Below are 500,241 nucleotides of genomic sequence, written 5' to 3' on the forward strand. Positions count from 1 at the left end.
TCTGCAAACAACAATCACCTTAGGGATTGGTTATAGCTCACCACCTGTTACGAGAAGTAGTGTTAAACGAATTCCATATTTAAATAAACCTAAACATAGTACAGAAACTAAAGTTTTGCACATTTGAAGTTTAAGTTGTTGTTTTAAAGCTGTTGTGTTGATAATCGGTGCCAATCGCTCTTATTGACTATCATTTAACCAACAATTTCTTTAAAATAAAAGAAGTCTTAACATTACCATTCATTATCCTTGTGGTGTTGCGTTTTCCAGTTCAAGAATTTCGTTTCTTTTAGTTTTTTGTTTGTTTGAATACATTTAAAATGCTTAGGGGAGAGGAGGATACTGTAGGTGTTTTGTTAGGATTTATTTATTTACATCAGTTGCAGAACGTCTTCGATTTGCTGCTGCCACAGCGGCTGCAGCTGCTTGTTGTTGCTGCTGTTGTTGTTTAGCCACAAAGGCTGTAATGGCACGTTGTGTTAAATTACTACCCGCTCTTGCCGATATTTGTATGTGTTGCTGCTGCTGCTGTTGTTGTTGCTGTCCTTGTGCTTGGGAACTCTGTTGCTGCTGCACTGTTGTTGCTTGAGCGGTAGTTTGTCCAATAATAACCGTCTGTGTTTGATGCTGTTGCTGTGTTCCCTGCGAATTTGTCTGCGAGGTGGCCGTGATTTGATTGAGAATACGTTGATGTGACTGCTGTTGTTGACTTTGTTGCTGTGACGCAGCAGTGGCTTTGATGGTCTTCAATTGCAATTTTTGTGTCGACATTACAATGGGCGTGGCAGTTAGATTGGCTGATGAGGTAATATTTGTATTAGAAGTGGCTATAAAACCGAAAACAACAAAAAAAATATCAAAATTATAAGAAAAGAAAATACCGAATTTAAACGAAAAGGATATAGGCATTTGATGCAAATTTAGACTCATGAACTTTGTAACTATCTCTATTTTGCCATTATTGGATTACTCAACCTGATCCTGATCCTATGACTAGTTTCTTACGTGTAAGGACGTAATGCTCACCAAAAGGATAATAAACTCAATCATTTGTTACAGTTCGATTCGGAAATCTGTCAGCAGCGACACATCACAAGTGACTATAAAACCTATGCTGTGGCTTCTACACCATTTTCACATGTAATTCGAATAATTTCAGTTGTAATTCGAAACATTTCATTTGTAATTTGAGAATTCCAATTGAATTTCGAATTATTTCATTTGTAATTTGAGAATTTCATTTACAATTCGAATTATTTCATTTGTAATTTGAATTTTTTCATTTGTAATTCGAATTATTTCATTTGTAATTCGAAGTTTTCCATTTGTAATTCGAATTATTTCATTTGTAATTCGTACTTTTCCATTTGTAATTTGAATTTTTTCATTTGAAATTCCAAATGAACAACTTTGATTTACAAATAGTACAATTCAAATTACAAATGGAAAAATGCGAATTTCAAATGAAATAATTCGAATTACAAATGAATTAATTCGAATTTCAAATGGAATTCTCAAATTACAAATGAAATAATTCGAAATTCAATTGGAATTCTCAATTTACAAGTGAAATTTTTCGAATTTCAAATGAAATAATCAAATTACAACTGAAATTCTTCGAATTACATGTGAAAATGGTGTAGTGATAAACGAAATGCCTAAAGAATTTGATATTTTTTTTGTTTCGAATTTCCAATTACAAATGGAAAAATTCGAATTACAAATGAAATAATTCGAAATACAATCGGAATAATTCTAATTTCAAATGAAATAATTCGAAATACAAATGGAATAATTCGAATTACAAACGGAATAATTCTAATTTCAAATGAAATAATTCGAATTACAAATGGAATTTTTGAACTACAAATGAAATCTTACGAATTACAAAAATTATTCTCAAAATTCAACCAAAATAATTCGAATTACATCTGAAAAAGGGCATACAAAAATAGCCTTGGAGTGATCCAAACCATCAACCGCAGAGTTGGTTCTGTTTACGAACAAGTGGAAAGTCAAATCATTTACCCTACCAGTGCTTGATGGGTTCGCCCTGGAGATCTCTTTAGACCCTGAGTACCTCAGCATTATTCTGGACCACCAATTAACGTGGAAATGGAAGTTGGAATGACGTGCCGGGAGAGGCCTAATAGCCCTATATTCACGCAAGAATTCCATTGACAATAGCAATTCTTACTTATGGTACAATGGAAGACATCATATCCTCATAAGCTAAACAACGTCCACCAAAGAGGGACAGCAATACTAATACAATACATCCATTAAATTTTGTAGTGCAGGAACTGGCAGTCACTCCGACTCAAGGAAATAAATTCATGACACAGTTTCGAATATGGTCACGCTGCAATACTACGAAGATCGGGACAACCTCTGGGATAGGGGGTAATCAGTGATTAATTATGTATCACCACAACTGCACTTCGACCAATTTAATGTGCACTTACTCCAAAGGGAGGCCAGGACCCACAACTACCCACATCTACTCGGTATAGAGGTATATACCGATGGCTCAAAGGTGGAAGCGGGAACAGGAGCAAGCGTCTACTCAACATACAGCTCTCATACAGGTTGAACGAGATTTTTGCAATCCAAAAATTAAAACCTGCAGAACTGATAAGTAACATGAAAACGGACATAGTTGAACAGGAAACTACGTAGACAGTCAACAGGCCTTTTAATCACTCATATCCCACACTATCAAACTGCGCTGGTTTTGGAGTGCAAGAACGCCTTGGAGGGACTAAAATCAGTCGTTACTTTGTGTTGGGTCCCGGGTCATTACAACACCGAGGGAAATGAAATATCGCATGAACTGGCGCGTTGGGGATCGGATTGAAGTTGAAGTTGACAACTCAATCAAGCCACTCTTGTACCATTTCCTGCGGCAGCTAGAACAAAGAGTAGCACGGTGCGCCTTAACTAATTTTAAATGGAAGGTGCTTACACCTGGGAAGTTTTTGCAGATTCTGAAACTACAATGCTCATAGATGAGAAATATCAAGAAACAAAAAAAATCGCCGGAGGGATTTTCAAATATATCGCGTATTAAGTTCACATTTTTAGGGGTTCTTTAGTTTTTCACGCATTTGCTTGGTAACCGCGAGTCCTATGTAAATGGGCCTAAAGAAAATGTTGTAGCTGTGAAAATTCTCCACAAGATTGGCCTTTATGATACTTTCGTAGGTTTCACCGTTTTTGAGTTATAGAAGTTCAAATTGAGACAATGCACTGACTGTTTCGCCTCCTTATAAAACAATGTCATTACTGCAATTTCCCAAATAAAACTTGTATATCTTGAAAATGGAACAACCTAGGAAAAAATAAATCATCCAGTCTTGTAGAGAATTTTCACAGCATCAACATTTTCTTTAGTCCCATTTTGATATGACTTGCGGATAAGGTCATCCAGATCTGGCATAATGATCCTAGCTGTAAGTAATCCAAGCCAATCTGTCCAATCGACTCCTAGAGAAGAACTACATCACTGATTTGCATGAAGAAATCCAACCTGAAACTAACGGTGACAATAATCTCGGATTACTGCAGAATAATATCAATGTTCTGCAAATGCGAAAGAGATGCGAAGATAAAGACGAAACAGGGACAATCGAGCACTCTCTGTCGCTGTCCAATGTTCAGGATAGGGCGAATCATGGGTAAATACACTATCCAATCTCTGACAACCTTTTGCCAAACCGAGCCACAAATCTGCTTCTTCTTGGCAAGCAGCGAGAAAGAACTACATGGCAAACTCGCACTTCCCAACACCTAAAAGCTTCTATATCTTTTAAAATCAGTCTTAAAATCTCAATTATATCTTCCTTTTGTCCACAATATACATACAGTGTTGCGCATATCAAAAGCAAAAAATCCAGGATTTTGCATTATTTAAATTTTTGGATCGGTTACAATTTTTTCAGATGTAATATTTTGTGCCCAGTTATTCTTTGTTATGTACAGAGAGTTTTCAGCAAGTTGTTTCTGTACTTTGTAGTTGGATGTAATCACAACAACAACAATATTGACTGATCACCGAGAATGGGAAATGCAAAACAAAAGCAACAATAGATTATTATAAAAATTTTATTGTAGTCGGTGTTAATTAACTGTACTTTTGACTTAAATTTGTCTTTTGGAGTGTGGCTGTGTAATTTTAGAAAGAATTTGCATTTGTTATCCTAACAGGGTTGCCACTTTCTACCACTTTTCCTAGGGTATGGGGAAATATCAAAATACCCTCAAATTAAAAATTTTTCCCTCATATAAAAATTAAAATTTTAAAATGTTCATAAGGAAATTGGATTAAAATCAACCATTCTTATGTTTGCCGTGTAATAAAAACGTTAAACAACCGAGTATAGGTAAACACAATACATCCTGTTGTAAACCCCCTGAGGGCATCGGCACATTGTGGCTAAAAACGTCGGGGAAACTTCAAAAATAATGCGAATAGGAACTTCCAAGAATTAGTTGGGGCTCTTATTTCCGATATATGGCCCAGAGTACTTCGCAAAAGAAGTTTTGAAAACGATTTGAAAAGCTACACAGCCCCCAACTCAAACTACACAACGGTCAAGAACCCATTGTTTCAACCAACAATGGGTAAAATGTCATAATATGGCTGAATAATTCAAGTTTTTTATATTTTTTGTTATTAAATCTTATATTAAAGTATAATTTATTAAGAATTAAATAAAAAAATCATATTGTACGTTTAAACCATATAAAATATTGCATTTTCTACCAGTGTTTCCCAAATTGTCTTCCCTTTGGGTATGACAATGGTTTTTTGGCCAGTGTATAACTTTTCAAATTGTTTTCAAAACTTCTTCTGCGAAGTACCCTGGCCCATATATCGTAAATAAGATACCCAACTAATTCTTGGAAGTTCCTATTCGCATTATTTTTGAAGTTTCCCCAACGTTTTTAGCCACATTGTGCCGATGGCCTCAAGGGGTTTACAACAGGATATATTGTGTTTACCAATATTCGTTTGTTTAACGTTTTTATTACACGGCAAACATAAGAATGGTTGATTTTAATCCACTTTCTGAATGAACATTTTAAAATTTTAATTTATATATGAGGGAAAAATTTTTAATTTGAGGGTATTTTGATATTTCCCCATACCCTGGGAAAAGTGGTAGAAAGTGGCAACCCTGTTAGGATAACAAATGCAAATTCTTTCTAAAATTACACAGCAATGCTCCAAAAGACAAATTTAAGTCAAAAGTACAGATAATTAACACCGACTACAATAAAATTTTTATAATATTCTATTGTTGCTTTTGTTTTGCATTTCCCATTCTCGAGGATCAGTCAATATTGTTGTTGTTGTTATCCCATCCAACAACAAAGTACAGAAACAACTTGTTGAAAGCCTTCTGTACATAACAAAGAACAACTGGGCACAAAATATTACATTTTAAAAAATTGTAACCGATCCAAAAATTTAAATAATGCAAAATCCTGGATTTGTTGCTTTTGATATGCGCAACACTGTATATTTGCTATAAGTTCCTATTTCGGCATTCTATTAGGATGAATACAATGGACCACGACAGCTACGCGTCTTTTGACCTAAACTATAATATATATATATATATATAATAAAAAACTATTGCACTTGCAACTTGATTCTAATTCGGATTTGCTTACAAAATGATAAGGGAAATAAATTTGGAATTTGAAGTTAGAAACTACTTACCATTAATCGGATTTGCTGCTGCTATTTTTAAAGTGGATCCACCGATTTGCCGTTGTGTTATTATTTGGCGGCTACCAGTCAGCTGTTTCGGTCCCATCACTTGTATATTACGTCCACCTTGTTGTATCGTACCCACAAGCTGGATGGCCTGATTTGTTTGATTACCACCACCCGTACTGCTGACAGTAATGGTCGCCTGCTGGCCCTGATGATTGACAACACTTTGCTGTTGACCTTGGGTGGGTTGTTGCTGGACAATAATACTGCCTCCCGCTGCCGTAGCAGAATTCGATGTTGTTACTCCAGTTCCAGACACTGCTGCACTAGACGATCTCAGCGCTGATGGATTTAGTTTCTGTACACCAGCTCCTACCAGTTGGGCTGTAATAAAAGGGGAATTTGCGGGTTTTGGTTTTTGTTTGACTGAACGATTGATTTTGGTAACATGATTTGTAGAATCGATTGGTTTCTAAAAACAACACTGGCGTTTGTTTTTTTGGTCTGTTTTGTTCTTTGGTTAGTTGTAATGAAACTAAATGTCCATTTTATAGTTATTTACAGTACAAGAGGAGGGAGAGGTAGGTGCATTACAAGAAAAACTAAATATATTCCAAAAAGAAATGTTCGAAAGGAGCGTGTAAAAAGGATATGTTCTCTTTTCGGGGGTCATCTTTAAACTGGTTGATTTAGATTGTTTATTGTTTGTTTTTAATTGAATATTCAACACAAATGCAGTTGTTGTTGGAAAATGAAATATGGTTTTGGTTGGTGAACAATGAATGAATGGTTTGTTGTGTTTTCGATGGTTATGATGATAACAATGATGGTTATGAAGAAGGCATTTGGGATTATTGTTTGGCAATGTTTGGAAGTTGGGATTATGGTTTTGGGAAATGGTGGGGCAAGGATACGGGGGGAAGGAACAAAAAATGTAAAAAAGAAAAATCATTTGTTGTGTTTATTTTTGCATTTTGTGTCAATAAAAGTGTTTTTCAATAAAAGAATTTCCATCATCAATTCATCAAAAAAATAAAGGAAACAAAAAATACAAAATCAAAAGTAAATAAAAGTTCAAAAACTTTATTTTCATCCTAAATTATGTAGGTATATTAAAACTGAAAATCAAGTACATTCTGCTAGCGGCCAAATCTATTTTTCACTCTTTGTAAAATGTTCTTTTTGCAAAAAAAACATAAATTTTCAGTTTGTAATATGTTTTCAACTAATACTGCTTTAAACTACATCTAGAATTGTAACTGTGTTTGTGTGATCTAAAATGCACTCTCTTTGTATAAATTATGTTGAAAAATCGCAATTTTCAAAATTTTTAATATATTGCAATTTTTCAGAGATACATTTGGAACACACACACACAAATATCAGCAGTGTTATATAAATATTTCTCCTAGAAACTTACCAATTGGTAATGTTAACATTGTTGTGCCTGTATTTCCAGAATTTCCACCGGCATTGGCACCTCCCGATGAATTCGTTGTGTTACACACTACACCACCGCCAGCACCAGAATTATTTGTCAACACAACCGTTTGTGTACCACCCGACGCTGTAGCAACGGTACCGGTTTGCAGATTCACTATTGTACCGGTGGCCGTCGATCCATGCTGCTGGTGTAATTGTTGAGGCTGCAGGGTGATCGTATGTTGGGTAGTTTGTTGTTGTTGATTTGTTGCCGAGCTCACTGGTACCGACACCAATAGACTCCTTTGCTGTGAATGGGATTGTTGCTGTTGTTGACTAGTATTGGAATTTTGGGTGGCTACAACAGCACTGCTGTTGTTGTTATTGTTGCTCTGTTGATTTGAGGCTGAACTGACGCTGGTGGCTACTACTGACACGGAATTATTAGACTGAGCGGGTTGTTGTACGGCTTGTATACTTCCTCCAGTTAGTTGAAGTGATATTGGTTGATTAAAACCTGGAATTTGAACTTGAACATTTTGCAGACCGGGAAAGTTGGCCATTGCACCCTGGAGAGTGGAGAAGTTTATTCCTTGCAGGTTGATGGTTTGGGTTTGTTGTTGATTTTGTTGTTGTTGTTGCTGCTGTTGTTGGGGTGCTTGTGGCTGTTGAGTGGGAGGTGGCGGAGGCAAATGAGGCGACGGAGAAGGCTGTGGATGTGGACTAGACATAGGCGAATGTATGGAAGAATTGGCGGGGGATTGTACTAGACTTTTAGTTATATACTGCTGTTGTGGTGTTGGGTGACCATGCTGTTGCGGTGACATGTTAGGCAAAGCAGCTCCTGCCGTTACACCACCACTGTTTAGTCTCTCTAGTAGGCTCTGATTTTGGTTTTGGGAAGATTGCGAGTGATCTGAGCCAGAGGGAGACGGCGTTGCATTCGCTAATAATGCATTTAATGTTGTAGTATTGCTACTACTGCCACCTCCACCACTTGTCGATGTTGACTGGGGTATCGCAAAACCGCTTGCATTTGAAGCATTCGAATCGGAGCCTGGCGAAGGCGCAGCCATACCGACAACAATGGCATTTGGCGGACCCTGCGATACACTGTTTGTTGAATCTCTACGCAAAGCGTTAGCCAAAACCCGTTGTTGTTGTATACCGCTATTGAGTATTTTTATGCTCCCGCCGCCACTGTTACCACTGCCAGTTACAGTGCTTAAGGTATAGCCACCGAAATTTGTACTGTTAGTCATTATGGCGGGAGGAGATGCCAACTGAGACGCCAATGCCGACATTGATACACGCACGGTGGTTGGTTGCTGCTGCTGATGCTGTTGTGTCTGCACAACATGCTCAGTGTGGATCTGTTGCGACGTTTGCTGCTGTTGATGGTGGCTATGGTGCTGATTGGTTGGTTGATTGAGATTCACCGCAATTATATTACCAGCCGCGTTTGTACGAAATGTTGTTGTACCGCCACCAACGCCTCCTCCTCCGCTACTTACGATGTTAATTTTTCGACCAGGATTTAGCAGGTTCTGTAAGACTTCATTTTGTTTACGTTGTGTCTGGCTTGGCACTGACGGAGGAGGTGGTTGGGGTTGGGTAGCTTGTACAAAATTATCAGTTGTGACTACCGTCGTTGTTTGTTGTTGCTGCTGTTGAGCCTGTGCTTGTTGCTGCTGCTGTTGTTGCTGGTGACTGGTGGTGGAAGTGTGTGGCACTAACGTAACTGTGTGTTGTTGCTGTTGTTGTTGTTGTGAAGGCTGCCCACTTGTTGTAGTAAATGTACCACTCGCAACAGGCGTACTGGTCATAGCTGCCGGTGCACTGTTCAATAAACTCAATATGGAAGCATTACTAGAGCTCTTCAATGTTGTTGCAGTTGTGGAAGTGTTTGAATTTGATGCTGCAAATAAAAAAGGGCAGATTAATAGAGATAAATACACAGATGAACCGTCAATGTATGACATTTGATCTGTCAAATACACATGTCAACCGACTCTATTTTGCTTGCAAAACTTACTGTTTTGATGTTGTTGCTGTTGCTGCTGGTGTTGTTGCTGCCACTGATTAGCGCTGTTCATAATACTTGTGACAATCGCATTTATTGCAGGATTGGCATGCAGGGTCGTAGTTGTATTTCCAGTTCCCCCCACACTTGTGGTATTAGTCGAACTATTGGCAGTGTTTTGTTGTTTATGTAATAATTGTTGTTGTTGCTGATTTGTGGCAGTCACTATAGGTGCTGCCTTCAACTGGGCTTGCTGTAAATAAATAGGGAAGGGAAGACAAAAAATATTACGTTACTCTATTAGAGTGTCCAATTGAAACTCACCAATATTGGCACATTAGAACTCAGCTGGGTTCTTAAGGCCGAATTGTTGGCAGACGTCAGGGAATTCAATTGCGATGTGGTAATCACTTGAGTCTTCTGTTGACCTTGAACCTGTTGATGAGATGCATTAGCTGGTTGTATAGTTATGCCGGCATGCTGTAGAGCCTGATGCGTCGTTGTCTGCTGGTGTACAGTTTGGGCATTGGAAGCTGGATGTTGTTGTACCAATACCAAAGATCCATTGCTCAAACTCAATTGATGGGTTGTTGTTGTTGAGGGACCACCTGTAGAAACGTTGCCGCCCAGAGCCTGACCACCTGCCCCAGTTGCAGTTGTTATTTGTTGCAGTTGTATATGGTGGGGGCCACCAACACTGGAAATGGTGTTTGTGCCTGCGTTATTTGTAGAATTGGTGTTGGAACCGGAGGCAGTGAGAGTGGCATGTTGAAGTTGAACCGTTGCACCATTGGCATCAATAAATTGAGTGGTAGACACTTGTTGTTGTTGCTGCTGTTGTTGTTGATGTTGCTGCCTCAAAACGTGTGTTACCGCTGCGGCAGTATTGTTGCCAGTCACATTGACAATATTGATATTCTTGGGAACATGTTGCACTGTTTGCTGTTGCTGTGATGCGCTGTTGGTAACATGTTGTACAGTGGCTGGTATGATGTGTTGTTGCTGACCATTGGGACCGACGACTACCAAATGCTGTTGCGATAAGACTTGTTGCTGCTGCTGAATTGATTGCTGTTGCTGTTGTTGCTGCTGCTGTTGCTGAGCCGCCAGTAATGCGGCTTGCCTTTGCTGTTGCTGCAACTGTAATTGTTGTTGCTGCTGCAGTAATAAAGCCTGCCTCTGTTCCGGTGTTATACCAGTATGGGTGACCTTCGGCACATGACCTGGAACCAAGTGGGTAATCTTTACAGCTTTGCGACCCTCCTCCGTAAATATCTCCGTAAATTGTTGAATATAACGATTCGCATGCACTCGTGTTCCCAAAGGAAAGCGACAGGATTCACCATTCCGTATACCCTCCCGGTAATCACGATCCACATACAATTCTCCCAGGTACTCTGAATTTGATGGCCTTTGAAATATCGACAGCTTTATATGATAAACAACACGCCGTCCTTCGTTATCATCACGCTCCGTCTCCAATATATACTCCTCGATAAGTTGAGGTTGACAATCAGTGGTTTCCCTCGGCCTCTCGTTAGTCTTCGCATATTTGTCGATGTTCATCATTTGATCGGGCACCTTCAGATTGGCTGGATAGTCGAGGCGAGGCGGTCGTATCGTACGCATAACATCCTTGGGACGTTTCGGAACCTTTGATGCAAACGAAGTCAGCATAGTGGCACTTACCAATGGATTACCTGATCCACTGGCTGCCGCTGCCGAGGTTGCATTTGCGGCTATTAGTCCTGACCTAGGTCTCGACCTTAGCCTTGTAAGATAGTCGCACAGTTCAAGACCGTAATGGTGAGTAAACTGATCCAATTTTCTCTTGCGATTTATAGAAATCTGAGTATATTTCTTCATTTGTCGTCTCATTTCGTGGGTATTGAACAATTGGCGTTCATGCTGTGAGTTAATGGCATGACGACCTATACTCGGGTCGGGATCCAAGCAGAGCGGTTCTGCTGTAGCCAGTACCAGTTGACTCTCCAGGGCTATCTTATCTTCTGGAGCACAAACGGAGGTTGTTTGATTTAACGTTGTCGCGACATGCTGGACATCAGCGAACAATGTTGCATTGGTGGGTCGTAACAGCACATGTCTTGTATCACAGATATTTGTTGAGGTGGCAAACGTTTGTCGAAAGTCGCGAATTTGTGCCACCACACAACCGGCGTAGAAAACATTGGGTTTGGCATAGATGCGCGGTATTCCTGTACTATCTTCCTGGGGGGCTTGTAAAGTGATTGTGGTTGCCGCGAGCATATCCATTAAAAAGTCGGGCAGAATTTCTCGATCAATGCATTGCAATAGCTGGTCATTTTCGTAGGGCCAACGTAAAACTTCAACTAAAGAGTATTCAAAGTTTGCAGCCGCATCTGCTGAGGACATTTCGCTGGCCAACAAATGATCCGAATGCTGCGACCTTTTCAAATCTGGTGGTACAGGACAAGGATGCAATTTACTACTGCTGCTGCTACCACTGCTGCTATTCAGAGTGATGTTTGTATTCCGACTAGAAACAATTTTCATAGAAGATGATGACGACGACGATGATGGAAATGATGGTGACAAATATTCGTTAGCTGATGCAACACCGCCTTCTGCATCAGGTGGTAACACTTGACGGTCATCATAGTGTAAAGCCAATGCATATCCCTTGTTGCCGGGATATAAATTAACCACAATAGTATTGAGCCTCTCACACTCAACGACACGTTCTAACACAAAGGATCGAGTCCTTTGTTTGAGCTGGAAAGACAAATAAATAAAAATAATTATTTTTCTATATACATATAATTTCGAGATATAAAATATCTTCTAAATTCAAACATTGGAAGCTTGATATGCTGCCTTAAAATAACTTCCAACTTACCCCTGTTTCGGCAAATAAACTCAAATCATTGGCCAATAACTGGAAATAGTGATCTTTAATACGTTCGTGTATATTAAAGAACTTGTGTGTTGACGACGACGAGCTTGAAGAATTTTGAGATGAAGATTCTCGTTTGGAACCACTTGATGAGGAAGATGTGGACGTATAGCTGGTACCACCACCAGCCGATAAAGAACCTGAGCTATTGGAAGTTGATGTTGATCGTGGTAACGACGGAGAATGAGAGCTTTTTGTTGAAGAGTCTTTAATTTTTTGCCTTTTACTTGGCGATGAGGTAGGCGATGCAGTTGCCCCAGACGTTGCTGATGATGATGATGTCGACAACGACGACGAATTTAACAGATGGGAGTTGTGTGTGGAAAGGTGATTCTGAGAGGGATGCTGTTGTTGGTAGTGATGATGATGCGTTTGCTGCTGATGATGATGGTGGTGGTTTGACGTCGACATGGATGCTGAGGAGGATGAGGAGGAAGGACGTTTTTCAGCCTTTTTGTTTGTATTATTGTTATGATTGCTGCTATTATTGTTGTTGACGGATTGTGAAGAAGAATTTACACCTGGTGGTGTAGACAACAATAAATCCGGAACTACAGGCGATGGTGAAGTGATCGAATTGAAATTCGAATATGCTGTAGACGCAGATACAGACGGCGACGGTGCCGCCATAGGTATGTGGTGTACAGTGGCACTGCCATGGCTGCTGTTGGAATTTGAAGCTGGACCATGGCTCAATAATCCTAAACCGTCATAATTAAGTGACGAGTTTAATGTTGCTGCTGACGATGTCGTTGAAGCGGATGCCGTGGCCGAAGGTGCCAATAGTTCGGCAGGAGGTTGTTCGGAAGGTGTCGGTTCATCGTCATCGAATATACACAACGGAGGTTGACTGGGTATTTGTGAGATATTATGCAACAAACTGTTGTCTATGAGCGACGACTTTGTGGGAAATGTGACACTATATGTCGCCGAAGACGACACAAGGGACGGCGGTGTAGGTGGTTGTGGTGGAGACAGTTGCTGCTGTTGTTGTTGAGAACTGGACAACACATGTTGCAGCTGTTGCTGCAACTGTCCAGACGACGAAGTCGTGCCTTGTAGTGCATTCTGCAACTGCTGGTATTGTTGATATTTCAGCTGCTGATGCTGCGTTGAAGACGATGATGATGGCAGATGTTGGTAAATAATTTGTTGCGACTGCTGCGTATGATGATGATGTTGTTGTCTAAGTATAGCTGTGTTTGAACCACTCGACCCACCTAAAGATACCGAATTCGCATTGGCAGAATTAAGCTTATTCAAAGTGTCATTTATTATGAACTGCAAAAGAAAATATTATTTAAGTTGGGAAATCTATTACAGATCAGCTGTTATACTTACATCAGCTTCTTGACATGATGAATCCAAACTTTGCATTGTGCCAGTGATGACTTTCGTTACAAATCAATTTAAGCATTGATATCGACTTGTTTTTTCTTCTTCTTCTGCTGCTTTTATTTGCATTAAGGAACTCGTTTTCTGGCTTAGCTTTTGCTGGGAATATCGTGAGAAACACTACTCTGGTTCAAAAATGTACAAATGGTAATAACCACAAATTGGGATTTTGTTGTGTGTTGTTCTTGGTATTTTGTGCCTTGTCCCGTGCCTCGTTACGTTTTCTTAAAGGATGCGTCGTCTTAGGTTTTTATTTGTGATTCTACTTTCATTTCAAGTGCCATTGACATTAATAATCCTTACTTTGTTGTTGTTGTTGTTGCAAACGATGTTCTTGCTGTTGTTGTTGCATTTCATTAAATGCCCCAAAATGAATGATATAAAAACTAATAAGGAACGGAGGCAGAGACAGGCAGACGACCTCAGAGTTGCTTAAATTTCCAAAAATATATATTTCTCTTTTGTTGGTGTTGTTGTTATAGTTGTAGGCTGGGATTTTATAAACCGCACTTAAATATTGTGGCAGAGGTAAGATGTTGTTATAGTTGGTTTTCTTCTTTTCTGGTAAAAGAGTGTCTTTTGTTTGTTCTGATTCGGAAACCAAAAAATCTATTTTTTCTCTCTCCTCCCTCTCGCTTTTTGGACAATTTGTTAAATAATTGTTTAATGTGGTTGTCGTGCCCTGGCGTTGTCAAACATATTCCATAATTATCTCCAAAACAGAGCCAGCCAACGAACGGATCCTATAGCGCTTTTGTTTTGCTTTGCTATTTTGTTAATAATCTACAAGAAAAAAAGTAGGCAAAGATAAACCAAACCTTACAATAAACACAACACACATAATCATTAGTGTTTAGCACAGCACAGAGACGAAGGCAACGACGGCTCTGGCGGAAAAAAAGGAAGAGTGTGGAAGAGAAAACAAAAAAGTACGAAAACACTTGATATTTCATTTTTTAAACAAATACTTTGGGTTCATTATTGTGTCTGGAGCACTATGTCAGGATGCATTCATTCATTCAATCGATTCGATTCTGTAAACAATGTCTCGAGAAACTGTCTTCGTTTTGTGATTTCGTACGTCCTTCTTTCATACACTCAACTAAATCAACTCAAATAGCCATCATTTTTACGCACTTTCGCACATTTTCATTTCGTTGTACATCTTACATTAATAAAATACGAAAATCGCTTTATGTAACTGTGACTTCAGCGTCAACAATATTCGATTTTAAGTCTTAAAAATTGCAAATAGTTTGTCGCTCATTTTCCAAATTAAATTTATGTTTTTCTTTTAAAGATTTTTTTCCAAAGGGAGAAGAAAAAATATGATGTTTTGCAATTGAATTGTTTGCTTTTTGACACGATTTTCTACAGTGATGTCAATGTGTTTGTGTCGACATTGATTTCTGGCTGTTTCCAATTAGGCGTTTAAACGTCAAATTTGATGGAGAGATGGAAGTGCATTCAAAATTTGTAAAAACGATAATATTAATTCAGTAATTTGTATTTGATGAAACTACGCTAAATGTTCGAAATTGAAAAATAATTGCAAATAACAAGTCAATGTACACTCTATACTCTCTGCATTCTTTAAAATATTACAAGCAAACAGTTACAAAATATCGAGTACTTTTATTATAAGAAATTGTAAAAGAAAAATCCTTAGCTAAGTGCAATAGGTAAAGCATTTATTGTACAGAAAGATTACCTACCTGGACGTCCGAGTGTATAAAATCATTAATTAAAAAATATATATTGCTTAAAAATATTCAATGTTCTTATCAATGATGTGTAGAAGCATTTGATAGCGCATAATCTGCAAATTTGGAAATTTTGAAAGAAAGTTATAGATCAGCTCGATCGTAATCACTGTTTATGGAAAAACAGGTTTATTGTTAAGAATGAAATCTGATTCACTTGAAATAATCGCCAAAATAATCCAATAGGATATAACGAGATTTATGCCAAAGAAATGCGGTTCCGTATATCGAAATTAATCATTTGGGCATAAGTTGAATATATACGGACTTGGTTCGGATCTATGATAAAAAATTTCGATTTAAAGGAAAATTTTGTTCCTGTGCATAGTAGAAAGGCCGGCTATATATTAAAAAATTTCGATTTAAACTAAACTTATCGTCGAAACCAAGGGATTTTTTGAACTTTCGGAGCCTATATCTCGGAAAGTATGGACTTCGTGCCCATGATACATATTGGCGTGATCAGCACTGCAAGCCCTACCTGTAGTAAAAATTTCAGATCGATCCGAATCCAGTTCAACCTGCTTCATCATTTGGAACTAGTCTTCTTTCTAGTCGATTATAGGAGTATTTTTTAATGATTCACCTGACTTAATTCATATCCATACTTGTAACATTGGTAAATTGGCGCATTTTATTTTTACAGAGTAATCAACACTTTCTTTGCGATTTTTCTTTTTTCCCTATTCACACGCTCTCACTATCACTCTCCTATTTGTAGCTCTCATTTTGTTTTATTCGTTTTTTTTTTGACATACTCAGCTGTTAGGGCATTAATAACAGACAAAACAAATACGGTGAACAATAATTTAGAATCAAATGTTATTTGCATGATTCTAAATAAATTTTACAAGCACTTAATTTAAATAATTTTTATTCCATTCGTCTTTTGTAGTATTGCTTTTGATTTGTAATTTAAGAAATTACATTGCTTTGGTTATTGTGACAGTAGTTTTTTCCCTCTGGCAACACTGTAAAGCGCGTTTAACTCGTTTATTTTGTGTTTGACATTTCCATTATGTTTCTCACATTGCATGTTGTTCACACACTCTTCTTTTTTGTTTCTCTTCCTCTCTTCTTCTTTTTGTCATTGCAATATAATTTGTTTAAACAATTATTTTTGTTTTTATTTTAACATTTAGCACAACACTTACTTTGACTTTTAAATATCTTTTTATGCCAACTTGCCTGTTTGTTTTGCACAGACGACATTTATTGTGTGTTTCACCTTTTGTCTTGATTTATGTTTTATTTTTCATTTCTTTCATATCCTTGTATTTTAATTTTTTTCTGTCAAATACTTTTTGACAGCGACTGAAGTGAAGAAAAAATGCAAAAACTGCCGTTTTCAATCTATCAAATTTTAATCATTTTCGTTATTATTTAACAACCAGTTGACACAATTTGAATTGTTTATTCATTATTTTTCACTGTTGAGCGACACTAATAATTTTTTGTTGAAAATTTTTAGTTTTTTTTGCGAATTTCACGAATCACAAAGCCCGACCAATTCTTCTTCTTGTAACCTTAGACTACTAAGATGAATGATTATAGTTTGAAGGCGGTGGTTTTACGGCAATGTTATACTTTGTACTATATGTTATCATTTCTCAGTGTATTACAGTAAAATCGCTATATTTTACTTCAAAAATCGCAAAAATGAATACCCCGTTTAGACTATGCTTGGTTTAGCAAATGCAGTGGATTTAAGTTGTCATTTTCATCAATGTCAAATAAATCAAGATAATGCACTTAAACAAAGTGAAATACAGTCGAACCTCTATTATCCGGAATCGATTATCCGTAAACCTCCATTATCCGGGAAAGGAAAACACAGAATTTTTTGTTCATTTTACTCCGATTAAACCTGAAAATCTTTATGATCCGGGATTGTAATGCATTCGGCCAAATTTAATTCATAACTGCTTATATTTATAAATATTTCCAAGAACGCATACTTTTTTATTACTCCCATTATCCGCGAAAATCGATTATCCCAACCATAATGGATAATCGAGGTCCGACTGTAAAAGAAGAAAATTGAATTTTTATGTTTCTTTTTGACATTACACATGTTTGATAACTCAAAAGTTTGTACAAAATGTTGTTCGATAACAAAATTGTTCAGTAAAAAAGAAATTAGAAGTACTTGCAAGTAGTCGCAAGAACTTGCAAGTACTTTTTACTTGCGAAGTTCTCGAACTGACCTATTGTTAAAGCATGTCTGCTATATGTAAAACCATGGCACAATTACCCAGGGAGTGGTATCACACCAGCTGTTCGAAAAGTCAAATCCCTTTTAAAAAAATATTTTTGTTGTAATTTCCCAACAACCTAAAGAAAATTTTGACATAACATATTCAAAATTTTACGATGCCATTACCTATAAATAAAAATTTAATCGTAAATAGGTGTGTACGATGACTTACCCAGCAATAATTACTCACCAAGTTCCAGCAACCTCTCTCAATGAATTTTACTCTCTCAAACTCTCTCAATTGCAGAAAGTTATCGAACAACATTTTGCAAAAACTTGCAAGAAAGTCAGCTGTTTCCGAAAATGTATGCAGTGTGGCCATTTTAGCATTTTTGCAGCTAAATTTAGCATTATTTTTTTGTATTTAGCCGCAAAATTTCCATTTGGCATTTAGCATTTTTCTTAGCATTTTTCCATTATAAATTTAGCATTATTCTATCCACGAAATCTGAGATATTTTAGCACTTTTTTTATTAAAAAATCTGATAAATGTTGGTTGAATTGAATAGTACAGCTGTTTGAACACCTCAAAACACCAAAATTTTCGTCTTTGCTCTGATTTAAAGGAATAAAAATGTGAATAAGCAAATAAAATAGAACAAGTAAAAAATGTTAAGTTTGCCTGGGTCGAACTTCTTATACCCTCCACCAGGAAATATTCAGAACTGATATGGAATATTTAGTTTTTCTTTTTGTTACGAAAGTACCAATACCACTATTTTAGGTGGAGAAGTTTTTTGACCGCAGGGATCCCCAAACACTTAATAATTCTGTCATCTATAAACTTGAAACCACCTGTAATCGGGCGGTACCGTTATATGGGGGCTATAGCTAAACTTGGGCCTATGTACTCAATTTTCGTTGGAGAAGTTTTTAACCACAGCGAACTTTAAATACCAGATGATATCCAATTTTGTCCGAAGATGTATATAAAAAAATAAAACAAGTAAAAAAGTATTAGTCGGCTTTGCCGACAGAGATATACCCTCAGCCTGTGTGAATTGAAACGTCCATCTATTGGCAATATAGAATCTACTGGTTACGGATTTTGTAGCCCTTTTTGAAAATTGCCACAAAAAATATATTTGGTTTGAAGCTCAAATGTGTTGCGTAGAATGTACTTGAAGGAATGGACCATTTTGGAAGTGTATCTTATTTTGAGGTTCATTCCTTTTGATAGATTTTGTGCCCACCAGTCATTTCAGTTGGTCCCCGTATTACTTAGAGGTTTTGGGACACGATGTCAGGAAGCGTGGACTTGCCCACAAAAAACATAAAATCGCCTCAACAGGACCACAATTTTCCATCGGCATAATTTTCCAAACGTTCTGCGAACAGATCCTAAACTGCGCTTAAACATAAATGTTGAACTTTTGTGGGGGAGGTACCCTAGGGAGAAGACGGTTTTCTGAAGTAAAACTACATTCGGACAAAATATTAGGAGATCCAATGTTTGGACGGTTCAGCAGATATAGCGCGTACTATTTTAGTGACATTTTTTAACTTTTGGGGATGGGGGAGGTTCCGGAAGGTGCGCAACGACAGTGCCAATCGTGAAACTTAAATTTAGTTTGGACTAAATATTACGAAGCCCAAATTTTAGACGGAGCTTTTGGGCTATCTTCTCAGGAAGCATGGACTTGCCCCTGAAAAAAAAAACTTGCACCGCCGACAATTGTAACAACAAAGAACTACAATTGAACTACAATTTTCCGAAATGTTGTGTTGGTACCTAAAGTAGTTGACATATATAGTTCATATTCAAGCCCGATCGATGTCTCGTAGAAATATTACGATGTGCAAAGTATGGACAAAATCCGTTACTGCCTTCCTAAGTTATCGTGTGCACAAATTTTCCGAATATTTTAGAGCTTTTGTGGGGGAGGTACCTTAAGGAATGGACCAATATGGTTCATCTTCTGACTTAAACTAAGTTCTATTAAGTTACGCTCCAACCACTACGCATTGTTCCATAAGGGATTTTTAAAACTTTCTGGCTATTTTCTCAGGAAGTATGGACTTGCCCCTAATAAAACTTGTACCTTCGTAAGGGGACCACCGTATACCAGTAGCTAAAACACAAATCAAAACGATCCGAGAGCAGGTCCTAAACTGAACTTTTCCAAAATTTTGTGTGGGAGGTACCCGAAGGAGTGGACCAATTGAGTACAGGAGTGGACCGATATGGCCCATCTTCGAACTTAAACTAAGTTTGGACAAAATATTGCGAAAGCCAAACTGTGGACCAAATCGGCTCATCCGTTCGAGAGTTATCGTGCGCACCAGCCAGACAGTCAGACGGACGGACATTGCTAAATCGACTCCAAATTGTCTGAAACACATTTCGTCCAAACATACTTGGGGTCTAAAACCATTATTTCGATGAGGCACATTTTGCCGTATGAAAGTATATAAAACCGATGTCCTTAATTAATGGTGAAGAAGTTGTTTAACCACAGACGGACAGACATGCATAGATCAACTAAGTATATTATCATGAATATATACTTTATGATTAGTTTAATGCGCTACAAACGGAAAAAGCAATCTTATATACCTTCTATACTGTGGTGGAGGGTACATTTTATTAAAAAATAACTTTTTTAAATTTAGCATTATTTTTTGGCATTTTAATATATATTTTAGCATTTTTTAGCATTATTTTAATGCTGATTTAGCTGCAACACTTTCAAATCTGGTCACACTGAATGTATGTATGAAAATTGTTTTTGTTTCTTTTGATATTTTAAACTAAATGGAACAAAAACATAAATTTTAAAATTGCATTTGACTTATTTAAAGCAGTAATCCTATCCACAGCACTTTAGAATCTAATGGCCTGTTCCCGTACTTTATAAAGTGGTAAAAGTCGTAAACGATTTCCATATAAATTTTGTGTACGGGAACGCAAAATGTGTAAAAGTGGTAAAATTTGTAAAAAGTTTTTAGTTCTGGAACAGAGCTAAAACAAATGTAAAATTCTGAAATTTTCTTGTTCAAACATGTTAACATTTCAAGTTGTTTACATTGAGCAGCTGATTAAAAGTCAGCTGGCCGAACTTACAAATTTTTACGGGACAAATTTTCCCAGCAAAAATTTGCAAATTCTCAGTCACATAACTCTCCAAACTTGCTCTCTTTTGCTGGATAATTTTGTTATCGAACAGCATTCAGTAAAAATTTGTACGAATTTGTACAATTTTTTGTGTTATCGTACAGACCTAATGTTATGCCAAGTTTATACTTGCGCTCCAAAATCCACTGGATTTCACGAAATCCTGAAATACACCCCGGTGTTTACACTTATTTTTTTGTTGATTTCAAACATATCACAATGATCAAGGTGGATGCATATGCGCAGCTGATCGAACATGAATTTTCAAAACAAGTTGTTGTAAATTGAATTAAGCATCAAAAATATACGACAATATAGAACTTTAAAACTTTATTTGGAAAATTATCGTAAAATGATCTATATATCGTATTAATTGTGTATAGTACTAACAAATGAAAATATCAACAAATGATTTTATCGTTGAGACTTCGTTATAATAAATTTTAGCTCTGTTCCAGAACTAAAAAGTTTTTACAATGTTTACCACTTTTACACATTTTCGTTCCCTTACACAAAATTTATATGAAAATCGTTTACGACTTTTACAACTTTTACCACTTTATAAAGTACGGGAACAGGCCATTTGATAGATAAAAATTGTGCTCAGAACCTGCACAAAATTAGTACTTGCAGTAGTTTTCCCGTTTATTGCTAAAAATGCGTTCCCATACTCCGAAATCTAGCAAGACGAAATCTAGCGATACGTTGATTTTGATATTTGTGCTGGAGTTTTTGCAATTTCCGTCATTTTTCCGTTCCCTTATTTTTTAAGAAATTTGTATGGGGAAGCAAGTTTTGACAATTCGCTCTTTTTTCTAACATTACCATTAAAAAGTACGGGAACACAATAAAAAATATCATTGTAACAAAGTAATTTAATATTTTTTTCACATTGTTTACAAATTTTGATACTAAAATTTTTTGTTGCAGCAATTGACCATCTACCTTGTTTATTGTGATACGTGAAAAGTGTTGCAACTTTTGGTACTTTTTTAGGCAAAAGCAGGGTTGTATATCATGTGTACTGTGATTTCGATGTTGATTTCGCTGAAATCACGAAATGAGAGGATTTCATTTTTGTATGCGAAATCATGATAAATTTTGCTTGATTCCGCGCGAAATCACGAAACGCCTTCGAAATCACGAAACGACGCCAAATGTAAACTAAGCATTAGAATCATATAAAGTCAGGGATTTGTTAGGAATATAGCATGGTAGAACAAATATAACGTAAAGTAAATACTACAACAAATACAACTCAACAACAACCACATTGAAATTTGTTTTTGTTTGTAAACCTTAGTGTCAACGTACATGTAAACAAAACAAGGAAATGTCTATAAATTATTGGAATTTAAAAAACTAATAATTTTTCACATTTGATTGAATATTTTGAAAAACATCAATGAAAACTCGTTAGATTTTCAATTTGGATGTTTCCATATCATTCCACTAAATGCATAATTTCTCGCAGAATGTAGAATACTTGCAAAAATGTTTCGGGTCGCTGGTAATTCATTGAAAAAAGAGAAGCTGTTTTAATCGTTTGCTTTTGAAAACAAAAAAGCACATGTTTATTAGGGCTTTATTCTTTTCAAGTTTAACAAAATACCACACATATTAACAAATATTGTAACGCCTCTATAAGCGGCGTTTTAGTGTGCTGCATGTCGTTCGGACCTGGAGGAGGTTACATGTCAATGATATGAAGCCGTCTTTATGGGAAATAGTTTTTTTTCTGATGAATAAATTTGTTCTTCAAAAATATATATCCCTAATATACATCGAAAATAGAAATAAATACATAAAATGTCGTATGGAATTTGACACTAATGCTTGGTTTACATTTACGAAATCCACTCGATTTCAACTGTCAAACCCATAGGTTAAACGTCAAATGAAATCCAGATGAGATTTCATTTGACGTTTGAGCTATGGAGTTGACAGCTGAAATCGAGTGGATTTCGTAAATGTAAACTTAGCATAACACTACAACCCAGTTCAGTCAGCTGGGTATTGCTGCTACCTAACCTAACCTACATCGAAAATAGAAATAAATACATAAAATGTCGTATGGAATTTGACACTAACACTACAACCCAGTTCAGTCAGCTGGGTATTGCTGTTACCTTTTCTTGTTCTACCATGGGAATATAGTAAGAGTATTTTCTCAATCAAAAACCAAGGTATTGGCATATAGGGATGCACCTATATTACCCTCCAAAGTTTTTGGTGCTTTTAAAAGAAGGCCCAATTGCAGGAAAACTATATGTTTTAGAAACGTCTCATAATTTTCATAAACAATTTTAAGTTTTCTCGCAAAAAAATTCTAGCCGCTAAGTGGGTTAAGTAGGGGAACAAAGCTATCGTATAAGTGCATAGTCTAAACCAAGTGTAATAGTACGGTTACACTAGAGCATGGTAGAATAATAAGGTGTAACCATGGTGGAAGAATAAGGTGTAACGCCAAAAACAGCTGATCTTTATACCAGTTTTCAAAATGCGTTATTGTGAATAAAATCACATACAAAATGTAAACAAGCAATTCACAGTAATGCGTTATTGTGAGCAAATTTGACGTTTGACATGATTTGAGCTTTGTTCCCGTACTTTTTAATAGTAAAACTCGTAAAAGAGAGAAAGAGAAAAAAATTGTTATCACACAAAATTTTTTCGAAAAGTTCGGGAACGCAAAAATGAAAAAACGTCAAAAAAGCTGGAACAAATGTCAAAGTCGGCGTACCAGCCAATCAGACGCCGGCATCCACGTTACTATTTTTTACACACTCAAATTTGTCGAGTAAAAAGTTTTTAAAGAGAGCGTCATTCAGCGCCATTTTTGTTTAAAGAGAAGTGAACGTTTTACAAATTTTTTGTGTACGGGAACGGGGTTTCGGGTAAAATGTGTAAAAGTCGTAAAAATTGTAAAAACTTTTTGGTTCTGGAACACAGCTTTGATGTAACACCTTCTTATTCCACCATGGGTGTAACGCCAAAAACAGCTGATCTTCATACCAGTTGTCGAAATGCGTTATTGTGAATAAAATCACATACAAAATGTAAACAAGCAATTCACAGTAATGCGTTATTGTGAGCACATTTGACGTTTGACATGATTTGATGTAACACCTTCTTTTTGCCGGGTTAACCCACTTCGAGATGTTTTTTTGACGTTTGCGCTATGGAATTGACATTTGAAATCCAAACCCACTGGGTTAATCCGGTTAAGTGTAAGACCGAATACAAAATAATCACCCTTATTACGGTTGGCGTAGTCATATGCGTTCTAATGCTAAGTTTACATTTACGAAATCCACTCGATTCCAACTGTCAATTCCATATTTCAAACGTCAAATGAAATCTCATCTGGATTTCATTTGACGTTTAACCTATGGATTTGACAGTTGAAATCGAGTGGATTTCGTAAATGTAAACCAAGCATAATGTCGTAGGCGTAGTTTACATTTTTTAAATGATGAGAAATGATATACTTCGATCATTTTTTTATTTTATAGCATCATAGATCCATAAAATATCGAAAGAAACACATTCATCATTCCCTGGACGAATTTCTTGGGTTATAAATAACATTTACTTTTTTGATACGGCGAATCGGTATCACGTATGGCGTTGAAATACGAGGAAAGAGTCGTGACCGATTTTGTTAACGACTGCATATAAAAATAAAAACGCTTTTACAGAAAAAGGGTTTCGCAGGTAGCCATTTACCACAAGACTATGCGATATTTTTCAACAACAAAAATTGCAATAGTAATGTAAGATGTGTTCTGTCAGTTAAAATAATGACTTAATATATTTGTGGTTCCCTTGGTGTAATAATATAAGGTGTTTGCATGAATTACAACAACTAACAATTTTACAATAACAACATAATATCACTGTGCAACATTTTTGAGCAGATCGCGTGCAAACAACTTCTGTCCAGAATTTTATGAAAGTAGAGGACCAATAGGCAAAAACCATATTTGGGTTTTGTTTTCTTACATCGGGTTCGGTTTTTATGGCCTCATCTAAACATGGTTAAATATCGAATTTTTGAAACAAATCCGGGCTGTATCTCTGAAACCAATACGAATCTTGTTTTGACATCTGCAGCAAACTTGTAGATAAGAGCAAGAAGAAAATATCTTGAGGAATAGTGAACTCGAAAAAATTCATTTATTGCCTCAAATTTTATAATATATCTAAAAATTTTGTAATTTGTGTATATTTCGCAGCGTATCTCCCAAAATGTTAAATTCTTCTTAATGTTACCTTTGGGGAAAATATTCTCTGGAATGTAATACACAACTCTTCAGAACATTATATTGTTGTTAAATGCCTCTATCGCCTTGTTTATAGCAAATTTTTCAACAACAATTTGGTAAATATTTCAATAATTCATTGAAATCCCCAACATGAGAATAAACAGCCTGTTTGAACATTGTTTGAAATAAGTTCTGTAAAAGGTATGTTATGAAACAACGTGAAATTTTTATACCCTCCACCATAGGATGGGGGTATATTAAGTTTGTCACTACGTTTGTAACTACTCGAAATAATCATTGTAGACCCCACAAAGTATATATATTCTTGATCAGCGTGCAATTATACATCGATATAGCCATGTCCGTCGTTCTGTCTGTCCGTCTGTGGAAATCACTCTAGCGTCCGAACGGATTGACGTAGGTTGATGAAATTTTGGGAAAATATGTTATATGTACGTAGGACTTTTGGTATTGAAAGCGGACTATGTAGGTCCACGCTTTCGTATAGCCCCCATACAAAATGACGCGTGACGCGTCGTCGTTTTAAGGAATTTTTAAGATATTTGGCCCATTTTACCACCGATTGGTTGTAATTTGGTACTTTGTGTCTCCAGAGGCCAAAAAATATTCCTACCAAAGTTGGGTTATATAGGTCCACGTTTTGGTATAGCCCCCATATAAGGCCCCATATAAACTACGCGTCATTTTAATATATTTTGAATGTATTAGACCCAGTTGACCACAGAATTGATTGTAATTTGGTATTTTGTGTCTTCAGAGGCCAGAAAACATTCCTACCATAGTTGGGTTATATAGGTCCACGTTTTGGTATAGTCCCCACATATGACCCCTTATAAAGTACGCGTCATTTTAATATATTTTAAATGTATTAGACCCATTTGACCAAAGAATCGGTTGTAACTTTGTATTTTCAGAGGCTAAGAAACATTTCTACTATAAAATGTTTATATAGGTCCACGTGTTGATATATCCCCCATAATACAATATCTCCCGATTTTCGATATTTTGAACGTTTTAGCCTCATTATCACACCGATATGGCTGAAATTTGGTATTTAGTCTTCTTTAGGCGTATAAAACTTTCCCCCAGAAATTTTGTAGGTATAGGTCCACGCCATCATATAGCCCCCATAGAACGGTACCTTCCGAATTTCGGTATTTTGAAGGTTGTGGCCACATTAATCCACCGAAATGGCTGAAATTTGTGGTGGAGGGTATAAAAAGTTCGGCCCGGCCGAACTTAACGCTTTTCTTACTTGTTGAGTATCAGAATGTTCTGAAGAATTGATGGTCACATTATTTGGAAAATTTTTAGAATGGTTACTTGTTTCAACTTCCAACAGTTTAGTTGTTACTGACCAGAATTTCAGAAATTATGTAAACTTTTCTATATTTTAACGAGTTTGATGCGCTGGATGCAGCTTTTCCTAGTTCATCTATTTGACACATATGTCCTACTACTTTAGGGCTACAATATTGCTGAAGACTGGAAAGCAAAATTCTTATTAGTTTCGGAGATAAAGGTCCGATCACTGGAAAAAAGGCTCCTTTTAGGTCGGTTTAGATGAGGCCATAAAATCTAAACCCGATCTAAGAACACAAAACCCAATAAAGGTTTTTGTAGTCTCAATATGTACTTTCAGAAAATGCCCATTAGAAGTTGTTTGCATTTCCAGTTTTGCACAGTGTATTATGGGAACTAAATGTCAATGGCAATGTTTGAATACTACGATCTTTCCAAAATAGTTCAGAAAAATTTACAAGAAATAAATAAAAAGATTTAAAATTTAATTCTAAATGGCATCAAAATTACTCTATACATAATGTGATACATTCTGCACTTCATATATTTATTGTGCGGCACTGAATAGAACAGATTGGACATCTATTTATTAAATTTTGGAATATTCGGGGTAAAACCTAATATATTCTGACAATTCAGTTTATAAAAAAGTTCAAAGCCGTATGATTGTCACTTACACCTTATATTATTGCACCATGGTAGTTCCTTTAAAAAATGAGTTTTTTTGGTCTGCACAACTAGGGATAACCCCATAAACCCCTAACTGATGACCTATATTATGCCGCCAAAACCATTATCACTACCTCCTCCTGTTCTGCTTAGTGACCCTACAAACCGCCCACATCCATCACTTATCTCGTCCTTTCGTCCTCTTTAACACGGAAGGCAAAATGGTCTCCCATAAGAAACCCACCACGCAAACATTTTTTTGGGTATCTAGGCAAAGACTTAGACTAAATATATTCAATTTTGCTTAAATACAACTCGCGGTGGAGGGTATAAAAAGTTCGGGCCGAGCGCTTTTTTTACTTGTTCGATGTAAAAGTCTCCCTTTTCTCGTGGGAACGTTAGTAATTTAGATAAATAAATACATGAAACTATTTTAATGTAAAAAATATTTATTCTTTATTTTTGTCTGATGTTTTTATGTTTTATTTCTTTTTTAATTACAAAGAAAATAATATTCTTATATATTAAACAAGTGTATTTCTAAATATAATTTTGTTTTTATTGTTAAGCAAATAATAGGAATTCAGCATAAAACTTATAAATTAAACAAAAATACTTAATACGAAATAAGAAATTATAGGAAATTAAAATAATCATTACTTTTGTTTATTTTTTGCATATAAATGTATTCAGATCATGAGTTAATAACTTAAAAACGAATTGCATATCGTAAACTATACGAATTAAAGTAGTGTTATGTTAACAAGAGAGACATACGATATAGAGGGGAGGGATAGGGAAAGGAGAGAGCTGGAGATATTGTATTTTGTTAAAATACAAAATACTATCCCATAAGGAAGAGGAAGCAAGTGGATAGAAATTTATATGCACTTAATTTCAAGAGTTGAAAAAATGAGATAAACAAATGAAAAAAATTAGAGGCTCAAAAGCTCATCACTCAATCATGGTAATACTCTTCAATTTTGTATGTTTTTGTTTGTTTTTCTTGCAATGATAGGAGGACTATGTACTAGAAAAAGTTGCTGTTGTTGTTCTTATAAAATGTTAAATTAATTTCAAATAATTAGTATACATTGACATAAAGTAATAGTAAAGATAAACACAATAAACTATCAAATCAAAACGAATCATAAATTTGAGATCTTTTCTTTTTTTGTTTGTAATGTAATAAATTTAAATAATGAATTTTGTTTGCTGCTTTTTATGTTTTGTTTTTTTTTTTTTTATATGACAATACATATATGTAATAGATAATTGGTTATGGGGTTTTGTGTGGTAAAATAAACAATTTAGATAGTTAACTAAGTTGATAAGAATGCAAAACTGCAAAAACTTTAAGTTTTTTTAATTTGCTTTTCATTGCCAGTGGGGTTGTAGTGGTGGTAGATTTTTAAAATTTTTCCAAATATCACTTTTTAAGAAATATCACTCCAAATGCCTATGGTAATAATTAGTTAGTTAGTGCTTCTGCTGGTTGTGAGCAAGGTGGTGCTTGTTTTGCTATTATTTACGCATTTCTTTGCTTTCTTGCAACCGTTTCCAGGTGTCTCCCAGAGCCTTGGCAAAATGATCATCAACTGAGGCCAGGACATCTGCACTACTGTTGCCGCCAGTGGTTGTTGATGTGCTCTTTATGGTGACACTTGAGGCAGTAGATGGTGCTGGAGATGAGGGAGACGATGAGGAGGAAACAATGTTGTTGTTGTTGTTGGCGGCCATCAAAATATTGGGATTGGTGGTACTGGTGGGTGAAGCCGGTGGTGTGGGATTATTATTTGCCTTTATGCTTTGTAATCCGGGTTCGGTTTTTATGCGCATTATAGCCGGTAAAGTCGGTGAGGCATTTGGCAGAGCAACATTGGTGGTTACCACTGGCTGTGTTTGTCCCGGTGATGATGCTGGCGAATTTTCCACCGATGTGAAACGTGACAGAGTTATTGCGGAAGACTGTTGGGAAGCTGGTTGATTGAGGGGCAATGGTGAAGCTGTTCGGGATCCAGCCGTACTTGATATTGGAGATTGTGTGGCAGCAACTTTGATGGTTGGTGATTGCGGTGATGGTAGTGGTGTTTGAGACGTCACAGACGTTGCTCGTTGCAGGGCTAAAGGTTGTTGTTGCTGTTGCAAGGGGGCCCGTACCACCAATTGTAGGGGTGGTGAATTAGTTCCAGCCATGTGATCTGCAGTTGCCCCTTTCATGTGGGCAGCCATGATAGCAGCCGGCGATAGTAAAACAGAGTTGGTTTGTTGTTGATGGGCCGGAGTTAAAATGTTGGGATATGCTGGAGGTGGTACAGCTACAGCAGATTGTGAATGTTGCAAAGCAGAGGCTGGCGGTGGTGGAGTTCTGGCATGGGCGGCCGGTGGTTGTTGGCCTGGCTGTGGTGATGGCGTCTTTGTGCTTTGGCTAGCAGGTGATTTCTTGGCAAACAGAGCAAAGTAGTCATTACCCAATGAACGTCGAAAATGTTCATCAATGGATTCTGTAATGAAGGAAGAGAGATAAATAAGGAATCTTTATGGATTATAATGCGTAAAATCTCACTTACCGGAGCTACGATTGTCATTTTCCCGATTGGCTAGTAGGGCACTATCTCGGGCATCTCTTTTTGGTGGTGCCTGGGTTATAACACTTGGACGAGGCAATGTTGAAATGTACTGGGAACCCGGTAAAGGTTCACGGTATGGAGGTGGTGGAGAATTCCTTTGCTTTAAACTGCTCGATACGGACATATCTAGAGGTGCATCATCCATATCGGCTTCGTTTAATGTCTCTGGACGAGCCATGTGCATATTTCCGTGGGAAGCAACTGGTGGTGGTGATGGTCGACTTGTTGTCTCACAAAGAGGACGCATGCCTACGGCAGCTGCTGCGGCCATCATCATGGAGATTTGATGGGCATTTGAGTGTAGATGTGTTGCTGATGTTGATGTTGTTGTTACTGTACTGTTACTGGGTGAAGATTGTCCATGGACAATGGAAGGATGTGGAGGTGGTGGAGAGGAAGAAGGTGAAACGCCTCTGGCGCTGCTTGCAGAAGAACCGGCTGGTGAAGCAAGATGATGATGATGGTGCTGATGATGATGCTGCTGCTGCTGCAGTTGAGATGGTGCATGATGATATTCTCCGGTTCGTAAACGCCTTTCACGACGCCATGCAGTGGTGGGCAATTCCTTAGATGTCAATCTAGCCTCTGTGAAACAAAAAGAAAAAGAAGAAAAAAGGAAATTGTATTAAAATGTTTGTTGCAAAATTACGAATAAAATGTGTAGGGCATGGCAGAGAGAAATAAAATGTGGATAACAAAAACATGTGGGTGTTTCTGTGAATCATTAAAAAATCTTAAAAAAAAAAAAAAAAAAAAAACGTTGGCGGCCACGATTTAAGAAAGATTGCAAAACAGAATCTTAAATAATGGCAAACGTGACTTTGACATTCTCTTTCGCTCTTCACTCGTATGTTGACAAAGAGACTCATTTATTGAGAACCTATGAATGATATTAAAGAGCATAATAATATATGAGATTTGTCCTTACGACACCGATGCGGTTATTGCTGATTTACTCATTCATAACTGTGAGTGTTGCGAGTGTTTGGGCTTGTTGTCTTGTGCTGCGTTGTGTTGGGTGAGTGATATATGCTAGCTAAAACAGGTTTGTTGCTTAAGTCTTTCGTTTTTCCTTATGGTCTTCACAATGTGTGGTGTATTTAGAACTGAAGGAAGAAAACAAAAGGCAAACAAAACGCACACCGTCAAAAAAAAGGAACAACAATATGAGCAAAAAAACACACACACACCCTCAAAATAAGTCTCCACAACTATAAAGTTCAGCTAAACTTTAAATTAGGGGAGACCCACAACAACACACAATATGAGAGGCAAACACACTCGTCGGACGCTCACCTCCTCCATGTGAGAATTGATGCATGAAGGGAGCCCAACAACAACAAAATTAAAATGTATTCCAGCATACAATAACAACACGTATACAGAAGAAGAAAACTAGTTTTGCTACCGTGATACGCTTTACGTTTTGTTTGTTACTATTACGAGAAGAGTTAATGCTACGTTTATAAATGTTGTTGTGGTTGTTGCTTGTTTTGTTGTTTTAGGCAGTCAGTCCGACGGTCGGCCGTCGTTATCGTGCTTTTTTTCGTTATGTTGTGTTGTTTTTTATGATGATATTGCCCGCAAAATTTGTATAAACCATGTTCAAAGAATATTTATGTATGTTCAAAACTCATTGGAAATTTTACGTGATTTGAAATAGGAAAAGTTTTAATTAAAACTTATTTAAAAAATTTTTGGTAAATTAAAAATATTTGTTTTTGGATTTCTATGAATCCATTAAGGTTTAGAATAAAAATATTTTTTTAAACATTTTGGTCATATTAAAATACAGTTAAGGATTTTTTTAATTAGGAAAAAATGTGTTAATTTTAATATTTCTATTTTAAACTCAAATATGTACCTCAAATATCATGCAAGGGTAGCATCCATTCACATACTTGTTTGGGTTTTAGTACATCCTTCCCATTTTGTGTGACAAGCCAAAGAAGAAGCAAAGCCAAGAATTAAGCTTGACAACCAGTTTTCATGAATTTCATTGATAAAATTCCAAAATCAAGCCATGAAAAAATGCAGTACATCCCCTTTGGCTTTAAAGCAAATGGTTTGCATAACTTGTATGGATATTTTTAAACAAAACCTACACTTAACTTCCTTCGCGGACATAACCATGCATGATGAAGAGGAAGAAGACCTAATGCGAAGGAAAAAAACATTGTTATTTGTTGCTTGGTTTGGTTGTGATGTGGGATGCTGGCTGGCTCCTCTCTACCAAAGGCAATAAAACGCATCAGAATATTTCACATATTTGGCTTTTTTTATTTGGATTGGAGGGAGAAGGACCCGGACCAGCAACCTTAATATAGAATTTAATGCGAAGTTGATGTTGGCCTGGCCATGGATATAATACAGTTGCCTTTGTTGAGTTGATGTTGTTGTTGTTTTACTCCTTCGTTTCCTGTCAGACAGACTAGCCAAAGATCTTGGTATTGGACAAAAAGAAACAAAATATTGGTAGACATTTTGTGTTGGACGCTTGGATGCTGTATGGGGATACGCACACGCAATCTTCTAAAGAAGTTTAACGAAATGAAATTGAAGTTACTTTTGCACGCCACACTCTTTACTAAGGTCTTCAAAAGATTTGTAAGCCTATCTGTCTGTCTGCTGCACTTTTTATACATTTCAAGAAAGTCATACCGAAAACCAAGAAAAGACAGATGGACAATGTCTTGGTCCGGTTCGTTTAAAATTGTTTTTAGAGTGTGTGAATATTTTTTTTTTCTCGTTCGTGGACCATGATAAGAATATGGCCAGTGTTTGTGGCCATGAATGGTCATAAAAAGAGAACATCTGTTGCCGTTTTTAAATCATGGATAAAATAAAATAAAAGAAGCAGAATTATATTATGGCTAAAAAACCATTTATCCTGTTATTTTATTGAATCTTTGTTGTATGTATGTGTGTAAGCCATGAATATTACGCCCTGATATTCATGTCGACTGCCAAGTAACCAAGAAAAGTTGGATATTGGAGGGAAGGGGAGAAAATCCACCAACCAACATTATTAATGATTTTTAAAGATATTTTCAAGCTGATACGCAAACTTTATTAGGTCTTCCCACAGCTTACAAACAGCACCAACAACAACAACAAGAGTAAAAATTTGGAATTTTGTGGTTGGAGTAGGAAATTTAGATACATTTGTATGTATGCAGATATGTTGTAAAACATTTTTGATTTATTGCCAAGCCCACGGGAAAGAGAGAGAGGTCATTATAAATAACTGTTGTTTAATAATTTAGAATTTCCCAAAAAAAATTAAGGATTGTGGAATTTTGATGTCCACTTCCTTAATGGGCCAAAATTTTAAGCCCTCCCTCAACGAAGCATTTTGAATAGAAATTCCGTTGTTTTGTATTTCCCATTTCCCGAGCCATCAAAATTTCCCAATAACAACTTCCGTTTTTGTAGATGACATTCCATTATGATGTTGTTGTTGTGAATATTTTTTTATTTTAATATTAAATATGGCACAATGGCGGCAATTTGTTTGGTTAATTTTCAAAATTTTGTCACGTTTGCTTGCCGAGTAAGCTGACTGAAAAAAATATTCAGAAATTCATTACCTATTTATGACGAAGAAGAAAAACAACAACAACAATTGTGGTATGCATGTTTTGTACTTTTGCGTAGAGTAATTGAAATAAATGTCGTCGTTTTGGTTGTTGCTGTTGTTGTTGTTGTTATGTAACGACAATGGCCTTACCAAAAGCGGAAGTTTATTCGTAAAGCGGAATTGCTTATGAGATAACAATCAAAATACCAAAGACATAAGTATGTCACAGATGTCTCGGAATGGCACAATCTAGAAACAGCCACATTTCAAACGTTGACCCCAAACTTAAAAAAAAAACAGAACTGGAAAGAAAAGTTTGATAGAGTAGAAATGTCTTAAGAGGTCTTTAATTATTGTGTGATGGGTTTGTTGTAAATCGAGTATCTGCTATGGAAAATGTCCTAGAGGTTTTCCACAGATAGCAGACTTACTTTTATATACATTTTCTGTAGAGACAATTCATTCGGTAGGCTTTCTATAGGGGGAACTTCTTTGAATAGGCTTCTTATAAAGAACATACTTTCTAAAAAACTTCAGAAGTTCTAATGATGAAACCCCTGCATAACAAAAATTTTATAGAAAATTTACGTTCTTTAAAAAACAAACCTTAAAGAAAACCACATTCTTTAAACAAATTCTTAAAAAACACACGTACATATGTTTAGCTCCACGTTCTTAAAAAAATCTTTAAAAATATCCACGAACGTGAAATATTCTTTAAAAAATCTTAGCTTTCAGAAAAAATACTTTAAAATTTTAAATCAACGTTTAAAAAAATTAAAAAAATTCTCGTTAAAAAATTAAAAATACAATCTTTAAAAAAATCCACGTTTAAAAACAAAATCTTAAATAATAATAAAGAAAATCTTTAAAAACTCAAAGGGTTAAAATAAAAATATTCTTTAAAAAAATTAGCGTTAAAAATCTTTAAAAAATCCACGTGTTCAAATTAAAAAATCCACGTGTTTAAAATAATTCTTTAAAAATCCACGTGTTAAAATAAAAAATCTTTAAAAAATCCACGTGTTTAAAATAATTCTTTAAAAATCCACGTGTTAAAATACAAAAAATCTATAAAAAATCCACGTCTTAAAATAAAAAAAAACCTTTAAAAAATCCACGTGTTTAAAATAGTTCTTTAAAAAATCCACGTGTTTAAAATAATTCTTTAAAAAATCCACATGTTAAAATAAAAAATCTTTAAAAAATCCACGTGTTTAAAATAATTCTTTAAAAAATCCACATGTTAAAATAAAAAATCTTTAAAAAATCCACGTCTTAAAATAAAAAAAAACCTTTAAAAAATCCACGTGTTTAAAATAGTTCTTTAAAAAATCCACGTGTTTAAAATAATTCTTTAACAAATCCACGTGTTAAAATAAAAAAATCTTTAAAAAATCCACGTGTTAAAATAAAAAAATCTTTAAAAAATCCACGTGTTTAAAATAGTTCTTTAAAAAATCTACGTGTTTGAAATAGTTCTTTAAAAAATCCAAGTGTTTAAAATAATTCTTTAAAAAATCCACGTGTTTAAAATAATTCTTTAAAAAATCCACATGTTAAAATAAAACATCTTTAAAAAATCCACATGTTTAAAAAAAATCTTTAAAAAATTCGGGTGTTCAAAAATCCACCAAAAATCCACGTGTTTAAAAGAATTCTTTAAAAAATCCACGTGTTAAGAAAATCTATCAAAAATTCACGTGTTTAAAAAAATTCTTTAAAAAATCCACGTGTTAAAAAATCTATCAAAAATCCACGTGTTTAAAAAAATTCTTTAAACAGTGCAGGTGTTTAACAAATCTTTAAGAAAAATGTAGCACACATCCTGACAATCCTTGGAAAGCATTCATTACAAAATCTAACTTTATCGGGCTAATATTTTTTTGAAAAATTTGTCAGTTGTCGAATTTCTCACATTAGAAATAGTCTAACATTTGCTCTGTTCAAGAACCTACAATAGACTACTATTTTTGAAATTTTGAAAATGTTTCCTTTATAAATTTATTAAAAAATCAATATAGTAGATTCTTCAGCTTGTGGGACGGAGTAATTCTTTTTATTTATCTATATTAAAAAATAAGGAGGGAAATATTAATTTTACACAAATTTACTAAATTGTAATTTGTATAACAGTTATACAAAAATGTTATACAAGTGTTATACAACTGCTAAAACTATCAATATTTCAATAAAATAACTTTCAATTACTTTCATGTTAGACAAAAATTAAGCTTGATCTCTATATATAGTAATTAAGAACTGTTATACTTTTGAAAATACGAGAAAATAAAATAAATAATAATTAAAAACTACTGTTAAAAACAAAGGAAATAACCATTTTACATAATTTAACTAAATTGCAATTTGTATAACAGTTATACAAAACTGTTATACAATTAAACATATTGTCAATATTTTAATAAATTAACTTTCAATCAGTTTCATGCTAAACAAACATTAAGTTATATCTTAATAACAGTCATTTAGAACTGTTATACTTTTGAAAATGCTCTAAAATACGAGTAAATAATTAAAATAATGAAAAAGAGCTATTAAAGAAACATCCATTTTACTAAATTAAAATTCGTATAACAGTTATACAAAACTGTTATACAATTAAACATATTGTCAATATTTCAATAAATTAACTTTCAATCACTTTCTTGTTAGACAAACATTAAGTTTTTATCTTAATAACAGTAATTTAGAACTGTTATACATTTGAAAATACTCTAAAATACGATAAAATAATGAAAATAATAAAAAAGAGCTATTAAAGAACAAAATGACATCAATTTTACTAAATTAAAATTGGTATAACAGTTATGCAAAACAATTACACAACTGTTATACGTTCAAAAATATTGGCAATATATCAATCACTTTCATGTTAAAAACATTATGTTTTATTTTTGGAAATTTTTGCCTGTAAATATATTTATAACAGTAATTTAAAACTGTTATACATTTAGAAATACTCTTCAATACTAGTAATACCTAAAAGAATAATTAAAATGATTAAAAATTGCTGCTAATATGAGAAGTAAAAGTCATTTTAGACATGTTTTAACTGTTATACAAGTATAATAATAAGCAGAATAGCTTTTGAAGTTCTCAAATACCAAAATATAATAGACCGTTACGCCATCTTACAGTCTTCTGTATAGAAGGGAACTTCTAAAAATTCTTTAACCAAAAGGTCTTTTATCTCCTAAAGATATTTTTAGACAGAGAAACTCTTTTACGAGTCTCCCACGGATATTGGAATTATCCCACCTTCTTTCTCTTCAATAAAAATCTCAATATCTATATCACGGATCAAATACGATTCTTACTCCTTATAGAAATGTATTTGAAGTTCCCACAACATTGTAAAGTTTCCATTTACAGCTTCCCACACCAAATCTTACATACGTAAGTAAGTGTCTTCTCAAAATAATCAATCATCAAAAGCATTTGTGATCAGGTCACTCACTGACTACTGCTTAATCCTACACCTAATACAAAGCCATTCATCATCCCAGCAAAATTTTATGGAAGTGGTTCCATGAGATGCCATGATTTCACTGGATCTTTTGCATTGGTTCAAATGAAGTCGTGAAAGATCCGATCTTTTCATTAGCATTTAAACCCATGCAAAGGAAGTCGTGAAAGATCCGATCTTTTCATCAGCATTTGAATCATTTTTACAGATCACTACAAAAAAAAAACAAGTCGATTTGTACATCCCTACATGTAGCGACATCAAAACAAAAGAGTATACATTTCCAAAAATTTTGTTATAAAATTACAAGTTAAATGTAGGTTCACGAACTAGAAATTCTTAAAGGAGTTCTGTTGGAGTCCATGTCGAAATCTGAACTGGTGATGAGAAGATAATAGAAAAGCTTTTGTAAGATGAAACAAAATCAGTGGCTGAGAGTGGACGAAGTGAACTCTGTTGCGGTGCAGCGGCGGTGTTTAGACTGCCACAGCTGGGACAGCCGGAAGTCAAGTTTCTCACTTAAATTTACAACCTGTCGCTTGCCAAACACATCGTTCCCGAAGTCTGGAAAATAGGCCAGCTACTGAAGCCCGAAAAGGATGCCAGCAAAGTTGAATCTTACAGGCCGATTTTGTCGCCCGTAGCAAGGACCCTTGTGGCTTTAGTTCTTCCACCATCAGAAATAACTTTCCAGTTGCCGATCAATAGCATAGGAGATCCATAAGCAGCACAACAACTGCGCTGAAGGCCATCTCTATATTAGCCGAAGACTCACTCAGAGCAAGCTGTGCGATAGAACAGTGATAGTGACACTTGATTTAGCAAAGCCCTTTGATATTGTCAAGCACCCTCGTTGTTTGATGTCATCGAGCAGACTACGCACTGTCCAAGTTTGAAACGTTGGATAATAAATTTTAAGTGTGGATGACGGTAGTACGTAGAATTTAGGATCAAGAAGTCCAAGACCCGTAGAGTGAAGAAAACCTCTTCTGAATTCCAAACGCTGCAGACGGCATTGAGAACGTCAGGGCGGCAGGTGCCTTCCCTGACGACATTTGTGAAAGACTGAGCTCCTTTTTGTCTGATCTTACCATTTTTTCCACGCGAGGAATATGCAAATACCAGCCAATAAATCTACGGCTTCTCTGTTCACTACCTGGGCGGCCGAGTTGGGAACAATAGAGTTGAATGTCATGGTCGATGATAGCAGAATTCAGACCACAGGCCCTGGCAGCCAGGGGGTCTTCATAATCTAGAAAGAGAAGTCTAACGTTACAAGAGAGAACCTCGATCAACAAGCCTTTCAACCAGGTTTAAGTAGCATTCACACGAATGCAGTCGCAGATGCAGTAAACAGTTATCGTGTGAATGCGGTCCTTGGAGAACATCCACCATCTATCGCAGCTGAGAAGCGCCAGCTGTCAGGACAAACCAGAGTAGTTTTGGGTCAAAACGCTCGGGATGGTGCAGCCGTCAAAATTCCTATAGGGCAAGTACTGATGACACCGTGGAAAACATCTGCCCATCATACAGCACAGGCACCCACGACACACTGCTCCTTTTCAATTGCCCTACCAATCCTGCTAAGAAACTTAAGTTTGCAGCTTTGTGGTTACAAACCATATAAATAGCGAAATAGCCACATTCTTACGACTGATAGACCAAGAGTCAGATTAAGCAGAAAAATGAGAATACAAACATATTAACTACTGTTACAACAACGAGAACAAACTGCAAATATAGATGTAAACTTTATGATGATAAATAAATTATAGTCATTTCATTAACTCCTTTGAATTAATAAAATAAAAAAAATAAAATCATTTTTCAATACAGCATCTTCCATTTTCCGAACAAGACGTGAAAATTACATGCCAAAGGGTTGGTGAAAATGACATGCCAAAGATTAGTGAAAATGTTATTCTTGGGAATTGGTTAAGATGGCATGCCAAAGGATTGGTATAGATGCCATTCCAAAGAATTGTTGAAGATGCCATTCCATCGAGTTAGTAAAGATGACATGCTTAGAATCTGAAAATGAATTGCATCTTTTGGGGGTCACGCTCTTGTAAAAAGAATGAGTGAAGATGCTGAAAAAATGACATTCCATTTCACTTGCACCCATTCTTGAATAGCATCTTTGGCATCGAACATTTTGCTGGGATAGGTACACAAAAGTAAAAACAAAATGAAAAAGCTAAGCAGCAACAAATCGTAGAAACAAACAAACAAATTAATTAATTTTTTCCTTTTTCGAAGTAGCAGCAACAACGGTTAGTGACTAAAACAGCAACAAAAATAACAACAATCATTTTTATATAACCGTGTGAAATGAAACTTGTTACCAACAGGGAGGGAGGGAGGAAAGGCTATGGGGAGCTGTGTAATACTAGAAAGAGGGGAGGGAGCATGTGTTGGGAAGCGATCCCCACCACTTATTTTTTAGTTGCGAAAAGAAATTTTTGCAGACATTCCCATTTTTTTTTTTGACAAATTTTTCAAAATCTCATGAAAGACACACCAAGAGGCGGCAGTCTGGCATACGTGCACACAAAAACGAAGAAGAAGAAAATAACAGCAACATCAGCAGAAAGAAGTTCAGCTTAAAAACAGAAAAAAATAAATAACAGCTTATAAGACAAACGACCGGAAATTTGTAATAAAACAAAATTTAAATGTTGTTGCAGCATGATTTTTCCCCTCGATTTAACCGCACACTTACTCAGAGACATACACACATACACACACATTTAGACAAGACAGTCTTTCTTGACTCCAACCGCAAAAGTTAACCATATTTCGTTGATCCACATACAAACATAATAACGTGGATACAAACATACATACATTAGGTTGTACAATTTTATCTGCCATACATTGTCTGCTAAGCTATCCTCTCCTTTTATGAATAAAGCTGAAAACAACGAACGCAACGTGAAACACACCCGCTTTTGATGATGATAAAAAAATGAAAAATCCAGTTTCTTTTTTTTAATTTCATTTTGGGAAATTTGCAAGAAATCATGTTAGGCTTCGCATACGCTGTGTCGACGGCAGGCATCCCAAGGAGAGGGAGCCTTATTTCGGTTGCTTTATTTTTATTATGCTGAAGAGGTTTGGCCGACATGTAGAGGTTTTAACCTCTGTTACTTTTGTTGTTGCCCATGGAATATGTGTGAGCTTCTTCCATCTGTCTTACCCGTGAGTGGATGGTCGTCATCGTCGTAATAGTGTTGGAACGACGACATGAGTGGCTACTGATTTTTATTTTATGGCTGTCTGTCTGTTTCTTCATATGTTTGATATTTTTATGCTATTCCTCCTGACGCAGTCATTTTTTTCTTCTTCTTTCTGACCAAGATTTATTTATGACTGCATCTGCATGCAGTTTTTTACGAGCGCAGGACTACAACAAGCATTGGCAGCGTCAGTGGCCGTGGCTCTGCTCAAAAACTCCAGTAGCCCAGGAAACATAAATGCATGTCTGTTGGTTTTCGCGTTGATTTTTTGTTGTTGTTTTGGTTTGGTTTCATTAATGGAAACGTACACTCGCAGCTTGTTCCTCCGGTGAGGATGTAGAAATGAGGCAATGGCTGACTACATACATAAATTTTTGTTTACATACTTTTAAGGATGTGAGGTTATGAGTATAGGTCTTGGTGAGGCTTCAATGTATTCTACTTTTATCCTATAGAACATGATTTCAGGTCATGTACTCTTTTGTAGATGGCCTCTCACGTCGTCTTTTCTTTAGTAGATGACCTTTGAAGTCATCTACTGGGTAGGAGATGTCGCTTCAAGTTGTCTACTGGGTAGTAAATGATCTTTGAAGTCATCTAATTGGTAGTAAATGACCTTTCAAGTCATCTACTGGGTAGTAGTAGATGACTTTTAAAGCCATCTAATTGGTAGTAAACAAACTTTCAAGTCATCTACTGGGTAGTAGATGACATTTCAAGTCGTCTACTGGGTAGTAGATGACCTTTGAAGTCATCTAATGGTAGTAAATGACCTTTCAAGTCATCTACTGGGTAGTAGATGACCTTTGAAGTCATCTAATTGGTAGTAAATGACTTTTCAAGTCATCTACTGGGTAGTAGATGACATTTCAAGTCATCTACTGGGTAGTAGATGACCTTTCAAGTCATCTAATAGGTAGTAAATGACCTTTCATGGCGTCTACTGGGTAGTAGATGACCTTTGAAGTCATCTAATTGGTAGTAAATGACCTTTCAAGTCATCTACTGGATAGTAGATGACATTTCAAGTCATCTAATTGGTAGTAAACAAACTTTCAAGTCATGTACTGGGTAGTAGATGACATTTCAAGTCGTCTGCTGGGTAGTAGATGACCTTTGAAGTCATCTAATTGGTATTAAATGACCTTTCAAGGCGTCTACTGGGTAGTAGATGACCTTTGAAGTCATCTACTGGGTAGTAGATGACCTTTCAAGTCATCTACTGGGTAGTAGATGACATTTCAAGTCATCTACTGGGTAGTAGATGACCTTTGAAGTCATCTAATTGGTAGTAAATGACCTTTCAAGTCATCTACTGGATAGTAGATGACATTTCAAGTCATCTAATTGGTAGTAAATGACCTTTCAAGTAATCTACTGGGTAGTAGATGACATTTCAAGTCGTCTACTGGGTAGTAGATGACCTTTGAAGTCATCTAATTGGTATTAAATGGCCTTTCAAGGCGTCTACTGGGTAGTAGATGACCTTTGAAGTCATCTAATTGGTAGTAAATGACCTTTCAAGTCATCTACTGGGTAGTAAACGACCTTTCAAGGCGTCTACCTGGTAGTAGATGACCTTTGAGGTCATCTAATTGGTATTAAATGACATTTCAAGTCATTTACTGGGTGGTAGATTAAATTTGAAGTCCTCTAATTGGTCGTAAATGACCTTTCAAGTCATCTACTGGGTAGTAGATGACTTTTGAAGTTATCTAATAGGTAGTAAATGACCTTTCAAGTCATCTACTGGGTAGTAGATGACTTTTAAAGCCATCTAATTTACTACAAACTTTCAAGTCATCTACTAAGAAGTAGATGACATTTCAAGTCGTCTCCCTGGTAGTAGATGTCCTTTCAAGTCATCTACTGGGTGGTAGATTAAATTTGAAGTCCTCTAATTGGTCGTAAATGACCATTGAAGTCATCTACTGGGTAGTAGATGACCTTTGAAGTCATCTAATAGGTAGTAAATGACCTTTCAAGTCATCTACTGGGTAGTAGATGACTTTTAAAGCCATCTAATTGGTAGTAAACAAGCTTTCAAGTAATCTACTAAGAAGTAGATGACATTTCAAGTCGTCTACTGGGTAGTAGATTACCTTTGAAGTCATCTAATTGGTAGAAAATTACCTTTCAAGTCATCTACTGGGTGGTAGATGACTTTTAAAGCCATCTAATTGGTAGTAAACAAACTTTCAAGTCATCTACTAAGAAGTGGATGACATTTCAAGTCGTCTACTGGGTAGTAGATGACCTTTCAAGTCATCTACTGGGTGGTAGATTAAATTTTAAGTCCTCTAATTGGTCATAAATGACCTTTCAAATCATCTACTGGGTAGTAGATGACCTTTGAAGTCATCTAATAGGTAGTAAATGACCTTTCAAGTCATCTACTGGGTAGTAGATGTCTTTTAAAGCCATCTAATTGGTAGTAAACAAACATTCAAGTCATCTTCTAAGAAGTAGATGACATTTCAAGTCATCTACTGGGTAGTAGATTACCTTTGAAGCCATCTACTGGGTAGTAGATGAAGTTTCAAGTCACCTACTGGGTGGTAGATTAAATTTGAAGTCCTCTAATTGCTCGTAAATGACCTTTCAAGTCATATACTGGGTATAAGAAGACATTTCAAGTCATCTACTGGGTAGTAGAAGTCATTTAAAGTCGTCTACTGGAAAATAGATGACCTTTCAAGTCATCTACTAAGAAGTAGATGACATTTCAAGTCATCTACTGACCTTTCAATTCTTCTACTTGATAGTAGATGGCATTTCAAGTCATCTAATTGGTAATAGAGGACCTTTCAAGTCATCTTTGGGTAGTAGAAGATATTTCAAGTCATCTGCTGGATTGTATATGACCTTTCAAGTCATCTACTGGGTTGTATATGACTTTTCTAGTCATCTACTTGGTAGTAGATAACCTTTCAAGTCATCTTCTCGGGTGTAGATGACATTTCAAGTCATCTTCGGGTAGTAGATGACATGTTATAAGTCATCTATTTGGTAGTACTCCAATCTACTCGATAGTAAACGACCTTTCACGTAATTTTCTCTGTTGTCGATGCCGTATCAACATAAATACTCTTCTTGTTATTGTTGTCACAGAATGGCCGTTCGTCTACACAGTGGACACCTTAGAGCATTATTTGAAGAAGTTTTATGTATAATTTCCCCTTTCTTATATGCTGATCTTGTGCAAATCATATTTCCAGGAATCATTCATAGAAATGCTAAAATGTGTTTTGTTGTTGGTTAAATATTGGATTTTGAGATTGTTTATTTTGTGGAACGTGCAGTTATTCAGTTCAGTCAATACCTTAGTTAAAATTACAAACTTTATTTGCTAGCCAGGCACCGAGCGCAGCGGTGGCAGCGGCAGCCACAGCGGACACAACTCTAAGTTTATTCTTTGAATTTGTATTTCAATGCACGTTTTCAAGTTTGTGGCCTGACTTTTATGTTCTGTCGTCTGTGGCCGAATTTTAGTATAATTTTTCATTCTCTTTCTTGGCTTAATTGAGTTGGTTCGGTTCGTTTTGGTGTGCCTTTTTTTCTCATGTTGAGTTGGTGGTGGTTGGTGATTTTATTTTTTATTAATTTTAAGAATAAGGCCATGTACAAGGCCATTGGGCATTAATGTTTTTTTTTTTTGTTTTTATGTAGACATATGTAGGTATGTTTGTATTCTTATACCAAATTTATGTGAATGGGTGTTTCAGGGGATTATGGAAGGGTGGAGATATGGAGTCAATCATTGGCCCAAATGTCTAAGAAAGTGAATCGACAACGACGACGACGATGACAGTAACGCGATTTACGTTAAACAATAAACATTCATATTATCTGACATGTTGATATGTTTGTATGTCATTTACTCAATGAACTAAAAATTCTGTGACATTGTTGTTGAACCGCCGTGCGCGTTATTAATGAAGTCAGCTTATCGTGAATGAATGTGGGAGGGTAGGAGTATTGGATTATGTGGTGACAATAGTATTTTGATTTATTTGTATTTTTGTAGGCATGTATACTCAATAGGAAATTATGTTATAACAGTGGTTCTTACGGAGGTATTGGGTTCTTTAAGGTTTCATGCAATTTTTAACTATTTTCAGTATTAATTTTTTAATCGAGCTTTATTTAATTTATTCATTATTTATTATAATTCGAAAAATTCGTGTAAAACTCTTGTTTTGAAATACAAGAGAAAGGGAGGGGAGGGAGAAATCAACAGGGGGATAATGGAATGATGTCCAAAAATATATGAGAGAATTTGTGATATCGCCATCTTCCTTTGGAAATATGGTTTCTTTCCACAGTATCGCACATGGACTGACATCAATAGACGATGGGCCCTGTTCAATATAGAACTAATAAATATACAGATAAAGAAGATACGGTTATCTTTTTTCTCATTTTCAATGGTTTGAGGATGTCTACTCACAAAGATAAATTGTTTCTAAAGCCAAAAAGTGATTTCTAAGGACAAACTATTTCTCTCTAACAAAATTAAGAAAAAATAAAGAGATTTGGCCTGTTCCCGTACTTTATAAAGTGGTAAAAGTCGTAAAAGTTGTAAAAATCGTAAACGATTTTCATATAAATTTTGTGTACGGGAACGCAAAATGTGTAAAAGTGGTAAAAATTGTAAAAACTTTTTAGTTCTGGAACAGAGCTTATGTATCACCTGCTTAAGCAAGCAACATAATCTTACTCCCAATTATTTTTTTTTTTTGCCAATATAGAGATTTCAATTGTAACAAGCGTAACAAAAATAATGAAAAATACCACAGTAATATCATGCATGAATGCGTGGAAAATCCACACAAATATTCATTACAAATCCGAAGGTTTATTTATGGCTAAAATGCATAAAAAGCTATCAGCAGAAAATTTATTTTTTGCAAAAGAAAAAATAACGCTGCACACAAAAAACGATTAAAAAATAACATGAAAATTTGAAAAACTTCAGGCAGTCAGTCATTGGTGGTGCTGTTGTTGTTTTTTTTAACGCCATTCAGCCAAAGCCATTACGGCTTTTAGATGGATTTCCCTGAGCACACCATCTAATGTTGTTTGAGACTAATATCAAAAAAATGATACTTGAGCAAGCTAACGAGGAGCCACCAATAACCACAACAACAGCAACAACAGAAATTGTAATGGTAAACATTATTAAGACGCCAGCCATAAAAGGCGTTTAAAGCTTATGAATCATCATTCAGCCAGAGCCGAGCAAGCGCTAATAGCGCACTTGTCTGTCTGTCTTTTGTATGGTCGTGTGTGATTGTTTGGTGTGCTTGCTGCTGTTGTTGTCTTTTGATGGTGTTACTGGTACTATTTTACGATTTGTTGTTGATTGACTAGCTGCATGAGCTTGCCTAACTGCTAAACGCCTGTTAGCCAAAGCTAAGCTGACAGAGCTAACTGGTACACCAGACGACAGACTTGTGGCAAAAAAAAAAAAAAAAAAAAAAAAAACGAAATATTATAGCAAAAATAATAACAAACAAAACAAAAAAAACTACAACTTATTTGTTTTCGTGTACGAGAATGTTCATAGACAAGAACAACAACTACAATACCAAACAACATTACCAATAAACCACATAAAAATATGCAATTTGGCAAACGTAAAACAACACCACAACGAAGAATAGTAGAATAGAAGAACCAAAGATAGGTACCAAATGGAATATCGAGAAACTTTATTACTATTAAATTTAACACATTTAGGAAAAAAAATAAACTTAGTGTATGGACTGACAGACAGTGGAATGGACACATAATTGACGTATAAACCGACAGCCACGAGTTCCATGGTCAATCTGTATTATGTTCATATTTTTCTTGTTTGGAGTTTATGATTCATTAATTATGGCAAAAAATGGCAACAACAACAATAGCTAAATTTGAAAAATGGCAACAACTACAATAACTAAATTTGAAAAATATATATATTTTTAGATTTCTAACAAATTTTAAAAATACTTTAGTAATGAAGAGAACCTGTAAACAAGTGGTCTGAAATGTCTAGGATTGGTTTATTGAGACTTAAGCTTAAAAGATGTTTTTAATGCTTTTTTATCGTGAATTTTTGAATATTTTTTTTTTATAATCGAAAATATTTTTAAATATTTTTTATATTTTTAAATACTTTTTTTAACAATCGTGAACTTTAATTTTTTTATTAATCGTGCATTTTTTAACTGTCTTGGATTTTGTTACAGAATTTTTTAATAGTCGTGGAGTTTTTAAAGGGTTTTTTGTAATAAAGATTTGAATTTTTAAAGATTTTTTTTAAAGTCGTGGATTTTTAAAGATTTTTCTAACAGTCTTGTATTTTTTTAAATAATTTTTTTATCCGTCGTGGATTTTTTAAAGAAGCTTTTTAATAGTCGCTGGTTTTTTTAAGAAGTTTTTTAATAGTCGCTGGTTTTTTTTAAAGAATTTTTTTACAGTTGTTGATTTTTAAGAACTTTTTTTATATTTTCATGGATTTTTTAAAGAACTTGTTAATAGTTATGGATTTTTAAAGAACTTTGAAATAGTGGTGGATTTTTTAAGAATTTTTTAATAGTCGTAGATTTTTTACGAATTTGTTTTAATAGTCGTAGATTTTTTTAAAATTGTTCAATAGTCGTGGATTTTAAAAGAGTTTTTTTTTTGTAATAGTCGTGGTTTTTGGCAAAGAGTTTTTTATAATAGTCGTGGTTTCTTGTAAAGAATTTTTAATAGACGTGGAATTATTTTTATGGTCGTGGATTTTTAAAGATTTTTATAGTCGTGAATTGTTTAAATATTTTTCTAATAGTCGTGGATAAAAAAAAAATTAAATAGTCGTGGATATTTAAAAAATTGGATTTTTTAAAAGTCGTGGATATTTTAAAGATTGGATTTTTTTTAACTCCCAGTTTATGTATTTCGAAACGAAAATGTGTGCGCATGAAACACACCCAAACTTTAGGTTTTGAAATATTATTGCCTTTGCTTTTGCTTCAAAACAAAAAACAAATTTGAAAAACAGACTCAAATTTTGTAGTTTTTCTTGCGCATTCATTTTCTTATCGACATACATGAAGAGGCCCTAAGTATTTTTTAATAGTCGTGGATTTTTAAAAATTATTTTAACAGTCGTCGATTATGTAAAGTATTTTTTAACAGTCGTGGATATTTTAAAAATTTTTTTTTCAGACGTGGATTTGTTTAAAAAATATTTTTAATAGTCGTGAATATTTTAAAAAATATTTTTAATAGTCGTGAATTTTTTAAAAAATATTTTTAATAGTCGTGAATTTTTTAAAAAATATTTTTAATAGTCGTGAATTTAAAAAAAAAAAAATCAGTGAGTTTTGGATTTTTAAAAAAATATTTTTTAAGTCGTGATTTTTTTAAGATATTTTTAATAGTCGTAAATTTTTTAAAAAATATTTTTAATAGTCGTGAATTTTTTTAAAAAAATGTCAGTGGGTTTTGGATTTTTGAAAAAATATTTTTAATAGTCGTGACTTTAAAAAAAATATATATGTTTAATAGCCGTGATTTTGTTAAACAAAATTTTAGTGTTTTGTTTTTAAAGAATAGTCGTGGATTTAAAAAAAATATTTTTTAAAGTCGTGAATTTGTTTTTTAAAAAATATTTTTTTAAGTCGTGAATTAGTTTTTTAAAAAATATTTTGTAAAGTCGTAAATTTATTTTTAAAACAATCAGCCCAATTATGAATACAAACTCCCGGTGAGTTTTCTCACTTTTCCCTTTAATTTGAAACGGCAGAAAGTCAAAACTCACGGGAAGTTTGTATTCATAATTGGGCAGAATATTAGTGGATGTTTTAAAATTTAAAAAAAAATATTTTTAATAGTCGTGAATTTTGTAAAAAATATTTTTAATAGCCGTAATTTTTTTTAAAAAAATGTCAGTGGGTTTTGGATTTAAAAAAAAAATATTTTTAAAGTCGTGATTTTTTTAAGATGTTTTTAATAGTCGTAAATTTTTTAAATAATATTTTTCATAGTCGTGACTTTAAAAAAAATATGTTTAATAGTCTTGATTTTGTTAAAAAAGTTTTAGTGGGTTTTTTTAAAGAATGATCGTAGATTTAAAAAAAAAAATATTTTAAATAGTCGTGAATTTATTTTTAAAACAATCAGCCCAATTATGAATACAAACTCCCCGTGAGTTTTCTCACTTTTCCCTTTAAGTTGAAAGGGCAGAAAGTCAAAACAGGAAGTTTGTATTCATAATTGGGCAGAATATTAGTGGATTTTTTAAAAATTTAAAAAAAAAATATTTTTTATAGTCGTGAATTTTTTAAAAAGTATTTTTAATAGTCGCGAATTTTTTAAAAAAATGTCCATGGGTTTTTGGGTTAAAAAAAAAGTATTTTTAATGTCGTGATATTTTTTTAAATATTTTTAATAGTCGTAAATTTTTTAAAAAAATATTTTTAATAGTCGTGACTTTAAAAAAATATGTGTAATAGCCGTGATTTTGTTAAAACAATTGTAGTAAAAAAATATTTTTTAAAGTCGTGAATTTGTTTTTTTTTTAATATTTTGTAAAGAGCCGTGAATTAGTTTTTTAAAAAATATTTTTTAAAGTCGTGAATTGGTTTTTTAAAAAATATTTTTAATAGTCCTGAATTTGTTTTTAAAACAATCAGCCCAATTACGAATAAAAACTACCCGTGAGTTTTCTCACTTTTCCCTTTAAGTTGAAACGGCAGAAAGTCAAAACTCACGGGGAGTTTGTATTCATAATTGGGCTTTTAAAATTTTTTAATTTTTTTTTAAGAAAAAAATATTTTTAATGGATATTTTAAAGAATTTTTTTAATAGACGTGGATTTTTTAAAGAATTGTTTAAATTTTTCGCGGATTTTTTAAAGAATTGTTTAAATTTTTCGCGGATTTTTTATAGACTTTATTTTAATATTCGTATCTTTTTAAAGATTTTTCTCAATATTCGTATCTTTTTTACAGATTTTTTTTAATAGTCGTATCTTTTTTAAAGAATTGTTTTAATTGTCGCGGATTTTTTAAAGAATTTTTTTCATAGTAATGGATTTTTTAATGAATTGTTTTAATTGTCGTGGATTTTTTAAAGAATTTTTTCAATAGTCGTGGATTTTTTGAATAGTCGTGCATTTTGTAAAGAATTTTTTTAATAGTCAGGATATTTTAAAGATTTTTTTTGATAGTCTTAAATGTTTTAAATAATTTATTTATCTTCGTGGATATTTTAAATAAATTTTTAATAGTCGTGAATGTTTTAAATAAGTTTTTAATAGTCGTGTTTAACATAGTTCTGATAAAGTTTTAATTAAAGATATCCTTCCCTTCCTTCACAATTTTTCTCAGTGTACTTGTCAAACAACAATAATATTCACAGCATACTTTTCGGTGTAATTGACTCACTATTTCAAAATCCCAACAGACAAAGGAGCCTTCAGTAACAATTGATCATTCTCTAGAATCGTGGCTTTTGTCAAGGAAAAACAAATTTGTATATCATGCGCCATAAAGTCTCGATTGGCGATTATGGAGACACAGAAATTAGAAAATTGTCACGAATTTAAGTTTTCAAGAAAACATGCATAAAAAAACTGGTAACGGTCTGACTTTTCAAAGTCCTACAATTTCGAACACGTGTAGCCATCGATCGTCTCATTTTGTGGGTGATTAAGCAAGTCATAGACCATTAAAGGTTTTATTTTATTTTCATCTCCGATTCATTCATTCAATTTTCCTAAGCTTGTGTTGTTGTTGCTGTTGTTTATTGTTAAAATTTGTACTTAAATGTCACGTATTAAGCACGCGATCTTTTAATGTTCTAAATATTATTGAAAAATAATCATGTGCCGTCTGTCGGTTGGATTGAAGATGTGTGGCAGGTTTTTGTTGTTTTTTCTAAACTACTCAAAGTTCAGAATTAAAAAAAAAACATGTTAAGATGTTTTTCAATGCCAACAACAAAAGATAAAAATAAATAAATTAATTAATCATATTCGATTTAAAATTGAAAATAAAAAGAACAATTTAATAATTTTAATAAGTTTCGAAAAAACAAGTCCTATCTATATACATCTTATCTCTATGTATGTAATTTCTTTGAGAGATTTTTATTTAATTTTATATAAAATCTTATATATAAGGTGATTCGATAATAAAAAAATACCCCCAAACGAGAGAGTCTATAGAAGCACATTTTCTTTGCGAAATGGTCTGTAGAAACTATCTTTCTTCGAGAAAGGATCTATCGAAGCATCCTTTCTTTGAGAAAGGGTCAATAGACATTTACAAGGCTAAATAATTATTTATCCTCAACAAAATAATGAGTGGCGATGGCACAAAGTCAGCTTGGCCGACTACAAAACCTAGAGTAAATTGTCACCCAACAAACAACAAGAAAAGAAATTATAATGAACACGAATGTCATCTTAATTATTAAAGTCAATGCCTCTTTAAATCCCACATACAAAACATAACTTTTCAAAAAATTCCATTTGTATTTCGAAAAAAAAAAAAAACAAAAAATCAAATCTTGTTAAGTATAATTATAATAAAATAACAGTTGAATGAAAACACAACCGCCGCCCACTAATGTCCATTAACAATACCATTAACATTTTATTTTAATTAGTCTTTCAAGTAAAATGGAGAAGAGCACGCACGCGCGCCGCTCACTTATGTCGCATGACAAGCTGCGATACATCATTGCACGGACATTGATTCCCCCCTGAATAACATTGGAATTCATTTGAAATTTACATAGTTTAGGAAATGAACAAAATTTTGCGTAGGTTATTTTAAGATGATCATCAGCAGTCTCTAGTGGTAAATGACAAAAAATGCTTACAAAGCACGCCCGATGTTCCACACACGCATTTTGGTTGTTTTGTTTAATATTTTGTAAAAGATTAAAAAATGCCATTCATTTCTTTTGTTGTCGGCCTATTCACAATTATCATTTTTTTTGAAAGAGATATTAGATCAACATTTTTTAATGGCCATTCAAGAAAACATATTTTTCTAATGATGATATTTTTCTCATTTAAATGAATTTATCAACAGACGTTCCGCCGAATGCGTTGGCGTTGCGTGATGTCTTTTTGTGTTGCGGGAAGCGTGTCTAATTTTTTACATTCAATGACCAGAGATCATCAGAAACATTTGGAATTTTATTGTAATTCTATGGAAAATGGTTTATTTAATGTTTCCTAATTTGTTTAATGATGTCTATGCTAATAAAATTAACAAAAGGCAAAATAAAACAATGAAATTATTAATTGAAGGTTTTGTATGAAAATGAAAAAATATTGATTTTTAATACTGGTAGATGGTATTTGTTATAAAATATTTATTTTATGCATAGTTAGAAAATATGTAGGTATCATAAAAAGATAATAATTAAACAAGTTGGAAGATAGATATTTCATATAACAGATTGCAGGCCGATCCTATCGTTTATAGCCAAGTTCGAACAGCATATTGAACATAGGGCGACATCACTTTTGTACATGTATGTTTGTCATAAATGTAGGTATGTCATAAATTATAAATAAAATCTCTTTATAGAATACATATAAAAACATCATATGTAGAAATCTATCTTTTTTATTTCAAAATTATAACCCAAATGACCATAACTGAGCAACACTAGGGACATTTTCGACCTAAAATTACATAGATACCTGTTTTTTACAAGGCCCTTAATTATTTTTTGTTAACAAACTTTCCATTAACTCAGTTTTGTGGTACAGATTTAACCAAAAATATTTCACAAATATTTTTATTTTTTTTTTTAAGAGTAAAATGTAAATTTGCTTTTGTCTGATATTTTATGCAAATTAATTGAGGGCGACATTAGGCAAACACAAACAGATTCTTAACATTCCTTAATATTGATTTGAATAGCATTTTGTGTTGTTGGCATTTATTACCTTATAAAATCGATATTTACAAATCAAATATTTAACGTGTGACTCAATTATAACAACAACAACAACACAACAAAAGCGATACAAACAAAAAAATTAAAACATTTATGGTGGGCCAAAGCCACCAACCAAACCAAACCAACCAACCATCATCAGTTGGTTGTTAAATGGGCATTGTTGTGTGGATATAAAATAATGTCCATCTGATGACTGTCAAGAATCGGAATGTGAAGTGTGTTGGGCCGTGAGCTGGGGGCAAAGGAGAATTGTTGATAAAAATGCCTCATCAAATTCCATAACAAAACTAAACAAACAAATTCTTTCTTTCGTTGTTTTCTCATTTCAATACTAATTCGAAATAAAAATCGTGCAAGAATTTCATTTTCAAAACAATAGCAATTATGGAGATGAATGAGTGAGTGAGTGAGTCTATGGAGTGAGTGTAAATGTTGTGTATAGTTTTTATTATTAATTTATGTAAATTAGAATATTTTTCCATGACATTTTTTTTAACCACAAATGGTCATGAGAATTATGGTATTTAACAGTAATTAGAATTCTTTGAATCCAGAAATATTTGTATCACGTCAGAGACAAAAAATATTGCAATAAATACTTAATGTCTACATTAGGGTAATGCATTTTTGACTTGTTATCTCAAAAATTATTTTTTGTGGCACGAATGAATGAACTTTATTCTTTTAATTACTAAAATAAAATTTATTCGATTTAAATATTGAAAAACCTTCGGCAAAAAACTCTTTGAAATAATATATTTTTGAATCATTTTGTACTTGAGGTTTTTCTAACGAATCACTTTATATGTAAGATTTTATCAAAGCTTAAATAAAAACTCATCAAAATATGATGCTGGAAAAAGGTGTTTGTCGGGACGCTTTATCAAATGGAATAAATATTATTTAAGTCATTAATAGGCAAAATTTCCATTCAGCTGTGCAACAGGGAATTAATTTTTGAGAAAAAAAGTCATCACCCTAATTTGTCAACTCTTTAATATCGGAAGATCAATCTTACTTTGAATATTTTTTGCCATTTCAGGATTTTAATTGAAAACGAAAAACAAAAATAATTAACTTTTTTCTTGTTTTGACTATTTTGACCTAAGAGGTACATTGAAAAATTAGGAATCCACCGAAGCCCCACACATTCAACCACTATGCTACGTTTCACGGGTGGTTAGACCGATCATCAGGCATATTGAATGGTGTTTTTAGTGGGTGGCCGAAGGCTAAGCTTGGAAACCATCATTTATATCACAAATCATTCGAAATTTGTATATTCGAATAATTTATTTTATTTTAATGTTAGTCATTTAATTCCAAGCCTTTCCTATAGGCCGACTTGGCTGGTAACCCTATTTTTCAATGCTTTATTACAAATACTAAGGTAGCTTTTTTCCACCTTTATTTGTCCTGTATCAGAGAATTTTGATCATCAATATTTGTCATCGGAATCTTTGACAAGTTGATGGTGGCTTAGAACGCTAAGACGTAATAAAGCATTGCAAAATATGGTTACCAGCCAAGTCGGACTATTAGAAAGGTTTGGAATTAAATGACTAACATTAAAATAAAATAAATAATTCGAATATACAAATTTCGAATGATTTGTGATGTAAATGCTAGTATCCAAGCTTAGCCTTCGTCCACCCACTAAACACACCATTCAATATGCCTGATTATCGGTCTAACCACCCGTGAAACGTAGCATAGTGGTTGAATGTGTGGGGCTTCGGTGGATTCCTAATTTTTCAATGTACCTCTTAGGTCAAAATATCTCAAATCGAAAGAGAATTAATTCATAAATAATTAACGTTAAATAAATAAAGTTAACGTTCCAAAGTTCAGTTCACCATGGACAGACAAAAGCGTAAAAAGGCTGGGTTTGGAATTCATCACAGAAGGGTTCGAAATTTCTATTTCACCAGGGTCAATAAAAACACTCTTTCTTCAAAAAATGGTCTGTAGAAGCAATATTTCTTCGATAAGAGGCCTTCCTTCTAAAAATGGTCTATACAAACACCCTTTCTTCCACAAATGGTTTATAAAAACGCCCTTTAATGCAGAAAGGGTCTACAGACCATTTCTTCAAGAAGGGATCTATAGAAGCATCCTTTCTTCAAGAAAAAAGCTGCATTTTGAGAAGGGTTCAAGGTTTTCAAGATTGATTTTGATATTGTATTGTTTTTTGCATATTATCAGAGACAGTAGAAGCACTCTTTCTTCGAAAATGCGTCAATAGAACTCTTTCTTAGAGAAATTTTATTAAGAAGAACCCTTTCATCGAGAAATGGTCTATATAATCACTCTTTCTTCGAGTAAGCATCAATAGAATCCCTCCTTTTTCGAGAAAGGGTCAATAGAAGCACTCTTACTTCGAGAAACAGTCAATAGAACTACCAAATATGGCCTTTAAAAACACCATTTCTTCCCGAAAGATTCTATAGAAGCCCCCTTTCTTGCAGAACGGGTCTATAGAAGCACACTTTTTTTGTAGAAAGGGTCTATAGAAGTACTCTTTAAAAGCACCCTTTTGTGCCGAAAGGGTCTGTTAAAGTACCCTTTTGTGCAGAAAGAGTCTGTTAAAGCACCATTTTGTGCAGAAAGGGTCTATCGAAGCACCCTTTCGTGCAGAAAGGGTCTATCGAAGCACCCTTTCGTGCAGAAAGGGTCTATCGAAGCACCCTTTCGTGCAGAAAGGGTCTATCGAAGCACCCTTTCGTGCAGAAAGGGTCTATCGTAGCACCCTTTCGTGCAGAAAGGGTCTATCGAAGCACCCTTTCGTGCAGAAAAGGTCTATCATAGCACCCTTTCGTGCAGAAAGGGTCTATCGAAGCACCCTTTCGTGCAGAAAGGGTCTATCGAAGCACCCTTTCGTGCAGAAAGGGTCTATCGAAGCACCCTTTCGTGCAGAAAAGGTCTATCATAGCACCCTTTCGTGCAGAAAGGGTCTATCGAAGCACCCTTTCGTGCAGAAAGGGTCTATCGAAGCACCCTTTCGTGCAGAAAGGGTCTATCGAAGCAACCTTTCGTGCAGAAAGGGTCTATCGAAGCACCCTTTCGTGGAGAAAGGGTCTGTTAAAGCACCCTTTCTTGCAGAGAGGGTATATAGAAGCACCCTTTCTTGCAGAGAGGGTATATATAAGCACCCTTTCTTGCATAGAGGGTATATATAAGCACCCTTTCTTGCAGAGAGGGTATATATAAGCACACTTTCTTGCAGAGAGGGTATATATAAGCACCCTTTCTTGCAGAGAGGGTATATATAAGCACCCTTTCTTGCAGAGAGGGTATATATAAGCACACTTTCTTGCAGAGAGGGTATATATAAGCACCCTTTCTTGCAGAGAGGGTATATATAAGCACCCTTTCTTGCAGAGAGGGTATATATAAGCACCCTTTCTTGCAGAGAGGGTATATATAAGCACCCTTTCTTGCAGAGAGGGTATATAAGCACCCTTTCTTGCATAGAGGGTATATAAGCACCCTTTCTTGCAGAGAGGGTATATAAGCACCCTTTCTTGCATAGAGGGTATATAAGCACCCTTTCTTGCAGAGAGGGTATATATAAGCAACCTTTCTTGCAGAGAGGGTATATATAAGCACCCTTTCATGCAGAGAGGGTATATATAAGCACCCTTTCTTGCAGAGAGGGTATATATAAGCACCCTTTCTTGCAGAGAGGGAATATATAAGCACCCTTTCTTGCAGAGAGGGTATATATAAGCACCCTTTCTTGCAGAGAGGGTATATATAAGCAACCTTTCTTGCAGAGAGGGTATATATAAGCAACCTTTCTTGCAGAGAGGGTATATATAAGCACCCTTTCTTTCAGAAACGACCTAAAGAATCACCCTTTCTTCCAGAAACGGTCTATAGAAGCAATATTTATTGCAGAAAGGCTCTAAAGAAGCACTCTTTTTGGCAGACAGGGTCTAAAGAAGCACCCTTTCCTTCATAAAGGGTCTAAAGAAGCACCCTTTCCTCCATAAAGGGTCTATAGAAGCACCTTTTCTCCCAGAAAGGGTCTATCGAAGCACCCTTTCGTTCATAACGGTCTATCAAAGCACCCTTTCGTTCATAACGGTCTATGGAAGCACCCTTTATTTCAGAAACGGTCCGAAGAAGCACCCCTTTTTTCCAGAAAGGGTCTAAAAAAGCATACTCTCTTTCAGAAAGGTTCTAAAGAAGCACGTTTTTTCCAGAAAGGGTCTAAAGTACTACCCTTTTTTGCAGAAAGGGTATATAGAACACATCTTTCTTCCAGAGATAGATCCCTTCTATAGAAGCACCCTTTTTCCGGAAAGGGTCTTTAGAAGCACTCTTTTTTTAGTCATAGGTACATGTTTCGGTTTTAGGTATTAAAAGAACTTTTACTGTCGGGTATGTTCTGAGACGCAATTCACCTCTCACTTCACGCCTCAAGAATTTTGATCACCCCATTTACGCTTATTTTCGAGTATTTTATGGACGGACTGGGTGGGTCATGCTCTTTTTTTAAAATCATCTAATGAATCTTAGTCCCAAGAAATTCGCTAAAATCAGTCTATAGAAACTTTTTTGTCGATAATGACCAAATTTATTAAACTACACCCCCTTTTATTTACAAATAAAAACCATTCAATATTTTTGTGTATTTAAGACAAACCTTTTTGCATTTGTTGTTGTTGTTGCTGCTGCTGCAATTGCTGTTGTTGCCTATATAACTGATGATGTACAGCGGCAGCCTGTTGCAAATCACGCCAGGGTTGCCATAGCAAACTATTCGCCATATTTGTATTGTCGTGCTGATTTGGATGCAACGTTAAGGGGTTAACACCGATCCCTGATGACGACGATGAACCTTGTAGCTGTTGTTGCAATTGTTGTTGATGCAGCAGAAATTGTTGTTGCTGTTGTTTAAAAGCATTCACAATGTAGAGGTAATCCATGTTTGAATAGGAAACGACGAACGGAACACGAAACGCGAATGATCCGTGTCGCGTTAGGACGACAACGACGAATGTAAAAGGGAGCGGCGAGGGATTGTAGCTTGAAATATTCTTTCTTTAGTGCATAAAGTTGCAAGCTTTGTTTTTGATCACTTTCCGACGATTTCAAATGATTTTTTATGTTGTTGTGTTGTAGTCTTGATTATTGTTATTTTTATTGCAAAATTATTATTGTTATAACGATGAGGAGGAGAATTCTTTTAAAAGCATTTTAATGGCATATTTCTTTGAATTTAGGCCTTTTTGATTTTATTTTAGATTTTTCCTTTTTTTAGAACGTGAACGTTAAAAACGTTTTAGTTTTTTCTTGGAATGGCGTATTTATTTGTGTGTATGTATGATTTTTATTTTTTGCTGACACTGATCACATAAACGCTGGCTCTTTCCACACTGTCAGCCAGACCGCAATAATCAAGAACCCGATTTGAATAATAATTTGCTTTAGAACGAGCGAAAAAATAAAACAAAAATAAACATCAAACTTTAGCGGCAGTCTGCTGCGGTGATGATGATGATGGTGTGATGATGGCGCGAAGAGCAGTAGGTAGGTAGTATGACAACAACGATTGTTTGTTTCTGCCAGGGAACGGACGTGAAGAGGTTTTATGTTTTTTTTTCCTACTTTTTTGTTTTTGTTTCTAGTGGGCGTGAGGCACAAAAAGGCGGGGAGCGGGCGGGCGGGCGGGCTTGGTATTAACGATCTTTTATTTTGCACAACGACGAAAAATAACACATTTGCTGCAAAGTAAATTGGCGAAAGACGAACGCCAAAGCGGAACAATTTAAAATCTATTAGCTGAGTGTTTTTAACACTTTTACTACAATCTTCTTAAGTCGTTGTCGTTAAATAACTTTTTCTTTGATATTTTTATTTTGCTATTTTGCTTGCAATTTATGATGTACACACACGCGAATAGAGATAGCGCAAAAAGAAGGCAAAGGGACAAAACAGAAAACGACAGAAAATTAAACGATGGCTTTGACGAATGAATTATTGTCAATTTGTGTTTTATTCATTGTTTTCTGTATGCATATAATTTATTTTTATTTTTTTTTTTGTTTTTTGTAATCGCAACTTTGGTTTTCAATGTGTGGCCATTGTTGTTGTTGTTTTTTTCTGTATGTATTTTCTTCACTTTGTAATTTGCATTCAATTGTCATTCATCTAAAGTCGAGTTAAACTTGGGCGATGGTTTTCAATTACAATTGTTGTGTTGTGTGTTTTATTTTGCACTTTTTTCTCCACTTTATAAGGCGAACTTAACAACGAGCGAGACAACAACAACAAATCCGTGTATTATATAAAACAGATAAGCAACAGAATGCGGATTTAAGTTTGGTATAGCAACAATCAAAGGGATTTGTTCCTTCTTTTTTTTCTTTCTTGAAATAGGGAAACGTCCGCGTTGTGTTACTACTAACAATAATTCTAAAGAGTTGTTCTTTTCGGGGCGTTTTGATTGATCTCGCCAACGATTTTAAAGTGCCGTTAAGCCGTGCTTTAAGTAACAGCTAACAACACAAACTGTTGAATGAAGCTTTACTTGACTTGAGAGGGGGCCCCCAACAAACACAACTCAAAACAGTCATCGTCGTGGTCGTCGTCTTCTTGTTCGTATCTGCTGTCTTGAATTACACACAGCGGAGATACTTTACTACTCAATGGCTTTGAGAGCGCCATTAAGCCGCCAATTTATTTGTGTGTGGAGAGTAACTCTCCAATGTATCCAACTGTAACAGTGTTGCTAATGTGGCGATTTAAATTTAAATTCACTTCAATCAAAACTCATTGAAATATTACACAGGAATACGAGGTTGTAAAAAATCCATCAGCACAATTTCTTGTACTGCAGTTTTATTTTCCATTTATTTTGTCTATTATTTTGTTACCCCGGAAATCATCTTACAGAAAGTTTTATAGTTACCTAAATTGCATCACCGCACAACTTTCCTTTAAAAACAAATCTTAGATATAAGGTGATTTGATTAAAAACCCTCACGTAAAAAATGATTTCAAATTTTTATTTATCAGCATATTGGGTGGATTTTTGAAGTCACTGAAAGATATATAATTGAACACAAGTTTTAGAACCGTATATACAGTGGTGGCCAATACAATTGCAACAAAATTGCACGCTTTAGAAAAATGTCTCTAAAATATTTTATTGAAAGTGAAATTAAGTATTTTTTGCAGATATTTAGGGCCTATTTGTGTATGTCGATAAGAAAATGAATGTGTAAGAAAAACTTCCAAATTTGAGTGTGTTTTTCTACCCTCCACCATAGAATGGGGGTATATTAAGTTTGACATTCCGTTTGTAACTACTCGAAATAATCATTGTAGACCCCACAAAGTATATATATTCTTGATCAGCGTGCAATTCTACATCGATATAGCCATGTCGTCCGTCTGTGGAAATCACTCTAGCGTCCGAACGAGTTAACGTAGGTGGATGAAATTTTGGGAAAATCTAGTATATGTACGTAGGACTTTTGATATTGAAAGCGGGCTATGTAGGTCCACGCTTTCGTATAGCCCCCATAAAAAATGACGGGTGAGGCGACGTCGTTTTAAGTAATTCTTAAGATATTTGTCCCATTTTACCTCCGAATTGGTTGTAATTTGGTATTTTGTGTCTCCAGAGGCCAAAAAACATTCCTACCAAAGTTGGTTTATATAGGTCCCCCATATAACGCCCCATATAAAGTACGCGTCATTTTAATATATTTTGAATGTATTAGTCCCATTTGGCAACAGAATCGGTTGTAACTTTGTATTTTGTGTTTGCAGAGGCTAAGAAACATTTCTACCATAAAATGTTTATATAGATATAGGACGATATCTCCCGATTTTCGGTATTTTGAAGGTTTTGGTCTCATTATCATACCGAGATGGCTGAAATTTGGTATTTAGTATTCGTTTGGGGTATAAAACTTTCACCCAGAAATTTGTAGGTATAGGTCCACACCATCATATAGCCCCCATAGAACGGTACCTTTCGATTTTCGGTATTTTGAAGGTTGTGGCCACATTAATCCACCGAATATTGGCTGAAATTTGTGGTGGAGGGTATAAAAAGTTCGGCCCGACCGAACTTAACGCTTTTAATACTTGTTTAAATTTGTTTTTTGTTTGAAGCAAGAGTAAAGGAAATAATATTTCCAAAACTAAAGTTTGGGTGTGTTTCATGCGAAATACATAAACAGGGGGTTATAGTTTAATGCAACAACAATTATGAAAAAATTTGAAAATACGTAACACGCCGCGGGTCATAGGGGTGGGTGAAGCATGAACATGGGTGCAAGAGTTACAAACTTCGGAAATAATGGAAATTTCTTCACATTTCAGTTTTCGATTTAATAAAATTCAGAGTCTAGAGTGCAGTTCATGTCTTGAATATAGTTAAACGTATCGAGATGCAACGATTGCGTTGGCTAGGCCATATCATGAGAATGAGCGATGATGCACCCGCTAAAAAGGCGTATGAATACATGCCACATGGCGGTGCACGCAGAATCGGGAGGCCTAAGCTTCGATGGAGCATACAAGTGGATGAAGAAATAAAAAGGCGCGGTATTCCAAAAAGACAACGCGAAGAACGAGATTCAGCACATGACGCATGATGTGCAGTCTAACTACAAAGCCTGTCTTTCTGCCGGTATTCAAGATTGTTGTAACTGCAACAATGTCCGAATCAAAGTAAATTGAGTTTTTGGGACAGAGCAAGGACGAAAGAGCTTCTTCATTACCGCTCTCTCCCAAAACCTCAATTTACTTTACTGAAACGCTTGTACATGTGAATTTGGACAAACATCACAATTGATCCCCACAGATTCAACACATTTAACACATTCTAGAGCCCTTCTATAACTCTCTTTCCCATCTCTCAGTTTGAGCGCAGCCAACTTAATTTCTTTAGATTCATTCTTGAGGACATTGGCTTTTAATTACCTCAAGATGCTTGCCGTAAAAATGCATGCTCTACATCTCCAGATAAAGCGTGCTTATCAAGTACTTCTTCATCCGAAGAGCTCGCTTGTAGATAGCCTTGTGGATTCCTGACTGACATGGGGTTGAGATTTCAATGCCCACTGCGGAAATCTGGTGGCACACCGTTGCTGTTCTGAGATTATAACAAAGCGACTTACGATGCCTGGCTGGTGCTTCCACCCAGCAAACCAATCGTACCGACATCTTAACGAAATCGGAACAAATTGTCTGATCCGAAATCGTAACACTATTATAACGAAAGTTGTATGAAGTTGACATAATTTCGGAACGAAATTTCGGAGCGGCATCATATCGATTTCGATCCGATTTCGTAACGAAATCTGAAGAATATCCTTGGGAAATTTGGAAAGGAAATTTCTTTCCGACATTCGTTCCGAAATCGGAACGAAATCGGTACAAAATCTGAACAATTTCCGCTCCGAAAAATCGTTTAGAAATCGGAACGAAATCTGAACGACGTTGCTTCCGAAATTGTTCAGACGTGTCGGACATCCGACATTTGTATTGCTGGATATAGACGCTTTATGAAAAAAGGCTGCTTCTGTAGACCCTTTCTTAAATAAATGGTACTTCTATAGAACCTTTCTGAAAGAAATGGTGCTTCTATAGAACCTTTCTGAAAGAAATGGTGCTTCTATAGAGCATTTCTGAAAGAAAGGGTGCTTCTAAAGACCCCTTTTTGAAAGAAATTGTGCTTCTATAGACCCTTCCTGAAAGAAAGAGTGCTTCTATAGACCCTTTCTAAATGAAATGATGCTTCTAAAGACCACTTTCTGGAAGAAAGGGTGCTTCTACAGACCCCTTTCTAAAAGAAAGGCTGCTTCTACAGACCTTTCGGAAAGTATGGGTATATCTAAAGACCCTTTTTGAAAGAAATAGTGTTTCTATATACGCTTTCTGAAGGAAAGGGACTTCTATAGACCTTTGGGAAAGTATGGGTACCTCTATAAAGCTTTCGAAAAGTATGAGTACTTCTACAGACCCTTTCAAAAAGTATCGGTACTTCTATAGACCCTTTCGGAAAGTATGTGTACTTCTATAGACCCTTTCAAAAAGCATAGGTTAGGGTTATGACTTTTTGAAGTTTTTTTTTTCGCAAAAATGATTTCCTGTAGCGAGAATGAATGATCTTTTGCCAATTAATGCCAAAAATAAAGTTCATTCCATTTAATTACGAAAAAAGCTCACGCAAAAACCAATTTAAAAAAAAAAATTAAAAAATATTATGAAATGAAAAAACAAATCTCAAAAAATTATTTCCTGTTGCATGAATGAATGATCTTTTGCCTATTAATAACTAAAATAAATTTTATTCCAAAGTACTTGCAATTGATATGATATATGGAATAAAGTTATATATGATATAAAATGATATATATGTAATGATATGGCGATAAAATTGGTGCGAAACAAAAGCCTATGTCATTTTGGGTATGTCGTGTGGCTTTAAAGCTTGTTTTGATTAATATATGTGTTTAAAGTGACTCCAAACACTTTTCAAAAAACTCGTATATAAAAACTTTAAAAGCGGCATAAATAGAATACTCTACCAGCTGGCGGAAAAATCTGAAATGTTTACCACAGGTAGATCTTTACGTCCTGTTTACAAAAATGTAAAGTTTGTTGGGGGGAAGTCCATACTTCACGAGATATGGGCCCCTGAAGTTCCGAAAATTCCCTTGTTAAAGTAAAAAAAAAAATTAATTAAAAAAAATGTTGTTTTCGTGCCCTAAATTGGATCCTGTCCATAGGAGAAAGTCTTAAAACCCCGGCCGAAGGCCGGCTACTTAGAAAAAACTTACAATTTAAAAAAAATTTCAGATTTTTTCCGTCAACTGGTAGAGCATTCAATTTGTTCCTTAAAAGCTTTTTGTGTGTGAGTTTTTTTTATCGCACCTTATAATTAAGTTTTTATCTATATCTATAATATGATACAGGGATATGAGTTTGTAAGAAAGTAAGTGTAAAGAAAGCCTGCTTCTATAGACCCCTCTGAAAAAATGCTGCTTCTATAGTCGATTTCTGTATGAAAGGGTGCTTCCATAGACTCGGGAAATACGGTTATGGATATTTTTAATTTTTACACATATCGTGTAAAATTTTTGGCGATTTTATTGACTCTTAATACTTGATAACACAGACAATACTCTCCACTTGTAATAAAAAGTCTACCAACTTCAAAACGGTTAATGTTTACCAAAAAACAATGTTTATTAATTAAAATTTAGATTTAATACAAATTTGTCTTTGAATTAAAATAATATTCATTTTTTAAACCTTTCGTAAACAAATAATGGATTCTAAGCCTCTATCTCTACCCCAATATCTTTCGCCACTTGAGTTTGTTTCCCATTCGCAGTGTCTCTCTTATGCTGTCCACAATCGCTGAGAAGTAGTTTAGTTGTCAATTTCCGTTTTATGGCTTTCATTTTTCCGTTTGTTTGTTGATTCGTGTGTGGATTTATTATTATTATTAATATTTTTGTTTATCTTTGTGTGAGTGTGTGCGTGTAGCTGTGTTTATATTTGCTCTTTTATTTTATTTGTTACCTTTTATTGTTATTAGTGTTTGCTATTTTTAAAATGATTGTTGTTTTGCAATTCTCTGCGGTTTTTACACACACACACACGTACACAGAAACTCAGTCAGTCAGTAAGCCAGACACAGATACTCTCCTCTAAGTCCTAATACAAATATTGTTTCTTATGCTGTTTGAGCTGCTGTTTTGCTTACATTTGTATTGTGTTTTCTTTCTTGTTGCCTTTTCGTTGTTTCTTGCGAATTCGGAGTATTTATGACTTTGTATTTCTTTTTTTCTAGATTTGCTTGTTTGCTTTCTTTTAAAGTTCAACAGCCATAGATTGGGCCAAAACTAAAAAAATACATTTGCATAATTGATTAACCCTTTGGGGGGAAGAATGATGATATCAAGCGATGATTAGTGAAGCGTGAATGAGACTATAAAAGTTAATTTGCGAAGATATTAAAAATGGATTGGGTGAATTATACAGTTTGAAAACATAAATTAATACTTTTGTTATTATAACAATATTTTAATTTCAAATTTTAATTTCCTTCTTTTTAGTTTTAAATGAACAACTTTTGTAACGTACCTATGTAAATTTTGAAATCGACATACCTCAAACCTTAATGCCCCTTAAAATAATATGTTAAATCGAGTCTTAACAAATTCGAGTCTCTTATCATTTACTTTCAATTTTATTAAAGTTGTAATATCATAAAACTTTTCTTAGTTAGGTATAAGCCAGAAAATCCTCTTACTTTTTTGTGTTAAAATTCAATAAAAGCCAACATAACTCCCTTTACAGATGTTAATCTTTCACTTTTTTCCTCAAACTTCCCTTTGCTCAGACAACATTCCAACAACAAAAACATTAATAACATAAGTATTTTTAAATGTTGGGCTTGTCTTTTTTGTTTGAGATGGTCATAAATTTATGAAAAGAGTCTTTAAAAACGAGATTAAGTCTGTCATAAATATGACAACAAAAAAGTGCTACTGAAATACACAAAAAAATGAACATATCTAACGAAATACATATACCTACAAACAACATTAGGGTGACTCAGGTCCAACATAGATCAACAGCTATAATTCGCAGCCAAAATCTATCGAATGGAAAAGTCTTAGCCAATATTCCTAACATATCCAAAAAAACTAAGCCGGTTTAATGTTTTGTGTCTGAATAGAGTGCAAACAAATCTGTATCATTCGATTGGATGACGCTGTCTGTTATGGTTGACCTGATTTTTCGGTTCATATTTATTTGAAAAAAAAAAAAAAATCGGGAGAAGAGGCAAAATAAAAATACATCTTATATCAATAAAAGAAACTCACAAAAAATCAAAAAAAGATATGGAAATTTTCAAGCTCATATTTTTTAATTTTATGATTGTGAACACAGGCGAACAGACAGACAGACATCGAAGTGGTCGTCTACGACGACAACAATGACGAAATGAAATAAAAGTGTGGCAAAGCATTAGAAAAACTCAATAAAAATAAAATAAATGCCATTGTTGTGGTCTTACATACGGGCAGCAGCATGGCTGCTTGTTTGCCTGAATGAGTGACGGACTGACTGGCTGACTGACTCGCCGAGTGTCCAACCGGGCCGCTTGACTGATTGTTATTGTAAATCAATGAATGCATAATTTAGTTTTGATTGTTTTTTATACCAAAAGTGTGCCCAATGTTAATGATTCTGCATTGCTTGGCTGGAGTTGGGGTCCGCCGTATGAAGTGCGCTTGTTGCTTGACCGCAGTTTTGAGATAGCCAGCGATGAATAATATAGACTCTGTGTGGGCGGATGCATGATAATGTGTTATATGAGGCTTAATCGTTAAATATTAGAAATAAATTTCCATTAAAGAAAAAAACAAAAGAAAGAATGGATTCGAAACCATTTGCAGTTAGTTGTGAAACATATTAACACACAAATGTTGGCATATATGAGGAGGAATGGTATATTTGTTTTTTTTTTTAAGCGTAGTCATTGGTTGTTGAAGTTATTTTATGACCGGTGGCGACATACATCTGTTACAACTTGGCTAGAGGATCTACTGTACACCCCAATAAATACGAAATACTGTCATACCCATTTTGTTAACGGCTAAGACATATTCAAGTTACGAAGAAAAACCATCGCCTTAAGGCCCCGGCACATACAGTCCGTTGAGTGTTGCAACAACCACATGAAAAAATCGAGAAAAAGCTTGGCATCACTTACACATTTTTCATGTGGTTGTTGTTTTCAACGCGCAACGCGTCACACAACGGACTGTATGTGCCGGGGCCATTAGAGTCCCACAAAATGAAAGCAATCAAGAAAGTTTACTTTTGTGCTTAGGTTCCGAATTCAGTGGGTTTATGCCACCCTATTCCAACGAATAAGAAGTCGAAAATTAGCTTTTCGTTCATTATAAGGGCACTTTCTATGGACAAAATTAGTACGACTCTACAAAATAACAAAACAACATCAGTCGTTAAAATAGAAAACAATCATCCTCGTCTTTCCAAAGCATTCGAGGTTTCAGATATCCTGAATGCCGCGGTAGTGACCGACGAACCAGTCACACCGAGACACACTGAGTCTGAGTGCTCCGCCTGTATCTATTAAGATTTTTAGAGGAACGAAGGACGGGAAGAGTTAAGGAGCGCCAACCCCCCAGAGACCTAGCGAAAAAGTCGCTGAAAGGCCTCAGCCTCAAATTTTCTTAAAATCGCAGATCGGTGGAGAGAGTTGCAGTTGTAAAGACCGCAGTGGTTAAGCCTCAATGCAGTCTTGTAATTCCAATTTGACGGTAGACGGTGATAGCAGATAAAAACAGCAACGGAAATAAGTCCTTCTGATTGGAAGACCCTTCTGAAAGAAAGGGTGCTTCTATAGACACTCTCTCGAAGAAAGGTCGCATTCATAGAACCGTTCTCGAAAAAGGAGTGCTTCCAAAGACCCCCTTCTGAAAAAAGGATGCTTTCTAAGAACCTTTCTAAAAAAGGGATGTTTAATAAGACCCTTTTTGAATGAAAGGGTACTACTAAAAACCCTTTCTGGAAAAAAGGATGCTTCTTAAACCCCTTTTTGAATGAAAGCGTGCTTCTATAGGCCCTTCCTGAATGAAGAGGTGCTTCTAAAGACCCTTTCTGAATGAAAATGTGTTTCTAAATACCATTTCTCAATGAAAGGGTGCTTCTAAAGACCCTTCCTGAATAAAAGGGTGCTTCTAAAGACCCTTTCTGAATGAAAGGTTGCTTCTAAGGACCCTTTCTGAATGAAAGGGTGCTTCTAAAGACCCTTTCTGAATGGAAGGGTGCTTCTAAAGACCCTTTCTGAATGAAAGGGTGCTTCTAAAGACCCTTTTCTGAATGAAATGGTGCTTCTGAAGACCCTTTCTGAATGAAAGGGTGCTTCTATAGGCCCTTCCTGAATGAAAATGTGCTGCTAAAGACCCTTTCTGAATGAAAGGGTGCTTCTATAGGCCCTTCCTGAATGAAAAGGTGCTTCTAAAGACCCTTTTTGAATAAAAAACGTGCTTCTAAAGACCCTTTTTGAATGAAAGGGTGCTTCTAAAGACCATTTCTGAATGAAAGGGTGCTTTTAAAGACCATTTCTGAATGAAAGGGTGCTTCTAAAGACCCTTCCTTAATGAAAGGGTGCTTCTAAAGACCCTTCCTTAATGAAAGGGTGCTTCTAAAGACCCTTCCTTAATGAAAGGGTGCTTCTAAAGACCCTTCCTTAATGAAAGGGTGCTTCTAAAGACCCTTCCTTAATGAAAGGGTGCTTCTAAAGACCCTTCCTTAATGAAAGGGTGCTTCTAAAGACCCTTTCTGAATGACAGGGTGCTTCTAAGGACCCTTTCTGAATGACAGGGTTCTTCTAAGGACCCTTTCTGAATGACACGGTGCTTCTAAGGACCCTTTCTGAATGACAGGGTGCTTCTAAGGACACTTTCTGAAAGACAGGGTGCTTCTAAGGACCCTCTCTGAATCACATGGTGGTTTTAAGGACCCTTTCTGAATGAAAGGGTTCTTCTATAGAACCTTTCTGAATGAAAGTTTGCTTCTAAAGACCCTTCCTGAATGAAAAGGTGCTTCTAAAGACCCTTCCTGAATGAAAGGGTGCTTCTAAAGACCCCTTCTTAAAGAAAGGGTGCTTCTAAACCCCCTTTCTGAATTTAAGGGCGCTTCTAAGATCCCTTTCTGAATGAAAGGGTGCTTCGATATACCATTTATAATTGCAAGTGTGCTTCTAAAGACCCTTTTTGAATAAAAGGTTACTTCTAAAGACCCTTCCTGACTGAAAGGGTGCTTCTAAAGACCATTTCTGAATGAAAGGGTGCTTCTAAAGACCATTTCTGAATGAAAGGGTGCTTCTAAAGACCGTTTCTGAATGGAAAAGTGCTTCTGTGGACCCTTTCTTAATGAAAGGGTTCTTCTATAGGCCCTTCCTGAATGAAAAGGTGCTTTGAAATACCCATTATAAATGCAAGTGTGCTCCTAAAGACCCTTTCTGAATGAAACGGTGCTTCTAAGGGCCATTTCTGAATGAAACGGTGCTTCTAAGGACCATTTCTGAATGAAAGGGTTCTTGTATAGAGCCTTCCGGAATGAAAAGGTGCTTCTAAAGACCCTTTCTGAATGAAAGTGTGCCATTCTGAAAGAAAGGGTGGTTTTATAGACCCTTTCTAGAAGAAAGGATGCTTCTATAGACACTTTCTAGAAGAAAGGGTTCTTCAATAGACCTCTTCTCAAAGAAAGCGTGCTTTTCGAAGAAAGTGTTCTTTATAGACCTTTTCCGGAAGAAAGGGTGTTTCTGTAGAACCTGTCTCGAAGAAATGATGCTTCTATAGACCCTTTTTCGAAGAAATGATGCTTCTAGGGCTATTTGAATTTCTATGAATGCCTAGGTAATTGACCTATTTTTGTGAATTTTTATATTATTTTCAAATATCTTCCAACGTCTTCTTTACAAAAATACTATCCCTTCCAAAAGCAGAAAAATAAACATTTTGCTTAATTAAAATATAACTTTTTTTCTGCCGAAAGATTTCAAAAATTATAGCTTATAGTTCTTTAATAGTTAATTAGCATTGAATTAGAAAGAAAAAATATCAAAACAAAAAACAATAATAATAATGCTAATGCTTGTAAATCACCATTAATTACAACGTATGGCAGGAAGGCGGCAGGCAGGCAGAGCGAAAAAAGGAAACCTAACGATATTTGTTGTTGTTGCTTCCACGAGATAAACATTCGGACAGACGGATAAAATACAAAAGAAAAGTTGTCTAACAACTTTGAAAAGAAACTAAAGTGGAGTGGAAGCCATGGGCTTAATATGAAAAGAACAAACAAATAACAGCAGCAGCGAGAACAACAAACTAAAAAAAACAACTAGTGAACAACGGCCAACAAACAGAATCGTTATTAAGCCAAGTTTTGCTTTTGATAGTAAACAACATTGCCATTCTAAAAAACAACAACAACAACATCAACATCGAAAGGAGAATTAACCTCTGCAAAACAAAAATACAGAAAATAGAATAAAACAAGGCAAATTAAGGAAGAGAAGGTACGACAATATCTAAGAAAATGTAGAAAAAATCAGTGTCTATAAAATGTAACTACATCTATGAACGACGAAAACATTGTTGGCCATGCCAAAAAAGATGAAGAAGAAGAAAGAAAACAGAATGAAGACAACAGCAAAACGATTAATCTCCATTGAAAATGTGCGTTTATATAAAAACCTCATGTTGGGATGGATTTGCCTAAAGGCTTTTAATCTCTTCTCTAATAAGAAGAACGTGTAACAGCTATAAAAAGAACAACGGCAACAACAACAAGATTTATATTGAAGATCGACATGACAAAAGGCCTAGACTTTTATTTCCTCTCCTCTCACACAAGAGTTCAATACCAATGCAAAAGGGCAAATACACACACATTATCGTATTTTAGGATCTCCAAAGTTGGTTTAAAATGTGAATGGCAAAAATTGAGGGCCAAACCGTGTTTTTTCTAACTTTATTTAGTGTTGCCAAATCAGAAATACAGATCAAAAATTAATATTTTAACAAAAATTAATATTTTTAATGTCAAACAGCTGCCAAGATACAAATATGGATTTTGTATTCTGGATTTATGTTGAATACCACATTTCCTTGGATTTTTTTAGTTCTGACCAAATAACTTAAAAATATTATACTAAAAGAAAACACTGCAAATAGAGTTTAAAGCTGAGGTTAATTTTACAGAACAGAGAACATTTACACATTTCTTAAAGTTCTCAGAGTAGTTTAAGCCAAGAGCCAACAAAAGAAGAGAACATGTCATGATTATTGCAAGATTGGAGACTTTTTTGTGTAGCATTTTGACCATCCCCAACAATTGCAGATACAATGTTGCTGCAACATGTAGTATGTTCTTGTTATGCTGTGGACCATATATACTTACATACGTATGTAGTATTCATTTGCCAAGTCAAACTTAATATTAACATTAAAAGAAGTGTGTGTTTTTGTTGTATTCCATAACAAGCCCAAGCCTATGAATGTTTGTTTACGCACGACTTGTTAAGTACGGTCTACGAGTTCAACCGCGCCATTGTGACAAGTACTGCTGTTGCAATACCTTGTTAATGATAATACAGCTGTTGTTGTTGTTGCTTTGCTGTAAGTTACCCGCATCTTAACGCATAAAATCTGTTAAAATAGTTATAAAACAACAATTTATGCTGGTATTGTGTCAGTAGTTACGAGAAGTCGTTAACCATTACAAGAGGTCAGTAATTAGGCAGTAAGAAATTAGATACAAAAACTAGCTGACAGAAATGTAAACAATATTGAGTTTAGTACCATCGAAAAGCGTCAATGATAAATAATACATATGCTAATTATATTACGGTGATGCAACTTTAGCGTATCGAAGTTCCGCCCATGGGAACCCTTTCTTTCAGAATGGGTCTATAGAAGCACCCTTTCATTTAGAATGGGTCTATAGAAGCACCCTTTCTTTTAGAATGGGTCTATAGAAATACCATTTCTTTCAGAATGGGTCTATAGAAATACCATTTCTTTCAGAATTAGTCTATAGAAGCACCCTTTCTTTCAGAGTGGGTCTATAGAAGCACCCTTTCTTTCAGAATAAGTCTATAGAAGCACCCTTTCTTTCAGAATGGGTCTATAGAAGCACCATTTCTTTCAGAATGGGTCTATAGAAGCACCCTTTCTTTCAGAATGGGTCTATAGAAGCACCCTTTCTTTCAGGATGGGTCTATAGAAGCACCCTTTCTTTCAGAATGGGTCTATAGAAGCACGCTTTCTTTCAGAATGGGTCTATAGAAGCACCCTTTCTTTCAGAATGGGTCTATAGAAGCACGCTTTCTTTCAGAATGGGTCTATAGAAGCACCCTTTCTTTCAGAATGGGTCTATAGAAGCACCCTTTCTTTCAGAATGGGTCCATAGAAGCACCCTTTCTTTCAGGATGGGTCTATAGAAGCACCCTTTCTTTCAGAATGGGTCTATAGAAGCACCCTATCTTTCAGAATGGATCTATAGAAGCACCCTTTCTTTCAGAATGGGTCTATAGAAGCACCCTTTCTTTCAGAATGGGTCTACAGAAGCACCCTTTCTTTCAGAATGGGCCTATAGAAGTATCCTTTCTTTTAGAAAGGGTCTATAGAAGCATCCTTTCTTTTAGAATGGGTCCATAGAAGCACCCTTTCCTTCAGAATTGGTCTATAGAAGCACCTCTTCTTTCAGAATGTGTCTATAGAAGCACCATTTCTTTCAGATTGGGTCTAAAGAAGCACCCTTTCTTTCAGAATGGGTCAATTGAAGCACCCTTTTTTTCAGAATAGGTCTATAGAAGCATTCTTTCAGAATATGTCTATAGAAGCACTCTTTCTTTCACAACGACGGTATATAAACACACTTTCTTTCAGAATGGGTCTATAAGAGCACTCTTTCTTTCAGAATGAGTCCATAGAATCATCCTTTCTTGCAGAATGGGTCTATAAAAGCACTCATTCTTTCAGAAATGCACCCTTTCTTTAAAAAAGGGTCTATAGAAACACTCTTTATTTCAAAATGGGTCTATAGAAACACTCGTTCTTTTAGAATGGGTCTATAGAAGCACCCTTTCTTTCAGAATGAGTATCTTGGAGCACCCTTTCTTTCAGAATGGATCTATAGAAGCACCCGTTCTTTCAGAATGGGTCTTTAGAAACATCCTTTCTTTTTAATGAGTCTATGGAAACAACCTTTCTTTCAGAATGCGTGTAAAGAAGCACCATTTCTTTCAGAATGGGACTATAGAGCACACTTTCTATCAGAATGGGTCTATAGAAGCACTCTTTCTTTCAGAAAGGGTCTATAGAAGTATCCTTTCTTTCAGAAAGGGTCTATAGAAGTATCCTTTCTTTCAGAAAGGGTCTATAGAAGTGTCCTTTCTTTCAGAATGGGACCATAGAAACGCCATTTTTCAGAATGGTTCTATAGAAGTATCCGTTCATTCAGAATGGGCCTATAGAAGCATCTTTTCTTACAGAATGGGTCTATAGAAGCGCTCCTTCTTTCAGAGTGGGTCTATAGAAGCACCCTTTCTTTCAGAATCGGTGTATAGAAGAACCCTTTCTTTCAGAATGGGTCTATAGAAGCACCCTTTCCTTCAGAATGGGTCTAAAGAAGCACCCTTTCTTTCAGAATGGGTCTATAGAAGGACCCTTTCTTTCAGAATGGGTCTATAGAAGGACCCTTTCTTTCAGAATGGGTCTATAGAAGCACCCTTTCTTTCAGAATGGGTCTATAGAAGCACCCTTTCTTTCAGAGTGGGTCTATAGAAGCATTCTTTCTTTCAGAATATGTCTATAGAATCACTCTTTCTTTCACAACGACGGTATATAAACACCCTTTCTTTCAGAATGGGTCTATAAGAGCACCCTTTCTTTCAGAATGAGTCCATAGAATCATCCTTTCTTTCACAATGGGTCTATAAAAGCACTCTTTCTTTCAGAAATGCAAACTTTCTTTCAGAATTGGTCTATAGAAGCACCCTTTCTTTCAGAATTGGTCTATAGAAGCACCCTTTTTTCCGGAATTGGTCTATAGAAGCACCCTTTCTTTCAGAATTGGTCTATAGAAGCACCCTTTTTTCCGGAATTGGTCTATAGAAGCACCCTTTCTTTCAGAATTGGTCTATAGAAGCACCCTTTTTTCCGGAATTGGTCTATAGAAGCACCCTTTCTTTCAGAATTGGTCTATAGAAGCACTCTTTCTTTCAAAAAGAGTATATAGAAGTATCCTTTCATTCAGAAAGGGTCTACGGAAGTATCCATTCTTTCAGAATGGTTCCATAGAAGCATCCTTTCCTTCAGAATGGGTCTATAAGAGGTTAAGTAGATATTATTAATTGTTATCTAAAAAAAATAATATTAACGATTTTGAAATTGATATCGAAATAAACCAATCATTAGGCAATAACTGATGTCTGGAAAATAGATGATTGGCAAATCAACATCTTTTCGTTTGTTTTTTGTTTTTGGGACAGAAGTTTCCCCACAACACCAGGAGGGGTTTAGATGCTTTGAAAAATGCTGCTGGTGTTTAGTTAAAACCTTAGAAAATAATGAAATACTACGAAGAAGAAAACACAACTAATTATGCTGATTAATAACCAAATGTGTAGTGGTTTGATGGTTTGTTGGTTCGTCGGTTGCCTGTAGTTGCTGTGGCTTCTGATATATTTTTGCTCTGATAATGATGATGACGGTGGCGGCGGCAGAGTGGTTTGAGGTGATTGGAAATTGAGATAGATAATGGCCTAAAGCACCCAGTGTTTGTGTGTACTATAAAATGTTCATTTTAAGCCGAGAAGATGATAAATGACTCAATAAAGTTTTGCACACAGACAGACAGACAGACTGACAAATAAATACCCCAGATACCATCATCGACAGCAGAGAGGCTTACAACAGTTTGACCCCAATGTGTAAGCACGCATGCGTATAAACGTTTGCCTGCTGTTTGAATAATACCAAACAACAGACTACCACCTAGATGAGCGGGCTGGCAGGAAGGCAGCCAGCCAGCCAGTCAATGTACACGCATTTTGATTTGTTTGCGCCACTTTATTATTGCTTTTTCGGCTTTGAAGCAGCAGCAGCGGCATTGTTGATTGCTGTTATTTTCGATTGCTGCTGTTGGTGGTTGCCTGCCTGCTCGCTCGGCTTGCTTGTTACGATATTTGGAAAATTGACTGCTAATAGCTTTGAGATATTTTTGAACATAAAAACGCCGTGGCAAAAAAATGGTATATCATCATTGGTTTTATTTTGCCTCGATTTTTAGCAATAATTTGCGTGATGATACGAAGCAACCAACCAACCATTGTTGGCAATATTTGTATATGGAGAGCATTTCATCATCATCGTCGTCTCCGTCAGCCATTCCCAGCTTAAAATTGACGCAAAAATCTTTCATTAGCACCGCTTTATAATTAACTTCAAATTTATGAAGATTTTCCTTCATTATGACAGCTGTCCATCGAATATCAGGAGATTTGGTTGGTATTGCTTACTAATGGCCAAAATCACCAGCAAAGAAAACAGAAAAACAATCATTGTCTCCAAGAGAAGAAATATTTGGATTTGTTGGGAAGGTTCGAATGTGACATCAGTAAATTATTATTACGACTACTATTTTTAGTAGTTAACTCTAAACTTAAATTAGTTTCACACAAAAATATTTATCACTTAAAAATTGGTCAAAGACCATTAACATCGGGGTTTTTGTCTATTCTTGGATGCAAATGACAAATCTCTGCCAGACAAATAACGAACAATTTTCTATTGACGTTCAATAGATAATGTTTAAATCATTTGTCATACAGTTAGTTATAGTTACAGTTTGGTGTGGACACAAACAAAATGTAGGTAGCAGATACCTAGGCTGGCTAATGGTTAATTTATGTGAAATTGTTTAACGTAACCAAAACGATTAGGTAGAATTTTTCCACAAACATTTTAATATAATTTTTGGACACAATGATTAATCGTATAGAAAGTCGGCTTAATATGTAAGCGGGTATGTATTTCATATATAGACATTTTTCGATGAGCATCCAAAGTTTATTTTTGTAAATGAAATAGCCGCAAGAAAATCTTTGTAAATTTTTGGCGTTGTTATGGCACTTATGCCTCTTTAGTTAATTGGAATGTCATGTATAAAAATTTTTGAACATACCGCATGCCTATATATAATCTAGAACCAACCTAACCATATATAAAGATGTTTCGATGCTGTTATGAACACAGAAGATTTTGTTAGATATTATCTAAAGTAGGTTCCTGGAAATCATCACTTCATGGACAACTTCTTTAGATCTTCTATTAATAGAGATTTCTTTAGAGGACGAATATTCTATCTTTAGAAGAATCTTTAACAGGTCTCTGTCTTAAATTAAGGGACTTTCGTGCCAGAGGTAGACCCTTACAAAATCTCATACCTAGGTTATGCTGTTGGATGTGCAGCTGCCGTTGTTGTACATAGCTACTTCAATCGGTGGCCAGCGGTCGTCTGTGTACATCCTGAAAAGGAAGGAGAGCGGAAACAAGAACAGGGATATAGTCAAGGAAAGATAAAATTAGATCTAAGAAGATCTAAAAAGACCAGGTCCAAAGGTCTATAGAAGCACCCTTTCATTCGAAAAGGGCCTATCGAAACACTCTTTGATTCGGAAAGGGTCTATAGAAGCACCCTTTCTTTGAGAAAGGGTCTATAGAAGCACCCTTTCTTTGAGAAAGGGTCTATAGAAGCACCCTTTCTTTGAGAAAGGGTCTATAGAAGCACCCTTTCTTTGAGAAAGGGTCTATAGAAGCACACTTTCTTTGAGAAAGGGCCTATAGAAGCACCCTTTCTTTGAGAAAGGGTCTATAGAAGCACCCTTTCTTTGAGAAAGGGTCTATAGAAGCACCCTTTCTTTGAGAAAGGGTCTATAGAAGCACACTTTCTTTGAGAAAGGGCCTATAGAAGCACCCTTTCTTTGAGAAAGGGTCTATAGAAGCACCCTTTCTTTGAGAAAGGGTCTATAGAAGCACCCTTTCTTTGAGAAAGGGTCTATAGAAGCACCCTTTCTTTGAGAAAGGGTCTATAGAAGCACCCTTTCTTTGAGAAAGGGTCTATAGAAGCACCCTTTCTTTGAGAAAGGGTCTATAGAAGCAGCCTTTCTTTGAGAAAGGGTCTATAGAAGCACCCTTTCTTTGAGAAAGGGTCTATAGAAGCACCCTTTCTTTGAGAAAGGGTCTATAGAAGCACCCTTTCTTTGAGAAAGGGTCTATAGAAGCACCCTTTCTTTGAGAAAGGGTCTATAGAAGCACCCTTTCTTTGAGAAAGGGTCTATAGAAGCACCCTTTCTTTGAGAAAGGGTCTATAGAAGCACCCTTTCTTTGAGAAAGGGTCTATAGAAGCACCCTTTCTTTGAGAAAGGGTCTATAGAAGCACCCTTTCTTTGAGAAAGGGTCTATAGAAGCACCCTTTCTTTGAAAAAAGGGTCTATAGAAGCACCCTTTCTTTGAGAAAGGGTCTATAGAAGCACCCTTTCTTTGAGAAAGGGTCTATAGAAGCACCCTTTCTTTGAGAAAGGGTCTATAGAAGCACCCTTTCTTTGAGAAAGGGTCTATAGAAGCACCCTTTGTTTGAGAAAGGGTCTATAGAAGCACCGTTTCTTTGAGAAAGGGTCTATAGGAGCACCCTTTCTTTGAGAAAGGGTCTATAGAAGCACCCTTTCTTTGAAAAATGTTCTATAGAAGCACCCTTTTATTGAGAGAGGGTCTATAGAAGCACCCTTTCTTTGAAAAATGTTCTATAGAAGCACCCTTTTATTGAGAAAGGGTCTATAGAAGCACCCTTTCTTTGAAAAATGTTCTATAGAAGCACCCTTTCTTTGAAAAATGTTCTATAGAAGCACCCTTTCTTTGAAAAATGTTCTATAGAAGCACCCTTTCTTTGAAAAATGTTCTATAGAAGCACCCTTTCTTTGAAAAATGTTCTATAGAAGCACCCTTTCTTTGAAAAAAGGGTCTATAGAAGCACCCTTTCTTTGAGAAAGGGTCTATAGAAGCACCATTTCTTTGAGAAAGGGTCTATAGAAGCACCCTTTCTTTGAGAAAGGGTCTATAGAAGCACCCTTTCTTTGAGAAAGGGTCTATAGAAGCACCGTTTTTTTTAGAAAACGTCTATAGAAGCACCCTTTCTTTCAGAATTGGGCTATAGAAGCACCCTTTCTTTCAGAATGGGTCTATAGAAGCACCCTTGCTTTCAGAATGGGTCTATAGAATCACCTTTTCTTTCAGAATGGGTCTATAGAAGCACCTTTTCCTTCAGAATGGGGCTATACAAGCACCCTTTCTTTCAGAATGGGTCTATAAAAGCACCCGTTTTTTTTCAGAAAGCGTCTATAGAAGCACGCTTTCTTTCAGAATGGGTCTATAGAAGCACCTTTTCTTTCAGAATGGGGCCATAGAGGCACCCTTTCTTTCAGAATGGGTCTATAGAAGCACCCTTTCTTTCAGAATGAGCCTATAGAAGCACCCTTTCTTTCAGAATGGGTCTATAGAAGCACCCTTTCTTTCAGAATGGGTCTATAGAAGCACCCTTTCTTTCAGATAGGGTCTATAGAAGCACCCTTTCTTTCAGAATGGGTCTATAGAAGCACCCTTTCTTTCAGAATGGGCCTATAGAAGCACCCTTTCTTTCAGAATGGGTCTATAGAAGCACCCTTTCTTTCAGAATGGGTCTATAGAAGCACCCTTTCTTTCAGAATGGGCCTATAGAAGCACCCTTTCTTTCAGAATGGGTCTATAGAAGCACCCTTTCTTTCAGAATGGGTCTATAGAAGCACCCTTTCTTTCAGATAGGGTCTACAGAAGCACCCTTTCTTTGAGAAAGGGTCTATATAAGCACCCTTTCTTTGAAAAAGAATCTACAGAAGCACCCTTTCTTTTAGAATTGGTTTATAGAAGGTGCTTCTCAGAATTGGTCTACAAAAGCACTTTCTTTCAGAAATATAATATTTGTATCATTTGTCTATCAATAATGGTACCACACTGGAACACCACCTTGGTACTGGGATTCTGTACTCTAAATACGTCCATTACAATAGAGGACTCTTCGTGTATCATCATCGTTTTTACTGCAATAGAGAACCCATAATCCTATTAACATATCTCATCCATTTCCGTTATTCACAAAATTTTCGAAATGCAAATATCCAATCAAAAAAGATGCCATTAATTTTTGAAAAAAGCGTGTGACTAATCTCAGTTTTTGAATTAATTCGATTCAATGGCCATAAAGAACTCACCAAAAATAGTAAAACAACGATTTACGAGCGCCGCTTATCGTCTCATCTAATCACAATTCACAATTCTTCTTGCCATATATCGATAGATACGAACCAATGATAGAGATACGTACCTAAAAACGCAAGACAAAAGAAAAGAAGAAGAAACATAAAATTAAATGTTATTAGGCATTGGAATACAAAAACAAATAAAAATATGGCCAAGCTAAAATTAGAATTACTAATTTACATGTCTAACCGTGAGAATATCTTGGCTGTGCACGCAACGCAACTTCCTAAATTGAAAACAGTTTCAAAATTAGTCAACGGCTAACGGCCAGCGAAAAAAACCCACTCAGTCAATATGTTTGTGTCATACATTAGAGCGAGCGGGTGAGCGAGCGACCAACCATCGTCCGACCACAAACCAAATTCGGACACAATTTTTAATGTTAAGCAAATTTTTTAAATATGGCATAAATATTAACAACACACCAACAAACATATTTATGCATAAAATTAACAAATATTGTTTTTTTGTTTAAAACAAATAAAACTAACCAAAAATTTATCCCACGCTCTTTTAAGGCGAAAACCAAATTGAAGTATCACTCCGTCGTCGACATACTAAACATTTTTTAATGAAAACAGAAAAAGAAGAAGACAAGCACGTCTCCACACCACATAATGTCGTTTTTATTTTGTTTATTTTTTACTTTTCTATAAAAACAAAAAATTCGCTAAATTAAAAAATAACAGAAATCATAATATTCCCCAAAATGAATTGCACAAAATATGGCCAAAAATGTGAGTGGACGGACACTGGGGCCGCGGACAGACAACAAGTATAGACGAATATTTGACAGAATTTCGATAAATGCTGCTAAAAAACCATAAACCTCCTCGAAAAAAAACATACTTGGAATTCCAAGGCAAATACACAACAACAACATCAACAACACAATTTCAATAACAATTTAAAATGAACAATTATTTATTTATTTATTTGTCAACAAATAATTTCAAGTTGTGCTGTCTGTCTGTGAACACATTATGGACGGTGGCGGCGACGGCAGTAGCGTTGGCATAAATGTACGCGCTCAAAATTTACAAACAATTCACACAGGTATTACTGTGATATGTCACGTTTTTATTATATAAAATAAAAATAAAAAACCAAACACACAAAAAACTAACGAAAATATTGCATTTTTTCCATTTCAATTGTTCGAAGCGCGGGGTATTTACTCAAAACTTGCAGTCTGTCATACCTGAAAACATTGCTCAAACGCCAATCTGCAGCATTTGTGTTGCTTTTTTTTCGTTTTTCGGTGTGACGGATAAGTTTCGTGTGTGTAATTTGGCAAAGATGTTTGAAATTCAATACTTAACATGTTTTGAGATTTCCATTAGAGTGTATTAGAGGGAAATGAGTAATGTAGGTGTTTCTTCGAATGCATTTCCTCAGCGCCAAGTGATTTGCACCGAAAGTAATTTTAATTCAAAGTAAATAAGTAAATTATATAATTAAACAAATGTGAGACCAAGGTCGTAGAAGGCTTTCAGTTTCTATAGATTTTCTGAGGGGTTGCCTGATTTTATGTAGATGATCGTTCTGAGGAACGATTCCGTAAAAATGAACAAATGGAACCATAACCAGTTTATTAAGCTAGGGTCACAACATTAGGCAAATATGTGCTCTAGCGACCGGCAGTGTGCGCTTACTGAGAGCAAATGAGCGTAAATAATGCATTGAAATTTGTGCTCACTTGCTCTCAGTAAACACACACTCCCTGTCACTGGAGCAAATATTTGCCTAGTGTGACCCTAGCTTTAGTTTCCCTGTAGGAAGTGTGGGGTCGTATGTTGACATGTCGCCACTTTGCCTACTAATATGGTGACAAAGTCAACACTTTGTCACCAGGTTGTCAACTATTGATACCTTTACCTTAATAAGAAGAAGCATTGTGTATATTGACAGATGATAGCCCAACGAAGCATCCTCTTTTAATTTTCTTAATTGTTTGGCGTAAAATAATTTTTGTGGTTGGTGAAAAAAGTGTTTTTGTAAAAATCAATAAAATATCGTGAAAACTTAAAGCATAATAACAATAAAGCATTTCAATAACAAGTATGAGCAAAAGAAAATATAAAAGATAAGTGAAAATTAACAATTCTATAGCAAAGTAAGAATTCTGAGGCGACTAACAACATTTGTGATGAAATTTTGACAATTAGACATTATGTGGAACCTTTAGAGAAGATTGTGGAGCCTGATGTATATATTGTCCCGTCTCGCTGGAAATGCTGAATGCAACTAAACATAATAATGAATTACAATGTTGAAGAATTACTTGGCAAAAATCGATTGTGAGATTTTTCCAATGTTATACAGCTGTAATAGGCAAGCAAATTTAAGGACATATTTTTTATTTATGTTTATTTATACATGTTTATTCTTTTCAATTCCTAGATGTTATATCAACATTCAGCGAATCGCCTGATAAATCGTTAAGTGCAACAGAAGAAGAACTATTTTAAGCAGACAAGTCATTGGTGCGACTTGGCCAAGAAAATAAAACGAAAACGTTTTTTATTATTTATATGTTAAAATGTTTAAGCAGCCTTGAAAACATTGTCTTTATTTACTAATTTTTGTGGAATCTTTGGCTTAGCCATTTAAAAAGATAAAAATACTGTAATACGCAATTTGTACATTTTTAGCATTTCCAATATTATTTGTTTTATTCTTTAATGAAATATAGTATTTAAACAAATGTGTAGCTTCATATTCTTATTAAACGTACTATATAGCTGTTTTATCTATGAAAAGTTCCAAATAAGCTAAAAAAATTAGTATTGAAAATCTGGTACTATTAACTCACTACCTCCAATGTCTATACTGACTCACTACCTCCATTGTCTATACTGACTCACTACCTCCAATGTCAACACATGGTTCCTCAGGAACTACTGACTTACTATTGACATACTAGTTCCATTGTCAGTACTGACTTTCGAATGACACGTTCATACAAAATGTCTATAGGAAATTACATTAGTTGTCTACAGTTTGTCAGTAGTACTGTTGACAAAGTCAGTAGTAAGTCAGTATAGATTCACTATTGACATTTCCTACAGGGTTATTTTGTTCATTTAGATTATCTCGTTCACTTAGCTCCTCTCGTTCATATATATAGCTCTTCTAGTTTATGAGTATGAACGAATAAATATTGTTTATTCATATCAGTGAATTATAATATTGAACGAAAATGAACAGACGAACGAAATGAACGACCTGGTTCCTTTTGGTGAACGAAATGAAAAAAGATCGAAACGCTCAATTAAGGAGATTTTTCAACACTACTGAAGAGTCGTTTACCATCATGAGTAGACAGCGGAATTTATGCAACCCCTATTTTTGGTCCGATTCATGTCAAATTTAGGGACTGGGCAAATTTTTGGCTTCTGATTACATTGCAATCGAAACATATGACATATGCAAAATGCACACATTTTTGCATATGCAAAATTTATGCAGTTTACATATTTTCTTATTAGGGATAGGTAAGTCGATTTTCGATTAATCGATTGGTCGACTTTTTGCAGTTGAAAGTCTAAAAATCGTGGTCGACTTTTGGCTGGGGGAAAATCGCATAATCGATTATCTTGTGATCGGTTTTCGAGTTTGCCCATTGATTGCCGACTTGGCGGTTTTACAGTTTTGGCGGTTTTACATTTTCAAAAGAAAACTCGAAAATCGACGAATAATCGATCATAATCGTTTTTCTGCGGTTATGAAAAAGTCGAAAGTCGAGTTTTATGACAAGTGAAATAATCGCCAGACCGAAAAATCGCATTTTTATTTTAAGACCAAAATCGAAAAGACGAAAAATCGATTATTGCTTTCCACATTACCTATCCCTATTTCTTATGCAACAAATATTTCAATAATAGGTACAAAAATGTTTGTACAATTTTTCTGTTTAAAATTCTCTTGAGACAAGTCAATAAAATAGAAAAATGTATAACCACAGCCTTCAAATACCGCAAATCAGGAGGTATCGTTCTATGGGGGCTATATGAAGGCCTGAACCTAAACCGAAAAATGTTAGGTGGAAAGTTTTTTACCCCCAAGGAAGACTTAATACCAAATTTCTGCCATTTCGGAGAGATATTGAGGGCACAACCTTCAAAATACCATAAATCCGGAGGTACCGTTTTATTGGGGCTATATGAAGACGTGGACGGACCTATACCGACAAATTTTAGGTGGAAAGCTTTATACCCACAAGGAAGACAAAATGCCAAATTTCAGTCATTTCGGTGGGATATTAGGGCCACAACCTTCAAAATACCGAAAATCGGGAGGTACCATTCTATGGGGGCTATATGAACACTTGGACCTACACCCATAAATTTCAGGTGGAAAGTTTTATACCCCCAACGAAGACTTAATACCAAATTTTAGCCATTTCGGAGGTGTATTGAGGGCACAACTTTCAAAATACGAGAAATCCGGAGGTACCTTTTTATGGGGGCTATATGAAGACGTGGACCTATACCGATAAATTTCAGGTGGAAAGTTTTAAACCCACAACGAAGACAAAATGCCAAATTTCAGTCACTTCGGTGGGATATTGAGGCCACAACATTCAAAATACCGAAAATCGGGAGGTACCATTCTATGGGGGCTCTATGAAGACGTGGACCTATGCGGACAGATTTCAATTGTAAAGTTGCATACCCCTACCGAAGATTTAATACCAAATTTCAGAAATTTCGGTGGGATATTTAGACCACAAATCCTTGAATATATTTTTGCATATGCACATTTTATGCAGATATGTAAAAATATATCAAAATATGCACGATATGCAAAATATGCAATAATTTCTGGACCTTATTCGTTTTATTTTGTAATAAAACGAGTTTCTGTCTAATCAGATTTTCTCTACGACCATCCTAATCATACATATATGCATTTGCATAGGATTCCGCTGTGAGGTATGTTATTAGATACAGGACCTGAAGGGTTGCTTATTGTAAAGTGGGTGACATGAGGTCTTATACTATGAACTTTGTTGACCTGATAGTTAAGGTCGGATTCTATAAAAAAAAATTTCCGAATAGTAGTGTTCTCCAAGGTATATTGTCTGAGGCGTTCTCTACTATAAAATATATGGTCGGATGATGTACTACAAAGTTAATGACCTGCAGTGTAAAATAATCTAAAGTAGATGACCTCAGGTGTTGTTTACTGAGGGCCTTTGTAATATAATATAGATGATCTAAGTCTCCCCTGCCCGCCTGGGATGTTTGTGGAACAATTATTATTATTATAGATGATCTAAAGCGACGTCTACTATAAAGTAGGTGACAAACGGCTAAATGTTCTATAAGATAATTGGGACAACGCGAAGGGTCGTTCACTAAATCTAGATCGCCTGAAGGGTTGTGTACTACAGATTAGATGGCCTCAAGGGTGTTTTATTACAAAGTAGATGATATGAAGGGTCGTCAGCAATAACTTAGATTGCTATTAGGGTCTTATAAGATGTTTAGAATAGGCGTTTTCTCCAAAGTTGTCTACTAAAAAGACCTGCAGTGTCAACTAATCTAAAGAAAATGATGTGAGAAGTTGTTTACTGAAGGGTCTTCTACTATTATATAGACGGTCGAAAGCGTCTACTATAACGTATTTTAAGGATCGTATATTCGAAAATATATGTAAATATAAGTCGTTTACTACAAAGTAGTAGGCCTGAGGAGATTGTTAACCATACAGTAGATGCCCTGGAATCGTTTATTATAAATCAAACGGCTGTAAGGGTTGGCTACTATAAATTCTGGGGTCATAAGGGTTTTATAAGATAATTAAGATAGTCCGGAGGGTCGTTTACTAAATCTAGATGGGCTGAAGGGTCGTTTACTAAATCTAGATGGGCTGAAGGGTCGTGTACTACCGATTAAATGCCCTTAAGGGTAGTGAAAGATGTAAGTAGATGATTTGAGGAGCAGTCTGCTACTATAAAGACGGTCGGAACAGTGTTTTACTACAAAGTAGGTGTCCGGCAGTGTAGTCGACTGTAAAGTAAATGACCTGAGGAGTTGTTTCCTATATAGTGCATCGAATGAAGGGTCTTACACAGCAAGAACGACTATTATAATGTAGATGGGTCCTCTGCTATAACTTTAATGGCCTGGAGCGTCGTCTGCTATAATGTAAGTGACTTTAAGGGTTGTCTGTTATTATAAACTGGATGACCTTAAGGCCGTGTACTATGCATTATATTACCTATAGGGTCATACGCTCTGACATAAATGGGTCTGAAGGGTCGTCTATAAAAAAGTAAACAACAGGCCCATGCCGATACGGAAGAAACACAGGACCAATATATACATATGTGGTCGGTTTGTCACATCCGAATCCACCACAATTAAGCCTCGGAAAGATGCAATGGATGCCGGGAGTGGGTGCATTTTAGGTGTTGCTCCGAACTCGTCCATGTGAGGGATTGCGACATGGAGAATTCGCCTCCCGAGGTTGCGTTGCTTAACATATACATCCCGCCGAAAAATAGCTGTTCTCCAGGTTATAGACCCAAAATTAGCCCGTTTTATAAGGTCATTACCTACCGGTTTTAGATCCTCGGCAATGGCCAGAGGGGTATAGCACAGACAGATCAGATTGATAGCTCTACGTTTTGCACGTCAAAAAAGTACGCTCCGGCTTAAGATGCGTTGAAGCATTAAGCTCGGATCGGGAACAAATTTTTTTCCAGAGGTAGGTCTCGTTACCCTGATCAGAAATATATATATATAAAATATATTTATTTATTGCGGCAGTCCATACTTCCCGAGACATGGGCCTACGAATTTCCGAAAATTCCCTTTTAATTTAAAAGAAAATGTTGTTCCGTGCTCCAAGATTGGCTCCTGTCCATAGGAGAAAGTCTTAAATGCCCGGCCGAAGGCCGGCTATATAGGAAAAATTATAATTTTATCCGAGCTTAATGCTTCAACTCAACTTGCTCCTACGCTCCTACCAGAAAGTTACAAGAAAGAGTGGAGAGTGTCAGAATTCGCCAGACAAACCTTGGGTCACCTGATCTGACGAATGGCAGGAAACTGTCGTTTCTCTTGGATCAGACAATATACACACAATTGTCTCCAGAACTCCCGATTTCATCACCTCTGAACGCCGCATTTTCGTCAATCATGGAAAGCTAATTGGCGTACTGTCAGAAAGGTTTCTAATCACCGCTTCAAAGATCTGCCAACCCCTCTGATGTTGGGATAGCAGAAAGTACGTTCCGAAACATTATCACTGATGCAGCCGTTCGAATATCCGAAGTGAGTCCAAATGAGCGCGATATGCCTCGTCGAGTCAAGCCCGGTGGCCCAGACTCAGGGAAAGTTAACAGGGTAAAGTGGAAAGGGAAAGTTAACAGGGAAAGTTAACAGTTTTTTCGGTTAGCATAAGCGGAGTTATAACATTGAAGCCAGAATAAGTGGACTGTGGGCAACGGGAAAAAGAAAGATCGGATATCAGTCGCGTTCGGCAACATAACCCTGACTGATCCGAGGATTTACGCACGTTATTTCAATCGCCAGTTTCTCAAACACCCCGGGAGTGACAGGACGAAGAGAAGAGTAGTACGTCTCATTATATCTCTTTCTGCAGAGGATAAATCACCAATTTACAACGGATGATGTCACCAGAAACCCTAAATCATCCAAGGCGTTGGTCCCTGATAGAATCTCTATTGTAATGCTGAAACAGCTGGATGTGCTGAGAGTCGATTATCTCACTAAAGTTCTCAACCTGCCGCTTGCCACCCACATGCTCGATGTGTGGAAAAAGGGCAGGGTGGTCGCGCTCCTGAAGCCATACAAAGGTGAATCGGGCTTTACTCCTCCCCGATGTCACAAATAGCTATGCAGTTGCCGATCTTGTTGTTGTTGTACCAGTGTTTGTTATTATGTTTGTATGTTCGTTCTTTTGTTCAATCTGGCTCTGGGTCTATCTCCAGTTCCAGGAAAGTGGCTGCTTCGATGGGATGTAACCACAGATCCACTGGAGTTAGATGAGTAGGGTTGGCTGGGCAGTTGAAAAGGTGTTTTGTGTCGTGCGGGCCCATGCCACATACTGGGCAGATGTCTTGCACGGCGCGGTCGATTTCCGCCCAATAAGAATTTAGGCGACTGCAATATCCCGAGCGTAGTTAAGCCAAAACTACTCTAGTTTGTCGTGGCAGCTGACGCTCCTCAGCTGCAATAGATGGGGGATGTATTTCGAGGACTTTATTCACACTAAAATTGCTTAAGGCCTTGGCAACTGCATCCGTGTGAATACTATTTAAACCTGCTTGATACGCTTGTGGATCTAGGGGTTCTCTCCTGTATCGTTGGACCTCTCGCTCTAGAGCATGGATATCCTTCCTGATCTGCCTGTATGTGCCGGGCCTACCCACAAGATGGTGATTGGGATGGCTCACACGGTAACATCCAAGCAGGTACTGCAACGAAAGCATCTCATTGTGTTGCTTTACTGGAAGAATCTTTGCCTCCTCATGTAGATGGTCCACTGAAGATTTGAGGAGGCACCCTGTTGCTGTTCTCAGGGCGGCATTCTGGCAAGTTTGAATCTTTTTCCAATTCGTATCACATAATCTCGGGGCGCTCTACTTATCAAAAGCCTTTGATACTGTTTGAGCACATGGAGCAGACTATTCTCCGGTCAAGTTTGAAACAATTATATCGTCAACTGAAATGCCCAAAGACGTAACCCTCAAAGGGTTACGTTGAGGGTTACGTCTTTGGCCATTTCAGGTGACGATATGTAAGTGTGGACGCTAGTAGTATGTGGATATCAGCGACAAGAAGTTCAAGCCCCGTAGAGTGAAGTAGGGAGATAGGGGTAATATCTCCGGAACTTTTTAACCTCTAACATTCCTGTATTCCACCCCCTCCATACAGAGGGATTGTTACGTATGCCTATTTCCGCTCGAGAATATGAAAATATCCACTCTGTTCACCACATGGACTGCGGATATGAGCACTGAGCTGAATATCATGGTCGATGGTAGTAGAATTCCGACCACTAACTACCCTAAAATTCTAGGTGTCACATTCGACAGCATCTTCATGCCGTCCGCTCATGTCGCAGCTACCTACGACATCTACCTACCTGGCAAATAAAGAAACCTTGTTCACCACATATAACGCCATAGGTCGGTCGGTCTGTGGTAAGATATGTGGTACATGTATGGTCGGCAAATATAAGTGCAAGGCGATGGAAAATATGGAAACCTGTTGTACGCCACCCTGTAAACTGCAAATGCGTGCCTCCTTGGCTCAACTACGCCCCGGATGGTGCAGCCGATGATGGTGCACATGCCCACACAACACACTGCACATTTTCAACTGCCCTGCTAAACCTACTCATCTTCCTCCAGTGGTTTTGTGGTTACAAACCATCGAAGAAGCCACATACCTAGAACTGGAGATAGACCCAGAGACAGATTAAGCAGAAAAATGAACTTACAAACATATCATATACTGTTATAACAACAACAGTACGGAATATAGGCCTCGACACATAAGAGGCAGTCTTGCTGAAGTCATATCTGATAAAAGACTAAAGAACAAGTTCGACCTAATAAAAAGATTTCAGAATCACATTTGAATTAGGTCGAACTTGGTCTTTAGTCATTTACCAGATATGACTTAAACAAGAATGCCATGCTTCTTATGTGTCGAGGCCTTATGAACAAATGGGTCGTATATTCTTCTGCATTTTGGTCTGAGGTGCCGTCTATTAGTTTTCTTTTTTATCAAAAATTCCAATAGAAACGCCAGATGTGAAGCTTTGTAGTAATCAAAAATTCCAACATACAATGTGTAACCTTTTCATTTAGGTCAGGTCAGGCGGAAAATAGATTAATCCAAGATTTCACAATTTCCAATAAAATCTCTCACAGCTATCCTAACCAAAAAAAGGCAAATATATTTCCATCAAAATGTGAATGTTAAGATAACACTTTATAAATGTTAATAATACACACATATGTAGATACGATACACAGATTTCGGTAGGGTACGCAACCGCATATGAAAGAAAAACAAAACAACAAAAAATGCGGCCATAAAACCTTCAATAAAAAATGAATAGTAACTCCCCCTTTTTCAATGTAAATTATTGGTTCCATACAGCTTTTAGGAGGCCAGTGGGCGGGGAGATACCAAACACACAAAGCAAACGAACATACATACAATATGACGGCGATGACGACGACGAAGACGTTAAGCTAAGCTAACAATGGAAAATATGTTAAAAGATAAACACAACAATTCTTCTGGGTCCGTTGTGGTGGACGGACTCCTTTCATTTTTTATTTCTTTGTTAAATTTCATAAAGCCGATATTTGGCTACTGGTCTTTACATTTTACAGTGACGATGGTGATGGCGATGCTGCTGATCATGATGATGACGATGATGTTGATGTTGATTATGGGGAATGGTGACGATGACGATAATGATGACGGAACAAAAAAAAAACGGACACTTTTGAACGATTTCTTTTGGACTTGGCAAGGGGCACATTTTGCCTTAATTATTGGGGAGAAAAATTATTCCAAAAACTTGTTTCTATATTATTTGTTAATGGAATTACCTTTAACAAAACTTGGAGGGAGGCGGGGAAATATGTTACACATTCATGCATGTGTTTTTTTGTTGTTGCCACTCAAGTGGCTGACCGTCTGACTGTCCAAAAAGCAATCAAAAGAAAATAATATTAAAAAGTTATTTTGTTTTCGGGGCTACCACTTTATAGCGTTACGCAGCACAAGATTTAACCGCATAAAAATCAACTAAATGGGGTCTCTGTCTGTTTGGACGTTTGTCTGGCACTATGTGATTGTTCTGGCTGTTGCTGGCTGTTGATATTATTGTTAAGTTGACTGGCTGGCTGTCTGTCTGGTGGCACTCACTTCAAGCCATTCCACTAACTTTTATTATTATGAATGTCTTCCACTTCCGTTCGTGCTCAAAACGTAACCAAGACATACCGAAATTTTAATGAGTTTTTTTGTTTTGCGCTTAAATAAAAAACTATCTTAATATCAGGGGCATGGTAAGGCACTTTTTTCTTGTTTTCTTTTTGGAACATGGTAAAATAATTCGTTAAGATGTTTGGCATTAAATAGTCATTAATTCGGGGAGAATGTTTTCTCGGCTATTTTTTATGCTCTAATTTTTGAGGGAAATATGGGTGATTTGTGAACAGTGCAAGCAGGAGATTTTTTTATTATCTTAATTTGCATAGAAAGTTTTTGTGATGAAGATCTGGTGGAGCTTTTGTGTGTAGTCTACTATGCAGGAGGTGGTTTGAAGAGTCATGGACTATACAATAACCGCTGTGAATGGTTCGTATACTGCAAAGCGGATAGCCTGCAAAATTTTACATTTGGTAATATTTTAATACAGAATATAAATCCCTCTGCGCCAATTGCTTTTTGAAGCATTTTTTTTTTCTTGAAAAAAAAAATAAGTAAAAAATTATACTTTCGCAGTCGGTAGGATTCGAACCTACGCTCCCAGAGGGAATCTGATTTCTAGTCAGACGCCTTAACCGCTCGGCCACGACTGCTACATGCCGGCCGTATTTAACAAAACACCAACAGAGAGCCACTATCTCACCACAAAAACAAACAGCACGCGAGTGAGTTTATCGATCAGACTCGACTAGACTCGCACAAAACAAAACAAAAACATTGCTGCCATACCCCCATCTGACTGTCAACAGATATCTCGTCGTTGGGTCGTTCATTAGCCTCAGCGAAAATTATCTTTTGTTTGCATTCATATTTTATTAATTTTTAAGAAAAATTTGTCAACATTAAAAAAATAAAAAAAAACGTGGTAAATAAAAAAACACAACAAAAAAAACCAATAAAAAATGTTTTAATAAATTAATATATTTTTCAATTTTGCTTTTTTCTATTATTAAATCAATCCTCTTAATTGTTGTTGCATTCTCTTCCTCACCAATCAAAGCATATCAAAAATGAGTAGCAAAAAAAAAAATTGGCAGAACAACATGTCATAACAAAAAGTTTTACAAACACCCGAACACCGCAAAGACGACGGACAAAAGACATTTTTTAAAGCAAAAATAAAAATAATCAAATATTTGAAATTCCTTTTCGGCGAAAAATATGCAACAACAATAGCAGAGCGAAAGGAATGTATTTGAAGAAAAAAAGTAAAAACAATGTGGGAACGTGAGTGACATGAAAATAATAAAAGATTTTTTGTAAAGATCAAAAGATCAATGATTATAGAAGGGAAAATATGTAAAAGAAGTCTTAGAAAGTTTGAAGTTTGATTAATAATTACTTTTAACTTAATCCAATCCGTCTATTCCAAACCGATTGGAAATGCCTAATACTACAGAAATATATCTAAAATCTTAAAAAGTATCGTTTTGGTTTGGTCCTATTCATCTATATTACATCAGGGAACAACATTTGTTACATTTTGAATTTCCGACCTCGCCTTTGGTCTATATAGCGTATACGTCATGTTAATACTTACCCAGATAGCATTTAGAAGACTGTTTTTTCAAAAATCACATTGAGGAGTCTTTTTAGAGTCCTTTTGGTGATCAAAAATTGATTTAGTCGCTTGTGTGATCAGAAAGGGACTCGAAAGTGACTCCCTGTAATGATTAAAAAGAGTTCAATTTAAAATACAACAACAAATGTGTAGCAATCACAAATAAATCATTGAGGTGTTTAAAATGTGACAATTTTTTGTTATTTATTGTCACATTTTGATCATCTGGAAGATTGAAAAATGCTTAATCAAAAAAGGGTCATACAGGTGTTTGAAAAGTGATTATAATTATGTATACTCTGATCATATTTTGAACAGTTAGGTGATTAAAAACTGATTGCTTTGTTTTATTTTTATTTGGTTGTAAATAAAAAAATAAAATTCTCATATACACTTTCTACAAAATTTTGATATAAATGTAACGTATAATATTAAAGGTACAGACAAACACAACACAACAGGTTTTGCCAAGTGAAATGAAGAAGCAGTATACTAACCACCAAGCAACATAAAGGATAATTAAAAGACATAACAAAGCAGAAAAGACTATAAAACAAAGGAAAGAAACAAAGAAGAATAAAAAGAAAATTTTTTTAATTTATTTCGTCTAACAAAAAGACTCATAAATGACTCCCTAAAGACTCATAAATGATTATAAACATGACTCTAAAAAGACTCGAAAAAGGGTCCGAAATTAATCAACAAAACACCAATAAATGATTGAAATACGACTCGAAAAAGACTCATTTGTGATTTGTTTAGAAGAGTCGCCTGAGGTTATGTTTTCCTACCGACAAAGGAGTCATTTATGATCAGAAAATGAGCTCATATTCTAGCTTTTTAATCGTGCAGTCGGATCAAAAAAGACTCGAATTTGATTAAAATTTTCAAAAAATGCTGACTGGGTATACGCCCTGGATAACACCTTAACAGAATTTGTAATTTCTTTATATTTTCTACTTAACTCCATGAGGACCTAGGGTCTCTTTCTAAACATGAAGTGTTCCCTCCCAGCCTTGTGGAGCCTCCGCAGTTGCGAGAGGGTTTGGCATATATCTGGAACCTCCCGGGAAATTAATATTTCTTTTGGTTCTTTCTTCAATGTTTTAATGACAAAATTCGTTGAATTTCTTCTTTGCTTGTGAGTACAAAGAAGAGCTTAGAGAGACTGGCATTCAGAAAACGTCTAAGCACGAGCGCAAAACTTTTGGAAGCCTGTGCGCAGATATCTGCGGAACCTATTACACAAGTAATGGGTGTTCCACCTAGAGGTACTTTTTTCAATAGCCTTTTTTATACCCTCAGCATTTATGCTAACGGTTTTAGACCCCAAGTATGTTTGGACGAAATGTGTTTCAGACTATTTGGAGTCGATTTAGCAATGTCCGTCCGTCTGTCTGTCTAGCTGGCAGGTGCGCACGTTGGCTATCGCAATATTTTGTCCAAACCTAGTTTAAGCTCGAAGATGGGTTATATCGGTCCACTCCTTCCGGTACCTCCCCCACAAAAGTTCGCAAATGTTCGGAAAATTTGTGCGCACGATAACTCTTGAAGGGAATAACTGACTTGGTCCGTACTTTGCACATCGTGATATTTCTACCAAACTTAGATGAGGTTCCAATATGGACTTAATCGGTCCACGCCTTCGGGTACCTCCCACACAAAACTGGGAAAAGTTCAGTTTAGGACCTGCTCTCAAATCACTTTGATTTTTGTTGCAACAACTTGTATTCACTGCCACCCATACGACGGTACAAGTTTCATTAGGGGCAAGTCCATACTTCCTGAGAAAATAACCTGAAACTTGCAAAAAAAACCCCTATGACACCGTGTGTAGTGGTTGGAGCGCACGATAACTCTCGAACGGATCTGCCAATTCGGTATAAACTTTGGCTTTCGTAATATTTTGTCCAAACAAAGTTTAAGTTCGAAGATAAGCCATATCGGTCCACTCCTTCCGGTACCTCCCCCACAAATGTTCGAAAATGTTCGGAAAAATTGTGCGCGCGATAACTCTTGATGGGAGTGACCGATTTGGTTCATACTTTTCACAACCTAATATATCTATCAGAAATAGATCAGGTTCGAATATGGACTATATTTGTCTACTCCATCGTGTACCTCCCACACAAAATTTGGTATAAGTTTACTTTAAGACCATCTCTCGAATCACTTCGCTGCCTCCATTACGACGGTAAAAACTTTCTCAGGGGCAACTCCATACTGTTAGAAAAAACCGATCGAGAGGTGTAAAAACCCCTATGGCAACATATGTAGTCCAACCGATTTGGTCCAATATTTGGCCTTCGTCATATTTTGTCCAAACTTAGTTTCTTGAACGGCTCTACCAATTTGGTTCAAACTTTGGATCTACTAATATGTTGTACAAATTTAGTTTTGCTCCTAAATTGGCCTGTATCGGTTCTCTCCTTAGGGTACCTCCCCTACAAAAGTACAACATTTGTGTATAAGTGCAGCTTAGGGTCTGTTCGAAGATCCTTTGGAAATATATACCGATGCTGTTAGTTGTGGTCCTGTTTACAGCGATATTATGTTTTCCTTGGACAGGTCCATACTGGTCCAAAAGTTGTACGAAGACCCAACTTAAATGACTAGTGGACGCGATATCTATCGAAAAGATATGACTCCCAAAATAAGATCCACTTCCATAATAGACTATGTCGGTCTATTCCTTCAAGTACCTCCTCCGCAACAGTTTTGAATTTTAGTCCTAATCCACATTTCGATCGGCACGTTCAAATGTCGAAAATTCTGAAAAAAAACCTAAATACTGTTACGGAATTAGGTTTAACTAATCTCCGTGTAGACGTTGTTTTATTCCCCGATACGATTTGTACCAAATAAAACAGGGTTCGTTTTAGATTACGTTTCTACAATGCTTTATTTACTTTATTACACTTATTCGGAACTGACTGTTATAGCTAAGTACACAGCTTTACTTTACTTCTTTACTAGTCGATGTTTACACTTCGGTATAAAATGCACAACTAACTCGTCATTGCCAGTTCCCCTGTATTTATATCCCAAAGTCTCCCTGTTCGAGAGTCCTCTAGAAAATGTCTGGCGACTCCTCGAATATGTACAACGAACACACAGACGCACATTCGCACTAAGCGAACAACCAGACTCACATACATGGGGGATGATCAATGACGTAATTACAACAACAAATAAATGCAAGAAAAGAAGTAACAAACTAAACGATAATTACATGATTTTGGCAAAACAAACAAAAGAACATTAACAAAAGGTAATGTAACGACTAGAATGATGAAGAGAGTTCTACATGGTAGTTGTTGTTGCTTAAATAAAATAACTGCGTAATAAAACGTTACGTTACAATTCAAATTTTTAAATTAACGGAAATTAAACTAAATTAACTTAAACCTATCAGTTACATTCGTAACAATACATTCGATTTGTCCGTAGATGAAAGATTCAATTCAGATAGACTGAGGGTATTATCTCTGTCAGCAAAGCCGACTGATACTTTTTTACTTGTTTTCTACGCTTTCAATTTTGAGGAGAACAACATTTGATACATTTTGAATTTCCGACCACGCCATTGGCGTATACGTCATGTTAATACTTATACGCCCTGGATAACACCTTCGAAACATGAAGTGTTCCCTCCCAGACTTGTAAAGCTTGACATATACCTGGGACTTCCTGGGAAATTAATATTTCTTTTGTTTCTTTCTTCAATGTTTTAATGACAAAATTCGTTAGGATTTCTTCTTTACTTGTGAGTACAAAGAAGAGCTTAGAGTAACTGCCATTCAGAAAACTTCTAAGCACGTGCGTAAAACTTTTGGAAGCCTGTACGCAGATATCTGCATATCCTATTACCCAAGTAATGGGTGTTCCAACTAGAGGTACTTTTTTCAATAACCTTTTTTAACTGATCACTTGTGAGTCTTGTCATGCTGACATATTATTTTTATTGAGAATTGTTTGGCATTTCATCGTGGAAAGACTTACGACTAAACAATGTTTGCAAATCGTTCAATTTTTTACGAAAATTCACGTTTTTTGAGGAATGTTTTTCCAGCCAAATTTTGTTCAGCGATGAGGCCTATTTCTGGCTTAATGGGTACGAAAACAAGGAAACTAGCCACATTTGGATTAAAAGCAACCTAAACACAGTCAAGAGGTGTCACTTCATCCAGTAAAAAACAACGGTTTCGTGTGGTTTGTCCTCTTGTAAAATCATCAGCCCGTATCTCTTCAAAACTGATATCGGTGAGAACGTAACCTTCAATGGCGAACATGATTGCAGACTATTTGATACCTGGAAATGAAGCTCGTAATCTCGGCGACAATTTGGTTTTAACAAGACAACGCCACTTCCCCACATGTCATCAATCAATGGATTTATTAAGAGAACACTTCGATGAGCAGATAATTTCAGGTTTTGGGACGGTCGATTGGCACCAAGATTGTGTGATATCACAGCGTTGGACATTTTCCTGTGGGGATATGTATAGTCTAAAGTTTTTGCGGACAACCCCACTTCGATTAAGCCCTGGGGCAAAACATCACGCTTGTCAATCGTCAGTTGCCACTTGAAATGTATGAAGATTCTTCGAACAGACCGTTTAAGACGTAGACGCGGCCAACATTTGATAGAAATAAACTTAAAAAATAAATGCGAAAGAATGTTCTTTCAAATGATAATAAACATTTCCCATTTAATTAGAATTTTTTCTTCCTGTTTATAGGTAAGTCAAGCTTAATCTCATATTTGTTTTCAAATTTTAAACAACAAGTTTAAAGTGGGATGTAGTTAAAATTGATTACTTTAGGGGATGGCAGAGAAGACTAGTGATGAGTTCAAGTGGCGGTAGAAGTTTTACCGTAGTAAAAAATTGGGCGTTTTGAACAATTTCAATTCACTAAAGAGAACTAAACATAATGAGTATTTATTTATTTAATAAATTTTAAGTTTATTGATGTTGTGTTAATTTATAAATAAGTAAAAAATCACTAACAAATCGATTCACCCTATTATTTTTAAACTTACTAGTCTTGTGCCAATGGAATGACATGCGTTGGCGGAAGTTTTGTTGCATTTTGTTTTGGACATTATTTCGCTTTTTTTTTCTCATTTGTAGAGAAGGCGCGCGCATACTTTACTAATGACACAATGTAAAATCACAATAAATTCCGAATTATACGCATTCCAAACGATGTGGACAGACAGATTACGAACCAGCGATGAGGATGAATTTGATGGGTATTAAGTTGCATTCTTTCATTTGGTAGGTATTTGGAGGAAATTTCTTTGTTGAAGAAAACAAACCACTGCCAGCGAAAGAAGAATCTGTCAATGCCGTTACTTGTGGAATGTTGGGGACACACACGTCACTCATTTACATAGTGACCTTAAACTGTATGTATAAGCTCTAAATACCCCTTACATAAAATGAATCATATTTAAAATATGCCATAAAATTGGAATGGAAAAATGCCATAAATTATTGTGTGTGTGGCTATCATAAACTGAATAATAAATGCCACAAAAGGAGTTTTGAATAAGCATAAAGATATTTTTTCTGACTGTGACTAATGTACGGAAGATTTTGTTACCTTGCGTTTACATTCCACCGATAATTTTTTTTTTACTCTGATATTAACACGCTTTTAGAAGATAATACCGGTCTGCCTTTTGCTAGGCGTCAAGTAATTTCCGATGAACTTTTTTTTATAGGAAAAGTCATCTTCGACGAACTTTTCTATAGGAAAAGTCATCTTCGATGAACATTTTTATAGGAAAAGTAATCTTCGATGAACTTTTTTATAGGAAAAGTCATCTTCGATGAACTTTTCTATAGGAAAAATCATCTTCGATGAACTTTTCTATAGGAAAAGTAATCTTCGATGAACTTTTCTATAGGAAAAGTAATCTTCGATGAACTTTTCTATAGGAAAAGTCAACCTCGATGAACTTTTTTATAGGAAAAGTCATCTTCGATGAACTTTTTTTTTATAGGAAAAGTCATCTTCGACGAACTTTTCTATAGGAAAAGTCATCTTCGATGAACTTTTCTATAGGAAAAGTCATCTTCGATGAACTTTTTTATAGGAAAAGTCATCTTCGATGAACTTTTTTATAGGAAAAGTCATCTTCGATGAACTTTTCTATAGAAAAAGTCAACTTCGATGAACTTTTCTATAGGAAAAGTCAACTTCGATGAACTTTTTATAGGAAAAGTCAACTTCGATGAACTTTTCTATAGGAAAAGTCATCTTCGATGAACTTCTTTATAGGAAAAGTCATCTTCGATGAACTTTTCTATAGGAAAAGTCATCTTCGATGAACTTTTCTATTGGAAAAGCCATCTTCGATGAACTTTTCTATAGGAAAAGTAATCTTCGATGAATTTTCCTATAGGAAAAGTCAACTTCGATGAACTTTTCCATAGGAAAAGTCAACTTCGATGAACTTTTCTATAGGAAAAATCAACTTCGATGAACTTTTTTATAGGAAAAGTTATCTTCGATGAACTTTTTTATAGGAAAAGTAATCTTCGATGAACTTTTTTATAGGAAAAGTCATCTTCCATGAACTTTTCTATAGGTAAAGTAATCTTCGATGAACTTTTCTAAAAGAAAAGTCATCTTCGATAAGCTTTTCTATAGGAAAAGTCATCTTCGATGAACTTTTCTATAGGAAAGGTCATCATCGATGAACTTTTCTATAGGAAAAGTCATCTACGACGAACGTTTCTATAGAAAAAGTCATCTTCGATGAACTTTTCTATAGGAAAAGTCATCTTCGATGAACTTTTCTATAGGAAAAGTCATCTTCGATGAACTTCTCTATAGGAAAAGTCATCATCGATGAACTTTTCTATAGGAAAAGAAGTCATCATCGATGAACTTTTCTATAGGAAAAGAAGTCATCTTCGATGAACTTTTCTGTAGGAAAAGTCATCTTCGATGAACTTTTCTATAGGAAAAATCATCTTCGATGAACTTTTCTATAGGAAAAGTAATTTTCGATGAACTTTTCTATAGGAAAAGTCAACTTCGATGAACTTTTTTATAGGAAAAGTCATCTTCGATGAACTTTTTTTTATAGGAAAAGTCATCTTCGACCAACTTTTCTATAGGAAAAGTCATCTTCGATGAACTTTTCTATAGGAAAAGTCATCTTCGATGAACTTTTCTATAGGAAAAGTCATCTTCAATGAACTTTTCTATAGGAAAAGTCATCTTCAATGAACTTTTCTATAGGAAAAGTCATCTTCGATGAACTTTTCTATAGGAAAAGTCATCTTCTATAAACTTTTCTATAGGAAAAGAAGTCATCTTCGATGAACTTTTCTATAGGAAAGGTCATCATCGATGAACTTTTCTATAGGAAAAGTCATCTACGATGAACGTTTCTATAGGAAAAGTCATCTTCGATGAACTTTTCTATAGGAAAAGTCATCTTCGATGAACTTTTCTATAGGAAAAGTCATCTTCGATGAACTTTTCTATAGGAAAAGTCATCTTCAATGAACTTTTCTCTAGGAAAAGTCATCTTCGATGAACTTTTCTATAGGAAAAGTCATCTTCGATGAACTTTTCTATAGGAAAAGTCAACTTCGATGAACTTCTTTATAGGAAAAGTCATCTTCGATGAAATTTTCTGTAGGAAAAGTCGTCTTCGATGAAATTTTCTGTAGGAAAAGTCATCTTCGATGAACTTTTCTATGGGAAAAGTCATCTTCGATGAACTTTTCTATGGGAAAAGTCATCTTCTATGAACTTTTCTAAAGGAAAAGTCATCTTCGATGAACTTTTCTAAAGGCAAAGTCATCTTAGTTGAACTTTTCTATAGGAAAGGCATCTTCGATGAACTTTTCTATAGGAAAAGTCATCTTCGATGAACTTTTCTATAGGAAAAGTCATCTTCGATGAACTTTTCTCTAGGAAAAGTCATCTTCGATGAACTTTTCTATGGGAAAAGTCATCTTCGATGAACTTTTCTATAGGAAAAGTCAACTTCGATGAACTTCTTTATAGGAAAAGTCATCTTCGATGAAATTTTCTGTAGGAAAAGTCGTCTTCGATGAAATTTTCTGTAGGAAAAGTCATCTTCGATGAACTTTTCTATGGGAAAAGTCATCTTCTATGAACTTTTCTAAAGGAAAAGTCATCTTCGATGAACTTTTCTAAAGGCAAAGTCATCTTAGTTGAACTTTTCTATAGGAAAGGCATCTTCGATGAACTTTTCTATAGGAAAAGTCATCTTCGATGAACTTTTCTATAGGAAAAGTCATATTCGATGAACTTTCTATAGGAAAAGTCATCTTCGATGAACTTTTCTCTAGGAAAAGTCATCTTCGATGAACTTTTCTATGGGAAAAGTCATCTTCGATGAACTTTTCTATAGGAAAAGTCAACTTCGATGAACTTCTTTATAGGAAAAGTCATCTTCGATGAAATTTTCTGTAGGAAAAGTCGTCTTCGATGAAATTTTCTGTAGAAAAAGTCATCTTCGATGAACTTTTCTATGGGAAAAGTCATCTTCTATGAACTTTTCTAAAGGAAAAGTCATCTTCGATGAACTTTTCTAAAGGCAAAGTCATCTTAGTTGAACTTTTCTATAGGAAAGGCATCTTCGATGAACTTTTCTATAGGAAAAGTCATCTTCGATGAACTTTTCTATAGGAAAAGTCATCTTCGATGAACTTTTCTATAGGAAAAGTCATCTTCGATGAACTTTTCTATAGGAAAAGTCATCTTCGATGAACTTTTCTATAGGAAAAGTCATCTTCGATGAACTTTTCTCTAGGAAAAGTCATCTTCGATGAACTTTTCTATAGGAAAAGTCATCTTCGATGAACTTTTCTATAGGAAAAGTCATCTTCGATGAACTTTTCTATAGGAAAAGTCATCTTCGATGAACTTTTCTATAGGAAAAGTCATCTTCGATGAACTTTTCTATAGGAAAAGTCAACTTCGATGAACTTCTTTATAGGAAAAGTCATCTTCGATGAACTTTTCTATAGGAAAAGTCATCTTCGATGAAATTTTCTGTAGGAAAAGTCATCTTCGATGAACTTTTCTATGGGAAAAGTCATCTTGTATGAACTTTTCTATGGGCAAAGTCATCTTCTATGAACTTTTCTATAGGAAAAGTCAACTTCGATTAACTTCTTTATAGGAAAAGTCATCTTCGATGAACTTTTCTATAGGAAAAGTCATCTTCAATGCACTTTTCTATAGAAAAAGTCATCTTCGATGCACTTTTCTATAGGAAAAGTCATCTTCGATGAACTTTTCTACAGGAAAAGTCAACTTCGATGAGCTTTTCTATGGGAAAAGTCACCTTCGATGAGCTTTTCTATGGGAAAAGTCATCTTCGATGCACTTTTCTATAGGAAAAGTCATCTGCGATGAACTTTTCTATAGGAAAAGTCATCTTCGATGCACTTTTCTATAGGAAAAGTCATCTTCGATGAACTTTTCTATAGGAAAAGTCATCTTCGATGAACTTTTCTATAGGAAAAGTCATCTTCGATGAACTTTTCTATAGGAAAAGTCATCTTCGATGAACTTTTCTATAGGAAAAGTCATCTTCGATGAACTTTTCTATAGGAAAAGTCATCTTCGATGAACTTTTCTATAGGAAAAGTCATCTTCGATGAACTTTTCTATAGGAAAAGTCATCTTCGATGAACTTTTCTATAGGAAAAGTCATCTTCGATGAACTTTTCTATAGGAAAAGTCATCTTCGATGAACTTTTCTATAGGAAAAGTCATCTTCGATGAACTTTTCTATAGGAAAAGTCATCTTCGATGAACTTTTCTATAGGAAAAGTCATCTTCGATGAACTTTTCTATAGGAAAAGTCATCTTCGATGAAATTTTCTATAGGAAAAGTCATCTTCGATTAAATTTTCTATAGAGAAAATCATCTTGGATCATCTTTTCTATAGGAAAAATCATCACCGATGATTTTTTTTTCTATAGGAAAGGGATTCCCTGTGAACTTTTCTATGAGAAGAGTCATCTCCGATAAACTTTTCTATGGAAAATGTCACCTCCGATCATATTCCTCATATGCGACGAATTTTTCTATGAGAAAAGACTTCTCTGATTATCTTTCCTATGGGAAAAAGTAATCTCCCATGAACTTTCTTACAGAAAAAGTCATATCCGATAAACTTTTCTACAGAAAAAAATCATATCCGATAAACTTTACTGAAGGAAAATTCTTCTCCGATTAACCTTTCTATAAGAAAACTGATCTCCGATGAACTTTCCTTTTGGAAAAGCTATCTTCTGGTACATAGTTAAACGTGTAAAGTTATAAGAATATTTCTGTTGACCCACTGTATATTTTTAAAACAATTTTAATAAAACCATTTGTCTATTGTCAAAATTGTTATTTGGCCATAAGAATTTCAAAAATATACACGCAAACAAGCTTATAACTTATTATTTTGTATTATTGGTTCCGTTTTCTTGTTTTTTGCACAGCAAAATATTTCATTTGTTTGTGGGCCTACTTAACGCCCACTTTGGTGGGTATGAAAACATCCACAATTGGGGCTACTTGGCGTAGACAGTGGTTAAGAAAATAAAATGAAAATTGTCCAAGATTCTGCAACAAAATAAAAACTTCTGATAAAAATGGTTTGAAAAAAATAAATTTAGTTGAAAAGAATCACTACAGCTTACAAAAAAAAAATTAAAAAATAAAATAAGAAACAATCCACAATGCATTCAATTTTCCTTTCCAAAATACTGTATAAAGAAAAAAAATATTTGGCGAATGTTTGTATGAATGTATGAATATTTCAAGTAGACGTAAATATTTTGTAGATGTCCATTTGGTATGTTAATTTTTGAAGAATTTTATTTATTTTTGAAATTCATCTGTCATTTTATTTTATTTTGGTTTCGTCTTTTTGTTTGAATATTAAATTTTCTTGAAAACAATTTCAGCCATAATGAATGGCTATATAAAAGAAATTAATTTTATTTTCAACAAATACGTCTCCATTACCCCCTCCCCCGCCACAGAGTCGCCAATATTGGCACATCAAATACATTGGGGGAATTAACACAAGAATTTCTCAAGAATGAAATATAAATTCTTTCAAAACAAAAACAAATTCCTTAACTAAAATAAAATTGAGAAACAAAACAAACTGTTAACACTCAGACAGGCAGGCAATAAAACTGAATAAAATGTGAATTAAACCCCCCCCCTAGACATAACACTGCTGCTAAAACTATTAAAAATCCGAATGAAAGAAAAAAATATCTTATTACATGAATACCCATCATTATAATCACATTCAGCAAAGTAGATAGGTATTACGTACATATGTATGTAACAACCCAAGACCAAGAAATGGATGTTCTTAGAAATGTTGGGCTGTTTACGCTTAATTAAACCATAATTATGGCAACAGTAAAAGGTCCAACAAACTCACTTGTCTATGTTCTGTCATTTGTCGTCCAACTCCCTTACCCTACGTCAGGGTAATGTCATACCACCAGCTGTTGGTTGTTGTTGTTGTGCTACTAGGAAATATTTTCATTGTTGGCCAACGTTTTCTTTTTTGTTTTCAAGAATTAAAATATTTCAAATGACTGAACACAAGTATGGTGTCAAATGTGAATTCACCTTGCTTCCGGTTGTTGGGGTCTTTTTTCTTACCTATCTTTAATTAGAATTGTGTGTTGTTACAGTCAATGACAAAACTTTCCAGGTACATTTTCAAAGATATTTAATGAAATTTGAATATTTCATGGTGCTTTGCCGGTGTTATGGTAGTATCTTTGTGAAATTGTTTTAATATGGAGGGTCACGTTTAGAAATTTATAAGAAACCATAGAATTTAGTAATTGGATACACATAGATGTATAACTTTTATATGCAATAAAGTTCCGGAAGGAACATACAGGTGAAGTTAAAACAATGAAAGTTTAAATCTTCTTGCTTCAGGAAAGCAGCAGAGTTTTTTAGGAAGCACTTGAAACCAATTTCTCCAAGAAAGGTTTCTTCCAAAGACCCTTTCTATAAGAAAGAAAGTGTGCTACAATAGACCCTTTCTGTAAGAAAAGGTTCTACTATAAGAAAGAAAGGGTGCTTCTATAGACCCTTTCTCTAAGAAAGGGTGTTTCTGTAGACCCTTTCTCTAAGAAAGGGTGCTTCTGTAGACCCTTTCTCGAAGAAAGGCTGCTTCTATAGACGTTTTCTCTAAGAACGGGTGCTTCTATAGGTCCTTTCTCGAAGCTATGGTGCTTCTATAGAGCCTTTCTCGAAGCTATGGTGCTTCTATAGAGCCTTTATGGAAGCTATGGTGCTTCTATACAGCCTTTCTCGAAAGGGTGCTTCTATAGACCCTTTCTCTAAGAAATGGTGTTTCTTTAGACCCCCTCTCTAAGAAAGGGTGTTTCTTTAGACCCCCTCTCTAAGAAAGGGTACTTCTTTAGAGCCACCCACTAGGAAAGGGTGCTCCTATAGAACCCCTCTCTAAGAGAGGGTGCTTCTATAGAACCCCTCTCTAAGAGAGGGTGCTTCTATAGAACCCCTCTCTAAGAGAGGGTGCTTCTATAGATCCTTTCTTTAAGAAAGGGTGTTTCTATAGACGCTTTCTCTAAGAAAGGGTGCTTCTATAGACGCTTTCTCTAAGAAAGGGTGCTTCTATAGACCCTTTCTCAAGAAAGGGTGCTTCTATAGACCCTTTCTCTAAAAAAGAGTGTTTCGATAGACGCTTTCTCTAAGAAAGGGTGCTTCTATAGAGCCCCTCTATAAGAAAGGGTGATCCCATATCCCCTTTCTCTAAGAAAAGGTGCTTCTATAGAACCTTTCTCTAAGAAAGGGTGCTTTTATAGACCCTTTCTCTAAAAAAGGGTGTTTCTATAGACGCTTTCTCTAAAAAAGGGTGTTTCTATAGACGCTTTCTCTAAGAAAGGGTTCTTCTATATAACTTTTCTCGAAGAAAGGGTGGTTCCATAGACCCTTTTTCTAATAGAGGGTGGTGCTGCTATAGACCCTTTCTCTAGGAAAAGGTTCTTCTATAGAACTTTTCTCGAAGAAAGGGTGGTTCCATAGACCCTTTCTCTAATAGAGGGTGCTGCTATAGACCCATTCTCTAAGAAAGGGTGCTTCTTATAGACCATTTCTCTACGAAAGGGTGTTTCCATAGACCCTTTCTCTAAAAAAGGGTGCTTCTATAGACCCTTTCTTTAAGAAAGGGTTCTTCTATAGACCCTTTATCTAAGAAAGGGTGCTTCTATAGACCCTTTATCTAAGAAAGGGTGCTTCTATAGACCCTTTATCTAAGAAAGGGTGCTTCCATAGACCCTTTCTTTAAGAAAGGGTGCTTCTATAGACTATTTCTCTACGAAATGGTGTTTCCATAGACCCTTTCTCTACGAAAGGGGTACTTCTATAGTCCCTTTCTCTACGAAAGGGTCTTTCCATAGACCCTTTCTCTAAGAAAGGGTGCTTCTGTAGACCATTTCTCTAAGAAAGGCTGCTTCTATAGACCCTTTCTCTAAGAAAGGCTGCTTCTATAGACCCTTTTTTAAGAAAGGCTTCTTCTATAGACCCTTTCTTTAAGAAAGGGTGCTTCTATAGACCCTTTATTTAAGAAAGTTGCTTCTTTAGGCCCTTTATTTAAGAAGGGGTGCTTCTTTAGACCCTTTTTCTAAGAAAGGGTGCTTCCATAGACCCTTTTTCTAAGAAAGGGTGCTTCCATAGACCCTTTTTCTAAGAAAGGGTGCTTCCATAGACCCTTTCTTTAAGAAAGGGTGTTTCTTTATACCCCCTCTCTAAGAAAGGGTGCTTCTTTAGACCCCCTCTTTAAGAAAGGGTACTTCTTTAGACCCTTCTCTAAGAAAGGGCGCTTCTTTAGGCCCGCTCACTAAGATAGGGTGCTCCTATAGACCCCCTCTCTAAGAAAGGGTGCTTCTATAAAGCCCCTCTCTAAGAAAGGGTGCTTCTATAGACCCTTTATCTAAGAATGGGTGCTTCTATGGACCCTTTCATTAAGAAAGGGTACTTCTATAGACCCTTTCTCTAAGAAAGTATGATTATATAGACCCTTACTGTGAGAAAGAGTTTTTCTACAGACCCTCTCTCTCTAAGAAAAGGTGCTTCTATAGAACCTTTCTCGAAGAACGGCTGCTTCTATAGACCCTTTCTCGAAGAAAGGGTGCTTCTATAGACGTTTTCTCTAAGAAATGGTGCTTCTATAGACGCTTTCTCTAAGAAAGGGTGCTTCTTTAGACCTCCTCACTAAGAAAGGGTGCTCCTATAGAACCCCTCTCTAAGAAAGGGTGATCCCATAGCCCCTTTCTCTAAGAAAAGGTGCTTCTATGTACCCTTTATCGAAGGAAGGGTGCTTCTATAGACCCTTTCTCGAAGAAATGGTACTTCTATAGAGCCTTTCTCGAAGAAAGGGTGCTTCTATAGACACTTTCTTGAAGAAAGGGTGTTTCTATAGACCCTTTATCGAAGATAGAGTGCTTCTATAGACCCTTTCTCAAAGAAAGGCTGCTTCTATAGTCTTTTTCACGAAGCAAGGATGCTTCTATAGACCATTTCTCGAAGAAAGGTGCTTCTATAGACCATTTCTCGAAATAAGGTGCTTCTATACTCCCTTTCTCTAAGAAAGGATGCTTTTACAGTTTCTTTCTTTTAAAAAGGGTGCTTCTATAGACCCTTTCTTTAAGAAAAGATGCGTCTTTGACCCTTTCTTTACGAAAGGGTGCGTATATAGACCCTTTCTTTAAGAAAGGGTGCGTCTATATACTCTTTCTTTAAGAAAGGGTGCGTCTATAGACTCTTTCTTTAAGAAAGGTCGCTTCGTTAGACCCTTTCTCTAAGAAAGGGTGCTTCCATAGACCCTTTCTCTAAGAAAGGGTGCTTCTATAGACCCTTTCTCTAAGAAATGGTGTTTCTTTAGACCCCCTCTCTAAGAAAGGGTGTTTCTTTAGACCCCCTCTCTAAGAAAGGGTACTTCTTTAGACCCTCTCTCTATGAAAGGGTGCTTCTTTAGAGCCACCCACTAGGAAAGGGTGCTCCTATAGAACCGCTCTCTAAGAGAGGGTGCTTCTATAGATCCTTTCTTTAAGAAAGGGTGTTTCTATAGATGCTTTCTCTAAGATAGGGTGCTTCTATAGAACTTTTCTCGAAGAAAGGCTGCTTCTATAGACCCTTTCTCTAAAAAAGAGTGTTTATATAGACGCTTTCTCTAAGAAAGGGTGCTTCTTTAGACCCCCTCACTAAGAAAGGGTGCTCCTATAGAACCCCTCTCTAAGAAAGGGTGCTTTTATAGAGCCCCTCTCTAAGAAAGGGTGCTTCTATAGACCCTTTCTCTAAGAAAGGGTGCTTCTATAGACCCTTTCTCTAAAAAAGAGTGTTTCGATAGACGTTTTCTCTAAGAAAGGGTGCTTCTTTAGACCTCCTCACTAAGAAAGGGTGCTCCTATAGAACCCCTCTCTAAGAAAGGGTGCTTCTATAAAGCCCCTCTCTAAGAAAGGGTGCTTCTATAGACCCTTTATCTAAGAATGGATGCTTCTATGGACCCTTTCATTAAGAAAGGGTACTTCTATAGACCCTTTCTCTAAGAAAGTATGATTATATAGACCCTTACTGTGAGAAAGAGTTTTTCTACAGACCCTCTCTCTCTAAGAAAAGGTGCTTCTTTAGAACCTTTCTCGAAGAACGGCTGCTTCTATAGACCCTTTCTCGAAGAAAGGGTGCTTCTATAGACGTTTTCTCTAAGAAATGGTGCTTCCATAGACCCTTTCTTTAAGAAAGGGTGCTGCTATAGACCCTTTCTCTAAGAAAGGGTGCTGCTATAGACCCTTTCTCTAAGAAAGTGTGCTTCTATAGACCCAGGATGAATACAGTAAAACAAAAGTGTCCGAGCGAAGCAGAGAATCGGACAATTCATTTATTAAATATTTATTTGTAAAGGAACATTTTCCTTCCCTCTCTGGAGTAAAGATTTTAAAAGTGGATGGAAAGATCTGCTGTCAATTAAGTCATACATGCTCAATACAACCTGGTCTTTTTGCACTGTTTTATATTTTAGAATCGCTGCAAATGCGATATAGATCAATGAACAAAGCTCAAAGTGTGGAATCATATCGAAATATAAATTCTGGTCACAGACCTTCCCTCCAATTTTCTAGGCTAGACAATACCACACTTTTTAACGAATTTACGACTGTCTTCTCCATATTCTGCTATAGTACACTGATTCGAAGGTCCATGTCCATGCTTTTTGAATGAATGTCTTGCCTCTAATAGCTTTATTATTTTGATAGATTTGTGAAGATAAATTCAAATAATGACATTTCACAACAAAAACGAAATTTGTACAAGGTTTTCAAAAGTTTTAATAAAAAATTGTCATAAATGAAATTATAAAATTGCATAACCGTTATTTTTTTCCTCCAAATATACAAAATAAATTTTAAATAAAGTGTTGCATGCTTTTAGGCTTACAATGTCAATAATCAGCAGTAATAAATCTTTCCTTTTTTTGGGTGGAGGGGCTTTGTGGTTGAAAACACACATTTCATCAGTTAATAATAATGTTTTGGGCAAGTCACTAGTTGTCATAAAAGTTTGATGTGATGCATATATTAAGAAATCTTTCTTACCATTTGCATTGTCCTGCTGTACCATAGTTGCCGCACGTGATAAAACATCCAAGGCTGATTCCATATTGTTGCTGGTTGCGGTGGGCAAGCGATCTTTATGTGGTTTATATGGTTTTATTTTTTTACACAATTTGTGTTAATATTGTATGATTTACTTATTCAGTATTGTTATTAAGACACTTTCACAATTTCTTCTAATCTATTTTTTTTTATTATTTAACAATTGTATTTGTCGTTGCACATAAACGAGTTTTTGTTGGTTGGTTTTGTTGTTGGTGCTGGTGACGGCGGGTGGCGTTGATAAAACAGATATTGTTGTGTTGAATTCGTTTTTTTTTTTTATTTGTCTTGCCTTATGCCGTTGTCGTCAAAATGTCTGCTAGTTACTGAGCATTTGTCGTGTATTTCCTTTTTATCAATTTTTAGTATATATTTTCACAATTTTAAGTGGGTGGGAGGTGGCAAACAGTAACAACGGCAAAAATAAAAAAATAATATTTTAATTTCACTTGAGTTTTGCTATAGCACAGAAATCTTTTAAATAACGCGCGTAATTTTATTTTAAATTAAATTCTTCGGTTTTCTTGCAGCAATTCACAGCGATTCCAAATTCAAACTCATACTGAGTTTTATTCTGAAATTCGTTTTTGTTTTTAGTGCCGATTTTAAAACTACTGATCAAATGCAAATTAATTGGTGAAATTTCACAATGTTTCACTTAAGATTCAGACACAAAAACACGGCAGCAAAAAAAAAAACAATAACCACACACTCTTAAAGCTCGAATGGTTGGTTGCTTGATTGGTAGAGGCGGCAATAACACAAAAACAATGATTCCAATTTGGCAAAATGACCTGAAAAAGAAGACAATAAAATTTGTGATTATTATGCTTGATTTCTTGGTTGGACAATATTTGTGCTAGTTAAATTATTTAAAAGTTTTGTTTTGAGCCAACATTTAAGTAATGCCTCGATGTACATTTAATTATTTGTTGGGCAACTTGCTTACTGTTGGTCGTTTGTTGGTGGTGCTCCTACTTGTGTTGGGGCTGTGTATTCATTTAATAGTATCGCTGGGATGCAACTGAACACAGAAACAACAAAAAGTCCAACAAAAAAGTATACAAAATCGACGAAATACAACAAGAAAACAGACGAAAGAAACTTAAAAATGGCAGCAAGCAAAACCGGCAAACGTCACACCAACAACAGCAACCAGCAGTAATGGAACAACAGCACCACACTCCACACTTGAAGAAAGCACCAAAACCAAGAGTGGCAAATCGGCAAATCTGTTAAATACACAAACACACATAGCCAAATAACATACCCCAGACGTAAAAGATACAGTTCGTGGTTCAGTCAAAGCCTTAGGCCGAGGAGTTAGAGGGACCAGGTTAGGTTGCAGAGCAAGTCATCAGCTCTATACAACCATATGGTAAAAACTTGTTGTTGTTGGTGTTGGTAATGCTGGTGCTGATGATGGTTGGTGGTGGTGGTTCTGTTAGTCATTTCTACAAGTCAGGCAGCTGTTTTAAAAACTGCTTACTTTTGGACTTTTGGAGTGTGTGTGGACGAGATGCGAACATTACGATGTTTGCGAGTATTTTTTTTTCTTTTTTGCTTGCATGGATGGATACGAAACGAAGTTAGTGGGGCGAAGAAGTAAGAAGCACGATGAGGTTTGGACAGGTTTGGGGCAAACAAAAACCAAGCAATAACAAACATACACACAAGAATACAGAGTACCAGATTTTGTGGAGGATGATGATGAATACAAATCAAACATAAGATAATAGGAGAATTAGATTAAAGCTACAAAGATGTTTTTTTGGGGTAAATATTAACACAATAGGTTCGCATATAAGCATTCCAAAGTATCAACAGCTTTCTAAAAAATTACAAAAATATGTTCCTTTTTATTACCGGCATTTCAAAGGAGAATGGATTGACAAATCACTTTATTTACTTTCGAGGTCACCAACGTACGACACAAATTATGAACAACACAGTACCATTACACAGCAGAGCACTAGCAAACCCAAATAGCCAGCAACAATTACCTACCTATAAATTCAAAACAATTACAACAAATTCCATTCCAGCTACGAATGCTTTCATTTTATTTATCTTTTACTGCGTACTTTTTTACGACATTACTCCATTACTTTTCCGTTTTTCAATACGATACGCGAATTATTTCCAGAATTTTAGTTGGAAATAAAAAATATATTGCTTATAAATACAAATATTTACTAAATTCTAGATTTCTTTTCGCAACAACACAACTTTTATGAAAGGAATGCGAAAAATTTTTTATGACGTTGGGTAAGCAGTGTTGCCCTGGTTCCATTTTCTTCTTTCAGTTAGGAGATTTTGTTTTTTTTTTGTGCAATAAACAACTCAAAAATATATAGATTGGATGGAACACATTAGTCGATGTGGTACCAAAGGCTAGCACAGGGAATGAAAAATTATAGTCATTTAGCTCTTAATAGAGGGGACAGTAAAGGAATTTAAAACTATTTCATTTAATAATTTGACTGTTGCAACTACTGAGAACGACAACCCTGTAGACGACAACAGACAGAAATGATGAAACAGCTGTTCATGTGGCGATTATTGCAAACGTAGCAACGTAACGTTCATATCCTGTTTTATCTGATACGTTAGTCAGAATGTGTAGCACTTCTTCTTCAAGAAATTATCCGTATATCAAATACTTCAACGTGATCCATCCATTATCTTTTTTGAAAATTTTAAACAAATCTTCAGGTATTTTGCAGTTGTACGATAAATTGTTTGATATCGACAACATTACCTTACATTACGTCTAATATGGTAAATACGTTGTGACTAACTGAATGAATAGAGTTGATTGCAAGAGCTGTGTTCCTTTACTTATGCTAAGTTTACATTTACGAAATCCACTCGATTTCAACTGTCAATTCCATAGCTCAAACGTCAACTGAAATCTCATCTGGATTTCATTTGACGTTTAACCTATGGATTTGACAGTTGAAATCGAGTGGATTTCGTAAATGTAAACCAAGCATAAAATGATAAGAATTTGTTTAAAAAAAAATAAAGATATACAAACTAAAGATACGAACATTGCTGTAATTCACGAGACGCAAAATATTTTTGAAGTGGAGTTAGAGTTTTTTTGGAAATCTGAACTGGAGTTGGAGGAAAAATGAAAAACCATTTGGATGATGAAGCAATATCAGTTGCGGTGTCACAAAAAGCAGAGCAGAGGAAGTAAACTCAGTTATGATCAAATTTAATGGAGAGTTTTTATAATTTGTATTAGTGTAATAAAGTTAATATTATTGTTTACACGAATAAGCAATGTATTTTATTTATTTTGGGATATTTGCAATGGGTTCATTTTATAGCATCTTTAGACTGCATTTAAATTCAATTCAAAACACTACATCAAAGGCTTTGATTTGGATCGAAAATGGAGTGCATTCTAGCTGTGTGCCGTGGAATCAGAATGGAGTGCATCCTAGCTGCGCGCTCTCTTGTAAAATTCATATGTACTCCAGCGACAATTGTTCTAGTGATTTAACTGCATCCGCGGATGCAAACTTTTTGCTGGGATCAATCAGCTGTTTTTAATTATTCTGTTATAATTATTATATTATAATTATTATATTATTGCAATCCTAATTGTATTGTTTTTTTTCGGAGAACAAAGTTGCAAAGTCTAAAAGTGGTCATTTTCCTTTTTATTTCAAATAAAATACAACATTTTTGCTTTCTTTATTAGCGGACAAATTTCTCTGTTTTGGCAAGTCAGCTGATTGCTTGCCGGCTTTTGCTGGGAAGGTGTCTGTTTACTTTTTACAATTTTCTAGCAAAAGAGAATAAAAACTCTTTAAGGCCGCGGCACATACGGTCCGTTGAGCGTTGTGTTACAACAACCACATGAAAACTTCGAGAACAAACTTGGTATCACTTACATATTTTTCATGTGGTTGTTGTTTTCAACGCTCAACGGGTCGCAAAACGGACCGTATGTATTTGGCCCATTACTCTCTGAGAAAGTTCTTGCTGGACAATTCTTGCTGGGAAAGTAACCAGACAGACCTATTGCTAAAAGTTGCTGAAAGTCCCAATTTACATTGGGCGAGTTTACTTGCGGCAATTGTCATTTTGTAGGAGAGAGAGGTGAGGCATATGGTAACCCTTTGCCTCTCAGCACCCTCTCTCACCTACAAACTGACAATTGCCGCAAGTAAACTCGCCTAATGTAAATTGGGACAAATTTTCCCAGGAACATTAGGTATGTACGATAACTCAAAAGTTTGTACAAATCATGGTAGAATCATTACAAGGTAGATCATAGCAAACAGCTGATTACAATTTTTTTCTATTGGTTTGCTTATTCTTTCAAATCAGTATACATAAATTATGTATGTACGTGTATGGTTTTGAAAAATATGACAAAATATTTTATACATATTAAAGTTCAGTCGAAATGAAAATTGCTATTACAACATTTATTATTTATATTTATTACAACATTGTGATGAAACAAACTTTTGAACATATAGAGAAGCTGACTCTGTAAAGAAAAAATAGCCTCCAATTCATTTTTCGCGTTTTTTAGGTAGTGATCCAAAATATCAAATAAACGCTACAACCTGTTGCATATTTAGTTATGGCAATTCTGACAGAATAAGCAAATATACCCAGGCCTTGTTTTTCACAATTTGTTCGAACCTGACCTACCTTCCAAATTATTGTACCATGGTACAAATCTGTAAAAGCTTTTACAAAATGCTGTTCGATAACAAACTTGTTCAGTAAAAGAGAACTGAGAATAACTTGCAAGAACGTGCAAATATTTTTTACTTGCGAACTTATCGAACAGGCCTATTAACAAGTTCGATCAGCTGTTTTATAATCATCTGCTAATGGTCAGCTGCTCAATGTTTATCTGATTTTTGTTGAAAAATACTATAAATATTGCGATTCAGCTATATTTATTGATTATTTTATTAATATATTACTTATTTTTTTATTTTTTTGCTTAAAATTGAAGAACGTTTTCGTTGCTTTATGGGCCAAATACATACGGTCCGTTGTGCGTCGAGTCGCGCGTTGAGAACAACAACCACATGAAAAAAGTGTAAGTGATGCCAAGTTTGTTCTTAAAGTTTTCATGTGGTTGTTGTAACGCGACGCTCTACGCACCGTATGTGCCGGGGCCATTAGAGTTAGTTTTTCTTCCATAATCAACTGTTACCTTGCTAAACTTTACTAAATACTTGGTCTGTTCCTTTACTTTTGAAAGTGGTAAATCCGGCAAAAGTAGCAAAAGTTGTAATCTGCTTCCATATGAATTGTATGGTGTCTGAAAAAGTAAAAAGACGCAACTATTTTGTATGTGATTTCATTGACAACAACGCATTTTGACAACTGGTATGAAGATCAGCTGTTTTTGGCGTTACACCTTATTATTCCACCATGGATTTGATGTAACACCTTCTTATTCCACCATGATATAACCGCAAAAGCATGACACAATTACCAGGTAGATGCATCGGCCAACAACTACAACAAAGACCTGTTTAGTACTGTGAAATTTCCAAAAATAAAGCGATTCACACAATTTTTCAACAAAATTTTGTTAGGCAGTTATTAATAAAAACATTAGCTCTGTTCCAGAACTAAAAAGTTTTTACAATTTTTACCACTTTTACACATTTTGCGTTCCCGTACACAAAATTTATATGAAAATCGTTTACGATTTTTACAACTTTTACCACTTTATAAAGTACGGGAACAGGCCAATTATTTTATTTATTTATTTATTTATTTATTTATTTATTTACTTATTTATTTATTTATTTATTTATTTATTTATTTATTTATTTATTTATTTATTTATTTATTTATTTATTTATTTATTTATTTATTTATTTATTTATTTATTTATTTATTTATTTATTTATTTATTTATTTATTTATTTATTTATTTATTAATTAATTAATTAATTAATTAATTAATTTATTTATTTATTTATTCTCATGCAAAAAACCTAGCCCATAGGGCCATGATCGGTTTGAAAAACCGCTATACATATACTACTCTGAAAAACTTAAATTTAACAATGTTTTGATTCTAAAAATAATAAAGCTAACAAAAGAATAAATGTAAAAGCAAAAGTCTTAAATCAGCCATGTATTGTAGTTGCAAAACAAATTAACATAAGAAACCATGAATTTTATGTTACATTTCTATTGAAATTACAAAAATCCATTAAAATTCACAATTTTTCTTTTAATTTTTTTGTTTTGCCTTATTAAGGCGAAGGTCATTTTTAGAGTGATATTTGAATTAATTCTCTCTCGAGTATTTTTTTAATTTTGTGTTTTCAATTACAACTTTTTGACGTCTCACAGAACATCAGCTGGGCTGATGCGGGTACCTGTATAATTGTGCCATGCGCAAAAGACAAGTTCAAAGGGGCTTTACCTAAATTGATTGCGTACGTACGCCCGTACGGGCGTATTAACGCCGGAAAAAAATCGTCATTTACTCATTTGTTTTGTGATCCAAACACAAGATTGTAAAAGTTTTTCAAGTTTTTAGTTGATAAGTCAATAAATCCGTGAAAATAGATAAGGGATTGAAAGAAGAAAGACACATTTTCAGATAAATTTATTAAAATCCTAAGCCTATATACAGCCAAAGGAGTTATTTGTTGTAATTTGTGCATAGAGAGGGAGATAAATATCAATCCTGCCCACTATATTAACTGGACTAAAGAAAAGAAAAAAAATCAATCTTGATCACATTTACACGAGAGTGAAAGCGTGTGGAAAAACTTCATATTTTCATAATCATAATAGGAAATTTGTCATTTGACTTGCCTCGCGACGGTGCATCAAGCAGGTGGTCCCAGTGCATTGACTGACTCAAGGTCGTTTACTTTCTGCTTTAGTCTTTGGTGGGAGAGGAAAATAAAAACAAAGCAAACAAAAGCGCTTATCATTTACTTGCAGAATGGCCATTAGTTTCGAGAAACATCGGCCACAAATTGAAAGAGCATGGAAAGATGTCTTGGATGACAAATCACCAAAAGATTGGTATGTATGACAGCAAAGAGGCACTCCCCAAACATAAGAAAATTTGCATATCAATATAAAATCTGTTGGCTTTCATTTCGATTGTTTTTATAGGGCTTTGTTTGGCTATGAGGGACAAAGCAATGACTTGAAATTGGTAAGCAGCGGGGAAGGTGGTGTAGAGGAATTGTGCGAAGATTTGAACAGTGGAAAAATTATGTATGCCTTTGTACGCATTGAAGATCCAAAAACGGGTTTAAAAAAGTTCCTCTTAATCAATTGGCAGGTAATATGAACTTTTGCTAACTTCTATGTACAGAATAACAATGTTTTGAAATTATCCTTTTTAGGGTGAAGGTGCTCCCGTGCTACGTAAAGGCACTTGTGCAAATCACATACGTGATGTGGCCAAGTTACTTTCGGGGGCACATTTGACTATAAATGCCCGTAATGAGGATGACATTGATTTGGAACGTTTGCTCAAGAAATTGAGTACTGTGAGTTCGGCATATAGTTTTAAAGAACCACGCACTGTTCAAGAGGAGCAAAGAACTCCAATTGGTACGAACTACACCAGGGTGATACCCACAAAGGAATTAAATCCCACAGTAATGCAAGATTTTTGGAAGAAAGAAGAAGAGGAAGAGAAACGTCGTTTGCAGGCCGAAAAGCAGCAGCGTGAAATGGAGCAAGCCAAACTTGAAAAGGAGCAAAGAGCGCGTGAGGAAAAGGAACATTTGGAAAGGGAAAAGAAATTACAAATGAACAATAAGTTACAACCGGCCCATGTACCGATTAAAACGTGAGTTTTAAGAATGTCTTCTTTTTATTTCAGTAAACATTTCCGAAACATACAATTTCAGATCACCGCAACCTTTGAGCCCTGAAAAAACCATGCCAAGTTCTGCATTAACAGAGGCTGAACGTATGCGACAAGAACGTAGTAAAGAGGCCAAAGAACTTATAGGCTCCAGGGTAGGAGCAGCTAAGGCCATGTTCACCAAACATACAAGTGAAGGTCAATTAATAAACAAGTATGTGTTTTTAATGGAAATTTTTAAATTATTATGACTTTATAATGCAAAATACTTGTATTTTATTTTTAGACTTAATACTGCACCACCTGCAAAACCAGCACGCAACTCCATTGCTCAACGTATTAATGCCTTTAATCAGCCACCGCAACAAACAGAAACGGCTGCAGCTCCACAACCATTACCAGGCAAAATTACTTTACCCAAACAGGCAATAATTTCAGAAGAAACAAAATCCGTTGCTGAGAAATCAACGCCAACAATTATCGAAACTCCAGTTGTTAATGTTGAAACAGTTGAACCTATCGCTCCCACTCCTTTGGAACAACCTGTAAAGCCTGAAATTACTGCAATTGCCAATAATGATGATGATAATCATAATATCGATGATTATCCTCTCGAGCCAGATACTGAACAATATTCCACTATAAAGAGATCACCGCATAGCAAATCAAATTCATTGCAATCACCCGATGATACATCATCATCAAATAACACCGATACAGCTTTATATCAGGATGAAGAAGAAGAGGTTGTACGCACAAAAGTTTCCGTAACTGTGCAACAATCGCAGTCACAAGCACCCAGTTCAACCAATAAAAATGGTTACATGGATAGAAATGAGAGTAAGTAAGGGGACAAGAGGGAGGATTTTCCACAAAAATAAGATCTTTGGGACTTCTATATGAAGATGATTAATGTATGAGAAGACTTTGTTTTTTTCTACAAAACCTTGTGTTTATGGTCTTCCACAAGAGATCCTATGAGACTTCCACATAAAAAATTGTTTTCTTCTGAAAGATCTTTTGTGTTTCTTTAGAAATACTCATTAATGAAATCGTTTTGTTTTTTACACGGGAGACCTTTCGTTTTTTTATGTGAAGAGCGTGTAGTCTTCTATAAGAAGACTATTTGCTCCTCCATGGCTGATTGGATTTTAAAGATTGACATCTATGAAAAAACTTTTTGTCTTCTAAAAGAAGGTATTTGGTTTTCTATGTGAGATGTATTTTGAATTTATATAGGCCTTGTAGTCCTCTACAAGAAGTTTTTTACATTCTACAAGAAATTTTTGCCCTTTTACATGAAGTTTTCTTGGCATTCTTCAATTGTCCTGCAACTAGAAGCCCTTTTCATATCATATGGAAAACTTTTTTGTGTTTTGTGATTCTTCTTTTTCTGTAGAAACTTTTTGGGTGGTTTATAAGAGATTTTTGGGTTTATATTAGTTCTTTGAATTTGGTCATTTTTGTCTCTACAAGAGCCCAGAACAATATTGAATTCTTGCAGAAAGGTAATTAATATATTTTTTGTATTTCTTTTCAGTTAATGATCTGGTCAATGAAGATGACTTTATTTGTCAAGATACTTTAGGAGATTTGGGCTTGAGAGCTCGTGCTTTGTATGACTACCAGGCAGGTATGTAGAAAAAACTATGCTTTAACAATTAATGGAGATTTAATGTATTTTTTTAAATCTCTTAGCTGATGAAACTGAAATCACCTTTGATCCTGGAGATATTATTACCCACATTGACCAAATTGATGAGGGTTGGTGGCAAGGTCTTGGACCAGATGGCACTTATGGACTGTTTCCGGCAAATTATGTCGAAATTATAGACTAAATATAAGGGAATTTACAACATTTTATTCTTTACAAAGAAACTAACAATAACAAGAAGTAGTAGGAGAAGAAACCTTACATAACAACTATAAGAATTCCAAATTTATACCGTAAAAATTCTGATAATAAGCAATAACAAACTCTACTAGCAATCACCAGTTTTTTTGGTAACACACCAACACAAAAAAGTATTCACACAAAAGTATTTAAAAATAAAACTGCAGCAGCAACCACATCATCACACACCGCTCATCATAATAATCACCTGACACGGATGTATTTTCCTTAGCATTGTGGCAGTTTGTCTAATTATCATCATCCCATTGGTGCCAATGTATATTTGGTTATATTCCATTCTCTGTTAATCTTTATTATGATTATAAAGAACAAAAAAGATCATATCATTATTGTATTGTTTTGTTAAAGTTTTCTTAAATATTATTATTATATATGATACAATATGTGTGTTTTAAAACGTCCTTAATTTTTAACATTGCGTCCTGTTGACTTCCTTTTTTGTGTCTACGTTTTTATTATTATTTGTTATGCTATCACAAATCTATCTTTATCTGTATACATAAAGTAAAACGCTTAGCGTTTATGATAATTTTTAAGCGTTTATTTATAATCAATGTATTTAAAATAATTTATTATTTCCAATATTCCAGTTGAAGTATGCAAACCTTTGAGCAGCCAAACTTTTATTCCATAAACCAATAATGGCAGTTATTAAAGGGCAATTTATAATGTTTATTACTTTGTATTGAGATAATAACCCTTATGAGATTATATACAAATATTTACTCTCCTCCCTAAAATATATATTTAAAGCAAAAGTATTAACAATTTACATACATATATACATCCCTACGTATAAACTCGTTTTATGCATCATTCATTCATCAGATAATAATGTTTTATTATTTGAATTCATACAAAATGAAAACCAGTCAACAAGAACAACAACAGCAACATGTACACAAAATGCGCAATATATAAATAAAAAAAAAAAAACTATTATATTGTGCAATGATTTTTCTTCAAATAAAACAAACAATAAATTATTAACTAATTGCAATTTTATACTTATTTGTAGGAAATTAGATGAAGACCAACAATTACTTTTATATTTATTTCAACATTCCGTCATATTTAAGGCAAACGGTCTCTATATAGCAGTATTAAAGTATACATTGAATATCTAATAACCGAAATATCTTCAATAAACAGTCAAATTTGTTAGTTTTATGTAAGGCATTGCCATTCAAAACGGTAGTGACTTTGATGGCAATGCTTTTATTGTAAAACAAAGTCCAATAAGGATGTAAAATTCAAATTTTCAAATTTACCGCCACAGAAAAAAATCCCTATAAATGCAATCCTCGAAACAGGTCAAGTTCACAGTAAAAGCATTGCCATTTGTTAACATGGCAACGAAAGAAATTCCCAAACATTACCAAACAATTGTTTAATCAATATTGGTTACCACAACTTAAGAAATAAAGAAACGTTTAAAAGAAAACACATTTCAAAAGAGTCGTCTTAAGTGAAAATTCCAGATTTCCTTTGGAAATGTTATAGCATTTGGTGTAAAATCATTCCTCAATTGTAGTCTAGATCATTGATTGGCCATGGGAAATACCGAGAGTAATGTAACCAGTGGTGTTAAGAAACAGGCGGGAGTTTCCACACAGGCCTTGTACAAATTTGTAAATCTGAAGGGTGGTGGTTTATTGGTGGACATGATGAAAAGAGCTTGTCAAACGAAACAATTTGCCGAAATAGATCATGCCATAAAGACCAAAGTGGAACCGTTTCTCTATAACAAAGGAGCTGGTCGTTATTTTCCAATTTCGAAAATGGTTTTGTTACGCAACAAGGAGAGGGCACGCACAAAACAATTACCCGAGATACGGGCTCTGGAAAATCCCGATGAAGATTTCAACATACATGACTATTGTTCGGAGGTATCGGAGGCAGAGTACATATCAAATCCAAGTGCTTATCGTTTTGTTTGTTGGAATTTGAATGTAAGTAAAATGTTGTTGTTTTTTTTCTTACTTTTGAGTTGAACTGAAGGTTAGGTGCCTAAACGACGGGTACTAAACTCGAAGACAAAGGTCTGCAGGAATACATTGCTATAAAAGAAATAGACTTGCAATAAAAAATCACAAATCGTAGGAAAATTCTGGTATTTTCATGGAAAATAAAGCCCCAGATAATGACCAAGGGGAACGGAGATTTCCTTGAGTTTTTCACGAATAATTTATACTTTAGGAGTAAACAATGAAATTTTCCTTTATTTTTGCCTTCTAGGAAAGAGGTGCCGTGGGTGAAACAATTTTACATTTGTGCCTGCTTAATGCCTCCTCTTTGCATGCCGACTTGGCCAAGAGATTATTGAAATTTTATCCCAAACTTATCATGGATATTTATTTGAGTGATGAATATTATGGAGAATCTGTGCTGCACATTGCCATTGTGAATGAAGATCCAGCCATGGTAAAGTATCTTTTAGATGCCAATGCGGATGTACAAGAAAGGTAAGAAGCAAAAGCACATCTTTCACTTCCCATAATAATTTGTTTTCTTACAGATGTTGTGGTGCCTTTATGTCGGCTGAAGATCAAAAACCCTCACGTTATGATTCTCCAGACCACGAATATGTTGGTGTTAATCCCATTACAAACTACGATGGTTATGTTTATTGGGGTGAATATCCTTTGTCATTTGCTGCTTGTTTATCGCAGGAAGAATGTTTTCGTTTGGTTTTGGCCCGTGGAGCGGATCCCGATAGTCAAGATACCAACGGTAATACGGTGCTGCATATGATGGCGATTTATGAAAAAATCGATATGTTTGATGTGGCCTATGAGGTTGGTACCAATATCCACATACGTAATGCACAAAATCTCACCGCGTTAACGTTGGCGGCCAAGCTGGGGCGCGTGGAAATGTTTTTCCACATTTTAAGTATTGAAAGAGAAATCTATTGGCAATTGGGTAGTATAACGTGTGCGGCATATCCTTTGTCCAAAATCGATACCATCGACGTGAAAACGGGGAATATAAACAAGGATTCTGTGTTAAATTTTGTGGTATTTGGGGTAATTAAACTATACATTTTAGTATGGAATTTAAAACCTAACCTCACTTTTCTTTTTAATTTTTAGGATAAACTGGAACATTTGGAGTTATTAGATGGTGTGGTCATTGATTTACTTAAAACCAAATGGGAGACATTTGTGAAATCGCGTTTCTACAAACAATTCTATATGTTTTCTTTTTATTTTCTCTTCTCATTGGTGAGTTTTATTTCCCGCCCTGGTCCCAAAGTTGAGGATGATGAAGACGACAAAGATAATGATGCTGCTGGTAAGGCAAACTCCTCTTCCATCTCCCATGCCAGATTGTTATTTCCCACAATTGCAAGCAGCATAACGGGTATAGAAAAGTTACCTTATAGTAAGTTGCTGGTCAAAATAGATCCCAAATCGATATTTTTAACCGATTATCTTTCCTATTTTAGAAACGTTTTGGTTGAATTTTAGTGAATACATTGATGATGATGTCAATTCGGAGAATGTACCTTCCTGGTGGGCCAGCTATGAGGAGTGTCCTTTGATGAATATGGAAACGAATTTGGCAAAGGTACGGTACAATATTATAACGGCGTTTATGCATAACTGGTTTTCATAACATTATATTTTCCTTACAGATCCGCATTGTGGCCGAGATTGTCATCTTCTTTGGAGCCATATTGTATTTGTTAGCCGCTTTAAGGGAGGCCCGATTTTTAGGCTATAAAATGTTTGTGGAAAATCTGGTATGTTGTACAGAAATCCCATTAAATCCTCCATTTTTGTAATTAAATCTGTTTCCTTTTTTTCAGATGACAGCCCCTTCTAGGGTAATGTTTTTGTTTTCATGCTGTCTAATGATGACCATACCCTGGCTAAGGCTATCTTGTCTCACCGAGTTAGATGATCATGTTGCTGTGATGATAATGCTTACCACAGCCCCCTATTTTCTGTTCTTTTGTCGGTAAGCAATACAATTTGATCACTCCATTGTCACACCTTGGTAACTTTTCATTTTCATTAAATAGAGGCTTCAAAACCGTTGGACCCTTCGTTGTGATGATCTATCGCATGGTCATGGGAGATCTGATACGTTTCGTTTCCATTTATTTGGTTTTTGTAATGGGCTTTTCGCAAGCCTATTATATTATATTTTTGACATTTGATAATCCCGCCACCCCCGAAGAGATTGATGACACCGGTACAAATCCAATGCCTTCACCAATGGAATCAGTGGTGGCCATGTTTTTAATGTCTTTAACAAATTTTGGGGATTACTATGGTGCCATGAGTTCGACACAACATGAATATGAGGCGAAAATTCTCTTCTTCCTTTTCATGGTAATTGTCAGTGTGTTGCTGGTTAACATGTTGATCGCCATGATGGGTAATACATATCAGAAGATTGCAGAAATTCGAAATGAATGGCAGCGTCAATGGGCTCGCATTGTTTTGGTGGTGGAACGTAGTGTAGCACCTGCCGAGCGTTTGAAAAATTTCATGCAATATTCCCAGCCAATGTCGGATGGTCGGCGGGCTTTGGTTCTGCGTTTGAACATGAGTGTAAGTTGGACAAGAAATGTGATTTGGTTTGGATGTAAAGAGTGTTTTAGAATTTCAAATATTAAGTTCATTCGTTAATATCTAATAATATTTTCTTTTTCCCTTAAGGACGAGGACAAGGAGGAAATGAAAGAGGTCCAGGAAATGAAACGCATACATCAACGCTTTGCGAAAAAACGCCAAATGGAAAGGGAAGCCAGAGCCCGTAAGCGTCAAGAGGAATATGAAAAATTCTTTGGCGCCACGCCATCATCCGATAATGAAAATAATAATTTGTAAATCTATTTTTTTAGGATAATTTAATAAAATTTGAAATGTTGAATTGAAGGGATTTGCCATAAAAGCATGCTTTAGAAAAACCCAGCCTACGGTTGACGGGACGGTAGTTTCGGGTGGGGACGACGAAAATGTAGTTGTTAAAAGTTTTTAAGGATGATCTGCCCGAAAACGACAACTTCCAGCCCTACTAGAACGAACGAAATCTCAGGGTGGTGAAAGGTTGAAAGTAAATATCTTCAATTACCCATTAGAAATATTGAATGTAAAAGGCTTTCACTCATCCCGATGACCGCGTTGACTAAGCTGGGCTCAACGCTAACATCGACCCCTATAGCCCAAAGGTCCAATGTTGTTGTTGTTGTAACAGCATACAAACCTACGTAGAAGCATAGGTTTGATGCTGGGTTGGCAGCCGCGGGCCGAAACACTAGGTTTTCGGGTCAATCCGGTACGATAGAACCCGCTGCCGTGGGATTGGCCAAAGGTCCAATTGGGAGCGATGTTGGCTTGACTCAGTGCCCCCCGAAGGATTCACCTCTCTTGATTTCCACTCCCTCTTCAAAAGGAGTTCCTGCGCAGAGTAGCCCTTAAAGACGAGTAAGCTGAAGGCAAAAGAGGTGAATCAACTCCAAAATAAATCAAGGGCGGAATCGGCCTCTGTACCTGGACGTGGGGCTTCCAACACAGCCACCTTTATTCATTGAATACGGCGAAGAGGGTTAGATCAACGGAAGAACCACGATCCAAGGCCAATAGACACACCCTGAGCCAGGACTCCAAGCTAGTACCTCCTTTGCCGGCTTTTTAAAGGAGAGCACGAAAAGCACCACAGCTAACTTGAGCCAAAATGTGTCTTCCGGATCTTTTCTCACATGTAACGGCGCTGGACAGAAGACAGGCCGACCAATGGCACCAGATGAACTTTGAGTAGCAGTCATCGATAGATCTGATCCTGATGGTAAGATCAGCGATGTGGAGCCTCCTAAACACACTCAGTACGGTAGAGCTGCCCCCTACAGAGGAATTAACGCCATCTGTTGCGAAAACAAGGAATCTCCAGACTTCCTGTGGACCCAGCGCGAATACTGACAATACTCAGTAGACATCATTCCAATCTCCTGACTAGCTCTTGGAAGCTTGTTAGTCACCGTCCGGTGACTCGCTATCCGGGTCTAAATAGACACACAAGGCCAGGAGTATTTAAGAATTCGTCAGGGCACTTGGGCTAGGATGGATAAGGTTCTGTCTAGCTCAGGAGAGGGCAAAGAACGTAAGCAGCAACCGCTTTGCATCATGCAGATCAAATTGCATCACTTTAAAGCGACTGGTGCTGAACTTCTACGTGCTCTCACGAAGTTTGAAGACCAGGAAACCTATTTATGCAAAAATAGTTTTGCTGGGCTAAACGACTGCAACAGTACATTTACAGTCGCCAAAAAGAATCTGAAATTATTGAATCTCTCTAATTTCAGTGGAGGAGATATAACGGCAATAATGATGGAAGGTTGCCTACACAAGGCCACCATATTCTCATCCATCTACATGTATTCGAAAACCCTGACCCACCAGGCCAAGATGTGAAGAGGCTCGTTAGGAAGAGGGAAACCTCATGCCTAATTATCCTATAATGTGACGCCAATGCTCACCATTTCCACAGGGGTAGCAGAGATACAAATGCCAGGATGAGTTCGTATTCGAGTTTATTTTGAGGCATAATCTTTACAGGGGTAATAAGGGAACTTTTGAAAATAGAACCAGGGAGGAAGTTATTGCCTTGGTTCATAAGCTGCCCCGCGCTTCATTTCTGACATAATAAAAATAAAAGAATGAAGAAGGCCGAGCCAATTTCGAACTACATATTTTGCTCTTTTCATTCCGAAAAAAACTATTTCCCATATCAATGACATGTAACCTCCTCCAAGTCCGAACGACGTGCCGCACACTAAAACACCACGTATAGAGGCGGCAAAACATTTGTTAATATGTGTGATATTTTCTTAAATTTGAAAAAAAATAAAGCCCTAATAAACATGTTCTTCTTTGATTTCAAAAACAAAAGATTGAAACAGCTTCTCCTTTTCAATGAATTGCGAGTGGACTTAGTCAGATCCCGTAGGGTACTCTCGAAGGAAAATACATCTGCATTATCAAACGGAAAGATGGCACATGGACTAACTCCGGTCTAGAAACTCTGAATCTCATGTCTGTGTCTGTCGCTCATGGAGGAAGGTCACTGTGACATACATCTTCAAAGGGGAAAGTCAAGGCACAGACTTTCCAAAGATTATAGACCGATTAGCCTATCTTCCGTTGCATTGAAAAACTTAGAAAGGCTGCTGAACCTTGGAATCAGGGCCATGATTGACATGCCTATATTAAAGGCAAATCGATGGAAACTGTAATGAATGAGGCCGTGGGTTTTATCGAGAAGTATTTGGAAGACTCAAACCACAGGCCAGCAGCCTATCTTGACATAGAAGGTGCATTTAATAACGTTAAGCTTAAATCCATTCATAATTCATTCTCTAACGTAAGTTTTTCTTTACACAGGTCAATTGGATTGGCGTAATGCTCAGCAGCAGTATAATCAACTCTAATATTTGTGAGAGTTCTATTCGGAAGACTATCACCGGGGACACACCCCAAGGTGGCGTTTTATCGCTACTGTGGCTTCTAGTGATAAACGAAATACATAAGGAATTTTATAAACCTCGAACAAAAACGATCGACTATGCTGACGATGTGGCCATAATGATCAGCGGGATACACTATCGGAACTCCTGCAAAGAGCTCTAGTCAAACTATGGAGATGTGCACACAACAATGGTCTTGGGGCGAACCCATCTAAGACAGAACTGCTACTGTTTATGAACAACAGAAAAGAGTAGAACAATATCTCTGTTTTCCATGAAGAAGTCCGACCTGAAATTAACGATGGGAATAATCACGGGTCAGGTGACGTAGGGGATGGAAGATACCAAGCAACGGTCCTGAATGGTTTTAACATGGCAAAGCCCAGGATTTATCTTGGTCCCTCTTTCATCTCAAGTGGACACTGACCTCCTCGTGGTGTCACCTGGGGAACTGCCTTTAACACCCCTTAAAGGCAGTGAGCTAAAATGTGCCGCGCCATAAGAACGTTAAAAACTTCACCCATAAGAACGTTAAAAACTTGGGTTTGGGCGTCGGGTTAGTAACCCTCCCCTAGAAAAAACAGCCTACTATGAAAAAACGAAAGAAAAGAAAAACAAACCCCTCTAAAGTTGACGAACCCAGCAAACGTTTTAAGGACCATGATCTGCGAATCTGCACCTTGAATGTTCGCACTCTTTATAGAGAAGGTGCAGTCTTCGCATTGGCAGACGTACTTGAAAAGTACAAGGCCGATATTACTGCCATACAGGAAATACGATGGATTGGGAAAGGCGTCACAACAACACCTAAAGGTGACGCACGCATAGCTGCCATGACGTAAAGCATGATTTTGGTTGCGGATTCGTAGTTAGTCGGAGGCTAAAACATCTGGTATCCAGCTTCACCCCAGTGAATGAAAGACTTGCTGCAATTCGATTAAAAGCAAAATTCTTCAACATCAGCTTTATTTGCGCTCATGCTCCCACTGAAGAAAAGGCGAACAGACCAAAGATATATTTTACGAGCGCTTAGAAGAAACATATGACCGTTGCCCTGCCCATGACATTAAAATCATTCTAGGTGATTTTAATGCCAAAATTGGAAAGGAGAATATCTTTGGCCCAACCGTCGGGAAATACAGCCTCCACAGTGAAACATCTGACAATGGTATGAGGCTGATAGACTTTGCACCTGCAAGAAACATGGTAGTTAGCAGTACCAGATTTAAGCATCTCGATATTCATAAGGTCACCTGGCTGTCACCACAAAGAACAAGAAATCAAATTGATCACGTTGTGATAGACGGAAGACATGCATCAAGCGTGTTGGATGTACGATCGTTCCGTGGTGGAAAAATAGACTCGGACCACTACCTTGTTGCAGCAAAGGTACGTACCCGTCTAAATGTTGCAAATAAAGCACGAACAGACACAACGCGGAAGTTGGACATCGATAGGCTGCAAACACAACAGATAGCCACAGCATATTCCACCCAAATAGCCCAATTGCTTAATCAAAGCACTCCTCATCCCGATAACATATCAGCGCAATGGCAAAGCATTGCCCACTCCATGCAAACAGCCGCAAAATCCATACTTGGATACCAGAGACCTACACCAAGGAATCCATGGTATGATCAGGAGTGTCGTGCTGCCACCGAAGAGAAAATGCGGCATATAGGGCTACTTTACAATCCATAGCAACGCGTAGCGCACGAGAGAGATACAGGGAGAAAAGGAGAGAGGAAAAACGTCTTTTCCGCAGGAAAAAGAGAGAGAGATGAAAAAGCGGGAGTGTAAAAAAATCGAGATGTACAGGAGCCAGAATGAAGTCCGAAAATTCTACCAAAGTGCCAAGCATCAAACTGATGGTTTTGGTACAGGCACATCCTCCTGTAGAGACCAGCAAGGTAATTTGGTAACTGATACAGATAGTGTACTCAGGATATGGAAAGAACATTTTTCAAAACTGTTGGTATCCAATAGCAGCGAAGACGACGAAGATACCACAGTCCCAATCCCAGAAGATGGTATTGAATGTATACCGCCCAGCCAAGATGAGGTAAAGACAGCAATAAATCGACTGAAGAATAATAAGGCAGCAGGGGCCGATGGCTTACCAGCCGAGCTGTTCAAAACCGGAGGCGACACGCTGATAAGATGTATTCGTCAGCTAGTTAGCACTATCTGGCAGGAAGAACGAGTACCCGACGATTGGAACCTGAGTATCCTGTGCCCCGTCCACAAGAAGGGAGATAAGACTGTATGCTCTAACTATAGGGGCATAAGTCTACTCCCTATTACCTACAAGATCGTGTCAGAAATATTGTACGAACGGCTAAAGCCTATGGTCAACGAGATAATTGGACCATACCAATGCGGCTTTAGACCTGGCAAGTCCACCATTGACCAGATATTTACCCTGCGGAAAATCCTGGAGAAGACCCAAGAGATGCAGATCGACTCCTACCACCTTTTTGTCGATTATAAAGCAGCCTTCGACATTCCGCTGCGTTCAAAGGTATTCCAAGCCATGTCTGAATTTGGTATCCCCGCAAAGCTCATCCGGCTTTGTAAAATAACTTTAACTGACACGAGGTCCTCAGTTAAAATAGGAAAGAACCTCTCCGAAGAGTTTTGTACCAAATGAGGTTTCAGACAAGGAGACAGCCTTTCGTGTGATCTCTTCAACATCCTGCTGGAAAAGGTTATACAAGAGGCAAACGTCAAAAGAAGTGGCACAATCTACACCAATAGTCACATGTTACTTGCTTATGCTGATGATATAGACATCATGGGCCGATCAGTAAAAGAAATAACCGATACCTTTATGAAGGTCGAAGGAGAATCTGCTAAAGTGGGTCTGGCGATAAACTGTGTGAAGACCAAGTTGATGGTGTCGACGCGCAATGCGTCCATTGAGCTCGGACCGACTGTGGAAGTTGGTTCCTATAATATAGAGGTAGTAAAAGACTTCGTCTACCTCGTCACCTCCGTCAACACAACAAACGACATCAGTTGTGAAATAAAAAAAGAATTGTATTGGCCAACAGATGCTACTTTGGTTTAAGTAAGCAGTTTAAAAACAAAGCCACATCTCGTCAAACAAAAATAACGCCCTACAAAACACTGATACTGCCCGTGCTGATGTATGGCTCCGAAGCCTGGGTACTTGCGCAAGCAGACATGGCAGAGCTTGGTGTGTTAGAGAGAAAAATTCTTCGAAAGATCTACGAACCAATCTGTGTTTACGGTGAATATCGACGTCGCATGAACCACGAGCTGTATCTGCTATACAACGACATCAATATTGTTAAACGTATCGAGATGCAGCGATTGCGTTGGCTAGGCCATATCATGAGAATGAGCGATGATGAATCCGCTAAAAAGGCGTATAAATACGGACCGCTCGGCGGTGCACGCAGAATTGGCAGGCCAAGGAATAGATGGCGCAAACAAGTGGATGATGAGATGAAAAGGGGCGGTATTCCAGAGTGCGAAGCAACAAATAGAGAGAATTGGAGATCTTATCTTAGTTCGGCCTATGGAACAAATGTTCTGTAATTGGCCAGCTAAGTAGTAAGTAATAATCACGGGTCACTGCAGAATAAAACCAATAATATTGTAAACTTTCTCTCTTCTCTACACCCAAAATCTTCAATATCTCTCTCAAATCTCTGTAAATATAATTTTCCTTCTTTCCACGAGACCTATTTTGGTCCACGCTTTCGTATAGCCCCCATACAAAATGACGCGTGACGCGTTGCACTATGTCGCGAGTTCATATTAACTGTTGCCAAAAATAGAAGGAGTTGTCGTAGGTGCATCAATTTTGGTACACGTACCAATTATTGACTTACAATCTTCAGGACAAAAATTTGGGTTGGTCGGTCCACGTTTTGATATAGCCCCCATAGAACCGTACCTCCCGATTTTCGATATTTTGAATGTTTAAGACACAATGACCAACCGAAAGTATTCAAATTTTGTGGTTAGTCTTCGGCAGAGGTATCAAACATTCCAACAGAGAATTGTGGGCTTAGGTCCACGTTTTGATATAACTCCCATATAACGGTACCTCCAGATTATCGGTATTTTGAAGATTTTAGCCTCATTATTACACCGAAATTGCTGAAATTTGGTATGTAGTCTTCGCAGGGGGCATTATACCTTCACCATGAAATTTGTCTGCATAGGTCCACGCCTTCATATAGCCCCCATAGGACGGTACCTCCCGATATTCGGTATTTTGGAGGTTTTAGCCTGATTATCACACCGAAATGGCTGAAAATTGGTATTAAATCTGCGTTGGGGGACTTATAACCTTATACCAGAAATATGTCGGTATAGGTCCTCGTCTTCCTATAGCCCCCATAGAACCGTGTCTCCTCATTTTCGGCGTTTTGAGTGTTGTGGCCTCAATATCCACCCGATATGACTGAAATTTGGTGTTTAGTCTTCATATTGTTTGTGAGCATATTGAATATATCAAACTATTGTCTTTATATATAAGAAATTTCCTTTAAAAAAATTTTTGACCCATTAGTGGTCAGAAAACGGCAAATTTTTTTGTAAAAAATCGAATTTTGATTTTCGCTGTTCACAATTTTTTTTAAAAATTTATATTTTTAAAAATTCTCTCGTTTTAAAGCAAGACTATTAGGTACTTAATAAGCCCACAAAAATATATGATGATCGGTTCATTCGTTTTCGGGCTATAGCCAACACCGCAAAACGATTTGTTAAAAAATGGGGTATCCTCGCAGTGAGGTGGTCGCTGAAAAAGAGAAGTGACACATTCGTCTGCAAACATCTGCAGCTGGGACCTTTATATATTTGAAGTACTCACTTTTTACTACTCATACAGCAAAAAATATCGATACACTTTTATACAATTTTTTCCCACTCCACTCAATTTAAAATTTGCTTCAGAAAATTAATAAACTTAGTAATACATGTTTGGGTAAATGTAAACACCATATGATTAATATTTACATGCAAACAAAGGTGTAGCCAAGTTTATTACATCCCAAGGGAACTTAGGAACAATTTTTGCAGCGACCGTTACTTTTAAATTTTAAATATTAACGCATAATATAATTTATTAATTTTAGAAAAAAAAAAAACACTCAAAAATACGTATTAACTAAAATTGTCGGATTTAAATCCTCATATAGCAAAAACTACTTCACGTATCAGTACCAAAATTCAGATTCTTCTTAATTAATATGTTTTCTATCACTCCCCATCAATAAATTTGTTCAACGAAGTATTTAGTTTTTACCATTTTTGGCCACGGTCGTGACACTGTGCGTCGTCGTTTTAAGGAATTTGTAAGATATTTGTCCCATTTTACCACCGAATTGGTTGTAATTTGGTATTTTGTGTTTCCAGAGGCCAAAAAACATTCCTACCAAAGTTGGCTTATATAGGTCCACGTTTTGGTATTACCCCCATATAACGCCCCATATAAAGTACGAGACATTTTAATATATTTTGAATGTATTAGTCCCATTTGACAACAGAATCGGTTGTAACTTTGTATTTTGCATTTCCAGAGGCTAAGAAACATTTCTACCATAAAATGTGTATATAGGTCCACGTTTTGATATTGGCCCCATAGGACGATATCTCCCGATTTTCGGTATTTTGAAGGTTTTGGCCTCATTATCACACCGAGATGGCTGAACTTTGGTATTTAGTCTTCGTTTGGGGTATAAAACTTTCACCCAGAAATTCGTAGGTATAGGTCCATGCCATCATATAGCCCCCATAGAGCAGTACCTTCCGATTTTCGGTATTTTGAAGGTTGTGGCCACATTAATCCACCGAAATGGCTGAAATTTGTGGTGGAGGGTATAAAAAGTTCGGCCCGACCGAACTTAACGCTTTTCCTACTTGTTCTCTATAACGTTATTTTTTCATCAGGTGTTCGAGTGAAGCTGTGGTCTACTATTACAGCTAAGCGTCCTTTAATCGAAGCTTGTCATTGGTCATTATCTGGTATTTGTTGTGGATAATAAATATGCTGTTGCTGTTGTAGAGCAACGGGTAGAGCTGAATGTGATCTGGCACAAAACCATGCTGATGGATATTATGGTGGTGGCATGGTTGAGGTTCTTGCGATTTCATACCCTCCGGACGTTATACCTTCTTTCTTAAACCAAAGGAAAATTCCAACTTTTAGATGCTATGAATTTGACCTGAATATTCATGAAGGGATAGGTCTTCGAAGAACTATTTCTTGCATATGTATTTTCTGGGGACCTTTCGAAAAATTCATGGGGTTGGGCATTGTTTTTGTATTTTCTCCGCGAATCAGATACGTGATGTTCTCCTTACACGGTGCTCTTGAAACAATTTTAAATGGAAGGTGCTTACACCTGGGAAGTTTTTGCGGATTCTGAAACTACAATGTGTATAGATGAGAAAAATAAAAAAAAAACAAAAAAAAAATCGCCGGAGCGCTTTTTAAATAAATCACGATTTAAGTTGACATTTTTAGGGGTTGTTTAGGTTTTCAAGATTTTTCTTAGAAACCGCAAGACCTATCAAAATGGGACTAAAGAAAATGTTGTAGCTATGAAAATTCTCTACAAGATTGGCCATTATGGTATTCTCGTCGGTTTTACCGTTTTTGAGATATAGAAGTTCAAATTGGGATAATTCAAATTCAATTAAATTCTGTATCGCCCCCTTATAAAACAATGTCATGGCTGCAAATTCCCAACTTAAACTTATATACCTAAAAAAAAAATGGTACAACCTAGGAAAAATTACATAAGCCAGTCTTGTAGAGAATTTTTACAGCTATAAGATTTTCTCAGGTCACATTCCGATAAGACTTGCCGTATTCAAGCAAAATCGCGAAACCCTAACAAAAAACCTAAAAATGTAAACTGAGCTTATTTATCTCAAAACTGGTACAGGCTGGGAACAAATGATAAACGTCAGTCTTCTAGAGAATTTTCACAGCTACAACATTTTCTTTAGCACCATTTCGATTGGACTTACGGTTTCCAACCAAAATCGTGAAAACCTAAAAAAACACATAAAAATGTGGATTTTGACCGCGATTAATTTAACCCGGATATGCCGACGGGCAAACTAATGCAGCAATTTTCGTGATTTTCCAAAATAGTGTTATTCTGACAGATAATATTACAAAACTGAAGATAAAATAAAGAAAAATATTTTCTAACTTGGATTTTAAGGCCGTACTACATGTAGTACACTCGGCATATACGTATGCAAAAGAGAAATATAGTTTTATCATGTTTGGGGCATAGTCACTGGAGAATTGAGTAATAACATGCACCAAATCACCATCAACAATTTTTTAAAACAATTTCAGGGTTTTAGGTAAAAATTCCTTATCACATGCTGAAATAATAGCATCGGTGTCTTCCAGATATTGCTTCGCTCTTTTCACTGACGTATCAAACCGTCAGTGAGAAGAGCAAAGCAAGATCTGTTACAATAACGCAAGTGCAATATCGTCATCGCTATCTGAAACAGTGGAATAAAGATTTCAGCTTCAACATTTAATAATGGAGGAGATAATTTTTTAAAATTCGCTTCATCTACTCCAGGATCTTCATCTAAAATGTAATTAGGCGGGCTTCTATAAAAGTTTCTGACCTATTAATGAAAACGCGAATATTTATCATCAAAAATAGTTCTGTTGTTTTCTAAAGTATTCTCCATCATGATTTATACACTTTTGGCAGCACTCAAACCAATTGTTCAAGCACTTTTTCCACTCCGGATGAGACATCTCCAAAACATGGGTTTTGAACACTTCAACAGCATCTTCTGGCGACGAAAATCGTTGACCACACCTTTTTTTCTTGTAAAGTACCACACAGAATATATCGGGTTTCAAGGCACATATTCGCCATATGATCAGTTAAGCCGCAGAAACAGGCGAGCATTTGTTGCAAAGTGCTTCTTCAATGAACAACTTTTGTTGGATTTGCCTTGTCTTCGTAGACCCCATGGTCACTTGCTGTTTTGTTTCAGGCTCATACGCTTATACCCACAATTGGTCACCTGTGAGGACCGTATAAACGTCTTGTGAAGCACCGCTACCGTATTTTTTCAACATTTCTTTGCCCCAATCGACACGAGTCTTTTTTTAGCGATTGTCAAATTGTGGAGGTTCCAACGATAACAAAACCTTTTTTACGGACAGGTGTTCATGCAATATCGAATGTATGCTGGTGTAAGAAATGACCAAGGCTGCCTCTATCTCACCGTATAACACATTACGATTTTGCATTATTAGTTCTTGCACGACATCAATATTTTCTGTCACAACGGCCGTTTTTGACGATATTGCCTAGGCCAGAAACTTATCTAGTAGCCGTCGTATTCACACCTTCGGCGGGTACAATTTCGATGCCATAAAAATCGTGTAGAAAACTGTTCAAATATTTTTTCTAAGGACTTTATTATCTTATTTAGTGATAAAAATCTGTAAAAATAATATTTTTATTTTTTACGCACAAGTGCCGAACGTACTACATGTAGTACGCAAGGAAATATGTCAACTAAAATCACATATAATTAATTTTTTGGCATATACTTTTGCTACGTATTGATTTTTACAACTGTTAAAATTAGGAAAATGTAGAAAACCAACAAAAATAAAATATGCATATAACATTTTTCCCCGCCGGTTGCGTGGCATCTTCACACTTTTCCAAATTTCACAAAACTGAAATCTTTGATCACAAATAATACGCACAAGCGATTACTTTAGACTAACCTTATCAAAGTACGCTTTGTTCAACGTTATGTTCAGTAGCGCCTCATCAAATTTATTAGAAAATTTACCGTAAAATAAGCTCAGAAACCTGCAAATAGTAGGTGTACTACATGTAGTACACTAGGCATATCTGGGTTAAAAATCCCTACACGGATTTTTTTTCTTGTTTTTGGATTTTTCTCATCTATGAACACTGCTGTTTCACAAAAATTTTCCCTGTGTAAGCGGTTTTCATCAAAAGTTAGTTAAGGCGCACCCTTCATGACATTGTTTTATAAGGGGGCGATACAGTCAGTGCATTGTCCCAATTTGAACTTCTATATCTCAAAAATGGTAAAAACTACGAAAATACCATAAAGGTCGATCTTGTAGAGAATTTTCATTGCTACAACATTTTCTTTAGTTCCATTTTGATAGGACTTGCGATTTCTAAGAAAAATCGTGAAAACCTAAACAACCCCGAAAAATGTCAACTTAAATCGCGATTTATTTAAAAAGCGCTCCGGCGATTTTTTTGTTTTTTTGATTTTTCTCATGTATACACATTGTAGTTTCAGAATCCGCAAAAACTTCCCAGGTGTAAGTACCTTCCATTTAAAATTGTTTCAAGAGCACCGTGCTTAATCTTTTTCGATTAATTTTAATGGCTTTCAAATATTTACCTGTTTTTGATCCTTCTTTTAGTATAAACAACATCAACATAATATTTTTATTATTTTTTTTTGTAATATTTTTTATTGTTTATAATTTTTTTTAACAAATAATATTTCCGCATTTATTTATTGCCGGATTTCGTCATACATAGTGTATTTTTAGTGATTTTTTATTTTATTTTTAAAACTAAATTTATTTATTTATATTTAGATGATTTTCAAATGTGTTTTTTTATTTTAATTCTATAAATAATATCATCGTATGCATTAAAATAAAATAATGTAGTATGTGTGACAAATCGAATTGAATCAACTCAAAGAAAAACGACGACGACGACGATTACTACATTTAAAAATAGAAACAAAAAGAATACATTTTATCAATTCTTAGATCGATTACGTTTTCGTATTGTTATCAAATAAAAAATAAATAGGAAATGACATTAAATAAGAAAAATAAACTTAAGAAAATAACAAAAAAATAAAACTACAGACAGCAAGTAATTGATTGAAATCGAAATGGAAGTAGCATTAGAAACAGTAGTTGTTATACGCTAAAGGTGAAAGATTAGTGAGGGTGTAGTGGGGCTTCACCTTGCTTAGGATCTAGAGATCACAGTAAGGGTATGTAAGTAGATGCCCTTAGTGTGCCAAAAAATCCCAAGCATAGTGAGGCCTGTACACCTTCACATGTCTAGCTAAAAACTAAAACAAAAAAGCATGAGAAACAGAAAATTTTAATTATTTTTCCTTGTTTTTAATAATCAAAGCCTTACAATTACAATTATCAGAAAGAAACATTTATTTTCTCCCTCTTCTTCTTCTTTTTCTTCTTCTTTCTCTATAAAAATCGTCTAAATATATAGAAAAAAATATCATAATAATTATAGGCACTTTATTACTAATTATTTTTTTTTTGATTCTATTTTTGCTTCGTTTTTTTTTCTGTTTTACGATAAAGCACTTTAGAATTTTCAGCATTGTTTTGTTCTGTTCTATCTTTTCTATTGCATATAAAACAAAATAAGGCCAACAATAACAATTACATATTTCCAAATTATAGCAATTTTTCTGGGTACTACAAAATTTCTAATTTATAATTTGAAGCCAACGTTTGCCGTGACCGAGCTAAGGTTGTAAGGGAGGGGGGAGTGGTACTAAAGCGTGGTTTATATTTGTTATTGTTATAATTATAAATTGTAATAAATAGTTAATTAATATAGTGTTGTTGTTATTGTTGTTGTTGTGGTGTTGTTGTTAAGGACATAACTAAGATCTAAGTTAATTTCGTTTTTTGTTGGACGCCATCATCTTTTTTTTTTTTGGAAAATCAACTAAATTCTTTACACAAAAACCACATTTCATCGTGTTATGTTCCAATCATTCTGCTGCTCTCTTTTCTCCATATATCTTTTGGCATTGTGGCGTCTTTGTTATTCACTTCGGTTGAGATTGCTTGGAAATTGTAGTTTTTATAGTTGCTTTCCTGTAGGAGCTGCTGCTTCTACTTCTGCTACTGCTGCTGGTTGTGGTTTTCTGGGCTAGTAGTTTCCTTTCTAATCATCATTTCGTTTCACCACTGGCTGGTGTGGCAGCATCAACAGCAACAGCGCCACTCTCCGCTGCACTTTCATCTTTCACCTCGGCGGTTGCTTCTGCTGCAGGTGTTGCTGGGGTTTCTTTACTCTCCTCCCCTTCGGTTTTTGTGACTTTAGCTTCTGCAGGTGTTTCTGTTTGGCTATCTACCACCATACCCTCTGGTGGTGGCAGTGGTATGGGTTCTTGGATTTTATTGGCATCAACAGGCTCCTCGGGTTCGGTTTCCATTTTGGTTTGTGAAGAATCTTTGGTTACTTTGTTACCCGAGGAACTTTTTTGTGGTGCCTCGCTGCCGGCTGCACTCTCTGAACCGTTTTTGTTTTGAGCTGCCTTGGTGTTTTCCTCAGCCTTGGCTTCCAAAACATTAATTGAGGCCTGTATACATTTGATGGCCTCCTTGCGGGCCAGACGAATACTCTCCTTGCCGTTTGTATCGATGTTGTCCAATTTCAAAAGGTTTCTGGTCAGCATTTCATCCAAATAGGCATACTCCTTGTCACTGCGGGTGCCGGTGAATTTCTCCACACGGGTCATCAACTCCAAGACATCACGTTGTATGTCCTGGATTTTGTTAATGGAGTCCACAGTGTGTGGGGTTTGTGGTGGCAGACCAGTGTTCTGTTGTGCTGGGCCTTGTTGTTGCGGTTGCTGTTGAGTATTGATGGGTGTTGGACGTTGTTGGGCACCACCCTGGGCCTGAGCCTGGGGTTGTGGGAATTGGAAAGGTGATTGCGGTTGATATTGTTGTTTGGGTGGTGTATAGGCCCTGGCCGAGGCTGAGCTAGGGGCGGCATTTTGATTGGGAATTTCCCTGTTATTGATAATGGGTTCCGAGCGACCCTCAACGAAGATGGGTATGGTGCGTATGTATGTACCACCGGGAGTTTGGGGTGGTGGTGTCTGTTGTTTTTGTTGGGGATGGGCCTGGGCGTGAGGAGCATAGTAGGCCTTTGGCACAGGCGGACTAGTTTGGGTGCCAAATTGTGGATGTCTCATCTGGGGTTGGGGCTGCTGCATGGGAGGAGTTTGACGTTGGCCATTAACTGGTATTTGTTGTGGCTGTTGTTGTGGATGATACATATGTTGTTGTTGTGGTGGTTCATTGGGTGGAGCTGAATGTGATCTGGCACCAGCTGGTTCATTTTCGGCAGCCGATTTAACACCCATATCCATGGTGTTACGCAAACCATGTTGATTCAGATTATCGGCGGTATTCACAGCATGATCAACTTCGGAACGGCCAACATTTGGATCTTCTGTTTGTATGGCAGCATCACAAACCGTCTTTGAGGGTGATTGTGGTGGCATTGTTTGATAGTAATGGGGTGGCACTTGTTGTTGCTGTGGTGGTGGTGGCTGTTGTTGTGGCATTTGTTGTGGGTGTCCAGTAGTGGTGGGTGGTGCCATACCAGCTGTGGTCGCCCGACGATGTCCACCAAAACCATCTGGTATATATTGACGAAATTCACTGGGCAAACGATTGAAGAAATCTTCATCATGATGGGGATTGTTGGCACGTCGACGACCCAACGAATTGAATTGTGGAAAGCCAAAGTCTGGATCATCATCAAAATAACGAGAAAAAACATCAGAATGAAATGGGGGATCATGTAAACTACTACGCTTACGTGAGGCGCCAAAGTCAGCAAATGGATCATGGGCCATGCGTCCTAGACGGCTGCGTGGAAACATGTCCATATCCACGTGAGGATCGAAATCAAAGTCCTGCTGGAATGAGAGAGATAGAAAGGGAGAAAATGTAAGTAAAGGTTGCACAAAGGCGAATGATTAATATTAAATGCTAATAATGAGTTGAGTATACGTATTTACAGAAGTTAAAGGCAGCAGAAGCATACTTTTAGGAGGTCGCATGATTTTAAAACAAATATTTTTTATAAGATTCACATTTCGTTTGAAAAATTTAAAAAAAAACAACATATCCTATAAAAAACAAATATTTTTAAAACATCCACGTTTTTTGGAAATTAGAAAAAAAGTCTTTTTTAAAAAATCCACGCTTTGTGGATTTTTTTTTTTAAAAATATGTTAAAATTTTTTTTTGTGGAAATTAGAAAAAAGATTTTTTAAAATATCCCTGTTTTTGCCGAAATTAGGAAAAATATTTTTAACAAAATCCACATTTTTGTGGAAATTAGGAAAAATATTTTTTATTTTTAAAAAAATATGTTAAAAAAATGTTTTGTGGAAATTAGAAAAAAGATTTTTTTAAATATCCCTGTTTTTGCCGAAATTAGGAAAAACATTTTTTAAAAATCCACATTTTTGTGGAAGTTTAAAAAAATATTTTTTAAAAAATCCACGTTTCGTGGAAGTTTAAAAAAATATTTTTTAAAAAATCCACGTTTCGTGGAAGTTTGAAAAAATATTTTTTAAAAAATCCACATTTCGTGGAAGTTTGAAAAAATATTTCTTAAAAAATCCACGTTTCGTGGAAGTTTGAAAAAATATTTTTTAAAAAATCCACGTTTCGTGGAAGTTTAAAAAAATATTTTTTAAAAAATCCACGTTTCGTGGAAGTTTGAAAAAATATTTTTTAAAAAATCCACATTTCGTGGTAGTTTGAAGAAATATTTTTTAAAAAATCCACGTTTCGTGGAAGTTTAAAAAATATTTTTTAAAAAATCCACGTTTCGTGGAAGTTTGAAAAAATATTTTTAAAAAAATCCACGTTTCGTGGAAGTTTGAAAAAAATTTTTTTTTTTAAAAAATCCACGTTTCGTGGAAGCTTGCAAAAATATTTTTTACAAAATCCACATTTCGTGAAAGTTTGAAAAAATATTTTTTAAAAAATTCACGTTTCGTGAAAGTTTGAAAAAATATATTATAAGAAATCCACGTTTCGTGGAAGTTTGAAAAAACATTTTTTAAAAATCCACTTTTTGTTGAAATTAGAAAAAAAATATTTTTAAAAAAATCCACGTTTTGTGGAAATTTGGAAAAATATTTAAAAAAAATCCACAATTTGTGGAAATTAGTAAAATATTTTTAAAAAAATCCACAATTTGTGGAAATTAGATAAAATATTTTTAAAAAAATGCATTCTTTTTGTGGAAAATAGAAAAAATATTTTTAAAAAAATCCATGTTTTGTGGAAATTAGGAAAAAATATTTTGAAAAAAATCCACGTTTTGTGGAAATTAGAAAAAAAATATTTTTAAAAAATCCAGGTTTTGTGGAAATTGGAAAAAATATTTTTTAAAAAATCCACGTTTTGTGGAAAATAGATAAAATATTTTTAAGAAATCCATTCTTTTTGTGGAAATTAGAAAAAATATTTTAAAAAATCCAAGTTTAGTGGAAATTAGGAAAAAATATTTTTAAAAAAATTCACGTTTTGTGGAAATTAGAAAAAAATATTTTTAAAAAAAATCCACGTTTTGTGGAAATTGGAGAAAATATTTTTTAAAAAATCCACGTTTTGTGGAAATTGAAAAAAAAATATTCGTTTAAAATTTACGTTTTGTGGAAGTTTGAAAAAATTTTTTTTAAAAAAATCTCGTTTTCTCGGGGTTTGAAAAAAAAAATATTTTCGAAAATTCACGTTTCAAAAAACTTTTTTTTTAAATAATATGTTTTAAAAAAGTATGAAAAAATATGTTTTAAAAAATCTACATTTTGTGAATGTTACAAAAGAATATTTTTTAAAAATCCACGATCTGCGAAAGTTTGAAAAAAATATTTTTTAAAAATCCACGATCTGCGAAAGTTTGAAAAAAATATTTTTTAAAAAATCCACGTGTTGTGGAAGTTTGGAAAATATTTGTTAAAAATTAAAGTTTTGTGGAAGTGTGAAAAAAATATTTATTTAAAAATCCACGTGTTGTGGAAAAAAACGGAAGAGGGAAGTATGGAAAATTGTTTTTTTTTTTTTTTTTTTGTAATATACGTTTTGTGGAAGATTTAAAAATATTTAAAAAACACTTTTTGTGCAAGTTTGAAAAAATAATTTTTTACATTCCGTGGAAGTTCGAAAAAATATTTAAAAAAAATTACTACTTGTGGATTTTTTTGTTTAAACCAAAATATATATATTTTTAATCCACTTTGAGTGAAATTTTTAAAAGAAAGAGAAGAACAAACGGAATAGAATAATACATTTAGAAAGTTCACGTTGCGTCGAGTTATTATAACCTACCCACAAACGTTTAAAAATTTACGCTGAAAACTTATAAAACTTCTTTTGTCGGATCTATTCTTAGCAAAATTTAGGATCACCGCTCCTACTATTGAGGCTGTTCGTTTAACATGTTTTACTCTATTACCCCCACTGTGCTTTTGTTACCCCAAAAAATATGGTCACGATTTTTATTATTCTATGCCATTTGGTTGATCACCGGTTTATTAAAAAACAATTTACAGTCAAACAAAAAATTAATTTTATTTTCATTTACGGTCCGTGTGATGCATACAGAGAACAGCGGCACAAATAATAATATATATGTGGGACAGACTCACGCACATAGATATTGTACGTGCTAACAAACAAACATCTGGGTAATGCTAAAACATTTTGGTCAGGTTTCTATTATTTGGGATTCTGAATCTGTTTTGTGTCTCAATTAAGACTAATGTTTGAGGTAATTATGTGAGTATGTGAGATATGGAGTAATGGAAGAGTCAGAGGGTTAGGGGCTTATACAATTCAAGTGTCACTTAAACATGTTCCAAGTGTTGCCGGTTCCCTCTTCAGATAACATAAAAAGAGGATTGTTTTCTTTTGTTTTTGAAATAAAAATATTATATCATCGTTTGATTTAAACTTTTGTTAATTATAAAGTAATTATCAGTTGGTTTTTATTATAAATAAAATGGGGGGAAAACAACATTTGTTCTATTTTATATAAGCAGTGACTAATTACATTTAATGGCTACAAATTACAGGTAGGAATGATGGGAGGTTAGATATTGAGTGAGAGTATGGGAAAGAGAGAGTAAAAGAGAAGACTCTCTTGTCTTTTTAATATGAAAAACACTATTTGGGGTTCTCTCTTGTTTTTTATCATCGTAGGAAACTTATTTATGACTTACACGGTGTATACAAGGTTTTGTCCTGTATTACCACGGTGTAGTTTAAAACAAATAAATAAAAAATTTTTATAATTTTTTTTTTTAATTTTGAACCTGATCTCTTGGCTCAATTGGCGGCATCTCTCTTCACTTTAGTTCATGTTCACATTTTAAAAGAGATAACGATGAGAAACAAGTGCAGCCCACATCCAACACAAAAAAAAAAAAAATTAAAAAAAAAACTCAACAAGTCAGCCAGCCACCCAAACGAGCAACAAATATTTTTAGCAATGATTCATTTCAAAACTTAAAAAAAATAATAAAAACGGAAAAACAAAACACCTAAAAATCGCCAAAGAAACACAAAAACAAACACAATAAAAACGACACTTAAACAAAAAACAAGTTGGTTGATTATGTGGCTGGCGGACTAGCTGAGCAAAGCAATCTCTGTTGTCGATCGATTAAATACAAAAAAAAAAAAAAAAAAATACTACAAATTAAACAACAGTATTAAACGCCCGCCACAAACAACAACAAAAACAAAACCGTGACGTCAATAAAAAATTAAATTTTAAATTAAAAACCAAAACCAAAAAAAATGGCTAACACAAACATGATAATTTATAGACGGAGCCAGCCAGTCATTTCAGCAAACCAACCAGCTGACTTGAAAATAAAAAAAAAAAACAGAAACATGAACTCTCAAAAGAAATCTGGTTTTTATTGTTTTTGCAAAAATTGTGGGTCACAAAATCTTGAAGATAAAAATTACGTCATGATTTTGGAGCAGAAACAGATTTATATCAGTAAACTAGTGGCTGGTTGGCTGGCTTGGCCTGGAAGGCAGAAACACACATTTTCTTCAAAGTGCTTTTTTGGCATGAATTCGAGCCCCATATGCCGCCATCAACCACCATCATCATGCCAATAGAGAAGAAGAAGAAGAAGAGGCGTAAGCAGAAGAGGAAAAAGGAAACATGTAGACAAGCAATAATGTACGCATTGGATAATGTTATGGGCCCAGCTAATGTGTATTAGCTTTTACATCAATGTGTGTACTTAGTAGTACAGACAGAAGTTTGTATGGCTATGTTCTTCCCCAAATGGGGTTATTTGGCCATATAAGCGAAAATGTTATTTTGTTTTCAATATTCTTTAATGTTCCTTTTTGTTTTTTCTTTTTCAGAATACTATTCAAACGTCACGTTTGATTGCTTTAATTCATTTTAACCTACTGGCGCCTGGGTTTCCTATAGAGAGAAAAAAATGTTGATTTTTTTTATAAAGGTGTCAGAGATTTCTAATGGAACTAGAAAGTATTGAACCTCATACATATTTACATATTTTCTTTTTTAAAATGCCCTAAAAATATTTTTAAATATCCACGAGCCTTTGTAGGTGCCCTCAAAAAATATTTTCAAAATCCACGAGCCTTTGTAGGTGCCCTCAAAAAATATTTTTAAAAATCCACGAGCCATTGTAGGTGCCCTCAAAAAATATTTTTAAAAATCCACAAGCTTTTGTTGGCGCCCTAAAAATATTTTTAAAAATCCACGAGCCTTTGTAGGTGGCCTAAAAATATTTTTAAAAATCCACGAGCCTTTGTAGGTGGCCTAAAAATATTTTTAAAAATCCACGAGCCTTTGTAGGTGGCCTAAAAATATTTTTAAAAATCCACGAGCCTTTGTAGGTGGCCTAAAAATATTTTTAAAAATCCACGGGCCTTTGTAGGTGCCCTAAAAAATATTTTTAAAAATTCACGAGCCTTTGTAAGTGCCCTAAAAAAATATTTTTAAAAATGCACTATCCTTTTTGCAGGTGGCCTAAAAATATTTTTTAAAATCCACGAGCCTTTGTAGGTGGCCTAAAAATATTTTTAAAAATCCACGAGCCTTTGTAGTTGGCCTAAAAATATTTTTAAAAATCCACGAGCCTTTGTAGGTGGCCTAAAAATATTTCTAAAAATCGACGAGCCTTTGTAGGTGGCCGAAAAATATTTTGAAAAATCCACGAGCCTTTGTAGGTGGCCTAAAAATATTTTTAAAAATCCACGAGCCTTTGTAGGTGGCCTAAAAATATTTTTAAAAGTCCACGGGCCTTTGTAGGTGGCCTAAAAATATTTTTAAAAATCCACGAGCCTTTGTAGGTGGCCTAAAAATATTTTTAAAAATCCACGAGCCTTTGTAGGTGGCCGAAAAATATTTTTAAAAGTCCACGGGCCTTTGTAGGTGGCCTAAAAATATTTTTAAAAATCCACGAGCCTTTGTAGGTGGCCTAAAAATATTTTTAAAAATCCACGAGCCTTTGTAGGTGGCCTAAAAATATTTTTAAAAATCCACGAGCCTTTGTAGGTGGCCTAAAAATATTTTTAAAAATCCACGAGCCTTTGTAGGTGGCCTAAAAATATTTTTAAAAATCCACGAGCCTTTGTAGGTGGCCTAAAAATATTTTTAAAAATCCACGAGCCTTTGTAGGTGGCCTAAAAATATTTTTAAAAATCCAAGAGCCTTTGTAGGTGGCCTAAAAATATTTTTAAAAGTCCACGAGCCTTTGTAGGTGGCCTAAAAATATTTTTAAAAGTCCACGGGCCTTTGTAGGTGGCCTAAAAATATTTTTAAAAGTCCACGAGCCTTTGTAGGTGGCCTAAAAATATTTTTAAAAATCCACGAGCCTTTGTAGGTGGCCGAAAAATATTTTTAAAAGTCCACGGGCCTTTGTAGGTGGCCTAAAAATATTTTTAAAAATCCACGAGCCTTTGTAGTTGGCCTAAAAATATTTTTAAAAATCCACGAGCCTTTGTAGGTGGCCTAAAAATATTTTTAAAAATCCACGAGCCTTTGTAGGTGGCCTAAAAATATTTTTAAAAATCCACGAGCCTTTGTAGGTGGCCTAAAAATATTTTTAAAAATCCACGAGCCTTTGTAGGTGGCCTAAAAATATTTCTAAAAATCCACGAGCCTTTGTAGGTTGCCTAAAAATATTTTTAAAAATCCACGAGCCTTTGTAGGTGGCCTAAAAATATTTTTAAAAATCCACGAGCCTTTGTAGGTGTCCTTAAAAATATTTTTAAAAATCCACGAGCATTTGTAGGATGCCTAAAAATATTTTTAAAAATTCACGAGCCTTTGTAGGATGCCTAAAAATATTTTTAAAAATCCACGAGCCTTTGTAGGATGCCTAAAAATATTTTTAAAAATCCACGAGCCTTTGTAGGATGCCTAAAAATATTTTTAAAAATCCACGTAGGATGCCTAAAAATATTTTTAAAAATCCACGAGCCTTTGTAGGTGGCCTAAAAATATTTTTAAAAATCCACGAGCCTTTGTAGGTGGCCTAAAAATATTTCTAAAAATCCACGAGCCTTTGTAGGTGGCCTGAAAATATTTTTAAAAATCCACGAGCCTTTGTAGGTGGCCTAAAAATATTTTTAAAAATCCACGAGCCTTTGTAGGTGTCCTTAAAAATATTTTTAAAAATCCACGAGCATTTGTAGGATGCCTAAAAATATTTTTAAAAATCCACGAGCCTTTGTAGGATGCCTAAAAATATTTTTAAAAATCCACGAGCCTTTGTAGGATGCCTAAAAATATTTTTAAAAATCCACAAGCCTTTGTAGTTGGCCTGAAAATATTTTTAAAAATCCACGAGCCTTTGTAGGTGGCCTAAAAATATTTCTAAAAATCCACGAGCCTTTGTAGGTGGCCTAAAAATATTTTTAAAAATCCACGAGCCTTTGTAGGTGGCCTAAAAATATTTTTAAAAATCCACGAGCCTTTGTAGGTGTCCTTAAAAATATTTTTAAAAATCCACGAGCATTTGTAGGATGCCTAAAAATATTTTTAAAAATCCACGAGCCTTTGTAGGATGCCTAAAAATATTTTTAAAAATCCACGAGCCTTTGTAGGATGCCTAAAAATATTTTTAAAAATCCACGAGCCTTTGTAGGATGCCTAAAAATATTTTTAAAAATCCACGAGCCTTTGTAGGATGCCTAAAAATATTTTTAAAAATCCACGAGCCTTTGTAGGTGGCCTAAAAATATTTTTAAAAATCCACGAGCCTTTGTAGGTGGCCTAAAAATATTTCTAAAAATCCACGAGCCTTTGTAGGTGGCCTAAAAATATTTTTAAAAATCCACGAGCCTTTGTAGGTGGCCTAAAAATATTTTTAAAAATCCACGAGCCTTTGTAGGTGTCCTTAAAAATATTTTTAGAAATCCACGAGCATTTGTAGGATGCCTAAAAATATTTTTAAAAATCCACGAGCCTTTGTAGGATGCCTAAAAATATTTTTAAAAATCCACGAGCCTTTGTTGGATGCCTAAAAATATTTTTAAAAATCCACAAGCCTTTGTAGTTGGCCTGAAAATATTTTTAAAAATCCACGAGCCTTTGTAGGTGGCCTAAAAATATTTTTAAAAATCCACAAGCCTTTGTAGTTGGCCTGAAAATATTTTTAAAAATCCACGAGCCTTTGTAGTTGCTCCAAAAATATTTTTAAAAATCCACGTGTCTTTGTATGTGCTTCAAAATATTTTAAAAAATCCATGAGCCATTTTTAAAAATCCACGAGCCTTTGTAGGTGGCCTAAATTTTTTTTTTAAATCCACGAGCCTTTGTAGTTGCCCTAAAATATTTTTAAAAATCCACGAGCCTTTGTAGATGGCCTAAAAATATTTTTAAAAATCCACGAGCCATTGTAGGTGGTCTAAAAATATTTTTAAAAATCCACGAGCCTTTGTAGGTGCTCCAAAAATATTTTTAAAAATCCACGTGTCTTTGTATGTGCTTCAAAATATTTTAAAAAATCCATGAGCCATTTTTAAAAATCCACGAGCCTTTGTAGGTGGCCTAAATTTTTTTTTTTAAATCCACGAGCCTTTGTAGTTGCCCTAAAATATTTTTAAAAATCCACGAGCCTTTGTAGGTGGCCTAAAAATATTTTTAAAAATCCACGAGCCTTTGTAGGTGGCCTAAAAATATTTTTAAAAATCCACAAGCCTTTGTAGGTGGCCTGAAAATATTTTTAAAAATCCACGAGCCTTTGTATGTGGCCTAAAAATATTTTTAAAAATCCACAAGCCTTTGTAGTTGGCCTAAAAATATTTTTAAAAATCCACGAGCCTTTGTAGTTGCTCCAAAAATATTTTTAAAAATCCACGTGTCTTTGTATGTGCTTCAAAATATTTTAAAAAATCCATGAGCCATTTTTAAAAATCCACGAGCCTTTGTAGGTGGCCTAAATTTTTTTTTTAAATCCACGAGCCTTTGTAGTTGCCCTAAAATATTTTTAAAAATCCACGAGCCTTTGTAGATGGCCTAAAAATATTTTTAAAAATCCACGAGCCTTTGTAGATGGCCTAAAAATATTTTTAAAAATCCACGAGCCTTTGTAGGTGGCCTAAAAATACTTTTTAAAATTCCACGAGCCATTGTAGGTGTCCTAAAAATATTTTAAAAAATCCACGAGCCTTTGTAGGTGGCCTAAAAATATTTTTAAAAATCCACGAACCTTTGTAGGTGCCCTAAAATAATTTTAAAAATCCACGAGCCTTTGTAGGTGGCCTAAAAATATTTTTAAAAATCCACGAGCCATTGTAGGTGGTCTAAAAATATTTTTAAAAATCCACGAGCCTTTGTAGGTGCTCCAAAAATATTTTTAAAAATCCACGAGCCTTTGTAGGTGGCCTAAAAATATTTTTAAAAATCCACGAGCCTTTGTAGGTGGCCTAAAAATATTTTTAAAAATCCACGAGCCTTTGTAGGTGGCCAAAAAATATTTTTAAAAATCCACGAGCCTTTGTAGGTGGCCTAAAAATATTTTTAAAAATCCACGAGCCTTTGTAGGTGGCCAAAAAATATTTTTAAAAATCCACGAGCTTTTGTAGGTGGCCTAAAAATATTTTTAAAAATCCACGAGCCTTTGTAGGTGGCCTAAAAATATTTTTAAAAATCCACGAGCCTTTGTAGGTGGCCTAAAAATATTTTTAAAAATCCACGAGCCTTTGTAGGTGGCCTAAAAATATTTTTAAAAATCCACGAGCCTTTGTATGTGGCCTAAACATATTTTTAAAAATCCACGAGCCTTTGTAGGTGGCCTAAAAATAGTTTTAAAAATCCACGAGCCTTTGTAGGTGGCCTAAACATATTTTTAAAAATCCACGAGCCTTTGTAGGTGGTCTAAAAATATTTTTAGGTGGCCTAAAACTATTTTTAAAAATCCACGAGCCTTTGTAGGTGGGCTAAAACTATTTTTAAAAATCCACGAGCCTTTGTAGGTGGCCTAAAAATATTTTTAAAAATCCACAAACCTTTGTAGTTGCCCTAAAATAGTTTTAAAAATCCACGTGTCTAAAAATTTGCTGTTTTCTTTTGGCCGGTAAGCTGAGGAAATTTACCCAGAATATTTTGAAGCCTTATTTTTAATTTGATATAGACTTTGTAGGTAATATTTTAAATAGAGAAAAGATACTATCATAAGAAGATTTTTTACTAAAATAGTAATAAAATCTAAAGCCTTCCTTTAATACCATTGTTTAAGGAAAGCTACTCATTATCTGGTCGTTCACCATATCGCCAACATATTATTTCATGATATCTGATCATGAAAGACTTCATGTGTTGATACTCCATTGACAGTTGGTGTCTCGATTACATGAATCACATTTTTTTATGTTTCTCTTTTTGTGTGTGCGTGTGTTACATCATGTTAAAGATTCTAGGAAGTAATTGTATGGTTTGCCTATTGCCGGATGTTAATCAAGCAAATCAACCACAAATCGATCAAAAAAACGTTGTGGTTAATAGCAACAGCAATTTATGATTGCTGCCGGTTGTAACCGTTGTCCGTATTAGGTGTTTTGGTTTTGAAATGGCATACGCCTAAGGTAGTGAGTGGTAGTTACTATAAACGTTTACGAGATTGTTTACCACAACTAGAATAACTGCTGCTTCCCATCACTTTTAACACCTACTCATATTTATTCATAGTTATTTTTTTGATATCAAGTAGTAGATATTCTGACGGTTTTAAATATTAATGGGTTTAATTTTTTTTTGTAAAATGTATCTGAATTCAAATTGAAGAGCTTTGAAGAATAAAATTGTGGCACTTGCGAAAGCACACCAAAAATTAAATTAAATTTAAGTTGTTTAAAAGTATTTCTATTTTTTTCCACAAACATTCAAATTTGTTTTTTATTTTAGACATTGTTTTGGATGTTATTCTATCTAAAGCAGACTTATGAAATCTTTACAATGTTTAAAACTTTTCTCTTTGTAAAATAGCCCCACAGATAGTCTCTGAATTTTAGGAGACATTCCAAACATATTTTAACTAGGACAAAATTTAGTAAAATTCTTGTCGAAAGGGTCGGTACAATTGTTCAATATTTATCAAAGACATTTTCAAGAAAACATTTTTTTTATATTGTACATATTTATAATCCCTCGAAGAAAAAAATATGTCCCTGACCAATTTATCGTTTATGAAAAATTTTCCTTCTCCTTTGGTAATCATAAAATATATAAAATACTATTGTAATTTTGCAGCAATAAAAATTATTGTTTTTTATTATTTTATTTAAAATTTTTAAATTTTCTGTGTCAAGATGATGATTTTTCCTTGATTTCTTTGTTGTGTGTTGGCGGCATGCAGACATAGCCATACATCCATCGTCTCACAGAAGGTGATACTTTTTTTGAGGGATGTGGGGCAAAGAAATTTTGAATATCTTCTCTGTTGTATCTTTTGTCCGTTTTTGGGGGAGAATTTTTATTAAAATCACCTTGAAAACACTTTTAAATTTATGATTGTGATCGACGACCGGTGGTGGTGGCTGTTGCTGATTTTCTTTCAAGTGCTTTTTTTTTTGGTTGGCTTCACGAAATCTCACTCGTTGAGAATGAAGACAAATGACATACATAAAAGTGAAAGAAGAATGTGTTACACACAGAACATTCTTCAGGGTTATTGTGTGTGCGTTTCTTTTTGTTTTGTTTTTCTTTTTCTTGAAATATTTAATACGTATTGTTCTACATGCTATTGTTGTTGCTGTTGTTGGAATGTGACAGTCACAATGATGGATCTTCTGACAATAATAATATTATAATAAAAAATGCAAATTTAGGTGATGAGACAGTAGTTTTTCTTCTTCAAAGCATCTGATTATAATGTCACATACTCGCATAAGTGGGTACTTATATAGCCTCGTTTTTCATATCAAAGCGGAACCAACACTTGGATAACTGGGTGTGTAGTCTTCATTAAAACAAAAGACACCAAAACTAGTTTGACATATAGAAGATATATGTTATGATTGATAATAAAAACATATTATTTCCCCTTTCCCCCTAAGTTAAGAATTATGGGCTGCATAAACTAAAACTGTTTAAACAGTTCTTAAGTCTCACATATCAAAAAATTTAAGTTAGGCTCATACCAGTGGTAATTTATTGTCAGTACGGTGGCGTATCTGTTTAGATTTAGATTTACTACGATGTCTTGAACATCCTGACATTGAATTTAAAATCGCTACTGAAATTAAATCATGGTACGTATGATCAACGAACAATTAAATGGAGGAATTAAAATTATTCATACGCCAATGATCTAACTAGAGGAACAAACTAAATGTTCGCAAATACTTTATCAGCAGGTTCTACAAATGTATTCCTTATTAATATTTTTGTGCATAGACCATATAGAAAGGACAATTTCCCATAAACTTTCCATAGAAGACAAGGGGAATTTTACCTCATATCACTGAGTGCAGCCAGATTCTACATTTAGCTAAATGATATGGGTCTAACGACACCAATTGTAGAAAAGTTTTACCTGTATAAAAATTACTCTAAATTGCATCCAGGCATAGTACCACCCTTGACTATGAAAGTAAATGGCATTTTCGTAGGTGACAAATGAATTAAAAAAGCCGCAATCTTCTCTGATACTACAAAAATTCCGTTTGGGCGGGGTTTTTGAAACATTCAGGCCATCATCGATAGAGGTATGGAGAATAAAATTATAGCATTGTAACAGAGACGATAGTAATTGTTCCACAAACATCCCATACGGGACAAGGGAGACTTCTCTCATATCAATGAGTGCACCCCGATTCATATTAGCTCAATGATAAGGGACCTACTGTTTATTGCTGAGTCCGAACGGCGCGTCCTAAGACACCACTTGTAGAGAAGTTTTACATGGCTGAAATACTCAGGAAATGTCGCCAACTTTACTAAGGGGTATTTTGCCACCGTTGGAAATTTTTTGATGTTGCCTGGCCGGGGAATCGATCCAACGACCTTTGGCGTGCAAAGCGGGAGTGCATACCATTGCACCACGGTGGCACCCAACAGAGACGATAGTACTAAAAGTATTAAAGTACTAAAAATTTTATTGCGACAAATTATGCAGGACTATCTCTTAATACTGGATATTTCGGGGCCAATATTTCAGGCTTCGCCTAGCAAAAATATTATTTTACAAAATTATAAAAGTATAATTCGCTATTTCAAAACGATCCGAGAGGTGGTTTTAAACTGGATTAAAACGAAAAAGAAATTCAATTATAGTTTTTTTGTGGGGCTTTTCAGACTTAAACCACTATAACTTAGCCATTTATTAGCCGATTTAAAAACCGTTAACCGATTAAAAAAATTATAACTTGTACGAAAGATATAATTTACCCCTTTAAATGGAAGAAGGATCAATAGAATTCTGTTGTGAAAAAAATAAGATATGCCTGTTTAAATTTGAAAATGTAAGAAACCCAGATTTTCTAAAAGCAGTGAAAATCTGGGTTTCTTACATTTTCAAATTTAAACATGCATATCTTATTTTTTCACAACGGATTTCTATTGATCCTTCTTCCTTTTAAAGGGGTGAAAAAATAAAACGAAGAGACCCAAACGAACTAAAGGCATTCTCGTTCTCAATGGATCCCAATACGATAGATTTTTGCATCAGAACGCTTGAATTTGTTTCTGTACTTTTGTACACCTTCTCAAGGCCAAAACCGCCAGGAGGAGCATTCCAATGTTTTTGCAATGTATTAGAGAGTTTTTAATTACTGCCTTGGCTACAATTTTTGTCTTTGTGTTGGATCGAAAATCTCAATGGTTTGGCCGTTATGTGCCAAAAAGTAAAAAAAAACGTGGATAAAAAACTTAAAGTCAAAATCGGCAGGCTCGATTTTCACCGTAGACCTATGGTCCAGTGGACTTGCTCAGTTCAATCCCAGGAATAAGAAACGCGAAGGGCCTATTAAGGTTTTCAAATCGCCCCGGCCTAATGCACATGCCTACGAAAAATGTATATCGTTGTGAAGATTGTGAACATCCCATAAACTGCACTTAAGCGATAAATGTTAACTTTTCTGAGGGAGGCAGCCATTTGAGTTGAAACTGTCTTAGAACATTTGGGGGCAATTGTACCGTCATATAAGGAGTCGCGCGGAAAATCTGTTGCAAAAATGTAAAATCATCTGAGAGTTGCTATTAAACTGCAATTTTAGGAAAACTTTTAAATTTTAGGAGGTACCCGAAGAAGTGGACCGGTATTCGAACCTGATATATGTCATAATAGTGCGAAATATGGACCAAATCGGTCAGTGCCTTCGAGATTTATCATGTGCACCATTTTAGCGAAAATGTTGAACTTTTTGCGAGAGGTACCCAAAGAATTGGACCGATGTTGATCTAAGTTTGTACAAAATATTAAGAAGTCCAAACATTGGACCGAATCGATTGATTCTTTAGACAGTTATAATGCGCTCCTGTCTGACGAACATGCGTCAGCCTGTCTGACAGACATCACTAAATCGACTCCAAATTGTCTGAAACAGATTTCGTCCCAACCAATTTGGGTTCCAAAACCATTATTTCGATGAGGTACGTTTTTGATCGTATCAAAGTGGAGATACCATTATTAGCCTAAAGGCTGTTGGTACAAAAATAAATTCGTCTTTCTTTCATTGATAACTTCTCTCGTATCAATGAAAGAAAGACGAATTTATTTTTATACCAACAGCCTTCACTTGTCTCTTTGGAAATGTTAGTGGAAAATATTTTCATGAGAACTATATTGAGTTTAAATTTGAAGGTTTGTGTTGGAAGTTTCTGCAATCATCGGGTTTGTATGAGGCAGAGATTCAACTTTCAGGGGTGTAAGAAAATTACGCACTTTTTCCTTCATAGATGTTGGCGGGAAATGTTTGTTTTTTATTTAACAGGGAATTTGAGGCTTTCATCTACGGAAAAAAACCTTTCCCAAAATCAATCTGAGCTAATTAATATTTTGTTTGGTGGTAGTAGGGCGTTTCGGATCTTTTTGGGGTCCCAAATTTTTCTCTGCACTTTTTAAAGTTTCGCAGAAATTTTTATTTATTATTGTCTTTTTAGGACGAAGGCCATTATTTATGAAGTTTTTAATTAATTAATTGGATTAATCGAGCTAACATGGCCTAAGGAGTTTTGTATTGAAAAATTATTTCTAGCGAAATACCACACACTCAACCATTACGCTACGATCGTTTCGCCTGGTGGTTTAAGCCAGGCTCATCAGGCGTATTTGAATGCTAATGAAATATTATCATCAGCAGTGAACGATGCTTACGGTCGGAAATCACTAAATCATCTGTTCTAAAAAGGGAAACCTATATCAACGTTTTTGTAGAAAATTAACTTATGTTGAAACTGAGGTATGGGGTATTGTAACTCGCGATCAGTTTTACTATACCATAACTTTTGACCGCATTTCGGTAAAATAAACTGTTTTAGCCCGATTCACCGAGGGGTTTCTTAAAATAATAATTTGAGCGGAAGCTGTGGTCTTACTAATGTAAAAAAATCGGAAAAAATCGTTGAATTAAACGAGTTTCATTATGTTATTTTTCAATTCGTGGTTTTACAACACAATGTAAAGCTTAATGATCAAAGGAGAAGTTAAAGAGTACACTTCAGAGTTGAAGTTTCTAATGTATGATTTTTTAATATATCCACTGTACCTACCTCAAACGGATGCTGACATTTTGAAACCTGAAAAATGGGGTTTTTTGAATTTTTGCTCTAATCGGGACGCGCAGCAGGATTTCCCTTAAAGCTTATTATTTGATTGTAGTACTCGCGATTTCGCATTTTTTAATGTATAACATGAGGGTGTAGCCCTCACAGGATCACAGTAATCTGCGCCCAAACACGAAACTTTTGTGCGTAAATTTTTCTCAAAAACCTATTTTTTTGGTTTAAAATTTACAAACGTCATTCGATTTCCGTGGAAACCCGCGTAAATTTAGTTTTTTTACGTCCTGAATCTAACAAGCCACGACGCGTAAAAATCCACCCACTAGATCGGCGGATATGATACCCCTCAAATTTCGAAAATTTGCAAAAAATTATTTTGAAAATATCGCATATTAAAACGCGTTTTGGATGTGTCAGTTTTACTTAAATAAATAGATCGATACGTGTGTTTAAACTGTGCGAAAACAGATATTTAAAAACTCTCGTAAATCCAGAGATATAATAGATTTTTTCTACAAATTGAGTGTGATGCTACATCCACGGTTCATGATGGATCGCATTGAAACGGCATAGAATGATGTATTTTTTAATGGTGATTATTGAAATCGGATGCGCATAAAATATAAATGAACTTCGCGGAAATTATGACCATTTTACAGTATTTTGCACCCTAATATGCAGCAGATGCTACATCGTGGCCGCCAAATAGAATTTGACAAACTGTACATCAAATAAGAGGGATTGATTCGCTGTGTTGGAAAATCGGATGCGCATCATGTCATTTTCATAATTACGCGGTTTATATGCGTCCCAAATGTTATAATATTCAATATAACATTATTTTAACGTTATGCCACAATTGGAATTCCTTGTGATTTAATATAAGGTTCTAATAATATTATCCAATAGGAAAACTATAAGCGAAAAATTTGTTACAACGGAATATCATCATTATTGCGTGAAATTTTCACGAAAATGCCGAAGAACTCAAACATTTTTTCTCCAACTTTTCCTATAAAACCATAAAAAAATAAAATTAGAATAATATGATTTTAATTTTTTCCTAATATTTTCTTCGTATTTTTGCAAATAACATGAATACTATAGCTCCAACCTTCACAACTTAGGTTTCATTTTATTCCTCAAAATGTCTGGATGCTGTTATAATTTTTTTATATATTTTTCGTAAGTATGAGCGCTATTGTTTCAAAAATATGTTTGTAAATACGTGAAATTATTTAACAAATTTGATTTTTCGCGAATCCATTGAGACTTTGCGATTATTTTTTGCATCATTGCAAAGGATACGAATTCAGTTAACGATAATAGGATATAACAGCTAACTATATTAAGCCGCGATTTTTTTAGAATTTTTTCTAATTATCATAATTAAAACGGTCATATCTTTTGCGCGCAACAATCAAAGTTAGTAACGAAAACAGATTTGGAATGCAGATTTTTTTATTAATCTATGTACCAAAAATCATTGATGTAGTATCAACAATTTTTTTTGATTTTTTTGAAATGGAAAAGACAATTTTAGACATTTTTCCTGATATCCTCTTTATACATTAAAAAGGGAAAGTGGGAGATTTTTGGGGGTAAACTAGGCAATATTCGGGGAAACTGTCACTCTATCATCGATTGTTTTCATTTGAGTGTCTTCTCCCATTCCTTTTTGGTTATATTTAGCTCCAAAGGACTTGATGATCATTAGGGTTTTAGAAAAGAACATCAAGGCCACAAGCCTGATTCAAGAAGAAATTGTTAAAGGTCTAGCTGTGCTCAAGCAGTTATCATTAGGTTTAGAAAACTACCAGATCGAAGAGGATTATTCTACTCCGTTATATCATAAATTTTCCTATCTTGTTACTTTTAGACCATCCATTGGAGCTTCGGTATAAATGAATCATCGGATGTGTTTGTGGAAACATATGCAGACACCTTAAAATTGCTGTTTTTGGCTATTTGGCGAATTTGTCTTCCTAATTACCCACATACGACGATGCCTCTAATTTGAGTGTCACTTCTTATGGGGTTTCCCCAGTTGTGCATCCCAAAAAACATTTTTCATAAGGTTTTTGCAAGAAAACGATGTCTCTTTTTCATCGGCGTTTTTTTGATGAAAAATATTGAAAAATTTTTTGACAAATGACCGCCTACTAAACCCTTTCTTGTAAAAGCGTTTTGCGGTACACACTCTAGCTAAAAAAAACGAATGGACTTACAATATCATATATTTTTGGGAAATTATTAATGGGGGACCCCTTTGTAAATTTCAAAAAACCCAAAAATTTGTTATTGGTTTATTTTAAAGTAGGAATAGCACCTCCCCGGTACCTCCCCCACAAAAGTTGGAAAATGTTCGGAAAATTTGTGCGCACGATATCTCTTGAAGGGAGTAACTGATTTGGCCCACAATTTTGTACATCGTGAAAGATCTACCAGAATTAGATGAATTTCCAATATGGACTCAATCGGTCCACTCCTTCGGGTACCTTCCACACAAAATTTGGGAAAAGTTCAGGACCTGCTCCCGAATCGCTTTGATTTTTGCTGCAACAACTTGTATTCACTGTCCCCCATACGACGGTACAAGTTTCATAAGAGGCAAGTCCATACTTCGTGAGAAAATAGCCTGAAAGTTGTAAAAACCCCTATGACACCGTGTGTAGTTGTTGGAGCGCAAGATATATCTCGAACGAATCTGCCAATTCGGTCCAAAATTTGGCCTTCGTAATATTTTGTCCAAACATAGTTTAAGTTCGAAGATAAGCCATATCGGTCCACTCCTTCAGGTACCTCCCTCACAAAAGTTCAAAAATGTTTCGAAAAATTATGCGCACGATAACTCTTGAAGGGAGTAACCGATATATCTACCAGATTTAGATCAGGTTCGAATATGGACTATATTTGCTACACCTTCCGGTACCTTCCACACAGAATTTCGGATAAGTTCACTTTAAGACCTGCTCTCGAATCACTTTGATTTTTGTTGAAGCGATTTGCGTTCGCTACCTCCATTATGACCGTTAACGTGTTTTCAGGAGCAAGTCCATATTTCTTGGGAAGACATCCCGAAAGGTGAAAAAAAATGTCACCATATGTGGCTCTCAAACTGTTCTACCGATTTGGTGCAACATTCAGTCTTCGTCATATTTTATCCAAACTTAGTTTCATGGGGCAACATCCGGTATTTCTGCCCAATTTTTAAAAAATGCCACTAAAATGCCGATATCACTTGAATGGTGCAACCAATTTGGTCCAAACTTTGGATCTCCTAATATTTTGTTAAAATTTTGTTGAACTTCTAAAATGTCCCATATCGGTCCTCCGTAAGGGTACCTCCCACACAACAGTTCAACATTAGTGTTAATTCCTAGTCCACATTTTGGTCGGCAAGTTCAAATGTTAAAAAAGGGCCACAAAATTCTGAAGAGACCCTAAATACATTAGATCTGTCCGTAGATGAAAGTTTCAATTCACATTGGCTGAGGGTATATCTCTGTCGGCAAAGCCGACTGACACTTTTTTACTTGTTTTTAAACTAATTTTGTGTCCGTTTTATGACCAGCAAACCTCCGTTTTTAAAGTCAAAATTGAAATTTCGAATTTGTTGGTCCACAATTTCAGTAAAATCTAATATTTTTTAAAAAATCGTTCGATGAAGGACTGGTTTATGTTCGAAATAAGCTCTCAACAATATATGACGATCGGGTAATTAGTTTTCGAGCTGGAGTTGGCACCGCAAAACGCTTTTACAAAAAAAAAGGGTTTCGTGGATGGCCAGTTGCCACAAAAAAAAATTCTGACACTAGATTAAGATGTGGTCTTTCAGATGAAAAAAATTAACAAAAAACTTTGGTTGTTTTCTTGGAAAATAATCATAAAATTTGCCTTTTTGGGCTTTACAAGTGGGAAACACCCCTTAAGTACCTAATAAACTTGTCTTTAAATAAGAGAATTTTAAAAATGTCCACTCTTTTGGCCAAGAGTCGGTCAAAATATTATTTTTTTGAAAATTACACGTTTGATAGCTCCTTTAAAGTACTTGTACCTAATAGAAGTTTCGTTAGCGATACCTTTTGTTAGGGGACACCACAAATACACACTATTGTATATGTATGTATATTTATCTGCATGAAAAGATCTTTCAAAAGGTTAAGTGATCTCACAATGTTACTGAGTACCAGTCAACAAATGTCAAGTCATTCTAAGATCTCCCTGTCAGTAAGTATAACCTAATAATGTATTTATGCATACGTGAATATTTCGAATCCAAAAAAGTGAAACAACAATGATATGCATCTACGTATGTGTCTATGAAATGAAAATTTATATTTTATCGTTATTGTTGTTTATATACTGTCGTGCTTCGTTGAACAAAGAAAATTCTTCAGTATTTGGTTTTTGTTGTTGACTTGCTTACATTTTTTCAAAATGAAAAATGATTCATTTTCAAATTTGGCAATATGCAATTTTTCCTCACTTTTGTATGCATCATTGGGGATAGCAGACAGAGTGCATCATCGTTCGTCGTGGTTGCGTTGCCTTTGGAAATGTGTGTTTTATTGAAACGCATTTTCCGTGACTTGGCTGATTGGCATATAAAGTTTAAATATTTAACGATTTAACCCAAATTAAGTTGTAGCCATTGAACAGTCTTTGTAAAATCTTTGTGATTCGATATTTACTTAAAATTCAACGTACATAAATTCATACACATGTATCTGTATAAATACATATTGGATTAATATCCATGTAAACTGCCTTGTTGCGGTGGCTGCGTGACAGCCAAGCCATTCTCTGCCATGTTTTTTATGCTAATTGTTTATTAACACATCATAATTGTACGCCTACATTTGCATTATTTATCACTGAATTTTGCTGTTTATTAATGAGAAATGGAGAAGAGCTTCCCTCAATTCATTTTTAAACAAATAAAAAATGAATTATAGAATATGGCAGAGTTATGGAGTGGTGGCGGCGGAACAATAAATAACAAATATAATATTCCATTTTGGGCTATTGAGTAATACTGCTTTGAAAACAAAAAAAAACAACAATGACATGAAATACCGTCATACTATGTTTTGACATGTTTTGGATTGAAAAGTATCTGTCTCTCCCTCCCAACATCCCCCTCATGGGCTAGACGTCAAATGTGTATTCCTGCTTTGCCAAAATAGCACTAACTGAATAATGCGAACGAACCAACCAACCAGACCTCCCACGCATTTATTAGAATGTCGTGAGTGAGTGAGTGACGACGTCAAGAATACCTTAAACAAAAAACAAAAACATTCAAATACCCACAGCAATCAATAGTTGTGTTTGGTTATGTGTGCGTTTGCACTTCATACTACTTGGCGATGGATGAATAATAGCCACCAAGTAAAGAAATCTACACACAACAAGAAGATTCGTCATCTAAACACTCGGTGACGTCTAATGTGTCAAAGCAAAACAAGCTAAAAGTTCCTACAACAGCTGAGCAGCAATTATAATAATGGTCGTGTGAGAAAGTGTTGTGTCTTGAAAGACAATTTTTTTAATTTGATTAAAATTTAAACTAATTAAGTTCCAAGAAATTTCTATGTGATTTGTGAGGAAAGTGGCATTTGTTAAAATGTTCATATTACGGAAACAGTTGGAAATAACTGAGGGTTGTTTTGTTTGGGTTCAAAATCGGATGGGTAGGTCAGCAGCGATAAATTAATGGAATAAATATTCAAAAATCAGTTAGTTGTAAAATAATAAAAATAGAGATTTTTATTCCACAAACTACACTGATTTTTTAAATATTTAAGAAGTAAAAGATCAAAATAAATAAAACTTTAAAATGGTCTACGCTCTAACAGGCAAAGTTTCAACAAAAAAAAATGGTAAAGTTCAACTGAGACGAACTTTTTATAATCTGCACCATGAAGTAAACTAATGGAATAATTATTTTCATTTCCACCGCTACGTCATGTTTATTCCTGGAAGCAGTAGAATCGTTATATTTAGGCTAACGAGGTACACTGCCGCTCACTTGAATAGAACCCCCCTGCAACATTTTCTTTCAACCTCATTTTTTCCGAATTATACAAGATATGAAGTTTTTTAATTTTATTATATTTTGCTTCATGTGTTTGGAGTAAACTTTGTCATTCATTTGCATTAAAATCCAATTTATATAAGAATTATACAAGGAAAACAAAATAAAGTCAAAAATTTGGCTCATTTGAATAGAGCCCCCTTTAAAACTTGGGAAAAAAGAAAGATTGTATAAGAATATCGATGCATATTCCCTCTATATTGAAAACGAAGTACTTTCAGTAATATTCAGTAAAATTATATCCCTCCTGATTAAGGATACACCGGCATATCCTGCTTTGGCAACGATTCTTTAAATAATCAGGTGTAATGCCTTACAAAGCTTGCTTTTTTCTTTAATCAAGTTTATTTTTGGAAGCGTACTGTCTCTTTTAGTCGTATATTTTACGCAAAAGTCATTTCCATACATTTTTTATAATATTTACCGCTGTAAAATATGACGGACCATCCAGGATATCCGCATTTCTTTCCAAAAATCGTGATGTAATTGCCACTCGGGATATCCGAAAATGCTTCTCACTACTGGAAATGCCTGTTTTAGAACTCCTTTGTAAAATGTCGTGCGCATTTAGGGTGAAAGAAATTGACGTCCAAGTTCTTCAGTGCGGCAGTGTATATACCCTAGGGTGAAGACCATTTGAATTTTTTATTTCAAAAATTATTTCCTGTTACACGAATGAATAAACTTTTGCCTATTAATGAGGATCGTTTTGAAATTTTTACCGAAGGTGCTCCTTGTGGTCCTGTATACTGTAATATAAAGTTTTCCATGAGCACGACCATGCTTCCTCACGTAATGGTCCAAAAGCTCTAAAAATACCAACTATCAGAAGGAGTGACTAACATTGGTCCAACCACATTGTACATTGTAATTTTTTCTCTTAAACTTAAATCAAGTTCAAAGATGGACAACTCCTTCAGTTACCAGTTTAAGGGTTATTTTGAAATTGTTAAGTAGTCCTTTCGATTCTGATTACAAATATATAATTTTTTTCTTGGGCAAGTCTATGCTCCCCATTATAATGGCACAAAAAATTTCTAAAAATTTCCGACTTACAAAATTAAATTAAAAAGTTCCAAGATGGACTATGGTACCGGCCTCGGTGCCGTGACATAACTCCCAACGGACATAACTCCCAAAACGATTTTGGAAGTTATGTCCGACTTGGTTTGCGGACATAACTCCCAAATTTTTTGGGAGCTATGTCCGACCCCCCCTTAGCGGACATAAGTCCCAATGGGAGTTATGTCCGTTTTTAAAATTTAAGTGATTTTTATTTAAATACAATTTTTTTTTCAAATGTATAAGAAAAAATTTAAAAATTAACTTTAAGTTCATATGCATTTTTCATTTCATAAAATAATTTATAATTGATTTAAATTTTTTAAGAAAATTAAGTACAAAATAAGTAGTAGCCATGTCAAATCGAACTATATTCAAAATTTGCCCTCAAACCTAAACGAAAAATGCTGCCTACAGGAAAATGAAAAGTTTTTGTTAAAATTCGCAGATACTTTCTGAAAAAAGATAAGCGCCGCAGGCGAAAATACTTTTTGAAAAAATCGCGCGATTTTTTACAAAAATATTTTCACAGTTTAAGAAGATAAAAAGTTTTTGTAAAAATATGCAATCACATTCTGAAAAACGAAAAGCGCCGCAGGCGAAAATATTTTTGAAAAAAATCGCGCGATTTTTTACAAAAATATTTTCACAATTTAAGAAAATAAAAAGTTTTTTGTAAAAATATTCAAACACTTTCTGAAAAACGAAAAGCGCCGCAGGCGAAAATATTTTTGTAAAAAATCGCGCGATTTTTTTCAAAATAATTTTCACAATTTAAGAAAATAAAAAGTTGTTGTAAAAGTATTCAAATACTTTCTGAAAAACGAAAAGAGCCGCAGGCAAAAATATTAAAAAAATCGCGCGATTTTTTATAAAAATATTTTCACAATTTAAGAAGATAAAAAGTTTTTGTAAAAATATTCGCGATTTTTTTACGAAAATATTTTCACAATTTAAGAAAATAAAAGGTTTTTGTAAAAGTATTCAAAAATATTTTCAAAATTTAAGGAGGTAAAAAGTCTAAAATATTTCTGAAAAAAATCGCGCGATTTTTTAGAAAAATATGTTCACAATTTAAGAAGATAAAAAGTTTTTGTACAAATATTCAAATACTTTCTGAAAAACGAAAATATTTTTGAATAAATATCGCGATTTTCTTAACAAATATTTTTACAATTTAAAACTTCTCCTAACTGCTACTTACATAATTTCGTTTTTAACTAATTTTATGAAATCAGGATAAATGGGGCCCGATATGTCCCAATATTAAGAGGCACTCTTTCATACTTCTCGTCCCTCGTCCCCTATACCCTCCACCATAGTATGGAGGGTATATTAACTTTGTTTTTCTGTTTGTAATCATCGAACTAATCACTTGCGACCATATAAAGTATATATATTCTTGATCCGGATACAATTCTAAGATGATCTAGCCATGTCCGTCTGTTGTAATTACTCTACTGTTCGCAATAATTGAGCTAGAGCGCTATATTTTTTCTATAGGCAGGTCAAGTTCGAAGATGGGCTATATCGGACCACTTTTTGGTGTAGCCCACATATAACGGTATCTCCCGATTTTCGGTATTTTGGAGATTTTAGCTACATTTTTGCTCGCACTACCTGTAATTTCACGTTTAGGGTTCCCAGTGGTCACAAAATATCTCCACTAAAAACCGTAAACATTGGTCCAGGTTTTGCTATAGCCCCCATATAACGGTACCTCCCGATTTTCGGTATTTTGAGGATTTTAGCTACAATTTTGGACCGAACTAACTGTAATTCGACAGTTGAGGTTCCTAGCAATCATAAAACATCTCCACCAAAATTTTTCGACATAGGTCAATGTTTTGGTATAGCCCCCATATAACGGTAACTCCCGATTTTTGGTATGTTGAGGATTTTAGCTAAAATTTTTCACCGAACAAACTGTAATTTGACAGTTGAGGTTCCTAGTGATCACAAAACATATCCATTAAAAACTGTCAACATAGGTCCATGTTTTGGTATAGTCCCCATATAACGGTGCCTCCCGATTTTCGGTTTTTTGTTTCTAGCTACAATTTTTTACCCAAGTTTCTGCGATTCGACATTTAAGGTTCCCTGTGGTCACAAAAATTCTCCACCAAAAACATAGGTCCACACTTTGATAAAGGCCCGTATAAGGTTTCCGACCGATTGAATACATTTTTTATGTTTTTTTACCTTATTTAGGTATCAGTGATCACAAAATATATCCGCCTAAAATTGGGGACAGGAAAGAAAGTAATTATTTCGTTTTAGTTCAGAATATTTTATGGTGGAGGGTATAAAAAGTTCGGCCCGGCCGAACTTAACCCTTTTTTACTTTTTTTTATTATTTTTATACCCTCAGCATTTATTCTAACAAAGGTATGTACACTTTAATTAGGGCAAAGTGTGCCTAATCAAAATAATGGTTTTAAACGCCAAGTATGTTTGGACGAAATGTGTTTCAGACTATGTGGAGTCGATTTAGTCATATCCGTCTGGCGTGGCTTGTGCGCCATAACTCTAGAATGTATGAACCGATTTGATCCAAGTAGTATTTTGTCCAAATTTAGTTTAAGTTCGAATGAGAGTGATATCAGCCCACTCCCCACAAAAGTACGAAAATGTTCGGAAAAATTTTTCGCAAGATAACTCTTGAAGCGAGAAACCGATTGGGTCCATACTTTGATCATCTTGAATATTCTAGCAGTCATAGATAAGATTCCAATAAGGACCCTATAGGTCCACTCCTTCGGGTACCTCCCACATAAAATTTTGGAAAAATCCCTTTAGGATATGCTCTCGAATCGCTTTGATTTTTGTTGTAACAACTTGTATTCGCTGCCTCCCTTAAGACGGTACAAGTTTTATCAGGCGCAAGTCCATACTTACCGAGAAAATAGCACGAAAGATTTAAAACCCCTTAGTAGTGGTTAGAGCGCACGATAATTCTCGAACGGATGAACCGATTTGGTTTAAAATTTTGCGTTAGTAATATTTTATACAAATTTAGTTTAAGTGAGATGAGCCATATCGGTCCACTCCTTCAGATACCTCCTCCACAAAAGTTCGGAAAAATTGTGCGGACGATTATTCTTGAAGCGAGTAACCGATTTGGTCTATGCTTCGTAATCGGCGTAATATCTCTACGGGACATAGATCAGGTTTGAATATGGACTATATAGGTCGATTATGGACTATATAGGTCGATTATGGACTATATAGGTCCATATGGACTAAAGGGTGTCACCGTGGTGCAATGGTATGCACACCCACCTTGCACACATAAGGTCGTGGGTTCGATTCCTTGGCCAGGCAACATCAAAACACTTTTCAACGGTGGCTAAATGTAATGTTGGCGACATTTCCTGAGTATTTCAGCCATGTAAAACTTCTCTACAAAAGTGGTGTCTTAGACACGCCGTTCGGACTCGGCGATAAACTGTAGGTCCCATATCATTGAGCTAATATGAATGGGGGTGCACTCATTAATATGAGAGAAGCTTCCATTGCCTCTTATGGGATGTTTGTGGAACAATTAATATAGGTCCACTCCTTCCAGTACTTTCCACACAAAATTTGCGAAGAAGGCAGTTCAAATAGTTCGCAAATAGTTTTGCTTCTTTTTGTAACAACTTGTATTGGCTGCCTCCATTAACACAGTACACGTTGTTTCAGTGGATAGTCCTTACTTTCTGAGAAAATAGTCCGAAAGTTTTAAAAAACCCCTACGGCACCATGTGTAGTGGCTGGAGCGCACGATAACTCTCGAACGGATCAGCCGAATCTGTCCAAAATTTGGACTTCGAATCCCTTTGGTTTTTGTTGTAACAAATTGTATTCGCTTTCCCCATTAAGACGGTACATGTTTTTTCGTGGCAAGTCCTTACTTCTTGAGATAAAGGCCCAAAAGCTGCAAAAAGCCTGCCGACACCAACAAAATTAGGTAGTATGTAAGAAAATCCTCAAAGGAAGAAACCGATTTGGTCCAAACGCTGTATATCTTACTATATACACGTCAGAAGTATTGTGTGTAACTTCTTTTCGTTAGGTCCGAGGCTGAGGGTATATCTCTGCCGGCAAGCCGACTGATACATTTTTACTTGTTTTATAATAATTTTTATAATTTTATTTTCCATATACATAATAATTTTCCATTATCATTTTATTTTCCATACTTTTCTCGATATTGTGCCGAATGTTCAAAATGCTCGGATCAATACCCTCAATATGTCACATCGTGTATAGAAGACATCACAAAGGTCTCCTGTGGATAGATGACCTCATAAAGGTCTTCTATGGAGAAAATAGCTTATAAAGGCTTTCTATGAAAACAACACCTCATAAAGGTCATCTAAGGATGGAAGACCTCCAAAAAGGTTTTCTATGGAATGAAGACTTCATAAAAGTCTTTTATGGATAGAAGACCTCATTAAGGCCTCCTATGGAGGAATTATGTGTATAAAATACCTCCTGAAGGTCTTTAACGTCAATATTTTCCTACTATAATTCTCTAATAGTACCTTCTGTATTGTGGTTTGAGGCAAAGTCTCTTGTCTTCGTGGTATAGGTAGGGTATTCGAGGTGTATGAACCTTTATTTTCGTACATATGAAAAATATGACTCAAATGTTTATGATTTTTTAAACAATATCACATGGACTTTGGTATTTGAAATCACCCTAACGTTAAAAGTATTATTAACATTCATTTACAATGTTGGTAAGATTTGGAATTCAAAAAATATATATCATGTTTACCTTAGACATGGGCGAAGTAAGAAAATATACGATAAGATCGCATGTGACAAGCAAATGGTAATACCGAGACCCTTAACTTTGTTTTGCCCTTTACGAAATAATATTTTGCAAATATTCAATCTTATCATAACAATATTTGAATATAACTTGTAATCAAAAAATTTTTATTTATAATGTATTATTTTTTGCTTCATAATAATGTCATCAAATTTTGAAATATTATATTATTTATGTAGAATTTAACGTTTTGGCATTTTAGCCACACCGTCGTCTATCTAATCAACTGAGTTAAAAACATACATACATATATGAGTAGTAGTTTATTGGAATCAGAAAAAAACGCATGCCTATTTACTTTGGACTCTTCCATACTTGGCATTTTATTGCTTTCTTTTGTTTTAGTTCACAATAAATCTTATCGTACACTTTTCTACATGCGTTTTTTTATTTTAAATAGCAAGAGAAAAAGATAATAATGTTGATATAAGAAATAACATGAAAAGAATGTATAGAAGGCTGGATGATAACCAGAACTCAGCAAATAAGGTAAAAAACTACTTTTGCTATGTTAAACAAATCCCACAAAAATTAAGAAAAATATGGAATTTGACATTTATAAATTAGCAAAGATTTGCTAAAAAAATACATAAAAATACTTCCAACTTTTTATTAATCTTAAAGTATTTCATCTTACCAATGAAGATGTATTTTGTACACCCCTCATGTCACTGATGACTCTTTTTAGAAAAGAAATGCGTTTCTTTTTTATTGGGAAATGTATATAAATGTATGAATTTTGTATACATTTTACAAAAAATTCGTCAACAAAAATTAATTTGAAAATTCTTCTGTAGGTGTTTTCTTATTTGGGAAATGAAGTCAAAATATTCCACACACATTTGGTGGCGTATATTATTTTGAATGCATATTCATTGTTTATCATTCCAAGAAATTTTATCGATACCATCATCATCATATATTTGATATTTATTTATTTATTTTATAAATACAAAAGTGAATAATACGCAAAAAATGTGCACCGATACAAACACACGAACACACATTATTTGTATAAATCTTTGGCATAAAAAGGAAAAAATATATGTATAAACAATATGCATTCTACGTATGCATTGTACACATAAGCTAAATATTGACTGTAGTTTACAATTTCACCGAAAAAATGATGAAAGCAAAAGTACAATTATTTACATTTTGCAAATGTGTTTGAAGGAAATTAAATTCAGAAAATACTAAGAATAAAAAAGTTATAAAGAGGTGGAATATAATTCTCGCATCCGTTATAGAGCGAGTTTTTGTTAGAAGACAATCCGTTCGGATGCTAGAGTGATTTCTACAGACTGACGGCTATATCTAGTGGATTTTCCCCCTGATCAAGAATTTACAATCTTGTGGAATCTTAAAAGATTATTTTGGGAAATTATAAGCGGAATGACAAACTTAATATGCACTTTATTATATGGTCGAGGTATAAAAACACAATTCCTATAGTCCAAGAGTACTGCTTGACTGGGGTTTTAATACCCTCACACGGTGCTCTTAAATCAAATTTAAATAGAAGGTGCTTACACCTGGGAAGTTTTGGCGGATTCTGAATCTACAATGTTCATAGATGAGAAAAATCAAAAAAAAAAAAAAAAAAAAAAAAAAATCGCCTGGGCGCTTTTAAATAAATCGCGATTCAAGTTGACATTTTTAGGGGTTGTTTAGATTTTTGCTACTTTGCTTGGAAACCGCAAGTCCTATCAAAATGGGAATAAAGAAAATATTGTAGCTATCAAAATTCTCTACAAGATTGACATTAATGATGTTTTCATAGGTTGTACAACTTTTGAGATATAGAAGTTGAAATTGGGACAATTCAAATTCAATTTAATTCTGTATCGTCTCCTTATAAAACAATGTCATGACTGCAATTTCCCAACTTAAACTTATATATCTAAAAAAATGGTACAACCTAGGAAAAAAATTACATAAGCCAGTCTTGTAGAGAATTTTCACAGCTATAAGATTTTCTCAGGTCCCATGCCGGTAAGACTTGCGGTATTCAAACAAAATCGCGAAACTCTAACAAAAAACCCTAAAAATGTAAACTGAGCTTCTTTATCTCAAAAATGGTACAGCCTAAGAACAAATCATAAACGTCAATCCTATAGAGAATTTTCACAGCTACAATAGTTTCTTTAGCTCCATTTCGATTGGAGCAAATCGTGGACAAAATCGTGAAAACCTAAAAAACACCTAAAAATGTGAATTTTGACCGCGATTTATTTAAAAATCCCTACAGCGATTTTTTCTTGTTTTTGAAATTTTCTCATCTATGAACATTGCTGTTTCAGAATTCACAAAAGCTTCCCCTGTGTAAGCGGTTTCCATTAAAAGTTATTTAAGGCGCACCCTTCATGACATTGTTTTATAAGGGAGCGATACAGTCAGTGCATTGTCCCAATTTGAACTTCAATATCTCAAAAATGGTAAAACCTACGAAAATACCGTAAAGGTCAATCTTGTAGAGAATTTTCATAGCTACATTTTCTTCAGTCTTATTTTGATAGGACTTGCGGTTTCTAAGCAAAATTGTGAAAACCTAAACAACCCCTAAAAGCGCTCCGCCGATTTTTTTTTTGTTTTTTCTCATTTATGAACATTGTAGTTTCAGAATCCGCAAAAACTTCCAAGGTGTAAGCACCTTCCATTTAAATTTGATTCAAGAGCACCGTGCTCAGTCTTCAGACTAACGAGGTTATATAAACTTTCATACGGGCAAAATATGCCTTATCGAAATAATGGTTTTAGACCTTAAGTATGTTTGGACGAAATTCGATTCAGACAATTTGGAGTCGTCATGTCCGTCTGTCCGGCTGGCTGAAGCGCACGATAACGCTCTGACGGATCAACCGAATGTGTCCAAAATTTGCACTTCGTAATAATTTGTCAAAACTTAGTTTGAGTTCGAAGATGGGTCATGACGGTGCACTCCCCCACAAAAGTTCAAAAAATTTAGATCAAATTATGCGCAGGATAACTCTGTAATATAATACACAGTAGAACGCGATAGTTCGTACCTCGATAAATCGAAAACGTCGATAATTCGTATAAGTTGTCGGTTCCTTGAAGCCATTTCCTTCGCATTTTAAATCGAAACCTCGATAATTCGTATAAAATGGTCGGTCCCTTGAATTACAACTTATCGAGATTCTACATTAATAAGATTGTAATACTTCATAATCGAATATAGACTATATCGGTCCTCTCTCTTTAGTACCTCCCCCCCCCCCAAGTTTCGGAAAAGTGTAGTCTAAAGCCTGTCCTCAAATTACTTTGATTTTTTGCATCAAATTGCATACGCTGCCTCTCTTAAGACAGTACAAGTTTTTTTTTCAGGGACAAGTCCATACTTACTGAGAAAATAACTTGAAATCTGTAAAAACCCTCTGTGGCACCACACGTAGTGGCTGGAGCGCACCATTACTCTCGAACGGATCAGACGTTTCGGTCTAATGTTTGGCCTTCGTAATATTTTGTCCAAAATTAGTTTAACTTCGAAGATGGGCAATATCGGTCCGCAACTTCCGATAACTCCTCCTCAAAAGTACAAAAAAATTTCGAAAAATTGTGGGTACAATAAATCTCGAAAGCTGTAACCGATTTGGTTCATACTTTGCTCATCGTAATATTTTTACGAGACATAGATCAAATTCGAAAATGGACCATATCGCTCTTTTCCTTAGGGTACCTCCCCCACAAAAGTTCAACATGACATAACTAATATTTTACTTCCCCTCAGATAGATAGAGAGTTCACGGTGCGCCTGAACCAACTTTAATTGGAAGTTGCTTACACCTGGGAAGTTTTTGCGGATTCTGAAACTATAATGTTCATAGATGAAAAAAAATCAAAAACCAAAAAAATTGTTATGGGTTTTTAGGTTTTCACGATTGTGCTTGGAAACCGAAAGTCCTATCGAAATGGGATTTGAGAAAATGTTGTAGCTGTGAAAATTGTCTACCAGATTAACCTTTATGACATTTTTGTAGGTTTCACCATTTTGGAGATATAGAAGTTCCTTATAAAACAATGTCATGAACGGTGCGCCTTAAAAAACTTTAAATGAAAACCGCTTACTCCTACTTTAATTAATTAATTTAATTTTATTTAGTTTAGTTAATTTAATTTTGATAATTAAAATTATGATATACAAATTCAGCTATGCTCGCCCATATACGTTAACGTAACTGCAAGGAGAATATGTGTTCTCTTTATGCTCATCTGCCGTGGCTTTGCAAAAAAGATACTCTCTCAGAGAAATTAATGCAAAAATATTTTTCCCAAAAACCTCGGATTCCTGTTGGAACTGTATGGTGTCCTCCTCCAGAGGAGGTTGCATTTTAAATCCTCCAATTCCTCCAAATTGTCATCCAAAATAAAATTTCTCTCAATAAAAGGCCAACAATTTTTTCAAGGTTAAATGAAAGGAAATACATATTTATTTTTTATGGAAAAACAACGCAACATGTTTTGACGTGTTTTGTTGTTGTTGTTGCTACATTTTCCGATTTACAAAACAAACATTGTCAAAACAAGTACGATGAAGACCATGAATGTGGTGTGTGCCTATGCCGCGCCGACCGAGTTGTATGTTGGAGATAAGGCCATGCGATGAGATGCGGCTAAGTCTGTCTATATGTAATAAATAATACTGGAAAAAATGCTACATGTCTCAATGTGTAATGATGCGGTATAAATGTTCAGCTGCCTGGCTACATGTTGTTGTTGTTCGAGTAAGAGAGAGCAGAAAAAAAAAACCCCAACGACCAACGAACGACCTTCACGCATCATCGCATTTAACAAAAAATAAATAAAAACAAACACTTGGTGGAATAGCTTTGTGTTACTCGTACTTTTTTACATGATAAATGGCCTTGAATGCCATGGACGGCTATTATTGCATCATATTATCATCATCATCATCATTATCATCATCAACTTACAACCGAAGTTGACTAAGAAGATGACTACCTAGGAAGTGTATGCGTACGTGTGGGAGGCAAAGAAGCTCCCAACCAGACAAAACACCAGAATGTTGTTGCATTTCCTATATGCTCTATACCCTACAGTTCTAAGGGGGGAAATGCTATGTGAAACTTTTTACTAGACCTGTAGTGGGATTCTGTAACTCATTTTATGAGTTACCGACAATTGTCGGTAAAATTAAAACGCAAAATTATGAAAGAAAAGTTTAAATAAAAGTTGACAACACTCGTGCAATCGGTAGAACTTTACGACTGTTTTTTATTCGTCGCTAACATACCGAAAAACATCGCTAATTACCGAATTTGTAAGTATTTTAATTTTACCGAATTTTGTCGGTAACTCAAAAAATGAGTTAGGGAATCGCACCACTGATGTAATGACCTTAAAGTTTCGCATATACAACTCTAATATCTGAGGATATTTGCTAAAAATTATGGCCGATTTGATCCAGTATTTAAGAGAGATTTTCAGAAATTTTGCAATTATAATGGCCAAAAGTTTATGTTTGTAGGTGAGAGTGGTTGTTGAGAAGTGAGGCGGTTTCCATTTCCCTACCACCACTCAAACAAACTGCAAATCGAGACAATTACTTGCTCTGTTCCAGAACCTGCAAGATTCTACTATATCTGACATTTTATTCCTTTTTGAATTTTTCAAAGAATTCAAAAATGCAAATTTTTCAGATGTAATTCGAATTATTTTAATTGCAGTTCGAGAATTCTATTTGTAATTCGAATTATTCCATTTGTAATTCGAATTATTCTACACCTTTTTCAGATGTAATTCGAAACATTTTAGTTGTAATTCGTAACATTTTATTTGTAATTCGAGAATTATATTTGTAATTCGTAACAGTTCAACTGTAATTCGAGTTATTCCATTTGTAATTCGAATTATTCCATTTGTAATTCGAATTATTCCATTTGTAATTGGAATTATTCCATTTGAAATTCGAATTATTCCATTTGTAAGTCGAATTATTTCATTTGTAATTCGAATTATTCCATTTGTAATTCGAATTATTCTATTTGTAGTTCGAATTATTCCATTTGTAATTCGAATTATTTCAATTGAAATTACGAAGAGAATAATTCGGATTACAACTAGAATAATTCGAATTTCAAATGGAATAATTCGAATTACAAATGGAATAATTCGAATTACAAAGGGAATAATTCGAATATCAAATGGAATAATTCGAATTACAAATGGAATAATTCGAATTACATATAGAATAATTCGAATCACAAATGAAATAATTCGAATTACAAATGGAATAATTCGAATTACAAATGAAATGTTACGAATTACAAATTGAATTCTCGAAATACAATTAAAATAATTCGAATTACATCTGAAAGAGGTGAATTTCTGAAATTTTGAAAATGTATTCCTTTTTAAAATTTTCAAAGAATTCAAAAATACACCTTTTTCAGATGTAATTCGAATTATTTTAATGTAATTCGAATTATTCCGTTTGTAATTCGAATAATTCTACACCTTTTTCAGATGTAATTCGAATTATTTTAATTGTAATTCGAGAATTCTATTTGTAATTCGTAACATTTTATTTGTAATTCGAGAATTCCAGTTGTAATTCGAAACATTTCAATTGTAATTCGAATTATTCCATTTGTAATTTGAATTATTTTATTTGTAATTCGAATTATTCCATTTGTAATTCGAATTATTCCATTTGAAATTCGAATTATTCCATTTGTAATTCGAATTATTCCATTTGAAATTCGAATTATTCTATTTGTAATTCGAATTATTCTATTTGTAATTCGTATTATTTTATTTGTAATTCGAATTATTTTATTTGTAATTCGAATTATTCCATTTGTAATTCGAATTATTTTATTTGTAATTCGAATTATTCTATTTAAAATTTCAAATGGAATAATTCGAATTACAAATGGAATAATTCGAATTACATATAAAACAATTCGAATTTCAAATGGAATAATTCGAATTACAAATAGAATAATTCGAATTACAAATAGAATAATTCGAATTTGAAATGGAATAATTCGAATTACAAATGGAATAATTCGAATTTCCAATGGAATAATTCGAATTACAAATGGAATAATTCGAATTACAAATAGAATAATTCGAATTACAAATAGAATAATTCGAATTACAAATGGAATAATTCGAATTACAAATGGAACTCTCGAATTACAAATAAAATGTTACGAATTACAAATAGAATAATCGAATTACAAATGAAATGTTACGAATTACAACTGGAATGTTTCGAATTACATGTGAAAAAGGTGTATTTGTAATTCGAATTATTTCATTTGCAATTCGAATTATTTCAATTGAAATTACGAAGAGAATAATTCGAATTACAACTAGAATAATTCGAATTTCAAATGGAATAATTCGAATTACAAATGGAATAATTGGAATTTCAAATAAATTAATTCGAATTACAAATGAAATAATTCGAATTACAAATGGAATAATTCGAATTACAAATGGAATAATTCAAATTAAAAATATAATAGTTCGATTACAAATAGAATAATTCTAATTACAATTAAAATAATTCGAATTACAAATGGAATAATTCAAATTAAAAGTGAAATAATTCGAAGTACAAATAGTATTATCGAATTACAAATTAAATATTACGAATTACTACACCTTTTTCAGATGTAATTCGAATCATTTTAGTTGTAATTCGAGAATTCCATTTGTAATTCGTAACATTTTATTTGTAATTCGAGAATTCCATTTAGTAATTCGAAACATTTCAATAGTAATTCGAAATATTACATTTGTTATTCGAATTATTTTATTTGTAATTCGAAATATTCCATTTGTAATTCGAATTATTCCATTTGAAATTCGAATTATTCCATTTGTAATTCGAATTATTCCATTTGAAATTCGAATTATTCTATTTGTAATTCGAATTATTCCATTTGTAGTTCGAATTATTCCATTTGTAATTCGAAATATTCCATTTGTAATTCGAATTATCCCATTTGAAATTTGAATTATTCCATTTGTAATTCGAATTATTCCATTTGTAATTGGAATTGTAATTCGAATTATTCCATTTGTAATTCGAATGATTTCCATTTGTAGTTCGAATGATTTCCTTTGTTATTTCAAATAAAATAATTAGAATTACAAATAGAATAATTCGAATAACAAATGAAATAATTCGAATAACAAATGGAATAATTTAAATTACAAATTAAATGTTACGAATTACAAGTAAAATCTTTCGAATTACACCTGAAAAAGGTGTAGTAGCAAAACAAGCCTATTACTTCCGTTAACTATATTTTTTGTAAGCGTTGTAGCTCTGCTGACAGTCGCCTTCACTCGCTCGCCTTTAGCCCTTCTGTTTTTGTTTTATATGACCTTTGTGTATTTGTTTTGCTTTAAAAATAACTAAAAAAAAAATACCAACCTGGAAGTGTGCTGGAATTTGCTGTTGTGGAACTTGTTGCCGACTGCCTGGTGATCCATATGCTGTTGTCTGTGGATCTCCACCTACAAAATGTTGCGCCTGTGTGTGATATTGTTGGGGTTGTGACTGGGCTGGTGGCGGGCCATGATATTCGTGATTGATGGGTATTGTAACACCGCCATTATTACTGCCGGGACCGGCAGATGCTGATGCACTAGCATTGGCTATCACAGTGGGTTTCATGATTTTTTCTGTTTTTATGATTTCTTGTTGTTGGTTTTCTTAAATTTTTGTTATTTTTCGATCGTTGACTATTTTTTCAAAATATTTTGCACACTATCTGGAACAATGGAAAAGATTATGTTTTGTTTAATCAAATATTTTTTGTTTCACCAAAGCAGAGAAATGTAAGAAAGTAGAGAGAGAGAGAGGAAGAAAAAAAAATCACTTTATCACTGGTTTGTGTTTGATCAAATAATGACGACGATTTTTTTTGGGGCTGCTGGCTGTTCACTTTCGTATCACTTTTTTCTTTTGGTTCGTACGTATTAGAATTTTCTTGAATGTGTGTTTGAGTGTTTTCGGTTTTTTCCGTTCGTTTCGGTTCTTCTTCTATTTGTTATCTCGTTCACTTTTAATGGCTGAAAGCAAATTTGCCGTTTCGAAAAAAGTGGGGGACCAACAAATAAACATTAGCACTGACCGTTCGACAGCAGCCACCTTCTATCTAGCGATTGGTGGAAAATTCTGGGAATACTCGAGCAAAAATCTCTGTTGTTTAACGTATCCGTTTGTGTGTCGTTTGTTTTGCGGAAATTTTGTTTCACCAAGGAACTGTTTTCTTTTGATTTTTCCGTTTGGCTACTCGTGTCGCGGAGAAGAGAAGTCCCTTTACGGAAGAGAGCAAAGCAGCTGATGCAAAGAGTATTGTATAATCGTTAGAATTTATTTGTTCTCGCAAACACCAGGAAGGCGTGAGTATGTGTGTGCGGTTTTTTTGTTCTTCTTCAAATTTTTTGAAACAAAAAGAAAAATACAAAATTGTTCTAAAATGATTTTTTGGTTTGGTTACGTTTTGAAATCTAAAGCGCGTACTTATAGATACAGAATGGCGAACAAAAAAAAGATTAAATAAGCAAAAAAAGCACTTAACGTTTTGTTGTTGTAGCCCGCAAAGATGTAGGTTGTTGTTGTTGGTTTTGTTTTCTTAATAGTATTTGTAGCTGTCAATGAGCTTGTATTGATTTCACCTTGATAACTGTGACGTCGCAAAATTTTCGTGTTCCACAACAATATCTCTTTTCGCCAAAAGCAAGCCAAGCCGTTAACACCTTATCTAGAGCAAAATTATTAGCCAGATTTAATTGCAAATCTTTATGGATATCTCAAACTTGTTAATAAACTGAAGAGTTATAACTTAAGCAGCTGTCACTGTTCTTCCACTGATATGACGTCACTCATTCACTAGTTCGCACACACACACAAACACTCACAACTCACAGATATTGATTATTGCAGGGTTATTACCAATTTGGATAGTTACTTTTCTACACTTTCATTAACACTTTGACGTTTTTTGTTACAATTGTTGTTGTTGTCGTTATTTCACTTTTGGCCCCATCAAATGTCTTCCACTATTTTTCATTACTTAGCTAATCACGTAGGTATGTATCTGAATATCTTTTTATATATATTTTTGTATATGTATGTATTAACAATAAACCTACATATATTTCATTTGCTAATATTTTTTGTTGCTGTTTTTAAAAATCCGTTTTCTCGTTTCTTTTTTTCCTTTCTTTATTTCCGTATCGCTCGCGTTATTTTCTTCTTAAAGACGTCCGATTTGTTTCATTAGCACTTCCAATCGCTACAACGTTACTAGTTAAACTGAAGGCTTGCACTCTTGGCCATACAACAAATAACCCAAAACCAAATTGCTCCATAGCGTCGTAGTACGTTTTCAATATACAAGTGGGGAGCATGATTGCTGGGCTCTCATTTTCTTTGTTGCTCTCAAATAAGAAGGCAATTGGGGATACTCCATACAGCTGTGCACTCTTCTCATGGGCTATTCTCTCTCTAGATTGGGGTTATTATTTATTATTTTGCAAACTTCTCGGCTCTAAATTATGTCATCTCAAATGTTTTGCTGGGTTTTATTCGCCATCTGTGTAGTTCTCTTTTAAAATCTAGAGCAGTGGTACGAATTATTGTTTTTTTTTTTGGTTTTTCAATATCCATCCAGTAATTGCGAGAAATTTCTGATTTACAAAGATAACGAAAAGCCAATATGTGGCACAAATAGCCAAGTTAGCCGCCAGCCACCTACTATTATTGGGAGTAATATGTATAAAATGAGAGTGAGAGTGGTATTTTAACCTAATGCGAAAAATCACAGATTTGTACGACGTACAGTGGTTATGTTAAGAGAAAACTTGGCAAACGTTTCTTAGTAGGTACTTGGGTCAATCATTTCAAAAATGCATGTCTAGTTGCACAATAGGGTGGTTCAAACCATGAAGAAAAATTAAATTTGTTGAAAATATCAGTAGAAGACCATTTGGATCTCTGATATATAGAAGTTTTCTTTATTTATAATGTCGGGAACTTTACTATCTGTAAATTGTTGGAAGGTTTCCATGTGTAGAAGACCGTTTGGTGGAAACTTTAGAACGTCCTCTATCTTTAGAAGATCCTTAGACCTTTAGGGGATCATATATGTCTTCTATATAAAGTAGCATCAGGTGCTTTTCTACCTGTTAGAGATACTTTTTCTATAGAAGACCTTTAGGCATTTATATAATTACCATTGGTAGGTCTTCTGTCTTTAGAAGAGCTTCTGACTATAAGAACCCTTAGAATGACTTTTTTCTCTAGAGGTCTTCTAAGATATCTTCCATTTACTAAAGTCTTATAGGTTTTTTTTATACCCTCAGCATCTATGCTAACGAGGGTATATACACTTTCATACGGGCAAAATGTGCCTCATCGAAAAAATGGTTTTAGACCCCAAGTATGTTTGGACGAAATGTGTTTCAGACAATTTGGAGTTGATTTAGCCATGTCCGTCCGTCCGTCTGGCTGGAGCGCACGATAACTCTCGAACGGATCAACCGATTCTGTCCAAAATGTAGCTTTCGTAATATTTTGTCCAAAGTTTAAGTTCGAAGATGAGTTACATCGGTCCACTGCTTCCGGTACCTCCTCCACAAAAGTTCGGAAAATTTGTGCGCACGATAACTCTTAAAAAACCGATTTGGTCCATACTTTGCATATCGTGAAATTTATACCAGACTTAGATGAGGTTCCAATATGGACTCAATCTGTCCACTCCTTCGGGTAACTTCCACACAAAATTTCGGAAAACTTCAGTTTAGGACGTGCTCTCGAATCGCTTTGTTGTAACAACTTGTATTCACTGCATGTAATAATTTTCATCAGGGGCAAGCCCATACTTCCTGAGAAAATATCCTGAAAGGTACAAAAAAACCCCTCTGACACCGTGCGTAGTGGTTGAAGCGCAAGATAACTCTGGAACGGATCTGCCGATTCGGTCCAAAATGTGGCCTTCGTAATATTTTGTGCAAACTTAGTTTAAGTTCGAAGATAAGCCATATCGGTCCACTCCTTCAGGTACCTTCCCCACAAAAGCTCAAAAATGATCCGAAAAATTGTGATCACGATAACTCTTGATGGAAGTAACCGATTTGTTCCATACTTTACACATCCTAATATATCTACCAGATATAGATCAGGTTCGAATATGAACTATATTTGTCCACTCCTTCGGCTACTTCCCACGCAAAATTTTGAATAAATTCACTCGAAATACTTTGATTTTTGTTGCAGCAACTTGGATTCGCTGCCTCAATTACGACAATAAAATTTTTTTTCAGGGGCAAGTCCATACTTCTTGAGAAAACAGCCCGAAAATTGTAAAAAGCCCCTATAACCCCTATATGAAATTCGAAGGTGGTGCCTATAGGTCCACTCCTTCCGGTACCTCCCCCACAAAAGTTCGAAAATATTCGCTAAAATGGTACGCGCGATTTCTCATAGACGTAGCAACCGATTTGTTCCAAACTTTGGATCTCTAAATATTGTCGAAACTTAGTTTATGTTCAAATTTGGGCCCTATCTGTCTAATCCTTGTGGTACCACCCACACAAATGTTCAACATTTTTGTGTGGTTAAGGGTTTGTTCGAGGATCCTTTGGACATTTTTACCGAAGGTTTTCCTAGTGGCCGATATTATGTTTTTCGTAGGCTAGTGTGATAAAAAAGCACTATCTATCATCATCCCCGCAAATTTTTGAGCTTTAATCTTTGTTGAAAAAAGTATTTCAATTCAAGCAGGCTGAGGGTATATCTCTGTCGGCAAAGCCGACTGATAGTTTTTTACTTGTTCTATCTATGAAAGAACTAAGGAAGTCTTCTACTTCTTCTAATCCAATTTCAATAGGATTTGCGCTTTCCAAGCAAAATCGTAAAAACCTAAAAAACCTTAAAAATGTGAACATTAATCGCGATTTTCTTTAAAAGCGCTCCGGTGATATTTTGATTTTTCTCATCTTTGAACGTTGTAGCTTCAGAATCCGCAAAAACTTCCATTTAAATTAGGTTCAGACATACCGTGTGTTTTAGACCACACATGTGTTTGGACGAAATCCGTTTCTGATAGTTTGGAGTCTTTTTGGCGCTGCCCGTCCATCTGTCTGTCTGGCTTGTTGGAGACCATAATATCTCTCGAACTAATCAATCATTTTGGTATAATTCTTTTCCATAAATAGATCCAATCCAATATTGACTATATCGGCTCACTGCTTCGGATACATACCACACATAATTTAAAAAGTTTTCGCACAAGTTCAGTTTAAGGACATGTCTCGGATTGTTTGATTTTTTTTGCATCAGGTTGTCCACACGGTCCCTTCTACAATGACATATGTATTTATTATTGGGGAAAAGTCCATACTTCCTCAAAGAATGTCCCAAAAGCTCTAAACCCCATAAAAGTGACTGATGAGCACGAATTGGAAATCCGATTTTGCTGAAACCTATCACATCGTACATTTCTTCCAAACGTATATCAAATTCCAAGGTTTTCTATATAGGACAACACCTTCGGGTACCTCCCTCACAAAAGTTTAGGATCATTACATTTTTTTTTTAATTTTTTACCAAAAGTACACCATGCGGTATTGTTTAAAGCAATAAAAGGTATTTCGAGGGCAAGTCCAAAAGATCTAAAATGTCTACGACGACTAACTAAAATGGTTGGTGGTTGAGATAATCGTAAAGAGTTACTAACATTGGTCCAACATTTGCACATTGTAATATGTCTCTCAAACATATATCAAGTTCCAAGAAGGTCTACATTGGACAACACCTTCGAGTACCTTCATCGCAAAAGTTGAAAACTTTGTTTAATTGCAGATTAAGAAACCGATGTCAATGACAGATCACGACTGCGCTCCACCCTAAGCGCTCTGAAATTTCTCGTCCTGCACGGGTCTTGACTTTGCTAGTCCCTTTCACATTAAATCCTACTGTGCGTCTAAACTCCTGTTCGCTGTCTCTTTTTTCTAGTGAGCCAATTGATATCGCCACTTTAATGCCAGGTCATTTTTTTTATCTGGACTCCCATTTTATCTGCTATTGATCCCAAAAATGATTAGAGTCCAGTGTCCTTGCTCCATCGGTGGCAACGTTTGAAGGATATATATTAGAGTTTCTGCGGTCGTTAGAAATCCGAATACTTCCGGGAACTTCAAAAACTTCATAAGTGACAAAGTTCGCAGAAATATATAGAAGAGAACACACTGGTCGTCATATTTAACGATAATCATCAAAACCTACCTTGATTCAGATCGACAGGTTCGAGTAGCTGACATCGTGACACCAAAGGGCGTTGTTACGCGTCTGATCACCAAGCTTGAAGCCCTGTCAACTTAATTTTCTTTTCTTTTCCTTTCTCTCTGTCCTGTGTTATTCCGCCCATCCTCGCCGTCCGTGTCGGAAATTCCTTGGCATGGACATTCCAGAACAGTTGGATACGGATCGAGAGCACACGTTCTGCTTTTGCCAACATCCCATGGCTCTCGTTGCAGTGAGCGTGTGTGCCATCACTGTAATAAGTTTCACCACAACTGTGGATCCCAAGCTTCGGGACAAATTTCTACTGACAAACTATCGATAGTCGTACCATTCAATAGTTTCGATATTACTTATAAAATATCGATAGTATTGATTCTATTTTATTAATTTTATAGTATAGTATAGTTGATGGCCTACCAGCCGAACTGTTTAAAACCGGAGGCGACACGCTGATAAGGTGTATGCATCAGCTAGTTAGCTCCATCTGGCAGGAAGAACACGTACCCGACGATTTGAACCTGAGCACCCTGTGTCCCGTCCATAAGAAAGGAGATAAGATTAGGGTGTCCAAAACCGAAACCGGTTAAACAGTTTTGAGTTACAAAACTGAAACCGGTTTTTTGCAAAAATGTCATTTTCGGTTAACCGAAAAAACCGGTTATTTGTGTCGGTTAACCGGATTTAAAAAAAAAATATTTTTAATATTAAGTGAAAATTGTATTCTTGAAAGTACCCAACATACCAAATAAAAATAAAAAGTAATAGGACTTGAGAATAATATTATAAAAATAGAAAAATAACAATCAATTTGTAACAATGCTTGTAAAACTATTACTGGCACAAACTTTTCTAAAGTCTGCCTGACTTTTATTGATAAATTAGTTTTCGTAGATTTTTTTTTTTGTATTTTACATCGATTTCTTAGTTTTTATGTGATTAAATGTACATCCGCGTTGTGTAAACTAAATAATTATATCCGTGTTGTGCTAAAATATAATTGCCGATGCCTACAAAATATAAAACAGTGTTAAGAAGCAAAAAAATCATTGAACTTTTGAATCATAAAAAAATATGAATCTGAAAAAGTTTTCAGGATTGGTGATGTAAATAGCTGTTGTGATAAAACTAGAAGTGAATGCGAACATAGTGAATGTGACGAAACTACGAATAATTATATATTTCATACATATGTTCCCAACCGCATTTTCTAAGGGACACGGATGATTTTTTTCTTATTAATGAGTACATGTCGCTTCATATTGGCTTAATGACATGCTTGTTATCGCCGATTCCGAACGGCGTGTTTCATGGTTGATCCGGAAATGTCTACATTACGCTGAGGGATATTTTGCCACCGTTGAAAAGTATGATGTTTTTGCCCGACCTGAGAATCGAAACCGTGCATACAGAGTGCAAGACGCACAACTATTGCACAAGAAATGCTATATAAAGTAAGTTCAATTTACAAAATTAGCTGAAAAAATAATCATTAAATTTCTAATTTTCATAGATGCCTGAACTCCAGCGACACATTCATTCAAGACGGTTCGCGAAAAATGTGTAAAGATGCGAAACAATAATAAAACCATAAAAATTATCTGTAAATATCATTATTTTAATTATACCATAGAGTGAAAACTTAAATCACTAATCAACTTAATTAAAATTAAAAAAATAGCAATGATAAAATACACTACACATTTTGTTAATTTATAACTAAATCTCAACATTTGAACTGAATTTATAAAATTTTAATAAAAATTAAAAAATATATGTAAGCTTGTTTTACTATTACAAGGGTAATATGCTGTTTATATTAGAGCTTTTTGCAGGGTTAACCTTCTTTATGAGGATTTGTTTGAAATATAAGCAATGGAATTGACATATAAAACCCAGTCGGTTTGTTAAATCCGGTTATATATAAACGGGGTATTAGCTTAAGATAATATTAATTGCATTAGCTTGTTCTACAATTACAAGGGTAAGCTTATAAACAAGGGTTCCGTTTCGATTTTTCTACAATTATCACATAAGCTTTTAACAACAATTTTCTCAAGTCTTTTTTAAGCTTAAGGCTTACGTTGGTAAGCTTATTATAATATAATTCTCAAGCTTTTTTGGTATGTTGGGTAAATTAAACTTAACTAACACATGGAACGGACCAAGTTGCAAATGTCAGACACCTTTACCCAATAGAAAATCGAGTCTTCGATGACATTTTCGTCGACGATTCGTTAACGAATATTCCGAAATTGTCATGTACGACAACTTGCATGACCATGTCTTGCATTGTGTCTTGGCAATAAACCGAAAAATTCTCAAAAGTGTGCTTTGAAAGAATTGTACACATATTTATCCAAATATAAAATTTTTGATTTGTAATAAATGAAACATTATAATGTCATAAAATTCGGAAACCGCGTTACTGATTGAACAATTTTATTTATACAAACTGCATTATGTAAAAAACGGTAAGCTAGAATAAATAGATTAAAATACTTTAAAATTAATTGTAGTTATTCTTTGAATAGGTGCATGTATGTTGAAGTCATGGAGAACATTGAGAATTCCAGCGACTGTAAAATACAACGTCTGTGGTATAAGGTAAGATAATAGAAAATTTAGTGGATATTCACAACATTCATTTAAAATCGTTTCTTTTTGCAGAATCCAAAAATAAAGAGAGGTCAGGTGGGGTAAGACGTGTATGGCGTGGTAAAGCTGGAAGAAAATATTGGATTGCGGAGCATACGGGAGCTAAGTATTATTATTTAATAAACTAATTTATTTTGTAAAAATAATATATTTTATAATTAAATAAAAATTTGACACACGACAACATAAACGAAAATGTCTTTAGTTGGGTCATCGATGACTAGTAGCAAGACAGGGACGGTGAAGCAGTCGTCGACGAAATACGGGGATTTTAGTCATCTAGATCGTCGTCGACGACAACTTCGCTTACCCTGTCACCCAAGTTGTCGTGCATGAATACTGGGACACTTGTGTGAAAATGTCGTCAACGATCCCAAAGGGCTGTCTGCAAAGAGTCCTCAACGAATTGAAAGTGTCGTGCACGAGTCATCAATGTTGTCTTGAGGACACTTTCTACTGGGTAAATTTGAAAAATTTTGTGTAAAATGTATAGTTGTGCCAATCTAGTTCAACTGAAAGATCTATGAAACAACTGCGTATACGTAATATCACAAGGTAGTTTGAATGACGTTACTCATAACCCGGTTAACCGGTTTTGAAATTTTTTGAAAGACTTTTCGGCTTTCCGGGTTTTGAAAAGGTCGAAAATTTCGGTTAACCGAAAACCGTTTTCTTTGGAATAACCGGCAAATCCTGGAGAAGACCCAAGAGATGCAAATCTACACCTACCACCTTTTTGTCGACTATAAAGCAGCCTTCGACAGCCCGCTACGTTCAAAGGTATTACAAGCAATGTCTGAATTTGGTATCCCCGCAAAACTCATTCGGTTTTGTAAAATGACTCTAACTGACACAAGATCTTCAGTTAAAATAGGAAAGAACCTCTCCGAAGAGTTTTGTACCAAAAGAGGTTTCAGGCAAGGAGACAGCCTTTCGTGTGATCTTTTCAACATCCTGCTAGAAAAGGTTATACGAGACGCAAACGTCATAGAAGTGGCACAATCTACCCCAATAGCCACATGTTACTTGCTTATGCTGATTATATAGACATCATGGGACAATCAGTAAAAGAAGTAACCGATACCTTTATGAAGGTCGAAGGAGAATTTGCTAAAGTGGGTCTGGCGGTAAACGGGGAGAAGACCAAGCTGATGGTGTCGACGCGCAATGCGTCCATTGAGATCGGACTAACTGTTGAAGTTGGTTCCTATAATTTTGAGGTAGTAAAAGACTTCGTATATCTCGACACCGCCGTAAACACAACAAACGACATCAGTTGTGAAATAAGAAGAAGAATTGTATTGGCAAAGCAAAGCCACAACTCGTCAAACAAAAATAACGCTTTACAAAACACTGATACTACCCTTGCTGATGTATGGTTCCGAAGCCTGGGTACTTGCGCAAGCACATAAGGCAGTGCTTGGCGTGTTTGAGAGAAAAATTCTTCGAAAGATCTACGGACCGATCTGCGTTGACGGTGAATATCGACGTCGTGTGAACCACGAGCTGTATCTGCTATACAACGACATCAATATAGTTAAACGTATCGAGATGCAGCGATTGCGTTGGCTAGGCCATATAATTAGAATGAGCGATGATCAACCCGCTAAAAAGGCGTATAAATTCGAGCCACTTGGCGGTGCACGCAGAATTGGCAGGCCAAAGAATATATGGCGCAAACAAGTCGATGAAGAGATGACAAGGCGCGGTATTCCAAAAAGCGAAGCACAAAACAGAGAGAATTGGAGATCTTTTCTTAGTTCGGGCTATGGAACAAATGTTTTTAATTTGCCAGCTAAGTAAGAAATTTTATAGTTTTTAGTAGAGACAAAAAACTGTTGATACACATGTAAGTAGTAACTCTGAAGGCATGAGGACTGACATTACAGGATTTTTGACGCAAGAGCACACAAAATAATGGGATATGTTTACAGTAGATAGAGTTGATCATTGTGTCGTTTTTAATAAAAAGTGAAAATTTCAGAATTTGTTGAACAGGTGCGATATGTTGCCCGTATGTCGTTAGAGGTGCATCCTTGCCTCTAGTCCATCGGGTACCTCTCCTTGAGTAAGCATCAGAGTGATTGGCTATCAGTTATCAGATTATTGCTATCATAAGATCCTCATGTACCTGTACTTGGTTAACTTTAGTTCGGCCACAATTTTCCCATTAAAAAGCAATAGGCATTTATTAATTATTTTATTAATCTATTATTTATCTTTTTATTTATTTTACTTAAGATGCGTTGAATTTAATTATTTTGCTAAAGTTTACTAAATGCTGTCTTTTTACTTTTTTCTCTTTTTCCGTATAATTGTTCTTACTCTCTGAAAACAAGTTACTGAGTAAACCTTACTAAAAAAGTAAAAAGACATAACTAATCTGTTTTGGATGGCGAAGAAAGTGGACTTAAGCCTACCGTTTATGCCAAGATTTGTAATCCTTAATTTCACTCTCTGAAAGAAATAATCCGTTGACAACATTTCCTAATACTCCCTCACAACCATTTTTCCTGCAATTTTTCCATGCAATGTGTCACTGTGCTGTTTTAAAATTTGATTTAGGTGTTCTTTTGCCAATAAAACGATACACAATTTGCGACAAGACTTGATTTACCTTTATCTCATGTCATACTCCATTAATCGGAAAGATCAACAGCTGTTTTGGCTCTCCAACAATAATAATAACTCTCATTCCTCCAGAGAATACCTCCAATAGTTGGAGCAAATTTGTCATAATTATTGGGGGACAATAGTACGAAGAGAACAAGAGAACCCCAATAATTGAGTATTTGATCTGATTATTTAACGGCGCTCACAATGGTGGAGAACAGCCGACCGTCTGCCTTGTTGCTCTGTGTCAAAAGATTTACAGAGTAAATACACACATCAGAGTTTAAAAATAGAAACTAAACGTGGGAATTGAATTGTAGTGAAGTGAAGAAAGATGGTCGTCAAATGACAAATGTGAAAAAAAAGAAATTAAATCATTGATGCTCAAAATATTTTGTTCATTAGTCTCTCTGAGCGAGCCATTCCTTTGCTAAACCACGGCAGATGAGACAAAATGAGAACATATGTTGTTGTTGCAGTCACGTTAACGTATATGGTTGATCTTGGCTGAATTAAATACAATAAAATGTTTGTTGTTACTATTTTCTAATAAAAGTGCAAAACAATACGTCGCGACGTATGGATGGAATAAATAAAAACAATAATATTGAGATAATTTTCAAGATAGAGAATAAACGATTGGGACAAAATCTCAGATATTTTGCCGATAAGTGAGAATTGTTTTGTTGATTGCAGAGAATTGTTGACAGTTTTAAAAGGGGAAAAATTGGAAGAAAACTGGTAAGTAAATTATTTTACAAATAAAAATGGAAAAAAATCAAATATAGAAACGCCAGAAACGAGTACGATCTCCAATAGGTGGTGATCCCCATTGGGTTTTTTAAGAATAATTTCATTCAGGATATTCCAAAACTCGAAATTGTAAACAAACCCATAATAAGAAGATTCAGAAGAAGAAGCAGAATATCTACATATTCATTCTTTGAAGTTCCTGTCATTCTTGGGTTCATTGTCTTGCGTTGGTTGCATTGGCGCAGCAGTCATTATGGTGTGTGGTATGGCTTTCGTTGCTGTCATCGAAGTGCATTGAATTGAAACCCAGTACCTATTTGTTGTTTATTTGCTATGTCATGTTTATCTTTGAACATCTGGGAACAAATGTTTTCCCTATCGCTTGCTGCCTTGTGGATTATTCAACGCATTTACATGCGGAAGTTCGAAACAAAATTAGCACTCTGATGTTGTTTTTTTAATACTCAGCACAAACAATGGATAGGCCGACCGCCGATTGTCCGCCACTTGTGTGACCAATGAAGCAACGCAGCCCCTTCATTGTTGCCTTGTCGACTCACTTTCTAATGCCAAAATCAATTCAAATTGTACGTGTGGGGATTTTTAATAGAAGTTTTGGAATTATTACACATTTTATTTGCATTTTATGCAATAAGCCGGCCACAGGGAATATGGCGAAAAAAATAAGCAATTACTTCAGGTGCTCATTAGGGGGATTCACATAGAAAAATGTGTGTGAATAGAGACTAGTCTCAAAATAACAGTAATAATTGTATGGCAATATTTGTTGCTGAACGCTTCTTAATTTGCAAACGGATTTTACTCCTTCAGAAAAAAGTTAGGAAATTATGAATTGGGGATTTATTTGGCATAGATTGAAGTCAAGTTACTTTCATCTTACCTAAGCAAGCCTCAAGTACAGAACTGGAATTTTTAACTCAATTCGAATTCCCTTCATTTAAAACCGTGCTAGGCCTTTTTTCTACAAATAATTAATAAATTGGTTACAATAAATTAATTTAAACGGATATAAATTTGAAATATTTATTGAAGGTGCATTTGATAGTAATCTTATAGAGATTAATAGTTTGATTTTAGTTCTAAAATATGTACGCATAGCTCGTCAATCTTTTTTTTGAAATAATATAAGTCGTGACCCTTGACTCACCCTTTAATTATATCTTTAAAAAAATCAAAATATTACGTTGTCATTTCTTACTATACGAGGATGTTCTCGATAGCGTCTCCTCCCACACTAATATTTACTTTTGTTAAAACAAATAGCCGGCTGAATTTATTTGTTAACCTGTTTTACGTTGTCTGTCTCGGATTTCGATTTTCTTCTACACATTTTGCCTCTGTGCGGCGGCCTCAGCCACCAGCTGGTCGGTTGGACGTTCGGTCGGTCATCTACAAAAAAGGCAATACTCAAAAAATAATTACAAAAAGTGACCATTTTAGGTAAGCAGCGTGTGTCGTATTGTTTCTGTGATTTTTTAGTTAAAGTCTTCCAATAAAAAATGTTCTCGAAGCTTTGAGAAGGGGTAGTAGCAGTGACTAAAACAAACAAATGTATCGATGAACAATCAGTATGAATGAAAAACAATGCCATGACTCAGTCACATTTGAAGCTTGAGAGATTTTAATGGATCAATAGAAAATAAGGGTAGGAGGAGACAGATATTCGTAGATTATCCACTCGCTCATTAAGTGTTACAGTTTAAAATTTCGTTGTAATTATGAGTAATAAGCCATGGAATGCAATAAACTTAGGTGGGTGTTTTCAAAGAAAGAGTTCTAGACACTCAATTTTTAATGTCAGCCTGTAAATAGAGGTGGAGTATGAATCGACTACTGTCCACAAAAAAGTTGATGTCAAGCGAGCGGACTGCAATATTAGAAATCCCTTATCGTTGCCACCCTTTCTGAAAGAAAGGGTGCTTCTCTAGACACTTTCTGAAAAAAGTGCTTCTCTAGACAATTTCTGTAAGAAATGGTACTTCTCTAGACCCTTTCTAAAGAAAGGGTGCTTCTATAGACCCTTTCTGAAAGACAAGGTGCTTCTATAGACCCTTTCGGAAAGAAAGAGTGCTTCTATAGACCCTTCCCGGAAAAAAGGGTGCTTATATAGACCCTTTCTGAAGAAAGGGTGCTTCTCTAGACCCTTCCTGAAAGAAAGGATGCTTCTAATAGACCCTTTGTGAAAGAAATAATGCTTCTAATAGACCCTTTCTGAGGAAGGGGTGCTTCTATAGACCCTTTCTAAAGAAGGGCTGCTTCTATAGACCCTTTCTGAAGAAGGGCTGCTTCTATAGACCCTTTTTGAAGGATATGGTGCTTCTCTAGACCTTTTCTGAAAGAAAGGGTGTTTCTGTACACCCTTTCTGAAAGAAAGCGTGCTCCTCTAGACCCTTTCTGAAAGAAAGGGTGCTTCTTTAGACCCTTTCTAAATGAATTGGTTCTTCTACAGATCCTTGCTTAAAGAAAATGTGCTTCTATAGACACTTTCTGAAAGAAAAGGTGCTTCTATAAACCCTTTCTAAAAGAAAATGTGCTTCTGTAGACCCTTTCTGAAAGAAAGGTTGCTTCTATAGACCCTTTATGAAAGAAAAACTATATAGACTCTTTCTGAAAGAAACGGTGCTTCTCTATACCCTTTCTAAAAGAAAGGTTGCTTCTATAGACTCTTTCTGAAAGAAAGGGTGCTTCTATTGACCCTTTCTCACAGGAAAGGTGCTTCTATATACCCTTGTCAAAGGAACGGTGCTTCCATAGACCCTTTCTGAAAGAAAGTGTGCTTCTTTAGACCCTTTCTGAAAGAAACTTTCTGAAAGAAAGGCCGATTCTATAGACCCTTCCTGAAAGAAATGGTGCTTCTCTAGAACAAAAAAAAAAAAAACATTGTTCCACAACATCCCATACGGGACAAGGGAGACTTCTCTCATATCAATGAGTGCACCCCGATTCTTATTTAGCTCAATGATATGGGACCTACTGTTTATCGCCGAGTCCGAACGGCGTGTCTTAAGACACCACTTGTGGAGAAGTTTTTCAAGGCTGAAATACTCAGGAAATGTCGCCAACATTACTGAGGGGTACTTTGCCACCGTTGAAAAATGTTTGATGTTGCTTGGCCGGGGAATCGAACCGCCGACCTTCTGCGTGCAAGGCGGGCGTGCATACCATTGCACCACGGTGGCACCCCTCTAGACCCCTTCTGAAAAAGGGCGCTTCTATAGACCCTTTCTGAAAAAAGGGTGCTTCTTTAGACCCTTTCTGAAAGAAATGGTGCTTCTCTAGACCCCTTCTGAAAGAAAGGGTGCTCCTTTAGACCCTTTCTGAAGGAAATGGTGCTTCTCTAGACCCTTTCTAAAAGAAGTGGTGCTTCTTTAGACCCTTTCTGAAGGAAATGGTGCTTCTCTAGACCCTTTCTAAAAGAAATGGTGCTTCTATAGACCCTTTCTGAAGAAAGGGTGTTCTCTAGACCCCTTCTGAAAGAAAGGGTGCTTCTATAGACCCTTTCTGAAAAAAGGGTGCTTCTATAGACACTTTCTGAAAGAAAGGGCGCTTCTGTAGACCCTTTCTAAAAATAATGGTGCTTCTCTAGACCCTTCTGAAAGAAAGGGTGCTTCTCTAGACCCTTCTGAAAGAAAGGGTGCTTCTCTAGACCCTTCTGAAAGAAAGGGTGCTTCTCTAGACCCTTCTGAAAGAAAGGGTGCTTCTCTAGACCCTTCTGAAAGAAAGGGTGCTTCTCTAGACCCTTGCTGAAAGAAAGGGTGCTTCTCTAGACCCTTGCTGAAAGGAAGGGTGCTTCTCTACACCATTGCTGAAAGAAAGGGTGCTTCTCTAGACCCTTGCTGAAAGAAAGGGTGCTTCTCTAGACCCTTGCTGAAAGGAAGGGTTATCCTATTTACCCTTTCTAAAAGAAAGGGTGTTCCTATAGACCCTTTCTGAAAGAAAGGGTGCTTCTCTAGAGCCTTGCTGAAAGAAAGGTTGCTTCTCTAGACCCTTGCTGAAAGAAAGGGTGCTTCTCTAGACCCTTGCTGAAAGAAAGGGTGCTTCTCAAGACCATTGCTGAAAGAAAGGGTGCTTCTTTAGACCCTTGCTGAAAGAAAGGGTGCTTCTCTAGACCCTTGCTGAAAGAAAGGGTGCTTCTCTAGACCCCTTCTGAAAGAAACGGTGCTTCTCTAGACCCTTTCTGGAAGAAAGGTTGCTTTTCTAGACCCTTTCTAAAAGAAAGGTTGCTTCTATAGACTCTTTCTGAAAGAAAGGGTGATTCTATTGACCCTTTCTCAAAGGAAAGGTGCTCCAATATATCCTTGTCAAAGGAACGGTGCTTCCAAAGACCCTTTCTGAAAGAAAGGATGCTTCTTTAGATCTTTATGAAAGAAAGGGTGCCGCTATAGACTCCTTCTGAAAGAAAGGGTGCTCCTATAGACCCTTTCTGAAAGAAAGGGTGCTCCCTTAGATCCTTACCGAAATAAAGGTTGCTTCTCTAGACCCTTTCTAAAGTAAAGGGTGCTTCTCTAGAACATTTCTGAAGGAATGGGTGGTTCTCTAGACCCTTTCTGAAAGAATGGGTGCTTCTCTAAACCCTTTCTGAAAGAATGGGTGCTTCCATAGACCCTTTCTGAAAGAATGGGTGCTTCCATAGACCCTTTCTGAAAGAATGGGTGCTTCGATAGACCCTTTCTTAAAGAAAGGGTGCTTCTATAGAACCTTTCTGAAAGAAAGGGTGTTCCTATAGACCCTTTCTGAAAAAAAGGGTGTTCCTATAGACCCTTTCTGAAAAAAAGGGTACTCCTATAGACCCTTTCTGAAAGAAAGGGTACTCCTATAGACCCTTTCTGAAAGAATGGGTGCTCCTATAAACCCTTTCTGAAAGAAAGGGTGTTCCTATAGACCCTTTCTGAAAGAAAGGGTACTCCTATAGACCCTTTCTGAAAGAATGGGTGCTCCTATAAACCCTTTCTGAAAGAAAGGGGGCTCCTGTAGACCCTTTCAGAAAGATAGGGTTCTCCTATAGATCCTTTCTCAAAGAAAGGGTGTTCCTAAAGATCCTTTCTGAAAGAAAGGGTGCTCCAATAGACCCTTTCTGAAAGAAAGGGTGTTCCTATAGACCCTTTCTGAAAGAAAGGGTGTTCCTATAGACCCTTTCTGAAGGAAAGGGTGCTCCTATAGATCCTTGGTTCAACATTTACATCAAGTTCGTATAAGGTTAACCTTGGGTAATTTTTCGTTTTAATTTTTTTCCTTTGATTGTTTTATTTTGGAAGGAATTAATTGTTTATTTTATTTTTAATTTTAATTTTCCTATACTTCTACTGTATTCTGCAGTCATTTTCAGGGAAATATTTCTAGAGAAAAGCAACAGCTTTGTTACACCGTCTGAGCTATTTTTTTTTGCAGCGGTTTTCCTCGTGGTCCTCATTATAATGGTACAATTTTGTTCGAGGGGCCAGTCCTTCCTAATTCTAGATGTAATGGCACAATGACTTCTCTCACAAAAGTTCAAAACTTTGCTTAAGTACAGTTTAAGGGCTGTTGGAGGATTGAACATTATTTTGTCCATGTGATTCTGATTACAGCAATATAATATTTAGTGGGCAAGTCCAGTGACGAAATAAAATGGCTGTATGTCAGGATATTAGATCCAATATGGCCAAAGCAGTGCGGAAATTTTAAGAGCGTGTAGTCATTGTTAGAATTATATAATTGTTCCACAAACATCCCATAAGGGACAAGGGAGATTTTGACTTGTCAGAATTACAACATTATATTTTTTCTGGGGAATGACAATACTTCCTGAGATATGAGCATCTCTTTCGTATTAATGTTTTTGTAGGCTTTGTTAGGCCCACTGTTTATGATATCTACTTCACAGACGACTCAACTTTATTGTATATATTTGAGAAAGAGATATCAATGTGTAATACGCAGTTAAGTTCGGACCTACTTATTTCTATCACACGTCTTTCCTTTCACAAAGCTAGCAATTGCAGATTCTGGTCCAAACTATAACCCTCCATAGTGTAGTCAGCAAAAATCTTCTAATTTTGTATAACTTTTTGAACATATGTACAGTGCGCTATAGAGTATTAAGAATACATGTGATTATTGTGTCATAGTTTTTAGAGTAGAGAATATATTCATCATATTTGTCTTAATGCATCTAAATATTTTTTATTATTCCTATAATACCATAAAAATAAAACAGGATAAATATTTCGGTCATAAATGGACAGGCCCAAATTAATAAAAATTAACTTTTAATGGAGTGGAACCTGAAGTTTTTTTCGGCAGAATCGTGTTGTTAAAATTAGTATATTAGGAAAGTAGTTTTAATATTTATGCAAACATTTGAAATCTTTTAAATATTTTTGCAAAATATTCTCTCAATGTCTTTCATTCGATTTCGCTTGAAATTAAAAATGATATTAAAAGTAAATTATAATAATTTATTATGACTCAAAATAAACAAAAATCATATTTGCATTTTTAATTTCGCACAAAACAAAAAACGCAACAAAAACAGACAATTGTTCAAAGTGCAATGAAATGTAACAAAAAAATGAAGAAAAAAAAAACAAGTTAATAAAACAATAACAAATTAAATAAAACAGTGGCATCAAACAATGGTCAGTTGATGTTTTTTATAAAGTGTGATGTGTTTATTTATAGTTTTAACTTCTAAAGCAAACACCCGTTCTCACTCAAGTGTTTTCTTTTTTTTTGTTGTTGTCTTTCCTTAATTGGTAAGATTGGTTGTTTCAGTGAACCATTGCTTAAAACTTGATTTCAAAATCATCTTTTTGTAGATTTGCAAACAATTAGCAATTGATTCTCTACACATTTGTGTTGAAATCTTTAGCACCAGTTTGCCCAAAATTTGCAAAAAAAACAAAACAGCGGAATTTCATCACAATACCCTCCACGAAGCCACGTGCCTAATTCCTTTTATTTAGTTCCAGTAATAGATATTTTTGTTGGTATTTTTTTTGTGAAAAATGTTGTTTTGTTTTTTGCCTGGTCCATATAATTGCTTTCGTTGTTAGTGTTTTTCATTTCCATTCAATGGCGGCGGTGGCGTCGGCGGCATTGGCATGAAATGGAAATGTGGAATATAAACACAGAAAAATGAATGAGGCGCACACAGCAGCAGACATTGAGGGGGTCAACAATGTAGTCAACATCCACCCACCCACATTCAGGTTTTTTTTTCCTGTGAAACAATTCGTTTGAATACTTTCAACACAAAAGTCCATCATATACAATATAGTATGTGGGGCATTCCATTAAGAAATTAAATCGAAAATAAAATCATATAAAATTAAATCAGGGAAGGAGTCCAATGATTTATCAGACGGATTTATCTTAAATGTTAGTCTTACCCATTCATTGTTATTTACACCAATAATAACAACTTCTTTGGAGGTGGGACAGTTATTGTACATTTTGTTAATTAAATTTAGTTTAAGGAATAAGTCTATGGAATGTCCCATATATTGAAAGTGTGTTAGGATTATATGTTTATAAAGAAAAACGCCTAATCCAATTTGCCGTTTAATATGAAATATACAAAATAAATATTTAGTTATATGACAGTGATCTATATTAAGAGGGGTCGTCATCGGATTTATGTAACTGAAAGTGCAGGTGAATTAGAAGAAAAAATTAATATCAAACTTTTAGCCTAAGTTTATTTAACAACCTCCTAACCCATTACTAACTCATTATTTGCTTAAACACCTACGGGTTCACTAAAAACAGCCGATATGTCTCTAGACCTTTCTGTATGAATTGGTGCTTCTCTAGACCCTTTCTTAACGAAATTGTGCTTCTCTAGACCTTTCTGAATGAATTGGTTCTTTCTGAAAGAAAAGGCGCTCCTATAGACCCTTTCGGAAAGGAAGAGTGCTTCTCTAGACCCTTCCTGAAAGAAATGCTTCTAATAGAACCTTTGTGAAGGAAAGGGTGCTTCTAATAGACCCTTTCTGAAAGAAAGGGTGCTTCTCTAGACCCTTTCTGAAAGAAAGGGTGCTTCTATAGACCGTGTCTGAAAGAATTTCTGAAAGAAAGGGTGCTTCTATAGACCGTGTCTGAAAGAATTTCTGAAAGAAAGGGTGCTTCTATAGACCGTGTCTGAAAGAATTTCTGAAAGAAAGGGTGCTTCTCTAGACCCTTTCTCAAAGAAAGGGTGCTTCTATAGACCGTTTCTGAAAGAATGTCTGAAAGAAAGTGTGCTTCTCTAGACCCTTTCTAAAAGAAAGGGTGCTTCTCTAGACCCTTTCTAAAAGAAAGGGTGCTTCTCTAGACCCTTTCTAAAAGAAAGGGTGCTTCTCTAGACCCTTTCTAAAAGAAAGGGTGCTTCTCTAGACCCTTTCTAAAAGAAAAGGTGCTTCTCTAGACCCTTTCTAAAATAAAGGGTGCTTCTCTAGACCCTTTCTAAAAGAAAGGGTGCTTCTCTAGACCCTTTCTAAAAGAAAGGGTGCTTCTCTAGACCCTTTCTGAAAGAAAGGGTGCTTCTCTAGACCCTTTCTAAAAGAAAGGGTGCTTCTCTAGACCCTTTCTAAAAGAAAGGGTGCTTCTCTAGACCCTTTCTAAAAGAAAGGGTGCTTCTCTAGACCCTTTCTAAAAGAAAGGGTGCTTCGCTAGACCCTTTCTAAAAGAAAGGGTGCTTCTCTAGACCCTTTCTAAAAGAAAGGGTGCTTCTCTAGACCCTTTCTAAAAGAAGGGTGCTTCTCTAGACCCTTTCTAAAAGAAAGGGTGCTTCTCTAGACCCTTTCTAAAAGAAAGGGTGCTTCTCTAGACCCTTTCTAAAAGAAAGGGTGCTTCTCTAGACCCTTTCTAAAAGAAAGGGTGCTTCTCTGCTTCTCTAGACCCTTTCTAAAAGAAAGGGTGCTTCTCTAGACCCTTTCTAAAAGAAAGGGTGCTTCTCTAGACCCTTTCTAAAAGAAAGGGTGCTTCTCTAGACCCTTTCTAAAAGAAAGGGTGCTTCTCTAGACCCTTTCTAAAAGAAAGGGTGCTTCTCTAGACCCTTTCTAAAAGAAAGGGTGCTTCTCTAGACCCTTTCTAAAAGAAAGGGTGCTTCTCTAGACCCTTTCTAAAAGAAAGGGTGCTTCTCTAGACCCTTTCTAAAAGAAAGGGTGCTTCTCTAGACCCTTTCTAATAGAAAGGGTGCTTCTCTAGACCCTTTCTAAAAGAAAGGGTGCTTCTCTAGACCCTTTCTAAAAGAAAGGGTGCTTCTCTAGACCCTTTCTAAAAGAAAGGGTGCTTCTCTAGACCCTTTCTAAAAGAAAGGGTGCTTCTCTAGACCCTTTCTAAAAGAAAGGGTGCTTCTCTAGACCCTTTCTAAAAGAAAGGGTGCTTCTATAGACCTAGCCGATATGTCTAATAGACCAGCCGATATGTGCATTTTGCGGAATCCATTCTGATGTTGGGCAACTGGGAAACTGTTTCTCATACTGTGGAAGATTAGCGCGTCTAGAGTTTTCACTACTGGCTCACTCCTGTCGCCAGTCTGTACACTTCACCTCTGCTACCATCCTTGTCTGGCTTCAGTAGCGAAACCATCCTGCCAACTTCACGGCTTCTGGAAAAATATGGGTGGATAACGATATATTGAGGACATTTGATAAATACTGAACTCCGGGTTCATCCAGCATTACTATTGCTATTCGATGTAGGTCTTCGGTCACGAACCCTGTGTGACAAAGCTCATCAATCCAAATTGGAAGTTCGTCGCTTCTGCTTCGAAATTTGGTCTAATCTCGGGTATTCGACCAGCAGGAATGTAGCCAGCAGCTGCAGGCTGTGAGGATGATCCAGAAAATTCTCTCCACTACCAGAAGATCTGAGTGAAAGGACAGAGCTCAGAAGCAGTGACTGGCAAATTCTCTGAACTCCGGCCAATCACTTTTTCTATGGTTTGGAAAAGTACGGAGGTAAGAGGTTATGAAGTTGAGTTGCCTGTTAGCGGAGACGATTATGGGGAGATTGTCTGAGCCAAGGAAAATGGTGGTTTGTCAGGACACGTCATTTATCAGGCAGTGTGCCACAATGGTGATATCTGGCAAGCTGTGGCAACCTCTTCTTATCCTCGTAGGATCCCAGCAAAAATTTGGATCCGGTAGTCATTACGTAACCCTCTACAAAGTAATGTAAACAAGATTCTTTTCGCATTACAAGTAATCTCAAAAGTAATGGGTTACTTCTTAAAAAATTTACAATTTACTTTACTCCTCACTAAGTAATGAGGACGGTGGCACAGTGTGTGTGTGTCCGACTATAAATCCTAGGGTTGTGTGTTCAACGTTCACCGTCGGCACGCGAGTTTTTGACAAAAACAAAAACTTTTTGTTAATTAAAAAATAACAGTTCGTAGTGCACATGTGCACTGCACATTTAAGTTCTTAAGCAACCCTTAATGTTCGTGTGCGTGGCACAGTGTGTAGTGGGTTTGGCTAGAAATCAGAGGGTTCGTGTGTTCAACTCGGACAGGGAGCGAAATAAAATAAAGTAAAATAAAAGTAAGAGGTGTGTTGAAATTAAAAACAAATTCTCCACATCAACTGTTCTAAAAATATAAAATTTTTCACATTACTTTTCAACTTCTATTGGCCACAGAATAACTAGTTATTCTAGTAATCATAAAATAACTTAAAACTGAGTGCGACATGCCCTTGTAAAAATAATGGGGAAGAAAGGGGATTTGAGAGTAGTTACGGCTGCCAAAAATCCCTTACGAAACCCATGATTTTGGGAGGAGCGAACTAAAGCGAGCACAGTACACAGCTATTCAGCGGCGGTATGTGCACATTAAGCAATTCTATCCTAAACTTTACTGTTGCCGCCATACATTCCATGTATGGGTACCCAGAGTTGAGCTCAAGCGTAATAGGTCTGTACTGGACAGACTGCATTAAAAAAAATATTTTCTTTTTTTCCACTACCCACTCTAATACATCTCTGGTATGTCATGTTTTAGGCGACTTGTCTATATACATTTCAACAAGTATTTTACGTCTACACCTACTAACAAATCATTTTAGGTGGCTGGCTGGCAAATTCGCCATTCTCAGTGAATTTTGCTGACTGGCTGGCCATAGAAATTCAAACAAAGAAACAAAACAACAACATTTAAATTTTCATTTTCCATTTCAATGATAAATTAGCACAAATTGCACGAAAATTAAAGATACAAACCACCGCAGATACTAGGCAGACATATGGATGACATTGGAATTGAGTTGGCGTATTAAAAAGAATAAATGACACATTTCAAAGGCTTTCTTTATTGAGCATTTCATGTGAAAAACGGCAAAGAATTCTTAATCACAAAGGAAATGTTTGTCTTAAATCAAAAAGGATATGTCATTTCCCTCGCAGATGTTAGCTATATCCGTTTTAATGTACAAGTCAAGGCCACCACAAGCTAACATTTACAAAAGCTAATATCCATGGTTTATTTGCTTTGTGCTTTGTTAACTTTCCACCTTTCCCATTTGTTCTCTTTCCTGTGTGTAATCCGGTATCACCAATCCAACAACTGTCATATGAATCGTTATCGTCTAATATAAACATTAGTTTTGATTTAATAACTAGTAGTTAACCTCCTGACCATTGAGGGGATGTGTTTGCTGTCGATTCTACTCTCAGTGCAAAATTCAATTTCATTTGGTGTGCGGGCAGCCACTTGCATTCGTGTTTGGTCGTCACTTTGTTGGCGATTTATATGGCGTGTGAATACTGCAAGTGTAGTTCCCGCCCATATCGCCTCAGATGTCTCTTCACAAGTTAAAACAACAACAATGTCGGTTCAAATAAATTCATTGGAAACTCTTTGCCTTATACTTCCTGTGGACAACAATAGGTGTCCCAAATGTGCGAAATTTGTTGTTATGAATGGGTAAACTTTTTGCTATCCATCACCAACACCTTTTGGCTGGTGTTTAATTTTGCGCGGAAGCGTAGAAGTGTGCCGCCGCATTCTTTTATGTGCATTGTTGTGACACATGTCACACACACACGAGAGGTTATGTTTTGGTTAAAGTGTCTGAGGGACCATTCCGAGTTACTAAAGTTTATTCTTGATGAATGGTTATATAAGTTTGACATTTGAGTATTCTTTTTACTCAAAGGCCGGAATGGAAAAACAGAGAGGGAAAGAGAGAGAGAGAGACAAAAAAAGAACGTAAGTGAGAAACAAACTCAAGGCAGGGTTCAGAAAAAGGATTTGCACTTTTCTATTTAAAATATGCATTAAGTTGCCTGTGTTTTTATAAGGGTCTACAGAAGCACAGTTTCTTTCAGAAAATGTCTACAGAAGCACCATATCTTTTACCTTATATAATCATACTTCCTTTCAGAAAGGGACTATGGAAGCACCATTTATTTCGGATAGGGTCTCTGGATGCACCCTTTAATTCAGAAAGGGTCTATAGAAGCACCGTTTCTTTCGGAAAGGGTCTATAGAAGCCCCCTTTTTCAGAAAGCGTCTATAGAAGCACCCTTTCCTTCAGAAAGGGACTATAGAAGCACTCGCCTCTATCATAAAGGGCCTATAGAAAGGGCCTCTTCCTTCATAAAGGGTCTTCCTTTCCTTCATAAAGGGTCTTCCTTTCTTTCAGAAAGGCCTACGGAAGCACCCTTTCCTTCATAAAGGGTCTTCCTTTCTTTCAGAAGGCCTCTCTTTCAGAAAGGTCTACGGAAGCACCCTTTCCTTCATATAGGGTCTTCCTTTCTTTCAGAAAGGCCTACGGAATCACCCTTTCCTTCATAAAGGGTCTTCCTTTCTTTCAGAAAGGTTCTACGGAAGCACCCATTCTTTCAGAAGGGATTTGTGGAGCACCCTTTCTTTTAGAAAGGGTCTGTGGAAGCTCCCTGTCTTTCAGAGAGGGTCTAGAGAAGCACCCATTCTTTCAGAGAGGGTCTGCGGAAGCACCATTTCATTCAGAAAGGGTCTGTTGAAATACCCTTTCTGTTAGAAAGGGTCTGCGGAAGCACCCTTTCTTTCAGAGAGGGTCTATGAAAGCCTCCTTTCTTTCAGAGAGGGTCTATGAAAGCCCCCTTTCTTTCAGAGAGGGTCTATAAAAGCCCCCTTTCTTTCAGAGAGGGTCTATAAAAGCACCCTTTTTCAGAAAGCGTCTATAGAAGCACCCTCTCTTTCAGAAAGGGTCTATAGAAGTACCCTTTCCTTCAGAAATGGTCTATAGAAGCACCCTTTCCTTCAGAAAGCGTGTATAGAAGCACCATTACCTTCAGAAAGGGTCTTCCTTTCTTTCAGAAAGGCCTACGGAAGCACCCTTTCCTTCATAAAGAGTCTTCCTTTCTTTCAGGAAGGGTCTACGGAAGCACCCATTCATTCAGAAGGGATCTGTGGAAGAACCCTTTCTTTCAGAAAGGTCTACAGAAGCACCCTTTCCTTCATAAAGGGTCTTCCTTTTTTTCAGAAAGGCCTACGGAAGCACCCTTTCCTTCTAAAGGGCCTTCCTTTCTTTCAGAAGGGATCTGTGGAAGCACTCTTTCTTTCAGAGAGGGTCTGTGGAAGCATGCTTTCATTCAGAAAGGGTCTAGAGAAGCACCCATTCTTTCAGAAAGGGTCTGTTGAAATACCCTTTCTGTTAGAAAGGGTCTGTGGAAGCACCCTTTCTTTCATAAATTCAATCTAGTACATTTCAACTGTCGAATCCATTACGTATACGTCAAGTGATGGAATTTAACCCAGCAAAAGGCTCTAAAATGAGCATTGCGTTATTTTACTTGATTTTCGAACCCTGTACATTTCTCTCTTTCCACACAATAAAGTGCGCAGGATCAAAGAAAATTCTCACAATAATTTCGAGTGAAAAATCTTTTCCAACTATTTAGAATTAAGTCCTCCATACAAATAACCAACCATTCTCGGCGACTTTTATTGCTCAATTCCAAAAGCATTTATTTATCGAAGCCATTAATCTTCTTTAAGTTATCAATGGGAGAAAGATTTGCTTATGAGGATTATAAATTATAGGGGTATGGAAATAATGTATAAAACAGCTATTCATTGTTAGTGCAGGCTCACCCATTATGCGATACGATATGTGCCTTTTTTACATTTCTTTTCTTCCTAAGCTGTCAAATATAATAGCATTTTAAGCTACTCAAATTTGCAAAATTTTATCTTCGAATGACATTTCTATTGTTGTTGTTGTTTTGGATTTCAGCACAAAACGTTTGTCACGTTTTTCAAATTAGTTGACATTTGAATTCTCAAGTCATTGCTCTCAATTGTCGCCAAAAATTGTGGAGAATAATGAAGGTCATCATTAGTCGTCCAATGTTTTGCTATTCAGCAAAAAAGGCAAACAAAAGCATTTGTAACCGGTTTATTTATTGGTGAAGAAGAAGCAGACTTCCAAACCAAAACGCTCCTTTCTAATAACACCCGCATATCTGAGTAATACCTAGCTTTTTTACCAGAACACACAGAGGTCAAGGTTAAACGCTGTGTCATGCAACCACAACATCCGTTCGTCTCATCCCAAATTGTAACTTCATTGTAAAATCTAAATCAACTTAGACGAATTGTTGTAAAAGAAAAAAAGGTTAAGATGTATGGCACCATGCTTGAAGGATTAACCCGTGGCTAAAGTTCTCCCTGCTCATACTACTGTTCCTTAAATGTTATTCCCCATAAAGCTATGAAATCATAAAATCCTTTATTATTATGAAAAATCATATTAATAGCTTTATGGTTGGTTTCTTTGGTTTAGCAATAAAATTTTATTGTAAATCATGACAACAGTAGGTTTCGAAAATGGGTATACAGGCATATTGTTGTAATGATAAGAAAAGAAAGGGTCTTTCTGTAGACACCTTCTGAAAGAAAGGGTGTTTTTGACCCTTTCTAAAAGAAAGGGTGCTCTTTGATACCATTTCTGAATGAGAGGGAGCTCTTTTAGACCCTTTCTGAAAGAGAGGGTGTTCTTTTAGACCCTTTCTAAAAGAAAGGGTGTTCTTATATACCTTTTCTAAAAGAAAGGGTGCTCCTATAGACCCTTTCTGAAAGAGAGAATGCTCCTATAGACCCTCTCTGAAAGAGAGGATGCTCTTAAAGACCCTTTCTGAAAGAAAGGGTTCTTCTATAGACTCTTTCTGAAAAAAAGGGTGCTTCTGTAGACCCTTTCTGAAAAAAGGGGTGCTCTTTGATACCCTTTCTGAATGAGAGGGTGCTCTTTTAGACCCTTTCTGAAAGAAAGAGTGCTCTTTTAACCCTTTCTGAAAGAAAGAGTGCTCTTTTAGGCCCTTTTTGAAAGAAAGCGTGCTCTTTTGGACCCTTTCTGAAAGGAAGGGTGCTCTTTTCGACCATCTCGGAAAGAGAGGATGCTCTTATAGAGACCATATAGACCCTTTCTGAAAGAAACGGTGCTCTTTTAGACCCTTTCTCAAAGAAAGGGTGCTCTTTTAGACCCTTTCTCAAAGAAAGGGTGCTCTTTTAGACCCTTTCTCAAAGAAAGGGTGCTCTTTTAGACCCTTTCTCAAAGAAAGGGTGCTCTTTTAGACCCTTTCTCAAAGAAAGGGTGCTCTTTTAGACCCTTTCTCAAAGAAAGGGTGCTCTTTTAGACCCTTTCTCAAAGAAAGGGTGCTCTTTTAGACCCTTTCTCAAAGAAAGGGTGCTCTTTTAGACCCTTTCTCAAAGAAAGGGTGCTCTTTTAGACCCTTTCTCAAAGAAAGGGTGCTCTTTTAGACCCTTTCTCAAAGAAAGGGTGCTCTTTTAGACCCTTTCTCAAAGAAAGGGTGCTCTTTTAGACCCTTTCTCAAAGAAAGGCTGCTCTTTTAGACCCTTTCACAAAGAAAGGGTGCTCTTTTAGACCCTTTCTCAAAGAAAGGGTGCTCTTTTAGACCCTTTCTCAAAGAAAGGCTGCTCTTTTAGACCCTTTCACAAAGAAAGGGTGCTCTTTAAGACCCTTTCTCAAAGAAAGGGTGCTCTTTTAGACCCTTTCTCAAAGAAAGGGTGCTCTTTTAGACCCTTTCTCAAAGAAAGGGTGCTCTTTTAGACCCTTTCTCAAAGAAAGGGTGCTCTTTTAGACCCTTTCTCAAAGAAAGGGTGCTCTTTTAGACCCTTTCTCAAAGAAAGGGTGCTCTTTTAGACCCTTTCTCAAAGAAAGGGTGCTCTTTTAGACCCTTTCTCAAAGAAAGGGTGCTCTTTTAGACCCTTTCTCAAAGAAAGGGTGCTCTTTTAGACCCTTTCTCAAAGAAAGGGTGCTCTTTTAGACCCTTTCTCAAAGAAAGGGTGCTCTTTTAGACCCTTTCTCAAAGAAAGGGAGCTCTTTTAGACCCTTTCTCAAAGAAAGGGTGCTCTTTTAGACCCTTTCTCAAAGAAAGGGTGCTCTTTTAGACCCTTTCTCAAAGAAAGGGTGCTCTTTTAGACCCTTTCTCAAAGAAAGGGTGCTCTTTTAGACCCTTTCTCAAAGAAAGGGTGCTCTTTTAGACCCTTTCTCAAAGAAAGGGTGCTCTTTTAGACCCTTTCTCAAAGAAAGGGTGCTCTTTTAGACCCTTTCTCAAAGAAAGGGTGCTCTTTTAGACCCTTTCTCAAAGAAAGGGTGCTCTTTTAGACCCTTTCTCAAAGAAAGGGTGCTCTTTTAGACCCTTTCTCAAAGAAAGGGTGCTCTTTTAGACCCTTTCTCAAAGAAAGGGTGCTCTTTTAGACCCTTTCTCAAAGAAAGGGTGCTCTTTTAGACCCTTTCTCAAAGAAAGGGTGCTCTTTTAGACCCTTTCTCAAAGAAAGGGTGCTCTTTTAGACCCTTTCTCAAAGAAAGGGTGCTCTTTTAGACCCTTTCTCAAAGAAAGGGTGCTCTTTTAGACCCTTTCTCAAAGAAAGGGTGCTCTTTTAGACCCTTTCTCAAAGAAAGGGTGCTCTTTTAGACCCTTTCTCAAAGAAAGGGTGCTCTTTTAGACCCTTTCTCAAAGAAAGGGTGCTCTTTTAGACCCTTTCTCAAAGAAAGGGTGCTCTTTTAGACCCTTTCTCGAAGAAAGGGTGCTCTTTTAGACCTTTTCTCAAAGAAAGGGTGCTCTTTTAGACCCTTTCTCAAAGAAAGGGTGCTCTTTTAGACCCTTTCTCAAAGAAAGGGTGCTCTTTTAGACCCTTTCTCAAAGAAAGGGTGCTCTTTTAGACCCTTTCTCAAAGAAAGGGTGCTCTTTTAGACCCTTTCTCAAAGAAAGGGTGCTCTTTTAGACCCTTTCTCAAAGAAAGGGTGCTCTTTTAGACCCTTTCTCAAAGAAAGGGTGCTCTTTTAGACCCTTTCTCAAAGAAAGGGTGCTCTTTTAGACCCTTTCTCAAAGAAAGGGTGCTCTTTTAGACCCTTTCTCAAAGAAAGGGTGCTCTTTTAGACCCTTTCTCAAAGAAAGGGTGCTCTTTTAGACCCTTTCTCAAAGAAAGGGTGCTCTTTTAGACCCTTTCTCAAAGAAAGGGTGCTCTTTTAGACCCTTTCTCAACGAAAGGGTGCTCTTTTAGACCCTTTCTCAAAGAAAGGGTGCTTTTTCGACCTCCTCGGAAAGAGGGGATACTCTTATAGAGACCAAATAGACCCTTTCTGAAAGAAAGGGTTCTTCTGAAGACACCTTCTGAAATAAAGGGTGCTCTATTAAACCCTTTCTCAAAGAAAGGGTGCTCTATTAAACCCTTAATAAAAGAAAGGGTGCTCTATTAAACCCTTTATAAAAGAAAGGGTGCTCTATTAAACCCTTTATAAAAGAAAGGGTGCTCTATTAAACCCTTTATAAAAGAAAGGGTGCTCTATTAAACCCTTTATAAAAGAAAGGGTGCTCTATTAAACCCTTTATAAAAGAAAGGGTGCTCTATTAAACCCTTTATAAAAGAAAGGGTGCTCTATTAAACCCTTTATAAAAGAAAGGGTGCTCTATTAAACCCTTTATAAAAGAAAGGGTGCTCTATTAAACCCTTTATAAAAGAAAGCGTGCTCTTGTAGACCCTTTCTCAAAGAAAGGGTGCTCTTTTAGGCCCTTTCTCAAAGAAAGGGTGCTCTTTTAGGCCCTTTCTCAAAGAAAGGGTGCTCTTTTGGGCCCTTTCTCAAAGAAAGGGTGCTCTTTTAGACCCTTTCTTAAAGAAAGGGTGCTCTTTTAGACCCTTTCTCAAAGAAAGGGTGCTCTATTGGACCATTTCTCAAGGAAAGGGTGCTCTTTTAGACCCTTTCTTAAAGAAAGGGTGCTCTTTTAGACCCTTTCTCAAAGAAAGGGTGCTCTATTAAACTCTTTCTCAAAGAAAGTGTGCTCTATTAAACCCTTTCTCAAAGAAAGGGTGCTCTATTAAACCCTTTCTCAAAGAAAGGGTGCTCTAATAAACCCTTTCTCAAAGAAAGGGTGCTCTAATAAACCCTTTCTCAAAGAAAGGGTGCTCTAATAAACCCTTTCTCAAAGAAAGGGTGCTGTAATAAACCCTTTCTCAAAGAAAGGGTGCTCTATTAAACCCTTTCTCAAAGAAAGGGTGCTCTTTTAAACCCATTCTGAGAGAAAGGTTGCTCTTTTAAACCCATTATGGGAGAAAGGTTGCTCTTTTAAACCCCTTCTGAGAGAAAGGTTGCTCTTTCAAAGAAAGGGTGCTCTTTTAGACCCTTTCTCAAAGAAAGGGTGCTCTTTTAGACCCTTTCTCAAAGAAAGGGTGCTCTTTTAGACCCTTTCTCAAAGAAAGGGTGCTCTTTTAGACCCTTTCTCAAAGAAAGGGTGCTCTTTTAGACCCTTTCTCAAAGAAAGGGTGCTCTTTTAGACCCTTTCTCAAAGAAAGGGTGCTCTTTTAGACCCTTTCTCAAAGACAGGGTGCTCTTTTAGACCCTTTCACAAAGAAAGGGTGCTCTTTAAGACCCTTTCTCAAAGAAAGGGTGCTCTTTTAGACCCTTTCTCAAAGAAAGGGTGCTCTTTTAGACCCTTTCTCAAAGAAAGGGTGCTCTTTTAGACCCTTTCTCAAAGAAAGGGTGCTCTTTTAGATCCTTTCTCAAAGAAAGGGTGCTCTTTTAGACCCTTTCTCAAAGAAAGGGTGCTCTTTTAGACCCTTTCTCAAAGAAAGGGTGCTCTTTTAGACCCTTTCTCAAAGAAAGGGTGCTCTTTTAGGCCCTTTCTCAAAGAAAGGGTGCTCTTTTAGGCCCTTTCTCAAAGAAAGGGTGCTCTTTTAGACCCTTTCTCAAAGAAAGGGTGCTCTTTTAGACCCTTTCTCAAAGAAAGGGTGCTCTTTTAGACCCTTTCTCAAAGAAAGGGTGCTCTTTTAGACCCTTTCTCAAAGAAAGGGAGCTCTTTTAGACCCTTTCTCAAAGAAAGGGTGCTCTTTTAGACCCTTTCTCAAAGAAAGGGTGCTCTTTTAGACCCTTTCTCAAAGAAAGGGTGCTCTTTTAGACCCTTTCTCAAAGAAAGGGTGCTCTTTTAGACCCTTTCTCAAAGAAAGGGTGCTCTTTTAGACCCTTTCTCAAAGAAAGGGTGCTCTTTTAGACCCTTTCTCAAAGAAAGGGTGCTCTTTTAGACCCTTTCTCAAAGAAAGGGTGCTCTTTTAGACCCTTTCTCAAAGAAAGGGTGCTCTTTTAGACCCTTTCTCAAAGAAAGGGTGCTCTTTTAGACCCTTTCTCAAAGAAAGGGTGCTCTTTTAGACCCTTTCTCAAAGAAAGGGTGCTCTTTTAGACCCTTTCTCAAAGAAAGGGTGCTCTTTTAGACCCTTTCTCAAAGAAAGGGTGCTCTTTTAGACCCTTTCTCAAAGAAAGGGTGCTCTTTTAGACCCTTTCTCAAAGAAAGGGTGCTCTTTTAGACCCTTTCTCGAAGAAAGGGTGCTCTTTTAGACCTTTTCTCAAAGAAAGGGTGCTCTTTTAGACCCTTTCTCAAAGAAAGGGTGCTCTTTTAGACCGTTTCTCAAAGAAAGGGTGCTCTTTTAGACCCTTTCTCAAAGAAAGGGTGCTCTTTTAGACCCTTTCTCAAAGAAAGGGTGCTCTTTTAGACCCTTTCTCAAAGAAAGGGTGCTCTTTTAGACCCTTTCTCAAAGAAAGGGTGCTCTTTTAGACCCTTTCTCAAAGAAAGGGTGCTCTTTTAGACCCTTTCTCAAAGAAAGGGTGCTCTTTTAGACCCTTTCTCAAAGAAAGGGTGCTCTTTTAGACCCTTTCTCAAAGAAAGGGTGCTCTTTTAGACCCTTTCTCAAAGAAAGGGTGCTCTTTTAGACCCTTTCTCAAAGAAAGGGTGCTCTTTTAGACCCTTTCTCAAAGAAAGGGTGCTCTTTTAGACCCTTTCTCAAAGAAAGGGTGCTCTTTTAGACCCTTTCTGAAAGAAAGGGTGCACTTTGGAACTTTTTGAAAGAAAGGGTGCTCTTCTAGACACTTTCTCAGAGAAAGGGTGCTCTTTAAGGCCCTTTCTGAAAGAAAGGGTGCTCTTTTAGACCCTTTTTGAAAGAAAGGGTGCTCTTTTAGACCCTTTCTCAAAGAAGGGGTGCTCTTGTAGACCCTTTCTCAAATAAAGGGTGCTCTTTTAGACCCTTTCTCAAAGAAAGGGTGCTCTTTTAGACCCTTTCTCAAAGAAGGGGTGCTCTTGTAGACCCTTTCTCAAATAAAGGGTGCTCTTTTAGACCCTTTCTCAAAGAAAGGGTGCTCTTTTAGACCCTTTCTCAAAGAAGGGGTGCTCTTGTAGACCCTTTCTCAAAGAAGGGGTGCTCTTGTAGACCCTTTCTCAAAGAAAGGGTGTTGTTTTAGACCCTTTCTCAAAGAAAGGGTTCTCTTTTAGACCCTTTCTCAAAGAAAGGGTTCTCTTTTAGACCCTTTCTCAAAGAAAGGGTGCTCTTTTAGACCCTTTCTCAAAGAAGGGGTGCTCTTTTAGACCCTTTCTCAAAGAAAGGGTGCTCTTTTAGACCCTTTCTCAAAGAAAGGGTGCTCTTTTAGACCCTTTCTCAAAGAAAGGGTGCTCTTTTAGACCCTTTCTCAAAGAAAGGGTGCTCTTTTAGACCCTTTCTCAAAGAAAGGGTGCTCTTTTAGACCCTTTCTCAAAGAAAGGGTGCTCTTTTAGACCCTTTCTCAAAGAAAGGGTGCTCTTTTAGACCCTTTCTCAAAGAAAGGGTGCTCTTTTAGACCCTTTCTCAAAGAAAGGGTGCTCTTTTAGACCCTTTCTCAAAGAAAGGGTGCTCTTTTAGACCCTTTCTCAAAGAAAGGGTGCTCTTTTAGACCCTTTCTCAAAGAAAGGGTGCTCTTTTAGACCCTTTCTCAAAGAAAGGGTGCTCTTTTAGACCCTTTCTCAAAGAAAGGGTGCTCTTTTAGACCCTTTCTCAAAGAAAGGGTGCTCTTTTAGACCCTTTCTCAAAGAAAGGGTGCTCTTTTAGACTCTTTCTCAAAGAAAGGGTGCTCTTTTAGACCCTTTCTCAAAGAAAGGGTGCTCTTTTAGACCCTTTCTCAAAGAAAGGGTGCTCTTTTAGACCCTTTCTCAAAGAAAGGGTGCTCTTTTAGACCCTTTCTAAAAGAAAGGGTGTTCTTTTAAACCCTTTCTAAAAGAAAGGGTGTTCTTTTAGACCCTTTCTAAAAGAAATGGTGTTCTTTTAGACCCTTTCTAAAAGAAATGGTGTTCTTTTAGACCCTTTCTAAAAGAAAGGGTGCTCTTTTAGTTCCTTTCTTAAATAAAGGGTGCTCTTTCTGAAGGAAATGGTGCTTCTGTAGACCCTTTCTGAAGGAAATGGTGCTTCTGTAGACCCTTTCTGAAGGAAAGGGTGCTTCTATAGATCCCTTCTGAAAGAGAGGATGCTTCTGTAGACACCTTCTGAAAGAAAGGGTGCTCTTTTATACCCTTTCTGAAAGAAATGATGCTTCTGTAGACACCTTCTGAAGGAAATGGTGCTTCTACAGACCCTTTCTGAAGGAAGGGGTGCTTCTATAGACCCTTTCTGAAAGAAAGGATGCTCCTACAGACCCTTTCTGAAAAAGAGGATCTTCCTATAGCCCCTTTCTGAAAAGGTGCTTCTATAGAAAGGTGCTTCTATAGACCATATAGAAAGGGAATTGGAATATTGACTTACTATTTTTTGTCACCGACCGTATGACAACATTTTAGTTCTTCCCTTTCTTGTGATTGTGCGGTTAATGTCACGCAAAAACATGTAGATTTTGATTATACACAATTCCATCAAATAATTATAATTCATTCATTCATAGTTTAAGAAAAACAAAAGCTGTTTTCTTTAAAGATTTGTATTATAAGCTTAATTTTTAAAAAAGCTTTTTTCATTTGCCTCTTTGGGAACAATGAAATGTATGGGAATGGAATCGTTTGGGAACAGTAAGCTCTCTCTCTCCCACTCATTCATCCATTAAAAACCAAAACGCTTAAATGAGAGAGAAAGCTTTGAGTGTTTTTTTCTTAAAAGGTTACCATAGAAATGAGTGGAAATTGCCTTTTGGAGAGTAACAGCGAGCAATGATAGCTGCTCCGCATTACACTGGTGGTAGTGTAGTTGTGTTTTTGCATATCAAATCAACTTTTAGTCCTTAATGGCTCGGCTTACTGTAAAAATGTGATAACTCGATAACACACGGTACACGCGCGTCTTTGTTGTTTATAATTGTAGCGGTTTCTCATAATTTCCTATTTCTAAGTTTAACTTCAAAACAAGCACAACAAAAAGAAAAACAACTGCAAGCGTCAGTAAACAAAACAAAGTGGAATTTATTACAAAAAGAAAAAATAAATATTTTTTGAACCATTGCAAAGCCTTTTGAGGAAATTGTTTAAAACCACAAGAGAAAATTGTTAACAAAAATCAAGAAATCTCCCGTATAAAAAGGACATTCATTGCATGCTACACAACATTGTGTGCGGTTGTGTGTGTGCGTTTGTTTGCGTTCGTTCATCGATGTGTGTGTATTGAGCAAGCTGTGATATAACAAATTTTTTGTATGTGTGCAAGTGTGTTGGTGCGTGTTTGATTTCATCGGTAAAAATGCTATAAAAATGTGTGGCGTTTAAAGGGAAAACTTTACGAAAAAAATTAAACAAAAACGGTTGCAGAATTTTACATCCCCCTTTCAACTATTTAGGAGGAGGAGGCGTAGGAGGGGAAGAGATTTGCCATTAAATTCCACAGAGCGAATCATAAAATGTATGTATCATGAACAAGTTTTAACTTCCTTTATTTCTAAATAAAAACAACAACGACGACGACAACAACTTTTTGCGAGGGATAACCATTTCACTTGTATTTGATTAGCAGCACTGCCGCCCCCACACAGCCAAGCGCACTCTGCAAACTTTAACTGCATCGCAAATGAAACGCATGCAGTTTTTTGTCTCTTCTGTGCTCAGAGTTTGTCCCTGGAAAATGCATTGAAAACTCTGAAAAACGTTAGTCAAGGTGAAATTTCGCACGAAAGGGAATCTACAAAATGATGATAATGTTGATGCTGTGCTGTGCTGGTGGAGGCGAAAGCCATTTTCAGTTTTTTTGTTGCTGTTGTTTTTTATTGTTCCATAGCACTGAAATCCTTAAAATTTTACCCGCATTTTGTTCATTTCAAAGTTAATTGTCCCCTCGAAAAAAATTGTGACTTTTTCTTTTGAGAAAACTCAAAACAAATTTTAAATTTAAACATTTCCCGGTTAGCGTACAAGAAGGGTTTTAAGTGCACACCTTGAAGTTCCCAACGAACATTTGTTGTGGTAATGATGTACAGTGGAAATAGTTTATAATTGATACTGGTATAACAAAATACTTGGTGTAGAGGTGAAAATTATTGGGGTAAAAACTATTGAGAGCAATATGAGTTTGGATAAAATGAAAATGTTTATTTATGTTATTTTTAAATCAATCAAAATTATGGAAATTACTAAGCTCAAGCAACTAATTACAGTCGAAATCGACATATCGCTTATAACGACGAAATCAAACGTCCCGAATTTCTATCCCCCTTTATTGATCATACAAATGAGTATCGCTTATAACGACATGTCGCTTATAGCAATCGAATTGGTCGGTCCTTTAACCGTCGCTATAAACGATTTCGACTGTATATGAATAACTATAAACATTTAGAGATTAGATTGTATCGTTTGAAAAATAAAACAAACAAATAAATTCTATTAATCATTCAATTGTCGATAAGAAAACGTTTCAATATTTTTCAAGAGCCACTACAGTTGTGGCTACACTGAGATTGTTTTGCTCTGATACACAGAATCTAAGCAGTCTGTCGTGTTGGAATATTAAATCTCTACAATTACCATTTCACATTATCCAAATGGAGATTCAAATTATAGCGTTGTAACAAAGACCAGAAATGCTGTAGAAAACTGTAGTGCGAGAGGTGTATGAAGGACAGGCCCCAAACATGGCGACATATCTCAGGTTGTACTGATGTTATCACAATGACTACCCGCTTTTAAAAGCACAACATGTTCCGAGAAATGGCCTTAAACGGGTTTAAAGCGCACAAGTCTTGAACTTTCGTAGAGGAGATACCTAAAGGAATGGACAGAAGTAATCCATTTTAAAATTGGATCTAATTTTGAAAGACATTCCATTCGATATTTATAGTGTCAATCAACCATTTTAGTTAGTCATCGTAGAATTTTTTTTATAGTTTTCGCGCCACTATGTAATAAAGTCAGGAGTATAAAGACTATCTTCGTTAAAAATATCAAAAATATCCCCGAACAGCCCTTAAACTGCATTTAGGAGAAAATTTTACACTTTTGTGATGGTGGTACCTGAAAAAGTTTACCGAAAATAGCTTTCGGGAAACTTGATGTATGTTTGGAAGAAATTTTTCGATGCCCAAATTGTGATCCCAAATTTTAAACTCAATTCGTAATTTATCGCATTCATCAGTCATTTAACATGGTGCCGCCATGGTTTTTGGCGCCATTTTCTTAGGTATATATAGACTACTTTTTATACCCTCAGCATTTATGCTAACGAGGGTATATACATTTTCATACGGGCAAAATGTGCCTCATCGAAATAATGGTTTTAGACCCCAAGTATGTTTGGACGAAATGTGTTTCAGACAATTTGGAGTCGATTGAGCAATGTGCGTCTGTCTGTCTGTCTGGCTGGCTGGAGCGCACGATAACTCTCGAACGGATAAACCGATTCGGTTCAAATTTAGGCTTTCGTTATATTTTACCCAAACTTAGTATAAGTTCGAAGATGGGCTATATCGGTCCACTCCTTCCGGTACCTCCACCAAAAAAGTTCGAAAATGTTCGGAAAATTTGTGCGCACGATAACTCTTGAAGGAAGTAACCGATTTCATCCAAACTTTGCACATCTTGAAATTTCTACCGGACTTAGATGAGGTTCCAATATGGACTCAATCGGTCCACTCCTTCGAGTACCTCCCACACAAAATTTCGGAAAAGTTCAGTTTAGGGTCATCTCTCGGATCGCTTTTTGCTTTAGCAACTTGTATTCACTGCCTTCCATACGACGGTACAACGGATCAACCGATTTGGTCCAAAATGTGGCCTACGTAATATTTTGTCCAAACATAGTTGAAGTTCGAACACGAACAATATCGGTCCACACCTTCAGGTACCTCCCCATAAAAGTTCAAAAATGTTCGGAAAAATTGTTTGCACGATAACTCTTGAATGGAGTGACCGATTTAGTCCATACTTTACACATCGTAATATATCTTCCAGATATAGATCAACTTCGAATATGTAATATGTTTGTCTACTCCTTCGGGTACCTATCGCTTAAAATTACGGATAAGTTCACTTAAGATCTGCTTTGGAATCACTTTGATTTTTTTGAAGCAACTTGCATTCGCTGCCTCAATTACGACGCACAATGGTTCAGGAATCGATTTTCCTGGCCAAAAATCAAAATTATGTTTTGTCAAACATATTTAATTTCTATATGGGATTCGATAGTAAACATATTGAAAATAAGGAAACCAAAAAATTAGGCTCAAATATTGGAACGTGTGGGCGTGGCGTGCCCCTAAAGACGAGCATTTTCCCCATTTTTGGGCAAATTTCTGGAGAAAGACGAAGCTATTTCTCTGAAACTATAACAGTTATTGTGTTCAATGTTTTTTTGTAAGGTAGGAAGGATTGTGGCCTTTACACAACATGATCTATTTTATTTTTCCTCGGGTACTAAATTTTATGAAATTCCAAATTTAGTGGGCTAGAACTTTTGTGGAACAACATGGAACAAAGTTCTGTTTTCACAGAAAGATGCCCGAAAGTCTCCTCTTCCAGCCCATATATACTTTTGTACCCGTCCCGTTCCTCCGTTTAACACTTTTTTCAATTTATTGAAATTACATGGGTAAAAATGTGTGTTTTTCTATTTTTCTATTCTGTTTCCATATGAATTACAGTTTTTTGACACAAATTACAACTTTTCTGAGTATATGAGTTTTTATACGACTTACATAAGTTTTATTAAAACCCAAGGAGATTTTTTTTAATTTTTGAAAAAATTTAATTTTTTTTTTGTAAATTTTTTTTTACAAATTTTTGAAAAAAAAATTGTCGACATTTTTTCGAATTTTTTTTTAGTTTTTTTTGGTAATTTTTTTTTTTTTGTTGGTGTTTGGCCATCTTTAATACATAGGAAGATATAAAAACCACAAAAACACTCATATTTTGATGAAAAATAGTTAAAAAACTCAAAAGTTTAACTTTGACCTTGAATTTCTCTGCAACTACCAGTCCGAACTTGACCGCTGATTGTGTTATCTAACAAAAAAAGAATTATGAATATATCTCTATCCGTTCAAAAGTTACAGAATTTTCACCAGGAAAAAACTATTCTGAACCACTGTGCGCCGTTAAATGAATTGTATTCATATGCCTTTCTGGCGGAACACATCTTTCATCATTCATCATTCGTTGTACAACTCATGTTTCATACGACGACGATATTCACCGTAAACGCATAATGCTCTATAAATGGGTATGCATATGTTCCGATACATATACCCAAAAGTATCGATGAGTACACACCGATTCTTATTAGCTCAATAATATGGGAACTACTTTTATGGAAGAGTTCGAACGGCGTGTGTTACGACACCACTTATAGAGAAGATTCAGATATCTAGAATGCTCAGGAAATGTTACCTACATTACGCTACAGGGTATTTTGACCTCGTTGATAAGTTTGATTTTTTTACCGCCCTGAAAATCGAACGCGGGCATACAGAGTTCAAGGCGGTCGTGATTACCTTTGTGGTACAAAGGTGGTTCCCAATCAGTTGGCCAATAATATTCCTCTCTTTATTTCAAAACTCATATTGGTTTGTTTTATTTATGGATTTATGAAATTATAAACTACCTCAAATTTTTATTTTCCACGGTTGGTCTATGTTTCTATGGACGTCTTGCGTGTTGATTTATCACCGTTAATTGTAAGACCCACTTTGACAAATTCTCTTTCAATTTTTCCAAATGTGGCTGTTACGGCTCGGTATTAAACACCTTATTATTCCTTTATTGTATGTAGCGCTATTTTTATCGATGCTTGTGTATGACTTTTTCCAGCAAGATTTAAAAAGGGTCACAGGATAGACTGGCACCTTGTCTGAAATCCCACGTTTGGTATTAAACGTCTCGGAGAGGTTCTCTCCTCTTTGAACTGCTTATCTTGTGCCAGTTAATGTTTTTCTCATAATCGCATTAATTTTGCAGGAATACCAAACTCAAACATGGCTTGGAACACCTTTGAACATAGTGGACTGCAAAGGCGGTCTTATAGTATGCGAATATGTGCTGTGTGTCGATCTGTTTCTAATGGGATTTCTAGAGTGAATATTTGGTCTATTGTCGATTTCCCAGGTCTAAAACCGCATTAGGATGACCCGATTAATTCATTGACCATCGATTTAGTCATTCATACAATACGCCTAACAGCGTAGATAGGTGACATATGCATTGGCACACACCGTTTTGTATACTTTCCGGTGCAAGAGACATTGTAGACTGAAGTTACAATCGTTGGGTTTGCCGCATGCCTCCCACAAATGATACATATCCCTTATCAAAATGTCGCCACACCGACGTAGTCAGAGAGTGTACCCGATCCTCGGAATTTACATTTTTTTAGACATTTTTATTTACAAATGTTCAAATTTTGGCCGATGCATTTCTGGCTACGTTTCTGGCCTTCACCTTCTCTTGAATAGGTCAACAGGTAGCTCATTAGCTTCTATTGTTCTTCAGCCATCATCTTTGCAAGAGAATGTGTCTGAACCATACCCTTCAGTTTGATGTTTTACACTCTGGTGAAATTTTCGGACATCATTCTGACTCCTGAACATCTCGAATTTCTCAATTGTATGTTTTCCTGCTCTTTATTTTTTCTTCTGAATATACGCTTTTCGCATCTCCTCTTCTCATGATATTTTTACTTGGCACCTCGTTTTGCTACTGACAGCAGGGTTACCATGTATGTCACATTCTTTTCTTCTGTAGTCTTACGACACTGCTGATCGTACAATGGATTTGTTTGTGGTTTTTGGACCCAAGTATGAATTTTGCGGCAGTTTAGAGATGATGGGCTATTTTTTGCCACTGCGCTTCCACATTATGGGGACAAGGAGTCTCGCCTTCCAGCATGTGGGTAAGTTGAGCGGGGTAGCCGTGTGTAATCTGTTGCGTTTGCAGCTTCTCGACAACCAGTTTCCGTTTCCACTAAGACGAATGCGTGCCTTGGATGCTACAAGGAAATGCTTCGCGTCGATGTTAGCTCCTCGAATCGATCGGAATAGTGTCTGCCATCTATCACAACATGATCGTTCTGGTATCTGGGTTTTCCATCTGGGGACAACTACGTGTGCTTGTGTATGTCGAAATGTTGGAACCGCTGCAAAACCGTTCAGCCTCATTTCATAGTTCGATGTTAACTCTGGAAGGCTGAACTTCCCGCCCGTTGGGACCAATGATATGTTCACTCCCTAATCTTAGCATTAAAGTCACCTAGAACAATATTATGTCATGGCAAGGGCAGCGCTCATATGCTCTCTCTAGGTAATCGTAGAATATATCCTTGATCTGTTCATGTTTCTTCTCGGTCAGGGCATGGGCGCAGATGAGACTGATGTTAAACAAGTAAAAAGTATCAGCTTTACCGACATAGATTTACCCTAAGCCTGTGTGAGTGGAAACTTTCATCTACGAAGAGATCGAATTTAGAGTTTTGGATGCATGGACTTTCGCACGAAAAACATAATATCGCTGTAAACAGGACCACTAGGAGTAGCTTCGGTATACATTTTCAAAAGATCTCTTAACAGATGCTAAACTGTATTTAAACAAAAATTTTGAACTTTTGAGGGGGAGGTACCCTAAGTAGAAGACCGATATCGATCATTTTCAAAGTTAAACCAAATTTGGGCAAAATATTACAAAGGTCAAATTTTGGACCGAATCTGTAAATCCGTTGGAGATTTATTGAGTACTCCAGCCATTACACATGGTTGGAGGTGCCTGAAGGAGTGGACTCATATAGATCATATTTGAACCTGATATATGTCTCGTAGAGATATTACAATGTCCAAAGGATGCATCAAGTCGACCTCATTTTACCGAAATGTTTTGAACTATTGTTGGGATGTATGTTAAGGAGCGGACCGATATCATCTCATCTTCGAACCTAAACTGAGTTTGGACAAAATATTACGAAGGCCAAATTTTGGACCGAATCAGCTGATCAGTTCGAGAGTTATCGTGCGCTCCAGCCACTACACATGGTGCCATAGGGGTTGTTTACAGCTTTCGTGCGCTTCCCGTAAGGCGATAATATCCGCTTCCGCTCGGCCAATTTTTTATACCCTCCACCAAACTATGGAGGGTATAATTAAATTTGCCATTCCGTTTGTAACACATCGAAATATTCGTCAGGGTAAAATTCTAAGTCGATCTGACCATGTCCGTCTGTCCGTCCTTCCGTCCGTCTGTCTGTTGAAATCAAGATACAGCTCGCAATTTTTAAGATAGAGCTTTGTGATTTGGTATAGAAGTTTATATTACTCCTAGGATATTTGGTATTGCAAATGGGCTATATCCGTCCACGTTTTGATATAGCCCCCATAAAACGGTACCTCCCGATTTTCGGTATTTTCAAGTTTTAAGCTTCCCACCGAAATGGCTGAAATTTGGTATTTAGTCTTCGTTGGGGCTACAAAACATTTCCCTAGAATTTTGTCTGTATAGGTCCACGCCTTTATAAAGCCCCCATAGAACGGTACCTCCCGATTTTCGGTATTTTCAAGTTTTTAGCTTCATTATCCCACCGAAATGGCTGAAATTTCGTATTAAGTCTTCGTTGGGGCTACAAAACATTTCCCCAGAATTTTGTCTGTATAGGTCCACACCTTCTTATATCCCCCATAAAACGGTACCTCCCGATTTTCGGTATTTTCAAGTTTTTAGCTTCATTATACCACCGAAATGGCTGAAATTTGGTATTTAGTCTTCGTTGGTGGTATACAACTTTTCCCCAGAATTTTGTATTTATAGGTCCACGCCTTCATATAGCCCCCATAGAGCGGTGCCTCCGAATTTTCGGTATTTTCAAGTTTTTAGCTTCATTATCCCACCGAAATGGCTGAAATTTGGTATTAAGTCTTCGTTGGGGCTACAAAACATTCCCCCAGAATTTTGTCTGTATAGGTCCACACCTTTATACAGCCCCCATAGAACGGTACTTCACGTTTTCGGTATTTTGAAGGTTTTAGCTTCATTATTGCACGGAAATGGCTGAATTTTGGCTCTTAGTCTTCATAGGTTGTATACAACTGTCCTCCAGAATTTTGTCTGTATAGGTCCACGCCTTCATATAGCCCCCATAGAACGGTACCTCCCGATTTCCGGTAGTTTTAAGGTTGTGGCCTCAATATTCCCCCGGCATTTCTGAAATTTGTTACTTAGCCTTCGTTGGTGGTATACAACTTTTTCCCAGAATTTTGTATTTATAGGTCCACGCCTTCATAAAGCTCCCATAGAGCGGTGCCTCCGAATTTTCGGTACTTTGAAAGTTAGACCCATAGTTTTAGTCTTCTTCATAAATGAAAGGAAACTAATTGTTCCACTTTACTTCCATACAACTCGTGGTGGAGGGTATAACAAGTTCGGCCTGACCGAACTTAACGACTTTTCTCTTTTTAAATTTTTTTATTTTCCTTTATGCGAAGTCACATATTCTTTTATCTAATAGCCCTCATATGAAGGGTAAAAATACATGCCATTTGTATGCAAGGAAACTTAACCCTAAAAAAGGCTTTCAATGTAAAGATGGAATATAGAAGATCCATGAAAGATGAGAAGGTAATATAACTAGGGAAGTCTTTTAAAGGTTTTCTATTAACAAAAAAACCAGTAAAGACATTCTATCTAAAGAATATACATATTTACCTTCTATTCATATAAGAGAGTATTGTAATTTTTTGACGTACATATATTCCCTTGAGAATGTAGTTGTCCTCACGTGAAGGGTCAGTGCAATATCCACTTGTTTTTTAAGGCGGGCCTACCAAAGATTGTGATAGCTTATGTTCTACGGCCTTTCCTCACTATACATGTAAACTTAATAACAACATAATGTTTCCCTTTTTTCAAATGAAATGTCTTATTCATTCTTCTTATCTACATTTAATTTAATACACCCTAATATATTTGTATACTTTAAACTCTGAATGTCACAAAATACGGCTGTGGGTGGGAATGTTATGGCTCACTTTATGGTAGAACTTCATTTAATATAATTTGTTGTTACTGGTGGGTGGCAAAGTAACAACACCACCAAACCACCACATTGTATATTTTTATGCCGGCAGAAAAGGAAGGAGAACAGTGGTATTTCCCCAAAAACCTCACGTGTTTCTTTTACACGAATTTCCGCTCCATTTTCCCCTTTAAAAAAGTGTTCATTCCTTTATTTGTGGGTTTTTAGGTTAAACGCGAAATATTTTGTTTTTTTTTTTTCACTGGGTTTTTTCGTTTAAGACGATATGCGATTGGGACGAAAGAAAACAAATTGCGCAATAATTTTAAATGCTGAATAAAAGGAAAAGAAATTTGCAGTATCCTCTGTAGTAAATAAAAAATAAGTTTTTAAAAGGAAATTTGTTATTATCTACTTATCAAGTCTACAAAGTATTGTTCCCGAGTAATTTCGTTTTCAAATTACTTTTCTATGAATTACTTCTATTAAGTGTCATTAAGGGTTGAATACTATTTAAACTACACTGTGCAACACTGATAGGGTTTTTGCCGGTTGGGTATCTACTTTCATAAAATGCTGGGCAGAAGTTGTTTGCACATGATTACCTCATAAATGTTGCACAGTGTTATTAAACCTAGTAAATAGACGCATATCTTTCAAGTCGTTTCAGTTTTGTTTCTATTGGACACAAGCAATTGATTTTTATATGGAAATGTAATTAAGCATACACATATATACATAAACTGAGTAGTTAGAATCTACCCATGTTCTATCTGTTTACTTAAGTGTAACATTTGTATCTGCGTAGAAGATGTAGTTTAAAAATACGTCCCACCTTAATATACCCACCCTTCGTCACAGTTAAATTTCCCAAGTTAATAGCTTTCGAGGGAGCTTCATGTATGTAAGTTTTTATTTTTGAAAGAAAAAAACCCCACACACACGCACACACATTCTTGTTAGTCATTTGACATGCACACGAAATGCGACGAATTTTATTTCACCCATACGCATTTGGGTGGTTGGTTGGTTGCAAGTGGGCTGAGATGTATTCGACGGGAGTGGACTCCCTAAACAACGACACTTTAAAATTGTTTTTTATATGGAAATTTATACGACACTATGACACAAAATTCTACTTCTGTTTCATTGTTTGGTAAATAAAACAAAAGCTAATAGGAAGTTGGTGGGAGGTTATGGGTAGAGTATTTTGGTAAGAAACTGAAAGTTTTAAGATTTTTTTGGGTTTTAAAGAATTTTGTCAAGAAAAATTAAGTACTACAAACGTGAATACTATAGGAACAGTAGAAGTTGTACTTTTACTAAAAACCATTGGGTCCTTCTTTTAATCTTTAGTGTCTTCTATAAACAGAAAGCATTCTCTCTAGGGCAATATGAGGTCCTGAAGTCCTACGGAGAGCCGTCTTTATACAGAAGACCTTTGGAAGTTCTTCTATCTACCGAAAGTTTTTCTATTTACAGGAGATCTTTGTAATGACTTCTTTTTGCGGAAATCCTGTTCCAAGTCCCTTATTTGTTGAACATATATGAAGGCATGTGGTAGGCTTTTTGTGACCTGCAATACTTATGGAAGTTGTTTGAGACCATTGAAGGGTCTTCTAACCACATAATACCTATGGATTGTCTTCTATCTTCGAAAGACAATGAACGATTTCTATATGCCGAAGGCAGATATTGCTTGCTATTTATTGAAGCAAGGTTTTATATCTACACGAGAGCTACAGGTATTTCAAATACCTCTGATCTTCTATGTACAGAATACCTATGGACCAATGGAAGATATTTTATATTAAGAAGGCCTATGAAAGGCTTTCTATTAACAGAATATCTATGGAAGATCTTCTATATTCAGATGTTCTATAAAATGTCTTGTATTCACAGAAGAAGGTCTTCTATTTATTGAAGATCTTTGAAAAGCCTTCTGTCTAAAAAAGGACTATGGAAGGTTTTCTGTTTCTATCTGTCGAAGCTCCTCTATGTACAGAAGATCTATGGAAATTGTACAAAAGTATTCTATCTATGGCAGGCATTCTATATGCAGTGAATGGTCTCTATTTATAAAGGATGTTTTTTTAAGCCCGATAGAACTTGAAATTGTAAAAAATAACACAAAAAATTAAATTGTAATCAAATTTTTTTTTATTCGAAAGATCAATACGTGACATTAACATTTGAAAATGATTTCGGGCATATGGGCACCGCGGCTGTTCTTGACGAAGTGCATTCTGGACGTCCAATTTTTGGCCACTTCTTCGAGCACTGCTGGCCGTATGTCACGAATAACACGAACAATGCTGGCCTCCAAGGCATCAATTGTTGCTGGTTTATCAGCATAAACCAGTGACTTCACGTAGCCCCACAGGAAATAATCGAGAGGTGTCAAATCGCACGACCTTAGAGGCCAATTGACAGGTCCACTTCTCGAAATCAACTTATCGCCAAATTTTGATTTCAATAAGTCGATGGTTGCGTTCGCCGTATGGCACGTAGCGCCATCCTGTTGAAACCACATCTCCTCCGGATCAATGTCATCCATATTTTCAAACAAAAAATCATTGATCATGGTGCGGTAACGATCTCCATTGACCGTAACGCGAGCTCCGGCCTCAGTTTTGAAGAAATAAGGTCCGATGATGCCACCAGCGTGAAAACCGCACCATACGGTGCATTTTTCTGGATGTAATGGAGTCTGTAGGGTCTCTTGTGGATTGTTATTGCATCCTCTAGAGAGTATGTGGTACGAAATCTATCCACAGTTCGACGAATGGCTTGTTCAGATGGACGATTATGTACGCCATACAAATGACGAAGTCGTCTATAAGTTGCGCGAATCGACGACTGATTTTCAAAGTAAATTTGGATAATTTCGTAGCGTTGTTCAAGCGTGAGTCTATTTATGATGATTTGTCAGAGTATACTGAAACAAATAAAAAAAAGTATCAGTCGACTTTGCCGACAGAGATATACCCTCAGCCTGTGTATATTGAAACAATTTTTTCCCATAACAACGTATGTATTTAGGGGGTTTTAAAAATTTTGGGCGTTTCAACCGACAACCATATTGATTAGAATTAGAAATAAAGATCAAATGTTTTGTGGAGAAGATACTAAATGGAATGGATCGACATTGAACATTATGAAAGTGGATCTCCAGCCACTACATATGGTACCATAGGGGGTTTTTACACCCTTCTCAAGAAGTATGGACTTGTTCCTGAAAAACCTTTAACCATCGTAATTGAGGCAGCGAATGCAAGTTGCTTCAACCAAAATCAAAGTGATTCGATATCAGGTCTTAAAGTGAACTTATCCGAAATTTTGTATAGGAGGTACAGGATGGAGTGGACAAATATAGTCCATATTTGAACCTGATCTATATCTGGTAGATGTATTAGGATGTGTATGGACCAATTCGGCCACTACCTTCAAGAGTTACCGTATGAAAATTTTTTCCGAACATTTTTGAACTTTTGTGGGTGGAGGTACCTGAAGGAGTGGACCGATATGGCTTATCGTCGAACTTAAACTATGTTTGGACAAAATATTACGAATTTTTGACTGAATCTGCAGATCCGTTCGAGAGTTATCTTGCGCTCCAACCACCTCACACCGTGTCATAGGGGCTTTTTGCACCTTTCCGGCCATTTTCTCAGGTTGTGTGGACTTGCCCCTGATGAAACTTGTACCGTCGTATGGGGGGAAGGGAATACAAGTTGTTTCATCAAAAATTAAATCGATTCGAGAACAGGTCCTAAACTGAACTTTTCCGAAATTTTGTGTGGGAGGTACCCGAAGGAGTGGACCGATTGAGTTCATATTGAAACCTTATCTAAGTCTGGTACACATTTCATGATGGGCAAAGTATGGACCAAATCGGTTACTCCCTTCAACAGTTATCGTGCGCACAAATTTTCCGAACATTTTCGAACTTTTGTGGGGGAGGTACCGGAAGGAGTGGACCGATATAGCCCATTTTCGAACTTAAACTCATTTTGGACAAAATATTGCGAAAGTCAAAATTTAAACCGAATCGGTTAATCCGTTCTAGACTTATCGTGCGTACCAACCAGCCGGACAGACAGACGGACGGACATTGCTAAATCAACTCCAAATTGTCTGAAACACATTTCGTCCAAACATACTTTGGGTTTAAAACCATTATTTCGATGAGGCACATTTTGCCCGTATGAAAGTGTATATACCCTTTTTAGCCTAAAGGCTGAGGGTATAAAAATCTTGAAAATAAACCTTCGATTGACGTAGAGGTGGATACTTTGGCACCCTTAGTCTTCAAATCCACATGTTAAATCTACACAACCCTGCCTGACAAAACTTTGAAGAACCAAAAAACCAAAGATCTTTGAGACGACTGCGCTGAGCAGCACAACTGCCTGACTTCCCAAACCCCATATCAGAGTGATGGAGGTGCGACAGCTTAAACTGGCAGAGCAGAGTTCTCTTCAATCGCGTCAGGGAAAGACCCCCAAAGTTTCACGAAAGATAGTATCTCGGACGACTGAGCTCCACTTCACTCAGTCTTCTGAAGCTATGGACACAACAGTGTTCCATGTCTCGACCTCCAGTCAAGATTCTTCACTCCAAGTCTTCGAAAAAGATGCTGAACCAACTTGTTATCTTGAGATAACAAGGGAGAAACATCCATCAAAAAGACGAAAGGTTTGCCGATATTTGCGGTCTCCAAAAATGCCAAAGCAAATGAAGGAGTAGGAAAAATTACATTAAAACTATTAAGGAAAGAGCCGAAGTCGGGCGGGGCTGACTATATGATACCCTACACCACTGTGGATATGTAAAATATATATGGGAGATATACATAAATCTGAACTGATTTCGATATAAAATGGTACACTTATTACTGGACCAAATTCCGTCACACATTCCAAATGCAGAAAATACGAGAAATCGGGCGAAAATATATATGGGGGCTATATCCAAATCTGAACCTATTCCGATATAATTTGATACACTTATTTCTAGACCGAATTCAGTCACACATGCCAAATTTCATTAAAATCGGACGTATGGTGCAGCAAATGCGTGAAATCGGCCGAAAATATATATGGGAGCTATATCCAAATCTGAACCGATTTTCATCAAAAGCAATAGCGTTCTTCCTATGGCTAAAAAAATTATATTTCCCAATTTTTAGATGAATCAGACAATAAATACGACCTGTACTTTGTAAACGGACGGCGGACATGCATAAATATTTTATGTATATACCTAGAAGGAACTATGGGTCTATCTCGTTTCCTTTTGTATGTTACATAAAAATGCACATAGACATAATACCCCACCACACCACAGTGTGGTGTAGGGTATAAATACATTAAAAAGTATCCAAAAACCATCACTGAAAGAAAATTTCAGGTGGTAAGAATACACCTCAAGTTTGTGAGGAAGTTTGAAAGGTACTATTCGTAACTTGCTAAAGGGGAACTACCTATCAGCGATATTCCCTGTTCAAGTGTCGGAGTGACCCCGTTGAGGTGACGTCGATGGAAGTGGCGACTGTTCTGGTGGCAAAACAGCTTCCGCAATCTGTGATAACACAGTTGCGACCTGCAAAAGTTGAGAAGCTGTTGATATTATTAGAACCCTCTTCTCAATGCAAAAGGTAAATCTTTGACTAATGTGGCTAAGTCGCAGTCTTCCAAGAATACAGTAAAGAACCCGAAAAAGACGAAGACTGCACCACGGATCCCTGAAACGGCTTCTCTGGACTCCTAATCTGGCTCACTTCCCCAACTTCTTACCAGAGTGAAGGAGGTGAGACATCTGGTGACCAGAGAGAAACCAACAAAGGTGCTAACGCGAACAGACGACACAATAATGGGTCTGTGACAGCATCAACCACTTCAAAGGCCACAAGTCCGCATTTGATCAACCAGAAACCACAACCAGTTGTCGTGAAGAGGATGAGGTCTTCCCAGGAACAACAGCCTATCGCGAAAAAGTCGACACTGTCACAACCGGTTCATCCATTTGTTTGTTATGCCTCGAGGACGATGAAGGATTGTGTCTACGTAAAAAGGAATGAAAATATCTCATTTATGGAAGATCCATTTAATGTTCCCTGGAATGTCACTATGTATGAAAAACCAGTGGAAGGGTTTTTATCTCCCAAAGACCTATGAAACTAAAACTGAACACAAGGGCGACCCAAAAACGTTTTTTTATCTTCTACCCCCAAAAAAATTGTCCATTTGATCCAAAAACCTTATATATGAAAGTTTCGCGATCGGTTACCGTTAACCCATGCCAACCGAGCCATCTTTGTTTCCATTGTAATTTGTAATTTTTCACGAAATTTGTGAAAAATGGATGGGATTTTGATATAGCTCCTACATGCATATTTGGCCGATTTTGAGTATTTTGGACTCTTTACAGCCATATCAAAATCAGATCCGATTTTCAAAAATAATTGTAGGATTGGTTTTTAAACCACAACCATGAACTGGTAACGTATATTAATCGATTGGACCATAATTGCGATCGCCATAGAATTTCATATACATATCTATATACTTATTATAAACCATGGCGCAATGGTAAGCACACCCGCATTGCACGCTGAATGTAGTGGTTCGATTCCCAGGCCAGGTAACATCAAATTTTCAACGGTTGCAAAAGTATACCTCAGCGAAATGTTGACCACATTTTTTTAGTATTTCAGCCATGTAAAACTTCTCTAAAAGTGATGTCGTAAGATGCGCCGTTTGGACTCGGCTATAAAAAGTAACTTCCACATTATTGAGCTAATATGAATGGGGGTGTACTCATTGATACGAGACATGTTTCCCTTGTCTCATCGGGGATGTGTCGGGGAAAAATATATACCAATTATAAAAGGTCTAAGTATAAAAGGTATATAAGTATAAAAGGTTAAGAACTTTCCCTTCTCCGAAATTCGAAATAATTTAATTGGCAACTAAAACTTGTCTCAAGTATAATTATCGCTGCAAATTAAGTCTTAATTATTTGGAAAATGTCGTGTAAATAATTGCTACGTCCATTAACCTTATCCTGTACAAATATACTTTGTCTGTGTGTTAGTTGTTGTTGTTGCGTTCTTATAAAAAATGTTATTAAAAACATTGGACGAATTACCAGCCAATATTTGGTCATTGACTTAACTTCTCACGAAATTGCAAACTTAGCAGAAAAAGAAACAAAGAAACAGTAATTCAAAGGAAATTACCTGCCAATGAGTTTTCATTCAGAACAACCAAAAAACCCGTACTCTAATCTACAAGGGGCTTGAAGAATTCCTTTTAAATTCAGTGTACTTAAAAAAATGTTTTCAGCCTACCACGGTAAGAGCCTTTGGTGCTTCATTAAATAGCTTTTTTTGCTTTGTGTTGTTCCTCCAGCCTATGGGGATTCATGTGTCAATAATGAAAAGCAAAGCAAATAATACGTTTTCACTGCAAACACACGTCTGCTGCGAAACCAGAGTAGCAAGAAAAAGCAAGGCAAAGAAACCAAGCCATTTTTCCCATTAAAACCCCATTAAATGCCATTTAATTGCAACGTGGAAAAATGTTGTGCAAGCAGCCATCTTGGCAATGGGTGTTAAATGCCTTAGAAATTCAAAGCTTCTAATGAATTTCCCGCTGTTAAAGTATTAGATACGCCTTTCCTCATCTCCTCTACTCTACTTCTTCTCTTCTATTGTTTTTGATTTGGTTCTGATAATTTTTGCATTTATCAAAAATTACATTTATTTTTTATCTGTTAGCCGAAATCTTGATTGTTTTTACATTTCAATATGGCATGTCGAAGCGGAACCATTTACCTAACACCACCAGAGTTATTAAGAAACGAGGAATTGAGTCATTTTGCTTGCGCTTACTTGCCTGGCTATTTGTTTTGGCGCGCAACAAAACAATGATGCCCCGCCGCCATTCATAGACAGACGCCAAACAAACTCAGTAAAGAAAGAAATCGTTTATATTTGAGCGTCACCATGACGTATGATTGATTTTAATAATAGCTATGCAATAATTTTTGTTGTTTGCGCTCGCTATCTCATTGACTGGTAATGGCCCAAGAATGTATGTGAAAAGTTTTCTTCAACAACTTCATCACCTATTTTTCCATGCTTACATCCTTTGCTGGTTTCCTCTTATCGATTACTTTGTGACTTTTATTGATTGGCAAATGTCTTTGCAGTTGCTTGACTTGGCTGCGAGAACTTCAGACACGTACTTATGCATATATGTATGTATGTATTTATATATATTTTTCGAAATAAGAATGCCGTTCCTTGCAACGTGTTTATTCTCAGGCCGTTAAATTAATTGCTTTTCAATAATTTTGTCCCTCCATTTGCTTATCTAGCCGTCCATCAAATCCATCATTAATAAGAAACCGTAAGACAATAATATATTAACATGTGTACATTGTGTCACTTAAGTGTTGGTCACACTTATTGGACGTTTATGGAAATATTCTGGGAATGGGAAAATATTAGAAAAAAAAAAAACAAGTAAAAGAGTATCAATCGGCTTTGCAGACCGACATATACCCTTAGCCTGTGTGAATCGAAACTCTTTCAGAATTTTGTCGACAAAAATATGCATTTTGGATTAAAGCTCAAAATTGTTGTGGAGGAGGAATGGATTGCAATGTACACTTTAAAAGTGGATTTTATTATGGATCACCGTATAATTTATAACTTGTGCCATTATATCAGTAAGCATGGACTTGTTCACGAAAAACATAATATCGCTGTAAACAGAACCACAAGGAGTACCTTCCGTAAATATTTCCAAAGGATGTTGAACTTTTGTGAGGGAGGTTTCCTAAATAGTAGACCGATATTACCCATTTTTATACCCTCAGCCTTTAGGTTAAAAGGGTATATACACTTTGATACAGCCAAAAATGTGCCTCATCGAAATAACGGTTTTAGACCCCAAGTATGTTTGGACGAAATTCGATTCAGACAATTTGGAGTCGATTTAGCCATGTCTGTCCGTTTGTCTTTCTGTCTGTCTGGCTGGCTGGTGCGCACGATAACTTTCGAACGCATCGCACCAAATGTTGGGTATCGTAATATTTTGTCCAAACTTAGTTTAAGTTCAAGTTGGACCTTATCGGTCCACTCCTTGTGATACCTCCCCCACAAAAGTTCAAAATTTGTCTGTAAAATGGTGTGAACAATAACTCTCCAAGGGAGCAATCGATTTGATCCAAACTTTGTACATTGTATTATTCCTTCCAAATATAGATTAGGTTCGAATATATATTGTTCCACTTCTTCGGGTACCTCCCACACAAAATTCGGATAAAGTGAAGTTTAACAGCTGCTCTAGGATCGTTTTCGAATTTGTTTCAATAAGTTGTCCATGCGGCTCTCTTTACGACGGTACAATTTTTATTCTTGCGCAAGTCCATACTTCCTGAGATATTGGGCAAAATGTTCCATGAAACCCTGCGGCACCACCTAAAATGGCAAATCCGCAAGATAATTCTTGCAGGGAGTTTCTGATTGATGCAGACTTTGCACATCATATTATTTCATCCAGTCATGTATCAGGTTGGAATATGGACCATATCGGTCCACTCCTTCGGGTACCTCCCACGCAAAATTCGCATAAAGTGAAGTTTAAGAGCTCCACTCGAATCGCCTTGAAATTTTTTTCAGCAGTTTGTCCATGCGGCTCCCTTTACGACGGTACATTTTTTTTCTTGCGCAAGTCCATACCTTCTGAGATATTGGACAAAATGTTCCTGACGGCACCACACAAAATGGCAAATCCGCAAGATAATTCTTGCAGGGAGTTTCTGATTGGTGTAGACTTTGCACATCATATTATTTCATCCAGTCATGCATCAGGTTGGAATATGGGCTATGGTCCACTATTTGAGAGGAGGTCTTAAGCTGCAGTGGACTGAATTTTTGTGAGGGAGGTACCTCAGGAGTGGACTGATATAGTCCATATTCGAACCTGATCTAACAGAAACATTTTGACGTGCAAAGAATAGGCCAAATTGGTTAATCCCTTTCAATTTTAGAAGTTGCTCAGTCCTTCCATAGCCTACTAATACGAGGGGAACCAAAAAAGTTTCTGGCCTAACAATGAAAATCTGAATATTTGCCATCAAAAATAGTTTTATTGTTTTCTTAAGTAGTCTCCAGCATAATTATACTCAGCATTTATGCAAACGAGGGTATATACACTTTCATACGGGCAAAATGTGCCTCATCGAAATAATGGTTTTAGACCCCAAGTTTGTTTGGACGAAATGTGTTTTAGACAATTTGAAATTGATTGAGCAATGTCCGTCCGCCTGTCCGTCTGTCTGTCTGGCTGGCTGGATCGCACGATAACTCTCGAACGGATCAACCGATTCGATCCAAACTTTTGCTTTCGTAATATTTTGTCCAAACTTAGTTTAAGTTCGAAGATGGGTTATATCAGTCCACTCCTTACGGTACCTCTCCCACAAAGGAGAGAGGAAAATTTGTGCGCGTGATAACTCTTGAAGGAAGTAACCAATTTGACCCATACTTTGCACATCGTTAAATTTCTACTAAACTTTTATGAGGTTCCAAAATGGACTCAATCGGTCCACTCCTTCGGGTACTTTCCACACAAAATTTTGGATAAGTTCAGATTAGGACCTGCTCTCGAATCGCTTTGATTTTTGTGACAACAACTTGTATTCATTGCCCCCCATACGACGGTACAAGTTTCATCAGGGGCAAATCCATACTTCCTGAGAAAATAGCCTGAAAGATGCAAAAAGCCGCTATAATACCCTACCCTGTGTAGTGGATGTAGCGCAAGATAATTCTCGAACGGATATGCCGATTCGGTCCAAAATTTGGCCTTCGTAATATTTTGTCCAAACATAGTTTAAATTGGAAGATAAGCCATATCGGTCCACTCCTTCAGGTACCTCCCCCACAAAAGTTCAAAATGTTCGGAATAATTGTGCGCACGATAACTCTTGAAGGGAGCGACCGATGTAATCCACACTTTGCACATCCTAATATATCTACCAGATATAGATAAGGTTCGAATATGGACTATATTTGACTACTCCTGGTACCTCTCACACACAATTTCGGATAAGTTCACTTTAATACCTGCTCTCGAATCACTTTGATTTTTGTTGAAGCGATTTGCATTCGCTACCTCCATTACGACGGTAAAAGTTTGTTCAGGGCAAGTCCATATTTCTTAGGAAAACAGCCCGAAAGGTGTAAAAATCCCTATGTCACCATTTGTGGCTGTCGGAGAGCACGATAACTCTCGAACTGTTCAACCGATTTGGTCCAACATTTGGTCTTCGTCATATTTCAAACTTAGTTTCATGGCGCAATACCGGTCCACAACTTCCGGTACTTCTCCCCAATATTTAAAACAATTTCACTAAAATGCTAGGACGATATCACTTGAATGGGGCAATCAATTTGGTCCAAACTTTGGATCTCCTTATATTTTGTCAAAATTTAGTTTAACTTCTAAAATGGCCCATATCGGTCCTACCTAAGGGTACCTCCCCCGCAAAGGTTCAACATTTGTGTCTTAGTGCAGTTAATTCCTAATCCACATTTTTGTCGGCAAGTTCAAATGTTCAAAAAGGGCCACAAAATTCTGAAGAGACCTTAAATACATTCGATCTGCCCGTAGGTGAAAGTTTCACTTCACATTGGCTGAGGGTATATATCTGTCGGCAAAGCCGACTGACACTTTTTTACTTGTTTCTTATGCAAAAAATATTTCAATAATAGATACAAAAATGTTTGTGTGTACAATTTTTCTGCCTAAAATTCTATTCAGACAATTCAATAAAATAGAACAGCCACAACCTTCAAAATACCTCAAAACGGGTGGTACTGTTGTATGGGGGCTGTATAAAGACGTGGACATATACAGACAAATTTCAAATGGATTGTTTTATACCCTCAAGGAAGACTTAATAGCAAATTTCAGCCATTTCAGAGGGATATTGAGGCCACAACCATCAAAATACCGGAAATCGGGAGGTACTGTTGAATGCGGCTAAATGAAAACGTGGACCTATACCGACAAATTTCAGATAGAATCTTCAATACCCTCAAGGAAGACTTAATACCAAGTTTCAGCCATTTCGGAGGGATATTGAGGCCACAACCTACAAAATACCGAAAATCGGGAGGTACCGTGCTATGGGGGTTATATGAAGGAATGGACCTGTACCCACAAATTTAAAGTGGAAGTTTTATACCCCCAACGAAGACTTGATAGCAAATTTGAGCCATTTCGGAGGGATATTGAGGCCACAACCTACAAAATACCGAAAATCGGGAGGTACCGTGCTATGGGGGTTATATGAAGGAGTGGACCTGTACCCACAAATTTCAGGTGGAAAGTTTTATACCCCCAACGAAGGCTTAATACCAAATTTCAGACAGTTCGGTGGTATACTTAGGCCATCTATCCTTGAATATGGTTTTGCATATGCTCGTTTTATGCAAATATGTCATAATATGCAAAAATTTCTGGGCCTAGTTCGTTTTATTTTGTGATAAACCTAGTTTCTGTCTAATCAAATTTTCTCTACGACCATCCCAACCATATATGCATTTGCATAGGATTCCGCTGTCAACTGATAAGTTTCGGAATCAGAAAGTCTTAAGTCTACAGAAGAGCCATATAAGATATTTTGTCTCTATTTGGCGCACATGGCATAATGAAGAAAAACTTTGGTTTATTATGTAACAAAAATTAAAAAAATATGGGACAAGATAGTAATTACCCAAGAAAACCATTACGAAAGTTTCAAATATCTACAGCATCATCTCTCAATGTTATTCTCTTACATTATCCTTGTCTATTTACAATCCTTTACTTCATCAATCATTTTTACAAGTTTTATTGACCCTTCCGAGCAACAACAAAAACAAATTTTATTGAATTGCTAATAACCAACAACCTTCGCATTTTATCCGCTTGGATGGCAATTGACATCGGTACAGTTGATTAAACAGCATTTGGGCCTTAGGACAAGATTCCCTCCCAACCACATGATGCCAATTTATTAGATAAAAATTAGAAGGACTTGGAAGTGAGGCAAAAGTTTTCCTACTTTTTAAAACCCACTTTATATTAAAATAAGAAATTTTAAATCACATATTCCTTATTTCTTAGAACTTATGTGTGAATTTCCAGAACTTCGCTTAACACTTCTACTTGGGGTTTAGAACATTTTAATTATCATTTTAAATGAATGCCAAAGTGTTGTGGTGTTGTGCAGTATTCGGTGTTTTTTTTTTCGTTTGCTGCTGCTCCTTTATTATTCATAAATTTTAATACAACCCCGAACACAGCCATGATTTTGCAACGGTTGTTGTTGCTGCTGCTTAATTTCCCCACAGAGTTGTAAAAAAAACAGCCAACCCCGAATGTTTGCCATTAAACTTTGGCTTATGCCAACGAAAAAGAAGAAGAAGAATATTTTTTACAAAATTAATATGCAATGGAAATTGTGGAAATTGTTTAAACGTTGTGTTTTACCTTTTCCTTTTTTCGTCGGGAGGGTTTTTGTATGTGTGAACAAACAATGCTGGGTTTTTTTGGGCTACATGCCATTTGGCTGGCTTAAATTTGCCGCAAGTGACAATTTACACCAACTGACAGCTGCCATCGTCATCATCAAGCGAACATAATCAAACCTGACCTTTGTCCATATCGCCAGAATAAATGACAAGAAGTAGTAAATTGAAAGTGTTTGTAAAAACAACAACAGTTTTTTAAAACAAAAGAGCCTCTAGAATTAAAAAAAAGAAAAACACTACTTCCTTCTGCTTTCCGCTCTTTTCTTGGGAATCGTGTTTAATCAGCTAAAAAGTGTGTAACCGAAAGCACAGTTACCCACAAACACTTTTAATTATAATTAACCAACAAGAACAACGTTTATTTGTTTAATGACAACATCCAGTAAACATGTTTAATCCTCTCTTTCCTAATTTATTTTTCGCACAAACACTTACCACATATAAATTAGCATTTAACCCATGGTTTAGAAAGTAGGGGCCTTTGGGACTTGTAGTAACTAAGGGCCAAAGATTTTACTGCCAGGCTCTGCCGCACATAACGGGAATTTTATTTTAGAAAAAAATCATTCTAACTCAAAGTATAGCTTGTTGGGTATAGTTTTGAGCTGGCAAACATCGATAGTCGGATTATCGTTTTGATCACTGTTGTAAAACTTTGTGTATACATATCGGAATCAGAAGCAAATTTGTTTTGAATATTTCGCGACAGACAACACAACTAATTGGTTTTGGTGACCGACGTAACCTTTGTTTGACGACAGCAATCACAACGATAGTCGAAATATCGATAGTTTGGCAGTTCTAAACATTTCAACCAAATGTCGACTAAAAAATCAACTTTTCGATCTTTCGATTTTCCTTCAACTCAAAATCGCCTAAAATCGTAAGCGATTTCAGGAATTTTTATGCCCTCCACCATATGGAGGGTATAATTAAATTTGTCATTCCGTTTGTAACACATCGAAATATTCGTCGGAGACCCTATAAAGTATATATATTATTGATCAGCATAAAATTCTATGTCGATTTGACCATGTCCGTCTGTCCGTCCGTCCGTCTGTCCGTCTGTCTGTTGAAATCAATATACAGCTCGAAATTTTAAAGATAGAGAGTCAAAGTTTGGTACAGAAGTTTTTATTACTTGCAGGGTGTTTGGTATTGAAAATGGGATATATCGGTCCACGTTTTGATATATCCCCCATAGAACGGTACCTCCCGATTTTCGGTATTTTTAAGGTTTTAGCTTCATTATACTACCAAAATGGCTGAAAATTGGTACGTAGTCTTCTTTAGGGGTATAAAACTTTCCCCCAGAATTTTGTCGGTATCGGTCCACAACTTCATATAGCCCCCATAGAACGGTACCTCCCGATTTTCTGTATTTTGAAGGTTTTAGCTTCATAATCCTATCAAAATGGCTGAAATTTGGTACGTAGTCTTCTTTAGGGGTATAAAACTTTCCCACAGAATCTTGTCGGTATCGGTCCACACCTTCATATAGCCCCCATAGAACGGTACCTCCCGATTTTCTGTATTTTGAAGGTTTTAGCTTCATAATCCTATCAAAATGGCTGAAATTTGGTACGTAGTCTTCTTTAGGGGTACAAAACTTTCCAACAGAATCTTGTCGGTATCGGTCCACACCTTCATATAGCCCCCATAGAACGGTACCTCCCGATTTTCGGTATTTTTAAGGTTTTAGCTTCATTATCCTACCAAAATGGCTAAAATTTGGTACGTAGTCTTCTTTAGGGGTACAAAACTTTCCCCCAGAATTTTGTCGGTATCGGTCCACACCTTCATATAGCCCCCATAGAACGGTTCCTCCCAATTTTCTGTATTTTGAAGGTTTTAGCTTCATTATCCTATCAAAATGGCTGAAATTTGGTACGTAGTCTTCTTTAGAGGTATAAAACTTGTCCACAGAATCTTGTCGGTATCGGTCCACACCTTAATATAGCCCCCATAGAACGGTACCTCCCGATTTTCGGTATTTTGAAGGTTTTTGCTTCATTATCACACCGAAATGGCTGAAATTTGGTACTTAGTCTACGTTGGTGGTATAAAGCTTTCCCCCCAGAACTTTGTCGGTATCGGTCCATGCCTTCATATAGCCCTCATAGAACGGTACCTCCCGATTTTCGGTATTTCGAACGTTGTGGCCTCAATATTCCACCGAAATGGCTGAAATTTGGTATTTAGACTTCGTTGGGGGTACTCAAACTTCCCCTTTAAATTTGTCTATATAGGTCCACGCCTTCATATAGCCCCCATGGAAAGGTACCTCCCGATTTTTCGTATTTTGAAGGTTGTGTCTTCAATATTCCACCAAAATGGCTGAAATTTGGTATTTAGTCTTCAATGTGATATAAAGCTGTTCGCCAGAAATATGTCTGTACAGGTCCACGCTTTCATTTTGCCCCAATTCCGACTAAAATTCGTCGGTATAGGTCCACGTTTCGATATAGCCCTCATAGAACGGTACCTCCCGATTTTCGTAATACTGAAGATTGTGACGTCAATATCCCACCGAAATGGCTGAAATTCGTTATTTAGTCTTCCAAGAGTTATAAAATATTTCAGAAGAGTATTATCAGTATAGGTCCACGTCTTCCTATATCCCCATAGAAGCGTACTTCTTGATTTTCGGTATTTTTAAGTTTTAGCCAAATATAGGAAATTTGGTATTTAGTCTTCTTTGAGCCTTAAAACTTTTCGTTAGAAATTTGTCGGTGTAGAACGACGTTTTGAAATAGCCCCCATAGAATGATGCCTCACATTGTTTTACCGAAATTGCTGAAATTTAGTATTAAGTCTTCTTCATACACGAAACTAATTATTCCATTTTACTTCAATACAACTTGTGGTGGAGGGTATAACAAGTTCGGCCTGGCCGAACTTAACGCCGTTCTTACTTTTTTATAAATATTATAGCCACGAAAGGTCGTTGCTAGGGAAAAATGTAAAATCGATCATTCAATATCGACTCCAATTTTTAAGGACAACGCCGACTAACCCTATTTCGAGCAAAAATTTATTGCATTGCCTTTTTTACATTCTAGTAAAATCGTGCCTACTTTTTTAATATTTTGTTAGAAATGAAATTACCTCTTGTGCGCGGGTTAAATTTGTTTACTTTCCTTGTGTTTATATCACAACAATGTTTACTAAAAGCCAACAACTCCTGCAGTTCAAACAAAGAATGATGAGATTTTTTGTCTTGCTGAGGTTTAGCGATTACACAGAGTACTTGGGTAAATATATATGTATGTATGTAAAACATATACAAAAGGTAATCCCTTCTCATTACAATTATTTTTTGGTTTTAAATACTCCATTAAACAACGCAGGTACGCCGCACCTTAATTATTATGGTCTGTTAATAAAACAACGAAACAAAATGTTGAGATTTTTAACAAATTGCCTCTAACGCGTGGGAGATGGGGTTGTCTGTAGTTTTAATTAAAACTAAATATAATCCTTTTTAATGAGAGTGAGAAGCTACTTACGATAAAAGTATTTTTACTACCAAAGGCTAATGCGTATTTACATGCAAAACATTTAAACATTTTTTGTTCATTTTTAAGAAAATATGTGGCATTATCTTCATCTAAATTGAATTTATCATTTGTTGTGGATAAACCAATTTCGTTACAATTCCTACTACGGATTTTAACTATTGCCGTTCGGTAATATTGTTGTGGTTAATAAATTTTTCGGCAATTTTCACAGATACAACACGAATGAAAAGGAAGGGCGTTTTGTAGCCTGAATACCCAGATAACAATTTTTCCGAGGGCTCTGATTTCCGATTTTTTCCGAGATTTTCTGAATATTTTTTAGATATTTGCGGATTTCTCTAATATTTTTCTAGAAATTGTACCGATTTTCTAAAAGTTTTTTTTAAGAATCTCTGCACATTTTCTGAAGAGGGATTTAAGGGATTTTTTGTTTGATTGTTGTCGAAAAATGAAGTGATTGATTATAAAATTCGCATATAAAATTTTTGAATTGTTTTAATATAAATGCAACATACAATAATTCAAGCTATACAGTGCGCCTTAACTAATTTTAAATGGAAGATGCTTACACCTGGGAAGTTTTTGCAGATTCTGAAACTACAATGCTCATAGATGAGAAATATCAAGAAACAAAAAAATCGCCGAAGGGATTTTAAAATAAATCGCGTTTTAAGTTCACAATCCGCATGTCGTATGAAAATGAGTCTAAAGAAAATGTTGTCGCTGTGAAAATTCTCCACAAGATTGACCTTAATGATATTTTCGTAGGTTTTACCGTTTTTGAGATATAGAAGTTGAAATTGAGACAATGCACTGACTGTATCGCCTCCTTATAAAACACTGTCATTACTGCAATTTCCCAAATTAAACTTATATATCTTGAAAATGGTACAACCTAGAAAAAAAATATCCAAAAACATCCAGTCTTGTAGAGAATTTTCACAGCTTCAACATTTTCTTTAGTCCCATTTTGATATGACTTGCGGTTTCCAAGAAAAATATTGAAGACTTAGATAAAAACCTAAAAAATTGAACTTAACCTCTATATCTCAAAAATGGTAAAACCTAAGAAAAAACCTAAAGATCAGTCTTGTAGTGAATTTTCACAGCTACAACATTTTCTTTAGACTCATTTCGATACGACTTGCGGTTTCCAAGCAAAATCGTGGAAACCTAAAAAAAACCTAAAATTGTGAATTTTGATCGCGATTTATTTAAAAATCCCTTCGGCGATTTTTTCGGTTTTCTTTATTTTTATACCCTCCACCATATGGCGGGTATAATTAAATTTGTCATTCCGTTTGTAACACATCAAAATATTCGTCGGAGACCCTATAAATTATATATATTATTGATCAGCATAAAATTCTATGTCGATTTGACCATGTCCGTCTGTCCGTCTGTCTGTTGAAATCAAGATACAGCTCACAATTTTAAAGATAGAGAGTCAAATTTTGGTACAGAAGTTTTTATTACTTGCAGGATGGTTGGTATTGAAAATGGAATATATCGGTTCACGTTTTGATATAGCTTCATTATCCTACCAAAATGGCTGAAATGTGGTACGTAGTCTTCTTTAGGGGTATAAAACTTTCCCCCAGAATTTTGTCGGTATCGGTCCACACCTTCATATAGCCCCCATAGAACAGTACCTCCCGATTTTCGGTATTTTGAAGGTTTTAGCTTTATTATCACACCGAAATGGGTGAAATTTGGTACATAGTCTGCGTTGGTGGTAGAAAACTTTCCTCCAGAACTTTGTCGGTATCGGTGCATGCCTTCATATAGCCCCCATAGAACGGTACCTCCCGATTTTCGGTATTTTGAACGTTATGTCCTCAATATTCCACCGAAATTTAGTCTTCGTTGGGGGTACTCAAACTTCCCCTTTAAATTTCTCAGTATAGGTCCACGCCTTCATATAGCCCCCACGGAAAGGTACCTCCCGATTTTTCGTATTTTGAAGGTTGTGTCTTCAATATTCCACCAAAATGGCTGAAATTTGGTATTTAGTCATCAATGTGATATAAAACTGTTCGCCAGAAATATGTCTGTACAGGTCCACGCTTTCATATTGCCCCATTTCTGACTAAAATTAGTAGGTATAGGTCCACGTTTCGATATAGCCCCCATAGAACGGTACCTCCCGATTTTCGTAATACTGAAGATTGTGACGTCAATATCCAACCGAAATGGCTGAAATTCGTTAGTTCGTCTTTCAAGAGTTATAAAATATTCCAGAAAAGTATTATCAGTATAGGTCCACGTCTTCCCATATCCCCTTAGAAGCGTACTTCTTGATTTTCGGTATTTTTAAGTTTTAGTCACATTCTCTTACCGAAATATAGGAAATTTGGTATTTAGACTTCTTTGAGCCTAAAAACTTTCCGTCCGAAATTTGTCGGTATAGATTGACGTTTTGAAATAGCCCCCATAGAATGGTGCCTCACATTGTTTTACCGAAATTGCTGAAATTTTGTATTAATTCTTCTTCATACTCGTAAGTAAACTAATTATTCCATTTTACTTCAATACAACTTGTGGTGGAGGGTATAACAAGTTCGGCCCGGCCGAACTTAACGCCATTCTTACTTGTTTTTAATTGGCTCTGAATGACGCTCTTTCTGCCTACTATTTTCTACCACCCATATTTGGGTGAGTAGAAACTAGCAAGCTAGCCAGTATCTGATTGGTTGATACGTTGACATGGCCAGATAATTTGCAATTTTTGCCATTTTTCCCTTTCTGTACTTTATAGACAATTTTCCATGTGAAAAAAGTTTTGACAGATTGCTCTTTTGCTAGTTTTATCATTAAACAAGTAAAAAGTCGTTAAGTTCGGCCGGGCCGAACTTTTTATACCCTCCACCATAAAAAAGTCTGCATTAAAATGGAATAATTAGGGTCCTTTTACAATTTTAGGTGGACCAACTTTTCGACAATGGTTAGACTACTACTGCCTTTCACTATTTCTTAAATTACACTGTGAACACAAATCTTGGGACAGAGATAATTCCTTTTGGAGATGAAAGCCCTTGGTGTGTGTATATTAAAAACCCCGAAGGACAGATGCGCCGTGATTCGAACTTCCGCGTTATGGCGTGATAAAGTTTTTGCAAGAGACCCTGTAAGCCATCATGAATTAGCATTATATCTTTGTTTGTTGTTTTTGTAGAGCACTTAAGCAACAGTGAACAAAGATATAACGCTAATTCCTGATGGCCCACAGGGTCTCTAACAAAAATTTCATCACGCCATAACGCGGAAGTTCGACTCACGGCGGATCTGTCCTTCGGGGTTCATAATATACTCACCAAGGCCTTTCTTCCCCAAGAGGAATTTTCCGCGCCCCAGACTTTCACCTCCATTTTGTTGCACAGTGTTATCTGATCTAATCTAAAAAATGTGTTCAGCTAGGGGAAAGGTACCACCTACGGGACTATATCAAAGAGTCAACCTATCTTTAAATTTTTTGGCGGAAAAGTTTTATAGCTGCAGGGAACTTCAAGAGTCAAACTGAGGGTAGTTTCATCAAAACAATGTAGACCCTCAAAAATGGACCCATGTTTGCGAATTTTAGTGAAGAAATTTCGTGACCACTGAAAATTCCCCAAAATCGGGAGGTGCAGTTATATGGTGGGATATACCTATATTGACGATTACACTGTGACACAAAATGGAACTCAAAGTCTGGGGGGTGGAAAAATTCTTTTGGAGATGAAAGCCTTTGATGAGTATACTAAGAACCCAAAAGGAAATTTTCGCCATAGGTCAAGTTTCTGAGATATCGCGCGATGAAGTTTTTGATTTTTTCCCTATAATACTTGGGAAAATAGCTCCATATATCTGTTTGACGTTACTGTAGCTGCGTTTTGAGGTGACATATCTTCAGTGAAATCGATTGGCGAATCTTTTTGTAGAACATTTCATTCTTCTAACTCAATGCCTTTCATGTCCTTTTCGTCCTTTATTTCTTGAACCGTAGTGAAAGTACCACAAGATGAGATTTTTCAGCATCCAAATATTCTACAAAAATGTTGCTCAGAAGATTTTAGGTACGGTCCTCTTTGACAACTAATCGATTTTGTCCCGTTTTCGTTGTCATTTCTGATATTTATTCGGACTTGGTTCAGAATTAAACCATGTTGTAATTCTGTATATTCGTTATTGGTTATGTATAGGTATGTAGACATAACAGTTGGTTATTGCTTATGTAGACATCTGGGGTGCTTCTGAAATATTTACCACAAATAGCTCTTGTAATGATGAACACGTTAATAACAAATTTTCTTGGAGGATAGATCCGGTTATCTTAGTTTTTTGAACCGGATATTACGTATTAAAACCGATTTTTAAACCGGTTTTAAGTAACCGATTAAACTTATATGTATACCATTACAAAGCTTATAGAGTCTTCAATCAAATTAAATTAATTCGCTAATGAAAACTTTGCTAGTTGCAGCTCTAGTACAAAAAACCGTTTTCTTAAACCCTTTTTAAGGAAAAATATCAATACGCGCAAATATGGAGATCAAAGGCTGGGGCTGAAAAATTATTTTTGGCGATGAATGTCGATGAAGGTAATATGATGAACCCGGAAGGACAGTTTTGCCATAGGTCAAACTTATGAGTTCCGGTTCAAAAAACTAAGATAACCGGATCTATCCTCCAAGAAAATTTGTTATTAACGTGTTCATCATTACAAGAGCTATTTGTGGTAAATATTTCAGAAGCACCCCAGATGTCTACATAAGCAATAAGCAACTGTTATGTCTACATACCTATACATAACCAATAACGAATATACAAAATTACAAAACATGGTTTAATTCTGAACCAAGTCCGAATAAATATCAACAATGACAACGAAAACGGGACAAAATCGACGGATTTTTTGTTCTAGAACTGCAACTAGCAAATTTTTCATAAGCGAATTAATTTAATTTGATTGGCAACTCTATAAGCTTTGTAATGGTATACATATAAGTTTAATCGGTTACTTTAAACCGGGTCAAAAATCGGTTTTAATGTCGGAATATCCGGTTCAAAAAACTGAGATAACCGGATATATCCTCCAAGAACATTTGTTATTAACGTGTTTATCATTACAAGAGCTATTTGTGGTAAATATTTCAGAAGCACCCCAGATGTCTACATAAGCAATAACCAACTGTTATGTCTACATACCTATACATAACCAATAACGAATATACAGAAAAACAAAACATGGTTCAATTCTGAACCAAGTCCGAATAAATATCAAAAATGACAACGAAAACGGTACAAAATCGATTAGTTGTCAAAGAGAACCGTACCTAAAATCTTCTGAGCAACATTTTTGTAGAATATTTGGATGCTGAAAAATCTCATCTTGTGGTACTTTCACTACGGTTCAAGAAATAAAGTACGAAAAGGACATGAAAGGCATTGAGTTAGAAGAATGAAATGTTCTACAAAAAGATTCCCCAATCGATTTCACTGAAGATATGTCACCTCAAAACGCAGCTACAGTAACGTCAAACAGATATATGGAGCTATTTTCCCAAGTATTATAGGGAAAAAATCAAAAACTTCATCGCGCGATATCTCAGAAACTTGACCTATGGCGAAAATTTCCTTTTGGGTTCTTAGTATATTCATCAAGGGCTTTCATCTCCAAATGAAATTTTCCACCCCCCAAAAATGCTGCTGCACAGTGTTATTTTTAAATAGACAACATTGTACCTAAAATTCTCAAAATACCGATCATTACAGCTAGTTCGGTTAAAAATTGCAGCTAAAATTCTCAAAATACCGTAAATGGGGAGATACCGTTATATGGGGGCTATACCAAAACATGGACCTATGTAGACGATGTTTCGTTGGAGATATTTTATGACCACTGAGAACTTCAAATGTCAAATTACAGCTATTTCGGTTAAAAACTGTAGCTAAAATTCTCAAAATACCGATAATTGGGAGGTACTGTTATATGGGGGCTATACCAAAACATGAACCTATGTTGACGATGTTTGGTGGAGATATTTCATGACCACTGAGAACCTCAAATGTCAAATTGCAGATATTTCGGTTACAAATTGTGGTTAAAATTCTCAAAATACCGAAAATCGGGAGGTACTGTTATATGGTGGCTATACCAAAACATGGACCTATGTTGACAATGCTTGGTGGCGATGTTTCATGACCACTGAGAACCTCAAATGGCAAATTACAATTAGTTCGGTTAAAAATTGTAGCTAAAATTCTCAAAATACCGAAAATCGGGAGGTACCGTTATATGGGGGCTATACCAAAACATGGACCTATGTTGACGATGTTTCGTGGAGATATTTCATGACCACTGAGAACCTCAAATGTCAAATTGCAGATAGTACGGTTAAAAGTTGTGGCTAAAATTCTCAAAATACCGAAAATCGGGAGGTACCGTTATATGGGGGCTATACCAAAACATGAACCTATGTTGACGTTGTTTGGTGGAGATATTTCATGACCACTGAGAACCTCAAATGTTAAATTGCAGATATTTCGGTTACAAATTGTAGTTAAAATTCTCAAAATACCGAAAATCGGGAGGTAACGTTATATGGGGGCTATACCAAAACATGGACCTATGTTGACGATGTTTCGTGGAGATATTTCATGACCACTGAGAACCTCAAATGTCAAATTGCAAATAGTTCGGTTAAAAATTGTGGCTAAAATTCTCAAAATACCGAAAATCGGGGGGTACCCTTATATGGGGTCTATACCAAAACATGAACCTATGTTGACGATGTTTGGTGGAGATATTTCATGACCACTGAGAACCTCAAATGTTAAATTGCAGATATTTCGGTTACAAATTGGGGTTAAAATTCTCAAAATACCGAAAATCGGGAGGTACCGTTATATGGGGGCTATACCAAAACATGGACCTATGTTGACGATGCTTGGTGGAGATGTTTCATGACCACTGAGAACCTCAAAAGGCAAATTACAGCTAGTTCGGTTAAAAATTGTAGCTAAAATTCTCAAAATACCGAAAATCGGGAGGTACCGTTATATGGGGGCTATACCAAAACATGGACCTATGTTGACGATGTTTCGTGGAGATATTTCATGACCACTGAGAACCTTAAATGTCAAATTGCAGATAGTTCGGTTAAACATTGTGGCTAAAATTCTCAAAATACCGAAAATCGGGAGGTACCGTTATATGGGGACTATACCAAAACATGGACCTATGCCCATATCCTTTGGGATATAAGTTTGCTGATCACTAGGAACCCTAAATCCCAAATTATAGCTTATTCGGTCTGCAAATATGGCGAAGAACGTCAAAATACCTCAAATCCGGAGGTACCGTTATATGGGGGCTATACCAAAAAGTGGACCGATATAGCCCATCTTCGAACTTGACCTGCCTATGGAAAAAAGACCCTCGGGTGCAAAATTTCATCACTCTATCTCAATTATTGCGGACGCTAGAGTGATTACAACAGACGGACAGACGGACAGACAGACGGACAGACGGACATGGCTAGATCGTCTTAGAATTTTATCCTGATCAAGAATATATATACTTTATATGGTCGCAAATGATTAGTTCGATGTGTTACAAACAGAATGACAAACTTAATATACCCTCCATACTATGGTGGAGGGTATAAAAAGCACGGGAACACAACAAGTATAAATAACTACAGTCTGATCGAAGTGGAAATTCTAATATTTCAAACGAAATATTTCGATTTGTAATGGAAATTATTCGAGTTACATGTGTAAATGGTGTTGCTAAGTATTCTAAGTATTCTATAAATTGTATTTGAGTCCTATATTTAGTTGTGTTCAATTGTCTCCCATTACACCCAATTTGTAAGAGAGGTTTACCATTAACGCAGGTGGTTTTGAAATCGTTTTTGTTGACTCAAATGTTTTCTTTACCATTTCAACCATTTCAATATCAAAAAAAAAAAAAAAAAAAAAAAAAGGAAGTTCACCTGTAGAAATCTGGAAAAACAAACATAGATATCAAACTTACTTACAAAGCTGACATGTGCAGTCGTGGCCGAGCGGTTAAGGCGTCTGACTAGAAATCAGATTCCCTCTGGGAGCGTAGGTTCGAATCCTACCGACTGCGAGAGAATTTCACATTTTTGAAGAAAAGATTTTAATTGTGCCATTTTAATAATAAAAAAACAAAAAAAAAATCCGATGTATGTGGTCAATCAATGAAGAGCTTTCATAAATCTGACAAATTAAATTGATGGACCCAGTCATGATAAAATTATAAGGTGGCGTAAAACAACCAGCTGATTGGTTTCAATCTGTCAACTTTTTTGTTACTGTGAATCATTTATATGAAAACGTAAACATTTTGTCATAGTGAAGAAATTTCGACCAAAATAGAGTTGTTGTGCTACTTATGTGACCTGAAAAATATAACTTGGATCCAGTTAATGTTGACTTATCTCCTCCATTATTTCCGCTGTCTAAAATTAATTGGAAATATTTTTAATCGCTTTTAATTTTATAACAAAAAAGGTCACGACACTGCCATATTAGGCGAATATGCAGCAGTCGTGGCCGAGCGGTTAAGGCGTCTGACTAGAAATCAGATTCCCTCTGGGAGCGTAGGTTCGAATCCTACCGACTGCGAATACAATTGATTTTTTTTTTATTATTTTTTTTTTTTTAGATTCTAAACAAAGGCTTTTTGCGATTTCAAAATTTTTGAGTAGGAATGTGGACAACTTTACGTTTCTCCCGTTCATAGGTTCAAACACAACGAACTATACTACGGAATCTTCGAGTAATAAATCAGTTTTTACCAATAACTTATTGAAGTTAATTTGAAGTTTTAATCTTTCAAAAACGTCATATGTAGAAAACGTTATTACTTCGTAATTATAATTATCAAATGTCCACATATATTGAGATGTTGTATATAGATTATATATACATATGTACGATCAAAAAGTAACCGTTATTTTCAAATTTCGTGAGTTACGCATCTTCGATTTTCGCCTTTTTTGCTAGAAAAATATATATGCAAACGGTTTAAATACCAATATTTTGACGCAACTTTCGTGAGGCAGTCGTGGCCGAGCGGTTAAGGCGTCTGACTAGAAATCAGATTCCCTCTGGGAGCGTAGGTTCGAATCCTACCGACTGCGAAACATGTATTTTTTTAAATAAATTACAGTCGAACCTCCATTATCCGTGAAAGGAAAACACCGAATTTTTTGTTCATTTTGCACCGATTTACCGTGAAAGTCTTTATAATCCGACATTATAATTCATTCGACGAAATTTTTAATTGACGAAAAACAATGCACAAATGAATTATTTAAGAATAGTTGAAAATATTTTGAACTTCATATTTTCGTAATTGCTCTTATTTGTAAATATCTGCAAGGACGTATATTTTTTTTATTAAAAATATATGAGAAGCAGTGTTACTCCATTATCCGGGAAAATCGATTATCCGTAATACCTCCGGTCCCGATCATTATGGATAATCGAGGTCAAAATACCGAAAATCGGGAGTTACTGTTCATGGGGGCTATATCAAACTTGGACCGATATAGTACTTACTTACTTAGCTGGCCCATTACAGAGCATTTGTTCCATACCGCTTCGCTTTTTGGAATACCGCGCCTTTTGATTTCTTCATCCACTTGTATGCTCCATCGAAGCTTAGGCCTGCCGATTCTGCGTGCACCGCCATGTGGCATGTATTCATACGCCTTTTTAGCGGGTTCATCATCGCTCATTTTCATGATATGGCCTAGCCAACGCAATCGTTGCATCTCGATACGTTTAACTATATTCATGTCTTTGTATAGCTGATATAGCTCGTGGTTCATACGACGTCTATATTCACCGTCAACGGCCCGTAGATCTTTCGAAGAATTTTCCTCTCAAACACACCAAGCACTGCCTTATCTGCTTGCGCAAGTACCCATGCTTCGGAGCAATACATTAGCACCGGTACAATCAGCGTTATGTATAGTGTTATTTTTGTTTGACGAGATGTGGCTTTGTTTTTAAATTGCTTATTTAAACCATAGTAGCATCTGTTGGCCAATACAATTCTTCTTTTTTTTCACAACTGATGTTGTTTGTTGTGTTTATGGCAGTGCCGAGGTAGACGAAGTCTTTAACTACCTCAAATTTGTAGGTACCAACTTCCACAGTTGGTCCGAGCTCTATGGACGCTTTGCGCGTCGACACCATCAGCTTGGTATTCTCGCCGTTTACCGCCAGACCCACTTTCGCAGATTCTCCTTCAACCTTCCTAAAGGTATCAGTTAATTCCTTTACTGATCGTGACTGTGACTATTGGTGTAAATTGTGCCATTTCTTTTGACATTTGCATCTCGCATTACCTTTTCCAGCAAAATGTTGAATAGGTCACACGAAAGGCTGTCTCCTTGTCTGAAACCTCTTCTGAACTATTCTGAGAGGTTCTTTCCAATTTTAACTGATGACCTAGTGTCAGATAAACTCATCTTTGCCGGGATACCAAATTCAGACATTGCATTGAATACCTTTGATCGGAGGGGACTGTCGAAAGCTGCTTTATAATCGACAAAAATGTGGTATATGTCGATCTGCATCTCTTGTGTCTTCTCAAAGATTTGCCGCAGGGTAAATATCTGGTCAACGGTGGACTTGCCATGTCTAAAGCCGCATTGGTATGGTCCAATTATTTCGTTGACCATTGGCTTTAGTCGTTCGCACAATATCCCTGACACTATGTTATAGGCAAAAGGGAGAAGACTTATGCCCCTATAGTTGGAGCATACAGTCTTGTCTCCTTTCTTGTGGACGGGACGTAGGATGCTCAGGTTCCAATCGTCGGGTACTCGTTCTTCATGCCAGATGGTGCTAACTAGCTGATGCATACACCTTATCAGCGCGTCGCCTCCGGTTTTAAATAGCTCGGCTGGTAAGCCATCGGCTCCTGTTGCCTTATTATTCTTCAGCCGATTTATTGCTGTTTTACCTCATCTTGGCCGGGTGGTATACATTCTATACCATCTTCTGGGATTGGATCTGTAGTATCATCGTCTTCGCTACTATTGGATACCAGCAGATTGGAAAATATTCCTTCCATATCCTCAGCACGCTATCTGTATCTGTTACCAGATTACCTTGCTGGTCTCTAGAGGAGGATGTGCCTGTACCAAAGCCATCAGTTTGATGTTTCACTCTTTGGTAGAATTTTCGGACTTCATTCCGGCTCCTGTTCGTCTCGATTTTTTCACACTCCCGCTTTTCTATTTCTCTCTTTTTCTTGCGGAAAAGACGTTTCTCTTCTCTCCTTTTCTCCCGATATCTCTCTCGTGCGCTACGTGTTGCTACTGATTGTAAAGTAGCTCTATATGCCGCATTTTTATCTTCGGTAGCAGCACGACATTCCTGGTCATACCATGAATTCCTTTGTGTAGATCTCTGGAATCCAAGTATGGATTTTGCGGCTGTTTGCATGGAGTGGGCAATATTTTGCCATTGTGTTGTTATGTTATCGGGACAAGGAGTGCTCTCATTAGGCAATTGGGCTAGTTGAGTGGAATATACTGTGGCTATCTGTTGTGTTTGCAGCCTATCGATGTCCAACTTCCGCGTTGTGTCTGTTCGTGCTTTATTTGCAACGTTTAGACGGGTACGTACCTTTGCTGCAACAAGGTAGTGGTCCGAATCAACGTTTGCGCCTCGGAACGATCGTACATCCAACACGCTCGATGAATGTCTTCCATCTATCACAACATGATCAATTTGGTTTCTTGTTTTCTGATCTGGAGACAGCCAGGTGCCCTTATGGATGTCGAGATGTTGAAATCTGGTGCTGCTAACTACCATGTTTCTTGGAGCTGCAAAGTCTATCAGCCTCATACCATTGTCAGATGTTTCACTGTGGAGACTGAATTTCCCGACTGTTAGGCCAAAGATATTCTCCTTTCCAATTTTGGCATTAAAATCGCCTAGAATGATTTTAATGTCATGGGCAGGGCAACTGTCATATGTTTCTTCTAAGCGCTCGTAAAATATATCTTTGGTCTGTTCGTCCTTTTCTTCAGTGGGAGCATGAGCGCAAATAAAGCTGATGTTGAAGAATTTAGCTTTTATTCGAATTGCAGCAAGTCTTTCATTCACTGGGGTGAAGCTGGATACCAGATGTTTTAGCCTCCGACTAACTACGAATCCGCAACCAAACTCATGCTTTAGGTCATGGCAGCTATGCGTGCGTCACCTTTAGGTGTTGTTGTGACGCCTTTCCCAATCCATCGTATTTCCTGTATGGCATTAATATCGGCCTTGTACTTTTCAAGTACGTCTGCCAATGGGAAGACAGCCTACTATGAAAAAACGAAAGAAAAGAAAAAAAAACGCCTCTAATGTTGCGAACATTCCAGGTGCAGATTAGCAGATCATGGTCCTTAAAACGTTTGCGGGGTTAGTCAACATTAGAGGCGTTTTTTTCTTTTCTTTCGTTTTTTCAAAGAGTGCGAACATTCCAGGTGCAGATTAGCAGATCATGGTCCTTAAAACGTTTGCGGGGTTCGTCAACTTTAGAGGGGTTTGTTTTTCTTTTCTTTCGTTTTTTCATAGTAGGATGTTTTTACTAGGGGAGGGTTACTAACCCGACGCCCAAACCCAAGTTTTTAACGTTCTTATGGGAGAACGCGCGGCACATGTTAGCTCACTAACTTTAACGGGTGTTAAAGGCAGTCCCCCAGGTGACACCACGGGGAGGTCAGTGTCCACTTGAGATGAAAGAGGGACCAAGATAAATACTGGGCTTTGCCATGTTAAAACCGGTCAGGACCGTTCCTTGGTATCTTCCATCCCCTATGTCACCCTGGACCGATGTAGCCCATTTTCAATACCAAACATTCCAGTAGTAATAGAAACGTATGTAGTTAATTATCTACATTAAATATCTTGAACTTTATCGAGATTTTAACAGACAAACGGACCTCGTTGTATTGGCTTAGAATTGTATGCTGATTTTTTAGAATCTCCAGCATATGTATATTTTGATGTGTTACAAACAGGGCTAATGTGCCCTCCAACTTATGTTGGCGGTAGTAAAAAAGAAATGGAACACGATATACATTTTTGCAAACAGTTTAATAACATTCAAATCCAAAGTATTCAGCAAGCCTGTCTAAAATGTTGGATGATTGAATAATAATAATAATAAAAATAATCTTGTCCGATTAATTTATTTAGTCTTCTAATCAAATGCTTGTCAAAAAATCAACATTTTATTATGAATTAATTATATGTACTATTTGAAACTTGTTTATTATCTATTGTTTTCTATAATCAATTGATTTTGATACTTTGTCAAATAATTTTATATATTTTTAATATTAATCTAATATTTATCAAAAAAACATTTGAAATATATTAAAATTTTTTAACAGAGTTAATGAGAATTTGTTAGCTGTTCAAACTCTTAAGTCGAATGTAACGGTCATTGTGCAGTCGTGGCCGAGCGGTTAAGGCGTCTGACTAGAAATCAGATTCCCTCTGGGAGCGTAGGTTCGAATCCTACCGACTGCGAGAGAAATATTTTTTTTTATTTTTTTTTTATATTTTGTTTTTAATAATATGAAATAGAACACGAAATCAGATTCCCTCTGGGAGCGTAGGTTCAAATCCTACCGACTGCGATAAATTATTTTTTTTTATTTTTTTTAAGATTTTGTCTTTTAATAATATGAAATGACATCATCTACAACTTGTCCTGAAAAAAACTATACGCTCATATTAATTATTTACAAAGTGAAAGCAATGAATGTTCTTTTGAGTCATTCAAATGGCGAAAAAATTCCCATTAGCCATTTCCGTGAACAACCTTGCGTGTGATAACTTTGCTGAACAACAATAAGCAGCTACCAGCAAATTTCAAAATCATGTGAAAATTGTAATGATTGTTTAGAATATTACCAATTAACTCAATATGACTTGGTCATTAGTTGCTGTTCGGGGTAATATTCAATTTAATGTTAATCTATATACCCTAAGAGGAAACGACCCATAACACTTAATGCTTGCTGCAACATTGCAACAAATAGAGGTTTAATGAACATTCAGCAATTAGCCTGTTCAACACATTATAATAAAAAAAACAAGCAATAAAAAGTGAATATAACAACAAAATACATACAACAAGTCGCCGACAGTTTTAAGTGGACGTTTTGTTTTTTTCTTTCTAAAAATTCCAACTAGAAAAATTCCCACCCACGCTTGTGCATGGAGACACATTTCCATAAGGATAAAAATAGATTTTTTATGAGGAACAGAATACCTATGTTGTTGTTTGTTCTGTGGATGTGGGCTTGGGTGAATGTGTGCCACTTATTCTGTGTGTGTGTGTGTTTTGTTGTTTTTATTATCCTTTTCACTTTCTCCAGTAACCTTTCTAGGCGCCTGTTTAGCCTGGAGCAGTCGTGGCCGAGCGGTTAAGGCGTCTGACTAGAAATCAGATTCCCTCTGGGAGCGTAGGTTCGAATCCTACCGACTGCGTGAAAGAGACTCTAAGACATGTCTAAACCTTTTGTAGAAATAAAGATGGAAGTAGGAAAAATAATGTCCTTAAGAAACAAAATTATGAACTGAAAAAAAGAAAAAAGGAACACGTAGATAACAATTTCTAATGAGACAGTCAGTCGTTCACGGACAGCATACTTTATGATTATATATGTATGTATATGATAAAAAAAACAGCCGATATTTGGTAGCGTTGGCATGATTTCATCAAAGGCCATTCCTATATCATATTTCCATTGTGTACCCTGCCAATTTATTTGTCAATTTGCAATGAATTTTGATTGACTCATTGTTTCATAAATTTCTTTGTAATTTTTTCCACTTTGAATATTGAAATCTATGACAATGACCTACCAGCTAAATTCCCTTCGATTTCAATGATGTCCCTTTTTGAAATGCCTATTTGAAACAATAACACAATTCTTTATAGTAATTGTCCTAGTCTTTTTTGGCTGGCCATCTTTTATTTTTGGCATTGTCATTTTTAGTGGTGGTATGTATATCATGTTTACCAGCTGTAGACAACCGCCGACTCGCATTTCCACTTGTCGTTCTCATCTCTGTAAGTAACAAAGCATTGCACACTTAACCATTTTCGTCGACAAAGTCTATGTCTGCCAACATGTCTGCCAGTTATAAAAACGGTAGAAACATAAAAAGAACAGCAATCATAACCAGAGGAAGAAAAAACAACAAAACTACTAGAAGATTTTTGTATTTTGTTATTGTTTTTATTCGGTATACCAGTTGTTGTTGTACTTTGTAGTCCTATTTGTGAATGTCCTTCAAGTCAAAAGCCGGGTTGCAGGAGGTAAGTGTGACACATACAGCCTCCCTCAACCATCATTGTTTGAATTCTATGAAAATGTGAATGATTTTTGTTATGTTATTTTCATGAGCTGTATTTTTTTTTTGGTGTTTGTTATTCTTCCTCACAAGAAACCAGCATATGAAAATATGAAAGGTCCTTCAGGCGTTGAAATGTTTTTAGATATCTCTTGTTTATTTTTACAACTCAAAGTATCGAATATACAATGGTTGGAGGACAGAGGCCATTCTGGTATGGACATTTGAGGGCATAGAATCAACCGTAGGCTCAATTGTGTTGTCGTCGGCACATGTGACCGACCAAACACTTTGAATGAAATTCTTTGAGTAATTGTTTGGTGGCTTTGCTTTCAAATCCAGGCGAGTATAGGTTAAGATGTGTTGTGGAAAGAAATATAAATAACATAGCATTGAAATACGGTTTCCAGCATTTAATGTTTTCAAGCAGATTGGGAAAAAGGATTCTAAACAAAATAACAATTCTCTTGCATAAATCGGATACTTTGTAAACCGATGAACTCTGGGCGATTCTAAGTAAGCAATAAAACTAAATATGGAGAGTAAATAATGAAAGTCTGTTAAAAATTTTCCATCATTGATACGGATGCAGGATTAAATTAAACTGGGAAAAATATTATTATTTATGAGAGAATATTTAAGTGCTATCGAAATACCACACCTTACTTATTTAGGATAAATTTTCAAAATAATTATGTAACATCTTAATTTTAAATTAAAAAATAAATATTTTTCCAAAATAAATGTTCTCGCAGTCGGTAGGATTCGAACCTACGCTCCCAGAGGGAATCTGATTTCTAGTCAGACGCCTTAACCGCTCGGCCACGACTGCTACATAGCATAGAACTTTGCTCAATGCGAGTAATTCTCATTACATTTAAACGAAGAATGATACAAAGGCAGGTTTGAAACACATTTAAAGCTGGGTACACATTGTCAGTTTTGAATGACAGTTTTTTTGTTGCTTGCTAGTGTGGCACTTCATTTTTGTCATTCATCATGCAAACGCAAAATGTTTGGGGTTACTGGACGGTATGACAGTTATCGACAATTGCGAACTATTGACATTCAAAACTGACAATGTGTACCCAGCTTAAGTCTCTTGCCCGCAGTCAAGATCATTTCCGCGAATATTTCACTTAGATATATAAATGTTCTTTAAATATACTATTCGAAAATATTATTCTTAAAGTAATTTTTACACTATTTTATATAATATTTATATATGTATACATATTTACTAAGAGGATATGTTTTTTTGCAAACACACAAGCTCAGAACTAATATTTGCTATTTATTTTGAAATAAAATTTGCGAATTCAGAAAATGTATTAAATTAATGTTTAGTATCAGATTTTATGTGAATCTAGGAAGTAGAAATAAAGCTGACTGAAAGTTATTTATTATTATTAATTTCAAATTTCTTTTATGGTCAATCAGAATTTAACCATGAGTTCATTTGATATTATCTTTAAAATTTCGAACAAATATCATCATTACCAAGTAGATATCTAATATTATTTATTATAATCGGTTGGATTTATGACAAAGTTCCGTGAGAATCTCGTATATCTTCTTGATATACCATTTGAATACGTGATCGATTTTGAAATATCTAAAAATTATATTATTCGCAGTCGGTAGGATTCGAACCTACGCTCCCAGAGGGAATCTGATTTCTAGTCAGACGCCTTAACCGCTCGGCCACGACTGCTTGACATCGAGTATTTAAAGTAAGGCGAATAATTCGCATTAACTCTAAAGCAACAATTAAATTAAAGCTTGGCAATACCTTTTGAATTTGAAGGATGTCACATCCACCTTTTATACTACTTCTCTCCAATTTTGAATACCATTTGGTGATATCCTCATCAAACCATAAACGATTTCACATAAAAAATACACAATACATAACTCTAAAGCCACACCCTGAAACTTTCATACGAATCTTTCCCATTATTTTGGCGTTCTTAGGTCGAGTACCGCATAACCATAATTTCATAAAATTACTTTAGTAGGAAACTCGATCTATGAACGCCAAAATAATGGGAAAGTTTCGTATGAAAGTTTCAGCGTGTGGCTTTAGAGTAAGCTACAAATTGTTACACGAGTTCAGAGTTAGTCTTAGAGCTGGCAAACTATCGATATTCCCAACATTAGATATGTTCGATATTTCATTTCAAAACATCGATTGCTATCGATATTGTCGTTAATTTATCATCGCCATTAATTTGGACATGAAAATGGCGGAAATGTCTATGCTTTTTTTTGACATTTTGCACAAGTAGTTCACAGAAATAAATATAAAGGAGAAAAAACAATTACATTTATTTTATAAAAATATACAAAAATACGTTAAATTTTTCTGAAAAATTTGTAAATGTGACACGGAATTACTTTCTCATATCCACAAAATGGAAAAGTCGCTTAATTCTTATTCATTTCAATGAATTTTAGGTTAGCGGTTTTTATTCCGATAATATCGATAGACAAAACTATCTATCGATATTGAATTTATAAAATTAATCGATATTATCGTTAGTGCCATTAATTTTTTTGTCAGCTTTAGTGAGTCTAGCCTTAATTTAGTTTTAGTTTAGTCCCCATATACAACTTCTTCCTTTGGAGAAAATGGAAAAAGTCTCATATACATATAAAAGTTGGATGTATGATACAATAACCAGGTGACACAGTAAGCCAAGGCAACATTTGGCAAACATTTTTTCAAGCTCAATTACCATATTTGTTTGTTATCCATAATATCTGCGAGCTAGGGATAGGTAATGAAAAGCAATAATCGATTTTTCGATTTTGGTCTAAAACTAAAAATGCGATTTTTCGGTCTGGCGATTATTGCAGTAGTCTAAAAATTCGACTTTCGACTTTTTCTTAACCGCAGAAAATCGATTATAATCGACTATTCGTCGATTTTCGAGTTTTCTTTTGAAACTGCGAAATCGCCAAAACTGTAAAACCGCCAAGTCAACAATCGATGGGCAAACTCGAAAATCGATCACAAGATAATCGATTGTGCGATTTTTTAGACTTTTGACTGCAAAAAGTCGACTAACCGATTAATCGAAAGTCGACTTTCCTATCCCTACTGCCAGCATAGAATGGAAAAAGCTTGGGTCGGATAGTATTGTCAATATATGTTTTAATTTGATTGAGAACTATTGTCATTCCCGTATTTTTTAAATATGCAGCAGTCGTGGCCGAGCGGTTAAGGCGTCTGACTAGAAATCAGATTCCCTCTGGGAGCGTAGGTTCGAATCCTACCGACTGCGATTAATATGATTTTTGGAACATTTAAAGATATTTGAGTGTCAAGTCTATAAAACCGTACTTTATTTATTAAAAGCATCCTGTAGTTATAGATAGGGTGTATTCTTCAAATAACTTGAAAAAAATCAAAACTATAATTTTCAGATTAAAAACAAAAAAAAAATGTTTCGCAGTCGGTAGGATTCGAACCTACGCTCCCAGAGGGAATCTGATTTCTAGTCAGACGCCTTAACCGCTCGGCCACGACTGCACATAAACATTGGTGTATACAAAGTCAAGTTTTATTTGTTTTTTAGTGAAAACAATTTGTAATAATTTATCAGGTCTATTTTTAAAAAAAATATTTGAATTACCAAAAATTCGTAAAAAACACCTGTTTACACTTTCAAAATCTACCAACTGTAACTGTAATTGAATTATGTCGTTAACAAATTATTTTGAAGCGAGTGGGTATTAGGATTTGCTTCAATGAAACTGTTCAATCTAACCCAATCTAGACTCTAGGTTTTGCAAATTCGTCAGAATCTAAAAACCGAAACCGCTTTGATGAAGCATCAATTTATTACGACTTTCAAATGGTATGGGACCGTTTAAAGGGTTCTATTGTATAAATGTTATGAATGAAGAGCCTTTGTGTTAAAATTTTCTTATGACCCTCTTGGATAGATCATATTTACCTAGATGGATGCATTTTAACCTAATCAGTTTATTATCTGCATACGTAAATAAACCGTTTTTGAGACTTTTAGTTTCCACTACTTGTCTTTTCCATTATGGTTTAATTGTTAACAATTTCCATTTGTATAGCATCAGTTTTTCCCTCCCCTAAATACAAATCCGATCATATTGTAAAAAGTGAATTTTTCTCGCAGTCGGTAGGATTCGAACCTACGCTCCCAGAGGGAATCTGATTTCTAGTCAGACGCCTTAACCGCTCGGCCACGACTGCATAACGACTGTTTTATGCGACATTAACAAGAGTTCAAATTGCCAAAGGACGTGGTTAAAAAATCGTTATATATTTGAAATATTTTTGATAAATATTAGATTAACATTTAAAAAATATATTTATTTTTATTATATGACAAGATATTAAAATCGAATGATTATAGAAAATAATTTTTAAATGTATATTCATTGATAATAAAATGTTCGATTTTTATTTGACAAACATGTTACTAGAAGACACAGCGGTTCCGCCCATGGACAAAAATCGAAAAATTTAAGGCGACAAATTTGATTGCGATTGCAATAAATATTCTCAAAACATTTCAAATTTTTAACATCCAGCTTAATTTTTTTAAATTTACAGCGGTTATATGCCAAGTTAAGTCGAAGATGTTGTGATTTGTATGTGAGGCCTTAAAAATGAAAAATACATCCGCAAAGCATTCGTAGGTTATGAGTAAAATTATAAAAAAAATGGAGAGGTATATAAATGTGCAATTTTCAAAATGAAACTTATAGGTGATGGATGGCATTGACAATGTTTTAACGAAAAAACAAATTCATAATTCGTTTTCTAACTTCATTAAAAATAATTTCTTTATAAATGTCTTTTTGTGCTATTTTTAGTATAATTAGTAGATTTACTAATGTTGTCAGAATTTGTGAGTCTCGATTTTTTTTAAAATGCAGGGGATAGTCTCTATTTTATGACTAAAAAAAGTCCAACTGCCACCATCTGCCACTCGCTAAGTTATTCCTCTTATACCACGCCTGAAAAAAACGTCAAAATTCCGAAAATCGGGAGGTACGTTTATATGGAAGCTATACCTAAACATGGACCTATACTGAACATTTTTTGCAAGGAGTTATTTTGCTCACTCAGAACTCAAAATGCAAAATAGCATCCAAATCGGTTGGTAAATTTGGCCTAAATCCTCAAAATAACAAAAATCAGGCGGTACCTTTCTATGGGAGCTATACCCAAATATGGACCCACATGCACTAAGGATGGTTTTCTATCTTTTTGACTTGTTATAAACCTACGTTTAAAATTTGCAATTATGCTAACGAGGGTATATACACTTTCATACGGGCAAAATGTGCCTCATCGAAATAATGGTTTTAGACCCCAAGTATGTTTGGACGAAATGTCTTTAAATTTCGAGTCGATTGAGCATAGTCCGTCCGTCTGTGGGTCTGTCTGGCTGGCTGGAGCGCACGATAACTCTCCAAGAGATGAACCGATTCGGTTCAAATTATGGCTTTCCTAATATTTTGCCCAAACTTAGTTTCGAAGTTCGAAGATGGGCTATATCGGTCCACTCCTTCCGGTACCTCCCACACAAAAGTTCGAAAATGTTCGGAAAATTTGTGCGAACGATAACTCTTGATGGGAGTAACCGATTTGGTCCATACTTTGCACATCGTGAAATTTGTACCTGACTTAGATAAGGTTTTAATATGGACTCAATCGGTCCACTCCTTCGGGTACATTCCACACAAAATTTCGGAAAAGTTCTGTTTAGGGTCATCTCTCGAATCGCTTTGATTTTTATTTTAGCAACTTGTATTCACTGCCCCCCCATACGACGGTACAAGTTTCATTAGCGGCAAGTCCATACTTCCTGAGAAAATAGCAAGAAAGTTGCAAAAAACCCCTATGACATCGTGTGAAGTGGTTGGAGCGCAAGACAACTCTCGAACGGATCTGCCGATTCAGTCCAAAATGTAGCCTTCGTAATATTTTGTGCAAACTTTGTTTAAGTTCGAAGATAAGACATATCGGTCCACTCCTTCAGGTACCTCCCCCACAAAAGTTCAAAAATGTTCGGAAAAATTGTACGCACAATAACTCTTGATGGGGGTAACCGATTCGGTCCATACTTTACACATCCTAATATATTTACCAGATATAGATCAGGTTCGAATATGGGCTATATTTGTCTACTCCTTCGGGTACCTCCCACACAAAATTTTGGATAAATTCACTTTAAGACCCGCTCTCGAATCACTTTGCACGGTGTGCCTTAACCAAATTTAAATGGTAGCTGCTTACACCAGGGAAGTTTTTGCAGATTCTGAAACACAATGCTACAATGCTAATAGATAAGAAATATCAAGAAACAAAAAAAACAAGTAAAAAAGTATCAGTCGGCTTTGCCGACAGAGATATACCCTCAGCCTGTATATATTGAAACAATTTTTTCCCAAAAAACGTATGTATTTAGGGGTTTTTGAAAATTTTGGGAATTTGAACCGACAAAAATGTTCATTAGGATTAGAGATCAAAAGTTTTGCGGAGGAGATACTAAAAGGAATGGATCTACATTGACCATTATGGAAGTGGATCTCCAGCCACTACATATGGTGCCATAGGGGGTTTTTACACCCTTCGGGATGTTTGCTCAAGAAGTATGAACTTGCCCCTGAAACAACTTTTACCATCGCAATTGAGGCAGCAATGCAAGTTGCTTCAACAAAAATCAAAGTGATTCGAAAGCAGGTCTTAAAGTGAACATGTATCCGAAATTTTGAGTGGGAGGTACCGGATGGAGTGGACAAATATAGTCCATATTTGAACCTGATCTATATCTGGTAGATATATTAGGATGTGTAAAGTATGGACCAATTCGGCCACTCTCTTCAAGAGTTATCGTACGCACAATTTTTCCGAACATTTTCGAACTTTTGTGGGGGAGGTACCGGAAGGAGTGGACCGATATAGCTCATCTTCGAACTTAAACTAAGTTTGGACAAAATATTACGAAAGCCAAAATTTGAACCGAATCGGTTCATCCCTTCGAGAGTTATCGTGCGCTCCAGCCAGCCAGACAGACAGACAGACAGACGGACATTGCTCAATCGACTCCAAATTGTCTGAAACACATTTCGTCCAAACATACTTGGGGTCTAAAACCATTATTTCGATGAGGCACATTTTGCCCGTATGAAAGTGTATATACCCTTCATAGCCTAAAGGCTGAGGGTATAAAAAACGCCGGAGGGATTTTCAAATAAATCGCGATTTAAGTTCACATTTTTAGGGGTTATTTAGGGTTTCACGATTTTGCTTGGAAACCGCGAGTCCTATGTAAATGGGTCTAAAGAAAATGTTTTAGCTGTGAAAATTCTCCACAAGATTGACTTTCATGATATTTTCGCAGGTTTTACGGTTTTTGAGATATATAAGTTCAAATTGAGACAATGCACTAACTGTATCGCCTCCTTATAAAACAATATCATGCTCAGTGCGCCTTAACTAACTTTTGATGAAAACCGCTAACACATGGGAAGATTTATGCGGATTCTGAAACAGCAAAGTTCATAGATAAGAAAAATAAAAAAAAAAAACAGAAAAAATCGCCGGAGGGATTTTTAAATAAATCGCGATCAAAATTCACAATTTTAGTTTTTTTTTTAGTTTTTACGATTTTGCTTGGAAACCGCAAGTCGTATCGAAATGAGTCTAAAGAAAATGTTGTAGCTGTGAAAATTCTCTACAAGACTGACATTTAGGTTTTTTCGTAAGTTTTACAATTTTTGAGATATAGAGGTTCAGTTCAAATTTTAAGGTTTTTATCTTAAGTCTTCAAGATTTTGCTTGGAAACCGCAAGTCATATTAAAATGAGACTAAAGAAAATGTTGAAGCTGTGAAAATTCTCTACAAGACTGGATGATTTATTTTTTCCTAGGTTGTACCATTTTGCAGTTATAAGGAGGCGATACAGTCAGTGCATTGTCCCAATTTGAACTTATATATCTCAAAAACGGTAAAACCTACGGAAATATCATAAATGTCAATCTTGTGGAGAATTTTTACAGCTACAACATTTTCTTTAGGCACATTTACATAGGACTCGCGGTTTCCAAGCTAAATCGTGAAAACCTAAAGAACCCCTAAAAATGTGAACTTAAATCGCGATTTATTTGAAAATCTTTCCGGCGATTTTTTTTTTGTTTCTTGATATTTCTAATCTATGAGCATTGTAGTTTCAGAATCTGCAAAAACTTCCCACGTATAAGGACCTTCCATTTAAAATTAGTTAAGGCGCACCGTGTTTGGTTTTTGTTGAAGCAACTTTCGTTGGCTGCCTCAATTGCGACAGTAAAAGTTTTTTCAGGGGCAAGTCCATACTTATTGAGAAAACAGCCCGAATGTTGTAAAAAACTCCTATGGCACCATATGTAGTGTCTGGAGAGCTCGAACCGAATACTTCGTTCGTCCACACTTTGGATATCATAATATTTCTTGGAATATTAGATGAAATTCAAATGTGGTGCTTATAGGTCAAAAGTTCGAAAATATTCGCTCAAATGGTACGCGCGATATCCCATAGACGTTGGATCTGTAAATATTGCAGAAACTTAGTATATAATTGTTCCACAAACATCCCATAAGGGACAATGGAGACTTCTCTCATATCAATGAGTACACCCCGATTCATTTTAGCTCAATCATATGGGACCTACAGTTTATTGCCGAGTCCGAACGGCGTGTCTAAGACACCACTTTTGTAGAGAAGTTTTACATGGCTGAAATACTCAGGAAATGTCGCCAACATTACTGAGGGGTATTTTGCCACCGTTGAAAAGTGTTTTGATGTTGCCTGGACGGGGAATCGAACCCACGACCTTATGTGTGCAAGGCGGGTGTGCATACCATTGCACCACGGTGGCAGAAACTTAGTTCATGTTCAAATTTGGGCCCAATCTCTCCAATCCTTGGAGTACCACCCACACAAATGTTCATCATTTATGTGTGGTTAAGGGTCTGTTCGAGGTTACTTTGGACATTTTTACCGAAGGTTTACCTAGTGGCCCTGTTTACACCGATATTATGTTTTTCGTAGGCTAGTGCGTTAAAAAGCCCTATCTATCGATATCTCCGCAAATTTTTGAGCTCTAATCCTATCGATATTTTTGTCGGTTCATACTGCCAAAATTTTGAAAACCTTAATACATAAGTTTTTTGGGAAAAAAGTGTTTCAATCCACACAGGCTGAGGGTATATCTATGTCGGCAAAGCCGACTGATACTTTTTTACTTGTTACTATAATATTTCTGTAAAAATTAGCTTTGTAATTACATATATAAATGAATCATTGAGATCCCGTAAGGGTTATTCATGCACAATCAGTGGATAAATAACACTGTGCAACACAAAAAAAATATTCTGGTGTGATAAAAGACCAAAACATAGAACACACATGTTTTGGCGTTTTTCAACATCCCTTGCACTTGGGCCTCCAAATATTTGAGGCCTTGATATCAAAAGTGATTATTTTTATCATGTTCATATCTTATAAACCGTTAAGAATTTTAATTCATTCTCGTAGGCAAAGTTGTAACTCAAAACTCAGTTGTAACTAAAAATTGAAAACATAAAACCCATCAAACTTCGCCTTCAAGCTCAAAATCGTCCAGCTTAACGTTCATATATAATTTATTCTCGGATTTTGAAGAAGATCAGAACTATTAAAATGCGTAAAAACACAAAAGAAAGGTGAATTGAAAGATTCATTCAATTATATCGGTGTGGGAAGTATTTAGAAGGAATGTAAAACGAACAGAGTATCGGTATCGGAAAACGTGTAGATTTAGCCCGGTTTAGATGAGGCCATAAAATCCGAACTGGATCTGACAGGACAAAACCCTACAGGGTTTTTATAGTCTAAATATGTACTTTCAAAAAATGCATACTAGAAGTTGTTTGCATTTTCAGTGTTGCATAGTGTTATTTACACTACCTATGCATTAGCACATTACCAGGGTAGTTGCAGATTTATTTAATTATTAAAGATAATCCTTCCAATTAGAATAAATTGTTACAAAACTGTTAACCCCAAAGAAAATATGTAAAAAATACATAAATGTAAGTTAATATTTAACAATGGTTTCCCTTCGCATAATTCCCTGAAATATTAAGCTACATTGTGTTCACTTTTTCACATTTCATTATCTCAGGATTTGCTCGTGTATTATTGTTTACAGTTTCTTTTTTAATTATTCATTTTATTTGTACAGTGTTATTCGTTAAACTGTGTTTAAATGAGATAAAATGGTTCCTGTTAAAACATTCATAATTAAACGATGCAGAATGTTTTTCATTTCCAATGCAAGGATGTTTTTCTTTCTCATGGAATAGTGGTGTGGTTAAATTGTTCCCCGAAATATACGTACGAGAGGATTTTTTTCCCAACATAGTGGCTAATTCAAAACAAACAGTTCCATGGAATCCTAGAAAAATAATAACCAAACTTTTCTTATTTCATGGCAACACGGGATGACTTACAATGAAGCATTTCAAACAATGATAAAGTTGAGGTTTTATTGGGGGAATGTTGGAAATGAATACTGCATTATTAAATTTTAGCTTAAACTAAAATACTGAGTTATTCAGCAGTAAATGTAATATTGAAAAGTCAATGGAATGACAGATTTGGCCTAGTAAATATACAATCAAAATGCCTAAAATCGAGCAGTACCATTCTATGGGTGCTATATCAAAAAGTAGACCATATAACGACAAATTTCTGAGACTAGATACCAAATTTCAGAAATTTCTTTAAGATAATGTGGCTATGGGGGTTTTATCAAACCGTGGACCTATACCGACAAATTTCTGGAGGTAAGTTTTGTAGCCTCAAAGAAAACTAAATACCAAATTTCAGATATTTCGTTAAGAGAATGCGTCTGAAACTTTCAAAATAACGAAAATCGTGAGGTACCGTTCTATGGGGGCTATATCAACATGTGGACCTATACTGACAAATTTCTGTCAAAATAGCTGAAACCTTCAACTATACCGTTCTACGGGGGCTATATCAAAACGTGGAGATCAAACATTCTAGGAGTAAATTTCTGTACCTAATTATAAAGCTCTATCTTAACTATTACGAACTGTATATTGATTTCAACAGACAGACGAATATTCCGATAATTTTAAAAAATAAAAAAAAAATAAACTTTAAAAAATAAAAAGAATTCTCTCGCAGTCGGTAGGATTCGAACCTACGCTCCCAGAGGGAATCTGATTTCTAGTCAGACGCCTTAACCGCTCGGCCACGACTGCTTGTGGCGCTCGTTTATTGTCACAATATCTACTTCATGTTAACCATGTTTCACAGCTGTTAAACCAGCTACGTGTTTTACTGGCTTTAAATGATCTGCTCCAATAAGTTATGTGAAATCCCCACTGAATGGAGGCGACAATATAAAATGCATGTGTCATGTCAATGACTGTGTAAAGTACTTAAATATATTGCTGATGTGTTATTTGTCCTCTTAAAGGATACCAGGACAGCTTTAAAGCTAATAAAGGGCTGTTGTTTTTGTAAGCAATCTTCTTTGCTTCGCTTTTATTTCCAATAAATCGTAACTTTCAATTGCAACATTTATTAGGGCTTACTTTTAAGGAAAACTAAATTTCTTATCTTCACTTTAAGGGATATTTACTTTAATGGCGCCCACCACCACCACTGGCCATATCGATTTTATGTTGGTCATAAAATTGAAGTTTCTTTGCCTCATTTCCCGAGGGATAACAATACTCCAACTAAAAATTCCTTTTTACCTTCCTACCCTTCTGCTGCTAACCATGATAAACCAACAACTATTTCAATTGCCATTAAATCGGAACTTTTCCCTTTAATCCCTCCTGCTCCCTGTTCCTTCCTTCACTTTGATGGACAGCATAAGACCAGAACTACATGCTAGTTGTTTGTATCCCATTTTTTCCTGTTTTGTAAACTTTACTCATGAGTTCATGTAAGCGTGTGTGAGTTTGTTTGAACTACATGGCTATTGAACACATGGAAACATTTCAACCAATTTTTGTGGTTATCAAATTCAACCAACCAACCAAGAATTCTTGCATTAATGCACATGTTGTCTGTATGTGGGTGGGTTAACTTGTAATGACCCTGTGTGAACAGGACTCACACACATAACAATGAAGGGTCTTTTGACGAATATCACGACGAAGAAGAAGCAGCACAAGAAGTATGCCAATAAAATGTTTATTTAGGATAACTATACATAGTGTATGTACGTGCTTGTATGCAAACATGTGGAATTTCCTCAGCATAAAACTTGTAATTCATAAAGTTTGGTTTTATCCCCTCACCCTCCTATTACATAGTGATAAATTTACACATGTGTGTGTGCGCGGGTTTTATGTCCATTTCATTAAACGATTTGTTTTTATGTGGCTTTAGTCAGTTGTAAGTAAAGACGCATTACCGATAAACCATGAAAGTGTCAAAACTTGAAACCCACTCAGATGCATTCTATTCTATTATCGTTCCGCCGATTTAACACTTTTTTTAATTTTTTTAAAATTACATGGTTAAAAATTTGTGTTTTTTTTCCATACCGTTTCCCATATCAATTATAGTTTTTTTACACAAATCGACATTTTTTTAATATATGAGTTTTTATAAGAGTTATATGAAAACCCAAGGAAGATTTTTTTAATGTTGGAAAAAAATTAAATTGTTAGAAAAATGTTTTTTGAAAAAAAGTTTTAATTTTTTTTGGATTTTTTTCCATTTTTTTTTTGTATTTTTATGGTTTTTTTTGGTGTTTGACCTTTTTTAAATAGTTAGAACATATGAAAAACTCAAAAAAAACAACTCATATTTTGAATGCAAAATATGAAAAAAAACTAAAATTTTTAATTTTGACCTTGAATTACTCTGCAATTAATTGACCTAATTCGAAGGTTTTAATGCATTGGAAGCTGATTATGTTATCTGTCCAACAATTATGAAAATATCTCTATCCGTTCAAAAGTTACAGAGTTTTGACCAATAAAAACTAAACCACTGTGCGACGTAGCTGCTCTACTTGCAAAAGTTCAAATTTTGTCCGCTGACCCCTGCCGAAGTTGTCTATATAGACTTCTTCAGGTTTTCTGTTGTCTATAACATTTCTGTAGAGTTCTTTTATTGCCTATAGAGACCTCTAGAAGGCTTCTGTTGCTTAAAAAAGAGACCTATAGATCTATCTGTTGTTTATAGAAGACCACAAGCATTTTCTGTTGTCTATATAGACCTCTTCAAGGTCTCCTGTTGCATATAGAAGACCACAAGAGATGTTCTCTTGTGTATAGATACCTCTAGAAGTTTTCTATATCCTGTAAAAGGTCACAAGAGGCATTCTGTTACCTATATATAGTTTCTGAGATCTTCTGTTGACTACAGTAGCTCTCTAGAGGTCTTCTGCTACCTATAGGCGAACAAAAGATGTCTTCTGTTGCTAATAGAAGACCACAAGAGGTCATCTTTAACCTAAAGATGACCACAATAGGTCTGCTGTTATCTATTTAGACCTCTTTAGGTCTTCTGTTGTCTATAGCAGTTCTCTAGAGGTCTTCTGTTGCCTGCAGAGACCACAAGGGGTCTTCAGTTGTCTATACAAAAGATCTTCTCTTGTCTATAGAGACCTCTAGAAGTCTTCTGTTGTCTGTAGAAGGCCACAAGAAGTCTTTTGTATTCTATATAGACTTCTTGACTTCTGTTGACTATGGCAGTTCTCTAGAAGTATTCTGTTGCTTAAAGAAGACCAGAAGAGTTGCTTTGATGCATATAGAAGACCACAAGAGGTCTTATGTTGACTATAGAAAATCACAAGAGGTTTCGGTTGCATAAAGAAAACCACAATAAGTTTTCTGTTGTCTGAAGAAACCTCTATAGGTATTCTGTTGCCTGCATAGAGACCTCTTCAGGTCTTCTGTTATTACAAAATTTCTCTAGAGGTCTTTTGCGGTCTATAGACCCCTTTAGAGGTCTTCTGCTACCTAAAGAAAACCACAAGAGGCCTTCTATTACATATAAAAAACCAGCAGAGGTATTCTGATGCATATAGAAGACCACAAGAGGTCTAGCGGTCTCCGGAAGTCTTCAGTTGCCTATAGAAAATCACAAGAGGTCTTCGGTTGTATAACGAAGACCACAAGAAATTTTCTGTTATCTGTAGAGACCTCCAGAGGTCTTCTGTTGTCTGTACAAGCCCACAAGAGGTGTTTGTTGTCTATATAGGCCTCTTCATGTCTTCTGTTATCTATAGAATATCACAAGAGAGCTGTGGTTGCCTATAAAAGACCAGAAGAAATTTTCTGTTTCTATATAGACCTTTTATGCATCCTATTGCACATTGAATTTTGAGTAGGAGGTATCCGAAAGAGTGGATCGATATAGTCTATATATACACCGACTGACGACATTATGTCAAAGTCGTATATCCTTTATTTGCTATGCTTTTTAATTACATGATATCCGAAACATGTCAAATATGTATATAAATGAAATAATAAAGTGATACTACTACTACTACTAGTCTATATACGAACCTGACTTATGTCTCAAAGCAATTTTACGATTTGTACATCATTCACATCTTTTTAGCAAACAGTTTTGATCATTGGTGAGGGAGGTTCCTGAATAAGTGGATCATCTTGAACTTAATCTAAGTTTGGACAAAATATTACGAGGTGTAAAATTTGGATCAGATAGGTTAATCCATTAGAGAGATATCGTGTCGACACCAAATTGTCTCAAACGGATTTTGTCCAAACCGACTACACGCAGAAAAATATATGTTAGAAATATGTTTGGATCCAAACAAATATTTGTTTGGGACTGATTGGAAACAAATATATGTTTGATCCACACATAATTAGTTTGTGTCTAAACAAATATATTTTTGCAACATTTTGTAACATATCTCAATTTTATTTGTTTGGGTACCAACATAATTTTTATGTTAGAACATATTTTTTTATGGGTGGAGAGAGGATTTTTGTCAGGGCTCTCGCGGCTGCGGAATGTTGTTTTATAACACTGTGCAACATTTTTAAGGTGATCTTGTACAAACAATTCGATTTTTTGAAAGTACAGACCCAAATGACAAGAAACCCTAGTTGGGTTTTGTTGTGTCAGATCCTCGGATTTTATGGCCCCATCTCAACATGGTTAAATATTGAGTTTTTAAAGAAATTCGGGGCTATACCTATGAAACCAATGCGTATCTTCTTCAGAATTTGTAGATAAGGACAAAAATAAAATATTTGGAGAAATAATGAACTCGAAAAACTGCAATTATTGCCTCAAATTTCAAAATATATGCAAAAATTCCACAATTTTTATACATTTCGCATTGTATCTCCAAAACCGTTAATTTTTTCTGAATATTTTCTTTTGGAAAAATATTCCCTGGAATGTAATACACAACTCATTGTCATTGTTGTAGAATGCCTCTATCCCGTTGTTTTCAGTACATTTCTCAACGACGATTTAATAAATATGTCAATAATGTGGTGAAATCAGAAATGCGAGAATAAACTGTGGGTGTGAACTGTGTTTGAAATACGTGTTGTAAAAGATATAATGAAAATGCCTCTGAAACAGCATGAAGCAAGCATTTTAGAGTTTTAGAATGTTCTGAAGAATTGCAGAGAACTTTATTTGGAAGAGTTTTGCAAAAGGTTACTTGCTTCAACTCCCAATAACTTAGCTGATACTGACCAGAATTTCAGCAATTATGTAAAATTTTCTATATTTGATTGATTTTGATGCCTTAGATGGAGTTTTTCTTATGTGGTCTGTTCAAAAGATAAGTTCTACTAGTTTAGGGCTACAATATTGCCAAATACAGCAAGGCCAAATTTCTTTTCGTTTCTGAGATAAAGGCGCGATAAATGCAAAAACCTGTAGTTTTAGCCCGGTTTAGATGAGGCCATAAAATCCGAACTGGATCTGATAGCACAAAACCCTACTAGGGTTTTTGTAGTCTCAATATGTACTTTCAAAAAATTCATATTACTAGAAGTTGTTTGCATTTTCAGTGTTGCATAGTGTTATTCCACTGACAGACCAAAAAAAAAAAACACAGTCTACCCAAAAATTATAAACCAAAATTCTTCATATTTTGCAAAGAACACTTGACCTTGAATTTTGATATATCCGGGCCATTGCCGAGAAATGCAGAAATAACAACATATCCCATCCTATATCTCGGGAAGTATTGCATTCCCCTATCGACTACCCGCTATTAATATATCAACACAATCTGAGAGGTGGCCTTAAACTGGATTGAAGCGCAAACTTTTAGAACTTTTGTGGAGGAGGTACCTGAAGGAATGGACCGGCACAGACATCGACATCTTGTAACTAGATATAATTTTGGGATTCATCCCCGTATGATTTTTTAGAGCTTTTGGGTCATTATGTATTAAAGCATGGACTGGTCCACGAAAAAATGATATTGTTATGAATCACAAGTGCTCCCTCCCTTAAACAGCAGGCGTTGTACTTGATTCAAGTTAAAGAGAAATATTACTTCTTCTTTTGCCATCTGTTATGCATGAAGACTGTTGTCTGTAAAATGCCACAAGAGGTTCTCTGTTGTCTGTACTCATTGTTTATTTTACAACAATTTCATTTGTTTGTCTGGTAGTTGTTACAAACGAAATTTTAACAACATTTCAATAGCACGGTACGCCTTAACTAATTTTAAATGGAAGGTGCTTACACCTGGGAATATAGGACTCGCGGTTTCCAAGCAAAATCGTGAAAACCTAAAGAACTCCTAAAAATGTGAATTTAAATCGCGATTTATTTGAAAATCCCTCCGTCGATTTTTTGTTTCTTGATATTTCTCATCTATGAGCATTGTAGTTTCAGAATCTGCAAAAACTTCTCAGGTGTAAGCACCTACCATTTAAATTTGGTTAAGGCACACCGTGATAGATAAAAGAGGTCTCTAGAAGTCTTCTGTAATCTATAGCAAATCACATGATGTATTCCGTTACATAAAGAAGACCACAAGAGGTTATCTGCTATCTGTAGAGACCTCTAGAGGTCTTCCGTTGCCTGTAAATGACCAAAAGAGGTTTTTTGTTGCCCCTTCAGGTCTTCTGTTGCTCCTAGCTGTTCTTTATAGGTCTTCTGTTGCCTATAGAATATCACAAAGGGCTTTGGTTTCATATATAAGACGACAAGAGGTCTTCTGCTGTTGCAAATATAAGACCACAAGAGATCACCTTTAACCCAAAGAAGACCAAAAGAAGCCTTCTGTTGCTTATAGAAATCCATAAGTCTTCTGTTGTCTGTAGATACCTCTATAGAGACATTTACAGGTCTTCTGTTATTTACAATCGTTCTCTAGAGGTTTTTTTGTGACCTTTAAAAATCTCTAAAGGTCTTCTGCTACCTATACAAGACCACAAGAGGTTTAGAGGTCTCAAAAAGTCTTTTGTAGCCTATAGAAAATCACTAGAGGGATTCGGTTGCATAAAGGAGAGATAATTCTGTTATCTGTAGAGACCTCCAGAGGTCTTCAGTTGCCTGTAAAACACCACAAGAGGTTTTTTGTTGTCTCTTCAGGACTTATAGTACGTCTATTAGGCCGGGGCGATTTGTATGAAAGGAAAAAAGTGTTAGCGGGCGCCTGGAGTTTTTGATTCTTGGGATTGTACTGAACAAAAAAGTCAACTAGACCATATGTCTACGGTGAAAATCGAGCCCCCGGATTTTGACTTGAAAAAAATTTCAAGGATATTTTGGCATATAATAACCAAACCACTGAATAAACATAAAAACAAAACATATTTTTTTAGCAAAAACCGGGTAGATGTCAAAAAGGACCATGAAAACGGGGAAATATCGATTGTTCATCAATGAGAACCGTACCTAAAATCTTCTGAACAAAAATTTTGCAGAATATTTGGATGCTGTAAAATCTCGTCTTGTGGTACTTTTACTACGGTTCAAAAAATAAAGGTCGAAAAGGACATGGAAGGAATTGAGTTAGAAGGATGAAATATTCTATAAAAAAGATTCACCATTCGAAACTTGACCTATGGTGAAAATTTCCTTTTGGTTTCTTAGTACACTCACTAAGGGCTTTCATCTCCACAAGGAATTTTCCACAATTTTGTAGCACAGTGTCATTTATCGATATTTTCCTAAAAATGTTCACCTTCTCGAGGCCATAACTACCTGAAGGAGCGTTCCAATGCATTTGCGATGCACTAGAGAGTTCTTAATTATTGTCTTGGCTACAATTTTTGTCTTTGTGTTGGATCGAAAATCTCAGTGGTTTGGTTGTTATATGCCAAAATATCCAAAAATCCTTGAAAAACAAGCCTGTATATTAGGGCTATAACCAAAAAAATACCACCACATAGCCGTGTAGAGCATGGAAAACTATTATGATTTTAGCTGTTATGACAACATATTTGCTTTTAATCAAAATTTGTATTTTTTTGTAATCTAATTTAAAATCATTATCAAAGCGTTCTGGACCAATTTGTTCTCAAATCGTGCCATTTCGGAGCATTTTGAGAATTTTTGATACTATTGCAATTTTTGTTTTTTCTTTATAAACTCGTGAATTTTATGTTTATATTTTTTGTACTTACCGGACAAAAGAATAGGGCGTCATTTGCAACGAAGTCGCGAAAGTTACAGGCTGTTTTTGTTGACTTTGCCTGTGAGAATTGTATTTTTTTCTATGAATATGGACCAAATCGGTTACTCCCTTCAAGAGTTATCGTGCGCGCAAATTTTCCGAACATTTTCGAACTTTTGTGAGGGAGGTACCGGAAGGAGTGGACCGATATAGCCCATCTTCGAACTTATACTAAGTTTGAGCAAAATATTACGAAAGCCAAAATTTGAAACGAATCGGTTCCTCCGTTCGAGAGTTATTGTGCACTCCAGCCAGACAGACAGACGGACGGACATTGCTCAATCGACTCCAAATTGTCTGAAACATACTTGGGGTCCAAAACTATTATTTCGATGAGGCACATTTTGTCCGTATGAAAGTGTATATACCCTCGTTAGCATAAATGCTGAGGGTATAAAAACTTCAAGTAAATATCGGGGGGCTCGATTTTCACCGTAGAATCAGAAACTCCAGGCGCCCGTGATGGTGTTCAAATCGCCCCACTCTAACGTTTATATATAACCGGATTTAATAAACCCACTGGGTTGCAAATGTCAATTCAGTTGCTTATATTTCAAATAAATCCTCTTAAAGAAGGTTAACCCTGCAAAAGGCTATAATATAAACATGGCCTTTTGTTGCTCCTAGCTATTTTTTAGGGGTCTTCTGTTGCCTATAGAAAATCACAAAGGGCTTTGGTTGCATATACAAGGTGGCGCAAAAGTAATCTTTCGAAGTTTTTTAAGCTGTAATTTAAAAAAAATGAAAAACTTTGAATTTCTTCTGGATTATTTTTATTTGGTCTTTTAATTTTTTTACATCAAGTCGAGAATATGATATCAGATAAATGGCCGCCGCCACAGTTTATTGTCATTTGAGCCCCTTTTATGGCATTTTACATCACTTTGGCCAAAACTTCCGGCGATAGGTCCTAACATTCTTGGCGGATATTGTCTTTAAGAGCTGAAAGAGTCTGAGGCTTGTTGACATAAACCCGCGACTTAAAAAAGCCCCACAAAAAGAAGTCTGGAGCGCCTCATCACTCATGATTATTTTTGATGAAAAATCATCTTCCTCTTGGTGGTGATTAAGGATGGATTGATCGTATGTTAGACGCGATTGGCGGTCAGCGTTTAACAGCTGATGCACCGTCTGGACTTTGTACGGAAACATCTTCAAATATCGTACCAAAATTCGCTGTAAAGACCGTCAACTGATACCCATTTGCGTGGCACGTCGTCTTGTCTATGTCGAAGGCGCTTCCGTGACATTCTCGGCTACACCAGCAATATTCTCTGCAGAACGGAAAGTCCGGGGTCTGCCATGCATGACAGCATCTCGTGTTGTGCCAGTCTCTTCGATGCGAGCGGCTAAACGTCTGCGACGAAATTCGCATTGTGCCAAAGTCACCGACCGATTATTGGTCAAATAAATAGTCACCAATATTCCGCGTTCTGGAGCAGTGTAGCGTAACATTGGTGTATTTCGCATGTGTTTACTACACAAATGTCAAAACAGAACTGACATTAGGGGCCAATCGCAAAAATTATAGCATTTTCTGATAAGAGGGTTACTTTTGCGCCACCTTGTACATATAAGACAAGAGGCTTCTGTTATTCAATGATTGAAATTTGCGTGAAAGCTATCCGAAGGAGTGTATATAATCGAACATGATAAATGTGGTTTCTTAGGACTCACGCAGGTGATAGCCAATGGACTTTGTGTGCAGCGAGATGTCTGAATCTAGTGTTTGAAGATGTGATGTCTTCGTGAAGTCTCTTTCCTCCTCATAAATACGCTTCGGAGGTGACCCACTGTTCTCTTTAAAGGCAAATATTTAACAATTTTAAGGCAAATTCTGTATGTACATATTTTTGGTATTACCGACTGATGTGAAAGTGCGCTCACTTTTTACCCGGTTCGTTGCAGGTATTTCATATACTGGGGCGACTCTGGAAGCAGATGACAGAAAAATCATTTAAAAATATGTTATTCTTTTCAATATATCTTCCCAGGGTATATGAAAAGATGAGCTTTCAATAAAGATCCCTAAAAATTATGTAGACAAAATCAAAAGAAATGAGTGCATTTTTCTCGCACATGAATATAATATCGATTACGTTTCCCATTATCTCAATGTAAACACCCATATACAACACCAAGCTGTCTATAATAGCTGTTTGTTTTTGTGGTATATGTATGAATGTGTGGTTGTTTGTCCCCATATAAACATTTCATTTTGTCCATTTTCATAAGACAAACATCTCAACAAAAACAACACACAGTCCATTGTATTGGACAGGCATATACGTATACTATCTACAACCTATGCTAAGAAAATGTTTTATATGTGTGCGTGTGTTCGTTTGTGGCTATGTTTGCCTCTCTATGATAACTGGAAGGACAAGTGCTGATGCAGTAGTTGAAGATTAAGAGGATGTGTGTTGCCCCAACCAAGTATTGGGCTTCATGTGGAACATGTCGATAATGTGAAATGACAGTGATTCTATTAAAAATTTAAATTGTCAATAAGATAAACCACTCACTCAATCGCACAAACACATTCACACGCAAATACACTCTTTTATACATTCACACTCACATGCAGTGAAACACATTCAAGACTGCACATAGATACCCAACAAACCAAATGTCTGATGTCCAACACTTCTGAACAATTTCGGAAGCAAAGTCGTTCAGATTTCGTTCCGATTTCTAAACGATTATTCGGATAGGAAATAGTTCAGATTTTGAACCGATTTCGTTCCGATTTCGGAACGAATGTCGGAAAGAAATTTCCTATCCGAATTTCCCAAGGATTTTCTTCAGATTTCGTTACGAAATCGGACCGAAATCGATCCGATGTCGCTAAGACATTTCGTTCCGAAATTATGTCAACCACTTCATACAACTTTCGTTAAGATATCGTTACGATTTCGGATCAGATATCGGACGTATCGTCCGAATTTTGTTCCGATTTCGTTACGATGTCGGTACGATTGGTTTGCTGGGTAAACATCCATTATGCACACTTGCATTTGTGCATTCTTATTTGTTGATGTTGTTGTTAGCGTTGTTTTTCTTCAGGGAAAGTGTGCAAGAATTTCGTGACGTCAAATGGGAGTTCATTTCAGATGCCCAAGATGTTCATCAGATGTCACACATTAAACCATTTTTAGAAGAACTTCCGTAGAGATTTGCATTTTCATTACAGCAAAAGGTTTTAAAATATTGAAACACTTTTTGCAATTGCGAAAGTTTCTATTCTTAGAACCTTTGCCTTTATAATAATGACATACCTAATATAATTATACGGAAACTAAGGTGTTGCCGATTGACAATAATTTGTGCGGAAAACTTGCAACGCCATGATGAGGTGTCATGATGATGATTGGCATTATACTCGTTATGGGTCTTCCTTCTATTAATAAATTATGTACTAACAACATTTATACATGGAAACCATTACCACCACCTCCCCCTCCCTCATACTCTTTTGCCATCCATGATGTCTATATTTCTCCCCCATGGCTGTTAACATCATTATGTCATCTGGGTTTTTATGGAGGCCATTGTTGAGTGATACTTCTTTGGTAGGCAGGCAATGTAATATTCATAGTCTGATTTATTTATACTTCACACAAAAGAAGCGTTACCATCCTCTTTCATGGCAGTAGTCTTGGTAATGAACTTAAATTAACACAATTGTTGCAGTGGTGAAGCATCTTCTTGGGTACTAAGAAAGTGGGTTGGTATACTGGACTTGGTGAAGAATGACTTACACACATATACACACTGACATAAGTATGCCTGAATGCATGCCATTAATATAATTAGCTTTTCCTATTCAACGATGTAATCATTAAATGTCAGGAAACGTGTTCTATCATCATTGCATTCAACATTTGTCACTTTTGTCACAAATGTTGGTGACAATAGTTGCTTTGCTTCTTCTTTGGGACGAAGAAATCTTCGAATTGTATATTTGAATAGAAATGAATAATAAATCAGAATTTGTAAGATGCCAAAATTGGATAGTTTGTGTTTGTGGTGAGCTTTGTGAAGGTCTGTCAAAGAAATCACAGAAGCGGATAGATAATGTACCATACAAAATGAAAAGGAAACTGCAAGTGGATAGTTGTCATTATGCCATAAGTTCTCCTTTAATAAGTAATCTAAGGTGTTATTCTTTGTTGGGAAACTCTTCTAAAGACTCACAGTATTAAGAGGGGTATGACAAACTATTGATGGTTAGTCAATACGTTATACATAAGTACTAGGCCGGGGCGATTTGTATGGAAGGAAAAAAGTGATAGTGGGTGCCTGGAGTTTCTGATTCTTGGGATTGTACTGAGCAAAAAAGTCCACTAGACCATATGTCTACGGTGAAAATCGAGCCACCGGATTTCGACTTGAAAATTTTTTCAAGGATATTTTGGCCAAAGCATATCTCAGAAACTTGACCTATCCTGAAAATTTCCTTTTGCGTTCTTAGTACACTAACCAAGGGCTTTCATCTCCAAAAGGAAATTTCCACCCATTGACTTTGAGTCAAATTTTGTAGCACAGTGTAATTTATCGATATTTTCCGAAAAATGTGCACATTCTCGGGGCCATAACTGCCTGAAGGAGCGTTCCAATGCTTTTGCCGTGTACTAGAGAGTTCTTAATTATTGTCTTGGCTACATTTTTTGTCTGTGTGTTGGATCGAAAATCTCAGTGGTTTGGCTGTTACATATATGCCAAAATATCCAAAAAACCTTGAAAAAAACTTCAAGTCAAAATCCGGGGGCTCGATTTTCACCGTAAACATATGGTCTAGTGGACTTTTTTGCTCAGTACAATCCGAATAATCAGAAAATCCAGGCGTCCGTTGTGGTGTTCAAATCGCCCCACCCTAATAAGTACGCTTCTATGGGGATATAGGAAGATAATACTCTTCTGGAATATTTTATAACTCCTGGAAGACTAAATAACGAATTTTAGCCATTTCGGTGGGATATTGACGTCACAATCTTCAGTATTACGAAAATCGGTACCGTTCTAAGGGGGCTATATCAAAACGTGGACCTGTACCGACGAATTTTAGTCGGAAATGCGGCAATATGAAAGCGAGGACCTGTACAGACAAATTTCTGGCGAACAGTTTTATATCACATTGAAGACTAAATACCAAATTTCAGCCATTTTGGTGGAATATTGAAGCCACAACCTTCAAAATACGGAAAATCGGGAGGTACCGTTCTATGGGGGCTATATGAAGGCGTGGATCTATACCGACAAATTTCAGGTGGAAAGTTCTATACACCCAACGATAACTAAATACCAAATTTCAGCCATTTCGGTGTGATAATGAAGCTAAAACCTTCAAAATACAGAACATCGGGAGGTACCGTTCTATGGGGGCTATATGAAGGCGTGGACCGATACCAAAAAAAGGGGAAAGTTTGTTACCCCTACAGAAGACTACGTACCAAATTTCAGCCATTTAGGTAGGATAATGAAGCTAAAACCTTAAAAATACCGAAAATCGGGAGGACCGATACCGACAAAATTCTGGGGGAAAGTTTTATACCACCAACGTAGACTAAGTACCAAATTTTAGCCATTTCGGTGTGATAATGAAGCAAAATACCGAAAATCGGAAGGTACCGTTCTATGGGGGCTATATGAAGGCGTGGACCGATACCGACAAAAGTCTGGGGGAAAGTTTTATACCCCTAAAGAAGACTACGTACCACATTTCAGCCATTTTGGTAGGATAAGGAAGCTAAAACCTTAAAAATACCGAAAATCAGGAGGTACCGTTCTATGGGGGCTATATCAAAACGTGGACCGATATATCCCATTTTCAATACCAACCATCCTGCAAGTAATAAAAACTTCTGTAACAAATATTGACTCTCTATCTTTAAAATTGCGAGCTGTATCTTGATTTCAACAGACAGACAGCCGGACGGAAGGACAGACGGACATGGTTAAATCGACATAGAATTTTATGCAGATAAATAATATATGTACTTTATAGGGCCTCCGACGAATATTTCGATGTGTGTGTGTGTTACAAACGGAATGACAAATTTAATTATACCCCCCATATGGTGGAGGGTATAAAAATAGCTTTATTGTTTTCTTAAGTAGTCTCTAGCTTGATTTATACGCTTTTTCATGCGCTCAAACCAATTGTTGAATCCCTTTTTCCACTCTGATTTAGATACCTCCAAAACATGTTTTTTCAACGCTGTTACAGCATCTTCTGGCTACGGAAATCGTTGGCCACGCTTTATTTTCTTGATATGCTGGAAACAAATAAATTCATTGGATCCCCAGTCAGGGCTGTACGGCGGATTACCCATCAATTCCACGTTTTGTCCGGTCAAACAGGAGCTGGTTTGAATCGATGTGTGAGAGCTCGCATGGCCCAGATGCAGAAAGATTTGTCTTCTCTTGTTCGTTTTTCGAATTTATCAGGAGGCTTCAGGTAAACAAATTGTAGTGTATCACTCAGAATTAACCGTCCTTCATTTCTCAAGCTATGTAACCGTCTCACGGTCAGTTTTGCCGAAGAAACATGCGACCAGTTGCTTCGATGTGCTTCTTACATGAACAACTTTGGCTCGCTTTCGAAGACTTAAACGGTCTATTCCTGGTCCTGGTATTCCAGGTCCAAGATTCGTCGTCCGTGTCGTTTTTATTCACAATTTCTTTGCACCAATCCACAAGATCCTCTTTTTTTGAGTGATTGTCCAATTTTGCTGGATCTAACGAGAAAAGTCCATTTTTGCAGCCAGGTGCTCATGCAATATCAAATGTTAGTTAGTGGAAGAAATGCCCAAGGATGCCTCTATCTCACGGTATATAACATGGCGATCTTGCATTATCCGTTCACGCACGGCTTAATTTTTTCTGGCTCAACAGCCGATTTTGGGCGACCCTGCGTTTTTTGGCTAGTGTCTGTCACAATTGAATTCATTAAACCAGTTTTTCATATATGCTATAGGATGGTCCTTTATCAACATACAGAGATTCAATTTGATCGATGCACTTTTGCCGTGATTACACTATGCAACACTAAAAATGCAAACAACTTCTAATATGCATTTTTTGAAAGTACATATTGAGACTACAAAAACCCTAGTATTGTTTTGTCCTGTCAGATCCAGTTCGTATTTTAAAACCCAACAAGGGTTTTTATCGTTTGAGTCTGTACTTTCAAAAAATCCTAAGCTCAAATTGTTTGCACAATATTACCTTAAAAATGTTGCACAGTGTTATCCACGTCGAAAGTTGTGAAAAATTATCGGACGACAATGTTCACAACTAGTCACTGTAAGTCACGTTAAACAACACCACACAAGGTCATATGAAAAACTGACCTGAGTACGTATAGGCTAAAAACTATCAAACAAAAAACAAAAATTTCAAATGGCGCCTGGCAACACGCGGTATTGCCTAGTCCAGAAAGTTTTTGTGCTGCCCTCGTAAAGGGATTTTTCTCAATTAAACCTTGTGATTTTAACTATCTATCTTTCTACTTCCTCTTTCCTTCTACCTCCCTGTCTCTCGCTATCATTAACACTCCGACAACTTCTAACACAACATACCTATTACCTGATTTATAGTCTACAAAATTTAAATTCCGAAACCTTCAAAGATTATTTGTCACAGCTACGTCTACCTTTGTGAAAATTTGCGTAAATTCACAGATGATAAAAGTTAAACGTATGCAAATAAACAGTCAAACAAATAAACTCAAAACATAAAAACCCAAAACTCACACACATACACACAAACATTAATGGAAAATATAAAATGTCCTCCACGTGTGTATTTTTATTAAAAAAAAACACGGTCGCCAAACGAAAACATTCAACTTCCAGCAGCCAATAAACACCAAAGTAAATAAAACGTGACGAATCCTATCTGATTCTCCTCCCCCACCCTCCTTTTCATCACATATCAGTAGTACTTGTCTCACTAGTGGCCATTTAGGTGGAGGATGCCAATAAGGAAAAAGGCCTCCAAGCTATTTGAAATTTGATATACAAACCGTGTAGGAAAAAAGGCTGGATAACCTTCTCATTTAGCGGTCTAGGATGAAAAAAGTTTTTTTTTTTTGATATACGAAAGGCGGAGGAAAAGAAAGAAAAACAAGACTGGATTACCTTCTCATTTAGCGGTCTAGTATTAAAAAAGTTTTTTTTTTGGGTAGTGCTTTGCCTTTTTCCTTTCTTGGGATTTCAAATGGTCCATTAAACAAGTTTCCAATATATTTATCAAACAATCCAATAACGTTTGGTTTGCGATATAAATCGCGGAAATTTGTCAGTCAGAAAATAAAGAGATAAAAAATGAAAACAGCTAAACATTGAGTATTTGGTAGACAATTTTGTGAAAAATATTCGTTAAACATATCTCGACATGGTATTTATTCATAATGGAAGTTACATACAAAGATTTCCTGATTTGATCCCATGGTGACTTGTTCAGGCCGCTTGATTGAAAAGGCTCATCACATTTAACAGCTAAATAATGCAGCTTTTCTAGACGATATAATAGGTGTTTAAAAATGTGTATTATTTACAAAATAAAATTAAATATTTGACTTCAGATGGAGCCCACGCCCGCACCTATTTTTTTTTTTTTTGATTTATTGTATTTCCATAGCAATTTTTGGAAGCTAAATTCACAAATATTTTAATTTCGGATTAATTGTGGGATTGTGGGTCTGTAAATTCAGATTTCTAGTTTGTAAGAACAAAAAGGGATTTTCAGAAAAAAAAAACAAAAAAAACAACGTAAGCACGATAATTTAAAATTGACATTAGACGGAATGAAGTCCTTAAATTTTACCAGAGAATCGGGTAACAAACTGGCGGAAAATATGATAAATTAGATCACTTCTCCGTCGATTAGTCGACTTTATAGAATCCGAAGGCCACACTTTCGTAAATTTTATGAAAGCTAATCGGATAGAATTCCTTGGTGATCTAAGAGTCAGCTAACTGACGCTCAATATCAATAGGTTGGTAGACGAGCATTAAAGAAACAAATAACTAGAACACCTGAAGAGCTACAACTTAACAACAGGTGGGTGGAACGAAAAATGTCCATCTTTCCTATTTCCCATTGTGACATATCCGTCGAAGTTCCCCTGACGATTCTACAGGCAGTTTGTGGAGCACCTTGAAAGTTAGAAGTTTCACATCACGTGAGAACATTTCCAGGCGAAAATGAACCATCACAGATCTCCACTACTTATGTTGCAGAAGTCATTCATCCAAAGCAATTGACCAGACCGAATCTCAAAGGCCATGTTGAAACAGCTAAGTGAACCTGGAGTGGTTTATTTAACCATGGTACTCCATTTGTGGTTAGCCGCCCATATAGTTCTTGATATTTCTTCTCTCGCCAGTAGCAAATACACTAGAGGCTTTACTTCTCTCGAGAGCCTTAGAAGAAGTTACTAAATTGGCGATCACCAACATGGTTTCTGGAAGCAGCATAGCATAACGACGCCGTAAACACACGTGTTAGTAGAGAACTCTAGCAGAACAAACAGTGTGACATGGCGCACTAGATTTGTCGAAGTCATTCGATAGGGTCAGTCACACCATCCAGCTTGAGGACATTAATGCTATTAGCCTTCATCCAAGTTCGAAATGTTGGATCCTACAATACGTGGACCGTCGCCAGTCATATGTGGAGTTCGGGAATGGGAAGTCAAAGCCTCATAGAGGGAAATAGGAAGGTGAAATATCCGAAACTGCTCACCTCTAGCTCTCTGGACTTTCACAACTACCGGACAGCATAAAAATAGTACCTTATGCCGATGTTTGCCCAATAATGACATCTGTAGTGCGATTCTCTAACTCATTCTACCGATAGCAAGAGTGTTCTCAACTTTTATTTAAACTTTTCATTCATAATTTTGCTTTTAAATTTTACCGATTTTTGTCGGTAACTCAAAACATGAGTTTTCGAACTACCGTTGGCACCGCAAAACGCTTTTACAGAAAAAGAGTTTCGCAGATAGCCATTTACCACAAGACTATTCTATATTTTTCAACAGCAAAAATTCCAAAAGTAGTAAAAGATGTGCTCTTCCATGTAGAAAAAGGTTTACTTAAAATTATTGGTAGTTTCTTTGAAAAAAATTCATGAAAATGAGTTTTTTGGTTTGCACAACAAGGGATAACCACTTAATAGCGACTTTGAAAGTATAATACATGGGGTTTGGTGCATACTTTTAGGCATTACTTAACATTTACATAGGTTTACTTATGAGAATTTCAAAGTCCGAAGATAGCATAAAAGAAATGAACATTAAATACAATTATTCTCCAAAAATTAACACTGAAATTGAAGAAAAACCGAGTGAATGTCTAAAAACCACGATAACCAATAAATAGGGGCCAAGAAAAAAACCACAACTCACTATATTACAAGTAAAAAAGTATCAGTCGGCTTTGCCAACAGAGATATACCCTCAGCCTGTTCAAATTGAACACTTTTTTCACCAACAAGTAAAATAGTATCAGTCGGCTTTGTCGACAGAGATATACCCTCAGCCTGTGTATATTGAAACAATTTTTTTCCAAAAAAACGTATGTATTTAGGGGTTTTTTAAATTTTGGGAATTTGAACCGACAAAAATGTTCATTAGGATTTAATATCAAAAGTTTTGCGGAGGAGATACTAAAAAGAATGGATCTCCAGCCACTACATATGGTACCATAGGGGTTTTTTAGAGCTTCAGGGATGTTTGCTCAAGAAGTATGGACTTGCCCCTGAATCAAACTTGTACCATCTTAATTGAGGCAGCGAATGCAAGTTGCTTCAACTAAAATCAAAGTGATTCCATATCAGGTCTTAAAATGAACTTATCCGAAATTTTGTGTAAGAGGTACCCAATGTAGTGAACCTGATCTATATCTGGTAGATATATTAGGATGTGTAAAGTATGGACCAATTCGGCCACTCCCTTCAAGAGTTACCGTACGAACAATTTTTCCGAATATTTTTCAACTCTTGTGGGGGAGGTACCTAAAGGAGTGGACCGATATGGCTTATCTTCGAACTAAATTTATGTTTGGACAAAATATTACTAAGGCCAAATTTTGGACCGAATAGGCAGACCTGTTCGAGAGTTATTTTGCCCTCCAACCTCCTCACACGGTGTCATAGGGGTTTTTTGCAACTTTCAGGCTATTTTATCAGGAAGTATGGACTTGCACCTGATGAAACTTATACCGTCGTATGGAGGGCAGTGAATACAAGTTGCTAAAGCAAAAATCAAAGCGATTCGAGAGATGTTCCTAAACTGAACTTTTCGAAAATTTTGTGTGGGAGGTACCCGACGGAGTGGACCGATTGGGTCCATATTAAAACCTGATCTAAGTCTGGTACACGCTCCACGATGGGCAAAGTATGGACCAAATCGGTTACACCCTTCAAGAGTTATCGTGCGTACAAATTTTCCGAACATTTTCGAACTTTTGTGGGGGAGGTACCGGAAGGAGTGGACCGATATAGCTCATCTTCGAACTTAAACTAAGTTTGGACAAAATATTACGAAAGTCAAAATTTTAACCGAATCGGTTCATCCCTTCGAGAGTTATCGTGCGCTCCAGCCAGCCAGACAGACAGACAGACGGACGGACATTGCTAAATCGACTCCAAATTGTCTGAAACACATTTCGTCCAAACATACTTGGGGTCTAAAACCATTATTTCGATGAGGCACATTTTGCCCGTATGAAAGTGTATATACCCTTCATAGCCTAAAGGCTGAGGGTATAAAAACTTATGTATTTAGGGGGTTGCAAAAATTTGGTCGTATGAACCGACAAAAATGTTGATTAGGATTAAAGTTCAAACATTTTGCGGAAAAGGTACTTAAAGGAATGGTCCGACATAGACCATGGGGGTGCCATAGGGAGTTTTTACACCCTTCGATATGTTTTCTGAAGAAGTATGGACTTGCCCCTGAAACAACTTTTACCATCGTAATTGAGGCAGCGAATGTAAGTTGCTTCAACAAAAATCAAAGTGATTAAATAGCAGGTCTTAAAGTGAACTTATCCAAAATTTTGTGTGGGAGGTACGGGATGGAGTGGACAAATATAGTCCATATTCGAACCTGATCTATATCTGGTAGATATTATGAGAATGTGTAAAGTATCGACCTAATCGGTCACTCCCATCAAGAGTTATCGTGCTCACAATTTTTCCGAATATTTTTCACCTTTTGTGGTGTGGGTACCTGAAGGAGTGGACCGATATGGCTTATCTACGAACTTAAACTAAGTTTTTAAACAATATTACGAAGGCCAAATTTTGGCCGGAATCGGCATTTCCGTTCGAGAATTATCTTGAGCTTCCACCCATAAACATGGTGTCATAGGGTTTGTTTTTCAACTTTCAGACTATTTTTCAGGAAGTGTGAACTTGTACCGTCGTATGGGGGGAAGTGAATACAAGTTGTTGCAACAAAAATCAAAGCGATTCGAGAGCAGGTCCTAAACTGAACTTATCCGAAATTTTGTGTGGGAGGTACCCGAAGGAGTGGGCCGATTGAATCCATATTGGAGCCTTATCTAAGTCTTGTAGAATTTTCACGATGTGCAAAGTATGGACCAAATCGGTTACTCCCTTCAAGAGTTATCGTGCGCACAAATTTTCCGAACATTTTCGAACTTTTGTGAGGGAGGTAACAGAAGGAGTGGGCCGACATAACTCATCTTCGAAATTAAACTAAGTTTTGACAAAATATTGCGAAAGCCAAATTTTGGACCAAATCGATTCATCCGTTCGAAAGTTATCGTGCGCACCAGCCAGCCAGACAGACCGACGAACGGACATTGCTAAATCGACTCCAAACTGCCGAAAACACATTTCGTCCAAACATACTTGGGGTCTAAAACCATTATTTCGATGAGGCACATTTTGCCCGTATGAAAGTGTATATACCCTCGTTAGCATAAATGTTGAGGGTATAATAAAGAACAGATGGAGTGCACATGTTTGCGTTTAAACAATCCGGCTACAGATCAGAAGTTCGCATGATCAAATCCAGCAGAGAGCGATATAAAACAAAATAAAACAAGTAAGAATGGTAAGAATGGAGAGAAGTCCCCCTTGTCCCTTTGTGGGTATTGTGGAAACATATGTATGTATTCCACTTTTATCCGTCCACTCAATACCAAATAATACTTAATTTAGTACCATTTAGTACTTTTCGTTTATATTTGTACTCATTACAAATCAACTCCTTACATAAACAGAATATCTCAACCGATTCCAGCATAACAATTTTGAAGTTTTTAACTTTATTCCTTCACATAATACCAAATTGTACACTTTTAGTACTCGTCGTAAACTTGTTGTTCTAATTTCCAAAAACCTTTAATACAAATATCTTGCACTCCGTCCGTGTCCCAATTTCCCGCTCAGAATTCTGGGTAAAATATTTTGTGCATTTTAGTACTTTTCTCTTACGTATACACCTGCACTTCAATAGTAAACCCCACTCAGAATATGAAGATTCTAGATTTAGCCGTTTCGCCTCGACGTTGTTTACCAGTAAGTCACACAAATGATACAAATTTTAGTATATTTAAATACTTTTCGTAATTCTTCTTCTACGAATTTTCAAAAACCTAGTCAAATCGACCACATACACCCCAAGACTAACCCTCACCCAAATTTTCAAAATCCTAGCTTCCGCCGTTTCGCCGTTTCGAGATACGAGAATATATTTTATTAATATTTAGAGAACCGTAAAAACATATTAAGATAATAAGTGGTTCCAATAATAAAATACAAAAATTGCAATCGTTTGATATAAAAAAGTCAAAATCGCATTTTTTAAGATACGAGGATGAAATGTAAATTGTATGCTTTTTGAAGTAGGTAAAAAGTGGTTAAAACACGAAGACTCTGGCGAGTAAAGGAACAGAGTTTATGATATCGTCTTTGACAGCCCAATACATGGTATGTGTTGCATACTTTTAGGCACTATTTTTATGTTTTCCTTTACCATTAAATACAAATATCCTCATAAGAAATAAAGAAAAAATGCCATAGAAATTAAAGCTGAACCAATAAAATATTTTAATAAAATCTATAAAAACAACTTAATGTTTTTCAACAATTTTAACTTTTGATTCACATTTGTATGTATATGCATTTTTAAAATATTGATTATATTGTTTATTAATGTGTTCCCTCTAATGTATCCATCTGTTTTATGTAAATCTACTCCATGTATTGTTTGCTATGTCATTTTTGTATAATTTATGCCCACCTGCAATTCTAGTAAAACCAATTTTTGTTGTTGTTCATTTGAGTGGAATACTTGTCATAATATTTGACAGCTCTAACTTTGGTGTCTATGTAATTTATAAAAACATGTAACAAAAATGTATATTTTTCCGTCACTAGTAGTTGTTGTTGGTGTTTTTTATTGTCGATATATGTATGTAAATTTGTTTTTAACACACATACATATATACATACATACTGATACATGTATGTATGTGTTTAAAAATTCATTTGTTTGTGTTATGATAGTGGAAGTGCGCACTTTAATAATTTATTCCAAGAATTCCATTGTCATTTGCATAATGTAAATATTGTTTCTGTCGGATGTGAAATAATAGATAACATCGTACATACATATGTACATATGTAGTGAGTGCTGTGCTGCGTATGATTAATATTAAATATGTCAACATGAATCATGTATACGACGCCTAATGTATTGCATCGTAATATGTTGTGGCGTATAAGTTATTTTAATTTTGTTGCGTAGTAATCTACAAATATATAATAATAAAGCAATATACATATAAGGGGTGTCTTTTTACTTACTAAATGTTGCTGAAACATTTTTTTCAGCAACTTTTCCTTTATACGACTGTCAAAATCTCCAACATTAGTAATAATTATTACTAATTATCACGTAAAAAGACACACCTATAATATGACAAATACATATATAATAATTGGTCTGTTCCAGAACTGCAAGAATCTACTAATTTTTACTATAACATAAAGGAAAAATTGTTATCGTAGAAAAAAATAGTAGCTTCTTACAGGTTCTGTAATATTGTTTCAATTTTTCATCATTATCAACTAACTTTTATTCTTTTGACAAAAAAAGGAAACTTTTGAAATTTGGTATTAATTTATAATTTGTTGTTTAAAATTTTAATTAATAATATTTTAGCTATTTTCTTTATTTCGACCTGGTACGTTATCTCGAGTGCAAAAAATATTTCCTTCAATTATCAATTTCGTTGCAAGATGCATTCATTATCAGTTTTACTTTGAAAAAGTTTCTTTGCGTTCATCATCATCAACTTCATGATGCTTCATGAAAACCTACCAACACAACTTAAAATGATAATGAGTTGGCCTTCAAAAGTAGTTTTCTTAACCCTGGCAGAAGCATCTGGTGCTTTGTTGTTGCAGCTGTTGTTGAGGGTTAGATGGCTTTTGTTGACATTCCATGTAAATAGATAATAAAATCACGGTCACGTTTATGGCGAAGATATAAAAAAGTCACTTTGGTACCCACCAGGTGCAGTCGTTTTCTTTCTTTTATGACATCAAACAACAACGACAACAACAATCCAAATAGAGTAGCCAAGATAAACAAATTTTACAACTTATGTTGCCGTTAGAGTAAACTCTTTTTTTTTTTTGCAAGTACCAGCGCAGCCAGCCAGCCAGATATCAACAACATGGTGTACCTTAACAAAGCAGAGCAGAACCGAGCAGACAACCATTTGCCCATGAACTCAACTATTGTTTATGAGACACCGCCACTAGCATCGCAGTTCTTCTTGAAAACTATTTGACTTGGAAATGCAACGTGGAGTGAGTGACGGAATATATTAGCTGTGATGTAGCTAATGTTGCTGAAAGAAAAAAATCTCTGTTCACAATAAAAAAAAAACATTGGTACTCAGCCAATGTTGTAGGATTTTCAATTACCTGCTGCTGCTTTTATACAGTTTTTGCAGAATTTAGCATACTCTAGGGCGCTGTTTTTTGTGTAATTGTTTAAATTTATTGCCAAGACATTAACAAATGAATTTGTTGAAAAGAAAATTTCTTGCATACATACTTTTACTACAAGTTTTATGTGCCTAAGAGATGATGGCAGATTTTATTTAGCCTTGAATGAGGGCCTTTGAATTCGATATGAATAAATATAAGCTTTATTGTGCATTAGGCCGAATTAATTTAAAAACAACTTAAGTATACGTTTCGTAATAAATCATACGCTACATATATACATACATATATAGGTTCGTTCCCGTACTTTTTAATAGTAAAACTCGTAAAAGAGAGAACTGCGTAAAATTTGTTCTCACACACAAGTTTTTTGAAATAGTTCGGGAACGGAAAAATGGAAAATACGTCAAAACAACTGGAACTAATGCCAAAGTCGGCGTATCAGCCAATCATACGCCGGCAACCATGTTACTATTTTTTTACTCGCCCAAATTTGTCGTGTAAAAAGTTTTTAAAGAGAGCGTCATTCAGCGCCATTTTTGTTTAAAGAGAAGTGAACATTTTACAACTTTTTTGTGTACCGGAACGCTTTTTCGGCTAAAATGTGTAAAAGTGGTAAAGATTGTAACAACTTTTTAGTTCTGGAACAAAGCTTATATCTGAGAAGCGTGTGTCATTATACTGGTTTTAACTCAAAGGGGAAAATCGATGTCGGATTTTTTTAGGAGGAACCCTCCTAAAGGGTTTAGTTTTGTTAGATTTTAAGATTGCTAAAGTTTGATGTAGGGGATGGAAGATACCAAGGAACGGCCCTGGCCGGCTTTAACATGTCAAAGCCCAGGATTTATCTTGGTCCCTCTTTCATCTCAAGTGGACACTGACTTCCCTGTGGTGTCACCTGGGGAACTGCCTTTAACACCCGTTAAAGGTAGTGAGCCAACATGTGCCGCGCGTTCACCCATAAGAACGTTAAAAACTTGGGTATGGGCGTCGGGTTAGTAACCCTCCCCTAGAAAAAAAAACAGCCTACTATTAAAAAACGAAAGAAAAGAAAAACAAATCCCTCAAAAGTTGACGAACCCCGCAAACGTTTTAAGGACCATGATCTGCGAATCTGCACCTGCAATGTTCGCACTCTTTATAGAGAAGGTGCAGTTTACGCATTGGCAGATGTACTTGAAAAGTACAGGCCGACATTACTGCCATACAGGAAATACGATGGAACGGGAAAGGCGTCACAACAACCCTAAAGGTGACGCACTGTATTATAGCTGCCATGACACTTGAGTTTGGTTGCGGATTTGTAGTTTGTCGGAGGTTAAAACATCTGGTCTTCAGCTTCACCCCAGTGAATGAAAGACTTGCTGCAATTCGAATAAAAGCTAAATTTTTCAACATCAGCTTTATTTGCGCTCATGCTCCCACTGAAGAAAAGGACGAACAGACCAAAGATATATTTTACGAGTGCTTAGAAGAAACATATGACCGTTGCCCTGCCCATGACATTAAAATCATTCTAGGCGATTTTAATGCCAAAATTGGAAAGGAGAATATCTTTGGCCCAACAGTCGGGAAATTCAGTCTCCACAGTGAAACATCTGACAATGGTATGAGGCTGATAGACTTTGCAGCTGCAAAAAACATGTTACTGCTACCACATTCAAGCATCTCGATATTCATAAGGGCACCTGGCTGTCGCCAGATCAAAGAACAAGAAATCAAATTGATCACGTTGTGATAGATGGAACACATGCATCAAGCGTGTTGGATGTACGGTCGTTCCGAGGTGCAAACATAGACTCGGGCCACTACCTTGTTGCATCAAAGGTACGTACCAGATTAAACGTAGCAAACAAAGTGCGAACAGACACAACACGGAAGTTGGACATCGGTAAGCTGCAATCACAACAGATAGCCACAGCATATTCCACTCAACTAGCCCAATTGCTTAATGCGAGCACTCCTCATCCCGATAACATATCAGCGCAATGGCAAAGCATTGCCCACTGCAGGCAAACAGCCGCAAAATCCATACTTGGATACCAGAGACCTCCACCAAGGAATCCATGGTATGACCAGGAGTTTCGTGCTGCCACCGAAGAGAAAAATGCGGCATATAGGGCTACTTTACAATCCGTAGCAACGCGTAGCGCACGAGAGAGATACAGGGAGAAAAGGAGAGAAGAGAAACGTCTTTTCCGCAGGAAAAAGAGAGAGATGGAAAAGCGGGAGTGTGAAAAAATCGATATGTACAGGAGCCAGAATGAAGTCCGAAAATTCTACCAAAGAGTCAAGCATCAAACTGATGGCTTTGGTACAGGCACATCCTCCTGTAGAGACCAGCAAGGTAATTTGGTAACTGATACAGATAGTGTGCTCAGGATATGGAAGGAACATTTCTCCAATCTGCTGGTATCCAATAGTAGCGAAGTCGACGAAGATACCACAGATCTAATGCCAGAAGATGGTATTGAATGTATACCGCCCAGCCAAGATGAGGTAAAGACAGCTATAAATCGGCTGAAGAATAATAAGGCAGCAGGATGGCTTACCAGCCGATCTGTTCAAAACCGGAGGCGACACGCTGATAAAGTGTATTCATCAGCTAGTTAGCTCCATCTGGCAGGAAGAACGCGTACCCGACGATTGGAACCTGAGCATCCTGTGTCCCGTCCACAAGAAAGGAGATAAGACTTAATGCTCCAACTATAGGGGCATAAGTCTTTTTCCTATCGCCTACAAGATAGTGTCAGGGATATTGTGCGAACGACTAAAGCCCACGGTCAACGAAATAATTGAACCATACCAATGCGGCTTTAGACCTGGCAAGTCCACCATTGACCAGATATTTACCCTGCGGCAAATCCTGGAGAACACCCAAGAGATGCTGATCGACACCTACCACCTTTTTGTCGATTATAAAGCAGCCTTCGACAGCCCGCTACGTTCAAAGGTATTCCAAGCCATGTCTGAATTTGGTATTCCCGCAAAGCTCATTCGGCTTTGTAAAATGACTCTAACTGACACAAGATCTTCAGTTAAAAAAGGAAATAACCTCTCCGAAAAGTTTTGTACCAAAAGAGGTTTCAGGCAAGGAGACAGTCATTCGTGTGATCTTTTCAGCATCCTGCTAGAAAAGGTTATACGAGAGGCAAACGTCAAAAGAAGTGGCATAATCTACACCAATAGCCATCATGGGACGATCCGTAAAAGAAGTAACCGATACCTTTATGAAGGTCGAAGGAGAATCTGCTAAAGTGGGCCTGGCGGTAAACAGCGTGAAGACCAAGCTGATGGTGTCGACGCGCAATGCGTCCATTGAGATCGGACCAACTGTTGAAGTTGGTTCCTATAATTTTGAGGTAGTAAAAGACTTCGTCTACCTTGGCACCTCCGTAAACACAACAAACGACATCAGTTGTGAAATAAAAAGAAGAATTGTATTGGCCAACAGATGCTACTTTGGCTTAAGTAAGCTCTTGAAAAACAAAGCCACAACTCAAACAAAAATAACGCTTTACAAAACACTGATACTACCCGTGCTAATGTATGGCTCTGAAGCATGGGTACTTGCGCAAGCAGATAATGCAGTGCTTAGTGTGTTTGAGAGAAAAATTCTTCGAAAGATCTACGGACCAATCTGCGTTGACGGTGAATATCGACGTCGCATGAACCGTGGTTCTTTATCTGCTATACAACGACATCAATATAGTTAAACGTATCGAGATGCAGCGATTGCGTTGGCTAGGCCATATAATAAGAATGAGCGATGATGAACCCGCTGAAAAGGCGTATTAATTCGAGCCGCATGGCGGTGCACGCAGAATTGGCAGGCCAAAGAATAGATGGCGCAAACAAGTGGATGAAGAGATGACAAGGCGCTGTATTCCAAAAAGCGAAGCACGAAACAAAGAGAATTGGAGATCTTTTCTTAGTTCGGTCTATGGAACAAATGTTCTGTAATGGGCCAGCTAAGTAAGTAAAGTTTGAATACAATCGGAATATGTTAACACGTGCCTCTGGTTTCCACAGTAATTTGTATGGGGCCAAAGGTGAATTTTCACGAAATTGTTTTAAAGGCCGTTGTTGTTGTTTTCAATCGATGAGAAAATTTTACCAGTTCATTTCTGTGGCTATAAAAGTAATCCTAAAACTAAATACTTTAGGGGGGTGTGCCTAAAAAATTGCTACATCGATTTTTCCCCTTTGATTAAAACCAGTCTAAAGACGCATGCTTCTGAGATATATATGTATGTTTGTATGTATGTGGCACCCCCCGCCTAAAAAATCCGACATCGATTTTTATACCGTCAGCATTTATGCTAACAAGTGTATATACACTTTCATACGGGCTAAATGTGCCTCATCGAAATAATGGTTTTAGACCCTAAGTATGTTTGGGCGAAATGTGTTTCAGACAATTTGGAGTCGATTGAGCAATGTCCGTCCGTCTGTCTGTCTGTCTGGCTGGCTGGAGCGCATGATAACTCTCGAACGGATGAACCGATCCTGGCTTTCGTAATATTTTACCCAAACTTAGTTTAAGTTAGAAGATGGGGTATATCGGTCCACTCCTTCCGGTACCTCCCACACAAAAGTTCGAAAATGTTCGGAAATTTTGTGCGCACGATAACTCCTGAAGGGAGTAACCGATTTGGTCCATACTTTGCACATCCTTAAATGTGTACCAGACTTAGACAAGGTTTCAATATGGACTCAATCGGTCAACTCCTTCGGGTACCTCCCACACAAAATTTTGGAAAAGTTCAGTTTAGGGCCATCTCTCGAATCGCTTTGATTTTTGTTTTAGCAACTTGTATTTACTTCCCCTATACGACGGCACAAGTTTCATTAGGGGCAAGTCCATACTTCCTGAGAAAATGGCATGAAAGTTGCAAAAAAACCCTATGGCACCGTGTGAGGTGGTTGGAGCGCAAGATAACTCTAGAACGGACCTGCCGATTCGGTCCAACAATTGGCCTTAGTAATATTTTGTCCAAACATAGTTTAAGTTCGAAGATAAGCCATATCGGTCCACTCCTTCAGGTACCTCCCCCACAAAAGTTCAAAAATGTTCGGAAAAATTGTTCGTGCGGTAACTCTTGAAGGAAGTGGTCGAATTGGTCCATTCTTTACACATCCTAATATATCTACCAGATATGGATCAGGTTCAAATCTGGACTATATTTGTCCACTCCATCCGGTACCTCCCACACAAAATTTCGGATAAGTTCACTTTAAGACCTGATATCGAATCATTTTGATTTTTTTTTTGAAGCAACTTGCATTCGCTGCCTCAATTACTATGGTAAAAGTTTTTTTTAGGGGCAAGTCCATACTTCTTGAGCAAACAGCCCGAAAGGTGTAAAAACCCCATAGGCACCATATGTAGTGGTTGAGGATCCACTTCCATATTGGCCAGTGTCGACCCATTCCTTTTAGTATCTCCTACGCAAAACTTTTGATCTTTAATCCTAATCAACATTTATGGCGGTTCAAACGCCCAAAACTTTTAAAATACATACGTTTTTTGGAAAAAATTGCTTCAATATACAGAGGCTGAGGGTATATCTCTGTCAGCAAAGCCGACTGATACTTTTTTACTTGTTTGATAGTCTGTTTCCCTTTATTTCTGTAACAATATTTAATTTTTCGAAACTGAATTTTATCTGTAGTAAACCCTCCAAAAATTATCCCTCAATGATTTCTAACGCCCCTGCATTATTTTCTATCTATCGTGAAAACAATGCGACAATAAAAACAAAACCATACAGATATCCAATAAAACGAAAACAAAAACTAGAAATACAAACACACAAACAAAAAGCTACAGAAAAATAAACATCTGTTTCAGCATTAGCTGGATAATTTTGCATGTGCATTCAATGTCAAACAAACGCCACTGAACGTAGAAAAAAAAACTAAAAAACTGGGCTATAAAATATATAAAAAAGCCAACAAGCCTATAAGTATGCAAGTCAACAGCAAACTGTTGAGTCAACAACAATGTGGTGTGGCGGGTCGGAGGGCTTTAAACAAATCCGTACTCGACATATTCCATACAAAAGGATAACATCGACAGCGACAACAGCAACAATAACAATGATAACGTAAACAAATGTAGATTTGCCTTCCCCAGCCAAAAAATACAAACGATTGCAATGGAAAAATAAAAAAGTAATATTTGTGCAAAGACCTCCCAAAAGTATGCAATACTTTTGAATTTGGCTAGGCATTCTCTTTTCATATGTCAGCAGTGAGGAAAATATTTCTTATTTGCATTTTAATCCGTTTTGGAAGGGAAAGACAATGACAATGATGACCCCATGACTTTTGCTAGGAATTTAGGATTGGAAGTATTGATTCTCCTTTGTTGTTCAAACAAAATACAACCTTAGGATTTCGTTGCCAAAAAAATCACTCGTATTTTGGAAACAAAAACAAAACTATTCATTAGCATATTTCTGCAAACATTTGGTATACTTTTCGCTTCCTCTTACCATATTTAGGAAATGACATTTTTATTACACTTTTGCCTTTGCACCTTTGAAATGTGTCAAAAGATAGAATATGTTTTCGTTTCTCATAAATGATAATGCATTTTGGACTGTGCAAAAGAAGCCACACAAAGCTGGAATTCCCTTAGTAATGAAATTCCATAGTTTCCTAGTTTGCAAAGTAACAAATACACAATGCAAATGGTATTCACAAAATTCCTTAACTTTTTCATTGTTAGGTTTTCTTAAAAATTTCTTTTTGTTAGAAATTTGATCTTCAAAAAAAAATGGAAAGTTTTTACAAGTTGTCGCCAAGGAAATGTATTAAAAGTTGTTGCTGTTACCTGTTTTATGGGATTTTCATTGTCATCTTAGTAGTGTGCCTATTCTGAGGCATAATAATGTAATCTTATATTTTTCTGAAAACTTATTTACTTATTATTCAATTTATTTATTTGTATTTTTTGTTCTTTTTTCTTTGCAGATTTATTGCCTACATTGTCAAGTTAACTTTTTAATGATACAACATGGGAAATGGTATGAACAAGGTAAGACAATTACATTGAATTTGCTACATAAAACACAATTAATAAAAACAATATATAAATTAGGGCGACCAAAAAAATTTTTTGGGTTCCTACCACCTATTTTTTCCCATTTGATTTATGGCGATCGGTTAGCGGTACGGGTTAACATTAACCGATCGCCATAAATTTTCATTTATACGAAGTTTTTGGATCAAATGCGAAAATTGTATGGGGTAGAAATTCCAAAAATTTTGTTTTGTGTCGCCCTAATATACGTACATAACGGGGTGTCAGACAAAAGGCGGGGCAACGGTCATATGTTTCTTCTAAGCGCTCGTAAAATATATCTTTGGTCTGTTCCTCCTTTTCTTCAGTGGGAGCAAATAAAGCTGATGTTCAAGAATTTAGCTTTTATTCGAATTGCAGCAAGTCTTTCATTCACTGGGGTGAAGCTGGATACCAGATGTTTTAGTCTCCGACTAACTACGAATCCACAACCAAACTCATGCTTTACGTCATGGCAGCTATAATACAGTGCGTCACCTTTAGGTGTTGTTGTGACGCCCTTCCCAATCCATCGTATTTCCTGTATGGTAGTAATATTGGCCTTGTACTTTTCAAGTACGTCTGCCAATGCGAAGACTGCACATTCTCTATAAAGAGTGCGAACATTCCAGGTGCAGATTCGCAGATCATGGTCCTTAAAACGTTTGCGGGGGTCGTCAACTTTAGAGTGGTTTGTTTTTCTTTTCTTTCGTTTTTTCATAGTAGGCTGTTTTTTCTAGGGGAGGGTTACTAACCCGACGCCCAAACCCAAGTTTTTAACGTTCTTATGGGTGATCGAGCGGCACATGTTAGCTCACTACCTTTAACGGGTGTTAAAGGCAGTTCCCCAGGTGACACCACGGGGAGGTCAGTGTCCACTTGGGGTGAAAGAGGGACCAAGATAAGTCCTGGGCTTTGCCATGTTAAAACCGGTCAGGACCGTTGCTTGGTATCTTTCATCCCCTACGTCACCCATGTCCAAGTGCTAATAAAATTATTATATCCCCCATCTTTTTGGAGGTTGATATGGCCTGCCTGTGACTGCATGTAGTTAAAAAGTCCAAAATTTCTTTATATTATCTTCCAAAGATCTTATAAGGCACAAGGTTCTCAATTAAGGTTCCTCAGTTCAATTTTGTTTTCTATACGACTGGTACCAAGAGAAGCACCACATTAAAGGAAGCGGTGCTGTTTTTATACGCTCAGCATTTATGCTAACGAGCTTATATACACTTTCGTACGGGCAAAATGTGTCTCATCGAAATAATGGTTTTAGACCCCAAGTATGTTCGGACGAAATCCGTTTCAGACAATTTGGAGTCGATTTAGCAATGTCCGTCCGTCTGTCTGGCTGGCTGGTGCGCACAATAACTTTCGAAAGGTTCAACCGATTCGAACCAAATTTTGGGTATCGTAATATTTTGCCTAAACTTAGTGTAAGTTCGAAGATGGGCCATATTGGTCCACTCCTACGGGTACCTCCCACACAAAATTTTGGAAAAGTTCAGTTTAAGACCAGCTCCCGATTCGCTTCGTTTTTGTTGTACCAACTTGTATTCACTGCCCCCCATACGACGGTACAAGCTTCATCAGGGGCAAGTAAATACTTCCTGACAAAATAGCTTAAAAGTTCCCAAAAAACCCCTATGACACCGTGTGTAGTTGTTGGAGGGCAAGATAACTCTCGGGCGGATCTGCCGATTCGTCCAACATTTGACCTTCGTAATATTTTGTCCAAACTTAGTTTAATTTCGAAAATAAGTCATATAGGTCGACTCCTTCAGATACCTCCCACACAACAGTTCAAAAATGTTCCGAAAAAATGTGCGCACGATAACTTTTCAAGGGAGTGACTGATTTGGACCATATTTTACACATCCTAATATATCTACCAGGTATAGATCAGGTTCGAATATGGACTACATTTGTCCACTCCTTCGGGTACCTCCCAGACAAAATTTCGGATAAGTTCACTTTAGGACCTGTTCTCGAATCACTTTGATTTTTGTTGGAGAAACTTGCATTCACTGACCCCTTTTACGATGGTATAAGTTTTTTCAAAGTTGTAAAAATCCCTATGGCACCATGTGTAGTGGCTAGAGCGCACTATAGCACTCGAACAGGTCAACCGATTTGGTCCGAAATTTGGCCTTCGTCATATTTTGTCCAAACTTAGTTTCAGTTCGAAGATGGGCAATACCAGAACTTCCAGTACTTCCCCCCAACATTTAAAAAAGTCACTGAAATGGTATGCACGATAAACTTTCTTGAACGGGGTATCCAATTTGGTCCAAACTTTGGATCTTCTAATATTTTGTCCAAAATTAACATCTAAAATGGCTCATATTGGTCCACTCCTTAAGGTCCCTTCCCTGCAAAAGTTCAACAGTTTTATTTAAGCGCAGTTTATGGTCTGTTCGAAGATCCTTTGGAAATGCATACCGATGCTGTTCGTTGTGTCTCTGTTTACAGCGATATTATGTTTTCCGTGGACAAGTTCATGCATCCTGGCATACTGGTCAAAATGTTATAGGATGACCCACTGAAATGACTAGTGGGTGCGATATCTATCGAAAAGATATGACTCCCAAAATAAGATCCACTTTCATAATGGAATATGTCCGTCCATTCCTTCAAGTACCTCCTCCGCAACACTTGTGTACTTTAATCTTAATCCAATTTTTTGTCGGCAAGCTCAAATGTCCAAAAAGGGACACAAAATTCTGAAAAGACCCTAAATACATTCAATCTGTCCATATATGAAAGTTTCAATTCACTTAGGCTGAGGGTATACATATCTCTGTCGGCAAAGCCGACTAAAACTTTTATGGTTCAGTTTCCTCAGTGCACAGATTAAAAATTCTGAAACCTAAACTGGGAGCGTCCATAAAGAATCAGAAGAAATTTGTTGGGTATCATGCTATCAATCCATTCCTAATACGAATTGAGGCTGCTGCATAGTCCGGATCTTAATTGGGTTAAAACCACTCGTGTTTGCCTTGACAGTTGTCTTTCTTCTGCTGCGATGGATGTGGGACAGTCACACTCTATCTTTGTAATGCCTGCGTAATGAATGCTATCCAAGTCTACCTACCTGATAGGCTCTTTGGTCTAGAGGGGTACCGTTTGTACCTCTCTCAGGGCTGAATTCTAGCAGTTATAAATATTCTTCCCCTGCGTAGCGCTAACATTTACATAACACACTGGCGCAGCATAGCTTACCACAAACCGGCCTATTGCTTTGTAATAGGTCAACAAGGTTTCTCTATCATCTCCCCAAGTGCTGTGTGCCAGCGATTTGTGGGCTTTGTTCCTACTTCTGATCGTGTCGCAAATAGGTGTGGCTTGCATCGATAACTTAAACGTGCTATCGAAGGTTACACCTAATATCTAGGGATAGTTAGTGGCCGTAATCAAGACACCATCGAACAATATGTTCAGGGGGAGCCTTATTTCAGCCGTCCATATGGTGGACAGTGTGACTGTGGATTTACCGACGGATATTTTCACATTCTCAGATGGAAGGACTGTTTACCACTGTGGCGCAATGGTTGTGCACTCATTGATATTAGAGAAATGTCCTCTGTCCCTTCGAGGATGTATTGTAGACATTTAATCTATCACACGATAGGAGCCGACACCAAGATCGTACAAACATCTGCATACATTACGATCTCTATGCACGGTGCTCTTGAAGCAACTTTAAATGGAAGATGCTTACACCTGGGAAGTTTTTGCGGATTCTGAAACTACAATGTTCATATGTAGATGAGAAAAATCAAAAAACTAAAAAAATCGCCGGAGCGCTTTTTAAATAAATCATCTTGGTGTGGTCCTCGACCACAAGCTTTGTTGGAAGAGGAATACCGATGAGCGAACAAAGAGAAGCTTAATTGCATTATATTCTTGCAAGAATACCATAGGTACGAGCTGGGGTCTCAAACCACATGTGATACACTGGCTGTATAGGACTGTGGTTTGTCCTATCCTAACCTATGGTTGTCTTGTTTGGTGGCATGCCCTAAGCAATAAATCAAATCTTTCTAAGCTAAGTAGTGTGCAACGTGCCGCGTCAATTCTTATTACTGGAGCTATTAAAAGCACACCCCAGGCTGCGCTGAATGCTGTTCTAAATACCCAACCTCTGGATATTTTGTTACATTATCAGGCCTCCAGGTGTGCCTTGAGGCTTAGGGAACTTGACATGTGGCGTTGCTCACTACTTGGTCATGAAAACGTTCTACAGCGGTTGAGTAGTCAGCTAGTGCTTGGAAACAGAGGGGGTGAGACCGATTACATTTCACCAACTCTTGACTTCACTATACCTGACGTTTTAATACCCGATAGGGATCAATGGGTTCTGTGCAGACCAATTCATGATAACCTATCTATCTTTACTGACGGGTCGAAGATGGAAGATGGCACGGGCGCTGGTGTGTACTCTGATGAACTGAACATTAGGTACTCGTATAAACTTAATGACAACTGTAGTGTTTTCCAGGCAGATTTCTTTGCAATATTGAAGGCCTTAGAGGCAATAGTAGGAAGAACGGACTTAGTAAACAGTGCAGTCACTATTTACGTAGACAGCCAGGCAGCGCTAAAAGCATTAGGGTCTTTCACTATTAAGTCTAGGATCGTTCGAGATTGTAGGTCTATCTTGGAAACCTGTGGTATGTCAGTAAGATTTTGTTGGGTACCTGGTCACTGTGGTGTTGAGGGTAATGAGATTGTAGATGAACTGGCGAGGCGGGGCTCACAATCAACCAACATGCAGGTGGAGGTTGGTGTGAATCGTCCGCTTTGTTACTTCATGGTTCTACGTTGAGAAAACCAAAATAATTTGGTTGGATGTTCCTGGATGTCGGGTTGCTAAGTCAATCAGGCCGGTAATCTCGGCGCGTAGAACTGTTTCCCTTCTCTCGTTGAGCAGGTCGGAGATCAGAGTTGTTGTAGGGATCATTACTGGTCACTGCAACATTAGATCTATGACTTGCAAATGGGATAACAGCAGCAGTGACTATTGTAGGCTGTGTGAGGACGTGGAGGAGACGGAGACAATTGAACATCTTCTCTGTCTGTGTCCCAGACTGAGGGCCAAAAGACACAGGCTTTTTGGCGTTCATACGACGGAATCCCTGTCTCACTTCTCCTCTTCCGACCCCACAGTCTTGCTAGCATACTGCAGAGGAATTAAATGGCTATGGGGCGGGTTAACCTAAATATACTAGTTAATCTACCTTCTAAATATTATCTGTTTTCTCTCCTTCACTCTCTTATCATCTCTCTACTCTCCCCTGTCTCCTTACCTTCCATCTATTTTCTCCTATCCATAACAAATCTCCATCTCCATAGCATCTTTCTTTCCATCACCAGCACTCATCATCACCACAACCGGATCCGCAACTATCTTACACAAATTCTTCAACCATAACCAATAAACACACATAATTTTTTTTCAACACCTATTTTTTCAACCTATAGCAGCTGCGCATCCTATAACCTAAACTAACCTTCTCATCTATGAACATTGTAGTTTCAGAATCCGCAAAAACTTCCCAGGTGTAAGCACCTTCCATTTAAACTTGCTTCAAGAGCACCGTGTATGCCGTCTGGAGGATGTGAAATTTCACAAAGTTAGAGGTTGAACAGTTTTGGAGTCTTGGGGAACTCCCTGTTTCACTCTACGAGTCTCCGACTTCCTTATTCTTTTATTCTTGCATCGATTATCCTTTAAAACTCGACTGGAGGTAAATCTTCTCTATATCCACCAACAGCTTCTTATGGTTGACGACATTAAAGACCTTCGATTGTTCAACGGCCAACACAACTGTTCGGTCGCAGGGCCAGTTCTGGTCCAGACCTCGTCTGATATGTGTGGATATGGCGCATAATGCTGTTGTGCATTTTCCGGAATCCATGCCGATGTTGAACGACTGGAAAACTGGAGTCGTACCTCCAGGATGTTCGCTGCTGGCAACAGGTGGGAAATCGGCCTGTCTGTTGGCATTCTTGCCTGGCCTCAGTGGCGGGACCACTCTGTCAACTTTCCAGGCTTCTGGTACTATGTGACTGACTGGCGACAATTGAGGACATCGTAAATTGTGGTGGTACCTCTTCGGTTAAGAGGGCTCTAATACGGCGTAGCACACTGATCTTAGCCCTATCACTTTGAGCGTATCCTATAAACTGCCGGTTAAAAGAACATGCGCACATTTTCGGATTTGTCACTGAACCTTTGTTGAAGCCGTTCTATCATTATTATTTTTCGGATTCGAGAGCGATTTAACCGGGCAACGGACAACGCCTCTGCTGGAAAATTTGGTCAAAATTCGGCTATTCAAACATCTGTGGCTGCAGTTGTTATGATGTCCTGGAAAATTCTCTTAGCTACCCTCAGCTAAGGTGTGGTCAGCTCTCTGAAGCGGTAATTGGTAAATTCTCTGAAACCTTGCTAATTAGCTACTCCTTGGTGCAGAAAAGTTAGTCTGTTGACGGAGATGATGGTAATGTCTGAGCCAACGGACCTTGAGCCACAATGGTGTTGTGCCAATCTCCTCTTATCCTCATAAGAGCGTCTTGATGTTTCACTGACTCATAAAGTCTACAATATAGCTGCCTTTGTTGGGGAGACTGTGGAGGTGTTTTGTATTCTGACGGCGAAGCAAGCAGCAACGTAACTCCTAATGTAGTATTCCCAGTATTTCTGGAGGAAGCTAAGGCCAGAGCAGATCCGGAACCCATTCCATACAACTATTACATATCACCGATATTGGCATGTAGAAGATCTGGCGAACTGAACGGATCCATGTCCCGGAGTTCTTTCCAATTCCGACAAGCACCAAAAGCCCTCGAAACTGGCATTTCGGGATATACTCTCGCTCCGATGGTAAAAAACGAACTTTAACACATACGTAATTGTTGAGGTGACAGATTCTGGTCGAAGTTTATTCCGTATCAATCAGAACCGTTCGGCGAGGGATTGCAGCATTGAAGTAAGTTAGTGTAGCAAAAAACGACTCAAACAAAACCTTTGCATACCAACGGGTATCACTCTCCATCAGACTCTATCGTAGACTATAGTTGGAGTAGTTGTACCAGCATAACCGTATCCATATCTCCGCATTGTGTCCGTGAGTGATTGGAAATTCTACAATAAAATCAAGTCTACCAACAGATATATACCTCAGACGATGGTAGCAAAAACTGAAGACAAACTGAATTATCTTTCCCAAAAATATTCTTGAAATAAAATCAAAGTTTTGGTCTGTGGCGGTAGGGTTTCTTCGGCCACTTACTTTGGAAACTTTAGTAAAAGTTAAAAATGCGGTCCAAGACCAAGCATTACACTGCATATCTGCACAAATTTTGGACGATTTTGGGAGAGTTAAAGGAATGAGTGGACCAATATAGCCTATTTTCGAACTTTAGGTAAATTCTGAATAAAAGGTGCAACCTGAACTGGGTGCGTCCATAGAGACCTGATTGTCTAATGAGTGGGCTTTGCTGGACAGTTGAAAAGGTGTAGCGTATCGTGTGAGCCGTACGCACACGCTGGACATATGGTTTGTGTGGTATTATCAATTCTAGTAAAGTAAGAATTGGGACGGTACACTATTCTGAGCGCAATGTCCTTAATACTACCTATCTTTGAAGTTGCAATTCTTTAGATATCACTGTGCAACAAAATGGAGGTGAAAGTCTGGGGTACGGAAAATTCCTCAGCTCAATATTTTGCAGAAAATTTCGAAGCTGAAAAACGTCATCTTGTGGCACTTTTATAGCGGCTCTTAAAATAAAGGACATTGAAGGAAACGAGTTAGAAGGTCGAAGTGCTCTACGAAAATAATCCTCATTCGATTTGACTGAAGACATGTCATCTCAAAAATAAGCTAAAACAACAGTAAACAAAGATATAGCGTTAATTCCTGATGCCTTACAGGGTCTCTAGCAAGATTCTTAATATACTCACAAAGGACTTTCATATCCAAAAGGAATTATCTCTGCCCCAAAATGTGTGTTCACAGTGTAATTTCCACATGAAACAAATATATATTTATTTGTTAATAGGACCTGCGGTAAAAACGACAATTTTGAACTTCAAATTTGTAAATTATTTGTTTGACTACTCGGTCCATCATGCCGTAAACGAGTAAAAACCCTTAACCCCAAAACACAAAAGGTAGTGAATCCACCCCACATCACAGTTAAGGGTTAAACTTCTACGTTAGTAATATGTAATCAATTAAGAACGACTATTGCCAACCATTTGACCATCCCTTTAGCTTAGGTTAGTAAAGCTATATTTAAAAGCTTTTCTTAGTTAAACTAAGTATTGATTTGGAACAGAATAACTAGCAATGGATATGGCAAGATTCTTGTATGCGATAAACAAGGGTTTCACACAATTTTTTCTTTCCTTTCCTTTTCCGCAGGTGTTGCCTGGCCTGTATGTGGGCAATTATCGAGACTCCAAAGATACCCAGCAATTGGACAAATTCAAAATAACCCATATTGTGGCCATACATGATAGTCCACGCAGATTATTGCCGGTAAGTAAGGCGTACAACTGCCATTAATCTTTTATTAATAACTTCCTCTTCTTTTTCTCCCCCAAGGACAAACACTACCTATGCGTCATGGCTGCCGATACACCCGATCAAAATCTTTCGCAATACTTCACAGTCTGCAATGATTTCATACATGCTGCCCGCTTGCGTGAGGGTAATGTTCTCATTCACTGTTTGGCCGGTATGTCACGTTCCGTTACGGTAGCCGTAGCCTATATTATGACTGCCACCAACCTTAGTTGGAAAGATGCCCTAAAAGTAGTGCGCGCTGGACGCGCTGTAGCCAATCCAAATGTCGGTTTTCAAACTCAATTGCAAGAGTTCGAAATGTATCGTTTGGCCGAAGAGAGAAGGCGGCTGCGTGAACGTTATCCTTCGTTGGCTTTGGAAAAACTGGATCGTGTCAAATGTATGGCAGCCCTGGATAACTATGAGGAGCTATTGCAAAATCGTGATATTTGTGAAGGGAATTGCGTGCGTGGAGAGAAATGTCCCACAGGTGGGTTAGTTGTAGATTTTAAAGGGGCACAATCATCATCTCATAGCACCGAGCATGGAAAACACCCGCTCAGTTATACATTGTCCTTTGCTGCTGAACAATGGAAGATCAAGAAATCTGGGGGCAAATATCAGAATCCTTTTCAACAGGAGGTTGATGAGGATAAGCAAAAGAAAGAAACGGGTGGAAACTTTGGCGATGATGATGATGGTGGTGAAGTACTAATGGAAAATGTAAAACTTTATCGACCATTGGTGGAACAGCCAGGGAATGAGGCACCAACCAAAACTTGAAATTCATAACAAGTTTATTGTATTACACTTCTGAACATTCTTTTTATACCCTATACCACAATGTGGAAAAGGGTATAATAAGTTTGTTTTCCCAAAAATTCATGTAACGCCGCGAAATATTCGTCGTAGACCCCTCATGTGGTATACCAAACTTCATATCTCGACGAGATAAAGCGATTTAGCGATGTGTGTCCGTCCGTCCGTCCGTCCGTCTGTCCGTCCATTAAAAATTGTAATCAAGCTAGAGGCCGCAATTATGGACCGATTGTCACGAAATTTAGTATGGAGGTCGGGTTTGGACCAGAATAGAACTGATTAGTTTTTGGCGATGATCGTGAAATGTTAAAGGGATGAAATGGACCAAAAACAAAATTTTTGCTCGATTTTGTAGCCGCTCTGTAGGTCGCAATAATAGTCCGATCGGCGCGAAATTTTAAACGTAGTTTTGGTTTGAGATGAAGAAGTAGCGTGCAAGTCAACGGTATGATCGGATAATATTTAGCGGGTTAAATTGATCAAAACTTTTGTGTGAAAATTGGTAAAATTTCTAATGCACATCTTATAACTTTATCCCAAGAAGACGCGTTTAGTGGTATAGGGTATCACATGGTCGGCCCCGTCCGACTATAGTCTGTTCTTACTTGTTTGATTAATAAAACCGTCTTGATTTGTTTTTCTTTTTAAAAGCTTTTGTTTTGAATCACTCATTACTGTCACTTGACATCACCCACGTCCCTTGTTTGCACCATTTTGGAGCCGTTGCTATATTCCATTGTATATGTCTATGTATGTGTGTGTGTTTTTGGTTTCTCCCCCTTTTTCCGTAGGAGTTTGCAACATGGACCCCACCAAAGGTCTTTTCCGCCGACGACCTTCATCTGCCTCAACACGATCACGCCTCCGACCACAAGCTGCAACGGGTGGCGTTACCAACGCTCAATCGTGCCCACATCGCCAAAGCACTCAGGCCAGGCCGTGGGTTCGCGTCGTTCACTGGGCGGCGAAGGAATACCAGAAGACGAAGAGGTAGTATAATAATGGATTTTACTGAATTTGAAGAAAAATATGTGAACATACGTTTCTTTTTTAAATCATTCTCCCTTAGGCCCACCTTAGTCCTACCACCTCGTCCGAGGCTGCCGAATATGCGGCCGCTATTGAGGCCAGCAAAAGGGAAGCCCAAGAACGTCAACAACAACAGCGACAACTGCAACGCTCACCGTCGAGAAACTCAACACGCTCACCGCGAGTTAGTAGTGCTGGCAGTCGTTTAACAGGCAATGGTAAAACGGAAAATTCCTCTAAGGCCAGTGGGTCTAGTGGCGCCAATACCACCGCAGGTTCTGCCTCGGGTGGTGGCGCACACTTGCAACGCAGTGCCAGCACTGTCAGTGGGCTGGCGGTGCGTCCTCGCAGTAGTCCTGCTGGTTTACATTCCTATACAGGTGCGTAGTGGCTTAACTTCAAGGTTTGGGTCTACTCTCTTAAAGAACAGTCTTTGTCGTCGTCAGGTTCCGTGCCATCGTCCGTCCATGGCTCTCGTGTCGATTTGCGTGACACTGACAAGGGATCGGCCATTTATTTAGGATGCTCAGCACCACGCAACTCAACTCTATCACTGGCCTCGTCGGGCTCCTCAGCACCAGCTTCGCCGGCAAGAACACCACCCGTAAGTCCCAGACAGGGAGTCAGAAGGTGAGTCTGCAATGAGTATTGGAATGATTGTGAAAATATTTTGTAAAACTTTTTGTTTTACAGATCTGTAAGTTTGGTAAAGAAAACAAGATGAAACTGCTGGTCATCACCCACCACAGAGAATCGGAATTTGTGAAAACGATGCTGTTAATAGGCTGCTACAAACGGATAGGTCTTCCACAGAGGTATAGAAATTAAAATCGAGATATCTTGGCAGGATGATTAAATTTGCAAGGTAATGGTGGAAATTTGTTTGGTCGCATTTTGAAAATATTGGTGCCAGAAGGCCGCAATTGTGGTGGACTATGTCACTCTGGAAGTATCCGTTTGTAGCCCAGTGTAATCTAAACGCAACATTTGGAGCGAATCATTTTATTTTATAAGTCCTTTAAACTAAGCAAAAAACACCTAACTACCCACGTTCAAGTTGGATAAGCTTTTAATTTTGTTAAGCTTTTTAAAGCTAAGGGGAGCAAGCAAAAAGGTGAAGCTTATTATAAGCTTTCTAACCACAATTTTCCAAGCATTGGCATTTGATAAGCAATTAAAACGATTTCCAAAATCATTATTCTTAAAAGAAATCCAAGAAAACCAAAAACTACTACTAAAGACAAGCTAATCTATTCATACTTAATACCAATCTTTAACTTTAATGTAAAAAATCCAAAGAAAAAATCTATTCTAGATACATATTTACACATAAAAAACATACATACATACAAGAATCTAAAGCTATATTCTTATACTCCAAAAAAACAAGAAAAAGAAAACGAACAACTTTATGAACTTCCTCTGCAAAAACTAATTTTTTTGAAAAACAATCTGGAGCAATTGTCAAAACAAAACCAAAAAAAAAAAAAAGAATCCTAACTCTAAATCCTTTTTCTACCTTTTTTAACTTTAAGCCATAAATTAGCCTGTAAACAATCCAAGAAAAATTAGGCTAAGATTGAAAGCTGTTAAAGTGAATCTTGTAAATTTTTTTCTTCTTGGCTAATAGAGCACTCACACACACACATTTTGCATTAAAGTTCCATTTTAAGTAAGGAATACACTGAAAGAAATCCAAATCACCCATTAAGATTGTATTTTTAAGCAACCAATCATTAAGTAATGCTAAGTTTTGCAAAATCACCGTTGGTACCTTTTTACGCCCCTGTAATGGAACGAATTACATTTTTTGCAATCGAATCGTATCTTCATGTTACCTGTTGACCGACAACTGAAATGAAACGAAACGAAACAAGCGAATAAGAAGAAAAAGAAAACAAAAATAAAATTATTGTTATAAAGCCTATCATTTAAGCATAGTTCAAGCGCATAAATTTGTATAAAAATAATTTTGTTTCGCCCACATTGTATGTATATTGGCACATTGAAACAAAAAAATATTTAAATGTCAGAAAAACGCACATTGCAGTTGAGGTATCCCACAAATGTAACAAGATCCAACATTTAATAGAAATTGCGTGTTGTAATCAATTTCGGAAGATTTCTTGTCAAGATCTTAAAAAAATCTAATAAACTGTGGCGTGAAAATGCATCGTCATTTAGTTTAGACATTCCTTTTGATTAAAAAAAGTTTCTCCCAGAATGTACAAGAGGAGAGCGCGGTGTCTCTCTTAACAGTGATTGTAGCCCGATTCCATGTTTATCTCAATTGCATGATACATGATGTTAAACATAGTACACAACACATAGTTCAAAATACTTAAAATCGGGCGGTACCTCTTTGGGGTGCTATACCCAAATATGAACCTACATCCACTATTTATACCCTACACCACCTTGTGGTAAGGGGTATTATGTCTTTGTGCATTAGTTTGTAACAAGCAAAATAAAAAAACGAGGTATACTCATAGTTCCTTTTAGGGATATACATAGAATCACTTTCTGAGCCGATTTACGCCTGTCCGTCTGTCCATGTATTTTTGTAAACAAAGTACAGGTCGCATTTATTGTCCGATTTGGATATAGCTCCCATATATATTCTCGGCCGATTTTAGGTATTTGATGCACGAAACGCGCTATAAATGTGCGATTTCAATAAAATTTGGAATATGTGCCGGGATTCGGCCTAGAAATAAGTGTGCCAAATTATATATAGAAATCGGTTCAGATTTGGATATAGCCCCCATATATATTTTTGCCCGATTTAAGGCGCACGAAACGATTTCAATGAAATCTGGAATGTGCGAATGTGGTTAGTCTAGAAATAACTAAGCCAAATCATATCGAAATCGGTTCATATTTGGATATAACTCCCATATATATTTTCGACCGATTTCAGGTATTTGATGGACGAAACACGCTATATATGTCCAATTTTGATGAAATTTGGACAATGTAACGGTCTACAAACAAATGCGAAAAATTATATCTAAATCTGTTCTGATTTGGATTTAGCTCCCATATATATTTTACATATTCCCAGTGGTGTAGGGTATTATATAGTCGGCCCCGCTCGACTTTGATCCCTTCCTTACTGTTTTTGTCTATATTTTTGCTCATTGAGATACCAAAATACAGCCAGAAAATGTGACAAATATCTTCAAAATACCTAAAAGCTGGCTACTAGACCAAAACGTGGCCCCATACATACTTAGCCCCTCAAGGCTTACTCCTCGAAGGAGCAGAATACTTTAATTGTAGATTACCACTTTATTATGCCCTCAGCATTTATGCTACGGACAAAATGTTCCGTATCGAAATAATACTTTTAGTCCCCCAAGTATGTTTGAACGAAATCCGTTTAAGATGCCAATTTGACAATTAGCCATGTCCGTCTGTCTGGCTGGCTGGTGCACACGATAACTCTCGAATGGATCAACCGATTCGGCCCAAAATTAGGCTTTTATAATATTTTGTCCAAACTAAGTTTAAATTCTAAGATGGATTATATCATTCCACTTCTTCCGGTAACTCCCCCACAGAAGTTCGAAAATGTTCGGAAAATTTGTGCGCACGATAGCTCTTGAAGGGTGTAACCGATATGGTCCAAACCTTGCGTAAGGTGAAATTTCTACCGCAGCTAGATGATGTTTCAATATGGACTAAATCGGTCCACTCCTTCGGGTACCTCCCACACAAAATTTCGGAAAAGTTACGTTTAGGACCTGCTCTCGAATCGCTTTGATTTTTGATGTAACAACTTGTATTCACTGCCCTTCATACGACGGTACAAGTTTCATCAGGGGCAAGACCATAGTGGTTGGAACGCAAGATAACTCTCGAACGGATCTGCCGATTCGGTCCAAAATTTGGCCTTCGTAATATTTTGTCCAAACTTAGTTTAACTTCGAAGATAAGCCATTTCGGTCCACTCCTTCAAGTACCTCCCCCACAAAAATTAAAAAAATGTTCGGAAAAACAATGCGCACGATAACTCTTGATGGCAGTGACCAATTTGGTCTATACTTTACACATCTGTATTTATGTATCTACCAGATATAGGTTCTAATATGGACTGTATTTGTCCTCTCCTTCGGGTACATCCCTGCTCTCGAATCACTTTGCCCGAAAGGTGTAGAACCCCCTATGACACCATGTGTAGTGGCTGACACGATAACTCTCGAACTGATCAACCGAACCGGCCCACAGCTTCCAGTACTCGTCCTCCACCCCCCCCCCCCCAACCCCCAATATTTAAAAATGTCTCTGAAATGGTAGGCACGAAATCTCTTAAACGGGGCAACCAATTTGGCCCAACTTTGGATCTCCTAATAATTTGTCCAAATTTAGTTCAACTTCTAAAATGACCCATATCGATCCTCTCCTTAGGGTACCTCTCCCACAAAAGTTCAACATTTGTGTCTAAGTGCAGTTTAGGGTCTGTTCATAGATCCTTTGGAAATGTATCAGTGTTCGGGTGTTAGTTGTGGTTCTGTTTACAGCGATATTATGTTTTCCGTGGACAAGACAATGCTTCCTCGCATACTGGTCCAAAAATTATACGATGACCGACTTAAATAACTAGTGGGTGCGATATCTATCGAAAATATATGACTCCAAAATAAGATCCACTTCCATAATGGACCAAGTCAGTCCATTCCTTTAAGTACCTCCACCGCAACACTTTTGAACTTTAATCCTAATCCACATTTTTTGCCGGCAAGTACAAATGTCCAAAAGGGGCCACAAAATGTTGAAAAGATCCTAAATACATTCGATCTGTCCGTAGATGAAAGTTTTAATTCACATAGGCTGAGGGTATAACTCTGTCGGCAAAACCGGCTGATACTTTATAACTTCTTTTACATACACTTTTATAACCCTCAGTTTTTAGGCTAACAAGGGTATATGAAGAAAAGACAAAATTTTTTAGTTTTCCATAAAAAAAATTAAATTTTTTTTTTAAGCTACATGAAAGATTTTTGGTACATAGATTGGGAAAAAATGTTATTCTTAAATCTGTTCGTGATACTAATTTTGGTTGTTGCGCGCAAAAGTTATGGCGGTTTCAATTCTGATAAAAAGAAAAAAAATCTTTAAAAGACTCTAATCATTATATTGAGAAACTCTCTTAATTAGGGGCTCCCTACATACTATATGTTTACTGAGGTCCCATAACTTTAGTGAAAAAGTTGTGCATTTTCGCGGAAATTAGGAAAGAATTCCAAACAATTGGTAGTTTGCAACTTGTTTTAATAAAATTCAACCTGCTTATGCCTCTGAAAAATATATAAAAAATATGTACGTAATCTATACATCGCGAAGATTCAAATGAAACCAAAACTATACAAATCCGTTTAGCGGTTTGCATATTATAGCAAAAAACAAAAAATATATTGAGGAAATTTATAACATTTTTGTAAGAGAAAATATTTATTAAAATTTATTTTGTGAGTTAGTTGAACAAAATGTAAGAAAAATAGGTCGGAGTTTTTCTTCTATTTTAGTTAAATTTCACGCAATAAATCACATTTTTTATTCTAATCACTTCTCGAAAACATGCTAACATCTAGCAGAAGATATGGATATCTTTCAAATAAATGTTGGGTTCCTTTAAATGGGGTATAATCTTGAAATAAAATTGTATCGGGTAATGTTCATTTTGAAATGCGTGTAAATCGCGAAATCCTCAAAATCACTTGATGCGCATGCGGTTTACCAATACAGCGAATTCTTCTCTTTTAATTTGTACACATTTGCCAGGATTTACTTTGGCCGCTAAGATGTAGCATCGTCTGCAGTTTAGTGTGCAACAAACTGTATAACGCTTATATTTTGCACAAAGTGCATACACTTTTTATGCGCATCCGATTTCACTATCAAGCGTGAAAAAATACATCGATCTAAACATATTTCAATAAAATCCATCAAGAACCGTGGATGTAGCATCACACAGTATTTTTTGGATAAATCGGATACAGCTCCCATGCCACTAAATTTTTCAAACCGCTGTTTTCGCACAAACGCTAGTGATGATTCACTTTCTTCATTGAAATGGAAACGATCCACATAAAACGCGAATTAGTCAGCTATATTTTGAAAAACATTTTTCGCAAATGTTTCAATTTTTGCAGTAGCCATTTCCGCCGTTCTAGTAGATGGATTTTTACGATCTGTGATTCATATGATCCGGATCGTCGAAAAACTAAAATATCGCGGGGTACCAGCACACTCAAAACGATATTGTAAATACTCTACCCAAAAAATAGGTTTTTTAGAAAAAATATCGACCTAAATTTTGGCCTTTGGCAGTAGATTACTCTGCTGCTGTGTGGGCTACATACTCAATATACATATCAAATTATGCGAAATCGCGAGTTCTTTAATCCTATAATTGGTTTTTCGAAATATCCGAATGCGCGTCCCAGTTACATAAAAAATACAAAAAACACCTGAAATCCGGCTTCAAAATGTCAGCATCCGTAAAAGGTGGATGCAGTGGAAATTTTGGAAAGTGATACATTAGAAGTGTAATCTTCATTTTTTATTCTCCTACTTTTACTTTGGACAGATGTCCGTCATTTGAATGGTTTAATCAGAAATCGAATAGCAATGTAAAAAACCTATTTAGCTTCAACGTGTTTTTACCTACGTTTTTTCCTTTACGCGGTCGTAACTACCACGTAAATTAAATTTTTTTGCTAAATTTTTGAGCTTTGTACAAAAAGATCTAAATTAATCCAGCAATAGTCATAGTTACTGGTAAACTACAATAGCTCGCGTATTATAATAGTGCAAACCTTGGCTTCATGGAAACTAAAAAATTTTGACTTTTCCTCATATACACTTTCATACGGGCAAAATGTGCCGTATCGAAATAATGGTTTTAGTCCCCCAAGTATGTTTGAACGAAATCCGTTTAAGATGCCAATTTGACAATAAGTCATGTCCGTCTGTCTGGCTGGCTGGAGCGCACGATAACTCTCGAACGGATCAACCGATTCGGCCGAAAATTTGGCTTTCGTAATATTTTGTCCAAACTAAGTTTAAGTTCTAAGATGGGTTTTATTATTCCACTCCTTCCGGTAACTCCCCCACAAAAGTTCGAAAATGACCGAAAAATTTGTGCGCGCGATAACTCTTGAAGGGAGTAACCGATATGGCCCATACTTTGCGTATCGTGAAATTTCTACCATACCTAAATGAGGTTCCAATATGGATTCAATCGGTCCACTCGTTCGGGTACCTCCCACACAAAATTTCGGAAAAGTTCAGTTTAGGACCTGCTCTCGAATCGCTTTGATTTTTAATGTAACAACTTGTATTCACTGCCCTTCATACGACAGTACAAGCTTCATCAAGGGCAAGTCCATACTTCTTGAGAAAATAGCCGTGCGTAGTGGTTGGAACGCAAGATAACTCTCGGACCTGCCGATTCGGTCCAAAGCTTGGCCTTCGTAATATTTTGTCCAAACTTAGTTTAACTTCGAATATAAGACATTTCGGCCCACTCCTTCAAGTACCTCCCCCACAAAAGTTAAAAAATGTTCGGAAAAATAATGCGCACGATAACTCTTAATGGCCGTGACCAATTTGATCTATACTTTACACATCTTTATTTATCTACCAGATATAGATTCGAATATGGACTGTATTTGTCCACTCCTTCGGATACCTCCCTGCTCTCGAATCACTTTGATTTTTTGTTGAAGCAACTTGCATTTGTTGCCTCAATTACGACGGTAAAAGTTTTTTTCAGGGGCAATGCCATACTTCTTGAGAAAAGAGCCCGAAATGTGTATAACCCCCCTATGGTACCATATGCAGTGACTGACATGATAACTCTCGAACAGATTAATCGATTTGGTATAAAATTTGGCCTTCGTCATATTTTGTCCAAACTTAGTTTCAGTTAGAAGATGGGCAATACCGGTCCACAACTTCCAGCACTCCCCCCCCCCCCCCAATATTTCAAAATGTCACTAAAATGTTAGGCACGATATCTCTTGAGCGGGGCAACCAATTTGGTCCAACTTTGGATCTCCTAATAATTTGTCCAAATTTAGTTTAACTTCTAAAATGACCGATATCGATCCTCTCCTTAGGGTACCTCCCCCAAAAAAGTTCAACATTTGTGTCTAAGTGCAGTTTAGGGTCAGTTCATAAATGTATCAGTGTTCGGTATTAGTTGTGTTTCTGTTTACTGCGATATTATGTTTTCCATGGACAAGTCCATGCTTCCTCGCATACTGGTCCAAAAATTATACGATGACCGACTTAAATAACTAGTGGGCGCGATACCTATCGAAAACATATTACTCCTAAAATAAGATCCACTTCCATAATAGACCAAGTCAATCCATTCCTTTAAGTACCTCCTCCGCAACACTTTTGAACTTAAATCCTAATCCACATTTTTTGTCGTCAAGTACAAATGTCCAAAAAGGGCCACAAAATTTTGAAAAGATCCAAAATACATTCGATCTGTCCGTAGATGAAAGTTTTAATTCACATAGGCTGAGGGTATATCTCTGTCGGCAAAACCGACTGATACTTTTTAACTTCTTTTACACACACTTTTATAACCCTCAGTTTTTAGGCTAACAAGGGTATATACACTTTCATACAACCAAAATGTGCGTCATCGAAATAATGCTTTTAGATTCCAAGTAAGTTTTCACGAAATCCGTTTCAGAAAATTTGGAGTCGATTTAACTGTCTGGTTTCGGTCCTCGTAATATTTTGCCCAAATTTAGATCTTATCGGTTCAGTCCCTCGGGTATCTCCCCATAAAAGTTCAAACTTTTTCGGATATATTTCTACCAAAAATTGACTAAATTCGAATATGGACTATATCGGTCCATTTCTTCGTGCCAAAATTTGAACGTTTTTGGCATAAATTGACTTTATAAATTCTTTTCGTGTCGTTATGAACTTATTTGCAGCATGTTGTTTATCAAATTCCAAGAGGGTCTATATTCAAGAACATCTTAAGGTTCCTCCCATACAAAAGTTAAAAATATTTGCTTAAGTCCACGTTAAGGGTTTTTCGAGGATCGTTTGAAAATATTTAGCGAAAGTACTTCTTGTGATACTGTTTACAATATTTTTCGTAGGTATAATGGCCCAAAAGCTCTAAGATATCCGCGGTAACCACAACTAAAGTCCCAGATGGGCAAGACAATCGAAAAGTGTGATTGACATTGGTCCAACCTTTGGGCATCGTAATATTTCTTTCACAATTAAATCATGTTCGAATATGGATTATATGGGTCCGATCCTTTTGGTACCTCCCACAAAAATTTTCAAAATTGTACACAAATGTGTAGTTTAACGTTTTGAACTTTTACAGCACATAGTCATCGAGGCTCATTATGCGACAGTATAATTTTACAGTAAATCCATTCTGACTGAGAAAATGAGCCTAAACCTACCTAAGGCCACTGACTATATCAATTAAAGTGACCAATCTTTTCACAACGTAATAGTTCTTACAAACCTATGTCAAATTCGAAGATGTCCAACACCTTCTAGTAACTTCCCCACAAAGATTCAAACGATTAGGCGTAAACGTGTTCTCGGATAAATTTTAAACTTTATTTCGAATGTATTTTTTTTGGATAAACATCCTATGAGACAGGCTGAGGGCATATCTCTGTCGTAAAAGCCTACTGATACCTTTCTAATTGTTTCTTCTCCCGTTGACAGGGTTTGCTTTTGAAATAGCCCTAATAGAAGCGGAGATATTCTCCTAAGAATAAAACTTTGACTTTTTCCCACATAATATTATCCCTCTTAAGGTTCCTCCCATACAAAAGTTAAAAATATTTGCTTAAGTCCACGTTAAGGGTTTTTCGAGGATCGTTTGAAAATATTTAGCGAAAGTACTTCTTGTGATACTGTTTACAATATTTTTCGTAGGTATAATGGCCCAAAAGCTCTAAGATATCCGCGGTAACCACAACTAAAGTGCCAAATGGGCAAGACAATCGAAAAGTGTGATTGACATTGGTCCAACCTTTGGGCATCATAATATTTCTTTCACAATAAACTCATGTTCGAATATGGATTATATGGATCCGATCCTTTTGGTACCTCCCACAAAAATTTTCAAAATTGTACACAAATGTGTAGTTTAGCGTTTTGAACTTTTACAGCACATAGTCATCGAGGCTCATTATGCGACAGTATAATTTTACAGTAAATCCATTCTGACTGAGAAAATGACCCTAATGCTATCTACGGCCACTAACTATATAAATTAAAGTGGCCAATCTGTTCACAACGTAATAGTTCTTCCAAACCTACGTCAAATTCCAAGATTTCCAACATCTTCTAGTACCTTCACCACAAAGATTCAAGCGATTAGGTATAATAACAAGGGTAGACGTTTTCTCGGATAAATTTTAAACTTTATTTATGTAATGGTTTGGATAAACATCCTATACCGGGTTTGTTCCTTTTCATTATGTGACAGGCTGAGGGTATATCTCTGTCGTAAAAGCCTACTGATACCTTTATAATTGTTTCTTCTCCCGTTGACAGGTTTTGCTTTTGAAATAGCCCTAATAGAAGCGGATATATTCGCCTAAGAATAAAACGCTGACTTTTTCCCCACATAATATTATCCCACTATCACAATAATCAATAGGCTTTTTCCTCTCTGGAACCCCCATCAACAACCCATCGTAACGATTCGGTCAAAATTGCGACCTTTAGCGTGATTAAAAGGTTTAGATTGACAGATGGACAAGCAGACGGACACACATTCATTGGGGTTTATTCTGAACCTAAATTCCCTTGACTTTCCTCACTTTTCATGGAAGTTGAAACGGCAGAAAGACAACAAACAGGAGAATTTTCATTTATAATAACCCCCTATTATTTCGATGTATTACAAACTCCTCCAAACTCGTCCCTCCCCACATAGTGGTGTAGGGTATACAAGTAGTAATCAGCCCCCAACTTAAGCGAACTCCTGAATATTCACTTACCCCGAACAAATTCTATTGAACGTAGAAGTCTAATTACACTGTGCTACACTGAAAATACAAACAACTTCAAATTTGCATTTTCGTAAGTTCATACTGAGACATGATAGAACAAATATGTATAAGGTAAAGTAAATACTACAACAAATACAACTCAACAACAACCACATAGAAATTTGCTTTTGTTTGTAATGTTACTGTCAAAGGTATATGTAAACAAAATAATGAAATGTCTATAAATTATTTGAATTTAAAAAACTAATAATTTTTCACATTTGATTGATTATTTTGGAAAACATGAATGAAAATTCGTTACATTTTCAATTTGAATGTTTCCACATCATTCCACTAAATGCATAATTTCTCGCAGAAAGTAGAATTCTTGCAAAAATGTTTGGGGTCGCAGGAAATTAATTTAAAAAGAAGAAGTTGGTTCAATCTTTTGTTTTTGAAATCAAAGAAGCACATGTTTATTAGGGCCTTATTTTTTCAAATTTAACAAAATACCTCACATATTAATAAACGTTGTACCGCCTAGATAAGCGGTGTTTAATGGTGCGGCTCTTCGTTCGGACTTGGAGGAGACTACATATCATTGATATGGAGAAGTCTTTCTGGGAAATAGTTTTTTTCGGAATTATATATTTTTCCCGCAATAAATATATATGTATACCTAATGTACATCGAAATAGAAATAAATACATAAAATGTCGTATGGAATTTGACACTAACGTTACAACCCAGTTCAGTCCGCTGTGTATTGCTGTTACCTTTTATTGTTCTACCATGATACTGAGACACAAAAACCTTAGTTGGATTTCGTGTTGTTAGATCGTGCTTGGATTTTATAGTCTCATCAAAACCGAGCACTGATCGGGGCTTTATTTCAGAAACTAATAAGAATTTTGCTTTGCGGTCTTCAGCAATAGTGTAGCCCTAAGGTAGTATAACTTACGTGTCAAACAGAAGAACAAGGAACAACTGCATCTAGCGCATCAAAATTAATAAAATATATGAAAGATGACATTATTTCTGGAACTATGGTCAATATCAGTTAAACTTTTGGGAGTTGAACCGAGTAACCATTTGCAAAATTTTCCCAAGGTTTAATTAAACAAGATTCGAATTGGTTTCAGAAATAATGCCTCGATTTGTTCTAAAAAGTCAATATTTAGCTATGTTTTGATGATGCCATATAATCTAAACCCGATCTAACAACATATGATCCAAAATACTCTCTTTTCTTCTGATCCGTTAGAAATACCTTCTTAAATGTGTTTCTTTTTTATTTGAAACATTTTAGTATCCCTCTGCTCCTACGAATTGGGAATAATTATACCCTACACCACCTTGAGGTTAGGGTATTATGTGTTAGTGCATTTGTATGTAACATGCCTAAGGAAAAGAGATAGACCCATAGTTCCTTCTAGGGATATGCATAGAATCACTTTCTGAGTCGATTTATGCATGTCCGTCCGTCCGTTCGCAACGTACAGGTCGCATTTATTGTTCGATTTGACTGAAAATTAAATTTTTTTATGCTAACAGCCTTGGATATAGCTCCCATATATATTTTCGGCCGATTTGAGGTATTTGATGCACCAAACACGCTGTATCTGTCCAATTTTGATGAAATTTGGAATGTGTTACGGGATAAGGTCTATAGATAAATGTACCAAATTATATCAAAATCGGTTCAGATTTGGATATAGCTCCCATATATATTTTTGTCCGATTTTTGGTATTTGGTGCACGAAACACGTTATATATGTCCGATCTAAATGAAATATTGAATGTGTGACGGAATTTGGTCTAGAAATAAGTGTGCCAAATTTTATCGAAATCGGTTCGGATTTGGATATAGCTCCCATATATATATTCGCCCAATTTAAGGTAATTAATGCACCAAAGACGCTATGTATGTCTAATTTTGATGAAATTTGGAATGTGTGACGGAGTTTGGTCTAGAAATATATGTGCCAAATTATATCGTAATCTGTTCACATTTGGATTTAGCTCCCATATATATTTTACCGCCCGACTTTGATCCTTTCCTTACTGGTATTTTTCTTGTTGTTCTGAGGTTGTACTATGATTTTGTTCCCTAGTTTTCAAGATACTTGTTTACATATGTTGGCTACCTCAGTTGCTATTCTCTGCCACCCATCGACAGCTTTGACCTGCAATTATTAACTTTTTTACTAGACAAAACAAAAATTGTTAAAATTTAGCTTGAAATTTAGCAAACGTTTACATGCATATTTATAAAACAAAATCAATTATTATATATTCATATATACACATTTAGAGAAAACTTGTTTGTTGAAATTGAAAAAAAAACCTAGATTTTTTATACCAAAAAAAAATAGAAAAGTATGTAATGCAGAAACTATTGATTTTTATACCAGCTAATAGTTAATTGTTAAACTTGTTAAAGTAGAAACCTAATGAAAAACAAAAAAAAAAAAATAACAGAAATTTTTAAAGCTTTACAACTATAGTCGAGCTTCTTTATAATGTAACTGGTATATACAGAAAATTCATTAAAAGGAGATTATTTTGTGAGCGAATTCACACTTTTGTTGTATAAACCGATTCATTATAGAGAATTATTCGTTATAGATAGGTTCGTTGTGGAGAAGTTTGACTGTACCTATATTTTTTGATTGCATTTGAAAAAATATATTATGATTTTTGATTCGAAGACCCACATCCCATTGCATCACATTACAGATCAGATGATTAAACTAGTGTCCTATGGGTTTTATTCTGTACTACAAAAAGTTTAGGTCAAATTATTTATGATTATTTTAATATAAAGACAAAAATGTGGAAATTAAAAGTACAGAAGATCAAGACTATACCTTTGGGGAAAAAAATTGAGTTTTGCTAAAATAAAATAATAATCAAGTATTTTTTAAGGTTAAATCCAGTTATAAATAAAAATCATTTAAAAACCTGCTATAATTAGTTTTATATTGAACAATCTAAACAAACCAAAAATCACATCGGAAGGAACAACAAATATACAAATACAAACAATCAAAGCAACAAAATTCATCAAAACAAGTAAAAAAGTATCAGTCGGCTTTGCCGACAGAAATATACCCTCAGCCCGTTCAAGAGATATCGTACATAGCATTTTGGTGACCTTTTTTTTAAATATTGGTGGGAAGTACCGGAAGTTGTGGACCGGTATTGCCTATCTCCGAACTGAAACTAAGTTTGGACAAAATATGAAGAAGGCCAAAATTTGGACCAAATCAGTTGAACAGTTCGTGCTCTCCAGACACTACATATGGTGCCATAGGGGTTTTTTACACCTTTCGGACTGTGTTCACAAGAAGAATGGATTTGCCCCTGAAACAACTTCTACCGTCGTAATGGAGGCAGCGAATGCAAGTTGTTTCAACAAAAATTGAAGTGATTCGAGGGTAGCTCTTAAAGTGAACTTATCCGAAGTTTTGTGTGGGAGGTACCCGAAGGAGTGAAAAAAATAGTTTTTATTCGAACCCTATCTATATCTGGTAGATATATTAGGATGTGTAAAGTATGAACCAAATCGGTCACTCCCATCAGGAGTTATCGTTATCGTTATTTCCGAATATTTTTGAACTTTTGTGGGGTAGGTACCTGAATGAGTGGACCGATATGGCTTATCTATGAACTTAAACTAAGTTTGGAAACAATATTACGAAGGCCAAATTTTGGCCGGAATCGGCATATCCGTTCGAGAATTATCTTGCGCTACCACCCATAAACATGGTGTCATAGGGTTTGTTTTTCAACTTTCAGGCTATTTTTTCAGGAAGTATGGACTTGCCCCTGAGGAAACTTGTACCTTCGTATAGGGGACAGTGAATACAAGATGTTACAACAAAAACCAAGGCGATTCGAGAGTAGGTCCTAAACTGAACTTTTCCGAAATTTTGTGTGGGAGGTACTCGAAGGAGTTTACCGATTGAGTCCATATTGGAACCTCATCTAAGTCTGGTAGAAATTTCATAATGTGCAAAGTATGGACCAAATCGGTTACTCCCTTTAAGAGTTATCGTACGCGCAAATTTTCCGAACATTTTCGAACTTTTGTGGGGGAGGTACCGGAAGGAGTGGATCGATATAATCCATCTTTGAACTTGAACTAAGTTTGGACAAAATATTACGAAAGCCAAATTTTGGACCGAATCGGCAGATCCGTTCGAGAGTTATCTTGCGCTCCAACCACTGCACACGGTGTCATAGGATTTTGTGTAACTTTCAGGCTATTTTCTCAGGAAATATGGACTTGCCCCTAATGAAACTTACAGCGTCGTATATAGGACAGCGAATACAACTTGCGTAAACAAAAATCAAAGCGATTCGAGACCAGGTCCTAAACTGAACTTTTCCGAAATTTTGTGTGGGAGGTACCCGAAGGAGTGGAACGATTGAGTCCATATTGGAACCTTATCTATGTTTGGTAGAAATTACACGATGTGCAAAGTATGGACCAAATCGGTAATTCCCTACAATAGTTATCGTGCGCACAAGTTTTGCGACAATTTTAGAACATTTGTGCGGAAGGTACCTGAAGCAGTGGACCTATATGGCCCATCTTCGAACTTAAATCGAATCTGGACAAAATATTTCGATACCCAAAATTTTAACCGAATCGATTGATCCGTTCGAGAGTTATCGTGCGCACCAGCCAGCCAGACAGACAGACAGACAGACGGACAGACAGACAGACGGACGGACATTGCTAGATCTACTCAAAATTGTCTGAAACGGATATCGTACAAACATACTTGGGGTCTAAAACCATTATTTCGATGAGGCACATTTTTGGTCGTATCAAAGTGTAAATACCCTCTTTAGCCTAAAGGCTGAGGGTATAAAAAGAAACAAATTGCACAGACAAATACCTACAAAAATAAAACAAAGTTCGTAGTTCATTAATAAACAACAACAATGTAAAATAAAAATGAAAACATTTATTTATGGTAAAACAAACAACTACTATTAAAAAGTATATTGTTGAAAAAAAAAATATATATTTATTTTAATGATTTTTTATAAAAATATATTTAAAAAATGAAAAAATTGTTGGTTTAAAGAAATTGTTAAGTTTTACTTAAACAATTATACTTATTATGAGAAAACAAATTATACATTATATAATTAATAAAACAAAACAAAAATGAAAGAAAAAATAAAAATAAACTGCTTTAATAAAATGAAAACAAAAAGAGTTTTTTTTCTTTATTTTCACAAAAAGGGAGTCAAGTTTGGCAATTATCTTTATTACCGTCCAAATCTATGACGAAGGTCTTTATTAACGAAATATCTCTATCACGAGTCGTTTACAAAACATCAATATCAGGCATGTCACAGAAACCAATTCCGATCGAAAGTGCATTTGATTCCGCCCAGCAAAAATTCGGATCCAGTAGTCATTACGTAACCCATTACAAAGTAATGTAAACAAGCTCATTTTCCCATTACAAGTAATCTGAAAAGTAATGGGATACTTCTTAAAAAAATTGCATGGCAAACCTACTTACTTTGCTCCTCACTAAGTAATGAGGACGGTGGCACAGTGAGTGTGTGTTCAACGCTCACTGTCGGCACGCGAGTTTTTTTAATTAAAAAATAACAGTTCGTGGTGCACTGCACATTTAAGTTCTTAAGCAACCCTTAATGTTCGTGTGCGTGGCATAGTATGTAGTGTCTTTGGCTAGAAATCAGAGGGTTCGTGTGTTCAACTCGCACAGCGACCGAAATAAAACAAAGTAAAATAAAAGTACGAAGTGTAATGAAATTAAAAAAAAATCTCTACATCAACTGTTCTAAAAATAGATTTTTTTTCAACTTACTTTTCAACTTCTAGTGGCCACAGAATAACTAGTTATTCTAGTGGTTATAAAATACCTACAAACTGAGTGCGACATGCCCTTGTAAAAATAATGGGGAAGAAAGGGGGTTTGCGAGTAGTTACGGCTGCCAAAAATCCCTTACAAAACCCATGATTTTGGGAGGACTTTTTTTGCTGGGCGTATTTAGTTTCTTCAGAAAACGGTAGTGAGCTAACATGTGCCGCGTGTTCACCCATAAGAACGTTAAAAACATGGGTTTGGGCGTCGGATTAGTAACCCATTTCTAGGAAAAACAGCCTACTATGAAAAAACGAAAGAAAAGAAAAACAAATCCCTCAAAAGTTGACGACCCCGCAAACGTTTTAAGGACCATGATTTTCGAATCTGCACCTGGAATGTTCGCACTCTTTATAGAGAAGGTGCAGTCTTCGCATTGGCAGACGTACTTGAAAAGTACAAGGCCGCTATTACTGCCATACAGGAAAGGCGTCATTATAGCTGCCATGACGTAAAGCATGTGTTTGGTTGCGGATTCGTAGTTAGTCGGAGGCTAAAACATCTGGTATCCAGCTTCACCCCAGTGAATGAAAGACTTGCTGCAATTCGAATAAAAGCAAAATTCTTCAACATCAGCTTTTTTTGCGCTCATGCTCCCACTAAAGAAAAGGACGACCAGACCAAAGATATATTTTACGAGCGCTTAGAAGAAACATATGACCGTTGCCCTGCCCATGACATTAAAATCAGTCTAGGCGATTTTATTGCCAAAATTGGAAAGGAGAATATCTTTGGCCCGACAGTCGGGAAATTCAGCCTCCACAGTGAAACATCTGACAATGGTATGAGGCTGATAGACTTTGCAGCTGCGAAAAACATGGTAGTTAGCAGTACCAGATTTAATCATCTCGATATTCATAAGGGCACCTGGCTGTCTCCAGATCAAAGGACAAGTAATCAAATTGATCATATTGTGATAGATGGAAGACATTCATCGAGCGTGTTGGATGTACGATCGTTCCGAGGCGCAAACTTTGATTCGGACCACTACCTTGTTGCAGCAAAGGTACGCACCCGGTTAAACGTAGCAAACAAAGTAACACGAACAGACACAACATGAAAGTTAGACATCGGTAATCTGCAATCACAACAGATTGCCACATCATTTTCCACTCAGCTAGCCCAATTGCTTAATGAGAGCACTCCTTGTCCCGATAACATAACACAATGGCAAAATATTGCCCACTCCATGCAAACAGCCGAAAAACCATACTTGGATACCAGAGACCTCCACAAAGGAATTCATGGTATGACCAGGAGTGTCATGCTGCTACTGAAGAGAAACATTCGGCATATAGGGCTACTTTACAATCCGTAGCAACGCGTAGCGCACGAGAGAGATACAGGGAGAAAAGGAGAGAGGAGAAACGTCTTCTCCGCAGGAAAAAGAGAGAGATGGAAAAGCGGGAGTGTGAAAAAATCGAGATGTACAGGAGCCAGAATGAAGTCCAAAAATTCTACCAAAGAGTCAAGCATCAAACTGATGGCTTTGGTACGGGCACATCCTCCTGTAGAGACCAGCAAGGTAATTTGGTAACAGAAACAGATATCGTGCTCAGGATATGGAAGTAACATTTCTCCAATCTGCTGGTATCCAATACTAGCGAATGATACCACAGATCCAATCTCAGAAGATGGTATAGAATGTATACCGCCCGGCCAAGATGAGGTAAAAACAGCAATCAATCGTCTGAAGAATAATAAGGCAGCAGGAGCTGATGGCCTACCAGCCGAGCTGTTTAAAACCGGAGGCGACACACTGATAAGATGTATGCATCAGCTAGTTAGCACCATCTGGCAGGAAGAACGAGTACCCGACGATTGGAACCTGAGTATCCTGTGCCCCGTCCACAAAAAGGGAGATAAGACTGTATGCTCTAACTATAGGGGCATAAGTCTACTCCCTATTGCCTACAAGATCGTGTCAGGGATATTGTGCGAACGACTAAAGCCTATGGTCAAGGAGATAATTGGACCATACCAATGCGACTTTAGACCTGGCATTAACCAGATATTTACCCTGCGACAAATCCTGGAGAGGACCCAAGAGATGCAGATCGACACCTACCACCTTCTTGTCGGTTATAAAGCAGCATTCGACCGCCCGCTGCGCTCAAAGGTATACCAAGCCATGTCTGAATTTGGTATCCCCCCAAAGCTCATCCGGCTTTGTAAAATTACCTTAACTAACACGAAATCCTCAGTTAAAATAGGAAAGAACCTCTCCGAAGAATTTTGTACCAAAAGAGGTTTTAGACAAGGAGACAGCCTTTCATGTGACCTATTCAACATTTTGCTGGAAAAGGTAATACGAGATGCAAATGTCAAAATAAATGGCACAATTTACACCAATAGCCACATGCTACTTGCTTATGCTGATGGACAATAAAGTCAATAGACGAACAAAAATTGAACGCATTTGAAATGTGGATTTATCGCAGAACACTGAAAATTCCTTGGACTGACCGAGTATCAAATGAAGAAGTCCTGAGAAGAATGAACACTAAACGACAACTTTTTGATATCATAAAAAGTAGGAAGATATCCTATATGGGACACATAATGAGAAACGAAAAGTATTCTGTCATCCAAAGCATAATTAAATGTCAAATTGAGGGAAAAAGGCCAAGAGGAAGAAGAGAAATATCCTGGATAAAAAACATTTTGGAGTGGACAAATCAACCAAATGAAAGAAGCCTTATCAACGTTGCGAGGAATAGAGAGATCACCATTGCTGAATAATTTACCACAACATATTCATAAACATATATCTACAGCTAAAAATACTTAATTTGTTATTGTATGATCGCCAAAATCCGAATGCGGATCGGCAAATAAAGAAGAAGATGACATAGACATCATGGGACGATCAGTAAAGGAAGTAACTGATATCTTTAGGAAGGTCGAAGCAGAATCTGCGAAAGTGGGTCTGGCGGTAAACGGCGAAAAGACCAAATTGATGGTGTCGACGCGCAAAGCGTCCATAGAGCTCGGAGCAACTGTGGAAGTTGGTACCTACAATTTTGAGGTAGTTAAAGACTTCGTCTACCTCGGCACTGCCATAAACAGATGCTACTATGGTTTAAGTAAGCATTTTAAAAACAAAGCCACATCTCTTCAAACAAAAATAACACTATACAAAACGCTGATACTATCCGTGCTAATGTATGGGTCCGAAGCATGGGTACTTGCGCAAGCAGATAAGGCAGTGCTTGGTGTGTTTGAGAGGAAAATTCTTCGAAAGATCTACGGGCCGATTTGCGTTGACGGTGAATATCGACGTCGTATGACCCACGAGCTATATAAGCTATACAAAGACATGAATATAGTTAAACGTATCGAGATGCAGCGATTGCGTTGGCTAGGCCATATCATAAGAATGAGCGATGATGAACCCGCTAAAAAGGCGTATGAATGCATGCCACATGGCGGTGCACGCAGAATCGGCAGGCCTAAGCTTCGATGGAGCATACAAGTGGATGAAGAAATCCAAAAAGCGAAGCGAAAAACAGAGAGGAATGGAGATCTTTTCTTAGTTCGGTCTATGGAACAAATGTTCTGTAATGGGCCAGCTAAGTAAGTAAGTAAGTTGATTAACAGTCCAAAATCAAAGCAAATAATTTCATCCTAAAATGTATGGTTTATTCCGGAACTCATAGTGAAAATTGCGTAGAATTTTTTATCTTTTGACACTTTTCACCTAGAACCAAATTTCATATTACTTTCATCTATCAACTTGAAAAAAGAAGGAAAAAAATTTGGAAATATTTTCATGTTTCTTCAGCAAAATTAATAGTGATACTTCATGAAATCTAATGTAAATAGACATTTCACACATAAATTTGACAAAGAATATTTTTGTCACTATATAACTAGAATGCCAAGATTCCAAGATATCTTAACTCGGATATTTCTAAAAAACTATAAATGGCGGGACTTTCCCCGCTTACTTTGGTTACTTTCCGATGTAAACTTTAAAAACGCCGATACACGTGTCTCATATTTTGAGCTCTACTTTCATAATCTACTCAGATTCTCTCGTCATTTTTTTGTTGTCACACATCGGTCCCCACATCACATTGATTGCCTCACGAATAAAAATACCAACAAATTTGAATAAACGAAGGCTTTAATAAAAAACCATTTTTTTTTAATTCAATTAGCTATATTAGTCATAAATAAATAATACAAATATACAATACATATAACATTAACACATACGCTATACATAAACGCTTAAACATTTACTTTTTATTTTTATATATAAAAACCGACTAGACACACAAATTTGAACGACTTTATTTAACACGAATTGATTTGTTCTAAAAACAAAAATATATATTTTCTTTTTTTTTAAGTACAACATTAGGATTATTTTGTAAATATTTTAAAAACGTTTACATATTTTATATGTAAAAAATGAACACAATAATTTAGTTTTGGACTTAAGCAATAATTATATTTTTTAAAAGAGGAAGATACCTTATAAGCTAAAAAACAAGTAAGTACTCGAGTTGTGTATATCAAGAGAAATATTATTGTTTTCGTTCGTAGTAACATTGAATTGCATTTTGCTTTTAAGTATCTAAGATTATATGTTTTAAATTATTGTTTTTTGGATTTGAATTTTGATTCTTAAGTTTCTTTGTGGTTTAGCAAGAGCGGCGTATTGGCATTGGGATAGGATGATGGACGTCTTTGGCGTTGTAGATTGGTCAAATCATCACAGCTTTGGCAAGATAGTGTAGACTCTTCATAACGTGAATGACACGAGGCTCCCGATGAGCGACGCAGACCGGTATAGGAGTCCGTAACGACTTCTATGAGGGCTTCGTCACTGGAAAGAAGAAAAAAAGTGAGATTGAGTGGACTAAGATAAAAGACTTTATAGAGAGAAAAAAATCTACGTTAAAATTTCAGAACTTTTGAAAAATTAGTTTTCTTAAAATTTTATAAACACTTATTTTTGTAGATTTTTTATGTATCCCCATAACTCCGTTTTACTCACCTATGATAACGATGATGTTCCAATAGGGAACCTGTGGCAAAACGCAATTTCTTTGGTGATTCCAAACTCGATGAACGTGTCAATGAATTACGTGGCATATTCTTGTTCTTCAACGATGAGCGAATACCCAAATCATTGGCCACGGATAAGTTATTACTGTTCTGTTGTTGTTGCTGCTGTTTTATATTACCCTGTATGTATTTATTTAATGCTCTCGAGCCTCTGCGTTGTGAACGTTCATAGGTACGTTTTTGTTTAGCCTCTTCATCTTCGCCCAACAGCCAATAGGTTCGTTGATCTCCCTTGCCTTTCATGCTAACCAAACCACGTTCCTGATAATGATAGCCACCCAACTTCTCCAGCAGTTCTTTACACTGCCAACTGCAATGGATCTTTAAAGGGACACCCGAAGATTCCATACGAGAGGCCGTATTCACTGTGTCACCAAACAAACAGTAACGAGGCATTTTAAGGCCCACAACACCAGCACATACGGGGCCCGTGTGAATACCAATACGTAAGAGTAACTTATTGTGGGGTCGATGACGTATCTTAAATTCTGAAACAGCATCCAGTAAATGCAATGACATGGAGGCAATTTCAGCTGCATGTAAATCACCATTACGTATGGGTAAACCGGAAACCTGAAATAGTAAAAATAATACATTAAATGTGTTCTATAAATATAACCCATTTTTCCCAACTTACCACCATATAAGCATCTCCTATTGTCTCCACCTTGTAAACATCATAGTGACCAATGATGGAATCAAAGCACGTATAGAGATCATTGAGAAAATCCACCACTTGCAGCGGAGTACTTTCTGCCGACATCGATGTAAAACCCACAATATCACTGAAATATATGGAAACCTGTTCATAGCTCTCCGGATCAACTTTATGACCCTTTTTCAATTGCTCTGCCACGGGACGTGGTAACATTTCCAATAGCAAAGCATCAGTCTTCTTTTTTTCTTCCTGTAATTGATCGGTACGTTCATCAACCAAAGCCTCCAAATTATTGGCATACTTCTCCATCATTGCCATCATATTGTCGAAGATATTGGGTTTCATACCCTTGCGTAGGGGTCTCAATTTGGCACGTATTGTCTTGAAGTCTGGACGGTCTTCCGGTCTTTCAGCCCAACATTCATTCAAAATTTCACGAACACAATCAAAAGATGTTTCCAGGGGCTGTAATGATGGTCGATAGGGATAAAGATTATCTTGGACTTGTAGTACCTTTTGCAGGCATTGCATGGGTGTTAGTCCTGTTTCACCAAACGGTCCGTGGCGGGTATGTATTTCATAGAGAACAATGCCGAAAGAATAGGAATCACCCTTTTGTGTGCCCATTACGAGGGAAGCTGGGCCTTGTCTAAGCAATTCTGGAGCACGGTAGAGTAATTCTTGCAAATAGAGGGAGAATAAAAAAATAAATATTTAAAGTCAGTCACATACATATACATGCATACATACATACATATTTTATAAATTAATTTATTAAATATTTGTAAATAATTTTTTAAAAAAAGAAGCTCCAGAGAATGAATTTCGCAGTCGGTAGGATTCGAACCTACGCTCCCAGAGGGAATCTGATTTCTAGTCAGACGCCTTAACCGCTCGGCCACGACTGCACATGTTTCACTAAAAGCATAACAAATGTTTTGATACGCAGTATATTCGACAAATCTGTGTGTGCGCCAACTATGCAACAACAACACAAACAACCACCACTATCGTTGTTTTAAGAGAGCCACTCCATAAACTAAAGAGAAACAGTGTTGGCAAATTGTGGTGACGGTACATGTTAGAAGTGGTTAAGAGAGAGTGAGAGGAGAGAATACAAACTCATATCAGGGATGGAAATGTCGTAATATGGTACTTTTAGAATCAGAAAAGTACAGACATATACTTTTCTGACGTACATTTATTCGTATAATATATTTACGGTTTGTGAGAAAAATTTTATGAAAATCAGCAGCCAACATTTATGTCAACATCTTTGTGAGTGTGGCATAATTGTACGGCTTTCAACGACAACTACATAAGATAAAAATGGCAAATTTTCTGGAAGGCAAATATACCCAGATAGCATTTGGAAGACTGTTTTTTCAAAAATCACATTGAGGAGTCTTTTTAGAGTCCTTTTGGTGATCAAAAACTGATTAAGTCGCTTGTATGATCAGAAAGGGACTCGAAAGTGACTCCCTGTAGTGATTAAAAAGAGTTCAATTTAAAATACAACAATAAATGTGTAGCAATCACAAATTAGTTTAGCTTTGTTTTATTTTTATTTGGTTGTAAATAAAAAAATAAAATTCTCATATACATTTTCTACAAAACTTTCATATAAATGTAACGTATAATATTAAGTGTATATACAAACACATTTTTTGCCAAGTGAAATGAAGAAGCAGTATACTAACCGCCCAACATAAAGGTTAATTAAAAGTCATAACAAAGCAGAAAAGAAAACAAAGGAAAGGAAAGAAAAAGAGAATAAAGGGAAAATTCTTTTAATTTATTTCGTTTAATAAAAATACTCATAAATGACTCCCTAAAGATTCATAAACGATTATAAACATGACCCAAAAAAGACTCGAAAAAGAGTCCCAAATTATTCAACAAATCACCAATAAATGATTGAAATGCGAATCGAAAAAGACTTTATATACCATCAGAAAATGGGCAAAAATGACTCGAAACTAATGCAGAGGAAGACTCATTTGTGATTTGCTTAGACGAGTCGCCTGAGGTTATGTTTTCCTACCGACAAAGGAGTCATTTATGATCAGAAAATGAGCTCATATTCTAGCTTTTTAATCGTGCATTCGGATCAAAAAAGACTCGAATTTGATTATAATTTTCAAAAAATGCTGGCTGGGTAAGCTTTGAAATTTTTTGTAATATTGGTAAAAGTTTATCGGTTTTCTTGTAAATTAAATTCTCATTCTTTAAAAAATGAATAAATTGTTTGTTTAATTTTTAAAATATTTCATGTTTTCAAAAATGTATATTTTAGCTGGTATGATTCATTATACCCTACACCACTATATGTGGAGGATATTTTAAGATGGTTTTGGTTCAAAAGTTTGTAACACATCGATATAATGAAAGCACCTTTATACATACATATGTATATATCAAAACAAGTAAGAAAAGTCTATAGTCGGACGGAGCCGACCATGGGATACCCTATACCACTATCCCTGGACAATCGCTCTCCACGGAACTTCTTTTCAATGATTGTGAACATTTAATTATCAAATATCAGAGATGTAATGTATAATACTTATGACCAAAACCAAAAAAGTTATCTAGAATGACAAAGACATTTTTGTAGCAGGAAAGGAAAATTTAGTTCACACAAACTAAAATGTAATGAAACCCACTTATGTAGTACTACTACTTCCGTTGTTTAACTGAAATTTTTACCAATTTCACACAAAAGTTTCAGTCCATTTAACCCGCTAAGTATTATCTGATCTTCACGTTGGTTTGTACGCTTCTTCTTCATCATAAACTCAAACTTTGTTTAAAATTATGCGGGTTATTATTTTGACCTACAGAGCCGCTACAAAATTGGTTAAAATTTTGTTTTTGGTCCATTTCATTCTCTGAACATTTCACCATCATCAGCAAAAATTATTCTGGCCCGAACCGAACCTCCTTAAAAAATTCGTTACAATCGGTCCATAATTGCGGCCTTAAGCTTGTTTACAATTTTTAATAGACGGGCACACATCGCTAAATCGCTTTATCTCGTCGAGATATGAATTTTGGCATACAAAATAAGGGGTCTAGGACGAATATTTCGTGGTGTTACATACACTTTTGGAGAGACAATATGTAGCATGGGATAAAAATGTGGTTCTCTACACAAAACCCATTATATATTAGGCAGTAGGCCCGTTATCGAGCAAACACTTTATTGCAATTTACATCAGAGAAAAGGTCAGTAGTTTTTTCCATATGTAGGCTACTTTGCGAAATATATATTTCCTCAAGGAATTAAAATATCGACCAAAAATAAAATTTTTATATTTTTCATACAAAAGTAATTGTCCATTTCACCCGCTAAAGAATATCAGATCATCATTCAAAATTGTAGGCATCTTTTTCGACCTATACTCTTACCCGGTGCAAAATTTCGTGACTATGGATGTATAATTGCGACTTTTAGCGTGTTTATTATTACACTACAAACAAATAACGGAATATATTAGGCTGTAACTCTGTTATCTGGTCATGCACACCAACATAATTGGCATCAATTGAAAGGTCAAGCGTTCCACTTTTAAGTATATCTCACTTGTCCGGTATGTCACTTTCAGGAATTAAGATATAAGCTGTATATTAAAAATTTTCACAATTTTCACACAAAAGTTTTGGTCCATTTAACCCTCTAAATATTATCCGATCGTCATCTCAAATTGTAAGCTTTTATTTAAAATTACGCGTTGATCGGACTATTATTGAGACCTACAGAGCCGCTAGAAAATTGGATAAATATTATGTTTTTGGTCCATTTCACCCGCTAAATATTTCACGATCATCACCAATAACAATAGGGATCTATTCTGATCTGAACCCGACCTCCATACAAAATTTTGTGACCATCGGTCCATAATTGCGGCCTGGAGCGTGTTTACAATTTATAATGGACAGACGGACGGACACACATCTCAAAATCGCTTTATCTCGTCGAGATATGAAGATTGGTGTACCACATTGGGGGTATCCGACGAATATTTCGCGGTGTTACATGAATTTTTACCAAAACAAACTTTTTCCACATTGTGGTATAGGGTATAATTAATATCTAGACCAGCTGAGTCCAACTGGCTATATTTGTCCGTCCATCTGTCCACGCAAACCTTATAATTATGATACAGGTCGAAATATAGATCAGGGGCTCAATTCTGTTTCTATGAAAATGAGAAATGAAAACTTTTATAAAGGAGAAAACTGTCAAATGAAAAAAATTATAAAGGAACTATTTTTCATTTCATAGAACAAGAATCCAGCCCCAGATCGTCACACAAAAAAACAAATTCGACAGCAAAACCTTAGTTAAAAAACGTTAAAGTCTTTATTCTCACAATTTTGCCTAACTATTGGTCTGTTTTATGGATTTGGACCTGACCTGGGTACTTATGTTTTTGGGACGCTGCTTGCATATATCATAGTATTTAACCCTCATGCAGGTCATTGAGGGGTTAATTTTGTTCTTTCTCCTATGAAATACGATCGTATCAGATCCAAATATTCTGCAATTTATGCCATAAAATTTTACTATAGGCCCTATAATACATAAAAGCTCTATATCTTTTCTAAACTCCCGAAAACTTAAAAACATATTTTAGAGTTAAAGTAGTACTTTATCTGAGCTAATGCAAAATTGTCGTAGAAAATATTATTTGAGATAAAAGCTGTCAAAGGCAAACATATTCTCCACTAACATGAATTTAATACCCTAGACAAGAGACGGGCTTCTTTGGAAAGAAGCATAGTGAGGGCGCCCACTGAGTTGTTTTTGCATTTGCTTCTCTCTCTCACTTACAGTGTACGTGAATAAAAACAAACGATAAACATCATGTGGTTGTTGTTTTTTTCACCCATACATACACACATACTATAACATTGATGGAAAATCTTGGGCGACGCTGAGTCTTTTTATACCCTCCACCATATGAAGGGTATAATTAAATTTGTCATTCCGTTTGTAACACATCAAAATATTCGCCGTAGACCCTATATAGTATATACATATATTATTGATCAGTATAAAATTCTATGTCGATTTAACCATGTTCGCCTGTCCGTCCATCTGTCTGTTGAAATCAAGATACAGCTCGCAATTTTAAAGATAGAGAGTCAATATTTGGTACAGAAGTTTGTATTACTTGCAGGATGGTTGGTATTGAAAATGGGATATATCGGTCCACGTTTTGATATAGCCCCCATAGAACGGTACCTCCCGATTTTCGGTGTTTTTAAGGTTTTAGCTTCATTATCACATCGAAATAGCTGAAATTTGGTATTTAGACTTCGTTGGGGGTACTCAAACTTCCCTTACTCAAACAAACCCTTTAAATTTTTCGGTATAGGTCCACGCCTTCATATAGCCCCCATGGAAAGGTACCTCCCGATTTTCCGTATTTTGAAGGTTGTGGCTCAAAATTCCACCAAAATGGCTGAAATTTGGTATTTAGTCTTCAATGTGATATAAAATTGTTCGCCAGACATTTGTCTGTACAGGTCCACGCTTTCATATTGCCCCATTTCTGACTAAAATTCGTCGGTGTAGGTCCACGTTTCGATATAGCCCCCTTAGAACGGTAGCCCCCGATTTTCGTAATACTGAAGATTGTGACGTCAATATCCCACCGAAATGGCTAAAATTCATTATTTAGTCTTCCAAGAGTTATAAAATATTCCAGAAGAGTATTATGAGTATAGGTCCACGTTTTCCTATATCCCCATAGAAGCGTACTTCTTGATTTTCGGTATTTTTTAAGTTTTAGCCACATTCTCTTACCGAAATATAGGAAATTTGGTATTTAGTCTTCTTTGAGTCTAAAAACTTTCCGTCAGAAATTTGTCGGCATAGATCGACGTTTTGAAATAGCCCCCATAGAACGGTGCCTCACATTGTTTTACCGAAATTTCTGAAATTTAGTATTACTCGTAAGTCTTCTTCATACACGAAAGGAAACTAATTATTCCATTTTACTTCAATACAACTTGTGGTGGAGGGTATAACAAGTTCGGCCCGGCCGAACTTAACGCCTTTCTTACTTGTTAATATTATAAAAATTGCGCAAAACTGTGAAGAAACATTTGAAAAAGATATTATTTTCGATAGAATTGGTATGGTGGGTAATGAAATGTTTGTGAAAATAAAAATTTTAAAAATAGATTTGATAGATGGCTTTTAAAGCGATTTGCTGCTATGCTATTCGCGAAAGACCACTACTTATTTGAAAGAAACGCGAAAATTGCTGATTTGTTTTACTTTTTATTTTCATAAACATGGACATTTGACTGAAGACAATTGATTTTCAACAGCATTGCCATATTGAAATTGCTAAATTCAATATAAATTCAGTTTGATTTTGTGCATTAAAAATTGGGATAATGTCCAAATTAATTTGAATTAAGGCTGTTAATGCAAATTAAGACTGCCGTCTGTCTAAGCTATAAGGTGTATTAAAATAACGCCAGGAATATGTTTGTTAAAAAATTAACACTCGTACCATTCATTAAGGGTGTCTTTAACGTTAATTTGGTCCTTTTTTTTTCTCAAAAATCGTTAAAAATCTCCTTTGAAATGTAATCGTATCAGATCAAAATATTCCACGAAGTTGTTCGCCATAAGGAATCGCGATTTATTTAAAAAGCGCTCCGGCGATTTTTTTAGTTTTTTGATTTTTTTCATTTATGAACATTGTAGTTTCAGAATCCGCAAAAACTTTCGAGGTGTAAGCACCTTCCATTTAAATTTGCTTCAAGAGCATCGTGCACTGTTTTTTGTTTTGTTCATGTAATTTTAAATTCGATTCAGTGACCATTTACAAAAATGATCAATTTCAGTATGTTTCCAAATATTTGTTTTCCATCCCTGCCTTAATTGAGAGTATGACAGTGTTGTCACATACATATATGAAAGATGAGTGCTGTACTTAAAGAGTACGTTTTATCAGAGCAAAAGTACCAAACCTTAAAAAGTGTCATCTCTGTTGTTAAAACAGAGACAATATGCAAGCATTTTTCAATATTTCATCAATAAATTAGATATAGCCACATTTATTAAAAACTAAATCAAATTAATATTATACATTATTTTTTATATTTTATACTTATAATTTAGAAAAAAATAAAAACTGTTCAAAAATAAATTTACTTGTATATTATTAGACAAAGTAAGCCAACAAGCAGTCGTGGCCGAGCGGTTAAGGCGTCTGACTAGAAATCAGATTCCCTCTGGGAGCGTAGGTTCGAATCCTACCGACTGCGAAAGTGTGTTTTTATTTTCTTTTTAATGTTTCAATTTTTTTTAATTATTTCCATTTTACTTACTTGTACATTTGGCAGCCATTGATACAACATCTGTGGAATTGTCCTCAATACCCTTCTTGAAAGCAAACAAACCAAAGTCACTCAATTTAACCACCCAGCGTGAGTCAATCAACAAATTGGAAGTGCACAAAGAACCATGGAAACGTATGGGCGATTCATGTAAATAAATGACACCCTAAACGACGACAATAGGTCAGCAACATTAAGGGGGGGCGAGGGGTAGTGGAGAGAAAAGGGAAGAGAAAAAAGAACAAAAACAAAGAAACCCACAACGGAGGAAAACCACATTATTGAAAAACCAATCAACAACAATTGAAAAAAACTTGAGACAAACATTAACAGATGATGGAGTTTACATGGATGGTGGTTAGCGAGGATGGATGAATGAATGATTGTGACTTACACGTATTATATCGGCTACCATAGAAGCAATAAACATGTTGTCCAGCTTGACGTCCTCATTTTCCAAAATGTCCTTTTAATTAGACGATAGATGGAAAAACATGAAGCAGAGCAGAAAAGAGAAGAAAAGACAAAGGACCGGATTAAATGCGTTTTGTTGATGACTGTTAGTTGGTGATTTATGTACCTTCAGGCTACCTCTGGTGCAGTATTCCGTTATAATACAAATGTTTGGAGGATCTGTACAGGCTCCGATAAAAGCACAAATATTGTCATGGCGAGCATCTCGTAGCTGACAAGAAAAGTTGAAATTTCGTTAATTTAACTTTAATAATGATTTTTAGGTGTATATTTAGGACACTTACCAATTTCAGTTCTTTTTTCATTTCCCTTGAAATATCCACACATTTCTTGCGCACCTTCTTAATTGCATACAATTGTCCCTTGTACAGGCCGATAGGGGTAAAGATGGTAGTATAACGAAAATCAGCATCGGGATTTGAACTTAAACTGACCTGACTGGTGCGTATTAAGGGATGTGTTGACTGAATGAAAAATAAAGCAAACAATATTTAAAGATGTTATAGCGAAACAAATACTATTTTTAATGGTTGTGTCTGACCATTTCGTAGAAGAAAAAATATATGCAGTTATCCGGAAAAAGTAGCGAAGAAAAAGTTTCAGGTTTCCTAGTCATGTTGAAACTGTCGGAATGCTTCCATCAAATTAAAAAAGAACAACTCCACATATAGGAGGTCTAAGAAGTCTACAGAATGCCAGGAAAGTCTTTAGGAACACATTTTCGAGTTTCCTCCAAGTTCGGCCCAGCTTTTCTTACTTACTTACTTAGCTAGACCTCTACAGAACATTTGTTCCATAAGCTGAACTAAGAACATATCTCCATATTTTTGTTGCTATATTTTGCCAGTTGTTGACTTCATCTAAGCCTAGGCTTTCCATTTCCGCGTGTACCGCCATGGTGCCAATATTTATGCATATTCTTAGTGGAGTCATCAAGATATGGCCTAGCCAACACAATCGTTGCATAGCGATACTGATGAGATGAGATTTAATAACTTTGTCTATATGACTGTGATCAAAAAATCTCCCGTCAAAAGAGTGTAAATATTGTATCATGTTTTGACACGGTCCCCTTAATGATTTACCCCGCAATATTAGGTATTTCGTCTGGTATAGACAGAAGACCTTCAAAAGCTCTTCTATGGACAGAAGACCTAAAAAAGATCTTATATGGACAGAAGACCCTTAAAAGGTTTTCTACGAACAGAAGATTTTTAAAACGTCTTCTATGGACAGGAGACCTTCAATAGGTCTTCTATGGACAGAAGACCTTAAATAGGTCTTCTATGTACAGAATACCTGCAAAAGATCTTCTATGGACTGGAGACCTTCAAAAGGTCTTCTGTTTATGGACAGAAGACCTTCAAAAAGTCTTCTATGGGCAGAAGACCTACAAAAGATCTTATATGGACAGAAGACCTTCAAAAGGTCTTCTATGGACAGAAGACCTTCAAAAGGTCTTCTATGGACAGAAGACCTTCAAAAGGTCTTCTATGGACAGAAGACCTTCAAAAGGTCTTCTATGGAAGGAAGACCTTCAAAAGGTCTTCTACGAACAGAAGATTTTTAAAACGTCTTCTATGGACAGGAGACCTGCAATAGGTCTTCTATGGACAGAAGACCTTAAATAGGTCTTCTATGTACAGAAGACCTGCAAAAGATCTTCTATGGACAGGAGACCTTCAAAAGGTCTTCTATAAAGAGAAGACCTTCTATGGGTCTTCTATGGACAGAAGATCTTCAAAAAGTCTTCTATGGACAGAAGACCTACAAAAGATCTTCTAAGGACAGAAGACCTTCAAAAGGTCTTCTATGGACAGAAGACCTTCTATAGGTCTTCTATGGACAGAAGACCTTCAATAGGTCTTCTATGGACAGAAGACCTTCAAAAGGTCTTCTATGGAAAGAAGACCTACAAAAGATATTATATGGACAGAAGACCTTCAAAAGGTCTTCTATGGACAGAAGACCTTCTATAGGTCTTCTATGGACAGAAGACCTTCAATAGGTCTTCTATGGACAGAAGACCTTCAAAAGGTCTTCTATGGAAAGAAGACCTACAAAAGATATTATATGGACAGAAGACCTTCAAAAGGTCTTCTATGGACAGAAGACCTTCTATAGGTCTTCTATGGACAGAAGACCTTCAATAGGTCTTCTATGGACAGAAGACCTTCAAAAGGTCTTCTATGGAAAGAAGACCTACAAAAGATATTATATGGACAGAAGACCTTCAAAAGGTCTTCTATGGACAGAAGACCTTCTATAGGTCTTCTATGGACAGAAGACCTTCAATAGGTCTTCTATGGACAGAAGACCTTCAAAAGGTCTTCTATGGAAAGAAGACCTACAGAATATATTATATGGACAGAAGACCTTCAAAAGGTCTTCTACGGACAGAAGACCTTCTATAGGTCTTCTATTGGCAGAAGACCTTCAATAGGTCTTCTATGGACAGAAGACCTTCAGAAGGTCTTCTATGGAAAGAAGACCTACAAAAGATATTATATGGACAGAAGACCTTCAAAAGGTCTTCTATGGACAGAAGACCTTCTATAGGTCTCCTATGGACAGAAGACCTTCAATAGGTCTTCTATGGACAGAAGACCTTCAAAAGGTCTTCTATGGAAAGAAGACCTACAAAAGATATTATATGGACAGAAGACCTTCAAAAGGTCTTCTATGGACAGAAGACCTTCTATAGGTCTTCTATGGACAGAAGACCTTCAATAGGTCTTCTATGGACAGAAGACCTTCAAAAGGTCTTCTATGGAAAGAAGACCTACAAAAGATATTATATGGACAGAAGACCTTCAAAAGGTCTTCTATGGACAGAAGACCTTCTATAGGTCTTCTATGGACAGAAGACCTTCAATAGGTCTTCTATGGACAGAAGACCTTCAAAAGGTCTTCTATGGAAAGAAGACCTACAAAAGATATTATATGGACAGAAGACCTTCAAAAGGTCTTCTATGGACAGAAGACCTTCTATAGGTCTCCTATGGACAGAAGACCTTCAATAGGTCTTCTATGGACAGAAGACCTTCAAAAGGTCTTCTATGGAAAGAAGACCTACAAAAGATATTATATGGACAGAAGACCTTCAAAAGGTCTTCTATGGACAGAAGACCTTCTATAGGTCTTCTATGGACAGAAGACCTTCAATAGGTCTTCTATGGACAGAAGACCTTCAAAAGGTCTTCTATGGAAAGAAGACCTACAAAAGATATTATATGGACAGAAGACCTTCAAAAGGTCTTCTATGGACAGAAGACCTTCTATAGGTCTTCTATGGACAGAAGACCTTCAATAGGTCTTCTATGGACAGAAGACCTTCAAAAGGTCTTCTATGGAAAGAAGACCTACAAAAGATATTACATGGACAGAAGACCTTCAAAAGGTCTTCTATGGACAGAAGACCTTCTATAGGTCTTCTATGGACAGAAGACCTTCAATAGGTCTTCTATGGACAGAAGACCTTCAAAAGGTCTTCTATGGAAAGAAGACCTACAAAAGATATTATATGGACAGAAGACCTTCAAAAGGTCTTCTATGGACAGAAGACCTTCTATAGGTCTTCTATGGACAGAAGACCTTCAAATGGTCTTCTATGGACAGAAGACCTACAAAAGATCTTATATGGACAGAAGACCTTCAAAAGGTCTTCTATGGACAGAAGACCTACAAAAGATCTTTGGACAGAAGACTATTAAAACGTCTTCTATGGACAGAAGACCTTCAATAGATCTTCTATGGACAGAAGACTATTAAAACGTCTTCTATGGACAGAAGACCTTCAAAAGGTCTTCTATGGACAGAAGACCTTCAAAAGGTCTTCTATGGACAGAAGACCTTCAAAAGGTCTTCTATGGACAGAAGACCTTCAAAAGGTCTTCTATGGACAGAAGACCTTCAAAAGGTCTTCAATAGAGAGAAGACTTTCAAAAGGTCTTCTATGGACAGAAGACCCTCAAAAGGTCTTCTACGGACAGAAGACTTTTAAAAGGTCTTATATGGACAGAAGACCATTTAAAGGTCTTCTATGGACAGAAGACCTTCAAAAGGTCTTCAATAGAGAGAAGACTTTCAAAAGGTCTTCTATGGATAACAGACCCTCAAAAGGTCTTCTACGGACAGAAGACTTTTAAAAGGTCTTCTATGGACAGAAGACCTACAAAAGATCTTATATGGACAGAAGACCTTCAATAGGTCTTCTACGGACAGAAGACTTTTAAAAGGTCTTCTATGGACAGAAGACCTTCAAAAGGTCTTCTATGGACAGAAGACCTTCAAAGGTCTTCTATGGATAGAAGACCTTCAAAAGGTCTACTACGGACAGAAGACTTTTAAAAGGTCTTCTATGGACAGGAGACCTTCAAAAGGTCTTCTATGGACAGAAGACCTTTAAAAGGTCTTCTATGGACAGAAGTCCTTTAAAAGGTCTTCTACGGACAGAAGACTATTAAAAGGTCTTCTGTGGACAGAAGACAATCAAAAGGTCTTCTGTGGACAGAAGACCTTCAAAAGGTCTTCTATGGACAGAAGACCTTCAAAAGGTCTTCAATAGAGAGAAGACTTTCAAAAGGTCTTCTATGGACAGAAGACCCTCAAAAGGTCTTCTACGGACAGAAGACTTTTAAAAGGTCTTATATGGACAGAAGACCATTTAAAGGTCTTCTATGGACAGAAGACCTTCAAAAGGTCTTCAATAGAGAGAAGACTTTCAAAAGGTCTTCTATGGATAGCAGACCCTCAAAAGGTTTTCTACGGACAGAAGACTTTTAAAAGGTCTTCTATGGACAGAAGACCTTCAAAAGGTCTTCTATGGACGGGAGACCTTCAAAAGGTCTTTAATAGACAGAAGACTTTCAAAAGGTCTTCTATGGATAGAAGACCCTCCAAAGGTTCTCTACGGACAGAAGACTTTTAAAAGGTCTTCTATGGACAGAAGACCTTCAAAAGGTCTTCTATGGACAGAATACAGAAGTCTGGTATGGACAGATGACCTTCAAAAGATCTTCTATGGACAGAAGACCTACAAAATGTCTTCTATGGATAGAAGACCTTCAAAAGGTCTTCTATGGGTAGAAGACCATCAAAAGGTCTTCTACGGACAGAAGACCTTCAAAAGGTCTTCAATAGACGGAAGACCTTCAAAAGGTCTTCTATGGACAGAAGATCTTCTACGGACAGAAGACTTTTAAAAGGTCTTCTATGGACAGAAGACCTTCAATAGGTCTTCTATGAACAGAAGACCTTCAAAAGGTCTATGGACAAAAGACCTTCAATAGGTCTTCTATGGACAGAAGACCTTCAATAGGTCTTCTATGTACAGAAGACCTGCAAAATATCTTCTATGGACAGGAGACCCTTTAAAGGTCTTCTATGGACAGAAGATCTTTAAAAGGTCTTCTATGGATAGAAGACCTTCAAAAGGTCTTCTATAGATGGAAGACTTTCTATAGACAGAAGACCCTCAAAAAGTCTTCTACAGGCAGTAGACATTCGCAAGGTCTTCTACAGAAGGAAGATCTCGAAAATTTCTTCTGGACTTCTATATACCTTCAGAAGGTCTTCTATGGAAAGAATACCCTCAAAAGGTCTTCTGTCTTCTACAGGCAGTAGACATTCGCAAGGTCTTCTACAGAAGGAAGATCTCGAAAATTTCTTCTGGACTTCTATATACCTTCAGAAGGTCTTCTATGGAAAGAATACCCTCAAAAGGTCTTCTGTGGACAGAAGACCTTCAAAAAGTATTCTATAGACAGAAGACCTTCAAAAGGTCTTCTATAGGCAAAAGACCTTCAAAAGGTCTTCTATAGGCAAAAGATCTTCAAAAGGTCTTCTATAGGCAAAAGTCTTTCAAAAGGTCTTCTATAGACAGAAGACCTTCAAAAAGTCTTATACAGGCAGTAGGCATTCAAAAGGTCATCTACAGAAAGAAGACCTCGAAAATTTCTTCTGGGCTTCTATATACCTTCAGAAGGTCTTCTACAGACAAAAAACGATAAAAGGTCTTCTATGTAGCAAGACCTACAAAAGATGTTCTGGAGACAAGATAACTTCACAAGGTATTCTATAGACAGAGGGCCCTTACAAGGTCTTCTTTAGACAGAAAATGCCGTGTACTTCATAATGTCCATAATACGGTGGCCGAACAGCTTTCGTAACGCCGGCCTTCCGAATTTCACCAATCAAACCGCCTCCCCAGTTGAGCTCTTTCAACGGAAATTGCGTTAGATCGGTCACATGAACTAGTGACTAACTGAAAACATTGATCGACAAGCACTTCCTTGAAATCCTCAGGGAAAAGACCGGCATGTTTGTACACTAGCTAATACGTGAAGAAGGTCGATAGATGCAGAATTACAAGCAGCAGACTATCCATGGATGGACGTCAGCCGAATATCGTGCAACAGAGTTCCTTATAAAAGGATGGTAGAGACCCTATGTTTTCCAGGGACTTAAGGATAACAGAAGAAGCTGTCACATGGTAATTTTATATAAAACTCATTTCAAAATGGATTGTGCGGAAGGTTTATTATGTAAAATTTTTTTCTAATCTTAAATAAAAAAACTCTCAAAATATGATACAAGGAGGTTATAAAAAGTCTAGTGTAATATTTACCCTTGTTTGCTTTTGTGCATTTGATTCCTTTTCATTTTCATGCATTTGCACCTCACGGAAATCTATTTTCCACAACAAGCTGTCCAGTTCTTGTTCATAACGCCAATTGCGATAGAGAACCAATGAGACAATGCCCAATAGAAGCAAAGCTCCACCTGCAATGCCAGCTGATATTTCACCAGTGTAACCTAAAGAACAAAGAACAAAATTATTCAAGTTCTCCTTTAAAGCCTTCCAGATGGAATCACTTACTTATGCATTTTTCATTAGCAAAACCACATTTGGGTTCTGCTGCTGGACGTCCAGCGCCCACCCATTCTATTTTGCCATATAAATTGAGATCCTATGGGAAAAAGACAACAATCAACATTGATGTTTATAGATTTTAACCGAAAAACTTATGTAAATGTTTAAAAAGAAACCATAAATATTAATAATGTGCTATGCTTACCTGCCAATAGCTCTTTTTATGTTTATTTTTATGATAAGTTTTATGAATGCATAAATTACAATTAAATAGAGATGAAGAAAATAATGTGTAGAAACAAATAGAATAGAGAAAACATGGTGTAACAATAAAGAACATTAAGCAGTGTTTATTTTACAGCCAATGGGGGTAGATATAGACATAAAATTTTTTAGGTTTGAATTTTTTGAAAAATTGCAATGAAAATATCTCCTACTTACAGGCAATTTATCACTTTGTGTCTGACTAAAGGTACCCACAGGTATCAGACCAGGAACTGTTTTATTTTTATGATTTCGTGCCAAACCACGCGCTAATACTGTATAGTTGCCAGCAGCATCACCATTTTCATCGATATAGACGTGATAACTGAAATATGAAAAGTTTTTGAAAAAAAACTTCTTCAATATGATGTTATAATCTTCATTTATACGTATAAAATACTGAAATCAATGAAAATCTAAATCCAAAATTCAATATGAACGGTTAATACACAAGTTTCCCACATTCAGTATTTACCTACCCCATTGCACTGCGATATTTGGATCCTTTAATAGCTTCTATAATAGCTGTACCATTCCTTGGCCTGCCACCCTGGTGTAATACTTTAATCAGAGCCTTTGTATACAAGTGTACAGCATCGTAAAGATATGCCGCCTCAGCACTTATCTGTGACAACAAAAAGAGATTCCTGATTAAAATTAAATTCCAACGAAGCACAAAATAAGCGTGAATCAATAAAAACAACACACATGCAGCAATGACAGGAGCCGAAAACCATCGAAGTGTACTTGATGTTGTTGCCTTTTATAAAGCCATTAAAATTACGTTTATGGTCCATTTTAAATACTTAACATTCAAACAACAGAGCCGCCCTTTGTCATGTGCCAACCAACCATTCCAACAAAAAGTTTCCAAAAATAATGACTAAATTTGCGTAAAAAAGTTTAACTTCTCCTTGCTGCCGACATGCGTGTGGATGTCATTTTTATGAGCAAAATTGCCTACTAACCTGTCTGGTGCCTCCAAACAAACCCAATGGATTGGGAAAATTAAACGGTGGTAGTTCCATATATTTGTTAACCTAGAACGAAGTAAACAATTATGAAAGTGTGAATGGATGGAGAGATGATGTTTACACAAATTACTTTTTAAATAATGATTAATGATTTTGAAATTGGCCAACTAGATAGCTGGAAAAGCAAGTGAACAAAACAAAACACGAAAAAACATCCAGTGAAAGGATGTTGTCATTTGAAAACATTGATATCCTTTTGACAGGCATTGGCGATAATGGAAAATTAATTACTCTGCATCATATCGCCTGTTCGTTATCCGTACGGATGTTTTGGTATCAATTCTAAAGGGAAATGTAATTTTAACAAAATTTTAATGGAGACAATGTCGCTAGATTCTTGTTTTTGGAATAGCTGCCGCTGAAGAAAAAATAATATGCTACAGTGAACAGTCGTTACAGAGAGACCATTTTGAATGAGCATGTAATACCACACAAACGTTTTCTGCACAGCTCAAACCTATAAAAGTCTTCCATAAAGAGAAGGAACAATGGAAAGAATACCTTTAAAGGTCTTCTATGCAGAGCTCGGATTTGCTCGATTTTACTAGCGTGGGAGTACGATTTTTACAAGAAGTTTACTCCCCACTCTTTTATTTTATATGGCAGCGCCCGTGAGTTCTCATTGTTGAAAAATAAGAGTTGAAATCCAGATGTTCGAAATAGAGTAAAAAACATGGCACGAATTGTCAAATTTTGTAGATCGATTTACTCGCCTAAGCGCAAATGTAGAGCGCTGATTTTTAATATAAGGAATTTTTTACTAAATATGAAACGCGTCTACGAAAAATTAGGTCTGTATGTCATCTGGGAGCAGAGCTATGGATGCCTAAATTATAACGAATATAGACGAACGAACAAAAATTATTTACAAAAACTGGGGGTTAAACCTAAGAGAGAATTCGAGTGAAAATATGTTTTTGTCGATTTGTGTGTTCGTCTGTGTGTAGTAGTAGCAACCGGTTTTCTTGTTTCGTTTGCAGCTGTGGATTGAGAAAATGCCCACAATTAAAAATAGAACAACAAAAATTAAAAGAATAATCGCTAAGTGTAGAATTTGCTCGATTCCGAGGGTATTTTACTCCAACTCGAAAACGAGCAACGCATATTCGATCTTATTCGAGTGGCATGGAAAAATAGATTAAACTAGATTTTTTCTACTCGCAGGTGTACTCCCTCACGAATTCGAGGGAGTTTCACTCTGTAATCGAGCATTTCGGAGCTCTGCTTTCTTACAAAGACAAAATACCTTATAAAAATCTTCTATTGACTCAAAGGTCTTCTATAGACAGAAGACTTTCAATGGTCTTCTCTAGAAGAATACTTCCAAAGGCCTTCAATAGACGGCAGACCTCCTATATGTGCTCTATCAGCCGATGACCATCTAAAAATCCTCCATAGTCCAAAGGTCCTCTGTAGACAGAATAGTCTTCAAAGGTATATAAAAGGCAGAAAACCTTAAAAGGTCTGGCCGACTACGATCTAAAAGTCGTTTATAGTCCGACCTTCAAAGACCTTCAAAACAAGCCTTCTATTGACAGACAGAAGACATTAAAAGGTCTTCTATAGAAATAAGACCTCCAAAGGCCTTCAATAGACAGAATACCTTTTATGTGTGTTATATTGACCGTCGTCCATCTGAAAGTTATCTATAGTCCGAAGGTCTCCTATATACTCCTAAGGCTGTCTTTAGACAGACGACCTTCAAAGTCCTCTATAGGTAGAATACCTTCAAATATCTTCTGTAGACAAAAGAACCTTAAAATGTCTTCTATAGACAAAAGAACTGTCAAAGGTCGTGGAGAGCTCTGAGAATGTCTATATCCTAATTTGACGATACGATACGCCCCCAATAAATACAATGCCACATTCACCTAAGTAACAGAACGAAAAAGTCATGGGTTTAGACTTTAAGTTGTTGTTGTTGTAGCAGGTTCCACAAGTACATGTACATCTTTATTTTATTGCTCTGCCACCAGCTCCAAGTTCAGAAAGGACGCCACCTGAATAGGATTAGTCCAAAGAGAGAGAGAGAGAGAGAGGAGTTAAGTCAGTCGGGTTGGCTGGGCAGGTCAACAGGTGCTGCGTAGTATGCGGACCGGTGCTACATGCCGGGCAGATATTCCGCGAGCCATCAATCCTGACCCACTCTCGTTTGTCTTGGCAGCTGTTGTTCTTCCGCTGCCACGGGTGGTGGATGAACTTCGAGGACGATATTCACACTGTAGGCTGCCAGAGCCTCTGCGACCGCATCAGTATGAATGTCTCTTAAACCTGCCTGGTATGCACGTTGATCTAGAGGTTCTCTTTTATATCTTTGGACCTCTCTCTCTCTCTAGATCTCTATAATCCTCCCTAACTCGCCTGGGGGGTTCAGGCATATCCACCAGATGGTGATTTGGGTGGTCTTGCCTAGAGCATCCAAGCAAGTACTGCATCGTCAACATCCTGTTGTGACGACGCACAGGAAGGATCTTTGTCTCCTCATGTAAATGGTCCACTGCAGACATGAGGTGACACCCTGTGGCTGTTCTCAGGGCAGCATTCTGACAGATTTGTAGTTTATCCCATTGCGTATCACTTGCGTTAGCAAACCACACTGGCGCCGCATAGCTTACCACAGACCGACCTATCGCTTTGTATGTGGTTAACAAGGTTTCATTATCTGCACCCAAGTGCTGCCGGCTAGGGACTTGAGGAACTTGTTCCTGTTTCTCAGCTTATCGCAGATAACTGTAGTATGCTGGGACGACTTATACATGCTATCGAATGTGACCCCTAGGACCTTGGGGTAGTTTGTGGTCGGAATAATTGCACCGTCGACCTGCACATTCAGTGGGAGCTTCATTTGCGCCATCCATGTGGTGAACAGTGTGGCTGTTGTCTTAGTGGTGGATATATTCATATTCCTCGCGTGGAAAAACTCTACAAGATCAATGAGATAGGCATTTAGCCTGTCACAAACGTTACCGATATTGGGACCTGACGCCATGAGTGTACAATCATCCGCGTACGTAATTAACTCAATGCCATGGGGAGGGCGTGGAATTGCAGAGAGGTAGAGTTTAACCGTTCCGGAGATATCACCCCTCCTTGGGGAACTCCCTGCTTCACTATACGGGATTTGGATTTCCTGTCTCTGAATTCCACGTATGACTGGCGACCACACAAATAGTTGATGACGCAGCGTTTCAGACAAGGCCGGAGGGTAGTATTCTCGATACCCTCGAACAGCCTAGCATGGCTGACCGTATCAAACGCATTGGTCAGATCCAATGCTACCATCACTGTTCTGTGACATGGTTTGTCCTGGTTGAGTCCCCGTCCAATATATGTGGAAATGGCGTGCAGTGCTGTTATGGTACTGTGCTGCTTCCGAAACCCGTGTTGATGATCTGCAACTGGATAAAACGTTCTGATACTGGGGAGGAGTAATGCCTCGTGTATCTTTGCTACTGGTGATAGAAGTTAAATCGGCCTGTACGACTCACCTTTACTGGCATCTTTGTCAGGTTTCAGCAGCGGGACCACCCTGCCCATCTTCCAGGCATCGGGAACAATTAGGGTGGCTAGCGATAAGTTGAGGACCTTACTTAAATACTCGACTCCTGGGTCATCTAGCTGTTTTAACATCACCGTAGAAATTCCGTCAGGTCCAAGCGCTTTGGATGACTTTGCGCCTCGGATAACATCTGCAACATCATCCATCGTAAATTGTGGCGGTTCTTCCTCGGCTGGTCGCTATCGGGGTGCTCGATAAATTGTCGGCAGAAATAGGCAGCGCACCTCTTCGGATCTGTCACAGCCACGCCGTTAAACGTGACAGATGTCCGATCGTCTCTCCTACCAGGGTTCGATAGCGCCTTAACCGTTGTCCACAATTTATTACAGCCGGCTCCAATGTTGCAGCACTTCAGATGTTCTAGCCACTTTTTCCGCTTGTGTTCACTGACTAATCTATTGACTTCCATTGTCAGTTCCCTGACTCTGGGGTCGTTAGGGTTCGTGCGGCGAAGCTCATAACGCTCATTAGCTAATCCCGTCGCCTCTGCTGGGAAATTGGGTCTTATTTCAGGTATTCGACCAGCAGGGATAAAGCGAGCGGCTGCAGCAGTGATGATGTCTCGGAACTTCCTCTCTGCTACCCGAACATCAGAGGGACTGGGCAGTTCTCTGAAGCGTTGATTAGTGAACTCTCTGAAACCTTGCCAATCCGCTTTTCCATGGTTAATGAAAGTGCGGCGTTCAGAGGTTATGAAGTCTGATGGTCTGTTTATGGAGATGAGGATTGGGAGATGGTCCGATCCAAGGGAAATGACGGGTTGCCATGTCACGTCATTCGTCAGACCGGGTGACACGATGGATATGTCAGGTGAACTGTGGCAGTCTCCTCAAATCCTTGTGGGTGCGTCCTCGTTCGCAATGCAGAATGTGGAGCTATCTATTTGCTCAGCCAGATCTGTACCTCTCTGGTCATTACCTAGAGCTGAATGCCATAACTCGTGATGTGCATTGAAATCCCCTAGGACCAGCCGGTTATCACCTCGCAACAGAGATCTGATGTTAGGCAAATAACGCGGAACACAGCTATTGACCAGCGGAACACAGCTATTGACTGCAAGAATGTTACATCCTCAGGAACTGGGACAGCAATACGCGGTGTTAATGACTGCTGCTGATACTGCTGTCTGGGAGATTGCGGGGGAGTTTCATAATCCGATGATGTTGATGATGAAGACTAATTGGGGTTCATATTGGCGCAGCACGAGGCAACATAAACCCTGTCGTAATACTCCCTTAGGTAGGTCAGGCCTGAACAGTTCCTAAAATGCACCCATCCTTGGCACCCGTCGCATCTCATTGACACCGACCTATGGTGGATGAGACGTTGACAAACGGTGCAGAACCATGGCCCGGGGTTACGTTCAATTCCGGCACGGACCAAAAGAATCCGGAGCAGGCATTCCAGGACATGCCGCTCCCAAGATAAAAATAAAGACGAACACGAACAAGTACTTGCTGAGGTGACGGCCCCTGGCCGAGAAGACGGTTCCTCGGGTCAATCCGGTACATTGAACCGGCCGTCGTGGGATTGTTGTCCTTTGAGTTGTCCTTTGGGCTGAACTAGAACAAGCCGGGCAACCGAACAGTCGTAGTGGCTCTTGAACTATTGAAGGCCTTCGATACTGTTAACCATCTAAAAATCTAAAAATCGTAGTCGACTTTTGTCTGGAGGGAAATCGCATAATCGATTATCTTGTGAACGATTTTCGAGTTTGCTCATATATTGTGGACTTGCCGGTTTTACACTTTTGGCGGTTTTACAATTTCGAAAGAAAACTCGAAAATCAGCGAATATTCGATTATAATCGGGTTTAGGCTTTAGTTTATATATACTACTCTATGAGAAATCGAAGATGGACATGAGTGGTTTCTGAATAATTTGCGGTACTTGTTCGGTTGTCTTTTCAGGACAGGCAAAAATACATATGAAGGTACTAAAAGCTACCTGGGCAGAGATACGGCTCATACAGGAAGCTTGTACTATAATGCAGTATCATAGCCCAAATAGTGTTTTAGATGTATTTGTTTAAATTCGGATAGCCGTCTACTGCTACATCTTTCCACCTCACCCTTCCTGCGTACTTCACTGTCACACATAGCTTGGAACATTTTTGTCTATATAGGCCAGCCAAAATCAGTTATATAGTCTTTAAAAGTATGGCAAGTATTGATCTCTTCTCTCGAGTCCGATCTATGTTTATGGTCTAGTGCAGATTTTCCAGGTCTAAAGACGCCTTCATACAGGCCAATTATCTCATTGACCATAGTACCTTAATTGCTACTTTTTATGCAATGGACAGGAACCGCTGGTGCACCATTAAAGTGTTTCATGCTTTTGAACAAAACCCAAGTTATAATATCCGCCCATCATCATGTCCCAAATCCTTGGAACAGATTACATCATTAGCCGTATATTGTAAACAGTAAAACGTTAATACATACCAACACAAAAAGTGTTAAAAGAAACGTTATGTATTTTCTTAGAATTTTAGTGGTTACTGGTCAGCTGTCAGCCAGTCCCATAAACATTTTAAACGAAAAAATGCCAAGACTTCAGGAATTTTCTTTAACTTTAACATGAATGTCTAAAAGACAGCCATCCATCCATCCATCAAACGCAACCGATTACTACCCTTAATAGCCAATCTTGATGCTGTGGCCTATAATAACACTTCAATGGTTGACCAGTGGCCACCCACTGAACTGTGGCCATAAGAATTAATTTTTACACTTTTAATGTGAAACAAAAACCAAAATTCCATTAAGTCTATCGCATATGCACGGCTTTATCAACAGCTAATCATCATCATTAACAGCAGCACCATCATTCGACACCACAGATTGCTCCATAAATATTCGATGAAGAATTAATGATAAAAATCGAGCAGATTATTTCCATTCGCTATAAAGTACCCTTCAAATATTATTATGAGTTGCTGTTGGCTTATTTAACAAGCCATTAAAGTTTATGAAAAAATAAATTTTTGGAAATGTTTTGTTTTGTTTCGCTTTTGCGGCTAATGGTCCGGAAATTTTGTTCACACTTACTTACCTCCTTGGCAAATTCGGAAAACTTTTTAGGTGCTGTTGGTAAAATGCCCAAATACGATTGAAAGGCGACTTCCGCTCGGGCATCAGTTTTCTCCAATAAAAGGCCGCGTAAATATTTATCTGGCTTGGAGGGATCATATTGTTCAATATCGACTCCCAGGACAAAGTACTCACCCTTGTCGAGAAGACCTTTATTGTGCAGAGCTACCATTAAGCCCACATGTTCGTAATAATGACCCAATACAAGATAAACTAATCAAGGCAAATAGACAAAGAAGAAAAAGGAATTGAATGAAATGAAATAAACGAAAAAAAATTATGATGAACATCAAGATTATGTAAGACAAAGAGACAGTGGCATGTAATTAACTGTAAACATCGTAAAAAATTAAAGAGAGTTCCGCACAAAGAGATTGAAACTAAAAGCATTGGACGATAATACCTCCATGGAATTTACAACTTTGAAACAGTAATAAAAACTTAGTCAATAGACATTAAGGATAATCTAATAGTTTTGTTTACCTTCATAGAAGATATGTTTTATTTCATCCTATTATATTAATTAGTGTAAGTGTTTTGAAAAACTCAAAGTCAAACTGTACGTTTGGGAAACACAACATAAAAACATATTATTGAAAGCCATAACTAGAGTAATAAATAATGGCAAACAGAATGTGAAAATAAGATAAATTTCCTAGGCGTTAAATGACTTTTGAAACACGTGTCTTTGAAAGCTGTGACTAATTGAGAACATTGATGACTTCCATTAGTTAAAAGAATGTACACTTAAAACAGAGGCCTTACTAACAATGTGGTACTACACTCAATCCCCATTTGTTTATTCAAACTTTAGAAAATCGAAATTGAATATTCATTTATTCCTAAAGGAAAACAAACATGGCATAGATAATGAAAAATGTTTTATATGAATAAAGTATTAAACATTTCACTTGTGGTGCACCTAAAAAGAAAACGTAAAACAAATGCAGAAAAAAGTAATAACAAAATTTCTTCAAGAAATGCAGCACATCCTAAAAACCCACCCTCTAGATCCTTTGGGACGGAACAAACACCTTTTAGTCAAAGTTATAAGGGTGTTTTTTTTTCTTTTTCTATGTCACACACACACAAACAATTAACCCCCTCCCATGAGATTTATGACATGCTTTAGAAAACATGTCCTCAATTTCTATGCGATGAGCTGTGAAACCTTGTTAATTGTTCCATATTGTAAAGCTTTTGGCAACCATTTTTCATAGATACAAAATATTCTAATTAAAAAGTGCTTTAGAAGAAACTTTTTTCCACACTTTCTTCTTTAGTAAGATAAATTAATAACCTCAAGATTTTTTCATTCATCCTTTCAATCCCCTTTGTTTCCTTATGGGAGGTATGGCAAAAAAGGGTCTAATTGTTAATTCCATTTACAGTTAGTTACTTCAGTACATACTTACTGCGGGTATTTGTATAAGTCTGCTCCACTAAATCCACAAAAGGATTTGCCATAAAACCATGATGATAGATGGCCTTCCATGTCTTGACGTCACGTACAGTAATGGCGGCATTCTTTAAAATACTCAAGATGGTATCGGCCACAGGTTGATACAAACTATCCGGATGGTCAAGATATAAAAATGTTACCTAAAGACATGTAATGCGGGTCCATCCAAGCAATGGACAATCCATGTACAAGATGCAGCAAAGCCGTTCGTTGAAAAGCAAAAGAAAATGAAAAAACGAATATTCAAAAGATAAAAGTTAATATTAAACAGAATGAAGTGATAAATTGTCACAATGTGTATATTTGAGGGAGGAATGGAAGAGTGTGTGTATGTGTCACATTCAACTGTGTCACAGTTGCACTTGATGTGTGCATCAACTTTATTTGTTTTAAGTACAGCGAAATGCTGAGGATCAAGTGAAAGCATACACCGGAAATAATCTGGATTTTTTTTTATGGAAAAATAAGAGCAAAGGTTTTCCATTAAAAACATCTGACTATAGGAATCCAATGGCGACCAATACTAGACAAGGATAGACTTCAAGAAACACTGTAGCTTTTAAAAAATAAAAGTAAAAATAGCTCAATAAACGAAGCTATATTACCTCACCTTCATAACCTGCAGAACGAAAGATCCTGTGACTACTTTGTATCAGAACTACTTCTACTGTAAATAATATGTTATTTATTATAAAGAATACTTTGGGTTTTGTATTGAGTGTCAAAAAGGTTTGGTATTGAAAATTTGAAAATTTTTTGGGGATTCGACTTCTGGCTTTCGGTTTGAAGAGAACTATTTTAAGTGAAATAAATAAACAAAGAAAAATAAATTTTGAATCTGAAGGGAATCCTTTGTCCTTTGAAAGGATACCCGAAATATATCCTGCATAAAAGAATTGAACAAACAATATCCAAAAAAGGAGTTCGCCTTTGTTTTAATATCTTGATTGAAGACAACAACAATAAATCGGTCTATGATTCCTGCCTTACAATAATTTGAATTTGAGGATGGCACATCCTATATCCTTCAAAAAGGATTCCTTTTTTTTAATATCTTCTTGCAACGGATTTCTGAATATTTATTATATGGAGAATTAGTCAAAGCCAATTTTTATTCAAACCATTGGAGAACATATTCTTAGAATTTCAATATCCTGTATGCGAAAGCTATATGATCATTTTGAGAATTTATATTTATGAAGAAGCTACCATAATAACAAGTTTGGATTCAAATTACGTGATCCAGAGAATAATACAGGAATTTAGTATTATAATCTTTAGATTTCTATCATTTAACTAATGGATTTTTGCACACATCATTTTCATACTTCCGATTTTTATTATAAACAATTATGTCTGCTGAACTACGATCAACAAGCGCTTGTCGACGCAGCATCAATTTTTAATAATTGTGAGTATTAAATGAACATAACTGTTTTTGTAATCTATTACACATAATCTAAAATATATTCACCGTTTTACCTGTGAAAACTTAAGAATTTTATACCCATACAACATTTCCATGTTATAAATATTTAGATAATATCCTAGATCTTCTATATACTACATTTATTAATCATAGTCGGTTATCTGATTGTCATCTATACATTTTATTTTTTTTAAATATAATTTGATTTGAAAATTAAGATATTGGTGATGGCGGTTTTTGCAAATTAAGTTCAGCTAATAGTTCCACGAAATTGAGGACATGACCATTTAAAATGATTAGTGGGCTGACAGAAACACAGTCGGCAAGGTTGGGTGGGTCATCCGAAGTCTATGTAGAATCAACAACACCTTAGATTCTAATGATCCTTTATATTAGTTTTGTCCATCGCTGCGTATGATTAATATATAGCTACCAAAAATTTTAATTTTACTGTAACTGGTTGAGGCCTATTCCTTCAGACAAGAACACCCCCCAAACACTGAGCACGGCCGGAATAATTGGTAGCATTGGTCAAGAAGGAATAGGGACTCGTGAGGATCGTTACAATCCTTCAATATAGAAAGCGTGTTTCAGACGACCCTATAACTATATGTAAGAAAGTGTTCATCTAAAGATTCTTCATTATAGAAAATGGATTTCTAAAGATTTTTCATATGGAAAATATGCTTCTAAAGACCGCTTCTATAGACCCTTTCTGTTAGAAATTATGCTTCTTAACTCCCTTTCTTATAGAAAGGGTGCTTCTAAAGACACTTTCTTACAGAAAGGGTGCATCTTTAGACACTTTCTTACAGAAAGGGTGCATCTTTAGACACTTTCTTACAGAAAGGGTGCATCTTTAGACACTTTCTTACAGAAAGGGTGCATCTTTAGACACTTTCTTACAGAAAGGGTGCATCTTTAGACACTTTCTTACAGAAAGGGTGCATCTTTAGACACTTTCTTACAGAAAGGGTGCATCTTTAGACACTTTCTTACAGAAAGGGTGCATCTTTAGACACTTTCTTACAGAAAGGGTGCATCTTTAGACACTTTCTTACAGAAAGGGTGCATCTTTAGACACTTTCTTACAGAAAGGGTGCATCTTTAGACACTTTCTTACAGAAAGGGTGCATCTTTAGACACTTTCTTACAGAAAGGGTGCATCTTTAGACACTTTCTTACAGAAAGGGTGCATCTTTAGACACTTTCTTACAGAAAGGGTGCATCTTTAGACACTTTCTTACAGAAAGGGTGCATCTTTAGACACTTTCTTACAGAAAGGGTGCATCTTTAGACACTTTCTTACAGAAAGGGTGCATCTTTAGACACTTTCTTACAGAAAGGGTGCATCTTTAGACACTTTCTTACAGAAAGGGTGCATCTTTAGACACTTTCTTACAGAAAGGGTGCATCTTTAGACACTTTCTTACAGAAAGGGTGCATCTTTAGACACTTTCTTACAGAAAGGGTGCATCTTTAGACACTTTCTTACAGAAAGGGTGCATCTTTAGACACTTTCTTACAGAAAGGGTGCATCTTTAGACACTTTCTTACAGAAAGGGTGCATCTTTAGACACTTTCTTACAGAAAGGGTGCATCTTTAGACACTTTCTTACAGAAAGGGTGCATCTTTAGACACTTTCTTACAGAAAGGGTGCATCTTTAGACACTTTCTTACAGAAAGGGTGCATCTTTAGACACTTTCTTACAGAAAGGGTGCATCTTTAGACACTTTCTTACAGAAAGGGTGCATCTTTAGACACTTTCTTACAGAAAGGGTGCATCTTTAGACACTTTCTTACAGAAAGGGTGCATCTTTAGACACTTTCTTACAGAAAGGGTGCATCTTTAGACACTTTCTTACAGAAAGGGTGCATCTTTAGACACTTTCTTACAGAAAGGGTGCATCTTTAGACACTTTCTTACAGAAAGGGTGCATCTTTAGACACTTTCTTACAGAAAGGGTGCATCTTTAGACACTTTCTTACAGAAAGGGTGCATCTTTAGACACTTTCTTACAGAAAGGGTGCATCTTTAGACACTTTCTTACAGAAAGGGTGCATCTTTAGACACTTTCTTACAGAAAGGGTGCATCTTTAGACACTTTCTTACAGAAAGGGTGCATCTTTAGACACTTTCTTACAGAAAGGGTGCACCTTTAGACACTTTCTTACAGAAAGGGTGCATCTTTAGACACTTTCTTACAGAAAGGGTGCATCTTTAGACACTTTCTTACGGAAAGGGTGCATCTTTAGACACTTTCTTACAGAAAGGGTGCATCTTTAGACACTTTCTTACAGAAAGGGTGCATCTTTAGACACTTTCTTACAGAAAGGGTGCATCTTTAGACCCTTTCTGTTAGAAATGGTGTTTCTATAGACCCTTTCTGTTAGAAATGGTGTTTCTGTAGACCCTTTCTGTCAGAAAGAATGCATCTATAGACCCTTTCTGTCTTAAAAGGTGCTTCTTAACTCCCTTTCTTATAAAAAGGGTGCTTCTAAAGACACTTGCTTATAGAAAGGGTGCTTCTAAAAACCCTTTCTTATAGAAAGGTTGCTTCTAAAAACTCTTTCTTATAGAAAGGGTGCTTCAAAAAAACCCTTTCTTATAGAAAGGGGTGCTTCTTAAGACCCTTTCTTATAGAAATGGAGCTCCTTGGGACCCTTTCTTATAGAAAGGGGTGCCTCTTAAGACCCTTTCTTATAGAAAGGGAGCTCCTTGGGACCCTTTCTGTTAGAAAGGGTACTCCTTAAGACCATTTCTGTTAGAAAGGGTGCTTCTAAAGACCCTTTCTTATAGAAAGGGAGCTCCTTGAGACCCTTTCTGTTAGAAAGGGTGCTTCTAAAGACCCTTTCTTATAGAAAGGGTGCTTCTAAAGACCCTTTCTTATAGAAAGGGTGCTTCTAAAGACCCTTTCTTATAGAAAGGGTGCTTCTAAAGACGTTTTCCTATAGAAAAGGTACTTCTAAGGACCTTTTCCTATAGAAAAGGTGCTTCTAAAGACATTTTCCTATAGAAGTGGTGCTTCTAAAGACCTTTTCCTATAGAAAGGGTGCTCCTCAAGACCTTTTCCTATAGAAAGGGTGCTCCTCAAGACTTCTTCCTATAGAAAGGTTGCTACTAAAGACCTTTTCCTGTAGAAGGGGTACTTCTAAAGACCTTTTCTTACAGGAATCTGCTTCTAAAGGCCCCAAAGGGTGCTTCTAAAGGCCCTAAAGGATGCTTCTAAAGAGTCTAAAGAGTGTTTCTATGGGCCCTAAAGGGTGCCTTCAAAAGAGGTTTTAACGACCCTTTCTGTTTAAAAAAAATATTCTTCTAAAGAGCCTTTGTTATAAAAAGAGTCCTTCCTAAGTCCATTTCCTTTAAAATCTCATCGGAGAGAAAGTCTCAAAAAGCTTCAGCGAATATAGCATTCCGGAAGACATTTCTAATAGTCGGACAAATCTGACAAGCCATTATTTCTTAGGCAGAAAGCATTGGAGGAGGAAAGAGATAAAGGAGAATTATTATAGATTTTATATACCCGTTACCTTCGATCTCCAAAAATTCCAAAACTAAAGAAGTAATGAACCAAAAATCGAACCGATGAGCATTTGCATCCTACAATCGGATCAGAATGCTATCAACGAAAGGGAATTTTTGGCTGATAAGAACGAACCTTAAGGTTGGGAGGAAGTTCGAAAGGAGGTATCCTCACCTTGATAAGAGGGAGCATCTTATCAGTGAAATTCCCATTTCGAGATCTGGAGGAAATCCTGCCTCTTTGGAGGTGACGACCGAGGGATGATGACCAATTAGAAACCGGAAACGGTAGAGGGGTTTTCATTGGGCAAATTTTGGGGATTCAGATCACACTGGCTATATGTAGCCGTTGTTCAACGCATTTTAACTCATGGTGGACTGGTCTAGGGGCAGGAACTTGCGAATAAGGTACTAGTGTCCAAACTATTAAGTGTGCAAAGGGCTGTGTCAATTCTGATTACCGAAGCAATCAAGAGCACTACTCAGGTTGTTTTGAACGTAATCCTGGACTTCCAATCTCTAAGCGATTATATGCCCACCTCTTTGAGGTTTGACGCATCATCAGTAAATATTCCACTCAGGTACGTCTAGGCTGAAGGTAACTTTCCTCTGAACGGTCTGAAAATGTACACAAACAGATCAAAGATGGAGGAATGATCTGGCGCTGGCGTATCTTACTAAAATCCATTAATCAAGCAAAGATTGCAGTCTCACAGGACCCGGGACTATATATGTCGAAAGTCAGGAGACCCTTTAGACTCTCAAATCATGTACCATTAACTTTCGAGATATCCTTGATAGCATGAAGGCTCTGTATAATAACGAGATATCGCTAAACTTAGCTGGATTCCAGACCTAGTAATATAAAAGGAAACAAACTGGCAGGGTGGATCTATGTCGACCAATTCGCCAATTGAAGAATCTGTTAGGCCAACGATGAGCTACTACATCGGCAAACTTCTTGCGATATACCTTCTGAAGGCACGATATACCTCCTGAAGGGCTTACGGAACCTGGATGCAGGACATCCAAAGCAAGCTGATCTGGAACCTCTCAACGTAGAACGGCTTCCCTTCTTTCAGTCGACAAGTTAGGGATGAGAGCTAACATGGGATTTATTAGGGTTCACTGTAGATGTGAAAATGGGATGACATGGGGATCGGCTGTGACGGTCGAGCATCTACTATGCAGGTGCCCCCTTTTTTCGCGCAAGAAGACACCAACTCCTGTGTATATACATATGAGATAGACGCTCTCACCTTCCTTTCAGACATAGATCCCTTTATTCTTTTCAAATTTTCCAAAAACCGCTCATGGCCTGCAAAAGAACATGTAACTGATCCACTTCTCACTTACTTTTTCTCTCTCTCTCTCGTTCCAGTAAAAACCACCGATCAACAATACAATAATATCCCGTAATCTTATTCACCTCCATCTTCAATTCAACAAGTAATAACATTGACACGTTCTCATCATCATCTTCAATCTATCCAGGATAAACAAAATGACCAAAGGCCTCCGAGTGAAGCGGTCACTATATCACTAAAGTCTGCGCATCCTTAAACCTAACCTACCGAATCTGTTCGAGCACACTGAACAAAGTAAGAGCGAAACTGGAGTGATATATATGGGAAAGTTTAAGCTTCAAAGATCTCTTGCTTCGCTTGCTTCCCAAATGTCAAATTATAAAGGAATACCAGAGCCTCCTAGAGGGGAACGCAGGCGGATTTGCAAAGAGACTCTGGCATTCCTTTATAATTTGACGTTTGGGGAAGCAAGCAAAGCAAGCGACGATTGATTCTGTTCTGGCCTTTAGGTCGCCGTTTCCCTTTACTATTTTATATTTCAAGCCAGCTTGACTTGACGACGTCCGTCAAGCATCGCACAGGGAGTGAAGGATAACAGAAGAAGAAGAAGAAGAAGAGATGACTTGTGAGAAGAGCTAATCGTTTAATGTGTCTCAACTTAAGCCCTGAGAGACATAGTATGTATAATAATTGTCCTTCTGAAGTCATTTCTAGAAAAGGAATAAAGGAAGGACTTTCAGAGCCTCATTTGAATAAGCTCATAGTTGGCCTTTTCCCTACTACCGATGACTTAATTTAAGAATTTAATGGTTAACACATTTTTTTCTCTTTTGTGAAACATTTTCTCGATGTATTCAATATTCTTGCTTCGTACAGCATGCCACATCTGCTTCGTTGAGGATTTATATCAACAGCTACTTGCTAATACTAAGAAATGTTCTTTTTAATCTCTTAAACCTTACCTGGGTCCAGTTAAATGCCATTAACAGCGATACAACCGACTTGGAGATTTGTGTGTCTGGTGGCCGGGTTCTGGCAAATGTTGGAAAATCATGTTTATTGGAGGTTTCACGGTGTGTACAGTACTAAGGGAGTAAACAGAAAAAGCATGAGGACTTCATAAAGACTTCAAAACAAATCTCTTAACCCATACTTACATAAGATATCATGGGTAAATTGAAAGCAGCTGCCATGCGACCCTCATGGACACATGTCTCTTGGGGTCCAATATAGCCAACTATTTGTTTGGTCCATAGGGCTGCTGTTTGGCGTATACTATTCACCTCATCACCATAGGTTTCGGCCACAATAAAATCCAATTGATGACCCAGAGACTTCAATTCACCTTCATTGACTTCTTTGATGGCTAAACTAATGGCACCAGATATGGTAATGCCTGGACAAAAAGAAATAGAAATTGCGATTAATTATGAAACATTGTTGTTGTAGTTTTTTTTTTTTTTTTTTTTGTAAATTATTCATTCACCTGGTCTCTGATAATCCAAATTGCCTGGTGTTCTCTGGGAACCCGTTAAATAACCCAAAGTAAAAGTTTCTGCCCGCACCAATTGTTGGCCAGCGAACGTTGAGTAGAAAATTAAAAATGCAACAAGAATCAAGAATTTATTAACAATTAATGGTGGCGTTGGTGGTGGTGGCGAAATGGACGTGGCAGACAATGACGACGACGAGGACGATGAGTATAACAACGCTAATGAGCGTAAGAGTGTCTTCATTACGTGCTCCACGACTAGAACAAGATTGATGTTTGCTCAGAGGATGAAGAATGTTTTCTAATAGTTTATGGAGAGCAGGACCAGAATGTATGTCTTGGCTTGGGAAATTTGCTTGAACAGTTCTGTGTGTTTAAGGGTTCCAATTAATTCCAAACCAAAGGGGAGAGTGGATAATTTGTTGCAGCTTTGTTTTTTTTCGCCTTGTCTTGTGGGGTATGGGTGGCTATTTCAAGGTTCTTTGATTACTGTTCTATTTGCCATTAATCCATAGCATGCATCTAATTCTTTTCCCATGTGAACTTTTTATTTCCGAACGTTTCCCTTTCGAGTACTTTTTGCGCTTCATAGTTTGTGTTGATATTTACTATTCGGAATTGTTGCTCTTTTTGTTTGCCTTAGATTTTGTTGGATTAATGAATGAAGGAGTAAATGAAGGGGAAGAAGGCTTGTGTGCGTTTTATTCGGCCACTAACATTTTTGTTGTGGTCCACCAATAAATCTTGAAATGTTTATCTGTTTTTCCTCGAACGGTTTATGCTTCATTACTTTTAAAATAACATTTAATGTGAAATGTAGTTTTTTCTTCGTTCTCTTCTCTTGTTCGTCTTTCGGCACTTAAGTACTTTTTGCAAATGTCCGATAAGATTTGTGGTTTAGCTAAAGGTTTGTTTGGTATTCACATAAAATTGCTTGCCGTTGGTTGCTGCTGTAGACAGTTTGCCTCCCAATGGTCCATAGATTTATTTTCTGAAAAGAGGAAAAAAATTCATACAAAAATGTCATATAAAGATATGTGTGTTGTAGAATTTTTTTGCAAAAGATTTCCTACAAAATTGCCATATTAAGGGGGCGGAAAAATATTTAAAATCTTGTCATCTTGTCTATCAGTGTTGTGTTGTTGTGCTGCTGTTGTTATTACAAGGAAGCTCTTAACAATCATTGGCAAATCTACTCGACACACATTCATGTTTGCTGAAGTATTTATGGTTAGAAATGTTGTAAGAAGTGGTACTTATGCAAAGAAGTCGTCAGAGTAGAGAGTCTGTATGACAGACGTCATCAACAGCAATGCGAAGAATTGCAAATGAAATATGTACATATGTGTATTTATTTTACAAACTTTTCCTTAAGCGCCAACACACAGTCAGAAGTCCTAGCAATACCAAAAAATCTAGCCGAGAGCCTCGGGATTCTTGTCTATACAAAATTCACATATGTGACTCTGAGTATGAAATTGACAGTAAAAATTCCTAGAAATTACATCCCTCAGTGTTTCCATTATACAAGAGACATAGTTAAGTTGTTTTACCTTTCATCATGAGTGTATTATAGGTTAAGTACTGCCCAGCATTGTGCGAACCTAAATTCCATTCCACAACAAAAAACGACATTCTGTAACTGTAGCAGACAGCAAACTATTTATTATGACTGGATTATACTACCTTATACGAACAATACACAAAACACAACGTATATACACGGTCACACACATAAGTACGTACAAAAATACACAATAGAATCCTTTTGATGCAGTTACTCTACAACTACATACGTCACTAACTACAAGAGTCTGTGGTGACTTATCTTTGCCATAGTAGCAACAAATAACAAACCACCTACACACATTATGTGGTTCTGTTTCTGATGTTGCCAACTACCAACTTGGTACGAAGTCAACTATTAAGCCAAACAGAGTACAAGAGTCCTGAACAAGCACAGATTAGAATTAAAGTAACAAAACATACACACAACATTATCCAGATGAAATGTATGCAGCAGCAACGAATTAATGTTTTATTTTTGTGACTTAAAGACTTCGAGTAAATACCTTACTCAAAGAAGAAGAAGAGTTGTTGAAATATACGCTTACCAAAAGCAAAGAAGCTAGACAGGCACTCAAACGTAATTTATCTCCCACGCATTGTCATGAACACACACCTAAGCTGGCTCCCCAAACTGTTTGTTGTGATAAAAGGAGTTTCTTTTTGGTTTTCAGGTGATAAAGGGATGCTGTTAAAGGTGTAACATTCCCCAAGCAGCCAACGGCAAAATCGGTAGTCCCCCCATAGTTGTTTGTTTTCTTTTTCTCATAGTTACAAACACTACAAAACAATAGCGCCCCATAATCACACACAGTGCAGGGCATTTTTTGGCAAACAGTGAAGAACAACAACAAAACCGCCACTGTTAACAGGTGTCAGTTTTATTGTCTTGCTTCGTTTATGGTTTCATATTGCTTGGGTTATTATGTTGTGGCCCTTGTTGTTGTTGTGGTTGGTGATGGCGTTGAAAATTAAACATTTTAACAACGTAATGAAAGCAAGAAAGATTTATGGCCAATTCAAAACATTTATGTCAGGAATTTCAATATGACATAAATATACACATGTATATTTTTTTGCATGTCTTATTATGCATATGTATGCTTATCATTGCTTAACATATCAGCAACACGCTTATAAAAATGGTCATAAAATTAATTGCAATTGTCAAAGGATTGAAGTAATGAGTTTATTAATATTTAATTGCAGGGTGGGATTAAAAAAAATAATTATGTGCGACACAGTGTTGTGTTAGGGACGTACACAATAGTGCGGCCCAGGGGGCTCGGTTTCTCCTTTAGGTTTCAAAGTAATTAGTATCAATTACATCCCAAAAATTTTGAATTTTAGATAATGACCAACACGAAATAGTGGGTTCTCTCCCTTGAGGAATTAACGTGCAAACTAGATCTGGAAAGAAAGACAGGCTAATGGGCGGACACTGCTCAGTAAACTCCAATTATTTGAAACAAATTTAGTCCAAATAACCTATAAAGATGAGGATACACATATTTGGCCGATTTTTCTGCTCCGATAAAGACTCCTCCAATAATTAAAAATGTTTTTTGAGAAAGACGCCCCAACTACACCTAAAGGTGACAAACTGTTCGTTATTAGTTAATTGGAAGTTAAAACATCCGGTCTCTAGCTTCGTCCCGGTGAATGAATGACTTGCTACAATTCGGATGAAAGGAAAATTTTTCAACATCTTACTTACTTAGTTGACCCATTACAGAACATTTGTTCCATAGACCGAACTAAGAAAAGATCTCCATTCCTCTCTGTTTTTCGCTTGACTTTTTGGAATACCGCGCCTTTTCATTTCTTCATCCACTTGTATGCTCCATCGATGCTTAGGCCTGCCGATTCTGCGTGCACCGCAATTATTTTTCAGCCGGTTGATTGCTGTTTTTACCTCATCTTGACCGGGCGGAATACATTCTATACCATCCTCTGGGATTGGATCTGTGGTATCATCGTCTTCGCTACTATTGCATACCAGCAGATTGGAAAAATGTTCCTTCCATATCCTGAGCACGCTATCTGTATCTGCTACCAGATTACCTTTGCTGGTCTCTACAGGAGGATGTGCCTGTACCAAAGCCATCTGTTTGATGTTTCACTCTTTGGTAGAATTTTCGGACTTCATTCTGGCTCCTGAACATCTCGATTTTTTCACACTCCCGCTCTTCCATTTCTCTCTTTTTCTTGCGGAAAAGACGTTTCTCTTCTCTCCTTTTCTCCCGATATCTCTCTCGTGCGCTACGCGTTGCTACTGATTGTAAAGTAGCTCTATATGCCACATTTTTCTCTTCGGTAGCAGCACGACACTCCTGGTCATACCATGAATTCCTTTGTGAAGGTATCTGGAATCCAAGTATAGATTTTGCGGCTGTTTGCATGGAGTGGGCAATATTTTGCCATTGTGTTGTTATGTTATCGGGACAAGAAGTGCTCTCATTAAGCAATTTGGCTAATTGAGTGAAATATGCTGTGGCTATCTGTTGTGTTTGCAGCCAATCGATGTCCAATTTTCGCGTTGTGTCTGTTCGTGCTTTATTTGCAACGTTTAGACGGGTACGTACCTTTGCTGCAACAAGGTAGTGGTCCGAATCAATGTTTGCGCCTCGCAACGATCGTACATCCAACACGCTCGATGAATGTCTTCCATCTATCACAACATGATCAATTTGATTCCTTGTTTTCTGACCTGGAGACAGCCAGGTGCCCTCATGAATAACGAGATGATTAAATCTGGTACTGCTAACTACCATGTTTTTTTGCAGCTGCAAAGTCTATCAGTCTCATACCATTGTCAGATGTTTCACTGTGGAGACTGGATTTCCCGACTGTTGGGCAAAGATATTCTCCTTTCCAATTTTGGCATTAAAATCGCCTAGAATAATTTTAATGTCATAGGCAGGGCAACGGTCATATGTTTCTTCAAAGCGCTCGTAAAATATATCTTTGGTCTGTTCGTCCTTTTCTTCAGTGGGAGCATGAGCGCAAATAAAGCTGATGTTGAAGAATTTAGCTTTTATTCGAATTGCAGCAAGTCTTTCATTCACTGGAGTTGGAGCTGGATACCAGATGTTTTAGTCTCCGACTAACTACAAATCCGCAACCAAACTCATGCTTTACGTCATGGCAGCTATAATGCAGTGCGCCACCTTTAGGTGTTGTTGTGACGCCTTTCCCAATCCATCGTATTTCCTGTATGGCAGTAATATCTGCCTTGAACTTTTCAAGTACGTCTGCCAATGCGAAGACTGCACCTTCTCTATAAAGAGTGCGAACATTCCAGGTGCAGATTCGCAGATCATGGTCCTTAAAACGTTTGCAGGGTTCGACAACTTTAGAGGGGTTTGTTTTTCTTTTCTTTCGTTTTTTCATAATAGGCTGTTTTTTCTAGGGGAGGGTTACTAACCCGACGCCCAAACCCAAGTTTTTAACGTTCTTATGGGTGAACGCGCGGCACATGTTAGCTCACTACCTTTAACGGGTGTTAAAGGCAGTTCCCCAGGTGACACCAAGAAAACCAAAAAATATTTCCCGTCCATAAACAACCTACAGAACTTTTCTGCACTCTTTGTATCTGTAGAAAATCCTTTGGCCATAAAGGCTCCATAAATAACCTATCTTATTAATCAAAGAAGCAGAGACCTGCTGTCCATTAAAATCTGGACTTGTAGAAGGTCTTCTGTTCATAGAAGGTATGTGCACGTGTGAATGATCCACTAACAGTTAGAAAAGAGATCATACTAAGATAAAAAACCTACAGAAGATCTTCTGTCCTGTAAAAACCCTACAGATCACTTCAATGCTCGTTATACATATTAGAGATCTTTCAGCAATAAAGGTCCTATAGATAGTATTCTTACTATTGAAAATGTATGTATGTATATACAGACCCCCATTTATGTAAGACGCGAAAGATGTATAAAGTGTCTTACATTTGTATAAGATCTTCTGTCTAGATAAATTTTGTATGAGGTCTGCTGTCCATAGAAAACTGATAGAAAGTGTTCTGCAGGCTTGTAGAAAGTCTTAAGGTAAGGTCACATTAGGCAAATATTTGCTCCAGCGACAGTCAGTGTGTGCTTACTTAGAGCAAGTAAGCGTAAATAATGCATTGAAGTTTATGCTCACTTGATTTCAGTAAGCACACACTGACTGCCGCTGGAGCAAATATTTGCCTAATGTGACCTTACCTGTAAGTTCACAGATTGTTAATAGAATATAAGTGGTCATAGAAACTAAAGGATCTTCTTCCACTTTGTTCGTCCTTAGAAGAGCATCCTCTGTCTTTAGAAAACTTATGGAAAGTCTTCTCTCTAACTCGAACTTAGTCACTTGACGCATTTTTTGCTTCTACGACTTTCTTAAAAATATGTTCTCTCCCAAAATAATCCTTTGTGGATTGTACTTATAAAACTTCTTCTTTAATATTATCATCTGACCATGTTGACAGCTTCTTTAGCTTCTTTACAAGAAGTATCATAAAATTTTAACAACTTTGAATAAATATGTTTGGCATCTATGAAAAATTTACGGCATTATTAGTTTACAACAAATTTGCAACAAATAACCTAGAAAAAATCATGTTGTAGCCTTCCAGAGTTTTTACGCAATGATTAGATATTCAATAGCTGGTGCCAAAACACCATAATCCATAAAAAAACAAGAATATGTATGCTGCGATTTCCATCAAGAGGTTCCTAACAAAATTGCAGGGCAACAATGTGCTCTTTTCCCTAATCCTCTCCTTTAGTCAATGGAATTTACAAAATTGTTTTCATAAAGGCAACAAAGTGCCGAGATAGATGAATTGCTGCTCCATGAATGGATGGATAGATGGTTGCTTAGATGGATTGTTTGGTTAAGGCAAAGTTCCTGCAATATTGCAATATTGTATAAAGTTTTTATAAGCTCTCAATTTGTATGACATTTTTTATTGAGCTTTACATGAAAACCACTTTAAAAAAGCTATTCAATAAAGTAATATCCTATTTATTTGTTGTAATATTTATTTATGATTTTATTATTGCTGCTGTTGGGTGGTTGGCAGCAAGTTGTTGGTATGGTTGCTATTGCTGCACAGTGTTTGCTAACACATTCCAAACACACCAATAGCCATAATATGTATGTTTGAGTGTGTGTGTTTGTATAAGATCTATGATGAAAGGCACTGCATTATTAACGGCAAAGAGTCAATATTGATTCTGCGAGTAAGAGAGAGACCATGCAGAATATTGCCATAACTGAGTAGTAAGAGACCAATTTTTTTTTCTAATAACTTCAATATGACTTTGTTAGTGATTTGTATTCCCTTTGAAGGGAAGGGTATGGAGAGTGGGAAAGAAATTGTAGAGCACCACAGTAGAGTATGTGCATGAAATATTAGAACATCTTTTTGCACTTGTACGTATGTATGTTGTTAAGGCATCAAATGAACACAAGGATGTTAAAGTTATCTGCAGCTTGGTGGTTGGGTTGTTGGAAACGTGTCCGTATTTACAAAGAGTTTTATTTGTTGTACACAGAGATTTATTATGTTTTTCCATGACAATATTTTGCAACAATGTCCGTTATGGTGGCCGTTGTTATTGATCCATGCCAAGCAATCAAGTCGAAACTTTTGACATCCTCATAACCGTAAAGAACTTAAGTTTAGTTTGTTAAAAATATTCCCTAGATGTTACTGCTCATAAATTATTGTAAAATATTACCCAGGGGGAGGGTTTAAAATGAAAATGCAATGTATTGCTATGGCAACAAATTAAAGAGGATTGAGAATAATGGGGGCGTATAAGTATTGCAATTTAATCCATTCCATCCATCCAGCCAGATGTACTTCGTACGTACAATGTTGCGTATGAATAATGAATATTAATTTTCAAAATCTGTTCGTATTGAACAGGTAAATTTACATTTCCTGGGAATTTCCGTTTATATTTACACGCGTAGAATAGATGCAAAAGGTAAACAAAATTTACAAATTTAATTTGTTAGCAGAATTCATGCGAAATTAAAGAAAAAGTAAATAATGTAACATTGTATTTGTTGGAAATAAATCAAAGCAAAACTAAAAGGTTTTGCTAATCTTTAAAATGATAATTTATGCACATTTTATTTATGTCGAATAGAACTACAATGATTTTATCTTACTTTGCTGCAATTCACAGTTCTTAAATTGTGATTGAACTAAGTTCCTTAAGAAAAGCAGCCCAGAGTGATAGGTATTTCTTAAAGATCTTAGGTCTTCTTATGGTTAACCTTTAAAAATTTTTTGATATTCCATTAAATGCCATAAATATTTACACATATTTAATACATCAGTTAAAACCCAAATGCTGGAAACTAACCAAAACACTTTATTTTTTTTTTTTTGTCCCATTTGGGTATTTAAGGATATGTACGTTCGGTGTGTATGTGTAAGTGTAAAGTTCATTTCCTTTGCCAAGGAATTCTTTTCCTTCACAAATACGATTTTCCACTGAATGCTCCCTTTTTTCCTACTGCTATTGGAAATAGTCAATTGAAATACTAAAAGCAAAAAAGAGAAGAGATTAAAGAAGACGTTTTGAAGACAGTGCATTGAATGCTTTTTGTTCAAATGCGATACAGAGTGTGTGAGAGTGCAAAGAGTGATGGTGTTTTAAGTTTATTGTCCCAAATAAGGGTGACAACAAAAAATATCAACACTTGTGTGACTTTAAATAAGTCGCCAAATAACAATATCGAATAAATTACTCAATAATACTCCAAAGAAAAAGTATAACCAAATAACAATCTCAAAAAGAAGTTAAATATTGAAATAAATTTACTTTTATTATTGCCTTCGATATTCCCTACCGAAGTTCCTAAAATATGCCTAATGAGTTTCTATTTATTTTTCCTCCTTGAGCCCAAGAAACAAACGTTTATCCTGTTCCCCCTTCCACTACACAATTTTTTGAGGCTTTACATAAATAACTCATTCATTTAACCCTCCCCCCCCCCCCCCCCAAAAAAAATACCAATAGCCTAAGTGTGTTTTGCCATCCAAATATCCTTTAAGGAACCCTCATCATTTGAAGCGGGAAAATGGCAAACCACTTAGTCACTTAACTGTCACTTGTGATAAGCTTAATCTTGCCGCTGATATCTTTTCCCTATTAAGTGTTTATGGCGGACAAATATTTGGTTATTAGCATAATGAAGGGATTATTGCCGAAAACAGTTGCTAAAGGAAAATGTTGAAACTAATACGTGGTAGATTGGATTTTTCTAAGTTTATTTATTTATTTTTTTTAGGAATGTTTATTCATATTTATAGTCTTTGGTACTCTAAGGGCCATTATAACATGTTGTCTTTTACTATTGGATGGATTAAAAATCGCAATATAAACCAATTTGGAGGACTTGAGGATATAATTTACACATTGAAATTCAATGCCAAGAAGGTCCTCCTTCAAATTTAATGATCACTTTTAATTTTAAGTTAACCGGAGCCCTATAAATCTGTTCGAAAAATCCAATAAATAACAAAAGAAGACTTGTAACAATACCCCCATTATTAACCTTCTAAAATTGTGTAGAAAGGTTTGTGAGTATATCCCATAAGGATTCCACCTACCTATACTGAAAGACTTTATAGCCCCCTAAACGAATATGTCATGGTCTTATACAAGACGATCTTACGGTTTTCTATTGGACCACCTTACCGAAGGATAGGAGACCATCACAGACGAATTTGTGGTCTCTTTATACAGGACCTGAAAGTTGTCCATAAAGTCCGCAAAATGTCCTATAAGAACACAACATGGTCATATATAAGGAGACATTAAAGCCACATGGTTGTCCATTAGTCCTTTACAGTCAAGGGGCCTGAAGGTAATTTCGACCTTCAAGGTCTATAAGACTTCTTGGTCTTCTATTAGAACTTTTCATAGCAGACCATGAGGTATTATGAAAGAATATGAGGTCTCATAGAAGACTTCAATAAGGCTTTAAGACCTCTGGGACCTTCTGGGCTACAAAACGAAGACTTCCTAGTCTTCTATAAGATCTCAGGGTCTTCTGTGAGAATACCTTAGAGTATTCGATAAAAAGACTCATTGTCTGATGGAAAGCCATGAGGTATCCCGGGAGAATACTTTGAGGCCTTACTATTAAAAATGTTGAGTTCTTCTTATTATAGAAGACCATGAGGTATATTTGATGATTTTGAGGACATAGATGATCATAAGATCTCCTAAGAGCAAAGTTTAAGATTTTCTTATAGGAACATGACCGTGAGGCCAGGTTTTACAGAGGGGCATAATATCTACTTATAGAAGATACTTTTTATTTTATTTTGCTTTTTTGAGGACCACAAGGTCTTCTTATAGAAGATCCTGAGGTCTTCTTATAGCAGATATTGAGGCCTTCTTATGAAAGACCCTGAGGACTTCTTATAGATGACCATAAGGCCTTCTTTTAGAGGACCATGAGGTCTTCTTATACAGGACCATGAGGTGTTCTTACAAAAGACCATGAGGTCTTCTTATAGAAGACCCTGATGTCTTCCTATAGAAGATACTGAGGTCTTTTTAAGAAGACCCTGAGGTCTTCTTATAAAGGACCATAAGGTCTTCTTTTAGAGAAACATGAGGTCTTCTTATACAACACCATGAGGTGTTCTAACAAAAGACCATGAGGTCTTCTTATAGAAGATCCTGAGGTCTTCTTATAGAAGACTCTGATGTCTTCCTATAGAAGATACTGAGGTCTTCTTATAGAGGACCATAAGGTCTTCTTTTAGAGAAACATGAGGTCTTCTTATACATGGTCCTGTAGGTGTTCTTTTACAGGACCATGAGGTGTTCTTACAAAAGACCATGAGGTGTTCTTATAGAAGATCCTGAGGTCTTCTTATAGAAGACCCTGATGCCTTCCTATAGAAGATACTGAGGTCTTCTTAAGAAGACCCTGAGGTCTTCTTCTAGAGGACCATAAGGTTTTCTTTTAGAGAAACATGAGGTCATTTTATAGAAAAACACGAGGTCTTCTTATACAGGACCATGAGGTGTTCTTACAAAAGACCATGAGGTCTTCTATAGAAGACCCTGATTTCTTTCTATAGAAGATTCTGAGGTCTTTTTAAAAAGACCCTGAGGTCTTCTTATAAAGGAGCATAAGGTCTTCTTTTAGAGAAACATGAGGCCTTCTTATACAGGACCATGAGGTGTTCTTACAAAAGACCATGAGGTCTTTTTATAGAAGATCCTGAGGTCTTCTTATAGAAGACCCTGATGGCTTCCTCTAGAAGATACTGAGGTCTTCTTATAGAGGACCATAAGGTCTTCTTTTAGAGAAACATGAGGTCTTCTTATAGAAAACCACGAGGTGTTCTTTTACAGGACCATGAGGTGTTCTTAGAAAAGACCATGAGGTCTTCTTATAGAAGATCCTGAGGTCTTCTTATAGAAGACCCTGATGTCTTCCTATAGAAGATACTGAGGTCTTCTTAAGAAGACCCTGAGGTCTTCTTCTAGAGGACCATAAGGTTTTCTTTTAGAGAAACATGAGGTCTTCTTATAGAAAACCACGAGGTCTTCTTATACAGGACCATGAGGTGTTGTTACAAAAGACCATGAGGTCTTCTTAAAAAAGACGATGAGGTCTTCTTATAGAAGACCCTGATGTCTTCCTATAGAAGATACTGAGGTCTTGAGACCCTGAGGTCTTCTTATAAAGGACCATAAGGTCTTCTTTTAGAGAAACATGAAGTCTTCTTATACAGGACCATGAGGTGTTCTTACAAAAGACCATCAGGTCTTCTTATAGAAGATCCTGAGGTCTTCTTATAGAGGACCATAAGGTCTTCTTTCAGAGAAACATGAGGTCTTCTTATAGAAAACCACGAGGTGTTCTTTTACAGGACCATGAGGTGTTCTTACAAAAGACCATGAGGTCTTCTTATAGAAGACCCTGATGTCCTCCTATAGAAGATACTGAGGTCTTCTTAAGAAGATACTGAGGTCCTCTTAAGAAGATCCTGAGGTCTTCTTATAATGGACCATAAGGTCTTCTGTTAGAGAAACATGAGGTCTTCTTATACAGGACCATGAGGTGTTCTTACAAAAGACCATGAGGTCTTCTTATAGAGGACCCTGATGTCTTCTTTTAGAGAAACATGAGGTCTTCTTATACAGGACCATGAGGTGTTTTACAAAAGACCATGAGGTCTTCCTATAGAAGACCCTGATGTCTTCCTATAGAAGATACTGAGGTCTTCTTAAAAAGACCCTGAGGTCTTCTTGTAGAGGACCATAAGGTTTACTTTTAGAGAAACATAAGGTCTTCTTTTAGAAAACCACGAGGTCTTCTTATACAGGACCATGAGGTGTTCTTACAAAAGACCATGAGGTCTTCTTATAGAAGACTCTGATGTCCTCCTATAGAAGATACTGAGGTCTTCTTAAGAAGATACTGAGGTCCTCTTAAGAAGATCCTGAGGTCTTCTTATAATGGACCATAAGGTCTTCTTTTAGAGAAACATGAGGCCTTCTTATACAGGACCATGAGGTGTTCTTACAAAAGACCATGAGGTCTTCTTATAGAAGACCCTGATGTCTTCCTATAGAAGATACTGAGGTCTTCTTCTAGAGGACCATAAGGTTTTCTTTTAGAGAAACATGAGGTCTTCTTATAGAAAACCACGAGGTCTTCTTATACAGGACCATGAGGTGTTCTTACAAAAGACCATGAGGTCTTCTTACAAAAGACCATGAGGTCTTCTTACAAAAGACCATGAGGTCTTCTTATAGAAGACCCTGATGTCTTCCTATAGAAGATACTGAGGTCTTCTTAAGAAGACCCTGAGGTCTTCTTATACAGGACCATGAGGTGTTCTTACAAAAGACCATGAGGTCTTCTTACAAAAGACCATGAGGTCTTCTTATAGAAGACCCTGATGTCTTCCTATAGAAGATACTGAGGTCTTCTTAAGAAGACCCTGGGGTCTTCTTATAAAGGACCATAAGGTCTTCTTTTAGAGAAACATGAGGTCTTCTTATACAGGACCATGAGGTGTTCTTACAAAAGACCATCAGGTCTTCTTATAGAAGATCCAGAGGTCTTCTTATAGAGGACCATAAGGTCTTCTTTTAGAGAAACATGAGGTCTTCTTATAGAAAACCACGAGGTGTTCTTTTACAGGACCATGAGGTGTTCTTACAGAAGACCATGAGGTCTTCTTATGGAAGACCCTGATGTCTTCCTATAGAAGATACTGAGGTCTTCTTAAGAAGACCCTGAGGTCTTCTTCTAGAGGACCATAAAGTTTTCTTTTAGAGAAACATGAGGTCTTCTTATAGAAAACGACGAGGTCTTCTTATACAGGACCATGAGGTGTTCTTACAAAAGACCATGAGGTCTTCTTATAGAAGATCCTGAGGTCTTCTTATAAAAGACCCTGATGTCTTCCTATAGAAAATACTGAGGTCTTCTTAAGAAGACCCTGAGGTCTTCTTATAAAGGACCATAAGGTCTTCTTTTAGAGAAACATGAGGTCTTCTTATACAGGACCATGAGGTGTTCTTACAAAAGACCATGAGGCCTTCTTATAGAAGATCCTGAGGTCTTCTTATAGAAGACCCTGAGTCTTCCTATAGAAGATACTGAGGTCTTCTTTTAGAGGACCATAAGGTCTTCTTTTAGAGAAACATGAGGTCTTCTTATAGAAAACCACGAGGTGTTCTTTTACAGGACCATGAGGTGTTCTTACAAAAGACCATGAGGTCTACTTATAGAAGATCCTGAGGTATTCTTATAGAACACCCTGATGTCTTCCTATAGAAGATACTGAGGTCTTCTTAAGAAGACCCTGAGGTCTTCTTATAGAGGACCTTAAGGTCTTCCTTTAGAGAAACATGAGGTCTTCTTATAGAAAACCACGAGGTCTTCTTATACAGGACAATGAGGTGTTCTTACAAAACCCACGAGGTCTTCTTATAGAAGATCCTGAGGTCTTTTTATAGATGACCCTGAAGTCTTCCTATAGAAGATACTGTGGTCTTCTTAAGAAGACCCTGAGGTCTTCTTATAGAGGTCCATGAAGTCTTGATATAGAAGACCATAAGGTGTTTTTGGAGAAGGCCGTGAGTTCTTCTTTTAGAGAAGACCATGAGGTTTTCTCACAGAAGACTCTGAGATCTTCTCACAGAAATCCATGAGGTCTTCTCATAGAAGCCCCTATGTTCTCACAAAAAAAAACTCTCAGGTCTTCTCATAGAAGATCATGAGATCTTCTTACAGAAGGATTTCTCACAGAAGGCTGCGAGATCTTCTTACAGAAGAAGTTGAAATCTTCTCACAGAAGACTTTGAGGTCTTCTTATAGAAGAGAGAACCAAGTGGTCTGCTTAGAGAAGAACCAGAAGTCTTTCATGATATTTTCTTATTGAAAACCCTGAGGTATTTTCAAAGTATACTCTGAGGTCTTTTTGTAGAAGAGTGAATCTTAGCTCTTCTGGGACCTTCTTTTGTAAAGAGCTAATCAGATACCAGTGCTAAATTTCTGTGCAAGATCAAGCGTTATGTTAAGTGTTTTAGTGCTTAATAAACTCTAAAAAAAATATTTTCTTGATTTTTGCCAAACTCCTAGAAAATAAGCTATAACACGTTGAGTATTTTGACACAAGATAAAGTAGAAGTCGTAGAAATGGTAAATCAAAAAACAATTTTTTTTTATTTATTCCACTTTTAGAGTAAATTTTCGAATGGCTCGTGTTATTTCAAATCTTTGCACTCTTTTTCAGATATAAGTTATACCGCCAGTAGTTTGCGAATGAGTTATCTTCTCAATTATTTTTATAGTAAACGGAATATATATTTAATGTTATACTCTTAGTTTGCTTTTCAAAATAGTCAGACTTAATCCCATAGTCGTTGTTTTAATATTTTATTAAAACAAATTTAATTTATTAATAGGAAAAATTGGCGATGTTTACCAAGGGGTAAGACAGGGAAGACTATAGTTTCAGATCTCGCCACAGATCTTCATCAGTTCCCTTGTTTCTTGTATTTCAACAAGAAACTGTTTATGCCCAAGGGTCAATTGCTCGCTCACATAGATAAGAGCCTGACTATTTTGAAAAGCAAAATAGAAGACGTCATCCCAAATAAAAATCGCCAACCCTCCTAGTTATAATCTTAGTTTACTGCAGTCCCCATCCCATTCTTCAACAGAGATTGCTGGCAACAATAAAAACATGAAAATTGTAATGGAATTGTGATTTTCTCTAGAAAATTTGTTTTTAAACGCCGGATAAAAATAAAACGTATTTTACAAATAGTCAAAAATCATAAACTCATAATCATAAAAGTAACAAACATTTACTCAGCAACAATAAAACACAAAGCAGCATCCAAATTCACACTTCTAAGGACCAACCAGCGCCACCAAAGCAATAAAGTTCAAATTGGCAATTACAAAAAAAAAAAAAATGATTCTTCAATAAAGACTTCATTGCTTCCCTAGATATTTATGGATTTTATGATATTTCCATTCAATACTTTTATTATTTTTTATGATGCAAACTAAAATCCCTGCATCAGCAGTAGTAGCAGATTTTCGTATAGAAGTTTATGAATGCCCTCACATGCGTTTTAGATGTTTGCGTTTGTGGCGAAAACCATTAAGTCATGTTTGCATTTTATGACTCCGATACTCTACTCCGATCTCTAGAAAAGTTTACTATTGACAAAAGGGATTTTATTAAGCGTTTTTGGGAGTTTAAGCATTTTGTTTTGCTTGTGTGCGTGTGTTTGAATAGTCAGAATCGATTGCTTAAATTGCTTGAAAACACGCCAGGGAGGAAAAAACAAGCTTTGAATGCTTTAATAAAAAAAACGACGACCACGTTCCATGAGATGTCCTCTCTGACAGACGTGTAAACAGACACACACGTTCGCATGGAGCTATTATCTGCAGATTTACATCCATTTAAAAAAGAGCCACACAATAGAAGAACAGCAACAATAAAACAAAATACCATTCAAATAGAATTCCGTTGTTAGTGTTTCGTTTTTTATTTGTTACCAACACGCTTTGTATGACTGCGTTTTTTTCTACAGTTGTATCCGGAGGGGAATGAGTGACAGAGTGTCAATGTTATATCGTTGGCAGTCGATAGGGCAATGCAATGCAGTGGAACATTTTAAAGTATTCTAAGGATTATGCTTTAAAATGTTTAAATTTGTTACTTAGTAGATATTTTTTTTTATTTTATTCAAAACTTAGCTTAAAATTCAAATTAAATTTTTTATAGAACTTCATTGTTTGTTCATGACATTGTTTTTAGCATTCCCTCCGTCTATTGTAAATTTTTCAGGAAATGTCGGCTTGAAACAAATTTCCTTTTGAACAAAACAAGCATCGTATATGTATGTACGTATGTGTATAAAACTGGCATATATTTCCATTTTGTTGGCCTTTTGATAGCCTTTTATCACAAAAGGATTTTTAAAGGATTTTATATAGTTGCATTTTACACTGTTGGGCTTTCCTAAATGGAAATAAACATACAGGACAAATATGAGGAAGAACTAATTTTTAAACTGAACAAATTATTTAAAGCAATTATGGTAAATTTTATCAAGATGCATACCAACATATTTGTGAACTTATTTATCGGCTGAGAAATCACAATGTTGTTCTTACAATCCAAACTACATTACATACATAGGTAATTGAATGAATCATCTAAGAAAAGTATCATAAGGCAACCACTTCTGTCAGCTAGGCATAGGCAAATCGACTTTCGATTAATCAATTAGTCGATTTTTTGTCGAATTCTAACAATCACATTCAACTTTTTATTATGGAAAAAATCGAAAAGTTGCCTTTTCATTACCAAGTTGCGATTTTCCAAGCAAGGATTACTGATTACCAGAACCTGCAAGAATCTAAAAATGTTTACTACGATAACAATTTTTCCTTTATGATACCATAGAAATAGTCAAAAATTAGTAGACCCTTTCAGTTCTGGAACAGACCAAATGTTGATCAAAACAAGTAAAAAAGTATCAGTCGGCTTAGCCGACAGAGATATACCCTCAGCCTGTCAATTTGAAACACTTTTTTTCACAAAAAACTTATGTATTTAGGGGGTTTCAAAATTTTGGTCTAGTATGAACCGACAAAAATGTTGATTAGGATTAAAGTTCAAAAATTTTGCTGAAAAGGTACTTAAAGGAATGGACCGACATAGACCATGGGGGTGCCATAGGTGGTTTTTACAACCTTCGGGCTGTTTTCTCAAGAAGTATGGACTTGCCCCTGGAACAACTTTTACCATCGTAATTGAGGCAGCGAATGTAAGTTGCTTCAACAAAAATCGAAGTGATTCAATAACAGGTCTTAAAGTGAACTTATCCAAAATTTTGTGTGGGAGGTACGGGATGGAGTGGACAAATATAGTCCATATTCGAACCTGATCTATATCTGGTAGATATTATGAGAATGTGTAAAGTATGGATCAAATCGGTCACTCCCATCAAGAGTTATCGTGCCCACAATTTTTCCAAATATTTTTGAACTTTTGTAGGGTAGGTACCTGAAGGAGTGGACCGATACGGCTTAACTACGAACTTGAACTAAGTTTGGAAACAATATTACGAAGGCCAAATTTGGCCGGAATTTTGGCCGGAACCGGCATTTCCGTTCGAGAATTATCTTGCGCTTCCACCCATAAACATGGTGTCATAGGGTTTGTTTTTCAACTTTCAGGCTATCTTTTTCAGGAAGTATGGACTTGCCCCTGATGAAACTTATACCGTCGTATAGGGGGCAGTGAATACAAGTTGCTACAATAAAAATCAAAGCGATTCGACAGATGGCCCTAAACTGAACTTTTCCGAAATTTTGTGTGGGAGGTACTCGAAGGAGTTTACCGATTAAGTCCATATTGGAACCTCATCTAAGTCTGGTAGAAATTTCATAATGTGCAAAGTATGGACCAAATCGGTTACTCCCTTCAAGAGTTATCGTACGCACAAATTTTCCGAACATTTTCGAACTTTTGTGGGGGAGGTACCGAAGGGAGTGGACCGATATAATCCATCTTTGAACTTGAACTAAGTTTGGACAAAATATTACGAAAGCCAAATTGTGGACCGAATCGGCAGATCCGTTCGAGAGTTATCTTGCGCTCCAACCACTACACACGGGTCATAGGGTTTCTTGTAATTTTCTGGCTATTTTCTCAGGAAGTATGGACTTGCCCCTAATGAAACTTACAGCGTCGTATAGATGACAGCGAATACAACTTGCGTAAACAAAAATCAAAGCGATTCGAGACCAGGTCCTAAACTGAACTTTTCCGAAATTTTGTGTGGGAGGTACCCGAAGGTGTGGACCGATTGTGTCCATATTTGAACCTAACCTAAGTTTGGTAGAAATTACACGATGTGCAAAGTATGGACCAAATCGGTTATTCCCTACAAGAGTTATCGTGTGCACAAGTTTTGCAACAATTTTTGAACATTTGTGGGGGAGGTACCTGAAGGAGTGGACCTATATGGCCCATCTTCGAACTTAAATCGAATCTGGACAAAATATTTCGATACCCAAAATTTGAACCGAATCGATTGATCCGTTCGAGAGTTATCGTGCGCACCAGCCAGCCAGACCGACAGACAGACAGACGGACGGACATTGCTAGATCTACTCAAAATTGTCTGAAACGGATATCGTACAAACATACTTGGGGTCTAAAACCATTATTTCGATGAGGCACATTTTTGGTCGTATCAAAGTGTAAATACCCTCTTTAGCCTAAAGGCTGAGGGTATAAACAAACTAAAGCACGAATCTAAAAAATCAAAAGTCGGTTTTTAACCGTTTAGTCAAAATCAAAAGATCCAAAAGTCAAATTTTTATTGAAAGAAAAATCGAATGTCTAAAAATCGTCTTTTTCTTCCCATTGTCTAACTCTTTTGTCCACTATTTCAATTATCTGTATGAATAACCATAAGTATTGAAATATCCATATTGTTTGCAGTAGCTTCTGAATACGAAGTGAAATTCCTGAATTGAATAACCCCTCTGATAATTTCTAACAATATAATTGCAAAAACGAAACAATTACACATTTGTTTCAGTTTCAGTTTTTTTCTCAATTGAAACCCCTCAAGTTCATGTTAACTTGTTGCAAACTTTTCTAATAAGGTTCTTAACTTCACGTTAACTTGACCAATGAATTTTATTTGCAACTGCAGCAGCAGCTGTTAAAGGTTAAAATAATTATAAAAATAAACAATAGATTTTGTTTCACAGACAAACCGGCACACGTCATGCTGTTGTTGTAGGTTCATTTAGTGGGCTAATTTTTTTCTTTCAACTCATTAGTCAGCATATTGTTTTTTTTACATTTTTCAAACTGACCTGGAAAAACATAAGTTTTCTTAAAGATAAAACCGGTTGGTTGTAAGTCATAAATTTTAAATGAAAAGCTACAGTCAATTCTCTTGCATACGGATTGAATATGAAGTGAATATATCCCAACTTTCAGTTAAAAGAAAGTCTATCATTAGCGAACCATTAGCAAAAACAAGGCTGGTCGCTCAATAGTCAAAAATACGAGACCTGAATAACAGTAATCTCCAAGAAGACTACAGAAAAACAATTAAAAAGCAGCTAAGTACCATCAGCCTTTGGCTGTACAAAAAGTGGGCCCAATTATTCAACACACTCTACACAAAAAAACATAATCCTTCTTATATTGGAACATTCGGACCGTAATCGAGGAAAGTATGGAGAGTAAAATTACAGTGTTGTAACAAAGACCACAAAGACAAATAAAAGCTTTAGTGAGAGATGTGTATAAAGGAGTGACCCTAAATGTTTCGAGGACCATACCTCAGGAAATGTTGGCAGTGCCCAAGAAAAATAACTAGAATATTGTAATTATGATCACAATGGCTATCCGCTATTAAAATTTCAACACGATCTAAAAAGTGGATCTAAGCGCGAAAGTGTTGAAGATTTGCGGAAGGAGTGGATCGAGACATAGTTCAATGAATCTAATTTTGGGGATCGTTTAGTTCGATAGTTATCGTTTCAACCAGCCATTATAGAGCTTTTGGGTTACTATATCAGGATGCATGGACTTCACCACGACAAAACTATAATTAAGTGAGAATTTTGAACATATATATCATCAGTTATCGTGATCATCAGTCATTTAAGTTGTTGCAAACAGGGATTTTTTTATGGATCTAAGCTTTTGTCCCGTGTGACGTAGGGGATGGAAGATACCAAGGAACGGTCTTGACCGGTTTTAACATGGCAAAGCCCAGGATTTATCTTGGTCCCTCTTTCATCTCAAGTGGACACTGAACTCCCCGTGATGTCATCTGGGGAACTGCCTTTAACACCCGTTAAAGGTAGTGAGCTAACATGTGCCGCGCGTTCACTCATAAGAACGTTAAAAACTTGGGTTTGGGCGTCGGGTTAGTAACCCTCCCCTAGAAAAACAGCCTACTATGAAAAAACGAAAGAAAAGAAAAACAAACCCCTCTAAAGTTGACGAACCCCGCAAACGTTTTAAGGACCATGATCTGCGAATCTGCACCTGGAATGTTCGCACTCTTTATAGAGAAGGTGCAGTCTTCGCATTGGCAGACGTACTTGAAAAGTACAAGGCCGATATTACTGCCACACAGGAAATACGATGGATTGGGAAAGGCGTCACAACAACACCTAAAGGTGACGCACTGTATTATAGCTGCCATGACGTAAAGCATGAGTTTGGTTACGGATTCGTAGTTAGTCGGAGGCTAAAACATCTGGTATCAAGCTTCACCCCAGTGAATGAAAGACTTCCTGCAATTCGAATAAAAGCTAAATTCTTCAACATCAGCTTTATTTGCGCTCATGCTCCCACTGAAGAAAAGGACGAACAGACCAAAGATTCATTTTACGAGCGCTTAAAAGAATCATATGACCGTTGCTCTGCCCATGACATTAAAATTATTCTAGGCGATTTTAATGCCAAAGTTGGAAAGGAGAATATCTTTGGCCCAACAGTCGGGAATTTCAGTCTCCACAGTGAAACATCTGACAATGGTATGAGGCTGATAGACTTTGCAGCTGCAAAAACATGGTAGTTAGCAGTACCAGATTTAATCATCTCGATATTCATAAGGGCACCTGGCTGTCTCCATATTAAAGAACAAGTAATCAAATTGATCATATTGTGATAGATGTAGGACATTCATTCGGACCACTACCTTGTTGCAGCAAAGGTACATACCTGTCTAAAAGTTGCAAATAAAGCACGAACAGACACAACGCGAAAATTGGACATCGATAGGCTGCAAACACAACAGATAGCCACAGCATATTTCACTCAATTAGCCCAATTGCTTAATGAGAGCACCCCTTGTCCCGATAACATAACAACACAATGACAAAATATTGCCCACTACATGCAAACAGCCGCAAAATCCATACTTGGATTCCAAAGACCTCCACAAAGGAATTCATGGTATGCCAGGAGTGTCGTCCTGCTACCGAAGAGAAAAATGCGGCATATAGGGCTACTTTACAATCAGTAGCAACGCGTAGCGCACGAAAGAGGTATCGGGAGAAAAGGAGAGAGGAGAAACGTCGTTCCCGCAGGAAAAAGAGAGAGATGGAACAAATCGAGATGTACAGGAGACAGAATGAAGTCCGAAAATTCTACCAAAGAGTGAAACATCAAACTGATGGCTTTGGAACTGGCATATCCTCCGTAGAGACCAGCAAGGTATTCTAGTAACTGATACAGATAGTGTGCTAAGGATATGGAAAGAGAATTTTTCGAAACTGTTGGTATCCAATAGTAGCGAAGTCGACGAAGACACCACAGATCCAATCCCAGAAGATGGTATTGAATGCATACCACCCGGCCAAGATGAGGTAAAGACAGCAATAAACCGGCTGAAGAATAATAAGGCAGCAGGAGCTGATGGCCTACCAGCCAAGCTGTTTAAAACCGGAGGCGACACGCTGATAAGGTGTCTGCATCAGCTTGTTAGCTCCATCTGGCAGGAAGAACGCGTATCCGACGATTGGAACCTGAGCATCCTATGTCCCGTCCACAAGAAAGGAGACAAGACTGTATGCTCCAACTATAGGGGCATAAGTCTTCTCCCTATTGCCTATAAGATAGTGTCAGGAACATTGTGCGAACGACTAAAGCCAATGGTCAACGAAATAATTTGACCATACCAATGTGGCTTTAGAACTGGCAAGTCCACTATTGACCAGATATTTACCCTGCGGCAAATCCTGGAGAAGACCAATGTCTGAATTTGGTATCCCCGCAAAGCTCATTCGGCATTCAACATTTTCTGGAAAAGGTAATACGAGATGCAAATGTCAAAAGAAATGGCACAATTTACACCAATAGCCACATTTTACTTGCTTATGCTGATGACATAGACATCATGGACGATCAGTAAAGGAAGTAACTGATACCTTTAGGAAGGTCGAAGCAGAATCGACGAAAGTGGGTCTGGCGGTAAACGGCGAAAAGACCAAATTGATTGTGTCGACGTGCAAAGCGTCCATAGAGCTCGGACCAACTGTGGAAGTTGGTGCCTATAATTTTGAGGTAGTAAAAGACTTCGTCTACCTCGGCACCTCCGTAAACACAACAAACGACATCAGTTGTGAAATAAAAAGAAGAATTGTATTGGCCAACAGATGCTACTTTGGTTTAAGTAAGCAGTTTAAAAACAAATCGACATCTCGTCAAACAAAAATAAAGCTCTACAAAACGCGGATAATGCCCGTGCTAATGTATGCCTCTGAAGCTTGGGTACTTGCGCAAGCAGATAAGGCAGTGCTTGGTGTGTTTGAGAGGAAAATTCTTCGAAAGATACGGGCCGATTTGCGTTGACGGTGAATATCGACGTCGTATAAACCACGAGCTATATCAGCAATACAAAGATATGAATATAGTTAAACGTATCGAGATGCAACGATTGCGTTGGCTAGACCAGAATGAACGATGATGAACCCGCTAAAAAGGCGTATGAATACATGCCACGGCGGTGCACCCTGAATCGCCAGGCCTAATCTTCGATGGAGCATACAAGTGGATGAAGAAATAAAAAGGCGCGGTATTCCAGAAAGCGAAGCGAAAAACAGAGTGAATTGGAGATCTTTTCTTAGTTCGGTCTATGGAACAAATGTTCTGTAATGGGCCAGCTAAGTAAGTAAGTAAGTTAGCTTTTGTCTCTATATCTCATGAAGTCAGAACTTGTTCTCGAAAAAAATGTACTATCATAAAAGGAGTTGCGAGGACAACCAGTTAAAAAAATTGATTTATTTTTGTTACTATCCGAGACGTGACCTTTGAACGAGTGGACCGATATACTCCACATTCTAACCTGATCACCTGAGCACCATATAGCGAATAATTTAGAACTTTTGTGGTAGAGATACCTGAAGGAGTAGATCGATATGGCAAATTTTCGAACTTGATCTAATATTGGACAAAATATTACAAGATGCAAAGTTTGAATAAAAACTTTGATCCGTTCGAGAAAAAAATACAGACGGACAAACTAAGCTGAAGCTACTCAAAATTGACTGAAACGGATTTCGTTCAAACATATTTAATAACTCATTTAGACTAGCCATTAATCTTCAACTGGATTTAATAAATCCAGTACAAATCTCATTGCATTCTACATACCATTTGATTGTTTTTAAGCCTGGAGTAAAACTTAAACTTCATCCCATATAATATATCTCTTAAGAGATTGTTTGTTTTTAATTAGGACTGATGTTGTTTGATTTCTTATGGGCACACTACTTTTAATAATTGTTTCAGGCTGTTCCCCTTATTCACCTGCGGCGCGACCTGATATGTAAGATTTTATCTATGTCTGCAGGTTTTTTATTTATTTAAAATTCTTTCATGTAAACGAAGTCTTTAGGTTATGGCTTCTCACATATACCGACGTTGCCTGTTAGATTCCACCAATGGACACGATGACTCAATAAACCGAAATGAACGTCGTTTTGAAGATTTCGTTTCCATGATTTTTTAGTCGTAAACCCCTTTTCTTAATCTCCCTTAGCAAGAAGAAGAGAAGGCGGCATATTATGTGAAAAAAGGAGCAGATCAAGGTCTAATGAACACGACCACTGTCCAATGATGCTTAACAGGAACTATTGTAGTTGGATGAAAACAACATGCACACTCTCACCTAATTCGCCAACACAAACCCTTCTTACCCAAGGTCTCTGCTGCGGAACATACCCTTAGTTTTGGACTCGCCATTCTTTGTCGTTCATAGAAGGATTAAATGTGCGAGTGGAATTCGAGCGAATTAGACCGAGTATTCGGAGCTCTGCCTAACATATTATCAACCTCGAAATAACAACAACAACATCTTTATTTTCATTTGCCTTGATTTGGCAAAAATGACGGGCAAATGACGAGCAACTCTCCTTTAAATCTTAAGTATTATTGCAAAACTGATGTTCTTATACATTTAATAACACTTTGAAACTCACTCACATTATTGCATAGTAGGTTCCACTGTATTGGAATGCATTTGCTGCTGTTAATCTGTAGCAATTTCAATTATTTATTAAACACCAGTGGTTTTTGATAGTTGTCTGTTAATTTGTCAAATTTAATTATCGTTTTGTGTGTTTAAACGATTAACAAGTTATGTATTTAATTCCGAAATGCAATTTTCAATATTTACAAACGACAATAACAGCAAAAAATGTGTAATCAAGTATGTCGTCTGAAATTTAAATTGCTGATAACAGAGCAAAAAAATTGTAGAATTGCATTTATTTTGTGATTTCACGTGTGCACAAAAACTTGTAAATCTTGTAAAATTTATGAAATTTGAAAATAGTAGATTCTTACTGCTTCTGGAACAGACCAATATTTTTTGCCATATTTTCTAATCACGTGCCTTAATTATTCGATTAACCAATTTTTTTTTTTATTTCAATTTATGTTTTTTTTTCCTTTTGGGCCCACCACAAATGTAAGTCGAATGTCCTTGTATTTTATTTTTGGGAAATTTTGTTTCCATTTTACCAATTATGAGAGTTTTTGTTTGTTGTGTTTTCATGTTTGCTTCTCTTTCGCAGTTTTTCTTTACGATATTAATTTCCTGTTGGCATTGATTACAGCCAAAGGATGGTTGTTTGGATGTCAGGCTTTACTTTATTCATATCCGCTTGGAATTGTTTACAAAAAGTTTTTGAAAACAGATTTAAGTTAATAATATGTGAATTGCCTTCCTTATGTTGGCATGATTAGTTTGTATGGCTTATTATGAACTTCCTTACTAAACGAAATACAGTCTCTATAACGACCTTCCCTTCTCTGTAACGAATATCTATAACGAAGTAGTTTTTAAGACACAAGTGGTAATTCTCACACAATGTAGTCTCTCTATAACTAATTTTCACTTTAACATAGTATTTCGTCGGTCTTCAAGTGCAACGTTCGACTGTACTTGAAACTAGGAATGTCTCCCAAAGTAGACGGTACGTTGCCATTTTAAATAGGCGTGTCCAAAAAGGAATGTATATTGATAGGGAATAATGACTGGCAAATATATGACCCAATTATTATTTAATATCCGAAAACTTATCTCAAATTTTTAATAAAAAACCCTACGTTTTTATCTAAGAATTAGAAAAACACTTGGGATTTTAAAACGTCACCGCACGATATCCCCCCATAAATTAGTGAATACTAAGCAAACAAATGCAATTTATAATAGAACTGTTCAATAATCTTATCTCTTCCATGGTCATTGTCAATAAACGCCGTCCAGTGAAGAGCTTTTTTACGACTATGATCATGTCCACTAAAACAGTACTCGATTAAAGCTGAAACTATGAGCATTTCAAGGGGAATACCGAAACTAATTTTCGTGCTAGCTTTATTTGTAGCAATTCCAAGTGAAATTTACACAGCTGATCTAACCAGTTCAAATGTAAAGGATTCGGTTAAATATTATGTTTACACTCGTGGAAATCCTGACACACCCCAACTGTTGGAAGCAGATGTAGAATCGGTGGTTAGGAATGTTCTCAATCCCACCAAACCCACTACGTAAGTTGAATTCCACACTAAAAGTTCCCTAAGTGGACTGACTAAGTCCCGGCCCACACTAGATTGATTTCATTGAAAAAATTTCATAAAATTATGCGTCCCTAGATCGAGTTCCATAGTAGAATAATATCATGAAATTGCTGTAGTGGGGAACTCGATCTAAGAACGTCAACTTTCATGAAATTTTTCAATGAAATCACTCTAGTGTGGGTCGGTACTAATTAAACATTGCAAGTGGCACCTTATGGCCTCACCTAAGATATGTTTATTGACTAATAACATCCTCCTCTTACAGCTTGGCCATTCATGGAATTGGTGGCAATAAGGACTCCTTGGAGAACATTTTGGTGAAAAACACCAAACTGCAACTGGAAGACGGCAATGTTATTGTTGTGGATTACAGTGATGCAATTGAAAATGCCAACGATTTTCAAACTGGTGCCGCAAAAGTTCCCTACATTGCCGAGGCTGTGACTGATTTAGTGGTATTACTTGAAGATAGTTTTGACCTGCAACTCCAACAATTACATGTTGTTGGCTCTAGTTTGGGTGGCCAAATAGCTGGTTTTCTTGGACAAAATGTTCATGAGCGTGTACAGCAAAAGCTGGCACGCATTACAGCCTTAGATCCAGCTGGTGTATTTTTCAATGAATCCACACCCCACGATGAACGTCTTAGCTCCCATGATGCGGAATTTGTTGAAGTTGTACACACAAATGCTGGCTATTTGGGTTTCCATGGACCTTGTGGTCATGTCGATTATTATCCCAATGGTGGTGTTCAACAACCTGGCTGTGATGCCGAAGACATTGGATGTTCTCATATTCGTGCTTATCAACTTATACCGGATATGTGGTTGCCTCAGGAAAATCAAGAATTGTTGGTTTTAAAATGTCCCGGATATCAAGTTTTGGATATGAACAGTTGCCGTTGGTTAAACGAGAAAATGGGTGACTTGAATCGCCGCGTCAATGATGGAGTTTATTATGTGGCAACAAATGCATATGAGCCCTATGGCAAGGGAGCATTTAAAGTGGAATTTTTGTAATAAAATAAGGAATGTGTTAATTCCTAAATAAAAAATAAAATGATGAGATCTGAAAGAAACCACGTGAGAATATAATTTTAAAAGTATCGTGGCCTGTTTTTTACTACCCCGACGGGAGTAACTAATTTTTGTTCGTTTGTCTATATTCGTAATAATTTGGGCAACCATAACTTATTCTTCAGATGCCGTATATACCTAATACTTCGTAGACACGTTCCAAACGTAGATAAAAAAAACCTCATCAGCATTTTTGTGCTAAGGCGAGTAATTTGACAAGTTTGATAATTTGTTTAAAACGAAAGCTCCAAATCTGTTTTCTGTAGCACAGATTTGGAACTTTCGTTTTTCTTCAAATTATTAATTTACACTCTCTAAACTCATTGAACCATAACCATAATCAGGATATGAATAACGAAATTCATTCAATTTCCTTTCAAGAAGAAAAAACTTTCAAATTTCCTTTCTAAAAAGAAACTTCTACATATTTTGTAATATTCCATTATTTTGTTTTCCCACAAACTTTGATTTGTTTATGTCTTTGATTCGAGGTCAATCAACTTATTTGTCATGACAGTGATTTTATTTTTGGAGAGTTTTTTTCTCCTTTATTATTTCAAGCACGTATCCAGCTGCTGTGTATGTGTTGAAATTCCTTTTTTGTGTGAAATTCCAATAACCTTTTGTTATGAAAATAACAAACAAAACAACAAACAAAAAACAAAATTTTAAAGGGACACCTACTGAGAGAAGGATGTGTGAACATGGGACAATTTCAATAAAAAATAAAATAAATATAGACGACCTTAGGATTACTGGGCTGAACTGTTGTATACTCTTCAAGTAAAAAACTTTAAAACTTTGAAAATATGTACGCCTCTCAGTAGTCGGATTCTCTAAATCATTAGCTCGTAAAATTAAAACGCAAAATTATCAGGCATGCCTCAGAAACCAATTCCGATCGAAAGTGGAATTGATTTTGTATTTAGCTTCTTCAGAAACCAAAAAACGAAAAAAAAATTCGGAATGAAACCACTTTTGGTTTCTTAAGTAGAATTGTAGTTTTTTGGAAACACTCCAAAAACACTTAAAACTGAAAAAATGAGTTAGATAATCCCACTACAGATACCAATAGCATTATTGGTAACTTGTGCAACAAGCTTCTCGTCTCAATATATAGAAACCTTTATAGCCACATCACTGCCAATTCATTAGGAAGTTATGCAAAAATATGTTAACCATCTACACTACAATAGACGACCATGTGGGCCATCTACTCTACAGTAGGCGACCCTGTGGGCCATCTACTCTGCAGTAGACGACCCTGTGGGCCATATACTCTACAGTAGACGACCCTGTGGGCCATATACTCTACAGTAGACGACCCTTGGGCCATCTACTCCAGAGTAGACGACCCTGTGGGCCAACTACTCTACAGTAGACGACCCTGTGGGCCATCTACTCTACAATAGACGACCCTGTGGGCCATCTACTCTACAGTAGACGACCCTGTGGGCCATCTGCTCTACAGTAGACGACCCTGTGAGCCATCTACTCTACAGTAGACGACACTGTGGGTCATCTACTTTACAGTAGACGACCCTGTGGGTCATCTACTTTACAGTAGACGACCCTGTGGGCCATCTACTCTACAGTAGACGACCCTAGGGCCATCTACTCTACAATAGACGACCCTGTGGGCCATCTACTCTACAGTAGACGACCCTGTGGGCCATCTGCTCTACAGTAGACGACCCTGTGAGCCATCTACTCTACAGTAGACGACACTGTGGGTCATCTACTTTACAGTAGACGACCCTGTGGGTCATCTACTTTACAGTAGACGACCCTGTGGGCCATCTACTCTACAGTAGACGACCCTGTGGGCCATCAACGCTACAGTAGACGACTCTGTGGGTCATCTACTCTACAGTAGACGACTCTGTGGGTCATCTACTCTACAGTAGACGACCCCGTGGGTCATCAACTCTACAGTAGACGACCCTGTGGGTCATCAACGCTACAGTAGACGACCCTGTGGGTCATCAACGCTACAGTAGACGACCCTGTGGGCCATCTACTCTGCAGTAGACGACCCTGTGGGCCATCTACTCTGCAGTAGACGACCCTGTAGGCCATCTACTCTGCAGTAGACGACCCTATGGGCCATCTACTCTTCTACAGTAGACGACCCTCTGGGCCATCTACTCTACAGTATACGACCCTCTACAGTAGACGACCCTGTGGGCCATCTACTCTACAGTAGACGACCCTGTGGGCCATCTACTCTGCAGTAGACGACGCTGTGGGCCATCTACTCTACAGTAGACGACCCTGTGGGCCATCTACACTACAGAAGACGACCCTGTGGGCCATCTACTCTGCAGTAGACGACTCTGTGGACCATCTAATCTGCAGTAGACGACCCTGTGGGTCATCTACTCTACAGTAGACGACCCTGTGGGCCATCTACTCTACAGTAGACGACCCTGTGGGCCATCTACTCTACAGTAGACGACCCTGTGGGCCATCTACTCTACAGTAGACGACCCTGTGGGCCATCTACTCTGCAGTAGACGACCCTGTGGGCCATCTACTCTACAGTAGACGACGCTGTGGGCCATCTACTCTACAGTAGACGACCCTGTGGGCCATCTACACTACAGAAGACGACCCTGTGGGCCATCTACTCTGCAGTAGACGACTCTGTGGACCATCTAATCTGCAGTAGACGACCCTGTGGGCCATCTACTCTGCAGTAGACGACCCTGTGAGTCATCTACTCTGCAGTAGACGACCCTGTGGGCCATCTACTCTGCAGTAGACGACCCTGTGGGCCATCTACTCTGCAGTAGACGACCCTGTGGGCCATCTACTCTGCAGTAGACATCCCTGTGGGCCATCTACTCTGCAGTAGACGACCCTGTGGGCCATCTACTCTACATCTACTCTACAGTAGACAACCCTGTGGGCTATCTACTCTACAGTAGACGACCCTGTGGGCCATATACTCTACAGTAGACGACCCTTGGGCCATATACTCCAGACGACCCTGTGGGCCATCTACTCTATAGTAGACGGCCCTGTGGTCCATCTACTCTATAATAGACGACCCTGTGGGCCATCTACTCTATAGTAGACGACCCTGTGGGCCATCTACTCTATAGTAGACGACCCTGTGGGTCATCTACTCTACAGTAGACGACCCTGTGGGCCATCTACTCTACAGTAGACGACCCTGTGGGCCATCTACTCTACAGTAGACGACCCTGTGGGCCATCTACTCTATAGTATACGACACTGTGGGCCATCTACTCTGCAGTAGACGACCCTGTGGGCCATCTTCTCTACAATAGACGCCCCTGTGGGCCATCTTCTCTACAGTAGAAGACCCTGCGGGCCATCCACTCTACAGTAGACGACCATGTGGGCCACCAACTCTACAGTAGACCCTATGGGCCATCTACTCTATAGTAGACGACCTTGTGGACCATCTACTCTACAGTATACAACCCTGTGGGCCATCAACTCTACAGTAGACGACCCTGTGGGTCATCTACTCTACAGTAGACGACCCTGTGGGTCATCTACTCTACAGTAGACGACCCTGTGGGCCATCTTCTCTACAATAGACGACCCTGTGGGCCATCTACTCTACAGTAGACGACCCTGTGGGCCATATACTCTACAGTAGACGACCCTGTGGGTCATCTACTCTACAGTAGACGACCCTGTGGGCCATCTACTCTACAGTAGACGACCCTGTGTGCCATCCACTCTATAGTAGACGACCCTGTGGGCCATCTAATCTACAGTAGACGACCCTGTGGGTCATCTACTCTGCAGTAGACGACCCTGTGGGCCATCTACTCTACAGTATACGACCCTGTGGGCCATCTACTCTACAGTATACGACCCTGTGGGCCATCTACTCTGCAGTAGACGACCCTGTGGGCCATCTACTCTACAGGAGACGATTCTCTGGGCCATCTTCTCTACAGTATACGACCCTGTGGGCCATCTACTCTGCAGTAGACGACCCTGTGGGCCATCTACTCTGCAGTAGACGAGCCTGTGGGCCATCTACTCTACAGGAGACGATTCTCTTGGCCATTTACAGTTAACTACCCTGTGAAAGGGCTCTCGCTTATTTCATAATAAAGAGCTGTGTGTATGGTGCAATAGAAGACGTAGAAGCGTTGTGTGTATGCGATATGCGGCCAAACACGTGTGTTTCGTTCTTTATTGTTGTTGCGATTTATTCATCCACAAGCAGTCATATTTTTTCTGTAACCAACCTAGCAAGCGAAAAAAATGTTATGAATTATTTTTTCTTCAGTAAAGTGAGTGAATAAATCAATGTTTTGGGTTTTCTTAAAAAAATTGTGATTTTTAGTAAATTAGTAAATTATAAATTGGAAATTTTATAATAGAATCAAAAAGGTGAATGGAAATATTTTATTGGACATGGAAGAAATCGCATTTAATATTGGTAATAACATTAAAAATTGTTCATATACAATCATATATTTGAAATATGGATGTACCTATTTATTACATTATATAATGATTTGATTTCAGATGCCAATTTCACGTTGATGATTTCAATTTTGATGAGAATGAGTTTTATTATATAGTTTCGATGTTTCTATATTTTATAATTAAGACTTTTTTATATGTTTTTCTTTCTAAAATTGTAACACCATTTCTTGTATTTGGAATTTTGTATGTCTCTACGCGTCTTTTGTTGCTTTTGTGTTTGGTATTTCTATGCATTTTAATAAAAGAAAAACCACCACCATTTATAAATGTGTGTATGTTTTTGTGGATTTTTGGTTTGTATTTATATTTCATCTAAACAAATATTTGTTTGCACCCAAATAAAAATTTGTTTGCACACCAACATATAATTGTTTGTACCCAAACATATATTGTTTGCACTCAAACATATATTTTTGTTTGCTAGACCCAAACATATGTTATGTTTGGTACTGTTGCAAACATATATATGTTCGGGACATATGTTAGAGAGGCATTGTTTCCTCCGTTTGGTTTTGAATCATCACTAGTTTGTTTCTCCGAGGTATTTATACCATCACTACTCCTAAATTTTATATACATATCTACAATATCCCTTCCCCTTTGTACGTTTTTTTCAGTTTTTATATTTTCCTTACAGATGTTCTGTTTTCTTTTTATTTCATTAAATTTTTCATTTTCTATTAAAAAAAATACAAATAAAAAGGTAATGCTTCACCCATTTATTGGCTGCAAAAATCCGATTATTTAATTAATAGTCCAAAAGTTACGGATTTATTATCCTATAAAAAATCACTCGAAGAGTTTAAATTACTTTTATTCTCCCTCTTGTCCATTTTAGCACTATCAAATAAATGAACAGTAATTGGCTTTCGAAAAAAACTTTAATTGAAAACAATTAAAATGTATAACGAGTGGGAAAAAGTTTCCGAATCGTTTTTTTACAAAATATCCAGAGGCATTGCTAGTCATAAAACTGCCAATCAACAGTCAACCACCAACAAAGAAAAACTATTCAATGCGAAACAAACAAAATAACAACAATGTTCATAGATAGTCACTTTACAAATTTTCACTCCTTTTTTCACTCTACTCTATCATAGATGAGTGCGTACATACACCCATGGCATGTTGCAACAGATTTATAAAGAGATTCTCTTCCATTCCATTAAGGGCTAACCACAGCAGCAAAAAAAGAGGATTCTAGCCGAATAGTTTCCTGTAGAATTTCCATGGGAACAATTTTATTCGAGTGAACGACATTTTATGACGTCAGTAAGCCAAAGAGAATTGCCAAATTGGGAAATATATTTTCACTTAAGTGTTTAGTTAATTTTTAATGAAAGTTTAAAAATTTAAAATTAAAATTAAACGAACCTATGGGTCACAAGAGAACGAAATGCAGAACTAAGGATGCTGCATCATTTGTGAAATCTTTGATTAGCAGCCAAAGTGAAAATACACCATTCGACAGATTGTACAATCGCTAAGCTTAAAGTATTCATAATGTTACTTAAACCGAACAAAATTGTATCTTTCGAAGGTTATTTTACTAGAAAAATATTGACAAATAAATGATTCGGTTTTAATGGCCTTTTTCTCTAAGACGATTCAAATTCAAATTCGTTCGAACTACGACCAAAGTCCTGTTATTGTAAAAAAATTAATTTAATTGAAAACACAAATGAGTCACACATATTTCAACAAGCAGAAGTTTGGTAGTACTAGTTCGAACGAATTTGAATTCGAATCGACTTGGTGAAACAGGCCATATATTTTCATCTAAGGATGTAGTCCAGACTGAGTTTATAGTCCCTAGAAGAAATAGTTCATATACATATTTATATTTGTTAGTACATATTTTAAAAATTAAGTGGGTCTTGTCTCATTTTGAACATACACGGTAAAGGCCTGGGTATATAAGTTGCCTCGCCTGCTTGCCTTGCTTGCTTCTGATAAAAGAATAAAAAAGAAGAGGGCAACCTCGGCCTTCTTTATTCTTTTATTTTTATTATGTCAGAAATGAAGCAGGAAAGCAAGGCAATCAGGTGAGGCAGCCTACGTACCCAGGCCTTTAGGGTACCTTGGATTCCACACTGTCATTAGTCTATGCCTGTGGTGCCCTGTCGTTGCATAAAACACTAAATCCAGGGCGCAAACACATAGCTATTTTATGGTTGTCTAATTCCCTGGAGTTCCTTTTAGAGCTTTGTTAATATCGAACACATTTTTTTCTTTTGAATAATTCGCGAAAAATAATACAAATAAAATTTTTTGGTAGTCGACGTAACCTTCGTTTTACGACAGCAATCAAAACGATAGTCGGACTATCGATAGTTTGCTAGCTCTAGTTCCTTTACTTCTTCTTTAACGGACTGTTTTGTTCGCGCTACAAATCACAACTGGCTGACTGCCTCTCAATTCCCCGGTATTTATGCCCAATCGTTTCTCGTTGCCGATGTTTCTAGAAGATCTGGTAACATCACGAAACCAACACTGCACACACATATAGGCGCTAGAGGGCGACAAATACAAGAGAATCGAAATAACAATAAAAGCAATAGCACTAATCGATAATTGCATGATTGTAGCAAAACCTTCTTACTTAGCTTGCCCATTACAGAACATTTGTTCCAAAGGCCGAACTAAGAAAAGATCTCCATTTCTCTCTATTTGTTGTTTCGCACTCTGGAATACCGCGCCTTTTCATCTCATCATCCACTTGTTTGCGCCATCTATTCCTTGGCCAGCCAATTCTGCGTGCACCGCCAAGCGGTCCGTATTTATACGCCTTTTTAGCGGGTTCATCATCGCTCATTCTTATGATATGGCCTAGCCAACGCAATCACTGCATCTCGATACGTTTAACAATATTGATGTCGTTGTATAGCAGATACAGCTCGTGGTTCATGCGACGTCGATATTCGCCGTCAACGCAAATCGGCCCGTAGATCTTTCGCAGAATTTTCCTCTCAAACACACCAAGCACTGCCTTATCTGCTTGCGCAAGTACCCATGCTTCGGAGCCATACATCAGCACGGGTAGTATCAGTGTTTTGTGGAGCGTTATTTTTGTTTGACGAGATGTGGCTTTGTTTTTAAAGTGCTTACTTAAACCAAAGTAGCATCTGTTGGCCAATACAATTCTTCTTTTTATTTCACAACTGATGTTATTTGTTGTGCTTACGGGTGCCGAGGTAGATTATAAGAACCAACTTCCACAGTCGGTCCGGACGCATTGCGCGTCGACACCATCAGCTTGGTCTTCTCGCCGTTTACTGCCAGACCCACTTTAGCAGATTCTCCTTCGACCTTCGTAAAGGTATCGGTTACTTCTTTTACTGATCGGCCCATGATGGCTATATCATCAGCATAAGCAAGTAACATGTGACTATTGGTGTAGATTGTGCCACTTCTTTTGACGTTTGCCTCTCGTATAATTATTTCAAGCAGGATGTTGAAGAGATCACACGAAAGGCTGTCTCCTTGTCTGAAACCTCTTTTGGTACCACACTCTTCGGAGAGGTTCTTTCCTATTTTAACTGAGGACCTCGCGTCAGCTAAGGTCATTTTACAAAGCCGGATGAGCTTTGCGGCGATACCAAATTCAGACATGGCTTGGAATACCTTTGAACACAGCGGGCTGTCGAAGGCTGCTTTATAATCGACAAAAAGGTGGTAGGTGTCGATCTGCATCTCTTGGGTCTTCTCCAGGATTTGCCGCAGGGTAAATATCTGGTTAATGGTGGACTTGTCAGGTCTAAAGCCGCATTGGTATGGTCCAATTATCTCGTTGACCATAGGCTTTAGTCGTTCGCACAATATCCCTGACACGATCTTGTAGGCAATAGGGAGTAGACTTATGCCCCTAGAGTTAGAGCATACAGTCTTATCTCCCTTCTTGTGGACAGGGCACAAGATACTCTGGTAAGCCATCGGCTCCTGCTGCCTTATTATTCTTCAGCCGATTTATTGCTGTCTTTACCTCATCTTGGCTGGGCGGTATACATTCAATACCATCTTCTGGGATTGGGACTGTGGTATCTTCGTCGTCTTCGCTGCTATTGGATGCCAACAGTTTTGAAATATGTTCTTTCCATATCCTGAGTACACTATCTGTATCAGTTACCAAATTACCTTGCTGGTCTCTACAGGAGGATGTGCCTGTACCAAAGCCATCAGTTTGATGCTTGACTCTTTGGTAGAATTTTCGAACTTCATTCTATCGAACACTCCCGCTTTTCCATCTCTCTCTTTTTCCTGCGGAAAAGACGTTTCTCCTCTCTCCATTTCTCCCTATACCTCTCTCGTGCGCTACGCGTTGCCACGGATTGTAAAGTATCCCTATATGCCGCATTTTTCTCTTCGGTGGCAGCACGACACTCCTGATCATACCATGGATTCCTTGGTAGAGGTCTCTGGTATCCAAGTATGGATTTTCCGGCTTTTGTATGGAGTGGGCAATGCTTTGCCATTGCGCTGATATGTTATCGGCATGAGGAGTGCTTTGATTAAGCAATTGGGCTAGTTGAGTGGAATATGCTGTGGCTATCTGTTGTGATTGCAGTTTACCGATGTCTAACTTTCGTGTTGTGTCTGTTCGTACTTCGTTTGCTACGTTTAAGCGGGTGCGTACCTTTGCTGCAACAAGGTAGTGGTCCGAATCAATGTTTGCGCCTCGGAACGATCGTACATCCAACACACTCGATGAATGTCTTCCATCTATCACAACATGATCAATTGGATTTCTTGTTTTCTGATCTGGAGACAGCCAGGTGCCCTTATGAATATCGAGATGATTAAATCTGTGTTTCACTGTGGAAAGTGAATTTCCCGACTGTTGGGCCAAAGATATTGTCCTTTCCAATTTTGGCATTAAAATCGCCTCGAATAATTTTAATGTCATGGGCAGGGCAACGGTCATATGTTTCTTCTAAGCCCTCGTAAAATATATCTTTGGTCTGTTCGTCCTTTTATTCAGTGGGAGCATGAGCGCAAATAAAGCTGATGTTGAAGAATTTAGCTTTTATTCGAATTGCAGCAAGTCTTTCATTCACTGGGGTGAAGCTTGATACCAGATGTTTTAGCCTCCGACTAACTACGAATCCGCAACCAAACTCATGCTTTACGTCATAGTCCGGTCAAAATAGACATTGAAATAGCAAAAATTCCCACAAAGCTGAATTTTGGTGGAGAGCTAAGGTTTGCCATTAAAACCAACGTCCTAAAAGTCCCCATCGATCCCATGTGTGCAAAAAAAATTATTCGGGGTCAAAGGTCAAAATTTAAGGGTTTTTAGGTTTTCGGATTTATTTTTTGAAAACGGTTGATCTAATCAAAAAGTGACTAAAGTAAATATTGTAGACAGAAAAATTATCTACAAGTTTGACCTTTATAATTTTTTTCCTAGAAGGAACCATTCTTAAGATATAGCTGTTCTAAAAAACACATGATTTTTATGCACTTATAAGGGAAATATGCACATATTCAGACGAACCGGCTAAAATAAGCGAAGTAATCGGGTCTATCCCCCGAAAAATATATATTTTCTTGAAGAGCGAGATTATAGCTATCTTCTAAAAAAATTCCAACAAAATCGGAGCTTGTTTAGTAGAGTTATTCAATGTTAGAGTCATTTTATGCAAAAACAGCCCATTTAACCCACATGTGTAATCGAAAGCCCAACGGGAACGACCCCAACGAAAACTCACCGATTTTTTTCAAGTTTTGTCCGAAGGTAGGGTTTGTTGCGCTGATTACGGAAATGTATAATTTTCAACGGTTGCGGATCCGGTTCGCCGGTTATTAGACCCGAAAGGCCAAACTTAAAAACCGAGTTAGACCCGGTTCTGCTGAACCGATTACTGCTAAGTGGATATCGTTTGAAAGCTTACGGAAGTATCTAACACATAGTGTCGTTACTTTAACCGGTTCGCCTCATTAATGTACTTACGCGGCTAATTTTTTATTTGACCTTTATATCGAGATATCTCGAAAATGGTAAGTCTTTTTTAAGAATCATAAAGACCAATCTTGTAGACAATTATTAAATCTACAACTTTTACTTTAGCGGGCTTTTGCTAAGTCTTACCGTTTTTGAGAAAAATTAAAAAAACTGAATAATGCCTCCAAAAATGACCTTTGACCCCGAATAACTTGTTTTGCACACATGGGATCGATGGGGACTTTTAGGACGTTGCTTCTAATGGCCAACCCTAGCTCTCCACCAAAATTCATCTTTGTGGCAATTTTTGCTATTTCCCCCTTATACGCATGTCTATTTTGACCGGACTATCATGGCAGCTATAATACAGTGCGTCACCTTTAGGTGTTGTTGGGACGCCTTTCCCAATCCATCGTATTTCCTGTATGGCAGTAATATCGGCCTTGTACTTTTCAAGTACGTCCGCCAATGCGAAGACTGCACCTTCTCTATAAAGAGTGCGAACATTCCACGTGCAGTTTCGCAGATCATGGTCCTTAAAACGTTTGCGGGGTTCGTCAACTTTAGAGGGATTTGTTTTTCTTTCGTTTTTCCATAGTAGGCTGTTTTTTCTAGGGGAGGGTTACTAACCCGACGCCCAAACCCAAGTTTTTAACGTTCTTATGGGTGAACGCGCCGCACATGTTAGCTCACTACCTTTAAAGGGTGTTAAAGGCAGTTCCCCAGGTGACACCACGGGGAGGTCAGTGTCCACTTGAGATGAAAGAGGGAGCAAGATAAATCCTGGGCTTTGGCATGTTAAAACCGGTCAGGACCGTTCCTCGGTATCTTCCATCCCCTACGTCAAACAAATATAAAAAATTACATCCATAACATATAAAGTAATAATGGAAATATTGTGAAAAATTTAGACAGTAGATGTTGTTGTCAAACCAATTTCAATAAAGTTAAGGTGTTTTGGCCACTTATTGAACACAAAAAAATAAATTTTTCATGCATTTTTTACAAGAATCCACCAAACTTTTATAGATTTTGTTTTCATCTGAAAGGTCACACTTTGAGCTACCTTTGACTTTTTTTTTGAAAAATATTGCACAGTCTTCTGACAAATGGCCGTCTACGAAACACTGTTTTTACTAAAGCGGATTGCGGTGCCCACTATAGCTCGAAAACGAATAAACCGATCAGTATGTTTTTGTGAGATCATTAAGAATCTAATGGTCTTGTCCTTAAGCGAAACGAAATTAAAAAATATCTATTAAAAAATGGTAAACTGTCAAAGTCAACATTTCGATTTTAACTAAAAATATTATAGTTTTTTCTCCATAAATCCGTCAAAAAAAAATTTAAGGCTCTCGCTTATGGACCAGCTGTTTATGTGTATAATAATCCCACAAAAACGTATGAAGATCGAATCATCTGTTCACGAGCTACATTGGGCACCGCTTTCAAATATTCCATTTCGAGAAAATCACAATGAATTTTTCCTTTCTATCTCAGCCAATTTTTGTCCGATCGACTAGATTATATTTTACATATTTTATTCTAAATGTACTTTAAAATGGGCGAATAAAAAATTTTTCGATTTTGTAAAATTTGCAAGTGGCCATAACTGACATAAAAATAGCATGAAAAATTTGCGTTACAATTCAATTTTTCAAATGATCGGATATTCATCTAAACTAAATTAATGTTACATTGTTACATTCGTAACAACACGACGTATGTCTTATATGTATACGCCATAGTTTGAGGTATACCATCTCTTCCAATAAAACATTTGACAGACGACAACTGTCATCTTTCTCAGACTAAATTTCCAAACATTTTTTAAAACAAAATAAAAGTCATCAAGTGAGATATCTCCACTGACCAAGAAAGACATTACCCATTATTTTGTAGAGAATTGCAAAACATCAACAAAAGTGAATATTGTGCTACATTTTCCACTAAAACCCCACACAAAACTTCCTCTTCAACTGAAAACTCTTGTTGTCTGGTGGGGCAGTGTACAAGTAAATTTCTAGTACTTCTACGAAACCTCAAGGGAACACTTGAATTACATTACAACCTGAAGTAGATGGAGAAGTAAGTCAATGTTTATCATCAACGCAGCATATTTCCTGTTTCCTTTACAACAAGGTAAATGAGGGCAAGGAACTACACTGCCAAGGAGACTATGACACAACAACAAAGTAACCAACATCTTCCAGCTTGCCACTAGAAACCTAATTAGACTTCTTGCCACATTCAAAATGGAGCAAATTTAAATCAAATTAACAGCTACATTTAGTGAAAAGGAATCCTACTTATCTTCCGTCATAACTGTCAACTGCAATGGGGTAATAAAATCAACAACTGGCCGTCTCCATAGTGAATTCAATCAGCTAAGGACGGCTACTGAGCAAATTTTGTAAAACAGTAAAGATATTTAAAATGAATGTGGTTGGGATGGACATTTAGAGGTTAACTTGGTAAAAAATCACTTCATTTTCCTGAATTTTCTAGCATCAACTTACAAAGACACAATAGACAAAGCCACGGAGACAAACAATTGCTATTTTATGTTAACAAGAATCCTAAGAAGGGCTCTGCTTGCCTTGGTGTCTTTACAAGAAAACAAAGGAAACCGTACGTAATCTACAATTGTCAATTGAAGAGGTTGAAACATGGTGTTAGATTGTGCTCAGTCACCGACCACAAATTGTATCAATTTCAATTTGAACTTGTTACAGAATGGTCGATGGCAAAATAGAATCATTTTTCTTTCAATAGAAACAAAAACAGATGTGGTTGAGTGGGTGGTGGATTAAAGGTGTTCGGGTGTGTGTGTGTGTGTGTTACTTGGGGAGGACAATGTCTTTTTCCCATGTTAAAGGATGGCAAACAGGCAACTTGTTATCCTCCCAACACTTTGAAGCAATAACAAGATTTCATTTCAGATTAAGAGCCGCCATAAAAACAGTTACCACACGGAAATCTTCAACCCAGCAACCAACAAAAACGCCAATTATAATAAATGTGGAATACTTTTCTTACACTTAAGCAAGACTAGAATTAAGTCTAGCCATAATGTAACCTCCTCTCTCCCATTATGTTTTGTAATAGCTTCTTCCACTTTTGTTGTCTGTTGTTTCTTCTTTTGTGTCTTGATTTGCAGCAATGGTTTCCGAATAGGCAAAAAGGTGATAACGTAGATTTGGGGGTGGTATAGGGAAGGTATTGAATGCTAGCTAGGAGCATTTAATACGTTCTTCATTTATGAGTCCCTTGAGTTTGCTTGTAGGTGTGTGCCTCCGTTACTCATGAATATTTAAGGCATGTTTAGTTTTGGTTAAACCACAAAAACCTCAAAGACAATCTGAGCGGGTAGTAGTATTTACTAGTTTTATTAGACGAGGCGCTACATATATGAAGGGCAATAATAGTAAACTACCACACATGATAAAATGTAGAAGAAATTGTTCAGAGAATCATGAGAATCAATAGTCCTTATTTCTAGAGAGTCCTCATTTTTTAAGAGCGTGCTTTGAAAGGCTCGATTTTAAAGAGAGAAGAAGGTTGTAGGGATATTGATTGGTCTTCTGATGTATATAGAAGACCTCTAGAGGTCTTTTGTTGTCACTAGGATAACTCAAGAGGTATTTTGTGGTCTCTAGAAGACGTCAAGAACTCTTCTGTTGTGTCTAAAAGACCTCAAGAGGCCTTCTGTTGTGTATAGATGACCTCAAGAATTCTATTGTTGTCCATAGAAGACCTCAAAAGTTATTTCGTTGTGTGTAGAAGACCTCAAGAGGTCTTCCGTTGTATATATACGACTTCAAGAAGTCTTTTGTAGTCCAAAGAAGAACGTAAGAGGCCTTCCACTGTCTCTGGAAGACCCCAAAAGGACTTCCGTTGTATTTAGAAGACCTCAAGGTATCTTCTGTTATTTCTAGAAGACCTTCGACAAAGCCTCTTTTAGGACACATCCCTTTTAAGCCACACCATTTAAGGCCACGCTCCTTAAACCACGCCTCTTTAAGGCTATACCCCTTTTAGACCAAACCTCTTTTAGGATACATTGCTTTTAAGCCACACCACTGTTATGCCACTCTCCTTAAACCATGCCTTTTTAAGTCCATACCCTTTTTATACCAACCCTCTTTTAGGACACATCTATTATGTGGGACATAAGAGGGACACCACTTTTAGATCACGCCCCTTTTAGGCCACACCTCTTTCGGTCCACGCCCATTTTTGGTCAAGCCCCCTTTTAGGCCACACCTGTTTCAGACCATTGCTCTTTAGACCACGCCTCTTTTAGGCCACACCCCTTTTTAGATCACTCCTATTTTATGTCACGTCCTTTCTAGACCACGCCCCCTTCAGGACACACTCCTTTTTAGACCACGCTTCTTTTAGGACACGTCTTTTATACCACGACTCTATATGCCAAGCCCCTTTTAGGCAACACCTCCTTTAAGCCAGACCTAATTAGGACCACACCTCTTTAGAACACACCAACGCACCTTTTAGGCCACACCTAATTCATGCCACGCCTCATTTAAACCGGGCCTAGTTTAGGACACGCCTCATTAAATGTACGCCTATTTTTTGCCATGCCTGTGTACATAAGCCCTTTCAGGTCACTTTATTTTTAGTACACGTCTCCTTGAGACCTTTCAGGTCATGACATTTTAAGACCACGCCTCTTTTGGACCTGGCCAACTCAAATATCACGCTTCTTTAAGACCACGCCGACCTAAAAGACACACCTCTTTTAGACAATGTGTGACCTTAATTTAGGTGCTACTTTACTTAAGGTGTGGTCTTAAAAGAGGCGTGTTCCTAAAGGAAGACTTTTTCTTAAAGAGGATACACTTAAGAGAAGCATTGATCTTAAAGGGGAGGTGGACTTTAGAGTTGGCGTCGCCTTATAGAGGAGAGTACTTAGAATATGTGTGGTCCTAAAGCGAAGAGACTTTGGAGTAGACGCGATCCTAAAGAGAAGAGGATATAGAACAGGCATGGTCTTAAAATGAAGAGGTTCTATAGTAGGTGTGGTCATAAAATGAAGAGGCTATACAGTATATAATATGGAAAGGCTGTGGAATAGGCGTGATCTTAAAGAGAAGGCGTGGCCTTCATATGGATAGGCTGTAGAGTAGGCGTGATCTTAAAGAGAAGATGTTGAAGAGTAGGCGTGGTCTTAAAATGAACAGTAGGTGTGGTTTTAAAATGAACAGTAGGCGTGGTCTTAAAATGAACAGTAGGCGTGGTTTTAAAATAAACAGTAGGCGTGGTTTTAAAATGAACAGTAGGCGTGGTCTTCAAATGAACAGTAGGCGTGGTCTTAAAATGAACAGTAGGCGTGGTTTTAAAATGAACAGTAGGCGTGGTCTTCAAATGAACAGTAGGCGTGGTCTTCAAATGAACAGTAGGTGTGGTCTTAAAATGAACAGTAGGTGTGGTCTTAAAATGAACAGTAGGCGTGGTCTTGAAATGAACAGTAGGCGTGGTCTTAAAATTAACAGTAGGCGTGGTCTTAAAATGAACAGTAGGCGTGGTCTTAAAATGAACAGTAGGCGTGGTCTTAAAATTAACAGTAGGCGTGGTCTTAAAATGAACAGTAGGCGTGGTCTTAAAATGAACAGTAGGCGTGGTCTTAAAATGAACAGTAGGCGTGGTCTTAAAATGAACAGTAGGCGTGGTCTTAAAATGAACAGTAGGCGTGGTCTTAAAATGAACAGTAGGCGTAGTCTTAAAATGAACAGTAGGCGTGGTCTTAAAATGAACAGTAGGCGTGGTCTTAAAATGAACAGTAGGCGTGGTCTTAAAATGAAGAGTAGGTGTGGTTCTAAAAGTAGTCGTGGTATTAAAATGAATAGTAGGTGTGGTCTTAAAATGAAGAGTAGGTGTGGTACTAAAAGTGAGAGCAGACGTCGTCTTAAAATGAAGAGTAGGCGTGGTCATAAAATGAACAATAGGCGTGGTATTAAAATGAAGAGTAGGCCAGGTCTTAAAATGAAGAGTAGGCCAGGTCTTAAAATTCAGAGTGGGCGCGGTCTTAAAATGAAAAGGATATAGAGTAGATTTTGTCTTAAAATGAAGATGTTATAGAGTAGGCGACAGAAAATGTGTTGGAATTTAAAGGAGTGGTTGGGTTTTAAAGTGGAGTGACGTTATAAGAGGTGAGATTTCACGGAATATGCAGACTTTGGCAATGTAATGGGTTTAGAATAGGAGGATTCGAGTTAGATGCTTTCAACATGAACGACTTTAGAGTAGACATAATTTCAAAGTCGAGGCAGCAAAGATACATTAGAGCAAGTTTTGTAGTTGTTCCACCTATAGAAAACCTACCTATAGAAACCATGCTGCATCTATTTTATAAAAAAGAAATCCCATGAAAGCCCTTCTTATAGGTTATATTGAGCCTCTATCTTTAGAATACGTAATTAAGTTCTTCTATTTATAGAACACATTGGATGTCTTCTTTTTATAGGTGACCTATTGAAGGTCTTCCATCTGCAGATAACAAAAAAAAACTATTTAAGATTTATCAACAAAAGTCCTATTTAAGACCTTATATCTATAAAAACCACATTCAATAACATTTATCTAAAGCCGGTAAGGCATTTACGATTCGTTTCTACCCTGGTGCAAATTTTTATTTGTTAAGGTCGTCATTAAGTGTCTCTCTCTGTATATTCTTCCAATGGCATTGCAGATTAAAATCTTGTATTTGTTTTTGGTTTAACTGACATTGTTTCCTCGGAACCGCTTAAACCACTTTGAGATTATACGAATAACTCTGTTTTTCGATGCCATGGATGGTTGGTTAAATCTACTTACCAGACTTGACTATTATATGCGGTTTCTACGCAACTTTGACAGGGCACAAGAAGTGACGTAGAAGCAGAAAAAAATAAATATTCAGCGTTGTGATTTATTTGCTCAACAAGAAAACTTGGCGAGTTACGTTTTTGTTTTTATTGGTGGAAAATTGTTCAAGTGGAATTCCCGTTGATATGTGCAAACAGGCACACACACATAACCAAACGCGTATTTGTTACAATGACGTACGCATTGTCGATTCTATGTTTCTTTGTCTCTTTTAGAAAATGTTAGAATGAAATGAAATTTCCTTTGTCCTATGGATTTATGCTGAGACCGACCAAAGTATATCTTGTTGGGGTTTGCCTACAAAAAGCTTCCTTGTTTTAGGAGATAACTTAGACATTTCCAAAAAATAGCCTAGATGTTGTTACAAACTCAAATAAAAATGAGAGTGTCTTTGAAAATAGGAAACCAATAAAACTTATGAAGCTTGACTCCTTTTGTTGGCCAAGTATCATTTCTTAAACGGTCAAAGCAATTGACAACAAAATAAGCTATGAACGAACCATAATAGGACCTCTTAAAACCTGCTGAAAAAAGTTTGTTTGAATTAGTTGAATCATCGATAACCGAAAATTATGGTTTTAATAGCTTGAAGAACTCCATTAAATAAAGTGAGTTGCTGGTTATGACTTTCAGGAATTATTTGTCACTTATTGTTATATAAAATTGCTGTTAACCCACATACATATTTAAGCATTAACTAATTTACCTACCTGTCGTGCATGGCCTTACTTTTTTGCTTTAATTAATGTAAACTTCGTTCCCTTTAGTATTCACGAAAAATGTTGATATTAATTTGTTATTTTTATCAAAATAGTGCCCCCTGTGTCCCGCTAAATTATTGTTTTTATGCAAAACTGCTTATCAGTTGTGAATTTCTTGAAACTCCTCTCCGCTACGTTAGTGCTGCTGCTGTGGCATGCCACATTATCTCTTCTGCTGTTTTAAATTAATTTTCAAGCATTGTTTGTTGACATTTGTCCGGGGGAAAAGTGTTTGCATTCGCAACCCGCAGCCAATAAGGCAATATGTAATAAATACAAAGGCATGTTTATGTTATTTGTGTACATGTGTCGCACATACACACTTGCGTATGTTGGCTGGCATGTGCCCCTGATTATATAGGTCGTCGTTGACATATATCCATAATTTAACGTTTATACCGCCACATTAACAATGAAATGCTGATGGCTGACTATGAATAACCTATTTATTTACCAATTACCAGCAACATTTAGTCGGGCATATAATCCGCAGGCTGAGTGTAGAAGGTTTGTGTGTTTGGTAAGGGGTTACAAGTGAATGTTATAAATAGTGAAAGACGATATAGTAACATTTTATCTATGCGAATGAAAAATTACAATTATGGAGCGGTGACTTATCCAGCAAATAATTTTTAAAAGACGCTCGGGAGGTCTTTTGTTGTATCTAGAAGACTTTTAAAGATCTTGTGTTGTGTGCAGAAGACCGCAAGGCGTGCTTTGTTATCTCTAGAAGACCTCAAGATGTCTTCTGTTGTCTATAGAAAACCCCGCGGTTTCTAGAATACCTCAAGAGGTCTTTTGTTGTCTCTTGAAGACCTCAAAGAGATCTTTTGTTATCTCTGTTGTCTACAGAAGACCTCAAGAAGTATCCTGTCGTCTATGGAAGATCCCAAGTGGTCCTTGATTGTCTACAGGAGACATCAAGAGTTCATTTGTTGTCTCTAGAAGATCTCAAGAGGTCTGTTGTCACGATCCCAAGGGTGTTTTTTGGTATCTCCAGAAGACCCCATTAGGCCTTTTTTGACTCTAGAAAACCTCAAGAGTCTTCTGTTGTCTCTAGAAGAACTGAAGAGATCTTTGGTTGTCTCTACAAGATTTCAAGTTGTCTTCTGGTATCTGTAGAATATCCCAAGAAGTCTTCTGTTGTCTAAAGAAGATTCCAAGAGATCTTCGGGTGTCTACAGAAGACCTCAATAGGTAATTTTTGTATCTAGAAGACCACAAAAGGTCTTCTGTTGTGTACAGAATTCCCAAGAAGCCTTCGGATGCCTACAGAAGGTCTCATGAGGACTTCTGTTGTCACTTCTGTTGCTGCCTCAAGAAGAAATCCAAAGGCTTTTTTGTCTCTAGAAGACCTCAAGAGGTGTTCTGCTATCTTTAGAAACCCTGAAGAGGTATTCTGTTGAATATAGAAGACTTCTAGAGGCCTTCTCTTCTCTTTAGAAGACCTCAAAAAGTTTTGTGTTGTCTATAGAAGACCTCAAGAGGTCTTTTGTTGTATAAAGAAGACCTCCAGAGGATTTTAGTTGTCTCTAGAAGACTTCAAAACTTATTTTGTTGTCTCTAGAAGTCCTCCAGAGGCCCTTCGTTGTCTCTGTTGTCTATAGATCATCCCAAAAAGGTCTTCTGTTTTCTACAGAAGATTCCGAGGCCTTTGGTTGTCTACAGAAGACTTCATGATATCTTCTGGTGTCTGTAGAAGATCCCAAGGGGTCTTCTGTTGTTTAAAGAAGACCTCAAGAGGTATTTTGTTGTGTCTAGAAGACCTCAAGAGTTCTTCTGCTGTGTAAAGAGCCTTTTGTTGTCTCTAAAAGACCTCAAGAAGTCTTTTGTTGTCTCTAGAAGGCCTTAAGAGGTATTCTGTTACCTATAGAAGACATCAAAGGCTCTCCTGTTGTCTAAAGAACACCACAAGAGATCTTTTGTTGTTTTAGAATTCCTCAATAGGTCTTTTGTTGCTTCTAAAATACCACAAGAGTTCTTCTGCAAGCAGTCTTCTGTTGTCTATAGAAGACCTCATGATGTCTTCTGTTATCGTTTATCCTTATTAGTCCAACAATCTGTTTGGTACTTATCGAATATTATATTCGATCAACATTTTGATCTGGGTGCCGTAAGGGATGGAAGATACTAAGGAACGGTCCTGACCGGTTTAAACATGGCAAAGCCCAGGCTTTATCTTGGTCCCTCTTTCATCTCAAGTGGACACTGACCTCCCCGTGGTGTCACCTGGGGAACTGCCTTTAACACCCATTATAGGTAGCGAGCTATCATGTGCCGCGCGTTCACCCATAAGAACGTTAAAAACTTGGGTTTGGGCGTCGTAACCCTCCCCTAGAAAAAACAGCCTACTATGAAAAAACGAAAGAAAAGAAAAACAAACCCCTATAAAGTTGACAAACCCCGCAAACGTTTTAAGGACCATGATCTGCGAATCTGCACTCTTTATAGAGAAGGTGCAGTCTTCGCATTGGCAGACTTACTTGAAAAGTACAAGGCCTATTTTTCTGCCATACAGGAAATACGATGGATTGGGAAAGGCGTCACAACAACACCTAAAGGTAACGCACTGTATTATAGCTGCCATGACGTAAAGCATGAGTTTGGTTATGGATTCGTAGTTAGTCGGAGGCTAAAACATCTGGTATCAAGCTTCACCCCAGTGAATGAAGGACTTGCTGCAATTCGAATAAAAGCTAAATTCTTCAACATCAGCTTTATTTGCGCTCATGCCCCCACTGAAGAAAAGGACGAATAGACCAAAGATATATTTTACGAGCGCGTAAGAGAAACATATGACCGTTGCCCTGCCCATGACATTAAAATCATTCTAGGCGATTTTAATGCCAAAATTGGAAAGGAGAATATTTTTGGCCCAAAAGTCGGGAAATTCAGTCTCCACAGTGAAACATCTGACAATGATATGAGGCTGATAGACTTTGCAGCTGCAAAAAACATGGTAGTTAGCAGTACCAGATTTAATCATCTCGATATTCATAAGGGCACCTGGCTGTTTCCAGATCAGAAAACAAGAAATCAAATTGATCATGTTGTGATAGATGGAAGACATTCCTCGAGCGTGTTGGGTGTACGATCGTTCCGAGGCGCAAACATTGATTCGGACCACTACGTTGTTGCAGCAAAGGTACGTACCCGTCTAAACGTTGCAAATAAAGCACGAACAGACACAACGCGGAAGTTGGGCATCAATAGGCTGCAAACACAACAGATAGCCACAGCATATTCCACTCAACTAGCCCAATTGCTTAATCAAAACACTCCTCATCCCGATAACATATCAGCGCAATGGCAAAGCATTGCCCACTCCATGCAAACACCCGAAAAATCCATACTTGGATACCAGAGACCTCCACCAAGGAATCCATGGTATGATCAGGAGTGTCGTGCTGCCAGCAAAGAGAAAACTGCGGCATATGGGGCTACTTTACAATCCGTAGCAACGCGTAGCGCACGAGAGAGATATCGGGAGAATAGGAGAGAAGAGAAACGTCTTTTCCGCAGGAAAAAGAGAGAAATGGAAAAGCGGGAGTGTGAAAAAATCAAGATGTACAGGAGCCAGAATGAAGTCCGAAAATTCTACCAAAGAGTCAAGCATCAAACTGATGGCTTTGGTACAGGCACATCCTCCTGTAGAGACCAGCAAGGTAATTTGGTAACTGATAAATATAGTGTACTCAGGATAGGGAAAGAACATTTTTCAAAACTGTTAGTATCCAATAGTAGCGAAGACGTCGAACATACCACAGTCCCAATCCCAGAAGATGGTATGGAATGTATACCGCCCAGCCAAGATGAGGTAAAGACAGCAATAAATCGGCTGAAGAATAATAAGGAAGCAGGAGCCTATGGCTTATCAGCCTAGCTGTTCAAAACCTGAGGCGACACGCTGATAAGGTGTATTCATCAGCTATTTAGCACCATCTGGCAGGAACAACGAGTACCCGACGATTGCAACCTGAGTATCCTGTGCCCCGTCCACAAGAAGGGAGATAAGACTATCTGCTCTAACTATAGGGGCATAAGTCTACTCCCTATTGCCTACAAGATCGTGTCAGGGATATTGTGCGAAATACTAAAGCCTATGGTCAACGAGATAATTGGACCATACCAATGCGGCTTTAGACCTGGCAAGTCCACCATTGACCAGATATTTACCCTACGGCAAATCCTGGAGAAGACCCAAGAGATGCAGATCGACACCTACCACCTTTTTGTCGATTATAAAGCAGCCTTCGACAGCCCGCTGCGTTCAAAGGTATTCCAAGCCATGTCTGAATTTGGTATCCCCACAAAGCTCATTCGGCTTTGTAAAATGACTCTAACTGACACAAGATCTTCAGTTAAAATAGGAAAGAACCTCTCCGAAGAGTTTGGTACCAAAAGATGTTTCAGACAAGGAGACAGCCTTTCCTGTGATCTCTTCAACATCCTGCTGGAAGGGGTTATACGAGAGGCAAACGACAAAAGAAGTGGCACAATCTACACCAATAGTCACGTGCTAGACATCATGGGCCGATCAGTAAAAGAAGTAACTGATACCTTTATGAACGTCGAAGGAGAATCTGCTAAAGTGGGTCTGGCGGTAAACGGTGAGAAAACCAAGTTGATGGTGTCGACGCGCAATGCGTCAATTGAGCTCGTACCGACTGTGGAAGTTGGTTCCTATAATATTGAGGTAGTAAAAGACTTCGTCTACCTCGGCACCTCCGTAAACACAACAAATGACATCATTTGTGAAATAAAAAGAAGAATTGTATTGGCCAACAGATGCTACTTTGGTTTAAGTAAGCAGTTTAAAAACAAAGCCACATCTCGTCAAACAAAAATAACGCTCTACAAAGCACTGACACTACCCGTGCTGATGTATGGCTCCGAAGCCTGGGTACTTGCGCAATCAGACATGGCAGTGCTTGGTGTGTTTGAGAGAAAAATTCTTCGAAAGATCTACGGACCAATCTGCGTTGACGGTGAATATCGACGTCGCATGAACCACGAGCTGTATCTGCTATACAACGACATCAATATTGTTAAACGTATCGAGATGCAGCGATTGCGTTGGCTAGGCCATATCATAAGAATGAGGCGTATAAATACGGACCGCTTGGCGGTGCACGCAGAATTGGCAGGCCAAGGAATAGATGGCGCAAACAAGTGGATTATGAGATGAAAAGGCGCGGTATTCCAGATTGCGAAGCAACAAATAGAGAGAAATGGAGATCTTTTCTTAGTTCGGCCTATGGAACAAATGTTCTGTAATGGGCCAGCTAAGTAAAAGTAAGTAAGTAAAAGACCTCAAGAAGTCTTTTGTTGTCTCTAGAAGACCTTATGAGGTATTCTGTTACCTATAGAAGACATCAAAGGCTCTCCTGTTGTCTATAGAACACCTCAAGAGATCTTTTGTTGTTTTAGAATTCCTCAATAGGTCTTTTGTTGTTTCTAAAATACCTCAAGAGTGCTTTTGAATCAAATTTAAATGGAAGGTGCTTACACCTGGGAAGTTTTTGCGGATTCTGAAACTACAATGCACATAGATGAGAAAAAAGAAACAAAAATCGCCTGAGCGCTTTTTAAATAAATCGCGATTCAAGTTGACATTTTTAGGGGATGTTTAGGTTTTTACGATTTTGCTTAGAAACCAAAAGTCCTATCAAACTGAGGCTGAAGAAAATGTTGTAGCTATGAAAATTCTCTACAAGATTGACCTTTACGGTGATTTCATAGGATTTACCGTTTTTGAGATATTGAAGTTCAAATTGGGACAATGCACTGACTGTATCGCCCCCTTATAAAACAATGTCATGAAGGGTGCGCCTTAACTAACTTTTAATGAAAACCGCTTACACAGGGAAAGTTTTTGTGAATTCTGAAACAGCAATGTTCATAGATGAGAAAAATCCAAAAACAAGAAAAAATCGCTGTAGGGATTTTTAAATAAATCGCGGTCAAAATTCACATTTTTAGGTGTATTTTAGGTTTTTACGATTTTGCTTGGAGACCGCAAGTCCAATCGAAATGGAGCTAAGGAAAATGTTGTAGCTGTGAAAATTCTCTACAGGATTGACGTTTATGATTTGTCCTCAGGCTGTACCATTTTTGAGATAAAGAAACTCAGTTTACATTTTTAGGTTTTTTTGTTATGGTTTCCCGATTTTGCTTGAATACGGCAAGTCTTATTGGCATGGGACCTAAAAAACCTTATAGCTGTGAAAATTCTCTACAAGACTGGCTTATGTAATTTTTCCTAGGTTGTACCATTTTTTAGATATATAAGTTTAAGTTGGGAAATTGCAGTCATGACATTGTTTTATAAGGAGACGATACAGAATTGAATTGAATTTGAATTGTCCCAATTTCAACTTCTGTATCTCAAAAGTTGTAAAACCTACGAAAATATCATTAAGGTCAATCTTGTAGAGAATTTTCATAGCTACAACATTTTCTTTATTCCCATTTTGATAGAACTTGCGGTTTCCAAGCAAAATCGCAAAAACCTAAACAACCCCTAAAAATGTCAACTTGAATCGCGATTTATTTAAAAAGCGCTCTGGCGATTTTTTTTCTTTTGTTTTTTGATTTTTCTCATTGTAGTTTCAGAATCCACAAAAACTTCCCAGGTGTAAGCACCTTCCATTTAAATTTGATTCAATAGCACCGTGAGACCTCATGATGTCTTCTGTTGTTGTTTATCCTTATTAGTCCAACAATCAGTTTGATCCTTATCGAATATTATATTCGATCAATATTTTGATCTATTACGAAATGCTTACACAGTATAATAATGGACTTAATTCTAGGGCTCATTTTACCCTTAGCTAATTTCTTCAAATATGTAAATTCAACAATAGCGTCGAAGTCATCAACCCAATTTTGCGGGCAATAAAAAGAATTCCCTACTTGAGAAATGATAATAAAAAATAATTAAAACAGCATAAAACAGAACTGGCAAAAACTAGGTCTAGCAAATGTTGTTATCTATTTTCCTAGTTAAAGTACAATGACTTCTTATTTTTGTTGCTTTTCAATTAAAAAAAAAAATAAATGTTTGGCCATTTATACCAAAATAGAAGATGTACAACAAAAAAGAAGAAAACAAAAAACAGAAGATAAGATAATGAGTTGAAAATTCTCGTTATTAAAATATTAAATGTGACAATTTCACTCCTTTTTATGTTCATCAAATCAAAATATATTCATGTTTATCTGTCTTTCTGCCCCGTTCTCGTCATTCAGACGAGCGTGGTGTAAAATGGTATCACGTACATAAAAACATACAAATTATTATTATTGCCATTGTCTGTGACGAGTATTTGAACGATAGTTATCAGCTTTGGTTTCGTTGTTTTGCCCATAACCAAAATTCATAGCGCTGTGCATAATTAAGCAATAAAGCAATGGATATGCCCCATAATAACTATTCATGAGATCTATTTACTGTTCATTTATTTAATTAATACCCAATTGTGTTTGATGTTTAATGTTTTGTTAAAGGTAATTTATTATTAATAATTTAATTTCATTTTAAGTGCGTGGTATTTAATTGGAAACAAGGAGAAAGTGTGACGGAAATTTAAAAATTTAGCCACGGCTAAAAAATATTCTTAAAAATCCACGCCTAAAAATATTCTTAAAAATCCAGGCCTAAAAAATATTCTTAACAATCCAGGCCTTAAAAATATTCTTAAACATCCATGCCTAAAGAATATTGTTAAAAATCCACGCCTAAAAAATATTCTTAAAAATCCACGCCTAAAAAATATTCTTAAAAATCCACGCCTAAACAATATTCTTAAAAATCCACGCTTAAAAAATATTCCTAAAAATCCACGCTAAAAAATATTCTTTAAAATCCACGCCTAAAAAAATTCTTAAAAATTCAAGCCCAAAACAATATTCTTAGAAATCCTTAAAAAATCAAGCCCTAAAGAATATTCTTAAAAATCCACGCCTAAATTTAAATCAGGAACGGTTTACTTTATTTGAAAAAGGGACTTTTGGTAATGAAAGTTCTACGCTCTCTAAGCTGTACACTAAGCTGTGTACACTCTAATAAATGTTATAATTGATCTGTTTTCCATGGCAATATCAAAGAATTTATCTCCAAAACTATGTAATTAACACCAAGTTAAACTGATATCCAAGCGCATTGATACATACATAGCTATTAAAAAATTGTTTATTTTGGCAAACATTCAATTATCTTTGACATACATACATATGTATGTATCGACACACAAAGACAATATAAAGCAATTTGTATGGAAAATTTGTACATTCCATTTACCCAAATACATTTCAAGACAAGAAAACAACACACACTACACAACCGCCAATATATACATACAACAAAAACAACTACGTATTGTTGCAACAAGGCTTTTTTTGATTGTTATCATTCGGCTTACCTTTGCAAGCTCAAGTGACTCACCCCCTCCCACAATTCACCTCTCCGCCTCCAACAAACCAAAGCACAATGCAAAAAATATGAAAATGCAAAAAAGCGTGCCAAGTCATCGACAAACAACAACAACAACACTCGTGCCCCAGAGTGTCAACAAGATACGACCACCGACCGACTGCAGCTTGACAAACAGCCAGTCAGCGACATAATGGGCCACATTGGGATTATCGGATAAAAGTAGTAAATAAATTATGAACAGTTAAAAGACCAAACAGACAGATGGACAATCAAACACAAGCAACACCTTAACACCAGACTCAGTGGGACGGACAAAGGTGGCTGTCACTAAAAATAAAGCTTAACGTTAAAAAATATAACAATTAAAATTATAATTTATTTGTTTTTGTTGTTGTTATGTCCTCATCCATTCTTGAGGTTGGTTCTCTTCTTTTTTCTGGTAAGGTAAGATCATTTTTCCGTTATTTTGTTAAAGACCAACAACAGATATGCATGGCATGAATGAAAACCCACATACATATGTACATACTTGAGAGCTAAGGAGACTCGAAGAATCAACAAGAGATATTATTGGCAGCGATGAGTTTTAAATGTTTGGTACTAGTGACCCGTTTTCTCTTCCTTCCTCTTCTTTATAAAGAAGTCATCATGGAATTGCATAAGTTTTGCAATTCTTTGTTGTTGTTATTGTTAATTATTCTTAGCGTAATTAATGTGTTAATATGTAGAGTTGGGTAATCTAGTTCCTAGTTCCTTGTACTAGTTCCAAAACGTATGAGTAACATCATTAAATATAACGTGTGATAGTAAGTATACGCAGTTTGTTCAAAGAAAAAACGTGGGTCATTGGAACTGCGAAGTGAACGAGATAGTTCCATATAGTTCCTTTGGCACAACTCTATTAATATGTGGAATGTGTAGAAAACAAATGAGTTCATTTAGTCAGAAGAAAGAGAGTGTGTGTGTGAGTGCGTATGATGTATGAATGCGTCAAAGCTATGCATGACGGCGGCGAACTTATTACTTCTACGTAACGATGACTAAATTTTTACACCATGTCATCAGGGTTTTTTGCTGTTGTTTTTTTATTTTGCCGCCAAAGGTTTTTTGGAACATGAATGATTGTTGTCTCATAGACAGGCCAGACTCATCAAGAGTAGGTTAAACTTATTAACTAATATTTATTACTTGTGTATATACCCCAGAGTGGTTTTGAAACCCCTCCTAAAATTGTGTATAGACAAATAAAAATTAAAAATGCCGCCAAAATTGTAATAAACATATTTTTCACAAAACTTTTGGCATTTTATGTTTGTGACCTTTATTAGTATATTAAGTGAGAAAAATATGTGATGAAATCACGTAATTTGTATAGCTATGAAAAATACGCGTTTTATATTTAATAACGATATGAATAGGTAGCCTTTTAAAGCGAGGCTAGGGAGATAATATTTGAGACATTAAGATGATGATTTGTTTCATAAGCCGTACTAAGAATAGGTTTCTGACGGTGTTTTATTTAACTTGCATTTCAAATCTGGTAACTAATTTTCCACACAGTTGCAGTTGACCAATCGAACTGAATACGTGAATATGAAATCAAATGCAACATGGGTCAATTTTTTTCTATAGCCCCCATATAGCGGTACCGCCCGATTTAGTTCAAATCTAGTAACTCATTTTTTACGCAGTTGCAGATGACCAATCGAACTGAAACTTTGCACACCTTTCAGATTTAGATGACAATACATGAATATGGGCCCATTTTTTCCTGTACCCCATATAGCGGTACCACCCGATTTCAGGTATTTTAAAGATTTCATCTTCATTTGTAGCCCGAATTAGCTGTCATTTGGCATTTGAGATTCCCAATGATACAGACATTTCCCCACCAAAAATTGTGAACATAGGTCCAGGTTTTGGTATAGGCCCCATATAGCGGTACCACCCGATTTCAAGTATTATGAGGATTTTATCTTCATTTTTAGCCCGAATTGGGTGTAACTTGGAAATGGGACCCCCCATTGGTACAGAAACTTCCTTACTTAAAATTATGGAAATAGATACAGGTTTTGGTATAGCCCCCATATAGCGGTACCACCCGATTTCAAGTGTTTTAAGGGTTTTTCTTCATTTTTAAACCGAATTGGCTATAATTTGACATTTGTGGTTCCCAATGATACTGAAACTTTCCCACGAAAAATTGTGGACATAGGTCCAGGTTTTGGTATAGCCCCCATATAGCGGTACGATCCGATTTCAAGTGTTTTAAGGATTTTATCTTCATTTTTAGGCAGAATTGGCTGTAACTTGGCATTTAGAGTCCCCAATGGTACATAAACTTCTCCACTAAAATTGTTGACGTAGGTCTAGGTTTTGGTATAGCCCCATATAGCGGTACCACCCGATTTCAAGTGTTTTTAGGAATTTATCTTCATTTTTAAGCAGAATTGTCTGTAACTTGACATTTGGAGTTCTCAATGGTACAGAAACTTCCCCACCAAAAATTATGGTGTCCTGGTGTAAGTCCAGATTTTGGTATAGCCTTTATATAACGGTACCACACGATTTCAGGCATTTTAAAGTTTTTATCTACATTTTCGGCCTAAATTGACTAAAATTTTGTTCTCAGTGGTCAAAAAAAAATTATTTACTAAAAAGTTAAAAATAAAAAATAATTTAAAAAAATTAAGTTTGAGTGTTTTATTTATAAATGCACTTAAAAGTAGAAAATAATTTATCGCTTAGCCTCAATTAGTATGTGTATATTCTTTCTCATGATGGAATCTCTTTGTTGAAGGTTTTTAGTCTTGGTATTCAGTCTTCGTCAAGGGTTTAAAACACTCTCACTGAGAATGGTAGGTACAAGTTCACGTTTTGACATAACCATCATATGTCAAATTTGGTATTTAGTCTTCGTTTGGGGGTATTAAATATTCCGACACTGATTTGTCGATACAGGCCCACGTTTGATATTAAAAGGCTGGGAGAGGTTTTTTCCTATTTTAATTGCTGATCTTGTTTCGGTTAATGTTATTCTTCATAATTGTACTGTTACGAATATAATTGATAGGTTTAAGTTAATTTAGTTTGAACGTTAATTTGAACATTGAATTGTAACGAAGATTTATATTGAGAAGTTACTTTGTTTAAAACGAGTTACAACAACAACTACTTACTTACTTAGCTGGCCCATTACAGAACATTTGTTCCATAGGCCGAACTAAGAAACGATCTCCATTTCTCTCTATTTGTTGCTTCGCACTCTGGAATACCGCGCTTTTTCATCTCATCATCCACTTGTTTGCGCCATCTATTCCTTGGCCTGCCAATTCTGCGTGCACCGCCAAGCGGTCCGTATTTATACGCCTTTTTAGCGGGTTCATCATCGCTCATTCTTATGATATGGCCTAGCCAACGCAATCGCCGCATCTCGATACGTTTAACAATATTGATGTCGTTGTACAGCAGATACAGCTCGTGGTTCATGCGACGTCGATATTCACCGTCAACGCAGATTGGTCCGTAGATCTTTCGAAGAATTTTTCTCTCAAACACACCAAGCACTGCCATGTCTGCTTGCGCAAGTACCCATGCTTCGGAGCCATACATCAGCACGGGTAGTATCAGTGTTTTGTAGAGCGTTATTTTTGTTTGACGAGATGTGGCTTTGTTTTTAAACTGCTTACTTAAACCAAAGTAGCATCTGTTGGCCAATAAAATTCTTCTTTTTATTTCACAACTGATGTCGTTTGTTGTGTTTACGGAGGTGCCGAGGTAGACGAAGTCTTTCACTACCTCAATATTATAGGTACCAACTTTCACAGTAGGTCCGAGCTCAATGAACGCATTGCGCGTCGACACCATCAACTTGGTCTTCCCACCGTTTACCGCCAGACCCACTTTAGCAGATTCTCCTTCGACCTTCATAAAGGTATCAGTTACTTCTTTTACTCTATGTCATCAGCATAAGCAAGTAACATGTGACTATTGGTGTAGATTGTGCCACTTCTCCCGTATAACCTTTTCCAGCAGGATGTTGAAGAGATCACACGAAATGCTGTCTCCTTGTCTGAAACCTCTTTTGGTACCAAACTCTTCGGAGAGGTTCTTTCCTATTTTAAATGAGGACCTCGTGTCAGTTAAAGTCATTTTACAAAGCCGGATGAGCTTTGCGGGGATACCAAATTCAGACATGGCTTGAAATACCTTTGAACGCAGCGGGCTGTCGAAGGCTGCTTTATAATCGACAAAAAGGTGGTAGGTGTCGATCTGCATCTCTTGGGTCTTCTTCAGGATTTGCCGCAGGGTAAATATCTGGTCAATGGTGGACTTGCCAGGTCTAAAGCCGCATTGGTATGGTCCTATTATCTCGTTGACCATAGGCTTTAGTCGTTCGCACAATATCCCTGACACGATCTTTTAGGCAATAGGGAGTAGACTTATGCCCCTTTAGTTAGAGCATACAGTCTTATCTCCCTTCTTGTGGACGGAGCACAGGATACTCAGGTTCCAATCGTCGGGTACTCGTTTTTCCTGACAGATGGTGCTAACTAGCTGATGAATACACCTTATCAGCGTATCGCCTCCGGTTTTGAACAGCTCGGCTGGTAAGCCATCGGCTCCTGCTGCCTTATTATTCTTTAGCCGATTTATTGCTGTCTTTACCTCATCTTGGCTGGGCGGTATACATTCAATACCATCTTCTGGGATTGGGACTGTGGTATCTTCGTCGTCTTCGCTGCTATTGGATACCAGCAGTTTTGAAAAATGTTCTTTCCATATCCTGAGTACACTATTTGTATCAGTTACCAAATTACCTTGCTGGTCTCTACAGGAGGATGTGCCTGTACCAAAGCCATCAGTTTGATGCTTGACTCTTTGGTAGAATTTTCGGACTTCATTCTGGCTCCTGTACATCTCGATTTTTTTCACACTCCCGCTTTTCCATCTCTCTCTTTTTCCTGCGGAAAAGACGTTTCTCCTCTCTCCTTTTCTCCCTGTATCTCTCTCGTGCGCTACGCGTTGCTACGGATTGTAAAGTAGCCCTATATGCCGCATTTTTCGCATTTTTTGTGGCTATCTGTTGTGATTGCAGCTTGCCGATGTCTAACTTTCGTGTTGTGTCTGTTCGTACTTTGTTTGCTACGTTTAAGCGGGTGCGTACCTTTGCTGCAACAAGGTATTGATCCGAATCAATGTTTGCGCCTCGGAACGATCGTACATCCAACACGTTCGATGAATGTCTTCCATCTATCACAACATGATCATTTTGATTTCTTGTTTTCTGATCTGGAGACAGCCAGGTGCCCTTATGAATATCGAGATGATTAAATCTGGTACTGCTAACTACCATATTTTTTGCAGCTGCAAAGTCTATCAGCCTCATACCATTGTCAGATGTTTCACTGTGGAGACTGAATTTCCCGACTGTTGTTGGGCCAAAGGTATTCTCCTTTCCAATTTTGGCATTAAAATCGCCTGGAATGATTTTAATGTCATGGGCAGGGCCACGGTCATATGTTTCTTCTAAGCGCTCGTAAAATATATCTTTGGTCTGTTCGTCTTTTTCTTCAGTGGGAGCATGAGCGCTGATGTTGAAGAATTTTGCTTTTATTCGAATTGCAGCAAGTCTCTCATTCACTGGGGTGAAGCTGGATACCAGATGTTTTAGTCTCCGACTAACTACGAATCCGCAACCAAACTCATGCTTTACGTCGTGGCAGCTATAATACAGTGCGTCAGCTTTAGGTGTTGTTGTGACGCCTTTCCCAATCCATCGTATTTCCTGTATGGCAGTAATATCGGCCTTGTACTTGTCAAGTACGTCTGCCAATGCGAATACTGCACCTTCTCTATAAAGAGTGCGAAGATTCCAGGTGCAGATTCGCAGATCATGGTCCTTAAAACGTTTGCGGGGTTCGTCAACTTTAGAGGGGTTTGTTTTTCTTTTCTTTCGTTTTTTCATAGTAGGCTGTTTTTTCTAGGGGAGTGTTACTAACCCGACGACCAAACCCAAGTTTTTAACGTTCTTATAGGTGAACGCGCGGCACATGTTAGCTCACTACCTTTAACGGGTGTTGAAGGCAGTTCCCCAGGTGACACCACGGGGAGGTCAGTGTCCACTTGAGATTAAAGATGGACCAAGATAAATCCTGGGCTTTGCCAAGTTAAAACCGGTCAGGACCGTTCCTTGGTATCTTCCATCCCCAACAACAACTATTAGATAGAATTCTAATAGTATAATAAAACCTTCTAGCAGATCCTCCGTACGCTATATGTATCATCTTTGCAGTTAAATGTACCTGCATCACATTACCTTCAATCTGGTGCTTTACACTTTGGTAAAATTTTCGAACTCTGCTCTGCCTTCTAAACATCTTGAGTTTGTCATGCTCACGTTTTTCCTGCTCTTTCTGTTTTCTTCTGAAAATACGCTTCTACGCGCTTTGTGTTGTTACTGACAACATGGTTGCCCTGTATGCCGCGCTCTTCTCTTTAGTAACCCTGCAACAATCTTGATCATACCTTGTATTTTGGGTAGTGGCTTTTGGTACCCAAGTATAGATTTTTCGGCAGTCAAGGGCTCAATGAGTGCCGTCTACCAGCATATGGGTATTTTTAGCTTGTGCTATCCGTTGTGTTTGCAACTTCTTGACATCCAGCTTCCGTCCTGTGTCAGATCGCACTTTTACCGAAACATTAAGACGAATGGTACCTCGGCTGCCACAAGGAAATTGTTGATTCTATGTTAGCTCCTCGAATCGACAGGATATCTAACAAACTGGAAGTGTGTCTTTTGTCTATCAGAATTTGGTTTTTTCCATCTGGGACATTCAAAGAACGGTGTTAAGTTCATTTAGGCTCGATCATTTTCTACCGACACCTTGAGGAAATTAAAACGATTACTTGTGACATAGGAATAGATTGAGTGGCTGACAAAGAGACACTTATGAATCGCAGCTACTGAAGTGTTCGTATCCATTTCGAACCTGTTAAAAGTTACTACCCTTTTGTTGAAAATGTGCGAACATTTTTACAATCATATCACGAACCTTGTTATCCACACCCAGGCTTTCTGCTTCGAACTAGGTTACCCTTTTCTTTTTTATTCTTTTATCAGAAGCAAGCAAGGCAAGCAGGCGAGGCTTCTTATGTACCCAGACCTTAAAGGCCCAAACTCAATCAGCTCGTTGCTTGTTTTCTTCGCTTTGTTCTGGTAAAAGAATAAATGAAAAAGGGCAACCTACTTCGAATTTGTCTCGGCCGTTCTTTATTATTTTGTCAGAAATAAAGCGACGAAAGGAAGAAAAATCCATTGAGTTTGATCCTTAATAGATTCTGAAACTTCAATCAAAGCACTGACACAGCTTTGGCGAAATATTTCTGAAGTCCATCGATATCACTGCAGGTGTTGGTCCGTCACTATTCGCAAGTTTTAGGTACAAAACCTTCCGATAATAGCATTAACATTCCGATAATAGTCTAATAAATCTAATAATTAAAAAATATTAAAATTACAATAAAATTACTTACCTTCTAACAATTGGGTTCACCAACAAGCTCCTGATGCACTCTAAATTTTCTCGCATAAATTCCATTGTTGTAACAAATATCTTAAACCCATTTTCTTCAAACATAAAATTTTAATATATTCTTTCAGAATTTTTTTGGTTTAAAACAATAAAATATTTTTTAGTTTGGATAACTCGTGGTATTGCATTTGATTTTATTGCTTTACAAATTAGGAATGCCAGGCAACGTAATCCACACAGCTGTCACCACAATTGATTGAAAAAAAATGCTACGCATGCGTGGAATTCCAAAAAAAAAAACGAATTATTAATAATTTTGATCACGTTTCAATGCAAAAACAGTCAAATAATTTGCATATATTTTTCTATTGGTGATAGTTTTTTTTATAAATAACTTTTAAAGCTTTTTTAATTTATTTTTTTTTTTTGCACGAGATGTTAAAAATTATCTTTAAGACACTCTATTTTTAAAAAATATCATTTCCATTTATTTTTTTAGGTTTATTTAAATTTTAACACTTGCTTTTTTAACACATTGACACACAACTACATATTCGATGTACATATGTCGATTTATTGCTGCGTATCATTTTATTTTATTTTCTAAATCGTTCGCCGTCTGTACGAATTTAGGCCATTTTTATTTGCTTTGTCTTGTTGCCGTTTTTTATTGTTGTACTATTTTAAATTCAATATTTGTGTGCATGATTGTTGGCGAATATCTAAATTAATTGTGTAATATGATGGGATTTTTTACAGTTCAATTTGTTTATTGGTACTGAATTTTATTTATTTGTGTTGTTGGACAAAGTTGAGTTCTAATCGATTTGAAAATTCACCGAATAAATCATAACGCTCCAGGGGGGAGATATTTTGTGCTCAGCAAGTGAGCGAAAAACAAAGGCTATAAAAATTAAATTTTCATAAAAACAATTAATTATTTATAAACATTCATTTTTAAATAAATAATAATTTCATTGTTGCAATTTAAAATTGCTGGTTGCTGACATCAATAAATATACCAACCTCATCCGAAATTCTTAAATATACAAATTATAAATATTTCTTTTGAAACCGTCACATGGACATATTTAAAATTTCGATATTTAAACGTCATTATTTTGTAATTTGGTTGTCCAAATTTGTCACTTTTATTAAGATTGCATATCCTATGACAGCGATCGCATAATTTTAAAATTCCTCATAATTCAATCAATTTGATGTATGTACTTTCCATGGTACTTTCATATTAAAATAAATAAACTATGTTTTATATTAACAAACTTTCCATAGATTTTAGATTTTTTCGGAATTCAATTTATGTTTGAAAACTACAACACCTGTTGCCAAGTTATTCGCCAAAAACAGCACACACAAAGCAATAAAATGCAACAAAAACACACATACGCAGCAACGCAATAACGCTACGCTACACATTTTTCAAAAATGAAAAACGCAGCTATTTTTTCATTTGCAAACAAAACAATGGCATAAACAAAAACAAACAAAAAAATCGTCAAAAATTAAATTTGGAGAGATAAACACGGACACACATTATGATGCACTTTTCACATGAATTTTCCTCTCATCATGTTTTGGTTTAACACAGATTCCACGCGTATAAAATGCGTTTTCCGTTACTCACAATGGACGAATACAAAATGTACCGTTTTAGTTTTCCTTGCGAAAGCAACACAACAACCGTACAAAGCGTTGCGTCTTGTTTGAATGACGGACGAAGCTAAACTGTTATTTGCCGACAAACGAACTTTACCGCAAACTTTTGAAGAAATAGAGTTGCCAACTATTGGGATTTAATTATGTATGAAGAGCAATGAACAGTAAAGGCGCACGGATGAATAAACACACACCAATATAAAACAGTTTGTTGGGAATGTGTCGTTATTTTTTTTTATTAGTCTGGAGAATTGGACATTTGGCATTACAAAAAAATATTCCTTTTTAGCGACCAACGATAAGGAAAACATTGTATCCAAACAAATTTTACATGTTTTAACCCTACATAGAAGATGTTCTTAAAGAGAAGAAAATAAATGTAAAGTTAATAAACTGTTAATATTTATATAATTGATAACAGTCCATTCTCGTAAATCAGAAAACTAGTCTTTAATTTTCAGATATTCTCAGTGTGATACCCTCTTATTGGAATAATAGTAATAAAATTAATAAAATATAATGATTTTGAAATAATTTCCAAAAAAACGGTTATTCTGAAACCTACATTAAAACATTTGTTTGACAATTTGCACTGTGTGATTATTGGTTTTAATTCTAGTTGATTTACTACTTTTATTAATTTTCGACATTATCGCAATTATTTGTCATTTAAATCACTGTCGCTATGAGTCATCATTTTACAGTGATTTGAATAACAGGTGTCATCGTTTCGAAGTGATTTACGAAACACAAACACTTCACAGTGGCAACTCCATAAACCTCTAATTGCATTTTTACCGAAAAGTAAGCACAGCTGTGGCTGGTGTAATAGTTCGCCCATCTTTTCCACTTATTATACATATTTGTAGCTTCGTTCCCGTACTTTTTAATGGTAAAACTCGTAAAAGAGAGAACTGCAAAAATTTTGTTCTCACACACAAGTTTTTTGAAATAGTTCGGGAACGGAAAAATGGAAAATACGTCAAAAAAACTGGAACAAATGTCAAAGTCGGCGTATCAGCCAATCAGACGCCGGCAACCATGTTACTATTTTTTACTCGCCCAAATTTGTCGTGTAAAAAGTTTTTAAAGAGAGCGTCATTCAGCGCCATTTTTGTTTAAAGAGAAGTGAACATTTTACAACTTTTTTGTGTACGGGAACGCTTTTTCGAGTAAAATGTGTAAAAGTCGTAAAAATTGTAAAAACTTTTTAGTTCTGGAACACAGCTTATATAACCTTGTTAGTCAGAAAAGAAGAAAACAAAAAATTCAGTTATAGTAAAATATTATCCATTTCTCCCATTTCTCTAATATACATTTATAAAATTCTCCTGTCATTATCCACAAAAAATATGCATTTAAACCGATTTTCAATGAATGTTTTACACTGATTCAGTTTAAGGAGTGACCCCAAATCTAGCTCGAAAACTAATAAACCGATCGTCATATGTTTTGGTGGGAACATAAAGATCTAGTCCTTCATCGATCGATTTTTTAAAAAAAATATATTAGATTTTATTGAAATGTTGGACCAAAAAAGTAAAAATTTCAGTTTTTGGCTTTGATATCGTTGATAACCTCACAAAATTGCATGACAATCGGTTCATTAGTTTTCGAGCTAGAGTTGGCATCGATTTCTAAATGGCATTTCGAGAAAAAATACGCTTTTAGTTTCTATGTTACAGCACACAATAAATTTGTCCATTTGTTCCAATCGACTGGAAAAATTTACCACATATTCTATACTACTTCTACCTTAAAATAAGCAAATAAAAAATTGTTCGATTTTCTGAAATTTACAAGTAGGGGTCACCCCTTAATAGCTGTGTTCCTTTACTTATCTGTGGTTACCATTTTTACCATTTGTTACCATTTTTAACCTGCAAAGCGTTCCTTAACCCCAAAAAGTGGCAAAACTGGAAGCAATTTTTAAGAGAGTGAGTGAGGAGAGAGAGAGCGAAAATGGCTTTCTCTTCTACCACAGGCTACCAGACAAATTTCTGCAGGTAAAAAATGGCAGAATTGATTTTTAGACTTTTGTTTGACGATTATTACATAACGAAGAAGAAAATGGACGAAAACAGAAGAAAAAGTCGAACGCTGACAAAACTAAATTAAAAACTGTGAAATAAAAGACGAAAATTGATTTTAGCTGTGTTCCAGAACTAAAAAGTTTTTAAAATTTTTACGACTTTTACACATTTTACTCGAAAAAGCGTTCCCGTACACAAAAAAGTTGTAAAATGTTCACTTCTCTTTAAACAAAAATGGCGCTGAATGACGCTCTCTTTAAAAACTTTTTACACGACAAATTTGGGCGAGTAAAAAAATAGTAACATGGTTGCCGGCGTCTGATTGGCTGATACGCCGACTTTGACATTTGTTTCAGTTTTTTTGACGTATTTTCCATTTTTCCGTTCCCGAACTATTTCAAAAAACTTGTGTGTGACAACAAATTTTTTGCAGTTCTCTCTTTTACGAGTTTTACCATTAAAAAGTACGGGAACGAAGCTTTTATGTTATTATGTTTCTTTTTGCCATTGCTGCCAGATCTACCAATTTTCCGTTCCTTTACTTTTCTGGTAAAAATGTTCATGAGAGAGCAATTTTGACACTTTTCTCTTTTACCACTCTTACCATTAAAAAAGTAAAGGAACAAAGCTAATATTAACAAATACTTACCAAGTTCTTCTTTTGCTTGTTTTGCTGTTGCATGATGACTTTGAACATTTTAATATTTTTACACAAAGAAATAACCGTTACGTTTTTTGTTGAATAAGAAATTTAAATTGTTGTGGTTTTAAATGGTTGATATTCAATAAACGAAATGGCCGTTTCAGAGCTTGCCATGTTGGAAAAATAAAAATCTCTTCAAATTGCAATCACTGGGAGATGGTAGCACATTAATTGTAGCACAGTTCACATAGTTCATTTTTTCTCACACATAGCTAGTGAGCAATTTTTTCTCACACACAGTTTTTGCAAATAACTCATAAATATTGAATTTTACCAAAAAAGAACTAAGAAATGACATTATTGCAAAAACTTAAAGATCAAGGCTGGTACGTGTATTGAAATTTTGCTAAAATGAAAACCATAAATAATAAGAACACAAATAATTTCAGGTCATTTTTTAGCATCCTCATTCTCATTTTTACAAGAGCGCCACAAAATAAAAAATATAAAATACATTATTTTTTATTATTTTTAAAACAAAAAATTAATAAGGCGGCCTTCAGACCATCTGCTTTTTTACATGTATGTTGTCACTTTGGGTATACTAATATACAGAACAGCTGATGCCATACATGTAAAAAAGCAGATGGTCTAATGGCGGCTTAAGTAGAATATTTCAAAGAAATAGAAATATATGGTCTGTTCCAGAACTGCAAGAATCTACTAATTTTTACTATTTTTTCTGATAACATAAAGGAAAAAATGTTATCGTAGTAAAAAATAGTAGCTTCTTGCAATAGTAATGAAAAAGTATACGTAACAACAATTCAAATATTATTTTAATCAAATCCATAATAAATAATTAATTAAATATCATTTTTATTTATTATAGCATCTTCGGCATCGGAGAAGCTGGGGTTGTCACGACTTTTTTTCAGCTTCGCCTGCTTCGATCTGACCACCACCATCTCTTTTTGAATTTTTAAATGTGTAATATTGCTGTATTATACGGCCTTTTCTGGTATTTCTGGTGGTAATAGTTCGCCCATCTTTTCCACTTATTATACTTTTATTATAACTATAACCATGGTACAATAATGTATAAGGTAGGCCACAGCTAACAGCTGATTACAATTTTTTTCTTGTTATGGCCTATTCCAAGGCATATTCATATAAGGTAAATGCATGAATTACAACAACTAACAAATTTACAAAAACAACATTGTTGTTATTGAAAATTAATTGTCAAAGATAGATATTGAATAATAGGGTCGTTCCAAAAATTTGTTCCGGAAAAACATAAATACATTTTGAAAATCCTCTAAATTAGAACAAATTTTAATCAAAATGTAAATATAAAGCATTCAGAACTGTCGTAGGTCATTGTTATTACACGTTTACTGTGAAAAGAAGAATTTTATGGTAGCAAATTTCGAAGTTTCAAATTTCATGAGTAGACCCTATTACATTTTGAAAACTAAATTTACAAAAAAAAGTAAGAATACAGCTGATTGTCACTTCTACCTTGTATAAAAATGCCTTGGCCTATTCTGTCAAAAGCAGGGTTGACATTTGTTACTGTTGTTGACATTAGCTGTGTTCCTTTACTTACCTGAGGTTACCATTTTTACCATTTGTTACGATTTTTAACCTGCAAAGCGTTCCTTAACCCCGAAAAGTGGCAAAACTGGAAGCAATTTTTAAGAGAGTGAGAGTGGAGAGAGAGCGAAAATGGCTTTCTCTTCTACCACAGGCTACCAGCAAAATTTCTGCAGGTAAAAAATGGCAGAACTGATTTTTCGACTTTTGTTTGACGTTTATTTCACAATGAAGAAAATGGACGAAAACAGAAGAAAAAGTCGAACGCTGACAAAACTAAATTAAAAACTGTGAAATAAAAGACGAAAATTGATTTTAGCTGTGTTCCAGAACTAAAAAGTTTTTAAAATTTTTACGACTTTTACACATTTTACTCGAAAAAGCGTTCCCGTACACAAAAAAGTTGTAAAATGTTCACTTCTCTTTAAACAAAAATGGCGCTGAATGACGCTCTCTTTAAAAACTTTTTACACGACAAATTTGGGCGAGTAAAAAAATAGTAACATGGTTGCCGGCGTCTGATTGGCTGATACGCCGACTTTGACATTTGTTTCAGTTTTTTTGACGTATTTTCCATTTTTCCGTTCCCGAACTATTTCAAAAAACTTGTGTGTGACAACAAATTTTTTGCAGTTCTCTCTTTTACGAGTTTTACCATTAAAAAGTACGGGAACGAAGCTTTTATGTTATTATGTTTCTTTTTGCCATTGCTGCCAGATCTACCAATTTTCCGTTCCTTTACTTTTCTGGTAAAAATGTTCATGAGAGAGCAATTTTGACACTTTTCTCTTTTACCACTCTTACCATTAAAAAAGTAAAGGAACAAAGCTAATATTAACAAATACTTACCAAGTTCTTCTTTTGCTTGTTTTGCTGTTGCATGATGACTTTGAACATTTTAATATTTTTACACAAAGAAATAACCGTTACGTTTTTTGTTGAATAAGAAATTTAAATTGTTGTGGTTTTAAATGGTTGATATTCAATAAACGAAATGGCCGTTTCAGAGCTTGCCATGTTGGAAAAATAAAAATCTCTTCAAATTGCAATCACTGGGAGATGGTAGCACATTAATTGTAGCACAGTTCACATAGTTCATTTTTTCTCACACATAGCTAGTGAGCAATTTTTTCTCACACACAGTTTTTGCAAATAACTCATAAATATTGAATTTTATTTTACCAAAAAAGAACTAAGAAATGACATTATTGCAAAAACTTAAAGATCAAGGCTGGTACGTGTATTGAAATTTTGCTAAAATGAAAACCATAAATAATAAGAACACAAATAATTTCAACAATTTCATTTCAGGTACTTGACACAAGAAGGCCTGAAAAAATTGACCACTGATTTACAAACTGAAGATGTTCAGCGGATTATTAAGGCAGCCTTGGATGTAAGTGATGTGAACTGAAAATGTGGATGAAACACCCACAAATTTACTCAAATCGTCAATAATTGTTAAAAAAACAGAAATGGGGTTTATTTAAGCCCCTTTCGAGTGTCATAACATTAACATTTTCCAGGGAAAGCCTGGGTCCTGATTTACAACGATACAAAATGTTTATAGCCTTCTTTCGAATTTCTGTAAGAACCGGTGAAAGTCGACAAAGTTAATAGATATCAGCTTCAAAGAATAGTCTCCCTTAAAAAGGTACGTTTTTGCTGGTGGACGGTCTTCTTTATGAATTGGATGAAACTCCGCAGAATAATATGTGTATCGTTGTAATCCGGACACCAATGTCTTCCCCTAAAACCCTACAAGATGATGACCAGAATTAAGCTAAAAAATGAATATTTTGTTCTAATTTTTCATTCAGTGGGACCTCAAGGAAATAGGTGGAGGTGCCATACCCAGTAAGCCAGAGAGCAATGGCAACATTCCGGGACGCATAGTTTTGCAAATGCAAAAAATGCGTAATATATCTGCTCCCAAGGCTAATGAAGAGTCTACTGCTGCTCCCCGATTTTTACAGTTGGAATTGACTGATGGTACCAACTCAATCTTGGCTCTGGAGTTGGAACGCATACCAAATCTTCATTTAAAAATACCACCTGGGACAAAATTCTATTTCAAAGCTGACAAACTACAATTAATGCAAGGACTTTTAGTGCTTAAGGAAGCGGAGGTGCAACTTCTTGGCGGCAATGTAGAGCATATGGTGGAAAAATGGGAGTTGGCCCGGCAAATGCAAAAATATGCACGCAGTAATCGTAGATTGTCAGGTTCTGGAGGCCCACCGCCATGGATCGATTTTGGCAAACGTTTGGATGCTCATCGTGATGCACTACCACAAGATAGGAACTTTAAGAGTTTGCAAGCCGCCACTGAAAAGGATAAAAATTCCAAGGAAAATGATGAATTTACTGCTTCTCGTACCCAGGCAATTGCAGAGGCAGCTAAGGCTGGTCAAAAGAAAGTTTTCGGTGGTGGCCAACAAAACATTCTTGATCACAATGTCAAGAAAATTTTGGAAAAAGGTTATTCTGAAGAAGATGCCAAATATGCGCTTAAGGCAACCAACAATAATTTGGAAAGAGCTTTATACAACCTCAAAAGGCGAAATAAAGGATCGGCGGAAAATCCCATTAAATCTGCAACCACAACAGCCAGTAATCAAAGGGGCAGGGGATCGGCAAAGGAGGAAGTTGCTGCTGCTTCCAAACCTCAAGGCAATGTTTCGCTATTCGACTTTTTAACAGACAAATTGCCAGCGGTAAGTTCTGATACTATACATAACGCTCCCAATTACAAATGATCAATTTCTTTGTTTACAGACTGTGGTAAATGAGCCACCACCACCTGCTCCGACGACCAGCAGCAATTACCAAAACAATCGTAACTCGAGGGAAGCACCTAAAAGTCGAAATAATGAGAGCAACACAAAGCCACAGGCCAGCTCCTCAGCTAGCAAATTCGAAAATAATATGTCGTCTAGTTTTGCTGCCAATAGAGTGAAGCCCGAGGAAAAGCCTACCAACCAGTCTCAAAATCAACAATCTCAGCGTTCAAATTACAACCAAAGGGATGAACGTAAAACGAACCCACCAAATAAGCAGGGTAGCCGTGGAAGTGAACGTGGTCGCAACAGTGTTCAAAATAATGAAAGAAATTCAAGCAACCAAGCTGCAACCAATAGTGAAATTAGTGCTCCACCAACATCAACCAATACCAACAGCAACACCAACACCAGTAATAACAATAACAACAACAGCAATGCAACGCAAAATACAAGCTATCGTACAAATTCAAATAGAAGAAACGAACGAAATGAAAGGCCACCACCACCCCGCAAGGATCAAAGAGATCAAACATCAAGGCAATCAATGGGTTCTGGAGGCAACTATCAAGGTAATAGGCGAAGTCAGGAATATAGATCCAATGATAGTAGGCCGTATCAGCAACGGGATAACAACAATCGTAATAGTAGCGAAAATAAAAACCCCAACAATTATCAACAAAGTCAACAGAATCAACCAGCAGCCAAGCCCAGTAATGTTGATGTGGATAAATTGGTGGAAAGTACTGCAAAGTTGACCATTCAAAACAAAAAGGAATCCTCATATAGCAGTTCACAAAATCGTGGAGGAAGGCATCAGAATGCATCGACAAGAACAGCAACTGCCCCTCAAAATAATTCACAACAAAAATCCAACAATAACCAAGGGCAGCAAAGTGGACAATTCATTGCCTCTCACAATTTCACCAACAAGGCTACACAGAACTCATCACCGCAAGTGGTTCCAGCAACGAATCCAACACAACAATCCCATTCACAACAGCAACAACAACATCAGCAGACAACTTATGTTTCTCAGATGCCCAATGGATTTGCCTATGATCCAAGCAAAATTATGGGCTTTCAAACTAAAGAAGCAAATGAGTATGCCATGAATCTATTGAAGAGTCAAGGATTGCTACCGCAACAGTCGACTGTAGCGGGACCCCAGCAAACAGCACAACCTAACAACCATGTGCCACCATCCCCTCAACAACCGCAAACTCAAATTATTACCAATCCCCAAGCAGCGCCAGCGCCTACTGTAGCTTACATGACTCCAAGTCCCAACACTGGTTTTGTAGCGGCAGCACCACCACCTCAGCAAGCACCTATGACTCAGTTTGGAATGATACCACAGGGTGGAAATTGGCCTTGGAGAAAGGGTGATTTGTGTATGGCCAAGTATTGGGAGGATGGAATGGTAAGTAAATCATTTCAGAACTATATAAGCTATTTCTAATGTTATTTTGTGTCTCACTCGCTTACAGTATTATAATGCCCAGATTACTGGAGTTTCAGAAAATACTTGCGTTGTACTTTTCCTGGACTATGGTAACCATGAAGAAGTCGTTAAAACGGATTGCTTGCCATTGCGTGACGATTCGCATTATCCGTTGAATGCCTATCAAGGCGGACTTCCGCCAACAGCAGTGCATGCTCCTATGCAACAAATACCTCCCACATTTTTAGCTGCAAACAATGCTGTTACTGGTAATGCCGGTGGAGGTGGCGGCGGTAACCAACGTTATCGTGGAGAACGTCAAATGTACGTTCCTCCTCCGAAAAGGGGCAACAGCAACAATTGACATTTAATGCCAAGCCATGTCCCTCATCCTTCTGTGGTACCAACAAACCCCACACAAACTCAATATCATCCAAATACTCAACAGCCACCACCACATCCACCGCCATATTTCTACAGTTTGAAATGAGATGCGTTATTAATTCAGCATCGACAGCAGCGATTTTTCTCGACTGCAGCAACAGTAGCATTGAGCATGAAGGAAAATGCATTGTAGCATTTAAGTTTTTCTTAAACAACAAAACCATTAAGAAACAACAACAATATAACGTATTGAAAGATTTTTACATTACAACACTTAAGTTGAAAATATATGAGTGAAAGAAAAAAAAACAAAACAGAATGATCAGAAGTTTACAACAACAATTTTAAGACGATAAAACAACAACCAAAAATAAAAGAAAAATATTATAATGGAAATGATATTGAATATTTGTAAATGTTTTAAAGAACAATAAAAGAAATCTATAATTAAATAGAATTTTGTCTTGAAATAATGGATGTTTATTTGTCATTCGAAATTTGGGCTGTCTCTACTTGGAGTTTAGATTAGCTTAAACTAATAATACAGTCAGCTTCGCTCGGATACAGTGACAGCTTTGCTTTGGTGCATCCTTTATGTTCATACTAAATAGGTTTAAAAACGATGATGAGAAATTTCCGGCATATTGCGTTTTGTTCATCGACAAACCATGATAGGCGTTTGGCAAATTTAAAAAGGTTGATGGGATCTGTGTCTATATGGCTTTGTATATCCTGTGTCCACGTTAGGTTGATGGTTTCACCTTCTCAAGGTAGATCTCACAGATTCATTTATTGTCTCTACTTACAATCAATTTCTTAATTTAAAATCGATCAATTTTATTTATTTTATACTGTTAGAATATATTTAAACTGTTGAAGCGTTAGAAATGCAGTTGTATTTAAATTTAAAATTTGTAACTATATTACACATTAGTTTTTTTAAATGGAACTCGAACTATGTATTGATTGTAGTAAACTAGCCTTCCAACGAGGGAATATTTCATATAAATGTTGAGTTGGGACCTATGGGCTCCTCATTTTGAGGCATGTCGCAATTGTGAATTAACAGTGCAACGCAACAGAACACTGGAAAAAACTTTCAACGATTCAAAGTGCCTTGATTTGGAATCTCTATGTTCCATTGGTTATAGTTATAGCATACGATCGAGACATTGATTGCATTGGCTTTGAAATGAATAAACATGAAATTAAGTGGAAAAATGATCAAAATTAATACATATAATAAAGTAGAGGTAGGCCAGGTATGAAAACCGCTAAAAAAATACAACCCTGCAGCATTGGCTTAAAACGTCAAATGATATGGAGCAATAATAAAGGTATGCGTGGATAGTCGGTTTTACAAAAACATATGAAATTTAGAACTTCACTGTTTTTTAAGTACCAAATAGAGTAAAAAATGAAAATCACTTCAGTTGTGGTCCAGAATATTATTGCTAGATAACTGTTCCAAAAATAGGAAAAGTTTTACCCAAAACTTAAGACAGCGAAAACAAAAATGCCATTCTCTTCTACTTGAAAAGTTTGGCTGATATAATATCGTGATTGCTGGCATCCGATTTGCAGATACGGTGATATTTCAGCTAGAAATTTTACAATATTTGTAATTTTTCCGTTCCCGTACTTTTAGAACAAATTCCAATAAATGTCAATATACATTATTGTACCATGCAATAATGTATAAGGTAGGCCACAGCTAACAGCTTTTTACAATTCTTTTCTTTTTATGGCCTATTCTGTCAAAAGCAGGGTTGACATTTTTTACTGTTGTTGACATTATTCAATTATAAAGGTAGATGCATCGGTGAATTATTCCAACAAAAAACTGATTTAACACTACATCTTAAAATTGGGAACAAGGACAAGAAATTTTATTCGCGTAGCTAAATAAACGGGTATGTTCTGAGACACACTTTAACTCTCACTTCACGCCTCAAGCATTTTGTTCATGAATCTTAGCCCCAACAAATTCGCAAAAGATAGGAGTAAATGGGTTGAACAAAATGCTTGAGGTGTGAAGTCAGTCTCAGAACATATCCGAAAATTGTTGATTTTTTAATATGCAGTAATAGTAGATAGATAGATCAGGGTGTTTCTTTGCACACGTATCTGTTTGAGCGGGCAATTGACACTTGGGTATAAAAAGTTTCTTGTTAAAGAACAAGAAACAATGGAACTGATGAAGATCTGTGGCGAGATCTGAAACTATAGTCTTCCCTGCCTTACCCCTTGGTAAACATCGTCAATTTTTTCCCACTAATAAATTAAAGTTGTTTTAATAAAATATTAAAACACGCGACTATGGGATTAAGTCTGACTTTGAAAAACAAAATAGAAGTCGTCATCCCAAATAAAAAACGCCAACCCTCCTAATTGTGAGACCGGGCACCGTCGAAATGTTGTTTATTGCTGTAATATGCAATACCAACAAATTAGCTGTGTTTTTTCGATGAGAATCAACGAACTAATCGGAGGCGTAAAGAACTAACTCCTAAAACTAACTCCTCCTAAAGGAACACCTAATATGGATTTTTAAGGGAATTAGGCTACCCAACACTAGATTGAAAATACTGTTGCTTAATGAAATAAATAAGAATATAATGCTCAAGATAGAAAAAAATATTGATGTACGGATTATCGAGGTACGAAAAATATGAGATGTCCGGATTACCGAGTCTACAATAGGGATGTCTTTTTACTTACTAAATGTTGCTGAAACAATTTTTTCAGGAACTTTTCCTTTATACAACTGTCAAAATCTGCAACATTAGTAATAATTATTACAAATTATCACGTATAAAGACACAGCTAATGTAAAAAATATTAGAGTCCGGATTACCGCGTTGTCTGGATTAACGAGTGTCTGGATTAACGAGTGTCCGGATTATCTAGACTATACTGTACATACCGTTGAAATTCAATATATAACGCAACGTAACGTGCGTACGTATCCACTAACCGCCACATTCATTAAATTATGTCGTTAATCAAACGCATTTTTTGCAGGTAGCACTGAAATCAACAAATTTTTTCTTATTCTCTCTATTTTTCTCTGGAAAGAGAGAAACTACCGAGGAAACTACTCAGAGATTAAGTACAATCAAATCTGTTGGCGTTTGGCGATTTTTTTTGTATTGATGAATTTTTTTTATTTTTTTATTAAAATTAATTAATGATGTTTTTATATTATGGAAAATTCTTCAATATATTTAAAAGAAACATTACCTTCATACCATTATTTGTAACAATATGCTATACAAATTATAAATTATTTATTTTATAGTTATTCCCTCTACTTAATTACTTGCTTCTTGAAGTCATCCATTGTGCTCAACTCAACGATGATTGTTGCGAGAGAAGACGTGAGAACAAAAAATCTATAAATACAGCCAACAGCAACCAAACCAATTCATAACAAATCAAAATATTCTATCGTGTGTGTCATATTGTGGCGGCTGAACAAATCCAAATAAAATTAAATTCAAACTTTATACAAAGAAAAAGTTAATTGTGTGTTTATAAAAATTCACTGTGCAAAACTAAACAAATCAACATTTCTGTTGTAAATTTGTTTGTGTTGACGCGACTTTTTTTAAGTTGAAAGTTAAGAAAACAAATAATTGGAAGAAATAAAAACAAAACGAAAGTGAATAATAGAAAAAGGCAAAACAAGTTTGTTTTGGCCGAGAAAATTACACACAGCCAGCTAAAGTAGCAACGAACTTTTGGAAAAAAGGAAAACGCGAAATATTTTCGCGTTTTTTTATTACAAAGCAAAGACTGTGCTAGCAACAAAACTAAGTTTGCTGTGTAAAACAATATCACGTTGCAGTGCCGTCTCCCCGTATAGTCATCATCAATCCAGAGACAATTGTTTAATTTGTCGTGGTCATTTGTTTTTGCCTACAATTTCCAAATAAACAACAAACAAAAGCGGTCAAAGCATCGTCATCATCAGTGTGCGCTGCAAATAAATAAATAACATTTAATTCGGTATTATTATCATTTCTGTTGATTTGGGAATCATCAGCAACGGAAAAAATTTCTTTTTGATTGATTTCGTTACTTTTATTGGACTTTTTATTGTATTATGAATCTATCATTTGCTGGCTGTGGTTTTTTGGGTATCTATCATGTTGGCGTGGCCGTGTGTTTCAAAAAGTATGCCCCTCATTTGCTGTTGGAAAAAATCGGTGGCGCCTCTGCTGGTGCATTGGCAGCTTGTTGTCTATTGTGCGATTTGCCCTTAGGTAAGTGACCATCAACAATATTGCGACCCTTATTTTGTATTCTTTTTAATAATTCGGTTTTTTGTATCAGTAGGATTTGATGTAAGCTTTGTTACGGAAATTTTAACTGGTATAGAAAAACACTGACACGTATCAAAGTAATATTTAATGGTTAACGTTGTATTTATTACCTTACAAGTATAGCTAACTTTCCCCCAAATATGTAAATTTGTTCACAGCATAATTCACTTGGAGCAAAAATGTGTCTAAAATTCATTCTCAGCATAAAAAAATAGTCAGGTGTCGTGGTAACAGCATATTTTGGATCAGAAACAACTAATTCCCGAAAACATAAGTGCCAGCGTAAGCGTACCTCCCTAGTCTAGTTGTTATTCAATAAACAAAACAAACATTAACAGTTTTGGGGGGCTTGTCAGCGTCACCACTGGCAACAACAACTCTACTATATACCCCGTATATGTATATTTGTTATCATCCAGTTTAAGCAACAAACAACGTCAATACCACCAGTACTTTTCTAAAACGCAATAGTTTTTTGTTTTTAACAAAAAATATACATAAGTAGTTCTGCTATACACTCTCTCTTTGCCATAGCAATATGATTAAATCTCTTGGAATTTATCTCTAAATTTTACTCTACCCACTGGCAAAACATATTGGAGAACCTCGATTGTAGGTCATGTGCTCGCTCCAATAGAAATTTAACGCCACACGATTATGGGCATAGGCCTGACAAACTTTAACGGTTGTGCGTTGTGGGCTGCGGTCATAATAGAGCTTTGTAAACAATAAAAAATAACAACAACAATAAGCAAAAAATATTAGATTTTATTTATAGAAATTACGAAATCACACTAACAACGCACAGATTCTACAAAAAAGAGAAGATATAACAAAAAAACATATCTAGGAAATGTGCGTATTTTGTTTTTTAAAACTATTGTAATGTTGTAGAAAACTTTGTGATAGATGTGTGGGGATATTGTTGTAAAATATTAAAACTTTGGTTTATTTTTAGAAAAAGTATTTGGAAAATATGAAAAGATGCATATTAGCATGAGCAAGGTGAATCTTCATACCTATGACGGGTAGGAAGTTAAAAACGAAATTGAAACTTGCATCATTTAGGTTGTCAATTCCATAGAATATCTGTCAAATAAATGACGTAAATTCCTTAAACACCTGTTTTAAGTATATACAAGTGTAAAATGCATTTACGATTAAATATTTAGTTTAGTAGAAACAACATATAAAAATATGCGGGTGGACATCCTAACCATTATTGTTGAAAAACACTTCAAGGCGACATTGAAGTTTTTAGAGGTAGTTGAAACCAAACTGTGCAGCATATAGGCGACAAGAAGAAGGTACCATATCATTCACCTAACAAATATAGGATCGGGAAATCCGATCATAAGCCTGCCTTTTTTAAGTCAATTTTGAACCCCAAAATCTTAAAGATATTTAAAAATAATAATTCCACCTAGATGATCAAAAAAATATTAGCATTTTTTGGCTGTCATATGTCTATATGCACTTTTTAAATTACAAAAATATGTGCAGTATTTTTGTAAACCTTTTTTATCAAATCCAAATAATATATTTATCCTTAAACCACAAGAATAGATTTCAATCTCAATTTTGCCAGCTCACACTCATTGAAACTTATAAGTTCTACAAGAAGTTGTACTTATACCTAACAGTTATGAGATAATCGAGTATTACTCTTGATATAAAAATAGTTTCATATAGTATTATTAATGTATGATACGCAATTTATTGAACTTTTATTTCATCTATAGTTTGAATAAACATGATGTGGGGTTAAAACAACTCTAGATAGGCCATATTGCTGCACGCCTTGATGATAATTTGTAAACAAAGTATGATGACTTGTTTCTTCTTTTTTTCATTATTGGAAACCCAACAGTATTATTAAGAAATTCTATGGGAACATCAATGAACCTCATTGTTTCCAATGTAAAGAATATTGATTGCAGATTTATAAAAAAACCGCACACACAAACACTCATATTAACATGTAAAACAATTATTTTCAATGCTGGAAAAATAAATTGAATCAGAAACATACTTGTTGGACTTAATAGTGTCATAATATTCTAGTTTTCAGCTATCTTCATTGCTAGATTAGGTGATATCCGATATCCTTTACATGGCAACAACAGTTTTTTATAGAGAGTACGTATCATCTTGCTTATTGTATAATATTTGTTTACACGTACATACATTATCATCATTTCTCATTTGTTGATAGTATATCATAATCTGTGTATGTATTTTATTGGACCACTCATAGAAGAGCTTCACTTGTCGTGCAACTCTTTGTATTTTTTTTTTCCAAACAAAATGATCGTATGATGCCAGTGCCAACAACAAGTGTTTGTTATTTATTCGTTCTATAAATATGCGTCTATGTGTGTGGTCTTTGTGTTTGTGGATGCACATTTGCAATTTCCACACGTTCCCCATATCCATCCACACTGTAACCATGTCGCCTAGTTATGACTTATTTCCTTAATACGTAACATGGTCACGTTTCACTGTGTAGATTTTTCAACGTTTGTTGTTCTGTTTTTTCTTTTTGCGGTAAACACTTTGACAATTGGTTGATGAAAAAATACCAAGGAAGAAATTATTGCTACCTTATTTTCAGGTTCTATAGATATACCCCCGTTCTCTTTGTTATCTACACGATAAACAAAACCAATTATTTAATGTTTGTTTTTGGACTTTTTTATTATACAGTAGAACATTAATATAAGAACAAACTATAAAATGCCTAAATTCCATATTTTAAAGCTTATTTTGCATAAATATATTGTGATGTCATGTATTTTGGTTTAAACCGTCTTTGGTAAGGCTACGAGGTTGTGGTTGTCGTTGTTGTCATCATATCATAGCATCATATAAACCTACGTAGAAGCATAAGTTTAATGCTGGGTTAGCAGCCGCTGGCCGAAACACTATGGTTCCGGGTCAATCCGGTACGAAAGAAACCGCTGCCGTGGGATTGAGGTGTGGAGGTTACGAGGAGTTGAAGTTTGGCGGTATCCACTAGTTGCATACGAATGCTTCAGGGCGAGTTTGTGCTAATCATTGAGAAGACTCTGTCCCATCTTGGAACGATATTCTGCACATTGTACTCAGTACTACTGCATACTTCGAAACGAAGTTAAAGCTTAACAAACTGGTTATCTTGTTCTGCAACGGGTGATAAATGAACAATCGCACTAATCATTCCTGCTGGTTCAGTGTCATGTAAATCGATATCAAAAACTAATTCATATATGCCTACCAAGGTGCCAATGATCTTCTGTTTAACCCTGCTTCTACGTTTGGGGTCATATGATGACCCATAGTTTTTAGCATCTCCGTGTTTCGTACTGGTGGAATATAATTTGAAGTTCTTACTACTAAGTGCATGAATTTTTGAGATATACTGACTTCGATTAACATTAAAAATCGTTTAAAAACTACATATTTGCATTTTATCAATAACAAGGTGTGGGTCAAAATGTGATCCGAGCATAACATATGTAATTATATCCTCCACCATATGGAGGGTATAATTAAATTTGTCATTCCGTTTGTAACACATCGAAATATTCGTCGGAGAGCCTATAAAGTATATATATTATTGATCAGCATAAAATTCTATGTCGATTTGACCATGTCTGTCTGTTGAAATCAATATACAGCTCGCAATTTTAAAGATAGAGAGTCAAAATTTGGTACAGAAGTTTTTATTACTTGCAGGATGGTTGGTATTGAAAATGGGATATATCGGTCCACGTTTTGATATAGCCCCCATAGAACGGTACCTCCCGATTTTCGGTATTTTTAAGGTTTTAGCTTCATTATCCTACCAAAATGGCTGAAATTTGGTACGTAGTCTTCTTTAGGGGTAAAAAACTTTCACCCAGAATTTTGTCGGTATCGGTCCACACCTTCATATAGCCCCCATAGAACGGTACCTCCCGATTTTCGGTATTTTGAATGTTTTAGCTTCATTATCACACCGAAATGGCTGAAATTTGGTACTTAGTCTACGTTGGTGGTATAAAACTTTCCCCCAGAACTTTGTCGGTATCGGTCCATGCCTTCATATAGCCCCCATAGAAGGGTACCTCCCGATTTTCGGTATTTTGAACGTTGTGGCCTCAATATTCCACCGAAATGGCTAAAATTTGGTATTTAGACTTCGTTGGGGGTACTCATACTTCCCCTTTAAATTTGTCGGTATAGGTCCACGCCTTCATATACCCCCCATGGAAAGGTTCCTCCAGATGTTTCGTATTTTGAAGGTTGTGTCTTCAATATTCCACCAAAAGGGCTGAAATTTGGTATTTAGTCTCCAATGTGATATAAAACTGTTCCCCAGAAATGTATCTGTGCAGGTCCACGCTTTCATATTGCCCCATTTCTGACTAAAATTAGTCGGTATAGGTCCACGTTTCGATATAGCCCCCATAGAACGGTACCTCCCGATTTTAGTAATACTGAAGATTGTGACGTCAATATCCAACCGAAATGGCTGAAATTCGTTATTTCGTTTTCCAAGAGTTATAAAATATTCCAGAAGAGTATTATCAATATAGGTCCACGTCTTCCTATATCCCCATAGAAGCGTACTTCTTGATTTTTGATATTTTTTAAGTTTTAGCCATATTCTTTTACCGAAATATAGGAAATTTGGTATTTAGTCTTCTTTGAGTCTAAAAACATTCCGTCAGAAATTTGTCGGTACAGATCGACGTTTTGTAATAGCCCTCATAGAATGGTGCCTCACATTGTTTTACCGAAATTGCTGAAATTTAGTATTAAGTCTTCTTCATACACGAAAGAAAACTAATTATTCCATTTTACTTCAATACAACTTGTGGTGGAGGGTATAGCAAGTTCGGCCCGGCCGAACTTAACGCCGTTCTTACTTGTTTTTTTTCTAACGCAGTATTAGGGTTAAATGTTATATGACTGATTTTACTTTATTTATACTTTATATTACGTTTTAATACTACTTGCCTTTACATGTTTCCCTATTGTATCCGCTAAAGCTAACCTAAGGCTGACTTAAGCTTCTTATTTGAGTATCGTTATACCCATCCCAATGAGGAGTGTCAATTGGTCTATCCATTGTTATTATTTTACTGAAAGTGCTCATTAGCCTTTTTAAGTAGTAGAACTGTGTTATCTCTTGGGTTTTATGGCATTTTTTTGTTCATCGTCAATATTAATTTTTGATTGCCTTGCCACAGTGCAAAGGTTTTATATATAATTTTTATGCCCTTGTTTTCCTCAATTACAAGTACATGCGTCATATTTTCACATTAAAAAAAATAGATTATAAACAAATAGATATGTATAGGCAAAAGGCAGGCAATACAATGGCTATTTCAAAAGGTTTCTACAGACCAATTTTATAAACTTTCGTTCTTAACTGTAGATGTGCCATAGAGGCCCCAGCCAATTGCATTTATTGTCAATAAAATTATTTTTTTTAATGATATCGGGTTTTGCCCCTACAGACACAATTGGCAATTGGCTCATAAATTGTCATACGATTTGCGATATGAAGAACAAAAAACAATGTTCCACCGCACATTTACAAAACTAAATCATCATTATTTTATTAACATTCAATTAGCACAAAGAAAGACTATGATAAGCATATTTTGCAAACACCTTGCACCGTCGCATGTTTTTCATTATTCGATTACAAAAATTGATAACTTTGGAAACAAAGCAATAACAGTTGCAAAAATGCACTTGTCAGAATATCTTTTTGTAAAAGTTTGATTACTTGTGGGCATATTTATTGTCTAGAGTAGCAGTGCAGGTGTAGATCTAAAGTCATTTTCAGCAACAAAGTGTGACACAATTTTTAAATTAATATAGATCACGTCATGATAATGTTTTAATTTATGATGCAACGAAAGAAAAATATAAGGAAGCAAATTTTGACGACATTGTCTTTATTTTTACCTAATTATGTCAGATAATAGCTTGAGAAATTAAACACGCAACGCGTTCATACAAATTTGTAACACACTTTCCCTAAAAAATTGTCTAGACAATCATAATTACTATTTTCTCTGTGTGTATTTGAAATATTCATTGGAATCTTGTTTGTCTGAATCATTCATTATTACCATTTTGCTTACATGTTAATGCTAATACATATATATTGTTGTTCCCTCGCTCTTTTGTAAAATATTGAGATTGTTGTGGCAAAAAAATAAAATGAAAAGAATGAGTTCATTTTCTAACATCTGTTGCCTCAAATTGATAGTAAGCTTTGCTAGTGGTATTAGTAGGTTATAATTGATAACACGAGACCTCATATGTCCAACAGTACATCATCATAATCATCTCCATCATTGTCAGCTCGCTAAAGCGCTTTTATTATGCTTACGCATTTTATTGTTTTTATTATTATTTTTTTGCTATTTTCTAATCATCATTCTTGACTTAAGTAAACCATGATCACTTGGATCATTTTTTTTTTTCAATTAATACATATTGTGTAATTGTTAGAGATGGGAAATATGTAAATACCCAAATGGTAAATACCCATTAAAATGGGTAAATTTGGTACAAATGGGCAAATACCCAGGTATTTACCCAATATGTGGGTAAAAACTACAGAAACTAAAATCATCCAATCGGACGCGAAAAGGCATTATTTTAGCAAATTTTAACTGACTATGAATAAAATTACCTTTTTTGGAAATGTGAGTAGTTAATATTTTACCAATTTTCGTCCATATTTTTGGTAAATCTCTCATATATAGTTACAGAGTAATTTTTGACATATGAGGGCTTTTAGAACGGTTTGTTGAAGTCCTTATTGCGGAAAAACGTAAATGCTGGATCGATATTCTTATTTTTCATATATATATGATGGCTTAACTTTTGATTTCAGCTGCTAATCTTGGGATTTTGGTCATCTTCGACAAAGCTAAAATTGCTGCGGTCTGCATTGATTTTCTTCCTACATACAACTCCAACGCTCGATTTTACATATAAAAAGTATAGTCCGCGAGGTTAAACCGCTTTTTTTGTTCTCTTTTTGATTTTCTGTCTGACAGAAAAACAAAATTTTCATTTCAAAATAAATTTTTAAATACCCAAATAAACACCCAAAAAAGGTATTAATCTGGAATTTACCTGGTATTTACCCAAGTTTTGGGTAAATACCGGGTAGAATCCCATCTATAGTAATTGTATAGAGTAATAAATCAAAGAAACACAATGTAGGTATTTTTATTTTAGTATGAAAGTATTTTATTCCATTCTTTTTTTGTGGATATTGATGCATGTTTAATGACTCGATTCGATTATGTCAGAATTTTTATTTGAATGTGAGGTGTCTATGTTAATAAAAAATAATTAAAAGTAGGAACAAATTAGAATTTTTATTGAATTGAATAAATATTTTGGTCTTTGGTCTTTCACATGTGTATATTACGCATAATAACATTTTGTAATAGTTTTAACAAAATATCGAGTACGCAAAAAACACACATGTCTGAATTCGGAATTTTATTTTAATAAGGAAGGGGTCTCTGTTACAGTAAATTAAAAGTAACATTAAAAATGTCAAACATTTGAATAAATGTTCAGGTCTTTGGTGTTTAACTTGCGTATATTCCGCATAGGTAATCATACATTGACGTAAAATAGATTTCTGTATAAATGTTGGCGTATGTCTTCTTTAATGAATAGTTCTGCGTTAGTATTACTTTTGTGGTATTTATACCCTCAAATTTGATACGACCAAAATTTACCTCATCGAAGTAATGGTTTTAGACCCCAAGTATGTTTGGACGAAAACCAAAACCACAATTTGCAGTCGGTTTATATCCAGCGTAATCTCTCGTAATATTTTCTCCAAACAAAGTTTAACTTCGAAGATGGGTTATATCGATCCTCTCCTTTGGATACAGCTCTCTAAAGTTCAAATAATTTCGCTGCAATGCAGTCGGTTAATGCCCTCTACATTTAGGCTAACTGCGATACAAATGTGTCTCATCGAAATAATGGTTTTGGACTCCACATATGTTTGGACGAAGTAAGTTTCAGACAAGTTATAGTCTATTTAGCTCCATAATGTTTTTCTTGGGCAAGTCCATGCTTAGGTTAGGTTAGGGGATGTGCAGCCACTAACTTGTGACTGCGTCACTCGGAGACCTTCCGGTCCATTGTGATCATCCAGTAGAAAAAAGCTGCAAGAAAAGAGGAGATGGAAAAGAGAGGATAGGGGGAGGAAATAAAAAAAGACGAAGTTGTTAGAAAAGTATAGAACGAATAAATTACAAGAAAGTTTAAGAGGGTAGGAATAGTTTTAGAGGAGGAAAAAAGATTTATTTTTAATGGTAGGCAGAATAGTTGAATTAATTTACGCGTTCAGGTTGCGCTGCCCCAGCCACTTCAGATTTTTGATGATGTTGTAGATCACAGCAGGTTCCACAGTTGAGTAGAAAGTTAGACACGGTGGAAAGTGAACACCTACTAACCTATGCCGTCTACGAGCCAAGACTGGACAACGACACAGGATGTGCTCAATCGTCTCTAGCTCCTCCTCATCCTCACAGAGTCTGCAGTAGTCAGTAACATCCTCATCAAATTTGATGGTATGGGCCCTGATATAGCAGTGTCCAGTAATGACTCTCGTCTAGGTTCATTATGCCACAATTCACTGGCTCTTTCGTCAGAGAACGTTTCAATTTTTTAAATAAATGACAAATGGGTGGTTTGATAGAGTCAGCGATAGCTAGATCTGTAGACTGCGATCCTCGTCTAGCTAATTCGTCTGCTCTTTCATTACCCAAATAGTCGCGGTGTCCTGGTACCCAGCATAGCCGGAAGCCGTTAGTTAGCGTTTCCAAGGCTGATCTACACTTAAGGACGACATCGGATTTGATGTTGCAGGATTTGATGGCTTTAAGAGCCGCTTGACTATACACAAAGATAGTCACCGGTTCAAATATTTCTGCATCCAAACTTTTTATCAATTCCGCTGCCTTCCAAATCGCGAAGATTTCAGCCTGGAAAACACTACAGTTGCTGTCTAGCCTGTAGGTGTACTCAAGAGATAGCCTTTCACAGTAGACGCCAGCCCCGGTACCTTCCTCCATCTTGGAACCGTCTGTATAAAAAGCCAGACCGTCCAGAGGGGGGTTACTGTGGTTCCAATCGTCTCTACTAGGTATAACGACGTCTCTATCGTCAAATCTCAGGACTGGTGATATATAGTCCCTCAGTTTCCCGCTTTGGTTCACATTTATCCCTGATTTGTTAAGGATACATCCATGGTACAACCGCGCCAGAGATCCTGTTCATGCAGCCGTAGGGCAATGCGAGTTGCCTGACACTTCATGCTGAGACTCAGTGTTTTTAAGTTCAGCATTGCGTTCGGAGCAGCCTGTGGTATGCTCCTGGTGGCTCCAGTTATGAGAATCGAAACAGCTCTTTGTACCTTGTCAAGCCTACCGGATGTCGATTTTTGGCGCAGTGAGTGCCACCAAACAAGAGAACCATAGGATAAGATGGGTCTAACCACGGTGTTATACAACCAGTGTATAATCGATGGGTTTAGACCCCAACTTTTCCCATGCTTCCAGACATAGTGGTCGAAAAGCTTAAAAATCATGCGGTGACCAACAAAACTGAGCTCGGCAACTTTGAGCTTTAATACAAATCAAATTTATTTTTTAATTGCTTCCTATTAAAAATATGTGAGTAATCCTTCATTATATATTGCTATTTATCACGGACCCAATAAATGACACCAAAATAGGAAGTACAGACTCCAGCAGACCAATTCCAAGACTGTATGTAAATACAGAACAACATAGTGGATAGGCCACGGTTTCAGAATACAAAGAAAAGGCTAACATTATCAAAGCTTAATATTTGGATAATGAAACTTTTAAAAAAATAATGTCTTAACTATATTCCAGATGGTGCTTTCGTTACGGTCATCTATGACCGTATGAGAACAGCCACACAACAAACCTACAGCTTTTCTGTGACCAGAACGAGTAATAGTAGCCATTAATGAACGAACACACATTTTACAATGAAACATCAATCTTTCCACAGAAAATGACCCATCCAAGGTATCTAATAATAGTCATATAATTTTATTTCAAATACAAATCTTTTAATCAAATCTTTCAACAATATGCTAGTTGTTTTCTTGGGCGAGACTATAAATTATGTAGTATCGGCTAAATGTTACCTTAATGATTTCTTTATTCCAATATTTACGAGCATTAGATCTCTTCTTAATCCCCCGTCATAAAGCAATTTAAAATTCTTACATCAAACCGGTTCTTAAGAAATATGTATATTCAAGTCGTATAATGCCTTTTCTCTTAAAGTAACAAGTAATTGTCTGTCTACCTGGTGTTCTAGGAATTGTCTTGGAAAATTTTTGATTTTTCAAGGATTGAGTAATGTCTCTTAACAAAACAAGTCTATAAAAGTTATACTAGAATTCAGGGAGTTCCGTCACCTAGTCTCTTAACAATTTTATTACCAAATAAAGTAAGAGGTTTTCTTGCAGAAGATTTTGTAGGCCTCAATCTTCCAAACAAGAAACTTGTCGTTTCAAGAGGATTTAGCATTATTCCTGACAAAACGTGATGACTCATCCATCACAAACCAAAATAGTGATGTCATCTTGTGGGGATAAAATTGTATTATTGACTTTATTGCTTTGAAAATGAATTTCTCAACAACCCTCGAAAATGTTTTCTTTGTTTTTTTTGTTTTGTAAAAATATACCGAGTAAATAATATACATGCATAGCTCGTTCGCTCTTTTTTCCATAATTATATTGTATGAAGAGCATAGTATTTGATTAGTTTTTATTATAACCTTGTCTTAAAAACGATGCAGAAAAGAACAACAACATAACAGTAAATGTCATTACAAATATTTCATAAATTGTCGTAAATAATATGGATTAAAATCGTTTAAAAGGTTTGATAGCTAATCTCTTAGATAGACTGTGGCCTATGAGGTGGTGGGGTTTGACGTCAATTTTGACTTTCATTCAAATTTCCTTGTGCTGATAAGCCTGTGTTCAGAACAATAGATTTTTTTTTTGCAAAACCCACATTTTCATTTGTTTACGTACTATTTACCACCTATGTATGTAGTATATAGTAAAGCGCGTGTAAGCTATTTGTTGTGGCTTATCAGTTTCCTCGTTTAGTTCGTTATTTCATTGTTGAAAATATAGTAATATTTTTAATTAGTTCGATTGAATTATTACATTAGAAGTAGCATATATGTATGTATGTTTATGCAATATATTTCAATTAAAAAAGAAAGTTTTTCCCTTTCCCAGTATTTGATAATATTTTTTTAAATATTCAAAAGATATCCCAGCAAAATAATTTGGAAGAAGTACAATGTAGACTAGTTCTTTCACGGCATGTTTTGATGCAGTTCTAACGAAGTCGTGAAAAAAGCACTCCATTGTCCACATTTTAAGCGCATTAAGATGCGATCCAACGAATGACATCCATTTCTCACATTTTAACAGCATCCGGATGCAGTCCAAATGAATTCGTGAAAAAGGCACTCTGTTCGTTACATTTTATTAACAGTTGTTAGAGGTGCCTACAAGCACATAAGTCAGTTCGTACATCCCTACAATTCATCCAAAAACATTTCCAAAATTTTTTTATAAAAGCTCCGTTCCTCTACGTGCAAGAATCTTCAAATTTTACCACTTTTTACTCGAAAAGTGTTGCTTTAGTTGATGTAAGCATACAATTGTTATGAGAGCAGTTCACAACTTTTGCTAATTTTGCAACTTTTGCCATTTTTAAAAGTAAAGGAAGAGTCCAAAAATAAAAAAAATTGTGAACTTTTGCGGTAACTCATGAGAAGAAAATTTCCTATTGGACTGCTGCTGGAGTACATGTCCCCTTTAGGAGATAAAGTAAAAACAGTTCAGCTTGGATTAAATGGAGAGCGAAGGAAACAAATTCAGTTGTGATTGAATTTAATGAAGCTATTTCATAATTTGTGTTAATGTAAAAAAATTCTTATTATTCGTGTTTTACACAAACAATAAATTATTTTTATTTATTCTGGAATATTTTGCAATGGCTTGCATTTTTATTGCATCTTGGAACTGAGTGATAACCCATTCCGAAGAGTGACTTTAAATTCACATCCAAAGCAATGCATCAAAACACGTGCTTTGGATACAAATTGGACTGCAACCTTTTCTACCCTAAAGTTTAGTTAAAATGCGATTCCAAAGGGTTAGTTAAAAGGCTATGCCAAAGGTTTTTGTTAAAATGCAGTGCATCTTTCAGTAGTCACGATCTTGTAAAAATCATGAGTGAAAATGTATAATTTGATGAACATCCAAATCTCTTGTACATATGATTTAACTGCATCTTTGCAGGCAAACTTTTTGCTGGAATATCATACGGAAATATAGAATTTGTTATGAATGAATGGCCATTCGTTTCTTCTAAAACAAACTTTGCACCTTATAAAGATAAACGACCCCATTGGTTTTTTTTTATGACGAAATTATATACTAATTGCCCTCTTGAATTTGGTGATTTTTGATTACTTTAGGAAAGTATTTAAGTAATTGACTTTTTATTGTTTACTTAATGGGGGCATAAAGATGACAAAAATGGTAAATTTCTTCATAATTGGACTATATGAGTCAAATTCCAGTTTCATGTATAATATTGCCTGGGTTCTATGAGGATGACGTCAGTCAAATGTAACTTTTTTATTTCACGAAATATGAAATTTACTATCCCAAATTCTCTTTCCAAATACCAACTTTGAGTCTAAATATTTAAGAATTTTTTGTAGTTCTATCTATTTGTATGGCTTCAAATTGAGAGGAAACTCTCAAATATTTAAGAACTTTTGATGACAAAAACATTCTTATAAGCTGAATTACTTTAGCTTCATTTCATTTATGACTTCTACACAGAAAACAACTAAAATTTTCACATTTGTTCTATTCAATGTTCTAGAACCTCGTATTCAATACGTTAATTTCAACTTTCCCTTGTGCCCTGTTAATATTTTCAATTTCATTCAGAAAAAAAAAATAGTGTAGCCTTCGTGTGGAAGAAACATTAACAATCTTTGCATTTCAATTTGATTTGTTTATTTTGGGAACGAGTGGTGAGAGGTATTTTCTAATTTCACAAAACAAACTGTCTAGAGTGACACCAGACATGATGTGTTTGCCTGGTATGCCGGAAAAAAATGCATTTCTTTGGTTTCCCTTTTTTAATTTCCATTGATAAACATAACAACATCAACACCATGGAGAATGGCTACGTCAGCGACAATTTGTAAATGTTTGCCTATTTTGTGTTGTTATAAAAGTGGCCACTGCTTCTATTCCAGAGTAGTATAGAGACACAAAATCATACGATTTTGTTTCTGTTTTACAACTGGGTGGTTTTATTTTGTCTTCCGCCGACACCAGCCCAGCTGTAAGCAGGCAGTGAGAGTGGAAGTTTGTTACGACGACTTGTTGTTCGGTGCGTAAGCATTTTTCCTCTCCACAATGTACCAGGCGCGATTACACATTGTGTGTATTACTCCATATGTAATGCGTCGGATGGTGTCATTAGCTGCATACCAAAGAGTCAGTCACACTCTCTACGCAACATGGGTACTTGTTTGTTGTTTTCTTTTTTATTAATTTTTTGGAGGAAAGTGGTGTTGGCCTTAAAAGCATTGAAGAATGCAGAAGTCGTCATCAGGCCATTTTCATGTTGCCATATCATCAGGCATTAAACCGGTATTTTACCAAACATTACAAAAAGGGGGTGTGTCTCTCTGAGAGCATTTTCCTCTGCTTCCTCAGTCACCTCATATTACATATAGAAAAGTAACAGCACCAGTAGCAGAATAAAATATGTGTTGCTGAAGGTTGTTGACCGTCGTATGGGCTGCTAAGGTGGATGATGAGGGCTATGCGTTTTCTAGACGACGACCTACATTTACAAAATACCAGACAATACCGGAATATTCCAGAAAGTTACATTTCATTACTAGACAAAATTCATTGGAATGCTGCTCATCAGGGGATGAGGGCAGGGTGTTTTAATATGTTTGTTTATTGTTATGTGTGTGTGTGCGTCTGTTTATGCAGCTGGCCTTCATATTTTATGGCCGTCCGACTAACTAGCAACATAACAAATAACAAGGGTTTCTTATTTTACCTACCTGGCCATGATTGACTCATTTACACCTTTCCGTTGAATTTAGATGGCCTTGACCAAGAACTAGAAATAATGCAATTTATTTAAACTATTTTTAAAGACATTGAATTTGGAAAGAAGCAATTAAATGGAAAAAGACATCTGCAAGTAAAAATGTATTTATTGTTGCGAATATTTTTATGAAGATCCCTTTCGATAACCCATCATTCGCAGTACTGGTCAAATGTAACGAGACAAATGAATGTAAAAATTTGTAGGTATATTAACAACCGAATAAAATATAGAGAATCAACTCCAACAAGTATAAATACTTTATATATAGGCTGGTGCAGAGTTAATCGTGGGCTTTGTGATTACATTTCTGCCTTGGAGTTATTATTACAAGCTGTAATATTGGCTCTAGTGTGGGTTTTAAAATTCAGATTCACAGTTTTCGGCAAAAACAGCTCTCAATAAACTAATGTTGGTACTTAAATTAATTTTAAAAGATGAAGATAAGACTTCAAGGTAACTTGTAGTATCAGCACTGTGACATCAGCATTGTGACATCCACTATGAGCTGTGATCAGGCCGTTTAGAGGTATGTTCTCCGTTTTCAGTCACCTATTTTGGGATAAAATTGACCTGCATAAAAACTATAAAGATATTGAGCTGGCTAAGCAATCAATAGATATTGAGAAAGAAAACCTACAAAAAATTTAAGACAATATGTTTATCCTAAGTGTTTTAAAGCGATCCAATTATCAAAATATTTAATAACATGTGAATAATATTTTCTGTGTTCCTTTACGTGGAAGAATCTTCAAGTTTTACCGTTTCTTACTCGAATATCGTTCCCTTACCTCAAAAAGACTTTTAGGAACATGTGAATCGATACATTTCGATATAATTATTGTTTTTCGACCAAGTGTTTTAGAACAAATTTTACAAAAAATGATAACAAAGTATAAAAATAACCCATATGGTCCCCGCCTTTGATCATATTTTCATTCATGTTATTTTCCATAAACAACAAGAAAAATGACACAACAATTTTGAAATTTGACACAAACAAGAAAAATAACGACAAAGGGAGTCTGTCTTGTTGTGGTTTTAGAATTTTCCAATTTCCTTGAAGATTTTCACATGTGTGTTATTCAATACACATACTCAAAAGCACGTGACATTTGTTTTTCATAGCTACTCACATAGCAGCGGTGGGTAACCAACCAACCACATTGTCAAGATCACCTGTTTGCATAGATCGCATAAAAAGTTGCTAGAGTTTTTACCATTGACTACTGGCTTGAGTACAGGGCTGGGTGTGTGTTATCTCTATTTCAATATTTGTGTAAATTGATCACGCCATACTCTCCTCTCGGTGGTTTTTGTGTAATACATATATGTATGTCCATGCTGTATATGAGTGTGTGTTTCAATGGGTAATGTGGTTTTTATTATAAGAAAATTGGTGGAGAGGGAATTACATACCTCCTGATAATAAACAGCAAACTTAATGGTCGGTCGGCCTCTATTTTTATGGAGGCTCGTCACTGCTATACGCATTTTTGTACATGTATGTGTGTTTCTGACTGGCAGACTGTTGTAACCGTCAGTAATTGTGTGTAGGCGCCCCTGAATGGTTTTCGGCGGCTTTGCACCCGTCCCTATTTTTAGTAGTTTTCCATGCCGTTCTTTTTGTAAACAAAAATTACGAAACATACGCAACACATGCCATGCTCGTTTGAACAAAACAAAAGCCACCACATTTTTGAAGTATTTTTGTAAAAAAATAGAAAAGTTGAAGGTCGGTTGTTTTGTATCTATACAGCGAGACCAGACATCTCTCCCTCTTCATTTTTTTCGTATAGGAGCAACAAAAGTATAGCACGTTGGGTCCACAAATATGCATAACACTCCTCATATAGGAAATGGGTGTGTATTATTCAATGAGAGATTAATAAAAATAAACTCAAACGGCTTGGTTGACGGTGGGAAATTTTGCTTGTAAGTGTGGCGTAAATAGAAATATTTTTGTTGACAAGAAATTAGAAACTGACAAATATGTGGCGATGTTGAATGTGATAGATTTGTTGTGTTGTTGTGAATACCACTACCACTGAAAAATAATGCCCAGTTTGTTTACAGTTTTGGTATGCACTTTTCGTAAACAACTTGGTAGTATACAATAATAGTTTCTTATTTGTTTAACAATAATATTTCAATTAAATAAGGAAGAATCAGTTTTATTAGAAAATTGATATTATTATCTATGTTTGTTTAACTCATATCGCGATATGTATGTTCGTTCAATGCACACATCTTATCAATTTCGATTTGTCCTTGTTTATGAACTACATTTTATAGATGAAGGTCTCCAATTTATATAAAAATTGGCCTACCCTATATTATTATTAAATCAAAACAAGTAAAAAAGTATCAGTCGGCTTTACCGACAGAGATATACCCTCAGCCTGTGTATATTGAAACAATTTTTTCCCAAAATACGTATGTATTTAGGGAGTTTAAAAAATTTTGTGCGTTTGAACAGACAAAAATGTTGTTTAGGATTAAAGATCAAACGTTTTGCGGAGGAGATACTAAAAGGAATGGATCGACATTGACCGTTATGGTGGAAGTGGATCTCCAGCCAAAACATATGGTGCCATAGGGGGTTTTTACAATCTTCGGGCTGTTTGCGCAAGAAGTATGAACTTGCCCCTAAAAACACTTTTACCATCGTAATTGAGGCAGCGAATGCAAGTTGCTTCAACAAAAATCAAAGTGATTCGATAGCAGGTCTTAAAGTGAACTTATCCGAAATTTTGTGTGGGAGGTACCGGATAGAGTGGACAAATATAGTCCATATTTGAACCTGATCTATATCTGGTAGATATATTTGGATGTGTAAAGTATAGACCAATTCGGCCACTCCCTTCAGGAGATACCGTACGAACAATTTTTCCGAACATTTTTGAACTTTTGTGGGGGAGGTACCTGAAGCAGTGGACTGATATGGCTTACCTTCAAACTTAAACTATGTTTGGACAAAATATTAACAAATTTTGGACCGAATCGGCAGATCCGTTCGAGAGTTATCTTGCGCTCCAACCACATCACATGGGGTCATAGGTGTTTTTTTGCAACTTTCAGACTAATTTCTAAGGAAGTATGGACTTGCCCCTGATGAAACTTGTACCGTCGTATGGAGGGCAGTGAATACAAGTTGCTAAAATAAAAATCAAAGCAATTCGAGAGATGGCCCTAAACAGAACTTTTCCGAAAATTGTCTGAAACACATTTCGTCCAAACATACTTGGGATCTAAAACCATTATTTCGATGAGGCACATTTTTCCCGTATTAAAGTGTATTTCTATAAATTTGTCAAGAAATCAAAATATAGTAGATTCTCGCAGGTTCTGAGACGAAAATTACACTTGCAAAGTTCAATTCAATGTAAAATTCACAAGTTTAAGTAATTAACAAACGTCATAGCAATTGTGATGGGGCATTTTTGATAGTGTATTAAATTCGCATTAAGGGATTTTCATCAGACAGCTTATCTCTTTGTTTGTAAATTCATTTCTTAGTATATATTGGCATATACAATGAAACTGAAATCAAACTGACGTCATTTGAAATAAGTCGCTAACCTCACCACTAAACCTTAAGCAATAAAAATGCTAAGCAGAAATTTGAAAATCATATGTAGTGGAATTATGTAACTCATTTTTCGAGTTACCGACAAATATCGATAAAATTAAAATGCTTATAATTTCGATAATTAACAAAAATGTTCAGTAATGCCTGATTTAGACTATGCTGGATTTAGCAAATCCAGTGGATTTAAGTTGTCATTTTCATACAACACATGTCAAATAAAGCCAGATAATTGCTAAATCCAGCGTAGTCTAAATGAATTTTAAGTTACCAACAAAAATAATAAAGCTGTTGCTAAATCCTAGCGATAGCAACAGTGCTGTCAACTTTTATTTAAACTTTTCATTCATAATTTTGCGTTTTAATTTTACCGATTTTAGTCGGTAACTCAAAAAACGAGATACAGAATTCCACTACTGATGTATTTCTGTTGAATATATGCTGTGTTCCACAACCTGCAAGAAGCTACTATTTTTTACTACGATAACATTTTTTCCTTTATGTTATCGGAAAAAATAGTAAAACTTAGTAGATTCTTGCAGTACTGGAACAGACCAATAGTAAACTAATTTTTTGATAGATAAAATACTGCTGATAACATAAATCATACTAATTCACCCTCCACCCTTCCTCTATATATTTTACAGGTAGCATGACATCCGATTTCTTCCGTGTTGTAAACGAAGCTCGCCGTCATTCCCTGGGACCATTTAGTCCATCGTTCAACATACAAACATGTCTCTTTGAGGGTTTACAAAAACATTTACCCGAAGATGCACACAAACGTGTAAGCGGTCGTCTGCACATATCCATGACCCGTGTTTACGATGGTAAAAATGTCATAGTCTCTGAGTTTAATTCCCGCGATGAAGTATTACAGGCGTTGTTGTGTGCCTGTTTTATACCGGGATTCTCGGGAATATTGCCGCCAAAATTCAGGGGTGTACGTTATATGGATGGTGCCTTTTCCGATAATCTACCAATTTTGGATGAAAACACAATCACCGTTTCACCATTCTGTGGTGAAAGTGATATTTGTCCCCGCGATCAAAGTTCCCAGCTCTTCCACCTGAATTGGGCCAATACCAGCATTGAGATATCTCGCCAAAACATCAATCGCTTTGTGAGAATTCTATTTCCTCCCAGGCCGGAGTTCTTATCGAAATTTTGCCAGCAAGGATTCGATGATGCCCTACAATTTCTGCACCGTAACAATTTGATTAATTGTCGCCGCTGTGTGGCCGTGCAGTCAACATTTGTAGTATCTGAAACTGTGGCCCAACCTCAAGAATTTGATCCCGAGTGCAGAGAATGTAAAAAGCACAGAAAGGTGAATTTTTTTGAAGAAAACGAAAAGTAATTCAGAAACCTTAACATATATCCCTTTTCTTCAATTTCAGGATGCCCTCTCCTCAAATATGCCTCAAACTGTGTTAGATGTTATACAAGATTATATAGAGCAGGCCAACAAGGGTTTGGCCAATTGGCTGTTCAAACATCGTGGTATCAAACTATTATCCTTGCCAGCCACAGTTCCCATAGACTTTTTGTTTGCCACAGTTTCAAAGTAAGTTGAAATATCATAGTAGACAACACATTTGTAGGTGGTATACAGTCAAAACTCGATTATCTGTGATGGTGGGGACCGGAGGCATTAGGAATAATTAATTTTTCCTGACAAATCGGATATAGTTTCTAATATTTTTATTGACATGCTTTTGAAAATTAATTTTACTAAGCATTTCATGTGGACCTTAAGAGATTCTAGACCATTATCTTCTGCTATTGGCTGGACTTTAAAACGCAATATTAATAAAGAAAAAATTATATTTTCAAGCCTCCAAATTTATTAAGGCTTGGGTACATAAGCCGCTCGGCTTTCTTACTTAATTCATTTCTGGTAAAGGAATAAAGAAATGACAGAACCACATTTCAATTAGGTCGAACTTGGTCTTTGGTCTTTTACGAGAAATGAATTAAGCAAGAAAGCCGAGCGGCTTATATACCCAGGCCTTTAGTATTGCATTTTAAATACAGGCAATATCAAAAGAAAATATATAATGGCACATAGCTTAGAAAAGTTCGCCTTTAACTTTAATGATCACCTTTAACTTTGGGATAACCAGAAGGTTAAAAACGAAAAATGAAAACAATAACAAAAGAAGACTTATAATAATATATGTATAAACCTTTAAAAATAATTAATTATGTCTGAAGAAAATTTTGCAGTTTTCACAGCTAAACGATGTAATATTAACAAAAATTTTGTATTTACCGCTTCCGGATTATGGTGGTTTCCGGTTAATCGAGGTTCGACTGTATTATGTGGTCAAAGTTTTGCCTTTGCCTGATTCCATTTATTTACTTCTTTTTTATAGAACTTGTAAAACGCTACCAAAACCCTTTGGAAAAACATTTGCAAGCGCGTAAATCATTCCCAAACATTACGAAGAATGTACATTTAATTTTATTTTATTGAAAAACAAGCAAAAAATAAAACAGAACTGAATTTATAGATGAAATAATTAGAAAATTTTGTAAACACTTACCATAGTATTAAGCAAATGGAAGCTGGAGCTTCTCGTATCTCATTGAATTGAATGTTGAAGTATTATTTAAGCAATTTATTTTTTATATTATAATGAATTTCAAAATTATTATACGAATAAACATACAAAATCTAAACAATTTTGTTTGATTTTAAACCACCTCTCTTCACACACTACTGCCTGTCCGAATCTCTTTTTTTAATTCCTTTCGTATCCAAAGACAAAATTTAAATTTTTGCAAATGTTTCTCCAAAGAGAATGCCAAACCTTTCCCTCTTACAAAAACAATTGTTGCAAGAATTTGGTTAATTTCCGCAGTCCCAAATTCCCAAATTATTGTTTCTTCTCGTTTTCCCTTCTAATTCTCAACATAACCCAAATCTTTTTTCAGGCTTAGTTCTTTAACTCCCAAATTAACGAAACAAATGCGTGTGGTCGTTGACGATTTTGTAAATCAGTTAAATAATGCCTTACACGTGCGTTTATTAAGTAAAATTACGGTAAGTAATGGGAATAAACATGAAAAGATTTCATGTTCTAAAGTTAATGTCTGTTTTTATTTTTCAGATCTGTGATCCTCCCCATTTCGATACGACTGGTTTGTTACACTCGAAGCGTTTATATGGTCCCAGAGTATCAATACTTGTAGACGAATGGTGTGTACATATAATGAAATATAGTATGTATTAGTATTAGAAATTAATTATAATTTTTTTTTAGTGGTGCTTCACCTTTGGAAGATGATGTTGATCATTATGAGCACGTTTTGAAGGTAAGAATGGAATTGTAAACAAGTTTATGAACAGCAGTGTTAATAGTCTCTATGTTTTTTCTACCCCATCTTTAGGTTACTACCCACAATGATGCATTGTATGCCTACTATTACACTGATGATAACACAAATAAAGTTAAAGTTACGGAAATTTTTGATATGACTGAAAATGTTGAATTGGCCGATATGAAACAATACGAAGGTTCTGTAGAAGATCATCCAAATCCCCATCAGCATCATCATAATGCAGTAGTCAGTGAATGGAATGGTGTTGAATCAGGTAATTTATTATATTTGCCACCATCTCTTTTTTACTTTTCTGCTTTGAAATTGTGAAAATAAAGAAAGCACTTCATATTTTGTACAAAAACTACCCCAACAAATCATGTAAATAAAACAAAATTTATTTTCAATTACAGTACAAATAATACCCACACCTCCTGATTGTCGTGAAGATATTTTTTGACTGTAAATCCTTGCCTAACAAAAGTCATCCAACACCTATCATCCATACATGCAAAATTCAGACTACTACCACTCCTATATACCTATTTATACCTTTGCACCAAAATTATTTATATAAGATTCATAAAAAACAATAACAAACAAACAAATCAAGCCACGTGATCGTGACCTATTGACAAAATCCTATGTGTACAAATATCTATTCGTAAGCTGACCGATTACATTTCCCTATGACCTTTATATTCAGTTTTAATATTAAAAATCAAAGGTAAAATGAATTGCATTCTTTTATTTTTTCGATACCGTAGAAACTTGTGCATGTCTATTATTAAGTCCATTGTTCATCTCGTTATATATACGCAGAGAATGTGGTAACAAGTTTTACTTGGCCTTTTTATTCACTGCTATTTGCATTGTAGACTATGGTTGAGGATTTTGTGTCCACTTTTCTTCTTCTGTACATCCCGTGAATTTCAACTAACCAAATTTTAAAAAATTCTTATAATTTCCAGACTTTTTCATTGACCAACAATCCCATTCACCTGAAAGTGAAAATACCCCGCCAAACACAGACCTATTACCAGCCTCCTCAACACTCTACCCAGTACAAAGAGAAAACGAATTATTAGCTGGTGGTCACAACGACTCCGGAGAGGAAACATGTGTTTTCAGTGATCCCGAAGTGGATCAGCATTACGATGGTAATTCATCGGTATTTTCATCGAACATTCATTCTCCCACCCAACATCATCATCATACAGCTCAACTGAAATTGATCTCTACGCAACAGGAAACACTAACAGGTTCCACCGCCCATCCTATGACGAGCTCCGATGAATTATGCATAGACATTGAATGAAAAACCAAAATTTCCACAACATGTACTACCCCCTCACTATGTCTCTCTGTGTATAAATGTCGTCGTTTGAGACCAAATGTTTATTTTTTTTTTGTATTTATTTTATAGCAATTTATTGTGTATTTGTTGTATGTATATATAAACCATATGGAAATCAAGAGAATTTATGTTGAAAATACTATTATTACTACAGATGGAAGCTCAGAAGCCAAAGGTAGATAAAGCTTAGCTGAAAATGCCTTGTAAAAAATACTTTGTTTTATATAAGACATTCTTAAGAAGAATTTCGATTTTATCGGAATGTTTATCAAATGTTGTATTTTTACAATTGCCAATTAATTTTCTATCATAAATACCATGTTTACTTCTTCCTCCCACTTCTTCCCTTCTTTCTGTAAACGCATTATAAGCTATTGTAGAGTTTATTATAACTATTATTTGTATTCTTATTCAATATTGCAATGTATGTACCTTTATTACAATTTATAGTAACGTTTAAGAAAGCCATTTACAAGTACGTTAATCAAACGAAAAGAAATAATGAAAATAAAATATACATATTTTTATAAAAAAAAAAACTACAAAAAACTGAGTTTTTATTGCAGCTCTTCTTTCAACTAGCGGAGCAGAGAGTGATTAAACCCCAGCAAAATTAAATGGAAGTGATTCCATGTGAAATCATGATTTCACTGGTTCGTTTGCATGAGTGCGAAAGGAGTCGTGAAAGATCCGATCTTTTTCATCGAATTTTCATGAGTGCAATTGAAGTCGTTAAAGATCCGATCTTTTTCATCGAATTTTCATGAGTGAAATTGAAGTGGTGAAAGATCCGATCTTTGTCATAATATTGTCATGAGTTTAAATAAATTGATAAGTACCCGCACAATAAATTATCAAATACTTATGTACCCGAATAATTGTGTACTTGCAGAAGTAATTGTTAAAATGAAAATAAAAGCCAGATGAAAGTGATCGATAGTGGCAAAATTTATATACTTTAATTAAAAATACAATGTAAATTGATATAAAACAAAAGAAAAATATATTTTTTGTTCGGAAACCTGTTTCGCTTTGTGGATATTAAAAAGAAGTATGAAAAAGACCCGGTCTATCAACCACGAGCTCCACCAGCCGACCAACACCGATATAGTAAAACATATCGAGCTGCAATTATTGGGTTGGCTGGGCCATGTCAACAGGATGGATAAAGATGCCACCGGTATATTAACATGAGTCATTTGACGTTACGCCACCCGAGGGAAGAACAAAACTCCAATGGAAAGATCAAGTTCAATATGATATCACAAAACATGGCATCCAAAGTTAGAGAAGCAAAGTAGAAGATCGGTAAAATAGGTATAAAAGAGACCATAACATGGTAACTATTACAGGTTAATACCCTAGACAGACGGCAGAGTTAATTTGCATTAAAAATTCCTTAATTTGAATTAACTTTTTACCCTGACAGACGATGGTTTCTGCATTTATGAAACAGATGTTTGTGTTGTTTGTTTGTACCCAGCAGACCATTTCATAAAGCTTTACAAAAGTCCGCCGAAATATGCGATACAAATACACTTTCTGCGAGAAAATTGCTGATTTTTTTCCCTTTTTTATTTTCTTAAACATGGAAATTTGACAAAAGACAATTGATTTTCAACAGCATTGCCATATTGAAATTGCTAAATTCAGTTTAAATTTCTTTTGATTTTGTGCATTAAGAATGTGGATAATGTACGATTTAATTTGAATTAAGGCAGTTAATGCAAATTAACGCTGCCGTCTGTCTAGGGTATAAGTTTTTCTTTTGAAATAACATAACGGAATTCAAATTTATACTAGATTTCCCAAATGAATATTGGAAAAATGGAACCCCAAGTTGAAAGAGATATCTTGCAGGCATCGGAAGAGATAAATATGATATTGCAGATTAATATAATATATAATTTTGAAAATTACATACAAAATAAAGAAAAATTACATCTGGCGATACAAATCATCTGTGCATTGTATTCTTATTAATTCAACAAATTTCATAATTGTATTGCAAATTTTATTTCTGATTTGCGAAAATCCGGATACAAAGCATTGGTGCAAGAAGCCATGACAATGAACTGATGCAAGAAGCCATGACAAAGAACTGATGCAAGAAGCCATGACAAAGAACTGGTGCAAGAAGCCATGACAATGAACTGGTGCAAGATGCTATGACAATGAACTGGTGCAAAATGCCATGACAATGAACTGGTGCAGGATGCTATGATGATGAACTGGTGCAAGATGCTATGACAATGAACAGGTGAAAAATGCTATGACAATGAATTGGTGAAAGTGTGTGTCACTCCCTTGTAAATGTCATTGGTGATTCACCTAAATTTTCACCTATGACATGTCACTTGCACCCATGATTCAACTCATGATTTGTCACCGAACAGTTTGCTGCCCAGCAAAATGTTCGATGACAGATCATGAGTTGAATCATAGGTGCAAGTGACTTGTCATAGGTGCAAATTTAGGTGAATCACCGATGAAATTTACAAGGGAGTGACACCTGATTTCACCTGTTCATTGTCATGGCATTTTGCACCAGTTCATTGTCATGACATTTTGCACCAGTTCATTGTCACGGCATTTTGCACCAGTTCATTGTCACGGAATTTTGCACCAGTTCATTGTCATGACATTTTGCACCAGTTCATTGTCATGGCATTTTGCACCAGTTCATTGTCACGGCATCTTGCACCAGTTCATTGTTATAGCATCTTGCACCGGTTCATTGTCATGGCTTCTTGCACCAGTTCATTGTCATGGCTTCTTGCACCAGTTCATCGTCATGGCTTCTTGCACCAATGCTTTGGATCCGGATTTTTGCCAATCAGAAATAAAATTCGCAATACAATAATGTAATTTGTTGAATTAATAAGAATACAATGCGCAGATGATTTGTATCGCCAGATGTTATTTTTCTTCATTTTGTATGTAATTTTCAAAATTATATATTATATTAATCTGCAATATCATATTTATCTCTTCCGATGGCTGCAAGATACTTCTTTCAACTTGGGGGTTCCGTTTTTCCAATATTCGATAAATTATGTGTCAATCTCTGAACCAAGCTCATCGTTTGGGAAATCTAGTATAAATTTGAATTCTGTTATTTTATTTCAAAAGAAAAAGCTTATCCTGTAATAGTTACCACGTTATGGTCTCTTTTATACTTATTTTACCGATCTCCTACTTTGCTTCTCTCACTTTGCATGCCATGCTTGTGATATCGTGATCTTTCCATTGGAGTTTTGTTCCCTCGGGTCGCATAACGTCAAATGGCTCGTATTGATATGCCGCACAGTGTTGCCTCAGTGGACAAAAATCGAAAAATGTGTTCTTGACTTTTTTATAATTTTATGGTTTTATTTTATTGAGAACACTTCAAATAGGAGAAACCTCAAAGATGTTGCCGATATTTGGTGTTACTATAAAGTTATAGCTCGTTAAACATAGAACATTTTTCGTATGTGACATTTACTAAAATGTATTTAAAAAAGAAACCCATGTTCATGGAAATTTTTTAAAGAAGTTATTGACATATTCCACATCTCTTGAATAGGGAATTAAAGAGTGGTCGATAGTCTTGCAATTTATGAAAAAAAGTTTACATATAGTGTGTATACATAAAGTACCGTTATGTTGATTGGAACAGTAACGTGTTATACAAAACTCAAGAATTTCGCTTCTTTCATGGAGTGTATCTAAAAATTGCAGCAAATTGCAGTTTCGACCATTTGGTACATGAAACAGACATCCCTTTCGAATTAAAAAATGCAAAGTTTACATCCTATAAAATCCGATTCTGGGAGCCACAACCATATCATCATAAACAATTCTCATATGAAATTTGAAGGCGGTTCAATTAAAATTGGCTGAGTTATAGCAGAATCGGAGAAATATATATGGGGGATATATCCAAATCTGAACGGATTTTTAACAAAATCGGTAAAACTGATCAGAGGCCCCAGCAAATATCGCATTTTAAATTTGAAGGCGGTTCAATTAAAATTGGCTGAGTTATAGCAAAATCGGGGAAATATATATATGTGGGGGCTATATCGAAATCTGATCCGATTTTTAACAAAATCGGTAAAACTGATCAGAGGCCCAAGCAAATATCGCATATTAAATTTGAAGGCGGTTCAATTAAAATTGGCTGAGTTATAGCAGAATCGGAGAAATATATATATGAGGGATATATTCAAATCTGAACCGATATGGACCAAAATGGGAATTTTTCATTCCTATGCCTGCATAAGTACTTCTATAAAAATTCATCGACCTAGGTCAACTCCTTCTATTTTTGTCCACGTTTACAAGGAAGCGGCAACACTGTGTGCCGGTGGCATCTTTATCCATCCTGTTAACATGGCCCAACCAACCCAATAATTGCAGCTCGATATGTTTTACTATATCGGTGTTGGTCGGCTGGGGAAGCTCGTGGTTAATAGACCGGGTCTTTTTCATACTTCTTTTTAATATCCACAAAACGAAACAGGTTTCCAAACACAAAATATATTTTTCTTTTGTTTTATATCAATTTACATTGTATTTTTAATTAAAATATATAAATTTTGCCACTATCGACCACTTTCATCTGACTTTTATTTTCATTTTAACAATTGCTTTTGCAAGTACATAATTATTCGGGTATATGAGTATTTGATAATTTATTGTGCGGTTACTTATCAATTTATTTGAACTCATGATATTATTGTGACAAAGATCGGATCTTTCACGACTTCAATTGCACTCATGAAAATTCGATGAAAAAATCGGATCTTTCATGACTTCGATTGCACTCATGAAAATTCGATGAAAAAGATCGGACCTTTCACGACTTCAATTGCACTCATGAAAATTCGATGAAAAAGATGGGATCTTTCACGACTCCTTTCGCACTCATGCAAAAGAACCAGTGAAATCATGATTTCACATGGAATCACTTCCATTTAATTTTGCTGGGTGGGACCGTTTAATGAATTGCCAACCATATAATCAAGTAATATAAGACTTTTCCGCATGATGTCTTGTCGTACTATTTCCAATAAGCTTTCAGGTCTAGGCAATAGCATACCTTTGTGTTAGTTTGTAATGATCGTTTCATATGAAATATGTTTTCCAATTGCCCCTTCTGATATTTTCCATGAACATCTCTCTAAGGACAAGAGAAGACTTCCCTCACATCAATCCGTTCTGTGGTTCACTTTATCCTGACGATATGAGAGTCCGAATGGCGCACACTTATCGAAATTATTCATCTAACTTGAACATTGCGACGTGATTTTAATTTTATAAATTACAGACACAGCGTAGACTAACATTTTATTCCAATGAAACATTTTTCGTGGCAAAGATATTGTATTTGAAATAAATATTTGCCTACTTTTGTAATTTTTTAAGGAGGAAACATCACCTTACATATTATAGCTAAATCGGTTAAATATTTTTGGATAAATCAGGAAAATACAATTACGACCATTTTACTATGAGGCTATGCAAAAACGGGCTAAATTTTGACAAACTATCTCAATTAGGACATATGATGACAATAGTCATCATAAATGAGCGAAATCGTATCTCCAAAAAAAATTAAAATTCGTTTTTTGATTGTATCTAATACATAAAACTAAAATACATGGTCCCGCAAAATTGCAAGGTTCTACGTTAAAAAACAAAGATACTATCCAAGAAGTTGCATTTCGGAAAATGGTATAATATTGCATATTTTGTTGTAATTACGGATCCCAAAACCAAGCGTTTTCGCGGTTTTAGGGAACAAGACGGGTATACACGCGCATGCCCTATATTTTTACCAGATGTAGGTCTCGTTGTCTTGAACACAAAAAATATATATATATATATGTATATATCATGTCTGGGAAGTCCATCCTTCCCGAGAGGCCTTTATCTCGGGAAGTATGGACTTCCTAGAGATGGTATGTATATTTTTGTGTTCAGGACAACGAGACCTACCTGTGGTAAAAATTTAAAAAAAATCAGGTGTGCGCGTGTATTCCCGTCTTATGCCTTTGTATTTTATTACAATAATTATGTAACAGATTTGTTTTGATTTACAGCGTTTCTTCTAATAACGATCTGGAGGAATTTCGTGTCCATAGTTGTAACAAACGTCAAAACTATTTTGATAGTAACGAAACAGTTTTAGTGTATAATGTAGTAGCTAATTGAGTCCATGTAAGTTCTTCTAAATGCTAGGCAGTTTGATTCATGATTTTTCCCAAGCAAAAGGGAGCTGTAAATATGAAAGAAGAAATAAGTTTAACCCGTTCATCATACCAACACGATTCTAAAAACCAACAACAAGATGACAAAAATCTTACCCAATCGGATTGCAGTGCATAGAACGGTGAACATTATAAAGTTATTTCTAACATCAGCTTGGACGCGTTTCTTCTCCTCTGCCGGGTCAACTTGGGGTGGCATACGAAACATTTTTTAATTATTTATTTAAATATTATTATATTAATAAATGCAGTGTAGACTTTTTTGTCGGTCAGGAGGAACAGAGAATTGCCTTGCTTTCAAATGTCAAATTATATCGGGGAACGCCGGCGAAATTGCAAAGAGGCTCTGGCATTCCTTTATAATTTGACATTTGGGAAGCAAGCAACGTGCTGATTCTGTCACGGCCTTTACTAGGCGTTTACACCAGACAGTTTGTCTTCAAATACAACTCTGATTTACTAACACATACATACCCAGCAAAAAGTTTGCATCCGTGGATGCAGTTTAATCAGTACAAGTGTACAGTACAATTGCCGTTGGAGTACATCTTTTCCTATGAATTCACTTATGAATTTTACAAGAGAGCGCGCAGCTAGGATGCACTCCATTTTGCTTCCACAGCACACAGCTAGGATGCACTTCATTTTCGATCCAAATCACGGCTTAAGATGCAGTGCTTTGGATTGAATTTATATTCATTCTTCGGATTGCATTTTTAATCAGTCTAAAGCTATGTTTACATTTACGAAATCCACTCGATTTCATCTGTCAAATCCATAGGTTAAACGTCAAATGAAATCCAATGGATTTCAGATGAGATTTCATTTGACGCATGGTAGAATAAAGTAAAGGTAGGCCACAGCTAACAGCTGATTACAATTTTTTTCTTTTTATGGCCTAATCTGTCAAAAGCAGGGTTGACATTTTGTACTGTTTTTGACATTATGCAATCATAAAGGTAGATGTACCGCTGAATTGTTCCAACAAAAAACTTCTGCTGTAACCAGGGTTTCGGAGTCGAGGTATTTTAGGCTCGACTCCGACTCCAAACGATTTTTTTTCACGACTCCGGCTCCGACTCCGAGAGTGAATTACTATACCACTAAAAATGAATAAAATGTGCAAAAATTTTTTAACTTTTTCCTATATTTTGGCCTATATAGGCTAATGTGTTAGTTTTTCCTTACATATCCAATATCGTTTCGGCCGAATCTTGCGAAAGGTTCTGTCGGTTTTCCTTTTTTTGGACGAGTATATTCTTGACGGAATTCTTCCGCGTGAGAAAATCTTAAAATGCAACAAAAACAAGTAAAAAAGTATCAGTCGGCTTTGCCGACAGAGATATACCCTCAGCCTGTGTATATTGAAACAATTTTTTTCCAAAAAACGCATGTATTTAGGGAGTTTTAAGAATTTTGGGCGTTTGAACTGACAAAAATGTTGATTAGGATTTAATATCAAAAGTTTTGCGGAGGAGATACTAAAAAGAATGGATCTCCAGCCACTACATATGGTACCATCGGGGTTTTTTAGAACTTCAGGGATGTTTGCTCAAGAAGTATGAACTTGCCCCTGAAACAACTTTTACCATCGCTATTGAGGCAGCAATGCAAGTTGCTTCAACAAAAATCAAAGTGATTAGAAAGCAGGTCTTAAAGTGAACATGTATCCGAAACTTTGAGTGGGAGGTACCGGATGGAGTGGACAAATATAGTCCATATTTGAACCTGATCTATATCTGGTAGATATATTAGGATGTGTAAAGTATGGACCAATTCGGCCACTCCTTTTAAGAGTTATCGTACGCACATTTTTGAACTTTTGTGGGGGAGGTACCTGAAGGAGTGGACCGATATGGCTTATCTTCGAACTTAAACTATGTTTGGACAAAATATTACTAAGGCCAAACTTTGGACCGAATCGGCAGACCTGTTCTAGAGTTATTTTGTCCTCCAACCTCCTCACACGGTGTCATAGCCGTTTTTTGCAACTTTCTGGCTATTTTCTCAGGAAGTATGGACTTGCCCCTGATGAAACTTATATCGTCGTATGTAGGGCAGTGAATACAAGTTCCTAAAGCAAAAATCAAAGCGGTTCGAGAGATGGTCCTAAACTGAACTTTTCCAAATTTTTGTGTGGGAGGTACCCGACGGAGTGGACCGATTGAGTCCATATTAAAACCTGATCTAAGTCTGGTACATGCTCTACGATGGGCAAAGTATGGACCAAATCGGTTACTCCCTTCAAGAGTTAGCGTGCGCACAAATTTTCCGAACATTTTCGAACTTTTGTGGGGGAGGTACCGGAAGGAGTGGACCGATATAGCTCATCTTCGAACTTAAACTAAGTTTGGGCAAAATATTACGAAAGCTAAAATTTGAACCGAATCGGTTCATCCGTTCGAGAGTTATAGTGCGCTCCAGCCAGCCAGACAGACAGACAGACGGACGGACATTGCTCAATCGACTCCAAATTGTCTGAAACACATTTCGTCCAAACATACTTGGGGTCTAAAACCATTATTTCGATGAGGCACATTTTGCCCGTATGAAAGTGTATATACCCTCGTTAGCATAAATGCTGAGGGTATAAAAATGTTGCTAGGAAAATTTTATGTATGGTCGGTCCACTCGGACAAGTAATCGATATTGTCATATTTTCATTGTCCTTTATCACTTTTACCCCATGTCTACATCTAAAGCCCTCATTGAGTATATAATGAAACCTAGAAGAAAGATTCGCCGTTTGTCAGACATCTGAGCTATGGCGAGATGAATCTATCGTTGACCAACAACGATTTTATGATGCCCTGATTCAGAAGCGTAATCCTACGAATTTCATGTATAGTTAATAGATTATGCGAACTTTACCGAAATACATAAACGTACGATTTTTTCTGAGAAAGTAATGGGTAAAACTGATAAAGAACAATGAAAACGTGACAATATGGATTTCTTGGATATGGGAAACCTGCATATAATTTTCGATGGAAAATTTTTGTCAAAAATTTCATTTTGTTTTACTTTTTGAGTTCAAGAACAAAAGGACATCGAAGGAACTGAGGTAGAAGGCCAGCATATTCGACAGAAATGTTCCTCATTCTATTTAACTGTAAACATGACATCTAACAATGATCAAACAATATCTCGAAATAGAGATAAAAAGCTATTTTCTCAATGATTGATAAGGGTCAATCAAAAAATTCATTATGTCATAACTCAGAAATTGCAGCTATGGGATCCTTTCGGGGTTGCAATTGGGGTTTTCATCCCGAAAAGGAATTTTTCCACCCCCAGATCTTGACTTCCATTTTGTGTAACAGGGTATTCAGTAAAATTTCCCATAGAGACCACAATGTCTTTAATAGAAGACAAGGATAACTTCTCATAAAAACAAGATGAGAATACCAATAGAACTTTGTGAGAATACCAGTAAGACTTCTGACGAAAGAATTTAAGGGTCCAATCTTAATTCGATTGTCATAGAACTTTACTTTTGTTTGCAAAAATGTAAAAAATCAATTGTATCAACAAAATAGGAATGATTAGACTACACTTCAGAGGATAGTAAATATACTGTTCCTTTAACTTAGTATAATATACCGTTTGCATATATGTTTTCTTATACCTTCCTTTAAAAAATAATATAATATAATAATTAAAAAAATGTTCTTTTTCCAAATTTAATGTTATATTTCTATAACGTGGAAAAAATTTTTCCCGGAGTCGGAGTCGAGTTATTTTTTTCGACTCAGACTCCGACTCCGACTCCAGCAAAATTGCTCGACTCCGACTCGTAGACTCCGACTCCGACTCCGAAACCCTGGCTGTAACACTATATCTTAAAATTGAAAACAAGGACAAAAAATGTGTAAAATTGTTGATTTTTTTAGCAAAACTTACGAATGAACAATTTATCAAATATTGATATTAATTTAAATTTTTTTCAAAAGTACGGAAATGTAAAAACTACAATTTTTGTAAAAATTCTGCTGAAATTTATCTGCAAATCGGATACCAGCAATCACGATGTCAGATTAGCCAAACTTGTCAAGTAGAAAATAAGTGAATGACATTTTTTCACTGTCATATGTTTGGGAAGAACTTTTGCTATTTTTGGAACACTTTTCCAACAAGAATATTCTGGAGCCTAGCTAAAGAAATGTTTTTACACTAAATGGCACTTTTAACATATAAAAAGTGAAGCTCTAAGTTCCATATGTTTTTAATACGGGATAGCTATGCAGGTACATCTACCATTATTATTGTACCATGCCATTTGACGTTTTAAGCCATGGCTGCAGGGTGGCATTTCTCAGTGATTTTCATACCTGTCCTACCTCCACTTTATTGTACCATGATTTGACGTTTGAGCTATGGAATTGACAGATGAAATCGAGTGGATTTCGTAAATGTAAACTTAACATAATACTTTGTTTACATTTACGAAATCCACTCGAATTTAATGCCAAGTTTACACTTGTGATCTAAAATCCACCGAATTTTACGAAATCCTGAAATACATCCCGGTGTTTACACTTATTTTTTTTTTTTTTTTTGATTTCAAACATATCATAATGATCAAGGTAGATGCATATGCGCAGCTGATCGAACATGAATTTTCAAAACAAGTTGTCGCAAATTGAATTAGTCATCAAAAATATGCGACAATATAGAACTTTACAACATTATTTCGAAAATTATCGTAAAACTATCTATATATCGTATTAATTGTGTATAGAACTCGTTCCCGTACTCCGAAGTCTAGCAAGACTTACACTTCTTTTTAAACAAAAATAGCGCCGAATAACACCCTATTTTCCTGTTTTCTGCCATACAATTTTGGCATAGTAGAAACTAGCAACATGTTCATTATCATCTAAATACGATAGCTGATACGTTGATTTGCCGCGCGAAATCACGAAACGCCTTCGAAATCTTTGTATGGCTTTCATGACAAAAGCTTAGCGTAGCCTTTGAAAGTTATGAGTTTGGTTCTGAACACTAACACGCCGTGACAACACTTTTTTCCATGTGTTTTTCAAGGACGTGGGTTCGAACCCCAGCCTGGCTCAAGCTGATTTTTATTTTTATTTGAAAATTTTGCCTATTAGGCGAAGGTCATTTTTTATTAATTTTTTTTAATTAATTTCTCGTTAGAGACTAGCTTACTGACCAAGATGCTTTTTGAAAAAGGAAAACCGACGATACGAACCCACACAATCACTACTGTGTGACATGCATGTTTCGCCTTTGGTTTAGGAAGGCTCCTCAGACACATCGACTGTGGGGCGTTGAAATCAAGATGAGATTTCATTTGACGTTTGAACTATGGAATTGACAGTTGAAATCGAGTGGATTTCGTAAATGTAAACTTAGCATAAGAGCGCATAATTTCATGAAATTAATTTCACTGTCTGCAGGGGGTCTAAGTAACGCGGCCGTTTTCGACCCGGTAACGTTACCTATGGATTGAAATTATGAAATTTTGCTTACACGGGGGGTATTTAGGAACTCATAGATAACTATGCGTAGAAATTACGGGCATAACTATGAATATACAAGGTAGCGCAAAAGTAATCCTCCTATCAGAAAATGCTATCAATTTTGCGATTGGCCCCTAATGTCAGTTCTGTTTTGACATTTGTGTAGTAAACACATGCGAAATACACGTTAATAAACAATGTTACGCTACATCAAAAACAATCATGAGTGATGAGGCACATTTCCCTTTAGCGGATACGTAAATAAACAAAATTTACTCTTCTGGGGCACAAGCCTCAGAGACAAGACAATATCCGTCAAGAATGTGAGGACCTATCGCCGGAAGTTTTGCCCAAAGTGATAGAAAATGCCATAAAAAAGGCTAAAATGACAATAAACTGTGGCGGCGGCCATTTATCTGACATCATATTCTCGACTTGATGTAAAAAAATTAAAAGACCAAATAAAAATAATCCACAAGAAGATTCAAAGTTTTTCATTATCTTTTTAAATTACAGCCAAAAAAACATCGGAAGTTTACTTTTGCACCACCTTGTACATCAACCTTTATTTTTGCTCCATGTCATTCCATTAATTCTCAAAATTTTGGTATTTTCTGTACATTTTTATATGTCTCTATTTTAAAAATTAATGATAGGCATGTCAATACTATAGCTCTGTTCCTTTACGTGCAAGAATCTTCAAGTTTAAGTTCTAATGAAAACGCCGTTTAAAGCTTTGTGCCAGTTTAAAATGTGTAATACGGTTTACGTTTTGTACGGTAAACCTTCTTTATAAGGATTTATTTGAGGTATATGCAATGGAATGGACATTTGAAACCCTATGGGTTTGTTAAATCCTCTTACATATAAACGTACTATAAAAGTGGTTAAAATTTGCTCTGTCCCAGAACCTGCAAGAAGCTAAAATTTTACTAGGCGTTTACACAAACAGTTTATCTTAAAATACAACCCTGTCCATAATTTTAACAGACAGTAGGGGTAAAGGCCAGAACAGAATCAATCGTCGCTTGCTTCCCAAATGTCAAATTATAAAGGAATACCAGAGCCTCCTAATGGAGAACGCATGCGGATTTGCAAAGAGGCTCTGGCATTTCTTTATAATTTGACATTTGGGGAAGCATGTATCAGCTCTTCAGATCTGTAAGTTCTAATCTTCGTGTAAACACGTAAAAAAATGTATGAGTCAAAATGAGATGATAAAACATATGTACATTTTTTTGATTAGAGCGCGCTCTATTCTCGTCTGTAAACCTAAAGGGAACAGCTGTTTTGTTTGTTTGGCAAAGCTGTTGTTTATATTTTTAGTTTATGTCATACCAAAAAAACATAACCAGTTATGATAGCAAAAATCATAAACGGTATCTAAAATGACAATTTTGTTGTACATATGAATGTGCATGTGTATATACAAGCTACATAACATACGCAAAAAAGCAGATGGTCTGATGGCACCTATGCGAGATAAGTTTTGGGTTTTTGACAATCAATACATGAAATCAATTGTCCTGTCATGTGTAAACGCAGGGTTAGCGATACGCCGTACGCAAGCGTTCTTTGACAGTTAAACGTGGTATGTGACAAACGAATGCAACCCTGAAAATACGACATAAAACAAGTGTCAAAATTTTCTAGAAGATTCACGACTCGTGAATCACGAGAGAGGAGAGAAATACGAAAAATAATCAGCCATCACAGTTGAAAATAAAACGCGTTGAGAAACACTAGCTTTTTAAGAAGGTAACAGCCGAAAAGAAAACCAAAAAACGTTTAATACAAGAAATTAAAAGAAAAAAAATTTGCAAATTCACTAACAAGCGATAAAAGAAAAGTATTACCACAACGTGTAGCAAAGAAAAGATAACGAGTTATAGATAAAAGTTTAAACAAATACACTACCGTTTAAAGAGCAAAGATTCATAAAAAACGTATGTACTACATACATACATACATACACACTACATATTTCATATTTCATGTTAAAAGTTTAATGAATGGAGGACAGCTGGATTTGCATAAAAAGTCTTCCATGTGCCATTTTGTGTCAGTGATAAAATTGATTTAATTGACAAGAGTTTCGTTACCCCTTTATTTTCAACGAACATTCTGGATTTATTATTTAATTTTTCGCAAATTTACTCACTTCACTGACTGACGTGTTTGTTCTAGTTTTGTGGAAAAAAAAACCCGAAGTGTTATTAGTCAAAAGTGCTAAATTGAAAAGTGTATATCATATTTTATCTTTTTTGCATTGCAGAAATTCTCGGAAGTTTGTTTTGGTGGTCTGAAGTAGAAAATACACAGAGCTGCCCAAGAAGTTTTTACTTTTTAAACAACACACATTGACAAAGAAGAAAAATGTCTGTGATTGGTATTGATTTTGGTAGCGAGTCGTGCTATGTCGCCGCCGCCAAGGCTGGCGGTATTGAGACTCTTGCCAATGACTACAGCTTGAGAGCAACACCGTAAGTATTAACAATTTTGGACTTATTATTACAATAAAGGTGATTAAGCATTACAAATGGCAAAAAAGTGAGGTTAGATAGAATTAATTTTTCTTTTCTCCCATTCCGTTTTTATTTTGCTTCTCAAAATGTGTTCGCGGTTTGTTCTCTCATGCTCTTGATTTCGAGCAATGGAAAAATTTATCAAAGTGTTGAGGAAAAAAATTGTAAAACCGTGAAATGAATGTGAGTTTGCACTTTGGCAAAAAAAAAAAAGAACAAACTTGCAACTCAATGTTACAAAATTCCGCATAAAAGGGGTGTAACATTTACGATTGCTAGGAAACATTCCAGAAACATGTGTATTTTTCTGGAAGTTATTGATTTTTTTGTTTGCCCCCTTTCTAAGGGCCACTCAGCTGTTACGGCTTAACATTGGCAAAGCCACCATCAAATGCCATCATTCTGATCATATGTTGATTTCTGCTGGCTATTGTTTGTGTGTCTGTGCTATGTATGATATGTTGCTATGGGCCGCGAATGGTTTGTAAGCCGGCTTTTCAATGTCGTTTAATATCTATGAGTGAGCGTTTTAAGGAGAGCTTGCTGCTTCAAGCCACACTTATCGTGTTTGTTTGGATTTTGTTTTGTGCGTTGTAGCCTGACCATGTATGGGCAAAATGTCGTTCAGATGTGCTGTGATGCAGATTGCGGAATGCATTTTCGTGGTGCAAGTGATGTCATATTGATGGTTTGAACGCCTCCCAAAGTCTATCGAATGGCATCAGAAACCAAGTCATAACAAACCATTGGCTTGATGACAATACTGTTAACATTTGCTAGCCCCTCCCCCCCCCACCATGTTGTTACCACCATTTCAAGGTGTTTTATTTAATTTCTTCCCAATACATTTCATTTGATTGTTTATTTGAAAACATTTCCATACAGTGTGTGGGTGGTGGGTATTTTTGTTCGAATGGCCAATGCTGCGTCATTTTAGTAATCAAAAAGTAGGTATCCAAAAAAATCATACACATCCACACAAGCAGGCACACACACTCAGCACCGCATTTGGCCAAGTATAGTCACCAACCGGTAAATGGTGAGAAATAAAACCATTTCTAGAAGCACTAAAAACGCGACATAACTAAAAATTGTATGCCCTAAATTGATTTAAATTAGCACCTTTAAGAGTCCAATACCAATGTTTACAATAATATTTTAAAACATAGTTTTTATGTAGAAAAATAAGCCATTACTAGTCCCAGATTATGACTCAATGGTCAGTAGTTGTTGTCTCGAGAGAAGTGCTTAATACTTTTTTAGACATTAAGATGTGCATGAGTAATGACGTCACTTCTTTTTTCTATATATGTATCTACTTAAGCAGTATTCTTGAATTACCCTAGATTAAACTTTAATCTTCTCTTTGTTTCCAGATCATGTGTAGCTTTCGATGGCAAAAAACGTATCATTGGCGTTGCTGCCAAAAATCAGCAAGTCACAAATATGAAAAATACAGTTAGTGGCTTCAAACAATTACTGGGTCGTAAATTCAACGATCCCCATGTGCAACGTGAACTTAACAGCATTCCAACAAAAGTTACAAGCTTGCCCGATGGTAGCATCGGTTACCATGTCAACTATTTGGATCAAGAGCAAACCTTTACTCCCGAACAGTTGACTGCCATGTTATTTACCAAATTGAAGGAAACTTCCACCCATGCTTTGGGAACACAGGTATGTCTTTAGAAATACAAATTTTCATCGCTTGAAGGCAATGTTGACATTTGCTTATTTTTTAGGTGAATGATTGCGTTATTACTTGCCCAGTGTATTTCACCAATGCTGAGCGCAAGGCTTTACTTGATGCTGCCCAAATAACCGGTCTCAATGTTCTACGCCTAATGAACGAAACTACAGCAACAGCTTTGTCATATGGTTTCTACAAGCAGGACTTGCCCGAAGATAAACCTCGTAATGTTATCTTTGTGGACTGTGGCCATGCCTCACTGCAGGTCAGTGCATGTGCCTTTACCAAAGGCAAACTAAAGATGCTGGCCAGCACCTGGGATTATATTGGAGGTCGCGACTTTAATACCGTCTTGGCAGATCACTTTGCCAAGGAGTTCCAAGAGCGTTACAAGATTAATGCCAAGACAAACGCCCGTTGTTGGCTGCGTCTCATTACCGAGGTTGAAAAGTTGAAGAAACAAATGTCGGCCAATAGCACCAAGTTGCCCCTGAACATCGAGTGCTTTATGGAAGACATCGATGTTTCGTCCAGCATGCAACGCTCCCAAATGGAGGAGTTGTGTGCTCCTTTGTTCCAGCGTGTGGAGAAAGCTTTCAAGAAACTATTGGCAGATTCCAAACTTAGTCTGGAAGACATTCATTCAGTGGAAATTGTAGGCGGCAGCTCACGTATTCCCGCAATCAAGCAATTGATTGAAAATGTGTTTGGCAAATCGGCCAGCACCACATTGAATCAGGATGAATCTGTGTCACGAGGCGCGGCTTTGCAATGTGCTATTATGTCACCAGCTGTACGTGTACGCGAGTTCGGTGTTACTGATATTCAGAATTATCCCGTTATGGTTACATGGGAAGGTGATGGCACAGTTTCTGGTGGCGGCATTGAAGTGTTCCCCGTTTTCCATGCTGCACCATTCAGTCGCCTTTTGACCTTGAACCGCAAAGAACCCTTCACCATGACAGTTCAGTATTCACAATCTATTCCTTATCCAGATCCCGTTATTGGTCGCTGGACCATTAAGGATGTCAAACCCAACGAGAAGGGAGAATATGCTGAGGTTAAGGTCAAGGTTAGAATCAATCATCATGGTATTGTTTTGATCTCAAGTGCTTCGTTGGTTGATAAGAAGGAAGCCGAAGAACCACCAACTCCTCAGCCCAATGAACAAGCAGGCGAACAACCAGCTGGTGGAGAGCAGCAACAACAAAACAACGGTGGTGAACCTATGGATGTGCAAACAGAGGTAAGTTATCACATTCGCGGTAATACCCATCAAATCATTAACATCTGTAGTGGTTTTTCGTCCCTTCCTTAATGTTGTCTGTGTTGCCAGCAAATGTCTTATTTTTAAGTTGTAGGATCATATTTTGGTTTATCTCCAATATGGATAATGTGTAGCACATTTAATTTCTTTTACCAAACAATTTGTAGTTTATCTCTATGAAAAACATTTTTTTTACTAACCCCAAAAATCAGTTATCATTTATTTGACTTTCACAAATTTTAGTTCTGCTGTCCTCTATACGTTCACATTTTAACGAACCAAGTCTATGTTTAGGGTATTTCAACGTTTAATTCAAAAGATTCTAATAAGGTAATATGTATTAAAAAATATTCCCAGAAGAAGTAATTTTAAGTTAAAATATAGGAAATTGAAACTTCATGTTAAAGATTTATGTTTAATGATCCTTAACTCTGGCAAACAATCTTATAACCTTTCAATTTCATAAACACACATTATATGAATTATTCTTGGCTTTTATGGTCAGATATTTTATAACATGTTTTCACCGTCCAATCAAAAATGTAACGTTGAAATTCCCTTAAAATAGAAAACCATTTTTATGCATACTTAAGTTCCGTACAGTTTTTCTTCTCAGCTATTTCACATCTTCATTAAAAGCAATGTCCATTTCCTTTTGAATAGAAATTAAGAAAAAAAGGAAAATAGGTTAAATCTTTGAAAACAAAACGAAATTGATTTTTGTGTTTTTTGTTGTCTTCTTGGTTTCGTTTTTATCACCACTACCACCACCACATCTTGTCATCATTGTTTGATGATAATGGTCCATTACCACACAAACTATCGCGTAGGCTTGTAATGATAATGAGGACGATAGTACAAATACTGCCTCATCACCTGGAGGACAAGGGTGGGCTCAACGGGTCAAGGGCTGGTTTACTCCGGTACGTTTCGTATACGCTAAAGCTTTTGTTTAATATTTTAACAATTAAGTTTTCCTTACACACACTCTTTTACTTACTACTTCCAAACAAGAAAGAAAAGACAAGAAATTGGAAATTTGAAAACAATTACACACAACCGAACGCGTTGGCATTTGTCTGTCACACTCACTGTACCAATGGACGAATGTCAATGATGGATGGCTACCTTCTTCTTTTACAATGACACTGAAGAAGAAAACAGCTCACAAGCCTACCCTTGAGTACTCTCCTTGTCAATATTAATTCAACAACATTTCAATAATACACTTTATGTATGTATAAGTTTGTCCAACACTCATCCAATTTTGTATACAACACAAGAAAAAAAACAGACGACCTTCACTCCTCCCCTTGCTTTGGAATTATGTACACTTCTTGTTTTTTCATTTAGCTCCAAAGTGTTTCTGTTACTTGCCCAAAAATATTCCTTCCCAAAATTAATACTCGGGGTTTTAGGATAGGCTTCTGTTGTTGGTTAAATGCTATTTTAAAATTAACCATCTACAAATTTCCTCTTTCTACTTTTTTCTTGCTTATTCCCGAAATTTCCATTTGTTCGGTATCTTATTTGATTGGCTTTTTGATTTCAGGGTGCCGATAAGAAGAAGAAGAGTACCAAATTGATTGAATTGCCCATGGATGTGCACACACATGGCTTTTTGCCCAACGAATTGAATAACTTGATTCAACAAGAGGCTAAGATGGTGTCAAATGATGCCAAGGAAACTGAACGTATTGATGCCAAGAACGCTTTGGAAGAATTCGTTTATGATATGCGCAACAAGCTACAGGTAATGACGATTTTTCTTGTTAATTGTTCGATTATGAATCAGTAACTGACTTTGTGAATCCTTTTAGGGTGGTCCCTTGGAACGCTATGTAGTCGATGCTGAACGTGATGCCATCTGTGCTCAATTAAATGAACTAGAAAATTGGTTGTACGAAGATGGAGAAGATTGTGATCGTGATACATATGTTAACAAGCTTAAGGCCTTACACCAACAAACAAATCCCATCAAGGATCGTGCCAGTGACTATGAAAATTGCCCTGGCGTATTTTCGGAATTGAAAAATGCCATCAGCCATGCACATGCTGCTGTAAACGAATTTAAGAAGGGTTCATCCAAATACGACCATTTGACAGAGACCGAGTTCATTAACATTGCCGAACACGCTGAAAAGGCTCAGAAATGGTTGGACAGTAACATGGCCAAGTTTGCCGAATCGCCCAGAACGGCCGACAGTCCCGTCAAGGTTGCCGATATTCGTCACGAAGTACAGACACTCAACACCTGCGTAAACTCAGTTATCAATCGCCCCAAGCCCAAACCAGCTGCCAAACCTGCACCACCCAAAGATAATGCAGCCAGCGGAGAACAACAGCAGAATGGCGAAAATGCAGAAAACAAAACTGAAGGTGATAAGACAGCGCATACCAACAGTGTGCCAGAAGATTCAACGATGGATGTGGAATAGGGTCGTCGGCGTAGCAGTAGAAACGCCGCTTAGATGTAGAGAATTTATAAGACAACAACAAGCACACAGACGTTTGTTTTTAGAGCAAAATATAAAAGAAATTATTGAAATGCTTTTTAATAAAAAGCAGACAGACCGATCACACACTACTCTCCTTCTCCTCTAAATAAATAAAAACCTACATACCTATCCTCGCGTCGACTTCCCCCCTTCATCCATACCCCCCACCACCACACCCGCCCTTTTAATCTAAACTATCTATCGTAATGTCCTTCTTCATATTGTCACACACATAAATACAACGTAAATAAATAAACAACAAAATTTTCTTAACAAGAAATTATTAAAAACCACTCCCTTTAAAATTATGTATAATTTAAAGAATATTGAATTAACTAACACGAAATTAGTTATTTGATAGTATAGTAAGAGCTTTGCTTTTTTCCCTCTCGCTCTCTATACATGTCTCTTTTTGGCGTTATTTTGTTATTATTTAAATATAAATTGTATAAAAATGTATATGGACTCCTAATCACTAAAGTTGTGTAAAGTTTAACTATGATTAAATATGACTAATTTCAAGTAGTATGGGTAAATTAAAATATTATATTTGGAGCATACATTCAATTTAGTGTTTAGGTGTCCATATGTGGGAGTACACACGTGGTAGGAGAGACGTTGGTTACTTATTTATAATATTGGCACTACTATAATTGTATTCAGAATTCAGATGCATTTACAATTCCAATAACAACAACAAATACAATTATTGAATGAAATATCCAAATACTCTGTCTAAATTTTCAGTCAGTAAAAGGATTCAATTATAAAATAATTATCCTTTTCCTTCTAGAAATAAACTACTTATCTTTTCTCTTAACTATAGTGTAGGTATATTCATCTATCTATTCCTTCCTAATATATGCCTTCATACGAGTTTTGGTTATCACATTTTCTCATCCCCAATATATTTCATTACGCTACAGTGTGTGTACTTATATTAGGAATGAGTTTAAAATAACAACAATGACATCTCTCAATACCATTAAATGTGTTGTAATTCTTTATTTGAAAACGAAAACTTCTCCTCTATGTGTCTAATTTAAAACATTTGTATTTGCGAAATGTCTTTGTACCCAATACACATACAGATACTGAAAGATACAAAAAAACAACTAATTAATTACACACTTTTATTTGGGAAGATAAAATAAAACGAAATATATTCAAAATCATACACTATAAATTTGTGGTCTTTTATTTTGTTTCTAAACTGGACTAATGTATTCAAAATTATGTGGGAATATGGTTGGCCGATTATTTCAGTTAAACTAACAGGGCATTTGATTTGAATTGTAAACCGCAATCGGTTCATAATTTTGGCAATGCTTGCTTGTGTAATCATAACCTACCTACCACGTGTTGTGTAGAGCAAAACAGGAACAACAAATAATTGTTTTCTTGATAACACAATGTATTAAATTATTCATTTCATTTGTAGAGTGGGAATGCGGTATCTCTCCTTTATATTCTTTATCTGCCGTAAATATAACTAGCATTTCACAATCTACGTCACTATGAGATACTGACTTACTGAATGTACTATCAACTCGTGAATATATATGACAACAAATAAGTGCTAACCTATTAGATACATATACAACTTGCGGAAGTTTTATTTACATTTTTTGTAATCGGAAGCTCTGAAATGGAAATAATTTAAAATTATATACAACTTAAAAATACCGAAAATTGGGCAGTACCGTTATACGGGACTATACCAAAATATGGAATTATGTTTACAACTTTTGGTGGAGACATTTGTTGTCTACTAGGAGCCCTAAATGCCAAATAACTGCCAATTAAGACCGAAAATATACAGCCATATCGTGAATGTAAGCTCCCCGTGAGTTTTGTCTCTCTGCCGTTGCAACTTAAAGCAGAGAGTGAGATAACTCACGGGGATTTGATAGTCATGATCGGTCTGATATACAAACATTTTAAAATACCTGAAGTGGCCAGCTACTGTTAAGTGGGGGGTGGGGCATTACTAATGTGAATGTGAAAATATTTTCTAACCTTTGAAAGCACAAAATCCCAAATTTCAATTAATTTGTTGGGCAAATGGGTATAATATCCTCAAAATTCCTTAAAACAACGCAATGCGTTACGGGGGCTATTCTAAAACTTGAACCTATATAGACAGTTTTTATTAAAAACATTTTCTAACATCTGAAAACTTGAAATCCCAAATAAGAACAAATTCTGTGGGCAAATGTGGTGACAAGGCCCTCAAAATGCTAGAGTTGTGTCGTTCATGAACGAACCGGCTCATAGGAACGACTCCGTGGAAAGAACGAACGGATCCGTATCCAGCTCATTCGTTTATATCGTTCATTTAGATCGCTGATGGCCAAGACTTTGCTGCTTACAAAACAAAACCACCACCGTTGGCTGTGCACACATTTGCACACACAAGCAAGCAAGAAAAACAAATGCATATGGTTTTCAGAGTTGTGTCGTTCTTTTATGTCGTACGTTTAAATTTTGAACTGAATCATCTCGTTCAGTTGGCTCCGCTCGTTCTTTTTTGCTTATCTCGCTCTTTTTTCTGTTCTCGTTCTGAAAGTTTTTTTTTTTTTTTTTTTTCTAGTTTTTAAGTTGAACGTGTGTTAATTTTCGCTCAATCTATCCCTTACGATGAAAACATTTCGTTTTTTTTTTCTTCTTAACATCATTACGCGTTGGTGAATTAAAAAATCAATATCTTGTGTGTCGAATGTAGTGTTTTTTTAATTTATAGGTATAAATTAAAAATATATCGAAATTATATTCAAATAAAAATTAGTTTTTCTATATTGAATGGAAAGAAACATTTTTGGATTATTTTTAAGACTGATAAGACTGAAATGTTTTATTGAACGAAAAAGAGCCAAAGAACGAAATGAAAGATCCGGATCTTTTTGGTGAACGGAATGAAAAAGATCGATCCGCTCAACGAACGAGATTGCCCAACACTACAAAATGCCTCAAATCGGCGCGTTGCTTTATATGGAATATACAAAAACGTGGACCAATCTAGACTATTTTTGGTGGAAATATTTGGATATACAAGATCCCAAATTAAAACCAATTCGGAGGGCATATGGGACTAATACCTTAAAAATTCCTTAAAGCGTAGACGCGTAGCGTTATATGAGGGCTATACCAAAACATAAAGCTATATATCGACACCTCCAAATAATAGTATGCTAAGTCTAAAAAGTGAGTTTTGCAGGAGAAGCTCTCAAAGTTTGGAAATTTTTTTGAACTTCTTACTATGCTAAGTCAATATTTGTTTGTAACTTCTGTTCTGATTTACCGATCATTACCAAAATTAGACAGAATTTAAGTTAAAGGACGTTCGACACTTCCAAATAATAGTTTGCTAATTCTGAAAAGCGAGTTTGGCAGGACAAGCTCTAAAAGGTTGGAAATTTCTTTGACCTTCAGTACTATGCTAAGTAAATATTTGTTTATAACTTCTGTTCGGATTGTCCGATCATTACCAAAATTTGACAGTATTTAAGTTAAAGGACGTTAAATATAAAAATGTAAAGAACTTGAAAACATGCTAAGTCGACTTAGCATACTATTGTTTGGAGGCGTCGATATGTACATAAACAATTTTTGGTAGGAATGTTTTCCAACATCTGGAAACTCAGGGCTCCAAATTACAAACAATTCGAAGGGCAATTGGGACTAATGCCTTTAACATTTCTTTAAAGCGACGCGTCGATTTCCACTGACTTTCAGACGGAAGGACATTTCGCAGTAGTATTTGACGCTTGTCAAGAATATATGGAGATTTCTCAGTGAAATCGGACACTTTTTCCAAAATTGGTTTTTGATTTCCTTTATTTTTTGCAATGGTGATGCTGTCCATCAGCAAAACATATCAATATGGCTGACTTCCGTATCGTCAGTAGCTTTACAAATGATTGAAAATCTGAAAAAAAATCTAAAATCTTTCTTAACGCCGTTGTATGTAACAACTGCGAAGCTACCTGTTTCAAAACGTCAAAAATACACATTTTACACCACCTGACCAAAATTTTGAAAGTTCATGTTAGCGAAAATGTCTTATTTAGCAAAGATGTAAACCTTATTTTAGACTTATTTTACTGATGAAATAATTTTCATTACTATTTTTAAGACTTCTTGGCCAATTTTATCTTGTTTTTAGAACTTTTTTGACAATATGTCACAGTTAATATATGGTGAAAACTGTGAATATATTAATAATCCCATATATTGTTGGGATGAATGATACCAAGCAACGGTCTTGACCGGCTTTAACATGGCAAAGCCCAGGATTTATCTTTGTCCCTCTTTCATCTCAAGTGGACACTGACCTCCCCGTGGTGTCACCTGGGGAACTGCCTTTAACACCCGTTAAAGGTAGTGAGCTAACATGTGCCGCGCGTTCACCCATAAGAACGTTAAAAACTTGGGTTTTGGCGTCGGGTTAGTAACCCTCCCCTAGAAAAAACATCCTACTATGAAAAAACGAAAGAAAAGAAAAGCAAACCCCTCTAAAGTGACGAACCCCGCAAACGTTTTAAGGACCATGATATGCGAATCTGCACCTGGAATGTTCGCACTCTTTATAGAGAAGGTGCAGTCTTCGCATTGGCAGACGTACTTGAAAAGTACAAGGCCGATATTACTGCCATACAGGAAATACGATGATTTGGGAAAGGCGTCACAACAACACCGAAAGGTGACGCACTGTATTATAGCTGCCATGACGTAAAGCATGAGTTTGGTTGCGGATTTTTAGTCAGTCGGAGGTTAAAACACCTGGTCTCCAGCTTCACACCAGTGAATGAAAGACTTGCTGCAATTCGAATAAAAGCTAAATTCTTCAACATCAGCTTTATTTGTGCTCATGCTCCCACTGAAGAAAAGGACGAACAGACCAAAGATATATTTTACGAGCGCTTAGAAGAAACATATGACCGTTGCCCTGCCCATGACATTAAAATCATTCTAGGCGATTTTAATGCCAAAATTGGAAAGGAGAATATCTTTGGCCCAACAGTCGGGAAATTCAGTCTCCACAGTGAAACATCTGACAATGGTATGAGGCTGATAGACTTTGCAGCTGCAAAAAACATTGTAGTTAGCAGTACCAGATTTAATCATCTCGATATTCATAAGGGCACCTGGCTGTCTCCAGATCAAAGAACAAGTAATCAAATTGATCATGTTGTAATAGATGGAAGACATTCATCCAGCGTGTTGGATGTACGATCGTTTCGAGGCGCAAACATTGATTCGGACCACTACCTGGTTGCAGCAAAGGTACGTACCCGCTTAAACGTAGCAAACAAAGTACGAACAGACACAACGCGGAAGTTGGACATCGATAGGCTGCAAACACAACAGATAGCCACAGCATATTCCACTCAACTAGCCCAATTGCTTAATGCGAGCACTCCTTGTCCCGATAACATAACAACACAATGGCAAAATATTGCCCACTCCATGCAAACAACCGCAAAATCCATACTTGGATTCCAGAGATCTCCACCAAGGAATCCATGGTATGATCAGGAGTGTCGTGCTGCCACCGAAGAGAAAAATGCGGCATATAGAGCTACTTTACAATCAGTAGCAACGCGTTGCGCACGAGAGAGATATCGGGAGAAAAGGAGAGAAGGGAAACGTCTTTTCCGCAAGAAAAAGAGAGAAATAGAAAAGCGGGAGTCTGAAAAAATCGAGATGTACAGGAGCCAGAATGAAGTCCGAAAATTCTACCAAAGAGTGAAACATCAAACAGATGGCTTTGGTACAGGCACATCCTCCTGCAGAGGCCAGCAAGGTAATCTGGTAACTGATACAGATAGTGTGCTAAGGATATGGAAAGAAAATTTTTCCAAACTGTTGGTATCCGATAGTAGCGAAGTCGACGAAGATACCACAGATCCAATCCCAGAAGATGGTATTGAATGTATACCACCCGGCCAGGATGAGGTTAAGACGGCAATAAACTGAAGAATAATAAGGCAGCAGGAGCTGATGGCCTACCAGCCGAGCTGTTTAAAACCGGAGGCGACACGCTGATAAGGTGTATGCATCAGCTAGTTAGCTCCATCTGGCAGGAAGTACGCGTACCCGACGATTGAAACCTGAGCATCCTGTGTCCCGTCCATAAGAAAGGAGATAAGACTTTATGGTCCAAATATAGGGGCATAAGTCTTCTTCCTATCGCCTACAAGATAGTGTCAGGGATATTGTGCGAACGACTAAAGCCCATGGTCAATGAAATAATTGGACCATACCAATGCGGCTTTAGACCTGGCAAGTTCGCCATTGACCAGATATTTACCCTGCGGCAAATCCTGGAGAAGACCCAAGAGATGCAGATCGACACATACCACCTTTTTGTCGATTATAAAGCAACCTTCGAATTTGGTATCCCCGCAAAGCTCATTCGGCCTTGTAAAATGACTCTAACTGACACAAGATCTTCAGTTAAAATAGGAAAGAACCACTCCGAAGAGTTTTGTACCAAAAGAGGTTTCAGGCAAGGAGACAGCCTTTCGTGTGATCTTTTCAACATCCTGCTAGAAAAGGTTATACGAGTTGCAAACGTCAAAAGATGTGGCACAATCTACACCAATAGCCACATGTTACTTGCTTATGCTGATGATATAGACATCATGGGGCGATCAGTAAAATAAGTAACCGATACCTTTATGAAGGTCGAAGGAGAATCTGCTAAAGTGGGTCTGGCGGTAAACGGAGAGAAGACCAAGCTGATGGTGTCGACGCGCAATGCGTCCCTTGAGATCGGACCAACTGTTGAAGTTTGTTCCTATAATTTTGAGGTAATAAAAGACTTTGTATACCTCGGCACCGCCGTAAACACAACAAACGACTTCAGTTGTGAAGTAGGAAGAATAATTGTATTGGCCAACAGATGCTACATTGGCTTAAGTAAGCACTTTAAAAACAAAGCCACAACTCGTCAAACAAAAATAACGCAAAACACTGATACTACCCGTGCTGATGTATGGCTCCGAAGCCTGGGTACTTCCGCAAGCAGACATGGCAGTGCTTGGTGTGTTTGAGAAAAAAGTTCTTCGAAAGATCTACGGGCCGATTTGCGTTGACGGTGAATATCGACGTCGTATGAACCACGAGCTGTATCTGCTATACAACGACATCAATATTGTTAAACGTATCGAGATGCAGCGATTGCGTTAGCCAGTTGCCCCCACCTAGTTATTCCTGATTTGAAAAAAGTCTCCCTTGTCATTTCTGGGATGTTTGTAGAGACAATTATAGTTTGGGTTGACCTACCATTTGTGTGGATATTGTGTTTGGGTATATGTAAGTAGGATAGAATGTGTCACCCTAGCCGCTTTATGAAAAAGAAATTACCTTGGCCACAAAAAAATTATTGGCTGATCTATGGTAAATTGCAAGTCAATTTTAAATGTTGTTAAATTTGTCTATTCCTTCTAGAAAATAGAGACTGTGCCTTCTACGCCTAAATGAACATCATCGGAATATGTATAAAGACCACATAGACATATCGATTTGTATTAGAAAAAAATTCTTACTAATAAAAATGTTAGACGTTAGTAAAGGACACATTTGTAATTTACATAAAAAGGTTTGGTTTTCATTTAAAGAACTTGAAAACAGGTGATTGTTAATAAAATGTGTCTTTCTACAGGACACCTGCTTTTAGTATTAAGTTATTCACAGTCTAGTTAGGTTAGGTTTAAGGATGCGCGGCCATAATTCATCATAGCCGTATTCACCCAGCAGTCTCTGCCTAGTGTTACTAAGCACTGGGCAGCGACATAGCAGATGCTCAATCGTCTCTAACTCTTCCTCATCCCCAAAAAGCCCACAGAAGTCAATGCCGGTACCATTCCACTTGAAAGTTCTTGACCTGATGCGACAGTGTACCGTGATTATACCTATCGCGATTCTGATCTCGGACTTACTAAGCGAGAGTAGGGATAGAGTTCTGCGTGCCGATATAACTGGCCAGATAAGTTTTGCCACCCGACACTTCGGTTTCTCATACCAAGTTCGAGCGGATGTATCCGAGTAGAACTTTACGAGCTTACTAATGAAGTGACACATCGGCGGCCTAACACAACATTCTGCCTGAATGTTTTCAGATTGTGAGCCTGTGCGAGCCAATTCGTCAGCGATTTCATTTCCCCCAATATTGCAATGTCCGGGTACCCAGCAAAAGACAACTGAGTTTTGAATGCTGCCAATTAAACGTCTACACTTGTGAACAATTTCTGATTTTATTGTGCAGGATTTAAGAGCTTTTAGCGCAGCCTGGCTGTCAACGAACAGGACTACTTGCCTATACGCACAAACTAAACTGCTGCCGATCAATTCAAGGACCTTCACTATTGCAAAGATTTCCGCTTGAAAAACACTACAGTTGTTATTCAATTTATATGAAAATCGAATACCAAGCTCGTCACAGTATATTCCTGATCCGGTTCCCTCCTCCATTTTTGAGCCATCAGTGTAGATGGCCAATCTGTCCGAAAAGGGTTTACCATGCTTCCATTCACCTCTCTCTGGTAGGTAGATTTCCGCCGTATTAAAGTCTACCACTGGCGCAATATAGTCGCTAACTTTAGAACCAACCTGTTGACCGGTCGCTTGTAAGATGCTTGCGTGTACTACTTGTGAAGATCGCCATGCCTGAATCTTATTTAGTCTTATAGCACTCCAGGAGGCCTGCAATTTAACCACCACATCCAGAGGTTGAAGATTTAGGATCGCGTTAAGGGCCGCTTGTGGTGTACTTCTTACAGCTCCGGTGATTAGCAGAGAAGCCATCCGTTGCACACTTCCCACCTTAGTTAGGTATGTCGTATTTTCGAGCGCTTTCCACCAGACCAGGCATCCATATGTTAAGATGGGACAAACCATGGTAGCATACGTCCAGTATATAATATGTGGTTTGAGTCCCCAGATTTTGCCGATCGTGTTCTTGCAGGAGTACAAAGCAATTAAACCTTTCTTAGCTCGTTCCTCTGTATTTCTTTTCCATCGCAATTGTTGGTCCAGAATAATTCCTAGGTACTTCGCCTCCAGGGAGAGGCTCAATTGCACTCCGTCCAAAACAGGTAGAGGGAAGTTGGCTATTTTCTCTTTCTTTCCGTTTTTGCCGGATTTACGCCTAGACCGTTGTTACGATGCGTCCACTTTGAGAGCTTGACTAAGGCCACTTGCATAAATTCAGACAGAGTGGATGGAAACTTCCCACTGATGAGAATGACAACGTCATCAGCGTAGGCGACAATTTTCGTCCTGACCATATCAAATTCTCTGAGAATCTCGTTTATAACCAGAAGCCATAACAGTGGTGACAACACGCCTCCCTGGGGTGTGCCTCTATTAACAGACCTTCTGATGGAGCTGCCGCCTAGTTGTGAATTTATGATCCTGCTCTCCAGCATCCTGTCAATCCATTGAATGAGGATGGAGGAGACACCCAGCGCGTAGTGGATTGACTCTAGTCTACAGCCTAGTTCCTACTTCTTCTTTTTTTGTACATTTCGATAGCCCGTAAAGCTACCCTAAAGCTAAATTGTGGATCCATATACATATCGTGTTAAAGAAAGCTTTTCAGCGAATGACAAAGCCTGTATTCTTGTGTGTCTCATTTAAATTCATATTAGTTTTTTTTTGTTCCCCTCAATAGGTCATTATACCACAATTGGCTACTGATTTCTACTATGTAAATTACATAAGTTACGTTTCAACAAAACCTTTTGTCTTGTGATTTATTACATCGCCCATTATTTGATTTATTATGGAACTAAGTATGTAAGTAATTAAACTAATGGGCGAATCATTTTATTTTTAAAAAGTTGAATGTGGTATATTCGAAACACAATGACGGGTCAACAACCGGTTTTCTCATGCACGACATTTAACCCTTTCAACATTAGAATTCCATGTTAAGAGCATTAACAAAAGAAATGTCCAAGAAATATTATTAATTATAATTGCTAATATGTTTCGATTTGCTTAGAAAAAAGGTTTCATTTTGGCAAAAAAAATTTGTTTTTTATCTACTTTCTTGTAGAAGTTTTTGTTTTGTTGTTCTTCGTGGGAGCCGTGGGGAATGGTGAGAATGGTGATTGGTGTTGATACATCCAACGGTGTTAAGAAAAGATCGATGCTGTCGTGTTTGACCTATTTTCGAGATATGTATGTTGTTTTGGAGCCTCGGGCCAACAAAATAACAAATAATTTAAATAATTTTTTTGGGGAGCGTATACGGAGGTTTCTTGTTTCGACAATGTTCTGATATTTAAACAGTTGTCGGTTGTGGTTGATACATAACACACACTCGTCAAAAATGCGGATTACCTATTTAATACTATTGGTCCTGGTGATTGGGGTAGTGGTAAATGCTGCCCAACAACAGAACAGGAAAAGGAATGGAGCCGTTGCACAGGGAAAACAACAACAACAGAAACAAAGAAATCCCAACAATCGTGTAAATAAGAATGGTGGTGGAATGCGAAACAAAAAAGTAAAACCCGAAAGAATGAACAAAAAGGTGTTAGTTACCCATGTTATACCAGGACTGGGTTCTGTCCGTGGGCGTACAGTGAAAACGGAATGGAGTGGTCAAGAAATCATACAATTCTTTGATATTCCTTATGCCACGGGATCAAGTGGTGCCTTGAGATTCAAGCCTGCCAAACCTGTACAACCATGGACTGGTACCATGAAGGCAGAAAGGCCATATGGTGGATGTCCCGCTTTGGATGATGACTCCGATTACGATGCTTTGTTGGAAAAACATATTGAAGTAGAAGATTGTTTGCGCCTAACTGTTAATACCAAATCGGTAAGGGGAACATGTTAGTTTTCAATACCACCATTCGATTCTAATGGGGGGTTTTCTCCAATTTATTACAGTTCAAATCCAGTTCTCCCGTTATGGTATACATTCATGGAGACTTTTTGTATGATGGCAATACTTTGGATGCTCCTCCCGGTTATTTGTTGGAAGAAGATATTGTTTTGGTGACCGTGCGTTATCGTTTGGGACCATTTGGTTTCTTGTCGACCATGACCGAAGACATTCCCGGCAATGCTGCCGTTTCTGATGTCATCTTGGCCTTGAAATGGATACAAAATAATATTGCTTCGTTTGGTGGTGATCCGGATCGTGTAACCTTGTTTGGCCAAACTGGTGGTGCTGCTTTAATCAATGTTTTGACCATGAGTCCTGCTGTGAGTTTGATTAGCAGTGGCTAAAAACGGGTCGTGGGGTTTTATTGTTGTTTTATGTTTTTAGGTTCCCGAGGGCTTATTCCATCGTGTCATCTATCAATCTGGTTCTAGTTTGTCTCCAGCCTTTATAACCGATAATCCCTTGCCTGCAGCCAAGGATATTGCCAAAATTGCCGGTTGCAAAAATGTCAATAAAATTGAATCTTTGAACAAATGTTTGCGCCATTTGAACACCACAGAACTGCTGGAGGCATTTAGCATACATGGTTCCCTGAAAGCGGGCCAAGGTGTTGGATCTAGTGGTGGTGCTCAATTTGTGGTTGGAGGTCCTTCTGGTATTTTGCCACAATTCCCAGCCAAGCTATTGACATCGGGTAAATTCAAGGCCTATCCTACCATGGCTGGCACACCAAAGCATGCCGGTACTTATATTATGAAGGGTATGTAAATCGATGTTGGTTGCATGCGATTTTTTAAGGATTTATGAGGTTTGTGTTGTTGTTTTCAGATATCTTTATTGATAGCTTCAACGAGACCATTGTTGATGATCAACTTAATGCCACCGAATACATTAAAACCATTATTTCTGAAACCAATGGACCCGATAGTAGCGGAGCCTGGTTGAAATATGCCTTGGAAGAGGTATTCTCTGCCAGACAATTGAAAAATGGTTCTCTATATCGTTTGACTCCCGGTTTGATTGATGTAAGCTTGTGAGAGTACGCCATTGAGGAATATGTTGTGGTTAATAGTGTGTTTCTGTATGTTTCTTTTAGTTATGCAGCACCATTGCCTTTAAGAATCCCGTGCTTTTGGCTGCCCAGGGCAATGCCAGGAAATTGCCCAATAGCACCTATATGTATTCCTTTGATTATGAAGGTGAATTTAATCGTTATGGTACCATTGATGATCAAACTGAATTGCCTTTTGAATTGGGTGTCTCACTTACCGATGAAAATCTCTATCTCTTCCCATGGCCACGTTTTGCCTTGGTAAATTCTAATCGCGATTTGAAGATTGCCTTGCGTATGGTTAAACTATGGACTTCGTTTGCAGCTACTGGCAAACCCTCTGCTCCCCACCTGCCGGAATGGCCCGCCATGACTGGTGAGGCAGGTCCATATGTGAAATTGGGTAAAACTGTTACCATTGGCCAGAGTTATATTGATGAGTTTACAGCTGCCGTTAGGGAATATAAAATGGGCTATAACATTGTCAATGATGATTTCTTTGATTTTATGAATGAACTGAAGAGGGAAGAGGAGGAAGAGGACATGGAAGATGGAGATGACGAAGATGAAGATAATAATGATTCCAATGGCGAAGCTCGTGGTGGAAATATTGTATTAATTGCTCACAGAACTAAATTCTGAGAATGAGAAAATAAAAAGTAAAAGATAAATGAATTGGAAAAAATAGAAAAATAAAAGGAAATCGATGTAAAATGTGATACATTGCGTTGTTACGTTTTGTGTGTGTGTGTGTGGGATCTTCAAATATCCTTGGGAAGTAATAATTTTGTTTTTATAAGGGAGAAAGCATTTAAAATATTATTGAAAATTTTCTCTGACAAAAAATTATCCCAATCTTAGAAGAATATTTTAATATTTACTAGCGGACCCGGCGAACTTCGTCTCGCTATTAAGGAATAAAATTTCATACAAAAACTCAATTTTCGATTTTTCCAATTTTCCGACTTTTCCAGAGAGATTTTCCAATTTTCTTCCGTAAAGACCTTCTCCTCGAAAATACGAATAACTGACAAAAAATTTTACGGAAATCGGCCTAGCCGTTCTCATTTTATGAATTACTATACATTTTTTACACCATTTTTATATATGTATATATATATATATATAGGGTTATATTAGAAAATATATTCTGAGAATTTTTTCATAAATTATAAATGTCCATAAATTATTTATGTATATGTTTCATTATTTGTTTTTGTAAGTCGTTTCAGTTTATGTAAATTTGTAGAGGTCACTATAGAAAAATTATATTAATGACCCCAAAATATCCGTAGCGAATGTTTATTCATGGATATTTGAAATGTCAATAAACAAATAATTAACCATTTAAGAACGAACATTTTGGGCTGATACCTTAAAATATAAATAGATGATTTCTGTTAGTTTTGTATACACAATACTCTAGTCGCTCTCTCCCTCTCTATCTCTCACTCTGGGCATGTTAATATTAGTGTCATAGGGCGTAAGGTTAAACTTTGCCCTAGAATAACAAAAATTTAAATTTATAATAATCTCGAAAAACTAACAACAATTGTTGTTGTTGTTATTATTCATGTATATGACGACTGTTGGTCTAAAATGTTGGGATTGGTGATAGCAAATTTTTGATTTTAAGCTCTCAATTATACAGTGCCCAACACGCTCAGCGTACTGTGCATTTACTGGGTATTTAAAAAGTGGAGGATAGGGTTATGATTTTTTTAAAAATTTTGATTTCTGACAAAAAATTATCCCAATCTTAGAAGAATATTTTAATATTTACTAGCGGACCCGGCGAACTTCGTCTCGCTATTAAGGAATAAAATTTCATACAAAAACTCAATTTTCGATTTTTCCAATTTTCCGACTTTTCCAGAGAGATTTTCCAATTTTCTTCCGTAAAGACCTTCTCCTCGAAAATACGAATAACTGACAAAAAATTTTACGGAAATCGGCCTAGCCGTTCTCATTTTATGAATTACTATACATTTTTTACACCATTTTTATATATGTATATATATATATATATAGGGTTATATTAGAAAATATATTCTGAGAATTTTTTCATAAATTATAAATGTCCATAAATTATTTATGTATATGTTTCATTATTTGTTTTTGTAAGTCGTTTCAGTTTATGTAAATTTGTAGAGGTCACTATAGAAAAATTATATTAATGACCCCAAAATATCCGTAGCGAATGTTTATTCATGGATATTTGAAATGTCAATAAACAAATAATTAACCATTTAAGAACGAACATTTTGGGCTGATACCTTAAAATATAAATAGATGATTTCTGTTAGTTTTGTATACACAATACTCTAGTCGCTCTCTCCCTCTCTATCTCTCACTCTGGGCATGTTAATATTAGTGTCATAGGGCGTAAGGTTAAACTTTGCCCTAGAATAACAAAAATTTAAATTTATAATAATCTCGAAAAACTAACAACAATTGTTGTTGTTGTTATTATTCATGTATATGACGACTGTTGGTCTAAAATGTTGGGATTGGTGATAGCAAATTTTTGATTTTAAGCTCTCAATTATACAGTGCCCAACACGCTCAGCGTACTGTGCATTTACTGGGTATTTAAAAAGTGGAGGATAGGGTTATGATTTTTTTAAAAATTTTGATGAGTTTTTTTTTAATGGAATAACAGTTATTATAGTCAACAATAGGAAAAATGCCATTCATGTGTGCAACAGGAAATAACTTTTTGAGACTTTTTTTAATTTCCTTGTATTTTTTTCAAAATTTTATATGACGTTTTTACAACCATGTATCCCTGTAACATGTTTTGATGAGTATTTTAAATAATATTCTTGAACAGGGTAAAATTCTAAATCGATATAACCATGTCCGTATGCCGATCCGTCCGTCTGTTCAAACCAAGATACAGTTCGCAATTTTTAAGATAGAGCTTTGTGATGTTTGGTATTGCAAATGGGTCATATCGGTCCACGTTTTGATATAACCCCCATAGAACGGTACCTCCTGATTTTCGATATTTTGAAGGCTTTAGCTTTATTATCTCGCCGAAATGGCTGAAATTTAGTACTTTGTCTTCGCTAGGGTTATACAACTTTCCCCCAGAGTTTTGTCTATATAGGTCTATGCCTTCATATAACCCCCATAGAACGGTAACTTCTGATTTTCGATATTTTGAAGGTTTTAGCTTTATTATCTCACCGAAATGGCTGAAATTTGGTACTTAGTTTTCTTTGGGGCCACACAACTTTCCCCCAGAGTTTTGTCTGTATAGGTCCACGCCTTCATGTAGCCCCCATAGAACGGTAACTCCTGATTTTCTATATTTTGAAGGTTTTAGCTTTATTATCTCATCGAAATGGCTGAAATTTGGTATTTAGCCTTCATTTGGGGTACTAAACTTTCTCCCATAAATTTGTTTGCATAGGTTCACGCCTTCCGTAGGGGATGGAAGATACCAAGGAACGGTCCTGACCGGTTATAACATGGTAAAGCCCAGGATTTATCTAGGTCCCTCTTTCATCTCAAGTGGACACTGACCTCCCCGTGGTGTCACCTGGGGAACTGCCTTTAACACCCGTTGAAGGTAGTGAGCTAACATGTGCCGCGCGTTCACCCATAAGAACGTTAAAAACTTGGGTTTGGGCGTCGGGTTAGTAACCCTCCCCTAGAAAAAACAGCCTACTATGAAAAAACGAAAGAAAAGGAAAACAAACCCCTGTAAAGTTGACGAACCCCGCAAACGTCTTAAGGACCATGATCTGCGAATCTGCACCTGGAATGTTCGCACTCTTTATAGAGAAGCTGCAGTCTTCGCATTGGCAGACGTACTTGAAAAGTACAAGGCCCGATATTACTGCCATACAGGAAATACGATGGATTGGGAAAGGCGTCATAACAACACCTAAAGGTGACGCACTGTATTATAGCTGCCATGACGTAAAGCATGAGTTTGGTTGCGGATTCGTATTTAGCCGGAGGCTAAAACATCTGGTATCAAGCTTCACCCCAGTGAATGAAAGACTTGCTGCAATTCGAATAAAAGCTAAATTCTTCAACATCAGCTTTATTTGCGCTCATGCTCCCACTGAAGAAAAGGACGAACAGACCAAAGATATATTTTACGAGCGCTTAGAAGAAACTTATGACCGTTGCCCTGCCCATGACATTAAAATTATACTAGGCGATTTTAATGCCAAAATTGGAATGGAGAATATCTTTGGCCCAACAGTCGGGAAATTCAGTCTCCACAGTGAAACACCTGACAATGGTATGAGGCTGATAGACTTTGTAGCTGCAAAAAACATGGTAGTTAGCAGTACCGGATTTAATCATCTCAATATTCATAAGGACACCTGGCTGTCTCCAGAGCAGAAAACAAGAAATCAAACTGATCATGTTGTGATAGATGGAAGACATGCATCAAGCGTGTTGGATGTACGATCGTTCCGAGGTGCAAACATAGACTCGGACCACTACCTTATTGCAGCAAAGGTACGTACCAGATTAAACGTAGTAAACAAAGTACGAACAGACACAACATGAAAGTTAGACATCGGTAAGCTGCAATCACAACAGATAGCCACAGCATATTCCACTCAACTAGCCCAATTGAGAGAGAGAGGGGAAACGTATTTTCCGCAGGAAAAAGAGAGAGATGGAAAAGCGGAAGTGTGAAAAAAAATCGAGATGTACAGGAGCCAGAATGAAGTCGGAAAATTCTACCAAAGAGTCAAGCATCAAACTGATGGCTTTGGTACAGGAACATCCTCCTGTAGAGACCAGCAAGGTAATTTGGTAACTGATACTGATACTCAGGATATGGAAAGAACATTTTTCAAAACTGTTGGTATCCAATAGCAGCGCAGACGACGAAGATACCACAGTCCCAATCCAAGAAGATGGTATTGAATGTATACCGCCCAGCCAAGATGAGGTAAAGACAGCAATAAATCGGCTGAAGAATAATAAGGCAGCAGGAGCCGATGGCTTACCAGTCGAGCTGTTCAAAACCGGAGGCGACACGCTGATAAGGTGTATTCATCAGCTAGTTAGCACCATCTGGCAGGAAGAACGAGTACCCGACAATTGGAACTTGAGTATCCTGTGCCCCGTCTACAAGAAGGGAGATAAGACTGTATGCTCTAACTATATTATGACCCTATAGTTAGAGCATACTCCCTATTGCCTACAAGATCGTGTCAGGGATATTGTGCGAACGACTAAAGCCTATGGCCAACGAGATAATTGGACCAAACTCATGCGGCTTTATACCTGGCAAGTCCACCATTGACCAGATATTTACCATTCGGCAAATCCTGGAGAATACCCAAGAGATGCAGATCGACACCTACCACCTTTTTGTCGATTATAAAGCAGCCTTCGACAGCCCGCTGCGTTCAAAGGTATTCCAAGCCATGTCTGAATTTGGTATCCCCGCAAAGCTCATCTGGCTTTGTAAAATGACTGTAACTGACACGAGATCCTCAGTTAAAATAGGAAAGAACCTCCCCAAAGAGTTTGGTACCAAAATAGGTTTTAGACAAGGAGACAGCCTTTTGTGTGATCTCTTCGACATCCTGCTGGAAAAGGTTATACGAGAGGCAAACGTCAAAAGAAGTGGCACAATCTACACCAATAGCCACATGTTACTTGCTTATGCTGATGATCTAGACATCATGGGACGATCAGTAAAAGAAGTAACTGATACCTTTATGAAGGTCGAAGGAGAATCTGCTAAAGTGGGTCTGGCGGTAAACGTTGAGAAGACCAAGTTGATGGTGTCGACGCTCAATGCGTCCATTGAGCTCGGACCGACTGTGGAAGTTGGTTCCTATAATATTGAGGTAGTAAAAAACTTCGTCTACCTCGGCACCTCCGCAAACACAACAAACGACATCAGTTGTGAAATAAAAAGAAGAATTGTATTGGCCAACAGATGCTACTTTGGTTTAAGTAAGCAGTTTAAAAACAAATCCACATCTCGTCAAACAAAAATAACGCTCTACAAAACACTGATACTACCCGTGCTGATGTATGGCTCCGAAGCCTGGGTACTTGCGCAAGCAGACATGGCAGTGCTTGGTGTGTTTGAGAGAAAAACTCTTCGAAAGATCTACGGACCAATCTGCGCTGACGGTGAATATCGACGTCGCATGAACCACGAGCTGTATCTGCTATACAACGACATCAATATTGTTAAACGTATCGAGATGCAGCGATTGCGTTGGCTAGGCCATATCATAAGAATGAGCGATGATGAACCCGCTAAAAAGGCGTATAAATACGGACCGCTTGGCGGTGCACGCAGAATTGGCAGGCCAAGGAATAGATGGCGCAAACAAGTGGATGATGAGATGAAAAGGCGCGGTATTCCAGAGTGCGAAGCAACAAATAGAGAGAAATGGAGATCTTTTCTTAGTTCGGCCTATGGAACAAATGTTCTGTAATGGGCCAGCTAAGTAGTAAGTAGGTTCACGCCTTCAGATAGCCCCAATGAAACGCTACCTTCCGATTATCGGTATTTTGAAGGCCTTAGCTGCTGATTTATCTCACCGAAATGGCTGAAATTTAGTACTTAGTCTTCGCTAGGGGTATAAAACTTTCCCCAAGAATTTTGTCTGTATAGGTTCACGCCTTCATATAGCCCCCATAGAACGGTACCTCCCGATTTTCGGTATTTTGATGGTTAGACACATTGTTTTACCGAAATTGTTGAAATTTGGTATTTAGTCTTCTTCATAAACGAAAGGAAACAAATTATTTAATGTTATTTCAACTCAACTCCTTGGTGAAGGGTATAACAAGTTCGGCCCGGCCGAACTTAACGACGTTCTTACGTGTTTTTCATTTCATAGTACTTTTTCAAAATATTTGTTTCAAAGTGGTTTTTGTGTGACCTCTTTTAACATTTAAAGGAGTCGTCGGCTTTACTTTTTCAGATGCATTATTGATCATTAAGCTCGATTTCCACGATAACTTAATTAAAAATTAATACTAAAAATGATCTTCCAAAGTTATTTTAGTCATTTATAGGCAAAAGTTCATTCATTGAGGAATCATTTTCGAGAAAAAAAAGTGTCAAAAAGTCCTAACCCTAGTGTGCAACTTCCCTACAAGTTGTGTTTTACAATGAAAGAAGCCTTCCCATATATCTTCGGCAATGTTAGCGAAATGTGGTTTGTTTGTCATTTTGAAGCAGTTTTAACACGTTTACTTTTATCTCCATAAAATGAAATTAACTTTTGATTCCAATCGTTAACGATTTATTGATTCCAATGATGTTCGGTGTATTGACAGTATTTTGTAAAAATTAATTTAAATAATCATGTGTTAGAGGGCGAGTCTCTTACGATATGACTAATAATAAAATTGCCTTCGATTTTGATTGGATTTACATAATATTTGTATATTTGCTTGGTGGAGGGATTTAATGAAACTGAAAGTGTTTGCCGTATTTTCGGTGAACATAATTGAAATGCTGCTGAACATTTATTCGCACGCAATCACACCTATTGGCAAATCTACGAATGACCCATGACAATCAACAAAAGACAAGCGAAATCAATACAAATTAAGATGATGAGATTATTAAAGCTTTCACTTATTTGAAATAAAACTAATCACTCATACTGGAACTTCTTCTTCTTCGTGTTCAAATTAAATGAAACCTTTTTTCATCTTTGTCCGTTGTTCAAATTTGCTTGAAGTAATTAAATCATTAGATAAGTTCTTGAGGGTATTTTGAAAATGAAATGAAAATTGATTCACCAAAAATGTTGGTGGTGGTGGTGGAGAGGGGAAATAAATGCAAATGTGGTTATGCTCCACATCAGTTCTGACTTTTGGCTGTCATCAGGGTGATGATGATCTTAAAACAAAGCTACTAACTGCGCTCCACTAATGTTTACCGATTCGTCAAACTTATATGCTAATGATATTGCCATAAAAAAATTATAGCCGCCGTTGTGTATTGTTCTCATGTTTGGTATTAACATCAGTGACCCATAGATAACAAGCGACGACCGATGGACAAGCAGATAGTTTAGCCGCATTTGGAGTTTATCTGTTGTGTTTTTTTCTCTTCCCCTGTTTTGACAACGCATTCTTTCACTTTTCGTTGGTTTGCCAAAATTTCTTAATTTCTATCACACACCACAGATTTGCAAAATGTTGTAAAAAGATGTGCCGAATGCTTAGCTATGGGTGAAATTTGCATTATGTCCAAAACGAAATCTCATCAAATATGGTAAAACGGTGTTCTGTGCTTTGGAGTGAAATCAGTCTTTTAAGATATTCGCATTAAAACGGTTGGATTGTGGAGAAATCAGAATTTCGACTAGTGACAAGAGAAAATATGCTTTACAAACTAAAAAATCTGATTCCAGCGATAGTTTTGCTGGTATCTGTATGTGGATACTCTCAAGCAGACTCTGAAGAAGAAACTGAGGATATTATTATTGAATTGCCGAATTTGGGTAAAATTCAAGGTAAAGTTATTGAAACAGCATGGACCCAACGGGAAGTTGTGCAATTTGTGGATGTGCGTTATGCTGAATCACCTTCTGGAAAGCACAGATTCAAGGTAGTTGTAAATATTTTTATTCAATTCAATTACAAATGACTTGGGTTCGTGTTTTGTATAGGCTCCCCGTCCCGTGGAACCCTGGGACGATGTCATGGATGCCACTGCCGCAAAAATTGGTTGCCCTTCCATAGTGGCCATGGAATCTTTACGCAAATTGGATGATTTCATTGATATTGAAGATTGTTTGACCATGACCATTACCACGCCCAGTGTAAATGGTAGCTATCCGGTTTTAGTTTACATCCATGGTGAATATTTCTTTGAGGGCAGTAACTCTGAAGCACCACCAGATTATCTTTTGGAAAAGGATATTGTATTGGTGGCACCACAATACCGGCTGGGACCATTTGGATTTTTGTCCACAAAGACGGAGGAGATACCCGGAAATGCTGGTGTTTTGGACATATTTTTGGCTTTGCAATATATCAAGTATTTCATTAAATATTTCGGTGGTGATCCGAATAAGGTTACTGTGGCTGGTCAAGTGGGTGGAGCAGCTATTGCCCATCTTTTGACTCTTTCACCAAGGGTAATGTCAATATTAATCTTCTGTTCCAGAACCTGAAAGTATAGACTATTTCCAAATGTTTGCCATATTTTCCTTTATATATTAAAAAAATAAATTTTTACAGGTTCTGGAACAGAGCAAATAATGTGTTTGTGAAATTTGTAAACATATTAACAAAATTTCTATCCCACTCCTTCATTAGGTAGAAAAGGGTCTCTTCCATCAAGTTATTTACCATTCCGGTTCCGCATTGATGCCCATTTTCATAGAAGATAATCCTCGCAAATTTGCCCAAGAAATTGCCGCAAAGGGTGAATGTACCCTAGCAACTGTTGGAGATTTGAACAGATGTTTAATGGATATGTCGCCCATGGAACTTTTGGAAGCATTTATGGATCATGGTGTAAGGACGGCATTTATTATAATATAATCAAAATCCTAAAATTTCATGTTTCAAATTTATTTTTTATTTTCAGATTGAAAAGTCTGATTTAGGTGTTGGCCATACAGGCGGTATTCAGTTTACAATTGGTGGCCCAAGTGGGGTCCTACCCGAACATCCATATGATTTAATGCTGAAAAGCAATTTCTCTTATCCCGCCATGGGTGGTTGTCCCAAAAATGCTGGTTCCAAGACAGTCAATGGTATGTTCGAGGCATATTTCAATAAAAACGGAATCACTTTAAATTTTAAATATTTTCAGAAATTGTGGAAAATGATTTTGAGGGCAAAATTCCTGATGACACCTATAACAGTTTTGATTACATAGATCATGTCATACGCCAAGCAGTGGGTACGGATAAAACAATGCTCTTGACCAGTTTTATTACCCATGATTTCTTTAATCGCCGCCTAATGGAGAATGGGACTTTTGCAACACTAATACCCAGACTAATAGATGTGAGTATAGGCTCTATTTAAAAAAGGAGATGTCTATTTTAAAATATTAAATATTATTTTATTTTCTAAGGTGGCCGGTACCTTGTTACACAAATTACCTGTGCTATTGGCCTTGAACATGAACAACAAACATGTACCCGACAATACCTTCCTCTATTCCTTCGATTATGCTGGAGAATTTAATCGTTATCGCGACATGGATGAGGAACACAATATGCAAAGTCCTTTCAAAGCTGGTGTTTCGTTAACGGATGAAGCTCTCTACTTGTTCCCCTATCCTGATCATGTACGAAAACTCAGTCCTCCCGATGAGGCCATGGCCAAACGTATGGTAGAAATGTGGACATCATTTGTAATCGATGGTAATCCATTGGGTAGTCATCGCAGTGGTTATTGGCCACCCATGACTACCTTGTATGGACCCTATGCGAAATTGGATGAAACTTTAACAATTGCGGGAAATTATTTTAAAGAATTTTCTGCCACAACAATGGATGAAGAACAAGGTCACAGTTTGATAAGAGAGGTATACTATTTACGCAGAAATCACTCGAGTAAACATGGAAGAAAAACAACAAAAACGAAAATTAATCCTCGTCGGCGATTTACCATAAATCGTCATAGACTTGTGAACAGCAGCTCGGGCCGTAGAGCCAATGATTCGGCAGTTTATCATGTGGGTAAATTTTTAACCAAAAATAGTTTAGTAAGACGTCATCCAAGTAGAAATAAAGTTATTTATAGGCATTAAGAATCGGATTGATTCCAACGATTAAGAATGGGGTTTTGTGTTTTAATAAAATGTAAATTATTGGCGGGAAAGAAGCTTGGCTTAGGGCATAAAGTTAGTTCTAAAAATATTAAAAAACAAAAACAGGTCATTAATAAGGCAAAAATAAAAAAATGCATTAGGTTCAAACGAAGAACGAAGCAAAGGAATAGCATAACAAAGAGAACAAATGTTTTTGTTGTGTAGTTTGTTTCGTAAGTTGTCACTTTTTCCAACACATTACCATTTTGGTCTTCCACTTCTTGTTCGACACTGTGCAGCTGTTCTTAGTTTAAATGAATCAGTTTCTTGCCCAACTGTAGATAAATTTAAATCAAAAATACTATTCTCTTTTATTCACTAAACAGTTACAAAGTTATAACGGCAACGTTTCCCAATTTTATGTCAAATATTTTGACACATATTCGCAGAGCGTGGTTCGCTTCTTCTTATGAGCGTTTATTGTCTATACTTTCTTTGAATATGTGGGTGACTCATTTGCATTTTCTTCCAATAAAATTTGTTATTCTTTTTTTAAATAACACAGTAGATGACCGAAAATGTTAATATAATCTATAATGCTAAGAAGTGATCACGATTTCCATTTTTATAGGGGGAGAAGTATTTGACTTCTGGATCTTACCCTTGCCTTTTCACATTCATTACAAGAAAGGGCTCTTTCTTTCAGAAAGGGTCCATAGAAGCACCCTTTCTTTGAGAAAGGGTCCATAGAATACCTTTTTTTTCAAAAAAGGGTCCATAGAAGCACCCTTTCTATCAAAAAGGGTCCTTAGAAGCACCATTTCTTTCAGAAAGGGTCCATAAAAACACCCTTTCTATCAGAAAGGGTCTATAGAAGCACCCTTTCTTTTGGAAAGGGTCTATAGAAACACCCTTTATTTCCGAAAGGCTCCGTAGAAGCACCCTTTATTTCACAAAGGGTCCATAGAAGCACCCTTTACTTCACAAAGGGTCCATAGAAGCACCCTTTACTTCACAAAGGGTCCATAAAAGCACCCTTTCTTTCAGAAGAAAAACCTTTTCTATCAGAAAGGGTCTGTAGAAGCAACTTTTCTTTCAAAAAGGGCCCATAAAAGCACCCTTTCTTTTAGAAATAATCCATAGAAGCACCATTCCTTTCAGAAAGTGTCCATAAGAGCACCCTTTCTTTTAGAAAAGGTCCATGGAAGCACCCTTCCTTTTAGAAAGGGTCCGCAGAAGCATCTTTTCTTTCAGAAAGGGTCCATACAACCACCCTTTCTTTCAAAAAGGGTCTGTAGATGCACCCTTTCTTTTAGAAACGGTCCATAGAAGCAACTTTTCTATCAGAAAGGGTCCGTTGAAGCACCTTTTCTTTCAAAAAGGGTCCATAAAAGCTCTCTTTCTTTCAGAAAGGGTCCATAGAAGCACCCTTTCTTTCGGAAAGGGTCCGTAGAAGCACCTTTTCGTTAAAAAAGGGTCCATAGAAGACATTTTTCAAAAAGAGTCCATGGAAGCACCCTTCCTTTTAGAAATAGTCCGCAGAAGCACCATTCCTTTCAGAAAGTGTCCATAGGAACACTCTTTCTTTAAGAAAGGGTCTATACAAGCACCCTTTCTTTCAGAAAGGGTCCATACAACCACCCTTTCATTCAAAAAGGGTCTGTAGAAGCACCCTTTCTTTCAGAAGAAACACCTTTTCTATCAGAAAGGGTCTGTAGAAGCAACTTTTCTTTCAAAAAGGGCCCATAAAAGCACCCTTTCTTTTAGAAATAGTCCGCAGAAGCACCATTCCTTTCAGAAAGTGTCCATAGGAACACTCTTTCTTTAAGAAAGGGTCTATACAAGCACCCTTTCTTTCAGAAAGAGTCCATACAACCACCCTTTCATTCAAAAAGGGTCTGTAGAAGCACCCTTTCTTTCAGAAAGGGTCCATACAACCACCCTTTCATTCAAAAAGGGTCTGTAGAAGCACCCTTTCTTTTAGAAAGGGTCCATAGAAGCACCTTTTTTCAAAAAGGGTCCATAGAAACTCTCTTTCTTTCAGAAAGGGTCCATAGAAGCACCATTTCTTTCGGAAAGGGTCCGTAGAAGCACCCTTCCTTTCAGAAAGTGTCCATAGAGGCACCTTTTATTTCATAAAGGGTCCAGAGAACCACACTTTCTTTCAGAAAGGGTCTGTAGAAGCACCCTTTCTTCTAGAAAGGGTCCATAGAAGAACCTTTCTACCAGAAAGGGTCCATAGAAGCACCTTTCTACCAGAAAGGGTCCCTAGAAGCACCATTTCTTTCAGAAAGTGTCCACAGGAGCTCCCATTCTTTTAGAAAGGGTCTATAGAAGCACCCTTTCTTTCAGAAAGGGTCCATAGAAGAACCTTTTATTTCAGGAAGGGTCCATAGAACCACCCTTTCTTTTAGAAAGGGTAAATAGAAGCACCTTTTCTACTAGAAAGGGTCCGTATAAGTACCTTTTCTTTCAGAAAGGGTCCCTAGAAGCATCTTTTCTTTCAGAAAGTGTCCATAGGAGCACCCTTTCTTTTAGAAAGGGTCTAAGGAGCACCCCTTCTGAAAGAAGGGGTCCATAGAACCACAATTTCTTTTAGAAAGGGTCCACAGAAGCACTTTTCTACCAGAAAGGATCCGTATAAGCACCTTTTCTTTCAAAAAGGGTACATAGAAGACCTTTTTTCAAAAAGGGTCCATAAAAGACCTTTTTTCAAAAAGGGTCCATAGAAGACTTTTTTCAAAAAGGGTCCATAGAAGCACCCTTTCTTTCGGAAAGGGTGCGTAGAAGCACCCTTTCTTTCGGAAAGGGTCCGTAGAAGCACCCTTTCTTTCAGAAAGTGTCCATAGGAGCACCCTTTCTTTTAGAAAGTGTCCATAGGAACACCCTTTCTTTTAGAAAGGGTCTATAGGAGCACCCTTTCTGAAAGAAAGGGTCCGTAGAAGCAACTTTTTTTCAAAAAGGGTACATAGAAGACCTTTTTTTCAAAAAGGGTCCACAGAAGCACCCTTTCTTTCGGAAAGGGTGCGTAGAAGCAACTTTTCTTTAAAAAAGGGTCCATAGAAGTCCTTTTTTCAAAAAGGGTCCTAGAAGACCTTTTTTCAGAAAGGGTCTATAAAAGCACCATTCCTTTCAGAAAGTGTCCATAAGTGTCCATGTCTTATAGAAAGGGTCCATGGAAGCACCCTTCCTTTTAGAAAGGGTCCGCAGAAGCACCATTCCTTTCAGAAAGTGTCCATAGGAACACTCTATCTTTAAGAAAGGGCCTATACAAGCACCCTTTCTTTCAGAAAGGGTCCATACAACCACCCTTTCATTCAAAAAGGGTCTGTAGAAGCACCCTTTCTTTTAGAAAGGGTCATAGAAGCACCTTTTTTCAAAAAGGGTCCATAGAAACTCTCTTTCAGAAAGGGTCCATAGAAGCACCCTTTCTTTCGGAAAGGGTCCGTAGAAGCTCCCTTTCTTTCAGAAAGAGGCACCTTTTATTTCATAAAGGGTCCAGAGAACCACCCTTTCTTTCGGAAAGGGTCTGTAGAAGCACCCTTTCTTTTAGAAAGGGTCCATAGAAGCACCTTTCTACCAGAATGGGTCCATAGAAGCACCTTTCTACCAGAATGGGTCCATAGAAGCACCTTTCTACCAGAAAGGGTCCCTAGAAGCACCATTTCTTTCAGAAAGTGTCCACAGGAGCACCCTTTCTTTTAGAAAGGGTATATAGAAGCACCCTTTCTTTCAGAAAGGGTCCATAGAAGAACCTTTTATTTCAGGAAGGGTCCATAGAACCACCCTTTCTTTTAGAAAGGGTCCATAGAAGCACCTTTTCTACTAGAAAGGGTCCGTATAAGCACCTTTTCTTTCAGAAAGGGTCCCTATAAGAACCTTTTCTTTCAGAAAGGGTCCCTAGAAGCACCCTTTCTTTCAGAAAGTGTCCATAGGAGCACCCTTTCTTTTAGAAAGGGTCCCTAGAAGCACCCTTTCTTTCAGAAAGTGTCCATAGGAGCACCCTTTCTTTCGGAAA

General features: G+C 36.6%; 14 protein-coding genes and 14 non-coding genes across 69 annotated transcripts; 16 read left to right on the top strand and 12 right to left on the bottom strand.

Moving 5' to 3' along the window:
• Positions 1-283: 283 nt before the first annotated feature.
• Positions 284-16,815, bottom strand: Spt20 (transcription factor Spt20 homolog). Of its 7 annotated transcripts, none has more exons than XR_012412178.1 (8): positions 16,418-16,815; positions 13,447-14,283; positions 12,049-13,386; positions 9,495-11,924; positions 9,183-9,423; positions 7,146-9,065; positions 5,729-6,405; positions 284-797 (listed from the first exon to the last, which is right to left on the bottom strand). XR_012412178.1 is itself a non-coding variant. In XM_073980090.1 (8 exons), the coding sequence occupies exons 2-8, from the start codon at positions 13,480-13,482 to the stop codon at positions 364-366; spliced, it is 6,780 nt and encodes a 2,259-aa protein (XP_073836191.1). In that variant the 5' UTR covers positions 13,483-14,283; positions 16,418-16,815; the 3' UTR covers positions 284-363. The 7 variants fall into 7 exon arrangements, 4 of the variants coding, with proteins under 4 accessions (XP_073836191.1, XP_073836188.1, XP_073836189.1 ...); XR_012412176.1 differs by having other exon boundaries at positions 284-827; XR_012412177.1 differs by lacking the exon at positions 16,418-16,815 and adding an exon at positions 14,671-14,881 and having other exon boundaries at positions 284-827.
• A 10,511-nt stretch (positions 16,816-27,326) lies between these two features.
• On the bottom strand, positions 27,327-109,294 carry Tgi (Tondu-domain-containing Growth Inhibitor). 3 transcript variants are annotated; one of them, XM_073986310.1, is made up of 4 exons: positions 109,011-109,294; positions 106,944-107,797; positions 29,466-30,110; positions 27,327-29,399 (listed from the first exon to the last, which is right to left on the bottom strand). In XM_073986310.1, exons 2-4 carry the CDS (start codon positions 107,005-107,007, stop codon positions 28,420-28,422), a joined length of 1,689 nt encoding a protein of 562 aa, XP_073842411.1. In that variant the 5' UTR covers positions 107,008-107,797; positions 109,011-109,294; the 3' UTR covers positions 27,327-28,419. The 3 variants fall into 3 exon arrangements, with proteins under 3 accessions (XP_073842411.1, XP_073842412.1, XP_073842410.1); XM_073986311.1 differs by lacking the exon at positions 109,011-109,294 and adding an exon at positions 107,953-108,174; XM_073986309.1 differs by lacking the exons at positions 106,944-107,797; positions 109,011-109,294 and adding an exon at positions 56,444-58,478.
• On the bottom strand, positions 89,238-89,319 carry TRNAS-AGA (transfer RNA serine (anticodon AGA)). The gene has a single exon. It is a non-coding gene; the product is annotated as a tRNA-Ser (tRNA).
• A 4,129-nt stretch (positions 109,295-113,423) lies between the features above and the next one.
• Abp1 (Actin binding protein 1) lies at positions 113,424-117,744 on the top strand. Its single transcript, XM_073987848.1, has 7 exons — positions 113,424-114,047; positions 114,141-114,312; positions 114,377-114,828; positions 114,890-115,060; positions 115,133-115,686; positions 116,387-116,479; positions 116,545-117,744. Exons 1-7 carry the CDS (start codon positions 113,965-113,967, stop codon positions 116,682-116,684), a joined length of 1,665 nt encoding a protein of 554 aa, XP_073843949.1. The 5' UTR covers positions 113,424-113,964; the 3' UTR covers positions 116,685-117,744.
• Positions 117,745-117,772: 28 nt separating this feature from the next.
• Positions 117,773-121,653, top strand: nan (transient receptor potential cation channel subfamily V member nanchung). Its single transcript, XM_073987847.1, has 9 exons — positions 117,773-118,713; positions 119,000-119,226; positions 119,280-119,790; positions 119,857-120,148; positions 120,213-120,334; positions 120,402-120,509; positions 120,576-120,727; positions 120,792-121,326; positions 121,435-121,653. The coding sequence occupies exons 1-9, from the start codon at positions 118,315-118,317 to the stop codon at positions 121,603-121,605; spliced, it is 2,517 nt and encodes an 838-aa protein (XP_073843948.1). The 5' UTR covers positions 117,773-118,314; the 3' UTR covers positions 121,606-121,653.
• A 12,061-nt stretch (positions 121,654-133,714) lies between these two features.
• stv (BAG domain-containing protein starvin) lies at positions 133,715-175,065 on the bottom strand. 25 transcript variants are annotated; one of them, XM_073986331.1, is made up of 5 exons: positions 174,276-174,622; positions 173,436-173,644; positions 172,733-173,072; positions 136,889-136,988; positions 133,715-136,816 (listed from the first exon to the last, which is right to left on the bottom strand). In XM_073986331.1, the coding sequence occupies exons 3-5, from the start codon at positions 172,973-172,975 to the stop codon at positions 135,225-135,227; spliced, it is 1,935 nt and encodes a 644-aa protein (XP_073842432.1). In that variant the 5' UTR covers positions 172,976-173,072; positions 173,436-173,644; positions 174,276-174,622; the 3' UTR covers positions 133,715-135,224. The 25 variants fall into 25 exon arrangements, with proteins under 25 accessions (XP_073842432.1, XP_073842435.1, XP_073842437.1 ...); XM_073986334.1 differs by lacking the exon at positions 173,436-173,644 and having other exon boundaries at positions 136,889-136,985; positions 174,460-175,065; XM_073986336.1 differs by having other exon boundaries at positions 136,889-136,985; positions 173,436-175,062.
• A 9,295-nt stretch (positions 175,066-184,360) lies between these two features.
• LOC141403622 (uncharacterized) lies at positions 184,361-315,104 on the top strand. Its single transcript, XM_073986339.1, is given in 9 exon segments — positions 184,361-184,621; positions 290,512-290,575; positions 299,035-299,151; positions 299,218-299,668; positions 300,789-300,908; positions 300,911-300,987; positions 301,067-301,406; positions 301,473-301,656; positions 301,720-315,104. Coding segments are annotated over 8 exon segments (1,341 nt in total). The 5' UTR covers positions 184,361-184,621; positions 290,512-290,554; the 3' UTR covers positions 301,751-315,104.
• On the top strand, positions 241,464-241,545 carry TRNAS-AGA (transfer RNA serine (anticodon AGA)). The gene has a single exon. It is a non-coding gene; the product is annotated as a tRNA-Ser (tRNA).
• Positions 241,982-242,063, top strand: TRNAS-AGA (transfer RNA serine (anticodon AGA)). The gene has a single exon. It is a non-coding gene; the product is annotated as a tRNA-Ser (tRNA).
• TRNAS-AGA (transfer RNA serine (anticodon AGA)) lies at positions 242,500-242,581 on the top strand. Its single transcript has one exon. It is a non-coding gene; the product is annotated as a tRNA-Ser (tRNA).
• TRNAS-AGA (transfer RNA serine (anticodon AGA)) lies at positions 246,902-246,983 on the top strand. Its single transcript has one exon. It is a non-coding gene; the product is annotated as a tRNA-Ser (tRNA).
• On the top strand, positions 247,868-247,949 carry TRNAS-AGA (transfer RNA serine (anticodon AGA)). The gene has a single exon. It is a non-coding gene; the product is annotated as a tRNA-Ser (tRNA).
• TRNAS-AGA (transfer RNA serine (anticodon AGA)) lies at positions 249,570-249,651 on the bottom strand. Its single transcript has one exon. It is a non-coding gene; the product is annotated as a tRNA-Ser (tRNA).
• On the bottom strand, positions 250,452-250,533 carry TRNAS-AGA (transfer RNA serine (anticodon AGA)). Its single transcript has one exon. It is a non-coding gene; the product is annotated as a tRNA-Ser (tRNA).
• Positions 252,025-252,106, top strand: TRNAS-AGA (transfer RNA serine (anticodon AGA)). Its single transcript has one exon. It is a non-coding gene; the product is annotated as a tRNA-Ser (tRNA).
• TRNAS-AGA (transfer RNA serine (anticodon AGA)) lies at positions 252,273-252,354 on the bottom strand. The gene has a single exon. It is a non-coding gene; the product is annotated as a tRNA-Ser (tRNA).
• Positions 252,972-253,053, bottom strand: TRNAS-AGA (transfer RNA serine (anticodon AGA)). Its single transcript has one exon. It is a non-coding gene; the product is annotated as a tRNA-Ser (tRNA).
• Positions 260,044-260,125, bottom strand: TRNAS-AGA (transfer RNA serine (anticodon AGA)). The gene has a single exon. It is a non-coding gene; the product is annotated as a tRNA-Ser (tRNA).
• Positions 315,105-322,061: 6,957 nt separating the features above from the next.
• Positions 322,062-418,143, bottom strand: LOC141403624 (guanylate cyclase 32E). 4 transcript variants are annotated; one of them, XM_073986343.1, is made up of 20 exons: positions 418,041-418,143; positions 416,397-416,664; positions 355,559-356,555; positions 355,230-355,468; positions 355,035-355,157; positions 347,765-347,951; positions 346,312-346,562; positions 339,633-339,704; positions 339,144-339,289; positions 338,842-338,989; positions 338,407-338,497; positions 338,155-338,342; positions 331,811-331,990; positions 331,633-331,737; positions 331,447-331,518; positions 331,044-331,218; positions 324,201-324,367; positions 323,667-324,152; positions 322,959-323,602; positions 322,062-322,787 (listed from the first exon to the last, which is right to left on the bottom strand). In XM_073986343.1, the coding sequence occupies exons 3-20, from the start codon at positions 355,806-355,808 to the stop codon at positions 322,586-322,588; spliced, it is 3,726 nt and encodes a 1,241-aa protein (XP_073842444.1). In that variant the 5' UTR covers positions 355,809-356,555; positions 416,397-416,664; positions 418,041-418,143; the 3' UTR covers positions 322,062-322,585. The 4 variants fall into 4 exon arrangements, with proteins under 4 accessions (XP_073842444.1, XP_073842441.1, XP_073842442.1 ...); XM_073986340.1 differs by having other exon boundaries at positions 323,667-324,367; XM_073986341.1 differs by having other exon boundaries at positions 323,667-324,367; positions 417,949-418,143.
• Positions 324,514-324,595, bottom strand: TRNAS-AGA (transfer RNA serine (anticodon AGA)). Its single transcript has one exon. It is a non-coding gene; the product is annotated as a tRNA-Ser (tRNA).
• TRNAS-AGA (transfer RNA serine (anticodon AGA)) lies at positions 330,899-330,980 on the top strand. The gene has a single exon. It is a non-coding gene; the product is annotated as a tRNA-Ser (tRNA).
• Positions 381,026-382,344, top strand: LOC141401630 (lipase member H). The gene is made up of 2 exons (XM_073981960.1): positions 381,026-381,245; positions 381,541-382,344. The coding sequence occupies exons 1-2, from the start codon at positions 381,028-381,030 to the stop codon at positions 382,292-382,294; spliced, it is 972 nt and encodes a 323-aa protein (XP_073838061.1). The 5' UTR covers positions 381,026-381,027; the 3' UTR covers positions 382,295-382,344.
• A 2,828-nt stretch (positions 418,144-420,971) lies between the features above and the next one.
• On the top strand, positions 420,972-427,425 carry Tdrd3 (Tudor domain containing 3). Of its 2 annotated transcripts, none has more exons than XM_073986346.1 (5): positions 420,972-421,134; positions 423,659-423,743; positions 424,168-425,064; positions 425,126-426,550; positions 426,618-427,425. In XM_073986346.1, exons 1-5 carry the CDS (start codon positions 421,100-421,102, stop codon positions 426,933-426,935), a joined length of 2,760 nt encoding a protein of 919 aa, XP_073842447.1. In that variant the 5' UTR covers positions 420,972-421,099; the 3' UTR covers positions 426,936-427,425. The 2 variants fall into 2 exon arrangements, with proteins under 2 accessions (XP_073842447.1, XP_073842446.1); XM_073986345.1 differs by lacking the exon at positions 420,972-421,134 and adding an exon at positions 423,407-423,581.
• A 2,934-nt stretch (positions 427,426-430,359) lies between these two features.
• Positions 430,360-454,291, top strand: bmm (brummer). The gene is made up of 8 exons (XM_073980912.1): positions 430,360-431,223; positions 449,766-450,448; positions 450,519-450,685; positions 452,059-452,167; positions 452,235-452,323; positions 452,388-452,439; positions 452,515-452,719; positions 453,417-454,291. Exons 1-8 carry the CDS (start codon positions 431,064-431,066, stop codon positions 453,761-453,763), a joined length of 1,812 nt encoding a protein of 603 aa, XP_073837013.1. The 5' UTR covers positions 430,360-431,063; the 3' UTR covers positions 453,764-454,291.
• Positions 454,292-458,310: 4,019 nt separating this feature from the next.
• Positions 458,311-460,383, bottom strand: LOC141401085 (uncharacterized). The gene is made up of 2 exons (XM_073980913.1): positions 460,156-460,383; positions 458,311-460,067 (listed from the first exon to the last, which is right to left on the bottom strand). Exons 1-2 carry the CDS (start codon positions 460,265-460,267, stop codon positions 460,027-460,029), a joined length of 153 nt encoding a protein of 50 aa, XP_073837014.1. The 5' UTR covers positions 460,268-460,383; the 3' UTR covers positions 458,311-460,026.
• A 6,728-nt stretch (positions 460,384-467,111) lies between these two features.
• On the top strand, positions 467,112-474,711 carry Hsp110 (heat shock protein 70Cb). 6 transcript variants are annotated; one of them, XM_073986347.1, is made up of 7 exons: positions 467,170-467,303; positions 467,821-468,028; positions 469,447-469,747; positions 469,813-471,006; positions 471,858-471,950; positions 472,580-472,780; positions 472,848-474,711. In XM_073986347.1, the coding sequence occupies exons 2-7, from the start codon at positions 467,922-467,924 to the stop codon at positions 473,463-473,465; spliced, it is 2,514 nt and encodes an 837-aa protein (XP_073842448.1). In that variant the 5' UTR covers positions 467,170-467,303; positions 467,821-467,921; the 3' UTR covers positions 473,466-474,711. The 6 variants fall into 6 exon arrangements, with proteins under 6 accessions (XP_073842451.1, XP_073842448.1, XP_073842452.1 ...); XM_073986348.1 differs by having other exon boundaries at positions 467,255-467,491; XM_073986349.1 differs by lacking the exon at positions 467,170-467,303 and adding an exon at positions 467,483-467,606.
• An 8,879-nt stretch (positions 474,712-483,590) lies between these two features.
• On the top strand, positions 483,591-486,202 carry LOC141401389 (glutactin). The gene is made up of 5 exons (XM_073981597.1): positions 483,591-484,365; positions 484,437-484,754; positions 484,819-485,194; positions 485,263-485,459; positions 485,531-486,202. Exons 1-5 carry the CDS (start codon positions 483,868-483,870, stop codon positions 486,125-486,127), a joined length of 1,986 nt encoding a protein of 661 aa, XP_073837698.1. The 5' UTR covers positions 483,591-483,867; the 3' UTR covers positions 486,128-486,202.
• Positions 486,203-493,777: 7,575 nt separating this feature from the next.
• On the top strand, positions 493,778-496,223 carry LOC141403310 (glutactin). The gene is made up of 6 exons (XM_073985500.1): positions 493,778-494,060; positions 494,122-494,592; positions 494,774-494,974; positions 495,048-495,216; positions 495,276-495,472; positions 495,543-496,223. The coding sequence occupies exons 1-6, from the start codon at positions 493,833-493,835 to the stop codon at positions 496,221-496,223; spliced, it is 1,947 nt and encodes a 648-aa protein (XP_073841601.1). The 5' UTR covers positions 493,778-493,832.
• The last annotated feature ends 4,018 nt before the right edge of the window (positions 496,224-500,241 follow it).

Source organism: Musca autumnalis, unplaced genomic scaffold (assembly GCF_047663935.1).
Source record: "Musca autumnalis isolate F117 unplaced genomic scaffold, ASM4766393v1 scaffold_4, whole genome shotgun sequence".
In the NCBI taxonomy this organism is placed as follows: domain Eukaryota; kingdom Metazoa; phylum Arthropoda; class Insecta; order Diptera; family Muscidae; genus Musca; species Musca autumnalis.

Bases quoted from the DNA above. Each gene is read 5' to 3' on its own strand.
- Spt20 (XM_073980087.1), bottom strand. From the start codon at position 13,482: ATGCAAAGTTTGGATTCATCATGTCAAGAAGCTGAT. The intron at 11,925-12,048 runs GTAAGTTGGAAG...TTGTCTTTCCAG, and splicing joins GTTTATTTGCCGAAACAGGG to CTCAAACAAAGGACTCGATC. The intron at 6,110-7,145 runs GTAAGTTTCTAG...CTTTTATTACAG, and splicing joins AATGTTAACATTACCAATTG to CCCAACTGGTAGGAGCTGGT.
- Tgi (XM_073986309.1), bottom strand. From the start codon at position 56,726: ATGGATTACCTCTACATTGTGAATGCTTTTAAACAACAGCAACAACAA. The intron at 30,111-56,443 runs GTTTGTCTTAAA...TTTGTTTCACAG, and splicing joins ACAACAACAAATGCAAAAAG to AGGCTAGATTGACATCTAAG. The intron at 29,400-29,465 runs GTAAGTGAGATT...CCTTCATTACAG, and splicing joins AAATGACAATCGTAGCTCCG to AATCCATTGATGAACATTTT.
- Abp1 (XM_073987848.1), top strand. From the start codon at position 113,965: ATGGCCATTAGTTTCGAGAAACATCGGCCACAAATTGAAAGAGCATGG. The intron at 114,829-114,889 runs GTGAGTTTTAAG...ATACAATTTCAG, and splicing joins GCCCATGTACCGATTAAAAC to ATCACCGCAACCTTTGAGCC. The intron at 116,480-116,544 runs GTATGTAGAAAA...TAAATCTCTTAG, and splicing joins TTTGTATGACTACCAGGCAG to CTGATGAAACTGAAATCACC.
- nan (XM_073987847.1), top strand. From the start codon at position 118,315: ATGGGAAATACCGAGAGTAATGTAACCAGTGGTGTTAAGAAACAGGCG. The intron at 120,149-120,212 runs GTAAGTTGCTGG...TTCCTATTTTAG, and splicing joins TATAGAAAAGTTACCTTATA to AAACGTTTTGGTTGAATTTT. The intron at 120,510-120,575 runs GTATGTTGTACA...CCTTTTTTTCAG, and splicing joins AAATGTTTGTGGAAAATCTG to ATGACAGCCCCTTCTAGGGT.
- stv (XM_073986312.1), bottom strand. From the start codon at position 172,975: ATGAAACCCACTGTGATAGCCAATGCTAGTGCATCAGCATCTGCCGGT. The intron at 136,989-172,732 runs GTTGGTATTTTT...CTCTCATTCCAG, and splicing joins AAATTCCAGCACACTTCCAG to CAGGACTTTGATTTCGATCC.
- LOC141403624 (XM_073986340.1), bottom strand. From the start codon at position 355,808: ATGAAGACACTCTTACGCTCATTAGCGTTGTTATACTCATCGTCCTCG. The intron at 346,563-347,764 runs GTAAGTATGTAC...TGCCTTGATTAG, and splicing joins GACTTATACAAATACCCGCA to TTTATCTTGTATTGGGTCAT. The intron at 338,990-339,143 runs GTAGGTAAATAC...TTCATATTTCAG, and splicing joins AAATATCGCAGTGCAATGGG to TTATCACGTCTATATCGATG.
- LOC141401630 (XM_073981960.1), top strand. From the start codon at position 381,028: ATGAGCATTTCAAGGGGAATACCGAAACTAATTTTCGTGCTAGCTTTA. The intron at 381,246-381,540 runs GTAAGTTGAATT...CTCCTCTTACAG, and splicing joins AATCCCACCAAACCCACTAC to CTTGGCCATTCATGGAATTG.
- Tdrd3 (XM_073986346.1), top strand. From the start codon at position 421,100: ATGACATTATTGCAAAAACTTAAAGATCAAGGCTG. The intron at 425,065-425,125 runs GTAAGTTCTGAT...CTTTGTTTACAG, and splicing joins TAACAGACAAATTGCCAGCG to ACTGTGGTAAATGAGCCACC. The intron at 426,551-426,617 runs GTAAGTAAATCA...ACTCGCTTACAG, and splicing joins AGTATTGGGAGGATGGAATG to TATTATAATGCCCAGATTAC.
- bmm (XM_073980912.1), top strand. From the start codon at position 431,064: ATGAATCTATCATTTGCTGGCTGTGGTTTTTTGGGTATCTATCATGTT. The intron at 450,449-450,518 runs GTGAATTTTTTT...CTTCAATTTCAG, and splicing joins AATGTAAAAAGCACAGAAAG to GATGCCCTCTCCTCAAATAT. The intron at 450,686-452,058 runs GTAAGTTGAAAT...ATCTTTTTTCAG, and splicing joins TTGTTTGCCACAGTTTCAAA to GCTTAGTTCTTTAACTCCCA.
- LOC141401085 (XM_073980913.1), bottom strand. From the start codon at position 460,267: ATGTTTCGTATGCCACCCCAAGTTGACCCGGCAGAGGAGAAGAAACGC. The intron at 460,068-460,155 runs GTAAGATTTTTG...TCATATTTACAG, and splicing joins ATGCACTGCAATCCGATTGG to CTCCCTTTTGCTTGGGAAAA.
- Hsp110 (XM_073986347.1), top strand. From the start codon at position 467,922: ATGTCTGTGATTGGTATTGATTTTGGTAGCGAGTCGTGCTATGTCGCC. The intron at 471,007-471,857 runs GTAAGTTATCAC...ACTATCGCGTAG, and splicing joins CTATGGATGTGCAAACAGAG to GCTTGTAATGATAATGAGGA. The intron at 472,781-472,847 runs GTAATGACGATT...GAATCCTTTTAG, and splicing joins ATATGCGCAACAAGCTACAG to GGTGGTCCCTTGGAACGCTA.
- LOC141401389 (XM_073981597.1), top strand. From the start codon at position 483,868: ATGCGGATTACCTATTTAATACTATTGGTCCTGGTGATTGGGGTAGTG. The intron at 484,366-484,436 runs GTAAGGGGAACA...AATTTATTACAG, and splicing joins TAACTGTTAATACCAAATCG to TTCAAATCCAGTTCTCCCGT. The intron at 485,195-485,262 runs GTATGTAAATCG...TGTTGTTTTCAG, and splicing joins CGGTACTTATATTATGAAGG to ATATCTTTATTGATAGCTTC.
- LOC141403310 (XM_073985500.1), top strand. From the start codon at position 493,833: ATGCTTTACAAACTAAAAAATCTGATTCCAGCGATAGTTTTGCTGGTA. The intron at 494,061-494,121 runs GTAGTTGTAAAT...TGTTTTGTATAG, and splicing joins CTGGAAAGCACAGATTCAAG to GCTCCCCGTCCCGTGGAACC. The intron at 494,593-494,773 runs GTAATGTCAATA...CTCCTTCATTAG, and splicing joins TTTTGACTCTTTCACCAAGG to GTAGAAAAGGGTCTCTTCCA.